Source organism: Pantherophis guttatus, chromosome 3 (assembly GCF_059756535.1).
Source record: "Pantherophis guttatus breed Tessera chromosome 3, ASM5975653v1, whole genome shotgun sequence".
Classification (NCBI taxonomy): Eukaryota; Metazoa; Chordata; class Lepidosauria; order Squamata; family Colubridae; genus Pantherophis; species Pantherophis guttatus.
This window is the reverse complement of record NC_142065.1, coordinates 161,775,560-162,326,644: the sequence shown is the minus strand read 5'-3', so window position 1 is coordinate 162,326,644 and position 551,085 is coordinate 161,775,560. Positions and strand designations below refer to the sequence as shown.

At 37.2% G+C, this 551,085-nt stretch overlaps 10 protein-coding genes across 27 annotated transcripts; 6 read left to right on the top strand and 4 right to left on the bottom strand.

Annotated features, from left to right (window-relative positions):
• Positions 1-14,669: 14,669 nt before the first annotated feature.
• Positions 14,670-20,122, top strand: TUBB6 (tubulin beta 6 class V). Its single transcript, XM_034429427.3, has 4 exons — positions 14,670-15,037; positions 15,815-15,923; positions 18,413-18,523; positions 19,028-20,122. Exons 1-4 carry the CDS (start codon positions 14,981-14,983, stop codon positions 20,089-20,091), a joined length of 1,341 nt encoding a protein of 446 aa, XP_034285318.1. The 5' UTR covers positions 14,670-14,980; the 3' UTR covers positions 20,092-20,122.
• A 2,146-nt stretch (positions 20,123-22,268) lies between these two features.
• On the bottom strand, positions 22,269-48,143 carry AFG3L2 (AFG3 like matrix AAA peptidase subunit 2). The gene is made up of 17 exons (XM_034429426.3): positions 47,827-48,143; positions 46,298-46,397; positions 44,471-44,539; positions 41,450-41,565; positions 40,256-40,408; positions 39,025-39,099; positions 37,920-38,044; positions 36,227-36,500; positions 35,462-35,599; positions 32,385-32,538; positions 31,937-32,044; positions 31,535-31,660; positions 30,959-31,069; positions 30,082-30,197; positions 28,135-28,335; positions 25,038-25,232; positions 22,269-23,264 (listed from the first exon to the last, which is right to left on the bottom strand). Exons 1-17 carry the CDS (start codon positions 47,947-47,949, stop codon positions 23,025-23,027), a joined length of 2,424 nt encoding a protein of 807 aa, XP_034285317.2. The 5' UTR covers positions 47,950-48,143; the 3' UTR covers positions 22,269-23,024.
• A 2,998-nt stretch (positions 48,144-51,141) lies between these two features.
• PRELID3A (PRELI domain containing 3A) lies at positions 51,142-70,449 on the top strand. 2 transcript variants are annotated; one of them, XM_034429425.3, is made up of 6 exons: positions 51,142-51,724; positions 57,601-57,769; positions 58,037-58,126; positions 58,561-58,631; positions 58,714-58,816; positions 67,832-70,449. In XM_034429425.3, the coding sequence occupies exons 1-6, from the start codon at positions 51,555-51,557 to the stop codon at positions 67,922-67,924; spliced, it is 696 nt and encodes a 231-aa protein (XP_034285316.2). In that variant the 5' UTR covers positions 51,142-51,554; the 3' UTR covers positions 67,925-70,449. The 2 variants fall into 2 exon arrangements, with proteins under 2 accessions (XP_034285316.2, XP_087747432.1); XM_087891306.1 differs by lacking the exon at positions 67,832-70,449 and adding an exon at positions 61,544-61,612.
• Positions 70,450-75,681: 5,232 nt separating this feature from the next.
• SPIRE1 (spire type actin nucleation factor 1) lies at positions 75,682-122,104 on the bottom strand. Of its 4 annotated transcripts, XM_034429422.3 has the most exons (18): positions 121,303-122,104; positions 106,536-106,570; positions 101,587-101,814; positions 97,935-98,060; positions 97,219-97,302; positions 96,523-96,687; positions 95,712-95,798; positions 94,091-94,220; positions 89,240-89,412; positions 87,969-88,059; positions 87,581-87,723; positions 85,740-85,793; positions 84,285-84,425; positions 80,575-80,712; positions 79,873-79,943; positions 78,943-78,970; positions 78,361-78,497; positions 75,682-76,574 (listed from the first exon to the last, which is right to left on the bottom strand). In XM_034429422.3, the coding sequence occupies exons 1-18, from the start codon at positions 121,628-121,630 to the stop codon at positions 76,316-76,318; spliced, it is 2,418 nt and encodes an 805-aa protein (XP_034285313.2). In that variant the 5' UTR covers positions 121,631-122,104; the 3' UTR covers positions 75,682-76,315. The 4 variants fall into 4 exon arrangements, with proteins under 4 accessions (XP_034285313.2, XP_060538034.2, XP_034285314.2 ...); XM_060682051.2 differs by lacking the exon at positions 84,285-84,425; XM_034429423.3 differs by lacking the exon at positions 85,740-85,793.
• A 6,101-nt stretch (positions 122,105-128,205) lies between these two features.
• Positions 128,206-145,760, bottom strand: CEP76 (centrosomal protein 76). Its single transcript, XM_034429421.3, has 12 exons — positions 145,457-145,760; positions 143,272-143,427; positions 142,388-142,469; positions 141,320-141,544; positions 140,097-140,282; positions 139,515-139,612; positions 138,008-138,136; positions 135,094-135,285; positions 133,802-133,968; positions 132,782-133,115; positions 130,432-130,649; positions 128,206-129,141 (listed from the first exon to the last, which is right to left on the bottom strand). Exons 1-12 carry the CDS (start codon positions 145,517-145,519, stop codon positions 129,003-129,005), a joined length of 1,989 nt encoding a protein of 662 aa, XP_034285312.1. The 5' UTR covers positions 145,520-145,760; the 3' UTR covers positions 128,206-129,002.
• Positions 145,714-160,652, top strand: PSMG2 (proteasome assembly chaperone 2). Its single transcript, XM_034429420.3, has 7 exons — positions 145,714-146,144; positions 147,783-147,954; positions 148,737-148,795; positions 149,643-149,761; positions 151,684-151,854; positions 153,189-153,309; positions 160,290-160,652. Exons 1-7 carry the CDS (start codon positions 146,085-146,087, stop codon positions 160,380-160,382), a joined length of 795 nt encoding a protein of 264 aa, XP_034285311.2. The 5' UTR covers positions 145,714-146,084; the 3' UTR covers positions 160,383-160,652.
• A 2,017-nt stretch (positions 160,653-162,669) lies between these two features.
• On the bottom strand, positions 162,670-183,651 carry PTPN2 (protein tyrosine phosphatase non-receptor type 2). 5 transcript variants are annotated; one of them, XM_034429417.2, is made up of 10 exons: positions 183,365-183,651; positions 178,032-178,122; positions 171,713-171,813; positions 170,606-170,704; positions 170,065-170,202; positions 168,953-169,162; positions 167,890-168,051; positions 167,195-167,376; positions 166,141-166,242; positions 162,670-163,008 (listed from the first exon to the last, which is right to left on the bottom strand). In XM_034429417.2, the coding sequence occupies exons 1-10, from the start codon at positions 183,437-183,439 to the stop codon at positions 162,987-162,989; spliced, it is 1,182 nt and encodes a 393-aa protein (XP_034285308.1). In that variant the 5' UTR covers positions 183,440-183,651; the 3' UTR covers positions 162,670-162,986. The 5 variants fall into 5 exon arrangements, with proteins under 5 accessions (XP_034285308.1, XP_034285307.1, XP_087747431.1 ...); XM_034429416.3 differs by having other exon boundaries at positions 166,039-166,242; positions 183,365-183,641; XM_087891305.1 differs by lacking the exon at positions 171,713-171,813 and having other exon boundaries at positions 166,039-166,242; positions 183,365-183,506.
• On the top strand, positions 183,617-198,711 carry SEH1L (SEH1 like nucleoporin). 4 transcript variants are annotated; one of them, XM_034429413.3, is made up of 9 exons: positions 183,617-185,145; positions 186,327-186,377; positions 189,573-189,719; positions 190,437-190,648; positions 191,034-191,132; positions 191,741-191,881; positions 192,189-192,346; positions 193,872-194,025; positions 196,303-198,711. In XM_034429413.3, exons 1-9 carry the CDS (start codon positions 185,035-185,037, stop codon positions 196,313-196,315), a joined length of 1,086 nt encoding a protein of 361 aa, XP_034285304.1. In that variant the 5' UTR covers positions 183,617-185,034; the 3' UTR covers positions 196,316-198,711. The 4 variants fall into 4 exon arrangements, with proteins under 4 accessions (XP_034285304.1, XP_034285302.1, XP_034285303.1 ...); XM_034429411.3 differs by having other exon boundaries at positions 183,665-185,145; positions 197,909-198,711; XM_034429412.3 differs by having other exon boundaries at positions 183,665-185,145; positions 196,370-198,711.
• A 1,883-nt stretch (positions 198,712-200,594) lies between these two features.
• On the top strand, positions 200,595-260,246 carry CEP192 (centrosomal protein 192). 3 transcript variants are annotated; one of them, XM_034429408.3, is made up of 47 exons: positions 200,595-200,991; positions 203,238-203,425; positions 204,679-204,798; positions 205,987-206,120; positions 208,132-208,181; positions 210,108-210,237; positions 210,448-210,581; positions 211,201-211,347; positions 211,497-211,635; positions 212,492-212,550; positions 215,357-215,573; positions 216,242-216,373; positions 216,963-217,027; positions 217,124-217,321; positions 217,724-217,847; positions 220,878-220,966; positions 221,288-221,930; positions 223,275-223,457; positions 225,078-225,222; positions 225,642-225,807; positions 227,652-228,438; positions 229,236-229,384; positions 229,823-230,053; positions 230,362-230,487; positions 231,253-231,396; positions 231,805-231,865; positions 233,497-233,636; positions 233,718-233,810; positions 234,287-234,402; positions 234,487-234,663; positions 236,172-236,262; positions 236,892-237,056; positions 238,362-238,622; positions 238,783-238,892; positions 240,153-240,262; positions 242,746-242,887; positions 243,942-244,111; positions 244,399-244,522; positions 245,270-245,375; positions 250,474-250,672; positions 251,423-251,502; positions 252,753-252,848; positions 255,184-255,303; positions 255,737-255,855; positions 256,564-256,672; positions 257,525-257,583; positions 259,854-260,246. In XM_034429408.3, exons 2-47 carry the CDS (start codon positions 203,259-203,261, stop codon positions 259,990-259,992), a joined length of 7,266 nt encoding a protein of 2,421 aa, XP_034285299.2. In that variant the 5' UTR covers positions 200,595-200,991; positions 203,238-203,258; the 3' UTR covers positions 259,993-260,246. The 3 variants fall into 3 exon arrangements, with proteins under 3 accessions (XP_034285299.2, XP_087747428.1, XP_034285298.2); XM_034429407.3 differs by having other exon boundaries at positions 200,877-201,193; XM_087891302.1 differs by lacking the exons at positions 211,201-211,347; positions 211,497-211,635; positions 212,492-212,550 and having other exon boundaries at positions 200,843-200,991.
• An 8,451-nt stretch (positions 260,247-268,697) lies between these two features.
• LDLRAD4 (low density lipoprotein receptor class A domain containing 4) lies at positions 268,698-529,615 on the top strand. Of its 5 annotated transcripts, none has more exons than XM_034429402.3 (7): positions 268,698-269,040; positions 311,386-311,469; positions 366,404-366,893; positions 391,077-391,217; positions 515,742-515,896; positions 525,993-526,046; positions 526,553-529,615. In XM_034429402.3, the coding sequence occupies exons 3-7, from the start codon at positions 366,854-366,856 to the stop codon at positions 527,093-527,095; spliced, it is 933 nt and encodes a 310-aa protein (XP_034285293.1). In that variant the 5' UTR covers positions 268,698-269,040; positions 311,386-311,469; positions 366,404-366,853; the 3' UTR covers positions 527,096-529,615. The 5 variants fall into 5 exon arrangements, with proteins under 5 accessions (XP_034285293.1, XP_034285294.1, XP_034285296.1 ...); XM_034429403.3 differs by having other exon boundaries at positions 268,793-269,040; positions 366,679-366,893; XM_034429405.3 differs by lacking the exons at positions 268,698-269,040; positions 311,386-311,469; positions 366,404-366,893; positions 391,077-391,217 and adding an exon at positions 510,781-511,404.
• Positions 529,616-551,085: the final 21,470 nt, after the last annotated feature.

The following is a 551,085-nucleotide window of genomic DNA, read 5'->3' as shown; positions in this document are numbered from 1 at the left end:
TTGAATTGCAATAGCAATAACTTCCAGAAATTAAAAAAGCACCCAATGGTTTATCACCGTCTACTGATAATATAACAAAAGAAAGAAGGTCCCTTAGTCCTGCAAAGAAATTTAAAAGCTTTTTGGCTGCTATGAAATGTGGATTGAGTGTTCATATTGACTAGACTAGATTTGCTCAAGTGGGGTTATGTGAGAGGTCATGACTAGGGGAAAAAATGTTTGAACATCATATACTGTGCATTGCTAGCTATGGATATAAATTTTATGCAGGGTTCCCTGAGACCTGAAAATTATTTCAAGGGTTCCTCCATAGTAGAAAAAAATAAAAAATTAGAAAGGTTGATCTAGGTTGAAGAGCCATGATGGCACAGTAGTTAGAATGCAGTATCGCAGGCTAATTCTGCTGACTGCCAGCAGTTCGATTCTCACTGGCTCGAGGCTGACTCAGCCCTCCATCCTTTCTAAGGTAGGTAAATTGAGGACCCAGTTTGTGGGGGCAATAAGCTGACTTTGTGTAAATATACAAAAGTATGAAGGCTATTGCTTAACGCATTGTAAGCCGCCCTGAGTCTCCGGAGAAGGGCGGCATATAAATCAAATTTTAAAAAAAGGTCAGTAAAATGAGGACTCAGATTGTTGGGGGCTATATGCTGACTCTGTAAACCACTTAGAGAGGACTGTGACGCGGTATATAAGTTTAAGTACTAAGTGCTTGCTATTATGCGTTGCTTCACAACATAGATGACTAGTTCCAAACAATGTATTAAGCCTAAATCAAACAAGGCTTCAGTGGCTTACATTGTATCGTATGTAAATCCTATTGGTGTGGTTTGCTTATCTGGGGCTTCAGGCAATGTGTGAATCCAGTCTCTCTGGTTTGTAAATCACTGTTAGCAACTGGTGTGTTGAACAACTTGGGCAAATTATGGGTTAGCTTAAATGAATCAAGTATAATAATGGTCCAGATCTTCATCTTGTTGTGACTTAAATCCTTCCCAACATAACTCAAATGAACAAAGGTTTTTGAAACAATTTCACTTCCTCATCTAAAATCTAAATCTAAAAAATGGATGCGCATGCTCGAAGATGGCGGTGTTGGTTTAGCTCCCGATCTGACGATGGGGGCTATTTGGTCTTTTCGGGGGGTGTAGGGTCGCTAAATCCATCTGCGACCCCGAGCCCCAGCGAGGAGAGCCCCTGCCCAACCTGGGGAGGATTTTTACTCCCTCTGTGACATCGTGGTTGGAGCGAGGGGCTAGTGGTTTGGGAGAGGCCCTGGAGAGTGCTGAGGACGCTGAGGACGCCGCGGAATGGCGCAAAATTGATAGTAGCGGTGGTGCGACGCTGTGGAACCACCCTGGGCACTGCGGAACTGCCTGGAGCCCCGCGAGGTTATGGCGGCGATGAGGGCGCCGTAAAACAGTAGAGGGCACCGAAAAACAGCTGAGGGCGCCGAGAAGGCAATGGCAGTGATGGCGGCAGCAGCGGTAACGGCGGTAGCAGCGATGGTGGGAGCAGCTTGGTGTGGCCGCAGAGAGTCATCTGGCTGCGGTCTTTATCTTCCATCAAAGAAGAGGGGTTGGAGGGGGATGGCGGCTCCGGCGGTAGTGCGAACGGCCGTGGGGCAATGCCTCCCCTCCCCCCCACACTCAAAGCAACAGAGCCAAGGCGGTGCTGGCAGTGGAGGCCAGTTGGCGGCGCTGGTAGCCCCCCCAGATGCATCTGTTATGGTGCTGGGGTGGGGGGGGTGACACTGGCGCCGGGGATGGCGTCTGCCACAGAATGCTGCAATGGTAGTCTGCTGAGAGTGAAGAGGAGAAGCTGAGGTGAGGAGGCCTGGACTTATAGATCGGCAGAGGAAGAGATGTTACCCTCCTCTGGGGATACTGTTTTCCCCCCTCCCTCTCCCCGCCCCCCGCCCCCGCCCCCCTTTTTATGGGGGGAGGGGTTTACGAACTGCTACACTCTGGACACTTTGGACCCCCCCACACCATGTTCCACTCACGCCTTTGCTGGCAGGAGAGACTGAGCACCATTTGAAAGAACTGAGGGATTTTCTGTATCCCAACGGGGAGGATAGAACACTGTTCCTGTTAACTTCTTGTAACGGGGCCGGCCATCGTGAGAGGATGGTTGGCTATTAGCCTCCGTTGGAGAAAAAGAATATTGGACCTTCTCCCTGTCGTGAGAGGACAGTGGAGTCCAGCTCTATAAATGGACATTTTGTGACCTTTATGCTCAGTTATCCCTTTGGACTATGATAGACTCCCGGACTGGCCTTTCTTTCCCATCTTTGGTTCGGTTGATGCTCCAAAAAGCCGACCTCCTCGCGCTGCGAGACTCCCCCCTCTCGCAGGCCTGGCCCTCCACATTATCGAGGGCCTATCTTGATGACAGGCTTTGGAACCCCGAGAGATGGCATGTAGCGAAGAGGGGGTTGAGGGGTTTTTTAGCTAAATTTTTAAAGAAAATTTTAAGGGGACCCGGGAGGGAGGGAGGGGGTTGTAAAAGCGGACCTGGGAGGGTCCAGATAGCGACTGAGCGAGATGATGGGTCGATTAGTTGCGGCAGGAGGGTCGTGAAAGGAAATTTAACCGGGGAGCAGGGGGACGACAGGAAGGGCTGTGAAATTGAAATAATGAGTGGGAGGGGCAGGTATGACGGACGCAGGGGGTCATATCAAGTGGGGGTGCGCATACGCTGTTTACGAGCGATTGCGCACTCCGGCCCCCAATGCGTGACTCGTGTCCTGGGTTGTGTAGAGTCTCAGGCCCAGGGTCTGCAGCTGATGTTGTGTAATGCCAGGTCGGTGGTTAATAAAGCCCCCCTCATTTGTGATCTTATTTTGGAGGGGGGTGGGGACCTGGCAGGTATTACGGAGACCTGGTTGGGCCAGGAGGGGGGGGCCCTCGTTGAGATGTGCCCACCAGGTTTCCGTGCATTTCATCAGCCAAGGGCCCAGGGGAGGGGTGGGGGAGTGGCGGTGATTATTAGGGAAAGTCTTTGTCCGAGGGAGACCACTGTTCCTCAGATAGCCGGATGTGAGTCCCTTTGTGTGAAGTGGGGCCGTGGGGTGCAGATGGGTTTGCTGACTATGTACCTGGCTCCCTGCCACGTGGCAGCGACCCTGCCCGAGTTACTTGACGTCATTGCTGGGGTGGCAGTTGATACCCCCAGACTTATCGTCATGGGGGATTTCAACCTTCCATCCGCGGGTGAGGCGTCAGAGGCGGCTCGGGAGTTCATGGCTTCCATGACGGCCATGGACCTGACCCAGTTAGTTCAAGGCCCAACTCACATAGGGGGACACACTCTGGACTTGATTTTTGTCTCTGGTCAGTGGTTGAATGATCTTGGTAGAGGGGACCTAGATATTAAACCCTTGTCATGGACAGATCATTCGCTCCTCCAACTAGACTTTCCTACCGCCTTCCCCCGCCGCAGGGAGACGGAACCAACTAGATGGTTCCGTCCCAGGTGCCTGATGGACCCCGAAAGGTTCCTGACGGAGCTTGGACCGTTCCCTGAGACCCTAACACACGACTCGACTGAAGAGCTGGTGGCCGCCTGGGAAAGGGCGGCTGCTGGAGCTTTGGACCGCGTCGTGCCTTTTTGGCCTCTGACCCGATGCCGATCTCAATTGGCTCCTTGGTTCTCTGAGGAGCTGAGAGAGATGAAGTGTCGGAAAAGACGCCTAGAGAGCATTTGGAGGACTAGTCAATCCGATTCCGACCGGACACAGGTGAGGTCTTATATCAAGACCTACCTAGTGGCGATAAAAGCGGCAAAATCTAACCATTTTTCCGCTCTTATCGCATCTGCAGAGAACCGCCCAGCCACCTTGTTTAGGGTGACCCACTCCCTTCTTCGGGGGGGAGTGCAGGAAGATCCCTTGCAGGGTCGTGCTGAGGATTTTGTGCAATTCCTGCACGATAAAGTCGCTCGGATTCGGGATGGCTTGGACTCCGACTGGATGAGTCCACGGGAGGAGACGAGGGCAGGTCTTGAGAATGTTATCTGGGAGGAGTTTGATCCTGTGACTCCCGAGGATGTGGACAGGGTTCTGGGTAAGATTAGTGCTGCCACGTGTTTATTGGACCCGTGTCCCTCCTGGTTGGTGCTGGCCTCCCGGGAGGTTACACGAGGCTGGCTCCAGGGGATTATAAGTGCTTCTCTGAGTGAGGGTGCCTTTCCTGCCGCCTTGAAAGAGGCGGTAGTGAGGCCCCTCCTCAAGAAGCCTTCCCTGGACCCGGCTGAATTAGCCAACTATCGTCCAGTCTCCAACCTCCGTTTTGTGGCGAAGGTTGTTGAGAGCGTGGTGGCACGACAACTTCCCCGGCACCTGGATGAAGCTATCTATCTGGACCCGTACCATTCGGGCTTCAGGCAGGGGTACAGCACAGAAACGGCATTGGTCGCGTTGGTGGATGATCTCTGGAGGGCTCGGGACAGGGGTTGCTCCTCTGTCCTAGTCCTATTAGACCTCTCAGCGGCTTTTGATACCATTGACCATGGTATCATGCTGCAGCGGTTGTGGGGGTTAGGAATAGCGGGCACCGTTTTGCGGTGGTTCTCCTCCTTCCTCTCCGACCGCTCGCAGTTTGTGTTGGCAGGGGGACAGAGGTCGACCTCGAGGCATCTCGCATGGGGAGTGCCGCAAGGGTCGGTCCTCTCGCCCCTCCTGTTCAACATTTATGTGAAGCCGCTGGGTGAGATCATCCGTGGTTTTGGGGTGAAGTGTCATCTGTACACTGATGATACTCAGCTGTACATCTCCACCCCAGACCACCCCAACGATGCCCTTAATGTGATGTCCCGCTGCCTGGAGGCCGTGTGGGCCTGGATGGGGAGGAACAGGCTCAGACTCAACCCCTCCAAGACCGAGTGGCTGTGGCTTCCGGCGCCCCGATATAGTCAGCAGGTGCCATCGCTGACTATTGGGGGTGAATCTTTGCCCCCCACAGAGAGGGCTCGCAATCTGGGTGTCCTCCTGGACGCACAGCTGTCTTTAGAAGAGCATATGACGGCCGTGGCCAAGGGGGCCTTTTATCAGGTTCACCTGATTCGCCAGTTGCAGCCCTTTCTGGATCGGGACGCCCTGTGCACAGTCACTCATGCCCTTGTCACCTCCCAGCTGGACTATTGTAATGCTCTCTACATGGGGCTCCCCTTGAAGAGCACTCGGAGGCTCCAACTGGTCCAGAATGCGGCCGCGTGGGTGGTTATGGGTGCAACTCGTTGCGCCCACGTGACACCCCTCCTGCGTGAGCTGCACTGGCTCCCAGTGGTCTTCCAGGTGCGATTCAAGGTGTTGGTCACCACCTTTAAAGCGCTCCGTGGCATAGGACCCGGGTACCTTCGAGACCTACTTCTGCCACCAATAGCCTCCCACCAACCAGTCCGCTCCCACAGAGAGGGTCTCCTCAGGGTGCCATCGGCCAAGTTATGTCGGCTGGCGACACCCAGGGGGAGGGCCTTCTCTGTGGAAGCCCCAGCCCTGTGGAATGAACTGCCCCCGGAAATACGTAAGATCTCCGACCTCTGCGTGTTTCGCTGTGCACTAAAGACCCTGTTGTTCCGCCAGGCCGGGCTATTAACATAACGATTTTAAATTGGGGTATTTTAAATTTCTGGGATTTTAATTGGAGCCTAATTATTTAATGATTTTAAATTTTAATTGTTTTGTTCTGTGTTTTTAATAGGCTGTACACCGCCCTGAGTCCTTCGGGAGAAGGGCGGTATAGAAATAAAATTATTATTATTATTATTATTATTATTATTATTATTATTAAAATGACAGTTTGAGTGTAAAGGGAAGGTTTACTGAGGTTTTCAATAGATATTGTTATTATCTGTATTATTTCTTTGTGAAATATATTTATTTGAAAAGACAATGCAAAGTGAAATCTGTAAATGTCTCACATGCTGTTGACAGCTAATGGAAATAGAATAATGGAAAATAGAAGTATGCTGAAACAACTAAATTTATCAGCAGTCTGCCTTTTGTATTTATTTGCAGTCTTCAGCAGTGTTTCCCTATCTAGTAAAAAAGCATGTGAAATTAAATTGAAACAATTTAAAGTAGAATATTCAATCTCTGCATTGTCATGCATTTATCTGAAACGACACAGTTTTAGATAACAAATGGGCACTACATATAATTATAACAACTCTTCTGTAGTTCATCTGCTCCATGAAACAAAGTAACAATTACACAACTTCAACAGAATTTACTTCATTCCACAACCACCACCACCCCCAACTGAACTGAAAGTGTGTTCTGTAGTTAACAACAAATAAAGGCGATAATTCTGCACAATATATCATTTCTGGCACATCAAAAATAAGCAACCTGAGACCCAACACTGTAACCCCAAGCCCTCAGATCTTTTTGTAGCCTCTGAAGTTCTTTCTGACTATGGTTGCTGACTGAGTGATGCGATTTCTTGATGTTTGACAACATCAAACAACATGAAACTAGTATAAACCCTGATGCAGGATAAGTAATGCAGAAAACCCACACACTTCTCAAAAGCATGTCTCGCCAACATATATGATGTGCATCATGGTTCAAACCAAATGTTTACTTACCTTCCAAAAACATAAGGGTGATCTCCCACCTCTAGTCAGTTGTTCAGTCATTCAGTCACTTTCAATATGGGTCTTCCTCTGAACAGCATTCAGAAACTAAGGTTAATCCAGAATCTGGTGGCTTGAATATTTATGGATGAACTTTGAGATACCCATGTAACACCTCCATCTAGAGAGGTGTACTGGTTCCCAGTTGGCTTCTGGATGCCATTCAAGGTGTTGGTTGTCACCTCTACAGCCTTTCATGGTACTTGATATTTATGGGACTGCCTTCTCCCAGTAATATGATTGACTGTTAATAATTACTTCTTTCAGTTTTCTAAGCGGATGGTTGTGTCACGGTGGTAATATAAGCCATCTTGTCTTCTAGTTGCCTCCTTTTCATTACCTTCAATTTTTCTAAGCGTTGGAAAAATTGATTTCCTCTTCTCTGCCTGTTCTTTCTTGCAATATGCTACCTCTTTTTATTCACTTGCTTAAGTTTACAAAAAATAAGATAATTTTAAGAACAAATACACTCCTATTCATCATAAAGATGGCGTATAAGTGAAGGTTAATTCTGCATTCTGACTTTTCTGGGATAATTGATTCCTGTTAATGATGGAAAGATTTCAAGTATCTGTTGGAATCTCAATTATCATGTAAATCACATCTCCCCATTTAGCTGCTTCAAGTAAGTTTTTTTTTTAATTTTCAAATTATTTTCTAATCTAATCTAATTATTTTCTAATTATTTAATATTCTTCATTTTATATGTTTAATGCATATTGCAATGTTGTCCTTTATATAGATATATAGTGCCAATGATTTTGCATGGCTTTGAAATATATTTCTATATGCACTATTCCTGGTACAATTCTCCAAATATTATATTACTAAAGGAAAGTAGGACATTAGAACCCATACAAAATATTATTTTGACAAGAATAACCTATTAATTTCAGGTACTGCATATTTGTTTAAAGGATTTGGTCTTGGGCATATGGTAGGAATGAACAAGCAATTAATTGGGAGTTCACAGAAATGATCCCATGATCTTGAGAAAGAGGGAAGTATGAGAAAGAAGCTAAAAAATACCCTACATTGATTTTGTTTAGTATACATGGGACAGAGAAAAACTTGGACAGGCTTTCAAGATTGACGTCAGCTCTTCAAGATAGGCGAAGTTAAGAAGCAAGCACAATGGGAATTTCAGGAATGGAATAATAAAAAATTGAAGAACTTCAGCAATAGAAATAAATCAAAATAAAATAATATCAGTAACTATAAATTCTTCTTCACCAATTCAATGTAGCTACAATTGAAAACCCACTGGCATGGATACAAGACACAGGATCATAGGATAACGGTATTGAAAGATGATAGTGGCTAATTGCAAACCAGGCAGATTTTAAGTTGTTGCTATTTCCCCAAAAGGTCCCTAATAGTTTAGAGTCTGAATATTTAAAGGATTGCCTTTTCTATTACAAAACTATCCAGTTGTTGAGATCTGCAGGGAAGCCCTTTTGAAAATCATCCCTATGGCAAAGTATACTTAATGTCACACCTGAAAGGGACCTTCTCCTACTGTCCTTCTAAGTCACAGGTGTCAAACTCGTGGCGCCATGTTGCCATCATGTGATGTTTTGTGTCATTTTCCCCTTCGCGGAGCTGGGGTGGGCGTGGCCTATGTGTGACACATCCGGCCTGCGGGCCGTCAGTTTGACACTTCTGTTAAGTTTAAGTTATGGAATGAGTTAAATTTGGCTCCCTCTCCCTCTGTGTTTAGGAAATCTGTATAGTCATTTCTCTTTTACCAGATCTGTCATTATTATATTATTTTAGTATTTTACTTTATAGTTCATTTTAATCAGTATTTTAATTCTTTCTATTATGTTTTTGTTTTAACTTTTGTTAACCATCTTGATTTAAAATATAGAGCATAATCTAATAAAACCTAGTTAGTTGTCATCTGACTTGCATCTATCCATCCACTCATGTGCCTTACAATGGATCATTCAAGATCTAAACATTTAATAGACCATTTGGGTTCATAATAATTGCTGGGTGTACCTGAATGTAACTAATAGTAGATCAGTTGTTCAGAGTCTAGGATCTTCAGGACGAGCTGGAAGAAATTCATCTGAAACTCACCTACTGCAAGTTAATGGCTGAGTTCACACATTGCACTAAGGCATGTCTTATTTAATCTTATAGAAGGAGTCACAGTGGATAGCATGACATGGAATGATAAGCAGCGGTGAAATTCAATTTTTTTTACTACCGGTTCTGCTTGGTGGGTGTGATGTGGCTTGGTGAGCGTGGCAGGGGAAGGATACTGCAAAATCTCCATTTCCACCCCACTCCAGGGGAAGGATGCTGCAAAATCCTCACCCCACTCCTGGGGAAGGATATTGCAAAATCTCCATTCCCACCCCACTCTGGGACCAGCCAGAGGTGGTATTTGCCGGTTCTCTGAACTACTCAAAATTTCCGCTACCGGTTCTCCAGAACCTGTCAGAACCTGCTGGATTTTGCCCCTGATAATAAGCTACAAAGCATGTTATAAATCACAGTGACTAGCTTCACCATCATGCTAAGACAGAACCCAAAGAACCACACTTCAATAGGGTTCACACATTAATTAACTCATTGTGTAGTTTCTTTTGTTTTCACTTAGCATTCATCAATCTGATTAATACTAAATTAGATGGATTAATTAGTTGACTCAAGATGGCAAGATCCTGACACCAGCATGAATTCCCAGCAAATAGTTGGACCAGTTCCACCAAACCCCAGAAAAAAATGGAAAAAACCAACGCCAATGCTGGTTTTAAAAATGTGTAATCTCCCATCAGAAAGATTCTATTTCTGTACAGAGATGTAGCCTTAAATCCAAATACAAATCTATGAACAGCAAGAGATATGTATAGCAAACAACTTCACACAAGCAAATTCTAGGCTTTTTTCCCTTCTTCAGTATCAAAATGAATCTTTCACTGTTTAATTCTGTAGAAGAACAAGTAGAATAAAGAATAATACATTTATTTTAAAGAACATGGTAATGTTTTGGCAAAACATGTACTCGGCACAGTGAATACAATTGTGCACTTGCTCTCTTTCCTCAAAGTTCTTAATTCTCTGGTGCACTTGTCATATAATGCAATCCCAAATTCTGGGCACACTGTAACAAATGTACTTTGACACAGATTTTTTAATTTGTGGGTGGGCTGTAAGGGTGGGATAAAGAAAGGCTATCCTGACCTCTTTACATTCTCGGCATTCACATGCCTTTAAATCATGGGGTGTATGGTATTACAGCGCACAGAGTTTTCATTTGTGCATTAACAATTAGCTTCATCTCTGGAAAAAACACATTTTTCAATAAATAAGATGCAAGAATGTGACAATTCGTCCTTTGGGACTTTTTAACACACTCTTTTAGTTTGCTGCTGAAAGACACAGCTTTTGTCTTTTTGTCAAAATTGAGTAGTCTTGTTTGAGTCAGGAGATGCTGATTAGGGTGTGATCACCACTTGTTTTTATATGGCCACATAATTGGAATTTTAAGGAATTATATTGCCCCACTGCAGACATGACTTGAACAGTCAAAAATCTAAAGAGCATGTGACACACATACTTAAAGATTATGTCTCTCCAGTTTGGGGTTGAAATTATGACAAAACTCATGCTGGAATTATGGGACTTGACATCCTGTATCATACCAGCAGAAAGTTTCTTAAGTTATATAAGGTGTTGCAACAGAGGGAAATGATCATGAGAAATAATTTTATTATTAATAAACATGCCTGACTGAAAGCCAAATGGAAAAATAATCAACTGATATGTGGACTCAGTCTCTTTTTCTGATTTTAAATATATACTTCCAAATAAAGTCCCTCAATTCAGCTTTGATTTTTTTCATCACAATACACAGCAGACAGTACAGTGGAAACTAAGTGCCCTTGGTTGACCTAAAAAAAAAAAAAAAAAGCTAAGCAGAGATTGAAATGATACCTATGCTTGAAAATTATATAGTGCTTTTCAGTGACTTACTTTGTGGCAACTTTGCCATCCTCTGAATGCATAATACTCAGTTTTAAAAAGGCAGAGCAATTGTCTCAGCATATTTCATTTGGTAACAAATTCCTGTTGTAATTTCCTTGGCTCCTGTCCTGTCTATTTATCTTACAATGAAAGAATTTATCCTTTTCAAAATTAATATTTGTTTTGTCATCAAACCTTTTGATTCCATCCTCCAGTTAAAGCAACAATGATAGATTGTAAACAGTAGATTTTTCCTCAATAAAGATTGGTAGGCATACTCCGTATGGCCTTTTGTTGATACCAGGGAATGATGTTTTCCACTTTCTTTTTTCTTGGCAATGTAGCAATCGAAAAGGGGAACAGAACTAAGTTTATTTTAGCTGCAATACCAGTAGCAGTTACACAGATATCAATAACTGGAGATACACAACTGCTTCAAAAGTTATGTGGCCTTTTTTAGTACTTCTAATAAAGTTAATTGGTAAGCTTGAATGTTCAAAAGATTTAAAAAATGGGGAAAAAATGAAATATGGAAAAAAAAACCTTTGTGGAAGTATGGAAAAGATTCTGCAGAACAGATCGAATGTGGACAAAGCACTCCATCAGTTTTCCATGACTTAAACAATATTTCTATTGTTTCTTTGCTCGTTTCTTATGTAGGTAGCACATACAAACCATTTCAACCAAGATGGCTGTGTTTTTGGTAGTATACTAAGGTACCGATCACTCATGGTTTCAATTCCTTTCTCTGGTTAACTGTACTCAGTAATATTTCAAATACAGTTTCAGTATTTGTTCTTCTGTCTCAGGACCGTGTGCATTTTTCTATTATTTCCCTTTCCTTAGCATGGAAAAGACTCAAATAGCCCCACCTTCCCAATATCTACTGAATGAATGAGGGGAAGGGATTACATAGACACAGCCCCATACATTGCTTGACTGCAGGAAACCCATCCCTGCTGTTCATGCAGATGACCAATATGGAAAAAATAGCTCCAGACACATAGATTCTTTCTCCCAATGATAAAGGCATGGAGATTGAGGGACGTGCCATGCACATATCCTAAGCAAGGAATAGGAGTAGTTTACACAACCGAATACAGGCAGTCCTCAACTTACGACCACAATTGAGACCAGAATTTCTGTTGTTAACCCAGGCAGTAAAGTGGGTCATAGCCAATTTTACAACCTGTTTGCCAGGGGCGTTAAGCAAATGTGGGGTCCCGCATTGCTTGTTTGCTTGTTGGAAGCTGCCTGGGAAGGTTGCAAGTGACAATCATATGACCCCAAATTGTTGCAACTGTCAAATGTATGCCAATTTCCCAAATTTTGATCACATGACAGTTTTAGGTGTGAGTAGTGGTGAGTAAGTCACTTTTTCCAGGGCTGTTGTAACTTTGAATAGTCACTAAATGAATGGTTGCTAAGTCAAGGCATCCCTGTGCGGTAGCTCCTCTCAATAAGATAATAATGCCCCTGCTTGCACTTTTGCTCCAAAATAACTGGGACTTGGGAAATGTTGACCTTGGCTCAATTGTGATAAAGCTGTGTAATGATAATCTGTTCCTTTTCAAATCACACCGCAGGGGGTGGAAGCATACTCATCACTTTGTTGTTCCCAGAGAAACATTATTGCACCTGCTCCTTCCAGCTCTGACTCACAACTCTGCCAGCAAATACAAAATTGTTCCTTCTGGCTCCCCTCTCAATTCTGTGCTGGAAGACTCCTCCCTAGCAGGTGGCCATGACTGAGATTCCAAATGCTTGGAATAATCAATTGCCTCATAGCATTCATTGCATTTAAGACCAAGCCACAGTAAAGGAAGGATCTCCTTTTGCATGGCTGCATTCGCTAACCAATTTATAAAGGCAAACCAAGGTTGGACCACTTTTCCCCCACATTCCTGTAGGAGTAATCTGCTAGAAGCAATATGACAATACATTCATGGGTTGATATGGCCAGAGCCTAAAGTTAGCATGGCCCAAGGGTGAAATCCAGCAGGTTCGGACAGGTTCTGGAGAACTGGCAGAGGGAATTTTGAGTAGTTTGGAGAACCAGCAAATATCACCTCTGGTTGGCCCCATGGGCTGGGAATGGAGATTTTGCAATATCCTTCCCCCAGGAGTGGGGAAGGAATGGAGATTTTGCAGTATCCTTCTCCTGCCACGCCCACCAAGCCACACCCACAGAACTGGTAATAAAAAAATTTGGATTTCACTACTGGCATGATATCTACCACATGTGTAGTTTTTGTTTCAGCTGGTAGATTCAAAACAACAAAGAAGCAAACACAATACAATAATGAGAAGAAATGGGGGGTGGGAATCAATAAAATTTAAGGGAGAATTGCTATAAATGTTTTACAGGCGATATAACTCTATCAATAATTACCAAAGCAGACAAATCATATAACAATATATGTTGGAAATGCAACAAAAAGGAACATTTTATCATATATGATGGTCATATTAAAAAAACCCTCAAAAATACTGAATTTTTGAATTCTGAAAAAAATATAACAAAATATTCAGAAAATTCTAAAAATAAAATTTGAATTGAAATCATTAATATTTCTTTGATATAATTCCAGAAAATATAAATTAAAAAAATACAATTCATTAAGATACATGCTGACATCTACAATTTGCCACAACATGGGAAACTGACATATCTGTATTATAGAAATCTAACCAAATTTAAGCAGGAGCCCACATCACACAGGAAGGCAAATTTAGACATTTGTAATATGATTTCTGGAAAACAATTCTGAGATCAATCCAAAATAACCAATTAAATGACGTAAACAGAAACTAGCAATATCCTTCATAATTTAATGCTATGTGAAGCCGTGGAAACAAATAAAAAAGTTCCATAATTTTTTTTCCCTGTAATGTTTTTTATCCATGCTTTATCATTGCAGTTGTTAAATTAGTAACATGGTTGTTATATGAATCTGGCTTCCCCATTGACTTTGCTTGTCAGAAGGTCACAAAAGGTGATCAAATGACTCTGGGACATTGCAATCGTCATAAATATGAACCAGTTTCCAAGCAATCATGTGATCATGGGTATGCTGTCATGTGAAAAACAATCGTCACTTTTTTCACTGCCACTGTAATTTCAAACAGTCACTAAATGGATGGTTGTAAGTGGAGGACAACCTGTATTCTGTTTTAAATCCTCATCTTTCTAAAAATCTGTTAAAAACTTAAAAAAAGAGGGAGAGATGGGATGGGATGCATGTATTATAGTGCAGATAGTACACTCCATTCTCTCCCTACTTTGTCTAGTTTTGCACTAAGCAATGAATGAATGATCCTTTTGGTCAACCTTGACTACCGATGAATGCCTGGATAGGCTTGTGCAGTTGGTAACATTTTTGAAAATGGTTTACTGCATCTTCTTCTGGGTTATTTTTTGACCTCCTAGTCTAGGACTAAAAGAAAGTGATTGGTCCAATCATCCAATTAGCTTTAACGCCTAAGGGAGCATTAAAGCTCTCCAGTGCCTTTAACCAGTACCCCAAAAGGTAAAGGTTCCCCTTACACATATGTGCTAGTTGTTCCCGACTCTGGGGGGCGGTGCTCATCTCCGTTTCAAAGCTGAAGAGCCAGGACTGTCCAAAGACATCTCCGTGGTCATGTGGCCGGCATGACTAAATGCCAAAGGTAGACGGAACACTGTTACCTTCCCACCAAAGGTGGTCCCTATTTTTCTACTTGCATTTTTTTACGCCCTTTCAAACTGCTAGGTTGGCAGTTCTAGGGACGCGGTGGCTCAGTGGCTAAGAAGCTGAGCTTGTCGATCAAAGGTCGGCAGTTCAGTGGTTCGAATCCCTAGTGTCGCTTAAGGGGGTGAGGTCCAGTTACTTGTCCCAGCTTCTGCCAACCATTACCCCAAACTGCCTCTAATTTAGATGGTGAATTACACCATCCCAATGTTTAGGACGAGTATGTGGCCACCTGCTAGACTGTGGCGTGGCTGAGGAAGGGCTGGGCAAGCGCCAGGGACTCTGAACGTGTAGAAAGCTGAGCCCCTAGTATGAAACGGCTCTTCCCGAGAGAGAAAGAGAAAGAGGGAGGGGAGAGAGGGAGGGAGAGGGACGATTCACACGCCCACAGGCGCGTCCGGAGCAAAGGCTGAACAGGGGCAGCGCCAGTTGTTGCCGCTGCCATTGCTCCCTCCACCCCCCCCCCAACTTCTGTGAAGTTGCCGAGTGAGCAAAGCCGGGCGGCTGAATCACGACCCGGGAGCCAATAAAAACGTTCATTTGAGGCAACAGCTCCGCATTCATCCGCCGAAGGGCTTGAAATACGGGAGGCAGAGGGGAAGCAGCCGAGGCGACGCCAAAGCACCACAGCCATGAGGGAGATCGTGCACATCCAGGCGGGTCAGTGTGGAAACCAAATTGGAACCAAGGTATGATTGGGGGGGAGGGGTGAGGGGGGGAGAAAATCATCTCGCATTAGAAGGCCGAGAGTTTCATTGTAAGCAGCAGCCGATGGCGAGGGGTGGGCGATGTCCAGCAATCCCCTAAAGACGGCCGCGCCTTTCCTTCGTCTCCCTTTTCACCTGTACGCCCTGGCTGCGAACCAGGCGAGGAGAAAGCCGCCCCTTTCCTTCGTCTTTAATGCTAAAAAAAAAGGGGGGGGGAGTGATGAGCAGTTTCGCTTCGCTGGGGGAGAAGATTCTTTAAAACTGCCGGCGCGCCTCCTGGGCGCGGAGAGCGCTGGAAAGAAACCTTCCCCCACCAAACGGGAACTAAATGGAGCCGCTTCTTTCGCGTTGACCATACAAGGCTTTGGAAAAAATTGAAACGGGGGGGGGGATTCTGAAGCGGCGGGGAAGGAGGAGGGAGCGATTAAAAGCGGGAGAAAGGGGGGGGGAAGGTTCCACTAGGATTTGAGGATCTTAAAACCGATTTCTTTTCCTTTGCAATTCCTCGATTCCCCCTGCCAGCCCGCCACACGTTTTCCCTGCTGAGTTGTTGCAGGGAGGGGCGGGGAGGCGCTGGCCTGAGCCTCCCTCAAGCACGCCTGGCATTCGGCAGCTGCTGGCTCCGCCACATGCCTTCCAGGCCGCCTCTGCCTCGGCCGCGGTGGGTGGGAGACAGGCGGGCGGCCGCGCAACGGACCCTGCGGGCTGCTGAGAACAGCGCCGCCCCTAAACCGTCCTTGTCCTTTCTGCTCCTCTCAGTTTTGGGAAGTGATCAGCGACGAGCACGGGATTGACCCGGCCGGAGGCTACGCTGGTGACTCAGCTTTGCAGCTGGAGAGGATCAGCGTCTACTACAATGAATCGTCCGGTAAGTTGTACGGAGTTTCAGGCCTCCCCGCGATCTCTTTAGTGGGGGGGAGGAGAAAAATGGGAAGGGAGCAACCAGGTTGCTCAGGCGTTTCCTTTAGAAAAAAAATACAACCCCGAGCTGGCACACAAAGAGCAGCACATTCCCTGCCTGGCCTTAGGGTGCCCATGCCCAGAATTCCCAAGCATGGTGGGAAATTCTGGAAACGTCCCAATACTCCTTCGTGTTTTAGAAACTGCTCTGTGAATTTCAGCATACTTATTATCAAGCTGGCTTTTTTTAAAAAAAACATTTTTTAAAAAATACATACTGTCTCTTGCAGAAATAGGGGTACTGGGGGAGACAGAAATGAAGCATGAGACAAATATATTACACTTTTAATAATATGTGCTTTATTTGGCTCTCAGTAAGATAGCCCAAACTAGTGCCTGTCAGAGATGTCAGATTTTACCCTAATTCCCAATGTAAAAACCACACCTACCGCTTGTGATGCTCCTTTATATTGTTGAATGCTTTACATTGTTGAATCATTCTTTTAAGAATGTCCCTCATTTGTAGTGAAAAATCTGTTCCTTTGTCAATCCTTGAACTTCATTACATAGTACCCTGAGAGACATTCTTTGTGGTCACATCCTTGGACAAAGGGCTGCTGATTCTGCTGCCTCAAATTTTTCTCCTGCCACATTTACTCAACTCCCTTCTCAACTGTTGCTGAATGCAAGTGTTGAGTGCAAGCCTGATGAAGAAGCAGAAGCAGCATGCATTGGCTGGAAGAGGCTTGCTGTCAGGAGTCATCAGTCCTTGACTTAAATGGGGAAATTACTTAATGAGCCCTCAGTTCCCAGGAACGGGGAAAATTGCAGTTCCTCTTCTACTGAGTGACATTTGTGAGTGTGGGTGTATGCATATTTACAACTACAATATGTGTAGCTGACTACTTACATACCATATCTTTTGCTTCCTACAGCATTGGGTGTGTGTGTGTGTAGAATAGTTGCCCAAAAGCTCTTTCTTGATTAGAGAAAAAATACGAGCGTGAAGTTTGGAAAATCTCAGCAACTAGCAGTGATTTACTGACATCAAGCCCTAATGTTTTGAGCTATTGTCCCAATCCAAAAGCATGAAATCCTGCCATTCTTTACAATTGTGAGCATGTTAAGCTTTGTCCTGGATTAATTTCAGATGAGGTAGTAGTCCATTCTCCTCTCCCCTTCCCTCCCCTCCCCAGGGTTCCTGACATTTCTGGCTGAATGAAACCTCTCACTAACTTTCCCCTTCTATTGAAGTACACAAGTTCCATTTGCTTATCCTTGCTTTATCTGATAGCATGGTAGGTAAACAAAAGAAGCTCTAATCACTGTCATGTTTATAACTGATGATGGTTATACTGGTTATTCTAATCCACTGTACTAGCATAACATACTAACCTGAGGCTAACAACAGAGCTATCATTCTCATCCAGACATGGCCAAGGACATGCCTTTGGGAAGCCAAAATCTGAATGCAATAGTTGTAATGGTATGTGGGAAAGACCTTGATGATCTGAAACAAAGAATCTCACTCACAAGGACAGTCCTGCAGGTGTTGGCCAAGACAGAGACTTCTCAAAACAAAAGAACAATTCATAATTGGACAATGTGACCTGTTCCATGGGAAGGGGGGGAAAGAGCTATATTTTAACATGCGGAGTTGCGTGGGAAACGTTAGAGCTGGTTTTGCATTCTTCAGTGCTGAAATCATATACTCAATAAAGTTTTGCTTTGGGGATTTTGAAGTTCCTGGAAGTATCTGCTTTTGTTGGGTTTGTTAGTCGGACTGTTGACATTGGGACTGTAAAGGTGTTTAGGCATGAAATTCTGTTTTTATAAACTGCACCAGCTTGGCATTTATATCCATAAATACTCACTTGATATGTCACCTAAAGCATGGATGTTGGAGTGAGCTTTACAGATTTTCAAAATGGGATGGCGTATGTACATTGGCTGAACTTAAACAAAAGCCTTGGTTAAGATTTCAATAAAGAGCCTTGGTGGCGCAGCAGACTAAAGCACTGTTAAGTAACACCAGCTGCCTGCAACTACTGTTCAAATCTCACCAGGCTCAAGGTTGACTCAGCCTTCCATCCTTTCGAGGTAGGTAAAATGAGAACCCGGTTTGTGGGGGCAATAAGCTGATTTTGTATAAAAAGAACACCGCTTAGGGGGCCCCCCGAAAGCCCTACTAAGCAGGTATATACAAAAGTATGAAGGCTATTGCTTAACACATTGTAAGTCACCCTGAGTCTCCAGAAAAGGGCGGCATATAAATCGAACCACTAAATAAATAAATAAAGGACAAGTTTTTAAAAGACATTTTTCCAAAGAACGGTAAGGAAATTGGTCCCTCTTTTTGAAATCAAATAAAAATTAAATAGTGTGGCAAATATTCAAAAATTCATGTGATAAGATGTGTAATCAGTTTTAATTTAATGTACATATCATTTCTTTTAGCCCAAACATATGTACCCAGAGCAATTTTGGTGGACTTGGAACCTGGAACCATGGATAGTGTTCGATCTGGCCCTTTTGGACAACTCTTTCGGCCTGATAATTTTATCTTTGGTATGTTGATGATATTCTGTTACAAAAAGAAAACTTCTCAAGGGCAATGCTTTAAATACATGCAGTAGACAATGCTTATGTATCCTTGCACATTGACAGCTTTGGTGGGTTCCTCTTGTTTCACATTAACTCCAAATGTAACAAAACTTCATACAGCTAGACAATGCATTTTTCTATAATGCTGGCAGATTAAACTTGAATTTTTAATAAAAGATTTTTAAAAATGTGAACTGGAAAACCTATCCATTTTGGCACTAATGGGTGTGAATGGAATTCCTGCGTTACAGTGTCAGTATACCACAATGTACCTGAATATAAAATTATATGAAGCATTTTCTAAGAATGTTTTGACTATTACTTGGCAGCTTAGAGTTCCCAATATATGATAACACTTTTGAAAATGTTTAAATTTATATACATTTTGGAATGTGAAGATTCATCATTACAGATATTTTGAGTCTGCTTCACGACTTGGTAAATCAGACTTTTTTCCTATCATTTCAGGACAAACGGGTGCTGGAAATAACTGGGCCAAAGGACATTATACTGAAGGAGCAGAACTTGTAGATTCAGTGCTCGATATTGTGAGAAAAGAATGTGAACACTGTGATTGTTTGCAAGGATTTCAGCTCACTCATTCTCTTGGAGGAGGAACAGGTTCTGGGATGGGAACACTTCTCATCAGCAAAATTCGAGAGGAATATCCTGATAGAATAATGAATACATTTAGTGTCATGCCATCTCCCAAAGTATCTGACACTGTGGTAGAACCATATAATGCCACTCTCTCAGTCCATCAGCTGGTTGAAAATACAGATGAAACCTACTGTATTGATAATGAAGCGCTGTATGATATTTGCTTCCGTACTTTGAAGCTTACCACTCCAACATATGGAGATCTCAACCATTTGGTGTCTGCCACAATGAGCGGGGTGACAACATCACTACGTTTTCCTGGCCAACTAAATGCAGATTTACGCAAGTTGGCAGTAAATATGGTTCCATTCCCACGCTTACACTTCTTTATGCCTGGATTTGCTCCTTTGACTGCCCGAGGCAGCCAGCAGTACCGAGCACTTACAGTCCCAGAGCTCACTCAGCAAATGTTTGATGCCAAAAACATGATGGCAGCCTGTGATCCAAGACATGGACGATATCTGACAGTGGCCACAGTCTTCCGAGGTCCCATGTCTATGAAAGAAGTTGATGAACAGATGCTGGCCATCCAGAACAAGAACAGTAGCTACTTTGTAGAATGGATCCCAAATAATGTCAAAGTGGCTGTTTGTGATATAGCACCTCGTGGGCTCAAGATGGCCTCTACCTTTATCGGAAACAGCACCGCCATTCAAGAGCTCTTCAAAAGAATTTCAGAGCAGTTCTCTGCCATGTTTAGGAGAAAGGCTTTTCTCCACTGGTTTACCGGTGAAGGTATGGATGAGATGGAATTTACAGAAGCAGAAAGCAACATGAATGATCTCGTTTCTGAGTACCAACAGTACCAAGAAGCAACAGCAAATGATGGAGATGAAGCATTTGAAGACGATGAGGAAGAAGTTAATGAATAAAGTTAATGAATAAAGTTAATACAATTCTCAAGTCTGAAGTGTTTGCTTTAGTGCTAACCATTTGCATGATATTAAGAATACCAACAAATGGATCGTGAATGCTTTGCATCAAAGGTTTCCCGATTTATTTACTTGCTCAAGGGGGCTGTGAGACAGTAACACACACACACGGCCCAAATTCTACAAAATGAGCATTATACCTCCCATATTCATTAGGTTGGCTGAAGCAGCAAAATTAGTGTCTTGGTCATTTAAAACGAGTCATAAGTATAGTTTATAAATTACAGAGCTATCCCAGTTACATAATGGGCTTATGAGTGCACTTCATTTGACTTGGTGTTGATGCACATAAATGTTATACTGAAATAAGTAATTGTATCCGGCTCCTTGAAAGAAATGGAGATTTTTTCTTTTAAGAAAGTATACCCCACCCCCATCCAACTGAAACAATTTACACCACAATCCTATGCACGGTTACTTGAAAGTAAATATTTCTTACTCTAAATGGGATTTATATCCAAGTAAATGTGTTTCAGAATTGCAGTGTTGCTATGTCTGCTCTTTTCTACCATGTATTGATTTGTTGGGAACAAACTCCATTAATTAAAAATAATTTTAAAATATAGTCTGCATATTCCATATTTATAAATGAATGCTTCAACACTGATGTTTTGGATTCTTTAAAAAAGTAACCTCCGAGGAAGTGGATGATTCTTTTGGAAGGTGAAGCCTTAAATTTCATGATACAAAGGTATATTCTGAGGCTGTAGTTCCACATGTACCCTACCTAATTCCCAGAATTCTTTCATACATTGTTACTAATTTTCCACTTTACATGTGATAGAAAGAATTAAAAACATTCCATGTTACACTAAATGTAATTTTGTTACATTGAAATGTAAATTAATTCACATGTTCTCTTTCTGGCTTCAGCAACTTTGCCTTTAGCCCCACCTACCTCTTGTAGTGCTAGCAAGCACGGCACCAGTCATTCTCTTGGGTAATCCCCATCATGTGGATGAACCAGACAGGTTGTCTGAATAGATGTCAGCACATTCCATAAGAATTCCAGTCTACTTCACCATCTGCCACATTAGATTTTCCTAAATGCTCTGTCCTATGCTGACTTGGGACATTTTGGATTAGATAGTACGACACTTAGCCAGCATCAAGTGAAACAAACCACTTTCCAGTTGAACTCCCATTCCAGGTTGCAAAGATGTATCTCCAAGTGTATGCATATGAAATAACTACTATAGGAACCTAATGATTCATAGGATGAAGGCTGGGTTCTCTCAGATCTTTCGTTAGCTATGTAGCCTTTTTGATACTTGATTCTTGTGCTAGCTCTTGTCACAATCCAGATGATGTGCCATTAGCGGTTGAATTTTTAATATCTTCTTTGAAGATCTCCAAACATGAAACTTTTTTTAGTGCCACAAAGTGGACTGAATTTTTCATGGGTCTATTTTCCACAATCTTACTATCCTTGTTTTGTTACAGGAAGTTCATAATGTACTATGAAGCTACAGATTTTGCCCCCGTGTTCTTCCTTTTGATAGTTGCTTCTAACATTTGTTGCTTTTTAGTTTGATGTTGTGGGAATACTTTTCTGTTCTTTTTTTACTGATCTAGATACTTTTGCAGCAGTAGTAGTCATGCCTTCTTTCTGCTTAATACCAGGTAATTTATGAGCAAGTTAAAGGATCTGTGTTAGCAGAGATCCCATTTTTTTTCATTGTCAGCTGTTCAGTTTGCTTTATTCTAATTACTAATCTATAACAAGAACTCCAGCTTCTTAGTCTTACATACTGTTTGCTAATTAGTGGTCCATCCATCCTTTCTTGCTTGTGCAATCTATCTCTGGTTCTGAATAGGAAGATCATTATCATGTACATGTGTGTAAGCTCATATGATTTTACTTAATATCTAGAAAACAGTACAGAACAGATTATGGTACTTGATGTTATTTTTCATGTCAATTTACTATGGTAGATGGTACATGGTGAATTCTGATTTTTCTCATCTCACAGCCACACTTTATCAGCATGTCTATGGGACCACTAGTGTCCTTCAAAAAGTTACCATGTAATTTTTCATGTCTACATTTTTGTAGTTATTAGAAATCTAACAACTGGTTTATGATCTCATTACTGGCCCAAGGATCCAAGAGAATCTGCCTGTTTGCACAGTCCAGTGTGCTGACTTTATTTGATGTTTCTAAACTGTATTTACAAAATACATTCGTATGCTCAATATTTTACAATCTTATGTAGAAAAAAATCCACACTTTATTAAAATTGCAGTAATATAATTTAGATTTTACACTTCATTGCAGCCACAGACCCATATCTCTAATGAATAAGCTCTTTAGCAGGTTCCCAATTTGGTCACTGATACCTGCAGGGTCTTTTTATTGGACAATAAGGTAAAGAAAATTTAAATTGGTTGTTGAAAACTATGTGCTTTAACAAAACATATTTAAGCAATGTGGGGTTCCAGGAAATACTCTATGATCAAACCCAACAATTTCAGGATATTAACAACTCACATTTGGTAGAGGCGATGAAAAGATACAAGAATTTTTCTGGTGTTCTGGGAAGTCTTACATTCTAGGGCAGTTTAAATATATCAGGTTACACAATTGTGATACAGATCTGAAAAGCTGCAACTCTAGAAAAGATTCAATGTAGACCCATTAGTTCTATGAACTATACTTTTTAAATCAGGAATTCTGGGAAACAAGCTTCCTGTGGATTCTGCATACTCTGTAGCGGGAAAAACCCACCTTTCCGGTTCATCAACCATGGCAGTCTTCTTCCATAAAGCAGAGGATACTTGGACACCAGATTTTTGAAGTGTTTCCCCTTTACTTTTCAGCGCGCAACATAATACTGTGTCACTTTTATGTACAACACCATCATACTGCAACACTAAAAAGGCACATGTCCTCTGATCTGCCTGGCAGTTCCCTCATCTGTCGCCTCTTCTTTCTCCTCACGTTCTTTGTTCCAGTCTTTAAGGCCTTCTGGAAGTGAGGTATCTTCATCTAAGCTGCCCGTGCCTTCAACAAATTCTTCATATGTAGATTTTTCAGCAAAAGGTCGGGGGCCAAGCATTTCAACCATATCACTCTTATCCAAAACCTCTTTCTCTAAGAGCCTTAAAGCCACCTGAAACAATAGGCATACATGCATTACAAGGAAATTCAGCCTTTAATTTTTCACTCCACAAACTTAATATAGTGCTTATGGATAAAAGAAATTCCAGATTTTTAAAACCATTAACCTCTGCTGAACATGTTCTGAGCATATTACAGTACTACTTATTACAAGGTCTTCCAGGTAAAAATATGCCAGATGAAGTCTGCATTTCTCTATCCCTGTATTTCAAGCTTTCCAAAAAAGAAATGCATAATTTTTGTTCTGTTATGACTAAAACACCATCATTTATACTAATGAGATATCCGGAAATAACATTTCTGCTGCTGTCAAAGCTTTTGGTCAGTGATTATCGCTATTATTTTTGTATAATTGTAATTTTGAACAAATAACATGATATGTTCAATAGATACGGATTTTTCTGATACACAGAGCTTAGTAAAACTCCTGTTCTTATACCGTGTTTTCCCGAAAATAAGACAGGGTCTTATTTTTTTTTGAACCCCGAAATAAGGGCTTGGCCTTATTTTCGGGGGGGGGGTCTTATTATTTTGGGGCACAATTTGGGGGTGGCAGGTGGAGAGGGGGAGAAGCGAGGGGCAGGAAGCCCTGCCATGCCCAGCGAGAGAAGAGATGGCAAAAATCACAGCTGCTTTTGCAGCTGATTGAAGCTGCAAAAGCAGCAGGAGGCCTCACATGTCTTGCGCGCCCTTCAAGAACAGTCTTACCTCAATTGGTTGCCAAGAGCTTGGCCCCGATTGAGGCTCCCTATGGTGGAGCCCGCAGCCCGGCGCTTGAGAGGGTCTTGGGGGGAAATCCCCCTACCATGCAGCTGGCTGGTTGAAAATCGGGCAGTCCTGGGAACCGCTCCCTGGCTGGACACGGAACTCCAGCAGGAAGGCATCTCCTTTGGGCTACTGAGCGCCCAAAACACACACACCGTTATTTCTTTGGGATCGCAGCAAGGACACCCGTCAGTATTGGAAGGCTGAAGGCTTCAGATGGAGCATTTTGGGGACGTGTGTCTGTGCTGTGATCCCAAGTAAAGAACGATTGGCAGGAAAAGGGGAAAGAGGCCGGCAGCTGGGGAGGTGCTCTGTAGATCTGGGCCGAGTTGCACAGCCCTTGCTGGCTCAGCTGATCAGCGGGCAGCAATTATGGGGCTGAACCTCCAGGAGGGTGACTGGAGAAGGGAAGGGCTGCCTCCTGTGCTGGCAACGCCCACCCCTTCATTAGGGCTTATTTTCAGGGGTGTATATGCGCACGGGCCTGGTGGCTCAGCAGACTGATAGCATTGTGATTAACACCAGCTGTCTGCAATTACTGTAAGTTCGAATCTCACGAGGCTCAAGGTTGACTCAGCCTTCCATCCTTTCTAAGGTAGGTAAATTGAGGACCCAGTTTGTGGGGGCAATAAGCTGACTTTGTATAAATATACAAAAGTATGAAGCCTATTGCTTAACGCATTGTAAGCCGCCCTGAGTCTCCAGAGAAGGGCAGTATATAAATCAAATTAAAAATAAATAAATAAATAAAAAATCGGGCTTGGCCTTATTTTTGGGACATGTCATATTTTCGGGGAAACACGGTACCTACACTCTTAAATAATAATACTTGGTAACTGGAATTTGAAAAGAAAAAGGAATTGGAAGAAATGATTGTCCCCATTTCTTTGATCAAGTAGAAGAAATCCTTATGTTCTCAGAAAATCAGGTTTGGACCCAAATCAGCAATGATCTTTTAACCTACATAGGTAAGAATCGTAAATAGAACAAGAATGCATACCTTTTCTACCTCAGCCTTCTTTCCAGTAAGTAGAGATAGTGTCCTTTCGTAAGCTTTGTTAATAAGTATTCGCACTTCATCATCTATCAATCTTGCAGTTTCTTCACTGTAGGGTTTTTCTAACACCATGTCTCCTTGCCGGGGAAGATCGAATGAAATTTGGCCAACTTTTTCATTCATTCCAAACTGAACAATCTGAGGATTGAACAGCAGAGTAGTTAAGCGATTTTTACAACACTTAATCAAGAATCTAATATTAGTGGGTAGTTGTTTTCGGCGATAACATCTTAACTGACAAGCTGACCAACATTAATTGTTGATATGTTAATATGAAGTTGCCTTCTGAACAAGAACAGATTAAAAGTCCCAGTGAGTACCTCTGCCAGAGAATCGCTGGCCAGGAGCCAGGTTCTGACTTGAAAATCTCTCAGGAAGAAGGATTGCCCATTTGCACTCTGGAAAAGCTACTCCTCACCAAGCCACAAGAATTGAATTTCTTGATCTGTGATCCATTGAGAATTGAGCAGCTTGGGAGCAAAGGGATTTAAAATACACCCTTAAGTGCAGAATTAATGTTCATTTAATCAGCAAAAGCCTCACTTTCTTAATCACATTACACCCTAAAAGAGACATTCCAAATGGCAGTAAAGATCAAAGACTCCCTGGATCAGGATTTAACATCAGACAATCAAGCAGAACAATATCCTAATCAAGGAACTACCAACTCAAACAAACAAGCAATAAACAACAGCTTCATTAAAGAAAAAACAACACCTCCACCAAGCTATTATAATACAAACCAAGAGCAAACCTCATCCTCTTCTATCACTGAAGATATTACCTAGTAGGGTAATAAAATGTCTGCAAGCAAACAACCAAGCTCAGAAAACACCAAGGATACCATAATACAATCCTGAGTTAATATAGTTACTTCTAGAGCGAGGCTGCCTGGATGTCATGAGGGCCAACAGTTCAGTGCCATTAGACAGTAAGTCTTGCACTTGTACGGCGCCTTCTGCCAAATGCTTCTCTCCCAAGAATTGATGGATTGGGATATGACCTTTCAAAACAGTTCTTGGCCATTTGTTGAGTTATTGCATCTCCCTGGCTTCAGAGAGGAAGAGGAAAAAAGAAACAAAGACCACCATTTGCCACTTCACAGAAAAAAACAAAACAGAAACAGGCTTCCAGGGCTGATGTTCATTATTCCCACCTTGAATTGATATATGCAGTTAGCTTCATTGGCCCATCAAGTGACTAGGGCTCCTTATTCTAATTACAGCTTCTTAGTTCTGGCACACAAAAAACATTCTATGCCTGCTACATTGTCCCAATTATTGTTCCTTTTATTCTTCTTTTCTTATCTTCAGTCTAAGGCAAAACCCTAAAGGAAAATAGCCCTTCTTTTTCTGTCAAAGGCATAGTTAGGCCTAAGGAGAAGTATCCTTCACTAGATGGAACAAAACCTAAGCCATATGTAAGTAATCCTTGACATATGGCTCTTATGGACCTTGCCCATTATGGTCATATGTCAGAAGGTTGTAAACTGAGTCAGTCCAATTTTATGACTTTTTTGCTTCATTGTTAAGCAAACACCATGGTCATAAAATGAACACCATGGTTGCCAAGCCACTCGATGGTTCATTATGGGCATGGTTTTGCTGGTTTTTAGAAAAACTATCATAAAAGACAGACACAGCATCTGTGTGGCTGCAAATGGCCAGAGATGTAGCTGTGTTGCCAAGCACACAAAATTCCATAACATGACCATGGAGGAAGTTCATCATTAGAATTTGGATCCAAGCCATAAGTCCTCTTTTTTGGGGGTCTGTTGTAACTTTAAATGGTTGCTAACCAACCAGCTTGTAAATTGAGGACTACCTGTGTAAAGTTATGAGTGTTGCATAAAATGTGGATTTTTCTTTCTATTTCACAATATTAGTACTAATGAAGATTCCCCGGCACTATATAGCAGAAGATTCAAGATCAGTTTAAATACTGCTTCACAAACAGTATATGAATTAATGAATTTACTACCATTAGATAATATGACAGACACCAATTTAAACAGTTTGAGAAATCACTAGAGAAATTCATGGATTACATCACTATCAACAGACCTGATAATTCTATTGTACCCACTAAAATTATCAGGAAGATACTTTATATATTAGTTGTTAGGGAGTTGGAGAGCTATTACTCTTACCCTTTGCTTCTATAATGCACTGTATGAACCATTTGTGATGTGGAATACCAGATTAGATAATCTTCACCTGATCCATAATGGCTTTTCTTATATTCCAAAGGAATGTGGTCTTTTAAATATGGATACGTCATTCTACTAAAATACTACTATTAAATCATTGCAATTTAATAATTAGAATGAAACTTATACATATCTATTAAAATAAAATATTTAAGCTAATTGCATCAAATTTTGTAATAGACGTATTCAGTAGAAATTAGGGATTCCATAATTATTTAGTTATGAAGCCAATCATACAGGCAGTAGAAAGGATAATGCTGAAGTAACATCACGGAAATGTATGGAACCTGCTCAAGAATGCAATACACACACCTGTGCAGCAGTTCCCATTCATTCCTGTGTTCTCAGAGAGCTGCTTCGGAAGAGGCTCTTCCAGGATTTCACCCAATACAGCCTGTAAAGGGGATGAGGCACATGCTTAATGGCTATCCAGGAAAGTTCTGTTTAGCAATAAGACAGGCCCAATCTAAGCTGCTATGAGGAGACCCGAGCATTTCAGCATAAGTCTCTAGTTTCCCTGATTGCAGTTAATGTCAGTAGTCTAAAAGCCATTTAATTGGGAGATGCTAATCAAAATTATATAGTACTTTGAACAAGGCTAGATGATAAAATTTAAATGACCAAATCTGGTTTTTAATTTTTACATGAAGAAACAGAATTTTGGGAAGAAAGCAAACTCTTTTTCAGCCTGAACTTAGCAGATTTCAGATGAATCTTTGAGAGAAACTGGTATTGTCAGAAGATATTAAGAAGAAATAGCATGTACCAGCAATATTCTTGCCAAGCAAGATTTCTACAAAGGTGGTGAAAACACCAAGTATAAATACAGACCTGAGCATATGCACTCTGAGTAACTTTCTTTAGGTCATCTTGGGCCCCTGTTGTAATTCTTTCAAAGAAGATTTGTTCTGACACACGTCCTCCCAAAGTCATACACATTCTGTCCATTAGCTGCTCTTTGGTGTACAGATACTGTTCTTTTGGCAAATACTGAGCATAGCCCAGTCCTTTACCACGAGGAATAATAGATACCTTGTGTCAGAAGAGAAATAAAAGTATTTTTATAATAAATAAACCAACAAATAAACAAGCAAGCATTAGCCTATAACAAATCCGTACTTCATATGATGGCTAGTTTAGTTAGTTTAGTTTGATTTATATACCGCCCTACTCCCGAAGGACTCAGGGCGGTGAACAGCCACAAGATAAAAACACATAAATACAACATTTAAAACAGAATAAAACTGAATTAAACAAATTGGCCGAAGACAGATTTAAAACACCCCAATAAATTAAGAACGAATTAAAACGGGAAAAAAATTAGGCCAGGCCAGCCTGATGGAATAAAAAGATCTTGAGAGCACAGCGGAAGGTGCGTAGATCCGGGATCCTCCGTATCTCCAGGGGGAGCTCATTCCAGATAGTAGGTGCCCCCACAGAGAAGGCTCTCCCCCTGGGGGCCGCCAGTCAACATTGTTTGGCCGACGGCACCCGGAGGAGCCCCTCTCTATGAGAGTGTACCGGCCGGTGGGAGGCTACCGGTGGCAGCAGGCGGTCCTGTAGATAACCAGGTCCTAAGCCATGGAGCGCTCTAAAGGTGGTAACCAAGACCTTGAAACGCACACGGAAGACCACCGGGAGCCAGTGCAGCTTGTGCAGGAGAGGTGTTACATGGGAACGCCATGTCGCTCCCATAACGACCCGCGCGGCCGCACTCTGCACCAGTTGGAGCCTCCGGGTGCTCAAGGGGAGCCCCATGTAGAGAGCGTTGCAGTAGTCCAGGCAGGAAGTGACAAGGGCATGAGTGACCGTGCGTAAGGAGTCCCGATCCAGAAAGGGACACAACTGGCGAATCAGGCGAGCCTGATGAAAAATCCTCCCGGTCACGGCCGTCAAATGCTCTTCTAAAGACAGCCGTGAATCCAGGAGGACGCCCAAGTTGCGAGCCCTCTCCGTGGGGGCCAGCGATTCGCCCCCAATAGTCAGTGATGGCACCAACTGACTATATGAGGACATCGGAAACCACAGCCACTTGGTCTTGGATGGGTTGAGCCTGAGCCTGTTTCTCCCCATCCAGATCCGCACGGCCTCCAGGCACTGGGACATCACTTCAAGGGCATCGTTGGGGTGGTCCGGGTGGAGATGTACAGCTGAGTATCGTCAGCGTACTGACGGTACTTCACCCCGAAACCACGGATGATCTCGCCCAGCGGCTTTACATAAATGTTGAACAGAAGGGTCGATAGGACCAACCCTTGTGGCACCCCACATATGAGGCGCCTCGGGGTCGACCTCTGCCCCCCTGCCAACACAGACTGCAACCGGTCGGAGAGAAAGGAGGAGAACCACTGCAACACAGTGCCCGCCCACTCCTAACTCTTCCAACCGGTGCAGCATGATACCATAGTCGATGGTATCAAAAGCCGCTGAGAGATCTATCTCTGCAAAGACATTTTTACATAAGAAATAATGTAAGACATGACTTTTGAATTCAAAGATGGTTAAAGTTGATTTAATAACCTTCCATTCTATATGAAATAGACAGAGGATTAATTAGAGGTCCTTGGTGCTCTCTGAGCTTGCTTGTTTTCTTGCAGGCATTTCATTACCCAAACTAGGTAACATCATCAGTGATAGATGATTAATTCAAGGAATCCTGGTTTGAAAGCCTGCACTGCAAGGTGGGATGCCAGGGAGATATATATAAGGCTCACCTATAATTTATCTCAACTGAGAAGCAATCCTTCAAAAGAACCTCTGTGGCAGATGTGAACATACCTTCAGAAGTGGATCAGCGTGTTCCAGAAACCATCCAGCAACTGCATGGCCAGCTTCATGATATGCAACTGTTTTTTTTTCTTCTGGTTGCAATACTTGTGTTTTCTTTTCCAGGCCTTTGATTGGTTAAATAAATAAATAAATCAATAAATCAGTGCATCAATTTCTGTGGAGCATATTTCTCAGCTGCTGTGCCAATGAGTGGCTAACAAGAAAACATGAAACTAGTGGATATTTTTTTTTTGTTCTCCCTCTGCATGAGTGAGGAATTACCACAAGAGAGGAAGAAGAAAAAATATTTTAAGGCAGAAACCACATTGGCTCCTACATACTATTTTCAAGTCAGAAGCAAATATCATTGTTGCTTCATAACAGGGGTGCCAAAAATACAGTGTGTCAGCAAAAGCAAAGTTTTGTGGCCACCAAAGCCCTGAGTGGGGTTAAATAAATAAGACTGGGCTTTTTTGCAGTTTAAGGGTTTACAGATGAATGGGCAAAACAGGGGCCTTAAACCTTACGAATTCTTAAGGCACCTGTCTCATCTGTTTAAAACTCCAGCTCCCCTGCCCCTGGGTTGTAACTTTCATTGGGGGCATCTAACGAAAAAGGGGATCTTACTGCATTAGAGGAGCAAAATGCCATTTGACAATCAAAATTTTGACTGTCATGATTTTGTCATTCCTTCTAAATTTTTAATTCCCTCTTCCATCCCTGTAAATTATTCTACGGACACTGCACAGATGTTCATGGCATCCGTATGTTGCATAAAGCCTAGCACTGTCCATATATTAATGAAAGTATTTGCCAAACAAGCAACATTAGAACATGAATAAAAGAACCAACTGATAACAGCACAGATAATGTATGAGCTCCTCACCTCCTATCACTCTTTCAATCGCTTGCTCAAAATGCTTTTGATTGATGGAATTTGCAAGATGTCTTGCGGCAATTAAGGCAGCTTCATTGCATACATTAGCTATATCTGCACCTAAAGGAAAGAAGGGATAAGAGACACATAACTCCAGGGTATTTTTTTATCATTTACCATAAGGATATTTTGAAATTTTGTATCTCAATGGCTAATGTTCCACCAAAATAAATGCTACACCTGGAAAAATCAAACTCCAAATAAATTTTGAGTCAATTAAAGATTATTTCTTCAGAATCAGGGCAAATAGCTAATATGCTGAGAAAAAAATCCATTCTGTATACCTAAATAATTGGAACCTAAATTAAAAGAAAAATTATTTGCCAAGCTCCAGAAATGTATGTTTGGTATGCTCGAGGCTGACTTTATTTTGTTATTCACTTTTTTCCTTTGAGGTTCACTATGCCATCTTCAAAATAATCTTGGCATGTAACATCAGGAAGACTAAAAGCAAAGTCTTCAAATTCAGTAAATTTGTTATGCAGTGTATTAAGAACGCATTAGTAATTACATAGGATTACCTACCTGAAAATCCAGGGGTTAGTGATGCAAGTTTCCGTGCTAAATTATCTTTATTCAAGTTAATATCCAACTTAAGAGGTCTAAGGTGAACTTTGAAAATAGATGCTCTTCCCTTTATATCCGGTGGCCCTTGGAAAGTTTAAAAAATACTTTTAAAATGCATTTTTTACAAATATTTCAAACTTGTGTATACTTTTTATAAAAACCAATAGTCATCTCTAATTACTCCATTTCTCTCGCCTTCCACGTACAAAGAGTATCCAATTTGAGAATATTTTAGATAATAAGCAATTTCACATATTATGTTTGCTAAGATGCTCCAGGAAAAATAAGAATTTCATTTCATTTCCTCTCTGCGTAATATTGTTTAATATTTTTACAAGGCCAATATAGGGAACAGCTTACCAATGAAGATCTGTCTATCAAAACGACCTGGCCTCAGAAGTGCAGGATCCAGGATATCTGGCCTGTTGGTGCCTGCCAAGACGACGACGTTTGTTGCGGTGTTAAAACCTGTGAATTTTTAGTAGTTACTGATTATTGCAAATATATTATTTTCCAAAATAGACCAATAAATTATGTTTTGACTCTTGATTATTCAGAAAAGCCTAATGAGGCAAAAATGCATTTAAGCTATATTAAACCGAAATTGTGGGAACTGTGCTACAACAAACATTGCTGAAAATTTGTTCCTTATTCCATAGTTCTTTACTGCATTTGTTTTCCAACTCTCAAAGTAAGTTACAGGGAAGCAATAGAATTTATTTCCATTTTATCTCTTTAAGAAAGTAGTTTTATGTTAATACCTAAATAGTAAGATGTACCAGAATTACTACAAAATTTAAATAGTTACCATCCATTTCTACTAGGAGTTGATTGAGTGTATTTTCTTGTTCACTTTGCCCTCCAAAGTTACTCCTTCCTCTCTTTCTTCCCACTGCATCTATTTCATCAATGAAGAGAATGCAAGGTGCATTTTTACGAGCCAGAACAAATAAATCACGAACCTTTGCAAGAGAATAGAAAGTATTTTCAATGATTTAGTTCCACCCCTTGTTTTTTATTCAACAGAAAGTTACAGCAAAGTCATGAAGTCAGGAATATTGTATTGTAGCCAAAAAGCTAGATATAAAATGCATTTTGTGCAAATTATAAGATGTTTTAAAATGCATCAAACATACATTTTATGTTTAAACATAAAATTAAACATAAAAGTATTTTGTTGTTTGAGAGCCAAATATATAGAAGAGCTGGATCTAAAACGAATAAAGGTTGATCCAAATTCCATCTGCTAGAGCCGGATCATTTCAATTATAAGTATGCCCTGTTTATCCAGATAATATGAAAGGCTATATATCAGTGCTTATAAACAAAGAAACTTCAGCAAACATAGTAAGTACTATGTTTCCATCTTAGAAATACCAAAACAATCCATGCTCTGTTGCTAGACAATGCAATAAAATGTTACTTTAATCAGAACTGAAGGGGAAAAATACTGCCTAGATCTCTTCAAAAAATTAGTACTAAATTGCTTCTCCCACATTTCTTATTGATTATGCAATTCTACATTCATGATTCAGTTAGTACATTTCCAACATTGATAACCAAATAGATGAATCAACACTATCCTATATTCAGCTTATTTCACAAGAAATAGAATGTACGTACAGTATACTACTCCATTATTTAAGAAAACTATGAAAGAAGAATACATACTGTATTCAGATAGTATATCCACAACCTTACTCACTTTTATTACAGACAACTAATTGCCTATAATCTCTCCATACAGGTAAATATAATATATTTCATTGGCTATAAATAAAGAATCCAGTATAGCATATTTTGAAGTGAGATTTCAAAATGTGTACGTTAATGAAACAAAGGATTCAAAGTACAACAGTATTCACATGACTGTTAATAAGAATTTAAAGAATAATAAATTGACATACAGTGAAAAAAACTAACAGTAAAAAGGACTACAGGTAGTCCTCAACTTATGACCGCAATTGAGCCCAACATTTCTGTTGTTAAATGAGACATTTGTTAAGTGAGTTTTGCCCCATTTTATGACCTTTCTTGCCATAATTGTTAAGTGAATCACTGTTGTTGAAAGTTAGTAACTCAGTTGTTAAGTGAATTGGCTTCCCCATTGACTTTTCTTGTCAGAAGGTTGCAAAAGGACACAGCAACAGTCATAAATATGAACCAGTTGCCAAGCATCTAAGTTTGATCATATGATCTTGGAAAGTTGTAACTATGAAAAATGGTCATAAGTCACATTTTCAGTGCCATTATAACTTTGAACGGTCACTAAACGAACTGTTTTAAGTCAAGGACTACCTGTACTAATGCAAGAATGAAGCAGGAACGGAAGAAAAATTTGATATACAGGTAGTCCTTATTTTGCAACCACAATTTGGACTGACAACTTGGTTAAGAGAAGCAGTTGCCAAGTGAAACTACAACTGTGCTTACAATCTTCAGCTTTTCTATGCTTTTCAAATCTGTGAAGGTTGGAAATGTGAGGATTGGCCATGAAGTTACTCTTTCATCACTGTCATAAATGAGAAGAGTCACTAAATAGGGCAGTCATTAGCCATAGAATATGAAAATGTTACACTGTGTTATGTGAAAAACTCTTAACAGATATGCTCTTATTTATTTAATTTTATTTTTACATCTGACTCATTAGAAATAAAATAATAAGTAAAAAAAGGTAATAATATCTAATAAGGATATGCAAACTTGTGCATAAACTTTTTTAGTGGCATTTCAAGTCTGTTTCGTTCTGAATATGGATTGAAACATTCAGGCAGAAGGCGGTGGTGGGGAGAGATAGGGGAAAAATATCAAGGATACTGTTGTTTTTGTCTGATATGCAATATTGAGACCATGGGCAGAAGATGCTGGGAAGATGCATAGAGACAGATGGGATATATAGTGCTAGGAGCTGCTGAAGGAAGATGAGAAGAGAGCGGTCCCATGTCCTACTTACTTCACAGAATCATTCTACATTTTGTTTCAGCCAAATCACAGAACAAATGTCTGTGGGGTTTTTTTTTGTTTCACACAGAACCCTAGAATCTAAATTATTTTATTCATAATTCTGTCCATATGCTGTTTTAAAAAATGCAACAAAATAGTCATGTTTATCCTACCTAAGGTTGCTGCAATACCGCATTATTAGCAGATAAAAGAACAATTGTATGCATGAAATATTGATAAATTGGAGATGTCAATGAATCACTGAAATTTCAAGACCTAATTAGTTAATACAAATTATACACCAAAAAAAATTGTTCAAGGAACCAGCAAATAATATTTTTCTTTAAAAAAAATCTTCATTGCATAGGGAATAAATTTAGAGAGTATTTTTTTGGAAAAACCTGATTACTACCACACAGATTTTTATAATTCATCTCTGAACAGTATTATTAAAGCAAATGCTGCAGCTACCAATTTGGAGGAGTCAAGGTTTTGCTTACAAAATGTAATCTGAAATTGTTGACTCTGCTAGAATCTTAGAGGATAATTTTGTGATAGATCGTAACAGGATTTCTCTCTGGTAATCCCTACACACTGGAATATAACCTGTGTCTCCTAAATTTCATAAGGTTCCTATAGTAGTCCTCATTTAACCATTATCATATTGTTATATCAACAAGCTTGTTATAATTACTAATTAAAAGACCTAATATGATCTAATTAAAAGAAACAGACAGAAAACTGCACATCCAAAATAAGATTTCTTATAAACTGAGAGGGGTATCATTGAATGGGCTCAATTAAAAACTTTGGCACTTATAATTTGAAAAAAAACTGTAATCTGGATAATAAATAAAGTACAGAGTATTATTAGGCTTTCAATGTTAACTATATCATTTTAATCAATGACACTGCAATAAAAGAGCAAAGTCATGGACTTACTCTAGCAGGACCCACACCAACAAACATCTCTAAGAATTCAGACCCATTGACTGTAATAAAAGGAACATTGGCTTCCCCAGCTGTTGCTTTTGCTAGTAGAGTTTTTCCAGTGCCTGGGGGTCCAGTCAGAATAGCACCCTATGAAAAGATAGGGATTAAAAGTTAAGCATGATTAAACACACAGACACACACAGACACAGACACAGACACACAGAGACACACACAGAGAGAATCATCATCATTCATTTTTATCATAGTACTAGCAAAATTCAGCAAAGGGTTTCAATCAGGAAGAAATGTGAAATATTTAAGAAGATCAATCCAAATTATAAGATCTTATGTCAATATAGGGCACCTACTTCCTACTGTTGAGATGAAGCTAACATATATTGGCTTGCAAGGCAGTCTTTAGATTATAGCTCCCAACATGCACAGAGCAGTGTGAACATGTTTATTATTTTTAAAAAACTTGCAACCACCATTTGTTGAGGTTAATTTATATATAAAAGGTTTCTTTTTGTTTTGTTTTATCTAAAAGGAAGTAATAGGATTGAGTTAATTCAGCAACATCAACAGTGAGTTCTTTTCAATCCATAAATTAATAAACACATTTTTCTTATTCATGCAGATAATTAAAATAAACTAACATAAATAGAATGTAGGAAGATAATAAACCGTGACTAAGTTTGAAATTGCTATTCCATACCAAAGAAATTTGTAGATATTTCTAGCTCTAAGTCAATGAACTCTCCTGAGAATTAGTACCTTTGGGATCTTTGCTCCAAGATCTTGATACTGCTTTGGGTTTTTCAGAAAGTTAACAAACTCCATTATCTCTAATTTAGCCTCCTCACAGCCAGCTACATCTTTGAACTTTACATCTATTTCATCTTTTAGGACTTTAGCAGTTGTTTCACCAACACTGAAGAGTCCACCCATTCCCCGGCCTCCTCGGCCTAATCCAGCAGCTCCTCTTCTTATTGAATATAGCAAAAAGCCAATTATAAGGACTGTTGGCAACATATTCAGCAGAAATGAACTAAAAAAAAGATAAAAAATGAAAATTGGCATGAAGCATGGCCTAGCCAAAATATTCAAGCAACTTGTCAAACTCAATGCATGGAAAGTACATTGCAATGCGTATATTTATTATGTTAGGAATCTTCTAAACTTAATAGAAAGGCTAATATTTCCATCAGCAGAATATCTTCTTTAAAATGTTTAGAAACACACCATCTATGTCCTAAGGAGAATACTGGATTTATTTTTCAGACTTTTAGCACTCCTTCAAGTTATTGCAAACAGGTCTAAGTGTAAGAACTGCCACCTCGCATTCTGCTATCGCTTGGTCCCAGTCTGCCATGAACTCCAGGAGACTGGATGGGGAGGGGGAGTACCCAGGGTAAAGAAGAGTTCACTGCATCAGCTAAAGATGTGACTTCAAGGTCAGATGGCTAAGAACGGACCGCAGCTGCATTTCAACACTTGGAGCAGCCGTTCTGAAAACATCTTTTTGGAATTTGATTGGACATTTGGGGGTCAGCATGGGATGATCCTAAGGGACAGGATTTTAGATGGGGATTTTGACGGGTGAATTTCAATTCTGGTTTAATGTCAGACCTGCCTCAACTTGAACCTTTAAGTAAGAATGATCCTTGACTCCATTCGCTGAGAAAGCTGGTTTACTAAAGGTCAAGTGAAACACAGTAGAGCAAAGCCAGAACTGAAATGTGCGTGCCAAAATACCCAACATCCTGTCCCTTAGAATCCTCCCCATGCTGGCCCCCAAATATCCAATCAAATTCAAATTGTTTTCCATATGATTGTTCCAAGTGTGGGTTGGAATGCAGCTGCAGTAAGTTCTCAGTCGCCTGACCTTGAAGTCGCATCTCTAGCTGATACAGTGAACTCTTCGTTATCCCTGGGTACTCCCCGCTCCCATCCAATCTCCCCAAAGTTCATGGTAGACTGGCACCAAGTGATAGCAGAGCGTGAGGTGGCAGTTCTAACACTAAGGTTAATTCTACTGAGATAAGTGCAAACATAACTAAAAAGAACTTTGGATCCCAACCATTATTTAAAATTATGAAAAATGGAATTCAGATTAAAAACAAGGAAGCAATGGTTTACTTCATACGTTACACATTGAAATAGCTTAAAAAATCATTTCCCAAAATACTGAAAAAACTTAGCAGCAACTGCTCAAAAACCGGTATTTGAAGGTCATCTTTGCTTTTAGCTCCGAGAAACCAACAAAGGCTTTAATGATTTAAATTATTCAAAATCTTATAAAAGCAGCTGCCCTTGCAAAAGTGAATCTTTATTTATAATTTTTTTCAAAAATTTCAGCCTTAGTCTCAATAACCCTTTAGAAGAGTTGTTTAATACTGCCTTCTACTGATTTTTAAAGGTAAATTATAATGCAAAAATTAAAATATCTATAATTTAAAATGCTTACCCATCACTTTCTGCAGTATATAGTACTGGCAATTTGTTCTCTCCTTCTATGCCCATCTCCTGTTGGGCAGTTTCCAAGTTCCGCTCAAATGTATCCACACTCCCAATATTAAACCAAAGAAATTGCTGTAAATAGACCAAAATGGTAGCAATTTAGTTTTACTTCTTAAAGTAATTTTAGACAAATAATAACACTTAATTTCAAAGAAAAGGATTCCATTATGCATTAAGTGAATCAGAAAAAATATTTGATTGAATTGCTATTCAGCTTTTCATTCAGCTCAAATTGCCACATATAGTACTTTGTTCTATTTTTCCCCACAACAGTAACATGTTTAGTGTATATGTAACAAAGTTAGAGAATTCTGGATTCAAATACACACACTGATTTCAGAGGATTTTAAAGATTATTATACAGTTGAGACCAACAGATTTTCTTTTGGGGTTGATGAACAAGCAGTTGGGGAAAAAAATCATGGAAATAATTTGTTTTGTGCATAACTAAATTGAGACTACAGTATGCACAAAAATGAAAAGATTCGGCATTAACCCAATGGAGAAATGATTGATGAAGGTGATGGAACTTGCTGAGATGCATATATTGACTTCTTTGATGAGAGAAAAGAATTATTTAAAAAAATAAAAATTATACATACATACATATATACCATGTTTTCCCGAAAATAAGACCCTGTCTTATATTTTTTTGAACCCTGAAATAAGCGCTTGGCCTTATTGCCATGTGCTCAAAAGCCTGATTGGGCTTATTATCAGGGAATGTCTTATTTTGGGGGAAAACAGGGTATATATCAAAAAAGAGAGGAAAAAATGACCTTATGATTTATGGTTTTGATGATTAGAAACATATTATGACTTGAGATGATTAACAGTTTAAAATTAAAAACATAAATTTCTTAAAGTGCAGCAAAAAACCTCCAACATTTCTGCTCCACAAGCCATAGTTTTTGTCAACTGTATATGAAGATATAGACCTTTGCCATAATGCTACATAATGGGGGAGTCAGATGTTATTTAATTTATAGGAATGCATACAAATATAAATGTTGCACCCTTGATGTTTGCAGATTACTATAAATTCAATTTACCCCATTAACAGGAGATTTCCCTGGAATAAAGACGACTCTAACAAAGCGTTTGTTCACTACTTCTAGTTTGTCCACCTATCAAAAAGAAAAGAAACATATTATTATCAGTATTCCTTGTTCATGTAATACTGTATTTCTATTTGTATAAAGGCAGCAAAGTATTAGTACTAGATTTATTAACTTCTCCAAATTGTTCTCCTTGCTAATTAAATTAGAGGGTTTAAATCTGAATCTGTGCTACAATCATATAAAAAAGACAAGCTAATGACCCACTCCCTGATATGATATAATCTCCAGGATATGCAATCTTTATATTCTATTTTTTCCCTCTGGAAATTCAAATCAATTTACATGGGCACATTTTTGTATTAATACAATAATAACAATAATAGAGTAGCTTGGATTGAGAGAGTGGACCCAGATCAATCAATAGGTTTCCATGGCTGAATCAAATTGGATCCCTCCAGTTCTAGTTTTAAGACTTTAACTACTATTCTACTTCAGTTTAAGGATCAATAAAACTGTTCCTTGTGTCAACTTTAGAATACTGTGAATACTATCTTCTGAAACACATGTATCTAGTTATTATACTAATTACAATCTTAAGTATCTGAACTCTGGCACACATTTATTAATATACAAGTAAACAATGAGAACACCCATAATATTTAGAAGCTAAAGTACTTTCTAGAAACTAAAGCACCTCATTAAGAAACTCACATATAAATATTAGTGTATTTGAGTCTTGTAACATGGAGAACCATCATACAGTGATTCTGGTTTCTACTGAATACAGGAAACTGCCTTATGCTAGCCAATCCATCACTCCATCAAGAACAGACAACCTATAAAGTTACAGATTTTGTGAACTTCAATTTTCAACAGATTCATGATAAATAGTAAGGAATGTCTAAATATTTTATCGTTCATTTATGTCAGGTGAGTTACAGTTGTCCTCTTTTATGACTGGCATCAGTTCTAGGATTTTAGATAAGAGTCATTTTGTATCAGGGGGCATAAAGATTGAGTCTTATGCATGGAAAATACTAGATCTGGTTACTATTCTTGATATTATATAGCTATTTTATTTACTTATAAAATGTTAACCCAAACCAGACTAAATGTTCTACAATTTTCTAGGCTAATCTGTGTTGAGGTAAGCTTAATCACATTGATTATAAATTATATAGCAATGCTATCTTTCATAAGATTACTTCCTATGGCTACTTACAACTCCTTTGGAAAGATAATTGTTGACAAAGTCTTTCCATGTGATTTCTCTTCCAGAATTCCTGAACATAACGTAATAGACTACCAGAGACCAGAAAAGAGAAGTTGAGATGAAATAATATCGGAACTCTTTATCATCCCAGGGAAAATCACCCTAAAAAGAAAGAAAAGGCATTACTACCTCCAGAAGACAATTATGTATGAAAAGATAACAAATTCTTATTTTATACTAACAAGCATGTAGCTTTTTAAATATACTACCAATTACAATATCTTTCAGTTTTATATTCTAAAAATATTTGAGTTCTGTACATTACCTGAAAATTAATTAAACGACAGGCACTATAAATTATAAATACAAGCAAAGATTATAGTTGAGATAAATACAGATGCTTACCACAAACACTGAGTTTAGGTTAGAGACTTATAAATTTAAAACACAGAGTGGCATAATTTGTATTGCCTTCTACACTAATAAAGAATTTGATTTAATAACATTTTCTTAAATTAACAACATTCCAAACGGACTATCATATGTTAATGTATTTATTTACTAAGTCTCCATTCCACAAGGACTTTGAGCTTATATTCCCTTCTCTCCAGATATTAGATAGCAGCTTTACACATTGCCTGTTTGGGCCAGGGTTAAGAAATAAAACAGGTATCAGTGGACTCTGTGCTAAAGAATCATCTCTTCCAGTAACTTCATACAAACATGTATAAAAGGGATACAAGTGACGAGTCCTGCACACTTCATAACAGAGCAGCCCCAGGCTACTTTTCCTATCTCCACTACTACTGACTGGAACGTCTTCTTCAGAAACCATTGTAAAACAGTGCCTGTTGCTCTTAATCCTTGGGGGGGGGTGGTAAGGGGGGGGAAATGGCCATTAGGCGAGTCCCACTACTGTATCCCAGTCCCACCACAGATCTTCCATATAGGCAGCCAATAAAGTTTCAGTACCATATTTAGTCTGAATCCCAACTGAAAAGTATAGTGAATGTTAGTCCACCATATTCTCAACAACTTTCCTAAAAAAGGAGATTAGATTATTGTTATTGTTGTTGGATTGAGTATTCTTCAGGAGGGGATGTATCATCATTTCCTTCAGATAGAGCCATTGTCTCTCTCAAGGATCTATTATCTACACCTCCAACCCAACTTTCTGCTATCTCTTGGAAAAAGAATTGGAACCTTTTGTAATCTTGACCACCAGTTAGAATCTTCTTTCTTGCCACCTTTTTTGCCTCCACCACTACCTCCTCCACTGCCAGATTTGGAAGATTGCTGGGACTCAGCCTCCTTTGCATCTATAATAAACATACATATGTTTCAATGTAAATTATAAAAGATTTATTAAAATTGTCAATCTGACATTCTCAGATATGGACAGTTCTGTATACACAATATTTATACAACATTAATCACTATAATAGTCGAACTAGAGCTTCAAGTAATTATACTACCATCAAAATTATATTTTGCACATCTAACCTAGAACTGTTGGGTATCAAGAAAGCATACAAATTTGATTAAGAACACTGTTACATCCAACATCTAATATTAACTGTTGTTGTCCTCTATTTCCCACCTAATTGAATACAGATATCATCATACAGGATAGTGCTATTGCAATACATGATGAGAAAGCTCCAGTCATTTTGGTGTGCCAATAATCTCAAAGCCAGACGGTCCACAACCTGAGGTCTCTGAAAACCTAGAACGTAATCTTGGAGTCTTTCAAAAGTTATCAAATGCCAAGTTTTAATGTAAGAAGGGGGGAATAATTAACTACACCATTATAGAACAATTATACTATTTTAATTAGATTTAAACATTAACAAAATTTTATTTGGGACCTATTTGACATTTTTTTTGCAGAATGGTACTTCATTGAAAGAATTAGTGTAGTTGCTATAGAGAAAAGTATCTCTGGCAAGCATTGCCTTCCTTGTGTCAGGAGTCACATGGCTTCTTTCCCATAAACTACATAAAACTGCGAACATCTGATTCTGGAGTTTTTGCAATTTTACAAAGTTTGCGTCTACCCAGTCACTTCAAGATAATAACCTAAGAAAAATACTAATATTCAAATTATGTGATTATGCTACTACCATTAGAACATATAAATACTGAGGGAGACTGCTTTGTAACCAATTTACAAATAACAGATTTCAGGAAGATATCAAGAAATAAATTGGTATGACTGGAATGTTTCAAAGACTGCTTGCAATTTTCCAGTACAGTATTGGATTTCAATAAGACAAGAAGCAATGGGTGGAAGCTTATCATACATTTCCAGATATATTTATTAAAATATCTGTACTAATGTTATGGCCCGCAAAATAGAAGGCTGAAAATTCAGTTTCATCTCCCAGGTGCTCTCTGGATCCTAAAGGAACTAAGGAAAGTTTAGCCTAACAAAGAGAAGGTTTAAGAATGACATGATAGTTGTCTTCCTATATTTGAAAGACTGTTACTGTGAAAAGATGGTTAGTTTATTCTCCAAAATAGCTGAAGGCAAGGCAAGAAGCAATGGGTGGAAGCTTATCAGAGGGAGATCCAACCTGGAACTAAGAAGAAATTTCCTCACAGTGAAAACAATTAGAATAGAACAGCTTGCCTACTGGAATTTTGGGTGCTCCCTCACTGGAGGTTTTCAAGAAAGGAATGGACAACCATTTCTCCATGATGGAATAAGGACTCCTGCCTTGGGCAGTGGGTTGGACTACATGACCCCCAAGGTCCCTTCCAACCTTATGAGTCTATGATTCCCTGCATCCTGCTCCTACTTCTTGCTCTGAAGTAGCAGCTTAGGCATTCCTGCTGCAACCACTATCCTTCAGTTGTTCTATGGGCATTTTAACTGCAACTTTCACATTAGCTAAGAAAGAAAAAATCATGAAAGGGAATAGAAAGAAATTTAAAAATCATCGTAGCAGAGTCTCCAATGAATATAGTTTGAACTATCAATGAAGGCTAAACACCTAATTTTGTAACTTATGCAAAGATAAAGATTTCCTGGCATCATACAGGAAACAGATATAAAAAATTAGCACAAACGTCTAGCTACCTATTATCTATTTCTTTGCAAACAACTGATGGGGAAGGCGAAAATGTTTTTTGATGGATCTCTGTCCAGAAATTAGAGAGAGATAGATAAAATGATTCTGAAGGAGATCTCTCATTCATGACAATATGACTGTTTGCAGACTAGGTTTCCAACTATATTATTTGCTGTGATTGCCCAGCTAATTCTGTTTCAGCTACTCCACCAGTAATGTCTTCAGGGATGAAAAGCTCAAAATTAGCAAGATGGCAGGTGGACTGTTACAATACAGGCTTCACTTCTTTAAGTAGCATATAATGCTGGCGGATGTACAAAAGAAGTGGATCTTCCACCAATGTTTTTCTTCTACACTCTTGCTGATTTTGACACCTTCGCCTATGAGAACTATTGCCCTCCATGTTACCCCTTTTCTTTGCCCTCTTATTTATGACCACAATTGAGCCCAAAATTTCCATTGCTGAGCAACACAGTAGTTAAGTGAATTTTGCCCCCTATTTCAACCTTTTTTAAGTGAATCACAGCAGCTGTTAAGTTAGCAACATGATTGTTAACTGAATCTGGCTTCCTGATTGACTTTGCTTGTCAGAAGATTGCAAAAGGTGATCACATGACCCTGGGACACTGCAACCGTCATAAATATGTGTCAGTTGCTAAGCATCTGAATTTTGATCACAGGACCATGGGGATGCTGCAATGGTTGTAAGTGTAAAAAACGGTCATAAGCCACTTTTTTCAGTGCTGTTGTAACTTTGAGCGGTCACTAAACAAATGATTGTAAATCAAGGACTAACTGTAATATACACAACTATTAACAAATAATCAGCTCTTTGCTTTCGAGCAGCACCTTATAACAAATCTGACAATGAACTAGCAATTTAATATGATGAAGTCAAATCTGAAATGTGTGTAAACACAATAGATTTTTTTTTAAGCTAAAAGTTATTCACAGAAAGTAAAATAACACAAGTGAAGAATAGCAAAATTATCTTTAGAGGGAGACATTTGAACCAGTTTAAGCACTGAATTATACAATAAACATGCGTACTAGTGCAAGTGATCATTTGAATTGATGAGTACTAAAATGGAAGTAACCAAGTTAATATTCATTCTACATACAGGCCTCTAATGTAAGAGGGTCTTGGTACCTTTGGGTTCCTCACTGGGATCTTTCTCATCATTAGGTTTCTTTCCCCCAGGAAAATATTTTTCAAATCCTATTAAAATAAAGCAGTGGAAATAAAAATCACCTTAACATTGATGCCCAAGACAGTAAAGTTTCATTATATAAATTATCAGGTGGCTTCCGGGTGCAATTCAAGGTGCTGGTTATCACCTTTAAAGCCCTTCAGGGCAAATAGCATCACTAGTGGAAGGACCATTTACCACAACCTGCTTCTGCCCGTTGGGTGTAATCAAGAAGGATGGGTGTACTCTATAGATTCTGTCTATCTAACAGGGTCACTTTACAGATCCAGTAGGCACATCAATCTGATTGCAGCAGCTGTTTTCTGAAATGATACCTCTCAAAGATTTGTGTGACTCCCACCCTCATGATAGTCCAGAAACTGGTGGTGGGGGGGAGGAGAAGGGGAGAAGAAACTCCAGTTGTTCTCCCAGGCTATGGAATAGGGTGGTAGAGGAGCGCCTTTTAATTTAGATTAATATTTTCTGGATTAAGACGGTATTTCCTTTTTTTAAAAAACATTTTTTCTTTTTATCTGTAAACTACCCAGTCAGCTAGCCTTGTCTGGGATTGATTAAATAAACAAATAAAATAAAAATCCCATTAATAAAAAAAGTGAGACATAATTGTAACTTAGTTCTTCCATATATTTGTATTCCTAGATCCTTAATTCCATCAGGTGACTAATTCAGTTAAGCTACAGTTATTAAGCAAAGGAACTATACTTATTCAGGCTCACAAACACATTCCTTTTAATACCAAAAGAAGAGAAAAAATATTATCCTGGTGGATTCCAGTATAAAGAAGCAATGGACAAGATGACTTCTGATTTGTGTTTTAGAATGATTTTTGACATTCGAAATTTGTATATATGTGCACATTTCTTATAAAAACAAAGCCACATTTAAGAGTACTGTATTTGATTCAGTTGGCATAAAGAAAAGGGACATCAAAAATCAAATATTTACCTATATTATTTATAGGAATGTTTTAAAACCTTTATAAATAATAATAATATAGTAGACATTTTGGCATCAAGCTAAAAATGTTACATTTCTTTTTATATCATAAAGACAACTCAATGTACTTTCTTTAGTTCCTTTTATCAATATTAAATTGGCCATTAATTGTTCAATTTCAGAAAATATGTCCATTTGTAGATATCTCCTTTGAATGTTTTTAATTTTAAATTAAAAGAAAAAAGTATTTTGATTTGAAAGTATCTGGAACTAGAGAAAGTTTTCAAAAATTATGAAAATACATGCATAATTCTATTAATATCATTGAATTTTAAGATGCTGAAACTCAAATTATAGAATAGTTGAAGCATGCATATTATGAGTTTAAATCTCATTGCACATTATTAGCTTCCAGTAAGAATTATCGATATTATAGGATTTCAGGAAGATGTAGCTGCTGTATATCTTTTTAAGATGGTATAAGGAATTTTCCATATGGAAATGAAAATTTCATTGAATGCAACTGATTACATTTTAAACTTTGCTACTTTTTAATAAAATACACATTTTGCAGAAAATGACAATATATGAAACAATCATATTCTGAACAATCTTTTGAAATTAGTGAGAGTTAGATTCGTTTTATCTCAGTGGATTTATTTAAAGTGACTGAATTTGAGTATTTTAAAAGCGTAATACAATCTGCAAATCACAGTTTCATATCTCTCTCTCACCATTCAGAATAAGTCTTGTTACCTGTATACATACTTTTACATAAAGGAGATAACAGTATAAGCTATATGGCATCACTATTATATAACAATAATTACCTTTCGGAGGTTGGGAAAAGAGTTTTTGGTAAGCAGCAATTACATTTACAAGGACACTGCTTCTGTTTGTGGGAACCTGAGAGGTCACTTTATCATGAAGCTGAAAAAAATGAGAATGATCATTGTAAGAATCAAAATCTTTTCAATTTTAGGCACATTTAAAAGTAACTTAAGATGCTTACAATAAGGAATCCTGGTAAATTGCATCCAATATTCTCTTAGATTGTAATTTACATAAACCTATCCAGAATTATATCTCACCGATGTCACACTTCCACTATATTGTACATTCCCTAATTTCTTCTGAATTCCTATGAGAGCCGCAGGAAAGCAGTACTTGGAAATGGCTTTTAACATCCAACAATATCACACACGTACAGAAAGCACATTTGGAATTTCTTAAAAGTCATATAAGAGTCTCATATCTAACAATATAGTGATCACCAAAAATGATCAGAAAGTCAATGAATGTGAGTAGGAGATGAGGCACAGATAAACCCTTTTAGCTCTTCCTTGATATCTATATGAGGCATGGAATACAGGTAGTTTTCACAATTAGAAATAAAATTGTCTGATAAAATAGAATGCTGTACCAAATGTATATGGAGATTCTTAGTCATCCAGGTCATGGTTGTCTCAAAGATACTTTTTCAAAAAGCAACTGGGCTACGTTTTTTTTCCCCTTGAACAAAAAATATAGTCCAATTGCGTTTTGGAAAAGCATCCTTGAGACAGATTGCCGTACTGTAAAGTTCTGGCAACAAATGTAACAGAAGTCTTATTTTTCTGTTCAACGATTTGTAAGGTTCATATGTTGTGCTAAGCTGGGATTGACTGAGTAACAGAACATGAAGGACTGGGTTATGCAAGCAACAAACGGAACATCTTATGATTTAGCGTGGTAAGTGGTCCAGCTGTCCACTATACATTTTTGTGCTGGTTTTGAAAATCTGCACAAAAGAATCTGCACTTCTTTTCTACAGCTTATAACTGAACAAAACATCTTTAAGTTAATCTCTTTCCCAAGTAATATTTTTTTTCTACAATTACTTACCAGATAACTAAAGCATAATTAATATCTGTTAAAAAAAATCATGCGAAATAAAATTCTTGCTTCCTTGTGGAAATCAGGCACTTAGCCAAGCATTTTACCAGAATCCCAGCACATGATATTATTAGAGAGCAGGGGATTCTGTTGCACTGTCATGCCTTTTAAACTTTCTGACGATGTCGAAGTTCACTCTTAAATCTGCGACAGAGGACGCCCCGTTTTAAAAAGATTATAGGATATTCATTAGGATTAAGGTTGCCCTAAAGTGAGCGATCCTGACTGATCTGAACGGGCAGATCTGTTGCCGCGAGCAAAAACGCCAGCGACGCAAATTTGCTTCGTCCCGGCCGCTGGCTCAGTCGACTCGGGTGATTAGGGGCTCAAAGCAGCGCTTATGGGGGGTGGGGGGGGGCAGCAGTGGAGACATAGGAAAGAAGACACCCGTCTGCCCTTGCCCTGCTTATCGTATGTGACTCACCTGTCTCAAGGAGCGGGAGGGGACGGCTCGACCTCGGGACCAAAACTGCAGCTGAGCTCCGGGGACCACGGTAGGGGTGCGCCGGCAACAACAGCGCGACAGCCAGAGGCAGCGATGAGCCATGGCCCCCCAAACAGGCCTAAAGGCCCCGCAAACACAACTCTCTCACGCCTCCTGAAGAGGCTGGACCACGCTCCTGGCGCTCCGACTGCGTCATCACGTCGACGTCCTCCTCCTCCTCCTCCGCCTCCTCCTTTTTCCCATGCGCGCGCAGAGCCGTCTCCACGCCTGTCGTTTGCGTGCGAGCGTTCCGTTTCTTCTTGCAGCCCTGGAGCCGCGTTTCTTTTCTTTTTTTCTTAATTGTGGAAGCGCCGCTGTTTCCCAAGGCGGTTTTCGACCAACAGCGCTTTTCCAGAAGGATCTTTACACACATGAAAAAGATCAGCTAAAGTACCCCCAAAATCCGAGCAGAGATAATAAGTTTGAAAAGTTGCAAGTTTAGAATTGTATTTGCAGACCTTCCTCCTACATAACGAGTTTTCGCAGAGGAGGAGAAAGATGACTTTCTTTTGTATGCTTTTGCTTCAAGACATTAATTATAATAATAATTCGACTTGAACAGAGCAAATCAAATATAACTGGCTTGTTTTCTTTCAGAATTCTTAGAAGCACCTGGAAACTGGGCTACTAGATTCTAGTTTGTGAGGAATACAACTATAGATTCATTGTGTTAAGGAAATTGTCCAGTAATTAATGGGATTTATGTTCAAGTAAGTAGAAATGGAATTGCTGCAATTATGTTAAATAAACATGAATTATTTTCTAATTAAATGGTAATTATCCAGGAAATAAAAAAAAACTTGGTTTCAAGTCTGCTCCCAATCTGAAAACTTTTTTCCGTATATGTCTATGGAGATTCTCAGTCATCTAGGCCGTGGTTGTCCCAATGGTGCTTTTTCAAGAGGCAATGTATCTCGATCCGTTCCAGTCGGGCTTCAGGCCCGGGTACAGCACGGAAACGGCATTGGTCGCGTTGGTTGATGATCTCTGGAGGGCTCGGGACAGGGGTTGTTCCTCTGTCCTGGTCCTATTAGACCTCTCAGCGGCTTTTGATATCATCGACCATGGTATCATGCTGCACCGGCTAGAGGAGTTAGGGGTGGGGGGCACCGTCCTACGGTGGTTCTCCTCCTTTCTCTCTGACCGGTCGCAGTCCGTGTTGACAGGGGGCAGAGGTCGACCCTGAGGCCCCTTGTATGTGGGGTGCCACAAGGGTCGGTCCTCTCGCCCTTTCTGTTCAACATTTATGTGAAGCTGCTGGGTGAGATCATCCGTGGTTTCGGGGTGAAGTACCATCAGTACACTGATGATACTCAGCTGTACATCTCCACCCCGGACCACCCCAATGATGCCCTTGAAGTGATGTCCCGGTGCCTGGAGGCCGTGCGGATCTGGATGGGGAGAAACAGACTCAGGCTCAACCCATCCAAGACCGAGTGGCTGTGGTTTCCGACATCCCGATATAGTCAGTTGGTGTCATCACTGACTATTGGGGGCGAGTCATTGGCCCCCACGGAGAAGGTTCGCAACTTGGGTGTCCTGGACTCATGGCTGTCTTTAGAAGAGCACATGACGGCCGTGGCCAGGGGGACTTTTTATCAGGTCCGCCTGATTCGCCAGTTGCGTCCCTTTCTGGATTGGGACTCGTTAAATACGGTCACTCATGCTCTCGTTACTTCCCGCTTGGACTACTGCAATGCTCTCTACATGGGGCTCCCCTTGAGGAGCACCCGGAGGCTCCAGCTGGTCCAGAATGCGGCCGCGTGGGGGGTTATGGGAGCGATGTAGCGCTCCCATGTGACCCCCCTCCTGCGCGAGCTGCACTGGCTCCCGGTAGTCTTCCGGGTGCGCTTCAAGGTTTTGGTTACTACCTTTAGAGTGCTCCATGGCATCGGACCGGGGTATTTACGAGACCGCCTTCTGCTACCAATAGCCTCTCACCGACCAGTACGCTCCCATAGAGAGGGGCTCCTCAGGGTGCCGTCGGCCAAACAGTGTCGACTGGCGGCCCCCAGGGGGAGAGCCTTCTCTGTGGGGGCACCTACCATCTGGAACGAGCTCCCCCCAGAGATACGGAGGATCCCGGACCTGCGCATGTTTCGCCGTGCTCTCAAAACTTTTCTATTTCGGCAGGCTGGCCTGGCCTAACTCTCCTCTTTTAAATTTTTTAATTCGTGATTTTATAAATTGGGTGTTTTAATCTGTGTTTCGGCCAAAATATTTAATAATTTTAAGGAATTTTTAATATTTGTATTATCTGTATTTTATCTTGGCTGTTCACCGCCCTGAGTCCTTCGGGAGTAGGGCGGTATAGAAATTTGATTAATAATAATAACAACAACAACAACAACAACAACAACAACAACTGGATTTTCTGGTTTTTCTTTGAAGACATTTTGCTTCTCATCCAAGAAGCTTCTTCAGCTCTGACTGGATGGTGGGGAATGGAAGGATTTATACTCCTTGTAGACAGCTGAATATTTGCATTCTTTTAGCGAGTTAAGTTCACCTTTTTTTCTATACTTCAATTTTATAATGGCATGGTAGGTGTTGCTGAATCACCTTGAACAGGAATATATAAACGTGGTACTCTGAGTTCTAGGACATTCTGACAAGCAGCAAGGGCATCAATAGTAAAAAAAAAAAAAGATTTATCTTGGCCTTTGTTCACACTACTACGGGTATTGCATCACTGCATGATTGGTCTACCCTTCCTCCAGATAAAAAAAAATACAGTTTGGAAAGAATTTAAAAGTGTATTTCACTAAATGTTTTTAATCCAGGGAATAAAAGAGTTTAAATTACAAGGAAGTAGATTTGTACTGGGCATCTGAAAAAAAATTCTAACATTTAATACTAATCCAGTGGGCTGAACTACTAGAGATGCCTGGGGTAGTAGTAATACTGTACATTAGGTAACTGAGCTGAAATTGCACAATGCTCGCTGTCAACTCTAACCAAAATATCTATTATGTGAACATGCCCATCTGATAGGGCTATGTTATACTTGAGTTTCTTTTTGTTTTAATTAAAATTAGTGATCCAATACGATGGATTCGGTAGATATTGCCAGGCATATATTAAAATGAGAACGTTCTTCTCTAAAGTAAAGTTACCCATTCGGAAGTAAGTTCTACTGCAGTGTTTCTCAACGTTGGCAACTTCAAAGACATCTGGACTTCAGCTCCCAGAATTACTCAGCTAGAATGGCTGACTGGGGAATTCTGGGAGTTGAAGTCCAGACCTCTTGAAGTTGCCATGGTTGAGAAACACTTTGTTTCTACTGATTTCGGTAGGATTTGTCCCGATAAAGCAGGACCGGATTGCATCTTTCATCAAAAAAAAAATCCAGCAAACCCGAGATTTATTATTCTGCTTTCGACACAGACTCGACTCGACCGAGGCTAACCTTTAATAAAACTCTCTGCGCGCGGTCACTCACGCAACGAAAAGCCGCTGTAGGAAAATGAAAAAAAAAGGAAGACAAAAAAAAAAAAGCCGGCCGCTCACAGAGGCGGGGGGCGTGGCCTATCCGCGTAGCAATGACGGCGCCGACCGACAAGGTGAACTCGGCGTCTCCGGCTTCAAGGGCGTTGCTGTCTTTCCTTGCGCGCTCGGCCCGCCTTTTCCCGCCTGCCAGAGCTGAGAGTGGTTGACCCTTCCAGGAGATGGTCTCTGCCCTTGCCTTGGTGACGCAGATGCTGACGTCTCGGCCCACATTCCTATCCGAGAAGCTCCGCCTTTTCCTTCTGAGCCCAGAAGCCGGTGCCTTCCGCCGCGCAGCCGTCGCCGTCGCTCTTTGCAGGATGAAGATCTGGAGCTCGGAACACGAATTCGGGTAAGGGAGGGCAGAAGGGCTGCTTCGCTCCGGTGGGGGTGGCGGGGGGGGGGGAGACGTAGCTTGACATCCAACACGTGTTCCTCTCTAGCCTGCTCTGTTGAAGATCTCCAGCTTTTCCTAGCTTGCTGTCTTCCCGTCCCTTTAAATTCCCTTTTAATGGGAAAGGCTGAAGTGATCCGCTCTGCGGGCGTTAATGAAATCATGGTTTATTTCTTGGGTTTGCGCAGTGGGCTAATCCATAACCCACGATTTACAAACCAGGATCCTCGGAACGCTCTCTAAAGATAAAAGGAGGCAGACTCGTTTGGACTGGAGGTTTTTAAGACGAGACTGGACAGTCTATTTGTCTGAAATGATATAGGATCTCCTGCTTGGGCAGGGGGCTGGACTAGAAGACCTCCAAGGTCCCTCCCAGCTCTATTCTGAGTCAAGATGTTGTATGAACGCAGCCTGTAACCCCCAACCTATTGGGTAGCGCCAGGGAAACCCGTTTCCTACAACGTGTCTGCCTAATTGCTGTAGCTTTGCCGATCTCGTAGTCGTGATGTTGAAGACATAGGTGAAAAGTGGGAAGAGCTTTAAAAGTTGCCCTGTGTGTGTGTAGATAAAGGCACACTCATTTTGATTTCTTTAAGGCATTAATTCAGTATTTATAGTAACTAGGTCTCCCCCCCCCCTAGAGTTTCCTTCCTGTCCCTTATTGCAGGGAAAAGTAGTTCTTGATTTGCCCTCTAACAGAATCTGGTAAGAGGACACTTCTGCTAGGATGCTGGAAGGTCATCAAACTGCTGTTTACTTCCTCTATAAACGTGTGGTGATCCAGGTTAGGTAGTCCTTCGTGGATGATCTTAAAACCCTTACCTGTTCTGAGGTTTTTAGAAATAGTTTTCTGATAAGTGTGCAATTTTAATAAACAGTTTGATTAAGTGACAAGTAAAATTAGTCCTAAATCTTCCTCTCTGGCCCCCACTGTTTTGACATTTTTGAGGCTGCTTTGGTTATGAAAAATCCAGAATTTGGACATTGAGTTAAGTCCAAATTCTGGATTTTTCATAACCAAAGCAGCCTCAAAAATGTCAAAACATTGGAGGCTAGAGAGGAACATTTAGGATTAGTTTTACTTGTTACTTAATCAAACTGTTCATTTGTTTTTTCCTGGTTTATGTTTCTCTGTATGTATACATAAGAAACATTTTGCTTTCTAAATCGATTTCTTCTTTGCCTTCTTTTTCAGTAGGGAGTTTGTCCTTTCGGAGACCAAATTAATATAAAACAAACTTTTAGCACTTCAAGGAAGGGTGGCTAAAAGTAAGAGGTAATGTTGTGATATGTCTCCAAATATACAGATATGGAGGAAATAAATTCATGATACAATCATTTTGGAATTTTCTAAGTAGAGAATTTAGGACACTGTAAAAATTGTCTTCATTGTAATGGCTGTTGGATAATTTTTGTTTTGCATGAACAGAAGTTATATTTTCTCTCTAGCAAAATTATGTTTCTTGCATGGAAATTAGAATTAGTATTTCCTCAAATTTATTTGATACACTTGGTTTACATCTAAAAGCTTTAGTGATTGTCCAGTCATGAATAGCAGATATCTAAAAGTATCTGCTATTTTTAAGTAGCAAAATATGCTGGTAAATAGCTATGCTACTATAAAATCTTATGAAGTTTCATGATAAACCATAGGTCTTTCCTATTCACTGTTCTTTTCCCAGAATCTCATATAGTTTTTTCAGATGATACTCAATGTGTATGTGTGTGTCTGTCTGTCTGATTAATAGAATGAATATGAATAAGCCCAACATAGTATCCTTCAGCTATTCTAATTTTCAGACTTCTAAGTGATTCTGAAAAGTGCTGCTGCTTTAAGCATCACATTGAAGGTAATGAATTGATGTCTTTAAACATTCACACTTTTTTAGACTTCCATGAAAGCCTAAAGAAAAAGAGGGTACTTTAATAAATGGCAAGGTGGTTCTGAAGCATTTAATTTTTTTTGAAGCATGAGGAGTCCAGTTAAGTATGCCACTCTCGTCCTTGTGAGTCCCCCCCCCCCGAATGTTTAAGGACATCTGAATGTGAATTTACCCTTTGTCACCTTTCTGTACAGAGTCTGGTTAGATTGCATAAGCCTTAAGATTGCACATATTGGTGTGATGAAAATCTTGTAATGTTACTGACATTTCACCAATTTTAAATCTGCATTTTTATTCTGCAATAGATATGAAAATGAGAATACATGCCTGTGGCTGCAGTTTCCTACCAAAATTTATAAGACCCTCTTCTAATTACATCAATAATAATCTGCTAAGAGAGGACTTTTTAATTAATATGTGAAATAATTCCTTGGTGGGGGATCATTTTTTAGAATGAAAAGTAAAGATGGTGCTTTATACTTAGCATATGTCAGTGCTCCTTCTACTAGAAATGGAAACAACATTTTTAAGACATGATGCAAATTGTGATGCAAAGGTAGCGGGTACAATGTGAACAGTGGTAAAAAAAAAAAGAACATTTGTCCCAATAATTTAATATGGCTGGCTGCGTGAATGTGCTTTTGTCTAATTTATTGTATAGAAATGAGTATTGGATACGTGTATCAAAAGAAATATAAAGGTAACTGACTGTAGTAGAAATTGGTTATTTTAAAGTCTAATAAAGCAAAAAGAGGCAAAGTCTAGAGAAAGGGGATAGCTTATAAATTTATGAAATAAGAATGCACGCTATGGAATGAACATTGAATACAAAAATGAGCAAGCGGTGTAAAAGAAGAGTGTTGAGATGGCTTGATTATAGAGAAAGAATGAGGATCAAATTGCAAAACGGGTATGTGAAGGAGAAGACAAAGAACATTAGGATTGCATGGAGTTGATGAATTACCTCTTCAAAAAGAGACCAATGAGGGATTTAAAGAATAAAAACTATTGTGTGAAAAGGCATATAGAAAAGGTAAAAACCGAAACTGGGACATGTATTGAAGGTGTCTTTTCCTGGTCTTATTTTTTGTCTTTTAAATCTTTTGTTTATGTGTTACTCTTTTTCTAAGATTTGCATAACATTGCTTAACTAGACAAAGAACTGCATGATTGGTATGATGTATATCAGTGAACCAACACTCCAAAATAGCTGTCATCTTGCCAAAGTTTATTTAAGATTAAATCCCGAAATTTGAGATAGTCAATTTGAGTGGTGTAATGTAATGTATGTTATGCTTACCTTGTGTTTTTAAAATTCACATTATTATTTGTCTGACATTTAGTATCAAACATTTAGCTTTCAGCAAAAGCCTCAATCTATATGGAAGTGCCAGAAGATAAACTATATAGGTAGAGCTCACTTAAAGACAATAATTTAGACTAGAATTTCTATCACTAAGCAATGAAGTTATGAGTGTGATGTCACATGACCAGATTTCTTAGTGACAACAGTTCCTGTTGCTGATGTTAAGTGAGGACCTCATGTGATTGGGACTTGTGACTTCTTACCAGCTTCCAGCAAGTAAAGACAATGGGGAAGCTGATAGGAAGTTGCAAGTCTCCTTTGGTGGCTTTAAAAGCAGGGCAGTAGGTGTTTGAGGACTTGGGATGCAGACGTGTGTGTGGGGGGGGGGAGGGGGTTTACTTTGTTGTGGTATGAGCCTGGCAAGGCCAGCATGTGTGCGCACAGTACAAGTGCAACCAGATAGGTGGCTGCTTACCTGCTTGGGACCATGGTTTGGGATTTCTTTGAGAGAAAGAACAGCGGGAATTATTTACCATAGTAACTTGCAACCTTCCATGCTGGCTTCCCCATTGACTTTCTTATAGAAAGCCAGCAGAGAAGGTCACAAATGGTGATCACAGGATGCTATAAATATAAGCCAGTTGCTAAGCACCTGAATCGTAGTCAAGTGATTGCAGGAGTGTTGAGATGGCCACAAATATGAATACTGGTCGTAAGTTTCACGTCAACACTGTCCTAACTTTGAATAGTTTCTGAACAAGTGGTTATTAACTGATAACTACCAGTATGCATTCTTGCCTAAAAAAAAGTTCCTGTCAGCTCTTCAGATTTGGAAAGAAAGAATGGGATGTACTGGCACACTGAATGAGATTGTACTACTGATATGAATTGGTGAAGTTCTTGTTGCAATTATTTATCCTGTGTAAGACTCATGCTAAAAGATATGTTTAATGTGATTTGAAATTGCCAGTGCACATCAGAAAAGAGAGCATTTTGAGCATTTTATTTTATTTTTATCCTGCCTGTGTTATTATTTATAAATAACTCAAGGTGGCAAACATACCTAATACTCCTCCTTCCTCCTCCTATTTTTCCCACAACAACAGTCCTGTGAAATGAAGTGGTTGGACTGAGAGAATGACTGATCCAAAGTCCTCCAGCCAGCTTTTCATGTCTAAGACAGGTATAGAATTCACCGTCTCCTGGTTCCTAGGCCAGCACCTTAACTACTAGACTACACTGGCTTTTTCCCTGTGTTGGAGGAAATATTATTGCTCCTATTAAATTAAGAACCAAAGTGATTGAAAATAGATCCAACAAAGTATATTTTATTGGCAGGCCCAGATTATAGAAATCACAGGCCTTCTCACTAAGGAACTGCAGAAGAATCCTGAACAAAGCATGGTTATAGAAGTTAGACATTTGGTTTGTTACTCTAAGTAAGAAAGATTAAGAAAAAATTGTAAATCATAGTGAGACCTTTGAATATGATGGCAAGTAACCTTGCCACTTAAAAGAGAGATGTGGAACAAGTGATTCTATAGAAGAATGTTCTGTTCTTCTCCTTTCAATTCGAGTGATCTAATGGTACTTCTAAAAATCAAAGTCCAGCTTACATGTTCAGAATATACACGTGTTATGTACTGACTTATATTCAGCAGTCTGAGGCAAGTAGGGAACAAAGGTTATGAGTTGTAGTTTGGTTTATCATTGGATACTTCCAGACTGATCAGGAATAGTTTTCAAACTGACCTAATTTCTTGAATAGGCATGCGTTGAATCATGAGGCCTTTGTCAGATATTTCATTTGCATAGTCAGTTTTCTGGAGCCATCAGAATTCAACATAAATGGAAAATATAAATAGATTTTAAGAGTGACAGATGAGACCTATCTAGGAATTTAAAACTTCCAGAAATACGGTAAGGGGGGAAAACAGACAAACTGTTAGAAATGAGAGAATATTTCCAGGTCGAAGTGGATGTGACACAAGACTAAAAACTACTTTAAAAACTCATAACCATAATTGAAACAGTTTCTAAATACATTGTTGGCACTGGTGATTAGCAGAACTCTGTTTTAAGAAAATCTTAAATACAGGATTGAATTTATATAACCTGAAAGATTTTCCTTTGAGTACAGTAGACCATTCCTAGATAGGAACTTGTTACATAGAAAATTTTTCTTGTTAGTTTTTAAAATGAATAATATTTGCATTGGTATTATAATAGTATGATGTTCTTGTAATGCTGCTCATACTAAAAGAAATTCTGATATAATTCTTCCAATTGAAGAATAAAAGTAGAATCAGCATTAAAAGTACATTACACATGAAGATTTTATTCTTTATAAAATTAGCACATCATTTTATTGTACATTAATTTTACATTGGGCTAAACTTATGTCCTTTGGATTGCGGGTGTGGAGGGCTGGTAATTAAAAAAATTGCATACATTTATTTTCTCCTAACTAACATAATATGGATGGGAAAAGTGGGGAGAAGAATTTAAAAATAGGGAGATTCAGGAGATACTGATTCATTGGGGGGAGGGGCATTTTTTAACACAAATTTTAAAAATTGCTGCTTGCATTGGACCTTCTTAAGGATGTATATTGATTAATTCTGTTCTATTTCATTTTTTTTCAGGCATTCATGGGATACTGTAATAAAAGCTGCAATGAGAAAATACCCCAATCCTATGAACCCATCAGTGGTAGGAGTTGATGTCTTGGACCGAAGCCTTGATAATCAAGGAAGATTACATAGTCATCGCTTACTTAGTACAGAATGGGGTCTACCAAATATTGTAAAAGCTGTAAGTTACAAAAGCTAGTAATAAACAAAAACAAAACAAATAGAATGTTTTTACCAATTAACTTCCTAAATTATTACCCTCCTGGCTTCTTAGTACAATTATCACTTTTGACCTTGCATGATTCTAGTGATAAATATTTAACATCGTTTTGTTAGAAAGAATTACAGTGTCTGTGAAGAACCATACTTTTAAAGATTTATTTTTATTGCATAATTTCTGCTCATGTGACTTTGGATTAATTCTCATTTTTTCTTTTTTTTCTTCAAGATTTTGGGAACAAATAGAACTGTTACATACATTAAAGAACATTCAGTAGTTGATCCAGTGGAAAAGACAATGGTATTGAGCTCCACAAATGTAAGTAATGAAGTCTGTTGTTTTTTTTGCTTGCAGGACAAGAGGCTTGCTGAATGCTTTCTCTGGGTGTCTTTAATACAGTATTTGAAGATTCTTTGAAAAATATAGTTGTAAGACTGAAGTGGTAAATGATGACAGAATACCAGATAATATTCAGTATCTCTGAAGTAAATCTTTGGAAAGTCATGCTGGGGATTATAGGTTTGAGAGTAGGGTGGGCATCCTAAAAGAATCACAATAAATTATTCTGCTTATATTGATATTTAAACTATGAGTCTTGAAACTCTTCAGGCTACAACTCCCAACAATGGGTTTAAGATTTTACCATTTTTTAAATGGTCCTTTTATTTGAGGAGTTGCAGATTTTTTTTCATTTAATATGAAAGAGTAAGTCAGAAATGATAAAAACTAATTTTTGTCTTTATTTTTCTAAGATAACGCTTACGAATCTTGTATCAGTGGATGAACGATTAGTTTATACACCTCATCCTGAAAATCCTGAAAAGTAAGTTTAGATGTTCTGCTTAAACAAAAGCATGAAAATTAAGAATCCTTTGTGTTCTAACTTTTTTTTTTCCCTTCCCTAGAACTCTTCTAACTCAAGAAGCAATTATTACAGTAAAAGGTGTTAGTCTCAGTAGTTACTTAGAAACTTTAATGGCCAACACAATATCATCGAATGCTAGAAAGGTAGGTATATAATTTTTTTTATTGTGTTACTGTTACTACGATGGGGCCTTTTTAAGACTTAATTAGTACACAATGTCAATCCATTGCAACCCACAACTGACACAAACCTAAACTACATTTAATGTGAACTGATGTGAATTGTGAATTGTGCCAATAAATGGAATCCAAGATGCCCTCAATTAAAAACCTTTTAACAGAAATAAAAGAGTAGTCAAAATGCAGCACTATTTAGTAGTTTTTTCCCAGTATGATGCCATCTAGACATTTTGGATTATAATCCAATGTATAAATTGTCTGGGAGTGAGGAGAGTTAAATTGAACAAAAGTCCCTTATTCAACATTTTGAAAACATATGGTGAATACATGATGGATGATGGGTGATGGATTGCCCATTCACAAACCATTTGTGCTTCCGGCAACCTCTGTACTTCCTAAACTATTCTGTCTTTTTTTTTAATTGCAGAGAGCATATATATCACAGAAGCTTTGACCTACAGCTACACCCCATTTTATTTTTAAAAGAAAGTCATGGAATCCAGGGGATATTTAGAAATAAAAATTATGAGGCTGTTCTTTTGTCTTGCAATGTAGTAGCTTCCTTCTAATTTTATTTTTAAACATTAAGAATGAGGTAAGAGGTTTGAGGATAGGCCAAAGAAATGTCTGAGGCCCCTATTGGAATTCAAAGTCAATCCATCTGAAAATCACTACATTGCTGAATGGTAGGGAAACATTACATTAAACATTCAATATAATTTTTAAAAAGTAAGATAAAGAACAGGAAAATGGCTATTAATTACCAGCGGTATTGCATATGTACTAATGATTGGGAACAATGGGCTAGGTTTCCTTTTCACATACATTTCTCTGTGTGTATGTGCTAGTTAAAATGGATATTTATAGCTAAAAGAGTAGAACGTATGTGGCTGAGATATAATCACATATTCAGTTTGAACCTGAATTGGAAATGTGACAGCTGGGCTCCTGAACATAGATCAAAGTATAGTATTTCTTATTGCTAATTAGCTTCCCCAGTGGGTTTCTGAAGGCACATAGGATTACAGAGGAAGCAAGCCAATCACCCACTTGCCATTTTTACCCTCGAAAGTAGGAGAGAGGAGAAAGAAAGATGTTTATCTATTCATGTCTTTGGTTTATATTATGCATTAGCAACTATTTAAGGAAGCAGTTACCACTGCATGATATGATGTGATGTGGGCACCTTCCTGAGGGAAATCTGGGAACGGGGGAACTATTTACAAGTTATTTAAAATTAAAATTGCCCAAATGTCATGGAATATAAAGTGAGAAAAGTGTGCAAAAGCTTGTTTTTCTCAAAGTTACAAGCTTGTAGGGACCATCCAAGAGTTCTTTCTTCCAGCTCCTGGTTTCTTTGCAAATATAATCTGGCAACTACAATGTGGAATTCGTTCCAACTGTTCCATAGATGGTGTCATTGGACAACTCTCATCCAGTGTATCAGAAATAGCCAGTGGTATTGCTTTCTAAGTTCAGTAAGGTATGAAAAACATGGCATACTTTCTGTTATGGCTGCATTCCATTGAGAACAGTCTGCTTCTTCAGGGAAAGCTGAAGTCATTAATTGACCTGTCTCCACTCTCTGTCCCTCACTTTACAGATTAGTGCAGATTGCAAATACCTGCTCTATTTAGTGATAAATGAAAAAAAAAATTAAGGTTGTAAAATGGTTACTTTAAATGATTGATGCTGCCTTTAAAGTAAGGTGTGATACACACAGTCCATATGTTTGAGACATTGGTGATAAGCCTGTCTCCTCCAGCTATTGCTGGTCTCCATTGGGCATGATGGTTTAAGCTTCTGGAAGTGAAGGTTTTGCAGTATATGAAAAGGTACAAGTTTTCCATTCTGTGTTAGTGGGTAAGAGAAAGCTAGCATCATAAGCATGTCATCCTTTTCAATAATTTGTAGTGCAATTAATTTCAAATAATAAATATGGAGACTAGTCAGTGGTATTTTCATGTAAGTCGACAAGTCTGACAATCTGCAAGTCCCCCTTTCCCCCCTGTGACTTTTGGTTTGTCCTAATTGCAGCACTTAATGTTTGCTATGAAATGTAACTTTGGGTTCTGTGAGGTGTAATCCTTATGTCCTTTAGAATTTAATGGCAAAATGTTAACTAAATAGTTCGCTCCTATAAAGTCTATTTTTTGGAAAAGATCCATATGATGAGATGCTGTTCACAGAATTTTGGGAAATATGATAAACAATCATTTTTACATTTACCTGCCTGTTTATAAAATTGTCAATGCATTGCTTGACCTAGTCGTTTGCCTGCAGTTTTTCTGCAGTTTCTTCTTTTCTGTCCTAATTCTGAGACCACTAAACAGTCAATGTGCCTCTGTGTTTTTCATCCATTCAGCTGAGGTCACTTTAATTTTGTAACCAAGTGTCTAGATGGCAGTTATTTTTTAAGAATTTGTAACACATAATCTCAAGTAGATGTTAAAAACAAGCGAGCAACAACACATGGACTTAGTTGACTCTTCAGTATTATATGATGGGATGCATGTTTATATGCTGTCAAAATCCCGCTTTGCTATATGTGTAAACTTTTTTTGGGGTAATCTTGCTTGCTATAGCTATGCAATTAAAAATGTTTAATTTTGTGAGAGGCTCTTATATTGTAGGCTTGATGATGGAATAACTGTTTGCTGCAAGTTGTACATTTTTTCTGTGTTGCTCCAGGGGTGGGATGCTCTTGAATGGACAATTCAACATTCTGAAAATGTTCTAAGCTAGCAGTCTCTTTCTACAGCTGCGTTTTGTACTAACTAGTGGTAACGTCAGCATTTGTTATCTTGGTATAGCATTTCAGCTTCTAGCAAGTACATGCATGTTGTGGTGATGTACCTTTAAAATGTTGCATGTTTTTATATGTATATACACACATTGCATATAGAGGAACAGTGCCCTTAATTCCTTAATTATGGAATCGGGGCTCCTTTGGTATCTAAATACTTTGTCATAGGAAGATTCTTAATCCAAGGGGAACAATTTAAAGTTATTTTTATATTCTTTGTTGTCGCTTTTTATGTAAAAAAGAATATTATTAGAATACTGGAGGAAATTTCTGACATTTCTATGTTAAATTGGTTGAAGAGCTCTATTGTAGCAGTACCTGTCATATCAGATGGATTATGTTTCAGGTCTGGGCATTGCAAGATTAGATGCAGGACTGCTGTAGAAATATGATGCCAATTGTATTTAGTTAATTGATAATGTGCCAAGAAGTCGTTATCAACTTGTAACCACCACATAGATTTTTCTGCATGGTGATCTCTTAACAGAACATTGTAATACGGCTTGTGCTAAAAGCTGTACAAATACAATCAGTGTACTCTGATTGTAATCTATAAGTATATAGATTCCAGCTGCTAGAATTTGACAGAGATAGATGGATGCTACCCAAAACCTCCTCATGAGGGGGCAGCCAATTTCAGGTTATTTATATCTCATGCCTTGCCTTTCTTGACAATGCAGTGGGAAAGAAGTGGGGAAGGTAGCAGACTGCATACATATCATGATATATCTAAGTCAGACTATATGTACTATAGATGAAACTCGAAAAATTAGAATATCGTGCAAAAGTTCATTTATTTCAGTAATGCAACTTAAAAAAGGTGAAACTAATATATGAGATAGACTCATTACATGCAAAGCGAGATAGTTCAAGCTTTGATTTCTCATAATTTTGATGATTATGGCTTACAGCTCATGAAAACCCCAAATTCACAATCTCAGAAAATTAGAATATTGAGAAAAGGTTCAATATTCTAGGCTCAAAGTGTCCCACTCTAATCAGCTAATTAAGCCATAACATCTGCAAAGGGTTCCTGAGCCTTTAAATGGTATCAGTCTGGTTCAGTAGGAATCACAATCATGGGAAAGACTGCTGACCTGACAGTTGTGCAGAAAACCATCATTGACACCCTCCATAAGGAGGGAAAGCCTCAAAAGGTAATTGCAAAAGACGTTGGATGTTCCCAAAGTGCTGTATCAAAGCACATTAATAGAAAGTTATGTGGAAGGGAAAAGTGTGGAAGAAAAAGGTGCATAAGCAGCAAGGATGACCGCAGCCTGGAGAGGATTGTCAGGAAAAGGCCATTCAAAAGTGTTGGGGACTTTCACAAGGAGTGGACTGAGGCTGGAGTCAGTGCATCAAGAGCCACCACACACAGACCGATCCTGGACATGGGCTTCAAATGTCGTATTCCTCTTGTCAAGCCGCTCCTGAACAACAAACAACGTCAGAAGCGTCTTACCTGGGCTAAAGACAAAAAGAACTGGTCTGTTGCTCAGTGGTCCAAAGTCCTCTTTTCTGATGAGAGCCACTTTTGCATCTCATTTGGAAACCAAGGACCCAGAGTCTGGAGGAAGAATGGAGAGGCACCACACTGTAAGATGCTTGAAGTCCAGTGTGAAGTTTCCACAGTCTGTGTTGATTTGGGGAGCCATGTCATCTGCTGGTGTTGGTCCACTGTGCTTCATTAAGACCAGGGTCAACGCAGCCATCTACCAGGAGATTTTGGAGCACTTCATGCTTCCTTCCGCAGACGAGCTTTATGGGGATGCTGATTTCATTTTCCAGCAAGACTTGGCACCTGCCCACACTGCAAAAAGTACCAAAACCTGGTTCAATGACCATGGGATTACTGTGCTTGATTGGCCAGCAAACTCACCTGACCTGAACCCCATAGAGAATCTATGGGGCATTGCCAAGAGAAAGATGAGAGACTTGAGACCGAACAATGCAGAAGAGCTGAATGCCGCTATTGAAGCATCCTGGTCTTCCATAACACCTCAGCAGTGCCACAGGCTGATAGCATCCATGCCACGCCGCATTGAGGCAGTAATTGATGCAAAAGGGGCCCAAACCAAGTACTGAGTACATATGCATGCTTATACTTTTCAGAGGTCTGATATTGTTCTATGTACAATCTTTGTTTTATTTATTTCATGTATTATTCTAATTTTCTGAGATTGTGAATTTGGGGTTTTCATGAGCTGTAAGCCATAATCATCAAAATTATGACAAATCAAGGCTTGAACTATCAAGGCTTGAACTATCTCGCTTTGCATGTAATGAGTCTATCTCATATATTAGTTTCATCTTTCAAGTTGCATTACTGAAATAAATGAACTTTTGCACAATATTCTAATTTTTCGAGTTTCACCTGTATATTTACCCCATAGAAAGACAAGATTGCTTCCTCCAAATAATTAGGGGATTGGAATTAAAGTTATCGTTTTGAAGATTGGGCTTTATTGGAAAGGGTTTCTTGTCTGATGAATGTAAGTCTTTTGTGACATCTAAATAGTCCTCTCTTTTCTTTCCTTCACAAACAGTTGCCTCCTTCCTTGACCTCATCCCCTTCCTTCCTTCCTTCCTTCCTTCCTTCCTTCCTTCCTTCCTTCCTTCCTTCCAATATGATTCTTCATCTGGAGAGTGGTTTATGTGACAGAATGTTTGATATATGTGGATGAATGAATGGATTTATTTGCATTACAGTCTATTGATTTTAGAAAGTTATTCATTCAGTAGCCCCAGTTTTGTCTATTTCTGGAGTGTTGATTTTTTTTTTTTTTTGTCCATCACATATTCATTTATTGGCAATGTGGAAAATTTCCAGCTGGTGAGTTAACCTGGTTTAAATGTAAACCCTGGGCATAAAATTTTGTCTAGAATCATATTTTTCTATCTACTTATTTTGAAAATTGGTAGCCTTGGGGAACCTTGTCTTCAATTCAGCACTGTCTTCCTTTGGATAAATGCAGTAGATATTGTTATCTTCATTGTTTACAGATACATGACAGCTTTTGTGCTTTTTAAGTGAACAGTCATACAAAACATTTTGGCTCCAATCGCATCTAATTCAAGCTAAAATGATTAGCATATTCTTGAGATTAAAATGGCTTTCTCTTTTTCATTCTCCTTTGCATATAAGGAAAAGCTAGAACTTTTTAGTTATAATTTATAATTATGCTTGTATCTAGATTAATACAATTAATGGCATAAACAACCAGTTGCTGTTCATTGGAATGCAATGAATTGCAGCTCATTAACTGAGATGTTACTTGAATTCACACTAATAAAGTAATATTTTCCATAATAAAAGTATTGATTTTATTTTTCTCCAATTGAATAACTTGTTTTCAAAGGTACATATTTTAGCTTCTGATAAAATTGTCAGTTATCTCTAGAAATAAGTTTAGATAGGGCCCTTTTTACATTTTTCTATCAATCTTGGAATAGAATAATTTAATTTCTTTGCTTAATATCCTAATTTATAGGTGCAATATAGGTTCAACAAAGATGGTGCAATATTGTAATTTCTTTAAAAACTGTGATTTTTGGAGTGTGTGTATATAGTATGAAAATGGTACATGTTCACCATATCTTTTTAGTTGCCCTTAAATTAAAAACCATTAACATTGTGTCAATTTTGTACTACCATCATATGCATAAACATATTAAAGGTGCATGTCTATTGGCAAATCTGCTTGCTTACAGTGTATATTAATACACTACTTTGAAGTACATTGCAAACTAATTCTTTGTCAGGATTGCTCTACCCATAACTAAGTTTATTAAAAGTAATTTAATTTATGTGTCTCCTTCAACTGCTGTAAATGAAACTGTTCATTGCAACATAAACTTGGGAATTCAGACATTCGCTTATTTATCAGTATAATTGGAATTTGATGAAATCAAATTGTTATTTCCCTTCCTAGAATTTATTTAAATATACATCCCCAAATTTTATTTAACCTGGAATTTTGTTGACATAGGTGAGAGATTTGAAGTAATGTTTAAAATTTCTGAAAATTGATATATCTTGCACTGTAAGAATGCAACAGTTCACGCTGTGTTTTGCAATCAACCAGTGAATGTCTTCTTTCAGCATGTTATTTTTCTATGTTGATGATTAATTTTCATCATTTTTAAAAAGATTTTTATTTAGAATTTTTAAAAGTAGATCTGAACTGTGTAATTTGCAATACTGAAGCATGTTCAGATAGATAGTAGTTTAAAGATGGTTGATTTAGAATGAAAAACGTTGACATGTTTGCTGGCATCAAAAAATATGGAAATATTAACAGTGAATATAGTTTGCAAAAATGTGAAACTACCTGAGAAAATAGATAATTGATCTGGATGCTCTTTAATAATTATGCAATTTGAGTCATATCTCTACCATAAAGCCTTTTATTAAGAGATACTGTAGTATTGAATTTAGATAATGACCTCACCCTAGATTCTTTTGGGAAAAGTCATGGCAGCTAAGATATCATAAATTCAGGATCAATTATACTGTTGCAGGCCTAAAGTTGGAGTATGGATAGTTCTTAAGGCTCAGCCTTGGATCTGCTATATTTACTTGGTGCATTTTTCCTCATATCATAATTAAACTTCTATTAAGAATTCATATTTTTGCAATTTAGGGACAATACATGCAAATAGTACAATAATCTAGCAGATGAAGATAGAGTAGTAAGCACCATCTGATTATTTTTTTAATAAAAACAAAATTCCTGATTTGAGTGGTAGGTTTTGCAGTCATCATAGTAAGTGGGGCATAGGTAAGCAATTCTAATCAAGTTTCGTATTCCTACCTCACATATTTTTACAGAATTATAGTAAACTTGTTAGCTGGAGTATGTGCAGGTAGAATGGGCTTGGATATAGTTAGCGCTTGATGACAAATTGTTGCAAATAAATTGTTGCCAGCTAATTCACTGCGTGTACTTGTGACATGGCTGTTACTTCATGTTGATGAGATTTTAGGTGTAGGTTTAGCTCTCTAAGGTGATTTGATTCTAAGTATTTATGATAATTTAAAAAGCCTGAAATTTTATTGAACATAATTGGCAGTTATTCACTGTCTATAAGTTTATCTAAGTGGCAATAAATGACTAGTTGGAAGTCATTTTGAGCTAGAAGTAAAACTTTAGTTGTGCTATTTATAATCTACCTAAGTGTCCTTAAAACAGGTTGATGTACAAGTTTTTGTATTAACTTAAAAGATCAAAATATTAGTAAAACAGCACTAGCTATATATGAATATTCAATAGTCATAAATTAGGTAGGGTTTTGTATTAGTTTTAAAACCATTTCTTCAATTAAAATTTTATACGAAATTTATTTCAGGAACTCCAGGGCTGTGAACATGTTGAAAGGTTCTGGATTCATTATGTTCTTCACCATGATTTGTAATGTCTTCTTTTAATCTTTAGTGTTAGGGAATTTCTCAAAGTTGGAAATAGCTAGCAATTTTTCCTGAGGTCTGAGGGGTGACAAACTGGCTTTTGAGATAACCTCAAGGACTGTAGAATTCTTACGTAGCATTATTTTTTAGGACTAGCCCTTGAAGTATTATTTCAATTCCGGAAGGGAGAAAAAGAAATCAGAGCATTTTCTCATTTAGAAAAAGCAAAAAGATACTCTAATGTATTTTCTTTGTTGAGATTGTGTGGTAATGGTGAGTACAGCAATTCCAGTATTCTTAGTATTGTGGCTTGTGAAAAAAATTCACAACTTTTTTATTAGAACTTGGGTCATTGATATGTTTTGTTCTGGAAATATTTGTAAATCAATCTGTCTTTAACAGTCATCTAGAAATGTTTGAAACTTCATATTTGATTTGCTGGATTGAGAAAGTTATTTATTGGCATTCTTGGTATGCAATCTTGTAATTTAATTGGCAAGGGCATTTTTTACAGAAAAATTGTGTCATTAGGTTAAAAATTAAAAATTCTCAAAGCAAGTTAAAATTAATGACGTTTCTTAAGAGAAGGAAGTCCAAGCAATAACCCTATCATTTCAGTAGGACTAATAATACAGCAGCTTTTTCATAATCTAGGCAGAAACAAATTACTTTGCTTTTGAAACTTTTTGGGTTCTGCCAGAGGAAAGTTTTACATGCTTAGCATTGTTTCCAGTCAGTCAAATAACCTTTTCTTTTTCCACTACAGGGGCGTGAAGCTTTAGAATGGGTGATTGGTGAACTAACTTCAACACGAGACAGTATGAAATCAACAATGGCAGCTGCTTCAATGGAAAACTGATGAACTGTCACAATCTTTATTTTTCCACTTAATTTTTTGTTATTGTTGTTGCTGAGGCAAATACTTTTTTGATATACATACGGTATATAGGCAGGCAGAGAGAATGAGAGAATTTTTAAATTTATAATCAGTTTTACAGGACACTTTTTTTTCCTCTTAACACTGAAGCATTTGGGGGACCTACTGCATTATAGTTAAGTTTATTTTTATGTTTTTATATGGATTCAAGATATAGATACCTAATTCTCCACAGGACAGCGACCTCACATTCAAGCTATTTACATGGATTTCAAACTGAAAGAATGATTGAAGATTAGTCTACATAAATACCAAGCTGTGTTTTGATGAAGAGCTATGTGAATACACTTTTGAATGTGCTGCTCTTTTTGCTGCTTGAATCTTAGCATTTATTTTTTTAAGTACAGTTGTAGTTCTTTGATGAAGTGCACAGGTAACAAAATATGGAGATTCTGTCAACCTATAATGGCTATTTATTTTATTGTCATTGCACCTCGTAAAAGGAAATTAAATGCCACCTTCAGTGTTTATTTGAGGGAGTGGGGTGGAATGCCAGTCCAAAATAATATTTTTCGAAGTTGAACAACTTTAAGATATGTATACCTCAACTCCCTGGAAGTTGAAGTCCACATATCTTAAAGTTACCAAGTTTGAAAAACATTGATCCAGAAGAGATATACTGTAGAGGCATGCTCTGATTAATTTCCTTAATTTTGCAGCATGGCCTCTTGTTTTAAAGAAGCCTGTTTGGAGAATATACCAAACAGTGCTCCTTGGCGAGTTACATTGTTTGTTTCAGGTTTCTGTGGTATTATTTTTGCACTGTTTGTAGAGGGATGAACAAGAAATGCCAACATTTTACCTCTTTATTTATATTCAAAGCACTGCTAAAAATAGAGGAGCAGATACTTTGCTACAAGATAGTAATCTGAATATTTAGTGCATTATTTATTTTGAAATGGGTTTGTTCTAATCATTTGTCAAAAGCCAACTAATACTTCAGAGGGAAATACTAGAAATAAAAAGCCGGTAGAGATATTTTCATACACTTAGGATAACTTGCTTGCTTAACTCATTATTTCACATCATGGATTAGAAGGTTGCAAAAAGGTTTTCTATACCAGACTGTATTTCACATCCTGCTTTGGGAATTGGGTTTATCCTATCCATAGAACTGTATCTTTCACATGTTGTGAAACTCAAATTATTGCTCTTTGGAGCCAATAGCCTTCATAAAGTTAGTTCAAATATTGGTTCCGAATTTCAAAATTCAATGGAATGTTCTTTCTATTACAAATTAGAAATAGTTTTAGTAATGAAGACAAATTGGAGAACAGCTGTTTTAAGTTATGAAAGGAGTCTGTAACTTTGTATCTCAGAGAGTATGCAGTAAAAATTGGCTTGGATATTACAAAGATTTCATGAAATAGAATTAGTTTTCAGTCATTTTTAAAGCTAAGTTTTGTTTGCATATCTTTACATTTCATATAATTTAAGTTTTTATTTTTCTACAAGTAGTTCACTAAAGAATGAAAACCTGCTTTGTGGTATTTTCTCTAGAAATTGGAAGCAGGAAACATTTTAAATCATAGCATATCCAAGTAATTTCAAAGCTTTAAAGGGGGAAGGTGTAAGGCACATAATTGCTTTATTTCCAGAGTTTTTTCAGAGAAACACAAACTGAAGAATGTCTTTACTATAGGAAAACTACAATCCTATTCCCTATCCGTAATCCTGCTAAATTCTTTCTGTTGCCAAGGCTTTTCCAGTCTATAGATTTATCTATACCACCATTTTACATTTACTCATTCATTTGTTGGCATTACTATGTAATTAGCAACACTAATGGCAGGAATAATTCCCTATGTATGAAAGAGATCAACAGGGTCTATAGTGTCAAAATGTGCAAGATGATGGATGCAACATTGCTATCTTACTGATTTGGAAATTTCCTATGAACCCTGCTGAATGAAGCCTTTCACTAAAAGAAAGCAAAAGCAAAATGTTACTGATCTCCAACTTACTCCATCTCACACTCTAACAGAGTAAAATAGATCAAGGAGAATTGGCAAGGAAAATAATAGTTTTAAGATTGTATTTTCAGTTTAACTGAAGAAGTGTAACCTTTATGCTCTGCACCACTTCCAGAAACTAATAGTGACTGTATGCAAGTGTCTTTTCAGGTTCATTATCTGCCAATGTTAGTTGCATGTTCAAATGTTTAGTTTATACTGTCCTTGAATCCATTTGGTCCTTAATTGGTCTTGTAACCTCTTTATTTGCATGTGTTTTTTGTTTGCATTTAAAAATTCCTCAGTGTAAATTAAGACAAAGCTATGTATCTTCAAAAGATGTAGAAGTATTTGGAATAGGTGAAACTGTTTATGCCATGATCAGAGACATCTGTGCAAATTTTATTTTCTATCTGATTGGCTATTAAAATAGAAAAATGCTATCTTCCCTGATAATGGGGTCCAGTTTCTAGAATAAAGAAATCTTGATTTTAATAGAGATGAATAGACTGATTATTGGAAAACATTTAGTTCGTTTTCTGTTTCGGACAATCACATCAAAATCTCTGGTTTACATTCTTTTAGTTAATGTAGAAAACTTCCATGATTGATGAAAGGCAGAAACTACTTTTCAAATAACATTACTGTAATGAGGTGAAACGTTGAGACACTCTATTCTAGGTCATTATTTTGTGATTTGATTGTGAGTTCTACAAAGCGGCAAATCATTTGATCTCAAGTGTTAAATGCCATAATTTCTGAAATTATAAATTAATATGACCCACTTAGAGATGGCAAAAAAGTCTTGTTTTCTTTAGGAAAGCAGTCTGTTTTTATGTCAGTTGTTGAACAGGAAAACCATATGCTGAGTCATAAAAACTAAAAAAGCACTAGCAAGGGTAGCAAATGTTCTAGAATGAGTCACTAAACTAAAGAATAGTTAGGTGTGCATATTCCTTAATTTTGCATAACCTACTGTATGAAACACTTAAATTAAACCAATGGGGAATACATAAAATAGTGTTTATATTTTTTCCTAAAAGCTAGAAACTATACATTCAGACCAAGGGTAATTCTTATTTCTCTTGAGTTTTATCCTATTCAGGCCAATCCACTCCCTGAAATATAATTCATAAAAATAGTCCTAGAGATTATAACATTTTAAAATGTTATTTTTGTGTATGTGCATATAATAGATAATTGTGTTCAGGTGATGAGACAGAAACAATATTACAACTTTTTAATGAGTTTAATAATCCATAAACTGCAGGTGAATATTATGTAAAAGGAAAACAAGCAGAAAAAGAATTATTGCCTTTTTCATTTACAAATCATTATCCATCAGGGTAGCCAGCATGGTGACATAAGGTAGATTAAAGAATTTACAGTTGTGCTTCCTTTTCAAATCATTGCCAGGTACCATTGCAGGTTCAGAAACACAATAAAGAAAACTAAACAAGTGTGCAATTTTTTTCCTTGTAAGCATCCTGACTTTTGGTGACCTGTATTGTATTGTTTTTTTAAAAAACAGCTACGTAGAAGATAGTAGGAAAAAAGTAAAAAAATGATTTTGACTTGTTTCCCCAAACATATTGTCTACTGGCAGAAAAGAAGGCTATATAACTTCTGTTTCATTACCATCATTTTCTCATTTATAGTGCAAGATAAAGTCATCACTGCAGCAATAAGTACTTTCTGAGTATAATCAAGCGATGAAGCCTTATCATTTTAAAAATATCACTGTAACATACAATGGCTTTACTCAGTATTCTAAATCCAGCTCTAGTAAACTCAACTTTCTTCAATAATCCTTCATGCATTTGATTTTCATTTGTTCCTATTTTTACCATATTATGATTTTCTTCTACCCTTGGCCTGGATGAATTTCCAGGTGAGCAAAGCCCTCTCAGAAAGCAAGATTCAAAACAGAAGGAAGTCAATGAAGAAAAAAAGGACAATAGTTTCCCTTCAGATACATGTCTCAAAGCTTTTTTGCAATAGCTTCATTTGCAAAAAAAAAAAAAAAAGTCTTCAGTCAGGAACAAAATCTAAAATGTGAATATCATTATCTTAATTTGAATATAGAGTCATCTCTGTACAAGCGAAGAATTATTGTTCTTGACAGTAGCAGTTTCCAGCAAAGGATTCTTGCTGGTGGAAAGCTGAGTACCTAATTTCTATAGCAGCTCTCTCTGTCATCTCATTAAAGGTTTAGGATTTCCCCAGTCTTCCAGATCAAATTTTGAGAAATGGACATTGGCAAAAAGAATTGTGCTATGTATATGTGGCTTTTCCCTATGGATTCAGCCAAATCAAGGACTTCTGTATCCAATCCATAGTTGTTAAAGTGACATTGTATTTTCTTATTTTACATATCTTCATGCATTTAAAAAGTACAGTTCTATACATGCCAATGGGCTTTGAAGCTTAGTGCAGATCACAGTATTGTGATACAAGGTCAGATGCTGGAATGTCTTAAGGTTTCCTATGTTTCACTTGTGAATAGCATTGAACTGCAGAAAGACATTTGCGTGACGTCCCTTCCTAGTGAGTGGTAGGATAGGATTCTGACCCACCCAAGAGTTCATCTCACCCAAGAGTTCATCTAATTCTCTTATTGGTTGGAAAGTGTAGTGGCTGCCAAATCTAGGTTTAGTGATGGTCTTTTTTTTACGTTTCCCACTTTTGGCAATAATTTATCTTGGAAACAGAAAAGGGAACTCATATAAACCATAGGAATGCAAATAACAGAAATACGTAACTTGCAAATGGTTCATTTAACTTTGACACACATCACGTGATGATCAGATGGGCTTTCAGAATCTGTACAGTAATCCAAGTCTTCTATTTGATTTTTCCCTCCTGGGGTGTACTTTTCTTTTGAAAGCATGCAGTCATGGAACATTTGGCTTGTGAAACAGCTTTGTCATATTCTCAACCAATTAGGCACATGACATTTGTGCAAAGCATTAAAAAAACAATCACTTCACAAAGTGGACCAGTACAAGCTAAATACCCTTCTGCATTGACGCCATATTCTCTGTAAGGTTCAGGACAAATATTTTGAAAACTTTTTCTTATGCAGAGACACACTGTGAAAACCTTCAAAGCAGCCAAATTGCTGGAAGAGTCTGTGCATTGGCAAAGCATTAACTTGGGTTTAAATTACAAAACAATTTGAGGTAGAGAAGAGAGCCTCAGTTTAATAAAATTCCAGCCAGATGACAATGTTCCTATGAATGTATTTGTTTTTTAATTTATGGGACCTTACACTGGAGTTGATTTTGAATTACATAGCATATGTTGATAAGCAATTACTAGGGGATAATATATAAACAGATTTAAGATCAGCTATAAAGAAAAATGGAAAAGGGAAGTAATAGATTTTCATTTATACAATTTCTTCTTCAGTAGACTTTGCCTTAATAGAAAATAAGCTATTTAAATCAGTTCTGACATTTATACTGTGAATGTAAGCATAATGTAATTATGACGGGGGTAGTTACAGATCAGAAAAATGGAAAATATTACAACCGTCTATTCATTTTTTAGTTTGAAGTATGGAATTTTGGAGTAAACTATTTTTTTTAGTACAAATTGGTAAAACATTGTCTATATACAACTGCTGAATACAGATAGACCTCAACTTATAACCATTCATTTTAGGACTATTCAAAAGGCACTGAAAAAAGTGACTTACACTTTCGACTGCTGCAGCATCTCCATGGTCATGTGATCAAAATAAAATCCAGACACTTGGCAGCCAGCATGTATTTTAACAATGGTTGCAATGTCCAGGGATCATGTGATCACCATTTGTGATCTGCCCAGCTGGCTTCCAACAAGCAAAATCAATGGGGGGGAAGTGGATTTGCTTAACAGCTGTGTGATTCCCTTAACTGCAGTGGTTCATTTAACAACTTTTGCAAAATAGATTGTAAAATTGTAAAATTGGAAATCTCATTTAACTTGCTTAGCAATGGAAACTCCAATCCCAATTGTGGTAGTTAAGGATTACCTATATTTCTCCTGTGCAGCCCAATACAAAATCTTTAATTCATTCATTTCATTAGTACATCAAATATATGTAGGCAACTATCCAACTATTGTCCTAAACATTTCAGGTTAATCTCACATACCAGAATTTTGTAAATACTAGGAAATAAATTGATATATTAATATAATACTTAACTTTTTATGTTCTCCTTGGCCCCACATAAAACACAAAAAAATGTGAAAACTATGGAAAATCTTTGTTGATAAAGAGGATTTAATAAAATCCTGTAATATTTTATTAAATTTTATTAAAGTATTGTAGCCTACATTTCAAAAGATGGCTTCTGTAGATAAAAATAACCTATTTTTATTTTGTAATGAGAACTAGGTAATATAGCTAGAAGTTCAGCTGCATTGGAAGTGAATGTACAATACGGAAAGATTCTAGATAACTCAGGGTAATAAGGACTACCAGCTTGATGATAGAATGTGTGTGTAGATTTTAAGTTAAAGAGAGCAAAGAACCTAAGAAATTATTTGCTGATTAACAGAAATGATTACTAATTATCTTGGAGCTTGTCAGTAATCGCTCATGTTATCACAACTCTAACATAGTTTTCAATAAATTTCAAATATCTATGATCTTGTAGGATCATCAAATCTTTCAAGATTTGTTGTATTATGCATGAAATTTTAGCTATTTAATTTTCTAAAATTATGCCTTATTTAATATTTATTTGGGATATTGCATAATAATGCCTCTTTCTTCGAAAGATTGCTGACTTATTTTTATTACTTTTTATATAGTTAGTTCATCACAAGATGTTTGTCATCTACAATTTGATGTGACAGTTTTTATGGGAGCCCAATATTCATCCCCAAAATAGATGAATTCTTGATCCTTGGATATTAAATTTAATATTCAGAATTTCAGATAGGTTATGTAACAGTAAATTGTTTGGGGTATTCAAGGAATAATCAAATCAAAATATTAACGCTCAAGAATTAAGATGACAAAAATTTTGATAGTATATTTCATAAATATCTGGTTGGTAATTTATATAGAAAATTTTGCCTATTTTGGAAGTGAACTGAGGTGTCACTCATTCTCTTTACAATATAAAAATGCAACCTTTTCCCATCATATATTGTATTTTGATTCTAAACATAAGCTAGGTCATTAAAACATAGCAGAGTAATTCCACAGATGATTTGCAAACAGATTAAATGGGCTGTTATATATATAAAAATAACCCAATTCCATACTAAGCGCCAGTTTTGTTTTAAAAAATCTAACTATAAAACAGTGCAAAAATGTGATGTTCAGTAGTATTTTAACTTAAAAACATTCAGTGTTTCTCCAACCTTTTGAAAACCAGAAAACAAAAACACTTCTTAATCCAAGACACATTGTCCTAAATTTCCAGGAAAAAAATCTTTACAGCCAAGATACTTACCCCTGTAAAAATGGGGTTAATAATAGACATGCTCCCATATTCTTAGCTACAGCAGTACTTACGTATTGCTCTATAATACAAATATACATATTTATCTTAACTTTCTCAGGATTATTACCCAGAGAACCCTAGTTTACAAAAGTTCATTCATATTAAAAACTAAACTTATAATGCATTCTGTCTCTATAAAGGGTTTTCTTTTGTTTATTTATAAAAGCTACAGGTAACACTATCACTAATATTCAGAGTACATTCCAAACAGGAGAAAAAAATATTATTTTGAACACACTAATTTTATTATAGTATAGCAGAAGCTGCAGGAAAATAATTACCCATTCAGGCTTCCAGCTTATTCAGTATTTTATACTAAGACTGAGATGGTATGGATTGATGAACCATTTCCAGCATATTAGCAAATCCTTCTTAATCTTGTGCTATAAGATATCAAGTTCTGTACAATAGGGGACTAGGTACATCAAGTTAACAAAATATGATTAATATTTAACTGGTAGCAAATGCCAATATGGTTTAAAATATACTAACACCATAATTTAGTTTTTCTTTAGATCTATCTACATATATATATATACATACATACATAGACACTCATCTTAAAAATAACTAAGGGATAAATAGGAAAAGTACAAATAAAGACTTCCTTTGTACACTGAACATATACAAGTAGACAACAATCTAGTATAGTTGCTTTCCTCGAATAAAACAAGCTTATTCGCTGGCCTTGTGGTAGGACAATTTCTTATTCTTTTTATAAATTATATAGAGCAGGGAAACCAATAAGCTAATGAAAATGTAAATGATCAAGTAGAACAAAGGAAAGAATGATGTTCTGGTTTTGATGAGTTTTCTAGGGATCTCATGAAGAGTAAATAAGGAGAAAGGCACAAGACTCAGATTTCATTGATAGTCCTCTCAGAAGGAGAGTATTCTGAAGTGCCTGGAGATGCCATGTAGAATGACTGTGTTTTTCTTTTTAATCTGGCTCGTTTGTTAGCCAGAGAGAGGCTGCGGCGGCTTGAATTAATGATTTCCGAAATGAACTTCTTGCAGTCCACGCACACTTCCATGGTGCTCCAGTCCTCCATGAGTTCTTTTGGAAAAAATGGTTCTTCAATTGACTTATCTACAGACTTTGACTTTGAGGACAACCTAAAAATAAAAGAACAATTCTGATCTTATTAGTACCATTCGTCTTTCCAATCATTCTAAAGAATTTCAGAAACCTTTTCAAGATTTTCCAGTTCTTAACATTTGGAGTAAAGAGAAAAAAGAAACCTGAAATAAGTCACTTAAATTTCTTAAGGTCATTTTATTAATTTGTTTGTTTCTGTCTTCGAGTCACTGTTGACTCCTGGTGACTGCCTGGACAAGTCCCTACAGTTTTCTTGGCACAGTGTTTTGGAAGTTTGTCACTGCCTTCTTCTCAGGACTGAGAGAGAGTGACTGGCCCAAGGTCACCCAACAACACAAAAATAACCAATTTTATATAATCAGAACATTTAATCCCCAGGAAAAAAATTGCTGGTAAGAAAATAAAGATTTAACACATGAATTATAAAAGAAGGCAAGAAGGGCTAAGGTATTTCAGTAAATATATTCAAGAAAGGAAAAATGCAAATTTAATGAAAATAGGATGTAGGAATAGGAAATCCTCTTGCTATCTGAGAGACTGAGGGAAGAAGGACCTCATTTCAAGAATGAGGCAGATGTTCCCACTGCAGAGAACAATCCTTGGGTCAGAGACCCATTTCCTTACTAAGAAGACTCCTATGGGATGTCAGACAGATGGCTTCTGACAGACATGTGGTATGACAGATTGGAGAGGAAGGAATATTAGATCTAACCAAGAGATAAGAGCTTGTTGGTAGCTCATAAACAGCATGATATCCAGATGACAAGAAACAATTCAAAATATTCCAACAGACTCTGTCTTAATGAACTCACTAATGAGGTTTGGAAACTCCTGCAGTTTTCAAAATTGTGTATTTACTCTTCATACTAGTATAAAAGACACTTCATTTAAGTTTCCCTGAGCTTGCTCAGTTGTGTGAGCTTGACATGTAGATCACATCATGACTTGCCTATTGGGTACAAAGGCATCTAGGCATCATGACTCAGCTAGATGTAAAATACTAGATAGTGCAGGGAAGGAACAACAGTCATTTTGTTGGCACCAATAATATAAGGAAATATAGTGTGATAGTCTTAAATTTAGGTTAATAAAACAAACTGTAATCAAGCCTATCATACTAGTGTTTTCAGAAATATTACCTGTTCCAAATACAAGACTGGCAGAGCTCAGGAGTCTTAATGTATGTGAGATGATGGTGTCATGCACAGGGGTTTATACAAGTGAATTCAAAAAGGTTTATATATGCACAAAAACTTTCCAAGAAGGATGCTTTGGTTGTCTGCCTTCTTCACAGAACGTTATGGTGTACTTCACAGAAAGTTACTCTGGAAGGTGTTAAAGGAATGTGAAGGGGAGGTGTCCTTTTGAGATCTGCCTAGGAGTTTGTTAAAATATTATTTATTTTAAGATAGGGAAAACATTTAGACCATAACTTCTAGAATTCTTTCTCAGCCTTTAGAAATAGCTACACTCTGAGTCATGTGACTGGGCAGAAGATAGGGGTGGGGGTGGGGGCTTAGAATTGAAGTGTTGGGAACATTTCAAGTGACTGACCAATTGCCACCTCCATATTGGGAGGAGAAATTCCAAGGTATGAATTTATTTGGAATCTTCCTCCATAGTCTCTGGAGAAAGCCATTTTGAATTCCGTATTTCTAGCTTCTTCTCCACCTCTAATTTGAGTTAGTGTTAGTGTTAATATCCATTAATTTGGAAAGATGAAAGGTGAGAAAGAAGAAAGAAATGAATCTCTGTCTATCTGTCTGTCTCTTTCCCCCATTATTAATTATAAGCATAACTTACCTTGGTATGCCCTTCAGTGACCTATGATGGCTGATGGAAGTTTTATCAGGCCTCATAAAGCTTTCTCCTTTCTGTAAAGCAGAAGGTCCCAGGGAAAAAATTGGAAGGGTGGAATATGGCTTTGATGGTAGGCGCATCTGTCATAAAAGCAGGGGAACAATGGTGAGATATAATTGCCCTGAGACTGCAAATGCCATACCATTTATAACACCCTACTCCAATATATTCTCAATAATGTTGTATTGACTTTATGAACCTTAGTAAAATGCTATGATAACAAAACTTTCAACTATCTTGTAAGTATAATATTCCAAAAGCAAGTGCAGATTCTCATATTCAAAACTCGTCATTAAAGTTCATTGCATGACATTTGACCACTAACAATATCTCATTCAAAAAAACCTCTTATGTTTCTTTAGGAATAAAATTGGAGACGGATAAAATTTGAGATGGAATACTATATATACTATCTTGAATTCCAAAAGAAAAGTCAGAATTTAAAACGAACAGATAAAAATGAAATATTTAAACAAATAGAAACAGTTTAATAAACAGATTTTAGATTTTTGTTTTTAAACTTACTTTTTTACAGCACTGTGAACATACAGGCCTACAACATAAAAAAAGATTGGCTTTCTTAGTTCAAAGTAAAATTGTCTCTGGGGTCTATATTGCATTTTTCTTACAAAAATATTTTAAGAGTTACATACTATTTTTGAAATTCACTGGTTATTTTATTTTTCAGCATGAATAAAAAACACGGAAAAAAGCCAGAAGACTGGAACTGGATACCAGAAGCTTGTGTGCCCTTTCTAGATCCATCCCAGCTTCCCATGTGGGCTATTAGTTCTCCTGTTCAAATCTAGTCTGCTTCACTAAAATGATTTAACTTGTAGAAACTCTTTGGAAATAAAGAGGAAAAACCTCAATAGCCAAAATGAGCATCTTTCAAATAGTATGCTCACAGATTTTGGGTAATATATCACAATCTAAAACCAGAAATGGAAGGAACAAAATTCTCTTCCCCTAAGACGATTTAGAAACTGGACAAAGATTTAATTTGAGATTACAGCAGACTCTTATTTCAGAAATGCAGAAAGCAAATTATAAATGTGTGTTATGAAAAATTCAGAGGAATGTTATTCTTCAGAGCAATATAACAATCCATGTACAGTATAAATGCATGCAGTTTGTATACAGGCTTACAAGACCAAGACCGTTAATCTATTTTCTAAGTAAAGATGTCTCTTGCTGTTTACTCATTTTATATTAGCTGGCATGAACATCATATGCCATAATTAGCATTGTTAGCTGCAAAGGTTTCCAATTTATATCTTTAAAGGTGCAAACCTTTAATCTGTTCAAATTCTTCTTTACTCGCCAAAAATTATCTTTCCTCCTTCCTTTCATATGCAAAACCAGTAACAACAAAGTCTTTAAAAATGGTTTAATAAGTATTTCATTTCTATCATTGTATTATTCAGCAATTTTTAATGATAGCCATGTGCTTACCTTTTACAAAACTGACAAGTATAGGACCAAGTGAAGAAAGAAAATCTTCTTGTGCGACAACAAAAACAGAGCTACAAAAATGGGAATAAGATAAGACTATTGATGTCTGTAAACAAACCTCAGCAAAGATACATAATCAAGTAGTTGTACACTTAATCACTTTAATTACATTTATTAAAATAGTTTTTCTCACTCTTTATAAAATACTCATTAAATGCTTTTATAATCCTTTGCTAACTGACATATCATCTTCTATATTAAGCATTTTGACAGCATAATAGAGAAGCATGCTGACGAAGAACTACCATTGAATTCAAGAACTGGATTCAAACTTATGCTCTGCAGAATTTTACTGGTGTTTGAGAAGGTGAAGATGGTGATTTATGTACTGATTTTTGTTCCTTTCCTCTGTGAATCTTGGTCAATGCTTTATATATAAAGCTACTCCAGAAGGCTGAACGATATTTGGAACAGGATATGATAAAATCTGCAAAAATCACTGTTGTGTCCCCTATTGAACATTTGTTAAAAGAAGGCACTCTACTATTTTCAGAAGAATAAGTCTCAATTTACAGATCTAATCTTTTCCTTTTGCACAAATATTTGAACCCATCTCTGCAAATTTTAACTTCCTGTGTATGATAATTTCTTTTCCATACGCCACTGCCCATATCTGTGGAAAATTAACACAGTTAGCTGTACCTTTCCCTTCTTTAGGGCAGTATAGACATCTTTGTATTGTTGATACTTCTCTAGTTCTGCCTTTACCAGCACTTGACGGATATGCATTACTTCTTCCACTGTGAGAGCCAGGCATTCCACTGGGTAGCAAAACTCCTCCTGAAAGGGAAAAAAAAAAAGCTTTTTCAACTGTCTTTCTCAGAGCATTTCCCAGCTATCCATGTAAAGAGCCAGCCACCTGGTTAGTAATTTTAAAAGAAATAGATTTTACAATCAATATCAGAGAACATTTATATGATCACAGGCATCAAAACAGCAAAGACTTCAGAGATGCAGGCTAAAGAGGTTGTCCCTGAAAAAGCCTTTGATGGTTATTAAGCCAATCATTATGATGGTGTCTTTGATACCTTAAGATGCCTAGAGAAGCCAAAGAAACAGTTAGTAATCCAATCCAGAAGAAATTTTTATTCTGTGGTATTTTTTAACACAGTAAAATTATATGTATAATTTTCTTTATAGAATATTTAAACAATTAGTTGCAAATTTGTACACCTTATATTCCTGCTCTTAGCATGAATATCAATCCATTACAATCTGTTATAAGAAGTAGTATATAGATCTTTCTTCAACAGTAAAACACCATAATAGGTTATTAATGAGTTGAGTAAATCACCAGAATTGTTGATACCACGGAATAAAATGCACATCCCAAATTCACCTCTTTCATAGATTCTTGCCATAGATTTTGTTGAAAGACAGAATTCTTGCCCTAGCTAAATTATTTGTTGCAAATAATTTCATTTCTAAGTTATATAAAATGATATGCTAGCCTTATTTTACTCTGTGAAAGAAAGACTACAAGGTTGGGAGCAAGAGGAAAATAAATAATCAGTAGTCTGTAGATGAATTAGGACATTCATTCATTCATAAGCAATCTATGTTGCTTATAGCTCTTAAGGAAAAATGGTACAAATTCATATTATAAATGCAGCATAATGCTGCAAAATCCAACCAGATATGATGCTATTTTAAGTACCTTATAATTCTGTCTTTCAGTTCAGAAAAAATTTACAATGCAGAAATGGTAAAGAGAGTATACCACAGCCACCATATTTTAAAGAACAGCTATCTTACCAATCTAAAAATGGATCTCAAATACAAACTTCATCTTGCTCAAGATGCTTACAAATTGTGCCTTTTCTATCAACTTATTCATACTGAAGATGATGTGACTTCAGAGTCAAAATTTAGTGTGGTTTGCTATACTATATTAATCTTAGTATTACACTGGAAAATGCTATTTCCCCCTACCACATGCTAAAGTCTTCATGTTTTATAGGTGTTTATAAGTTTTCATATTTTGCTTTCAGTTTTATTTATTTACTGCTTTTACAGAATTATCTAACTTATTTTAAAATAGTAATTTCTTTAGTGTTTTAAATTTCCATCACAAGTGGCTAGTCTTGGGCTCCAAGACTCAATACATAAAAGTTGATGTAGGATAGGATATACAATTACCCAGAAAAAAAATCAAGGAATATGATGGTAGGATTCTTTATATATGTTGATACTCTAATCCAAAATGGTCTGCCCCCACATATTTGAAAGATTGTTGCCTTTCAATCCATATCTGAATACCTTGCTCAGTCACTGATACTAAACTACATCTGTCTATTGCAGTGCAGATCAATGAAAGTCCCTTTCCAAAAAAATATCATTGTCCTTCGTCCTTTCTGATAATTATTAAATACTGTAGTTATATTCAACTATTTAAATGATTAGTTTAAATTATTAAACAACTTGTCTTTTGCTGCTTATTTCATAACTTTAAAACTCCAATGCCCTTTAAGGGCTGATTAATTAGAAAAGGTGTGGGAGGAGGAACTAGCTCCTTCTTATCTATTTCCCAACAGTGCTTCTCCCCAAGCTACAACATGGTCCAATAACTTTCGTGACTAAGTAGCTATTCCATCAAATAAATAATGTATGTATTAATGTAGATAGTGGTATCGCTGAGAAATTACTAACTTTTTTATTTATTCATTTATAAAATACCATCAAATTATAAATTCATAACTTTTTATCTTAGAAATATGATTTTTTTTTTTTAAATGTGCTTTCAGTGAACATCTATAACATCGGTGTGAAAATGAGAAGTCATGTTTGGAAATGTTTAGTACAGAGAGAACAAGTGAGAATAAAGCTAAATTGCTGTTCTCTAACAAATTGGTCAACTCAGCTCTTTCTCCTGGCCTTATTATATGTAATAAATTATTAAAGTATTAATTAATATTTTTTGCTAATACTTATTACATATTACACTGGACAATTGAAATGTTTCATGTTATAATGGTAAAGCTATAACCATGAAGTATGACATATTATTTTCCAACTAATTTTTAGTTCTTTAAATTTAAAGAAAATGTTTCATCATGGTCTTCTCAGTATAGCTTCACTGATGTTTATTTTGAATAGCATATTGCCAGAGTGTTTGTTCTCTTACTGAAAGTCCGGTTGAACTTCAAACTCTTCACATGTACAGATTGATCCCAACATTCATTCAAAAACAATTGTGCTTGTTGTGTGGATACTAGAGAAAGGAGACATGTGACAAAGACACTCTTGTTTCAAAACAGGAGTGACCTATATGCCTAGGTGGCTTCATGTATGTGTCTACTAAATCCTTCACATAGGAATAATCCATATTTAAACCTTCAATTATCCAGCCACTCTGGCTATACTTTAAAAGCATTTTGAAGTACTACTAGAATTTTACATTTGACATTTTACAATGAAATCTAATAGAGAGAAATTCTTTAGAAAGTTCTCCAACCTCAAATAATATTAGGATAGTACTGTCGCTAAGGCTTTTCTTCTAAAACATTATTGTATTATCGATAATAGACTAAGATCATTCCTGATGTAGCTGAACTAATGTTTCTTTTTCATTAGAGGCAATTCAAGTAGCTGCTTGCAGGATGGATGCAGTTGTTTACCAAGCTAAAATCCTCAGACAACTCTGAACAAGTTTATTATTATACTGTCAACTACGAAATACTAATATAGGAATAATTTCTATTAAATAACACATAATAAATATATTCGTAGTTTGCAAGTGAAGACTATAGTGAAGTAAAAAACTTTATAATGATAACGCCCAATGTATTTGTTTATTTTTGGTCCAATCCACTGAGAAAAATGCAGTAATTTGTGTAAAACAATATTCAACTACATTAACATAAATGTTCTTAATTGTAAGTTTTATCATCTGTAAATCTTAGTTTGGTTAAGCTTTCATTTAATGTTTGGCATATAAATTTATCTGTATGTAAATACACATTGAAAGATTAATTTATAATGTGACAACTTGGCCAAAATTGACATGTATGATTTTATGAGTTTGAATACATTCTTAATTTTTCTAAACTATTTCTCTATTCTTGATTTTTTTTTACTTCTAAAAAGTTAAGATCGTAAAAAGCTCCTCTCTAATAAACTTCTGATGTTACATTCTAGTTTGATTATCTTTCCCAGACAATTTCAACTTCCAGGCAAATTGATCAGTGAATGCATGCACACAAGAGTTCTGCAGGCACCGAAATAAATTTTAATCAGATTCCAGTGAAATCCTAAACCGTTAATGTCTTGCCACAGCTTAGGAATCTGTTCCCATTTGATGGGAAGGAAAGATTTCTAGGACAGTTTTAGAAAGCTCACAGTAGGAGGCAAACCTTTGAGGCTTTCCACTGGTTAAAAACTCTTTCACATAGATAATACACAGTTCTGGCCATTCCAAACAAAGCTGCTTCAAAAGGATGAGAACTAAGCTGAGAAGTTGTATATATGGTTGCAAAAAGGGTCTTCCTTGGAACCTGAGCATTAGATAGGAAGTAGAAAAAGGAAGGCTAAACATAAATAAAACAGTTGTCTACCATTTTAGATAATATAACCCCAGCATTCATATTTCTTTATTTCTTATTGGGAAGTCAGCTCAATACAACCAGAATTACTGTACGACATAACACAAGCTCCTTGCTAATTCTGCTGGAAAAAACCATCACAAGATAAGCTCCCTGCTAATTCTGCTGGAAGAACCCATTCAACTTCCTTTTCAGTGGAAATGAGGTTTATTTAAAGGTGGGATTTCTTTCACCAGAAGATAAGCAGTGACAATCCATCAATCCTGAAGGAAGGAATGAAGAAGGAGGATGTTAAATTTAACTTAGGGTAATGTGACCTTATCTATGCCATTTTCTTTATACTTTAGAAACCGTAGAAACTGTTCGCTTAAAATTTTCTTAAATATAACTTTAATGGTACTGTTAAATGATAGTGAAACAGTTGAATTCAATGACAATTAATAAACTATTATAAAATGATATTTATGGCTTTTCCTAAAAACAAAAAATACATGTGATATCAGTTAATTTCCTAAGAAGAAAGCATAAGCTCAATAGGTATATATATATTTTTGAACAACATAGTATTTTTTTAAATTGCCATTTTGCATATCAGGATTCATCCTCATGAACAAACACAACAATTATTGGCATAGGACTATATTCATTATGCCATTTCAGTTAAATGTGCTATTTAATCTTTAAAACTTTAAACAAATTGCATTCTTGTATGTAGATTTTGGTCCCAACTCTAGTTGACTTCTGGAAACTATTTTAAGTTGGAACTTTTTTATTGGGTGTTTGAGCTCCGGCATCAGGTTTGCCTATTTTGAATGTTAGGTTTTTTATATTTTCAATTTTATCAATATTATTGTTTTTTAATGTTGTGATTTGCTACGAGTCTTTATAGAATTGTGACAGGATATAGATGTGCTTGACTGAGGGTTCAATTTCTTCCATGTTTGTAGTTCTCATATACATCCAAATGGAAATCTGCACAGAACTACTAAGCTGATAAAAAATAAAGTTGCAGAATATACAGTAAGTTCAGGTACTATGGTAGAAAATTCTGACACTTTTAGAAAGTGTTGATGTATTTGTCTGAAATTTTAATCATTTCAGCCATTGCCTGCTGGGAATGTGGGAATTTTGGCAAATCACTATAGGAGTGAATAGATTCTGCTGCTTTGTGAACATTCATTCTATTTTAAATTTGTTAACACATTATAACTGCCTTGTTTTTAAGGAAACCAATATATAAAATGTTTAAAATAAATAAATACTTACAAGAAGTCTCCTCATTCTCATAAGACCAAACAACAACAGAAATATGGGGTTTTCCTTTTAGTACAAGATATAAAATATGAAATTATTTCTTATTCAGGAACTTCTGTAGTTTTAGTTTTTAAATTAACATTGATTACCCACTCCCCCTATTTGTATGCCATTCCAAGAAACTGATTTAGCAAAGCAAATGCCATGTGTGATACTGATGGTGCTCTGATTGCTCTTAGGGGCTTATCTTGACCAACAGTGAGTTCTGGTAGATGGCAGTGCCATCCTTTGTTGTCTGAATGAAGGACTTTTCTAGCTTGTTCCTCTCAGAACAGACAAGAGGAAGTAGTCCAAATTAAATTGTTTCTGAGATCATGCCACACAAACCCTGAGAAAAAACATCCATAATTTGTTAGTCTGAACTACTTTTTGAGATAAGACACCAGGAATAATTAGTTATGCGGCTTATTTTCTAACGAGCCACAATTATGAAAAATTCTGACTTGATGTTTTACAAAAACACAGGTAGTTTAAGTTTTATATTATTATATTCAGAGTTCTTGCTCTACTTTTGATCTCAAGAGCTAAAATAAGAATATAATTGTCAAATAGTATTACTTCTGCTAAAACAAACCAAGTTATAATCTGACTTTTTCTGTTGATAATATTTTTAGGATCATTTAAGAAAAAAAAACATGATGGGCCTTATAAATCCAGACAACTTCTAAAATTATATGATTTCTTTAAAAGAAAGATGAGACTGGACTTTTCACAGCACATTTATTAGAAATGCCAGGTATCTCAGAAATGATAAGGACTTTTTCTGTAATTAAAACATCAAAAACAATTTTTATGTAATCCATAAGAAATAACTGCTACACAAGTTTTTTGTATTTCTGAATGCCTGTATAGTTATACTTCAAAGAATTTTCACATGTACAAAACCATTATTCGCATAAAGCTATTTCTTAGAAAATAATTGCTCTTGTTCTGTACTCTGCATATGGAACTGACAAATGAGTTTAAGATTATCTAGGATCAGAAAGTGAATTCAAGTTAAAATGCATTTAATTTCTTGAGAAAGCAGCTCTGCTCTATGAATTAGTGACGGAATGTAAATTAACTTCAGCATGTTAAAAAATTAGCATCCAAATCAAATCTTCTTGAACCAATGCAGAATAAGAAGGCTTTTTATTAAAACCAAACACACACTTCTTCCTAAACCTGAATTCTTTCACTCTTTATCAATTTTAAGAATTCTTTTTACAAAAAAAATGATCTTACTTATAAAAATACAAGGATTTGGCATTCTGCTAGCTCCTAAAACAGGCATTTCATTCTCTTATGACAACTGTGTTTTATTGGAATCTACTTTCAGATAAAGTCACCTAACTCAATGTACTGTATTTTCCTTTGATCCTTAAATAGATTCAATAATACTATATGACTACATGGCATTCTAGGTTCTTTAAATATAGTATGAGAAAAACGTCTCAGCTTTTAATAACAGATTATAAATATGCAAAAGCAGCAGTCAAAAAATTCATTTTCATGTACCATATAGAAGACATTTTACTTGCAGATATATTAATTTTATTAGCAAGGTTATATAAGAACATCAGCAATTGGGCACAACATTCAAATCCTGAATTTAAAAGTTCAGAGTTATTTCATGTAGATCATACTTTCAACTTACAGGAAATAAAATTCAAGAGCTGTTCCAAGGTCTCACAATTTTGAGCTAAGGATTCCTCACAGCATATTTTATACATATGGATTTTCTTCCCTCAGTGTTGGAATCACTATGTTTGACCCTTCAACCAATGATGAATTTGATCTACTATAATACTTACAAGGGATCTGGAGCTCTGTTTTGTGGGAGGCAAGAACTGCCGTACATTGGTTGGCGTTTCCTTCTCAATCGAATGTCGTCTCTGAGGTGGTTGTCTCCTTTCTGGCTGTGGTGTAGATGATATTGGCAAGAATTTTGGAGGCACTATAAATTTGATAAGGATGAATTATGTTCAGAATTTGTAAATTAATATTTTAACAGTACCTGTAATGATATCATAAAACTAGAATGAAAGTACAGTCGTATCATATATATCTCATCTCATCTCATCTTATCTTATATTGTATCATAATGCATACACACACAATAAAATCTCTTTTAATCCATCCAGGTTCAAAATGTCTCTACTGTTGCAGGAAATCTTATTTGTTTTTAGCATTTTTACTCACCCTTTTTTCCAGATGTGGTCTCCAGAAACACATCTTCCATCTGGGAGGGAGAAACACTACCACTACTGGCTGATTTGGGTATAGACTCCTCCTGGAAATAATAAAATATGGCAATCAGGTGTCTCCCTTCTCCTTAATTGAGAAACGGTATAAACAATATACAGAAAAATATAGCATAATGTTTAATGATGCAGGATATGGAACTATACATGATCACCTGGTCATATTAATGAAAATGCTTCTAGGAAACAAAATATCACTATTTCTTGAAACAGCAGAAAATATTATAGAGGCCATATAATAGGCTGATAGCTATAAACTTCTTGTCCATATGTGCAAGCTTCATAAACTAAAAGCAATTCAGTGGTGTACTATAGATATCAATTGTATTTATATTAAAGGAGCATTCATACTGGGATTTTGTACAACAAGGGTGAAGTGATAGCAAAGTAGACCAACTGAATGTAAATGTTACCAACATCAGGAACATTACCTAATCCAAGGTTATTTATTTCATATAGATGGCTTTTCTAACATCTTCTAGCCAGAACTGGATAGTGACACACAGACTGAATCTACATTTGACATCACAAAGATCTTTGCGTTTTAAACCTTGCAAAAATATGCAGCTTTTGCACTCTAATTTTATAATTTGGTTTTAATCTTAACAATAGTCATTAGGATTAATTGGATAAAACCACATTTTGTTCAAAATTATCTGAAAATTACTTTTACCAAACATACTATACAATACTTTAAGCAAAACAAGTCCCAATGTGACCAATAAAAGAAGTAAATGGAAATGAACCTATTACAGGTAGTCCTCAACTTATGACTGTAATTTAGCCTGGGTTTATGCCCTGATTTTATCATTTTTGCAGTGATCATTAAGCAAATGCGGCAATCGTTAAGTGAATGCATTGGTTGTTAAGTGAATACAGTGCTGGTTAAGTAAGTCTATTGTCCACAATGGGTGTTTTTTGCCAGAAACCAGAAGTAAACGTTATTTTCTGACAAAAAAAATTTGAGGTCATAAATTGAAGTCATGTGAGTGCAGGATATGGCAATTGTAAATGTAGGCTGGCTGCCAAGCACCCAAAATACGATCACCTTACTGCAGGAGGATGACCACTGAAACTTAAAATCTGGGTTGTAAGTAGTTTTGGGGAGGTCCTTCATAACTTGAATGGTTGCTAAATGACCGATTATAAGTCAAGGATTACTTGTAAAAATCTAAAACTGAAGGGATGTATTGTTGCTATGCATCTTACCTCTGAATCTGAGCTACCCAGTTCAGCCAAAGTGGGAGCTTTCAAAAGTCTCTTCCGCTGCACCGTTAATTTCATTGTTGTACCTAGGCCATTTACCTTTGCTTTGGATTCCAAGCTGCCATTCGCTATACAGCTTTCTAATAGCTTTTGGGAAGCTGCTGATGTGGGTACATCTAAGAAAAGCAGAAAAACAGCATGAATAAGCACTAATACTGTGGAATTTATCTTTTCTCCTAAAAAATACAATTATGTCAAGAATTGTGATATGACAGAAAATCAGTTGTGAGAACTAAAGTTTGTGGATATTTTTTTTTTCCAAATGTGAAAAAAATGTGCTTGGAAAGTGAGACAGCTTTATACATGGGGAGGGGGGCAGACCCCATTTCATGGGACTTCTTCTCTGTCTCCTACACACACAAACATATCTCTTAAATCTGAGTTGCAATCCTCTCAAAAGAGATTTGCAAAGTGTTCTGAGAAAAGGTAGTAAGTAAAGAATATTTCCAAGAGGAAGAACTTTATTGTATCTTATTTGCATGTTAAGCTACTAATAAGTAGTTCTTAAAATGAAACTGATAAACACTATATTATTCCTGCATAGATACTTTGATATAAAATTATATGGAAAAACATACAGGTAGTCTGGTTAACAATGGCTATTGGGACCGGGATTTCCATCACTAACTGATGTGGTCATAAAGTGTGATATCATATGCCTATATTGCTTCATAACAACAATCCTGGCATCATTGCCATCATTAAGTGAGGTTTGCAGATCACTAAGCAAGGACCTCCTTGCAATTTCCTGCCAGCATCCAAAAAAACCAAGTCAGTGGGAAAGCCAGCAGGAAGTTGCAAGTCTCAGGCAGTTTGAAAGCAGGCCAGCAGACAGGTAAGTGGCTGCTGATAGGTGGGGGAAGCTGTGTGAACAGCTATCAAGATTTGGTGAGAATGCAAATGGAGCTTTGGGTGTTTGCTGCCAGGCAGGGGAGGGTACATAGGTGGCTGATAATGCACAACGTGAGTACGGCAGGGCTGAGGGTGGCTGATGCTGGGTGGGATAGACTGACTAGAATGAATTGCAGCCTTCTTTGCTGGTTTCCCCATTAACATTGTGGGAAGCTGACAGGGAAATTTCAAATTGTGATCACGTAACTGTAGGATGCTGCAACTGTTGTGTGATCCTGTTGCCAAGCATCCAGATTGCGATCAGAGCCAGGACTTTCCATTTGTTCAATACTGTTGTAACTCTGAATGATTGCACTACCAGTGGTTGTTAACCAAGAGTTATTACATTTGAATATGTATCAACGTTGAGTTAGTACAGTATATATTCTATTACAAATTGATACTAAAATAATACATTTGACATTTGAAATAGCCTTGCCCACATTTTTGAGTAATGGTTTATAGTTTAAAACAAACTGAAACAAAGAACATCTGTCAAGTATTAGTATATATCAAATATCCAGGGAAGCATAATAGCATTTATATGGGAATTCAGAGAACTTGAGCCATAGAATAGCTTGTTACTTGCTAAAAGTTATTTTTCGTCATGCATGTAATAGGTAACAGATATAAATATAAACATAATTATGAATACATGAAATGGAACATTAGGACAGGGACGGTCGGCACGCTGGTGTGTTTATGCACATCCCTTAGAGACCTCTTAGGAATGGAGTGAGGTTGACAGTAGACAGTCTAAGGTTAAAGTTTTGTGGGTTAGGGGAAGAAACCACAGAGTCAGGTAGTACATTCCAGGCATTAATGACTGTGTTACTGAAGTTGTATTTTCTGCAATCAAGTTTAGTGTGGTTTACCATAAGTTTGTATCTATTGTGTGCTCCTGTATTGTTGTGGTTGAAGCTGATGTAGTCATTGACAGGTAGAACATTGTGGAAGATAATTTTATGTGCTATGCTTAGGTCTGACTGAAGACGTCAAAGTTGTCTAATCCCAAAATTTGAAGTCTGGTGGCATAAGGTATTCTGTTGCGAGCAGAGGAGTGGAGGACTCTTCTCGCAAAATATCTCTTGACTTGTTTGATTGTATTAATGTACAATATGCATTTTGGGTTCCAGACAGATGAGCTGTATTCAAGAATTGGTCTAGCAAAAGTTTTGTATGCCCTGGTTTGTAGTTCAATATTACCGGAGAAGAAGCTACGCAAGATTAGGTTAACAACTTTTAATGCTTTTTTAGCAATGTTGTTACAGTGAGCTTTGGCACTTAGATCATTTGAGATGAGTACTCCAAGGTCCTTAACAGAGTGAGGGTTGTCTACAAGGTTGTATCCGCCAGCTTGTATTTAGTGTTTTGATTTTTTTTTGCCAATATGTAAGACAGAACATTTGTTGGTTCAGATTTGGAGTTGACAATTGTTTGACCATTCTGATAGATAGTCAAGGTCTTTTTGTAGGGTAGCAGCATTGTCGGTGGTGTTGAATAGTTTTACATCATCAGCGAAGAGAACGCAGTTGCTTATAATATGATCATAAAGGTCGTTTATGTAAAGTATAAAGAGTGTGGGTCCTAAAACGCTTCCTTGGGGGACACCACTGTTAACTGGTGCAGGTTTTGATAGGGCATTCCCTATTTTAACTACTTGTTGCCTGTTTGATAGAAATGCAGCTATCCATTTATGCAGGGATCCAGAAATGCCATAAGATTTTAATTTTAGAAGTAGCTTGTCATGTACTACTGAATCGAAGACTTTACAGAAGTCTATATAAATTGCGTCTATTGCTTTACCCTGGTCAAATTGTGAAGTCCATATGTTTTTGCAGTATAGGAGTTGCAGATTGCAGGACAGTTTTTTCCGAAGCCAAACTGCTTGTTAGAGAGTAGGTTGTTTGTAATGGATTGGTTTATGATTGATTCCATGACTTTGCATGTGACGCAACATAATGAGATTGGTCTGTACTTTTCAACTAGGCTGGGGTCACCCTTTTTAAAATAGGGATGACTGTGGTTAGTGACTATAAACTAGGCATTATAATTTCTGATAAATGCAAAAAGAACACTGAGATAAGTATATTGTCTTTTCCTTAGAAATTTGATTACAAACAATCAGCAATTCTGCTTTATAGCTTTTCTGCTTGTGGAACTGAAAAGATTGCAAACAAGGGTGGACATATGATTTCTGTAGCTCATCCTATGTAATCTTAACTCTTATTCGGCAGAAAGCTCTTAACCGCATAAAGAGGTAACAGAATTGGCGTTAAGACTTCACTAATCCATTGCCAATACCCTCTTTCAAAATGAGATATAAGCTTAAAGCTTGCACGTGAATTAATTTTTAAATTTTAAATCAGCTGCCTTTGTTTATTTCAGTAGAAAATAGAAGTCCTTTCAAAGTGTTCATATTTTAATTTTATCCATGTCATTATATTTTTCTTTGTATAGTCAGCAATGGAGATTAATCAATCAGGCACTTAAAATGGCTAACATATTTTAGAAATGAATTTGGTTAACACATCTTGAAAAAGTTTTCTTCAAGTTGACCTTGATTCCTAAAGGTTTCATCGCATATCTTCTTCTTCTTCTTCCTCTTCCTCCTAGCATATTCCCGCAGATCAGGATCCGCTTTTCAGATCATGGATCGCCACTTTGCATGGTTAGCTGTGTCTCTGGGGCGCAGGCCCGCAGCTTGCATGTCTTTGTTGATGATGTCTCACCATCTCTATTTTGGATGCCTGTGAGGTCGCTGGCTATTGATTTCTAGTTGGTATGCAGCCCTGGCCATGGTGGAATTTAATTTAATTTAATTTAATTTCCAATTTATATACCACCCTTCTCCCTGAGGACTCAGGGCGGTGTACAGCCAAGATAAAAAACATAGAATACAAATATTAAAACATTTAAAAATATATATAAATTTTGGCCCGAAAGTTAAGAATCACAAACTAATTAAAAGAATTTAAAAATTTCTTCTAAGCCAACCCGGCTTGCTGAAAAAGATAGGTTTTCAGGGAACGACGGAAGGCATTGAGGTCATAGATTCTTCTTATCTCCGGGGGCAACTGATTCCAGAGGGTGGGAGCCCCCACAGAGAAGGCCCTCCCCCTGGGGGCCACCAGCCTACATTGTTTGGCTGATGGCACCCTGAGGAGGCCCTCTCTGTGGGAGCGCACGGGTCGATGGGAGGTCGTCGGTAGCAGCAGGCGGTCTCGGAGATAGCTAGGCCCTATGCCATGGAGCGCTTTAAAGGTGATAACCAACACCTTGAAGCGCACCCGGAAGACCACCGGGAGCCAGTGCAGCTCGCGCAGGAGCGGTGTTACATGGGAGCGCCATGTTGCTCCCATCACTACCCGCGCTGCTGCATTCTGGACCAGCTGGAGCCTCCGGGTGCTCTTCAAGGGGAGCCCCATGTAGAGAGCGTTGCAGTAGTCAAGACGAGAGGTGATGAGGGCGTGCACAAGGAATCCCGATCAAGAAAGGGCCGCAACTGGCGAATCAGGCGAACCTGATAAAAGGTCCCCCTGGTAACAGCCATTAGAAAGGTGGAAGGTGGAACACCGGAAGGTGCTGCTCTCTGGATATGTCCATGCCAGCAGAGCCAGCCTTCTCTCATCTTATCTGTAATTGGTGCCACACCAAAATGCTGTTGAATGGTGTCTTTTGTGATGTGGTCAAGAAGAGAGAGGCTCAATATCCATCGGAGCATTTGCATTTCCATGGCATGGAGATAGTTTTCAATCCCTGTTGTTGTCGCCCAGGATTCAGTGCCATACAGTGCAACAGGGCCGGATGGTTGTTTATCATCCAAGGACAAATCACACACATTCCACTCAGTTCCTGAGCCCAGCGAGATGAACCAGGTTTCATCAAAATCAAAGTACTCACCTAGCCTATTACGCCTGACCTCATCAGGTGAAACAGGTTTTAGCTTTCTTTCAGATTTTATTTCTTCCAGAATTCTTTCATGGAGGCTACGTGGCCGTGGTGGAGTTGGCTTCAGTTTTCTTGCAGATGCCTGGAAAGAATAACGTATCTCAAAGAAAAATACTGACAATGCTTAAGAGATGTTCATCAATATACATGGCTTTACCTGAACTGCGTGTCCATTGAAATAAGATAATGGTAAATTTCTAAGCTACAATTTAAAAATAATAGATTGCTTGCCTACAATATAACTGTGGTTTTTCAAGCAGCCACTGCATATTCATTTAAATAGATTCTAACTCTTCTCCAGCCTAAACAATGTATTAAATATGTTTTAAATGGGAAAAGCACCCCTTGTCTGGCCACTGCACATGCTACAGGTTTGATTTTCTGGCTATCTGCCTAATACCTTGAATTGATATCAAAAAGAAGTTCTTTCTTGCAGAGCAAAGAAGAGTCCTGAGAGGGATGGAGGAAGGTTATATCAATGCACAGATGACTGCTGAAAGAACCACAGTTATGAATTAGCACCTTGTTTGTCTTTGTAGTGGAAGTTTTAAGATGAGATTGGACAACCATTTGTCTGAAATGTTATATGGTTTCCTGCTTGAGCAGGAGGTTGGACTAGAAGACCTACAAGTTCCCTTCCAATTTTGTTATTCTGTTATTCTAGTATATGTATATCTGATTCACCCTAATGTGAACACATACACAAAATCACATTTTCAGATTAGGGACAGATCAGGGGTGAAATCCAGTAGGTTCTAACAGGTTCTGGAGAACCGGTAGCGGAAATTTTAAGTAGTTCAGAGAACTGGCACATACCACCTCTGGCTGGTCCCAGAGTGGGGTGGGAATGGAGATTTTGCAATATCCTTCCCCCAGGAGGGGAGGGAATGGAGATTTTGCAGTATTCTTCCCCTGGAGTGGGGTGGGAATGGAGATTTTGCAATATCCTTCACCTGCCACATCCACCAAGCCACGCCCACAGAACTGGTAAAGAAAATTTTTGGATTTTACCCCGGTACAGATCCTCATATCCAGGGGTGGGTTTCAAAACCTGTCACTACCGATTCACTCATGAGCACACATGCGCTCGTGCATGTGCACGATGCTTCTGCGCATGTGCAGAAGCATCCGGGCAGGTGGGCGGAGCCTCCCACCGCTGCTACCGGTTCACCCAATCCGGTGCGGACCGGTAGCAACCCACCACTGCCCAGATCAGAACAGATGACAAAACCAACAGGCTAAAAGAAATACCAGCTGTAGCAGACAGATCAAATTGATATTGCATAAGGGATAGTGCATAAGGCATGTTTCATAAAGGATGCTGATATGAAACAGCAAAAAAACATGAGATTTTATTTCAAAACAATTCCTCTAATGTGTATTAATTTTATATAAATGCATTTGAAGGATGTCAATGCTACAAAATATAAGAAAAAAATCTGTGTTTTCTATATTTTAGAGAAGACTGAGAGAAGCAATAGAAGAAACCTGAATATGGTTAAAGTAAAAAGATATAGAAAATTTCTTGTTTTCATTAACTTTGCCCCCCTGCACCCTCCATTGTATTACATACAGGATTTAATGGAGGTCGAGACCGGATGAAGTCCAAGATAATTTCATGGGCACTCTTTTTTAATCGTGGAGGAATATCCCCATTGACCTAAAAGAGAGAAGAAAAATATCTATTATTCTGCTTGCACATCAGTATCATGCAATCCCAAAAGGCAATGAATTCCAGAACAAACATAATTGCAGTGGTTACTGAAATGCAGCCCATTGACCACTGGGAGGCAGGCACTATGTAACCAGTTTTATATTATCTGAAACCTATATTCAGATGTTCAAAAGGTGTTCGGAAATTGAATTCATGGACCTTTGCACTTTAGATTACGCTATATAAAGCATTAGCTTTAGGATTATCACGTGCTCAATGGTCACAGGAAGGGATACCTAGAAGCTATCCAAATTTTTTGGTAAAGCATTTATAGCTTTCATATATACAATGAAATAAAATGAACTTCAATTTTATAAACTAGTGTTCCTGCTGTGAAGAGCAATTTTTGTTAAATCAATGTGATACAATACAAAAATCTACGCAGCTAGTTTTTATCTGCCATAGAAATAAGGTTCCTTTTTCTTGGGAAATGGCAGATCCTATAACATAGTCACTTTTATTGAAGTCGAGGTGATTTTCAAAACAGCTTGTAAAATTAACTAAGATTCTAATATTTTCAGGGCAAAAATTAAACAAAACAATATAAAACCCCTCCAGAAGGCATTAGTTTTTCAAATTAACAAAAATAGTTCTCTTTTTTTGTTCTTTTTAGTAGTCCTAACATAATTTGAGGCTATACAAAGAATGATAAAATTTTGACGGAGTTTACCATAACTTTTCTTAAAGTATAGCGCTTGGATCGAATATCATCCATCAACATTTCATATGGCGTGAGCTGATATTCTATGGGAAGAGGGTTGTACTGACGTTCTTGAACTTTCTTAAGTTTTACGCCATTTCGCAAATCTCTCATAACTTGAACCCAAAACTGTGCCTGAAGTAGTTAAGAATAAAGGGTTAATAGGTGATGAAATTTGTATTATTGTATTTTAAGCCCTACTAAACTTAAATATTTATACTTAAATACTCATTATAACTTCTACATGTATCACAAAACAAATGATGCCTCAGCTTTTATAAGCTAGAATTTATTTTATTGAATAGTGCGACAATTATCTTTTTCCAACTAATTTCCAATATTTCTTTGGAAACATGTAAGCAGGGTAAGAAAGGTTATAAACAAGTAAGCAGTTAATTACCGTACATTGTCACATAATCAAATAATCAGTTGCATGTCTTGAAATTAATAGAGCACCTTAGAGTCATGTTTCTTAACTTCAGTAACAATAAATTCTTTATTATTTACTTTATAGAGGAAGAACAGATATAATATTAGCCATGATTTTATAGATTTTATATTTGTGCATCTTCGTATACATTTGATATAAACATTTGATATGATTGTGTTGTCTGTCTATAAGTTTGTAATATAAAGCCATTACTTTATTTAAACAAGTAATCTCACCCAATCAGCAGTTTTTAATTCATCAAGATCAGTGCTAGAGTCTTTATTTCTTTCTTTGTCCATTTCCTGCATTTTCTTTAAATTCTATTAATTAAAAGAAAATTTATTTGTTTACAATAAGATCGATGCCCTACAAATATTGCTGAACTATAGCTATTAATTCTATGGTCAGTGGTAAAGGATATTATGCATTATAATTTAGCAATACCTGAAACAACATCAGCACCATTACAGTTTAAAAAGATTTTAGACTCACATTTAAAAAGATTATAATTATCACATGTTTGTTTTGGCATTTGTCACTTCCAAACAATGTTTTTAACAGACACAATAAACAAGATAATTTGTTAACACACTGATATGAAAGGTATAGTGACAGTGGTGAAGGAACAAGATGGTGAGAAGTGAAAAGCTTGAATCTACTGTCAAGTCACAAAATGAATTTATATTAAATATATCAATTTAAAACTAAAATCCAAATAAATATAGTAATAGTGAAAGAGCCCAATACCAATATTGACAGATTTAAGTTATAATTATATGGTGCCACTGAAATCAGAATAATTATGACAAATGTAATTCACCAAAATAGAAGTTTAGTATTTGTAATTACAAAAACAATTGTTTTGGAGTGTTAATACTAAAGAACAGAAATATAGACAGACATTTTTGAAATGCAAAAAGCCAAATGACTAAGTGATTTGTACATTGCTTACCTCTCTAGCACTTTTAATTTTGGCCAAGAATGTGTACAACTCCATTGTTTCAGCAAATAGTGCGCGACATACCGCTTGATAGTGATTTGGCGCATCTGACTGGGTTGGCAGATGGGTAGCGCAAAGCTATGCAAACATGTTACAATAAGATAATGAGTTTTGTTTTACAGAGGAAATATGAATGTCCAATTTATAGTTTAAGTATCAGAGAAATGTAATTTCACTTTTCAGTATCACAAAATATTTTAAACCATACTTGAATTATTCTTTATCCAAGAAAATAAAAAACAAATGTTGTTTATCCATACATCATCCAGCAATACCTAGAGCTATTTTGCCCATGAATATATGCATTAATAAAACCAGTGCATCTACAATAAATCCTAATAAAATAATTATACCAAGGCTTGATAAAGTGAAAATTGCAATAGGAAAAAAACCAAAACAATGGGAGAATTATTTCTTCTCCAGGTTCATATGGATCAATATGAATTTAGCAAACTGCTTCCATGATCAGTATCAGCTTAAGAATTTCTTCTTCAAGTTAAAAAGCTTGGCAGATTTGTTTTTGACTGTACATTATTTGCAATTAGTTCCAGATCTTCACTAAATTAAGACCTGGTTTAAAACAGGGGTGGGCAATTAATTTTCCCAATGGGCCACATGAGAAACTGGGACTGCTGTGGAGGGCTGCCGTCATTCTCCCCCACCTTCGCTCCCAGCCCCATTGCCCCACCACTGCCAAGGGCTGGATAGGGAAGCCAAAGGCCTGGATGTGGCCAGCAGGCCGTAAAATGTCCAGGCCTTGTAAACAACCTTTAAGGTTTTGTTTTACAATTAATATGTAAACAAGACAGATTTCTCATGCAAAAATTTCTTTCTGTTCATTTTTTTTAAAAAAAAAAAGGTTCAAAAAAGGAAAATTTTTTGTTTATAAATCCAACCAATCGGTGGCTAATCAGATAAAAAAAAAAATCAAGCAATGCCAGTCTGAAGCTTCAGGCTACAATCCCACAACCCAGTTTAATTAAAAAGTAAGTTTTCAATTTTGTGTTTCAAACATAAAAAATAAAAATGGGGGAAAAAAAATTCTATATGAATATATAGAATTAGTCAAGCTAATATCGGTATAAATTTCCCATGTTTCAATTTAAATGTAGCTCCAAAAATAAAGTTGCCAGAGAAGTGCTTATCTTTTCCAAAGAAAGTCTCTCTTTAACTGTGAAGATGATAAAATCCCAAAAGTGATTTAGAAATGAGGAAGATTAGTTCTAGTGTCCTTAAATTTGGCTATATCACAGTTGTGAACTCAAGGAAAATCTTGTCAGAAGGTTGCAAAAGGGGATCATATGACCCCGGGAGGCTACCGTTATAAATGTGAGTCAGTTGTCAAATAACCAAATGTAAACCATGTGACGGGGATGTTGCAATAGTCATAAGTGTGAAAAATTGTCATGTCACTTTTTTCAATGCCGTTGTAACTTCAAACGATCGCTAAGTGAACTGTTGTAAGTAGAGGACTACCTGTACAGGATAGCATAGCTTTCTTCAATAAGCCAAAAAACAAAAAACAACCCTGAATTTAAAACGGCATTGGCCAAGAAAGATTAGCCTCAAAAAGAGAACACATAGATACTTAGATACTGTGTAGTATTTAGGTGTGCAGCACTTTAGAATAAAGAATTAAAAAATGCTTGAGTTCACACGAGGGGACAAACATAGTGCCTATCTGCGAATACTTTCTTATTACAGCAAGATGGGGAAAAAAACTGGCTTTTCAAACAAGCCTTTTAGAATTTTTTTTATTTTTAAAGAATTTCATCATTACTTTATCCGAGTATACTTTTGTAAACCATCAAAGCTATCCAAACTCACCACTTATACAGAAATCTTCTACCACAAGTAATATAATAATGGTTTAAAAAAAACTATAATTCTCTCACAGAGAAAATAGGCATGATTTGAGCAAACAAGGAAGCAAATTATAATTGTTCTTAAAGTTAAAATTTCGCAAGTGCATTTGTGTCATTGTGCTAGGAAGAAGTTTGCAGTCCAGATTTTGCATAAATATGGAACTGATGGTTGTTTGCTGAACATAGTAGGTGCAGCATATGATGAAAATAAACCATCTGTCAGAAAGGAATGCTTAGTGAAAGGTTGAAAACTGGGTTGGGATGGGGGAGAGCGTCTCCTTGGTTGCTTAATACTGTATATTTGTGGATAAAAGCATAAGGAACATTTGAGGTATGCGTAAGGAATGTTTGCAGATGATGCTGTGTTATTGGTTTTAAGACAATGTTTCACCAATTTTTTCCTTCATTATCCAAAACTACAGCAACTTGTGAATTTCTCATAAATGGACATATTTTGTTTTTTTCTAATTGTGGCACAGTCATGTAGACAGCAAGTATATCACACAAACCCAAATTCTAAATGCTGTTACCTATGGTACAGTATTGTAGAAGGTTGCTTTGATCAGGTGAAATTGGACATTTCTTTACCCAAATCTTCTCCTACACAGTACATAATAGATGTCCATTGGATGGCATATAACCAGGTGGATCTCAACAAGCTAAGCAGGATTGTATCTGTTTGATATTAGTCTACTGAATAGCCTTTAAAGTTGAAAGAAATGTTCAAAGAGAAGGCAATAGAAAACTATGCCTACCTTAGTTTTGACTTATAACCACAATGGAGCCTGGACTTTCTCTTGTAAGTCATGACGGCCATAAGTTCAGATACCCATGTGATTGGATCAGATTTTATTACTTTTTTTGCAGCAGTTGTTAAGTGAACACTGTGGTCATTAAACAAATGCTGAAGTTATTAAATGAATCATATTCTTCTTGGCTATTTTTTGTGGAACCCAGACAAAGAGATCAGAAACTGGAAAACAATGTCAAAAATTGTGGTCATGGGTTCAAGGAATGCTACAATTGGCCACAAAATTGAGTTGGTTGTCAAATGCCTGAAATGCACTCATTGACTGCAGCTGTTTGACTGCGATGACATGTGCAGCTGTCAGACCTCTGGAACCAAGTTGTAAGTAGCTTGGAGGGTGTGTGAGTGGTTGTAACTTCAAACAGTTGCCAAGCAACTGGTCATTAAGTGTGGAAGAAACTCACCAGGAATCAATGTTCACTCAAAGGCTATGTTAATATCTAGAGATAGTAACTACTTAAGATGTGAATATTGTATTTTGACAGAAAAACTTTCATGTTGAATTAAAAGGTAACTTTACAATGTTAAATAAATAAGGTTAAATAAAAGATTATTTACAGAAAAATAGTTTTTATATACCCAACTTTGCATATTGCAAAAAAAATGTCCTTTAGCTTTTAATCTGACTGAGATAAACAGATCTCTCTGGTATTTGTTTATATGAAAATGGAATGTGCTAAGAATGTGTGGGTTGTAGAAGAATATTATATCAATGCAGTGATGAAATTCCCAAGAAGGTTTGTATTGGAATGACTGTAGTAGAAGACAATAGACTCTTGAAAACTGAAATGCAGTAAAAACAAAAAACAGGTTTGTGCCAAGGCACATATCAGATGAAAATAATATTTTAAATTAGAATATACTGTCAGGGTTAGGGTTAGGGTTAGGGTTTCTTAAATATCAACATTGGCTAAATAGATTAAAACTATACCTTCATGACATCTCTATAAAACTGTATAACTTCAATATTGCCTTTATGTTCATCATCTGCAGCTTCATCCAGAGCTTCATAACCTTCATCTTTGGTTGCATCTGCTTCTACTGTATTAGTCATACGATCAATCAGTTGCTCCAAGGGAGGGCTGAGCTCCCGCTCCTCATTCTCTTTCAAGCTATAATCCAGTGCTTTATAAATAATAATTCCTAGGGATTCTATAACCTGAAAAAGGATTATATCAGGTTTTAGATAAACAGTCATTTTGCAACTTCTATCTTATTTAAGTTACAGTCCAAAATATCTGAAAAGCAACCGATTGCAAAAGACTAGCTTATATTAAATCAGTAGTTAAACAAGAAAAAAACTCTTACCAAATCAATATTATATAAGGGAAAAACATATTACAATATAATCCAGACATTAACCAATGAATTTCTAATATGCATCTTGCCCCCCCCCAACAAGCTATCTTGCTGATTGTACTTTTCAAAGTACTGAAATTGGATAAAGTGGATGTGTTTAATTTTTGTTTGTTGCTTTGAATAACCAGGCTGCAACCAGATTGCTTTCAATGTTATGCAATCATTCTTCCTTTGAACTCTACATGTAGAAATGTTTCAGCTATCTTCTGCTGAATAGGTATGACAAAGCTCAGTTGAGTAGAGCACCGCAAGCTTACTCCACATAATATAGGAAGGGAGTCTACTGTTAAGAGATTTAGGTTCAGGGAGGAAAAGTGGGGATGAAAGGGAAAGTTCCAAGAGGAGAATGTAGGACAGAAATTAGAACTAATAGAAGGGAAATGGGACAAACATCCCTCTCAGTCTTGTTTTCAGAGCTACCACTCCTAGTTCTTTCATGTTTGAAAGGAATTGAAATTTAAATAATAGACTTTAGTTAGTTTAATATATATAATTGACTTTAATGCAGATAATTAGAAAACTAATATAAGGAAGGGCTCTTTCTTGCTTTGTTATATATTTTAATAAACAAGCATTAAAAACCAGACCTTTTCATTATATTATGATCTTTTATTTTCACGTTTCATGCTGTAATACAAAATCATGCATACCATTCTCCCACACTTGAACAATATAATACAGCATTGTCCATAGGCTTGTTCTTTCCCTGAAGTTCTCATATTCATAAATAAAATAACAAAGCTTCAATGCATGTTTTTCCTTGTAAACAGTAAAAAAGCTGTTTTGGGCCAAAATTCTTGCTTCTCTAATTTTTCGTCAGGGCTATTTATTCCTTCAGCTTGTTTTTTTAAAAAGTTCAAAGATCATCTGTCATAGCAAATTATGTTTACCCTGCCATGTTAGAAATTTTGGTAACACTTAATATTCTGATTTGCAAACTTCTGAAACATATCAATCCAAACTGAATGGATTACCACATAAAATATAATACCATTATTAATTAATTCATAGCAATAGCATAAATTACATTACAAATATACTATTAGACCAATTGAAATTCAGTACAGATTATTTCTAAATTGGCAAATAGATGACTAAACCATCCATTTTATTTAGGATCTAATCAACAGTAAATTATCATAATATTCCATATAAAAATAATCCATATAATAGTTTAGACCACTCTAAACTAAATAATGAAAGCAGTTATTTAAGTACATACATTGTTCTCTTTACTAGCACATGACTTTTCTTCAACATTCTTGAGAACATTATGTACAGGTCAGAGAAAACTGTTTCACTCTTCAAATAGAAGGATTGTTAATTTTCCTATTTGGATATGTGAACTCCCTCAACAAACAAAGAAACCAAATATACTTAAAATTGTAGCTTCACAAATAACCTTTCATGAATTGCACACTGAAAGTCTATTGCCTATACAATTATAACAGAAACAGTACTTTTAAATATTTAATTGCAGCTTTATAAATATTAACAAATTGGAGAACATGCAGGTAGATATTTTAAAGTGTCTTCTCTTGTATCAAGTTCATGGTACCATGTATTGTTCAATGTCAACAACTACAGAGAAAGAACATTTTGGTTATTTGATTACACTGGTAATCTTTTAGATGACTGAATTAGTTCACTTTGATATGAATTAGTCAGTGTTGGATAATGCAATTAATAAAGATATTTAGATTGCTGATTCCTCCATATTTCAAAACTACAACAAATAGCTAGCTGGCCAGCTGTACTATTTTTACAGTTACAGGTAAACTATATGAATAAAGCATTATATCTGCATGATTGCAAAGTATTGTGAAATTTTAAAAAATCATGTCAGATTCCGAATAGGGCAAATGCCAATATATTTTAACTAATTGGGAGCATACCTTTTTACATGCAACTAGTTTTGGATATAGATTTTCACCAAGATCAAATTAAATGAGATCAGTGAAAGTAGTCGCACTGGTTGAATTGATAAGTTGTAGAGAAGTGAGCTCAGCAAAAATGCAGTACCCTTTGTGTAACTGTCTAATGTTAATATCAATCTGGGAGACTTACAAAAATCTATTTATTCTTGTACTTTATCTCATAATATTTCTAGTGAACTTGACAAATATAAGTTTCAGTAATAGCTACAGATAACAAATCCATTGAATTTACTTTTGAAATATTTTGGGATAAACATAGACTATTTACCTAGTTCAGGAGTGTCAAACTCAAGGCCCGTGGGCCGTTTGCGGCCCGCAATGTGGTCGGATCCAACCCACGGGGCCGGCCTGGAAAATGTAAGGGGCTGGCCTGTGTCACTTCAGCCCAGTTTACCCAATGCTAAGAAGAAACATTTGGCCAGTGTGGCTTCAGCCCGGTCTACTTAATGCGAAGAGGAAACATTGGGCCAGTGTGGCTTCGGCCCAGTTTACCCAGTGAGAAGAGGAAACATGCCAGCAGTTTGGAGAGTGGTGTCAAACTGGCCATGCCCACCCAGTTGGCCACACCCACCCAGTCAGCCACCGCTAGCTAGCCCCGTGAGGTTAACCACAGCCCTGTTGTGTCCCTCAATGAAATTGAGTTTGATACCCCTGACCTAGTTGCATATTATAGGCATGTATGTAGCCGAAGAGAAGTATATTCCAAACCTAAATACTAAATTAAAGAGTAGCTGAACAAATTAAAATAGGGAGCTAAGAGCAATGAAACAAATGGTTCCTCTACCTGAGGAACAATCTCATCCCAAAGAGATTAGCCTGCCCCACTCATTCCAGCAGAAGGGCATGCTGCATATCCCATTGGTCAAGAAACTTCAGCTGGCAGGATCCTGGGTAAGAGTCTTTTCTGCTATGGCTACTGCCCTTTAGAACATTACACCATTGGAGATGAGATCTGCCCCCACCTTCCCAGCTTCTGGAAAGGCCTAAAAACCTGACTGTGCTGTGATGGGGGCATTGCATACTGGCTACTGGATTAAGAACATTCCACCTCATCCCATTCATGTACTAGTTTAGCAAATTTCTTGTTAATTTTAATGTTTTAACATGTTTACATATTCTTTTTTTGGTATGGTAAGCCACCCTAGTTGTTCGATAGTGAGATGGGCAGCATACAGAATTAATTAATAATAAATAAATAAAATACAGCTACTGCAATAGCAGAAGAAAACATCTCCCTTCCCTTAAAGAGTTTAGGGCAAAAATATTGGCATTATTTAAATTAAGATATGCACATACCTACACCCAATATTTAAAAAAGGGCCTGGTGGCTCAGCAGACTGATAGCATTGTGATTAACACCAGTTGTCTGCAATTACTATAAGTTTGAATCTCACCAGGCTCAAGGTTGACTCAGCCTTCCATCCTTTCTAAGGTAGGGAAATTGAGGACCCAGTTTGTGGGGGCAATAAGCTGACTTTGTATAAATATACAAAAGTATGAAGGCTATTGCATAATGCATTGTAAGCCGCCCTGAGTCTCCGGAGAAGGGCGGCATATAAATCAAATTAAAAAAAAAAAAATCTTAACAGAACACCTGTGCTGACTATATTGCATGGAGTCATATTTGATCATATTCTTGTCATATTTTAAAATAACCATTAACATTTATTTTAAAATAATGTTTTAATCCAAATCATATACCATTCATTCAGGGTTCAAAGGTATGTTCAAAGTTATGACAGCATTAAATACAATACAAACAATCTTTTATTGTTTTATCAATGTATAAAATAGGAAGAAAAATAAAACTATGTAACTTCATTGAAAGAGAAGTAGGATTGGTCCTCACAGTAGTGAACATCATAGTGTACTAGTTTTGTAATTGTGATTTGGGCACTTGGCAACTGTTGACTAATTATGATGGTTGCTGAGTCTGGCAGCCACGTGATTGCCATTTGTGACCTTCACTTCCAATAAGCAAAGGCATTGGGGAAGTCAACAGGTTACAAATGGTGATCATGTGACATTGCATTTAATGAACACCTGGGATTTGCTTAACAATGGCAACAGCAACTGCCTTTGTAAGTCAACAGAGTTATGTAATGTCATGCTTTATGACTGCAGTTAGTCTCAGTCTCAGTTACTGTCATTAAACAAGAACTCCTTGTACGACTTCCTGGCTTCAGCTGTATTCATTGCAGCTAATCACATTTGGTCAGACTGAAATTGTAAATCAATGTTATTAAAAATGTCCCTGAAGTAGAACAATTGGAGCTGTAAGCAAAATCATTATTCATGCTTCTATTTGCTCTCCAGAATTTCAACTGGTGTACGTAGTATCCAGTGTTTAGCAAATTGTATGATTGGTTTGCTGTTGACTCCAAAGCATATTGGAAGTCTTATGAAACATTAAATTTTCTGAATTGATCCAGTAAAAGATTTCTGTGTTCGAACAGTGTTTTTTTTCATGCATTAAGAGGGAGGGAGGAAGAACTCTCTGCCTCACGTCAGTGTTACAGACTGCTACTAAAAGCTTGTGACAAAATATATAGGAAACAATACTATGTTTCATATAAAGTCTTACCTTTGTTTCAGAAAAATGTGAATGTTCAGATTTACCTAAAAATGTAAAAGGAAAAGTTACTGTCACATTTAAAGGGGGGAAAAGTCAATTTAAAAAAAACTGAGAAAGTCTCAGTTGCATTCTGTCTATGAACTTGATAAAGGCAAGATTGAAAACCCTTTCATAATCAAAGTCATGTTAAAATCATCAGTTTTGAATGCATACATACACATCCTCTTTTACTTTGCAATCACATACATAACAAATAATATGTGAACAGAAACCATTTGAGTGTCATCTGCTTTTTTTCTTTTCTTTTTGTTTTTAAGAATATATGTCTATTTCCTTAAGAGTAAGGCCCATTAAACTCAGAGCACCCTCTAAGCGCAGGACAAACACATTCTGCTGGTTTGGTTATTCAATTTGTCCCTATAACTTTGTCTCCATCTTATCTTCAGCACACATGAAAGAGAGCTTAGGGTCATTTTTAACTGCTTGTTTTAAAGTACTGTTTTTCCTCTTTTATTAATATATATTTGGCTACATTAACAATGTAGTTGGTGACATGGGCAATAGTTGAAACTGCCTACCTATACTGCCTACCTATACTGACCACTCCAGGCTTTGGCACCTATGCCCCGTCACCTCTGACCCTGCATACTGTTTTCCATTCTGCTTTTGGGCAGTTGGTTTCTTTACAGCTGAGCTCTTCCTATGTTCTTCCTAGGTTTCTCAAACTGAGCCCCCAAACAGACACGTGGATCAGCCTGAGCCAAAGCTGACAACAGGAGAGGTAAATCTGCACAGTGAAGCAGGGCACAGAAAGCCATCTCTTTCACACCAATTCAGGGTGCAACTCTCCCATTTGTGCTACTTATTAATTAATACTAAATTTACTTGGTGACTGGAAAAGATGATTCTTTACCTGTCAGGTCTCCAAACACATTGATCAGGTTTATGGGACTAGAAATGTATTGGGTAAAGAGCCACCTATCTCTATTTGCAAGCATCCTTCAGCTAAAGATGAGGGGGTCAAACTATTTTCCAAACCACCAAAAGACAAGATGAGAAACAAGGGATGGAAACCAAGGGGAGAAGCAACCTAGAACTAAGGAGAAGTTTCCTAACGGTGAGAGCAATCAACCAATGGAATAGCTTGCCTTCAGAAGTTGTGGGTGCTCCATCACTGGAGGCTTTCAAAAAGAGACTGGACAATCATTTATCTGAAATGGTATAGGGCTGTGATGGCGAACCTATGCAATGCGTGCCACAGGTGGCACACAAAGCCCTCTCTGTGGGCACGCGCACCATCGCCAGCTGCTCTCCTGGGGTCCAGCACGTGCATGCGCCAGACAGCTGGTCCAGCGCGCAAACTCACTGGCCAGCTGCTCTCTTCTGGGTTCCGGCACACGCATGCACATCAACCAGCTGGTCTTCACTCAAGACCAGGTGACCGGTGCGCATGCGCGTGCCGAAACCCAAGAGAGAGCAGCTAGCCTGTGTGCATGCATGCCAGACCAGCTGTCTGGGGCGCATGCCTGTGACAAAACCCGCAAGTGCAGGTGGCCGCTGCGCACATGCGCACTGGCCAGCTGCTCTCTTCTGGGTTCCGGTGCTCTGGTGTGCAGGCACTCCAGTTTTGGCACTCGGTGCCGAAAAGGTTAATCATCATTGGTATAGGGTCTCCTGCTTGAGCAGAGGTTGAACTAGAAGACATTCAAGGTCCCTTTAAAAAAAAAAAAAGCTAAGGGGAATAGTGATTTGAAGCCAGAGAATCCTGTTTTGCAATATAGCAAATATCTATATAATTAGCAATATAGCAAATATAGCAATATAGGAAATATCAGCAATTTTTCAGGCCAACTTTTTAATTCAAAAGTTCTCCCTCACTTCACCAGACTATTCCTCTGGTGCTTATTTGCTATTTTAGGGACTGGCTCACAATGATTGGTGGGTTGATTTGTTTCTTCTATCTCCTGCTGGAAGTCTATCTTCCAGGTGTTCAATCTGTGGCTGACTGAAAAGGGTAGAGAAGGTCTACAGGGAAAAGGGTGAAATCCTGATCCTGATTTAAGGAGTAAGGAAAAAATACCCAATAAAACAGAAGAGCCTCTGTTGTTTTACCAGGCAGCTTTAGAGATGTCCTGAAAATCAAGAGCCTGTTCTGCAGAGGTAAAGGAGGACTGTTGAATAAAGCAGAAAATATTCTTCTGCTTTGCTGGGCATGCCTACGCACCTTGATCTCACCTTGCAGATAAATTCTCTTTGTAACAAGTTTTGCTAGATGGCTAAGCCTATGGGTCTAGCCATGTGTTAAGGCTTGGTTCCTTCCAAGATAGCCCTTGCCCAAGATGGGGAAAACAGTTGATGGGTGTTTTTTCTGCCTGTGGGTGACACTTGACCTGAAAGGAAACTAAGCTAGGGAAATTCACTAATAGCTTTGACAGACTTTAAACCTTTCTGACAGAATGTAAACTCATCCCTTGTTCCTTCAGAAACATAGATAGCTAATAGGGAATACAGGTAATCCTTGATTTGTGACCGATCACAGCATTCAAAGTTACAACGGACACTCCCCCCCCCCAAAAAAGGTACTTATGACCTGGTTCCAAAGTTCTATTTTGGGCATTCAGCATTTACAAGCCATTTGCATCTCATGTGGACCACAATTTTTGCTGAAAACAGGTGGGTTACTTCTGGCTTTCAGTAAAAATGCCCCATAGCAAACAATAGATTCACTTAACAATTGCAGCATTTGCTTAACAATTGCCATAAAGAAAGGTTTTAAAATCGGGTCAGGCATGGGATGGCCCAGTTTATGAGTATCACAACTTACAACTGAAATTGGCAGGTTTCATTATAGTTGTAAGTTGAAGACTTCCTGTATATTTGTTGCCCTTAAACTATTTACCGTATGAATAACTTTTGAGAGAATGATTTTGGAAAGCTAATTTAGCTTAGTGATTAAACACCAAGCTAGAACCTAGGGAACTGTTAATTCTAGTTCTGTTTTAGACATAAATGCCTCACTTTGGGTGAGTCACTCTCTTTGTTGTTGTGGGGAAAATAGGAGAAGGAAGGAGTATTAAGTATGCTGCCTTAAGTTATCTATAAAAATGAAAAGATAGGATAAAAATACACAAATGTATATACTTGTTCGGATTTTCTATCATTTATCCATAACCTGCAATAATTTATTTTGTTTTACTTTCAAACACAACTACCTTGGTATTTGATAAATTAATTCATCCTTTCAGATGCATTTCGGCCTTTCTTCTTGTTACATCTGGTAGGAAGGTGTCCAAGCTGGGGTTGTATTTGCTAATTATAAGAAAAGATTTGCTTTTCTATAAGAAAAAATGGTCCCAGTCTTATTAAGTAGAACTGTAGTGAAAGCACTGGTTAAAAAAATGATCCAGAAGATTTAAATAATTATAGACCAGTGGTCAATATAGACTTCCAGATCAAGATGTTTGAATATGGTAGGTGACCTGATAGGTGATTAGACTTGACTTTTTTGGGGGGGGGAGGGGGGATGGATTTTCTAGATCCATTTCCTTCCGAGTTTATGCTTGATTTTTGCAACAAAACTGTGCTAGACAAGTATAACCCTGGACTTCAGCAGCTTTTGACACAATTCTTTATGGTACCTTTCCACAGAAGTTATCTCATCTAGGTGCTTTATACCAGAGTTCCAGAGTATACCACAGTATACCAGAGTCTTTCTGGCTTTGCAGGCCATCCAGGGCGGAGGGGATATATCTGCATGAGCAGTGGGAAAAGTGTGCGTGCGCTCAGCTCCATTTGCACAAGGGCAGGACTGCACGCCCACCGCTCACGCAAATGGAATGCATGCATGCTTGCCCGCTGTTTGTATAAATGGGGATACGTGTTCACATGTGTGCACTCGCCCACCACTTCTGAGGCCTGGTTATGAGTGCCTTCAACAATGGTACAGCTTCTAACGTACTGGAAAAGTTCTTTAAAAATCAGAGGGATATTCAGAGATGTATCTGCCTTGAGATTAGCCCATGTTGAACTGTTCAGCATAGTCAAGTATCAGGAATTGAGCACAAAAACATTTTATAACATTCTGTAATATGTCATAAAATGCTTTATGATAATTTCTATGTCAAAAAACGTTTTATAAAATTTGCCAAATTTCAGATCTACAGGAGTCATGGGTCTCAGATTTTGGATTCTGTTAAGTCAATCTACTTGAGGTACCTTTGTTGAAAAGATTTTGCCCTATGATACATGATTTTCTTCAGTTAAAGGTATAAACAAAAGAATTTTAGGAGTAAATAGCTAAATTACTTTAAAAAGGCCTATCAATTTGTTTGTCTTGGGAAGACAGGGAACCCCCGCCCCCCCAGGTTAGCCTCACCTTTATCTCTGAGGGGTAAGGTGTTGGTATCTGACACCATTCCAAACTTCTGAGATAAACATTTGTGGATTTGTGGATAATCCCTCAATTCCTCTCCAAGTCAAAGATAGAAAAATATGTAAGTCTGTGCTTATTTTATAATGAGATATTCCATTGTTTTTTGATGTTATCTCCTTAATCCATCCAATTTAATTGGTAAATTAAAGTACTGTATTCAGCTTGCCCAACATGAAGTTTAGAGTGGTTTATGAAATTGAAGCTTATTTTAATTTTAACTCCTTTTTCTTGCTGCAATATTACAACGATGTAATATTCCTTAGTGTTACTCATCAAAAATATTTAGCATAAGGGAATATACACACAGTCTGAAAAGAAATGAAGCTTACAAACCAGTGGTGGGTTGCCCCCGGTTTGGACTGGTTCGCAAGAACCAGTATTAAAACCGGTGGGAGGCTCCGCCCACTGACCCGGACATCATCATAGGTGATCTGCACATGCAGAAGAGCGCGAGGGTGCGGGAGCGATGTGAACCGGTAGTAAAGGTAAGTAGAACCCACCCCTGTTACAGACCCTTGAGTTTGTTTAGGCTAAGAAATTATTTAGTCTAAGTTAGCTGCTAAGTTTATCAAACTTGAGAATTTACTACTGTTCATAATTCTAGTAGTACTTAACAAGCAAGATTTATAGCATTATCATTTATAGTATTGTCATTGAATTTAATGTAAAGGCAAATACCTACAGATGTATTCATCAAGGAAATGTTCCCCCCTTTTTAGAATGAAAAGCATATTCTTCCTCTTCAACTATTGGTACCGAACAATGTATCTCTCCTATTTCTGGTTCCATTTCTGATCAACAACTCATCTAACATATAAGACTTTCAGCATTATTCATGTCTTAGTGTATAACGTAATATTGCATCCATCAGTGCAAGAGTTTAGAGACAGCAAAAGTTGTTCACTGAAAACTAGCAAGAAATAAGTGGAAATATATTTTGTATTAAATCTTTCCTAATGTTAAATTTGAATCTGCTTTCATCTACTTTCATCTCATTGATTCTTGTCCTGCCCTCAGTTTCCATAATGAATAGATGGTCCCTTCTTGTATATGCCAGCTCTTTCGATATTTGTCCCAGATTTTTCTCTTGCAAGATAGATATATTCAGTTCTTTTGTTTCTAGACAACTTGCATTCTGATAGTTCTCACAGTCTTTTTAAAGTGGGAAGCCAACTATAGACTGACTAGTGCTGAGTACAATAAAACTACTACAAATAAAAGAAAGCTACACTTTGACATTTGAATATGTATTAAAAATGAAAATTACAAATGCATGTGTTATTAGTGACATTTGTAAGTCACTCAGCATGCCATCTTTGGCTAAAAGGATGAAAATTCTTCAGCTCAGCAAAAATGAAAAATGAAAAAAGATTGGTGATCATTACTATGTCAACCATGTATATTCTTTGCATGATCAAACAAATATATAGGAGCTATGGATTCTTACAAAATGTTTCTGTGTACACAAAGGGAGAGCATATTAGTGGCTAATGTTTCCTTTTGGCAATTCTTTTTCATATTTTTTCATAATAAGATGTTGTTCAAAATAGATCATTTAGTTATATATCACTTCCTCTGTGGATTGGATCCAGATTATTGTGGTCTTTTTTCTTTGAAAGGTAAGTGATTGTATTAATAACACTTTAAAGAAATGTACATGCAATGCAAAAATTAAGATGGTCCTTAGGAAGATTTTATAAATCCAATATCTATCATTTAGCTAGAAGTCAGTCTCCTGTTTCTAGCCTGGTGTCTTAATCACTAGACCAAACTGGCTCTCACATTATTTCATGTGCAATTCCATATATTTCCTATTCAATTAATAAAACCAAAAGGTTTACATATGAAAGGGGAAGAGGTAAAATCAGGGTTTTAGAGAATTTTGTTGTCTCTGAAGAAAGTAATAAGACCCTGCTATTCGCAGATGGCCTTTTGTCAGACTGAAAGAAAAGAGTCTTTTTCCAAGTTGTTTCCAAGCGGTTCTCTTTAGAACAGGAATGGGCACTTTCCCAGAAACTTCTGTTCCACCCCCTCCTGTTTACAGAGAAGCACTGAGGAATCACCTCTCCTGACACAGAGGAAGGGAATGAATGCTTCATGGGATGGATTTTAGAGAGGGAAGTTCCTTCGCCTTCCAAAGTCTTTTCTTCTGGCAACGATCAGTGGAACAGGATTTTCCTGGGGAAAGAAACTAATACTTAGCTGAATTAGTTCCCCAAGTCTGACTCTAAATTATTGACTCCATTTATTTTTTTAAACAAAAGATGTCAAAATATATGTATTTGAATTGAGGTTTTAAATTCTAGATAGTGAAATCTTAATGACCTTGTGTATTCCCATTAGATCTGCACAGTAGGGAGATACAGTGAATCAATTTAACTTTGACAGTCTCTTATTTTCATTGCATGTACAAATTCAGAATCATGACTTAAATGACTAGTCAAATACTATAAAACTGAAAAGCAAACCCTAGATTCAGCGGTGAAATGCTACCGGTTCGCACTCGTTCAAGCGAACCGGTAGTGATAAAAACTACCGGATCAGGCGAACTGGTAATAAAAAAAGCAACTGGTTCATCTGAACCAGTATTTCCGACGATCAGCTGTGCCGCACAATTTAAAATCGCTAGAAAGTAGGAAATCCTGCTTTCTAGTGAATCTAAATCACGCGGCAAAGCTGTTACCCCTCCCCTCGCTGTTCTACTTACCTTCCCAAGCCTTCTTTTTCCGTGTAAAGCGCGCATTTGGCGTGTACTGTGCATGCGTGTGCATATGACACATGTGCGTTTGGCGCACACAGTGCATGCGTGGGCAGCAAACTGGTGGCAAACCGGAGAAGATATCACCACTGCCTAGATTGATTGATTAATTAGTTCAGTTATCAGGACAACAAAGAAACAAACTGCATCAACTGAAATGTAGCAATTCTGCCATATTTCCAGTGTTTTTGCAAGAGATCTTATCATATTCTGGCATTTTCAGTTGATACTGGTGAAATATTGTAAGATATGGCCGTTTAATTGTTGGTTGCTGGGGCGGGAGGATTTGCATCCACAGCCTGAAAAATATTGTAAAACCTCCCGGCCCCCCTGCTTTATTATTTCTACAGAAATCAAAGCTATAAAAAACATTCTGAGCTTCAGAACCACTGCTTAAGCTTTATATAATAATATTCTATTTAAAAATTCAACACTATAATGTTGTGCAAGAGAGTTGCATTTACTTTCACATTCTCTAAGGAAAAATGCTTAATCTATTGATGTTTATTTATTAAAGCTAATTCACACTGAATTTGTATCTGAGAGATTCTATTTTGCATTATGGATGGAAATTATTATTTGGTTATTCCTCTATAGAAAAAAATGTGCATGAACTATTCTCAGAGTTGCTCTGCATAATAGTAAATTGTAAAAGATACGTGAGAAACTGAATCATATTTAACCAAAACTACAACATATTCCCCCAGAGCACAAAAGAGCACAAAATATTTCCATTTATTTTCCTAACATACATTTTGTGTTGTTCAACCTTTATCATGCATGATTAAAATAAAATGATCCAAGTTCAAAAAATGTTAACTCCTAGATTGGCTTCCATTTTTAACTATGTAAAAAACAAACCATTCCACAGAAAGTCTTCCTCCACCACATTCTTAGTGCATATTACAACGAACTTTTTCTGAAAACAACTGAGCTGAAATAATTGGATTCCTGCCATGAAGGAAAAGCATCTTTTGGAAATTTTGTACCAACTGAAGTAATTGGTTATAAAATATGGTAACTGTTCTTCAGTACTACTGTAAATTTGCTGTTATAGATGTATAATTACTTTTTTCTATTTTGTTTAGTGATATGATACAGTCCATTATAACTTGTGGAGCCATCATCTTCAATACCTAAATAAGCTTTGGAAGTTAAAAGAACAGCATTTTATATATAAGCAATAATGGGATTTGTCTTTTGCTTTGTTGCATGTGGTTCACAATTTGTGATTTATGGCTTATTCAATCAACTGTGATTTATACTCATGACTAAACAAACTCTGCTTCATGTGATATCAAATTAGATCCAAGAAAGAACTTTTTTTTTATCTTGACTCATAAATGTAAATATAATACAAATATATTATTTACATAAAATATTATATATTATGCATGTATTCATCTGTATTTATATTCTGCCCCAATCCCAAGTGACTCTGTGGCAGACAACTACAGAAATAAATGCAAAAAGCAATAAAATAATAAAATTCACTAATCAAAATACCACACTCAATAAAATCAACTGAAGCCAAAGTTTACTGAAGCTTATTGAAATTACAGAGATTATTGAACCTGAAAAGTTAAAATGTTTGCTATTTTTATCACAGCAAGTTTAGAGACTGCACTTCTGTCATTATTTTAACAGTCAATTCCTATGATCACCGTACTACTTAATAATCTTAAAAGTGGAGCAATGGTAGAACAAAATCAGATTCTCCATTATGTCCAAGGCCTTGTTTTTGTCAAACAGGGGAAGATGTAGAAATAAAAGAGCATGGAAATTTTTAGAGAACAACACCTCTTCCCCAATTCAGTTGTGGCATATATCCAGGGATAAGTTCAGAGTATAGGTATTCTTCAATTTATGACAGCAATTGAGACAGGAATGTCCATCACTAAGCAGTGTGATCATAAAACCTGATCGCTCTGTTCAGTGATGGCAGTCCTTGCAGTCCTGGTTACTGTTGCTAACAGAACCCCACATCATTAAGTGAAGCAATTCTCGCTGGCTCCCCATAGCCAAGTCAATAGGGAAACTGGCAGGAAGTTGAAAGTACCAAATAGCTTGCAAGCAGGTAAAGTGGCTGATGCCAGGTGAGGAAGAGTGCAAGTAGGTGTGTGAGGATGCGAGGGAGATGTAGCGAGGCTTGGAGAAGGTGCACAAAGGTTCAAGGGGATGCATAAGGGTGCAAGGGAGAAACTGCAAGGGTTGGAGAGGGTTCTTAAGAATGCAAGCCACAACTGGTAAGGCTAAGCCAGCTGTCAAGCATCCAGATTGTAATCATATATCTATGGGGTGCTTGGATAGCTAGGCCTCTAGAGGGTTGGTTGTAACCATCCTGCTTTCAGCTCTGTCCTAATTTTGAATGGTCATTGAATGCACAGTTGTAAGTTGACAACTACTGTACCTGTAATTTTACCTAGCTGATATTGCATCAGATACAACTTTGACAGCTCTTCAAAATATAAATAGATTTGATCAGTATACTGTATACTGAGTATACTGAGAACCACAGGGCAGAAGGCTGGGGATTCCAATTCCCTTTTCCAGAAGGACTTAGGATGTTTGGACACAGCTCATTTTGGGATACCAGATTAGTGGTTTCTGCTGTCATCATGTATCTTCCAGGAGATATTCCAGTCATATAGAATATAGTTAATGTATATAAATCACATAATAATTTTAAAAGCTTATGACCTTATGGGGCTGCATTGCTAGCTCCCCAGAGCTCCTTCTGAATGTTTCAGAAGGAGAGGAAGCAATTGGGGTAAACTAATTCTATATGTGACCAAGAGCCACATTTTATTCATGGGGATTTATAGCGTCTCAGTCTACAATCTAATATGCAGGCTACATTTAAAACTGTCAGTTTTTATGTTTCTATATACTGTACCCATAAAGAAAAAATGGAGGAGTGGGGGAATTTATTTTAGAATTACTGATCAATAATATTAAGTCAGAACACAGCCATATATATTAAACATTATGTCAATTTTTCCTAACCTGGTGCTCTGTTCCAGTTATACTATACTTCATTATTCAAAGATTGAATCATTATCTCCTTTAGCAATGATGGATAAGATTCCGGTTGAAGGCTGTATTCATATCACATCACAATACTACGCTAAAATGTGATCACTAATCTGTACAGTGTGAATCCAAGGAGTATTATAAATGTATGGTTCAATGGGTTATGCAATCCCATGAAACTGAATTATTTCATATTGTATGACTACAAGTGCAATCTATTTGAGATGCTGCAGCTTAAAAAAAAGCATCTTTAGTATTTAATGCAAAACAGTGATTTAAGAAAAGACTAACCCTGAAATTACTGGACTACAGTAATTTGTTCTTCAGTCACTTTACTGCAGTGCATCTTTCCTGTTATACAAGTTTTCTGCTTATAGCCTGGACAGCAATATTTTAATGAGAGAAAATGTAACGTTAGAAGTTTGGGCTTTATATTATATTAAAAGAAACTGGATTTGCAAGAAAATGTGGCTCTAAATGCTGCTTTGCTGATCCTAGAATAGACAGTCAATCGTATTCTTTTCTATGAGTTCATAAATTGTCAAAGGTTCGAAATGAAAAATCCATTTTTCCCATCCCCCCCAAGCTTGCCCTTAACTATTGCAAAGACTCTATAAAATTATTTGCATATAGCTTATGTTTTAAAAATATCTTATACCTCTTGCTTTTCAATTTCCCTACTTTTTCTTTCAGCATTCTTCACCTGAGGGAATGATGCAGAAAAGATATGAACTTCATTTTCCTCAAATGGAAGTTTTTCTTTCAGCTCAACACATTCTAATGACTTACAGAGATATGAAGGATAGGATAGGACAGGATAGTGGAATCCCTTCTCTAAAAGGAAAAGGAATTACTCCAAGAAGAATGGTTATACTAAAGAGAGATTTAGTGGCTATATGTTTTATATTAATCAGTTAATAACATCTTCTCAAAAATATATTACCCCGGAAATTCAAATTTCCTAGCAATTTTCTTTCTCTTGAAGTTTGTAAGATGACATGACTTGCTTTATTTGAACTATTTGAATTTCTTTAATCCAGCGAAGTTTACTTCATTCACTCAATTTGTTTGTGGAATTTTATGACATATATAATCTTCAAAGAAAACATTGAAGCATTTGATTTACAACATTCCTAATATCAATATAAAGGAACACAAATATTTGTATTTTCTTCCCTTTTTTTCAGATTAAGAAAAAGGACCAATACAGGCAATGCTATCAGACGAATTCCATAAAAGCTTATAAGCCTTTGTATTCAACAACTTAAAAATAATTGTACTCACATGACAACTTAAAACTTATTGCAATTGTTATTTATCTAATAGCATTCTTTATAAGTTTATTTTTCACTACCACATAGTTTTCATTACCAATTGCCACATTTTTATTTTTTTTATTTATAAAGTATTTTTTAAAGAAAAAATTAAGACTAAATTAATCCACTTGTACTATCTTTTATCTAATAATGTATGTTATGTGAATTGATCCATTTGTAAACAATAATATCCCAACCAATTGTGGCTTATTTAACAATCCACTAAAAACCTGTGAATTAAAGTCATTTTGATGGACCTAGATTAATAATGGTATAGGAATATTGAGATCTTTCTTCAATGATCCGATAAATTTTTAAAACTTTCTAAATTAAAACATTGAATGAAATTCAGGAAATCCTCAATTTACAACCACAACTGAGCCCAAAATTTTTCTTGCTAAGCAAGAGTTGTTAAGTGAGTTTTGCCCTATTTTATGATCTTTCTTGCCACAGTTGTTAAGCGAATCATTGCAGTTGTTAAATTAATAACATAGTTGTTAAGTGAATTTGGTTCCTCATTGATTTTACTTATCAAAAGGTCACAAAATATGATCACATGAACCCACAATCCTCATAAATATGAATCAGTTGCCAAGTGTTTGAATTTTGATCACGTGACCAGGGGATGCTGTAACGGTCATAAATGTGAAAAATGGTCATTCACTTTTTTAAGTGCTGTTGTCATTTTCAGTCATTAACAGTCACTAAATGAACTGTTGTATGTCAAGGATTACCTGTAATACATCTTATTTATCAATGTCTGGCAATCTTTTTGATACAGAGCATAATATATTTGATGATGCAGTGTCTCGTTATAAATTTTTTACAGTAGAATGCTTTGTAAGTACAACATTAAATAGGTAATATTACTAAATCAACTTAATGGGGATTGTCAACAATATCGTTTACCTCCCACAGTAACACTGACATGTTTTGAAAGTATTAACAAGAATATAAACAACATGCTCTGTTAAATGCAAGCATAAATATTCCACATGGTTACATTTTTTTTAAAAAAGGGAGAATTTTCTTTGATCATTACGGAAATGCTGACTATAAACTGAAACTCACAGCATAAATTCAGCCTAACTAGAATGCCTGCAGTGTTCTTCCATATTTAATTTTAAGAGTCTGTCGATGCAAAAATAATCACTTGCACACATTCAGACTTTTTTTGCCCTACTTGTTTGCATGGGGATCTCCAGAATTTCCATATCTTTTAAAATCTTAGTTAGTCTAATAAAAATATTCTAATATGGAAGTTAGTAATATAATAGCTAAAAGAAAGAAGACAAGAGGAATACAGTAACTATTTCAGGTATTATAGACCAGTACTAAGAGGAATTATTTTTGTTATTCACTGTATTGGTATAAAAACCTGAACAGAAGGGACAGTCCCTCATCTGAAAACTCTGTGCCCTAATCCCAGACATGGAAATGCATCATAAAAACAATTACTGTGCTTGTAATATAGAGCTAGTATATTATTTAACTAGTTAATATAAGAATGTTAATTTAACACGTGTTTTAGAATTTAAGAATTCATTAATTAATTTTTAAGATTATGAAGGGCCAATATTAAGCAGATATTAACTACAGTAAATTCTCCTATTACTTTCCATACAGTAGAGCATAAAAATCATATCTCATATTTAGTTTACCCCCCAATTTGAAGTCTTATTAGTTCTTGCTCTGTTTTGTTCACTAGTAGTCCATTTTAAAATTAGGATCTTTATGATGTGCAACATGTATCACATTTCTTATGTAGTGTTTGATTGACAAAAAAAAAGACATAATCTGTTTATTGACAGAATGATTTTATGTTGAGTTGGCATTGGTTTAGGATGTTGACATGACTTTTAAAAATATGTTTATAATGACTACTATAGTCAGATGCTAACCCAAGCACGACTAAGTAAATATGGTATTTTATTACTCACATACATGAAGAGAAAATTATACATAATTGCTGAACCTGTCTGGCATATTGTCCATAAGTACAATCTTGGTAGAGGAATTTAACAAGTCATATTTTATTTCCTGTATTCACTCTCAGCTTGCTTTCCATATTCTCGTTTCAATATACAATACTGATTAGAATATGAGATTCTAGATATTAGAAGATGAACATAAATTTCTCACAAGACTGCCCATAACTATAAGATCAGGATGTCGTGTGCTATATTCATAGAATGTGTATTCGAATTATCAGCAACCTGATTTGTCTGGATGTAATACACAACACACACACACAAACACACACAGAGAGAGATAGAGAGCCAGTAGTCATTAAAACCTCTGCTAACAGCATGCCGGGACTCTGACAGCTGCTCTCTTTGTTTTGCTTTGCAGTGCCCTCCCCCACCATCATGCTGACCTATATGAGCAGCTTTGCATTGCTTTTTTTCCCAGGCTTTCATCAAGTAGGAGCAAAGAAAATTCTAGCTTGAGCAAGAAGCCAAAGCAATGCTGGTAAACACAGATACAGGCTTATCTTACTGAAATCAACTATAGTCATCCATATTGTGGTCCTGAAAATAACATTGCAATTACACATTTTTTTTTAGGTATTCCAAAATGCAATCTGTACAAATCATTTCCTGCAGACTCAAAAGTGTTTGCTTATATATCAGCCATAATGCAGCATTTGGGGGGGAGGGTGTCAAATGGTGAGATTTTCCTTTTTTATACATATATACATGTACATATGCATATACATATACATATATACATATATATACACACACATATGCGTATATGTATATATATATAAATATATATACATGTATATATGTATATGTATAAAAGAGGCCCGTTTATTGTAGGGAGGAGGGAGGGATGAAGAAATGCTAAGCTGAACAGTTTTAGTACAAGCTGTATAACCAGAAGCAATTTTGTACTGTATGAAAAGGGGGAGGGGATGGGAGGGGAAGAAAATTTCACTAACGGAGGCAATCCATATTCCATTTTTTTTTTAATTTAAAAAAAACCCCAGCAACAAGAGTTTAAACGGATGAAGAAATACTGATGGATGGCGGGTTGAAGGTAGGATGAGATTCCCCCTTAGACACTACTGACTAACAGCAAGATCAAGAGACGAGAGCAAATGGGGGAAACCGGGTGAGAGGGAGAGGAAACGGTTCCTCGCAAAAAAAAAAAAAAACAACACAAAAAACCCAACCATCAAAGCCGAGCAGGGAAGCGGCGGGGCCGAGCCTAAGACCGCACCACCTTTACCTGCTCCGGGCGAGCTTCGAGCGGCGCCGCTTCCATTCAAAGTGACGGTCCCATCCCTCCAGATGCGGATGTCGGCAGGGCTCTCCACTCGGCGGCTCAGGCTTTCTCCGCGGCGACCCCCGGCGCGGAGGGAACCGCAGCACTGGTAGCAAACGGCCCACGCCTGCTCCTCGTTGATGGGCTGGTTGTAGAGCTTGAGGATCTCTTCCAGCGAGAGGGCTTCCCGCAGCATCGCAGCAGCCTGGCCTCCGCCGTAGCCCTCGTCCTCTCTGCGGCTGGAGGTGCCGGGCGAAGGCTCCTCGTCTCCCGCCGCCCCGGCGTAAGCCATTCCCTTTGCTGGAGAAGAAACCCCGGGCGGGAGCTGCTCTATCCGTCGCCCCTCGCTTTCGCCTCGCCCTCGCCTCAGCTGCTGTCCGCTGCCTTCATCTTCTCCCCAAACTCCTCCTTCCCCGCCAAAGCAGCCACCGCAGCCGAGCGCGTGAGCGGTGCAGGACAGCCCAATCCCGCGGGGAGAGGAATCCAGCCGGGAAGAATTGCGGACCGCCGGCCGAGTCAGCCGCTTCGAGGGCGGAGACTGTGGAAGGCGGGATTCACTTCATAGCAACCCAATGGCGTCCGCTGCCACCGACCGTTCTCTCCGGCTCGGCCGCCTCCTGTCTGTGGGAAAGCGGCGCGGCAAGAAGGGGCAAAAAAACGCCCTGTATTTATTATGCGCGCGGGAGGATGGTACGGTACAGGCCGCCCTCGACTTGACCACCGTTGGTTTATGACCCTTCAGAGTTACAACGGCACTGAAAAATGTGATTTATGACCGTTTTTCACCCTTACGACTTTGCAGTGTTCTCCATAAGCATGTGATCAAAATTGAGGTGCTTGTGGCAACTGGTTCATGTTTATGATCTTTGCTGCATCCCAAGGTCATGCAATCCCCTTTTGCCACCTTCTGACAAGCAAAGTCAATGGGGAAGCCAGATTCACTTAACAACCGGGTTACTGATTTATCAGCTGCAGTGATTCACTTAACAATTGTGGCAAGAAAAGTCATAAAATGGGGCAAAAAAATCGGGGGGCAAAAGAAATTTAACAAATTTCTCACTTAGCAACATAAATTTTGGGCTCAGTTGTGGTTGTAAATTGAGGATTACCTGTATTATAGTCCATATCAATATCCTGTGGTAAGAAAACCGACTGAGATTTCACAAAGAAGTCTGTCTTATCTTCGCTTAGACTTCATTCCTCAATTAAGAAGAATCTGCAATTCTTTTCCCACCAAGTGCACAAGATCCTGATGTATGCTTTGCTCTAATGTACAGTACTGCATTCAAGGTTACATTCTGCCTTCTGATATCTACTTATGGCTTTTCCAATGCAACTTTGTGGGTTTGTATGAGACACTGAATCATAAAATGACTGGAATTCTATTGGCACAATTCACAATTTACATCAGTTCACATCAAATGTAGTTTAGGTTTGTGTCAGTAGTCGGTTGCAAAACCCGTTGCTACCGGTTCGCTTGTGTGTGTGTGTGTGTGTGTGCATGATGCTTCTGCGCATGCGCAGAAGCATCTGGCGCGAGTGGGCGGAGCCTCCCACCGCTGCCGCTACCGGTTCGCCAATCCAGGTAGAACCAGTAGCAACCCACTACTGGTTTGTGCTTTGTCTAAGCACAGCAGACCCTGACAATTACTCAAAGCCTTTGAACTAGTATCAGTGTGAGTAAACAATAACATACACTATCACTATGAGTACCATAAAAACAGATGCATAAGGAAATAGAGATAAACAATGCCACTCAGGACTGGAGTTCTGTTGTTTAGGGTTATGGAAGCATTGGTTCAAGTAATATTGTATAATTCTTATCAAGAACTAGGATAGAAACAGGTGGAAAATGAGAAATGGGTGAATTTTAATAAATATTTATGCTATGCTTAACCTCCTTCACACAATATGTAAAGCTACAGGCTACCCTAGAGCCAAACTAATAAAGTGGAACTTCACTTAATATTAGGCATAAATGAATTTATTTTAACCTGGATTCACTATGTTATACTATATAGAAAGTTTACACTGCACAGATTCAGACATTATTATCCTCAACATGTACATGCTCTACTCAGGCAAAATGTGGTTGAGTGATATACCATTATGTTGGTGTTTATTCTAAACGTAATAGTATATGGAAGTGATCTTGGGAGACAGGTGGAAGATCATTACCTAAGCTGCGGGTCCTTTTCCTGTCTCCCAAAATTATTCCCATATATCATCACTGTTAATGATCACATAGATTTTCTCTATGACTATTTGTCTGCAAGAGGGACACGGTGGCTCAGTGGCTAAGATGCTGAGCTTGTCAATCAAAAGGTTGGCAGTTCAGCAGTTCGAATCCCTAGTGCCGCATAATGGGGTGAGCTCCCATTACTTGTCCCAGCTTTTGCCAACTTAGCAGTTTGAAAGCACCTAAAAATGCAAGTAGAAAAATAGGGATCACCTTTGGTGGGAAGGTAACAGCGTTCTGTGCGCCTTTGGCGTTTAGTCATGCTGGCCACATGACCAAGGAGATGTCTTTGGACAGCACTGGCTCTTCGGCTTTGAAACGGAGATGAGCACTGCGCCCCTAGAGTTGGGGACGACTAGCACATAAGTGCGAGGGGAACCATTACTGTTACCTTTTATTTGTCCGCAGCCTGTTCCTTCAGATCCTCCAGTGGTGTGCTATCACCATTGAGTTCATCCCCCTTTCTGCTGCTGGTCCTCTTCTTGTCTTTCTTTTCAGCATTACAGATTTTTCCAGAGTTTGTCTTCACATTATGTATCCAAAGTACAGGTAATCATCAATTTATGACCACAATTTAGCCAAAATTTCTGTTGCTAAGTGAAACAGTTAAGTAGGTTTTGCTCCATTTTACCATTTTTCTTGCCACAGTTGTTAAATTAGTACAGTTGTTAAGTGAATCTGGCTTCTCCGAAGGTAGCAAAAGGGGATCACATGACCTTGGGACACTGCAGCCATCATAAATATGAGCCAGTTGCCAAGCGTTTGAATTTTGATCATGTGACCATGGGGATGCTGCAATGGCTGTAAGTGAGAAAAATGTCATAAGTCATCTTTTTCAGAACTGTTGTAACTTTGACGGTCATTAAATAAAGTGTTGTAAGTGAAAGACTACCTGTATAATTTGAGCCTGGTCATTTGTGAATTGAGTGAGAATTCTAGGTTGATTTATTTGATGATCCTTTATTTTTTTGCCTGTTGATGTTTTCAGGAAACTTCTCCAACACTAAAGTTTAAAAGCATCAATACTCTATACTTTCTTTTTTCAAAACACCAGCTTGATAATTGATCCTAAAGGACAGAAGTTAACTCACTCTTTCAATATCTTCACTGTCAATTCTAAAGCTGGTTACTATACCTGTTGTTGTTAATTTGTCTTTATATTTAATCTTACTCCCGTATTTTTCTCTGTATTCATCGACTTTTATTATTAGAGCTTTCAGATAATTTCCACTTTCATCAGCATGGTGCAGTTATTGATGATTCCCCCTCTAATTAAAAAAAACAAACATGTTCTCCCAATCCAGCTTCCCTCAATATATATTCTGCATAGATGTTGAATAAGTAAGGTGAAATATAAGCCTAGTTTCACTCCTTTAGGAGCCAGTCTTTTTGCCAGATTCTGTCAGTACAGTAGCTTTCTGACTAAAGTCTAGGTTTTGCATGAAGACAATGAGTTGTTCTGGAATTCTTATTTTTTCAAGAACATTCTACATTATTGTACAATCAATAATGAAGCACATACTAATTTCTTTTTGGTATTCTATGGTTTTGGCATTCATTGTGATGTGGCATTTCTTTTTTCATGTTGGTATGTAGAGTAACTTCTTCCAATCTGTTGGCTACTGCACTGTTCTCCAGATTTGCTGGCATAGCTTAATAAGACCTTTACTGATTGTCCTTCTGTTGCTTGCCGTATTTCTGTAAATATTAATTCCCATAGCTTTCTGACTTGGTAATAACTGAAGTGCTAATTTAATTTCATCTTCTTGTGCTAGAAAATTTGTAAGCAGGGATATCTTGATATATTGAATATTAACTTCTCTATTGTACAGAATTTCAGTATACTCCTTTCATCTTTTTTTTTTTTTAATCAGTTACTATCTGTCCATTGGTGTCCTCTGGTATACCAGTTTGAAATGGAATGCCCTCCTAAGTTTACAGATCTTTTAAAAAACTCCTTTGATGTTTTTGCAGATGTTGCTGTACTACTGCTTGTCTCTTCTAAAAAGTCTCTGAAATAGTTAAGATCCTTCTTTTCTTGGCAATTTCCATGGTTTGTTCTGACATCCAGTTTGATTCCTTCTGTTTCTTTTTACATGAATCTATAATGATTTCCTTAAGTGTATTCTACAGTTCCTCTGGTGAAGTTCCAGATTTGAAAGTGATTTCTGATATTCTTCTTGAAAATGGTGGATATATACTCAATATTATATTGTAGAAACTGCTTAGCATGTCTTCTGCTTCAGCTTAACTGAGAACTTGGACGTAAGCAATTTGTGATATGTTCCAGTCAACTCCAGCCACCTCTTTGCTATCATAACTGCTGTCTTCCAACTCTTTTTATCAGTAATGTATCAGTATGCAAGAAATCACACGGGGGGGGGGGGGAGGAATAAAAGTCTTTCTTTAATCCAACCCCAAACAAATAGATAACTACATATTTTAATCAAACAATTTTTAAATGATTTCTTTTAGAATGGAATGTGTTAGCAGCATCTGAAAAGTAATTGAGATACCAGCAAAACCCATCTTTGGATAAGATTATATATGCACGTATTAAGACATAATTTATCTATGGTTCTTGAATAAACTACAATTGGCTAAAGGTGTGCATTTTGATAAGGCATAATTTGTGAATTGCAAAATGCAGGAGTTTGATTCACATAATATCTAAGGCAAAACCAAACCATCTTATAGCTTTTTTACATTGTGTAACCTCAGGACAGAAGGATGTAGCATCACAGGGGACCTCCCCCATGGTGCCCTCCCAAAAACCATAAAAGCCAAGGGGAAAGAAATGGACTTGCTGTTGCAAATCATCTTTCCATCAGTAGATAAATTTGGAAGCTTGTAAATTCCTGAAGTTTTATCTAGACTTGGTATCCTTGAGGAAAAACCTATTCCATGATGTGCAAACTTGATTTCTTTTCTTGTTATTATATGATCTAATGTGTCATATGAATTCAGCCATTAGAGTTTATTTAATCAATTATCTCAATGTGAAGACAAGGCCACATTAAAATCAGAATTAAAATACTTCCGGTAAGTATGATGCTAATAGTTCATTTAGGTTACAAGATTTTCTTCACACCCAGAATTACCATAGAATATATATGTATATGTATTTATTGCTAATCCATTGCTGTGAAATACAAGAAAAGAGTAGGTGTTTTGTTCTGCTGATAAAGAGATTTAATTAATATATTTTTTCTGCTTTCCTTTTGCTGTTTATTTTTTTACATGTTTTATTCATTTTAAAAAGTCTAATCTGTTCATGCTAATATGTGTGAAAGCTGCAACCTAATAGTTGCTGAACTTTGATTTAAAAAAATGTTGACTTCTGCTGACTATCCTGACACACCCAAGTTATTTTCTGGGCAACAGTACAGAAGTGGTTTGCCACTGCCTTTTAGGATGTTTTTTTCCCTTCCCAATTTAGCCTGCAGCCTTGGTTAATTCCTGGCATGGGCAGTTAAGCAAGATTTCTACAAACCCAACAGGAAATCATATTGGGCCAGAAGGAACCTTGGCATGAGTTTAATGAGGCTGCTTCAGACAGATGGATACAGTCCATGAATGCTTGTGTTGGGCTTCGAATATTTAGTGAGCTTTCAAAGTGAAATTTGTGCTCTAAACAACAGATTTCCTGAGATTTCACCAGTAACTGTTGCTGGCATATTTAGAGGCAAGATGGTCTGCTATGCAGATAATAGGCAACTGAACAGGAACTGGCTGGGCTCCTGTTTTTATAAGCAGGAATGCTGACTTCTGATTGGTCTTTAGCCAAACTCTTTTCTGATTGGAACAGGTTGGTGAAGCTTGATGAGACCTCCTATTTCTAGACGACCCTGTTCACTGAATGCTGAAGCACAACACTGCCAAATCCATAGCTCTGTCCATACAGTCTTTACCTAAAATTAACCTAATTATAATTAACCTAATTATAATTCTGAATTTGCAAAACATACTAAACGTAAATTATTCTCATGATCTGGATTTATAAAAACACGGACTGAAATGTGAGTAGTTAATTTATGGTTCAATGAGTTGTATGAACACAATCTATAAGAAGAAACAGGCAGCAGAGGCAATAAAACCTACTCAATCGAATACTGAAGATCTATTAATCTGAGCGCTTCCCTCCTTTGGCTCTTTGGGAACTATTATTATTATTATGAATATATTCACTAAATTATGAAATGTATAAGTGTAATATAAGTAGACAGGCAATATTTCCACAAGTAGGCTGAAGACTGGCTTAAAGCCATTTATGAAAAGCATTGGCTTAGTCTTATTTTTCAGGAACATCAGCAATGATATGTTTAGTTGCAATATAGAATCAAAATCTGAATTGTAGATTAGCTGATCTTGAGTTATGATGGAAGTATGCATATTCATATCACAAACTAATCATTTTCCTTAACCCTTATGGACAGACTGAATCTCTTTTCTCCATTTGATTAGTATTTAGATTTTGTGTAAACTATTACAGTATGATTATACAGGAAGTTCCCACCTATCATTTTAGTAGAAAAACTGTATACATTTTGCTGCTTTAATTTCTGGATGGTTTTATTGTTGTTAGAAACCTGATTTAGATTTTTACCAACTTAAACTTCTGGAAATCATTCATTATTAACACAGATTTTATTCCAATAAAATATATAAAATATATTATACAATTTCTGTCATGATATACAGTATAAAATTACACAGATCAATTCTAACAGTATAGCAGTATCCTTTATTAGGGATCCACCATATTGTATTCAAATATTTGTTTTTAAAATCTCCTGAAATCAGGAGTGATATGTGCTGCCAAAATCTGGAGGCAATTTACTCAAGTTTAAGTGGCATGATTTTTGTTACTGATGCTGCTTTTATTCAGAATTAAGAGAGTGAGTTGAAATGAGGTTAACTCTGAAAAATAGAATTAACCAAAGAGGTTAACGCTGAAAAATAAAAATCAGCATTTTTAGCTGAATTTTGGCCTATTTGGCCTTTTTTTCAGGATTTTAAGGATGGGAACAGTTAGCATATAGAAGACAATCATTTCCAATTCCTCCTTTAATTTAAAACGGACCCAAAATAGTGATTCCAGGTGTGTGTGTTTTTTAAAGGCCCTAAAATGTCAGATATCACAGACTGCCTCCTGTTAGCTCTTTGAAAGCTGAGGAAGCTGAATGGCAATCCCAATATCTTTCAACATGAGGGAACCCTCCATAGCCTTAAATAGCTCCTTTAGTGTATATATCTACAGTAAGTAGACATAGAAACTAAGTCCATTAAAATCAATCCAAATGAATTCTATTTAACCAGGTTTGAGACCAGGATCAGCTTGCATTCATAACACACACAATATTTGACTTTCTATAAGGTTTGCATGTGATAACACACAATTTCACCTAAATATGCAAAAAAATTCTTAAAGTATACAACGGTATTTGCAAGCAAGCATGATCCAAACAGCACACGCAGATTCAGGATATGTGAATACTCTGACACGAACTGCAAGTCTCACTTGGTCCCCTCTACAGCACAGAATTTCTTCACAGAAAGGAGATCTATTTGAAGAAGCAGAAACATGAAGCGTTACTGTAATTTGATTGAAATAAATGGTACCTATAGTATATGTTGAGAATACTAATTATTACACAAAAAGGTTAACTTATTCAAGCTAGTTTAGAATCACATTATATAATAGAAGATTTGAAAGGGGCCATTTAGGCCATCAAGTCCAACCTCCTGATTGGGGAAGAATTCAAATGAATTGGGCATCTAGCCTCTGCTTGAACCAAGCAATGAAAAAGAACCTTACTAAACAGGCTCATTGTGCTTTGGCTGAACACATTTATTGATTTTATGAGCTATGATCCATCTTGTGGCAGCAGCCCATCATCTATATATCTCAAACCAGGTCTCCAGAAACCAAATTGCAGCTGTTGACATGATTTGCATAGCCAATCAGATTTTTTTAGTTAAATAAATTAATATTCAATGTAATAGCAAGAATGATAGTTGTTTGGATTCTGGCCTTATCCATTGGTCAGGTAATAAAAGTGCAAATAATTGCAGGTAAACTTAGGTGTCAAGCAGTAGTCTTCTATACCTTCTCCTGAACTCAGACCGCGCATAGAGGAATGGAAGCAAATATCCTAGAGTCTCAATCCTGTCAACAGTCCCAAAGCATATTATGGCAATAATATCAAAAGCTAATGACAGAGTCAGGAGAACTGGCAAGCTTACTTTCAATTTCTTAGTTCAGGTCATATACCAAGATAATCAAAGCAATTTCACTATTAATAAAAAGTCTAAATAAAATGGATCCAGAAACTTGGTATCATTCTGAAGCCCTTCTTAATCACCTCAGTAAGAAATGAAACAAATTTTCCACATCAAATGGTGATGGTATTCCCCCACAAAAGTCTTGTTACTTACTGTATGGGGAAGTACATCCAAACTGACACTGTTTCTGCTAGCTATGAATATTGCATTACTCTGTTATTAGATTTTTATTCTGCCTCTTTTATACATAACTCAAGGCAGCAAACATACCTCATACCTCGGCTTCCTATTTTCCCCACAACCACCATCCTGTGAAATAGGTTTAGTGTGTGACCCTAAGTCACCCAGCTAGCTTTCATGCCTAAGGGTTGCATAGGAATCAAGTCTCCTGGTTTGTAGGCCAGCATCTTAACCACTGCATTGAACTGGCTCTTATAATTTCCTCATGATCCTTCCAATTTTCTATTCTGTTTGATTCAATATTGAATCAGATATCTTATACAGAATGATAATATCAGACCAGTATCTTAGATAAAAATTATATTGAAAAAAAAGGAAACAAGTTTTACCGAAGACATGAAGCAAATGCTCTCCTAGCATTTCTATACACAAAGTGAATGGGAAATCCTTTGAATGTATGACCATCTGGTACAGCCCTCCTAATAATATCTTGAAATTCTTCATTTCCTGAAGAAATTCCTGTTGTACGTTCAAGTTCATAGGCTGCCAAAGCTGGTGACAAGAAATAAGACAACTGATCGTCCCAAACTGTTGCAAGGCCAAGATCCTGTACATTGACAAAACAAAAAACATAAAAGGAGCTGATAATTGCCATTAATTATAAGAGAAGGAATAACAACTAATTTTGCTGGTTTATCTTTAGAAAAGATTACACACAATTTAGTTAAATAGTTTAATACTTTATCCTCACTCATAATATTTTTAGTTTACAAATCTGAATTATAAAACAATGTCATATGCCCTTCGATATCTATAGAGAAAATAGGTAAAGGGAAAACGATCACTTCTTTGAGTCCTTATTCTGTACTACTAAACTTTGTCACTTGAAAGCAATCATTGTAAGGACATTTTCAATTTTACTATTGCAGGTTATAAATGTTTGAAATGTATACGTTTGGTTTTCTTAAAACACTTGGACAAGGTCAGAAGGTGAATGTTTAAGAAAGTTCATCACTTTTTTTTTCTGATAGAAGGCACTTTCAAAAAATGTAAATTACATTACAGACATGGCCAAATTCTCTTGAAGATTGAAGAACAAAAAGATATTATGTTATTTTGTAAGATTTAGCTGGAAATGTGCAGGACAAAATGGGTGTAGACCACATTACAAATTGCAAACACCATAAAGTATTTTTTTTATTCAAAAAAAAATGTTGCGGGTGGTGGTGTAAAGAGAATGTTCTAAAAATAAATCATATATCATTTAGCACATAAGTACTTTGAGTTTACTGTACAATAAGAAAAAAATAAAAATATTAACTGTCTTGATCTGCCACCTAGTGGTGTAATGAATGACATGGAATCTCTGGGCTCTAAGCCTCTAAGCTTCTTCAGTGACTTTGTCCAGCAGAGTAATATAAAATCTTCAGGCTTTACCATTCTATCCGGGGATTATGTACAAATGAAACCTTTTCATCTTTTCTATTTTATTATTTAAGATACTCAGAAGAAAAATCCAGGATTATGTGAAAATCCTATATTTTTTTCTTTCAGTAAGGCCAAAGTATTTGAAAGGACACAATAAATGTTGTAAATAAAAATGGTGATAGCTCACTAAGATTACTAGGTGCAAATAGAAATACACATTATTTCCATAGCAAGGAAGATGAAGCAGGAATTGTTAATTTGATTACTTTATTTAAAGAGGAAAATATGTTGTTATTTGGATATCACTTCTGGAATTTTTGCTTGTGAAGAAAAAAATGAAACTTGGTTTTGTTGATTAGAAAGATTTCGTGTTATAGAAATGGCTAGTTATATATTAATGTGTAAAAGCAAAAAGTTGAGGTTGGAGTGTGTTTATTTTGTACTGTGCTACGAAGAGTTGGAAGTCAATGCCTCCTTTTCTTTCTTTTTCTCTTCCCCCTTGTACTTACATCCCCTTTCCCCCGTTCCCATTCCCTCACTTAATTTCCTATTTTCTTTTGTTCTTTGTATTTTATATAATAAAAATATGAAAATCCCTATATTCATCCAGATTAAAAAGTTAATAACTATGCAAAGCAATATTCACTACTGTAAATAAACTTATGGATGTTATAATGAAGAGGAATTCACCATGTGCTCTTTTTAATTTTTTAGAAAAATAGCAAATTCATTCCAAAGGGTGAAGGGTTGGGTAAAGGAAGGCACAGTAACATAATTTCTCACCTAACAGCCACTTCACTTAGCCATAAAGTTGCCAGTCGCAATTGTGGTCGCTAAACAAGGGGTATCTGTACTTCTACTAAGAATTGATTAGAATATAGATATACATTCTCATTTTTAAATTAACAATAATGAACTGTTGTCAGATTTACTTAAGTAACTCATTATCCCTTGCCAGAATTAGTTTCAATCCTACTTGACTCTGGCTGTTCTAAACAACCATACTCTTTTAAACATTAAGCTGTGTGAAAAAGATTTGAGTTGATAGCAAAGTAACTGAGTCTGATAGAAAATAGGTCGTACGATAGGAGTATACTGACCCAGTACTGTTGTAGAACCAAGGACAGAAGATGAAATAGGAGCAATTTAAAAACCAGAAGAAGCATTTAAGATACCTAGATGCAGCATTTAAAAATACAAAAGAAATATGAGGCAAATTTTAAAGAAGCATACACTTGTTAACTTAAAAGTAAATTGGCTTTAAAAAGTGAATGTACATATTTCATAGCGCTTACCAATAAAGACACCTACCTTCCTATGTTCTACGACTAACATTCTAAATTGCAATTCTAGTTCATTGCTTGCTGATGCAGCATCTGTTGTGGAACTACAGAGAGGAGGAAAAGATGGAAGTGCCGTTGTGGCCCCTGGAGAACACACAGATTTGATTGCTTCTCCACTCATTGGTTTCCATTTGGATTCATCATGCAAATCAAAGATACAAATTTCTACAGCATCAGAAGGCTGGCAGTTTGCCAAAAACTTCTGATGATTGAAGATACAGCCTATTGTTCTGTAAGGATATAGTGCCTTGGGTTGCTTAACATTTGGAGGATCATCAGGTTTGACAGGATTGTGGATGTATCTAAAGAACAAAAGACATGCCTTAATACAGCAAAAGTTAAATTAAATTTTAAATTAATCTCATGGATTAGCTTTTTAGTCGACATTATGTTGGCATAGATGAGTTGCTGATTGTTCAACTTTGATTAAAAATACAGGGATGGGTTGAAGAATACACTTTCATTCAACAATACATCCATAAATACCTATGCAAACTCAAGAGCTAAGCCTGAATCTCTGTTCTTCATTTCATAATGCAGTATTTCACCAGGACAGTTAGTTATCCTGTCCTCACCTTTGTACTTTTAGTCACCCCTCATTCTTATGCCACCAGTTTTTCACCACAAAACAGCACTTCCATTGTGAAATTGCCTTGAAAAGAAGGATGTTGTACTGAAACATTGGTTGCCTTAAGCCACCTAACCAGAATTGTGCCACTTATATAGACTACTGAGAAAATATCTTTTGGAGCTATACATTTATTCTCATGGAATGTACATGTGGCCAAGTTGCTGACTTTTGACTGCAAAATAGTAATTATTTTGCATGGCATTTTAATGAAGTAGTGTGCTCAGTCTGAACGGAAACATTTTTGTTAAATAATAATTTGATCTATTGATTGGTTAAACAAAACTAAATGCTTTCCAATAGTTTGCATTCTGATATTTGAATTGTCATAACTTGCTATACTTTTACTACTTTTCTTACCTATGTCCTGTTAAACTCTCCCAGAAAGTAGTTATTCCATCAGTCCCGTAAGTCATCACCCATGTGTGAGGAGTGCTTTTAGCTTTTGTTCCTACACAAACAAACGCTTCCATCCCAAATCCCAATAGAAGACTACACAAAAGGTTAGCATGATCTTCACAATCACCCTGAAGAGGAGATATATTAAAGGTAGAACACAAACTTGTAAGAACTATTTTTATTTTTTTACAAAGTAAAACTTAACATCTAATTACAATGTAAGTGGCATATTATAACTAATGTAGCAACTATCTAATAACTATGAGTTCTTGGCTCAAAAAAAATACCATTATTTATTGTTATAAATATAGAGGAATATATAAAATGTTTTCCTTTACACATGAATAATTTCCTATGCTGGAAGGTCTATGTTTGTAAAGATTGGATGATCTATAGAAAAAAATGAAAGGTTGCAAAATAATCTCTTTCTAGAACAGAACACATACACACATCTACCATTAGTCTAGATTCATAGATTACCAACAATTTTATTATCGTCCAGGTCTCCTCTGAACCATCCCATTTTTAAATAATTTAGCATCTTATAGAAATAAATTTTCTGCACCATTTCTAGAATACCTTAAACTACTTCGACTTTGAGGAATTTATTTCTGAAATTCACTTCCCCTTCCAGAATATCAGAATCTGAATAGTTTCAGCATAATCCAAAGGAAAAATGAAAGTTTCTACAGTTAGTCCTTGAGTTACAACCGTAATTAAGCCTGCCCATTGCAGCCATAACTCGTGATGGTTGTAAAGCAGGTCAGTCATGGAAGGGCCCAACCGACAGAACTTTGAATCTGGTTCATGAGTATCCCAGGTAAATCAGCTGGAACTTCAAAGGACTACCTGTAATGCTCTTCAGGTTTTATTTCCAAATAGTTGGATTTTGCATATCCCTAGTTAACAAGATGAATATATACTATTAGAAAATGACAGACACATTTATTGGAGAAAGAAAACTCGGAACTTATTACTAAAAGGCAAATACCTTGTTATATTATATAGGAAATATATGCTAGAATTTGTTCCTTATTTAGCAATACTAGGAAAAGGCACACATTGAACTTTGCTGCTTAACTATAGTTTTCTTTATGTCTATACTATATACATGTAAAATCATCTAAGCTGATGTTTCATCAGTTCAAAGGCATGATAAATTTTATCACAGGACTTCTGGATGAAAGCCATCATATTCAAAATTGCTTGAACTATGAGTTAATAATATAGAAGAATTTAGATTTAAATTATACCTTGTTTCTACAGAGAAAGGCCAAAAGAGAACACCATTGTTCTTGTTTACTGTTTCCTCCCCCAATGATAGGGGCTTTTTCATAACCGATCACGTTGACAAATCTGGCAGCTTGCCGAGGTGTGTCCAGAAGTCGGCCTGCTCGAAGTGGCCTAATATATGAACATACTGGCCTGTTTATCCCATTTTCATCCTGAATGTAAAAGGTGTGTGAAAAAGCACATTAAATCAAATACAGTAAACATCTGCACACTTCAAAAATTATTATGAAGAATCAGGATGAAAAATAGCTGCCACTGTTTTAAGGAACTCACTTATTTGCTACTGTTTTTTCCCCAGGATATTTCTCAAACCATCTCTCCTTTAGCTTCTAAATCTAGATAAAGTCATATAGGAGATACAACTTAAGATCTTAATTTTAACCCTTAAAAAAACACCTGTATACGACTTCTCTTTTTTTCCTTCATCCAGTTGCTTGTTTCCTGCCTCACCAACTTTGGTATAATTGAAGCACAGGCTTCAACTTCTGCAATTGCCCGCCCAGCATATTCTCCCCCCTCCTTTTTTCTTTTTTTTGCTGTTTCTGCTGGAAATGTGAGGGCTATTTTGTGCTTTGAATGAGAGAATAATTGACTATATGGATAGGAAATCAATATGGCCCCTTATTTTATTCCATTTTTTAAGTCTACTAGTGGCCAGGCAATTATACACAAATGTGACACATGCACACATTTATTGGAGAGGGAGAAAGTTTCAGGATTAGTTTCAATAGTTAACTTGTTAAAAATTGTCAAAGCGTGAACCTAGTCATTGTACAAGAAATTAGCCTGCATTTACGATTTTTCTGTCTAGTCTTTTTTGCAGGTGGGAACTTAGAAGTGCCCTGCTTTCATATAAATACTACAGTACCTAGCTCAAGGTTTTCTAATAAGCTCCATTGTATTCAACCTTTGAATCTTGGTGTCTCTAGTCCTAGTCCTAGACCACCACTCTACTCCTTAGATGACACTGGTTTGGGTAACCAGAAAGGAATTTTTAAATTATCTGTATTTATATTCATCCATCTACATCTATAGATTATATCAAAAGGATTGTTATTACAGTGAATAAATTGTAGAATTATCATATCTGATAGTTTTTTATTTTGTTTCCAGTTTTGTAACAAATTGGAAAAATTATATAACCACCCAGTATTTAATTATAATACAACTTTACTGTCAATTTTTTCAACATTTATACAATGTGCAATATAAGGAATGAATTCAATTGTTGTTAAAAGCTACTAGATTCATTATAGCAAAATACTAAAAAGATAAAGTACATTCTTCTTTGGATCAATGGTTTTTAAAAGTGTAGTAGGAAATAGCAATTGTTAAAAAAACTAGGCCAAGGTTTTTTCTAGAATCAATATGCATATTAAATGAAAATTAAAATACAATTGCATACATACACACAGAAATAATTCATCAATATTCTTTCTAGCAATGCTACCGTTGAATTCAAATGGTTATACTTCCACAATTGCATTTTTGTACTTTTAAACAAATAATGATATTGTAAGGATAATATTATTCAACTGGGCAATATACAGACAGATGTTGATAGTTCTCCTTACAGTCCTGAGCACCATCCCCCCCCACTATTGATAATCCTCTAATTTCCAGAACATCTTTTGAAAGAGCACCAAACAATCATCAAAAAATTATCACTAGATTCTCTTATACTAGTCTGAATAAAACATAGTGATTACTTTTAAAAAACAGGTATGTTGAGATAAAAAGTTGGAACCAAGGCATTTAAAACTTCTACAACTGAAGTCTTAGATCACAAGTAGTTTTTCCTTCTAATGCATTGTTTAAAATGTAAATCATAGAGTCTATTTTATAATCATCAGATTTCTTGCAGATTTTTGTGTGTATATTATGTAAGTTAAATCTGAGGGCGGATGGTTTGCTGGTGTTTTGAAAGAGCTTTTCAGGCATGATGATGAAAGTGTTTGCTTATTCATAAATCAGCTGTCTAAGTGGGTGGATGATCGTGTACATAATTTCATTGTGTTGTAGGGCAACAATTATTGAACTAAGGTAACTCAAATGGGTAATTTACAGAATGCTACTGGTAGGGCCGTGGGAATGAAATTTGGGGAAATTGTGGCTGCTTCAGCATCACCGCATCTTCTGACTACACTTCCCAGAAATGCATAGGTTACATTATACAAGGGAAGAAGAGAAGGTGATGTCCGCATCCTCCTTTTCACTTCTGTCTGGTCCCTGTACTCAATTGGATGGCGGCAGGGCCCGATGACAGAATGGTGGCTACTTTGGCACAAAGGCTGAAATCTCCCAACAAGGAAAGGATGAGGAAATGAGTTGGATGTCTACTTGTGAGATAGTATTGTATTGACTGGGGAGTGCTCGTGATGACAGGTCAGCCTTCTTCTTCTTGAGAGGGGGCCCTTGGAGACATGCTGGGGAATAAGGGTGTACTTTTCCTTGCTCTCCACAGCTTTGCTTCCCCTCCCCTCCAGAAACAGGCAGACAATTCTGAACATTAGCTGAGGAGGGTGAGGAGTAGTAGTAATTTCCAACACTCCCTGCCAGCTTCCCACAAACAAAATCCATGGGGAAGCTGGCAGGAAGTTGGGAATTGCTCCTAATCCCATTGCTTTTTTGCCCACATGTGGTCATTTTGTTTATCTGTTTAGGTAAGAAATATCTCTGAATGAATGACCCAGCTGGCATGGGTTAGTAAATAGCTAAACTAAAGTTCCTAAGATTTTGTGGTGTCTGTTTCCTCACTGGCCTAACTTGAAAGGCTAACATATACTGAGTTCAGGGTAAATTTATTTCTACAGCCTTTTATTCCCATATTATATGAACTGTAAAGTCTAGAATATGGAATGGCATATTCCATACCTGGGCAAATATTTTCACTAGTCTTGAACTGTGTGAAGTCCTGATCTGTAAGTATTCTCTCCACCATTGCTTTGCATACACAAGAAACAAACGTTCCTTTTCTGCTGTTTTCTGCCGTTCTAAAGACATCTGTAATTGAAAAAACAACTATATGTTTCAGAATTCTTTTCTGAATTCAGAAAGTTTCATTATAAATCATAAAGCATATACCCTGCTAGTGTAAACTGAACTAATGGCTAGTATAAACATCTTGCTATTAAACAATACAGTAAATATTTATATAATTCAAGGTATAAATAACATGGTATAAATGTTGTAATTAAGCTCTAATCTTAAATCCGAATGTCCTTGGTTAATAAAGTGTAAGATACATTATTATTATATATTCTTATATATAAGAATAGTGTACTTCTGGCTGAGTAACACATTTCAAGAATGATTAAAACTTGATCCAAACTTCTTGTGGCATAGCAAAACAAAGAATACTTTGCCAGTAGTACATTTTTAATGATATTGACCAATTTTCAGAAAACTTTCAAAGATAAAGATAAATCCTTCCTATGAAATTCCATGCTTTTGCCCTGGCTTTTTTTTATTGCAAGATTAGGCAAGAATTATCAAATACATACAAAATTAGAAACAGCTTTATTGTTTAGGACAGATTCAACAGTACAATTGAGGACCCAGTTGTGGGGGCAATAAGCTGACTTTGTATAAATATACAAAAGGATGAAGGCTATTGCTGAGCACATTGTAAGCCGCCCTGAGTCTTCGGAGAAGGGCGGCATATAAATCAAATTAAAACAAACAAACAAACAAACCAAAAAAAAACAAAAACAAAACAGTACCATAAATTGGCCATTTGCCACAGAAAATGTGAACTAGAATGCATATGTGATAATATTTTGAAAAACACTGGAGTTACTCATTCCATATTTCATATTCATTTTAATATTTATTACATTAACTTTGATTACAGGTAGTCCTCGACTTACAGTAGTTCACTTAGTGACCATTCGAAGTTATAATGGCATTGTAAAAAAAGTGACACTATAATTTTTCACACAACTTTTGCAGCATCCCCATGGTCATGTGATCTAAATGCAGACATATGGCAACTGTCTCACATTTATGATAGTTAGTGTCCTGTAGTCACGTGGTCACCATTTGTGAACTTCTGACAAGCAAAGTCAATGAAAAAGCCAAATTCACTTAAAAACCATTAATTACTTAACAACTGCAGTAATTCACTTAACAACTGTGGCAAGAAAGGTCATAAAATGGAGCAAAATTCACTTAGCAACTGTCTCACTTAGCAATGAAAATTTTGGGTTCAATTGTGGTCGTAACTCTAGGACTACCTGTATTTAGGAGGGAAACCAGAATGTTTCAAGAAAACTACATGCTTGATAATATACAAATTTTAACTTGTGAAATAAGTATTAAAATTTGCTTAACATTAAAATCAGTCTGAATTATATTAATATTATTGTTAATTAAAACATACCTGAGTATTAACTATTTCCTGAGAAAGAGTCTTGTTAAGTTTTGGATAGATTTCAAGTTTGATATTAAGTACTCCAACAGAAACCTTTGATTCTGAACCTTTGAATCAAAAGTTATAGAACAACTTTTGAACTTAAGAAAATAAACCTTTTACTAGATCAAGCATTCAAAATATATACAATATCCATATATAGTATTACTTAAATTTATAACTAGATTTATCATTATTAAATGTGTTTGAAGCCTGGGAGAAAGTTTTCCCAAAGCAGAAATTTAAATTTAAATAGGATCAGTTTGGACTATTAGCAATCAGCAAAACAAAGGACATAATAGAAAAAGGTCCAGCTATTCTGACTGAAGAATGAAGGGAAGATCAACAGAGAAACTAGACTTTCTGAAGTTGTACCCTAAGATGCCATTCTCTTTCCTCCTACATCTATAAATGTTATTGCTAAAATTCAGAAAAAGTACTTTTGAGAACTTTCTTCTATGAAATACATTTTCATCACTATTAATTCCATCTTTTTTTCAAAGTTGCACCCAATATCATTTTCCACAATGTTAAAACAGGTTTTAAACTTACCTACACCAAGAAGTTCAACTGCCACATTTGTTATCCTGTTTTCTGCACTAAGGACAGATCGCCATTCTAAGAAATAGGATGCTACTAATGTGGTCTCACCCGAGGTGTCTGTTTTGATCAAGACAATGTGCACTGGATCACATATGGACAGCATAGTGGTAGTATCAACCATTTTGCTTCCTTCACCTGTCAACATCACATCCAACTAGGGTTAACTAAAAACTCCAATTAAAAGCGCTTCCCATTCATATTATTTGTTATCTATGTAAGTTCACTTAAAATTAATAAAGAATATTCAGCGTATACATGACATAATATTACATGAAAGTTTTTATCATGACAATTCAGCAATTCTTTATAACCAGTTTAAATCATGTAGAAAAAACAGCTAGGATTGGAAGTAGGGAAGGAAATATAGGTTTTGATTGAAAAAAAGGTTAGTAGGGAAACAGTTAAGCACCTTATTCCCATTTGCTTTTCTTCCACCAGGAATCATTGAATTAAAAAAAGAATACACCAAATTCACTATAATGAAGTAGCTGGTTAGCTTGCTGTTTTACTGCAAGGTAATCCATAATGGGAAACAGTATTTCTAAATAGGCTACCAAGTTTTTAAAACTGGTGAGATACCAAATATGCTAAGAAACTCATTCATAAAGGAGCAGCACATTTGAATTCAGATTACATTATATGAGAGCCAAGTAATCTATTTATAGAATAAATTTCTAGCTCTATTCATTAAAATGTTTAAAACTTTATGTAAAAAAGAAATCCCAAAATGCCATCTTGTACAGCTCAGAAATAAACCCCATCAATTTCTCTGAAATTTATTCCAGGTTAAACAAGTTTCTGAGCTTCCACATTAATAATCTTTTCAGATATATAATTTTCAGTACAGTAAAAATATACAAGTAAAAAAAAAAAAGATAGAAAAAAGAAAAGAAATTAAAAGAGAAAAACAAAGTTATGTCTTCCACCCTTCTATCAAATATACAAAAGTATGAAGGCTATTGCTTAACGCATTGTAAGCCGCCCTGAGTCCCCGGAGAAGGGCGGCATATAAATCAAATTAAAAAAAAAAAATAATTATCTATCAAAAAGTCATCAATTTGATCTTTTCTTGTTTCAACAAAAGCCCATATAAAGTTTGCAGTCTTTCAGATTAAAAAAAAATCTCATTTTTTATAATGTTTAGATTCTGATTGATGTACAAATTTACTTACCTAAGGTATCCTTGTGTACTTCAAGCAAAAATCCATCACTGAAATCTGGTTCACAGGCACACGGAACAGGTTTAGAGCTGAAACGCTGGTTCCGGAAATGTAAGTAAAGAGTGAAGGTAGAGCAAGTTTGACCAGGCAAAGGTTCGGGTTCCTGAAGATGCTCTAGGAAAGCTTTCCCCCCCAAAACCTGAAGGTAAAGATACCTTCGTGTTGGATCAATATTTGCTGTAAAGTATTGGAAAAATATAAGGTAGTACAAATGGTATGTAAAAATACAGAAAGCATTTTTTAAAAAATGAATAAGATCTTCAGAAGCCTTAAAAAGACTCTTTAAAATAAGAATGTGCTTTACATTGTTCACCTAATATTTATTTTAAATGTATACGTTATTTTTCTATCAAATCTATAACAACGTTGTGACTTATTTTAAAGGGAATTACAAATTGTATTATTTAAGATCTAACAATTATATTTGATATATTTTTATAGGTATACATATTATATTTACCTTTTAGGCGAAAGATTAATATTACAGATAATCCTTGCTTAGAAATAGAAACTGGGACCAGATTTTCAGTTGCTAAGTGGTTATAAAGAACAATGTCACCTGACTAGACTCCTTAGCAATGGCAGTTCTTGCTTACTATCATTAAACAAATCCTACATTAAATGTGACATCAGGTGATTATCCTTTGTGACCTCCTCCCAGCTTCTTCGTTAGTTTTGCTCGTTGGATGTTGGTAATGAAGGTTGCAAATGGTGACCATATGAATGTGGGATGCTGCAATTTCATAACTCTGAGCTGATTGTCTAATACCTTGAATGCAATCATGTGACTGCAACTTTTGAAAGTATGAGGACTGGTCATATGTACTACTTGTTCAGCACTATTGAGTCATCATTAAGCAAGGATTACCTGAAACAGAGTTGTTTTATAAACTAACAAACAAATTTACAAAAGGATGTCCAAAATATATAGAGGGGAAAGAAAATGAAAGAAGTGTAAACAAATCACAGAATGAAAATAATCTTATCATTAAAGATTTATTAAGACAATATGTAACATACTTTTTTTCAATACTGCTGGTTGCCTGTCAACAAAGTGTGTAGTTGGCTTTGGAGTGGAAATTCTTTCCCTGTCGTTTATGTCCTACAGATATAATTAAAAGAAAATTAAGATAATTTTCAAATCAGATTTTCTTACAATTCTGTAAATCTTTTTTTTTATTCTTACTTTGTTTTATTCTATCAAAATATCCAGCCTAAGGAAATAGCTTTATGATTCAGCACAGCTGGTTATTCCAACACTCATAAGCAAATAAACTCTTTGGTATGTATTTTTTGAAATATGCATTAAATAAGTACATTCTAATATTTGCACTTCAGCAGGCCCAGGTACATTCTCTTATTTGTTGATTTGAAAACTAGTATATTTTTCAATTTTTTGGACAAGGTTGTAATTGAGGGAGAAATAGGATGCTTATTTATCTTTTATTGTTTGGTGAGAGCACACCAATTGGTAATGGTGGTAGAACTTTCTCATTCCTATTAAATTCAGGAATGGAGAAATTTGTTATGCTTATTCTCAATTTTAAGTACTCTGTGAGGCCAAAGTTGTCATTTACTTTCTGTCTCTTTTTTGAACCTCCTGCAGAATGGATTCTTAAGGATACAAATGAGATTGCATAGCAGGCAGAGGCAAGTTTATACCAAAGGTGGCAATATACACCAGGAATGGCCTTCCCCTGTGTCCTAACCCCCAAAAGCTATTTTCAAATAAGGCTGCATTTTGTTCCATTTCACTAAAGAAACAGAATCATTTATATTGTTTTAGATAGATTTATATCACAAAGAAGCCTATCAGAAATTCTCTGTTCAAGGAGAGCAATAATTTTATTATGCTCATTAATATTGCTACAGAATAGTTTTGTTTAATGCCAAACTGTACTCACAGACACAAAGTTGAGTTCTTTCATAACATCATCAATGATTCCTCGCTGTGCTAAGGCTTTCATTAGATCTTCTTCTGATAACTGTTGATGTTGAGGTGCCAATTCTTCTCTTATGGTCTCAGCAAGAACTGCTCGAATCCTGCTATGAACATCCATCTAAAAGAAAACATCTCTGTTAAGTATTTGTAAAATACATTTTACCCAACCTTTCAAATAAGTCATTCTAAAACAAGAGCAGGATAATTCCCAGATGAAATTAAGTTCAGATTGGCTCTTCCATCAATAGAAGGCTTATTCCAATGTACAAAGGACATAGGCATCCATTGGCAGAATAATATTTTTGCCCATTCACCCTTCCTTCAGCATTACCTTTCCTGCTGCTCTGCAAGATCTTTTTATCAGAATAAAAAGAATAATATTTTTCAGCATAAGTGCAAGTGCAGAACTACATTGGAGTCACCAGCTTGCAGGACCCAACTGGTAAATTTTCTGGAAGGGACTGTAAACCTACCATCCCCAACTCTACTATAAGTGGAAATCCATTATTGTGATATTCATGATCCAATCAACATATAAACAATTATAAAGTTGTAGTAACTGTCTCTTTTTAGCTACTGACTTCAAATGCAGTATTAATGTTGTTCTTACAAACTACTCAACAGCAGAAGAATGCACTTTTATATCCATACTTCATAAATATTGGCATTAAATCTTGATATTTTCAGTGTTTCTGTCTCTTCTTCATAGCTGACTCTTTTCAAAATGTATACGTATTTCTGAAATTAAATCCTAAATTCAGCTAGGTAAGTTAGTTTACAATGTATAGCCCTCTATACATTTACACTTCCACTGATTTTACTGATTTGTATGTGTTTAAACACATAATTTTTACAACTGAAAAATAAGCTTTTAGCACCAGATTTACAATTTTATTTTCACTTTATATGTAGTTATAAAATGGGCTCAAACAAGTTTTTGACCAACTTATTTATTCTATTAATATTCTTCCTTTCAACTATGATTATAGGTAGTTGATGACTTACAACTACAATTGAGCACAACATTTCCATTGCTAAGTGAGACATTTGTTATGTGAGTTTTGCCCCACTTTACGATCTGGGACAATCTGATCATGGGAATGTTGTAATGGTCCTAAGTGTGAAAATCGGTCATAAGTCAGTTTTTTCAGTGCTGTTGTAATTTCAAAGAGATACTAAATTAAATGTTGTAAGTCAAGGACTACCTGTACTAGATCAACAACTACTAGCTACATTCTAAATTTAGAACTGGCATTTTTCCAGAAGTGAAGTTTTAATTTTAATCTTCACCATCCTGTATCAGTCTAGTCACAACAGTACATTGCCTCTTAACTCAATAATTCCACGAGGCCACTTTTTCCTGTCATTTCTTTTCAAATTCATCAAAACAAATCAATGACCAAGTTTAAGCACTGGGTTTATGTCAAAAAAAATGGCATTATGTAGTCTGAGAGCAATATGCACCCAAGGTCTCCTTTTTATGATTTTTGGACCTATTTCTAATCATAACTGCTAATCACAAAGTTTCCTTCCATCTTTATTTAGGTAAAATTGCAATGTAAGCCTTTAAGCAGACATATATCATCATTAAAAAACAATTTCCACAAGCTTTCCTGCAAAAGCCCAAATTCCCTATTTCCCCACCTTTTCCACAGCCCTTCATCAGCCCCTCCTAAATGTTAAAGGTGGCCCAATCCATCACAAAACATAATCAAAAATAGGCTTGTTAGTTCTGGTAACACAAACCCATAGTTTATAATCCTATGTTGTCACAACTTGTCACAACATTCTAACCTAAGCCACAAGCGCCACATTTTGATTTAGCATGTGAAGCAAGCCTGAACATCGCCTTGATTTGATGAAGCAGAATAATGCCCTGGAATAGCTAAAGAGCATTTAGACTTTAAATGAACGAATAAAAATAGGTTAGAATCGCCTTTCCTAGAATTGCAACACTGAGTTCGCATCATCATTAGCCAGTATATTTCTGTCTAGTGTGCTACGTGAACAAAATTCCCGAACTTAGTTTTATCGTTTTCTGTGCCGAAGGAAACCTGACAAGAGCTGGGGGGAAAAAACTACGATGAAATTAATCTTGGGCAAGTTGTTCGTTGTGGAATACCGTCAGCGAAATAAAAGACCCTCACCTTCGTCAGCTGCTGGTGAATGATTTCCTTCAGTTCCGAGGCTTTTTCTGGCGGCAAAGCCATCTTCCCCAACCGCCGTTACAGACAGCAGAAATCGCGTCAGTTGCCGAGAGAAAAACCCTTCGCCATCTCAGGCAACGCGGCCCCAAACCGCCCGCACCTCCCGCCCTCCCGCTCACTGGCCCGCGAGCGCTTGGCTTCTGCTCCGCGAGCGCCCATTGGCTCAATCGTCAGCCAACCGCGGCCTCTGACGCCCCACTCTTATCTGGGCAGCGGTCTTTCATCCCAACCATCTTTCCAAAGTGCTTTGGCTAAGGTCTGTCCAAAACAGTCGCCTGACAAAAATCGCGGCCTTTTCTGTTCCCACCCTTCTTCCTAATTCCACTCTGGCAAGCAACTCGGTCAAAGAGATGTTTCGAAGTTGTTCTTTCTGCTCCGTTAAGCCGTTTTCAGTAAAGCTATTGCTACAAAGGAGAAAGGCTGACAGGCACCGACCGAACACCTATTTCTATCAAGGACAGTAAGGGGACCTAATTAGGACGTAGAAACCGGCACGCTTTTCTCCCTGGTTTGGATCGCTGCGAGGTGTTTATTTCCTGGCTTCTTTTGTTGTTTGGTCCTTGCCGGGATGTTCGTTTCCTGTGATGGCTGTGCGTGCTCCGATTTCAAAGGCTTCACACTCCTTATGGTAAAATAAGCATTCATTTTCCTGAGTTTTATAGCCAAGTATCTATCTGGTCGTTGTCGGGCAACCAGAGAGCTGCGCACAGAAACGAGAGTGGCGCGTTTTTTTAACTCTGACCTCTTCAAGGGTCCGCTTGGTGAAGTTTTAGAGCAGGGTTGGGAAGCTATGGCCCTTTTACGACTTGTGGACTTCAACTCCCAGAATTCCTGGGCCAGCCATGCTGTCTCAGGAATTCTGGGAGTTGAAGTCCACAACTAAAGGGGCTACGTTAATTCCCCACCTCTGTTTTAGAGGCATGTCGAAATCCTTGGGGTACGCTTGGAATTCGTGGTCCTTTCTTTCTCCATGTCTTTTTCTTTTTTATTCATTGTGATAAAAAAGACACTATGGCTCACGACATGATCATTCCAGTTTTATAAAATAAATATCATTGGAAAGCAATTCTACTTTGATTTTTTTTTAAAAAAAGGAGTAGAAGCATTCTTTCAAACAAACAAAGACAATCTAGGTTTAGGACTAGATGTAGGACAATCTAGTCACTGGGATTTTTGCAGCCCAGAATGTAGTACAACCCAGATTTTTGTAGTCCGTAAGTAGTCCTTGATTTATGACCACTCACTTATTGCCTGTTTAAAGTGATGACAGACCCACAAAAAGGTACGATCTGGATTTGAAGTTCTAATGGCTAGGCCCTTTCTGAAGTCATGTGATTGCCTTTTGGATGCTCAGCTACTGGCCTGCATTTATGGCTGTTTGCAGCATCCTGCAGTCACATAACACAATTTATGGGTTTTTTTTCCCCAAAATCAATGTTTAATTCTGGCTCCATCAAAATACAAGTTGGTCATATGCATGCCTTGACTTAGAGGTCAGGACATAAAATGGAAATTTCAGACTCCATTACAGTTGTAAGTGGAGAACTACCTGTAGTAGTACCTGAAGCTTCTGGTCTCAAGGAAACCAAATGTACTAATAGATTATTCATATGGTTCAGCAATGTTCTTGTATTAGGATTTTTTTATCAATTAACCATTGTAATGTGTTAAAAACCCAGTGTGCTATTGAGACCTTCTGAAATTGCCTGAAACTTTTGATGTATATGAGTTCAACAGTTTCTTGCTCAGTGGTTCTCTTAAAATCCCTTTTCCCTGAACAGTCACTTTAAGGTCTGCTTTGAGGGTCCCAGATTGGAGTTCGTTTACAATTTCTCTTGTTTTGACATTATTTTTGTATCTTAATTATGTACATTTTGGCAAATTTACATATAATCCACTTTTAAGTAATCACATTTTGTGTCACCCCCCATATAAAATTAAATAGAAGTACAATATAATGGACATGTAATTTTCTAGTTCAAAAGTACTATTCAATTATTCATAAGGTAACTATTTGAGCTTTGTTTTAATGCAGTAGATAAATACAAAAGTATATAATCAATATGTTTGCAATTGATCAAGACATCAAGTGAATATATAAATACAGAATGTCTTTCAATTAATTTAAACAATATTGTAATTTAATCTTATGGTTTTACAATACAAAATAGATACATAGTTAATTTGATATGTTTTTCCAGCAAATTAGAAATAGAATTAGTATTTGAGATGATATAACTTAAAGTTGTCTTTTGTCTAATTTTAGCCAGCTGTATCAGTGGGCAATGTGGGCCAGCTAGCTATAGATTTAGTCATTTCTACACTTCATATGCCCAGAGTTGGTTACTTTTATACTGATTGTCTTGTGCCAATGGTTGGAAATAATCCATATGCAACAACTGAAGAAGATGCAACAGAACTATGCATAAATGCTGAAGGTAGGTGGTGTAAATATAGTCTTTCCATCCACTAAATTGGGAATAGATTGGGTGCTTCAGACGTGTGTGTGTGATATGATTTATTTAAAGATGCTTTTGCAGAGCAGTTGGATCCCCCAAAAGATACTTACAAGTCAGTTTTGAAGTACTATTATTGCCCACATCCTGTGTTATGAGACCCCATTTTGGGCACTCGACAGCTGGTCCACATTTATGGCCATTTGCTGCACCCTGCAGTCATATGACTGCTACTTATGATGATTTTGCCAGAAACCAAGGTTTACTTTCAGTTGCTGCAAAAAAATGGGCCATTGAGAACAATGGATTTGCTTAACACTGCTGGGTTTGCTTTACCCCAAAAAAGCAGGGTCAGTCTTATGATGACCCACTTTGCGACCATCATGACTTACCGCTATAATTTTCAGGATCAGTTATGGTCATATCTTGAGGACTACCTTGTATTTTCATTACAGATGAAACCTTAATCAGTTAGTAACCAAAATGATTGATGCCAATGATCCTGAAGTTTAAAATCATTATGAGATATCAGAAAGATTGAAAACTGGGAACATATAAATGATGGGTGTTTATAAAATGTTTTCTCTCTCTTTTTTTTTAAGGGATGCACTCTTGTTCTAAATCTTTTGTGTTAGGTTTTGTCAAAATGCAACAGAGGCATGATTGCAGAGCCCCTCTTAAATTTCCTGGCATCAACTGTAATATGATTGGTTACAGGTAATTTAATGTTAGTGCTGACATGTTGCTTATGCTATTTTTTTCAGTGTATGCAGCTACATCAAAAGAATTGGTGGTTCTACAGATCAGATCACCATTCATAAAGGTATGTATGTCTATGTATGATTATGGAAGGTTGTCACATAAGATGGCATGTGTATGGCATAAGCATAAAGAAAGGCACAGAAATATAAAGGAGTAGACAATCCAAAGTTGCCTGATCACCTTGGAGACAGAGGAGATAGATAACAGAAACCAGACTGTTATCTTTCTTTTGATAAGAAGGGAGGTATTGTTAATAATACATGAGGTTAGTTTTTCTAATTTGGCAGATTAGAGTCCCATCAGTAGAGAAGAAGGTAGAAGTGCTGGGATAGTCAAAATAGAGTCATCCCGTAGTGTTATCAGAAGTAACATTCTACTTATAAAGGTCACTGTATGATTTACAATGGTTTGTTTATGATTCCTATGCAATTATTCTGGGAGTGTATTGCTCATAACTTTACTTAGTTTGAGGCTCTTTTGCATTCATTTGGATGGGAATCAAATGATCCCTGCACGCCAACAAAAGATACCTTGTGCATCCAAATGCTATGGATTTCTCCTTTAATTGGGCATTTGCCCCACAACAGAGACACAAATTAAAAGATAAATCTTCCTGTCAAAATTGAATAATCATGATTATCTTACAAATAATTTTGACGAAGATTTTGGTAATGCAGCTTTATGAAAATATTGTTCACTCAGTGGTTTTAACTCTTTAAATTATTTTGATAAGACTGAAAAATAACTGGATCAGTCAAATCGTTTTTATTTTTCATTGGCAATAATTAAGATTTTTTTCTGCATAACTATACAAATTCCAGAGTGTTAAAACTACAGATGAATTGACAAGATTCAAAAATGCAAAGTTCTAACCTATTGCCTTGCTTTGCTTCCTGGTGTAATAAAAGAATAAATATAGATTGTTTTGTCAAATATTGCTGTCGTGGGTGAAAAACTCTGGATTTTCCAAAATTGTTCTGTTGTCAAGCAGTCATGCTTATCAGCGCAATGACCAACAGCTTCATGGGTAAGTCTTACAGATTATGTAATTGTATGCATAAGGCCAATTGAGCATTATACCAAGAGACATGTACTTTCCAAATAGAAGTTTCATCTCTTTCTGGCAACTCTCCTCATTCCTTCCAAATCTGCCTAGTGAGTTCCTCACATTTCCAGGATGAATCTGGTGCTGTAAGGAAGAAGGTAGAGAGAAGTAGAACTATCCATAGTAAAGTATATTCTGCTAGCTGAAAAGTACCATTTAATAAGTTCCAAATTTGTGCAGTCAAGCCACAGTTTTAGTTTGTAATTACTTTTCTGGGCTGATATTATCCAAATCGATGAATTATTAGGAGAAACAAAAAGTCTGGATTTTTTAAGCTCATATCTCTAGAGACTAGGTAGTTTTATACATATATAATATATATTTTAATTAATAATTATTGGTTGAGTCTACAATGTCCAGTTTATTAATTAGGATCTTAAGATTCAGCAGCAAAATAGTACTTTGGAGTGTATGGGTGTGCTCATGTCATGCCTGCCTGCTTCTGTTTGAAATATCTGGTCTTTTCATGAGATTAAATAGCTATCCTTTGCAGCTGTAGTATGATCTGAGAAAAACATGTTTAGTTTATGGAGTTGTTAGTTATATATTGGTTGTTATGCAAGTTCAAGACAGTCTCTGTGTACTAATGAAATGGATGAGAGTCATTAAGGGGCATAAAATGGAAGCACTGTGAATAAACATTTTTCTTGTCCAAGAATTATTGCTTTGAATAAGAGAGAGAATGTACAAGGCACTTTGCGGCCACAATTGCATTTTTCTAGTTTTCTGGCTGAAACCACTTTTGGACAGAGTAACCTGGTCACAATGATCCATTCATTAGCAATCTCAAGGACTTACTGTATTTTTCGGTGTATAAGATGCACTTTCCTCCCCTCAAAAAGTGGGTGGAAAGGTCTGTGTGTCTTATACAGGGAATGTTGCTGAAACCCCGCCCACCCACTGGCTCCCACTCTTCGGCCTCTGCCTCCCAGCAATTTACCTCCTTGCAGCAAACAGCAAACAGCCTGGTCAGCTTCAACACAGCCTGATATAGCACAAGCAGCTGATTGGTGGTTGGATCGGCCTCCTGGAATACCACCTATCAACTGTTCCAGGCTGCAGGGATTGCCACTCCCGTCGCTGCCATCGCTGCCCATCGCTGCTGCCACCTATCGCCTCCTCTATGCGCCACCTTTTCAGCCTCTGTGTGTCCCATTTTCAGCCTCCATGTGCCCCATTTTTGGCCTCTGCACGTCCTGTTTTTGGCCCGTTCCAGGCGGTAAGGATAGGTGGCGGCAGGGATGCCTGCTGCCTGGAACGGGCCAAAAACGGGACACACGGACACCGAAAATTGGGTGCGCAGAGGCCGAAAACGGGACGCATGGAGGCAAAAAATAGGGCATGCGGAGGTGGCGATAGGCGGCAGCAGTGATGGGTGGTGAAAGCGGCAACGAGTGGTGGTGATCCCTGCAGCCTGGAACAGCTGATAGGTGGTTTTCCAGGAGGCTGATCCCAACCACCAATCAGCTGCTTGTGCTGAAGCTAACCAGGTTGTTTGCTGTTTGCTGTTTGCTGCAAGGACGTAAATTGCTGGGAGGCAGAGGCAGATTTTTTCCCCCTTGATTTCCTCCCCAAAATCTAAGTGCGCCTTATAGTTTGGAGCATTTTATAGTCTGAAAAATATGGTACTTTATGAACTATAATTTAACTTATATTTTAACTTTCTATAAATATTTTAAAAGATGCTTTTCCCATTTGGGTTTTTTAAAAGTGAACTGAAAATAATGAATTAAACAAATTGTTAACCATTTATTAGCTATTTCTGCTAGATTTTAACTGGTTCTTTCAAAAGGTCATAGTTCTGATTTTTGCAGCTAAACTTAAATTTTATGGTTTGTTGACAGCACTTCATTGCGATACTTGATTTCACCTGCTGTTGACAAAACAGTGGGAGATATTTTGAAAAGACTGAGAGCCATTGAATTGGAGCAGATATCAGCATTTCCTGGAGCAAACGATGATAAAATATTCTATATTCCAGGAGGTGGTATTACAAAACTATTATTCACAGAGAGGTTGGTGAGATAGTAAAATTTGAATATTGAAAAATAACATTATATTTGAAATCTTTTTTTTTAATAGGAGGTAATCAATGAATCATTGCTTGGATAAAAAAAAAATCATAAAATTAAGCCTGAATGTCATGGATTAGTGTTATTTCTCAATAATATTTTTTTCCCATTCGTTTCTAATTCTTGGACACTGCCGGGAAAACTCCCTGCAGTTTTCTTGGCAAGGATTTTTAGAAGTGATTTGCCAATGCCTCCTTCCTAGGACTGAGACAATATGATAGACCCAAGGTCACACAACTGGCTTTGTGCTCAAGGCAGGGTTAGAATACCTGGTCTCTTTCTATTGTGATGCTTTAACTATGGTAGTATACCCAACTGGCTCTCATTTCTCCAATAATGGTGTTCTAATTGCATGCAATTGTTTTCTGAAATACAGGAAAATTTCTGACCCAATTTATGAACTGGAAGTAATACAGCAGGTGCAATTTAAATTTTCCCTGGTCCCTGCTAAACTTTTAGCCATAATTAAAATAGTTCTTTAGATTTTAGTCTTAGATTCAAAAGTAAATGTTTTTTGTGTGCTCCTAATCTGTTAGTTTTCTTTAAAATGCCAGTTTTGTACACAATAACAGTTGGTTTCTTTCTGATTTTGATAAAACCTATTTCTAAGACAATTATTATGTCTTATTATGAGTTAATTAGAACTTTGATATCAAGCCTCTGTTACAACTTCACAAAATGGGCATTTATAAGACTTGATGTTCAATTTTTGAGTGGTTGAAAAGAAATAACTGACTTTTCTCAGGCTTCATGAATACTTCCCTTTCTTTTTAAAGTAGTTGTATCTTAGTGCTAAATCAAAAGTGTAGGAAGCAATAGAATAAAATATAAGCATATATTTTTATAATTAATGAATATCACCAATTAAAATGTAACTGTGACTAAAATGTTTAGTCACACCAACAGATGTTTCTTTCAATCCTTTAAATTTACTGAAACAGTATGTATGTACATGACAATATCACTGTTAGAAAGCCCAGGAAAAACCATTAATACTTTGTTGAATTATCACACAATTTTCTGAATGATAGAGGCTTGCTTTGCTTTGTTCATGTGACTACTTGTATATAAAACTTACACAATGTGTGATATGTTGGTGCTAAGAAAAGCAAAGATGGATTAATTTAACAGTCCTGTTTTCTTTTGGGATAAAACCATTCTTTAAATATATAATGTATCCTGTTCCTCTTGTATTCACAATTCACAGCATAATTTACACCTGAGATGAAGAGTTTGCTGAATTTCTCATCCCCTTCCTCATTTTATTTTTATTCCAGTTGTTCAAAAGGAATTCCACTGGTGGTTTTGCTGAAATTCTGCTCTGAAGGAGATAATATTCCTGATGCTTTTGCCCTTGCTGATTACCTTAATGAAACTTTACCACTAATTGCACCTCAGGTAAGTATGTGTTCCACTACTTTGATTTGGGGAGTTAAGGAAAACTTCAGAAAACTACATAAAATTGATTATGGGCCCAGAATTTAGTTGAAAGTGTACATATTTTTATTTTAAAACACCAGTTTTGTGACCTTTGATAGTTTATTGAAATAAAAACATATACACCACTATTTAAATAAATATATATTTTAGCCGGTCGATTGAGAGCTTTTCGGGCTCTCTAAGGTGCCGATAACAGCGTGGCACCGACGTTCCGACGCTCCGATGAACAGCTGTTCCGAGGCCGCCATGAGAAGGGCGGCGTTTGTGATCCATGGGCGGTGGCGGCAGCGACGGAGGAACAGAAACGGCCAGCCTTCGGCTATGTTTGGATGGTTGGTGCGACGGCTGCGGTGGGGGCGCTGGCGTCGTCGCGGACTGCACCCCCCCCGCGTCAGAGTAGTGGAGGTAGATGCCGGGGGGAAGGAAGTGGACGTCGAAGGAGGTGAGGGTGAATGGAAGATGTTGGTGGTGCCCGCGAGGATGCCAGTGCCTCCGCCGACGCCGTTGTAGCAGCCATTGGGACGGCTGGAGTCGTGTAGCCGAAGAAGAACGCGAGGGGGGAGCCTCCATCTCTGAATTTTAAACCTTGGCAACTTCGGGCCGCCATGGGGCTGGGGTAATTCCCAAACTTTATCTCCCATGGCGAGGCCTCCTTCATAACCATCTCGGGGGGCTAGGACTGGGCATATAGGATGGTTGGAAGACCTGGAAGACTCGAGGGGGGGGGTTAATGAGGGTGGAGGGGCTGTTGGAGTTACTGCGCAGCCCTGGTTAACCCTCTCCCCCCCCTCCCCTCCCGTCCTAGTTGGGCCATTATCAGGCCCTATGATTAACATGCTTGCCCTGCCGGTTTCCGCTCGATGGAGGTGGCTCCCACTTATTTTCCTCTATCTGCTTGCCTGTATTATCCATCTATACGCTACCTGTATGAATATTGTGGACAGCTTACTTTCTTCTGGAGACTTTGGACCTGGCTCTGTTTGTTATCTAGCACGCTGGCTGTATGAAAAATGGCAGCTTACAGGAGGACGAACGGAGCCGGTTTCTATCATTGTTTCACTACCGATGGGATGTACCATCTTCCCCATGGCGAGTTGGCCAACCATCGTGAGAGGCTGGTTGGACGATTACCCTCGAATTGGTTGGAACATTGGACTCCTCCACTGCCGTGAGAGGACAGTGGAGACTCTTCCGCTTATGGTCAACCTGCCCTTTTCAGGACAATTTGGACTATCATGGAGCCCTGGGCCATACCTTATCACTACCTCAGAGCTTAGATGTACCAAAGGGCACAGCTTCTTGCATTGCGAGACTCCCCCCTCTCGCAAGCCTGGCCCTCCACGTTATCGAGGGCCTACCTCAATGACGGGTCTTGGAACCCAGAGAGGTGGCATGCGGCGAAGAGGGGGTTGAGGGTTTTTTTATGTAAATTTTTGGAAAAAATTTTAAGGGGTCCCGGGGGGGGGGAGGCAAAATTGGAACTAGGGTAGTGGGTTTGGGGGATAACCCACCAAGGGGAAGGTCAGGCCTGGCCACTATACGCGGCGGGGGGGGGGTGGGAGTTCCGGAGGAAATGGGGGGGGGTCGAGCTTGTCCAGATTGTGTTTTTACCATCGGTACTGTGAGGGGGAGGGGTAGATATGGCGGGAGCAGGGGGCCATATCATGTTAAGGGAGCGCGCACCCGCTGTCTCCATGCGGTAGCGTGCTCCGGCCCCCAAGGCTCCACTCGTTCTCCAGGTTGCACAGACCCTCAGGGCCCGGGCCTTCGGCTGATGTTGTGCAATGACAGGTCCGCAGTAAATAAAGCCCCCTCATTTGTGATCTTGTTCAGGAGGGGGGAGCGGACCTGGCAGGTATTACGGAGACCTGGTTGGGCCTGGAGGGAGGGGTCCCTCTGGTAGAAATGTGCCCACCAGGCTTCCACGCATTCCATCAACCGAGGTCTCAGGGGAGGGGAGGGGGAGTAGCGGTTATTATTAGAGAAGGTTTTAGGCCGAGGGAGGCCACTGTTCCTCAGACGGCCGGTTGTGAGACCCTCCTTGTGAAGTGGGGTCATGGGGTTCAGATGGGTTTGCTGATCACGTACCTGGCTCCCTGCCACGTGGCAGCAGCCCTGCCCGAGCTACTCAACGTTATCGCCGCGGTGGCGGTTGATACCCCCAGACTTATGGTCATGGGGGATTTCAACCTGCCGTCCGTGGGTGAGACGTCTGAGGTGGCTCGGGAGTTCATGGCTTCCATGACGGCTATGGATCTGACCCAGCTAATTCATGGCCCTACGCACATGGGGGGAAACACACTGGACCTGATTTTTGTCTCTGGACAGTGGCTGAGTGATCTCGAGATAGGGGACATAGTCATCGAGCCCTTGTCATGGTCGGATCACTCTCTCCTTCGCCTTGATCTTCGAACCGCTGCCCCCCGCCGCAGGGAGGCGGAACCGATAAGATGGTACCGCCCCAGGCGCCTGATGGAACCTGATAGGTTCCAGACGGAGCTTGGGCCAATGCCTGAGGTCCTGGCTCACGCCTCGACTGGAGACTTAGTGGCCGCCTGGGATAGGGCGGCCGCTGGAGCTCTGGATCGAGTCGTGCCTTTGAGGCCTCTGACCCGGCGCCGATCGCACCTGGCTCCTTGGTTTACTGAGGAGCTGAGGGAGATGAAGCGCCGGAAAAGACGCCTAGAGAGTAGTTGGAGGGCCAGTCGCACTGAATCTGACCGGACACTGGTAAGATCTCATATTAAGAATTACCTAGTGGCGATAAAAGCAGCGAAATGTACTCATCTTGCTGCTCTTATTGCGTCATCAGATAACCGCCCGGCCGCCCTGTTTAGGGTGACCCGCTCTCTGCTCCACCAGGAAGCGAGGGAGGACCCCTTGGAGGGAAGAGCCGAGGACTTTGTTCAGTATCTGTATGACAAAATCACTCAGATTCGGGAAGATCTGGACTCTGACTGGGTAGATCCAGTGGGGATGACGGAGGCAGGTCCTGAGAATGTTATCTGGGATGAGTTTGACTCTGTGACCCCTGAGGACGTGGACAGGATTCTGGGTAGACTGAATGCGACTACATGTTTGTTGGACCCGTGCCCCTCCTGGTTAGTGCTGGCTTCCCGGGAGGTGACGCGAGGCTGGCTCCAGGGGATTATAAAAGCTTCATTGAGTGAGGGTGTCTTTCCCGCCGCCTTGAAAGAGGCGGTGGTGAGACCTCTCCTCAAGAAGCCTTCCCTGGACCCGGCAATATTGGCTAATTATCGTCCAGTCTCCAACCTTCGCTTTGTTGCGAAGGTTGTTGAGAGTGTGGTGGCACGACAGTTTCCCCGGTACCTGGATGAAACGACGTATCTAGATCCGTTCCAGTCGGGCTTCAGGCCTGGGTACAGCACGGAAACGGCATTGGTCGCGTTGGTGGATGATCTCTGGAGGGCTCGGGACAGAGGTTGTTCCTCTATCCTGGTCCTATTAGATCTCTCAGCGGCTTTTGATGCCATCGACCATGGTATCATGCTGTACCGGTTGGAAGGGTTGGGGGTGGGAGGCACCGTATTACGGTGGTTCTCCTCCTTTCTCTCCGACCGGTCGCAGTCTGTGTTGACGGGGGCAGAGGTCGACCCCGAGGCCCCTTATGTGGGGTGCCACAAGGATCGGTCCTCTCGCCCCTTTTGTTCAACATTTATGTGAAGCCGTTGGGCGAGATCATCCGTGGTTTCGGGGTGGAGTACCATCAGTACGCTGACGACACCCAGCTGTACATCTCCACCCCAGACCACCCCAACGATGCCCTTGAAGTGATGTCCCGGTGCCTGGAGGCCGTACGGATCTGGATGGGGAGAAACAGGCTCAGACTCAACCCATCCAAGACCGAGTGGCTGTGGTTTCCGACGTCCCGATATAGTCAGCTGGTGCCATCGCTGACTATTGGGGGCGAAGCATTGGCCCCCACGGAGAGGGCTCGCAACTTGGGTGTCCTCCTGGATTCACGGCTGTCTTTAGAAGAGCACTTGACGGCCGTGACCGGGAGGATTTTTCATCAGGTTCGCCTGATCCGCCAGTTGCATTCCTTTCTGGATCGGGACTCGTTACGCACAGTCACTCATGCCCTCGACACCTCCCGTCTGGACTATTGTAACGCTCTCTACATGGGGCTCCCCTTGAGGAGCACTCGGAGGCTCCAACTGGCGCAGAGTGCGGCCGCGCGGGTGGTGATGGGAGCGACGTGGCGCTCCCATGTAACGCCTCTCCTGCGCGAGCTGCACTGGCTCCCGGTGGTCTTCCAAGTGCGCTTCAAGGTTTTGGTCATCACCTTTAGAGCGCTCCATGGCTTAGGACCTGGTTATCTACGGGACCGCCTGCTACCACCAATAGCCTCCCACCGACCAGTACGCTCCCATAGAGAGAGGCTCCTCCGGGTGCCGTCGGCCAAACAATGTCGACTGGCGGCCCCCAGGGGGAGAGCCTTCTCTGTGGGGGCACCTACTATCTGGAACGAGCTCCCCCCCGAGATACGGAGGATTCCGGATCTGTGTACCTTCCGTCGCACGCTTAAGACGTTCCTATTCCAGCAAGCTGGCCTGACCTAAACTTCTCTTTTAAACGGGAATTTTAAATTTGGTTTTAAATTATTGGGGTTTTAAATATGGTTCAGCCAAATTTATTTAACTTGTTTTATCTCTATTTTAAATTTTGTATTTATATGTTTTATTTCATGGCTGTTCACCGCCCTGAGTCCTTCGGGAGTAGGGCGGTATACAAATTTAATAAAATGAAAATGAAAATGAAATATATACTATTTAAATTTAAATTAATTCAAATTAAAATGATATCCCAATAATAGTTAATATTTCAATGATTCTGTGTTAATTTATTAGTTAAAATATATCTTAAGAAAGCTTTATTGTAACCTATATTTGGGAAACCAGGAGGATTACAGCAAGGTGAACTTCCTATAGAAAGCTATTCCATAAAACAAATATTTCAGTAGAAAAGTATTTCCTTCTAGTGTTGCCTGTTCCTCCATGTCCCAGTTTTACAGTAATGAAGGATTATTGTAAGTTTTCTGTGGTTCCTGCGGATGGGTAAATTTTGAATGAAGGATAGAATTACGAAAGTGTATAGTATAGAATAAACTGCAACTGCAGATTAACAGAGATTTTAGTAGAAAAGCTCAAAACTACCATTGTGTCATAATGATCTCAAATTTTGCAGAATTATTCAGAATAATTCAAAAACAGTTTGGTAAACTACAGATAGTCCTCATGTAATGACTATAATTTGGGACTGACAATTCTAACCCTAAGCGAAGCATCACTAAGTGGGAAATCACATGAACACAAACTATATTTTCTGCCTGGAAAGAGACAAAACAACTTAGTTTCATATCTTTGGCTTCTCTCCTAGCCAATTACATTTTGTACTGTAAGTTGTGCTGTAAGTTTGAGCAGCTGCTGAACAAATGGTTGGTAAATAATAATAATAATAATAATAATAATAATAATAATAATAATAATAATAATAATAATAATTTATTTATTTATTTATTTTGTATACCGCCCTTCTCCCGAAGGACTCGGGGCGGTGAACAGCCAGCAGATAAAATACAGAAAATACAAAAATTAAAACAATATTAAAAACCAATTAATTTAATTTGGCCCACAGCTAAAACATCCCCATATTAAAAAATCCATAATTTAGCAATTTAAAATTAAAGCAACTTAAAAAATATGGTCAGGTCAGCCCAGCTTGATGAAACAAAAACGTCTTTAAGGCACGGCGGAAAGTGCGCAGATCTGGGATCTACCGTATCTCTGGGGGCAACTCGTTCCAGAGGGTCGGTGCCCCCACAGAGAAGGCTCTCCCCCTGGGGGCCGCCAGCCGACATTGTTTGGCCGACAGAACCCTGAGGAGCTCCTCTCTGTGTGAGCGTACTCGTCGGTGGGAGGCTACTGGCGGCAGAAGGGGGTCTCGTAAATACCCGGGCCCTAAGCCATGGAGCGCTCTAAAGATGGTAACCAATACCTTGAAGCGCACCCGGAAGACTATTGGGAGCCAGTGCAGCTCGCGCAGAAGAGGTGTTACATGGGAGCGCCGAGTCGCCCCCATCACCCGCGTGGCCACATTCTGGACCAGTTGGAGCCTCTGGGTGTTCAAGGGGAGCCCCATGTAGAGAGCATTACAGTAGTCCAAGCGGAACGTGACAAGGGCATGAGTGACCGTGCGTAAGGAATCCCGATCCAGAAAGGGACGCAACTGGTGGATCAGGCGAACCTGATAAAAAGCTCCCCGGCCACAGCTGTCATATGCTCTTCCAAAGACAGCCGTGTATCCAGAAGGAGTTGCGAGCCCTCTCTGTGGGGGCTAACGACTCGCCCCCAAAAGTCAGCGATGATACCAACTGACTATATCGGGATGCCGGAAGTCACAGCCACTCAGTCTTGGACAGGTTGAGCCTGAGCCTGTTTCTCCCCATCCAGATCCGCACTGCCTCCAGGCACCGGGATATCACATCAAGGGCATCATTGGGTTGGTCCGGGACCACCCCAATGAGGACTATCTGTAGTCAATACCTTTTGATCCACTAGGCCACTCTAATAACTGTAACTGCCAGTTACCGAATGCTAGGTTTTAAATGTCAGGCCCAAAACCAGAAATGTGGCAGTTTTTCCAAGGTGACTTCTGTAATGTTTCACAGCTATAGACAAAACTTTGCCAGATGAAAACACGATCTGTAATCTACAATCTATTTTGCAAGCTGTTAGGCAGGTCCTATGTTCACTCGCTTTTTCTCATACACTTTATGGGATGAATTGCTTCTTAGTCCCCTGAAATGCACCCTCTCCTTCCTGAGGATCCATCTCATTACATTTCATCACAAATATTTAGGTTAATGAATTATACTGCTAGAAATAATTTGCTTTTTTTTTTTTTTTTAATCAAAGAGTACCACTTCTCAAGCAAAATCTTCACGATGGAAAATACCAAGCTCCTGGAAACTACTTTTTGGTAGTGGACTCCCATCTTCATTGTTTTAAATCATAGTTTTTCACGTAGTCCATTTGTATATAATCCAAGTTGTGTTTTGCATCTACAGGCCAATGTAATCTTGTATGCAATTAATGATCACTTTTCATGGATTATTTAATTTACCGGAGCAAACTTATTGTATCAAAACTGGGTAAATTTGGACATAAAATATATCCTTGGCATACTTTTGGTTCAAATATCAAAATGTTCCATGCTTCTTTTCATTATTCATATTTAATTTCGTCTTAAGAGTAATAAAGGAAAGCTGAGATGTTCAACATGTATATCACTCCCATTTTTTGGTCACATTTAGATACATGTAACATTTGGACAAGAGGCATTATAGGTTATGTGGTGATCTTATATATTCAGAAAATTGTGTACAAAATGAAGCAGTTTTTAGAAAATCATGGGTATTATATTTGACTCAAGTCGAAACTTAGCTTTGTTAAAACAGGAATTTGAGGCATATAAAAGTATGTGTTCATATTACAGGTATAGGGATGGTTTCGTTGTAAAATTGGAAAATGTGGTTTAGGGTTTTAAAGGGTTGCTTTTTTAATTTCTTTGTAGCTTTAATACTTGAAATTTAAGTACCCAAATTGCTGGACTTATATAAAGTAGTAGTTAAAAGGAAAGCAATGTTTTCAAATGAGTTGTTAGTATTTGGCAAATGTATTTCTAAGCTGGTTAAAACAATTCTGTCACTAAAGAAGAAACTGATATTGGAATGTCCCAAATGCAAAAGAACCTTTGACTTGTACCTTTTTTAAAAAAAATTCTGTGTTGAATTTGTTTAAACAAAAAAGTATTTCTCCTTATGAGCAATAGAATTCATTCACGCAAGTTCCAGCATTGTTCCAACTTTCACTTACTTCTCTAAAAATACGGTAAGTCTAATTCATCAACAGTGCCATGGCTGAACATAGTAAATTTTAATCCAGATTCTTTAAATTTTTCAATTATTTATATTTCCTGTTTTTAAACCGCTCAACTTCCTCAGAGATGTGTGAGAGTGGATTTGTATCAGTGAGATAATTATTTTCTTTTAAATACAAATTGATGGGAAAATGAACTTTTGAAAATACTCTGGACAGACCCTCTTTCCCCATTGAATCTTTTAATCTAAAATGTGTACCGTATTTTCCGGCATATAAGACGACTGGGCGTATAAGACGACCCCCGAATTTTCCTGCTAAAATCTAGGGTTTGGGCTATACTCGCCGTATAAGACTACCCCTCTTCCAACGCATACCAAATAAAAATTAAAAAACATCAACTGGCTCACCCACAATGTAAAAGCAGCTGTGCTAGACCCAAAATGGCCCCTGCAACAAGCAGGAACCTCACACAGCCACAAAAAGCCCAAAAAAACAACTTTCACACTTTACACACACAAAATTCCACATACAGCTTTGTGAGATTTACTGGTATGTTTAAATGACAAAATCTGTCTTGGTAGTATTGGATATACCGTATTTTCCGGCGTATAAGACGACTTTTTAACACGTGAAAATCTCAGAAGTCAGGGGTTGTCTTATACGCCGGGTGTCGTTCTCCTGTAACCAGGCAGATCAGCCCGAAAGGCTCTGACGAGCCTTAAATGGCTCTGGCGATCCAAGCTCTGATGATCTGCTAATCAGGCAACTCAGCTGGGATCGCCAGAGCCATGGAGAAGGAAAAAAGTTTTCCCCCTCCAGCTTGCTTACCTTAGCTGCTTGCCTTGCTTCGCTTGCCTGAATCCATTCCATCAGCAAGCAACTCCCTGCCTGCAATCAAGCAGGCAGGGAGTTGTGGACTTCAACTCCCAGAATTCCTCAGCCAGCAAAACAAAGCTGGCTGAGGAATTCTGGGAGTTGAAGTCTTAAAGTTGCCACGTTGGAGACCCCTGTTCTATTGGGTAAGTTTTTTTCCCCATTGGGATCTTTAAAAAAAAAGTTAATTGGGGTTTTTTTAAGTTCTTTTTTAGACCTAGCCATTTAAAGTTTAGGAAGTTTAAAATTTAGCTTTCATATAAAAATAAAAATAAAATAAAATAATATTTGTGCAGCTTTCTGAGATTTAGTGTGTTTTTGTAGTGTTTCACTCTAACTACACAAACACACAAATTCTCTATTTGTAATAAATTTGATAATGTGTTATGTTCTCACTGAAAATAGAACAGAATAAAACACAAATAATAATTTAGAAATATTGTAGCTTAAATTGAGAGTATTAATAGATTAAAATAGCATTTCTCAGAGCATTGCCAGTATAATCTTTCTGAACTAGAAAAAATATACACACAACAGCATATAAATTAAAAAAAATATTTAATGCTGCCAAAAATATAAAAAAATACAAGAATGGCAGTACAAAGTATTTTGTGAATGTGATCTTACAACTCTACAGTTAATACAAGCATAAAACACGTAAGACAAATTCTCTTTTGCAAAGTCTCTTGCTGGTGATGTACTTCATTCCCTGTTTGTTTACGCTGTAAACAGATATTTATGAGGCCACTTGTGTATTGCTCAGACCTCATTTTTGTTTCCTGAAGAACAGTGATGTCCTGTTTTTGCATGTCAATAGTGTGTTATTATAGCTGAAGAACATTCTCAAGTCTTGGCAATTTAGGCGTCAGTCACTCTCGGCCTATAAACACATAATGTAAAAGAGTCACAAGTTCAGTACAGTCAGGAGTATAATTTTAGGGTTTTATAACTGCAGTGCAAATATATTAGTAGCTTAAAACCAAAGATGAATTTATTAATGGATACTGCAGCTTGGATATAGACATACATGTGTGAGTATCTTGCTATAACAAAGTGTTCTTGAACTAATAGTTATAAAATTACAGAAAATCCATATTGCTATTGAATTGGTATAAGAAACAGTTCACTATCTGTTCCCTTTGAAATGAGCCACAAGTAAACTTTTTAAAATGTAGGCTATGCAGTAGTAGTATAGCAAGTATCTTAGCATTAGCTATCACATTTTAGAAAAAAAATCTAAAGAAAAACCTGCTGAATGTTATATAACATTAAAGGGCAAGAAGCAATATAAGAAATCAATATAATGACGATTACTGTTATAGAACTGAAAGAAACTAAAAATAGGAAGGTATTTTTAAAATGTTTAATAACTGCAATTAATTGAATCAATATATTAACAAGAATATATATTGATCAAGCATGTTTTCAAAAATGTATGTATTTATATTCATGAAAATAATGCAACAACTATTTCTTGGAAACTCTTAGAATTAAAGTATCCAGCTGCCTTATACTTTGTGTTTATGATTGGTATGATGTGGATTAATGAACCTGGACAAAAATAGACAATGTATATTCTCTATCAAATGTAGCCAAATGCTTACCAGAGGGAGCACTAAAACGTTAAAAGCTGAACAGAAAAATGCAGGGCTATAGTGCAGTAGAAGAATTCTTGTTTCTATCTTTGTAACTCCCAGGTATGGAAGGGAAACACTTCCAAAATCTTAGAAAGCTGCTGCCAATCACACAGTACACAATGTAAAGCAAGTCTATATTATTTATTTGGGGTAGAAATAGAACAGAATGCCTCAGCTGATTATCTTTGTGTATAGATGTACACCTAAAACAAAGCCTAGAAACTGTTTAATCTCAGAGGGAACATTTCCTTTTACTGTGCTTTGTTTCCTATGTAATAGATATGTAAAAGTGTGTGTGTGTGTGTGTGTTTGTATGTATGTATGTATGTGTGTATGTAACAACAGTTCTGCATCAATGCATGAAAATATTTTTTTAACAATTCTACCATACTTTGGTTTCAGCATCATGCACACATTTTCAAAATGGCAGCATATCTGATAACTACAGCATAAAATGGAAGAGTTGAGGCCAGGTGTGATTGAGTGCTCTTCAGTTAAAATACACTTTTTATTATCTTTCAAATTATAAATTGTAGGCTAGAAAGGATGAAATAAATGGCAGTTTTATTTCCTAGTATTTATTTCTTTTATGCAATAAAGGGCATGAGGAACTTAGCATTAAATATTTCAGTGCTTTCAAAACATGGGGTGCTATTTTTTCAAGAGCAGAATTTATAAGAAACTTAGAACATATATACCAACACTAGACTCTGTAAATTGTAATATTTAGCCATAAATTAATTATTGTTGGTTAAACCGAGAAGGTATTCTCACTGGCAACATGGTGTTTTCTTGGGGGAAGATTCCCCAGCAACTCTGAAGAGCTTGCAGGATATGAGAGCAAAAGAACATCCAGTTGCCCCAAACATACCAGCCACCTAACATATGCTGTGGCCCAGAAGTTTGTATTTTCATAGGGATCATATTGATCCATCCACTTTATAAAGTGATCTTTTGGAACATTTAAAGATGGTTAAAAATATTTTTATCAGGTCAGTCAGTTTAATTGTTTTAAGTTAGAGAATCTGAGATGGGGCTCATAATATACTCATAAATATGGGTGCTATAAATGGATACCAAATGCTATGGTAATATTGTGTAGCATATGTGCGAGTTGTTTGCCAGAAACACAATTGGTTACTCTTGTTCAAATGTAGTGATGAAATGGAGATTGTTCCTAATATACAGCCTGTGCTATAGCTCAGTGCCAACAGCTTCAGAAATCTTCATTTGCACCCTCTTTCCCTGTTAAATCTGCATTATGGCTATTTGCTTCCATTTGTAATGCCTTTTTATTTTTTGAAATTACTGTCAAATTGGTAATGTGTTGCCTATTCCAATTATAATCAACAAAGAAGCTATAGAAGAATAGGACTCAAATCCAGTAAGACCCACAAAAAAGTTTCACATTTAATGGAATGTGTAAGCTTTAAATACAAGCTATGGCTTCCAACAGTAGCTGCAGTTTTAACAAAACATTTCTTCCAAAAAGGCAGCTTGAGACACAAGATCTAATCTCCCAGTAGCCTTATAAAATTAAATATTTCCAAATAAAATAGTAGATAAGAATAAATACATATATGCATCTTACAAGTAAATGAAAACTGAGGAATAATTATTTGCTAACGTTTAATTTCTGAAACAACAATTTATTAATCATTGCATTGGGAATGGTCCAGAAAGTGAGTTTCCAAGTCAATCTTGAAAAATTGGTGGTAGATTCACCAATCGTTCATTTCTATTGGATAAATTTATACAAATGTAGCTTTTAAAAATACAATTATTTACAAAATGATTATATAGTTATCAAATTCGCTTTATGTCTGCATAGTATAAATGGTTTGTGGTACATTAATAAAGAAATGTAACTTTTTGCATTCAGAATAACACCACACGGTTTATTGCTTCTATCATGTATGTAAATCATCCTTCTGGTGACTTGGCCATTCAGGCTATTATCTATTGAACTATCATATATACAGTTGTTGAAAATGTGCATTCTTTTATCTAACAAATGTATAATTTGAATCCAAGTGGCAATTTGGTTTCAGAAGTACCAGTATCGAAAAATCCTGAGACCAATTTGTGATCACGTTAATCACCGATGACAAGACTTCAATGCTGCAAGTTAAATTGTCACTGGTGAAGTAAAAACACATTTGTTTTGTCAGATGTGGCAGCAAACTTGGATCCATTTATTATATTCACTTTAAATCCCATTAAATCATGGGATATAAGATTCATTGTAGATGCAAGATTGCTCACTTACTTACATGAGCATGTACTGGGAATACAATTTCCAGGAAGAATAAGCTATAACAAATACGACTGAACCAAATCCAATCTTAATAACAATAGGCTTCCAATATAACCACCTTTTTCTTTTTCTTTCAGATTCACTCAGCCTATGTTTCATCTGTTGCACCATCTGTGCTGTGTTAGCTTTTTTATCTTCTCTCAGTCTTTTCCGTAAAGCCCTTAAAGAAAATAAAAACTTTAGTCAGCTTTGAGTTATTCCATGTATCCCTTAATTACCAAGATGTATTGGCAATGCTTGAAAAGCAATAGTGAGTTTTAGAAGATTAAATTGAAGGATGCTGTGGGCACGAATGGTGATAACTACTGAAGTGCCTTCAGTTTAATAATCCTTCACCCCTGCTGTCCCTGGTGCCACTGTTAAATACGCAGGTCGTTAAGTGAGCATGGAGTACTTTGTGGGTAGGGCAGGCCCTGGGAGATCCACCACTCAGGAGGGTCCATGGAGGCAGATAAGCATCAAAAAAACTTTGCAAGCTCCATTATGGTTGTAGGTCAGGACAAATTGTAATTAATGTTAATCCATCAATGTACGATACCACTTGCCCTTACCTCAGAAGTATATTTTTTGATATGACATCTCTAGTATTTATAAGATTCTTAAAAACCAAACAAAAATAAATGAAAATTAAAAGCAATTTTCTTCTGCTAACAGAACTTGTCAGTGGATGTGTATTATTCTCTCCATCCTGTTCCACATCCTGGAAGTACATTCAGATGTCTGAAGATAAAATATCCATAGCAGAATGTGTACTGGCAGGGAACTGGTTCTTTGTTTCCTTCAGTGGCAAATAGATTCTCATACAAAGGGTATTTTCATACTGCCTTTCCATGTTCAGTGCTACTGATAAAAATAATTAAAATGTAATTGTTTCAAAATTGTTGGGACTATAAAATATAGAATTATTAGCTGTCAGGAATCCCAGGGGCCACCTCTGTTATTGTTACCACGCTCTAATTCAGCTAAAAGTCTACAGAATTCCAGGATGAATTATTTTATCAATTTAAAGACCGTCTTTGTAAAACTGACAAACTCTTCTCATTTGATACATTAGATAAAATTATTTTTTGTCCACCAGTCAGTTTTAATGTTATTATAAAACCATTACTTACTTGTCATCATTTGTATCTGAATCATTTTGAATGGGAGAGATCAGATCAACATCTCCTGGCTCCTGTTCTTCTAAAACCATGCTATTCCCATTGTATTTGTCTGCAGTAAGTTTAGTTGGGTGAGAAGGAAAACATTCAGAACTGGGTGCTTGGTCTTCTTTTGAGAGCTCCTTCCAGCGATACTAAATGGGAAAAAATGTCTTCACTAGTTGAATCTTAAAAGAACAGTATACAGGTAGTCCCTGCTTAACTACTCTTAACTGGGATTGGATTTCTGTTATTAAGCGAAGTGGTTGTTAGGGGAAACATTACGTGACTGCAGCATTTAATGGTGACAGTTCTGCTGGTTTTGCTGCCGTCATTAGCAGGAGAAAGATGGTGAAGGTCAACTGAGAGTGGTGGAATGGAGGGCAGCCAAATGGGCAGAGACGGGAAGGCTATGGGAGTCGAAGCACGCACTGCAGTTCTGATAGTGGTTGAGCTACCAAGCATTGGAATTTTGATTATGTCACTGCAAGGGTGTTGCACTGGCTGTAACTTTGAGGACCTTCAGTAACTACAATGAGTTCAGTGCCATTGTAACTTTGAACAGTAACTGAATAAATGTTCATTAAGGGAGGAATACCTGTATTCTGCTTTGGTGAAATTTACTATGACCCATCCAGTGTGACTTAAAAAGCAGACAATGTATTTACCTGCATAGTGGAATCCCCCCTTATATATTTTGCTCCTTCTATTACAGCCATATATGAAAATCTTAGTTGATCAGGAGTCTGAATCAGTCCCATCCGATAATTTCTCATATTTAATAATATTTGCTTGATATCTACATGAAATGGGTCGTTTCTTTTTTCCATCTGGAAATGAAAAAACAACACAAAGTTTTGGTGGCAAATTAATAGACTAGTTCTCTTCAATTTTCATTTGATTTCAGTTTTAACCTGTCTTAAGATACTTGAGATTTTTTTAAATGAATAATTTTAATTTCTGTGGCAGCCCATTTGTACAATATCTGGGTAGCTAGCAGGGATTAAACATTAATGCAAGAATGAAATGGCCATTCCAAGGGAAGAGATTACAATGTACAAAATACTTGACTTCAATGGTGTATATACCTAGCATTCCAGTCCAATGTCTAAGGAAGAAAGCAGGTCTTCGAGCCTTTGTAGAAGGCAGACTACGACTGGCTCAAAATCATCTAGACTAAGGGAGGCCTAGATCTCTGAGTCTACTGATTTCAAAGCCAACACTTTAATTACATCAAACTGCCTCTTCGTTATGACAGTGAAAATAAGAACAATACCTTTTCTTGAAGCTGAGACTTGTTTTATAAATATAAATACAGAGCTATAAGAGTTTTGCTATAATAAGCTATTTTCAAATCAGTGAAGAGAATAATGGGTAGATATCTTACAGTGTAATCCTCGAAATGAAAGGGACTTATAGGATAAAACCAAGACTACTATAACTTTTTTACTTTTCCTGGTAGAAATATGACTTTATGTCTGCTTCAGCAACCTAGTTTGTTACAGTGATAACAAGCTAGTTTTAGAGGTCTTCTGTTTCTTCATTTTCAGGAAAGACTATTCGTGAAACTGTCCAACCATATCTCAACCTTTGTAGTCCTAATCTGGCAAATCTTTTGCTTTTTGGGCAAGGAATCTCAGCTAGTTCATTCCTACTACAATTCATAGATAAATGATATTTCTTTCACATTAACTCACATTAATCTGGTTGTTTTTAGATAAATAAACCTACCACAATAAGACATGTGTCTACCAATGAAAATGTACCAGAGCGTCCAATTCCAGCACTACAATGAATGACTGCAGGTCCATGTTCAGAATTCAGAGATCCAGATTTTCTGACTTTAAACAAGAAATTGAGGAATGAAGCTGGGGATTCAGGAACTCCAAAATCTGGCCATGTAGTATAGTGAAAATGGAATATTACCCTGGATTCACCAGTCTAAAGAAAGAAAGAGCAATTTAGCAGGATACACCTGATATGCTAATGAAGTCAAGTAAAAGAACAAGCACGAGTTCAAATATGGTGAGGGAAAAGAATGAATTTCATAAAAAAGTCTAGCTGGCCTAGAAAGTAACATTCTGTGAATTCCTCTCTTTGAAAAGCATTCTGAAAAAAAATAATTAAAAAAACAAGACAACTGGAGAAAAACTGATTGATTCAATTGATTAATACTAATATTCAGTTACAAGGCAACACAAGAAATGAATTTATTTAGTAAAACAAAAATTTCAATTAAGTATTTTCAATATGATTTCTTTTTCAAATACTTCAGAAATCTGATTTCCTTTTACCATACTCTAGACTCTATGGTATGAGACTCCCTTCCAGCAGTCCCATAAAATATCAGGTTGTTTAAATGAAGTATTTGTATAAGAAACATTGAAAGAATGCCAATAGTATCTAATCCTTTCTCTACCTGCTTATTATCAGCCATTTCTCTGTGAATCAAGATGTAGGAGAAGGACTGGCAGAGCCAAGGGGATTGGTAAAAGAAGAATCAGCCTAAAATCAGTATGTAGTCACAAATAAACTAAACCCACCCTTCTTGACTGCCATTGATCCTTATCTAGCTGTAATCTGGTGCTGACCATTAGTTGAGAAGATACTTGTGCATAATCTTTTAGCAATACAACAGTTAAATTGAACATTCACATGTGGACCTGGTCTTTTACACCTGACATAAGCAGTGTTCACACTCCAAGTGCTATTGAAAAGCTATACAATTATGAATGATTTTAAAAACATTCTACTGCACTGAAATTTGTCTAAGCAAAATTAAATTAGTGGTAACAATATTATGAAGCTCTTTTTATGTGGTAAGCACAATTTTAGTAACTTACATCAATACATTCTAGCTGGAGTTGTCGTACTGTATAGTACGATTTGACATCTTCAGATTTTAGCTTCACACAAAATCCTGTTTCTTTGAATATCATGGGTTCCTCTTGTTTTGTTGGCCAGTACTGTGCACACTTCACCTACATTAGAAAATAAGAATACTGCAATTTGGCATACACATTTGACATGCATATATACATTTACAGTTTGTGTAACTTATTTTGTATATTGAAAACAAATTTAATATCATTCAGGTTCACAAAATAACCTTCCAATCTCTACTAGATTCTAGATATTAAAATAAATAGTCCTGCATTTCAATTAAAAGTTGCAAGTCTAGAGTTCTTGATGAGCAACCATATTAAGTTGGATTAAGTTGTAGTCAGATTTCATAGCTATATTTGGTTATGTCTGTCTACAGCAGAGTGTATACCAGTGGTATTTTAAATTCTTATTTCCTTTTATACATCAATACCAGAGGATTGGGAACCCTATCAAATACAATTAACTAATTTGAACTTTAAAAAAAAGAGGACAACTTACCGAATCTTTCTCAACAATTCTATTAAGCATGACAATTGCTTTGGTCTTTTGTTGCCATATCATTAGCCAGAAATGGCAACATGTGTTAGGAAGTGGACCCTATACAAGAGAAAGGAACACCACATAAACTTAGAACTAAACCTTTCCTGAAAGTCAGATTGTAGTAAAAAACTTACTTTCTTTTCTTTCTTTCTTTCTCCCTTTTTCTTTCTTTTCTTTTCCTGCCTTTATTGTTTTTAGGTGGTGAACATGTCTAACATACCTTCCTCCTCTTACTTTTCTTACAACAACAACCCTGTGAAATGGGTTGGGCTGAGAGATAGTGACTAGCCAAAAGTCACCTACCTGGCTTTCACGGCTAAGGTTGATGGTGACTTTTTTTGTAATATACGTATGTATGTGTGCCTATGCACTTTCACAGCCTTATTGGTTAGGTCCTCCACAATAGCACCAGTTTCTCATGTGGCCCCTTGGGAAAATTAATTGATCTAGATTTAGTAACTTTTAGTTACCAGCTTCTCTGTATTCTATTGACCATGATTTAAGCCATCTCAGAAAGCTTCATTTCTTCATAAATTCAATCTTCGGAGAATTATTTCACCATTCACCCACCATAATTTATAAAGAACAGATCAAGTTATTACATTTGTTTCCTTTCTTTTAATTCCAAAGCTGTACTAATAGAACAAAATCCTAAATTATATTAACTCAAACATTAACACTATACCCAAATTAGGGAAATCTACATTAAAGTTGAGAGCAAGTTTTGTATAGTGATTCATAGCTTTAAACTGGAAACAAGGCTACTGTGATTTCTAGTCCTGCCTTGGGGGAATGCACCAGCTTGCTGACCTTGGGCCAGTAATTCTTTCTCAGCCTTAGGAAGGCAGTGGCAAGGCACTTCCAAAAATGTTGCCAGGAAAACTACATGGACTCACCATGTAGGCACCAACAGAAAAAAAGAGTTAATTAAGAAACAGAAAAGTAAATCAGAGCAAGACTGGAAAAACAGAGAAGTCAAAGGGACCAACATTAGGCCCTGACTATTAGAATAGACTATATAACATAATATGATCAAACTGTGTTACTTAAAAGTCTAATAATTACCTGTGTTAATATATAAGTTCTTTGAGCTTCTTCATTAACCACCAAGCTGGCATTGATGTAATCATTGTCAGTATTCTGTAGTATTACACGACTGTGATCATCTTAAAAAAATATTACCAGAAAAACATTAAGTTTCATATTATTAGCAATGCTATTAGTCAAGAAACTGTACTTCGAGATCAACCAATTGGCCAACAAAATGCTTCTATCAGAACAATATATAATGAATATTTTATTCTCTTTCAGGTCTATCTGGAAAGGGGGAAAAAAGACAACATTTCCTTGAGCATAATACTGTAGGGGCAATGGGGGGAATGGAGCGGATCCCAATTTATTTTATAACACATTATTACTTGCAGTATACATTTAATAAAAATTAAAATTTAATTAAAAATTAAAAATTTTGCAGCTTTGGAATTAAAAGAAAGGAAATTAAAAATTTAATTAAAATTAATAAAATAAAATATTCTAATATGAAAATTGAAATGTTGTACCATTAAATGTCACCTCCCTTTTATAGTAGTTCTGGAAAGAATGAAAGCAATTTAAAAGCGACAAAATACTTTAATGCAGAAACTCTAGAGTAATCTCCAAATGAAGAAGTAGCACAAGGCCTCTGTTGTGGTTCTCAGAAGCAAGCAAAATTTTAAGTGACATTATTGTTAAATTGCTTCAATTTCTCTAGGGGCTATCAATAAGTACACTTTACTGTCTCCAGTAAATACAAATTTGTCTCTAGATCTTTATATGTACCTAAATAATGCATCACATTCTGTATTACTTTTATAAATCTCCAGGCCTCCAGAAATCTAGATAAAATATTTTCTTCCTGATACATAGTTACTGTGTGGACACAACATATCATAACCTTGGTTAGCTAGCCATATTTTAGCCCATTGTTTGACTATTGTAAACTTAATGTTTCACATATACCCAGAAAATCTGACCGAGGATACTATTGTTAAGTTATTCATGGGTAGCATGTCATGAGAATATTGCCTGCATACCGTATTTTTCGGAGTATAAGACGCACCGGAGTATAAGATGCACCTACCTTAAGAGTTAAGAGGATGTATAAATCTAAGTAAAATACGATATATAGTTCAAAATAGAGAACCAAGAACATCACCTTAGTCTTCCTATCACTGGTTTAGTTCTTAATTTGATTTTATATAACTTTATGTGTCAGCATTTATAATTTACAATACAGAAATATGCTTAAAAGGTCACTTTTGAGTGTTTTAGATAACTACTTTATCAAGTATGTCAAAGACACTGCCTTTTCCTTCACTGCAGACAGTAGACATAAACAGAAATTTTAGCCCAATGTTAAAAATATATGCACAGAAACTATTGAAAACATGTTATGTCTAGTTAGTGAAATCAAATAAAGATAAACTATTACAATGAGGTTATGATAGCTTCAGAATACATTAAAATAATATTTAAACTTTAAATAGTGTTTCCTTCAACTTCAACTGTTTCAAACTGAATGATTAAGTTGCTTGTTTAGTAGCTCAATTTATTGGAACTTAAATGTTTCTACTGAATAGAAACCGAAGCTTTGGTAAATACTAGATAACATTTGCCAACAGGAAAAACTTAAGACCTTGTTATAGTAAATCACAGATACTGGTACTAATGTTCTCGGAAATATGATGTCAGCAAGTATAGTTTTAACCAATGAATCACCAAGAAGTTCCTCTTTGATTTCATATAACACAGAATTGCTTCATTTCTATGTTTTGTTCTACCAATGTCAATGAACAAGATTTCTCTATATCTTGTCAATCTTCAGTTCTACATACACAAAACCCCATATAGATAATGAAGAAAGAGATACCAACACAACTACTCAGTGAAAGAGAAAGGGCCCTTTCTCTTTAAAAGAGTGTTTTTTTCAACAGTTCCTGTAAGTAAAACATTCAAGAACTTTTGAAAACTGATCTTTTTCAGAAGGTGTATTCCTTGGGACCCCCTTTGTTTAGGAAATTATTAAAAAAAAAAACCCTGATTCACGAACTCCTTAGTGTTCTGACCAAGGGCTAACACCTCAGCCAGGTGATTATGGGAAATTTGTTGTACTGATTTGATTATTGCTTGATCCATAACTTTGCTAATTTTTGGGGGGGGACGTTGTCTAGTTTTTAAATAATCAAATGCAGAAAGAGTTATGCTTTCAGGAGTTGATCTCAAATAGAATAGATCCAATCCTTTGTCTCAGTGGAACAACCTCAAATTTATGTCACCTACAATCCTCATTTAGAAACTACATAATATACATTATAATATAACAGAAAATATCTACGGTATTTTTTTTAAAAAAATATAGTGACAATCCAAAAGGGAAATACAAACATGGAATAGGAAAATAGTCAGATCACCAAAGAAAAATATTTGCGAGTAACTTCGAATTGTAGAGATTGTTGTCAAGAATGCTAAAACTGACTTTGTCCTTGTCTTCAAAATGGGAAGTGAGTTAGTCAGGGGAACTACAGATCAGTCAGCCTGATACTGATACCAGGAAAGATTTTAGAGCTTTTCATAAAGGGATCAACCCATAAGCAGCTAGAAAGCAATGCAATAATTACCAGAAGTCACCATAGATGAATATGTGAGATTTATTTTATTTCACTTTTTGATTAGCTTAGTACAGGGGTCTGCAACCTTAAACACTCAAGGAGACACTTGGGCCAATTTCCTACTAAAAACAAAACACCAGGAGCCACAAAACCTGGGTAGGTGTGGCCAACTCAACATCACTCACTCCCACCCAGTCTCATGACATACCCAGCCACGCCTACCCAGGTTCTGTGGCTCCAGGTATTATCTTTTAAACAGCTCTCTCTTTCTCTCCCTCTTTCTCCCTCTCCCTTTCTAATCTTTCTCCCTCCCTTTCTCTCCGTCTCTCTCCCCCTCCCTCTCTATCTTTCTCATCTTTCTTTCCTTTCTTTCTTTCTTTCATTCTTTTTCTTTCTCCCTCCCTCCCTCCCTTTCCTTCTCCCTCTCTCTCATCTTTCTTCCTCTCTCTCTCTCATCTTCCTCCCTCCCTTTCCCTCTTTCTCATCTTTCTCCCCCATCTCTCTTTCTCTTTCTTTCCCAAATATATGAAGCTCTTTCGTCCCCCTGCTGTGGCTCCCTGTCAGCTGGCTGGCCCCCCTGCCTTTCCCTCCTCCCCACTCCTTGCCTGCCCTGAGAAGAGAAGGGTGGTAGAGGAGGATGGAGACTCTCTCCGTATTTCAGAGGGGAATCGAAGCACCCCTCTGCTTGCCTCTTTTTCTGGCCCTTGTTGGGAGACGTGTGACTTTCTCCACCCTGAGACACCAACTGGGCCGCCCCAGCCGATGCTTCACATCGTAATGTGCTCCACGAGGAGGAGGAGGGGACGCCGTCTCCCCCATTATGCAATGTCCTAAGGAATAAGGAATAAGGGGAGATGCGTGACTTTCTCCGGTCCAAGACACTGGCTGGGGTGCGTCTCCTCATATTCCTCTCTCCGCCTCCGGGGCTGCTTGCTGTTCTTGCACTTAAACTTAGCGTGCTGCACAATGGTGGAGACGGCATCCCCTCCTTCTCCTCCTGGAGCCCATTACAACACGCATTGGCTGCAGCCGGGGAGCCCAGCCAGTGTGTCTCAGCGCAAAGTCACGCATCTCCCCCAGCGGCCAAAGTGTGCACAGCACCAACAAGGGCCAGAAAAAGAGGCAAGTAGAGGTGCACTTCGCTCCTGCTCTGGAATACAGAGGAAGTCTCCATCCGCCGCAGTCGCTCTTCTCTTCTCAGGGCAGGAGTGAGGGGCCACCCAGTGGTGGGATCAACTGACAGAGAGCTGCAGGAGAGGGCCCAAAGAGTCGCAGGTTGCCGACCACTGGCTTAGTAGATCGTAGAAATGCTATAGAGCAGTGATGGCTAACCTTTTTGCCGTTGCGTGCCAAAAGCGGGGGGAGTGCAGGGAGGTTGCCCACATGTGCCTACACCCATAATCCAATGCGCTCCGCCCCTGCACATGCATGCCCCACCGCTTTTAGCACATGATGGCATGGTGGGCACGGTAGGCCTGTTTTTCAGTCTCCCCAGGTTCCAGAGGCTTTCTAGGAGCCTGGGGAGGGCGAAAACGGCCTTCCCCATCCCCCCGGAGGCTGGAAACAGCCCATTTCTCAACTTCTGGTGGGACCGAAAGGCCCAATAATCAGCTGGCCGGCGCACACATACGTGCTGGAACTGAGCTACGGCAACGCTCATGTGCCCACTGATATGGCTCCGTGTGCCACCTGTGGCACCCATGCCATTGGTCCGCTATCACGGCTATAGAGAATATCTCTTGATTCCAGCATAGAATTTAATGGAAATACAGATAGTCCGTGATTTAAAACCACAGCTGAGCCCAAAATTTCTGTTAAGTCACACATTTGTAAAGTGTGTTTTGCCCCCTTTTATGACCTTTCTTGCCTCAGTTGTTAAGCGAATCACCACAATTGCTAAGTTAGTAACCTAGTTGTTAAGTGAATCTGGCTTCCTCATTGATTTTGCTTGTCAGATGATCACAAAAGGGTATCATATCATCTTGGGTCAGAGCAATGGTCAGAAATATGAACCAGCTGCCAAGCATCTGAATTTTGATCACATGATCATAGGGATGCTGCAATGGTCGTAACTTCTGAAAAATGGTCATATGTCAGTGCAATTGTAACTTTGAACAGTCACTAAATGAACTGTTATAAGTTGAAAACTATCTATTCCAAAGCAATCTAAAAAGCAAGCCTGTTGTGTGGGGGATGCATAGCATGGAAACAAAAACACATTGCTTGCTCAATACCAAGAGCCTTGGTAGTACAGTGGTTTAAGGCACCCTGTTATTAAGCTGGTTATTAAGACCAGATGCCTGCAATTACTGCAGGTTCGAATCTCGCCAAGGCTCAAGGTTGACTCAGCCTTCCATCCTTTCTAAGGTAGGTAAATTGAGGACCCAGATTGTGGGGGCAATAAGCTGACTTTGTATAAATATACAAAAGGATGAAGGCTATTGCTTAGCGCATTGTAAGCTGCCCTGAGTCTCCGGAGAAGGGCGGCATATAAATCAAAAATTAAATGTGTATATATATATATATATATATATATATATATATATATATATGTATGTATGTATGTATGTATGTATATATGTATATGTATATGTATAATTTCCCAGTTTTTTCTTCAAAATGGAGAGACATATTAAGTGGTTAGAGCTAAATCCTGAATCCTATATTGTTCAACATTTTGTGGGTAAATATTACTTAAATTTGCAGATAAAAAAATGCAGATAAATTTGAAAAGAACAGAATTCAAAATTAACGTATTAAGGGAAATGGACTGACAACACACAAATGGTCTGAAATGTAGGAGAGACAAATAACTGTTAGAAAAAAAGTAAGAGCAGCTCATAATTGGAACCAATTACCTGGAGACTTGGCCTCCTGCTGAATAAGTTTAAACAGAGACTGAACAATTATCTGTTGGGGATTGCATGGAACAAGAAGTTGGACTCAGAGGCCCAAATAACTCCTTCTGTCCTTTGATTCTATGTAAACATTTTCATCTACCTGTTCTAATACCTCTCTATACTTCTAATACCACTCACAGTGGCCGACAGTTTAAAAAGATAGAACAGTAATTCAAAAAGAAACTGAAAATACATCAAAATGAGAGTGTTAAAGCCCAAGTAAAATATTGGAGACGTCTTGCACTTTCCAAGCTTCTATTTGTTCAATTCTTTAGAATTAGTTAATTTAATTCTATTCAAACATCACTACATTAATAAAGACAAAACACTCAGAAAATAATAGAATCAAATGTACTTATCACAACACAGTTCTGACTGTTTGTTCCAAAGAAGACGCTAAGAAACAAAGGAGACGGAGAATGTATCCACATCTCTTATTTCAATATTCTTAAGGCAAGTTCAGGTACTGTTAATTGTATACAAAAGATGCAGATACACAAAAAATTATAAAAAATATGGTAAAATCACTCAAATAACTGGAGGAATAAACTTGGAATTATTTGAAAAAATAATATATAAAATTATTGTAGATTTCATATGATCACAGAGTGCTGCTGCAGCCTCTTTGTGGTCAGTTTCAAGACAGAATACTGCTTAGAAGTCTTTCATACAGTTCCACACTAACTTGAGTTCCACAGAGGTAACATGAAACATAAATCTTAAAGGATTATTTATTATTATTTCATGGGGCTGCTTTACTGGCTGTCCAGGGCCACATGTGGCCCGTGGACTACAGGTTGGACATACATGAATTATAGTAAATGAAATCTTACTTACATGGGCTAACATCTCTGTATCTGTTCCGAGTCCGGTTTTCTGCATACTTTGCCACTTTATGAGGATAATCACTGGATTGATGCCGGATATCCTTGAAAAAATAGTAATAGTTAACAAATCTTAATTGTCTGGGCGAAAAAAGATTTTGTAAAAACAAAAAGATATTACACAAATCAGTCATTCTTTAAAAGACACTATATACTTGATCAAGTTATTTCATCTTTCATTTTCATAGATTTAAAATTGTGCATTACAGGATAAGAAAAAGGCCTTGAATTTATGAGTTCATACCCACTTCTTTTTATACCACACAGAAATTCAGACTTTTGGTCTGTTTAAAAAAAAAAAGTCTATCCCAGTCACCTGAATATGGCAGTAGTTAAAAGACCTATGGATAAAGTTAAGGTAACATTGCATTCATAGTAACTCAACCTGACTTCATACATTGACTACTCCTGTACACCACAGGGGCTCTTGTCAGTATAGGTAGTCTCCGACTTATGACTACAATTCAGCCCAAAATTTCTATTGCTAACTGAAACATTTGTTAAGTGAATTTTGCTCCATTTTATGACCTTTCTTGCCACAGTTGTTAAGTGCATCATTGCAGTAATCGTTAGTAATACAGTTGTTAAGTGAATCTGGTTTCTCCATTGACTTTGCTTGTAAGAAGGTTGCAAAAGCGGATCATAGGACCCCAGGACACTGCAACAGTCATAAATATGAGTCAGTTGCCAAGGGTCTGAATTTTGATCACATGACCATAGGAATGCTGCAACAGTGTTAAGTGTGAAAAATGACCGTAAGTCACATTTTTCAGTGCTGTTGTAACTTTGAACAGTCACTAAATGAACTGTTATAAGTTGAGGACTATCTGTATATGATACTTTTGTTAACCAACTCATTAGCTTTACATAGAAGGCTGATTCATAAATGAAACACATTGAGAGGTTGCCACAGCACACTCATTCAAAACTAATCAATCCTATTTTAACAGTAAATTTGGGGCAAATATATATTTTCTTATAATTATCCCTGTCAATACATCAACGATCCATATGTAGAAACATAACAGTGTTTAGTATAGTTATATTCTGTATGAGAAAAACAAATGTTAATTTCCTTCTGCAGACTAGATTTGTTCTGTTTTTCAAGTCCAAGAATTGGACAAATCCCTATAGTTTTCTTGGCAAGATTTTGCATGTTATTGCCTCATTGTTAGAGCTGAGAGAAAGTAACTAGCCCAAGGTCACCCAGCTGGCTTTGTGCCTAAAGTGGGACTAGAACACATAGTCTAGTTTCTAGCCTGATGCCTTAATCAAACTGGTTCAAACTAGAATTTAAGTTCATCCAAACTGGGCATAGGAGAAGAAAAATTATACTAGGTATAATTTTTAACATTACATATATTTTATCCATTCACATTGAATGTAATGCAAATTTAACCAGTATGAATAATTTGTGGTTGACCTGTTGTGCAAACCCAGCCAAATGAATGAAGACATGCTTAAACAAATTTAGCTAATGACTTGGTTTCACACTGTACATTTTATTAATAGAAAAGCTTCCATTCACAGAAGATCCTATACCCATTTCCCATTATATCACCTCTTCTCTTGCTATAGATGGTTCCCCCAATGCTCAACTATAAACCCTTAGTAAGAATGGAATTACAAGCAAAATACCCTAGTTCCTATCCTCTGTAATGAGCAGAACTCCATTCAATTCCCTGTTTATTTGGCTTTAAAAGAAATCTGAGAAGTATAAACATTATATCATTGAATGAATATTCATAATAGTAACTAAAATGAAATGGCGGGGGTAATATACTGCTAATTACTAAAGACATAAAAGTACTCTTAATTATGCTTGATTTCAACAAGAACACTATGCAGATAATTATTTCAGACAGTTCACAATTCGGGAGTCTTTTGTTCTGATCTAACAAGGCAAACCTTATCTCAGAAAACATTATATAATTATAGCAGAAAGCTTAAACAGAGATGTAAAATCAACCCTTCGCTATTCATATAGAGATATGTTGACTTAAGACTCATACCAGAGTGATAAAAATAACTTAATTTTTCCTACCAGCCTAAGAATTCAATCCGTATTTTCTAAGGCAGGGGTGTCAAACTCACGTTGTCGTCACCTGACGTATCAGGACCTCCCCCCCTTCTTTTAACCAGGTGTGGGCGTGGCCAGTGCATGAAATTAAAAATTGAATGAGCTAAAACATGGTTCAGTTAATGACAGGGGGGCATATGAAAATACAGATACTGATTCTCAATGGAGTTTGACAATTTCATTCAGATTCCAAAAGTTACAACTTCAAAATCATGCTTAGCTTCTAAGGTGGTTCTAAATTCAAATAGCTGTAATACAAATTATTAAAACTGAATAAAAGAATTTTATGGCTAATTATAATTTCAAGTCCCCAATCTAATTGTTAAGTCAGTTATACATGTCCAGTTTAACACACATCATTATTGAGCATTATAATTACAATTTTGTCCAGGGAGGGATTTTCCTGCATAAGAAATTTCTTTCATCTCTTCTTCTGCTCATATGCTAAATTTCTTAACATAACATTCAATAATCTAGTTAAGTAAAATTCCTAACACAAGAGTTCATGAAACCCAACTAAAAACACTTTGCTTATTTACCAATGAAAAATAGCTAATTTCAAATAAGATCTCTAAATTACTTAAAATCATATTATATTGAGTATACAAATAGGCAGGATTGCGTGCATGGCAGTCACATTTTTATTATGCTTGCACAATTGTGGTATTTCACAAATTGCAAATTGCAACCATTTTAGGAAATTTTTTACCATCTCAGCTGCTGTCAGACTTTTGGTTAAAAGAGACAACATCTAATACTTTAAAAAAAAGAACCCATAAAAATGGTGTGCTTCAAGTACTAGCACTGATATTTATCTATAAAACTGAAACCAATTTCAGTTTGACATTTCAGTTCCTATCAGTCTGTGGCTCAGCACCTGGTGATATAAAGCCCCAGGGAGGAGCAAAGCGTAGCAGTAAAAATTCGTCACATTAATTGTGAAACTAGAAAGTTACACAATGGGACTCTATTAAAAACAGGGTAAGCTATATTTTTACTATGCTAAAAAGGTGCCAGTAACCTTGAGCATAAAAGGTTTACTGTGTACCCAAGTCAATTAAAAACCTATTGATTAGGGCATTAAATAATTCAAATAATATTCACTTGATTCTCCTAATGGTTAGTTGAAACAGAATATTTCCTAGAATTTTTTGATATTTTACATCAAAAACTCAAATTGAATTAAAAGTCATCTTTAGTACTATTTCTGCTGGTGTTCACTTTAATATTACCATCAAACAAGTTACCTATCACAGTTCTGACTGGAAGATACCAATTCATCTTTTCTGATTTGTATTTGCAATCTTCCAACAGAGATAGGTAATACTCAGTTGTCATTTAGAACTATAACTTCACAACCTCCAGCTAGCATGTCCAACTGCCAAGAACTATAACTAGTAACTAGTATATAACACACTGTCAATTCTATTCCTACAAGACTCTTAAAGGACTTTGAGAATTTTTCTAACAAAAGCATTACACCTTCAATACTAATACTTTTTTTTCTCCAATTACATGTGCAATGTAAGCAGTAAGATTAAAAAGTGGTAATTCAATCAAAACTTGAATACTTACAAATATGGATAATTATCCTATGTACACACAATGAGTACCCTTATGCTAGGAACCATTTCTAGATATAAATACAATACAGATGTCTCTCTGGAAATGTTTAGGCAACTATTCAATTGTAAATGTATTATTTTTTAATACTATTCCAGCAGTTCATTTCTATTCAGCTTTTGGGGAATATCCTTGTCCTTAGCCTTGTACAGACATGAAGATTCAATGTTTGTATGCTTAACATTTAGGGTCATGCCTGCATCCTGTACAACCTCTTTCCCGAAATTCTATGAAAAGAGGAAGTTTTTTATTCCTTTAAAAAAATACTTTAGTGAACAGTTAAATCTGTTTAACTGTTAAATCTAACAACTAACTCTAGTATCAACCAATTATTCTTGTGAGGACATAAAGCCTTTTCTTATTAGTATTAAATAGGCATAAATATTGACTCTAAGATGATACTGGTTTCATAATCCAACTTCAGTGATAAGTCTGCCATACAAGCTTAGGAAAGTTGTTATTTCGATATTTAGCTATTCTTGTGTCCATTCAATAGGATCTAATTGAAATCTACAAGCAAATGCATACATCTGCTGTTTTTGAACACCCTAATGTTATAAGAAGCAACTTTACAGCGAACTAATTCCAGTTTTAAACAAACTCATTCCATGCTAACCCTAACCAACAATTCCTTCACATAAACTAGGATTAAGGTTGACTAAAGCATCTGGAAAGCAATCAAGGCAGTTTGCTCTAACCTGGGTATCTCAACACTGAGCATAAAATACACTTCACCATATGACAATCACATCACAATCACTTGCAATTGTCCTCAAGGGCAATAATAATAACCTTTTCTTAGATGGCCCATTCCCCGTTAAAATACAGGTAGTCCTTGACTTACAACAGTTCATTTAGTGACCGTTTCAAGTCACAACAGCATTGAAAAAAAGTGACTTACGATCATTTTTCATATTTATGTCCGTTGCCTCATCCCCCCCTCCCGGTCACGTGATTTATACTCAGATGCTTGACAACTGGTTCATATTTATGATGGTTGCAGTGTCCCTTCTGACAAGCAAAGCCAGATTCACTTAACAACCATGTCACTAATTTTAACAGCTGCGATTCACTTAACAAATGTGGCAAGAAAAGTCGTAAAACGGGTGGTGGGGGGATACAAATGTCTCGCTTAGCAACATAAATCCGGGGGGGGGGTGTCAATCGTGGTCGTAAATCGAGGACTGCCTGTATTCGGTTCAAGAGTGAAGTTCAGGAGCCCAAGAAGCTGGTATCCAGAGTGTCCCGCAAGACAACCACGTGGGAACAAACCAGCGGGAGGTGCTCAGCTTTGCGTAACTTCCTCGCCCCCTGAACCCTTTGCCTCTCCCCGCCGCTTAAACTGGCGACGGAAGGCGCGTCGTTAGAAGCCTTTCGCTCGCTTCCCTTTCGGCCCTCAGTGCTTCTCGCTTCTCCTCACGGCCCCCTCCTGAAATTCCCGACATGCGCACTCCTCACCCCGAGCCTCTGCGCGTACCTGAGAATGCCCGTCGGGGCCCGGCGGTTTCTTCTCCTCTTCCGTTTGAAGCGGCCTCCGGGGGTTCCTAAACTTTCCCTCCCCCCGCGGCCCCACCCTCACTCACCAAGTAGCGGGGCTGCCAGTCATTAGCGTCGTCGACCTCCTGGAATTCCTCCTCTATCGTGGCGCTGACGGACATAATGGCGGCGATAGCCAGAAGGTTGGAGGAGAGCCGCTGGCAATCGGCAACTTCATCACCTACCTCCCGCTGCTGACAGGGCGAGGACGGCGAGCCCGCCCCCTCCGCCGCTCGCGTTACCTTCAACGAGCTTCCGCACCGCGCACGTACTCAGCGGGCTCCTCTGGAGCGGGACGCATGCGCATGGGCCGCCTATTGGATTAGCGCTAAACTCCGCCCTCTGTCGGAGAGGAGGGGGGACGAGAGAATGTGAACCTGGGATTGGGTCATTGGTCGCTTTGTGTGGGGAAATTCCCGGAGTGGGTTGATTTCGAGGGCTGGGTTTTTGCGTCGAGCTAAGCTCCGATTGAATTGTGGTTTATTGAAGCACAGCTAAGCTAGGTTCAAGGTACGAAACGGACCATTACACCATTCGCATTACAACGACCAGAGTTTGTGAATTATGAATAATGTGGTAATTTGGGGATAAATTGAATTGTGTGAACGCAAATATAGTGGCTTGTAAACGTTGGTTTATGGCTTAAGATGTTGCACGAGCGCATAACTTATTTGGTAAACTATAATTAATATATAGCTTAACCCGATACGTTGAATCATTATCAGGCTTTTTGGGCTGATTTTTCTAAAAACCAACAGACCTAAGAACTGAATCTTTGACAGTATACATTTAAAACTTAAGTCTGATGGTGGGCGAATGATTTTTTGCTTTACAAACGGCATAGTTTTATATTGTTTGTAAACCGTTTTGCGTGCCATTCAGTCACTTCTGAAATCTTGAGTCCTAGCATTTTTTTTCAACAATTTCTCCAGCACCACATTCAAAGGCATATTTTCTTTCATCTTTCTGAAGGGTCAGCTTTCACAGGCATATGTTACATGAGAAAACCATAACCTTGGTTGTCGTTGTAATGTCTCTTTCAGGTCTCCCAAAATGCCAATGTTTGTCACGATATTTCCCCTCTGACAACATCCAATTTTTCTGGATTCAAAGTTTTGACATTCCGCGTACCAATCATATATCCATGTAGTATCAACTTTTTTTTGCCCCCACGCATATCCATAGCGGGTCATCCTTTCAGCTTTAATTCAGCCACATAATAAATATAAGGGCATTCACTGCTTTTTAGAGGCCTACTCCACAGTCTTCATTCCCTACCGGCCCATATTTCACGTGCTTTATCGATTTGACCAGAACTTCGACTTCTGCTAAATTTCTCTCGTAAACTTCCGGGGCTGTGTCTCTTTCCGTTTGAGGCAGTATTTCTTAGCCTCAAACAACTTTAAGACGCCTGGACTTCAACTCCCAGAATTCCGAGATTGGGACTAGGGAATTCTGGGGTTGGAAGTCCACGCCTCCGTAGTTCTCCTTAGTCGAGCACACTAAGGGGAAAGAGTGCATGCGCTAGTGACGAAAGCGACTCGTCGCTTTCTTTTGGCGAAAGCTCGACGCTTAACGTAATTGTGGGAGGCCGGGCGCGCCTGTTTGAGCTGCGCGAAAGAGCATTCAATTTCGTGGAGGGAGGCGGAGAAAGAAGGATTCGCTGATTTTGCTGAGGAAAGAAACGTTTTTTGACCGAGACGGCGAAGCCGCCGGGATGTTCGTGGCGCGAAGCATCGCAGCTGATCACCGCGACCTCATCCACGATGTTTCTTTTGACTTCCATGGACGGCGCATGGCCACTTGCTCTAGTGACCAGAGTGTTAAGGTGTGGGGAAGGCTCGGGGCGAAACCCTATACTATGTCTATGTCTATATCTATATCTATATCTATATCTATATCTATATCTATATCTATATCTATCTATCTATCTATCTATCTATCTATCTATCTATAAATTAATTTAGGAAGATGAGTCAGTCAACATGCTCGTTCAGTCTAGTCGCAGTTTTCCTACGGGGTCCTTTCGCCCCAACTGGGTTTGGTAGAAAATGCAATTGCTGTGAATAGGATAACGGGATTCTTAACGTTGAGAACCACGATTCCGGTCAGCATGTCAATAAGTAGAGGAGAGACCCACTTTGGCTGGGTTTGCACAACATGCTAAACTGATGGCATTTAGGTTTGGTACATTGCACGAAGCCAACCTTTGCTGTTTGAATTGGAAGCCACTGTTCGTGGCTTAGTAGTAGGTTTGAATCTTACCAACTGTGATTTACTATAGTACCCTAGTGTTAAGCAAACCGCATCTTAGTGTAATATATTAACCTTCTATTGCACTAAAGGCAAAGGGAATGATTAATAAGAATTGTACATTGACATTTTATCCCCTTACACTAACCATGCTCTCCCTTGCAGTTCCCATGTACTTATGGTCATTGGAATTTGAATGCATTTTTATTTCAAAGTCTGTTTTTGCAAGTTCAAATGGAATGGTAAACCTCAAATCTTACATAAAAATCAGAAGTTAAATAGTCTTATTCTTTCCTTAGTGTAATATGCTACCTAACAAACCCTAATGGTATCTTTTATGTCCTTAGTTCAAAGAGATTTTTGAGGTAACAAAACAAAAGTAAGTCACAAAATGTTCCCGTGACCAGAAACCCAAATTCATTTTTGTAATTGGAGAGGTTTAAATAGCCACAAATTAATGTAGTTAATGTAATGTAGTTTAACTACAAATGCTGTAGTTAAATAGTTGCAGAATTATTATGAAGCCGAATATGGCTAGATATTGTTTGATTTACTTCTTAATCAAAGATTGTTTGTTTGGAAGGAAAAACTTTTTGTACTTATTAAGAATATATGCAGCTGCTTATTTGTCTTATATGTGACCTGGGATCTAGTTGGAGTGCTTAAGGAGTCTTTTTCTGATAAGATTTTCTACAAGAACTGTTATGAAGAATCATATATGTCTTCATTTTAAATGAGATATGTTTGCCTTACTAGGTTTGGGACAAAGGTGAAAATGGAGAATGGCATTGTACTGCCAGTTGGAAGGTAAGAATTTGAATCTAAAATAATTTAGTGTTATATAGAATATTAGTTGACATGTAAAACCTTAATAAAGGGAAACAATGCGTTCTAAAATCCTGTTAATGCGTACCTAAAGGTAATTTTCTTTGTTCTCAGTGGGACTAGGACTGCTAGATCTGACCTGCAAAATCTGGAGGGTCAGAAGAAGGAAACAAAGAGATACATAAACACTCAACACTTATTTATTTTATTTATTGATTCGATTTATATGCCGCCCTTCTCCGGAGACTCAGGACGGCTTACAATGTATTAAGCAATAGCTTTCATACTTTTGTATATACCTGCTTAGTAGGGCTTTCGGCCCCCCCAAGCGGTGTTCTTTTTTAAACAAAGTCAGCTTATTGCCCCCACAATCCGGGTCCTCATTTTACCTACCTCGAAAGGATGGAAGGCTGAGTCAACCTTGAGCCTGGTGAGATTTGAACTTGCAGTAATTGCAGGCAGCTGGTGCTACTTAACAGCACTTTAGTCTGCTGTGCCACCAAGGCTCTTTGGTGTCATCTCGTACATCCACATTTTTGCAGCTGCAATACTCACATAGAACTCACATCTTTGTAAATGTGTTTAGGATTGCAGTTTTTTGGGATAATATTAAAAACGGATGCAGAATTTTTGGACTTATTAATTTCTTCGGCTCTGAAATGGAGATGAGCATCGCCCCCTAGAGTCGGGAACAACTAGCACATATCTGCGAGGGGAACCTTTTTATCTACAGAAATCATGCAATCACTGATATACAAATATGGTTTAAATAAAGCATCAACAAATATATACAGGGATTCCTGTACTTATAACAAGGATGTCAAACTCAAAGCTGGATCCGACCTGCAGGGTGTTTAGATCTGGCCCATGGAGCCGCTCTGGAAACAGCGAAGGACTGGCCCATGGTAACTCTGCCAGTTAAACCAGAACTCGGAAGGGCCACGTGCAGCCTCCCAAGCTCTGTTTTTGCTGGCAGAGCGCTTGGGCCACCACAGGTGCCCCCGACACAGGTGATGTTGAGCTGACCACACCCACCTTGGCCATGTGCATAGCCCCCCATTCCCCCGGGGTCAAACACAACCCTGATGCGGCCCTCAATGAAATTGAATTTGACACACCTGACTTATAACCACAATTGAGCCCAAAATTTCTGTTGTGAGACATTTGTTAAGGGAGCTTTTCCCCATTTTATGAACTTTTTTGCCACATTTGTTAAGTGAATCACTGTTAAGTTAGTAACATGGTTGTTAAGTGAAGCTGGCTTCCCCGCTGACTTTGCTTGTCAGAGGGTCCTAAAAGGTGATGAAATGACCCTGGGACTCTCTAACTATCATAAATATGAGTCAGTTGCCCAGCTTCTGAATTTTTATTGTGAGACCATGGGGATGCTGCAACTGTCGTAAATATGAAAAATGGCCATAAGTCATTTTTTCTGTGCCTTTGTAACTTTGAACAGTCATGAAATGAACTGTTTTAAGTCGAGGACTTACCTATGTAAGATATGTGAACAATTCAATATAGGAGATAAGATATTAAATTAAGATAAAACAATAATAAAATCGCCATAGAATTGCAATGGGATAATTCAATATCTAAGAAAGATTTACTGCTTCTGGTGTGACTGCAGTGAGGTCATCCCAGGTGTCTTGAAATTTCCTGAGGAGGACTGTATGTGTTATAGTTTGTTCCAGTGCACCCCAGTCATATTGTGGGCTCTTGTCTATTCCCCACTTAAACAGTTTTGCCTTAGTTCTGGCATGGCCCGTCCTGATTCTATTCAGGTGCTCTATATTTTTAGGTGCAACTGCATTCCTGAAAGTGGTTTTTTTTTTTGGGATCTGGGTGATCTGTTCGGCTTGTGGTTATTGAAAATTGCCCATCTTAATTTTTGGACTGGTGGATACAAATAGAACTTTGAGAATATGTTTTAGGAGCATTTACATCATGGCTGCCATTATTACAGCTTGCATTTTCACAATATTGCCTGCATGAGGGATAGGGCCATTTACCAATAGACCAATTGGTATTCTTTGTTTTTTCTTTAGTGCTATAGATACTAAAGCAGACAAGGTAAGGATCCTGCCTTGTGGGTTGTGTGCAGGTTTGCTAGTGGCCACAGGCATATTGCTTATTCCCATTACAGGTTGTTTTGTTTTAAATGCTGGGCCAACCTCTGTGATGTTTCACTTCACCAAAGTCATGGTGCTGTCTACCTTATTTTCTTGGATTTGCCATATAAGGTCACATTTGTCATATTTAGAATCTTTAGAACAGAAGCTTCCATTGATTTGGCTGATAGAAAATATGGCCATTGCTAGAATTTCTAGCTCCATGAAGATTCTACCCTTGCTTACTTGCATCCATATACAACTAAGCATTCAGATATTAGTGGATCTCTCGCATGCCAGCTTATGGAAGGCAAAAGCCTCTACCATAGTATGAGACCTGTGTTCTTCCCTGATACATCTTTCTTCTGTCTCCTATAATGTATTTTAATAAAACATGTAGCTTACGTTTCATTGACTATGTATAGCCTAGATGCATAGTCTATTATTGCTATCTTTTTATCTTTGTTTTCTCATTTGCTCACCACTTTGCTTAATTATTGCTATAAAGGTGATGGTTCCAATTCTTCCTTTTGCAATTACCGTACTTTTAGGAGTAGAAGACACACTTCCCCCCTAAAAGTGAGTGAAAATTGTGGTGTGTCTTGTATACCGAATGTTGTCGAAGCTCTGCCCACCCGCTGGCCCCCACCCTTCGGTCATTTTCGACCTCCGCGTGTTGCGTTTCTGGTCTCGGCACACCCCGTTTTAGACCTGTTCCAGGCTGCGGGGATCGCCGCCTCTGCATCTTGCATTTTCAGCCTCCACATGCCCCATTTTTGACCTCCGTGCGTCACATTTTCGGCTGGTTCCAGAGAGCAGTGGCGGTGGCAGATGAATACCAAATAGCCAGATGAATACCGATGGATGCTGGTAGGCAGAGGCAGAATTTTTTTTTCTCTTGTTTTCCTCCCCAAAAACTAATGTGCGTCTTATACTCTGGAGCATCTTATACTCTGAAAAATACGGTGCGTTTATTTGTAACATAGAGGAATAGTGGCTACTAAATTAACAAGGTTAGATCAAAGCACTAATTAATTCACAGTAATTTTAATTTATCTTAATTCTGCAGACACACAGTGGATCTGTGTGGCGTGTGACATGGGCTCATCCGGAATTTGGACAGGTCTTGGCTTCTTGCTCTTTTGATAGAACAGCTGCTGTTTGGGAAGAAATAGTAGGAGAATCAAATGATAAACTTCGGGGACAAAGTCACTGGGTAAGTGTTGAAAAATAGATAGTTTGAAATATTTAGAATTTATGATATCCTTGATAACAGTAAAATTTAGCAAACAAAATATTCAAATTAACAGATGTATTTTATATTTGTCATTTTCTTTCATATTTCTCTTTGCAAAATCCCATTATGAATCACTATGATCTGTACATCTATTTCATTTATGCAAGAAGTTAGAATTGAAGCCAAAATCCTAGTAGAATTTTGTTTTTACACAGTTGGTTGTTACTTAACAATCATTTGTTCAGCAACCATTTAAGTGGTGCTGAATGAATTGAGTTTATGACCAGTTCTCAAAGTTTTAGCTGTAGCAGTGCTCTTGCATTAATGTGGTAAAAATTTGGTCCATGTTTATGGCTGCAGCATTCAGTCCATATCTCCCCCATCTCTGCCTTTTTGGTTGCCATTCCTTATCCCAGCACCCCTTGGTTGACCTACTGGTGGTGGTATGGGATTCAGTTTGTGTGCCAAAAGGAAGCCACTGCTGGATTCCCAATTTACTTCTTCAAAATCGATCAGAATTTTATTTTTCAAGAGATCCCTTAATATTCATTTTTGTTTCTAGCACTCCGGTTTTTGTCCTCTTCTGGGAACAATATATTTCCATAAGCCATTTTGAAATATTAAGCAATCATATATTTTTCTTTGTAACTTTCTAATAATCTATTAATAATTTTCTTACAACTGCTGTATTTTTAGGTAAAGAGGACTACTTTGGTTGATAGTAGGACATCAGTTACAGATGTCAAATTTGCTCCCAAACATATGGGTCTCATGCTAGCAACATGTTCAGCAGATGGAGTTGTTAGAATATATGAAGCTCCGGATGTTATGAATCTTAGTCAGTGGTCACTTCAGCATGAAATTTCATGTAAATTAAGCTGCAGTTGTATTTCTTGGAATCCTTCAAGGTAAGTTATTTAGAAAAACTACTGAATCATGAAAAAAAATCTCTCTTAATTTGAAACTAATTAATATGCATCTTTTTTCTGCAATTGGCATATAAAATTATAGTTTTTAGTATAGAAATTTTAGAACTGGAAGAAAATTTGGATTTATAATTGATGGATCAGTCAGCAGAGATGTAAGTGACTTTGAGGCTCTGGAAAGTTATTTTCAATCAAAATCTACTACTAAGAAAAAAAAAACATTGAATTTCATTCTTATATGTGAATTTAAGATATGAATAACACAGGGAGAATTTTGGTTTTATTATCCATAGTTGTTTTAGATTAATTCTTTTATAGTTCTAATTATTAAAAATGTTGTCTAAGCATATTTCATTTTTAACTGTAGTTCTCGTGCCCATGCTCCTATGATAGCTGTAGGAAGTGATGATGGTAGTCCTAATATACTGGCTAAAGTACAGATATATGAATACAATGAAAATACCAGGTGAGTGGAAAAAACAGCTTTAATTATTGCTGAAACATTGAAGTATGAATAAAAATTACTAAAATGGCATTTGGGGAATGAAATATATTAAATGGTTAGCATGCATTAGTTCTTGATATGTTTTTGGTTTTATAGTATAGCTATAGTGAGAATCCAAATAAAAAAATTCTACAAATAGAATTATATGAGTGTTCATCCATTCCATTTCTGTAGTCACCCATCTCAGTCAATGACTGGGCAGCTTACAATTCAAAAAAATAAAAAATACTAAAAACATTTTAAAGCCAGAAAAACAATAGAAACATCCAAAATAAATATACATGGCAGTGAAGATACTTGGCTAGTTAACTATACAGCCAAGAAATGCCCTTTCATAAATAGTGGTCCTCCATGTAGTCCCCAAAATTAGTTAAGATTTGTTCACTATTCTATTGATAGTAATTGGAATCAGCTTAAAAAAATAAAGTCTGGCATAAAGTCTTGAGTAGAATTAAAAATTAAGTTTATGTGAAAGAATTTGGTTAATGCTTTTTGTTTTTCAAAAGGAAACTCTGGACTGTAAGGTATGTTATATAAGAGAATAAATACTCTGTTTATATGTTACTCAGGAAGTATGCAAAAGCAGAAACCCTTATGACAGTTACAGATCCTGTGCATGACATTGCCTTTGCTCCAAACCTTGGAAGATCATTCCATATATTGGCAGTAGCTACCAAAGATGTACGAATATTCACATTAAAACCCCTAAGGTAAGTTTTTCAAGCAAGTCCTTTAATATAAAACATTTGTGCATAACTTTGTTCTCAAGGATGAGATAATCTAGTAATCTACCAATAGTAATTATTTAGCATTAATATTTAGCATTATTTAGCAATTAGCTCTTTAATAATTATTTTGTTGCAGGCCATAAAGGGAAAATGCAGTTCTATTCTATGTTTTACTCTGATTTTTTCAAATGATTTATTATTAATATGTTAAAATGAAACAACATATTTTTAAAAGTAGCATGTATTGAGTAGGCTAAAGTACAATTCGGATGTGTACTTTTTTTAATAGAAAAGAACTGAGTACTTCATCTGGATTGACAAAATTTGAAGTTCAGTTAGTGGCCCAGTTTGATCATCACAATTCCCAAGTCTGGCGTGTGAGCTGGAATATAACTGGCACAGTACTTGCATCTTCAGGTGATGATGGATGTGTAAGGCTTTGGAAGGGTAAGCATCTTCCTTCCTTCCTTCCTTCCCTCCCTCCCTCCCTCCCTCCCTCACTCCCTCACTCACTCATCTTATCGAGGCGACACAAGCATACAGTAAAATCATAAAATAAAATATTTAAACACAGTACAATTACAACACTGATTATTTTAAAAAGGCTAAGTAAGAGCACTGGATGTTCCAAACATACCTCAGCAGATCACCATTCCCTTGAGACCACCAGGCTTGTTGATATATTCAATTTTTGACAGATTTCTGGAAGGATGGCAGAGAAAAGTCCATTCTCACCTTGGGTTGGGTAGTGGGGGATAATGTTACACAGAACAGGGGCAATGGCAGAAATGCCATCTCATGTATCCTGCTAGATATAACTCCTTAGCAGATGGAACCCACAACATATTTCTTCTGCTGTGGTGGGATCTGCTGATGTAATTGACGAAGAGGTAGCCCCTCAATCTGGTCCATGCCATGAAGGTCAAAATCAGCACCTTGAATTGTAGCTGGAAGCTAATTGGCAACCATGGCAGCTCATGGAACAGAGATGCAATACGTGGCATTCTAGGGACACAGATAACTGCCTATGCTGCCACATTTTGCAGTGTGTTTCCGGGTGCAATTCAAGATGCTGGTGAATACCTATAAAGCACTACATGGCTTGGGACCAGGGTTCCTGAGGGATCATCCTTTTTCCAGAGTTCCTACCTGTAACAAGATCAAATGCTGCAGATCCTGTTAGCCAAAGAATGTTGGCTGACAGGGACTAGGAGATAAGCTTTTTCTGCAGCAGCCTCTGCTCTGTGGAACATCTTGGCTTCGGAAGTTAGAAATAATGGAATTGGATAGTATAATAATGCAACCTGAGGCGTTCATTAATGAGTTGTGGTCCATCCAAAGATACATAAGATGCAAAGGCGATGATCATGGAGAAATTATCAAAAAAATATTAAGAAAACAATATGTGCAAAAGCATGCTTCGAGGAAGAAGGGATTCAGATTGACTTCCCCACAACTTTCTGCAATGTAAAGGAGGGAAGGAAATGTAGTCAGACTTGCAAGATTCTGTTAGTGTAGCCAATCTCAATCATGCTGTATCTTTGGGAGCAGGAACAGTGAATTTACTGACCTTTTAAAAAATGCCGGCAGGCCAATTGTGTGGGCCTGATATAGATGATTGCCAGTTCATGCTGAGACCAATGATGGCAAAAGCATCCCTTTTCCAACAGCAGTAATCCTTGCTCAATGCCTCCACCTTCTGTTTACAGTCTATGAGCATTTTCTTACATTTCATTTTAATTTTAAGAGTCATTAACTCAGTAAATTGCTAAATTCATTAATTATCAGCCTGAGATTTTTCCCATGGCAAATTTAATTATTATTTCTACTCTATTGGATAATTATAATCTGAATATTTGATATAGCAATATTCAACTCCCAACATTTCCCAGGCAGCCTGTATATTAACAGTAACTATGTAAGTAGAACTTTTTGCTAAAAATTCAAATGGGATTTGTATATTTCCATTTAGCTAATTATATGGATAACTGGAAGTGCACTGGAATACTGAAAGGCAATGGAAGTCCAGTCAATGCTAGTTCCACACAGCAGGGAGTTTTTAATGCTCCTGTTGGCACAGCAACTTCAACTCTCCAGAATTCAGTCAATGGAACATCGGTTGGCAGGTATGTTTTTTTTTATGAGAGCTTCACATTATTAGTTCTCAATTCTCTGAATAGCTGATTCTATCCTCACTAAAAACTTGACTATGTCTATCATTATTGTTTAATTACAAAAATCACTTCAGTTGTTCAGTTATGCTTGTTCTATTAGTGCTGCACCAGATGTGTTCTAATATACACAATGGACAAAATATGAACAAGCTTGCTTTCATTTATCAATCATCTATTTCAAATGCTGATATGCAGTAATCTGGAATAGGTGGGGATAGGAAGCACTATTCACTCTATTTTTTTCTGTTTACAATAATTATCTCATTTTCCTATAATTGACCACTAATTACCTTGCTATCTTTCAACCAAAATCCATACTAAACATCTTGAAGGGAGAGAAAATTAAATTTGCCAGCCTTTTAATACCTAGCTTCAAATCTATGGTCTAGCTGCATTCTGGGCCATGAGGTTTGAAATGAAATGTCAGGGCTGGAAAAGATGTAGAAAGTGATCAAAAATGATCAAGCAATTCAAACAAGTACTGTAAAGGAAAGGAGGTCTAGGATTCTTTATCTTGAAAAAAGGCAACTTAGAAGGACAGGATCAGGGTGGGTAAAATTATACAAGATGTAGAGGAAATGGGCAGGGAGATGTTTCTCTTCCTCCTAAAGCACTAAAATGGGTTATTCAGTGACACTGGCTGGATAACTGAAAGGAGATTTAGTGCAGATGAAAGAATTAATTCTTCACACAACATATAATTAAATGCGGAATTCATTAGATGATGTAATAGCCAATAGCTTGGGTGGTTTGAAGGGACCATTGGATAAATTTGGAGAAGATTTACCAAGGCTAATTGATCTTGAAGACTCCACAATATCTCAGGTAGTAACATGTCTCTCCACTTGCAGGAGTGGCTTGATCCTTTGACTTCATAGTTTCCATATTCCTTTATCTTGAAATGTTTGGGAATAGGATCGTTCTTCAGTTTTGTTCTTTACCTGAGAATCAATTAGTTTAAATACTTTCAATACATGAATTATCATTGACTTACTAACTTTTTAGGACTATCATTAGAATGGAATATAGCTATAATAGCTACATTGATTGTTAAAATACAAATATGTGATAGATTTATTGCCATTTTTATACAAATACAGGAGGAGATACCTTGATTATAAAATCAAGGTATTGTTAAATATAGCATATGTTTTTGGATGAAGCCAAGGTACTGGGCAGTTTTCTATGCATTCAGAAAATATAGCTGTACTTCTTTAGATAAATACATTCTTATTTCATAATTTTTTGTCCTAATATATACAATTTTCCTTATATTTGCTTTCACAATTGGATTTTGGAAAAGGGCAGGTGACAAACAGAAGAGATATAAAACAATTGGTATATGGTAACATTTCTATACTTTTACTATAGGATTCCTTGCGGTATATTACTGTGTTTCCCCGAAAATAAGATCCTGTCTTATATTTTTTTGAACCCTGAAATAAACACTTGGCCTTATTGCCATGCACTCAAAAGCCCAATTGGGCTTATTATTAGGGGCTGTCTTATTTTGGGGGAAACGGTATGTCACAATGATGGTGGTTGATCAAACATGAGGAAAGAGAAAAATAAAAGTACCTAACAACTGCTTATGAGCCTGAAGACCTTCTGGGACTGCAGTTATTCAGCATAGCTAGCAAATATATTTTGTATATATTTCCATAAGAAAATAAGAAAAAATAAAAACTCTTATACATTTTCACCTTTTGTCCTTGTGCTTATTAAACTTACCAGCCTTACTACCAGTATAAATTAAACAAGATCTTGTTTATACCAGTATTTCCCCTGAAGATTGTGCAAAGGTCTCATTTCAAATAATTTCAGGTTCAGAAATAAGAACATTTATGGGAAAAAAATCACCTGAAAATAATCTTACTTTTGATAGCAGTTTGAAAGTAGAATAAAACCAGCTACATGTAATTTATTTCCTAAAGATTTTATGACAAGAATGTAAATTCTAGCTTTTAAAAACAAGTTGATGGGTGCTTTATTGGCTCTATGGCACAATGTTTTGGTACTTTGTTAATCAATTCAAGTAACACTACTAATGTGAGAAGATCAAAGTAATTATTTTCTACTTAACATAAAAGTGATGTTTGAAAAGTGATTGGAGAATTAATCAACCTACCAACTACTGCTTTACAGTATTCTTATTGTGCTTATAACCATGTGTGTCTAAAACTGTTATGCATTTTCCTTTCCCCATTTGTATTATGTCCTTTTTAACAGAAAGCACAGCTGATACCAAGCTAACTGGAGTAACTTTGCTGTTTTACTGCTTGTTGCATGCACACAGGAATGGAAAGCGATCTTTTTCCCTTCCCCATCGGCGTCTGACCTCTTCCAAAGACACCAGCAATCTGTCTACTACTAAATGCAAATCAAATCACTTTTTAAAAAAATGCTATATGTGTACTCTACTGCCAGCACAGTATGATCTTGTTGGAATCTAACAAAAAAAAAGTAACAGGATTCTCTTATGGATTCCATTTCTCAAAAAGACATGTTGCGAGAGAAAGACGGAAATCACTAATGTAAAGAGGATTATTGTCCTTGCATTCTAAGCTTGTTAGGAGATAAATCTTTAATGTAAAACAATTGGAGTAACTTTTTCATTTAAATTGTTTTGATTATTTTAACTTTGTTTGGCTTTTTGAAGTGTTCACATAGACTCTAAAACAATTAGTTTTGCTAATGGATTGTAGTATACAATTAGTCATAAACAGTGTGGACACATTGTAATTTGGCAACTGTGGAGTTGATATCAAATTTGGTATTATTTCAGAACTACTTCAGATGAAAATCACAAAACTATTAGTAACTAGTAACTATTAGTAACATATTTTTGTTGTCTTGATAAGAATGATCTGAACATACCTGATAATTGCATGTAATAGTAGCATGAATCCATGCAATAATTAGTAAGATTTCATCTTATTGGTTTTGTGATGGAAATCTAGTCCAAATGAATGTTTGTTCTATGGTATTATTAATTTGGTATGGGAATTATCATCTTGTGACCCCAACCAGTTCCTGCATTGCCAAGTATTTACACCTTGCTCTATTCAGTGCAGTTGTTGCCTTGAAATAAACCGAAGTGGTGTCCTAGGGCAAACATTCAATTAATGCCTTGTTTTACATAGTGGCATGTCAGTGTGGCTTTAAATATGTCTTGTCTCAAAATTTACTAACTTTTCTGTTCTGTAAATTTATGTACATTTCCAAAGATTGTAAAGATTACAAAGTTTTCTTCTATTACGGGTAAGTCATAGGAAGTAGTATGGAATGATCTTTTAAGCCATTAATTCAGAAGTTTTGATTATCTTGTGTTTTTTCCAGAGAGGTGTATATAAGCACACAGACTGTTATTGCAATGGAAAAAGAACAACTGTGTATATTGTGAAAATCTTAACATTGTAAAACTATGTTTTTATCTTTAAATTTGATGTATTCATCTGAGTAGAAATAATCTCAATTGGATGCAAATGAGCAGACCAATCTGGATATATAATTTGTGTCTGTTTTTCTGTAATTGTATTAAAACAGCATGATTTGTAGGAATAAATGAGAAGGCATGCAATAGTTCAGTTAACTTACATGTAGTACTGTATATTCATTTTACAATGAATGTAACATATTTTCTATTGTCTCATATGATAATTTTCCTTCTGAATAGTTTCTAGATTTTAAAAAATGATAATAACTTGAGCTGAGAATTTGATTTTGTTTCTTTCATTTTGTCCCAGCATGTTTCTCTCCTCTCTGGTTTTTGTATTTACCACTATTCTTTCTGTTTTTCCCTTCTGTGTGGTGTTCCTGTCTGAATTGTTTTCAGGTATTTTTTCCCCCCTCTGGATTCCCCATGGGCTGGATCAAGATGGTCCAGTTATGCCCAGCTCTTACCACCACCGCCACCTCCTCCTCCTCCTCTTCCTCCTCTGATAGAGCACTCTTGTGATGCTGACACTGCCAATATCCAGTATTCTCACCCTCGCAGACGATATATTTCTCGACCTCTTAAGCTCTTACGTGAACACGAAGGGGTTTGATGCATATTTAAAGCTGTATTAAAGCCTAACTCACATGCTTTAAAAAATCTATTTCTTTTGGCTGTTCTTTTTTTTTTTTACATTTTTTCCAACCATAATTCAGAATGGGTTTTTAAAGGCATGATCTGTAATACAAACTACAATATTTCAAATTTACTATGCTTAGTTCTGCAGATAATAAAAACTAGTTCTCTACTATTAACTCTCAACAAACTAATACAGCGTTCAGGATAAATTATGTGAAACAGTATTTTATCATTTAAAAACATTCAATTTGTTGTAATCTGTTAGTAATTTACTTTGTATTATTTGGAAATAATTTCTTAAATTTAAATACAGATGGAAAAAACTTCCCTATGGAGTATAGAAGTAAATTAAAAACTCTACATTTTTAGCATAAGAATCTTTTAGGTCATCAGATTCCTTAACTTTTTTCTAACTTTAGCAATTTCCTGAAACAGTCTTCAAAAATAAAGTACACATCCTTACAACAAAATAAGAATATTTGTTGTTTGTGTAAATGTTCTCATTGTATAATGATATCCACTAAAGTTATATAAAAATAACTCAATAAAACTTCAAGAAAGTATGTAGTGTGTTGTTTTCATTTACTTTAAAAAGTATAAGTAAAAATTTGGGAAATGATGGTGTACCTTAACTAAAGGTTTTGTTTATTTTTGTTTATTATTTATTTGTTTGAAAAAGAAATTGCCAGGAGGTGATAGAAAACTTTCATATTCAGAGGGGTGACAGATGAGAGTAATGGGACTGCTATATTAGACAGAAAAAATCTAGACCAGGGGTGTCAAACTTGATTTCATTGAGGGCCGCATCAGGTTTGTGTTTGACCTCGGGGGGCTGGGGTGGGTGTGGCCAGGGTGAGCATGGCCAGCATGTCACTTGTGTTGGGGGGCACCTCTGGTGTCCCAAGTACTCTGCCAGTACGGGCTCCCAAGCTCCGTTTTTGGCCACAAAGGCGTCCAACCCTCTGCCAGTGAAAACAGAACTTGGGGGGCCACAAATGGTCTTTGCGAGCTCCATTTTTGCTGGCAGAGGCATCATGGGTGGGCCTGTGGGCCAGATCTAAGCACCCTGTGGGCCAGATCCAGCCCCGGGCTATGAGTTTGACACCCCTAATTTAGACAATTGGTAAATATCAAAGAGATATAAAAGCCTTTCTTTGCTGCAATCCAGTAATTGTCCAGATACTTGCATTCCTGAGAGAAATATATGGGCATCTCTACATTTGAAATGAAAAAAAAGGGGGGAAAAATACATTAATCAAGAATCATAAGATACAATACTTCCAGTCATAGATTACTAATAAGCAAATCATACTAGGAAACAACAATATAAAAATTCAAGCAACATGGTTATAGTCATAAGTGGGAGGAGATAGGTAATAGGAAGGATGAGAATAATAATAGTAATAGTCTTAGTAAATAGTTTGACAGTTGTGGGAATTAGTTGTTTAGCAGAGTGATGGCATTCGGGGGTGGGTGGGTGGGTAACTCCTTGTGCCTAGTTGTTCTGGTGTGCAATAGTATGAATCCTGCCAGTGTCACAAAGATGCTTTTTCCGAAAGGCAACTGGACTTCTTTTCCTTTGAAAACATTTCGCTTCTCTTCCAAAAAGTTTCTTCAGTTATATTTTTTCAGAAGTTTTTTCTCAGATGAGAAGTGAAATGTTTTCAAAGGAAAAAAAAACCAAGAAAAAATCCAGTTGCCTTTCAGGAAAAGGCACTTTTGGCGCAACCATGACCTGGATGATTGAGAATCTCCATAGACCTCCTGCCAGTGTATATACCTGGGAGGAAAAATACAAAGAATTATTTATTTATTGAATTTATATTGCTGCCTATTCGCACATGGTGACTTAAGGCGGCTTGCAGACTATAAAACCTCATTTAAAACAAATCTAATAAAAAGAATCAAATAAATTAATATAATGTAATAAAAACACAGACACCCTGCCCTGGTGACAGTGCATCTCACACAATATTCCTAGAGGCTGAAGAACAGATTAGCTTCAAAACACAAGTGTGCCACACTCTTTTCTTTATAAGGTAAACTGAAGGATTTATTCTCAACAGCTGAGGAACTGGGCCCTAATTATATTGCTGGAAGTCTATTGCTAGTTGCTACACAAGGCAATGCGATATATAGCACTAGCACTTAGACTTATATACTGCTTCATAGTGCTTTTACAACTCTCTCTAAGTGGTTTACAGTCAGCATCTTGCCCCCGAACATTCTGGGCCCTCATTTTACCAACCTCGGAAGGATGGAAGGCTGAGTCAACTTTAATCCGAGGCCCTGCAGAGTAATAATGTACTATATTTGAAGCCTTTTCCATCTTGCTCCAGAGCAGGTGTCTTCAAACTTGGCAGCTTTAAGACTTGTGGACTTCATCTCCCAGAATTCCCACCTAGACTCCCAGCTAGGCTGGAGAATTCTGGGAGTTGAAGTCCACAAGTCTTAAAGCTGCCAAGTTTGGGGATCCCTGCCCTAGAGTGTTTTGCCCTAGACTGCCCAAACTCGTGGCTTTCAAATGTATAACTTCCATTATCTCCCCGACATCTGTGTCTGTGGGCAAATTCCCGTGAATCGGGATTAGAGCGCAGGGTGCTTTCGTAGTTTTAACAAACCATCCACCGGTCACCGCTTCCTCAGGATTGAAGCTTGTTTGTTATCGCAGGGCCATTTGAAAGCAAGCGCGTCACTTCCTCTCGTCCAATCGAAAGGCCGCAGCCCTTCTCTTCTTTGGGTGATCTCACAATCCAATAGCCTTCGCGTCTCTGAGTTTCTAATCTCCGCCTTTTTTCTTGAACGAAAGCCTGAGCGGGTTTGCTGAGGGGCTTGAAGAGAAGGTGCGCGTGCGCATCGTTTCGGGAAGAAACGGGGGCGGGGGGAGGGGAAAAAAAAAGGGGGACGGTGGGTGGGATATTTTCCTTTTCTGAGTTCGAGGGTGGTGGGATTTTTGAGGACTTCCGGGACGCCTTGGAGCGGTTTCCCGCGTGCCTCGAGACGCTCGCGCGCCCGGTCTGGCTCTTGCGCTTCGTTTGGGATTAGGTGAGCGTTTCGTTTCCTGCGCGTGCCGAAAGCGGCTAAAGGCGAAGGTGGGGGGGCGGGGGGTGGAGGCGAAGTTAAGTCAGTTCCCGCTTTTCGTCGCGAGGCGCTCGGAACTTCTTAGTCCCCCCCTCCCCTCCTCCCACTTTTTCCTACTCTCGCTGCGTTGCTACCGTCGGTTCGAGGAGCCGGTTTCGCGTGCGGGCGACGCGCTGAGGTAGCGGGAGGAGAGCCGGAGCCTCGCTCCATTGATAGGGAAGAGCTTTTGGCCAGGAGACGGAGATGAAATTGCGGTTCTCGTCCGCAGTGTTTTTGGCGGACGGGATTTTGAACACCTGTGAGGATCCCAGGTGTTAGTTACCTGGGTGCCCTTCCCTTACCTGAAGGGAGCCAGTGCCGCTTCTGACTCGAAGTAAATTGGATAAACTTTCGCCAGCACTGATCCCCGTAAGACTTACCGAAGGACCCAACCTGTTGCTTTCCGGATATGTTGGGCAATGAGCCTATGAGAGTTAAGACCTGTCGTATCTGGAGAGCACCAGATGGAGGGAAGGATTAGCCTTCACCTTAGAATGTTTTTAATCACTTGCACACTAAGACTTTGCTGAGGAGGTCTGTTTATGCCTACTGGGGCAGAAGACCTGGTCACTAGAGCCTAAATTGTCAAGATTAAGATTAGGATAAATTATGATACAATCCAACTACTGTTAACAGCTGGGTGTTCCTCAAGATCATCTTCTTGTCTGCCTCAGAATACAGTTTTTAAACAAAACTGAGTACAACTCATTAAACAAAGGGATTTTTATGGCAGGCACATGAAGACATAGATAAGTTCACAAAAGCTTTTAAGGATCTTTTCTGAACTACAGTTTATTTCTTCATGTGCCTGCCATAAAAAAGACCCTTGTTTAATGAATTGTTAGAAGTTCTAACAGAAAGACTAGTTTTGCTTTTACAGAAATGTGAGATACCTGTAGTCCTCGACTTATAACCACAATTGAGCCCAAAATTTATGTTGCTAATTGAGAAATTTGTTAAGTGAGTTTTGCCCCATTTTACAACTTTTCTTGTCACATTTGTTAACCAAATCACTGCAGCTGTTAAATTAGTAACATGGTTGTTAAGTGAATCTGGTTTCCCTATTGACTGCTTATCAGAAGGTTGCAAAAGGTGATCACATGACTACTTAACACTGCAACTGTCATAAATGTGAGTCAGTTGTGAAGCCTTGGAATATAAATCATGTGACAATGGGGATGCTGCAATGGTCATAAGAGTGAAAAATGGTCATAAGTCACTTTAAGTGCTGTTGGAACTTTGAATTGTCACTAAATGAATTGTTGTAAGTCGAGGACTACCTGTGTTATGCAATTAACATTGTTGAAGATTTTAGCTGAATGTTTTATTAGTAGAAGACAAGTATGTACAGTTTAGTTTGTTCCCTTGGTTTTGGACCACAATTTTTGCACTCCGTTGTCTTTGGAGGTGTTGGCTGGGTCCAGGGGCAATTGAAGTCTAAATGTTAGGGAGGCAATAAGTTGTTTAGCAGGATGTAAAATGTACAATATGAATAGGACATTCAGGTGTTTTCTGTACCCAAGTCATTGATGGCAATTGCACTACAGCAGTTGTACAAGTTAGGATTAGTTTAAAAATCTTAATAAAAACACATTTTCCCCTTCACTTTTAGCACCCTTTAGATGCTGAACACTCTGAAACAAACTGTTCATAATAATCAACATTAAAAGCTAAAATTAAATCAATGCATGTGGTGATTAAACAAACTGATAATGTTTTGTGAAAGAATTGACCATCCTTTTTTTGTTGCTATAACAGTTAAATAAGGTTACCTCTTTGGTAAAATATTTAATATTAGTAAAGTGTAATTGTAATTTTCAGAATTATAATTGATTATTGAGTTACTTTAGTTTAGGTTGCAGAAATATATAGTACAGTAGAAAAGTAATACATAGCAATGTTAGAATTATAAGTTTAAAATTTATAAAATTATAAATTTCCTTGTTTATGTTTGTATTAAAACTTTCAGACACTATGAGACAAGAGTAATATGGAAGATTTCAAACATATTGGGGATGAGACATTTCCAAGTGTTTTGGTCAACTCTATAGCTAACCATACCAATGAAATTTTAGACAATATCACACTTTCATCAAATCTTGGTCTTCCAGTTGCCGCTTCAACAGAAACCAGACAAAAAACTGGTTCTCAAAGCAGGTAATGCACTTAATAGAATGTGTAAAAACTGCAAGATTTTTCATGGCTACTAATTTCTGAATCTTAAATTGTTTCCAGACCTAGCTTTTCATTTTGCAATGTTGAACTGTATTTGTACAATGTGCTTAGCCATTGTTAACTTGACCAGGGTTTATCTTATTAATATACTTCTTTTCATTTGCATGACATACTCACAAATTACCGTACTGCATTCTAGCCTAATGTGTTTTTTAAATAAGGGCGTGGTTATTTATTTTGATACGGCTTTTTAGAAAAATAGTTCAAATAAAATATTAACAGCTGCTAAATACTTAAAATATAATTCATAATAACATGCTAATAACCTAGTTAAATAATGTAATTGAACTGGCAAGAACTATTAGAAAATTCCATTGGCGCATACTCTGGCTGTCTTGTTCAATATGCTTATTTAGAGTTGATTTGACCAGGGTCTGTTTAAACAACTCCATTAAGGCAGTAAATCAGATACTAACAGTTTAGGTTGAATTTCTAAAATGTAGTAAATTAAAATGGGCTGCTAGTTTGTGTGTCTTGCTGAGTGACAAGCACAACTCTGCGCTTGGACTGGGGAAGAGTAAGAGATTTCATAGGAACCCATAGAGGTGAAAGGGCTGTCATGAAAAAAAAAAGGAATAGAATTAAAGTATTTCTTTTTCCAGTAGGAAATTGTGAATGAAATTTGAATTGTGAATGTCATTTTGAATGAAAATTTCAGAAAAAAACAGATCTTGACTAAACATTAAATGAAAAAACAAGAGCAGTTTGCCAGTGGATCAAAAGGTGTCAGTGGATATCTATTTAAACAACTTGTTAATCCATTGAGTAATATTGAATTCCTAAATTTGCACAAGCCAAACCATGAACTAATCACATACACTGGTTTGCTAGTGATAAAAAGTCACTAGCCAGCTATATTTTTTTTAGTGTGTAGTGCTATCTCATATGAGTTGTGGCATGAACTAGATAATCCCTAGATTTCTTAAAATTCTGTAGTGAAGCTCTCAGACTTTGCATATTTTTGGATACATAAATAAATTGGTCTTCCAGTTGCTGGCATCTTTTAATACAGATACCTAATCAAATTTGTGGCTGGAAAAAATGAAAATTGTTTTTATCCTCCTTTATACTACAACTGTTTTTAATATGATTTTATACTTCTATTAAAAATTAGTTATTTTTTTTCAAGTTGAGAACATGAAGGACAAGTAACTATTTTATTTCTTTTCATGCAGACTTTCTGATCATGCTTCTTACATTGAAAGGAAATTTTTGGCCACATTAGCATCTTCCTGTGGTGGTGAACTTGATTCAGATCCAAGAAAAAATCTTATGCCTAACTTTCACGATACTGTGTAAGATTTATATTAACCAATGGTACATTCTTTGATGCAAAACTCCATAATTCTGGCATAATTAATAAGAATAGAATCTACTTCAATATTTCCTATGTCTGTTTATGGATTAGAATTTTAGGAATAAATTAACACTATTCATAATTCTCAAAATGCATTTGATAAGTTTCACAAAAAACTACAGATAGTCCTCAACTTATGACCATAACAACTCAAAATTTCCATTGCTAAATAAGTGTTATTTTGTTTTTTGTATTTTGTTCAGTGAATTTTGTCCCATTTTATGCCCTTTCTTGCCACAGTTGTTAAGTGACTCACTGCAATTGTTAAGTTAGTAACACAGTTATTAAATGAATCTGGCTTCCTCGTTGACTTTTCTTGTCAGAAGGTCGCAAAAGGTGATCACATCACCCCAGGATGCTGCAACCGTTATAAACATGAGTCAGTTGCCAAGCATCTAAATTTTGGTCATGTGATCAGGAGGATGCTGCAATGGTCATAAGTGTGAAAAATGATCATGTCACTTTTTCAGTGCTGTTATAACTTTGAACTGTCACTAAGTGAATGGTTGTAAATCAAGGACTATCTGTAGTCAAAATTTCTTATTAAAAATTCAAATTCAAATAAATAAGCTAATATTTTAATATATATTTCTAACATTTTAATACGTTAGTCTGAATTTTGTGAGTATCATTATTATACAGTATGGTTGCCAAATTTATTTTTTTCTCTAAGGACGAGTCTTAGGTGATCTTTTGATTTTCTTCCACATGTGATATTTCAGCCTTCCCTAGATTATATAGTAATTCCTAAGCAAAGTGGCTTTTTAATTGTATATTTATCATCCAATTATATGGTATATTGAGACAGAAATGACTTTATAGTTGAAAAACAATTCTGTGATAAATCAACTTTAAATTTTCTTTTTGAAGCTCTGAAAGTAGATAATATGAACAATTGATTGGTTACATATTTTAAAAAGACAGAAATACACTTATGTATTTAAAATCTGATTTTTTTCAAATATTTGCCTAAGTTTAATTATCTAAATTATTTTGCTACTAATGTTATCATTTAAAAAGAAACAGATTTATTATTAAAAAAAGAAATTGATATTTAGCTAAAAAGTACTTTTTGAGCTTTTTAAATCTAAATTCATGATTAAAAACCTAATTCTAATTTTCCCAGGGAAAACTGTGATAATGCTGCTGAGATTATCTTGGAGCCACCCCAAAAAGTTTTGCAGAGAAGACAAAGCCAAAACTCTACTGATGATTGCTTAGACAAAAATCCAAATAGCTTCCATGAAAAACATTTAGAAGGTATGCAGTTTCAGTTGTATCTGTTGAGTCTTAACATTATCAGGAAATCCACAACAAACCAAATTACTGGAGTTCTGCTCAAAATGGTGTTTTATTCTAATATGTAAAACGGTGTAATGAATATATGCTGTATTAATTGTAATTGTGTTCTTATTTGTCAGTTAAGTAACATCAAGTCATCTGAAAATAATATCTGTTTCTAAAGTAAAAACTCCAACATCTGCATACAGGTAGTTCTCAACTAATGACTTGTTGTTTAATGACTATTAACACAGAATTCAGAAAAGCTATTTATGACCTGTCCTCAAAGTTATGATTATTCCCTTCTTGGTCACATGATTGCATTTTGGTCTCTTGGCAACCGGCTCATATTTAAAGCCAGTTGAGGTGTCTTGCAGTCATGTGACTGCAATTGCAATTTACAACTTTTTTTCTGGTTTCCTCTGTTTTTTGTATTTTCTGGCAAAAAAAATACCCATTTATAAGAATTGACTTGCTTATGACTCGTTTTACCACCATAGTAAAAATGATTGTAAAATTTAGTCCAATCACAGGTTGGTTTTACTTAAAGCTGCAATGACTTACAACCTCAATTCTGAGCTCCATTATTCTAAGTTAAGGTTGAATTACTCATGTTGAATTACTTTCATGTGAGATTGGTAGCTGTATAAATAGAGTTAAATGATACTGTAGTAAATTGAAATATTGAAGAGTTATAAATCCTTAAAAACCCTTGCTTGTAGTAATGAATAACATATAGAGGAGAAAACAAGGTACCGGTAAATGTTCAAGCTAAAGTCGTTTTCCATAGACTGAGATTAAGAAATTATTTCTAGCTTTCAAGTTATTACTAGAACATAGAATAATATAGTTGGAAGGGACCTTGGAGGTCTTCTAGTCCAAGTCTCCTCAAGCAGGAGACCTTAAATCAGGGATATCAAACTGGATTTCCAGGGCCAGATCAGCATTGTGGTTCTCTGCGGGCCAGCTGAGGGTGGGAGATGGGCCTGGGCAGCTTCTGCAGCACCACACGCAGCCCCCCCGCCCCGCACCCTGTTTTGGCTGGCTGGGTGTTGCAGGAGGCCGTCCATGCTGAAAATGGCGCAAGGGGGTGTCTTAAGAAAAGTGACCTATGACTATTTTTTACACTGATGACCATTGTAGCATGATTTACATGTCACATGATTTACATTTGGGTGTTTGACAACTGATTCATACTTAGGATGGTTGCAGTATCCAGGGGTCATGTGACCATCTTTTGTGACCTGACAAGGAAAGTTAATGGAAACCCAGATTCACTTAACAACTGTGTTACTAATTTTAAAACCTCAGTGATTCGCTTCATGAATGTGGCAAGAAAAATCATAAAATGGACAAAATTCACTTAACAAATTTTTCACTTAGCGACATAAATTCTGGGCTCAGTTGTGGTTGTAAGTTGAGGTCTATCTTTAGTTTATTATCTTATTCTACATATTAATAGTAAAACTATTCACTGATAGAATCTTCATATAATCAGAAGTGCAGTCAGCTCAAAAGAGAATAATATCACATCTTTGGATAAAAAAGTGCTAATAATGGAGGGGGTTGAAAAGGAGAATAAATTTTTAAGAAATAAAACATTTTTGCCTAGACTATCAAATGTTTTCAGGTACAATTCAATTGTAAACTTCCCCAATAATATAGTTGTGATAATTAGATTTTAATTTTTGTACATATTTAATTGATCAGTTTTATTTTGTTAACTGCCTGGATCATCTTGCAGGACAGAAATGGGGGATAGAATTATAAATAAATTCATGAACAAGGTAAAATCTATTAAATTTTTTTGAATTATTGATGATTCATGTATAAGTTCTAATTCGAAAATAACACTCATGTCTGATGTTATTAGGAAGACTTGGTTATATTATGTGCTTGCAATGCAAGAGAAATTTGATTACTAAAATATAAGTGATTGTCATTTATCATTTAATGGATCTGTTTATTAGATTCAAATTCTTTCTTTCAGATTTGACAACTAAAGAATATATTTCCTTGGAAAAAGAAAATGAAAATCAGGTAACTTTTTTCGACCTTCTGTTAAAGTGCACTATATATATCTTTTACTATATATACCTTTGCATCCTATAATTTCATTTTCCATTTCTGAACAATTACAGTATTTAAACAAATATCTGTAATCAGCCTAAGGAATTTTTGCACTGTTCAGATTATTTGACACTCCAGTTTGTATTTTATGAGATACTTTTTTCGTAAAAGTTATATGGTAAATACACTAAACCAAAATTTCACATGTGAATGGAGTGCTTCCTTTTTTAATCTGTAAGAACCCTTATGTAAGATTTTTCATTAATAGTTTAGGGGGAAGGATATTAGAACGGGTCAACCATTCTTTTATTTAGATAGACAAAAGATCTGGAAAGTTAATGCTCATCTGTACTGATATTTAATTTTAAAACTGCAAATTTTTGCCAGGTGGTAATAAAATGTGAATAGTAATCATCCATGTTGGCTTTGTGAATGAACTAAGATGGGAATAGGATAGGATTTGTAAGAAGATACTTTGATACCATTACAGTCCTTTGAAACTGTATAGGATTATTAAATGAAGCCAGGACATTCATATATTATTGATGGAAGAAAAATTAGGCTTTTTTTTTTGGTCTTTCCTGGAAGTTCAACAATCCTGATAAATGCTGCTGTTTGTTATTTCCCTGATATCCAATCAGATATCAGGAGATGAGGGAATTAACATTTCTATCCATCCAATAGCACAAAGACAGATAAGAACCTGTAGATTCTTGTGCTCTAATATAAAATACCTTCAACCAGTCATCTATGTTTAACTGGGAAGTTATTCTTAGCTGTGGTTGCCTGGGTTTGTACATTATGCTCAGCTCAATCTCTTGACCATAGTTTGAGGAATTAAAAAGGAACACATTCTGACAAAATTGAAAGAATCATGAATTAATATAGGATTGAACCAAGCTATTATTTTTTTTGTCTTCTTTTGTATATTTACACTGTGATGATCCAAAACTACTGTATCCTACAATTTTATAGAACATTCCAAAAGTTGCTCTCCACTTTTTATCTTCTATAACAATGCCCTTATGCTTATTAGCCCAGTGTTTCAATCTTCATCTTAATAAATCTGAGCACAGCTGGAGCTCCTAAATTGATAATTGGTAGTTACTAAACATAATCCCCAAATCTTTTTGTAGTTACTCATTTCTGGGTCAGTGCTTGCTTTATATTTAGGTAGTCTGCATTTAATTGTCCATTTTTTAATTTATGAAATGTATTTGTTGCCCAATTAAATTGTAAGCCATTTAATTGTCTTGCATTTTGAAAGCTCCCTTTGGATTCTTTATCAGCCTGAATAGGTGCTCTTAATACTCTACAATACTTGTTTCCCAGGTTCATTCATAAAACAATTAAACAGAACTAATCCTAGTTCAAATATTTGGAAGATCCGTTATATTGCTCATCTGTAATGTGTTTCTTTAATCAGTTGCTAATTTATAAGATAATAATTCTTTTATAATTTAAGATCTTTTAGTGTGAAGCTTTGTTGAAATTTTTTTGGAAGTTCAGGTATATAAAACACCTGCATAGTTGTGTAAAGCTCTATGGAATGGTATATAAGCCTAAGTACTATTGCTATATAAAACATCTGTATAGACCATGTATTTGTTGACACTTAAAATATTCCAAATATTTGATAAATCAGAATTTCCATCTTGGTTACTGAAACTGTATAATCTTGATTTTTTAAATTTAATACTTTCCACTAATTCATGTGGTGTACAGTTAAGGATTTTAATTTTCTTGAATCTACTTTTAACCATCCATGTGGGATTTAAATGGAATAACTTTTATTATAAGCTCATTTTATCCATCTTGTGAGTTTTTCTTGGGACCTAATTTCTAAGAGTTCTGCAGATTATCAAACAAATAATTTATTAAAATTAATGTTTGCAGTTTGCTTCATTAGATCCTGATCAGAATGATATAGCAAGTAAAACAGCCAGCAATTCTGTGGCTGGGTTTTCCAGATTTATAGAAAATGAGAAATTGCTGAGCTTTGAGAGCCTCGAAGAATGTTCTGCAGGTATGAGATAAAAAGTTAAAATCTGGGGAATTTCTTCTGCTTCTAATGGTGATGTATCATATCAGCAAACAGATCATTGCATATATTGTGTTTTTTCATGCAGCTAAATGCTAATTTTAAATAACATAACTATTAAAAACAACAAACAACCTTCTAGAGATCACTGGTGATATGAAACGTTTAATAGCAAACCTTTATTTTCCATATTAGATTATGATATTGGAGATGAAGAATTCTGTGATGACCAGTTGGAAGCGTATTTTGAACAGCTTGTACTGCCAGAAATTGAAGATGCAGAGGAACATGGGGACTATATTAAAAGCATGGAATTAGCTCCAGAACAGGTATCCCTAAATGAAAAATCTGTCACTGTAATATTGAACATTTCAAATTGACAGTTTCGCTTTCTGAAACGATGCAATAAAGTTGGTAGTTTAAAGAAGAAGCTAAAATGAAGGTTTATAAAAGGATGTAAATCAGATGCTGGAAGTATGGAAACATGTAAGCTAAGCATTCTGTTTAAAAACATATCCTCATCTAGGCATGTGTAGAGTATACTGTTTGGGAGAACTATTCAGATAGTCCTTGACTTACAACAGTTCATTTAGTAACCGTTCAAAATTAAAATGACACTGAAAAAGTGTTTTTTTTTCCTCTTTATTTTCAAGATGTTTTTAAATCCTTTGGGGCAAATAGAGCAATTTAGGTATAGTAATGAACATAGCTGACTTCAGAGAGTTCAACTTGATTTAGAGTACAATCTTAATTATAAGAAGTAATAATATCTGGTTGTTTGTTTTAATTGAAATATTTTCTACACTGGCTTCAATTTTGGTCAAGTATATTTTTTATTTGTGCAAAGTGGAACTAAAATTAGCATGATTAACATTAAGTAAATAATATTAGAGATTAAATTAGACATTTTGGTTAAAAAGTTGAAATTTAAATCTTTAACTTCTTCAGGAAAATTTTCAGATTCCAACTGTTTATCAAGCAACAGTAAGAAATCATTCTCCTATTGCAAGTTATGAAGAATCATATGATGTTAAGGAAAAACATTACAGCATGCAAGAAGAACAATTCAAGTTGCCCATAGTTACAAGGGAAGAGGTACAGGATAATTAAACTTAGTTACATTTTTAGTGGAAATCAGTCTTAATATTGCTGGGACTTGTTAGTTATGAACTTTTGAAAATTGTAAATATATTTATTAACGCTAAATACATTATAAGTTGTCTTTTATTTCCTTCCTATGGAAGAACAATGAAAACTATAAATTTAATCCTAAATCAGAGTACCGTAAGAGTTCTGATAAACTTTCTATGGGAACAGCAGCAAATCTTTCCGAAATCAAAAGCAGAAAAACAGATTCTCAACATATTTGTTCAGAGATAGAAGGTAAGCTAACTTTGTAACTTTATTAATGTTTTTTTAATGTGTGTTACTGATCTAATTACCTAGTTAAAAGACAGTGTGGTATCTTTGCAAGCTTTAAACACTATTACATATAAAAATAGAGTAAAAAAAAATGAGATATATGTATTATGTAGTTTAAAAAGAAAACCTAAAATGTTTTAAGGCCACAATGTTGTTGGAATATTTTGCCTTCTAAATACTGGCTACTTTTAATTAAGCAAGAAATTTGAGTTGAGCACTTATACATTAACTGAAAATTGTTGGTATAAAATAATTATAGGCAATGGAAAAGCAATACTCTGGCAATATAGTTCTATTCCCAAAAATAGCTTAAATTTATTTTAAAAAATTGGTACATTGCAGCTTTTGCTTCTAAAAACACAGCAATAGTGAAGCCAAAGCTACAGCAAGGCGCATCATAGCCTTCTAGTTTAGAGAGGCTCTACCCCGAACAGAGACTACAGGGTTGTAAAAAGGGAAATTAGAGGCTGAGATAAAAAACCCAATATGTGCAAACCAGTTATCTATACATCAGAAACTTAGATAGATTTCGACTCATAGATTAGAAAATGTATATGAAAAAATGTTAACCATAAACAAATAACCATAAATCACTGATAAATACCTATTTGATATTTAGCCACAGATCTTTTCTGTGTATTAATATATTAAAATTGGAAAGTAAATGAGCAAAAGGTATCTTAAATTCTAATTTAGCATTGTTTTAGTTATATATCACACTCTTTCAGCCCAACCCATTTCATAGGATTATTGTAGGGAAAACAGTATGTATATGTATATATATAATAAACTGAAAATTGTATTTATATAATTGCAGATTATGATGACTATGATAGGGAAGATGGAATATTCAAAATTACTACAGATGGCAGAAATGTAAGTTCAGGATGTAAGTCCTAAAATTTTATTGTAATAGACTAATTTTTAAATCTTGTATAAAAAGATTTTGAGTGCTTATTTGATTAAGTTTTTTTGCTTTTGATAAAAATTCTTGCAAAAATTTGCAATCTTCTTTTGACTATCTATTAGGGATGTTTTGTTGTTTTGCATTTCCAAAAAAATTCTCATCTATTTCAAGTGCAAGTTCAATACAAAATTCTTGCTCTTATGGTTTTAAAACTAAGTTTGTGCTTCATTTTGTTACTGCATTTTGCAAAGTAAATCTTGTCCCAAACATATCTGCTTAATTGTCATACATATATTTAGTTATGACATTTGCACACAAGAAGGAAAAGGGAGACATCTTGACTGCTTTTCTAACTTAAAAATGCCCCTAAAAAGATAACCATAAAAGTTTTAGTCATAATAAAAATATTTTAAAAATCAAAATAAAATATTCAGAAGATTAGGAAGATTAGATTTTTATTTAGTTTCATGATAGGAGTCTAGTTATTTAACAAGCCACAAAAGAATCTAGTAAACCTACTGTGGGGATCATTTAACTGGATATATGCTATTATTCCAAAGGTTGTCTCAAGTCTCGGAAGATATAAATCTCATTAGGATTGCTGAGAAAAGCCAATCCTCTTGAGAGAGAAGCATTTGGAACAGGAATTCCATAAGACATTTTACAATTAAAAGACTTTGGAAACAGTTAATACATCCAATAAGTAAGCAGTTAATACCTCAAAAACAATAAGCACATAATATTTTTATGACATGTATTGTACTGGATAGCACCAATGAAAGTTTTGTAACATCTCCAAAAATAGTTCTGTATGAAATACAGATACTCCTTGACTTATAACCCGTCTGTGCGAAGTTATAGCAGATCCCCCAAAAGCGATTTATAATACAGTTTCAAAGTTATAGCAACTATATCACCCCTGAAGTTAACCCTTAACACCAAACGCAGGGATACTGCAGCGGGGCCCTTCACCTATCTCCCCTCATCACTCTAGTGGTTTCCTGAAGGCCATGGGCCAGGCATTAGGCCTGTTTTGCACTTCAATAGGCCCCATGTCACCCATTGCACACTTATCTTTTGAAGATCTCCAGAGCTTGGGTTAGGAAAGGAGGGCGGCCACTCCATTCCCAGGCCATGTGGTGGCAAGCAGCCACCGTTTTTGGGACAGCTTTATTGAATTGTAACTGCTCCAAAATGGCAGCCAGTTCCCAGGAATGAAGAGGCCTGTTTTGCTTCACTAATCCAAGCTCTGGAAAGCTCCACAGCAGACCAGAGCTCTTTATTCGACTTTGTGGCATGATCCTGAATGCAGCCATTTTGGGGGCGGCTGCATTTAATTCTGGCTTCTCCAAAATGGTAACTCTTTCCAGGATTGTACCTTGTGGCTCAAGAACAGAATGGTCTCCCCTCCTTCCCTAACACAGCCTCTGGATATCTTTGGTAAGTGTACAATGGGTGATATGGAATGAGAGTGTGGGACCCTGTGGCTTGGGAAGTAGGTCCAAAGTCTGTTGGAAGAGACAAGGGGCAGAAAGTAGAGCATGAGGTGCCTCAGTGTGGGAGAATGCCTTGAGAGACCCAGGACAGGGCTTGCACTAGGCGTCCCAGGACCTCCCATGAGGCACTCTATACTCAGCCTAATGACCCATCTGCAACTGCAACAACTGCATCTGAAAGAGCCGGGATGTGGGATTATAATTGAGGCAATCACATAGGTGCTTCACTTAATGGCTGTCACAACTTCTGACCGAAATGGGCCGGTTCCATTATAGTCGCCGATTGTGGACTATTGTAAAACTGAGTAAGAATCACCAGGGTATCATGCAGCATGCTGTAGTTTAATCAGAACATGTTCACATCTAATTTTTCACTCAAGAGCAATAAAAAGCTGGTGCACTGTATCTCCTAAGCAAAAGAGGATCTCACTTCATTATTTTAAGGGTAGTGTGATGCCTTTATATTATCTATCTTGTTTGTAATCACTAGTATCAACTAGTAAAAGTTTTCCAATAGGTTTATTGTGTGACTGGCTTAATAATACATAACTATTAATAGCACTACATCTTTTTCTTGATAGCTTGAGAGGTTCAGCTTTGGTTGGTCTCTTGCTCCTTTATTTAGTGGTGGATGGAATCTATTTACAAATAAAAGTATCCAACAAAGCAGAATTGTTTCTGGTGATCATGAGCCAAAGAATCTGAGCATTGATAAAGTATTCCAAAGTTAATAAAAGTCTTTTATACAGGTAGTTCTCAAATTGCGACCACAATTGAGCCCAAATTTTTTGTTGTTAAGTGAAACATTTGTTAAGTGAGTTTTGCCCCATTTTACGATTTTTCTTTCCACAGTTGTTAAGTGAATCACTGCAGTTGATAGTAAGCTGGTAAGTGAATCTGGCTTCCCCATTGACTTCACTTGTCAGGAGGTTTCAAAAGATGATCTCGTGACCTTGGGACACAGCAACAGTCATAAGTATGAACCTGCTGCCAAGCATCTGAATTTTGATCAAATGATCATGGGGATGCTTCACAGATTGTAACTGAAAAACGGTCATAAGTCACTTTTTTCAGTGCCATTGTAATTTTGAACAGTCACTAAGTGAACTGTTGTAAGTCAAGGACTACCTGTATAAGAGTGTGGATTTTTCTGTTTTGTTTTGGTGTCAAAAAATAACCTGGAAATATATCAGTTACTTGATAATGAAAAGAAAGATCATTTTAAAAACATAAAACAACTTTTTTTTCCTTTTTATGTATTTTTGCTTTTTCATAAAAGAATGCCACAAATGAAATCATCTCTGAGCTAAATCTTGATTCACTCTACTTTAAATGTATTGAGGATAATGCTGCTTCTGAGATCTGGAATACAGAACAACAAATCAAATTTCCCAACCAGTGTCAAATGGCTAATGAAAATCACATTTCTTTAGCTGATGTTTATCTGTCCCCCACTATTTGCAAAGAATCTGAACATGATCAACATACAACGAAAGGTTAGTAAAATGCTAGGTCATTCAAAAGTTCTGGCACCATTCACCTTGCCATGCCAACTAGAGTAAATTAGACTTTCTTAATTTTGCTTTGGCTGTTAATCTAAGAAACTCCTTGTCAGCAATTGCTGTGCTTTGCGCTTTATGAATCTGTAATTTAAATAACAAATAGTTTTAGATGATACATTTCATTTAGCATAGATAAGTTTGTTAATAGCTAATGAACAAAAATACAGTTGAACCTTAAATATAATATTTGGTATTATAGTTTAGACAAAATAGCAGTTGTCTGTTATTTTGTCTGAAAGCAACAGTTACTTGCTTTCTTAATTTCTCTTGCTTTTCTCCAGTAGATAGCAATAGCACTTAGACTTATATACCACCCCATATTGCTTTACAGCACTTTCTGAGCAGTTTAGAACCTCAGCATATTGCCCCCAACAATCTGGGTCCTCACCAACCTTGGAAGGCTGGAAAACTCACTTAGCCTTGAGCTTGTCAGGATCAAATTCTTTGCTGTGGGCAGAGTTAGCCTGCAATACTGCATTCTAACCACTACACCACCAGGGCTCTTAATACAAACTTTCCTTACGTTAATTGTAAATTCTTACACATATGATATAAATTTTTTAACTTGAAATTTTAAAGACAACATAAAATTTATTTTTCAGAAGACCAGTCACATAATGTTGTATACCAAAATGAAGAGGGTAAATGGGTGACAGATCTTGCATATTATACCTCATTTGATAAAGAAGAAAAATCCAATGTTTCAGACATAAGTGGAGACTTTATAACTGGAGGTAAGTCTGATTATACTTTTATTTCTTTTACAATTTCCTACTAGTAAATTTATAATTCTAAAATAGCATCCATTTGCTAGCTCACACTTGAAATAATTAATTTCTTAATATCAAGAATTACAAGAAATAAGTAAAATCACAAAATTACAAAGCTAATGCTTAATAATATGACTTGGTGTATTTGCTTCTAAAAATAAATAATGAATTTTAATATAGCTTCTTCAACTAGGAAACCTGGTTCACATGGAGAGACTACTGTGCTTTAGATTTTCAAAATGCATATAGTATTTGTTACGAGAACATGATACAGATACAGTATTCCAAATGGCTTAAATCTTTGGCAGTTATTTAACAGATTTATTTTAATAGAAATGCATATATCTACCATAGATATTCTAGTATAGATATTCTAGTCTATTTTAGTAGAAAGAAAATAATGCCTGTTCTATTCATAAAGTTTATATAAGAAGTTATAAGAAATTAGAGTCTAGAGTGAGCCCTTGGGCTTCTGTTATAATTTGCCTTTAATTTTATGTTAAGTATTCTCTTTTTTTCTCTCTCTTATTCCTTTCCCAACCCTTCTCAAAAGCTGAAGCGATAGCTATGATTGCCCAAGATCAGGAAGTATTTGAAAGGGAACACAGGTTTATGCAGGTAGGTAACATCAACATTAAATAGATACATTCTAGAATATTTGTATTAAACACCTAAAGATAATTTTTGATATTTTTGTGTTTTGTATAATTTCAGGAAGAGAAAATGGATGTGCAAAATATATCTGGATTAGAAGATGCATCTTGGAAATCAGTTAATAACCACAATATATTAAGAGAGTCTCAAAATGACTTTAATAGAGATGCAAGTTATTTACGACTTTCTCTGGGAGAATTCTTTGGTCAGAGATCTGAGGCTCTTGGTTGCCTTGGTGGAAGTGGTGATGTGAAACGGGTACATATATAGCTGCTTTTATATGCAGGAGACATGGTGTTTTTGCATTGTTTTCAATTAAAATTATTATAGTTTGTTGGCAGATTATTAAAAATAAAGATTCATTTGAAGAGTTTCAGGCAAGACAGAATACTTAACATATCACAATTTGGCTTCTGGAAACTTAATTTAAAAACCTTTGATAGTTCTATATCTGCAAACTACTGTAGACAAGATTGGACATTGATCTATAGAAACTATTGTTACACAGGATATAATATTCATTAGGGATACTTTCTTCAGTTGACTATTAGCAAGACAAACCTTCAAGAGACATTTGATATTGCTAGATTGAGCCCATACATTTCCTGATACTGTTTAGCTTATCAATAAATGTATTGCTTTCTTTGTGTCTTTTTATAGCCGTCTTTTGGTTATCATATCACTTCTCCAAAGAAGAGACAGCCCATACCTTTGTTGAGGCAATCTGATATATATACAACAAACTTTGGTGAACAGGATTTGGATATTTCTAGTAATTGTCCAGGTAATTTCTACTTTAAATATAATATTTATTGTATGTTTAGATGTACTGATTGTATTTCATTCTGAATAGCTGTTTATTTTCTAGTATTAGATATCTCTTTTTACCAACCCTGGAGGAAAAGCTTAGATTTTTTCTCATGTTACTTATTGTGTGGCGAAGGGAATAGCATCTTTCTCCAGTTCTAGCCAGTTCTAACCTTGTCTTTCTCTAGGAAACAGAAATGTTCAATAGTTGGGCTAATTGTTCCCATAACCATAACAAATAGAGTAGTTTGCCCATTCTTAATTTTGCTTAATTTTTTATTATTTTATTTTAGTGTTTTATAGGCTCTCATGGCCAGCAAGCACATGGATAATAACTTACTGTCCATGGACACAGATTTCTCTGATAGCTGAAGTCAACCATTGATACTAGGTCCCAGTGACATAGGATTATTTTCTTTTAGTACTTAACTTCATTCCCTTCAGGAAAACATAATTAGTGCTATTGCTGCTGATTTACTGGGCATGAGCTGTGTGCTGTTCCTGGTGTGCAGTGAGCTTGTCAATGCTCCTTTGGGAAGCTGGATGGCTCAGACACTGGAATGAATGGAGGCTAGCAGTGCCAGCCACTCATCTCTTCCTCCCGATCCTTTAGAAAAAGAACAGTGAAAGGACACCAATACTATATTTTTTTCAGAACCGCTATTCTATCTATTGTTGCATGTAATATTCCTATATATATTCCTTTGGAAGGAGTATAAATCCTTCTATTCATCACCATCCAGTCAAAGCTAAGAAGCTTCTTGGATGAGAAGTGAAACGTCTTTTACAGAGAGGGCTGTAAAGCACTGTGAAGCAGTATATAAGTCTAAGTGCTATTGCTATCTTCAAAGAAAAACAAGAAAGTCCAGTTGCCTCTTGAAAAAAAGCACTTTTTTGTCTATAGTCAAAGTTATCTTTCATTTAAAAGATAGTATATTTGTTAGATAACCTTGAATTGTTGCTAAACCCTTTCCTAAAGAATCATACTAATCTGACCTCAGAGAGACTAGTTTCTTGGATTATTCATTTTTAGTCCTGATTAGAGAAATCAGACATTTTTCAGCAAGTCTTTGCTCTCTCTGTAAGACAGGCAACCTTACTTGCAGTTTGTAGACCCAGCTATGGCACAGCACTATATTCCTTGCCTAATCAGATGTAAGCTTCCAATATGAATAGAGACTAATGATGGAAATTCCTGAGACTCCATTATTGAATGTGTTGCTCCTCAAGAAATTTACAGTTCTTTTTAACTTGTTTGCATGTTCCCCTAGTATTAGGTATGGATTGGTTCCAAAATCCAGAAATTTTAATTGTGCTATAAAAATGGTCACAGGTTTATATCACATTCAGTATGTTTTCATGAGATTATTCTGTTATTTCTCTCATTTCACAAAGGTGATATTGTTGCCACCTCAAATTTTGAGCAATACATTCGTAATCCTAGTAGGTTGATCTGTTAATCCACTCCTGACTGGTCACACACCAAGAATCAGGCTCTCCTTTGTCTGCTATAGAAATACAGTACATAGGATGTACATGTAGACTTTTTTGTACAGCTCAAGCAAGGCTTCCACCCACTTCAGGACCTGTCAATTGAAGACAGTGGTCCAGATTTTTTCACATATATCCTTTCTGAAGACCTTGGAGTTCTTTTCATATTTGTCATTCCAAAAATTGGGAAAGAGCTATCTTTTCTTACAGAAATTAGCATTAAAAGATATCTAGGTCAATAGTAATTGGAAAGAGATATAGTCCTCTTTTTTTTCTTTTTTAAAAAAAGTTTTATTAATTTTGTATTGTTTGCATTTTGTTAAGTGCTTAATAAATATCATGTTGTCTGGGTTATTTTATTTGCTTAGCAGTACAGATTACATTCTTAATCTCCATCCCTTTTTTGCAACCACTGGTAGAATAAGTTCCATGTTTGATAATATTCTGTATCTTCTTTCTGTTTAATTTTCAATGTAAGTCTATCCGTTTTTGCACAGTCCAGTATCTTCCTAATTATCTCTTCGTCTCGTGGTATTTCTTCATTTTTCCAATATTGTGCAAATATAATCTGCTGTTAATACATGCAATATTAAATATATATTTTGCTTATCAAATTTTTCTGGTGCTTTACCTAATAGAAAAAGTTCAGGTTTAAAATCTACATAGTCCTCTCTATGATATGCAGTAGAAAGTACTTCATGGACTTCACAATATATCTACTGAGTACTTACTACCATATATGGAGATATTTGCTTTATTTCTTATTGGGTGAGGTTTTTTTGTTTGGGTGAAAGTAGATGATTAAAATCTGGCATCTGTAAAAGTCTACAGTAAGAAAATCTGAGCTCTGGTGGCTCAGCAGACTAAAGCACTGTTATTAACATCCACTTACATCTGCTGCCTGCAATTACTACAAGTTCAAATCTCACCAGGCTCAAGGTTGACTCAGCCTTCCATCCTTTCTAAGGTAGGCAAAATGAGGACCCAGATTATGGGGGCAATAAGATGACTTTGTATAAATATACAAAAGTATGAAGGCTATTGCTTAACGCATTGTAAGCCGCCCTGAGTCTCCGGAGAAGGGCGGCATATAAAATCAAATTAAAAAAAAATCGATTCCACCAGATTTGAGATCCATTCCTACAGTGGACTGAGAGACAAGTGTAACCGGGAGAGCCATGATTGCAGTCATTAAGCAAAGTGGTCATGTGGTATCTCACTCAACTGAGATTTCGGGCCCAATGGTGGTCAAACATGGAGGACTACTTGTAGTATAGGTGTTCATAAAGCATTCTTTGTGATCATAAATCATAGTTTATGAAATTATGTTTGGCGAATCCTCAACAATCACTATTTGCAAAGTTTGCTTTAAAATCTGTATGAAAAACTAAAGACCAGCACTTGTTCCTTAAAATGCTGGGCCTCTTTTCTCACTGTTATTAGTTTAACTAATGTCCTAACCTATTTAAATTACCTGGATTTTTGTTTGTCTTATCCGTTTTGTTCATTTCTTTAGGAGATGTAAAAGAAAACATTAAAAAGGAAGTTGCATTTGCTACTTCTGCTGTTGGTGAATCAGATATGCAGTCCAGAGAAAATAGAACTGTAAGTATGCAAATAGATTTCCAAAATCAAAGCAAAAGTATTGATTAAAAAAGGTTTGGTTTTATAAAACTACTAAAATAGGTTTGCCATTTCTTTCAATATACAGTTATTCGTGTTGAGATTAGAATATAAAACATACTTTCTCTGAGGGAATATGATGTGGCACAATCAGCATTTGTGGTGCATAATGTCCAGTTATAATTGGGTCACTTTTTATAGACAAGTGGGTTGAGTAAGATTGTGATGAGTATTCAGATCAATTGAATCAAACATTTTAATGTTTAAACATTAAACATTTGAGTCATTTGTTTTTCCATTCAGAATCAATCTAGAGACAGAGAACTTGAAAGAAAGCACCTTCAACTTGAGCCCTCTGTCCTGAGTGTGAGCACAATTGCATCCGCGATTGCAAATGCTTCTGTTAGCGCTGAACCATCACAGCTAGCTGCTTTGATAATGGCACTTTCAAATAAAAATAAAGAAGGAATAAATGTTCCAGAAGGTGACAAACTCACAGACTTCTCAGTTGTCAATCAGTTATTATTGAGCAATATAGAAAATAGTACATTTGATATAGAAAAGTATCTCAGAAGAGCTGAAGAAGTTGAAAGTAACAATGAACAAGAAACCCTGATTAAACATGAAGAAATCAGCATAGATCGGCACAAATTTTTGTCCACTCATGAATCCAAAACTCTCTCGGGAGATTCATCTAAAAACAATTTCAATACCGATCATGGAAAAGAGAAGCAGCATCTGGAAAAAATATATGAAGGAAACTGTGTTGGAGGATTGCACTGTAGCATTTCTTCTGAGCAGAAAACAGAAGTGGAATATGTGCAAGCATCATCTAATACAGTTGAATATTTTCCATCAAAAGAGCAGACTTCATTACAAAATTCAAAAGAGGAGCCACCTGAAAATGCTGGAGTATCTTCAGAGACCGAGTTGCCATCAATGCCAAGTGAGTTTTAATATTTTTTTTGCTAACCTGACTTGAATTCAAAAGGCACTTTTATGACAAACAAGGAAAACAATTTTATATGGAAGTCTTGATTTGCCAGTTTGATTGAAATTGGGTAATAAAAAGATAACTAAAGAAATGGAAATATGAATAGGTTTTTTTATTTAAGTGAAACAGCGAGCATTGTCAGAGGTTTCCCATTATACTTTCCTGGCTTATTTGGCATGAAATGTAAAATTGTGCATAAATATAGTAATAAAATATTAAGGTGCAAATCTATCTCTGGTTCATAAGAAGTAATAAAGGAAGTAAATGTAGCAGACAATTATTTGTTCTAGATTTATTTTTTGACTTATTTGGAAAATAGGCATACATGATATGCCTATAAATATGTGTAGTATTTGAGGATCATACAAGCTAGGTCATCGTGTAATTTTTTACTTTGTTTTGTTTTGTTTTGTTTAGCATAAAATTTCAATCAAGTTCTTATGGTTTTGAAATCATGGTTTTTGATTTGGTTTTACATATAAAAATAATGATCACAACTAGCTTAACTCTGTATTAAAAGAAATGATGTCATGTTTCTTTTAATACTAAAATTGAGTACTTTGGATCTTACGATCAGTTAAATAAATACATTACTGTAAAAGAAAATAATATTTTCTATTTTATCTTTCTTGCCATACTTCCCCACATAGCCCATCTAAAAGGAATGGGGAAGTCACATTCTGGAAAACATGAGTTAAAAAAGGGGAACGTGAGAGAAGTGTACCTAACATTTTTAATTTACTTATTTTTCTCATGAGTGTCCTTCAGTCCCAATTATTACAAATTGATGCATTAACTTTGTATTTTTATTTTTTTAAAAAAACTAAGTCATAATTGTACATGCTTTAGAAATAATCTGAAAAGTTTTTTTTAATTATCAAAATTAATTGAAATATTAAATAATTGGATTTTTATTCACTAAAAATAGTGTGGGTTTTTTTTTACATTCAAGTGTATTCAGAGTTTTACTTAATATGATTCAGTAGAGCACTCCATTTTACTTGTTAGATAAAGAAGTGCATTAACATTGAAATAACAGAAAGCTGTGTCATGCTAATGTACAGCTAAATGCATAATTTATTTTCTAGGAATGATACTGGACAAATTAGTTATGTCCCAGATTTAATTATTATGTTCAGTGAGAATCTTTCTACTGTTGTACCCATTCCGATTGCCCAGTTTTCAATCATTATTAATATTTATAATTATTTTTATGAAACGGTGCATTTGTATAAGTGAAGAAAATCAACCACAGTTAATTGATCAATTGGTAACTCTATTTTTCCCTTTATCCAGCCAATTCTAAATCAGAGGAAAGAGCTAACACGAGCACCCTCCCTTTCGATTTAAAGGTTATACCAGTATTGGTTCCCCCTATTCCTAACAATGAAAAAGCTACAAATAAAGAGAATAGTACATGCTATAATGAAAAACATGTGACTTTTGAAAACATACATCTTGATAATCAGACTATAGTGGGTAAGTTAAAAATATTATACATGGATTTCTGCATGTCTGAGGGCAGTTTAATTTCTTTTTTCAGAGGACAATGACCTGCTATGATAGTGGTGTGTTACTCCACTTCATTTCTGGGGGAGTTTTACTCATCTCTGTTGAATATCTACTACTGTTTTTCAGAGTCTTCTCTCTTTCTTATTCTGCCTTTTATAGGTTAATTTTATGTATAGTATTATCTGTACATAGATTATTAGCTTTTGTTCCTTAATTTGTTGCTTGTTTAGAAAGACCCTAATTAAAAACAAAAATAACAGTGAGAAAGCCATACTATTTGTCCTCTTTCTAGAGTGGAACTACCCATTAAAGGGGAACTGTTCAATATCATATAATGTGTTCATCACTGTAGCTTAAGTTAAAAAGGTGCTTATACTAAATTAGAATATTTTGTCAGCCAGAAATCCTGCTCATAATTTTTTTAAAAAACAGTTTTATCAGATTTAAACATGAATAAAAAGTAAATAACCAAAGAAAGAAAGAAAAAAAAAATCAGGTAAAAGTACAAAGAAAAAAAGGGGAAAGGTAAAGAAAAAAAAGAAAAAGAATGGCTTCTGACTTCCTTTGGTACAGATATAGATAAAAAGAAATACACCCAATTCTTATTTAAAATTAACAATAGTCTACATTTCTTATATAAACCCATATGGGACTTCCAAATATAACCAGTTAGGAGTTTTCCTAGCAACAACCGAATAAGCAATAACTATTTTAATTACTAGATCATAATATTGCAAATTCTGTGGAAGATTCACTAATCCACCTGCTATCTTCTTGGAACATTCTGTTTATATTTGTATAATGCTATTAGGAATAAGAATATATTTTAGTTGAAGAATGCAACCTTTTATGGGGAAGTGTTACAGGTTCTACACTGGAGGGTTGTAAAGATAAATGCTACATTTCATGAGCAAGTGGCTATACTTTATAATGGAAAGTTATATTATCTATGATATATATAATTTATAATAATACCATAAATTGCTTATCTTTATCAACATCCTTTTTCTCTGAAATAGAAAAATAGATGTTTGTGCTTTCTCCTATATATCAGTAAGACAGGGTATCAGAAGTAAATGTTTTACCAAATAATACCTGTAGTATCTCTGTATCAGCTGGCCGCCTTCTGGATCTTATATCTTCTGTGAGCCTCTCTTAGAATTAGATGCATAGTGGATTGTATATTTCCCTTTGGGAATTTCTTTTCATATAAGTTCACATATTTCTATTACTATGGTTTGAGTACTGTATTATAACTATTTGATGGACAGATAGTGGAAAGCAATCTGTCTATTTTATTTATTCAGTTTATAAACTGCCCCATTTATTCAAGCTTATTTGTTCAGCCAATTGATTGATTTTTACTTAGTATGTTGGATTATGAACTATAGTCATGATCGAGCTTTCAGCAAATTATAGTTTAAAAAATTGTCCCCCCTCCAGTTTAGTGCACTACAAATTCCTGCCTGATCTGAAAGGCAGAAGACACAGTAGTACATTCTGGAAGAAAATCACAATATTTAAGGAACTGGAAATACTATTTAGACATCACTAAGAAGAATTCAAAATATTTTTTCTAATATTCAGGTGAAGCTGTTGGAAGAACTGAACCAAAGCTTATGACATCAACGCCTGGTGTACAAATTTCAGATGAACAGTATAGCTTCAGACCTTCAACTTCCCCACTGACTCATTCATCTCCAAGTGAATCTTCAGGAGCTACCTTTACAGGGTAAGAGTTCTATGTATCTAACAGATAGTCTATATTTATGTATGAGAGACAGATTGTTATGATGCTTTATCCTATAGTATTGCTTCCATGTTCTACATCACCAATTTGGTGTCTCAGGCAAAGATGGTCCCCTTCTTTTTTAAAAACTAGGAATACAAAGGATTTGAAGTATTGCATTCAACCACTAAAGTGTCCTTCAATTGAATTTATTCATCAACCTATCAGAAAATGTTATTTTTGTTTGTTAGGGAGTACCAACTTTTACCTTTGTTTCCTTTATTAAGAATTCTTCTTTAAAGAGAAACTTTTCAGAAAGTTATTGAAGATATTTAAATTGACATTAGACTTTGCAGTTCCCCTAGTTGTATAAGTCATAGATATGTAGATATTTTTCTTAAAGTCTCTGTTTTGTTTCTTAGGTCTGACTTTCCTTCTACATCACCCAACTTTAAGAAATCAACTTGCAATGACAATACATTACGACAATCAGTATACACTGATCCTAGCTTAGAACATTTGACTTTTGTTTCTGCCACTGAAAACACTTGTAAAAGTCTAGCTCTATCTAGTCCAACAAGATACAAAGTAAGTACTTTGTTAAATGCTAATGTTTATTTATATACAGACATTAAGGTCATACTGACTTTTCAGATTACACTTCATGGAATTGCAATAGAATGAAATGTTCGACAAGGAACACTGTAGTTTTATGTAGCATTTTTCAAGCTCTGATTTCTGCCATGAAGGTTAATTACTTCTGTTTTAACTATAAATAGACTACCTCAGTTCAGAAGTTTTGAAATCTCAAATTTACAATGTAGTGAAATTAGTACTCAATTAAAAATATTGCACCTAAATTCACCAGGGCCTGGTGGCTCAGCAGAGTGATAGTATTGTGATTAACACCAGCTGTCTGCAATTACTGTAAATTCAAATCTCATCAGGCTCAAGGTTGACTCAGCCTTCCATCCTTTCTAAGGTAGGTAAATTGAGGACCCAGTTTGTGGGGGCAATAAGCTGACTTGTATAAATATACAAAAGTATGAAGGCTATTGCTTAACGCATTGTAAGCCGCCCTGAGTCTCTGGAGAAGGGCGGCATATAAATCAAATTTTAAAAAAATTTAAAAAATAAAATATATTTTATTTCACATTATATACAGATAGTCCTTGCTTAACAATGGTAATTGGGACTCTAATTTCCATTGCTAAGCAATACAGTCGTACGTTCAACATCATGTCATAACTGCATTCCTAGTAGTCCCGTTTGCCATCTTTAAGCAAGGACCTTAGATGATCAGAACATGCAACTTCCTGCTTGTTTCCAACAACCAAAACCAGTAGTGAAGCTGGCAGGAAGTTACAAGTCCAGGTCACAATAAGCCTTTCTTCTGGTGGTTCACAAGCAGACTGGTGGAAATGGGTTCTAGTGAGTGCAGGTGGGTCCACTTGCACACCGGAGTTCAAAAAGATCATGTTATATTTGTCAAAGAATTTTTTTATGTCAGTAAATAGATAGCAAAAATTAGTACAGGTAGTCCTTGCTTAATGACCAGTTGCTTAACTACTGTTTAAAGTTATGTTGGCCTTGGGAAGGGTATATTTTACAGTATGTAAAGCATTTATGAAATTTATGAAATAAAAAAATATATACACACCCCATCACAAGATTGTGATCTGGGTTCTTGGCAACCTATTCGCACTTATGACTAGTTGCAAAGCATCCCACAATCACATGCCAATATGTGATCTTCTCTGCCAGTTTCCCCAGAAAGTCTGAGGAGGGAAGCTGACAGGGAAGGTTCAAGCTGCTGCCACCTCCTGAGAGGATTCTTTTTTTGTTGCTGAGGGTTTTACTGAAAGAGTTCCCTCCGTTCCATGCCTGCTTAGATCTCAACAGCCAAAATCCAAGTGGGCATTGAGCTCATATTCTTCTCCTCACTTCCATGAGCTTTCCACAGAGCAGGGAGAGAAGGACCACAAGCTCTGTGTATGCCTCACCTGCTAAAATTTAAGCAGGCACAGAACTCAAATTTTCTCCTCATCTCTACAGAGCCCTCAACTCTCAAAGGACTACTTATCTGCCTGTTGCTCTGTTTGCTTAACTACCCAAGAGATCACCTAATGATTGGAACCAGAAATGCTGAGATTGTCATTGAGTGAAGTGAACACCTGGGCATGTCACTTCACTCAGTGTCTGAGGTTCCAATCCCAATTGTGGTTATAAGTTGAGGACTAACTATATAAAAATATTGTTATTAGCTATTTTTAAAAACAGACTTATTGATGTTTTTAAATTTTATTTAAAATTTATTTAATATTTTATTATGTGTCCTTAATAAAATATTTCATTGTATATAATAAAGTATGTATTTCACCTAAGAACATATGCTGTAAATCCTAATCAGAATTTTAATGTTTTCTGTTTAGAGTAATCGTACCAGTGAGTTGAGTACCACAATAGTTTGGAATAGTCCAAGTTCATTAATGGAGACTCAAACAGGAAAAAACATTGCTTTGCAAAGTAACAAATCTCTATCATTAAGCAAAAATGCAAAAGCTAAGAGTCTAATTATAAATGAAAATGTAGATCATAACAATCAATGTGATAAGAAAAAATCAACTGGAGAACTTCCAACAACAAGCAAAGATCAATCCACACAGAACTGTAAAAAAAATAATGAACTGGATCAGGTTGATATGCCTGCAGTACAGCAGTATTACACAAATGCCGTACATGGACCAGGCTTACAGTCTCCCAAAAAACTGTCTACTTATAATGATTTAGGCAACTGTATTTCATTAAATCAAAATAGAGAGCTTTTTAAATCCCAGAGTGCAGCTTCAAAGCTTTCGTTAATGTCTTCTGGACTTCCAGCACTATTAGCAGGATGTTCTCTTAAATCAACTCCATTTGCCCAGCAATATTTGGGAAGCTTGCCAGCTCATACAAACGTTGTTTTGCCTCGGTACTGTCCACCAGTTCTTAGTGTTCCAGCAGGTCTGATTTATTCTACGATTCCTGTTGGTCACATTCAAAGCTCAGTAACTCCTGGAATAGCAGTAGGTTCCAGCACTGGGTCTGGAATGACAGGAACAACTCAGCGTTGCAACCTTACATCCAACCAAAATATCTTTAGTAGTACCTTACATCCTGGGCAAGCACCTGATGCTGGGGGACTCAGGCAGAGGGAAGAATCAATGTCATTTGGGTTTGGTAAGTCAGTTAACTTTGATTTCAGTATATCATAATCATGTAAACTGGATTTAGCAATATTTCTTTTTTTTCTTTTTCTTACCTCATGCTTTAATCCCTTTGGTTTACTGTTCTATTCCTATGCCTTGCATAGTGTTCATTAACTTGAAGGAGATTTTTAGTATGAGTATAGATATACAGTAATTTCACAGTAATAATAGAATAATTTTCTCAAAGATTAACAAATTTGTGTGTACCAGTTGATCTGGTTCCAGAGTAAGAGACTTTCTCTCACACAGAGTTTACTTGATGAAACTCAAAGACTCGTATTCTAAAAAATATTTTCAAATTTATTTATTTATTTATTAAATTATTCTAATATAGTTGTTTTATTTTGCTATACTTGGTTAAATCATCTAAAAGCAGGTAACCATAAAATGATAGAAAGAAAGCTCTTTCCCCATCACCTATAATATAGTTTTGTAATATGTGAACATATTTTTCTAATGTTGAAATTATTTCTAAATAATACTTAATAGAATGAAAATCTTGGTGGAAGTTGTGCTTTATTTGTTTTTACAAATAGAGTAAAACATAATATCTGATATTAAATGCTGTATTAAATCAAATTAGCAAATCACAGCTATGGATTTTAAAACTATATGAGTATCTTTTATTTTAGTCGTATATTTAAAAATATGCTTACAACCAAATAAGGAATAAGTATTAACTATGTAACTATTTTTACTACTATAAAGAGGCTACTTGAATATAAAATGTCTTAACATCTAGCCATACTGTATTTTTTTTTACATTAGAACGTGTCAAAGTCCCAGAAGAAGTAAAATTCCCTAATTCTTGTTGTGTGGGTCTGACATCCCATGCTGTCCTTAACATTTTTAATCCATCTGAACGATGGCTACAAGTCAATATTTGCCTTCTTAGTATTATGCTTGATGGTGAAAAGGTATGTAATAAATCATATTCTTTAAAAAAAATTACTATTAAAAAATGGTGGGTAATTTTTATGTGCTCGGGAATTGAGCAAAAATACAATTAGAAATGGAGCTACAGCCTCTAGTAGCCTCAGGAAGATTTCTTAACTTGAAATCTCAGCATGTCATTGTGAAATTATATCAGTCTTGTCTTCTACATATTCTATTCCCAACTATTGGTTATGATTCTTTGTCAAACATCTATGTGATATTTATAATGAAGCTTTTATGTTCCTGTTCAAAATATAGGCCAATATAACCCTTGGGCCAAAAAGCAGAAAGATATTAATGTGATCAGCACAGTCATACAACTTGGAGATTTTAGCTTCTATTTATGTCTCTATAATATATATGATTCATAATTATATTGAAAATTGTTTGTCATCCTATGTGTTTTTTTTTCGTTATAGGTGGACCCTTTGAAACACAGATGCCTGCTATTTAAGAGCAAAACTGTCATAGGACCTTGTGCTACAGAAGAACTAAAAATGCTCTTTTTACCCTGTCAAGCTGGAGTATTCCAGTGTGTACTTAATATTGCCTCTTGGCCATTTTCTGCAGATCCAGATATCATTGTTCAGGCAGAGGCTTTAGGATCTAGGGTAGTTGTGAATGCAATTGCTGAAAATCCTGATATAGAGGTAAAAATTAGGATATATTGAATACCTAGTTTGAATTATTTACAATAATTTATGACATACTTAAAAATGAAAACCGGTACTAATATTGCTCTACAGATTTAAGTTAGTAAAGCAATTAGGTATTTTTTCTGTGTACAACTGGGTGTATAAAAATAAAAGGTCTTTTGGCTTAAATCAGCATATCATACTTTTTGGACATATGCTAGCTTGAAGAGTGGATTGAATGAAGATGCATTGTAACAATCACTCTGCAAAAGTGGTAAGTCCTTTTTCTGTCCCCACCCCCAATTCTTTTTTTTTTTTTTTAGGTGGAAGCAGGAAGAACAAATTCTCTTGATTTTGGTGATTTGCCATATGGCAGCTGGAAAACGCTCCCATTGAAATTAACTAATAAAACTTGTGCTAGAATGCCAATCAGGCTTGTTATTCATGCAGTAAGTACACTCTATATATGCACAATATTTTGTCCCTTCATGGGTATTCTGAAATTAGTGACTGCTAGGTTAGGCTCACTGTTATCTTTATAGAAAATTATGTGGCAAATCATGGATGAAATTGCAAACAATGTCCATGTTACTTTGTTCCAAAATTAGAAAAGCCCAATTGGGAGTAGCTGGATTATTTTTCCAAAGCCTTTATTACTATTCTACCAAGTGCTAGTCTGCAACGTACAGACTGCTAGTTCCTTTACTGTTAATAATCAATTTGAAAAGACAAAAGCTGTTTACCATTTCATTATCTTCACTGTCAATTCTAAAACTGGTTGTTGTATTTATTGTCATTGATTTAATCTTTACATTTAATCAGATTCCTCTTTTTTCATTATGCTCCTTTCATTACTAGTGCTTACAGATCATTTGTATTTTCGATACCAGAGCAGCAGCATCTATATAGTATTGATTATTGAAGTTTCTTCCTCCAGTTTTAAAGCCATGCTCATCTTCCAGTCTAGCTTTTCAAGACACATGTATAGTTTAAACTGAAGCTTTTTTAAAATGTTAGTGCTAATAATCATATACCTCCTTTTTAAAGGGGCTAATATAGGTTTCAAAATTTCCAGTGATAAAAAATAGGCATTTGGTAATATAGATTATCACAAAAAGATTTCCATTGACAAAACTTAAAACAGTAGACTGTAAAAGAGTGAATATGAATAAAGCCTTGTGTCTAATACAGTGTGTAAAACATATTAATTTCAGAATGCTGTAGCATGGCGTTGTTTCACATTTTCCAAGGAACCAGTAAATCCATCTCTTAAAAGTGCAGTTCCCTCTTACAACATTTCTCAACTAGCAGCTCCATCTGTTATATCTCATGTAATGAATGCAAGCTGTAATACACAAGTAAGTAGCTTGAGACTAGAATACTGTTACACATTTGTATAAAAATGTATAACTGTTAGCCACAGAGAAAATATGTTATGTTAAACTATGGCAACATTATTTTACCATATGCCAAAACTGTCCTACTTGGAGGTACAAATTTGATTTAGTAGTATACCTAATAAAGTAGGCCTGGTTGTGTCTTAAGAGGTTGTATATTAAAAAAAAGAATATTTGTACTTTCTATATTTTCACTTTGTATATAGTTTAAGATTATAAAGATTTCTTATATCATTGCTTAGTTTTTTTTACAATCATGGTTCTTTATAAGGTTATGTAGCTCACTGAGGTCTTAACTTTTATCAAATACTTTTAAAAATGGTACTTTCTGTATAATGGTTAATTCTATATCAGTATCTTTCTTCCCAGGATCCTGATGTTTTAGTAGTATGGGTCCAATTTCGTGCACCAAGCAAGTGCACAAATTCAGGTACAGATTTGCTATATTCTAAAAGAAATTATGCTAAAAATCCTGTGACTAGGTTTAACTGTACATAAATATTTTTAAAAAAATGTTTGACCAACCTAGTATGGAAATTCCAACACATTCATATAATGCACCATTTATGGGGAAGGGGTGTACTTTAAGCCCAAATTTATGTAATTGGTATAGTTAGTACTTTTGCGGGGGAGGGGTTTGAATGCTATTTTACTCTATGAAGAAGGAGGCAGAAATTGATTGCTCCCTGTCTTTCTGCACAGAGAAAAAAAGTACTTTCCTTATGCACAAAAGGACTTGGAACTAATACAGGTTGACTTGACTTACAACAGTTCATTTAGTGACAGTTCAAAGTGACAACAGCACTGAAAAAAGTGACTTACGACAATTTTTCACACCTACAGCCATTGCAGCATACCCATGGTCATGTGATCAAAATTCAGGTGCTTGGCAACTGACTCATATTTATGATGGTTGCAGTATCCTGGGGTCGTGATTGCAAACCTCTGACAAGCAAAGTGAATTGGGGGGGGGGGGTTAGATTCATTTAACAGGGTTATTAATTTAACAACTGCAATGATTAATTTTAAAAAATCACTGTAAAATAATTATATGATAAAACCTCTATTATTGAATAGATGTTAAAAAGAAGTCCACAATTCTAAACAACTGAAAAGTAAATTAAAAAAAACTTATGCAAGAGTAATAAGCAAAGACACTAAATCAGGGGTGTCAAACTCGCGGTGTCACGCCAGCATCACATGATGTATCGGGACTTTTTCCCCCTTCGCTAAACTGGGCGTGACGCATCTGGACCGTGAGTTTGACACCCCTGCCCTAAATCATAAATGAATGGAAGCAAACATATCTGAAGGAGTAAAAATAAAACAAAAGATGAAAGGTGGCAAAATATACCCCTTTAACGAACAATTTCCATAAAAGGGGAACTCTATAGAAAAGCTGTATCTGCTCTCTGGCAGTCTGGTCATATCTCCGGGTGGATTTGTAAACAAGATACATGACAGTACCTCAGGATTCTGTGGGAATGGACTACACAGATTTCATAATTCTTTCTATGGCCTATTATACCAGAGAGGCATGATTGAAACTAAGCACATGCCCATATCCAATACTTTTATTCAGAGTTTCACTGTACTAATTATTATTGGGATTTCTATGCCACTTCATTCCATGTCAGTGCTAACCTGATTAGAAAAAGGATGATACATTAAATACAATGAAAAAAAGATACAAAAACAGTGCTGTCAGAATAGCCAGGTTTTACAGTCCTGCAAAAACCAGGAAGAAAGTGGTAGACCAGATGTGTGAGGCAAGTGGTTTCACAGAAGGGAGCCACTAGAACATATTCATTTAGATATTAAGGGCGGGGGGTGGGGGAGAATGAGTATTCCATAACCTTGTCCTTTGTTGTCAGTTTAATGCTATCCTGTTTGAAAACAATACCATATAAACAAATAAATGTTCTGGGTATTCTAAAAGATATTCTAAATAGTGTCATTTTAGTTATGGTATCATTTTGATATATGATTATATGATGAACTATTTGAGGACAAAGCTAACTCTAGAATGAGAAATGAGATTTTATGCTTGAACTTTTTCAGATTCTTTGGGACCAGCTGATGAGTACTTTGCAAGAATTGATGTGGAAATTGATTGTCCAGAGCCTGGTAATGTTTTAAAAAGTATACCTTTGAGTGCAAGGTCTGGAACCCCTAGGATATATGCTCCTAAGGGCCTACAGGTATTCTATAAAATCATTTTACAAAATGTAGACTATTTCTGTATTTGTTTTCTAAAGTAATGTATAAACTTTTTTTTCCAGACGTTATATATGTGTGCAAAAATAGGATCAGCAACAAAACAGCAGTTACCATTAAAGAATGCTGGGAATATAAAAGTTAATTTGAAGATCATGGTAGGTTTCTTAATTTTTATTCGTGGGAACTAATTTAAAATGATCAACTATTTAGGAGGTGGTGAATGAGATTAATATAATTGTTTATTATATTAAATAGACTCATTATAAGAATTTACTTGGTTCCATGAGTTTTTGAATATAAAATATATGACGAAACAATAATCAAAACTTGTTAATTTGATGAAACTAAAACAATTTTAAATCTATTCTATAGTATTGTGCCACCTTTTACAATTTTTACTGAAAAGTTTAACAATTATAAGAACTAATGCAAAAAAAAAAATAGAGCAGAGAAAATGAAAAGGGGAGATATAAAAGAAAAAGCTAAAAGTACAGTAAGAAAAAAAGGAGAAAGTAGAAAAAAGAGGAAGAAATAAAAAGATATAAAGAAGTGGCTTCCAATATTCTTCACAGGAGTTATAAATACAATTATATTTTAATATTTCTCTCTAAAGAATTCTGCTCTTTTCTAGACAGTTGAGCCAGATAACTGTATATCTATCAATCCTGAGGATCTGATTCTTATACCTGAAGAAGAACAAGAAGTAACTATTGAATTTTCTCCAAAGAACTGTAAAAATTCAGATAGGTAATATAGCATATTTTTAAAAATAATGATATTAAATAACTACTATTTTTTCTAGCCCATCTAACAATAATTTTGTTTTAACAGTGTTGTGAAAATAATGGTTTTGCCATCTGGGCCAGAATATAAAGTAACAGTGAAAGGTGATGTGTCAATGGAAGAGAACAAACCATTGGTACAAAAGTGCTCCAATTCAGAAGTTCCTCCGATTCTTTCCAACAAGCAGCTTTTGATATGGGGAGGTGTACAGGTTGGCAGAACAGTGTAAGTGTCAAGAACAACGTAAGCAGTGTATGCTTCTTTATTGATTTATAAAGCCTGAGCCACATTTTTAAGCAGTTTATTTAACTGAGTGATGATAAATGAAATCTTAAAGCAAGATTTTTCTAACATATACATGGCTTAAGGCTCTGTATTCCTCTGAGAAAATGCCTTGACATTGCACAGAAAAGGTTGCTACCAAACATACAACTATTTGTTACTCCTGTTACCAGGAGATTCTTACATGCTGTTAGTATATTTGTGAGAACATGAAGGAAGTCTCATTTGCGCCCACCTACCATAGAATGTGGTGGTCTGAATGTTTGATCTTTGAATTGTAATTGCATGTGTAGCAAGGCTTTGAGTGAAAAATAGTACATTGACCAAATGTAAATAGATCAAAATATGCCATATTGGAATATAAAATACTAATTTACACTCACAAAAATACAATTCACACACAAACTAGCTTCTTGCCTGCTGTTGCCCTCTCTTCTAGCAATCCCTTTTCTCCCTACTTCATGAACAATATCTGTCTTGTTGATCTCTGTTCAGTATAATTTACACCTCCAAACACATCTTCAAAAAGCAAAAAGTAAAATGTAGAAAGAGCATGGAAAAACTGCTCATTTCTTCTGAAAAAGTCTGATTGTTAGGCAGGATCCCACAAATTCACTCATGAGGGAAAAATATATTCACAATCTTTGTAAGTTAAGAACCATGTAAGCTTTTAATGAGAAAGCAAAACAAGAACACATTAGTTCTGTAATTGTGATACCGTCTTTTCTAACTTCAACTCTTCGTCTTGGGGAACTGATTTTTGAATATATCTCAACTGATCGGGGGAGGAAACTAACCCAAAATTGTTGCTCCACAATTATAATATTGATTAGGTTTGGCTATGCTTTGCTTAACATCCAAATTTCCAGTCACAATTATGGTCACTAAACTAGGACTACCTGTAACCCATCTGTGACCTAGTTAAGCATATCATAAAAATCCGCTCTGTGGAATGGAAGAGTTCAAAAATATTTGGAAATATTAACACCACTGCTTTGCTTAGTAAGATGAAGAAAATAGTAAGGTTTGAGTAATTTGTACAACTTTCTCCTCTATGTTCTAACATATTCTTAACTGTGAGTCTTTATTAAACTGTACCTTGAAAAATGGATGGCCTGCAAGCAGGTGCAGATCAATAAATTACTTACATTACTTAATAGTGAAATACTTAACAAAGTAATCTGTTAATTGCATCCAAAATGCTTAGCCTTATAGAGCCCAACTATATCATTGCAGATACTAAATACGGTATTTAATCTTTGAAAAGCTAAGTAACTTAATACTTCATGTAATAAAATATAACCCGATACTTCATTAACAGTTAAATTGGTGATTGCTTTGGCTTCCAAGTGATGCAGTTCTTTCTTGGTAGATTGAATATATTTCTTTAAAAATACATTTCCTGAGTATAAATAAACTGCCACCAAATGTTAAGTTATTGTAATTTTTAGGCAACAGAAACTAATTCTGAGAAATGACTCTTCATCAACTTCTCAGCAGTTAAGATTGCTAATAAGGGGTCAGGATCAAGACTGCTTCCAGGTGAGACAAAAAAATGGAAAATAAATCTGATTGGGAATGAGGCTATTTTTGTTTGTGATAATAAAATAACTGTAGTCTAGAATAATGGTTTTTTTTCAAGATGAAGCCCTCTGTATAGGATGGTAATTCCTAAGGTTTATAGTCATTGAATTCAGCAGAATTTGTCAATAAATATGAATAAATTACAAAGCTTATATGATTCAAGACTAAATTTTTGAAAAAGATGTTGGTTTTATTTAATGTTAAGCAACTTTAAAATGTTTAGTGCTAATTTTGTTAAGAGTAAACCAGCATTCCTAGTAATTACCAGTTCTAAAGCCTATCTCTTGGGGAAGTGTTGTCATTTTCTAACAAAGTCCCTCTTCAGAAAGTTAATGCATGTAGATTGTTTTGACTCTATTGAGCCTGCACATGGAAAACATTACAAAATAGAAGTGGGTGTGAAAGGAAGATATTTTCATCCATCAGGATTTTTTGAATTGATGCTAATAAGATTTTAGAGATTTTGTTTGGTCAGAATGATTTGTCCTAATTTATAGAACTGTACAAATTATTTCAAACTAAAACTATTTATTGAGAACTTAACTCAGGTAAATTTAGTATGATTTTTTTTCCTTCTACATTTGTAGTTAAAAGTTGGAGAATATGTATACAATAACTGCGAAATCAAGATCCGCCCAAAGCACGATTATAGTATCTGTCTAACATTTACACCGTATCGTTTAACTTGCATGTTTGCAAAGTTGGAAATGAAACAGCTTGGTGTTCTATCTCAGCTAGGAATCAAATTCACTGTAAGTTGTCTTCTCTACTTATAATTTGATGCTTAAGTATTTTTACTACATTGTTTTTCTTCAGTTCTGAAATAAATTTAGATGATACATATTTAAATTTAAATTGGGAAAAAAATAGAACATGATCAGAATAAGTTCTACACTACCACAGTTTCTCATTCCCAAGAGAACAAAATACCCTTGAACTTCTGATATTTCTTGTCATTATGGACTTTTCAGTGTACTTTTCAGTGTTTACATTTACTATTATCTGTGAAATTTTAAATTTTATTTTTAACATAATCTATTTAGCCTGTCTGAATTCAGTCTCTGACCATGTTGCACTATTGTAATACACTGTGGCTGCTGTTTCCTGACAGAGGGAGTACATATTTTTGTTCTGATTAATATAGGGGAATGAGAACTCAAGAAATTATAATCCCCATCCGTGCTAAAATATGTATTACTTCATATTACAAGACTTGTATCACTTAGTGGTAAAATTGTATATTTATTTGAATGGCACAGTTATAAACTTTCTTAAGAAAAGCAGAAAAAAGACGTGCAGATAAAATAAAATATAGTATGGCTTCAGAGATATAAGAGCTTTAAACGCCACTTCAGGACTTTTTTTTCAGACATATTTTAAAAAAGATCAAGTTGCTGATTTGATTGTGTTGTGCTGCCCTGTGAGGCTGGGGTTCTTTATGGGTTTTTAAAAAATGTTGTAAGCCACTAGACTAGAGTCACATACGTATGAGTTGGGCAGCTATATTTGTTTGTTTAATTAATAAAAAAATAACAAGGAAGGCATTTTCTGGTTCCTATCATATGTATATACAGTAGATACTCCTAATGATGGCTTATCACTGTTAACTGCATTTTGATTAAACTTCTTGAAACACTATTCAGTTAGTATTACATATCTAATTAATCTTGTTTTAAAAATAATGCTTGCTGATTAACCATTGTGCTATTCGTGGTCTATATTCAGTGTCATAAGCATGGACCTTGTTCATACAATTATGGATTTTCTTATGTTGTGATAATCCCCTCCAATATAAACTTTATACAGTATGTGGGAGCAAATAGGTGAGTACATAGAGGAGAAAGCAATCTTTCAGACATGGTATCTCTAAGTAGTTTAAACCTTTCTAGTGTTAACATTATGTTAACTTGGTAAGTGGGTGTACCTGAAGATCTTTATGCACTTTCATAATTTAGGATCCCCCTTTTTCTTGAACTAAGCAAATGAAAAGCAATATGAAGGGACTCTTTCAATTAATGTCATTCCTGTTTGTGTTTTTTTTTTTCTCTGTCTTTTAGATACCATTGTATGGTTATGGAGGAAAAAGCAACGTGAGATTAGAAGATGTTAAAAAACATGCTAACAGATATATATTAGGATTGCCTGATTTAGCACCTGGTAAAACAAGTCATACTACTTTCTCTGTACAAAATACGGGCTGCCGGGCTGCCTATGTAAAAGCATTGTGTTTTAAAAACATTTATGAAAAAAGTGTCATTGATCCAAATACAATGAGAATCCTTCCAGAAAAGTTCATTCTTAAAGAAGGTTCGAAGCAGGTAAAGCCAGCCATGTAATTGCTTGGATAAATATGACCTTTGTAAATTCTTAGGCATTTCAAGATATCAGTTTAATTATAATTTTGTATATTTTTAATCAAATATAGTAGTGCTTACAAAAATATGTGAAATTTAATACAATAATAACTGTCTCTCACAGAGAATTGCAGTTACATATATTCCCTCTGAAGAAATCAAGAATTCATCATCAGTGTTGTCTACAATTTGCTTATTTTATGGTGATGAAATTTTGAGACAACAATGTTGCAGGTAAGATCTGGTTTTTTGAAAGCCAAAATACTTTAAAAACTCATAGCTATTCCTTTAACAGTCATTCTGTTCACAGTCTAAGATAATTGGTTCAGAGAAAGAGAGTAAATTCAAATATCAGGAAATTAATTCCATATACTGAAATGATTTGCATTTATGCAGGTTTTAATCTATATTATATAAGGTTTTTGTCTGTTCTTGAGATTTAATAGTTCAATTTATTGAATCTATAATTTGTTTAAAATATACTAGATTCAGGGGACTTTTAATGTTGCCTTTCAGTTAGCTTCATTTTTTCTTTATGATACTAACAATCCTAATCAAATGCCAATAGTACAATGTCAATGTCAATTGTACTATTCACATCAAAGGGCAATTTAACAAGGACCAGGTAGATTTATAAATTATTCATTAATGTAAGAGTTCTGAGGTTTGTCTTGACAGTGCTGATAATTGTTAAATTGTTGAACAGTGAATCACAGCATCTCAAATACATTCTTCCATGTGCTTACAATTTTAATCTGAGATTTAGTTGGAAACTGTTTTATACTGCAGACGGCTCCAGTGGAAAGCCTCTAGACTAATGTGATTCCAGTTGAATATGTCCACCTGCATTTTTCAGAACTCTATTTGATAATCTGAAAGATTTTTTAATGATTCATGCATATTGGAGACCTGTCAGATCATGATTTTTAAAAATGTATTCTAATGGCAGGTTATTATTATGAATCTCTTTAACAGACCAAAAAGAATATTAACTTTGGTTTCAGAAAAACCCATGTTTATGGGTTTTATTAGTTATAGTCTCTAAAATCTTTACTTCCTGAGTCCCATCATCATGTAGAGGACTCAGAATAGATTAATCTCTTCAGGAACTACTACTAAGTGAAATTATTGTTGCTCAGAATTCTTTGTAGATGGACGAAGGAACAAATGGAGTGTTTTATTCCACGGAAGGCATCTAAAGCAAATAATTGTTAGTAAGATTCTTAGGTTAGACATGAATGTTTAAAGTGTTGGATAATGTCTTTTTCCTTATAGAATCAAAATTACATTGATTTTAAATTTCATCCATTGTTATATTGTGTTTATATATAACAAGGAATAGCTCAGTAATAGCTTGTTAGTACTCTTGGATATGCTGCTTTTAAACCGGTACAACTGGAACCACTATTTTTATACCATATAATATTTTTCTTTTATCAACTACTTCATGGAGCTAATGTTATCTTTAAAATCATATTAAAATTTTCTACTTAGAACAATACAACATAAACCTGAACAATTGCAAAAAATACTTTCTCCTGATAATCCGGTAGTAAATATTAAATTTGATGAAGAATTTCTTGGAGAAGAGCTGGTGGAAGAAGGTATTCTGAAATTCTATGTCATATTATATGTATACACTTAAAATGTATTGCTTTTTTTGCATTCCTCTCTCACTTTCTAAATACCATTGTATTATAAAACCAATGCAGATGCAGAGATCAGATTCTACTGACATTGATTCTATTTCTACTTCCTCCAGGGTGATTATATCCTTCTCACTCCCTCTGTCATGATTCTATGACACTAGCTATGATTCCCATTAGAATAGAATAACAGTTGGAAGGGACCTTGGAGGTCTTCTAGTCCAACCCTCCGCTTAGGCAGGAAACCCTACATCACTTCAGACAAATGGTTATCCAACATCTTCTTAAAAACTTCCGGTGTTGGAGCATTCACAACTTCTGGAGGCAAGTTGTTCCACTGATTAATTGTTCTAAATGTCAGGAAATTTCTCCTTCTAAGTTGCTTCTCTCCTTGATTAGTTTCCACCCATTGCTTTTTGTCCTACCCTCAGGCACTTTGGAGAATAGTTTGATTCCCTCTTCTTTGTGGCAGCCCCTGAGATATTGGAACACTGCTATCATGTCTCCCCTAGTCCTTCTTTTCATTAAATTAGACATACCCAGTTCCTGCAACCATTCTTCATATGTTTTAGCCTCCAGTCCTTTAATCATCTTTGTTGCTCTTCTTTGCATTCTTTCTAGAGTCTCCACATCTTTTTTTGCTTTGTGGCGACCAAAACTGAATGCAGTATTCCAAGTGTGTCCTTACCAAGGCATTATAAAGTGGTATTAACACTTCACGTGATCTTGATTCTATCCCTCTGTTTATGCAGCCTAGAACTGTGTTGGCTTTTTTGGCAACTGCTGCACACTGTTGGTTCATATTTAAATGGTTGTCCACTAGGACGCCAAGATCTCTCTCACAGTTACTACTATTGAGCAAGGTACCACATATACTGTACATTCGTTGGGCTTTTGACACACACTGCATATACTTGGCATTTGATTGAATGTCAGTCAGACACTTTTACTAACGAATTGTCAATCAGACATTTTCACTAATTTACTTTTTTCCCCTTCTATTTCTGAAATTAATTTCTGACCTCACCCAAACGTTTTTTCTTAACTTATAGTTCCTAGGTAGCTTATTAATATTTTTTGTCTTGGTTTGTATTAGTATTTTTATTTGCTATGCAAATAAAAAATTAAGCTCAGGATTAAACATCTCTCTCCCCCCAACTCCAATAACCCTTCAGTGTGGTAGGTTGTCATAATAATAAAGGAACAGAATCTAAAAGCCTGATTCTTTTTCTTCTTGATTCATCTTGTACTAAAATTGAATTATTTTGAGTTTTGTCTCTCATACTTGCTTCATTTTAGGACTGTGTAATCTGTTCTACAAATCTGTTCTGTCCCCGTCTCACACACGCACACCAGCAGTCGACCAAGAGTTAAAATAAACCAGCAGACAAGAATTTCCTTTGATAGCAGAATTGGCAGCAACCCAGTGGCTGCTTGCCAAAAGTTTTTACTTACAAAGGAAGGTTTATCTCCTCCGACCAAAAACATCAAAGTAAGTCCACAAAAGCCAAAGAATAGTCAAGTCCAGTCCAAAAATCAATCCAAGCAGAGCATATAACAAAGTTCCAGAAATGCAGAATGACTTGCTAGCTTTCAGTTTTGTCCGTCACAAAGCCTGAATGGCCACCACACCCCCTTTTATCCCCTGTAGTTTGTGGTCCAGTGACTCAGCTTAATCTCTGGCACGCCTCCTTCTCTGCTGCGCGTGCTTGTCTTTCCGACGCTGTCAGGGATCCAGCCAAAACTTATCTCCGTCGCTGTCTAACTGCGGCTGCTCGGAAGTGCCTGACTCCTGGCCTATCTCTTCTCCTTCGGAAGACACCTGAGGCATTGCCAGAGAGGAGGGTCCTCAAGAGGGAGGCCTTGCCAACTCCTCTCCTTCACTTTCGGAGTCTTCTCCCTCTGATAAGACAGGCTCAGGGGTCGGAGTCACAACACAATCCTTCAGTAGTTCCTTTCTTCCTTCTTTGAGGTTAGCTCTTAATTCCTTTATAATCACTCATTGAGATTCTGTGACTGAAGTCAAACCTGGGTCTTCTGGCTGCTCCAATTCTTTAAGACATCATTCCACATTGCTGTATGTCTACTTCACTTACCATATACAATACAGCCAATTATTTTAAGAATTGTTATAGATATTTAATGGCACTAGCTGTTTTTTCCATTGACATTACTTGGACAAAATTTTAAGAAAAATTTGTTCAGATGATCCAATCCGTCTCAAAAAAGTCCAGAGCAAATAGAAGATTCCTGCAACCCTGTATGTAGAGTCCATTTGTTATTGTTTTCATTACCATTGAACTTGTCTGTGAAATTATTTGAGAACACATTCCACATGAGGTGACACTATAAAGATTTTTTAATGGGATGCAAAACTATAATATAGGAATGGTGGAGCTTTTCTTTCATTAATTCAATTTACTTAATTAATTATGTTCTAGTATATGACCTTCCACAACACCTAAATGATCTCCAGTATTTTTTGACAAACATGCGAAAGATTACACTCTCTGTTGTTAATGATTCTGCTAGCACCGTATCTGATACTAGGCCATCTTCACTACATCAAGTGGCATTGGAGAGGTAATGGCTTATTTACTTTTTTAAAAAGAATGCTTTAAATTGCTAATGAAATAAAATTTAAATCTTTAAATTGTTAATAAACAGTTCCTTATTAAATAAGGGAATTACAAATAAAATAAAAAAAATTAGATCTTAGCGGACAATTAACGTGCACCAGTAAATTTTAATTCTGTGTATCTGAATGAAATGTATTTTTAACTCATGTAGTTCTGATATCTTTTATTTTTGTTCTATTTTGTTTAGAACAAAATTATAAAGTTTAGAAAATGTAGCCCAAGAATAAGAGTAAAATTACCCTCATATGACACTATCATGGGTATGGTTCTATAGTCCCTTTCTTTCTCAGGAATTACAGGGAAAGAACAGTTTATGATTCTACAACTGTTTTGAAAAACTTCACCTAGGAGCTGGAAAAGTCAATGTTCCTTAGTTTCTCCTTTGGAAAATGTGTGAAGTTGAGAAATTTGAAGGGAGGGGAAAAGGAAGCATATGGGGTTTCAAGGAAGGGGAGGACCTGTCTTTTTTTCTTTGACATTTATGTGGCTGTCTATCTTAAGCAAATAACTCTGGGTGGCTCACTATACACAATAGTTTAAGAATGAGAAAAATCTAAATACAAACAGACAAAATAAATACACATAAAGGCAAGGCACTTTACGCTTTAGCCTCCATTACAAGTTCGTTGATATTGGGCTCTATTACATTTAGCCCTAAATATTTTGCAGATAGTCTTCGGCTTATGACCTTAATGGAGCCTGCCCATGATCATCATCTGTTGTACCAGTCCAGGGGTGGGTTCTACTTACCTCCGCTACTGGTTCGCAACAGGAGCGCGTGCTTATGCTTCTGCGCATGCGCAGATCATCTGTGATGACTTCTGGGCAGGTGGGCGGAGCCTCCCACTGCCATTACTACCGGTTTGCAAGAACCGGACCAAACCAGGAACAACCCACCACTGTAACAGTCATAAAACTTGGTGATTGTCTTTCAGTTACATTTGTCCCTCTTTATTCTCCTAATAGCTAGTAATTAACTAGTTTTTAACTATTTAAAGACCTGGTTTTCCTGAGAAGTCTGCTATGACTCTGGATGTACTACCCGTTAAAGGACCTCATGGCTGTGCCCTATCTTCAAAAAATGATGGCCTAAATGAAAATACCCTTGTTTCTCATGAAACCTGGACTCTTCAACCAGAATTCCTGATTCTCACAGCTCCTTTTCAAAGTGAGTAACTTTTCAAGTTTAGTACATAATAAAAATATTGTTGCAATCTTTTCCCTGTTGATTTAGTCTTATATTTATTTGAAAATTATTAATCATACAATATAATGGGACCTTGGAATGTGATAAATCTCCATCTTGAAAAATCAGTTACCAATTCAGAAAAAATGAATATCATTTTTTGTCAAAATTTACAAGTTTGTTTAAGTTAACAGTAAATATATATAATGTTTATAATTCAAATATTTGTGGAAGATATCTGAAAACTCATGCAATTCTTATTTCAAAAGGTGGTGCAACAGTTACTAAATATACACAAATAACGAATAACTCAAACCGATCATTGAAATTTGAACTATCATGGCCTGCTCATTGTCTTACAGTAACTCCTCAACATGGAACTATTGAACCAGGGTATGTACTTCTGTTGTTTCTGAATATTTAATGAGAACAGACAGATAATGCCTGTTGATTCTGTATTCATTTACCTGAAAGTGTCACTGAATTCAGAATATATGAATAGAATTATACTGTGAGTCTAATGAATTTCATTTTGTTATATGAGTTTTTCTATGGCCATGTGTGGCTCCTAATGTTGTCATTTGATTGTAATTCTTGATGAGTTACAAACTGAGTCTGTATAGAGTAAATTGATTGTTCAACTTCAATAAATTAATTGCATTCTAATTGCAAATTTTATTTTTGTCCTATTCCTCCAACTTTGAGGTGTATTTCCTAACACTCAAGAAAACACAACTGCTTTAGAAAGTATGGTTTGTTTTTTTTTGGTGTCTTATAGAATATGATAATCTGAAAGCAGTAGAATCCATTACAAATTAACACTAAAAAGTTAATAGCCTTTCTGCTGTTAACATATCTTTTGTGTATATACGGTATATAGTGAAATATTTTTCCACATTGTAGGTTATGTGAACATGGATATTTTGAATACTTTTTATATACGATATAATTAAATAAGTGGTGTTCTAGTGCTTTATGGATGTTTTGCTAAATGATCCATCAGTATATGAACTTTTTCATTATAATTCCTTAACCACTGTGAAGTTTATGATTCTTCTATACAAATCAAACTATTATAAATTTATTACATCAAGTTTTCTCATTTCACTTAAGTTCAGAACTATTGAATTCATTTTCTAGGAGCAATATTTCAATTCATGTGAGTCCGAATCCATCACTTGCAGATAATAAATCAATATTTCCATGGAGTGGCCTTATATACATACTTTGTGATGGTGGACAAAAAGTAAGTGTTTCAAAAAATGTGCCAAAGTTCTAAAATAAAGCATTACTCATGATATCACAACAGTTTTAATATTGTAAGCATCCGTATTTTCTGAAAAATATGGGGAGGGACTGCAGAGAAAATTGCAATGGAATAACAAATATGAATCTTTGAATTCTGTTTAGAAGGCCTAGAGCTTTGTACTTGTTAGTGGAAAAAATAAGTACTTACTGTATTTTTCGGAGTATAAGATAAACCGGAGTATAAGACACACCTTAATTTTTGGGGAGGAAAACAAGAATTCTGCCTCTGCCTACCAGCATCAAGATCAGCCGCATCCACATTTTCACTCGATTTTGATAACGAGCAGCACAGATCTTTTTACCCATTTAAAACAAACCCTATCACTCTACGCTCATTTAACTGGAATGAGTGGGTTGGGGGATGATTTTCAAGGGGACAGAAGAGGGACTTGGCACCAAAGGCTCTGATCCCAAGACACCCCTGTCTTCCTAGCCATAGCAATGTGAGGAGCCGCCACCGCCTAAGCCAGTGGTTCTCAACCTTCCTAATGCCGCGACCCATTAATACAGTTCTTCATGTTGTGGTGACCCCCAACCAAGGGTGGGCAGGGCCAGATTTTCCTATAGGCTAACTAGGCTTCAGCCTAGGGCCTCAAGATCAAGAGGGGCCTACATTCAAATTGTTAGCAAAATTAAAATTACATTTTCACTATAGGTGAAAGGGCCTCATAAGTGGAATAGCCTAGGGCCTCTTTTCATCTAAATCCGGCCCTGAGGGTGGGTTCTAAATTTTTTTACTATCGGTTCTGTGGGCGTGGCTTATTTTATGGGTGTGGCTTGGAGGTCATGTGACTGGGTGGGCGTGGCTAGCTGGTCATGTGACCGGGTGGCCATGGCTATGTGTATAGGGACTACTCAGAGGGCTGAAAAAAGTAATTTCTGACTGGTCCTCGGACTTTTGACTGGTCCTCACACTTATGACCATCTTCACATTTATGCCCGTATTTCACAACTGCTTCTCTTTACCATGGTGACAAGATAGGGCAAAAACGTAAAATGTGAGGATAGTCGTAAGTTCGAGGACTGGTCAAAAGTGCGAGGACCAGTCAAAAATAACTTTTTCAGCCCTCTGAGTAGTCCATATGCATAAAAGGATACAGCAATAGAGAGGGATGAAGGAAGGGAAGGGAAATTAGAGTAGGAATGAGGGTAAGAGAGGGGGGAAGAGAGGAGGAGAAGGAGAAAGGAAGAGAAGTAGGAAGGAGAAGAAGAGGGGGAGGAAGAAAAGTAAGAAGGAAAGAAAAGAGAGAGGTGGTAGGTTTGAGGAAAAAGATTGTTGTACAATAAAAAAGATGAAAGGGAAGAAAGCCAACCCCAAACAAATATAAAGATATTAAGATAAAGAATGAATTGTTAAACTTTAAAGAATAAAAGAGAACAAATATGAATAAATAGCAATAATTAGAAACACACATACAAACATACAATGTATTTTCTTTGAACAGAGTATTTGGCCGGTTCACAAATTTAAACAGTGTTTAGTCATTTCAATTAAATTTACAATTTCTATATTTCCTTTTTGCCATATTTATTCCTCATCTATTTTTGTAAAAAACCAATATTACCCTTCATCTTCATCTCTAATCTTAATCAAATTCAATTTTTCCCTTCTATTCTATATTATACCCTTTCCCATTGTCATCTATTTTTATATCCATCCTCACATTGGTTAATTATGTAATATTACAGTTGTTTAATATAAATTCAACATTTTAATATAAATCAATTAGTTATATAACTATCTTTTTTGTATATTAATCAATATGAACATGAATATTCCAATTATTTCCATGCAATCCAATTTCTTACAAATCAATTAATTATATTTACCAATAATAATAAACCAAATAATTTCCCCCATATATTCCTCCAAACCACAACTTAACCATTTCTGCTTTCAACACAATATACAATTAATAGTATCTCAATTATTACAATTCCCTAGTTAAATAGAGCTTTTTTCTTTTGTGTTTTAAAATCTTGAACCTCCTCTATTCCCCTAAATTTCCCATTGTTTGCAGTTTTGCACCTACCTTTTTTGGTGAGGAAAAAGAAAAAGAAAAATCTCTCTCTGCCTCATTTTGTCACATTGCAGCAAAGACCCTGCTTTACTTTCAGTTTCGTTTTTCAGCATAGCTAGGGGGGAAAAATCTGCTCCTCTCTTTGCAGCTAGCAACAGAGCCCTCCGCAAAACAGCTGAGAGCAAATCAGCTGAGAGTCCAGAGGCTGATCAAATCAACTTATGGTAATTAACCTATGCTGAAGCTGAAAGGGGCTGTTTTTTTCTACTTTTGCAGGGACCGGTCTTCTCATTTGTTTTCTTTTAACACTGATCAGCTGTAGGGCGGCCCTTTGAAGCCCCGCGACAAGAATTTAAACGGTTTGTTTCCCTCTAGCCATCAGCTGGGACTCAGGAGGCAGCAATAGATTGGGAGTGGGCAGGGTAAGCAAACGGCGACCGGCGATCCAACAGAGGGTGAGTGAAGGCATGGGGGGGGGGCAAGAGAGGGCTTTGACGATCCCTGTGAAATGGGTGTTCGACCCCCAAAGGGGTCGCGACCCCCAGGTTGAGAACCGCTGGCCTAAGCCCTCTCTGTGCCCAGGAGCCAAGCCGAGCGGGAGCCCCTAAAGTGAAACGTCCCTCCTTTCCAGCCACCACTACCTGTTGGCTGGATTCCCCCAATGCGTTTCAGGCAGCGGCCAGTTCCCCTGCAATGTGCGGCAGGGAACCGGGAACCGTTTTGGAATCAGGATAGATTCCAAAGACAGCTTTCCTTCCTGATTCCAAAGGAAAGCGTTTTCGGGCGTCAGACCCACAATCCCCTTCCTGAATCCAAACATGGAGTATGCAGAGGCAAAAAAAGTGCATCGCGTTTCAGGCGGCGGATCTGGCTAAGAGGAAAGAGAAGGTGAGTCTTCTAAGAAGGAGGACGAGCCACCATGGTGATGGGATTTTACATTTAGTCACTATGGCATTAGCAATGGAGTTGCCAGTCCCAATTTTGGTTGCTAAGCAAGAGCTAACTCTATATTTTACAAAAATATTGAATCATATCTTGTAGTCTTTGTGTTTTTATCTGCCTTAGTATTATTGTTTTATAACTCCCATAAAAATAAGAGAGAAAAATCTGTTTATGGAAATTTTAGCTATATCTCAATTAGAACAGGAGCAAGAAACTTACATGCATTATGTCATCTGCCAAAAAATTCATCTGGATCACAGGAATTCCTTCATTGCATGGTTTAAATAACAACTCTTGTAATAATAGCAGTGTAGCCAAATCATTCTGATCTTGAAATTTTTTTAAATTCATTGTTCTTTTTAAAAAATTCACTTACTCATTTGAAACCAATGAATCAAGTCTATTAGGTCAAGTATAATTGTTGGAAAGATTGTTAATTAAGTTCTATTTGTACAATTAAGAGCCTATAACTGTAGGGAAAAAAACAGTTTCTCTTGCTCTTCTATGTAGAAGCTAATTATTTATTTCTTTTTTATCCTTATGCCCAATAATTCTGATTTATAGCATTTAAGGAACATTCAACATACAACACATAGAGATGAAATTAGTAATTCCAAAGTATGAGTTATTCTTCTAGTTTATTTGGTTGAGATTAATTTTTTTTCTTCCTGTATAAAGCACATGTGATAAACCAACTCATATATAATTCTTAAAAATATCCAACAGTAATTAAATTAGCTGCTTGTTAAAAGCATATTTTAAATTATTAAGTATACATCTTTTAATAATTGCACATTTTAAAACCATCTTGAACTAATAAAACAGACTTTCCCAAAAACAATGTTATAGGAGCTTGATTAGATATAACAATAGAATTTATATTACTGGGATCTAATTAATCAATGAAGGATTGAGATCAGGAGCAACTCTTGTAAGAGATTGAAGAAAAATATAAACTAAAAGTAATGGATTCAAATGTTATATAGATTTAAAATGTTCCATGTATATAATATAAACGTACTTGAAATAGTATCACGATCCATTAAAAAAGAACATTGATTAAAACTACCCTTTATAATTATCTGGTAAAAAGTATCTTTTAAAATAAAAAATATTAATCGGTCCAAATATGTAATCACAGAAAATAAAAACTATCAGATATATCTTGGTTCTACAAGTAAATTAAAAAAAACCTAATCAAAATTATTATTTTGACGTCAGCATTCTTAAACTGCACCTAGACACTAGCAATTGATAAAGTGAGCAAGAGCACACAAAACTTTACATCTTTTAATAAAACTTGTTAGTTGGAAAATATGCTACCAGACCTCTTTTGACTTGTCATCATAGATTGAGACTACTCTCTTTTTACAGTGTCTAGTTTTCTAGCAAAGCTTAAATTACCATAATGTCAAACTGTCCATCTCCCCAGTAAGAAATCCTTATCAGGAAAAATGGAAAATGAAAAATAGAAATGGAAATGAAGATTTCTTGAAATCTTCTCTTTCCAAGTGATCCATTTAAGAAAGTATCCTTCCTTTCATGAACAAATATTAATGCCTGTTACTTTCCACAAAGCAATAATAATATAAATAAAATATATATTTAGTAAAATATATAGTTTTTAATCATATCTATAAATTCATTAATAGTGGAAATATTCAGTAATCTCATACTTTAATAATTCTTAATTTAAAAAATAGAATAAAACCACACAATATTTTTTAAAAATAAACATTTTCAATAGCATCTGAATCAAGATATTTTACTATGTCCTCCTGAGAACTTGCAAGAAGGCTCTAAGCCTTAAGTCGACAAATGATGTTGTAAATTCCACTGTTGTACAACAAAACACTTTTAAAAATTTAAATTCATGTTTTCTATTAAGCTGTTGATAGGATTGTTTGTTTTAGTGGTTACATTTATTATTTTCAAATTGCAGTTGCATTGTAGAAATTAATTCCTTAGTATGTTAGGGTATGTGTCTTAAATGGCACTTCTAAATGGATATCCATATGTTAACTCAAGACAATAGAAAAAGGTATGAATTTTATTTCTTTCTATTATGTATAGCTTGTTAAGGTTCAAATTCGGGAAAATATCACTGAGAAGTCATCTGAAAAGAGCTCACTAACTGCTAAAATGGGTGGTCAACAACAGTCTGAACTAGCTGTTACTCACATACAACCATGCCAGAAAAAACAGCTGACCAAACTTGAAGTAAAAAATCGGACCATATTTTTTCCTGAGACAAAATCTGGTGAACATTCAGGTAAATTCTAACTTAGGTATATTGGTATCCTTGGGGCACATGTTTTTAGTGCTAAGAGAGGGAATGAGAGACACACACACACACACACACACACACACAGAATAAAAACAAAGAATAAGCTCAATTCTAGCATTGCAGAATCTTTTCACTGTCTTTGCTGTCTCTTTTTTTATAGGGATGTAGAAAGCAGGCCCAAAATCATATAAGCCTGAGATTTCCTGCCATCCCTCAAGGGAGGGTACAGGATGGCTCAAAAGGCAGAGATTGGGGAGGAATGTTGAAGTTGAAGACAGTCCCTTAGTTTACTGAGGTTCAGGGCTGGGAAGGAACCAAACCTGGAATGGCTTGGCTTGGGATGGGATGGATAGTCAAACCTGCAATTCTTGGTTAACAACTGCAATGCTGAGTGCTGGGATTGCCATTATACGTCATTGTGGTCACATGATATCTCACTTGATGACTGTACCGACTTAACAATGGAAATTCCAATCCCATTGTGATCATAAACTGAGGACTACTTGCATGAACTGCTGTGTGACTCTTCAGATTCAGCCTTCAGAAAATGCTGGAGTAAGAAGAGAATATTTGTATCACATTGGTCTTCTGTAGGAAAGCAGCAATATTGTAGTTACAACTTATTATCACTTCTGACCAAATAAGCAGCTTAGATTTTCAACAAACTGCTTGTTTCTGTGGACTGCTGTGAAATTTACCATTAGCATTTTATTGTTTGGCCATTTTATTTTACAGAAAAATACCTAGAGATTGAAAATAATGGAGATGAAAATTTGAAGTGGTTTTTGACTTCTTTTGCACCACCCTATGTCAAGGTTAGTTTTAAGAAAATCTTTGTTTTCAAAGATTGGGACAAAAATTTTTAGAAGATAAATTTCTACATAAATTCTAATAAAGAAATAATCTGTTCATTTAAGCAATTTGTTTTGTGCTTTTACCAGTCTTTGCAGTCATTCTCTGCAACTATTTATTAAATATGGTTTATTCAAAGCACAATGTAGGTTAACATGCTTTTCATTCTTCAATTAAAAAACTAGTTAACCAGGATATATGAACAACTGTAATTACAGCTATTGCTAACTTACATACTGCTGATGTAAAAGTTTGGATCAAATCAGAAAGTGAAATCATTTGTATTAAATCTCATATTATTGCAGAAAACAATTTCACATTTCATTCAATAATCTTGATTGTTTTAATAAGAAAGTATATTCTTACATACAAGAAAAGTTTGTTAAATACCATATGTAGAAAATCTGTTATATCACCAGAAGAGCAGGTGTGGGTAGAATGTTTGGTAAAGCTCTGTTTAATAAAAACCTGCTTTTTATTTTAAGAAAACATTTCAGAATTTACTAGACAACCCATGACCCACCATGTCATTGGTTCAGAGATATTTTCTTAACGGATAAGCAGATTGGCCATGGGTGGGCAAAAAAATACTGGAAGGAGGAGGAAATTGTGACTTCCAGGCAGTTTCTCCCTTGGTTTTGCTTGTGGGAAACTGGCAGGGAGTGTCGGAAATCCCATCACCAAACTGCGGTGGTGGGGCGCAGCTGCATAGCTACTATTTTGCCAACACAATCAGTGAGATTTCATTCCTATGGGAGTAGTGGGTCCTGGATTTTGAATGCATTCTTTAAAATAGCTCATTTGAGGTACTTTGATTAAAAAATTGTTGCCCTATAACTGTTTCACCTTGTTGAAAATTACAAAAAGACAAATGTAGATTTAATGCTTTTGAAAATGTGCTAATTAAAGGCAGTATATATCAGGTTTAAAACCATCAGCCTTAGTTTGTTCACTTACATTGTTATATGAAATTCATTTGTTGAGTCAAGGAATGATAGATGTACTTTTAGTAAAAACTTGAAATAATTTTAAGTGTTTCATAATAACAGTATTGATAAACAAGAAAAACAATGTTCACATAATGGTTACACCATGAAATAATTATATTACTGAAACTCATCATCTCTGGTCAATCAAAAGTAATGTAATTAAAGATTGTTTAAGCACTGCTTCATATAACTAATAGTTTTGATTAATAATTGTTTAATTTTAGGATGTTGATGAAAATGGAGATGTTTACAGAGCTACATATGCTGCTTTCCAATGTTCCTATCTTTCAGGTACTCTTGAAATTTGTGGAAAAGAAAAAGTAAGTCACTATTTGATCATGTTCATAGTAATTAGTTGCATTTTTAGCGGATTTTACTTTAAAGGAAGAGAAGATGTCCCAAACTCCTAAGTTATAAATGATAAAATTGTTCCTCAAGACAGGTTGTTGTGGAAATTTCTATTTTGAAAATAAATCAAGCATATCAGTAAGATTTTATTAGTTGGTCCTAAATATACGAACTTGTCAGCCCAGGTTCAAGACCCAAGTGCCACGTGAAGAAGTGAGCTCCTGTTACATCCTCAGTTAAGAAACAGACATGAGCACCGCTTCCTAGAGTCAGAAACAACTGGACAGGGGAAACTCTTACCTTTATACGAAAGCATTATTCTCTGAGTACATTGCACAAAATGAATGCTTTGTGTTGGAATAATTTCCAATTATTCTGAAGTAGTTGCTATTCCAGTATCTTTACCCTTTATGTATTCATGAAAGATACTTTTCTTGCCTTTTAACTTCACATTCTGGGTGAATCATGTTACTAGGGGCTATAGAGAGCCAGACTTTCAAGGTCAACGTGTGTTTAGGTACAAACAGGAATTAAGATTAGGTACAAACCTTAAAGCAACTATGTCTTTAAGTTGACATGACTGAGCTCTGCAGCTGATGTGCAAACCCTGGACAAGATGTGCTTAGTTTAAGGTGTTTCCAATATATGCTCTTTGCCTTAAGGGTTATCTGCTATCCAATATTAGCAAGATTAATTTTAATTTTGTTACCTTTACCATATATTGTGGCAATTCTGGCAGTTGAGCAGAAAAGAATGGTGAAATACAGGCCTAAGATACAAGTTTTTTTGTTTGTTTATTTTCAAAAGTTTATCAAAAGTTCATTTTCATTTTCATTTCATTCTGTTGTTTTCAAAGGATAGTTATATTCTAAAGTCCTTGATCCATACAAAAAAAGTCTGTTCTTTTTTCTCTCTGGCATGTTTTCCTTTTCTTGATTCAAACAGTGAAGAGTGTTTTCTACACAAATTTATAAGGAAGGAAGTAGAATAGGTCAGAGGCATAAGACAAGGCAGTAGGACAGTTCCTTCTGGGAAATTAGGCTGTTGCCATCTCTATTGCCTACAGTTAGTTTCATCTCCCCGCTCCCCCTTCCACCATCATCCCAATCTAACCATTTCCATAGTGACCACTAGGTGATAGTAAAGAACAACAGATGCAGCTTTATGCCAAATGGCTCTGGAAAAAATTCCTAAACAAAGTGGACACACACACACAAACACAAAGGGGGGGGGGGCAGCTCAGACTGAAGTCTACCCTCAGCCATAGAAACTTACTGAGAAATTCATCATCTCTCAGCCCAAACTACCTTATAGGGTTGTTCTCAATTAATTTCCTCTGAGATCCTAAAAAGTAAAGGCAAGATAAACTCTTAACATTAAATTACTTTTGCTTCAATGTTAGCTATCTGCTCCAGGCATTATTTATTCGTTAAATATATATGCCTCCTGACCCCCCAGCTATGGTTCATAGCTTAGCATGTCTACTAAACTCACCCAGTTGCAGCTATGTCAGCAAACTGCTTAAACAAATTAGTCTGGAGTGTTGGCACAGAAGAGGAACTCTTCTAGTAAGGACTGTGTTCTCCATGTGTATGAGACTTGTACTAAAGTCTATATTCAGTAATACCTGTGGATCTTATTGCATGATGGAAAAGAGAATAGCAATACTACACTAAAGACCATAATATTTCTCTGCAAATATTATTGACACATGTCACTACTGCTGTGCAAACTTCATTGGCTGCCTGTTGGCTTCCACATAGAGTCAAGGTGATGGTTATTACTTTTAAAGCCCTTTTATGGCATTAGACTTGGTTACTGAGGTTTCTGCTTACCCAGTGTGTTTGGACCGAGTTGATAAATTCCAGATCCCTTCATTAAATGTTGTCATTTTATGAGACCTAATCAGTGTACCTTCTCTACTCCACCCTCTGGAATAACATTCCCCAGAGATACAGACAGCATGTTGTCTCTTGAGGGTCCAAAAAGCCTTTAAAACCTGGCTTGGTCTCAGGCCTGGGGTTAATATGTTGGCGGGGAGAGTATAGGTGTGGTTGGTTTGAATGGTTGCTTTCAGTCCAGACTGTCTTGCTTCATTTTCTTTATGTTTTTAATTGTTTTAATTATTAATTATATTTCTAAGCCACCCATAGTTCTTGGATGAACATATTTAAACTAAGTTTTGCAATGTGTTTTTTTTTTTTTAAATAAAATCATGTCATAACGTTCGAATATAGTTCATTCTATTAATTCAATCAAGTTTGGTCAAATAGTCATACAGTCATGATTTTCTAATTTTTTTGATAGATTATAGTGTCGTTTCTACCTAGAGACAAAGGGCACTATTCTCAGTTTTGGGATCTTGAGTGTCACCCATTGCATGAGCCTCATTTGACAGACAAATATAGACTTCAGTTTTGTGGAATGGTAAGAATATGAATGATTTAGTTATTTTTTGTTTAGAGTCATAATTATAACATTCCTTTTACATAGAATTGAAGAAGAAAAAAAATACCCCTATGGTAAACAATTTGTGTGTTTATGTATAATTGCTTTCTGATTAAAGCCTTAAAATGAACTATTTAAATAGAATATTTTTGTGAAATCTTATGTTATATACTTTGTAAAATACCAGCATTTGATAAAATACCAGCACTTGCCTTTTACAACTTTTCCTACACTCTAGCAAATATAATGATACTAACCTTAGTATGAAAGTATCAGCTTTAAGAAGTAATTTTGGTTTACTTAATTTCTGTTGAATAAAATTAGTTGGTTGATTCGTTTCTGCATAATTAATGGATAAAAAGCATAGCACTTCTCTAATTAGTTATGTTTTGTAATTTATATATTGTAACAGAGTATCCTAAGCAGTAAACAGTTAAAAAACAAAGTATCCACATCATCATTGGTAAAAATCAATATTCGAGATGTATCACAAAGGAGAGAATACCTCAGTATATTTGATCACAACATATGGTATGTAAATTGGATGATTTATAAAATACATTTCTCCATATTCATTCTAAATAAAGTAAATTCTCAATGTTTTAAATATACATTCTATTTAGTATTTTATGAGATCTACAAACTGCTATGTAATAAAATCAAGGCCATAGATTTGCCTTGTACAAGGATTTGATTTTTAGTGTGATGGGTGATCTATTATTTTGATCCATGAATCCTGATTTATGGTATAACATTATGTACAAGCCAAGCTAATACATGGTTATTTTACAAACCATGATTCAATACGGCTGAGCATGATGATAAAATATAAGTGGTGCTTTTCAGTCATGCTTCTCTAAAAATCAAAGCTTATTAAGTGTAATCCCAAACTGATTTTTTCCCCCAGGAAATAAATTTACCCAAATAAAGATCAAACTTCTTATGAGAAACAACAATATTTTACATTCAGAGCCCTTAACAAACACAAGATGCAAAACTATGAAGTAGTCTACATCTAAATACTCTTTACTCAACTAAACATCTTAGTATTGTTCAAAGATTGGGGAAAAATGCAGTTTATTTTGCGAGCATGAAAAATAATTCAGATGTTTCTTAAGAATAAAATAGTGACATGGATTGGTCTTATAAAAGACATTTTGTAAGTAACTTCTCAATTACAAATACCAATTAAAACAGAGGATTATTTTTAGTAGCATTTTTTCTTTTTTTTTAAACCAGGAAAGGGGTATATGCCCAAGAAGATGTCTATACATTTCCTGCAACTAAGGTTGGCGAATCAAGTACATTGAAAATCAGCATGAAGAATTATTCTATGTCTTCCTGCCAGGTATATTGACTTCTAAGCATTGTTTAAAGTTGCATTTGATAAATCTTCACACCAACATACCTAACACTTAATACTTGTTCTCATGTTAAAGTTCATTCATTTCATTTCATTTCATTTCATTTTATTAAATTTGTATACCGCCCTACTCCCGAAGGACTCAGGGCGGTGAACAGCCATAAAATAAAACATATAAATACAAAATTTAAAATGGAGATAAAACAAATTAAATAAATTTGGCTGAACCATTTTAAAACCCCAATAATTTAAAACCAAATTTAAAATTCCCATTTAAAAAAAGGAAAAGTTCAGGTCAGGCCAGCTTGATGGAATAGGAACGTCTTAAGCGCGTGACGGAAGGTACGCAGATCCGGAATCCTCCGTATCTCGGGGGGGAGCTCATTCCAGATAGTAGGTGCCCCCACAGAGAAGGCTCTCCCCCTGGGGGCCGCCAGTCGACATTGTTTGGCCAACGGCACCCGGAGGAGCCCCTCTCTATGGGAGCGTACTGGTCGGTGGGAGGCTATTGGTGGTAGCAGGCGGTCCCGCAAATAGCCAGGTCCTAAGCCATGGAGCGCTCTGAAGGTGATAAAGTTATTTTAGTCATTGTCTTTTGCTAATTTACTTTCCAGTAGAAAGTAATAATTATTAAAATCGGAAACCATATTAAATGTAAATCCTAATATTGAAATATGTATCATAATTTGTAGGCCAAGTTTAGCTATTATATATTTTTTTCTCCCTGGAACCTGCATATGGCTGTTTTAATTGAAATTTATGGCTCATGAGGGATTATATACTTGCTGGGTAGTGAATAAAATAACTCAAATATTTTAAACAATTATTAAATTACAGCTCAACTTTAGAAGTCCCGGAGACCCTTTTTATATCAAGCATTCCCATTATAATTTGAGGTAAGTGAACATTTTTTTTCTTAAGACAGTTGGTAGGAGGCATACAGATACTCCTTTCTTTATAATCGGTCATTTTATGACTGTTTGAGGTTAAGATGGCCATGGAACAATTACTTTATGGCCCATGAAGCAGATAGGATGATTGTGCCTACAGAGGGAGAGGTGGTACAATGAACTACATTGAAGCAGCAGTTTTGCAGGAAGGGAACGTACATTCCAAGGAGAGGGACAAGACAAAAAACAACACAACTTGTATCTGGATCAGAGACAGAGAGTTAGGACAGCCACTTCCTATAATGTCTCAAGGTAAATCCATTATGGTGAGGGTAATATAGGGTAATCTGGCAAGATTCTGGTGTGAACAAATAAAGAACTGAATTTTGGCTGGATTTTTCTATGTGGTTCTTGAGCTGGGTTTGACAGTATCCCCAGCCTTAATAAATGGATACACTGCCCCTCAATCATGTGACTGCATGCCGGGCAGGTCAGCTTTATGACTAGTTGTCGTGTTCCGCAGGCACTTCACTAATGTACATCTACCAGATTCACAATATTTATTCATATCTCATTTTTATTATTTTTATAATAACTCAAGGCAATGAATATATCCAACCTACCCTTTTCCTCCTATTTTCCCCACAAGAACAACTTGTGAAGTGAGTTGTTATTCTGTTTCATTCTTCATTCTTGTGCTCCTACTTAAGTCACTGGGAGGGAGGAGCACAGAGGACTAGTTATACAGTATGTACATTAGTGAGTGTGAATGCATTTAAATGTTTCTATATTAAACTTTGGAGTGAAAATACTGATTACCTATAGCCTACAGCAGCAGCAAGAAATCCTTTTCCATTCATAGATTCACATTTTTAAAATAAATATTTGGGCCACTGAGAGCAGCAGATGAATATACCTGGTGTATAACAATGTCACAGAGTATATGGAACTGAAGCATTGATAAATGGGAAAGTTTGCTGCCAAAATTTGGCAGGACAGCCTGGGAATATGTTTGGTGCCACTTGTGACCCACAAATTGCCTACTCTGTATTAGGTATTACAGTTGCTTTTTAGCTTATTTGATTGCCCTAGGCACCCTTATTTAGCAATAGCACTTAGGTTTATATACCGCTTCACGGTGCTTTATAGCCCTCTCTAAGCGGTTTATAGAGTCAGCATATTGCCCTCAACAATCTGGGACCTCATTTTACCAACCTTGGAAGATGGAAAGCTGAGTCAACCTTGAGCCAGTGAGGATCGAACACCTCGCAGTTAGCAGAATTAGCCTGCAATACTGCATTCTAACCACTGTGCCACAACAGTTCAGTTCTTGTCAGACATGTAAGATTGTCTTGAATAGTGTTGATGTTTTAGAAGAAATTGTTGTCATTATGAACTAGGGGGTAGTCCTTGCTTAAAAATCACTTGTTCAGTCACAGTTCTAAGTTGTGACATCATTGAATGAGTGGCACTTACAACTAATCTGAAAAATTCAAGCCATTGCACCATTCTAACTGCGATAATGGTGCTTTGTAACTAGCTCGTACTTTTGAAAGTTGTAGCACCCTGTGGTCATATAATTGCCATTTGTGCCTTTCCTGCTGTCTAACCCGCAAACAAAATCAATAAAGAAGCCAGCAGGGAAAGTTGAAAGTCACTCCGGTAGGTGCCCCTAGCCTCCCTCCATTTATATAGTGAGGTGTCCTGCTTCCCCCATCTTCCCTGTATTTGCATGGCTCCCTCTTTCCTCTGGCCGCCTTTCATCTGGCATAATGGCCTCCTTCTCTGGCCCCACATCATTCCTATGGTATTGCATGGTGCCCTTTTTTATTCAGCCTCCTTTTGCCTATGCACAGCCTACACCTCCCCCCTCCTCCCTGCAGCAACCCCACAGTCTTTACCTCAGGTTCCCACTGCTTCTCACACAACAGTTTGTGTGTCCTGGAGTTACAACAGCAACTGGGTCTGCAGTTATCACTAAGAGTTAGCAATCACATGACAACACTCTTTACAACCATATTGTTCAGTGATGGCAATCCTGGTTCCAACCGCCTCATGCCTTAAGGACTACTTGTAAACAACTAAGAATGTAATCTATATAGACAGTTTCTGTTTCCTCTCCAGAATAGCACACCAGCTGATAAGCTGTAATATACTATTATGATAAGAAAATACTCTGCTGGTAATAGAGCTCCAGAACTTTCTTTTTCTCAATCTAAATAAGTTGAAGAAGTCTGTTAAATACTAATCTAATTCTTATACATTTTTTCTCACAGATGTCACCACTACTGCAATTTACCAGTCCAATTCAAACCAAGGTCCCCAGGCATTTTCAAATGCTTATTGGTGGTTGAGACAGATAAAAGTGGAACTCTTACTATTCAACTAATTGGTGAGGGTTTGGCAGAAAAATAGTTAAATATGTTGTTAACCATGCAGACTATGACTAAATTATTAAATTTCCATTTTTGTATACAAAATAAATGTATAGGTAACTCAAATATTTGTAAATTTTAATAAAGTAAATTTATTAATGTATGTTATCATGGAACCAGTGCACTTTTGCTGTTGAAAGCAGCAATGTAAGTAACCTTTGTTTTGATTATGATTTCTCAAATGACAATGTATGAATTCATTTTTTTAAAAAAAATAAAGCTTTCTTTAAATATTTTCCCTTTTATTGTGTTTATTGCTAACTCTCCTTTATATTTCCTACATGAATATTTTGTATCTAATAAAATCAAACTCTATAACTTTCAACTGTATTATTGAAGTTGTCTGATTTGCTAATTATTGCAGTACAAGTTCCCATAATATGGTCTTAGGCCAGATGGCAATGGTGTTATTAAACCTCATCTAGGAATGTTTGAATTGGAAGATTGAATTGGAATTTGTATGTTTAAAAGTGGCAAAGGTTCTGTGAATGTTTTCACTTAAATCATTTCTTTCAGATGGACTGAAAATGATAACATTGTTACAAAGCATTTATAATAAAGTAACTGTCTCAAGGGCAGGCAAATTGTTCTGGATACTTTCACAAATGAAGATTAAATCTGTCCAGAAGTTGAGTATTATATAATGGTTCCAAGTAGACCACTTGATTCCAGTTGATTGAAAACAGTAAATTAATTGTGTGACCTGTGTTGAAACTCTTGGCAGTCAATACTATATAAAAGATCATTGACTATTGTAGTAATGAGTACTGGTACTACAGTCTCTACTATGGATATACAGATTGTAAGAAATCTCTGTTTGATTGTTCTGTTTGGATCTAGCTGCAGTTTATATGTATTATGTTTCCTAGAAGTGCTACTAGAATTTTATTAAATAAGCTATAGATATATTAGCAGGTTTCCCACAATCTTCCTGCCCAGATACTATTTTCAGCAGCACCCAGTCTGCTACTTACAGTATGGAATTAACAGTAGCTTGCATGTTCACCTCTGTAAGAACAGACATTATATTCTTCTCAGTCTCTGTGTGTTGCCTTGGAGGGGAAGATGATGGCAGGACTTTCTTGGGTGCCATCCAAGCAATTAAAAACAGACCTTCTAGGATATCAAACCAGAAGATAACCAACTATTTCTGCTTTGAGTAGCAGCACTAAACAGTTTGTTGAGATAACAACATGTCAGGGAGTGAAGGCATATTCCAATCTCTGTCTGACTGCAACAGCATCTCAGCCAGGTGTCTCCTAAGTAAACCTGAAGGATTTAAGTGCAGTGGAGAACACTGGCTTCAATATGGGGAACAAAGAGGAGAGTATTAGGCCACCCTGCCAAGGACTGCTACCTCTATGCAGCTGTTTGAGAATCTGCTTCTTTGCATGACAGAAAAACTAAGAGCCACAAAAAGAACCATTGTAAGTGTGTTCAGGTTTGCACTCTGATAGAAACTATAATCTTATTTTTAGATGGTGTTTTTTGTTGTTGTTACTCAAAGCTTATTATTTATTACCTAAATTAGCCCCCTCCTCCAGGATCTCATTGGAGGTATCAATTGAATTCTTAAACCAACAATCTTGAATTAAAGTTACTGATCACTGAAAGATGCCAGCAACTCCCGTGCACTCATTTATATACACTCATAAATAAAACAGGCATCTCGTTACCCAAAGTACTAACTTTGGGATGGAGTAGGGTCTCTCTCTCTCTCTCTCTCTCTCTCTCTCTCTCTCTCTCTCTCTCTTTTTGTATTTAAATTTTTTATTAGCCATTTTCTTCACTTTACATCATAATTCCTATCTTTATAACTCTCCTGTACCGGTATACATTCATATTATATATACTATTATAAATACACTATATAGTTGTTATTTTTTTTTTACATTCTACATTTTATAACAACTTACTATAATACTATACATTCTTTATCTTTTAGTTTGTTATCCATCTTTTCTTGTTGATTTCCTAATCTTTGCATCTACTATCTAACCAGTTATACCATGCATTCCAAATCAAATAGTATTCCGTTTCTCCTTTATCTTTTATTTCCATTGTCAGCCTATCCATCTCTGCGCAGTCTAATATTTTCTTTATCACCATTTCTTCAGCTGGTTTATTTCCATTTTTCCAATTTTGCACGTAAACAATTCTAGCCGCTGTCATTACATGCAATATTAAATATTGGGTTTTTAAATTGTAGTTCCTTGTTAATATGCCTAATAAGAATATCTCTGGTTTTAGCTCTATTTGTTGTTTTACTATTTCCTCTAGCCACTTTCTTATCCTTATTCAGTATTTTTTTGCTATTGGGCATGTCCACCACATTTAATAATATGTTCCCTGTGTCTGTTTACATTTCCAACATTCTGGTGATCTGTTTGGAAACATTTTAGATGGCTTTTAAAACCATCAAATGTAAAGCTAAACTTTTATAATCAGATATATTAAGCCCTGTTGAATTTTGTGAATTTTATTTCTGAGAGGTGTGCAGAAGATAGCGCTGGAGATAATTTTCTATCTTTGGTAGGCAACTTTGGAGTACCTCCAGATGCTTGAGACTCATGCCTTCATAATACCCATCTCTGCATTGTGTTATAAGAGATCAACCAGTAATATAAACTCCAAAAAGTACATAGCTATGACCTCTTTTTTTCTTCTTTCCCGATCCATAATATGAGTATGAGGTAGTTATATAACTCTGATTTTTTTTCCTCTTCAATAAAGAGCTTGTGTGGATTTTAGCTGCACTAATAGCACTGGAAATGTCCTTTTGTTCCTTGAGGAAACTTGAAAGTTCTCTGGCAAAGACACTGTGAAGTTGGAAGGAGCTCTCCGGAACATACTTGGGAATCAAGTCTTCAAACTCTTTGTGTTAATTTGTATGATTTCCAAATTGGAATGCTGAGGGCCATATTGAGTCTTTAATAAACAGTAGGTTCATTAGGTAAGTAATTGTAAGAAAATAGTCCTCTGTAATGAAATAAAATCAGCAGGAGGGTTACTAGGCTACTTCCTTTCTTACCTTCCTTTCACATGTCCTATAGGGTAGCGGTAGGTAATACTCATCCTGCATAGAATTCTCTCTCTTTGTGAACATTCTGTCACCAGTCAAAGCTGTCCAGTATGTCATGGAGTATTGTGTTTGTGTCAGAGAAATAAAAAGAGATTAGAAGGCTACAAAGAACTGAGAATAGGGGAGTAAATAGTGTTTAGGAGGAGAAAAAAGTTAAAGAAACTTTTATCAAAAGGTCTGTTACAGCTGGAACAAGATGTTTGTGAAAGAGATCGTTGGGTGTTCTCTGTAACTTGCTTGATACTCGCTAGAAATATTCAAATGCTTATTTTGTATTGCTAGATAGTACATTCACCAGATAATACAATCCTTTCAGAACATGTAAGATTTATGCCAGGAAATGTTAGCAATAGTTTTATAACACCCACAAGGAATATTTGTACTAAATGAAGTCCCTAAAATGCATTTTTACAAAAGTTTCCTTGGAAAATCCATCCAAGCCTTTAATGAGAAACATCAATTTCTTTTTGGTTCAGATTTTTTCCCCCTCCTGAATATTTTCCTCTTGTTTGTGGGCTATGGACATTGCATAGACAGAATAGAATGATTAGAGCCTCATCACTGGGCACAGAGTACCTGTTCTTTTGTAGTTTAGCAGTTATCATTTACCAGAAAGAAATGTCCATTTGCTTATATGCATTTAAAGACTGCTATCTCTCATCTTACTTATTTGAATGAAAGGCAACTTAAATAAAAGTTTTCAATGAAAAATTCCCACAGACAGATTAATACATACCCTTATGTAATTAATAAAGCATTACAAAGTACTTATGCATCATTCAGATAAATTTAAACTATTTTCTCTAGGTGTGTCAATAAGAGAAACAGATAACATTTGTTCATATTTGTAGCAAATAATTTCCTCAGTGCTCTTACTAATGTCTGAAGTGCATTTGAAATATTATTTCCCACTAAGTGGGAGCCACCTGTACCTGAATGGAGCCCAGTTGTGGAGTACTTGTAAATTTTGAAGTGCAGGAGGTTGCCATAACAATATACAAACCAGCAGTGCATAGCAAAACTCATAAATAGCTAGGATCATCTTGCTCGTAACACAATGCATGTACTGTGCAGGTAGTCTTCAACGTACAACCACAATTGAGCCCAAAATTCATGTTAAGTGAACAATTTATTAAGTCAATTTTGTCCCATTTTACGACTTTTTTTGACAAAATTGTTAAGTGAATTACTGCAGTTGTTAAATTGGTAACATGATTGTTAAGTGAATCTGGTTTCCCCATTGAGTTTTCTTGTCAGTAGATCATTAAAGGGGCTCACATGACTCTGGGACACTGCAACTGTCATAAATGGGAGTCAGCTGTCAAGCATCCAAATTAAATCATGTAACAATAGGAATGATACAATGGGCATTAGCAGGGGTGAAATGTAAAATTTGTTACTACCGGAGGGCGTGGGCATGGCTTGATGAGGAGGGGGTAATGTGACTGGGTGGGCGTGGCCAACTTTTTTTTAAAAAAAACTTTTCAAAGCATTTTTTCTAATGCTTTTTAAAAAATGCCTCTGATGATCAGGCAACTCAGCTGGGATCGTCAGAGACTTTTCAAAGCATTAAACGAATCTTAATGTTAAAAAAAAATAGAATTATTTTATTTTTGCCAGTATGCTGGCTGGAGAATTCTAAGAGTTAAAGTGCACATACGGTATCTTAACAGTTGTCAAGTTTGAAAAACACTGATGTAGTTCTTTGCCACAATTTAATGTTAATTAATCTTGATTTATTTTCTTAATAGATTATACCTACTTTTCTGAAAGCTTTGCAAAATATGGAAGTTCAGCAGCCAGACAGACTACAGGGCCTTCTCATATATAATATTATATTTGCTGCATTCTGTCCAAATTACCTGCATTCTGAGCCAAACGTTTCCACAAATGGCATTTGCAAGGTTTCAATTTCATATATTTTCAGTGCAAAAGCTGCCTTTTAAAAAGTGCCTCTGTTGTTATTTCAAATTGTTTTATTTTATTATTACTTTTTTTAGCTCCTGGTGACAAGCGCCATTTGAACTTTAGAACCACCCACGCTTTAAATGCAGTAGTGTGAATAGGCTTCAAAATTCCTTTGGGTTTTCTAATCTTTTGTACTTTGATATGGTTTACACAGACAAAAGACTACAGGAGTTCCATTTATCCACTTAATAGTTAAAAGACAAAGGGTGGGAGAGCTGGGTGGGAGAGAGAGAGAGAGACTTAAACTGAAGTGCCCTCTTACAAGTGTATTAAAACCCATTTTGTTTACTCTCAACTTCCAAAATGCCTTAGGCAGCTTATCATGCCATCTTAGCAAATTACTCATGTTGGGCACAAGCCCTGCTCCTAACAGTCACACAATACCCAACACAAAATCTGACATTTTAATCACTCAAATCACATGTAGATAAATTATCTGTACTCCTTAGTATGTATAATGGCCTGTCAAAGCATAGCTGGTGAATATTTATCAGTGCTTTGGTGAAAGAATCCCATCATTTGAAAAAGTGAACTGAGTTGGGAACTAGCTGTTACTGCCTACAATCTAATTAGAAATTCAGACAGTAATAGAAATGTTGCTACTTCTGTTTTCTAGTTGACTATAATAAGGATAGCACTTTCAATTTTTTAAAAATATACTATTCAACTATCTTTTTGTAATTATTATCTTACTTGCAGTCTATTCAGTACTAGAATAAGTTTATAGTGTAGTAACTTTTAAAAAAGCAGTGCAGGTTATTTGGTATAATAATGTAATAAGATAAAAGACAATATATTAGGTAAGATAAGTTCATTGCTCCTTCTTTGATTAACATTCCTTTGGTGTTTTTATTGTATTAATATTAAAGTCGTGTCAACATTTAACATCACCTTGATTGTACTCACTCGTTTACAGAACTTTTCTATATTTTTCTAGACTGAAAAACGACTGCATCTTCCAATTAATTGCCACATGAAGATGAGACTATTAACTGCTTTTATTAAAAGCAGTAAGCACTTGGGACCCATCAGTCTCCCTATGTCATCTGACATGGTGAGAATCTTATTAGTGAGGAGCAGTCTTATAAGTCTGGAGGATGGGTTGGAAATATGTATTATACCCCGCCATGTACGGTATATCATTTTAATCGAGTAGCTACCCATAGTATGTTCTTAACATTCCAAATGTTCATACCATCTTGTAAATTTGTGTCCTTCATTTAGAATTGCTGTACATGTAACCATTGTTTAAGTAATCGTTCTGGGAAGAATAAATTATGTATTCAATAAAGAATTTTTAAAAATCATGTAGTATACATGAAGGATTGTGTCAATAATTGACAAGATACTTCCTTTATTCCTGGTGATGAATATTTTTATAAGAGCTTATGGGATGCAGCCAAGCCCCCAAATTCTGACCTGAGGCAAGGTAATGCAAAATAGTGGCAAGGTGTTTTATTTGAACCTTTCTGACCAGTCCTGAACATCAATGGAACTCTAGAGCACTATAATGGCTAACATCATCATAGTACAGTACCAGCAAAAAACACACATTTTGCAAGTAATTTCTCCATATTATATTGAGGTAGAATATAACAGAAGTCTTTCCAGTTCTTCCTCTGGATCTGAGCATCACTGCAATGGCACCAGTTCAGGCCATTCCGACTGGACTTCCAACTAGATCAAATAATCCTTCTATGCTCCTCGCTTTGTACCTCTCAAAGCTGGAAACAGTAGTAACAGTTCTTAGGTTGCATTTAACATATTAGGAAGATCTATAGCATTTTTGTTGTATTATACAATGTGTTGGTAATCAGTAACCTTTCTAGCATTCATAAAAGCGATGACAAGTAAAAATAACTCTGTCTTTTTTTTTCTATACTGAAGAAGAGCTTTCTTAGTAAAATTCAATTTTTTTTATCACAGGTCAGCAATCTAGCCTAAATAAAACTTATTAAGAACTTAGTTTACCGAGTTAGAATCTTTGATGTCTCTACATTTCTTTAGTGTAATCTACTAGAAGCTGGTTTCAGTAGATGGCAGCATCTGGCTGGTCTCAGAGACTAACTTAAGTCTGGTTAGTAAGTGAATTTATGACTTTCAGGACTTGACTGGAGTAGTTGACTGGAAAGCTAAACAGCATCCTAGAAGAAGGCAGTGGCAAACCATTTCTCTACAGTATTATTGCTAACTTGTCCATGCATCTCATCTCAATAGTTCATTTTATGCTAGGTTAGTATCACCAACGTGTTTGCTGCTCTAATTCCTACAATGTTTGAGCAGCATAGCCAAAATTTTACTTGGCTTGGAAGCCTAACCTAAATGACAGCAATACAAGAATTCTGTAATCAGTGATATGAAGTAAATGCCCACCTTTGAGTGATTTTTAAAAAAACTTGTTTCCCCCTAGCTTTAAATTAGGATACTAGATGGACCGGCTTTGGGTTGGAAATTATGTCCGTTTTTTGGTAGTATGTTTACATATTGTTGGTCTTTTATCTTGTGAAGAGACCCAACATTCTGGTCTAGGGTACATATAATAGATTTTTGCAGTTGAGTTCCCTACAAATGAGAGGATCAGTGGAAATAAGGTTAGTTTTATTTAATAGGTAACAAAGGCTAATAAAGAGCATTCTAAATATAGTTTATTATTATCTAAACTAGGTTGTTTTATTTCACTGCAATGAAGAAGGTGAAAGTAGTTTGCTGGGTTGAACATGTACTGTTTATGGTTGTGCTGGCTGGGGATTGTATGAATTGAAATCAAAACACACCTGGAGCATTCAAGTTTGGAACATGCAATTGTAGAAAGTTACTCTCAGTGAAGGTCATCCCTAACTCTAGAAATGTGCATTATAACGGCTTCTTTTGGAGCTACAATGCCTTTTTTCTCTTGCGGGATGGGCAAAGTTTTACGGAGTGCCTTATTTGGCGATGTGCTATATGAGCAATTGGATAACGTTCTCCATACGGTCCTTTTTTTAAAGTACAACGAGGTAGGCTGGAAGAGCCGAGGAGGACTTGCATGCACGATCGCCTCCCCAAAGTGCCCCACAGCAAGAAGGTCGAAACTGAAGCGAGGCATTTATCTGCTTTCGGTGAAGGCGCTTAGAGCCGCTTCTAACGTGGAAGTTTGGAAGCTGGTTCCTTCAACAGATTTTGTTCCCCAATGTATTTCCCCAAGAAATTCTCAGCCTCCAGCCGAAGGGGGGGGGGCGGATTGACTTTGAAACTGGATCCCCTCCCGCGTCTTCGCTTCTACATTGGCCGATGCCGAGGCGAACTTAAAAGAGGCTTAATGAACTACGGCCAAGTCACGGCCTTCCCTTTTGACAGGGGATTTTTTTTCCGGGGGGGGGGCGGGGAGAGTGGGAAGAAGCAGCTCCCCGAATAAAACAGATCTGCAGCGTCGACAAGCCTGGAGAGAAGTTTGCACCAGAGCGGCAGAGCACCGGGTTGGTTGCCCTTCTGTCGAAAGGGAATTGCGCCGGAATGTGACCAAAGAAGAGGCCCTGCAAACTGTGAAAAACCCAGGCAAGCCCCCGCGGGAGAATAACTTTTCTTCCCTCGCCGCTGGGCCAGTTGGCGGGCAGAGGCCGGTCCGGCTCCTTTGCACATCCGACCCTGCAGGTGTCAGTAGAGGCTGCGAATAGGCGCGCGAGGGGCTGGGCAGGAAGCTCGTCCTCCCTTCCCCCCCCCCTCCCTCCCTCCCTCCCTCCCGCGGCCCCGCTCCTTTCTTCCCGCGGCTCCGGGTCTGCTGCCTGCTGTCACGAAGAGCCAGACTAGCTGCAGCCGGGCAGCAGCCGGGGAGGGACGGGAGGGGGCGGAGGAGGCGGGAGCAGCAGACGCAGCCTCCGCGCGCAGGAGACAGACTGAAGGGAGGAGGAGGCGGAGGCGGCTGCGAGGGTCTTCAGCTGCTCTGCGAAAGGCAGCCCTCCGCCCTGGGGCGGGTGAGATGGAGGGGCTTTCGGAGGGAAGGTGAGTGCGGACAGCCTGGCGGTTTTTTTTTTTCCCCTTCTCCAGCCTTTGCCTGGCGGCGGGATGCGGCTGTCGCTCCCCGCCAAGGCAGACAGGAGTTGCTACTCCAGGACGACGACCTAGACAGCTAGCAACTAAGTGCCGGGCAAAGTGAGGGGAGGCCCAAGTTAAGGTCTGGGGCTGTTAAAGGGACCAGGCGCTGCCGGGCTTGCTCTGGGGAAGGTATCTCGCCTTCTCCTTTGTGCCTTTGGTTGCTGCCGACCTCCCGGCTCGGCAGGCGAAGTGCGCGCGGGAGCCGAGGGGATGCGCGGATGCTGGCAGGCAGGCAGACGGGCAGGTCTCCCTCAGCGAAAGATGCGGTCGGAAAACGCCGGTTAGATCAAGAGCGCTGAGGTTTAGACTCTTGACAGCGGCCGGACTTCTCCAAACTGCAGATGGCCGGGAAACTTGGCCACGTTTGGACTCCTCGCCTATCTTTCAGGAGGCGAAAAGACAACAGGAAATCTAGAAGAGAGTATCCCCGCGGGGCTTCCCTTACCCGCTCGTGTCCCTGTTACCTCGCCAGCCAGGCTTCTTTCTGGAGGCATGTCGCTTACAAGAAGTTAGCCCCGTTCTATTGCTCTTTTATTTAGTTAAGATGGGGGGGGGGGGTTGTTCGCCTTGGCGAGGGCTTTGGGTTTCTCCGTGCGTGTCGTCTGCGTGCTCCCGAGTATACTGTTTTTGTTGCCTCATCCTTATATGGTAAATAAAGCTAGAAAGACGAAAGGCATACGTTGGAACTGGTAGTTTAGACGGGCTGTTCTGGAGATCGTTTCAGCGTCGTGAGAGAATGGGAGCTGCATCTCATGTAATTTATAAGTAACTCTTTATAGCGTGGGACCGTTTAATAAGAATGAAATGCATTACCGAAAAGGGAGAAATGACAAATAATTTTCCAGATCGGTGTTCGAAGTATATGTGAATATTCTTGTCATCGTTCGGAATAGTTAAGTGTTCAGTCCCCGTCAGTAAAAACACACATCCACTTGACTATGTATTCCAAAACAGTCTGAAGAAACTATCACAAAGGGGACTGTGTGCTATGAACTGTATTATGGAATCATATATGTAATTTTCATAGGAGAGGTGATAAGTGTCCACTTAAGACTGAACTAATGGGAAATCAATACTGGTAGAAATTGTTTTTTCTGTTTGTACATCTTTCAGTTTATATATGCTTACACTTTTCTTTAAGTTCGTTTTTGTTATAAATGATGATAAATTTATACTATACTATTTATACTATAAATTTATACATGTTTATTTTATCTTACATATGTAAAATTTTGCTTCCCTGATCATCAGAATACTTTAATGGCAAGGGTGTTTTTAAAAAGTTGAAATGAACAATCAGATAATTCTATATGTTGCTTTCTTATTTTGACCTTTTTTTTCCAAAGAAAAGCCCAGAAATTGTCATATGGTACATAGCTTAAGTTAGGGTGACAGAGAGGTATAAATCCCTCCATGCTCAATACAACAGTAAGTAGTTTTATGTAGTAGCGTACAACTACTTGTAGTTGAAAGTCCCTGTAATGAGGATACTGACTTTTAGCAAATGATTCTTAATAGCTTCTTGTTTCTAATTGTTCTTGATTAGCATTTTGAATTTCCTTGCATTTCAAAGTTACTCCTGAAGCACTGATTTATATTTGTCTAATCTGATATAAGTCTCATTTAATGGAAATTTTATGTTTAGTTTTCTCCACAACTCTTTGCAGGTGGTACAGTTATTCTGGAGGTACTAGGAAGCATGTAAATATTGTGGCTTCCCAGTTACTGGAAATAAACGAGATATGTTATTGGTAAAGACATTATGAAGGATGGCATAATTAAAACTGGTGAATGTCCCAACTTCATTGCCAGCTGAAATAGTGAGAAAATGTTCTGCATGTCTGTGTCTGTAACGTACACATATTAAGTTACTGACTGTGAATGAACCACAAATTTGTACAGTGGCAGAATCTTAACTGCAAAACATCCTATATCCACATATATGTATATGTGTTGTTCTTTGACATACTATTTAATTCTACCATAAGCCTTACATAATTATTTCTACATATGCACAGGTGATAGATGTTCCTGTTATTAAATGTTAACAATGTAATGGGATAAGAGAGGAGGAATACAAACCGGCAACTTTGAATACCAACCAACTTATTTTTATCATAATGATAATGTGCATTGAGTCTACAAATGTTTTTCTTCACTTAAAAATGTGAGCAAAATCTGGCATGAAACTCCTTTGTGTGTACTTTTTTCACTCCCCCATTCCAATGGTAGCAGTAGCTATGTGGCTGTATCTATGAATGGAAACATTTAGTAACACAAAGATTGATGCCATGCTGCTCACTTGATCTGCTGAAGAGGCAGCATGCGCAAAGGTGTGAGCACCTGTGCCCTGTCCTTGTGGACAACGTGTCTTTTTTTTTCTGCCTTCCCTAAACCTTCCTTTAATTAAACGTTGGTGTCAGTGCAACTTATCATATTGTGAGACAAGCACAGAAAATTGATGTGTGACTTCTAATAGAGGCATAATACAGTTTAAGGGGGGGGGGAAATTCCCTAAAAAAATCCTAACCTGTTCCACTTTCTCTGAAACATCACCTTTTTAGTGCAGTTCTGATTCCTTAGGATCATCAAAACATTGTCATATTTAAATTAATGTTCTGATTTATATATTGTTCTAAGCAGGGATGAAATGCTCCTGGTTCGGACCGGCTCGGGCGAATAGGTAGCAGAGATTGGGGCTGGTTTGCCGAACCGGGAACAATGGCTGGCTGGCCGGCCACGCCCCCGAACCGGTCCACGGCCCACAGTCCTGCCATGCCATGCTTGCCTGCCTTCCACACTGCCTTCCTGTGTCCCGGTGGCCAGCTTGCGAAGGCAGGCAAGCGGAAGCCCACGTGGAAGGCAGGCAAGCATGGCAGGGCTGCGGGGAAGGAGCTAGCACCTGACCTACTCCCTGAGACTCGGAGTAGGTCAGGTGGAGCTGGCTGACTCAGGGCTGCTCAGAAGCCACCCCCGCCGCTGCCAGAAGTTTGGATGCCTTGGCTTCAGATCGCTCCCTCCCTCCCTCATACACATACATAAAAACAGAAGTTGGAGAGTTCTCTTATTTGCTCTCTCTCCAAGTGCCCCATGCACAGCCCATTTGAGGAAAGGGCACGCCCAGCTCGGCACATTTGGCTGCAGGAGGAGGCCCGGGTGGAAGGCGGCTTTTTCTGCAGCATCCCCCTCCCCTCTTTGGATCGCCCTGCAAGGGGGAGGCTCTGCCTTTGCAGAAATGGGGTGGGCGGTTTGTATGGAGGATTGGGGGGGGATGCGCGGCCCTCTGGGATGAAGAGCAGGGCAAGAGAAGGCTCCGAGGTTCGCTTGGGCAGTCAAGCCAGAGGGAAACTCAAAGCGTTGGGGGCTTCAGAAAGGCAGAATGTGCTTTTGTGCAGCTCCTGGCTTCTGCGACATTCTGTGAAAGACAGAATGTGCTTCTGTGTCAGAATGTGGAGCTCTTGGCTCTAACAGTGAATGACATGAGTGACGTCAAATTGGCCATGCCCACCCAGTCACATGACCACCAGGCCACGCCCACCAAGTCACACCCACAGAACTGGTAGCAAAAAAATTTAGATTTCACCCCTGGTTCTAAGCCATTGTTTGCTTGGACTTAAAAAAACCCACTATTGGTTGAGTGTACTCACCCAATAGACCAAAAACCATAGTTTACAAACTTTCTTCCAAAATCAAATGAAACACATTATAGCTTGTTTAACCCAAACAGTTTCTAAGATATATTCCCTATTAGGATCTCAGATTCTTACAGTTCTCAAGTCAAAATAATAATGGTATATCTTCATAATTCATTACTAGGAAGAATGAATGAATACTTTAGTATGGTCTTTGACCAGTAGGCAGCTAAAATATATTCAGTATAAAGCACATATTAATGGATATAAGGTAATGGCAAAATAGTTAGAATTCAAGATATTTAAGCTTTTTAAAAGATGCTCTAAAATTTCATATAACAATTTCATCCCTGAGGTTTCTTGCTCATGTTGAATTCTCCTAACTCCTAAATAAAATGCTGTAACTGAATACAGTATGTAGCTTTAGAACATCTATCTGCCAATAGATATTGAATAGGAAATGTATCTGGATAGCCTGGGACATTTTAAAAATAAAGGCTAATTTATTTTTAGAAGAGTTGGAACAAAATTTACCATATAGAACATTGTTTCAGTCTCTCCTGGTTTATCTGGACAAAATTTCTAGAGCAGTGGCCCCCAATCTTTTGAGCACCAGGGATTGATTCCATGGAGAAAGGTTTTTCCGTGGACCAGAGGGGTCGTTAAATGTCTATGGATTCTCAGTCATCCAGGCCATGGTGGTTCCCAAAGGTGCTTTTTCAAGAGGCAACTGGACTTTCTGGTTTTTCCTTGAAGACGTTTTGCTTCTCATCCAAAAAACTTCTTCGAGAGCTGAAGAAGCTTCTTGGATGAGAAGTGAAACGTCTTCAAGGAAAAACCAGAAAGTCCAGTTGCCTCTTGAAAAAGCACCTTTGGGACGGAGGGGTCATTGTTTTGCATGTTGCCTGCATCTCGCAGATGGAGCTTCACTTGTTTGTATGGATTGGTTTCTGGCATGCGACAGCCCGGTGCCAGTCCATGGCCCGGGGGATCCCTGCTCTGGACTTTGGGACTTGTGGACTTCAACTCCCAGAATTTCTTAGCCAGTATGGCTGGTTGAGGAATTCTGGGAGTTAAAGTCCACAAGTCCTAAAGTTGCCAAGGTACATGACTGGAATATTATGGTATCTATGGTAAATACCTATGAAAATTTGGCATAGGCAAGAGAAAATAATGGAGAATATTTCTGGATTCCCAGTGTACAGGTCTTAAAAATTCCATTTAGGTTGTTCTGTGAATCTGTCTCCCAGGTCTGCTGTTCCTGCTTTTGGCTATCTAGACTTACCACTAATAATTCCTTAGACACAAAGCTGTAGGAATATAGTAACCTTAGATATATAATTGTCCATGATGCTAGAGGGAACAGCCCATTTGGAGCCAAGTTGAGCCTTAGCAAAGCAAATAAAATGACTAGTCAGATTTTGGCTTCATTTCTAAAGAGCTTGGTTTCTAATCTCAGTGCCACATTAGGGACACATCTGGGGGGGGGCAGGAAAAAGAATGTTAAAAACACTGATTTTATTTTTTCAAGAGACCTGAAGTTAAAATAAAAGCTTAATTATAGCTATGGAATAACTGTGGAACAAATTTTTACCATTAGCAGTTTTATGTCAGTTGAAATAAAATTCCATCTCTGCATCCAAAGAAATTTTAATATTGTTATGACATTTTTTGGGAGGCATAATTGATGTGAAGTTTTCATTCTGGAGGCTTGAAAAACTTCTAGATATTAAAGATGCATTATCTGCTCTACAGCATGATCATCTAACCATCACTTGTGAATGTCAGTGCTACTAGAAAAGATCATGACTTTTGTTTCTTGATAACTAATAGTTAATTGTTGTTCGTTAGGGTGTTGGGTAAGAACCTTGACTGTTCTGAGCCCAATCTGGGTTCATCACTAGAAAGAGATCCCTACTGTTTGAACATGTTTCCCATTACATTTTCTTCACATGCTTTATCTTATACTTTTTCTGCTTTTTAATGTATGTTTCTCAATCTCTCATAAAGCTTTCAGGATTTTACTTGTTCAGTTGTTGATCTTCTATATATACACAATGCTTACTTTCAACAGTGAGACAATTGCGTTCTTTTATTACTACCCACCATAATTTATTTCCTTCAGAGATTCTTGGATATTTGTGAATATAGATCTCCTAAGTACTGTGGACATTTATCAATGCTTTGTGGCATCCTAGTAGCACAGCTACGTAGTCACTTGAGAGTTTTAACTATGCATTTATTATAATGGTTTTAAATAGTGTTTCACATTCCAGGCAGATTTGCAGTTTCCTCAGCCAAACCAGCTTTTAAAACAAATGTCCAGGGTGTTTTTGAAATTCTTGAGATATGCCTATGTTTAGCACAATTAAGCATTCACATTGATAAGCCTTAAGTTGCATGCCTCATGTAGCAATACATAAATAAATTTAGAAACAATTTGAATTTCTTAGAAATACTATTATTTGGAATAAATTCAGGAGAAAATTATATTTCAGAGGAAAGACATAGTTGCACTAGTAAAGAAGAATAATTTCTTCTTTAATAATTGCCACTGAATGAATATTTCCTATACATGAAGCTGCCTTTCCCAATGTTTTCTTCCAGATGTCTTGGATAACAGTTTTAATCCCTTCTATTACCACGTAGTGGTCATACTTGCTGCTAGTAATTTGAGTTATATAGACCAACAAATCTGGAATATCAGTCTGGAAGAGAAGACCTAGAAACTCAATCATTATTGGCAATAACAAAAACATATATTTGAAAACAAATTATTACCAGTCGCACTCATTTAGCTCAGCTTTTTGTAAAGATTTGGTACCAATATATATGGTACCATATTGCTTCCTAGTTACTGGTTCTGACATGCCATTTGATAACGAACTATGGAAATGATTGGATAACATTTTCAAATGAAGATTGTTATGCTAGCTGTAAGAGGACATTGCTGAGAGATGTTTGAGATGTATGAGTATATTAAACATAGCCAAAGTGAAAGGGATCTTATTTGCAGTAGAAAAAAATCAAAAGGATTAACTGCCTGTATCTTAAGATATTTTCATCTTGATTTTTGATATTCCTTAATGATGCACTGCTGTTCATATATGAGTAATTTTTAAAAACCAAATGTTTTTTAATTATAATTTATGTAAGTGGAATTTAAATTGCACTTAAATAAATTTCAATATTTGGTAAACTGCATGGGTATGTAGAAGAAACTGGTTTTGATATACAAGTTTATTACTGTGACAGATCTATTGTTTATTTGCACAAATACATGTCATAAGAAACTCTACCTTTTCAGAAAATGGTCATACTTATATCTCAATTCCATTTCTTGTGAACCTATGGTATATAACAGTGTACAGTAGTTTTATTTGGAGATGTGACTTATACATGCAACTTCAGTTATACTGAACTGCTGTCCAGAGAGGATTTGAAATCATGAAGCAATGAAATAAATTTTCTCTGTAGAGTCAATTTTTAGATGAAATGTGATTGACTTTTCTAGCAGGAAAAGAACTTGAGAGAGTACATGAAAATTAATTTGGTGATGTTCTTAGAATGCACTAAAACATAGTGAGGATACAGAATATTTGCCATAAATTTGCATAAACACAAAATAATCCTAAAAAGAGAGAATTTGTAAGCTGCATATCAATAGCCAAAATTACTTTTTCATTGCTGTACTTTCCATTTGAAATGGGTAGACATCTTTTCAGTTTGATTGACTGATTATTGACTGTTATGTCCTCAGTATTGGTGTATTTTTCTTCATCTACCTTATTTAATTAATTCTCTGTGAGGGAACAGAATTTGTGTTTATTTTGTAAAGCTGCAGTCATGCTGCATAATTTGACTTGTAGTTTTATACAATTTAGCATAATTTGGCTTACTTTTGAGAACTCATGTACAGAATTGCAAAATGAAAAAGTTAAAGGTAAGTTGACTTTTAATATCCTGCCTAACTCTTTAACCTATGAATGAGTGTAAAATTATGTTGCAGCTGTGCCACTTTGCATAATTTACATTATGATTACAAGATGTACAAAGCCTTATTTATGGAAACAGTTTTAGAAAAAAATGCTCACTTATTTCACAAATTGCTTGGGAATTATGTATTATTAATGTCCGTTTGGTTCTGTTTTCGGCTTTAAAGTAGGTCTTGATAGTATAACTGGTTTCAATAGTTGCCTTGTACAGCACTGCTGTCTGTTTTTGACCTCTCACTTTTGGCAGTGTTCTGCTGTGATTCTAATTTTTGTCTGTATTCGAGGCTTTGATATTTCTAGCCTTTTTAAGGTTTAATTTTCTCTCCATTTTTCTGAAACAGTGGTTGTATCAACAATAGGGGCTAAAGAGAGCTTAGTGATAAAAAATGAGAATAAAAATAAATGGCAGGAACTTGTCATATATTTGTTTCTTTGTCTACATACAGTATTTCTTTTTCTACATTTGATATAATCTATGGGCTATATATGAATGTCCTCCAACATTTAGCTACAGGCTTAATTTATTAAGGCAGATTCAGATGTGCAACTTTTCAGCCTCTGACATTACCAAAGAAGGAACATGGTGGTATTTGCTTGTACTCTGACTGATTCATGCCCTTACTTAAAGCCTTCCTTATTGGTGTATTAATTGAGGAAGCAGCAGAAAGACAAGCTTCCTTACTGGCAAATAGTTACATACATGTAAGACTACTCCCTAATTTATAAAGTGGAAAAGGGGGCTTTAACCGAGAATCCAAGGAATAATATCTGTATACAGGTAGTCCTCAATTTACAACCTGAATTGGAACCAGAGTTCCTGTTGCTAAGCAAGGCGGATGTTAAGATAGCCACACCCAATTTTGCAACTTTTTTTGCCACCATTGTTAATTGAATCACTGTGGTTGTTAAGTGAATCATGTGGTTGTTAAGTGAATTCAGATTTCTCCATTGATTTGTTTGTTGGGAGCTGGCTGGGAAAGTTGCAGATGGTGATCACATGACCCTGGGATGCTATATGCCAGTTGCCAAATGGTCAAATTTTGTTCGCATGAGCTGGGGAATGCTACAACGGTAATAAGTGCAAGAAGTTTGCTTAAATTTCTTTGGTTCACTAAAGCAGCAATGTGTGCAAGAAATGATAGATTTGTCAGACTGTTATGTGACAGTGCAAGCCTGTGCTTGCCAAAATCCAGACAGTCTGTCAACATTACATGTTGGAGATAAATAAATTACTGTGTCTTAAGACAGAAATGTCATTGCATTTGATGCAGTTCTGTGATACATACTTATAAATTTCTGCTAATACTATGTATTCCAGTGAGATCAGGTAACAAGTTTAGCACCTATTTATTTATTTTGTTTACAATCTGAACTTTTATAATGTCTCTTTGTTATTTATGGACAGTATAAACAGGTAGAACTGATTTTCTAAGACAACAATTTAACATGATAACCCTCCATATATCTCCCTTCTTTAAGATAACTATTACAATATGGAAATTCTTTTGGAAAGAATCAGGAGGACTGTAGTTATGGAATCTCAAATTTTGCATTTTGGTAGTCAGAGTTCCCTTCTTGTCTGGATTGAAGTGATTCGAACTAGAATCCAAAAGCTGGAATTAATAGTAGTCGTTATTACAGGAAAAGTAAAAATTACAAGAATTCCAGCAAGTATTGTTTTCAAATGAGATCCCATATATTATCTCTGTATGTTGGTATATCTTTATATATTTTGCAATTTTAAGGTGCAAAACTCTTGTCCACTTTCTCCTCCTTTTTCTGTGCAGAGTGTTGGATATCTTTGTCATTTTGTGAAATACTAGCAGTCTTCATCTGTTCTTTGTTATGGTAAGTGTCAGTCTTCTTACTGTGTGAGAAGTAACTTTCACATCTGCCTGGGAATTGCTAGTGGCAGACTGAAAATTAATTATTGTAAATTATTTTTTGTTTTGAGTATTTTATCTGCTTATCAACTTGAGTTCCACAGCTGTACGCACAATTTTAGGCACCCCTAGTTAGATTGTAAATTTTAGTGAATTCCTAAGTGAACAAAAGCTGACACAATCTCTGTATGGTAGAAAATTAAACATACTATAACATTGCAGGATCCAATTTGAGTTGGTCACCAGGACCAAAGGTTTATTCTTCCAAGCTTTTGGGCTTGAGCTGGAGCTGGAGCCCATCATCAGGGAACATCTGTCTCTTCAGAATATGGATATCGGGCTGTTCTACACATTGTATTTATATGGTTCCTGGATGTTTGTAGCTTTTGGTTGTTAATTAGGATTTTGAGGGTTGGCTATTAAGTCATTAATTGTTGTTTCCTTGTGCTGCAGTGCCCTATGCTCCTAAATGTTTGATATGCTGGTGGTAAATCAGTACTCCTATTAACTAACAAAGGGGGTCCAATAATTTCTCTGGCTATTGTTGTCTTTGCTCAGTCAACAATTGTCATAGTTGTGAAATTGAACACGTCATTGTTCATTACAATGTGAAGCTACCAATGAGTTTGGGTCTCCTCGTTTAACTGCTTTCTCATGTTCTTGCAATCTGGTGGTTAGCTTCCTCCCCATCTGTCTCACATAGTGGCAGGGCAATCTGTGCTGGGAATCTGATAAATTTACAGTCGAAGTTTCTCTCAATCTTTGCAGTGCATACTTAGGAGCCAAGGCAGGGGTAAAATCCAGCCAGTTCTATCTGGCTCAGGCAAACTGGTAGCAGCGACTGGGAGGCTCATGATGTTGCTTTTTTAAGCCTCTGCTCATGCGCAGATGACAGCACGCACACATTGGCGAACCGGTAGGGAAGGTAAGTAAATTTCACCCCTGAGACAAGGGTGCAGTGGCACAACGAAACAACAATTAATGACTTAATATCCAGCCATCAACACCCTAATTAACAACATTCAAGGGGGTCAGACTTCGACCTCTTGTGCCTGTGCAAGGACTCCAGACTAATTTCCCGCTGGACTCCTCTCCCTGGCTCTGCCAGTCTCTCTCCAGCACTAGTACCACTAGCCCAAATACCTGTTTCATCTGTAGCTTATCCTTGTTCTTCATTCGGTTACCATCATTACTCTTTGTTTAAATTTTACCCTTATTTTTGTAGCAGAAATCCCACCTTGCTGAACTCCAAAAGATATTAGAATGTATACTCTATTTTTGGTTTCTCACCATGAAACTATTTGTGCTCTATGTTACCCATGGGGGAAACTCTGAAACTGAGAGACAGGAAAGCTGTTATAGAACATCTTTTGACACCTTCATTTTACCAATGAGCCTGGACTGAAGTGTTGCAGAATGTGCATTAATTGAACAACAACAACAGATCCATTCTGGCTCCTTAATGTGAGATGTTGAGAAAGTACTTAAGAATTTCTGATACTCCAAGATCTGTATGAAGGCAGCACTTTTTATTTAAAATTTCCAATTGGAATATTTGTTTGATTAAGGAAAGTCATATCTTTTCCTAGTAATGATCCTTGAACATGCAGGCTGTTCATAGTTGGATTTGAAATAATGAAATTTGTAGTGGTGAATGCAAAATATATATCGCTTTAAACCAAAAACAAATCATGTTCTGGGAGTTATATTGAATTCTTTAAAATCAGGCATAATTTGGCAGAAACAAAACCTGGAACATTTTGATTATTTTGGGTTTTGGCTGAAATAAAAAAATGCTGTATAGAGAAAGGCCGATGCATGTCATTCTCTTCTTCCTCTCAGCAACTCTCACTGACTTGCATGCCTCTTTGATTTTTCTAAAGCAATTCTAGAATATGACAGTTTTTTTTTCCATGTTCTTGCAAGATAGCTTTTTCTAGGATCTGAGCAGTGAAAAGGTAATTTGCCTTTGAGCCAAACAGGTTTTTGTTTCACAGTTTAGTTAATTGCTGTTTCTGTTATTAAGTAGTGTGGTTGTGTGCACATTATATTTTAGGTTTTTTATCCTCTATTATCGGTAATCAAGATTTTTTGAAAGTTAAAAAGAAAGACCAAGGGCACACATTTTGGCTACCCAGTTGTTTCTCCTAAACTGAATTGAATATTCACTTTGAAAGGCTGCTTTGTATGGTGGTAGTCCTTGTCCCTCTACTCAGAGCAAGAAAGAATCAACCTCATAAATTTTGTAATTGTCTCAGCACATTAACACAAACTCCATTGCTAAAAGGTTGAATAGAAAATATTAGTTAGCAATGACATCAAAAGTTCTGAATGTCTAAATATAGGGTATTTAAGTTGAAAATGCATACTTAAATGTAATTATTGGCAGCATGGGTCCTCTGAAACAATTAATTCACCCAGTAAAATGTTAAATTACCAGCCTACTTGTTGACAAAGCATACTTCTGGTTCTGTTTTAAAAAACAAAAACGTAATATGCTACAGGCTACACTTGTTTGCAGAACATTGGGTTTAGAGTCAAAATCCTAGGCTTCTGGATAAATAAATAATACTTTAATTGCCTAGGTCTGTTTTCAGAAAGTATGTCAGAATATAAAATCAACAGATTAATTAGACTTCAATTAAAACAGCATTAGTGTATAAAGTGTAAAATTGCTGCTGTAAAAGTTTTATTCTTAGGTGGCACAAATGTATTCTTTTCATACTGTTAGACTTGTTAATAGCATGCATTCAACATGCATTTAATTGGATAGTTAATGGCACATATGGTGTTTATAAGAAATACACCTCTATGGAGGAAAAATGGGCATACAGAGGTGTTTTTTTTAAGGCATTGCTATGGGTCAAAGGAAAATACTGTCTATCAGATAGTTGTGCAGTGTATTTGAATGGTCTTTAATTATAGTAATTTATTAAATTTATATGCCGCCTGACTTCCAGTGGCTCTGGGAAGTTTACTAATTGTTAAAAACACTAAAACAAGGAAAATACAAAAATACAAAAACAATCCAAAACAAAAGAACAGAGATGACAAAGAAAGCAAACCTAGATGCGAACAAGGGAAAGGAAGAAAAAGGTGTCAGTTGTCTTTGTCAAAAGCCCTGGGCAAAGACAGGTGTTATCAAGGCTCTTCAAAATACCAGTGGTGGGGGGGAAGCATTAAAAGGTTTGGGAGAATCTGATTATGAAGGGCAAGCACTGCTACAAGTGCACTTCCAAGGTCTGATAAGTGCATTGTTTAATCAATGGATCATGCCAATTCTGCCAGATTGAATCAGATGGTTAGATAGTATGGGAAACAGGGATCCCTCATGTAACCAGATCCTATGCCTTGTAGCACTTTATTGGTAAAGACCAGCACTTTGAATTGTACCCAGAAGCAAATTGAAAACCAGTGCAGCTTGCAAAGCAGAGGTGTTAGATGGGAAAACCTATGCATGGCAATCATTGCTTTGGAGTTGTAGTCTGCACTAACTGAAGCTTCTGGCTGGGCTTCAAGGACAGCCTCATGTACAGTGTATTGCAGTAGTCAAGCCATGAAGTGAACAGGATATGGGTGACTGTCTGAAAAGCTCCCTCTTGCCTCCAGTCTTGAATGTTCTGTTCTACTGTAAAAGAACAATATTATTTCCCTATATTTAATCTTTTTCTAGAAAGATTGATGCTAAATAACAGCACAAAATATTTTTAGGTTTTTATATGACTGTTAGCAGGATAATATAGGTTAGCTTTACACAATTCAGTGCACTTGAGAGGTGTAAAATGCTTCCAAAAGATATGTTGGCTGTGAATAATGAAAGTTATAGTCCAACACATTTTGAAAACACCAAATTACCGTATTTTTCACACTATAAGATGCACTTTCCCTCCCAAAAAGTGGGTGGAAATGTCTGTGTGTCTTATAGAGCGAATATTGCGGTGAGGGAAAGGGCGGTTGGTGCAGCAGCGGGGGCTGTCACTGCTGCCGCCATTCGCTGCCACTGGGAAATGCTGGAGCCTTCGCTGCCTAGCAGCTTATTGGCGGTTATTATTAAAGTTATAGTCTAAATTTTTCAGTATTATTATTAATCCTAGTGAGTCTTTTCTCAGATCTGAAGTCTGAAATGTATTGTATTTCAGGCAAATTAATGTCTCTGAAATTCACTTTGCAAAATGAAGATAACTCTGAGCCATAAAATAATGTTGACATACCTTAGTGCCTGCATGATAGGTTGTAGATCTGTCCACAAAAAAATAGAATAGAATAGATTTTTTATTGGCCAAGTGTGATTGGACACACAAGGAATTTGTCTTGGTGCATATGCTCTCAGTGTACAAAAAATAGTGATTTGGAAGAAGTGTAATATTTTCCTTTTGCCCTATAACAAACTTAGTTTTTCCTTTTAATCTCATTAGCTTCTGAAAAAAAGTCAGAAAAGATAGGACCAGTTGTGGGTTCCTCCCGGTTCCGCCAAGCCGGTAGCGGTGACGATATGACATCACCAAACTGGTTCTGCCCCCTGCCCCCCTGCCCCCCTGCCCCCCCGCGTTATTCTTACCTTTTATTTGGCCCCACCCCCAATCTATTGCTGCCTCCTGAGTCCCAGTTGATGGCTAGAGGGAAAAAAACTGTTTAAACTCTTGCCGTGGGGCTTCAAAGGGCCGTCCTACAGCTGATTAGTGTTAAAAGAAAACAAATGAGTAGACCGGTGCCTGCAAAAATAAATGGGTAGACCAGTGCCTGCAAAAATACATGAGTAGACCAGTGCCTGCAAAAATAAATGGGTAGACCAGTGCCTGAAAATACATGAGTAGACCAGTGCCTGCAAAAATAAATGGGTAGATTGGTACAGCTCTGCAAGCAGTTAAAAGCCTGGTAGACCAGTACTTCTGCTAAATCCTAAATAATTGTCACATGACCATCAAGCCACGCCAACAAAATAAGCCACACCCACAGAACTGGTAGTAAAAAATTTTAGAACCCACCCCTGGATAGGACCCTTTTTAACATGAAGAAAGTGTTAATGAAACCAGTGGTGGGTTGCTACCGGTTTGCCCTGGATCGGGGGAACCGGTAGCGGCGGTGGTGGGAGGCCCCGCCCACCCGCCGGGACGCTTCTGTGCATGCGCAGAAGTGTTGCGTGAGCGTGCGTCCACCCATGAGCGAACCGGTAGTGACGGGTTTTGAAACTCACTTCTGAATGAAACCCATTTTACCAGTTTTATCTCAAACCTAAAACCAATATGAATTACAGACTGGGCTTGTATCCGGGAAATTTAATTTTTGAGCTTTACAAAACCTCCAGCTTCTGACATGTTTTTGTCTTGCTTTCCTTTCAGATTGCAATTATAATTTTGTTTTCATGTCACAGTAGGTTTATATTAAAACATTGCTTCTGGCATCCATTTTTAATAATGAAATTTGATGAAAGAGCCCTTGTTAGAATAGAAGCTAAATACTTACGAGCCCATTGAAATTGAGTGGCTAATAAATGAAATTAAATAAACGAATAAATAAGGGTGGGGAATGTAAGGACCTCTAAATCATTTAACCTCTCATAATCTTTATATTTCTTTTGTAACACCTACAATCTCTTGCCATTGTTCATAATGGTTGGAAATTCAAATGATGGAAATTCAGATCCAAAACTTTGCAGGGTTGTTCAATACTTGAATTCTGTTCTGTGGAAAAAAGTTGAGATTAATTTGTTTAATTAATCAATGGGAAAAGATTTGTTAATATTTTCTATTGCCTATTTAGCATTTTGCTTTTTTTATCCTCACAACTTTGTTACCAAATAAATGGTCATTCATACAAGTCGCCCACTTAAATAATTTTAGACACTAACCTTATATTTCTACCCTGGTGTTCTACTTGCCCAGTTGGCAAGTAAAAGGAATGATTCACAGTTGGGTTACTTCATTTATTTATTTTTATTTATTTATTTATTGTCATATTTATATGCCGATCTTCTCCCGAGGGACTTGGGGCGGCTCACAGAATAAACAGTCCAACAGTAAATAGAATTAAAATGTTAAAATCCAATTTAAAACCCCAAGTCCCAAATAAAAAATACACAGCAGATCAGGGAATTTGCTGAAAAAGCCATGTCTTTAGGTCGGCGCGGAAGGTGCGGAGGTTGGGGGCCGTCCGGAGCCCAGTGGGTAAACCATTCCAGAGGGTCGGTGCGACCACAGAGAACGCCCTCATCCTGGGGGCCACCAGCCGACACTGTCTGGCCGATGGAACCCGGAGGAGGGCAGTCCTATGTGAGCGCACTGGGCAGTGGGAGGCCGGTAGGAGGTGGTCCTGCAAGGACCCCGGGCCCGTGCCATGAAGGGCTTTATGGGTGAGCACCAGCACCTTGAAGCGGATCCGGAGGACCACCAGCAACCAGTGCAGCTCGCGCAACAATGGTGTTATATGGGAGTAATGGGAAGCACTACCTGCGCGGCCGCATTTTGGACCAGTTGGAGCTTCCGGGTACACTCCAAGGGCAGCCCCAAGGGCAACCATATTTAGTTTAACATATGGTTTGTCTTTTGAGTATTGGACTTCATTTTGATTATTGAATAGTGTCCTGCCTCAAAATTCCTCTTTCATGATATCATTCACTTTCATGATAAACCTAATGGGACTAGAAGATGTAGAAGATGTAAATAGCAGGATTTATAACACAATAACAGATAACCGTGTTCCCATTGCTGTCTGATAGGTCAACTATAAAATCCATCCCTATTTCCTCCCACGGTTGGGTAGGGATGGCTACAGTCTGTAACAACCCTAATGGTTTTCCAGGGCGGGACTTGGCTTTGGCGCAGACAGAACAGTTTTGTGTATATGTTTCTATATCTATATCTTTCCTCATATGAGGCCACCAAAACTGCTGCCTTGTTAGGTGTAGTGTTTTGAGGAAACCATAATGGCCAGCCACTTTATTGTCATGGCATCGGTGTAACACTAAGCCCCAAACCCCTTCAGGCACATATATCTTGTCCCCTTTCCATGAGACCCCGTCTCTGTGTGTGAGCAGATGTTGGTTTTCTCCAAACCACTTATCAGTATTTAACTCTCTTTGCATCAGCTCTTTCCACTTTGTCGAGGACTCTGTTGTTACGGCTGCTACAGTTCCCCTATCCTTGCCTGGTATCATAGCTTGCACTACCTCGTCCCTTTTGCTTTGGAACTGGGGCATCCAAGACAGAGCATCAGCCAGGAACTTCTTGCCTCCGGGCACGTGTTTTAATGTGAACCGGAATCGCTGGAAGTGATGAGCCCAACGGACCTGTTTGGGGGACAGACTTCTGGGTGTTTGCAACGCTATAAGGTTGCGGTGATCCATCCACACCTCAAACGGCACCTGTGCTCCCTCCAATAGATGTCTCCAGGTGAGGAGAGCCCAACGGACAGCAAACGCCTCCTTTTCCCAGATAGCCCAGCCCCTCTCTGTGGAACTGAACTTTTTCGAGGTGTATGCACAAGGGTGTAACTGACCTTGGACATCAGTATGCAATAACATGGCACCTACCGCAATGTCGCTGGCATCTACTTGTACTATGAACTGTTTCGCCTGGTCAGGATGCTGCAAAATGGGTGCCTCTGTGAACTGGCGCTTCAGGGTTTCGAACGCCGTTTGGCACTCCAGTGTCCAAGCCAAACGATGGCCCAGTCGCTGCGGCCCCTCCCCCTTTGTCCGTAGTAAGTTTGTTAAGGGCAAAGCGATTTGCGCGAATGTTGGGATGAACTGACGATAAAAGTTGGCGAAGCCAAGGAAGCTTTGCAATTGCTTTCTAGTCGTCGGGGCTACCCAGTCTAATACTGTTTTTACTTTTGCAGGATCCATAGCTATGCCATCCTTAGATATTCTATATCCCAAATAGTCTAGTTCTGTGCGATGGAATTCGCACTTGGATACCTTAATGTACAGTTGAGCTTGTAATAACCGTTCCAACACCTGGCGTACCAACACGATATGTTCCTCCATAGACCTGGTATATATCAAAATATCGTCTAAATACACCAATACCCCTTGGTATAAATAATCGTGTAACACCTCATTGATTAGTTGCATAAAGACCGCGGGAGCGCCTTGTAACCCGAAAGGCATAACACAAAACTTATAACTGCCCAATGGGCAGTTAAACGTGGTCTTCCACTCATCGCCTTGTTTCACTCGTATCCTATAGTAGGCCTCCCGCAAGTCCAATTTCGTAAAATATTTGCCGGTCGCCAAAGCAGCAAGTAGATCTTTCATTAACGGCAACGGATACACCGGTTTCACACTCACTGCATTTAAACTCCGGTAGTCAACACATAAGCGAAGGCCCCCATCCTTCTTCTCCCTGAACAGAACCGGAGCAGCCATACGTGACCGACTGGGTTGTATGAATCCCCGAGCTAGGTTTTTATCGATGTATTTCCGTAACTCTTCCACCTCCCATGGAGTCATGGTGTACATGCGTGGCTTTGGGAGCTTCACCCTGGGTATTAGCTCGATAGCACAATCAGTGGGTCGGTGTGGGGGTAGCGAGTCACACTCTTTCTCGTCAAACACTGCTGCCAAGTCCCCATAAACGGCAGGTACACCAATGGGACATGTATTGCTATCTATCCCCAAAGCCACCCCTTGCTCTTTTGGGATCTTCTGGATATCTGGGTCTGGACCTAGCAGCAAACGGAGTTTCCTGAAGTCCCCCTCCCACCAGATCGTGGGTTTCCATTTGTCTAGACAGGCCAGACCCAGGATCACAGGCTCGATCATCGTATCCACCACCACAAATCGTATATACTCCCAATGGGCCGCTATTTCCATCTTTACCAACTCCGTGACCTGGGTTACCGGGGGCCCCCCTAACGTGGACCCATCCATCTGTTCGAACGTTATCGGGGATTTCAGTGATCGTAACCGGATACCCAAACGGGTGGCTACAGCACGTCTCATCAAGCATCGTGTACATCCAGAATCAATAAGGGCCTCGTGTTGTACCCGTCCCGCCCCCTTTAACGGGATTAGTGTGATGGGTATGAGGAAGGGACGAATGGGCTCACTTACCATTGGGTCGCTGGTATCCTCATCCTCATCGCTATCAGCCACTACCACGGGGACTATACCAGGGAGTATAGCAGGACCCGGTCCCGCTGTGGTGGTTCCAGTTGGACTCTGTCCTTGCTGCGACAGGGCTCTAGTTTTCTCCGGAGATGGTCGCCCACGAGGCTTCCCACTGGTTGTCGGAACATTTGGCCCAGGTGGTTGAACCGGTGGCCACGGGCACTCCAGAGCCCTATGGCCGGGCTGGTTGCATCGGAAACAGCGTAATGGTCAGCGTGTGGAGTCAGCCACACGGGGATCGAGCTCCCCTCTCCCTACTGCTCTGACAGGAGCCAGTCGGTCTGGCTGGCGTTGAATGGGGATCGCGCTCACAGCACCCTTCACCCGAAACTCTCTCAATCCCACGTCCAGGTCGATGGCCGCTTTACACCACTCGGACAGGCGGGGTGGCATGCCCTGATATACGCAGGCTTGTCTTAGTTCACGATCCAAGCCAAGATGGAATTGATGAACAAGCATGTGTTCGGGCCAACCCCTCACCCTCCCTGCGAGCCGACGGAACTCCTTTACGTATTCTTTTGCTGGACGTCCCCGTTGTTTCAGGGCTACGAGCTCCCCCTCGGCCACCTGGGTTCGTGTATCATCCTTAAACCGCACCCTGAGTCCTTCCAGGAACAGACCAACATTGGTGAGCTCTCGAGCATGATCATTGTGAAGGTCCACTACCCAGTCAGCAGCTTCCCCTGTTAAGGTTGTTGTTATGGCGACTACCATGGACCACTGGGTTGGATATAGGCGCCCATATAGGTCGAGGTAGCTAAGTACCTGGCTCAGGAACAGGGCCACACAGTCTGGGTTGCCATCGAACGTGGTCTGCAGGGAGGGCGGTCCCCAGACCGGTTGGGGCCCCCACACCCTAGCCTGCCCAACTGGCACAGCTGGATAAGCCATCGGTCCAGCGGTCGGAGCCGTACGTGGGCCTGCAGGGCCCCGCACTGAGCCAGATGCTGTTCCTGTAGCCACGCCTCCCAATGGCCCAAATGGCTGAGTTGTAGCAGACTGGGTAGCCGGGGGTCGGGTATCGCTTTGGGAGGGACCCAACCGCAGCTTGGGGCTAGCCAATCGAAACCTAGTCTCTGTCCCTGCGGAAGACGCTGGCCAGCCTGGGCTGGGCTCTGCCCCCGCCATCCATGGTTGCCAGGACTGCGCATCCCAGAAGCTAGCTTCCCCAAAATGCTCTCGAAGGACTTCTATAGTTGAGTGGCCCAAACCTGTTGAATAACTCCATTCCCCGTCATCATCATCCACCCAATGACGCTCTCTCCAGCGGTGGAAACATTTGCTGTAAGGGAGCGATGCTTGGCCCTTCGGGGCTCCTATCGGGGCTGCCAAGGCAGGACTCTGCCACCACTCCCCCAACTCTGTCAGGGAGGGGGGCCTCCTCTTTGCCGTGACAGCATTCTTCCCCTCCTCTCCCTGGCTGCGACTTCGGCAGCGCTCTTTCGGACGAACCGCAGGTGGATCCTCAGCTGGGCTTTCTCCCGATGTCGGTCCTCCTCCTCTGAGGGCGGTGTTGCAGCGGCGGTTGGATCCACCCCCTCCACCATCCCGCTGAAGCAAGTATTAAGAGCAGTGCCGATTTCCTCTCAGGTTGACCGTGCGAGACGCAATCAAAACACAGCAGCACCCCTTTCAGCTCTTTTTGGCACGCTGGTTTATTCGCGTCCGTGGACGGCTACACGCTGTGACTCGTAAAGACGAATGAATCGGCGCTACAGTGTAGTAGAAACGGGCGTTTATATAGCCCTCCCTTCTCATTAACCCTTTTAAACCGCGCCCCCGTTTATCACCACACCCTTGTTAGTGCGGAAGCGTCTCAGCTGGTTCTCAAAGGTGCTGGTTGCAGCGTCATTTGGAGATGTCCTAATCCCGTCGCACCCGATACCACCTCCCCTCGCCCCGCAGACGGCTGCCTGCACCCAGTGCCACCACCACCACCAAGTATGTATATGTCCCTCGATGCTTTCAACATGCGTTAGCGGTGTCGAGCAGGTTGCTAGGCTCGACAACAGAGTTGGAAGGGACCTTGGAGGTCTTCTAATCCAACCCCCTGCTCAAGCAGGAAATCCTATATATTTTAAGATAAATGGTTGACTAATCTCTTCATCACTTCATCATAAAGTGATGGCATTAAACATTGTGACTGTAATGTGGGAAATGAAACCAGTATGATCCTATCCACCTGACTGATGCTTAGCACCTTTTGAAGATGTTATATGGGTTATCTATGTGAAGAAAAATGTACGGTGTATATGTGCTTTTACGTTCCTATATAGAAGATTTCTTTATCCTAGGCATACTTTAAGGAACATACAGTAATTTTGAATGCTTCTGAATTTAGGAGTAAATCTAACAACATAGATAGTTTATTCTCCAAGCTTAGAATACACAATGCATTATTTTATTGACTTTAAGTCCTGTTCTGTTTTGGTTCCAAGCAAATGTATTGATAATGGGGAAAGATTCTTAAAATAAAGTTGATTGTCATAAGAAATTAGTACAACTTAAATGAAAATGTCTCAATGGGAACAATGACCTTTTAAATTCTAATTTAGGAATGAATTAACTACTGTGAAGTTTTATGAGTCACAGTGAATTATACGTATTAATTACTTGATAGTCTTGCATACACTAAAAGCAGTGGTTATCCAAATGGGTCTTCAGCTGCCAGACCAAGCTGAATGATATTAAATTGCTTGATCAGGATGTCACATCTTAAAAGTGTTTCCTGCTCTATGATTCTTTTAATGAAGTGAAGTTGAAATATAGCATAGTTAAAACAAGAAATTGACTATTTATTGTCTTCTTGATGAGCTGCAAAATAGGGGAAATTGCTGTTGGCAAACATTCACATTCTGATACCTTGTAGCTAGATTCAGAAATTTTAAATTATACATACTGTATTTTTTGGACTATAAGACGCATCGGAGTATAAGATGGACCTTAGTTTTTGAGGAGGAAAATAAGAAAAAAGCTGATTGGCGGGTGGATTGGCCTCTTGGAATACCTCCAATCAGCTGTTCCCAGAGGTGAATTTTAGCAACAGGTTCGTTGGTTATGAGCTCTGTGCCTTGCTTGTTTTTCAGCCTCTGAAACCTCCATTTCAGAGACTTTTTTTCTGAAGCTCCGTTTCAGAGGCTTTTTTCGCGGGGCTGGGTGGGGCTACATTCAGAGTATAAAATGCACCCAGATTTTCACCCTCTTTTTGGGGGGAAAAAGGTGTGTCTTATACTCCGAAAAATACGGTACTTCTCATGGATGCCTCATAGTATGGGTTTTATTATTAGAATGTAAGCACCAAGGACTTCTAGGAGAAGAACATCTATTATACACTGGTATTTTTTCTCACAGTATTAACTTCGATCTAATTTTTTTAAGTATCTTCCTTTTTTCATGCTCTCTGCAGCTAGATGCTACTGTTGTATCTTAACAGCTCAAAGAGCATTTAAAAATGAGGTGGTGCTTACTTTTATTTTGTTGAGACTAGATTATTAACTAACTATAAAGTAGATACTCAATTTGGGAACCAGCATTCTTTTATGCAAGATACAAAAATGTGGTTGTCAGTTTTATTTCCCTGATCTAGAGTTCTATTGACTTTAAGGATGTCCCTTAAAGGCCTGTGGGACTGGTCTCAGTGTAGGTAATTTTTCTGAGGATACAGCAGTGATTAAAAATAATGTCAAATAATTATGTTTTCTAAGACCTTCATTCCAGGCCTCCCTTACTTGAATCAAACAGATTGCAGAATAGCCAGCCCAGGAAATAATGCTGTGATTAAAACTCTATTGGGTCATTATTGTCTGTCATAGTGCTTCTTAACCTCAGCAAATTTAAGACATGGGAACTTCAAGTCCCAGAATTTCCCGACCAGCATGGCTTGCTGGAAAATCCTGAGATTTGAAGTCCACACGTTAACATTGCTGAGATTGAGAAACACTGGTCTATTATATGCAGGGATATGTGCCAGTGGATGCTTCATTTTAGCATATTTGGAGCTATTCTGAAAATACAGAAGCCCAGTAAAAGAGTCTTAATTACATGGCTTCTATGCTCTGGGGAAAAGAAAACATTTGGACTTTCTGAGCCACCATGTTAAGGGAATTTGGTCTTGTATGGGGTTAAATTGCCTCTGGCTGTGTTGGAAATAAAGTTAGAATTAGTTAGAATAACAGACTTGGAAGGGACCTTGGAGGGCTTCTGGTCCAATCCCCTGCTCAGGCATAGTAGGTTTTTATATTTCAGTAGAGTAGGAATGAACTATAGGGTATACTTTCTAACTCATCTCCAGTATCCCCACTGGCCAGTGCTGAATTATTCATAGTTTGTTGTCACATCTTAGAACTAGCTCGGCAGCAGTTTTACTCAGAAATATAGCAAGTAATAGCCAGGAAGACCAATTGAAATGTACTGCATGATAGTATGTTATTTTAGTTTAAGGTGCTGCATGACATGCTTTATGAAATGACTTGATAAGAAAGCTTCCATTGATGTTTTTTATGTTATGAAAATGGAAGAATAGAATATCGTAAGTTGTTCATTTTAACAATATAGTAATTGATCTGGTATAAAAATATTGTAAATTCAAAAGCAATGGATAGTTTTTCAAATTCAGACGATGCCTATCTGAGTAAACTAGATCTTGTTGGTTGAGTCAGCCATGCTTCCTTATACACATGTTATGATTACTCAGAAAAAAATTGCTTTCTATTCTTTGCCCAAATACAGAAAAAAAACTCTAGGCTCCACAATAATTCTTACAATGCAAGAAGATTATCAGCAGCTTCAAAGGCAACCTCTTTTTGATAAGAAATTCTGGTTTGGTAAGAAAACCTGTACCTTGGGGCACAGAATGGTAACTTTGACAGGAAATAATATGTAATTTCATGGGAAGAAAAACCAAAATATGCCTGGAAAGGCAAAAAGAACATGCCTATTGATTGGATAGGTTATTGCCTAGTTCATGCTAAGAAATTACTATTTGTTTGTTTGTTTGTTTGTCAACAAGTACAAGGAAACAAGTAACAGTATAGACATAGACATGGACACATGAAAAAATCTGGCACAAATAAAAGGATATAAATAAGCAAAATATAGCCATAAACACATAAAATGAGTACATATAAATGGACATATAATGTCCTATCTAAGTACTAGCTGCTCATAAACACGAGCACAAAAATCAAATATATAAACCTAATTGAAAACACTCCTTTCCAGAATAATATCCACATTGAAAAAAAAAAAGAATAGGCCAACTGAGGATAAGTACTTTTATCTATATAGAATACTGACTGGAAAAAAGGGTGGAGAAATTGTTAGAACCTTAAACAGAAGCACTCTATTTAGATCATAGCATGTTTTTTCCAGAGCTCCACTTTGGGGAACCTTTTGATACTAAGCCAGTGAAATACACTATTGCTCAATTGTGTACATAATTATTTTAGTGAATTGTTTATAATGACTTAATTATATATTTTTTAATAAAGCAGCATTTTGCTGAAGTAGGAAACGTCTTGACTACCAAATGTTAGCTAAGAATAGAAACTAAAACTGAAAGCCCAGACTTTCCATAATTTAATATATGTTTGTCCAGTCATGCTCTTGACTTTAAAACTGACTTTTTTAAAAAAGGCCCTGTAGGTGTCTGGTTTCTGGATATCTAATTTCAAAGCAGAACTGATCAGAAATGATACTTGCTGTTTCATCTAACTAGGGAAGTACCGTACTTCATAAAGTTGCTGCATCAACATGACATGACATGAGATTGCACCAGGTCTGTATGATATACCAGGTTATTAGCATGTATATTGGGTCACTGAACAGTAGAAAATCTCCAAAGATGTTTTGGTATTATAGATACTATATAAAGTGACATTTCAGATGAAACTGTAGTAAAGAAACATGAATATAATTATAAAAACAATTGCCTGAGAAGCAATAATCTTTCCATAAGTTTGAGATAATTTTGGAAGGCATCTTGTAATTCTTTTCCTATTTTTTTTATTATTTACAGTTGCAACAATTAAGTTCCCTAGGTATATTAAAATAATTTGATTAAAAACTTATTCAGTGACATGAGTGAGGAATATTGTTGCCTACATTGTGAGAAAAATTGATATTCAAGCAATTTAGAAGGTTGCCATTGTGACCAATATTGGAATGTTAAAGGAGAGAAAAAGAAGTTACATTTAACTTCAGCTAAGCTTAATTACAGGTATTGAAAATAAATGAAATCTCCATTTGAAAATAAGCAGGGTTGTATACCCCTAGGCCAGTTTGAATTCTGGCTGTAATTGGGTCTATTTAAGAATAATAAAAAACTTGTGGGAGATAAATTTGGAAATAATAACAACAGCAGTGAGACAATATTATAGCTATTCAATGCACTATAATAAAATCTTACTAAACATTGTGAAGGTGATTTGCCCTTTTTGAATCTTTTTACCAGAAGTATTTGGTCTATCCTGTAATTATATTAAAACAATTCTTTCATGATTTAGCTGCAGCCATTAATGGGAAAAAAACCTCAATTTTGAATCAGCAGTGTCATTTTTCTTTATGTGTTGTTTCTAAAGAGGTGAAATAAGATTATTGGACATGTGCAAATCTGATAAAGCTGACATATACTCAAGGTAATAATAACAAAATTATTTTAGACTTGAATTCTGAAACCAAGCATAACGAGAGCTTTGTCACAGTATGCTGGTGTTTTTAACTAGGAAAACAAGCTTGGTTTAATCTTATGAAAGACATAATAAGTCATCTTGTATAATCTTGTATAATCACTACTATTCATGTGAAAAGAGAATTTTTACTCTTTTCATGTTTGTGATTCATGTTTCATATATAAATCAGTATTCTTCTTCCTCATATAACTGGAAAGTCCCTGTGCATTCAATTTCCCTTAAATTTCATGAAACACAGAATGGTAATGAGCTCATTCTTTACCTTTTCATTTCTGAAAAAAAGTTCTTTCATGTTTGTATCAGAGTCAATGATTGTGTCAGATTTTCATCTTGAGATTTCTTCCCCCTCCTGCTCCCACCCGATAGTTTATGAGATTTTGGTGTTTTTTCATGAGATCATTGGGGGAGATCACAGAAAATCCAAAGACATCTTAATGGGACCTGAAAAAATTATTGGTCCTTTACCTGGGTTCAGTGGAAACTTGTTTTCTAAGCCTAATTACTGTGAATATTCAAAAGATAGAGGTGTTGTGCTGGATGACAATATATATTGGCATGTGTTGTATTCCTGATCTTTTAATGATGTATATTGTGAGAGATGACAGTGCATTCTAATCTAGCTATTAACAGTGGTACAACATGTGTGTATTTTACATTTTAAATATTTTTTTTTCAGCTTTTAGGGTATTAAACAAACAACAATTAAGCTTTATAAACAATAACTTTAAACAAAAAGAGCCAGTGGTAATAAAGTATTCTGTTTCAAAGGATTAAAAGTAAAATATATTGTGGTCCTATAAAACAAAACTTTAGTAGAAGACCACATAACTTTTTTTTTAATACAATGTATTCTTGGAGTTGACCTGCATAACTAGCAATTTCATGAGCATGTTCATACTTTTTTTTTCTTTTGCAGCAGTATGAATATCATCTACCAGTGCCTTTTTTCAGGATGTGTTTACAATTTCCACTCTGGCTTAGACACCTGGAATTTCCTGGTATTCTCAATTTATGCACTGACCAGACCCAGCTTCTCTTAATTCCTGTCTAGATAAGAAAAGCCATGTGGCACTTGCTGAAACAAATTAGGCTTGTAAACTGGCTTAAAAGCCAGTCAAGATGGGCACTGATACATTTTTGTAAAGGTTTTCCAGAGATATGGTTCAGGTCCTGAATAAGACAGGTTCCTAGACTAAACCATTAACTGTATTCAGTTAATTGTAATAATTTGAATAAAATTGTCGTTTGTCTTGGGACCTTCTGCCTGAAGATATGAAAATTGGAGAACCAAATGTGAGCTTACATGCATATAATCAGAGTAGGCTACTCAGCAATTTGAAAACAAATTAGAATCTTAAGACATTAGCTCTTTATAAAGAACACTTTAATCTGTTGGCTAAAAGGCTTTGGTCATAGAGTTTTCTAGGATAAACTGTCCTGCCTAGAACAAGTAGGTTAATACTATACAAGAACCACCAAGAACATTCTGGTCATTGGTGCTAGTTATGAAGAATATCTGTACCTCAGTTGACTGTACTGGAGGTAGGACAGTGTTGGTGGGAGTGGGCTTACAAGTTCTTTGGTTGGGCTGTTTACTGTTGGTTTGTTTGGCAGTTCCTTGATTGGGATATTGTTTACTTGATTGTTGGTCTGATGTTAATTTTGGAATTAATCTATGCTCATCTGGGTGCTGATTGCTGGTGGGGAGGTCTTTTTGTTCCCTTTTTGGCTTGTTGATTGTCTCTTTTACATATCTCAAAGGTGCAATTGGACTATGTTTTTTCCTTGAGGAAAACATTTCGCTTCTCATCCAAGAAGCTTTTTCAGTTCTGGCCGAATAGTGGGGTAGTACTGTGATGGCGAACCTATGGCATGCATGCCAGAGGTGGCACGCAGCACTCTCTCTGTGGGCACGCGAGCCATCACCCCAGTTCAGCTCTGCCATGTATGCATGTGCACCTCCCGCCAGCCAGCTGGTCTTTGGGGCTCGGGGTGTGTACGGGAGGGGGAGAGGCGCATGGGGCCCCCGCATGTGCATGCATGGACCACCCCTGCACGTACATGCACAGGGGCGGGGCGCAGGCACCGCACATGCATTGCATTGTGGGGGTTTGCACGCACACGTGTTTTGGGCACTCAGTCCAGAAATGGTTAGCCATCATTGGGGTAGTAGCTTCTTTGATGAGAAGTGAAACATTTTCCTCAAGAAAAACATAGTCCAGTTGCCTTTTGAAAAAACATCTTTGAGACAACCATAACCTGGATGATTGAGAATCTCCATAGACTCTTTTGCATAGTATTTAGATATTGTTTATATCTGTGTGTCTATTAATGGATAATTTGTCAGAGTGCCAGGCTTCTAGAAATTCCCTAACATTTTTGGACTTGGCTTGGTCTAGGATGGTCACGGTTTCCCATTGAAACATTGGTTAAGTCTGTCTCATATGTTGTGAAATTAAAGATTTTTTATCATGTCTTGTGACTGCTAGTTGGTGTTCGTGGATGCATTCTGCCAGTTTTCTGCCTGTTTGTCCTACATAGTGGCTGTTGCAGTCATTACAGTCGAAGACCACTCCCACCAACGCTGATAGGACAAGCCACTATAATATAAAGTGAGAGCAAATCCCACTCCTTACTACTTACCGATGATGTTACCTAGTTTGGGTAATGAAATGTCTGCAAGAAAACAACCAAGGCCAGGGAACACCAAGGACTTCTAAGAATCTGAGAGATATGCACTTTAAGAAAAGCAAACAATAACATGAAGTTAAAAACTAATTTCTATTTTGTTAGCATAGAAATTTTATGCTTGAATCAAACTAGTGACTTTTTAAATGCAGCTTTCATAAGATATTGTGAAAATATTAATTTAAGGACAGTGGACCAATGATCAAACCGATTCACATTGGATCTCCTTGGATGGTTGCAAGATGCATTCAATCGCACATAAGGTTGTGAATAACCTTTTCATTCAAACAGTGTGTATGATGTACCAGTTCCGTCTGTTAGCAACTTCTACATTTTTCTAGTCCTGTGAATAAATCAGGTTTATTTTTAGTCTTGTTTTGAACTACTTTACAAATATATGCTCCAGGCTTCCTTCATTCTTGATGCAATTTTATCCACTGGAGACATTCATTATTCTTCTTTCACTTTATGAATATTGTTTTCAACCCAATACATTCAGCAGTCTAACTTTCTTAAGAGCAAGCACCTGGTCTTCCATTCATGTGGAATTACATGACAAATTGTACAATGTTAATGTTCTGAGTTATATTCCCTGTGTGCTTGAATAGAAGGCTACATAGATACTTATCACTTTATCTGTATGCATTTCTGTACTTTTTTATTGTTTCTGATCTTCTTACTATTTTGTTCAGCACTTTGTACTTATAATACTCTCAAATGAAGCACTTCAATAGCTCATGTTGTTTTATGCTGGCATTAAATAACTGTTGAAGATTCTCAATCATCCAGTAGAATTCTCTGAAAGTTGAGTCATGGCAACTGTACTTCTTATTGATTCGAAACATTTAGCTGCTTGGAACAAGCTATTTGGATAAGCAAACCAATAAGAAAAAAAATCCATGACTCAACTTCCAGACATATTAAATAACTGGATACCATTCATGTTACTTTGTACTTTCCAGATATGTAGCCAAAAGAACAGGGAAAAAGACTATGGTGGAATGGAAGAGTATGCATTAAAATGCACATATGTAGAGACCATTGGGCTGCTGTATGGTGTTTTGAGTGATCCTTTTCAATCCCTTAAAACGAGAAGCTTCTTTCATGTGGCCTTTATCAGATCATTTTATGTAAACTAGGCTGATCTTTAAAAAACCGAGTGTGCGATAATTACTCCAAATTGAGCTGCAATAGTTTTTGTATGTCACCAAAAACAATATATTGAAGAGACATGGCCCCCTATATTTTCTCCCTGACTTACTGAGGGTATTATCAGGTTTTTACCAAGGCTCATTCTAGCGCACCCCCCCCTCCTTAAGTGCTGTCGCAGAGTAGATAATTCAAACTCCTCATGTCTTATCCTGCCCCAAGGGATACAAGACGTAGATTTTGATAAACCCTGTTAAATTGATAAATTTAATAAATAAATAAAAATATTGCAGGTTTTATACTTAATTGCATTAAGATACATAATATTGGACTGAAGCAAACTGGTGCTTTCTTAAAATTTCTGTTTCTTAAAAACGATCTATTTTTTAGTGACTGGAAACTCATACAGTGATTTCTTTGCCTTATATATGGTACTCTTTTTGATGTCTTTTAGGGTTCTACATCTGTACGCTTTCATTTGGTCCTTTGCAGTGGATAATACTCAAATGATTTGAGGAATATATATATATATCATAAGAAACTAACATAATCATAAACATAAACAGAATAAAGAAAACAGAGAAATAAAAAAAATACAAGTATGATTATAAAGCTATATCTCTACGATTACCCAAAAAGTCCACTTTTTTCAATTATTCATTTCCGCCCCTAATCACCGAAATCACAAGTTATAAATGCATTTTTTTCTATCTCATGCAAAACATTTATATGGGGTTTCCAATCAGCCATAAATGTAGATACTGTCTTTAATCAAAGAAGTTAATTTAGCCATCTCTGCAAGTTCCTTCATCTTCACCAACAGCCTTTTTATATGTCTACCAACATGATAAAATGTGCTTTCATGTTCACATTTCCAGTAAAGATTTGAACAATGTTTGTACATTTGAGACAATTTATTAGGTGACAAATATCAATGATGCATCATTTTATAAAAATTTAAGGTTAGAACATAATGTAAATTTCAATCCTTTCAACAACATATTTTTCCATTGATTCATTTGTATATTGTAGCCAAAATTTTAGCCAATTTTATCATTTCTTCACTTGATTTTCTTCTTTCTCATATTTCAACAAAAGTGTATACATTTTAGCAATAGCATGATCACTATTAGTACATAGTTTTATTTCAAATTCAGTATTACATTCTTCAAACCCATACAATTCCTTATCACTTAAAATATTTCTGATAATTGTACATAAGAAAACCATTGACAAGTATATCTTTCTGTTGTCAAATCATCACTTGGTTTGATGTTTTTTATTTTCCTGTGACTTCTTTTCATTAGGAAGAATCACAATGTAATTTTTTCTTAGTTATGAAGAAAAAATTGAGCTAACCTAACATGATTATAATATGCTGAACATGATAGTGTATATAATAAAGTTATAGCCATCAGGAAATAAACTTATGATTACTGTCTGAAGAATCTTTCCATTTCTTTTGCTCCTTGGTGATATCTACCTTTCTCCTCTTTGTCTTCTAATATAGTTCCTCTTTGTTATCATGTTTGGTTCTGCAAGCTTTCGTTTTGTGTCCTTTATGGAATATTTTTAAAAAACCTATGCAACATCTTGTATCCAGAATGGAAGTTCCTATTGTTTTGTATTTAGTGGATAGATAGAGCTGATTTCTCTATTTTCATTTGATAATATTTTTAAATTTACTATTGGTTCATAATGTAATTTCCCTAGATAGTTTAGAAGTAAACATTAGAGAATCTCAAATAAGTTTGTAAAAATAAAATGTGCAAACTATGCAAAATTCAAAGCACTGAAGAAACCATTCTTCAAATCACATCAAAGGTAATATGAAAGATTGGGTTTAGAAATCATCTATGGTCTAGCACAGAGGTCTGCAACCTTAAACACTCAAAGAGCCATCTGGACCTGTTTCCCACAGAAAAGAAAACACTGGGAGCCAGAAAACCCTTCCCGTGCCTGACTATTTCTAGAGCGGCCACAAAACTAGCTTATGTAGTTGAATTAAACCTTCCGTTTTCTTCTGAAACTTTTCTTTTCTTGGATTTATCCATGGTTGGCCTACTGGGGGATGAAAAGCTCAATAAATTGTGTGCCGGTGGGTGTCGCACATTGGCGGATGTGATGCATATTTTGAGTAACAGGCAGCCGCAGCAGAGGGATGAAAGAGCCATATGCGGCTCCAGAGCCACGGGTTGCTGATCCCTGGTCTAGCACAAGGTTTTTCAATCTTGGCAACTTTAAGATAGCTGGAGAATTCTGCGAATTGAAGTCCACACATCTTAAAATTCCCAGGATTGAAAAACACTGGTATAGCATTTCATAAATCTGAGAACATAATGTACAGCACCATTCAAGTAATTATGTGCATTCACATTAGCTCCTTTGTAATAGCATAATTTATTATTGACATTTTACATTAGAAGTGTCTTATGCCAAATTATTCTTTCTACTTTCCAGATATATTTCTGACTTAATGCTTTTTATTCTCTGCCTCTCTGTCTCTGTCTCTGTCTCTGTCTCTGTCTCTCTCTCTCTCTCTCTCTCTCTCTCTCTCTCTCTCTCAACTTTGAAGTCTATTATACATCACTTGTGAAGTTTAGGACACATTTCACATAACTTGCTATGTTGTTCCTTCTGTGTGCATATGTCTACTCAAATGTTTCTCTATGTCTAAGCTTCCAGTTTGGGATGTGCAAGATGCTATATGATTTCCAAATTTGATTATTTATTTAATTGACCGTTTCAATTTCAATTTCCATTTGCTACACCATTGCCCAAAATTATTTTTACCATAGCAGTACAGGTGGAATCCTTCCTCTACTTAGTTTGTTCTGAAGACCTTTTTATTACACAAGCATTTAAAATAACTAATAGATTTTCTAGTCTTGACCCATGGGGTTTGAAAATAGCAGGAATAGTTGCACTTTAGTCAGATTGATTCTCTCTCCAATTCCAAGACTGTTATTACACTAATTGGCAGTGGCAATAGGATACTTAAGCATATAATGTAGTAGTTGTTTAGGAAGATCTAACTTCAAATGCCTATTTGACTGAGTAGACTTTGTATTTCAACCTAATTTATCATATAGGAAGGAAGGTCCTATGAACGAAGTGACAATGCATCACTTTAAAATTGGGTCCTTAGAACAATTGTGACTGTATGTGTTAGAGTATATGGGAATTGTATTCATGTTCCAAGCATAGTAGAAAATAAGGGCCTGTACCGGATTTCAACAACTCAGATACATATCAGTTACTTATGTATACTGTGATTAGCATGAAGAATAAATTGGAGGGAAAGGATCAATATGTAAAAAGTACACACCAGAACTTGGGGGTAATTGCAAATTTATTCATACCATCTGTTAGGTGAAAATACTGGCATTATTACACTGAAGTAGTAGTCTCACTGAAGGTCCTGTTCCCTGGACAACATTTATACCTGTAAAACTGTGACTTAACATCTGACTTAAGCAAAATATTTCTCTGTCAGGATGATGGAAAAATTGTACATGTAGGAATTATCTCAGTGAACATTTTCTTACAGTGGTTTATTTTGAGTACTTTGCTAACATATTGTCATGCAAGTCTAGTTCGTTAAGAAATTGTGATGAAAAGTGTTTGGAATGATCTGAAGAGCAGCACTACTGACTAATATAGAAGCTTACTTGAATGGGAAACCATGTACAAGATGCTTGAAGTCGTGACTAGAAACTCATTGGAAAGTTTCAATTTTAGCTCTTTTAACATTGCACATTTTGAGTGTACGATGATAGTTTATACTCTGTAATAGTGACGGGTAATAGAAGCACAAAGATTTAATGTACATTATAATGAAGTTGAAACCTGTAAAGAATTTGGTACATGCATTTGTAGTTAGGAATTTATTGATATAAATAGGTACCTTGTACCTATTTATAACATTATTGCTTATTACTTTTAATGCTTGCCACCTTTGATTTTCTAAATTAGAGTAACATCTAGCAGCTGGAAGTTACACTAGAGGTGTTCTGGTTACCATACTAGGCAATTCTTAATGGCAATGTCCTTAGAAGCTGACCTATGATTACAACCCACAGTTTTGCTGTCATTTAGCTAGAGGGGACATGTGTTACTGTCGTAATCAATTGATGAGATTGGATGGATGACCGAATGATGAAACTGTGGGCTGGGTGTTTAGCTTGACATCTTGTCTGTGACAAAATAGCAGAATGGATGCATGGGCAGCATTTCTTCCATCATCTTTATCCTCAAGATAGAATTATCTGTGCACTTTGACATTCTATAATGCTAATTGAGATTAACAAAAACCACAAGTATAATCACATTTTCATATTAATAAAACTAACACGCGTTATAGTACGTCTCATTTCTTGGTAGTTTTTCCTCTGTTCTTCTGTGACAGAAGTAAATATATTTGATGTGCTTTTTTGAGAATTTAAGAATGTATTTTCTCATTAACAGTTTAACAAGACATTTTTTAAATGATGGTAAACCAGATATTTTGCTTATAAAGCAATGATTGGTAGCCTCTTTTTGTTGAAGGCCTATCCACCTTCTGTTGAAACAAATAGCTCTGCAGAAAACTGATAAGACACTTGTCTAATGTCTGGCAGCCAGGCGTTCCAAAGCAAAGGGATTGCTTCAGAGAAGCCATGCTTTCACATTCATAGCCCTTTCACTGCTCATGAAAGTGGGATCCTAAAAAACCGTCTGCCCACATGGACTGCGGAGATTCTACCTAGAGGAGGAAATTTACTATATATAGAACTATATATAAGGCTTAGTTTTCTACTTCCTTTCTTTTTGACCCATTCATTATTCCTTTAATCTTTATATATGGCCAACTGATCTCAGTGCACCACTTTTATGTTGGCTATTCTTTTTATCCCATTAATTCATCACAAATTAATTCTTGAGTTTATCTTTCTTTCTTTGTTGTACCATTTCTACTGCATTCAACTTTTTATGTTTCTCTTAAAATATCCAATTGTTGCATCCATATAAAAAAGGAGACAGAAGCATATTTTTACATGCAACCATTTTCACTTCTTTTAACAAACTTTTATTCTTCATAACAAATCTTACATTACCTACTTATTTTATACCAGCATTCGCAAAATTTAAAATGTCTTCTTTTTCCAATCACACACAAACCTATCTATCTATCTATCTATCTATCTATCTATCTATCTATCTATCTATCTAATCATTCACTCCCATTTTCCCATTCAAATTCACTTTGATCTTTGACACATTAATTTTCAGATCCATACTCTTCGCGGCATCATAAAATCTAACACCAACTGCAAATCATTCAAGTTCTAATCTAAAGCAACACCAGTTTATCTATGTACAATAATATATGTCTCCAACCAACACAGTTCTAAGAGTACCCGAAACACTGATATAAGAGCTGATTCCCAGACTGATAAAGATACAACAGCTATTATATAAACAACCAGCTGCAAACTTCTTCTCTATCAGCAAAGATCAGAAAAAGGCTTTGAGAAAGAAAATCAGAGAAACTCTACCTAATGTGCATCAAGATATTTTGGATTTAAATTGAAAATAGCTCACTTGCTGAAATCCCTGTATCCCTTACCCTTTCATCTCAACAAACATTGCTAAACAGAATTTTGTGAATATTGTACTTGGAAAATAAATCATTTTTTGTTCAGGCAGCTGCCAAAGAGCTTGTCTTTTACTTATTCATGTATCCATCAAACAAGGAAGGGGGCTATCAAACATGCTTATTCCTAATTCCTGTTCAATGTTGAAAATTTGCTAAGCATTCCATTTATTTTCACACATGTTTTACTTCTAAATATATACCGCTATTACACATTCAGCAACCAACCTTCAATTCATGCAAAACACTCCATTAATTTAAGCTTATTCACTTTATCATATGCTTTTAGTGTATCAACAAATATGTAATTTTTTTCTCACTTTCATACATTTCTCAGTGACTTGTTGGCAAGCTAAAAATGTAGTTTGCCTGTCCCTTCCTACCATAAAGCCATATTGTGGTTCCCAAATTTTGCTCATTGTCACCTGTTGAATCTTTTGAACAGAATTCTGCTAAACACCTTCCCAGGAACATTTAACAAAGTAATTCTGCTACATTCCATTCCCCACTATCCTGCCAGAGCTGAAGAAGCTTCTTGGATGAGGAGTGAAATGTCTTCAAAAGAAAAAAACAAAGTCCGTTGCCTCCTGAAAAAGCACCTTTGGGACAACCATGACCTGGTTGGAATCTCTACAGACTTTAATTCTACTACAGTTTTTTTTTTCATTAATTCTCTCTATCTTTGCCTTTATAGAGGGGAACAATCATGGCATTCTCCTAGCTGCTGGTATCAAATTAATTAACATGGTAATTAACATTGTGTTTAACTCACTTTTTATATACAAGCATAACCTGTCAACTAAAGAACAGAGTCCCTGGGTCAGAGTCAAGATCATCACTCCCCTCCCAGACCTTAACATTATGAATGTAAGATTTGAGACCTTAAATCTGGAATAGGATAGCATCCATTCCCAAAACTCAGAAAATTTGGTAATGCATGCCAGATCACGCAGTCACCTCTCACCAATCATGGATAAATATAATCTCAATACAAATGGATTACCAGCAACATCTTGAGACTAATGTCATTGATGATCCAGGCTTTCAACCAAGCATGCAGCAAATTGCTCTTCCATTAAAGCCTTTCCTAAAGCCCCCTTCAGTGCTTCTCCCAACCTGTCATGTACAGAATAAATTGTCCTTCTCCCCAATGTTAGGTACCTTATATGTCCAGCCCTACCTTTGCTGCAAGCCAGCAGGACCACAGTGGCCCCAGATCATCCCAGGCCCAAATGCAACCATGCTTACCATAAGAATAGAACTGTGTTTTTTTTTTTAAAAAAACTCTTTCAAACAGGCCACATTCCATGAAAATAAAACATCTAAACCAATTAATCTATTAGTTTATCTGGCTAAATTGTAAAATGTGGTGTAAAATTTTACATATATGATCTATCTCCCAAACTAGATGGTATTCCCTGTTTATTTTTCACTACTGTTTTCATTTGCAAAGGAATAAACAGTTGTAAAATACTGATTCAGTAAGTTTCGGAAAGAGGTTGGAGAATATTTCACAAAGCTTCTAATACTGTCATATGGAAGCAGTGTTCCTGCTTATTGGAAAGATCAAAAGTTTAAACTGCTCTCCTGCACTGTAACATGTTGTATTAACAGCAGATTCATTTATTTCCTAATTAACAAAAAGTGTTCTTTTTATTTAAGCCATCTGGCCACAGAGCATGTTGTTTAACTGCTTGCTGTTACAGTTTGGAGCCACAGAGATGGGAGGGGGGAATGTTTTGGCTCTTATTTTGGCTAGCGACTAAATCAATGCTGTAGGTGTATTAACACACATACTTGTCATTGCAGCATTTACTCCTTATTGATCAGGCATACCACACACACACACACACACACACACACAGATTTCTTTTTACAGGCAAAACACTTTTAACATTGACAGTTGGTTCATGCCACTCGGCAGTTGCAATTGAGTGCTGCCGTTCTCTTTCCATATCAACAGTACTGTCTACAGCAAATATTTTTCAATGACCTTTTGCTCTAGACACTTGGGCACATTATGTGAAAAAAAAAATACTCTTTTGTCATGTCTTCATTCATGATGTAGTATAAAAATTATGCATACTTATATTTATATTTATTTAGTTATTTGCTAATTCTGAAAGGTCTGCAGCTTTCTACTGATCCTTTCTTGATTGCTTGATGTATACAGCAGCTATGTTTACTTACCTTGCATTGCACCGATAAAAGGAATTCTGGCTGGAAATCTGATTTTTAAATTACAGACATACCCATTATAGGTAGTCCTCAATTTATGACCATAACAGAGCCTGGAATTTCTGTCATAGATTATGATGGTCATTTGTCAAGACATGCATTTAACCATTTCATGACCTGTTTTATAGTGGTTGTTAAGCAAATGATGTGATTGTTAAGCACATGCATATATCCATATGGATGGTTGGGGGTTTTTTTTGCCAGAAACTGGCCCCAAAGGCCAAAAACCAGAAAAACAACTAGTAAACCACAATCATGACCATGGAATGCGGCACCCAGCTGTGAAGGTGACCTCGTTGCCAAGTGCCTGAAATGCTGTCATGTGACCATGGGTATGTGTGCGTGTGCAACTTTCCAATGTCCAGAGTTGGTTCCTAAGTAGCTTTTGGGGATGGGTTCATTGTAACTTATTGGTCGTAAATCAAGGACTGCCTATATATATGAGACTATAAATAATTATACTTTCCAATTGATGTATTCTGCTTTTCCTTAACTTTCCAAAGAGAGACAATTTGTTGTAGTGGTTAAGACATCAGACTAGAAGCTAGGTGACTGTGAGTTCTAGTCACTGAGCTGTTGATAAACTATTCAGATTGACGAGTCTATAGCGTTAGAGGACCAAATGTGATTTTATGGGCTTCTTGTGTTACTTAATCCTCTTTAAGCATATATTGCCTCAACAATTGTCTGGGTTCTGTAACCAGATTCCTGATTCCAAAATGATGAGTAGTTTTCCTAGGAAGCACTGAAAGCAAAAGACCTGTTTCCTGTATAATATGCAAAGATTGAAGTGTTTGGCCATATCAGTTTTCTCTGAAGCTCAACATTTTTCCATAACATGACGTCTACCTCAATAAATTAGGAAACTGACATTGTTCCTACAGTGTTGTTGTTCAAAGTCATCTTGCAGTTCCTGTTGAAATGCAGTGCCCTGCTGTATTTCTCTTATCTTTCATGTTTTTCCTCCTTTTGTATTTGTACATTTAGTAGCTATTGCATGTGCTCTGTTGCATTGCTCTTCTGAAATAATTTTGATGAATGAGTCCATCCTATATTATTTTTATTGTAAGACTTCTTTACAAATATTTGTAGAAAGTTGTCTGTGATTAGCATCATTTATTTTCCTTTTAAATGGATTTGGCATTTACAAAATTTGAAAAAACATATACTTGAATTTTCCTCTGTGGAAAGATAAAGATAAAGCAGCAGGAGAGGAGAGGAAACATGATACTGGTTTGGCTCTAGGTTGATTATTTTCCTTTGATCTGAAGGAACGGCATCATTCCTGCAGTTTAATGTGGAAGGAGAAATCAAAAAGTAGGACTAGCTCTGTTTAATTTGAATGTCTGGCTTAAAAATCCTAAATGGTTTGCCCTCATGCTCACTCTCCTCTTTAGTATAAATTCCCATCTAGTGTTGGTGTTTGAGTCATGGTATGTGGGTGTACTTTTAATGTGCTATCATTTATACTAACTTTTCTGGTCTTTTCTCCTTAGGTAATTGAATTGCCAAATTGTACAATGAGTCTCATTTTATAATGTATTAGGAAACAAAACAGCTACATTCTATAAAGAACTTACAATATATTATCAGCAACAAGTGATCTAGTTTTCATCTGTAGTTTAAAATTTGATCTGACCAAATGAAATATATAGTAGCAACTAATCACCTGTCAATTAACTTTCATTGTGATATCTTGAAATAAAACACAAGAAGAGCCCTACTGGATAAGGCTACAAATCCAACTGGATTCTAAAAACATTCTAACCATATTTACTATATTTTAGTTTTTAAATCCACATCCTTTCCAGCACTTGGGTTTTAACAATAAGTCTCTGTTGATTTATATTTTGATAAAACCATGAAATGAAGCAGCTATTTTGCAAAATGGTAAAATTAAAATTGTCTCCCTGATTAACAGAATGAGAATTTAACAAAAGAAAAGAAGAATTCTTGTTGTGTTGGTTTTGCCCTCTATAGATAAAGCAAAGAGTTTTCTACAAATACTCATTCCAGAGTTAACTATTTAGAAGTAATAATGTTCCCAAGTGCATAAAACATATTCCATCTCTTTAGTTTAAGCATTACAAGATCTCTTCTAAATTTTAAATCCTAAATCCTAACGTTTGAGTAAAGGTTCATTAATAACATTATTATGAAGTTGTGGCCCCTGTCTTCAGAACAGCAGCCCTCATGAAGATAGGCTACAGCTCCCATTCTTCAAATGTGCTGGAAATCTCTTAAAACCTGGCTCTGTTTTCAGGCCTGGGGTTAAAGTGTCTGTGGAATCCATGGCAATTTTTCTTGTTTCTGAGTTTTATTTATGGGGTTTTGTTCAGATGGTCATGATTCTTTTACATTATATATTCTTTCAAATACAGTAAGCTGTCCAGAGTCTTTTTGGAGTTGGGCAGCTCAACATCCAATAAACAAAATGAACCAACCAACCAACAAATCATAGTTTAAAGAAATGTTTTACATAATAAGGCAGGTGTCTCTAAACCTGGCAACTTGAAGACTTTTGGACTTCAACTCCTAGAATTCCTCAGCCAGCCATTGCTGCTGAGGAATTGTGGGAGTTGAAGTCCACAAGTCTTCGAGTTGTCAAGTTTGGATAGCTCTGTAATAAGGCCATTGTACCAGCATAAAATAATCTAGCTTGATTATTTTCTTACTTGACTATTTATCTACTGCTTACTTGGTAACAACTCACTTAATTTTAATTTGTTTCTCTTCTAATTGCAGCTGAGAGCTGTGGAAGATTTATCTTAAATTATGTATCCTAAAGTATCTTAAAGTATGTACACCTGTTTTTGTGCATATGATAGTTGATATACATACTAATTCACCAAACAGTCCTATTTCTAATTATACAGAAGCAACAACTATACAGATCATTCTGTACAGAATAATAGAGTTGAAAGGGATCTTGGAGGTCTTCTAGTTCAACCCCCTGCAGGAAACCATATATCATCATGGACAAGTGACTGTCCAATATAGACAAATGGCTGTCTTAAGTATGCATTGAATGAAACAAAATTGAAAGTAATAATAGAGATCATGAAAAGTTTGCAGCTAATAATGTTACTTCCTGTACTTGGATGCTTCATAGCCCAAGAAAACACGTAGTTGTAGCAAGCCAAACATCTGGCTGTCATTTGAAAGAATTTGAATTTAGAAATATATGCATTCTGTTCTACACTTGGGAAAGAAAACTGAAAGCGGTAACGGAGCAACCTGGCATATATAATTTTAAATGTCTGGAGAAAAACTATTTCTAATTGTATTTGCTAAATAATAAAACTAGTAAAAGTTTACTGCATAGGAAATGTCTAGGTTTGTAAGGGCTTAAAATTAATTTGGATGATTTATATTAATATGCTAGTTTAGAATGAGGAATGTAGCAACCTGAACTAGATGAGAATTGCCTATATTGGTTCATGCCTTTTAAAATGATAGACCTGTGAATTTTAGTTAGGAAATGGTATATAGAATACCGTTTTTATTAGATGATTTACCTCTAAAGTTCCTGGCACATGACGATAACAGGATATGACAAACACAGCCTTGAGAATTTCCTCTAGAATTTTAGAGAGGGATTTTCCAGTAAGACTTGCTCATTTTTTTCTCAAATGTCTGGCTGATCACTTGAGGGTGACATATGGTAGAAACATGCTTTGAGGGACAAGCCTCCTGTATGGCAAACAGTACCATGCAAAACAGACAGATGGTGGCTTATTCAACCTTGGAAAGTTGTTTAATCCTACATACTGGCAAAGTCTAAGTAGAGAGAGACAAAGAGAAAGCTATACAACCCTAATGGCATCTGAAACAAAGATGTGATAAAAATTCTCACAAACAGCTTTGTACTTTGAATGTAACAATGTTGCTCTGGTATAATCAAATAGAACAATCTGACTGTTTCAATATATATATAGTAAATAGCAGCAAATATAGCCTGTTGTTTGAAATTCATTTTAAAAGTGCATATTTGAAAAGACATTAATTTGAATTGTTCAATTGCTCAGGAGAGGGATGCATTTTTAAAAGTCTATTCTTATTTACTTGTTTGCTAATTATACTTTCCTTTCTCAAAGTCTTTAGTATTTATTATATTTTTTATTGCATGGTTGATTGATGATGTATATGCAACTGCATAGATGAGTTTTCTCCATAACAATCTACCCCTAACTTGGTTTTTCCATCTTTAATGGTACACCCACCACCATTGTAACAGAGCCCATGCTGATGGTCATCTTCTCTTTTCTTCTATCTTTTACCAGCATTATCACTTCCTTTAGACAATGAGGTCTTTACATACAAGTGGTCCTTAATTTACAACCACAATTGGGACCAAAATGCTAAATGATACGGTTGTTCAGTGAGTTCGCCTGATTTTATGAGTGCGTTTTGCCATGGTTGTTAAGTAAATCCAATTTCCCCCCATTGACTTTGCTTGTTGGAAGCCAAGGAAGATCAGGAAGACCCTGGGATTTTGCAACCATAGTAAATGCATGCTGGTTGCCAAGTATCCGAATCACGATCACTTGACCACGGGGATGCTGTGAAAATCATAAGTTGAAGAACTAGTTGTAAATCACTTTTTCCAGTGCCATTGCAATTTCAAATAGTCATTAAGTGAATGGCTGTAAGTTGAAGACTACCTGTAATATGTCCAAAGTAGGATAATTTGAGCTTGGTCATTTGTACCTTGAGCTAGAACTCTTAATGTTGATTTATACAGTAATCCACTTGCTTAGTTTCTTGGCTGTCCAGGTATTCTCAGGAGTCTTCTCCAACACCAAAGTTCAAAAGCGCTAATACTCTTTCTAGCCTGCTTTTTCATTCCTTCTATAATACGTAATAAAAAACTACTGTGTGCAAAATAACATACAATTTTGGAATGTATGTAAAAACAGTAAAAAGTACTAGTAAGCTTGTTTAATTTTTTCTAATTATTTTTTAAATATTTTAAAAGCTTGTATGCTGAAAACTATTACTTCTTAGCAATTATGACATAAGTATAATAATTAAGAATAATAATTAGCGAAAGAAAGTCAAGTAGATATTTATTTTCTTCTGTAGAAAAATGTACTATTTTTGTCCTCTGAATAGTTGTTAATTTGTCTTGAAAATCCATATTTCAGCTGAGATCACAATAGAGGTTCATCAAGGTCTTGCTGGAGAAGAATTCTTGGAAATTTAAAACAATTTTTGTTTGTTTCTCTCCACAGAATAACTGAAATTACTGGCTGAACAGGATGATTATTAATTAAATAGAATTCAAAGCTGTACTGTGGCTTCCTGAATCAGTTGTGGTGAGTAACACAATTTATATGTTATATATATATATATATATTGAAATTGAAAAGAGGCCGCAAAATATGAATAGATGAGATGACACCTCTAGGTTATCAAGTATTTGGAGACCTGCACTAAGGGAAACTCGAGTTTAACATCAGAGGATAGGCAGAGATCCCAACAGGCAACCAATGGTGTTGTAATGCCTGCCAGAATCCTTTCCTCTTTGCAGATGATAGCTAGCAATAGGGAGAGAGCGAGAACCGAGCCAGAAGATATGCTGAGATCTCAGCAGGCAACCAGTGGTACTGTGATGCCTACTAGAATCTTTACCTCTTTGCAGTTGACAGTTAGTAATAGGGAACCAGAAAAAGCTGGGCTGTTAACACGCAATCAGGCTGCAGCTAGGATAATGAAGCAGGACCCACAGCTTTACTTTACTGATAGTAAAGGCCCGAAGATACAAGGTAGAGAGCTTGTTAAAATGTTGCCAAACCTTTAAAGTGTTTGTTAGGATTTTAGCCAGAGTTTTAAAAGACCTTACAAAGTGTTTTGTTGGGATTTTAGAGGATTTTGAGCTGGGATCTTAGCCAGGATTTTAAGCATTTTAACTAACAGACTTTTAATGATGCGGGAAAACACCCGAGATTTTAACTTTATATATATGTGTGTATATATATGTGTGTGTGTGTGTGTGTGTGTGTGTGTGTGTGTGTCTTTTTCTTTTTCGTAGGCTTTTATGTGCATATTCTTTCTAGCCAGGTTTTACCTACGTAAACTAAGTTGTTCTACAGCCCTGGTTCTGTGAAATCTCATTCACAAGTTTCTGGGCCTTTTTTCTGCTGACAAACTGCAACTCTCTCCCAGAGAGCAACACAGAGTTGCAGTTTGTCAGCAGAAAAAAGGCCCAGAAACTTGTGAATGAGATTTCACAGAACCAGGGCTGTAGAATAACTTAGTTTACGTAGGTAAAACCTGGCTAGAAAGAATATGCATACATTTATATATATATATATATATATATATATATATATATATATATATATATATATATATATATAAAAGCATATATATGCAAGTTTTGTGTATTTGGGTCTTTTCCCATGTAAGATTGAAAGTATCTTGGCAATGTTTCGACGAGGTCCCACTCGTCATCTTCAGGCTGGTGTCTTCGGCTTCGTGCTTGTGCGAGGAAAGCTGTGGGGAATGTTGTGAGATCATTCATGACAGTGATTTCAGTAATCTTACATAAATAAGTAAGTTTGGTAATATTTTGTTCTTCAGACCAACATGGAAAAATAGCTGAGTAGCACTTATGGCTACTGGCCCGTTTGGTGAATATGACTCACTTTATTTAAACTTGATTTAGTTTTTGGGCTACTACAGGTTTACTTATATCATAAGTACGCTCATGTGCGCATGTACGCTCATACATTGGAATGATTGGCTGCTTTGTCATTCACATTTGCAAAGTGATCTGCTTAGGTTTTCACAATACCTAATCAAAATCAAAGGTAATACATTCAAATAAGGTTTTCAATTATAGTTGTCCATAGGAGATATTGTCAACTATTTTTAATTTGTCTGTGGCAAAAGCCAACAATACAAAACTCAAAACATTTCATTTCCAGTTATTGTCTTAAATAAAACTAAATTAAAAAGTACCATTAAAAGATGGCATTGCAGCAACTTCCTAGTTGCTTTGCCCAATGTTTCGTCTCTGAAGAGTTTTGGGACGAAATTAGGGCCTTCCACATTGCTGCAAATTGAGGAGGAACAATATAAAAAGAAACAAAACCAGCCACTCTGGAAAGTAGTGGAGCTCTGTCGCCAGAGAACATTTCAAGAAACAGGCGTCATCTTCAGATGCAGACCTGGTAACTCTGTTATATTTCAAATTGCTTTTCAAGGACACAAATATAACAGAAACGGAAAATTGTTTCTGGCTTACACTATCCAGTCTACGGGCTAGGTTGCCTCTTTCACATTGTAGGATATAAAAAATAATTTCCATCAAATTGGTTTGCACACTTTGGTGGCCACAAACTTCTCTTAAACACTTGATTCAAAAAGACATATATTTCCATGTCTACAGGCTACTAGATGAAATGTTTGACACATGCAGCACTTAGGATACAAGCCCGCTGTTTGTGGAAATAGCTTGTCTGCCTAAAAATAGACAAAAGGTTTCATTGTTTCTAGGAAAAATGAACACAAGTGTGTTTCTTGGACATTGTGATGAAATAACAAGCCCATACCAAAGAGAAACTTTTTCATCCCTTCTATGTCAGAGAAAAACCATATGAACATAAATCAAAGCTGACAATTTGATTTGCAAATGTGTATACGGTTAATGTTCATACAGGTGTATAATGCAGGTGAATATTTTAACTCTTCTATAGCCTGTGTAAAAAGATTGTCATACAATACCTTTTTTGTTGTTTCTGTCTTTTATTTGATATTTAATGCACTATAATGTGTTATAGTGATTTCTCTCTTGACCAGTTGTCAAAAAGTTATAGTTCTTGACCAGTTATTAAAAAGTAGATCAAAATAGTTGATTGAGCTTTCATCAATTAAACAAAGTTTTCCTGATATCTGGGAATTTCTTCCTCACTTTGGAATCTGATATGTACTGCATTGCCTATTTATTGGTTGCTTTTTTTATTCACTTTGTCTGCTTGCTCTGTGAGTAGAGCAAGTATTTTACTGACACTATAAGTTCCCAGTTCTTGAAGACGTGCAGAAGTACCATATCTGATATTAGACATATAATTAAGAAATCTGAGAAGGAAAGAATCTAAAGACTAAATGTAATTCCATTTGTGTGCTATATTGTTGATTAGAAACAATGAATGACACATTGCTACTCTAGTACTTCCATACTTAATTTCAATACTAATATTAAGTCTTGATAGTTTAGGGAAATAAATGCTTGGAACAAAGCCCACAAATATTTTCTGGCATGTTAATTCTGTTATTGGCTGGAATTCTAAGCAATATTCTAATCAGGAAAAGGAAGTAATTTCTATCACTTCAGATTTTAACCTTTCTCACAGGATGCAATCCTGTTCCCAGATTCCTCAAATCTATAATACTACTGTATGTTTTCAGGTGCAAGGGGAAGAGGAGCTCCATTCCATGGTAATGAAAACTATTCTTGACTGTGGAAAAGAAATCAGGATCCAAATAACTGTGTAATTGAAAATTATTTGGGGGAGGGCACTCCAACAGTGTGTGTTATCCAATTGTATTATACACAGCATAGATTAAACTAAGGTCTCTAGGAACTAGAGGTTTAGAAATGAAACAAACAAAATGTTAAAAAGGTATGATATTTATGTAGTTACTTACCAAGCACAAAATATATAAAAGCATAAAATATATAAAAGTAACCAATCCAAGGCATGTCACAACTTTTGAGCACCCCTAATGTTTGAAAATTGAAAGTTGAAATATTTGACATGCCCTAAATTGGATAGCATATGCTGAAAGGTATTAAGGAAGAAGAGGATGGACCCAAGCTAAAATCAGGTTATGCAAGAGAAATTTGAAGAGATAATATTTTTTCCTGATTTAAAAATGTACATTTGAGAACTAATTGGACTTTTTTCACACCTTTCTAAAAGCCTGGGCTTTTTATGCTTTCAGGCAGCTCCTCCTAGAGTCTAGTCTGTCGCACTTAGTTTTCTTAGTAAATCCCATCTTTATTACAGACTTGATTCTGCAGCTGCCTTGCCTATAATTCTTTTGAAGTTCAAATAGCTTCCAACATGGAGTGGACTGCAGACTTTGCCTCTGTGTGTTTTGGTTATGTAACAGATGAGATCATCAGAAGAACTGTGAGATGATCTCAACTGAGGGGAAATGAGAAACTTGAGCAGGAAAGAGAGAATTTTTTAAGCTGTATATAAAAAGTAGCTGCTACTTCCATAGCAGGTATCTTGAAATATCAAGAAAGTATTGTAAAATCATACTACATTTTGTTTTCCCTTCCAACTGGCAAATAATAGATGGAGGATCAGTCAAAGGAGCAGAAGAAACTACTGTAGTCACATTTTCTACAATGTCTTTGATTAGCACTTCATTTTCCCATGTACCTTTGATTCTTCATTCCTCATACTTTGGATATATAGTACAAAGTGTATAGTGTAGTATAGTGTAATGTAATGTAGTATAGTATTAATATTGTATAGTATTACCATGTTTCTCCAAAAAGAAGGCTGGGTCTTATTTTCCTTTGACCCCTTAAAAAACGGCTAGGCCTTCTTTTTGGAGGGTTCTAATTATTGACTCACCTCGCAGCGGTGACACCAACAGCTCCGCCCAGTAGGAGCCCACTGCTAGCCCACTTCTTCTGTGGCCCCTTGCTGCCACTCGCACACATCGCCCTGGCCTTCAGATGCCTGCCAGAAGGACTCTGCAGCAGATAACGGAGCTCTGTTATCGGCTGCAGATGCCTTCCAGCAGGCATCTAAAGGCGAAACGGAGGCCGGGGCGATGCGTGCGAGTGGCGGCAAGCAGCTGCAGAAGAAGGAGAGGCAGGTGTCAGGGTGTGCAAGGCCTGGTAAGTAGAGCAGCTCCATCCCCCATTCCCACCCTAGCTTATTTTTTACCTGTGTGCCTCGCCCCACCTCCTGCACCCTGGGGTGGGCGGGGTCTTAATTAGGGCTAATTTTGTGGGTGGGGCTTAATTTGATTGCATGCGCTCGAAAATATGACCCTTCTTTTCAAGGTGGGTCGTCTTTTTGGAGAAACACAGTAGTATTAGTATAGTATATATTAGTGTATAATATAAAAAAAGCATTCTCAGAAAGGTTTACTATAAGATTTTACTTGGAGTAATACATTGTCCATTTTGCAAAAATGTGGCTAATTTTCTTATTGAGGCAAAATTGCTGGTCTCATATGTACACAAACCTATCAAGAATGTTAGAGCTACTGAATATCTCAGTAGATGGCAGCACCTGCCTGACCTTGTTTGAACTGGATGGGGGCTCAAGTCTCAGTATTTGGATGAGAGACCACAAGGGAATACTAGACTATAGGTTAGAGCAGAAAATCAGAAGCATTATGGAAGAAGGCAGTGGTGGTAATTCACTTCCAAAAGATTTCAAAAAAACTTCATATATGTGTTGATGAAATCACTGTGAATTGACTTCAAGTCAAAGGGGCCTTGATCTTTACTGAGAGAGCCATAACAGCCTAACTTGTACCAAACACGAAGCCATTGGCACATCATGCTTAGCTAAAACTATGAGTTAATAAGTTCAATAAGCTTATTTAACAAACCAGGTTGTAAAATATGTATCTTTAATCTGTCTTGTTTCATCTTCAGAATGGATGTATAGGTGAGCTTGAATACATTAAAAACACTCCAATTTTAAATGTTATAATTATCATATTTATATATGGTCTAATAAGTTGTGTTTCACATGCAGTAAGAAGCTATAATGATAGTCCTATTATCTTTGTAACATATTTATATCCCATCTACAGATACTATTTTTATTTTATTTATTTTTTATTTTATATCAAATTTATATACCGCCCTTCTCCCTGAGGACCTATTTTACAGCCAAATAAAAATATAGACTACAAACATTAAAATACTATTAAAAAGATATATATAAATTTGGCCCCGTAATTAAAAAACAATGACAAACCAATATTTTGTGATTAATTCTGGTTTAGATTTTTTTTAATGGTTTGTTTCTTCTAAATTATAATTAAAATTAATTATAGTTTTGGATTCAAACGTATCAGTACATTTCAGTAAATTAAAGATAGAAGGAATACTATAATAATTATGCTTCTAAATCTTCTCCTCTTGGGTCTATAGGAAGAGAGGAAAAATGCAGACGCTGAAGCCATAGCCTACTTTAAATCTGGATTGGATCTCAGTGTGGCCTGAAATTAAATATAAGACTAATCAATTGATTATGCTGCATCAGTTATTAGAATCTGAATTTATACTACATGCTGTGCCAAAATAAGGAATTGGAAAGCAAAGCCAGTACATTAAAGTGACCTACATATCTGAACATAGTTTAGAACAGGATTGCACTATATTTCTTGGCAGCTACAACTGTGCTGGCATAGACATCTCAGCAATTTATTCTTTGTAGCTGCTTTTCCCTTGGCTCTTTCTCAAAGGAGCTTCGTTTCCAGTTACAAGAAGCAAAGATTTGGGTGCATAATAATTGAGAAGTCAGGTAAATGAAACTCAGAAATAACAGCATGCCATGCATATGTGGGACAAGCAATTTACTTTCTAACCTTTGATAATGTTCAAATGAAATCTCAATTTTCATGATATATTAATGAAAACTGAAGTGTTGCGTTAATGCAGATGAGTGAGCCATTCTTCAAGTCATCAAAAGAGAAAGGAAAAATAATAATTAGAAATCATGCTTGAAAGAACTATCTGTTGTGCTTTTAATGGCAGGTTGGCATTTTTCTCCCACCCCTCAAATCATGCTAGAAGAAAATTACCAGTGAGTCATGATATGCTGTAAGTGCTCCAGCAAGAGCATTTAAGAGTATGATTCATAAATAACTGCTTCAGGAGATTAAAAAAATACCTTACAAAGGCTTCATTTACAGGATGAATGTAATCAGTTTAAGTTTGTAACATGTATTAATTCTAAGTATTTTTAAAGCAATTTACTGGAAATTCACTATCAGTCTCACCCTCTAGATTTTTCTTGGGTAAAATGATATGTCTCAGATGTTTTAGGAATACACCACACAGTAGCTTATTTTGGGGCCTTATCATGGACAGATAGATTTATATACTAATATGCACATTTTCCTAAAGACATCTATGTTGAATATTAAACGTCTATTTCAGCATAATGATGGTAAATCTGGATTCAGAAGAAATTCATGTTTAAACAATCCTGTCTTCAAATCTTGTGTGTGAAAAAGGACCTGCATAAATGATGGGATCTTGGCTGATCATATGATTAGAGTAGAAATACAAAGTATTTCAGCAGGGTCTTTGAACTGCTGGCTTGGACTCAGAATGACACAAATGATTCCAGGCTAAAGAACTTAAGTAGGGTCAGGTCAAAAACTAATTAAACTAAATAAGGTTAATAGGATTATTTCCCATGTACTTAATTCACTCATATATAAAAATTACAACTTAGTGGCAAGTTTTGTAGAGACTTAAGGATTATATCTAAATCCTTTGGAAATCACATGTAGCCTGGTGATTTGGGTTTTTACTGGATTAAAGAAAAGAAAACAGAAAGTGGTAGACAAGTCTTTCATGTAGCCATTGTTATTCTGTCTTAATAGGGATGCTGACACGTAGATCTTGTGGAAGAATAGGCAGCAGCATCAAGATCAGAACAATGTTTACCATTGTTGTATTCCTTTTTTCCCTGCATCTATTTTACTTTCATAAAAGAAAAAAAATATTCACATAAAAAAGATAATTTATTTTATCTTTATTATATAACAAATAATATAAACAATTAAGATAATTATTTAGATTAAAGATAATGAGATAAAATTATCTCATTATTGGTGACCTTTTCTAATTTTTCCTGCTTATTTTACACCCAAATTAATTTTCCTAACATTGAGGTTGTAATATCAACCTTCATGAGCAATTGAAGATATTGGTGGTTAGTGGGATTTTCTATATGTCCCCAGAGCATTTTTAAAAAATTTTTCCCCTATTTAGTATCAGTTTAACTGAACTTTATAGTTATAAAACTCAGTTAAACTCTTCATTATCAGGGGTTGGGTGGGGAAAAAATGGAAAAAATGAATGTATCTTTGGCTCTAATATCTGGTTGTTCCCCTTTCGGAAGCCATAGTCTTTGAAGCAGTATATAAGTCTAAGTGCTATTGGTATTAAAAATGTCTTCTGCCACATAACTCTTATCTTAGCCTTGTCTATCCAGTGCACATTTTTCCAGAAGTCCTGGTGTTTGTTTAGGTATCCATGAGCAAACTTTAGTGTTGCCGTGATGTTCTCTCCTGACAGCAAAGATTTTCTTCTTGTACACCTGTGCGGGTCTGGATGGGGAGAAATAGGCTCAGGCTCAAGCCTTCCAAGACCCAATGGCTGTGCCTCCCGGCATCCCGGTATAGTCAGCTGGTGCCATCGCTGACTATTGGGGGTGAATCTTTGCCCCCCACAGAGAGGGCTCGCAATCTGGGTGTCCTCCTAGATGCACGGCTGTCTTTAGAAGAGCATATGACGGCTGTGCCAGGGGAACCTTTTATCAGGTTCGCCTGGTACGCCAGTTGCGGCCCTTTCTGGATTGGGACACCTTGCGCACGGTCACTCATGCCCTTGTCACATCCCGTCTGGACTACTGCAATGCTCTCTAAATGGGGCTGCCCTTGAAGAGCACTTGGAGGCTCCAACTGGTCCAGAATGCGGCCACGCGGGTGGTTATGGGTGCGACTTGTTGCGCCCATGTGACACCTCTCCTGCGCAAGCTGCACTGGCTCCCAGTGGTCTTCCGGGTGCGATTCAAGGTATTGGTTACCACTTTTAAAGCGCTCCATGGCTTAGGACCCGTGTACTTGCGAGACTGACTTCTGCCACCAATAGCCTCCAACCAGCCAATCCGCTCACACAGAGAGGGACTCCTCAGGGTGCCGTCAGCCAAGCAATGTCAGCTGGCGACCCCCAGGGGGAGAGCCTTCTCTGTGGGAGCTCCTGCCCTTTGGAACGAACTGCCCCCGGAAATACGCAAGATCTCCAACCTCCGCTGTGCCCTTAAGACCCTACTGTTTCGCCAGGCAGGGCTAACTATGTAATTATTTTAAATTGGGAGTTTTAAATTGGGGGTTTTAATCCGGGCCAAAATTGTGTAATATTTTTAATAATTTTAAATTTTGATATTTGTATATTTTTTGTTTTAAAATGGCTGTACACTGCCCCGAGTCCTTCGGGAGAGGGGCGGTATAGAAATAAAATAATAATAATAATAATAATAATAATAATAATAATAATAATAATAATAATAATAATAATAATGCAGGTCTTGAGAATGTTATCTGGGATGAGTTTGATCCTCTGACCGCAGATGACGTGGACAGGATTCTGGGTAGATTGAACGCAACCACATGTTTGTTGGACCTTCCTGGTTAGTGCTGGCTTCCCGGGAGGTGACGCAAGGCTGGCTCCAGGGGATTATAAATGCTTCATTGGGTGAGAGTGCCTTCCCCGCCGCCTTGAAAGAGGCGGTGGTGAGGCCTCTCCTCAAGAAGCCCTCCCTGGACCCAGCAGTATTGGCTAATTATCGTCCAGTCTCCAACCTTTGCTTTGTGGTGAAGGTTGTTGAGAGTGTGGTTGCGCGACAGCTTCCCCAGTACCTGGATGAAACGTCGTATCTGGACCGTTCCAGTCGGGTTTCAGGCCTGGGTACAGCACGGAAATGGCATTGGTCGCATTGGTTGATGATCTCTGGAGGGCTCGCGACAGGAGCTGCTTCTCTGTCCTGGTCCTGTTAGATCTCTCAGCGGCTTTTGATACCATCGACCGTGGTATCATGCTGCACCGGTTGGAAGAGTTGGGGGTGGGAGGCACCGTATTACGGTGGTTCTCCTCCTTTCTCTCCGACCGGTTGCAGTCTGTGTTGACGGGGCAGAGGTTGACCCCGAAGCCGCTCATATGTGGGGTGCTGCAGGGATCGGTCCTCTCGCCCCTTTTGTTCAACATTTATGTAAAGCCGCAGGGCGAGATCATCCGTGGTTTTGGGGTGAAGAACCATCAGTATGCTGACGACACCCAGCTGTACATCTCCACCCCGGACCACCCCAATGATGCCCTTGAAGTGATGTCCCGGTGTCTGGAGGCCGTACGGATCTGGATGGGGAGAAACAGGCTCAGGCTCAACCCATCCAAGACCGAGTGGCTGTGGCTCCCGGCATCCCGGTATAGTCAGCTGGTGCCATCGCTGACTATTGGGGGTGAATCTTTGCCCCCCACAGAGAGGGCTTGCAATCTGGGTGTCCTCCTAGATGCACGGCTGTCTTTAGAAGAGCATATGACGGCCGTGCCAGGGGAACCTTTTATCAGGTTCGCCTGGTACGCCAGTTGCGGCCCTTTCTGGATTGGGACACCTTGCGCACGGTCACTCATGCCTTTGTCACATCCCGTCTGGACTACTGCAATGCTCTCTAAATGGGGCTGCCCTTGAAGAGCACTTGGAGGCTCCAACTGGTCCAGAATGCGGCCACGCGGGTGGTTATGGGTGCGACTTGTTGCCCCCATGTGACACCTCTCCTGCGCAAGCTGCACTGGCTCCCAGTGGTCTTCCGGGTGCGATTCAAGGTATTGGTTATCACTTTTAAAGCGCTCCATGGCTTAGGACCTGGTTATCTACGGGACCGCCTGCTACCACCAATAGCCTCCCACCGGCCAGTACGCTCCCATAGAGAGGGGCTTCTCCGGGTGCCGTCAGGCAAACAATGTCGACTGGGGGAGAGCCTTCTCTGTGGGGGCACCTACAATCTGGAACGAGCTCCCCCCGGAGATACGGGGGATCCCGGATCTACGCACCTTCCATTGCGCGCTTAAGACTTTTTTATTTCATCAAGCTGGCCTGGCCTAAATCTTCTCCCCTTTTTAAATGTAAATTTTAATTTGTTTTTAAATTATGGGGTATTTTAAATTTAGCCAAATTATTTAATTTGTTTTTAATTTATTTTAAATTTTTGTATTTATGTGTTTTATCTTGTGGCTGTTCACCGCCCTGAGTCCTTCGGGAGAAGGGTGGTATAGAAATTTAATAAAATAATAATAATAATAATAATAATAATAATAATAATAATAATAATTATTATTATTATTATTATTATTATTATTATTATTATTATTATTATTATTATTATTATTACACCTCCCATGTATATCTAATGTGCACAGTTTCTCTCAAACAGTAGACTTTCACATATTGACATCAATACTGGCAAGAGCTACTTGTTAATCACATACTTGTTAACTTCTGGAGTTTTTCAAGACTTCTTTCAACGTCTTTCATTCAGCTCTTATTCCACATTTTGTAAGATATCTTGACCTGGACATGTTGGCAGTTGTTTGAAATCTTCTTCACTTGTAGATGATATTCTAGACAAATGGAATGTTTGATATCCAATTGTTGCCAGTCTTTTAATATCCTTCCCAGACTCATATGTATCTATAACCTTTGTTCTGAAGCCCTACGTGTCTTCAATACCATATACTTGTACAACAAAGAGCAAAGCATACAGATATTTGATCATATAGTTTGATGTCTGAAGTTTCAGTAAGACAGGTTTCTCCCAGATCTTCTCTATTGAGGATCTAATCATTTGCACCTGATACATCTGATTCTAATTTTGGGTATTTGAGATAGTACTTAATGTAGGTTTGTACTACATTTTCCACATGTGATATGTACACTTACGTTTATTTAAGTTACACAGTGGAATACAGAATGTAAATGATGTTTATTATATCTTTTTATCAATGTTGAAATGAAGATCAAATATCTGTATGTTGAAATATGTTGAAAAAATTTAAAAAACCCCTCAATGGGTGTATTTACTTCTTTGCATGACTGTATACAGACTATTTGTTTATTAATTTAGTATAGAACATACCTTTTGTAGTATCTGTAGTTTCCATGCAGGGAGGGCACTTTAGGATAATTGTCTTTATCTTCTTATATATCAACTGGAAACTTGTTAAGTAGACATATTTCAAGTTGTGATATAGCTACAACGAGTGGGCTGAAATTCAACAGCATTGCAGAAAACCTAATATCAGTGGCTGTAACCTACTAGATGTCCTCTACAGAAACACCAAAGTGACTTTGTGGACTGCTGAGACTCAGTCTGTTGCAATTGGCATCAGTTGCTCCAGGCAAGTAATCACAAGAAACTGACCTTGGCAAAAAGCACATTTTACACTTCAGTGCTATTCAATTGTCTGTGTGTGAGAGAAAAAAAAACAAGCAAGCAAGAGGGAAAGAGCTGGCACTGTCCACACGTCTAAAAATTAAACTTTCTGAGATGAAGTATTAATGTATGTGAACAACTTTGGAAATACTGTATTTCTGGGAAGGATATTTTACAACCCCCTTTCCTCTCCTCAAATAAAATGACAAAAAGCAGCTATTTTAAAAATATCTCTCTTCCATTGTGCACAACTCTCAACTATTTTTAGTTCCTAATGTTGCCAGACATACTATATTTCAAAGTAAAATTTGTTTGAAAATTATGGTGCATAATTTCCAGTTTGGTTTGCACTTACCACACTCTGAGTCAATCCCTGTATCTAGATCAGAGCAAGCACATATGCCACTCATTGCAGGTAACAAAAATAAATATGGCTTGATGCTTATTTATTGGACACCAGCAAACATCAGAACAGTTAATTGACAGAAACAGGACAAAGGCAGACAAAAAAACAAAACAAAAAGAATCTCCCCTTCCCCCTGCAAACAAGCATGAATTTAGATTATCAATGTATTTATATTAGCATATACATCAAAAGAACACAATTATTTAACGCTGTTGAAAACAAAATTGTTGGTAATTAGCATGAATAATCCCAAAGAGAATAGTCTGGTTATTCCAGTTTTAATTTGTTAATATACATAACAGCAGAATGGAGATGAAAAGCAAGACACCAGGTGATCCTCTATTCTGCAACATTAAAGGGACAATTTGGTGGATGGGGATAATTATCCTAAATAAAATTTAGGATTTCTTTTTAAAGCACTTTTAGAATTATTAGAAAATCAGGCCTTAACATGAATCATAACTACAGGTTGAACTTTTGCAAACATTACTGCTAGATGTGTCTTCAAGTTACAATTTTGCTGTTGAAATGTACCATTAGGAACAGAATGTTGGGCTAAGGTTCTGCAGTTCAGGACACGTTCGGTGCAATAAAAATTTTGGGGAAACTTGTAGCCTTGCCCTCCTCCCTCATTTTATTCTCTCTCCCCCTCCCCCACTTATTGGACATCTTTCATTGCCAATCCTTGCCACCTTTGCTTTCTTTATTTTCTAAAAGTATTTTTGTGGTCTGCGATGTGAAGGTACAACTCTATGTGGCATTCAGAGAGCCTTTATGTGATCTCATTTGATCCCACTTGGAGAAACAAATATGCTAAGTGCAAGTGACAGTGAGTTCACTCTGCAGCACATCCATTCTTTAGAAGTGAAATGTAGTCTGGTATTTTAAAACTTTTTAAGGCCATGGAACCTGTTAAAAAAAAAAACTAGGACTTTGATCAAGTGAGCAAAATCTTGAGTGATAAGAGAATTAGCTACATGGAAGCCCATCAAATTGTCATACAACCCTAAATTGTGCAGAACACAGGTTGAAAAACCCTTGTGCATAGTGTCGAGATCAGAAGAAGTCATTACTCCTCTTTGTTATTCTGCATTACTCGGATCACATCTCGAGTTATTGTGTCCAGTTCTGGATATCCAATGTTAAAATGATTATTGTTCTATGGTGGTCATCCTTCAGATTATCAATCAAATCAATCAAAATGACGAGGCAGGAGGGAAAAAACTTGCAAGGAATAGTTTGAGGTGATGAGGATGTTTACTTTTGAGAAGACTGTGGGGATATATGTTAGCTATTTTTAAGTATTTGACGGATTGTTTTGCAAATGATAATGGTTAAGAATTGTTTAGCTTTGATCCAGGAAACGGAACAAGAAACAATTGGTTTAAATAACTTACACTTCGTTCACAAAACCTGTCCAGAGTGGGATCTGAGTAACTGGGAAGGAAGGAAGGAAGGATGGATGCCCTACTGGAAAGAGCTGTTCAATACCTCTGTGGCCGGAGCTGGAGGCATTTCTTTCATTGGAGATATTCAAACTGAACTTACTCAGTCATCTGTCAGGGTTGTATAATTGTAGACTGCTGCAGAGTGTTGATAGTCTCCTAAGGTTGATCCTTTTCAACCCTTACATTCTATGTACAGAGAAAAAAAGAATATGTGATAATAATGGGAAAAGACTGAAACACTGAGAAACTTTTAAGAAGGAATGGAGAGCAGAGTGTTAAAATGTATAACAAAAATCGAATAAAGTAGGGAGAAAGCCCAGAATAACATTACTATAGTTGTACAAAATTATAACATGTAAATACATAATGTAGAAGTAGTCTTTCAGTTTGGAACCCTAGAATGCATAAGAACCAAGTTTTATTTAAAGAAGTTCCCAAGAAGTCTTATTTAAGATTAGATTTGGATTTTCTTCTGCAATGTCACAGTTGAAGGTTCAGGGTACCATACAAATTGCTGATTATATATTTTTACTTATGTGTTTATGTGTTCATCGTGCAATATATGAGAGTGTGTGTGGATGTCTTGTTTCTAGTATAAGAAATTTATAAATTTGCATAATAATATTTAAATGAATAGTTTTTTTAATGAAGATGACAGGGTACCATTTGTAAATTTTTTAAGAAACAAAAATTAGCTTATTAGTATTTTTGCAGAGAGTGGTAAAAATCAAATCTCTTTCTTTTTCTAAATCCCCAGATCAGAAAAATACAGATCACAGACATCAATATCTCTAGATAGTATTTTGAGAACCCTAAAGTTGAATGAATGTTTTTTTCTAAAAAAATTAGAAATGACTGAAATTTCAAGAGACTTCTTTGTATTTTGTAGAGTTTGCGTGAGATCACGGAGAAGAGAGTTTTGAAACTAGTTATATTTTAGACAACGGGAAAAAAAAACTTTTTGGTATCTCTGCGTTAAGTTGCACAGTTGTGCTTAGTACCTGCAATGATTATATGTCATGTAGCTGCTTCATAAGATGCTCCTAACTGTCTGCTGAAGCAGCTTGAGGCCCAGCTTCTTAAGACCTTAAGAAATCTCTAGATGAAAATAAAAGAAGAGATTGCAAATCAAGACTTATTCAATCTAAAAAAAACAAAAAACAAATGTCAATAGGCAAATATAACCAATACAAAAAAGTGAATAAGAAGTTGAAGTAGTAACAGACTCCTTTTTCAGGAGGAAAGTCTCAGAAAGTTCACAAGCATAATGATTGTAGCTATGATACAAAGAAAAGTTATAGGAGGAAGAATATTATAGCTATACACCAAATGTGGAAGTGAAGGGTCAGTTACACTGACAACAAAGGTATGTGTTTTCGAGCCCAAGGTTTGATATATGGCTGTGAAAGATTGAACACGATAAATTGGTATCTTTGCACTGTGTTGTAAAAATTGTTGATAATATTTTGAATTGCAACAAGAACAATTGTCAGAATACCATTAGACTGCTCACTGAAAAATTAATAATAAAACAAAAGTGTAACTATTTTGGACATATAATACAAAGTCAAGAGTCATTGGAAAAGAACCTGATACTTGGAAAAGTGGAAGGCCATTGAAAAAGAAGCTGACAGAAGACAGGTGGCTCAATATTATCACTGATGACAGAAGCCTGAGCTTGTAAGAATTCAAAGAGGCAGTTGCTGACAGATAGTCCTGACAAAGGGATATCCCTTGGGTACTGAAGAGTTAGAAGTGACTGAATAACTACACCATCGCCACCGCTTCCACCTAAAATTACACACTGAAGCCAATAACAACATGGTTTAGTAGAACTTACAGAAGAGGCAAGTGTCTCATATTAGTTGTTGAAATTGTAAAGGACAATGAATTTTAGATTTTTAATGAAACAACCAAAGTTATTACAGTGTTTTTGATATTGAGAATTATTGTTAGCAAAGTGGTCTAATGAATATTTTTTCAAAACATGCTATGTTTGGTTTATAATTAATTTTTCCTCCCTGGTATTCTTGGTTTTTGTTTTCTTTTAAAAAAATATTTAGCGACTTATTTTAAATTGATGAAGTCATCAGAGTTGCTACAAGGATAAATTTTAATTAGTGTTTTGTAAAGCACTTTCTTATATAAATAAGATTTTCAGAACAATTGTAATGTATTGAATTGACTGTTCACAGAAAAACAAAATAGGAAAAAATGATGATACATAGCTGTAAATTTGAACAAATTGGAGTAGCATATGTGATCATTGAGACAATTGAACAGACTTTGTGATTTCAATTCAGGAGAGGGGCACTCTAAATTGGGCGGACTACTAGGTAGGTAGGTAGATAGGTAGATGATAGATAGATAGATAGATAGATAGATAGATAGATAGATAGATAGATAGACAGATAGATAAATTCTTCCACTGTAGTAGGTCAGTATTGCATTCTTGGCTGAAAGAAATGGGAAGAATGGCTTGGATATCTAACTATTTATTGTTGTGTTTAGACTGTTTATCACTTAAATCCCTGAATGATATATCAATGACAAAAATGTTATAACCATTTCAATCATGCAAACATATAAAATATGTTTATAATAAAATTTAATATGATAAAATCTTATATTAAAATAGAATCAAATCAAATTGATGAAAGATTTAAAAAATCAAAACAATTTAAGATTGAAAAGTATTTTTTAGCTGACCAGAACCTGGCTAAAATAAAGACAATCCTATTATTGTGTTCAGAAGTAACTTCTGCAGAGGTGGCACAACTAGCTAATTAAATAAATAAATAAATTTATTTATTTATTTATTTATTTATTTATTTTATTATATTTTTATACTGCCCTTCTCCCGAAGGACTCAGGGCGGTGAACAGCCATAATAAAACAATATACAAGACGAATTTAAAAACCATATTAAAATAATTCAATTTTGGCCGAATTTAAAATTCCCATTCTAAAACCCTTATAAAACATATTAAAATCCATATTTAAAACCCAATTAAAATGATTGTCCCATCAGACCGGCTTGTTGGAATAACAGGGTCTTCAGCACACGACGGAAGGCACGGAGGTCGGGGATCCTTCGTATATCTGGGGGCAATTCGTTCCATAGGGCAGGAGTCCCCACAGAGAAGGCTCCCCCCCTGGGAGTCGCCAGTTGACATTGTTTGGCCGACGGCACCCTGAGGAGGCCCTCTTTGTGGGAGCGTATCGGTCAGTGGGAGGCAGTCAGTGGCAGCAGGCAGTCCTGTAAATATCCAGGCCCTAAGCCATGGAGCACTTTAAAGGTGGTAACCAACACCTTGAAACGCACCCGGAAGACCACTGGGAGCCAGTGCAGCTCGCTCAAGAGAGGTGTTACATGGGAGTGACGAGTCGCCCCCATTATCACTTGCGTGGCCGCATTCTGGACTAGTTGGAGCCTCCGGGTGCTTCTCAAAAAATGTTTAATTAATTTTCTTAACTTCAGATTTCTGATAAGAATAGTAGTTTTTAATTTCCAAAATGCAATGGACCTAATTTCATGGGGCTAATGTTTACAAGGCCATATTTTATTCATGTATTATACAATAGAGTTCATTATATGCTGCTTTTCTACATGATTATTAGGACAGTCCAACGTAATGAGCATGAGAAAACTTAAAGATAAAGTTTCTTTAAGTGTATGATCCAGTGTCAAATCATACAATTGTTGTCTCCTTTATTTTCATAATGTGCCATATAAAACCACTGTGATAGTCTGCTCTGTGCGATTCAAGGTGTTGGTCACCACCTTTAAAGCGCTCCATGGCTTAGGACCGAGGTATATACGAGACCGCCTTCTGCCATCAACAACCTCCCACCGGCCAATACACTCCCACAGAGAGGGGCTCTCATGGTGCCGTCGGCCAAACAATGCCGACTGGCGACACCCAGGGGGAGAGCCTTCTCTGTTGGGGCACCAGCCCTCTGGAATGAGCTGCCCCTAGAGCTCTGTCTTAGCCCCGACCTGCGTACTTTTTGCCGCGCCCTTAAGACCCTCTTGTTCCAGCAAGCCGGACTAGCCTAATACGAATTTTATTATGGGTGTATGTGTGTTTTAATTCGGCCAAACAATGCTGACTGGCAACACCCAGGGGGAGAGCCTTCTCTGTGGGGGCACCAGCCCTCTGGAATGAGCTGCCTCTAGAGCTCCATCTTAGCCCCGACCTGCGTACTTTTCGCCATGACCTTGTTCCAGCAAGCCAGACTGGGCTAATACAAATGTTATTATGGGTTTATGTGTGTTTTAATTTGCGGGCCAATTTTATAAATTGATTTTAATTTGGTTTTAAATTTTATAAATCTGTCTGTTTTAATATGGCTGTACACCACCCTGAGTCCTTCGGGAGAAGGGCGGTATAGAAATCTAATAAACTTCAAACTTCAAACTGCTGTTTTACAAACATAGTTTCTGAATTTTTTCAGACAGTGAAATAGATGTATCTTTTTGGATCTTGGTCTATCAACTGGTCCATTGGACTGAATTGTATACAACATATACATTCTACATATTTCTCTATATACAGTTGCCCAAATGCATTCCATACTCATTAATTTGTGAATGAGTATTCCTGCAAGTTATTCCAGTATTTTTCTGCTAGCTCATTTAAATAGGCATCTGGAATATTTTTCACAGGATTGCCTCTCACCTGATAATAGCTCCAAAAGCCAGCCCCCAAATGCAACATGTTTCATTGGATCTGGACCATATACACCTTGTTTGGTCATGGAGACAGATACTAGATGGATTGACCTCTGTATTTGGTATTTGTTCTGATTTTAAAAAGTATTGGAAGATGTTGGGAAAATTACGTGATATCTATTCATGACTTACAGTACAGACACCAGTAATATTGTAATTTTGTTAATCTTGAACTATTCAATCCATTGACTCCATTTTGCTTTCATGGGCATTTAACATAATGCTGTGCAAACAAAGCAAACCAAAATAAAGCTACTACATTCAGATATTCCTGAACAAGGCTTATAATTAATATCCCATTGGCAATTCCCTGCTGTTTCAAGCACCATGTTTTCTCCCTTATTCAAATATAGAGCATTGGATGATGAGATTTATTTTGTTTGGAAGTGTGGCTTTGTCAAAACCTCCAAAATGTCACTGTGAGATTAATCAGACTCCCTGAAAAAGTTCAACAGACCTGGTATTTCTTTTGCAATTATTGGTTTTATTTGGTGTGCTTCTTGGAGCAGATCTTGATGCTTAAATGATACTTTTTTTACAAGAGGGGTATGTTTTACCAAAGATTGGAGCAATTGATACGACATTGGGAAGAAGGTGATTGGGGGCAAAATTATTATTTCATTAAATGATGTTGCACTTTTCTTAATCATTTCTAGCTTTAGTTTCTCTTTTTGCATCTGTTATCAGATGTTCCAGTTAATAAATTTGCTTCCAGAAGTCAGTTTTTTTTAAAAAAATAATCCTAATGGCATTTCTGTTAGCTGCAAATATTTCTTCTTTGCTATTAGGGACTGAAAGTATTGTGAGGCAAATATGTAGATTTTCATGTTCTAAACCATCATTCATTCATTGAGCTATTCGAAATGGAAATTGCTTTTAATGCCAGTTTACAGCTTCTAGTAAATAAACTATTATTTTTCACTAGATATTATGAATGTGTGGTGCTTCAATTTGAAAAGAGTTTGTACAAAACAGTTTCTTGGATTTCCTTTCCAAACAAAATAGTTCCTTCTTAAGAGTGAAGCAAAGTGCTAGGTTGCTTTGCCATCAATTTATTCTGGAGTTTGCACTATGTGAGAAGCGTTCCAAAGTGCTGGTTGAAATTCTTCCAGTTGGGCAGCTTTGGGAAATGATGCATGATTGCTTTCAGTGTACATCCAGTCTTCATTGGATGATCCTAAGCATTAATTTACTAGCATGTGAAATTAAGGAAATTGTTTGCATACTCTGTCACATCTTTTTTCTTTAATATTGGTGTATAGACTGATCTCTATCAATCAGTTGGTCATTGGGTTGCTTTTGTTTGGTTAAAATCTTTACAGATACTAGTCTTCCAACTAGGAATGTCCAGAGTGCTGATCTGACTTCATCTTCCAGGGTTCTTAGAGGTAAATAGAAATAAGTTTTATGATATCTTAGATATTGCCAGTTCTACAACACAGAATTTCAGGATACTCCTTCCATCTTTGTATGATCTTCTTTGAATCAGTTATTCTCTGTCCATTAGCATTCCTTAGCATACCAATTCAAAATTGGAACATCCTCCCAAGTTAAGAAATCTTTTGGAAGATTTTCCTTGTTTTTCTATGTCTATTTCCATTTTTAATGTCTGTACAGATGTTGTTGTATATTGTTTCTTGTCTCTTTTAACAGCTGTCTGAAATGCTTTGTTAAATTCCTTCCTGAGATCTTTGTCTTTCTTGGCTTTGGTTTCTCTTCTCTTCTTGGCAATTTTCACTGTCTGTACTGACATCCAGTTTAGTTTCTTCTGTTCCTTGGTCTTTGGCAGTCTCTTTTCACAGTCATTCTTAACAATTTCTTTGATTTCATTCCACAGTTCCTCTGGTTTTCTATCATGAGACTCAGAATCTCAAACCAATTTTTATATTCTCCTTGAAAACATCAAGATCACATCAAGAAACCAGTTGGCTTTGTTTTTCTGCTTTAGCTTAACTTGGAACTTGTACCTGAGCAGTTTGTAATCTCTTCCATAATCAGTCTGTGGCCATCCCTTTTCGGTTATAACTGATACCCTGCCCACTACAGAACAGAGATTGGAGAGGAAGGGATTTCAATAGACTAATCTATTTGCGTAACATATCCCCAGCCTCAACTTGCCAGCATGTTCACATTGCTTTTGATGTATACAAGACAGTAAACAGGCACTTGCACATTCTGTGGTTCTACAGAGAGTGGTTAGGAGACAAGGAAAAAAAAAGGTGTAAAACTGAGTGGTCTTGTTTCTTTCCAGCTGGAAAGCAGTCTCAGTTATTTGATTTACAACTTAGTGACCATTTGGCTTAGCGACAAGAGTTGCTGGTCCCAATTAGTATTGTTATGTAAGCACTGCTTGTAGTCAATTTGATTTCTGTTCATTCTTTCTGTTAATGTCCATGTATAGAGATGTCTTTTTGGTTTTTTTGAAAAAATGTTTTGGCAATGAAGAAAACATTGGATTGACAGAAACTGATGAGTTGGTCTCCTGCTTTGTTTCTGTTTTCTTGGCCATACAGTCCAAACGCTGTATGTTTTTTTCCTTGCTATTTTAATTTTGGCATTGCAGTCTCCAATCAAGAGCAGCACAATTTGCTTGTATGTTTTGCCAATTTCAGATTGAGCTTGACCATAACAACTTCCTTCACTTCTGTATCAATGAATGGAGCACAAACTTTGGTAACCATCATGTTAAATGGGTTGCCTATGAAAACTAGTATTTTTCAATTTTTGACTGCCCTGTACCCTATCTTATATTGCCATATTGTTCCTACAATGAATGGAACACCATTCCTTCTTTGTTTTTCATGATTGATAGCAATCACCTCCAATCCATTTCATTTGTTGATACCTAAGATGCCAAAATATAGTTGATTCATTTAATCTTTCACTGTGTTTCTTAAGTTCCATGTTCCTATTGCCCTTTTTTTCTTTTCAATTTTGAATTAGTTTCTGCAGCAGTTAGACATCCAGCAGGCTATAACACCATTAATACTCCACAAACAATCTTCTGCTCATCAGTAGCAGTTATTTGAAGAACCACCTATACTGATCCATCCTATCAGGAGAGGCATGTTACAGGCTCTTGTCTGCTAAGGAGTTCCAGCTGATGCACCCAGGAAATGAGCCTTTCCTGCCAAAGCACCTGCCATTTAGAGCATCATTCTCCCCAAGGTGAAACTAACTGTACTGACTATCTGGAACCCTTAAAATGTGATTTCCTCAGCAGGCTTGGGGATTTCATAGTAATAAGGTTCTGCTGGTGTGGCTCCATTGTATGTGCACTTTCCAATGATCTTATTTATGTTTAATTGTTTCAATACTTATTTCAGATTTGTTTTTAATTGTTTAACACAATTTAAATACCATCCACAGTCATATTAATGAGAAAGTGATTATATAAATTTGAATTAAAATAAATATGTAAATAAATAAATAAATAAATAAATAAATAAATAAATAAATAAATACATACATACATACATACATACATACATACATACATACATACATTTTGAGTGCTATCCAGCCTGAGGGATCCGGTTCTTCTACCATTATTGGTCATTCTATTTTGTCCATTCATGTAATTTTCTTAGTAAAATACAGGATTGGTTTAAACTTTTCTCTCCCCAACAATATAGGATGGTGCATTTGCCATTGTTGCTAATGTAATCATCCACTTCAGCCATGATGGCGAACCTATGGCACATGTGCCCGAAGTGGCACCCGGAGCTATGTCACCTGGCTCATGAGACTTTGCCCATTCTTGGTGCACATGCACACACAACAATCAACTGGCCTTCGTGTGTGCGACAGTACCAGAAACTGGAAGAGTTGGTCTTCCATTTTCCTGCGTGATCATGCGCACCGGCCAGCTGATTGTCGTGCATGCATGTGCACCAGAAACCCAGAAGACTAGCTGACCAACATGCATGTACGCACCAGAAACCAGAACTTCATTTTCGGGGCACGCATGCACCCTGGGCAGCTCCTCTTCTGGGTTGCGGGCCAGACAAGTGCTCCCTTTTCGGCACTCGGTGCCAAAAAGGTTCGCCATCACTGATTTACAGCATCTTCCTATAGTACTGTCGTCTGATATAGATACCTACTAGCTTTGCCTGGACAGCTGGGATGACTTTCATACATTGGACAACCCTGTTGGGAGAATATATACTTGGGGCACATGCCAGCATTTTCTGCTCAACCCTCTCAGGAACAACTCCCCTTTCTGCTTCTGCATTTATTGTGAATACTTTGTTAACATTTTAAAAACTAAACAAACTAGATAATTTAGAAATGGACAAAATAAAGTGTGTGTGTCTGTGTGTGTTTAACAGTGAACTGATCTTGAATTGTGAGTTGGTAAGAAATATTCATGAATATCTGGCACAACTTGAATTCCCCTTCTACTTTAAGGTCACTTCAACATTCAAAACCTCTTCTAGTCTGGAGCATTCTTTCTCTAGATATATGCTAATACACTGTGAAAGTGTTCATCATGCCTGGATGGATCCTGCTGATAAACTACTGCCTGGAGATCTTTCCAAGTGCTAATGTGTCAAAGTGCCTCCGAGCACAGAATGAACATCATTAGTGCTTTCTAAAGGTCGTATCTGCTGAAGTTAGCTCGCACAGTCCGGGATAGATATTCTTTTTGAAGGATTTGGAGAGGATTTTTGGAACCAAGCATTAAAGAAAGAAAATCTGAATTGTTGGGAGGGGGTTGTAGAAAACTGCCTAATTGGTAATATGTTTTTTAAGAAGTAGCACTATTAACTTATTTCACAGTTTTGATATTCTTGGATCCTTTGAAATATTGCAAAGTTGAATTATTCTTAAAGCTGTTTAGGTGATAACAATATAAAAATATAACAGGTGAGATCCAAGGTCTAGTATTGATAAAATTATAATGATATAATTGGCCAAACTAAATACAAGCCATGTTTTTCTTTAAAAAAAGAGATAGTGGAATAGAGTTTATTACTACAAAAAGAATTAAGATTTAGACTTTACATTAATCAGAAAAGCAACCTCTTCTGGGTTAGCGCTGGATGAGGAGATTACATTTTATTAAATAAAATGGAAAACTGATTTGATAGCAACATGAGTAACATAAGTGAATAATAATTAATACTCTGAGATGAAAATTAGCTAAAATAATCAAACACAATGAACAGCCATCTTGGCAAATGAATCCAATATTTCATTTTGGAAATTTAATTTAATTTAATTAATTCAATTTATATGCTGCCCCTCTCTGAAGACAAAGTAAAACATTATGTGACAGTTTTGAATCTAGGAATAAGTGTAGCCTTTATAAAATAAATTACATTTATGTGTTAACAATCTTTCTTTTAGGTTTTCCTATTAATTGATCAATATGCAATCAAGTTTTTAACAGTATTGTAACCTTATGATTCAAAAAGATTCCTACAGCATGACTAATCCATTAACTAAATGTTACCATATAGTTTAATACAAGTGACGAATTTCTTACGGTAATATTACTTCTTTTTGTAGCCTTATATATGTTTAATGTCCTTTTCCATTTAACCAGCATATCTAGTTCTCTTACATTAATTAAGAGTATTTTTTTAATCCTGCATTTTTACATTAATTTTGTTTTTAATGTTTTATTTTCTAGTTTATTAAAAATGAAATGTATATATTTAGTCCTCAGAATAAGCGAGTACTTACTCAATCCTTAATGTGTGTATTCTTGTTCCTTTTTTCAGACAACAGTAATATAACTACTGCTATTATTCCTAGTATTGTGCTTTAGTAATTTTATGTGCCAGATATTATAGCAGTAATATATAATAATTTTGAATACATATTGTATCTTCACTGCTAAGAAATCTATATATATTGAATTATTTTGCTTTCTACAGTAAATGATTTTTACCCTATCCTATTTTTCTACTAAGCACTTTATTTTTTTAACATATAATTCATTTTAATTTTTTTAGCTAAAATCATATTTTCATTTTTAAAATTAATTTAATTTGTAAAAGTTTGTTTTAACTGTAGTTATTATTTTAGAATATATAAAATCAATTCCAAAGCTAAATCTTATTCATTTAAGATTTTTATATAGCTCCAATCACCAGGGGTGGGCTTCAAAAATTTTAGCAAGGGGTTCTCTGCCCGGTTGCTGGGTGGAGGTGGCCATGATGGGCATTGCCTAGTTGGCCTCCTGCACAGCGGCAGGGGGCGGCAGAGTTTTTTGCCCTCCCCGGGCTCAGAAGACTTTCCTCGAGCCTCTGGGAGGGCGAAAACTAATCCTTCCCGAACTTCCAGTAGGTCTGTTTTTCACCCTCTCAGAGCCTCTACATGTGCCCTGCACTTACCTGCATCCAAAATTGGCTGTGTGGGGACTCCTGGGAGGGGTGGGGTGGGTGGGGGCAGCCAGGAGTGGGATTTGGGGGTTCTCCAAATTGCACAGAATCTTAGCTAGAGGTTCTCTCGAACCCCTGCATACCCCCAGCAGCCCACCCCTGCCAATCACACAACTTCGGGTAGTACACGAGATTCTGAAAATGCAATCTTATTAAATAATATAATCTAATAAAAGCAATATAAAATAGATGTCTAGTAATAACTGATAGGTCTTCCTGTAATTTCTTTGATTCTCTCCATTTACCTCATTCATTGTCTTCTTCCTACTTTCCTTAGTCTTAATTAAGGCATTATTAATTTTTGAAAATACTCACTTTACTTTTAAAAGAATTATGTCTTAATTTTGTTGTAACTTATAAATAAGAAAAAATGAATTAAAGTAGATATTTTATTTACTCCCCAAAGTTATAAATTCAACTGAACAGTAGTAGATTTCATTGATGCTAGAAATAGATTTAAATTTAAGTTTCTTGCTATTTTATACTGAGTATAAAATGAGTAATACAATTGGGCTATTTGATCTATATATAGGAGATTTGTTCAGTCTGAATGTTTTGGATGTTAAGTGTAACTTTATCCAATTAATACTTTAAAAAATACAGCACCACTTATAGGGAATTTCTAAAACAAAATGTCACTTGAAATGATTGGGGTTTTTTTTTTCTGGAAAAGAAAGGTGCAACCCTCTTAATAACTAACTGAGAACAAAGGTTCTGTTTTTGCCCATAGTCAAAAAAGAGGAAAACATTTAGGGCATATCCGCATTTATTGTTTAAGTAACTACTTCTGTCCTTTGCTCGTGGAACTTAATGCTAAACTAGTTTAAGAAAATGCTGTCTAGATTGAGATATTTTGGCAAGTCACCATGCCAGTGGACAATTCTTACATTACTGTGCCCTCACTTCTTTTTTTACCTAGAAAAAATAAGTACTTTCTTTCCTGTGGATGGCTCTCCCTGGACACACACAAATGTATGCACACATACACATGTATATATAAAGTTGCAGCATGAAAGTGCATGTAGGCATAACAATCCAGAAAGTGTAATCATTCTACCTCAGATAGCTAAAAGGTTAATAAAATGGTATATCCCTGGATTTGCTTAAAAAAAGAGAGAGGACTAGTTACCTCAGGAAAAGGAAATAATAATTTTAAAAAGTTCTGCCAGGTTCTCCTTGAAGGCAAGAATTTTATCAATTGTGCTATTGCAGTATTTTAAGGGAACATGGGGAACACTGACTCTGTTGAAGTCATTCCCTCTTCTGCCAAGTAGTCAATGAACTCCTGGAATTAGCCTGCAACAAACTGCTGTTGAAAGTGGACAGGAGTGAAAAGTGGACTTCAGAATTGGAGCAGAAAAATACGCCCTGAATTATCATAATCAGTTTCTGCCTTCCAGTAATGATTGTCTGCCAGTTCTAGCAGTGGGACCACTGTGTAATGCAGCTTAATGCAATCTGGGGCTATATCATTTATTCCTTGCTGCCTCAGAAACAGATAAAGATTGAATATTTTCACTCCTCTGTTTCTGGAGTGCTTTGAAATTGTAACCAACCACGTAAATTCTCAGATTACTTCATGGAATTATTTCCAGGTTAAGGTTTCAAAGAAATCCTATCCACTGGGTGAAATTTAAAGTACAGTTTCTGCCACTGTTTTGTATGCTTTAGCAGAATTTGGAAGTATAAAGTTTGTTTTTATCATTGGTTTGTTTAGTTTGTAAAGATAAGACTTCAGAGGAAATGAACTGATCAGTTTGAAACATGATGTCATGGAGCGTATTGATTAGTTCTAGAGAACATAAGAGATAGGCTTTCCTGTCTTTTATGCTTATACTTTTTATTAGATTCAATAAAATTTCTTGTTGCATTTCAAACACTTTTTTCGCAGAAGCATTTCAGTTAATGTCTTTGAAAAACTGCATTATATAGCATTTAACTTAGCACTCTGTTGTTACATATGAAAGTGATGTTACAGAAATTCACATTATTAGTAATCTAATGAATAAAATGTGTTGTGCCTTCAGACTGATACAAAGACACATTGGTTCTCATTTTTAAAATATATATTGCAAACCTTTTACATTTTATAACTGAGGTGTGTAATAGTACTAGTCGATAAAAACATGTAACCAGTAGTGTGAAGAAATAATTTTTTTAAAATGAAGCAAGGTCAGGGTTAGATCTGGATCTTGTTAGAAAAGACTTAAAAGGAAAAGTCAGCTAATGTCACAGGTAACCAGGGGTGGGATTGATGTTCAAGACGGAAGAGAATTTGAATGGCAGTGCCCCTCCCTTGTGCTTGTGAGACTAACTAAAATTGGGTTTCTTTATTTTCTCTACATCTAGCTGGCAATATGAAAATGAGATAGGGTGATATTTATCTGAACAGAATACATCCCTGAATTTAAGAAGACTATATTCCCTGTATATAGTTTTATCAATTTTAGTACGCAATATTTGGATCCAAAATAGGCAAAAGTTGCTTATTGCCTATATCAGTGTTTTTCAAACTTTGCAATTTTAAGATGTGTAGACTTTAAATTCCAGAATTCCCCTACCAGTATGACCTACTTGCTGTACTTGTTGAAAGGAATTTAAATGAATTGTTCCCTTTTTTGGACTCATGTCAGAACAGCTTGAACTAACAAAATGCATGTTTAAATTAAGAAGGCATTAAGAGGTGGTCATATGTGGTTGTACACCATATTACTGTTTCTGGTGTTGCCCGCTGGAATTCTGGGATTTTCCAGAGCCCCTATAGCAACTGTGGGAGCTTCAGAAAAGGTACAGCTCCTTTAAAAGGTTGCCACAAGTACAGCAAGGGTACCCATGAAAGACCTAAAGCACCTTTCCTGTTTCAAATTCAAATCCTGCATATCTCTATTACCTAGGTTTCTTGACTGTAATTTAAAGTAATTCTGGAGATTTCATGTTCCTTTTTAAATACATGGTAACAATTTTGCTAATATCCTGCAAAGTGGCCAGCATTTTTGTTAGTTATTATTGCTCCCCCTTGCTCAATAAATTAAGCTGATATGACTTATTAACCCCCCATTTCCTAACTCTTTGTTCCCTCTTTGCTGCTAGTTTCTTTTATTCCCATGAGTGGAAATAAAATGAAGCCTGTCCCTAAATTACAGATTATTTGAGAGAAAGAAACCTTATCTCTCTAATGGGTAAATATAGCATTATTTTAAGATTTGTTATTGGAGGTCTTGATTTATAAGAACTAGTCCTCTTGACCACTAAATATATATGAATGCCAGTGTAGATGATTGACAGATGAAGAGCTATATTTAAAATCCATTCCATATATACTTTATATTCATTGACCCACTAAACAGATTTGGCATGAAGCTGCAATTGGTTTTGTATTCTCATTTGCAATGCATATCTGCATGGTGTGAAATCTGTCTGAAGCTATGAGGTTTCTTCATTAGACATTAATCATTCTAATCAGGATCAGACTGCTACATACTTTTGGGTATGTAAGTATGGAAGAAATTTTATATGCTACAGAAGTAGTGTGACAGGTAGTTAGTCTGGATCCAAAATGTATCAAACATCACAACTAATGAAGCTTACTGTTCTTAGAGAAATATATTTAACAAAAGTTTTCTTAACTTTAGTAGCATAGTATCGCAATGGGGAGCTTTATTGCAATGTTGCTATACAATTAATACTGCAGCCACAGAAGATCCCATAATTCCATTCAAGCAGGTTCACTGGTTTGAATGTCCAGAGGTTGGTTTATCTGACATTATTGAATTGATTTTATTGGCCTATTTCTCATATGTATTTTACTATTGATGTTTGCCTACTATTATGAATGACAAGATGTGGAAATACTGTGCACAAGTGTGTATTTAATTTTATTTTGATGTTAAAGCACTACGTTTGTTGGACTTCGACTGGTTTTTGTTCCAACATATCCAAGAACAAAATACAGGGATTGCTTCAGGTTTTCAGATGTTTGTATATTTTGTTTAGTTTTTCACTAACTTCCTGATAGCAAATTGTAGTTAAAGTTCAAAGCCTTGAGGGAGATGATTGCAGCTACAAGGGATATAGAAAATACTGTTTGAATTCACAGAAAGAACACATTGCTTGACTTCTAAATTATAGAACCTGATTATTATTTATGAACTTGAGAGTTGGTATTCTAATGACGAGTTGTTATTTGAGGGGAGGTTTGCAGAGTTTTGATTAATTGGTCTGCTACTTCTGCTCTTCTGGCTTTCTGAAATTATGGTGTTTTTCTCATTGTCAGCTCTGTTTTGTATTCACTGCCAAAGTAAAGTGATCTTATTTCTTTAATTTGGTTGCACTAGTGGAATTGAATTAACCTCCTAAGAAGTAAAAAGAGACTTCGCAATTATCCAGAGCTTTTGTTGATTGATGAGTTGATAACAGTTAGTACTTATTGCTCTTATTGGTGTATACATTTCTGCCTGTTACTTCTTGGTTTATTTTACCTTTTCTTCAAGATACCCTGAAAGTTGTGTGCAATAATATTATTGTATGTGGATATTGCAGTATTACAGATTCTGCCTATTAAAGGAAGGAAGTAATTATAATGATTATAATTTTTTAAAAATCCTCTTACCTGATCCCTCTTGGCTACAGGTTTGATTATCAAGGATTCCTGTATAGATATGTTCCATTTCCTTTTTTACTCTTTCCAAGTCAGTGAAATATTGGAAAGAAATTATATAAAGGGTTGCCAGATTCTTTCTATGTGTGAGAAAGAAAACTGAACATAATAACTGCATTTTTCAGTTAATAGCAATAGAAATAGCACTTTAGGCTTATATACTGCTTCATAATGCTTTATAGTCTTCTCTAAGCGGTTTACAGAGTCAGCAAATTGCCCCCAACAATCTGGCTCCTTGTTTTACCGACCTTGGAAGCATGGAAGGCTGAGTCAACCTTCAGCAAGTGAGAATTGAACTGCTGGCAGTCAGCAGAATTAGCCTGCAATACTGCATTCTCCATTGATAGCTGTGGCATCGTCCAGACATGGGTTGCTTCAGTCGGATCTGCATATGGATCAAAAAACTATTATAGTTTTTTGACCACACCTCTGGCTCCTCCCTCTTAGGCTCAGTTTCGACTCAGTTGGCCTGAGAGAAACATATCTTACAGATCTGGCTCTCAGCCCATGTCTGTTTGATTCTTATATATCACTGTAAGTTTTTTGACTATTTTAAAGTTTTCCTTTTTCTAAGGGGACCGGTCTACCAGGCTTTTAATTTCTGAGCCTACTGGTCTACCCAGATTTTTTAAAAAATTTTTGGACCATCCTGGTCTACCTGGTTTCTCTTTCGCTCCTGGTGACTGCCATTTTGAAAACCTTTTTCGGGTGGCCATTTTTATTTTTATTTTTATTCCTTTCAAGGGGGCATTCTGGAGCTTCCCTTACCACCAACTTCTAAAGAGCCCAGAATGCTATACCACCAACTTCTAACATGCGAAATCTGGAAACAGCTCCAGGCTCGCATTTTTCAATCGCGGCTGCCCACAGCTTCCAGATTGCTGACGATCAGCTGTAGGGCGGCCCTTTGAAGCGCTGTGGCCCTTGAAATAGCTTTTTTTTGCCGCTTTGCCACCAACGAGAGCAGCGGAGAGGCCTGGAAACATTTTGGCCTCATTTTTTTTCTGCTATTCCACCAACGGAATTTCAATAGGAGAGGTGCTCATCCATAGTTTGCACTCTCCTTGTGGCAATATTCTGGTCACTGGGCTTGATCTCCTGCCTGTGACCATGGGCGCTGGGAGTGGGCCAGATCTAGGGTTCTCCCTAGATAGCCCCTCCTTGAGTAGTATAAGTCCTGCTCATGTGTGTGCTGGCTAGTCCGGTCTTCTCCGGCACAGCCGCCGCCGTTTACTTTGCCATGTGGCAAAAGTGAAACTACAGCATTCCCAGTCGCCATCTTGGACACAGTGAATACAATTTCAAAATGGCAGATCGCTCTTCCCATGGGGAGGGAGCTGGGACTTCCACTGGGAAAAAGGCCACTTGCAAGCGCAAGCATGTTTCTAAAGCAGAGGAAAAAGATCTTGAAAGGAAACACAAGTCTTTAGAAAAGCAAATTTCCAAAGTTGCTGCTAATTTGACTGATAAGCAGATCTGTTCCCATCCTAGTAACTCTTCTCCTCAGACCCCTCCCCCAAATCAGACTTGGTCACCAGAAGGGGAAGGAGGGGTTTTTCCTCAGGGGGAACAAGGATCAATTCAAAATCCCTTTGCCTGCCAATTAGCTACTCTTGTAACTCCTGAAGCTGGTGAAATTTCAGCAACAGCAGCTTCTGTAAGGAAGTCTCCTCTACCAGAACAACCTCCAGAGGATCCATTTAAAGACTTGCCAGAAGGTTTGCAACTCCTTATAGACCGAGCCATTGCTTCACGCATGGCATCTGTTTTCCAAGATCTTCACTCTGGATCAACTATTTCAGAACATTCCATTCAAGTTAGGGGTTCTCCTTCTGCCAGTTTAACTGGTTCCCATTCACCTGAAGCTTCCAGAGCTAGTGAGGCCTTTGCCTTTGAAGAAGAACGTCACTCTGATTTTTCTGATGATGAAGGAGTGATCCCAGACAAACTTGCCTTTACAGGCCTTTTTCCTCCACATAGATTCAAGTCCTTACTTCATAAGGCACCAATCACTGCTGCCCTTAAAGAGGGTGATTCCCTCAAGGAAGTTCAGGAAGTTCAACAAGGCCAACCCCAAGGTTTATTTTCTGAACCTGCTCCTGAACAGTGTTTTATTCCAGCTCCACAATTATTTATAGACGTGGTGCAAAAACAATGGGCAACTCTTGCAGCTGTTTCTTCAGCAAATGGGGCAGATAAGAAGTATTACTCTGCTGCCCCCAAGTTTGCCCAATTGTTGCAGGTCCCTTCTGTGGATAGTCCTGTTGCAGCACTATCATCATCCTCTTCGTATGTGGCCGGGGATACCTCAGATGGTCTCCGCCCTGAGGATAAGAAATTTGACCTTTTTTAAAAGAAGAATCAACAGGCTGCGTCCTGGGCTATTCAAGCGGCTTCCTCAGCCTCATTTTTCAATCGCACCACTATTCTTTGGCTTCATCAGTTGCAGGCCAGGGTGGCCCCTGGCGAGGCTCGCCTCCATCAGGACATTAACAAGATCATTGCAGCTACTCAGTTTTCTGCTGATGCTACGTTAAACACTGCCAAGTACGCATTTAGAGCTTTGGCTTCTATCTGTCAGCCCGCAGATTGCTTTGGCTTCGCCAGTGGTCAGCAGACCTCAAAGCTAAATGGCGTTTGGCTGCAGCTCCTTATACAGGAGAAAAGCTTTTTGGTGAGTCACTTGAGCCGCTAATTGAGTCGCTAGTCCCTCATTGAACAAGGGATAAACGTAAAATTCTCCCTTCATCCACTAGAAGAGCTGACAGGCGATCTTCCCCATTTTACAGGAAGCAATCTTTCTGTGCCTATTCACAGGGTGGCTCTTCCCATCAGGTCTACCCTCAGGGATCAAATCGATTGGCTGATCGTCAGTCATTTTGGGACAGGTCCAAACAATTTCCTCAGTCCAAGCGATTTTTTCGCGGTTCAGGTTACCGCCAATCCTGCGGCCGCCTCCCATTGGGGGCCGACTGGCCCTCTTTGCGGACAGGTGGGAATATTCAAACTCAGATCATTGGGTACTTTTGGTGGTAAAATTTGGACTTCCCCTAGAATTTCTCTCCCACCCCCCAAACTGCTTTCTTCAGTGCCCTCCTTTAAAAAGCTCAACCAGGCGACAACTGATGGACCAGGCTGTCCAACACCTCCTGTAGATTCAGGCTATAAAGGAGGTTCCAAAAAGCCAGTGGACGGGGCTATTATTCCATTCTTTTTGTGGTACCAAAACTTTCGGGGGGAGCTATTCTAGATCTAAAAGCCCTTAATTCCCACATAGTCTACCGAAAGTTCAAAATGTGCTCCCTGATCTCCATTTTACAGGGGATTTGTCCAGATGATTTCCTGGTCTCAATAGATCTCATGGAGGATTATTATTATTATTATTATTATTATTATTATTATTATTATTATTATTATTATTTAGACTTCTTTACCACTTCCTAGTGCTTTACAGCCCTCTCTAAGCAGTTTACAAAGTTTACAAAGTTAGCATATAGCATATTGCATTAGCATTAGCATATTGCCCCCAACAGTCTGGGTCCTCATTAGCTCCACATTCCCATTTTACCGGCCCATCACAAGTACCTGCACTTCAGGTATGCAGGCAGGCATCTACAATACGGGGCCCTTCCCTTCGGTCTGGTCTCGGCCCCAAGGAGCTTCACGAAGGTCCTGGCCGCCGTGGCGGCTCACCTACGTCTGATTCCGGTCAGACTTCAGGCATACTTGGACAATATATTGATCCATGCTCCATCATACAACCAAGCCCTTCAAGTTCTCAATCTCACGATACAGACCTTGAGCGAACATGGATTCTTGGTCAATTACAAAAAAAGTCAGTTAGTTCCAGTCACCAGGATTGTTTATCTGGGTGCCATCATTGACTCAGTGCAGGTGGCGGTCTACCTGTCTCTGGACAGGAGGAATGACATACGGGAGTTAATAGCCCAGATTCACAAGAGCCCATCAGTTCCCTTGGCCACCCTGTCCAAGTTACTAGGCAAGTTGGTCTCATGCGTTCAAATCATTCCCTGGGTGTGCCTTCATGCTCGACATCTGCAGTGGTTCCTGCTTCCTTTTCAACGGGCTCGACAGGCTCACACAATGACCAAGATCAGAGTTCCTCTTTCAGTCAGGCGATCTCTTCATTGGTGGACGTTGCCTTCTCTGGACAAGGGGTGTTTTTTCGCGGATCACAAAAGACTTGTTCTCACTACGGACGCCAGTCTTTCAGGCTGGGGAGCCCACCTCGATTCTCAAGTAGCACAAGGCCGCTGGTCTGCCAAGGACCTATCCAATCCAATCAATTGGCTACAGTTAAAGGCCATCCGTCTAGCCCTCAGACATTTTCAACAGGTGGTGCAGAATCACCATATCCTCATCTTGACAGACAACATCGCAGCAAAGGCACATGTCAGTCACCAAGGGGGACACACTCGAGACGACTCATGGAGGAGTCTTTTCGTCTGGGCAAGTGGGCCAAAAAGAACGTCTTCTCCATCTGGGTGGAACACATAGTGGGGACATTCAAGCGGACTTTCTCAGCTGAACTCAGATGGACAATACTGAATAGCAGCTCCATCCGGACATATTCCTCGACATATGCAACATATTTGGGACTCCGGTCATCAATCTTCTTGCAACAAACCTGAACACTCAGCTTCCTTGGTTCTTTTCAAGATTCCCAACACCAGGGGCAGAAGGTGTCAACGCCCTTCGAATCAAGTGGCCCCCCAGTCTTCACTACATCTTTCCTCCGTTACCCCTGATTCCAGTGCTGCTTCAGAAAGTCATCACCGACAAGGCAGAAATCATCCTGGTGGCCCCTCATTGGCCGCGTCGACCATGGTTCACGGACCTGATCAGTCTCTCCATCTCTTGACCATGGAGGATTCCCTCAGATCAGATCATCCTGCGCCAGGGGGTCCTGACTCATCCGGAGCCTCAATGGCTCCAACTGACTGCCTGGCACTTGAAAGGGTCCTTCTGAAGTGAGATAAATATTCAGACAGAGTTATCCATACTGTACAAGCCACTAGGCATAGGTCCACAATTAGGCTTTACAATGCCACCTGGTTGACCTTTTATAGATGGTGCACCTCCCACCAGATTAATCAACTTTCGCCCCACAGGTACTTGAATTTCTTCAGGATAGCTTAGACCGCGGCCTGGCCCACAGCACCATTCGGCGCTACATAGCAGCTATCTCCTCGGTATTGTCAGGTAACGCAGGGGAGCCCCTTACTCAACACCCAGTCATTAAAAAATTTTTTACGGGGTGCCAGTCACTTACGGCCCTCAAGTGTCCATAGATATCCCACCTGGGATTTAACCAAGGTGCTTAATGCATTGACTGGGGCTCCCTTCGAACCCCTCCAGACTGTCCATCTCCATTTCCTCACTATGAAAGTAGCCTTTCTAGTGGCCATAACGTCAGCTCAACATATATCCAAGTTGGCAGTGCTTTCAGTTAGGGAGGACCTCTGCCTTTTCCGTCCAGACACCGTTGTCTTGCGACTGGATCCTTCCTTTATTCCAAAAGTGAATTCTCCTTTCCATAGGGCACAGGAGGTTATCCTTCCTAATTTTTGTCTAAGACTATCTTATGGTTTGGAGCGGAGGTGGCACACTCTAGATGTGAGACGAGCTCTCAAAATTTATATTAAAAAAACGGCTCCCTTTAGAAGATCTGAGGCATTATTTGTTTCCTTTCTCCCAAATTCATTAGGGTCTAAAGTCTCCTCCACGACCATTGGTTGATGGATCAAAGTCTTCATAGCCTTGGCCCATCAAGCTCAGGCAATTCCTGTTCCCAGGCACATCACGGCCCACTCCACGAGAAGTGCGGCCACCTCAGCAGCTTCGGCAACACACGCCTTCCTTGAGAAGATCTGCCGGGTGGCCATCTGGTCTTCCCCTTCCCCCTTCATCCGCCATTATAAATTAGATGTTTTCACTTTGGCGGAAGCATCTTTCAGAAGGAGGGTGTTACAGCAGGTGCATCAAGCCGGGGTCTCTCCAGGCCCTTTGACATCCCGCCCTTAGGAACGCCAAAAACTTTGGTAAGTCCCATGTCTGGACAATGCCACAGCTATCACTGGAGAATGGGCTTTGGTCCTACCTTAAATGCTGATTCTCAGAGACGCTGTGGCATCATCCAGCCCCTCCCTCTGTACTCAGGGCCTGTAGTGGATTTCTCTAATGTCAAAGGAGTTTTTATTCAGTATGGAGCTTTGGACCGGTATTCTGTCTTCAACAGCGTTGGTTCCTGTTGGAGTATTTCTTCTGGCCTTTCTTCGCTGAAACTGAGCCTAAGAGGGAGAAGCCAGAGACGTGGTCAAAAAACTATGATTCAGCCCATATGCAGATCCGACTGATCTGCATATCTGGACGATGCCACAACGTCTCTGAGAATCGGCATTTAAGATAGGACCAATGCCCATTCTAACCACTGCACCACCATAATACTATGGTGGGAGAATCTGAATTTGAAAAAGGTGAAAAATTGGTCAAAAATTCTAATGCATCATTATGGAGAAACAGAGGGCAGGAGTCCAAGTGGTAGAACTGCAACTATAGAGGGGTCCTTTTTACATCCAGAGTACTCATAATGTAGCCTCAGAATAAGATCTTCATAACCTGAGGGCTCAGGCCAGCTGGAATTCAGTTCCTCTCAAATCAAAATACTTTTATCTGGTAAATGCTGAAGAAATTAATTATAGCGACTCCTCAGATAGGCTTGGCAAGCATTCTTTCTTACTACAAATACACAAAAAAGTGTATTGATTTGTGGATGAGGACATGTATGCTCCTTTTCATAACTACCTGGGTTCTTTTGGCTTAGATTTCATCAAGCTTGCTTTGAACTTCTATCAAACTCCATACACACACTTCAATTGATTTGGGTCAAGACTAATGGGGGATGGGTGTGACTGAAAAGCAAATCTAAAGTCCTCTTGGCTGATGGAAGTAATTTCATAGTTCTTTCAATCTATGAGTTTTTTCTCCTTTGGATGTGCTATTCCTGATGCTGATTGGATACAAAAAGAAAAGATACAGACAGAACAATACCTATTGATTTCTGAGTTGTGCTGTGTAAAGACATCTTCATTTTCTTGCCCCCTTTTGTCTCAGCTATGTACAAAATGAAATTTGTGAAAAGGTCTTCATGAAAGTTTATTTGGCACTCTAACGTGAATGATTCAGACGAGTCCTTTTCGATGGAGGAAAGTATACTCCTTTTACTTCAAATGCCAACAGATTTGTGCTAGCCTTCACCCTTGACTTTTACTGTGACTACTTGAAAAACCCTGCCAGACTTTGAGAACACGTTACCTAATCTCACTAAACTTTGCTACGTACTGAAATATTGTGCCTTGAGTATTTTTCTGATCTTGATCATGATTTTTTTTCAATCAGTCCTGCTATAATAATGCCAGAGATCTCTGTTGATGGAAAACAGAAAACAGAAAACAATTGCACTGTTGTGTGAGACATTGGTCTTCATTAAATGAGAAATCTAGACAAACTATAAGGTTTTATTTCTATATTTGTACACACACACACACACACACACACACACACACACACACACACACACTGTATTGTGTTTGAAAGACATGTTATGTTCTGGTTTTAATCTACTGTTGTCCTCTAACAGAAAGTGAAAGAAAAATACAGATTTAAGAAGCTAAATTATATAATTGAAGAGCAACAGATGGTGAAAAACTGTCTGGAACCTAGGTTTTTTTTTTCCCATTTCTGATTTTGAAAGTTTGATGAAAAAAACCTCTAAAAATTGGATGCATGCCTGTTATGCATGTGTATTTAAATGCTTTAAAGAAAGTGAAAAATATATTCCATCATCTCTCTCATGAAAAATGTACTCCATCATCTCTCTCCTATCAAATTAATCCCCCATTTCATCAATGCAGGAATTTAAATTAAAATATTCCTGATAGTTAACCTCTGGCCTATGGTTAAACATAGGCAACCAAGTGAAGTTCACCAACTCTCCAGGTAATTGTTATCACTATCATGCAGATTTCTTTTAAGGCTGTTTTCTTCACATTCACATTAAATCTGTTTTTCTGCAACATAAATCCTGAATTTATGAGAGAAAAACATTGTCCTATGACATCCTGTCAGCTTTACCAGGTAGACCAGACAGGAAACATGATTAGATAACTAATTCTACATTATTGTAAAACTGCGTTAACAGATTATTGCAAGCCTGAAAATACAATTCTTTCACCTTTTTCTTTACAGTCTGAGAAACTAGGGAGAGTCCCTTTTGAACCTCTTATCCTGCCTATAATTCAGCTACAGCTATGATGTCACTTTTCTGACCATTCCCTAGGCAGCATCTCTTTGTTCCACATATCTTTACACATTCTTTCAAATACTTGAAAAATGCTGTCATACTCACCCTCACTCCCAGTTCTTTCAATCTCTCTTCATAAATTTCCAATTTCTTGTTCATATTGTTTTTCTCCAAACCTTACCCAGAACTATATATAATACTGAATGTTGGTCTGACCAACACAGAATAAAATGGAACAACTACTCCCTTTAGTTATAAACTATATTTCTGTGATGCAGCCTAAAATTGCCTTTACTTTTATTGATAGACACTGAGGGTAAAAATTGAGGGCTAGAAAGCGAGACTGCTTTCAAGTAGCAGGCCTGATGTCCCTGAGATCAGCTTACCCTTGAATTTCTGCCCTCTCCCGCTCTGGAGTCCTGAGTACCCTGCCAACATTGCTGGGGATGTAATTTTGTCTTTGCTAATTCCTTGATTAGGGTGTTGTTTTCTACTTGATTGTTTGTCTGGTGTTAATCCCTGCTTATCTGGGTGTTGGCTGCTAGAGGGGATATGTTTTCTTTGTTGCATAAATATGGTTTATTTATGTGTCAGTTGATGGCTGACTTGCCAAGCTTCCAGGAATTCCCTAATATTTTTTTGATTTAGCTTAGTGTAGGATGCTCACAAATTCCCAATTGAAACTATGATTGAGTCTGCCCAAGCTAAATCCAAAAACATTGGTTACTTGGCTTCATCTCTAAACTTTCCCTTTCCTTCTCTGGTCTCATGCAGCTTTGGAGGCCTCAGGTGTCTCCAAGGTTTTGTGATAGCCTAGAGAGCCAAGAAGTACTATACTGGATTCTCCAGCTTCCACCAATGACAGAGTTCTCCCCACTAGCTCATTGGTTGTGGGTACCAGACAAATACATAGAGGCACAGACACATGCACCCTCCACAGAAGTAAAAAGCATTCAGACAAACCCAGAAGAACTGGAAAGAAGGGAAAAAATATAAAATTATAACGTTACAGTGGCCCACAGTAACAGGAAATATACCCAGAAATGTATTTTAGCAATAAATTGAAACTGATTAAAAGTGGTATTTGCTTTATAAAATGGCACTGACTAGAAAAGTTAAAAAATATGAAATTTTCAATGGCTCAATTTATCAATTTATTTTAACAACTCTATATTATAGATGAATGTCTTATTCTATTCTATGATTTAACCTGGGGAGGTAATTGAAGTTAGATTTCTTTATGGAAAAAAAAACCTAGTAATACAGTTCATTCAGTCACTATTATTCATTTGAATGGTTGTTGATTTTCTTTTAAGAACATTATAATGACACTGTATGTCAGGATTTTTGGAGTAGGAATTGATTCTTTCATTGTTGTGAGGATTTGTTTGTGTGAGGTACTTGCCAAAATGCTATGAAGTAATGCTGTAGCTGTGTGTGTGTACACTATATATATATTTTATATATATTAACAAACAAGATGGACCGATGACATCAGCCAGTATTGTGGGCCCAATTGGCAAAAGAAAGCTCAGGACTGTATTGGTTGGGAACATGGGGAAGAGGCCTTCATCCTGCAGTGGATAGACAATGGCTAAATACCGTATTTTTTGGAGTATAAGACACACTTTTTTCCCTCCTAAAAGAGGCTGAAAATTTGGGTGTGTCTTATACTCCGAATGTAGCTTTTTTGAAGCTTTTTTTCAGCCGTAACGAGGTGCTAGCGAGTGAAGCAATCTACCTCAGACTCTCAGCTGTGCTTTAGAAGCTTTTTCAGTGAAGCAATCTTCCCTGCTTTGCCTGCTCCATCTGACTCTCAGCTGTGAAGTTTTTTTTCAGCCCTAATGAGGCACTTGTGAGTGAAGCGATCTCCGTTGTTTGCCTGCTTTTCTCATTGCTTCTCTCTCCAAAGATCAGTTGTGCTTTAGAAGCTGTTTTTTATCCCCAAGCAGGGGATAAAAACCAACAAACTAATGTGCTGAAGCTGACCAGACTAAGGACGCTAGCCAGATGAATACCTGGTAGGCAGATTCCCCCTGCTTTTCCTCCCCCAAAACTAAGCTGCGTCTTATTCTCCGGTGCATTTTATACTCCGAAAAATACAGTAAATGTTACTGTGGGATGCTGCAGTGTCATGTTTGTGAACTGCTTGCCAAGTGCATGAATTTTGATCATGTGACTGGGAATACTGCAACAGCTTCGAGAAGTCACCAAACAAGGGGTCATTAAATGAAGATTACTTGTATATTTAGCACACTTAAAGAACATCCAAAGTGCCTAATAAAATATTTTGCCTTTAAAAAGTTGTGAGATATGAGGTTCTAGCTATCTTGAACTAATTTCGCAGTTTATTTATAAATGATATCACCCAAATATAGACATGTTTATGAAAGCGTATAGGTTTAAATATTATATAAAACTCTAGTGTGCAGTAGTAAGTAACTGAAAGCATTTTCAAAAAGTATTAGCTATCTCTTTTCTTCAGATATGGAAAACTGCTAAGAATGAAAGCACTGTTTTATAATCAAATTCAGTAGGAGCATGGTGGATCGCATGATAAGCATGCTGGGTTGGAGGTTAGCAAGCCTGCATCGGGGTGGGGTGAGCTCTCTTCCTTTGCTCCAGCTCCTGACAGGAACATGAAAGGACATGGCAGGCAGCTCCCCTCCGTACACAAAAGGGAAAATGGCTGGAGAAAAGAAACTTCTTTTCGTCAGCTCCATGTTGCAGTTCCCCTCCCTTCCATGGGCAGAAGGGAACTCCAACCTCAAATGCTAATAGAATTTTGGCATGGAGTGTTTTCAGCATTGGGCATGCTGAAACCCCGAGAAACTAGAGGAAGTCCTCTTGTTTTTGGGACTGGCTGCAAAAGCCTCATCCTGCAAATGCCCTGTGCCAGAATCCTGCTTGGATTTTGGGACTGACTTTTTCATCCAGCCTCCTTGAAAACAAATGCATAGCTTGGCAGAAAAGCACTGCCCTGCAGAGTGAAATCAATCCATCAAGCACTGCTTTTGCTCTCAAGGAGGCTGGGTGAAAATGTCCCTTCCTTTTTCGCCTAGCGTCCTTGAAAGCAAAAAGCACTTCTTGATACATTGATCTTGCATGGCGGAGTAGAATTTTGTCTGCTAATCAGTGTTTTTGCTCTCTCAAGGAGTTTGAGTGAAAAAGTTCCTTCCAAAATCCAAGTAGGATTTTGGGCCTTTTTCAGCCAGCCTCCAGGAACAAAAGGGAGTCCTCTGGGCAGGCAGCAGGAACTTGCAAACTTCCCTACCAAATTCCCCATTGACTTTTTGGGGAAGCTGGCAGAGAAGATTGCATATGCTGATCACATGCAATGAGTTTGGGCACCAGTTATAAGTCCCTTCGTCCAGCTCTGTCGTAATTTCAACAGTCGCTGAACAAATAACCATTAAGCGAGGACTACTTGTAGACACACATAGTCAGGGACACAGTGGCTCAGTGGCTAAGATGCTGAGCTTGTCAATCAGAAAGTTGGCAGTTCAGCGGTTCGAATCCCTAGCACTGCATAATGGGGTGAACTCCTGTTACTTGTCCCAGCTTCTGCCAACCTAGCAGTTCGAAAGCACGTAAAAAATGCAAGTAGAAAAATAGGGACCACTTTGGTGGGAAGATAACAGTGCTCTATGCGCCTTCGGCGTTGAGTCATGCTGGCCACATGACCACGGAGACGTCTTCGGACAGCACTGGCTCTTCAGTTTAGAAACGGAGATGAGCACTGCTCCTAGAACTGGAAATGACTAGCACACATGTGCAGGGGAACCTTTACCTTTTTTACCTGCAGACAGATTCTCCTCACTTGCACCAACCATACCAAATAATTATGTTGGGGAAAGGATGATTGCAATAAAAAGAGAAAGAATGATAAAGGTGAAGGACAAAAATAATTGATGAGTAGTAATGTTTGATAAAGTTTAAGGAAAGAAAAAAGTACAAACATTTCTTCTGAAAAATTAGACTTTTTTCTTGTAGAATTCATTCATTCAAAATGTTTTTTATTTATTTTATATCCCAACACACTAGGGCTGTGTACAGGAAAAACTGCAAGCAGACTGAGCACTGTTCTCATTCATACCTGAAAGTCCTTCATTTCAGCTATTGAAAAACATATTTTCCAATGACAAAAAGTTACTTTAAAAAGTGACACAATCCCAAATTTTCCCATTACAAATATTCAGTATCCTTTTTCATCTTAAGGGGTCAAAAACAGTATATTATTATAGAAAAGTACAGTTTTGTAATAGTTCTCAGTCAGTACCTCCAAGAGCTTTGCAAAAAACAAACAAACAAACCTCTTTGCAAAAACTATTTGACCTTCTGTGAGAGTAAATAGGAACAAAACATGCTGTTAAGAACGTTGATTTGGGTTATGTTAGGCAACAAAATCAATTTTGACAAATCGTAAGTTGTTTATGCTAATCTACCATACAAGACATACTTCATGAAATGTTATTTTCGTTTTGATATTATTATCTATTCTTCCATCTTCTCTGAGAGCACTCAATGCCTTCTTCAATAAAATAAATAAATATGAAAAAAATCTGTGAAGAGCAATGGAAATAAATTAATTCAAATGAAAAAAGAATGATTAAAGAGGAAGGTTTTGAATGCAGAAAGAACATAGGCAAGTACAACTCTTGAGAAAGTCTTTTACTTTGGGTTTAATATCCAGACTTTAGAAGCTTCTTTAGGAGAGCTTTTCCTATTACCTTTAATCAGGGCTGAAATGCTCCTCGTTCGGACCGGATCACCCAATCCAGTAGTGATGGCGGTGGGTAGTTCAGAGAACCGGTAGCAAAAATCCCTGCTTCCTCCCCATGCCCAGCTGAGCCACACGATCATCAGAGGCTTTTTTTTATTTTTAAAAGCAGCTTTTCTACAACCTCTTTGGCCGGAAAAATGCTTTTAAAAGCCTCTGACGATCCCAGCTGAGTTGCCTGATTGTCAGAGGCTTTTAAAAGCATTTTTTGACAACCTCTTCGGCCCACAGAGCCGGTGGTAACAAATTTTACATTTCACCACTGCCTTTAATGTCTAGTCATGATCATATGAAGTCTCTCAGCCAGGCCTCAAGCTATTTAAGCCCTTAATGCTCACAATTAATATCTTAAACTATGCTTGAAAAATAATTGTTTACCAATGAGGGTCTTCCAGACCAGAAGTACCTAATGTTGTCCATCAGTAAGCAGCCTAGTTGTTGCATTTTATATAATTAAACATTCCGGACAATTGTTCTGGGCAGCCCACATAGAGTCTACTGCAGCAGTTAAGTAACACAGGTAATTTTATAAATCCATTTGTGGAATGATTGTAGCTGGTGCACAAATCATAATTATGCAAATTGATTATTTGCTGCTGCCGCCAACTGGGAATCTATGAATTACTGTGAACCTGGGGAACAGTGAAAGAACCTGCCTTCCTTCCTTTTCCTGACATGGTGTTTGTTCTTTGAAGTAGTCCTGAAAAGAAGCAACAGCCATGAGTAGTAGCACTACTTTTATCGTAATGTTACAATACTAGAATATTACAAATCTGAGCTCCCCTTCCCTTATTTTTATTCTTCTGAAAACTAAGAACCTTTTGAGACACTTTCTCTACCCCAAGCCCTCCTTGGACTCAGGTTTCATTTATCAGACCGTTGCCTAGATTATGACTGTTCCTCCTGTCTCCTAAGATCATTCCCGCATTCTGTTACATCTGGCCATGGAAGTCTTGAGCCATATTGGTAATTTCTCAGTGATCCCTCCCAAGATGTTGCCTGTTTTCCTAGATCCATTCTTCAATTGCAAGGCCTTCCGTTCTCTTAAGGAAAGTTGACCTCTTCTCTGTGCACATTTTATATTTTTCTCTAATAATTTAATGTTAGTAAATTTATATGGAATGAGAAAAGAGCCAGAGTTAAATTTAACGTTTTACAAAATTTTAAGTTTTCTAAATATCAGAGTCAACACTGTATAAATACCAATGGACCCAAATAATATAATGTACTATTTGGGTTTTATGATAAATAAAGCAATATTTTAAAAAGTTGGTGTTATGGCAGCTATTCCCCCCCCCCCAACAGGCAAAGTTTATTGGCCTTAAGACAACAATGATCCAGTGAGGCTAGATGAGTGGAAACAGCCCTAACTTAGATTGGGAAGCTCAAATATTGGAAATTAATGAGCAGTCAAGGATTCCAGGATCTGATCTACTTCAATGAAAAGGAATGAGAGAAGGCATCCAATAGGCAAATGATTGACTTACTGGCTTGTCCACCGAATCTTCATCTAAGCAGATGACAACCTTCTCTTTCTGAGATTGCTGCAAACTGTTGCTAGCTGTGCTGTTCCTTCAGGGCTTCTTGAAATATGCATGATGAACACACTTTATTTTGAGGAGTCCTTTTTAATATGGCAGTGATGATTTTATCTGGTTTGAGTAATGAAACATCTGCACAAAGCTCAGAGAGACCAAGGACCCCTCATTTCAACCCCGAGCTACAAATATTCCCTTATATTGGTACACTTTATTTTGAATGTGTCTGAGTCAATAATAATAGAATTAGTGTGGACATGCATTGTAGACAGGGGTGGATTCTACTTACCTTTACTACCGGTTCGCAGTGGTGCCATGCGCGAGCTCTTCTGCGCAAGTGCAGAAGCATTTTGATGATGTCGGGGTCAGTGGGTGGAGCCTCCTGCCGGTTTTATTACTGGTTCTATAGAACCGGTGCGAACCGGGGGCAATCCACCACTGATTGTAGGGCAGCAAATAAATGTTATCCTTGGCTTGTTGCGTTTAGAAGAACTTGAAAGATGCATATATTTGTACCATTTTACTAAGAGTATGTAGATTTTGGAAATATTACAGGTTAGAGTATAATTTTAGCCATTCTCCAACAAATGTAGTTGATTTATTACTTTCTTTGTTTAACTTCATATGATGGGTGTATTATTACCACAATGATTGAAAAGTTAATTTCAGCTCTCAGTATGGTAACTATTTGGCAGTATATAGTTAGTGCATTTTTTTGGGTGCGTGTTACACAACTGAGTTAAAATGGAGGGAGAACAGATTTGTCTGGGGTACATTTCTGGTAGAAATGTATGTATAGACTACAGTTTTTGTTCTTAAAATGTTCTCCATTTACACTGACCTGCAGATATAACCTATGACGACACATTCCATGTTAATTTCTTTTGACAAGTATCTGAATTGTGTATATTTTTTATTACCTGTTTTCTTATAATTCACCATAACTTGGAGCGAAAGATAAAAATCTTTCAGAATTTTTGTATTCTTCAGGAGATGTGGAGTTAAGATAAATATGGGCCGAGCTGCTGACAGAAGAATCTTGTTTAATTTTCTATGGTATTTCCTGAGGCTTATTTTCTAGTTACCAGTGTACAGTATTAGACATTTTTAATGAAATACATGTATTATTAATATTGAACACTTACCATCATTTCTCTTTTATAACATAGATGTGGCATGTGATTGGACATGAAGACTCTTCATGTATCAATCTTGTTTTTCAAAGCTGCCAGTACTCAGTTATTAAAGGAAAAAGAAAGTAAAATCTAGCTCAGTTTTGTAAACATTAGTGTTATGAGCAACCTGCATCTGATTGTGTCTGCAGGTTTTTAGACACTGTTTGCTTGTCTGGGTAATGTTCCATTTGCACTTCTTTATTTAGCAGCCAGACGGAAGATGTTGACTACTAAGACATTGTAAATAAATCAGATTCATTTGTGCAGCATGGTTTGCTTTGGATAAGAAGACCATTCTGCTTTTCCGAGTAACATGTATAAGAGTCTTGGATTTATTTATTTTTTGTTGCTCTATATTCATTTGACTCTTGAATAGCTGTTGGTTATGGCAGACACAATTTTAACATTACTGACTGATTCATCTTTCCAAGAAGACAGATTTCTACAGGTTTTTTTTAAAAAAAAGTGGAACCAAAGTTTGACCAGTATCATTTCTAAAGATCAACAGTAAAACTGCATTTACCAAATTAAGTAGTTAATTCATCTACTGAAAATTTGCTTTCCCACCTTGGAGATACCAATCATTGTTGCAAATGAAGCATGTGCTTAACAAAATAGGTAAAAAAAGATGTCTACACACATGCCTTCTCTCTCTCTCTCTCTCTCTCTCTCTCTCTCCCACACACACACACACACACACACACACACACACACTCTTAAAGCTTTCGCTACTGGTTTGCTTGTGGGCTTGTGTGCGTGCAACACTTCTGCACATGCGCAGAAGTGTCTGGGTAGGTGGGTGGAGCCTCCCGCCCCCACCGCTACTGGTTTGTCCAATCCAGGGCGAACCGGTAGCAACCCACCACTGTTCCCAATTGTGTTCAAATGATACAGCCATCCTTCCCAACCATCATATAATAAAATAGTAGTTGCAGTTTTGAATCTTTATATGTGGATTGGCAGCGCCAGAAATTAGTCTGATTGTGTGTTTGAGATTTCTCATGACGGTGGGCGCGGCAGTCATGCCTGGGGAGTGACACTGCCTTGCTCCAATGAGACCGAGTCTGCTGTAAAGTTTTTAAGTCCCACCTCTTCCTGTGTAGTCCAGTTTTTTTTTTCTTCTGCCCACGAGCTTGCTCCGCGGCATTTCTGAGGCCAGAAAAATTATTTGGAGCCCTGAGGAGCCGTTTTTTGGCAATTCTGAAGGATTTCTGAAGGGCTGTGAGCTGTTTCAAGGGCTTTGGCTCTACAGCTGATTGGCGCGAAGTTCCTACCACGCCTGTGTTTGTCGCGCCAAGCCAGACGGCTAGCGATCTCAGCGTTCTCAAAAGGCATACAACAGCAAGTATTTGGGATTTTTCTGTTAGCTTGGCTCCTGTAATCTATTATTTGGTGGCTGTTTTCTCTAATTTGTGCTGTGGGAGGCTTGTGTGTCTTTAAGAATCTCTGGAAATTTAAATTGGAAATTCAAAATGGCCAACGCCATTCCTTCTAAGGCTTCTCGCAAGTCATCCAAAAGAAAGCAGCAGCATGGGCCTGACCCAGGGGAGGGCTGTTCTTCCCACACACACCCTTCTACTAAAATAGCTTGATCATCTGCTTCTAAAGGATCTAAATCCTCTAAAGATGAGGAAAGACGCCACAGAGCCATGGAAAGGGCTTTTAAAAAGGCTCAAGCTGATAAGAACAAAGCTCCAGGCCCATCCCAGTCTTCCTCCCTCTCTGTAATCGCTCCTCCCACAGATGTTCAAGCTACTAGATCACAGCCATCTCATATCCTTCTCTATCTCCAGATAGATCATTGCAAGGTGATACAAATTTGACAGATGCTTCCACTGTTTTTCCAGCATCCACAGCAGAGTCCAGCATTAATCAAGCTGAAACTCAAGATGTTGCTCTGACTGCTCCTGCTCAGTCAGGTTCTGAAACTGGTGGTGGTGGTGGTGGTGTGATCATTCTTCTCCTGCCCAAGATATTCCAGAAATTTCTCCTGCTCTAGTCTCCCTCATTTCTATGGCCATCCACCAGGGTATTGCTGAAGGTCTTCATCAGCGGGCTCCTTCTGAGGCTTCAGAGATGCAGAGCCATCAGGGCCATTCTCATAGGCATCAAGAGTCAAGAGGTACTGTAAGTCATCATGAGGCCCGTGACTCTCCTCAATCTGATAGTCAGGATTCACTGTCTGAGGGTGAGATCATTCTAGACCAAGAACTTTCTGAGGATGAAGGGCTAGAACCAGACCAACTGGCATTTGTGGCCTATTCAAACCTCAGATGTTTAGATCCTTGTTATTCAAAGCTCAAACCACTACACGTATGGGTGTCCCCAGTTCCAGCTCTGATTCCTCTTCTTTATCCTCTGATCCAACAACATCTGTTTTTTCTGGAACCCACTGTCCAAGCTGAAGTTGATCCTGCTCCCAAACTGTTTTCAGATGTAGTTCAGAGACAATGGAACTTCCCAAGTACAGGTCCTCTTCCTAATTCACTGGACAAACGTTTCTATAACTTGGCAACTGACTTTTCCAATATATTACAGGTTCCTTCTGTGGATTCTCCTGTAGTAGCTTTGTCTTCATCGTCTCCAGTTTCAGGCCCAGCGGAAGAGGTTTTGCGCCCGGAGGACAAAAGAGCGGAGCGAAATCTCATTAAAGGACATCAGGCTTCTTCCTGGTCTGTACAAGCTTCTTCTGCGGCCTCTTTCTTCAACCGCGCTACCATCCTGTGGCTGAAACATCTCCAGGAGAGAATTCCAGCCACTGATCATAGGTCTCATCAGGACTTAAACAAAATTTTGGCAGTGGTGGAATTCTCTGCAGATGCCACCCCAATGCAGCTCGATTTTCTTCTAAAGCTATCGGTTCTTCAGTTACTTCTCGGCGTCTCCTCTGGCTCAAAAATTGGCAGGTAGATCAAAGAGCCAAATGGCGCCTAGCTTCTTCTCCTTTCCAGGGTGAAAAGTTGTTTGGGGCTCCTCTAGAACCCTCTTGGTTGAGACTAAAGACCATCATAAAATCTTGCCATCTATTTCTAGGAGGTCAGAGATCCGCTCACAGACTTCCTTTCGTGCGGGATCCCTTCGGGCCCACGACTCCAGTTTCTACCAGCAACATTCCACTCGGTCTTTTCATCCATGAGGATCTCAACAACAGGACTCTCAGGTCAGACAGGGGTACAGGTTCTCCTCCAGGAGAACGTTCAGAGGCTCCAGAGGCCGGCCTTTTCGCCGAGCCTGTTAATTCTCCTCCTGATTCTAGGTTGGGGGCAAGTTATCCTTTTTCGCTGATATATGGGATAACACAGTTTCAGATTCTTGGGTTAAAGATACTATTAGATTCAGCCTAGCTCTTGAGTTCCGCTCCAACCCCCCCAATTGTTTTCTGTGCTGTCCTTTGTCCTTGGATAGAGCCAAACGTGCTCGTGTTACGGCGGCCATTGAACATCTTTGGCTGATAAAAGCCATCTGTCCCTTCTCTCCAACGGGGTCAGGGATTCTATTCCCATTTATTCCTAGTGCAAAAACCTTCGGGGGATTGGAGGGCTATTCTAGATTTAAAATCTTTGAACCGGTATATAATTTACCGCCGGTTCAAGATGCAATCTCCACACTATTCTTTTAGCGATTAGAGAGGGAGATTTTATGTCCTCTATTGATTTGACGGAAGCTTACTTACACATTCCTATTCTCCCTGCCCATCGTAGATTCCTCAGGTTCTGTTACAATGGTAAACATTACCAGTACAAAGCTCTTCCATTTGGTTTATCTTCAGCGCCTAGGGCGTTTACAAAAATTATGGCGGCCCTTATTTCTCACATTTCCTCCATTCCGGTCAGGATTCTTTTTTACCTGGATAACATACTCATCCTTTCCCGATCTGAGCTTCAGGCTCATTGGGACATGGCCACATCTCTCGAGATATTAAGGACTCATGGGTTTTCCATTAACTGGAAGAAGAGTCATTTGACTCCTTCTACCCGTCTTCAGCACCTGGGGTCTGTAATCGATACAGTGTCAGCTAAGGTTTTCCTATCCCAGGATCGACAAGATAGTCTCTGTGATATGGCCCGTAGGTTTGTTCAGTCCAGGTCAGCTTCCCTACTGAGCTTGTCTAACCCGCTAGGCAAGATGGTATCCTGTTATGGTATTGTACCCTGGTCTCGTCTTCACAGCAGGGAGTTGCAGTGGTTTCTTCTACCCTACCAGCGGAACCTCAACAGTCCCTCAACCTCCCTCCTACATCTGACCACCAACACCGTCGAGTCTCTCAAATGGTGGACACCAGAGAATGTTTCCAAGGGCTGCTCATTCCTGGAACCGCAACGGTTAGTCATAACGACGGATGGCAGCCTAGTAGGTTGGGGAGCTCATCTGGAGACGCACATGATTCAAGGCAGGTGGACCCCTCCAGAATGCGACCTCAACATAAATCTCCTAGAACTCAGGGCGATCTTCCTCGCACTTCAAGGATTCCTGGCCCAGGTCCAGGGCAGAGATGTCCTAGTCCTCACGGACAACATCACTGAGCTCTACTTCAAGAGTCTCTTTGGCTGGGGCTCTGGGCCGAGTCCCACCTAATTTCTCTCCGGGCAGAACATATTTCGGGGGTGTCCAATGTTCAAGCGGATTCCCTCAGCCGCAATCCAATCGACCCGGCAAAGTGGAGCCTACACCCTTGTCTATTCCAGGAGCTTTCCAGGAGGTTCGGCCATCCTCAGGTGGATCTGTTCACCTCAGCAGTCAACCATCAACTACCCCGTTTCTTTTCCCATTTCCCAGCTCAGGGGCGGAAACAGTCGATGCCTTACGCAGCCCGTGGCCAAAAGGAATCCTTCTCTACGCCTTTCCTCCATTCCCTCTGGTAGCCAAGGTGGTCTGGAAACTCATCAGAGAGGGGGCAGAACTGGTGGCCCCCCATTGGCCTCACCATCCTTGGTTTGCGGACCTAGTGTCCCTGTCAGTGGCCCCTCCCTGGAGGATTCCCGACAGTCAGGTGTCGCTGCTACAAGGACGGCTAGTTCATCCAGATCCACAGTCCTTCCAGCTAGCCGTCTGGAGATTGAGCGGTTCCTCTTGACGGAGGCTCAAGTTCCACCGGATGTCATCACAACCATTCAGGCCTCTCGACGCGGATCTACGACTCATATTTATGACACCACATGGACTGCTTTCTCCAAATGGTGTAGGCGGCGCAGTATCATTCCCACGTCAGCATCAGTAGTTCAGATCCTTGGTTTCCTACAAGACGGTTTCTCTTCAGGTCTCTCTCAGAATACTCTACGACACCAGGTATCAGCGATTTCATCTATTCTGTCTTACTCATCAGCTCTATCGCTGTGTAAAGATCCTTTGATTCGCAGTTTTTTACGTGGAGCTACAAACCTCAGGCCTCCAGTCATACACAGGTTCCCTACTTGGGACCTTACCAAGGTATTGTCAGCACTCACTAGGCACCCCTTTGAACCTCTTCGGGAGGTGAACCTCAAATTTCTGTCTTTCAAGGTCTCTTTCCTGGTGGCCATAACTTCAGCCCGCCAGATTTCAGAGTTGGCGGCCCTGTCGGTCAGACAAGATCTGTGTATTTTTCATGTGGACAAGGTGGTCCTGAGTCTGGATTCGGCATTTATTCCCAAGATTAACTCTGTCTTTCACAGATCTCAGGAACTTGTTCTTCCCAATTTCTGCCCTTCTCCTCAGCACCGACTAGAACAGACATGGCACACTCTAGACGTTCGCAGAGCCCTTAAGATCTACATTGCCCCCCCATCTTCTTTCCATCGCATGGAAGCTCTGTTTGTCGCCTTCCAGCCTTCGTCCATGGGCACCAAGCTGTCTTCTTCGGCCATTGGCCGGTGGATCAGGGCTTCCATAGCTATGGCGTATTCAGTCCAGGCCTTGCTGGTTGGAATATTATGGCACACTCCACAAGGAGTGCAGCCATATCAGCGGCCTGGTCCACCAGGGCCTCCCTGGAGGAAGTTTGCAGGGCGGCCACCTGGTCCTCTCCTACTCCGTTCATCCGGCATTACCGGTTTGATACCTATGCCTCGGCTGATGCGGCATTTGGAAGGAGAGTGTTGCAAGGAGTACATCTGGAGACTGCTTCCCGGGTCCAGCCTGATCCCACCCTATAGGACATTGGCTTTGGTATGTCCCAGGCATGACTGCCGTGCCCACTGTCATGAGAATGGGCATTGGTCTTACCTGATATGCCCTTTCTGTGATAGGTGGGCACGGCAGTCAGCCCCTCCCTGTTGGGCTGTTCCCGGACATGGGGGTGGGTGGCAATCTCATGTATGTTCTAATTTTCCAGACACGACAGTCTGCTGATCTACCTCGTCTCAAAACTGGACTACACAGGAAGAGGCGGGACTTAAAAACTTTACAGCAGATTCGGTCTCATTGGAGCAAGGCAGTGTCACTCCCCAGGTATGACTGCCGTGCCCACCTATCACAGAAAGGGCGTATCAGGTAAGACCAACGCCCATTCTCTGAGAGTTTATCCTCAATAAATGTTTTAAATATCAAGGGCCTTAAATCATTCCCCCCCCCCCCCCCGTCCTTCTTCTTGCCTCAGCCTGGAATGAGGATCTGCTTTGCATTTTTTTGTGTTCTGAATTTAGCAAATTCATTTTAGTTGAGCCCCTGGGGATTAAAATATTGTTTTACCTGCTATTAAAATGTTACAAAATCTCATTATAAAGTATAAAGTTTATTTTCTCCACCAGGAAGCAAGGTTTTATACTGGCATGTATCTTTACTTTTCTCTCAACACTTTCAAGTTAAGATTCTGACTTCAATTGGAATCTGAAGAAAGGGCTGGAGGAAAATTACTTGTTTACATTTGGTTTCAGGCTAAAGATGGTTCCTTTCCAACAATCAGCAATTTTTGCTAGGTTGGATCACATAGTGGCACATCAGCATTCTTGTTTGTTGTTTCTGATAGTGACAGTTTCAGTCTAGAGGTTTCAGTCAATTTTTTTTTTTGAAATAAATGTCATTCCTGGGTGTTGTTGGCTGAGGATTATTTATTTCTTGGTCAGTGTTTATAAAACCAAAGTCTGCTTCCAAGTTTTGATTCCTAAAATGTACTAAAGCATCTTGGCAGTACATCTGCAAATCAATACACTTTTCACAGCAGTTATAATAGCAAGTGAATTTACTGTTGAGAGGAAGACTTTTATTTTCTCACATTCAAACTATTATGTTGTAAGTGCTGAGGAAATGTGATACACTTAAAAATAAAAATAGTAGCTCAAGAGAAGAATTGCATGTCAGATGGAAAGTACGCTTATATTTACTAGGTAGATTGTCCAGAGAAGCACCAAAATATTCAGAGCTGTCCAGAAATTGATCTTCTCCAGTGAGGTTACAAATCTTGAGAATTTTAGTCCTAAGAAGCCACCAGTGCAGAAGATTGGGGAAACTTAGATAACCACCATTATTTACTAGTCATATGAAATAAAGCTATGCAAATCCTTAGATATGTTTTGGAATGTACAAAGTTTGCACAATGCATCTTTTCTCCAGACTGACATGATTGCTTTGAAAGCTACTTGTTTCCTAGTGATTGTGCATGCATGGCCACTTTAAGTGATTTTCCTTTATTTTGCTTAACTAGATCCATTGTTACTTTCTGTATTGAATCCAGGCAGATTTGACCAAATGATTCACCACATATATTGCTTGTTTATTGTTACTGGATTTTAGTAACCTAGCTATAATGTTATATAATTTAAAAATTAATATTTAACTCGTTCAATTTTGGCATCGCCTGACTCCAACCGGGTTTGAGTAGTGCACAATTAAACCAACAACAAAAAATCAGGAAACAATAATTATGAAAATTTAAAAGAATAAACAACAAAAATCAATAGTTTATTTGGTTAACTGCATCCATGCACAGTCTAGGAGGGATCCTAGCTACCTCAAATCCATAGTTTAAGAACAGGTTTTCTGAAATATCAGAAGGTGGAAGTGGTGTATTTTGGGAGTATCATTCGATATGACAGGGGTGTTACAGAGAAGACATGCTTCTGGGGTTCTGATAGGTAACATTGATATATGAAAGAGTGTGGGATTGAACCAATTGGACTGTAATGGTATCTGGTAGTGAACTTGGGAGACAAGGGGAAGAGCCACAGCCAGGGGAACAGTCAAGAGGCAGCTTAGACCTCAAAAGGAATGTGAGTGTGGCAAACTTCTCAGAAGGAATTCTTCCTAGTTTCTTGGGCTTTAAAGGTGATGAGGGAGAAATGTACTTTCAAATTTACCCTGTTAATATAATCTTATAATAAAGTACAATTAGTTCACCTGGGCATGCAACCTGTCTGGACTACCTCTCAATAATTAAGGGCTACCATAAACAGGAGAGGGTCAACCCGTTCTCCAAAGCACCTGAGGGCAAGACAAGAAACAATGGATAGAAATTAATCAAGAAGAGAACCAACCTAGAACTAAGGAGAAATTTCCCAACACTTAGAACAATTAATCAGTGGAATGCTTCCAGAAGTTGTTGATGCTCCAATACTGGAGTTTTTAAAAAAGAGATAGGACAATCGAAGATTAGTCTGAAATGGTATAGGTCTCCTGCTTGAGCAGGGGGTTGGACTAGGAGATCTGATCTACAAGGTCCCTTCCAACTTTTTTATTCGGTCACTCTGTTATTCAAGTGAAATGGGCTGATTCTGGGGAAGATAAGGTGTCCTCAAATGACCAGGCATAATGCCTTGCAAATGCGTCATATAGGACTACCAAGATATGCCCCTCCTTGTCCATTCCACTAAATTCTGGATCGGTTGAAGCTTTCAAGTGGTCTTGAAGGATAGCCCATACAGAGTACATTGCAGTTGTTAAGCTGAGATGTACTATAAAATAGTAATATTATAACACAAGATGATGGTGATGTTATCCATTCTGTCATGTCCACATTTTTTTTAAAAAAATCTTAGTTAGCAAAAATATTCATAGTGAATATCTTTACTGTTATTTAATATTGTTTTTGATAGTTGGTTTTGAATTGATCTTTTAGGAAAATATTTGAATTCTCAGCTATGTTATATGTACATAGTCTAAGGTTTTATCTCAAAAGGTAAATGTTGAAAGCACAATGTCATATCCAACTTCCTGCTTTTTAATGCTTTCATAAAGTGAGAATAAGATCTGATAAAATGATAATTACATCTTAGAACTGAAGGTCTTGATTTTTTTACTTTTTCCTATTAACTGCAATTTTGTTATTGTGCAGCTGCCCCATTTTACTAAATACGGCTTTTGAAATGTAAATCATATCATGTTCTAAAATGCATTATTGACATCATTCAAGACTGTCTTTGCATTTCAAAGGCATATGCAATCATACTTAGATCTCAACAAAATTCTAACAAATCCCTTTTAATGTGTATAATCAGTTCCTGCTAAATGGGGCGCTCTCTCTCTCTCTCTCTCTCTCTCTCTCTCTCTCTCTCTCTCTCTCTCTCTCTCTCTCTCTCTCTCTGTGTGTGTTTGTACATGCATGCTTTCATTCCTTGAATGTTGTAGATCTTGCCATAATTCATCTTAAAACATCTTTCTTTTCAATTTCTTAGCCTGCACAAGTGAACGGTGAAGCTCAAAGTGATCACCAGAAAAGGAGTGAAGAATATCTCTGGCTGACTCTAAGCAAAATGCGCACACAAACAAGCGATAGAACCCTATGATGTCCTCCAAGCAGAGACTTAGACTAAATGTTGAACTTCTTTTTATGCATGAAATGGCTGCTATCTTCTTCACAAATACAATGGCTATAATTCTTTGTCAGGACGGTTGAGGCACTTCACCTGCACTTGCCATTTGAATTTGAGACACATCCTATTTTCCCTAGGTCTTAAAGGACCTGAGAACAGGTGGGAACCGAGGGATGTTAAATGCTGGATTGGGATAAAAAAAATGGACACTCACATGTGAAGATGGAAGTAACTTGATCCCTCCAACTGCATAAACTGCCTCTGGAAAGGAAAGGTTAAGATTGGAGTCACAAGCTTTAGTGGAAGAGCAGTATGCAGGAAGCTGGTTTTCAGGCCACAAACGCTTTCACAGGTAAGGATTTTGTTTGTTCTGAAATATGATCTTCTGATGCATTTTTGCATTGCACTCTTAAAGTTTATTACAGTTGTATATCAACAGATGCTTTTATTGATATCCTTCTGATGAGGAGAATCAGATTAATATCCAACTGGAGAAGTATTATTAAATATTTCAGTTAGTTTTCATTCAGTGCTAGGCATGAAACATGATAGAGGATATAAAGTTTTATATAGATTTCCAGAATATTACGTGGTGAATTTGTTTTTCAAGTATCAAATGCTAGATTACCTTGTATAGCTGCATGTTGTTTTTTATTTAAAAGATAAAATTCATAAGTTTTATATCAATTTTGTTAAATTTAATATGCCTGCTGTTGAAAAACTGGAATTGTGCAAGTTATGTCTCATCAAGGAGCCTCTCAAACTTTTCTCAGTTAAAGCTTTTAACCTTTACTTTTTGGTCAGAAAAGCTTGGGAAATTATGAGCAACAGTAAGTGGTGACTCTTTAGACTCCAACAGAGGTTATTTGGAAAAACGTAGTGGTCATACAATGTAACTCTAGTCAGACCAATTTTTTTTCATATGTGGGTGAATTTGACAATTTAAATCAGTAAGTTGGATGTGGTTTGTTTCTGTTTTTTTGTTACAAGGTTTTTGGGAACCCTACAATAAAAAGAAATAAATATCTTTCAGGGTTGCAGTCGTTTTTTCACAGCTCGATTTAGTGAAATTCTAGTAGATACCATAATAATCTATCAAAGGAAATTTAGACACATTCTTCTAGCACTATTGTTATAGTTTAATGATTTAGCTGTTTCTGTTGGCAGAAATTAGAAGTGGTAGGTCGGTTGAGTTTGTCATCTTGCGGAGTTAACTCAGTGATCTGATTTTCTAAGGTTCCAATCCAGACTATTGGATTACTGTGTTAAATTCCAATGAAGCTGATGAGACATTGATTTCAATACAGACTAAAGCTTCTTAAATGAATCTGAATCCTAGCAATTAAAAATAACGAAGTGGACATTAATCCAACTCATCCTAAACTGTCCCACTGAAATTTTGGAATGTCTGTTATAATGCTTATGTCAAGGATTGTTATGAGAAGATCTCATCCGCAAATGTCTTCTATATAATAGGATGTTTGCCTTAAGACATTTCCAATCTTTATATGCTTCCTTCAGGTCTGCATTCTGTTTTGACCTAGCTGATTAGGAAAAGAAAACCTTCTGAAATATGTACAGAGAGCTTATATATGGCATATATGCTTATGCTAATAACTTGCAACAAGTCAAAATTATCAGTGGGAGTTGATATAGCTAAGATTATGCTGTGTCAGATAGAAACCACGTGAAATGGATCTTAAAGAAAATGACTGAAAATTGCAGAATAGATCAAAATATTTTTTCCATATTTAGAATCTATAAAGCATTCTGTATGATTAGAGACATTTCTGACTGTTAAGCAAAATATATATTCCCCAAGTCTGTTCCTGTTTAACATGGTATACATAGTCCTCGACTTACAACCACAATTGAGCTCAAAATGTTGATTGCTAAGCAAGACAATTAAGTGAGTTCTCCATAGTGTGGTAATGGGAGGTGCCAGGCTGGGTTATTCTATACTCTAGGTCTATGGACTGAGTTGAATCTTTTGAGGTTCCGCCTCCCTGGTGAGGTTCCCCAGTTTTTTCAACTCAGTCTTAGCTTATGGATGCATTTTCCTTCGCTCCAGAGCTTCTGAGCTGAGTGGAATAATTCCCTGGAAATTTTTTTTATTTTTTGTTTTTCTTTTTCCTTTATAAGGATTTTGACTTTATTTCTTTTTGACTTTGGATTTGTTTGCAGCTGGAGAGGGCTCTCCATGGCTACGGATTGGAGCTGGGGGGGTGGCCCTCTCCAGCGCCTCCCACCCTCTCCATTCCCCACAGGTAATTTGTCTGTCTGTTTGGGGTGTTGCTTTGCGGGGCGTTAGCCCCAGTGCTTGCGGCTGGCCTCCGTTTTTCCGGAGTGCCGAGTTTAGAGTCGCCGGAGCCACACCAGCCTCTGTGAGCCTTGGTGCGGTTTTCCCTTGGTCCCTTTGTTCTTGTGCCAGTCAGCTGTAGGGCGGGCTCGCTCTTTGCTGCTGGTGATTTTACAGAGCTTTGCGGCTGCGCCAGCCTCTTGCAGCCTGGGTGTGGGCCATTTTTTGCTGCTTGTTACAGTTAGTGCCTGGGCGCTGAGGCACGGAACTGTGGCAGAGCCGCTGGACCATGCTAGCCTTCCATAGCCTGGCGCGGTTCCTGTTTATTCGGAAATAGTCGTGGCGGCTTTGTTTCCCGCACTTTCCTCTTGCAGCCTTCAGTCTGGGCAGCTTCGCTCCCCCTTGACTTGCCACAAGCTGGTGGGCTCTCCGCAACATTCAAATTGTTTCTGCCATAGATCACTTCTATTTTGTGTAAAATAACATAAGGTTATGTAATATTTTGTGCTAAGGGTTGTTACTAGATATTCTGAACTTCACTTCATACACATAGAGAAAATTTCAAAATTAAGAAAATAGAATTACAAATGTAACCCTTTAATTAGCGAAGTTGTGGTGCATTTTAAAACTACATTAGAGTATTTTTATGAACTTTAATGTTGCTTCACTATGAAGACTGTCACAATAGTTCGTATCCTTATTTTAGAGGCACAATATTTTTAAAGCTTTAGTTAGAAGTCCAACAGAAAGAATAATGAAATAATTGCTCACCCTGATCTAAATAGTTTGCGGGAGGTAGCATAATGCTCACCAGGCAGTTTGGATTGTAACTCTAACCAGCTCTATCCAGTATGGCTAATGATCAGAAATAACAGGTGTTGTACATAAAAAAGGTCTATTGCAGTTTTGCGTGGTTTGATTTTCAAAAAAGATTAATAAATGATTAATCACTGAGAATGTTTAATTTCATTATAGTAGAATATTTAGTCTTTATATATGTATATATATATATATATATATATAAGACTATCTGTAAAGTGTATTTATATTTATGAATATTACATGGTTAATTCAAAATCATTTTCCTTATGTATCCCACCATAGAAAATTACAAAGGAAGAATATAATACGGGTAAACTTTCCCACTATTGCTTCTCAGCATCCTGTCTGATGGAAAGTTTATGGTTAAAAAGCACATCCTGTGTTCGAGATACCTGGATACTTTCAGTTAAATCTTGTTCAAGTTTCCCTTTGATTAATTAACAGAGAGAGCTAAACTTTAGAAATACAAGCAGTTCTCACTTAAATTGCAAAGGATTAAAAAAATTGTGACATTTGGTAGAAGATCAGTATTCTTTCCCGAAAGAAATTTAATTGTTCACAAATTGTGACAAGTTCTACATATGACAGAGATTGAATCTCAATGGTAGTTCATGCTTTGTATGTCAAAGGTCCCAAGTTTAATCTTTAACATCTCTTGGTTAGTCTAGAAAAGTTTCCTTCCTGAAAGGGGGAAAGCTACTGTTTGTCAGTACTGACAATACTGAGCTAGGCAGACTGACTGTATGACTCAATAGATTGGAACATCCTGTGTTCCTTTCACAACTTTGTATAAGTGCAAATCCAGCTGGCAATGCTTTAAAGCATCCAAAGATACTGTTGAGGGGACTATAATTATGAGGAGGCAATGACAGAGTGAAAAAAAATGGCAGCAAATTATAGCATAGTCTGCAAATCCCGAAGAGCTCTGCTATTATGGACCAGTCTAAAAAAGGAAGACAAAAGAAGAAGAAGAAGAAGAAGAGAACAGATTGGTTGTTTGTGAATAAAAGAGTGATAGGTTTCTAGAAAATTTCCAAATGTTTATGAGTTAACAGGGTAATTGTTTCAAACTGTCTGCTTTTGGTATCTTTGATAAACTCAGTTTCAGTTCCTGTCAGATGCAAAATGACAGTTCAAGTGTCAGCTCCTCTGCTGATCTCTGAACAAAATGTTGTGAAAGTTTCCTTTTACTTACAACTTTCTATACCACCCAATCCTACTGGCTTTGGATGATTTACAAAAATATGTTCAGATAATATTCTAGAAAGTATAAACTTATATCTAAACTGATATAAACTGGTATAAACTGATGTAGACAATGCTTACTTCAAATCCAGAAGTTGTTTGTTCCTTAATGTTGGGCCAGCTTGTATAACTGACAAAGAAAATAATTGCTGATGAAGAATTCAGGCAACTTTAAATCCTTCAGAATAATTTTTCCAGAGTATGTTTTCCTAAACTGGTGCTCTCCAGATGTGTCTGTTGGCTGATGAGAGTTGTTAGTCCTAAACAAATTTGAGACAATTATTCTGGAACTTAGAAGGCTTAGGATATTATCTTCAGATGTTAAAAAGTTCTTAAACTATTATTTAAAAGCACACATGTCTGCTTTTAAATGATATTGCTTGAATGTGTGATCCTAAAGATACAAAGCTAAACTTTCTGAGGTAACTTATGAGGAAAGTGCTGATTGAAATTCTATCACATTTTTAATTTTAATTTAATTTAATTTCCAATTTATATACCGCCCTTCTCCCTGAGGACTCAGGGCGGTGTACAGCCAAGATAAAAAACATAGAATACAAATATTAAAACATTTAAAAATATATATAAATTTCGGCCCGAAAGTTAAGAATCACAAACTAATTAAAAGAATCTAAAAATTTCTTCTAAGCCAACCCGGCTTGCTGAAAAAGATAGGTTTTCAGGGAACGACGGAAGGCATTGAGGTCATGGATTCTTCTTATCTCTGGGGGCAGCTGATTCCAGAGGGTAGGTGCCCCCACAGAGAAGGCCCTCCCCCTGGGGGTCACCAGCCTACATTGTTTGGCTGATGGCACCCTGAGGAGGCCCTCTCTGTGGGAGCGCACGGGTCAATGGGAGGTCGTCGGTAGCAGCAGGCGGTCTCAGAGATAGCTAGGCCCTATGCCATGGAGCGCTTTAAAGGTGATAACCAACACCTTGAAGCGCACCCGGAAGACCACCGGGAGCCAGTGCAGCTCGCGCAGGAGCGGTGTTACATGGGAGCGCTATGTTGCTCCCATCACTACCCGCACTGCTGCATTCTGGACCAGCTGGAGCCTCCGGGTGCTCTTCAAGGGGAGCCCCATGTAGAGAGCGTTGCAGTAGTCAAGGCGAGAGGTGACGAGGGCGTGAGTGACTGTGCACAGGGAATCCCGATCAAGAAAGGGCCGCAACTGGCGAATCAGGCGAACCTGATAAAAGGTCCCCCTGGTAACAGCCGTTAGATGTTCCTCCAAAGACAGCTGCCTATCCAGGAGGACTCCCAGATTGCGAGCCCTTTCAGTGGGGGCCAAAGACTCGCCCCCAATAGTCAGCGATGGAGTCAACTGACTATATCGGGATGCCGGGAGCCACAGCCACTCAGTCTTGGAAGGGTTGAGCCTGAGCCTGTTCCTCCCCATCCAGATCTGCACAGCTTCCAGGCACTGGGACATCACTTCAAGGGCATCGTTGGGGTGGCCTGGGGTGGAGATGTACAGCTGGGTGTCATCAGCGTACTGGTGGTATCTCACCCCAAAGCCACGGATGATCTCGCCCAGCGGCTTCACATAAATGTTGAACAGAAGGGGCGAGAGGACCGATCCCTGTGGCACTCCACAAATGAGAGGCCTCGAGGTCGACCTCTGCCCCCCTGCCAACACAAACTGCGACCGGTCGGAGAGAAAGGAGGAGAACCACCGCAACACAGTGCCTCCCACCCCCAACTCTTCCAGCCGGTGCAGCATGATACCATGGTCGATGGTATCAAAAGCCGCTGAGAGATCTAATAGGACCAGAACAGAGGAATAACCCCTGTCCCGAGCCCTCCAGAGATCATCCACCAATGCGACCAATGCTGTTTCCGTGCTGTGCCCAGACCTGAAACCCGACTGGAATTTTGTGGGAAATGTTTTAGAGAATTTTTTTCAACCACAAAAAAAAAAGTTGACTGCCCTATTTCTCGATGTAAGTTTTTCTCATACATGAGTATCCTGATATAATTTATTTTTATAATGGACCTGTTAGGGTTCCAAGTAACACCCCCAATGAAAGAAGACTCTGAGGCTTAAAGTTCCTCAAGTTCCATTTTATTAGAGATGTCGTATTGGCACATCTGGGAAAACCTGAATCTGAAAGCTTCCAGGTTTTCTCCACCCAAAAGAAAGTTCAAGTCCCTGCCCAGCACCCACATGTCCATCACATGGTCCAACCAAGCACCATCCCAACTGCAGATGCCTCCCAGTTCCAGCCCTCAGGGTGCAGGGCAAGTAATCCTTGACTCTCTGAGTAAGGAATGTTATTATGACTATATATCACCCATGCTCCATACAATCCCTCCTCCCAATTTCCCACGGTAGTAAATGTGGCAGGCCTGAAGGCCCAATGCAAAAGATGGCTTCCAGGCCTGACAGGACCACAGTATTCTGGAGTTTTTTGTTGTTTACTGTGATTGTCAAATTAATTTCATCAGAGATTTCAAAAATCATAATGTTTGAAACTGACGTTCTTGGAAAAGTTTGTATGCAAATTTAATAGAATTATTAAAATGTGATGTCATGATGTGCAAATCCAGTCATTGTAGTCGTTAAGTTATGGTTTATGCTTTAATGTTATATATGAATGAAGCTAACTGTAGTACCACAAAATGTGATCCTGCATAGTATATAAACCCAGAAAAAATATACCTTCCCAGAGAAGCCTGAGCTCCCAATTCTAGTTTATTTGAGATTAAGCCCACTGAGTTTGGTAAAATTTATTTATGAATAAAGATTTATGAAGTGGGGAAACGACTGTAAAAGGATCCCTTTCTTGGCAGAGAGATGGATATTTTTAACTCTATTATACTATAAAAACAGGTACTACTTTTTTAATAAGAGAAAATAGCAACAATAATTCGCTGTGTCTGGATTTATGTGAACAGATGGTATGCAGGAAAGAACAGGGAAACTCCAGGGAAGTGTGAGCTGTCCACTGAGCCTTTTCTGGTGTTCTGGTTCTGACACTGTCCCAATGCTACATTATCTAATTCTGCAGTATTATGAGTTTAAAAAAAAAAACACACACACACACACCTAAGAGATGGCCAGTTTTCTGGCTGCTCTGACATTTGTTTTCTCTCTCTTGTTTCTCTCATATGATTTAAGGACCATTCATATAAGGAGTTTGCTAGCAAAAATGCAGAACTCAGTATTTCTTTTCCTTTAAAAAAATGATCATAGCTACAAAAAATCTATCTTTGGAATAAACATCTGTGCACAAATGGTGCTTCTGAGACTGACATTGGTAAAAACTACTTAGAACATAGTCAGTAGAACCTGGATACACTGTATGTTGGCTATGAATGGGGGACATGGAACTTTGTAAACAGGGTAGATAGGGGCTCAGAAAAGCATGAAATATTTATTTAGGATATGAGCGATTCAGAAATTGTATGTTTATCCTGGAAGCTTAGACTATACAAACCCGTAATTTATATTGGCGGAAGATGAATATGCAGCCTGGATGTGTATTCAATCAGTGCAGAGTTAAATGGAAAAACTTGAAATTGCAAATGACGCACTCTTTCCCCCCTCTCCTGCATCTTATTATATTTGAGTTGTTTATCTTGAAATAAATGCTCTGTATATTTCGTTACAAATATTGTTTCAGTTGTCCCAGCCAAGACATTGGACAGACATGGGACCAGCCAGTAAAATGAATATATATATCTCCACTGAAACTTATTTTAAAGAATCAATTCTGCCCAGCAATTAATATTTTCCTTGTTGAAGAAAAAACACTTTCTTGCCAGAATGTTGAAAAATCCCATTCCATTTCATACATTAGTGGAAAGAAGATGTGCCTGATTGTAGCAAATATGGTTGTAAAAGTTAGACTAGATTAACATATTGAATGATATGATTTATTTATTTAATATGTGTGTGTGTTTGTAGGAGAAGAGCAGGCAGGGCTGGAGGGCTGCAGAGTTAAACACATCATCAGCTTACAGTTACTATGTTCCCACGAGTGCTCCGAGTCCAACCTCTCCTGAATTCCATTGACTCTTATCTGGATGCCAATTTAGCGTTGAACTTTATTTGACCAGATCCTTGTGCTTAGCTATGCTTGAATAAATGTTCTCTGCTGCAACCTAATTGGTGGTTCTGATTCTTTGAGCTTGACACTTTAATATTAAATTGTTTTTCAGACAATTCGTTAATAAAGTGATAAAAACAGAATCCTTTTGGTGTATCATGTGACCTTCATTTGGTTGATGGATAGCCATCATGCTGATAGGGAAGAAGCAGATATTTATGCAGATAGAATATTCACTGTTTTATTTTAAATGTTTGTTTTTATTTAGATTTATTTTTTAATCATTTATTAAATTTATTTGACCTATGTTAGAGTTAGACCCCACTGTCATCCCAATTTTAATCTATTAGTAATTTTAGAAACAGTTGTGTCTTGTGCTCTTTACAGGGAACATGGAACATATTTGCAGCATATGAAACATTCTGGCACAAGAATATCTGAATATACATAATTCATGTTCACAATTGATATGGAACAACAGTGAATTTATACAATAATGATAATCAGGAACCATACTGTTTGAATTGGGTGACTATGTATACTGTATGTTCTAAATAAATAAGTCCAAGTCAGTTAGGAATTTTAACCTGTTCAAATAAATTAGTAAACTTTAAAGTTTTCTTTTATTTTGTTTCTATCTTGTTTCTTTTTGCTGTTAGTTGTGAAGTCATGTCCGACCCATCGTGACCCCATGGACAACGTTCCTTCTTAGAAGCTGCTAAGAAAGATTTGCTGTATTGACAACATTATGTGGGGATCCTAATTATCTGTAGCATATTATTTATTTGTTTATAATTATTTGTAGCATATTGTAAACTGGATTCCTTTGGTAAATTTGTACTGATACACATTATTATACATTTCAATAAATTGTGAAAGAATATGTGGTAGTTTTTCATATGGTAATATATTTGATGATCCTAATATAGACCCTATACTTTTTAAGGTAAATTTATCTTTAAAGTTTTTTCTCCCAGTGTTTTAGTTCTGTGTCTGAAAATGAAAAAGCTTCTATTAGATACTACCCAGTTTTAATTTGTCATGTGCCTACAAGCATCCTCTTATTTTATATGCCAAAATTATCAAGGTGACCATGCTGCCATTACATATCATTTGAACCCGAGAACCTATGAAATTGGCTTTGTCGCTCAAGAATCATACTTAGAAATAAATAATTAGAATTAAAGTAGATAACCCATGACCCAAAGACTCTTTGTTTCAGAGATATTTCCTTACCTAAACAAAGAAACAGAATGACCATGGAAGGGCAAAAAATTAGCTACTACCGGTTTGCAAGAACCGGTAGTAAAACTGGCGGGAGGCTCTGCCCACTGACCTGGACATCATCATAGGTGATCTGCGCATGCACAGAAGCTTCTGCGCATGTGCAGAAGGGCACAGGCGAGATGCGAACCAGTAGTAAAGGTAAATAACCCACCCCTGCTGCGAAGATGTAGTGGAAGTTGGCGAAGGCTGGTGTGGCACAGATTGGAAAGGGTGCATGGGAGTGCATGAGTGGCTTTTGTGGCATAAGCACAAAGAGGTTGGGGAGATGGCATGGATGGGCAGATTTACCCAAGCAACTTATGACTTTCCCTCTTAGCATTTCCATTGTGGACATTCCCTGCAAGTTTCCCACAAACACAAGGGAGCATGGCCAATCACAGTTGACTTTTCACTTCCTGCCAGCTTTCCCATTTCCCTTTTATGTTTAGTCCCATGTGTCTGATAAATGCCATTGTAGATCAGTATATGTGACATTAAAATTGTGATGCATTTTGGATGTCTGGTTTATAATGTCTTTATTAAAATTGTATGATAGTTAAATTGTTACAATGTTATACATTTCAACTGTACTTTTTGGATCTGTCCTATGACAGATGCTGAGAGAGTAAGGGGGTGGTATTTGACTATTATGTAAAAGATAGAAGGAAAATAAGATAAAATGAGGTACAGAGTACATTCAGAGTAAGGAGAAGAGTGAACAAAAAGAAAAGGAAATATGTTCTTAAGGGGTGACATTTTCACAGTATTTCTTGGAGTTGCTTGGAAACTAGAAATCATTAGGTTATGAATTGTATGATACTTATACATTTCATTATAATATACCTTTTGAGAAAAAAATTGTACAGTGTCTCTTAATATAATAAGATAGAAATACCTGCCTTGATTTGGTTAAAACGCAGTTCAGGTTCCTTATTACTTTTCTGTAATGATTACAAAGCTGTGGAAACCTGAGAGCAAAGGATGCTAAGTAAAATGGTGCACTAAAGAAACTAGTAAAAGGGTGCACTAGAACTTGGAATGGTTGGTAGTAAGCAGCATTGATATTGTATCATAAAGCATTGGCTTAATGTGGCCTACGTCATACCTGACTGCCATAATTTTTGCTCAATGATGCTGAAATCTTGAGAGATTTCTGTTCTAACTGTGCCACACTTGCTCTTGATCAACAGCTGGAGGTAGTGGAAGTAGTAAAATTCACAAGATTGGAGCACAGCAACGGACATGAACAGGCGCACAGTTGTAGGGGATATCCTGAAATTATTTTGGCTTAAAACAAATATAAGCATACCTAATATGTGATAAAATATTGTCCTAATCATAAATTGACACCTAAAATAAATACTAACTTTGTGTGCTAAAATGACTTGGAGTTACTGAATGCTGTGCACTATGATGAAAATAATTATAGCATGTTAAATATGTGGTTTGCTTTATAAATGTAGTCTTTGTAAGCATGTTGCTTTTCCATTTTTTAATTTACTTGGGAGGCATTTAAAAGTTGAACTTTGATATCATCTGCTGATATGGAAGATACATAAACTGTGTACCAGCTGTTCATGTAACATTCTTTCATTGTAAAAGGATGATGTCAATCTTGTACCTACATAACACACACGAGAAGATGTAAACTTTGCCCTCTGTATGTCCCCTCTTTAATAAATGTTAGAGAAACATCTGTCTTAAAGTGATACCACTTTTTTAAATTTATGAGAAAACATATTAATTTAATTGCAATATTTTGTTGCCATAAATGGTATACCACAAAAATCTTGTGGGGAAATAATGGAAAAGGATGGTTCTTATTTGTCTTCAATTTTTTCTTGAGAGAATCTTCTAAAAATAGAAGTCAGTTTTGATGATACAGGACAGAAGAGAAGCAAAGAGGGTGCAAAACAGAAAGTTTGAATTGTCCCAGCTATCTTTGCCTCATTCTCCACTAATCTCTTGGTGGAGAATGAGGCAAAGCCACTTGCTTTAACCCTATCCCATAATTGATTATCATTATTGAGAAAATGTATCCTCAAAGCAGAAATATTTATTATTTCTATTATAAAAAGACACAGTGCAGGTTCTTCAGGTTGAAAATGCTTAATGTCATACTCCTGATATATTTGGGAAAATGGCATTTTGGGTAAGATGATGCTAAACTGTGTTTCAGCATGAGCGTTAAATATTACAACTAATTCCTTGCTGTTTGAAGCATACTGATAAATCAAGAAAAGTCTATTCTTTCTCATTCACCCCTTCTGTGACAGTTTACCATCATTAAGGATTTTGCTTACTGGGGAAGATTCTCTTTTTCAAGATTCAATTTGCAAGCTCAGTAAATCCAATATAGACTTAATGATCATACTTATGTTCTGGACTGGAGAACTGAAGAGAGGCACCTGGATCCTTCACGCTCCACAAGCATCTCTGAAATTTATTGTGGTCCTTGGAACCAGGCCATTCTCTCCGCTTCCTGTACTTAAGGGTTTAATTGGAATTCTGGGAATATTAGAGGAGGGAAGGACTCGACTAGTAACAGCAGAAGTGCTTAAATATATAGTGGGTCAATTTCTAATGTGAACTGACCCTGAACAAATATTGTTAATGGAGTGTTGGGAACTGATAGCAGAAAGCTGAGAGAAAGTGGATTTGAACCTTTGCCCTTTTGATGCTATAGAGGAAATTGGTAATGCAATAAAATGACTGTTCATTTATTAATGACAGCTTAAGTTGAACTACTGTAATCCACTGCCTTCTTTCCTTTCCTAAATTCTCTCAAATTTATCTTTGTTCGCAGACATGGCCTAGAAATATAAAAGGCAGTCTTGGAAAGCAAATCCTTTTGCTTATTAATGTGTTTTATTAATGATATTCTGAAAGTTTGTAGAAGATGGCCATTGTTTGAATTCATAAAGATCTGGGCATTTTTTTGACCAGTTAAAACATGTTTGAAATAGAATGATTTTATTTTCAATGTCTTTAAAGGGACACCCAGTAAATGATTGCAGAGTGTTAGATAGGAAATGCAGTAAAACTTGAGGGAATTTTGACATTTAACAAAAGGTTTTTTGTAGTTGATTAGCATTAATACATTTGAAATTTTATTTTCCTGAGAGTTTTAATTTTTTGTTCGTTTATCCTAATCTTGTTTAATTCAGATTTGAGTTAAATTCATTTTTTAAAAATCAAGATAAACAGTACTTTAATTCTAAAATCAAAACCTCCTTTGAAAGGAGATGGTAGTTGTAATTAGACAGCCTTCCAATGGTTACCAATTTTCTCTTCCAACTGGTTTAATTTTTTTCATTATTCTAATGAAGTAATAGTTTGCTCTTATTTTCTAACTGTCAAGCTGCAGTTTGATTATGCCACCTCTTCATGATGGACTATATCAGGAAATAACTACTGCAAGGGTTACAGGGATGCCATACTTGTAGGATATAATAAAAGAATCTTCAAAGCTTGCCTGAATTTTTCTTGGCTATGTCTAATAGCAAATAGAATCAAGGTGGGGATATTTTGGGGGGGGGGTGTTCCCTCAGGTTTTCTGCTTTCTGCTTTTTCTTTTCTAGGATTAGTCTGTTTTTCCTCTCTTAGCTTTTATATTCTTTCATCAAATTATCTCCACATTCTTCTACACATTAAGAAAATTTAGATTGTTATATATTCTGATGATGATCAAAACATATATGTAAAGTTTGGTGTGGGTAGGTTGGTGGTGGGAACTTGTTTGTCTTTGTAATGTCTTTGTATTTTTTGTATTGTCTTTATATCTCTGTTTAAAACTCAATAAAAAAAAAATAAGAAAATTTAGATTGTTAGGGGAGAAGAAAAGGAGATGCCTATTTATGTATTTTTAAATATACCAGGGAATTGACTGAATTAAGTTGTACAATAGAGACATTACTACCATTTTATATTGGAAACAATTGTTTTGCAAGCTCAAAATATACTTTTACTGCAGTGCACTCTATATGGGGCTGATTTTCAAGACCGTCTGGAAATAACCAGTGCAGAATGCACTAGCAACAGTTTTTGATGCCCTATGAAATGCCCCATGCTCAGGGTATATCACTTCTCTGTGAACTGTACTGCCTTTCAATTCCTGATACAATTCTTTAAAAAAAAAAGAATTGCTGGTTACCATATTTAAAAATCCAAATGGCATGGGACCAGTTTATTTGTGGAATCACCTCTCCCTGATTTGATTCAAAGAAGGGCCGGTGTCTTTCTTTAAGTGTTGCTCTCTAATAAAGAGAGTGCATCTTCTCAATACCAAATCCAGCCTTTTGGAACATCCCCATGAGATCCAGCTGGCCCCTACCCTCCTGGCCTTCCAAAAAGTCTTGAAGACCTGACTTTTCCCACAAGCATTGGGATATGGGACTGGATCCCAAGAAAGTTGTCTGTGAAGTTTCCGAAAGATGCCCTAATTAATTTATGAGCCACGAGCCAAACTTCAAAAGAAATACAGTCATTTATGGCAACTTGAAAGTTTTGCAAGTTGACATTGTCTGTTTGACTTTGTTGGACTGCAGGGGAGCATACTTTGTGTTGAGGTGCTGTGTTTATGTTGGTTTTATGCTTTTATTTAATTATTGTTGTAATACGATCACAATTGAGCGCAACATTTCTATGGCTAAGCAAGACAGTTGTTAAGTGAGTTTTGTTCCATTTTACAACCTTTCTTGTCACATTTGTTAAGTGAATCATTGCAGTACTGTAGTTGTTAAGTGAATCTGGCTTCCCCATTGACTTTGCTTGTCAGAAGGTCGCAAAAGATGATCACATGACTCCGGGATACTGCAACCGTCATAAATATAAACCAGTTACCAAGTGTCCAAACTTCAATCACATGATGGTGGGTCTACTGCAATGATCGTTAAGTGTGAAAAATGGTCACAAATCACTTTTTCAATTCCATTGTAACTTAGGTGATCACTAAATGAATGGTTGTAAGTCGAGGACTACTTGTATCTCCAGGATTATAATACATAAAATGATGGCTATATAAATAAAACAGAATATATATATAGCTCAGGGCTGTATCTCAAAGCTATATAAATCTGCTTATAGCAATAGCACTTAGACTTATATATTGCTTCACAGTGCTTTACATCCCTCTACATCCCACTATAAGCCCAATAGGTTTACAGTGTCAGCCTATTGCCCCAAACAATCTGGGTCCTCATTTTACCCACCTCGGAAAGATGGAAGGCTGAGTCAATCTTGAGCCGGTGAGACTCGAACTGCCAGACTGCTGGCAGTTGGCAGCAGAATTAGCCTGCAGTTCTGCATTTTAACCACTGCACCACCAATACATACATACATACATTCACAGTGATTGAAACAGTGGTTTTGAATTCAACACTTTTTCTCAAATTTAAAATACTTTGAATTCAAACATTTTTGTAATCTGTTTTGCAACTTTCAATCCTACTCTCTGTATTTTCAAATAATGTAGAAAGAGAACAAATCTTTGCAAGCTGATGCAGATGGCAGTACATTTAATTTGTAAGCGTTTGGCTAATGAGGAATATAGACTAGGGTTAGCGTCTCTTACAGTAATGTTTTTACAATGAGTGCTGTGCCTTTGCAAATGATTTTAAAAAAATAAATGCAAGCTGTGTATGCAAGCTGGACTATAACTATGGCATGAACAAATTCTGTTTGAAATTCATCTCCCTGTGCCCACTTGGCTCTTGCTTTATGCAAGAGGTGGAAATTTCCCAGGGATGCTAATGAGAGTTTTTTTAGCTACAAATAAGCTACCTGGGGAGACAGCAGTTGTGATTGAGACTGTTGTATAGCTAAAGAATCCCATGTAGCTCTCCTACAGTTACCCCTCTGACTATATTACAGTGACAGTTCAACATGCCTCCTCTATTTATCTTTATTTTCTTTTAAATAATCCTACCCAAAGTTTCTGTCTTGAAACAATGGTGATTTGTATAAATAAACTTATAACCAGTGGTGGTATTCAACTGGTTCTATCTGGTTTGGGCAAACCGGTAGTGGCGGCTGTGGAAGGCTCCGCCCACCCACCTGGATGTCATCACATCCCTTTTTGATGCTCTGCGCAGACACGGAAGGCTGCGCATGTGCGGAGGTGGCACGCGTGCTCACGTTTGCAAACCAGTAGCAAAGGTAAGTGAATACCACCCCTGCTTATAACATAGGGTGATCCACTACTGCCCATGATCCTATTGAGAACAGCTAGAGAGTATACAAATTCACTGCTCTGCAGTATGAAAGTATTCACTAAACACACACACAAATCCATTATTACTGGTAATATTATTGCTATAAGAACAGTTTTTGGGAGATATTGAAAGTACTTTGTGTACCTAAACTATAAAACATAAGGTACCCCATACCTTCATAGTAAATAGGGGAAAAGATTTGGTCTGTGTGGTTGAAGTCAAGGCTTTTCAAACTGTTGGAAAAAATGCCCTGGAACCCTTATAAAGAGATAAAGCTTCAGTCAGGGGTGAAATGCTCCCAGTTCGGACCGGATCAGGTGATCCAGTAGCGATTATGGCAGGTGGTTCGGCGAACTGGTAGCGATGGTGGCACGAGGCTCTGCCCACCCAGCCGGGTGTCGTTACTTCCTGGTTTTAACCAGGAAGTAATGTGTTTTTACCCTCTGCGCATGCACAGAAGGTTTTGTGCAAGCGCAAAGGATCTGCGCGAACATGTGACACACGTGTGTGTAAGCAAAGCGACCATGTGCGTGCAGCACGTGCACTTCCGAACCGGTAAGGAAGGTAAGTAGATTTCACCCCTGGCTTCAGTGATAGAAAATTGGTATGTTCAAGTGAACTTTTTTTTTTTTATTTTGCTATTAGTCTCATGGAACTCCATCAAGTTCTTGAGGAACTGTGTAGTAATCTGTGGAATGGAGTTTGAGAACAGTAGTTTAGGTGCCAGCAGGAAGTTTATCATCATGTTTTTTGGAAGACTGCTATCAAATTTCAGTTCATTTATGTCATTTTTGTTTACTAGATTAGGTTTCTAGATTGGATTTAACAGTAGTCAAAAAAACTTATGTTTGGGTTTGTTTTTTTTAAGGGAAGATATTAAAAACATGGCACAGGAAATATATGTTAAGAATCTCTCCTCACATTGCACAGTGCTGAACTTGCCTTGTGGCATCTGTGAAGAGAAATTGTAAAGTGGGGGCATTTTGTGTAGTCTCATGATAGCTAGCATTCCATGCTCTTCTCCCTCCCTCCTTCCCTGTCCTTTTAATGGCGAAACAATGGTGTCATGGTGGCTATGCTGATACCTTATGACAAAGAGATTGAGCGAAAACCACCAAGCAGCCAGTCTTTGGCTCAAATTGAGCTGTGGGTTCCCTCAAACAGGGAAGCTGCTGTTCTGTCAACATCTGCCTGCACAAAAGAATATACATTTCAGCTAAGGGATATTTGAAATGTGCTTGACTCATCTCCCCTTCCCTCAGTGTTTGAAAAATGGTAATAAATTAAAGTTTTAATCCTGCTTGCTTGCTTATATGTCATCAAATCATTTTTGATCCTAGAGACCACATAGATAGATTTTCTCCATGATGAACATTTTATATTTTCTGCCCATGTGTGTTTTTTTTGGTAAAAATTCAGGAGTTGTTTACCATTGCCTTTTCCTGCACAGTATGAATTGATGTCTTTGCCATTGTCACCAAAGTGATCATCTGCCTCTGGCATCTTCCTGTATCAGTGCTGCCCAGTATAGATACCTGCTTGCTTTAGCTAGGCAGCTGGGATGATCTTCACACTTTAAGTGACCTGCTGGGAATATATGCCCTTGGCTTACATTCCCAACATTCTTCACTCATCTCTCCCAGAACACTTCACTACCACAATGAGGCAACACAGCAGGACTTGGGAGGGTTTAGTTCTGACCACATTATAAACAATGACTTGTTGTTCAATCATTATTACCTTCTTCTGTAAGAAATGGTGTTGACATCATTTGTATGCAATTAATACTGCAAAATCTGTGATAAAATTTAAACCTACGGAGTAGCTCCATTCTAATTTGGTGATTGGGTTCATACAATCTAAGATGTAATTTGTTTGATTTTAGGTTAGTGCACTGTGAGAATGCAGCTATTGTGATTTATTAAAAATTCATTTGCTTGTTTATTCAATTTCTGTGTCCGCCAATCTCAGTCAGTGACTTTCGGCGGTTTTTCTTACAGTTAAGAAAATATATTACAATTTTTAAAATATAAAATAAAAGCTTATTTTACTGGTAAAACCAGTAAAAAATCAACAAAAATATTAAAACATTTAGAAAAATTAATCCACTATCTATAAGTCATGCAGGTAAATATTTTTTTAATGCTGACCATTGCTTGTAATTTGCCTTTGATTCCAAAAAATATGTGTGCATTGTGTGGATATTATTTCATGAATTATGAACAAAATTGGATTTTTTAAATTCAGAAATTATATTTTCTTCATTTTATAAATTGTAGGAGGATCCATATGGCTTTTCTCTAGTTTGCTACCACATCACTATTTTTGAACAAGAATCCAATGCAACCTACAAAATATTTTTAAAAAAGTTTTTGGCTGGTCCTGTCAATTCTTTGACAGTGAAAATTTTGGGGTTTTTTTTATTCCAGAGGAACTGTGGGGCTGCAAATCTATGTATAAATAGACCATGCTCTGTTTTTCTGGTCTGTTAAATTTCAGAATCATGAGTTTCTTTCTCCAAGGTTGATTTTCTAACAACTTCTCACTTGATAGACAAAATAACTAGGTGTCTTTTGCTTCCTATTCCTTTAACCCTCTTTCATGTTTGTCTGCTTCATTAGCATTTATAGAGCCAGACGTAGCAGCCTAATATGCGAGCAATTTAGAATTTACTCACTTATATTTGGACCTGTAAATTGCTACTTAAGCACCTGCTGTTCCTGGGATCAATATACCTCACTTTGTTTACTTCTTCCAGCATTATTCTTCCATCCGATATGTACCGTATATGCATCTAGAAAATTTGGGTTGGTTGGAGCACTAGTAATATTAGTATGACTAGCTTCTAAATTCATAAGAAAATTTAAGGGAAAAACGTGTATTTATATGCCATTCATCCTACTGTTCAGTAACTTTGGGCACCTTACAACAATATAAAGCAATTATAATGTTAAAACATTAAAAACATTAGTTAAAATTTAAAACATTAAAAGTGAACAAAACTAGATTAAAAAGGGACCAGTACATATATGAGAAACCAATATATAAACGGGGTGGAAGTGGGATTTACAGTAGTCTACTAACCACCTCCAGAAAGCAGCTGCTTATATATATTACAGTGCTTTGCTTTTTTAGAAAGCTAGTCATTGAAGAAATGCTAAGACGAAATATGAATGTTTTCTGAGAAGAGGTCATGGTACCATTTTTAGCCTATAAAGTCTGGTTTGGTTGTACTGCAATTTAATATCAAATGAGACAACTAATCCCACTGAAGCCCAGTTGAATAAAGTAGCCTAATAATATAATCCTGACCTAGCCAGCACTACCAACAAAAGATGGCAACCAACTTTGTAGCAGAATTGATAAAAATTGTGTCTTGCTTTTATCAGGGATACTGAAATTTGAAATCAGAACATTCTTCTTCTTTGAGATGTAATCTGCTAAGAATTAAGACTGATTTAGAGTTGTCTGCAACTACACATGAACATTAGGTGTACCTACAGTTCAAAGGGGTTGATGGGTATGTGGAGATTGCTGATGGTTGCACACAGTCTGATGCACACACCTCCCGAATACCAACTGTGCATTGTGTGGAGGTGCACATCCTGCATGCTGATTGGTTGATCTGATTCTTACAACACCAGGAGCATTTGAGCAATAATGTTTAAATTTGGTAACATATAAAAGGAGCAGCTGTGCAACTGTTTCTGAACAACAGTGTGCTATTCTGTGCAGTGCAGCAGAAGGCCTTTCCACAGCCCATTGTGCTCTAAATAATTATGATTGATTCTTGTGGTGGGGTATTGCAGGCAGTGGTACTGGTAGTGGTGCAGATAGAGAGGTATGATTTCAATCACTTAATATACAGGTTACTTAATGAGCTTGATATGAGTAGCATCTTCATTAATGAGCTGTTATTTAAGGAAATGGATTAGAGGATTTTACATTTATGACGATCACCTACAACACCCTCAGACTAATTTCCTTCATCAATTAGATGAATTCTACTTATCACTATATTCATATATATAAAATGTGAGAATTATATGGTAATGATATGCAGTAGATAACATATTGTGCTGTAGTGGTTAGAATGCAGTACTGCAGGCTGATTCTGCCCATTGCCAGGAGTTTAATCCTGACTGGCTCAAGATTGACACAACCTTCCATCCTTCTGAGGTCAGTAAAATGAGGATCCAGATTGTTGGGGGCAATATGCTGACCCTTAGAGAGGGCTGTAAAGCATAATAAAGTGGCATATACAGTAAGTCTAAGTGCTATTGCTAAAACAATGGAAACTTCAAGAAATGTGGAATAACTATGATCCCCATTCAAAGCATCCCTAATTGATGGTGATATAGTCATCATGATAGGACTGTTTTATAGTGGCTGGAAACCACCATTATCCAACCACCAAAGAATTAAATAAAAAATTATTATGAGGTTCCCCTTTGAGTTTTCTTTGTTCAGAACTTAATTGACAAAAGGTGGAAAAAAAGTTCTAGATGTTTCCCTTCTGATATCAGGCTCGTGCACTGTTTTGCCTACAAACTGCCGCAATTGTTTTGGGTAAAGTAGATGGCGTATTTCATCAAGTCTGGCAAATGCAAGAATTTTCCTGCTGCCATGACTGATGTGGTCAGACCTTGCAATAATCTTGCCAAGATCAATGTGAAGACAGAGTTGGCCTCTGAACTAATTGTAGCATCTATTTGTATATAAAATTACAAATGTAATAAGTGATTTTACAAGGGAACACACATAGAACAGTGGACAAAGGAGTATTGAATTACACTATACAAACTATACTGAATTAACTGATGTATAAAAGTACAATGAATGAATAAAAAATATCATTTACCCATAACTGATATAAATTCTTTTCTTTTCTCACCTATATACAAAAAGTTCTACAAAAAGAGAGGAAGCCTTTTTAAAAAATCACTAGACATTTAGCTTCAATGATTCCTATCATCTGGGTTAGAGATTGTTCTGTAACTGACCACTGAGGATTATAATTATGGCTTGAAACTGAAGAAGGAAGCAAAATAGCTTTGAAAAGTTATTTATAAACCACAGTCCTGCTGGCTTATCTTTAAAAATGGAATCACCCAATTCTTCCCCCACCTTCTCCTGTCTAGACTAGCTGCGTAATAACTCAATTTATGAAGATCTCTCTGGTGTGTCATTAGGTTCAATTGCTAGTTAACTTTAGTTTCCTTGTCAGTGTAATTCAAGGTCACTGGCTGTTCCTGACAGCATTGTTAGCATACCAGGTGATAGGATTGTTTCTATATCCTCAGGTATAATATGTCTGGACATGCTAGTTTCAGCTGTTAATCTGGGTCTACATGCTGGCTTTTTTGTATTTTAACCTTGTTTTTCTTCTGATTTATGACCGTATTTTCTTTAAAAAATACATAACACGTTGCTCTCTGTTATGGTCCCCATCCTGACTGGAGACCTCACAGCTGCAATTTATATTGCTGGGAGTAATCCATTTGGTGTGCAGAACAAAAAAGAAAATGATAATATATTTTCAGGACATTTACAGGTGCTTAGTCATTCAAATGTATTTTTAAAAAATCCATCTAAAACCATTGTGGATAATAAGGCATGTATGAAAAAAGAAGAGGCAAATTTAACTGAGAAGAATTGCTTTGAATAAATTATTTCTCAGTGACTGCTTTAAGGATAAGCATTATTATAATTTGCTTTCTGCCAAATTGGAAAATATTTCAGGAAATAACAATTCCAATGGATTAAAAAATGCATGCAAAAGAAAAATATTATATTGTATACAAAAGGCACCATTTAGCTTAATTTTGATATAAATTGCTGAAACATGGCACACAAAGCAATATTCTTATTCATTCCCAAAGTCAGTACATATCCAGAATGACTTTTTTTATACTGTTGAATAATTGTCTTCTTTAAAGACAATATGTTGATAATTCAGCCTATAATGATAGAATCCACATTTGGATATACAGTTTAATATCATGTTTATATCCTTAAGGAACAATGATCGTTGTAAACCAATATTTATTAAGAATTGGAACATTATTTGAAAAGGTCATATTGTATGATAAGTCCTTTCTCTTCCATATTCCACTTCCCACATAGTGATTTTGTTAATCAGTCCCTTTGAACCTTATCTGTGGAATTTAAAAGCATGGAAAAGTCAGTTTATAATGGAAATGAAATTGTGAAAATGAATTCTGGAATATATAATCAATAACCCTGCTGAAAAAATAGTCTTTCTTAAATCTACACGGATATGTCCCTATGTTTTTTTGGTAACATTTTGGAAGTAGTTTGCCATTCATAATTTCTGAGATTTTTCTTTTAATGTCTCAATCTAGCCTACATTTGTAAGGTTTCCTGCCTCCCCCAATCCCTCTACCAATCAGATTCAGTCATGTTTAGCTTTTTCAAGATCAGCAGCCCTGACGACGTGCTGTCACCTGCTATGGCTAAATTATTGGCAAGGCATATTGCCTAATGTAGAGTTAGACTTAAAGAAGTATCTCTAGAATAAAATATTTTTTCAATTACTTTTTAAATATTTATTAAGATAAATATGGCTGATTGTTTGAATTTTTAAAAAATTGGTTATTCTTTTGTTTTTGTAGCATTTTTAAAAGAAATACAACATAAAATAATTTAAGGGGTTTTATTTTTGGAGGAAAAAACCACAATTTAATTATTTAGCCATTACCTCTAGAAAATGTTAAATAGGAAACGCTAAACCTTCTAGAACAGTGTGCAGCCATATGTTTTCTGTTAAACCTAAATGCCCAATTTGTATACAATATAGGAAGCTGTCTGCCCAAGAACAGACATTCCTGGGAGGAGAATGAACGAATTGTGGCCTTTACTGGATTCTTGGACTAGATAGTGTACTTTTTTTTTAATTCAGTGGGGAAAACAGTATTCGACTACAACATTATTTTTCTTATGAACTTTCAAGTTGCGAACTTTTTGTCAGTATGAACAAACTTGTCTGCAACTTCAGCTAAAGGGGTCTGGAAGTCAGGAGAAGGTGGGAAAGGATTAGAACTGACTTTCTCTTGCATATTTTTAATGCTTGTTTGGATTTGTGAACAAACTAGATTTACGAACTACCTCTCAGAATCTAATCTAACCTGTTTGTAAGTAGTGTACTGTCTGTATTGTGATTCTCCAGTTTATTGCCATCTGGATTGTTTAAAAAGTGGGCAAATTCATAGTCCTGGATGGATTATTGCAGATTACATATAAAAGCTGAAACATTTTGTAGTTGTTTTTTTTTTAAAAAAAGATTAGTAGAGCCACTAATAATTATATCTTTTCAAAGTAGAGTATGTTCCAAACAGATATAGTACCAGACATGGCTTATGCTGGATCAGTTCAAATATAATATACATTATATACTAGCATTTCTAACACAAAGCTTCTGAAGTGAAAAATAGGTTTAAAAGCAGCTGCATTTTTTTTTAAAAAAACTGTGGTTTATTTTTATATGCATATACAGCATATATTTATGATGAACATTTTCTGTTAAATAAATTCTACCATTCATCTTCTGATTTTAGTCTCTCTCAGGTGTGAAAACTTTTAAAATAAAGAAAAATCCTGAAACACAAATTTAGTAATACAGTAATGAGAATGGTTAGCAGAAATTGTAAAACAACTGAGAACTCCATATGAATGAGAAGCTTACTTAATAGGCATGGAATGAAAAGAGCTTTCCATGCTTATTGAATTTCATATACTGTATGAAACAATAGAAGTTGTGGGGTCTGCCCACCGTTTAAATTGGCCTTCCTTAAACAGAAAAGCTCTTTGGTGAGTTAAACAGCCTTCTGTGCATGCGTATGGGTGGGTGGGCGGAGCCTCCTGCAGTCGCTGCTACCGGTTCACCCAATCCAGAGAGAACCGGCTGAATCCCACCACTGATGTGGTTATGTTATGTTATGTTATGTTATGTTATGTTATGTTATGTTATGTTATGTTATGTTATGTTATGTTATTTATTTTGTCATGTTTATGTAATGCATATTGGAGATGGTAACCCTTTAAGAACTGTGTGCAACAAAATTTAATTTTAATGTATGCTGATTAGTGTATATTTAAAGTGACTTAGAGTTATTATAAGTCTAAGACCAACTCTTCTAATGGTCATTAAGTGAGTCATCCACCCACTCAATGATCATGATCTTGGCTCTCCCAGCTCCAACTCCCATGTGGTCTGCATTGGGCCTTGCAGTATTGAATGGCTACTGAATGATTAGTCATTAAGCAAGTAATAAATGTGAGCAAGACATTTAAACAACTCTTGAATGCATAGGGAGAAGTCAACCAACAAGCCAGGAAAATAAGTGCTACTCACGTATGGGTATCCAACATTGTTGACTGTAAATGTCTAATGTATTTGTGATGAATATGGTTATGCTGACATTCCTTCTGCCACTTAAATTATTATTAAATTGTATTGTACTTAACATTCCTGTTCGAGGATCAACTGAGTAGAAAAGTCCTTTACTGTCATATCTTACATGTGTATTGAATATGTTGTACTACAGATCTGATATACAATGAAACAGAAAATAGATTGTATTCATTTGTGCTTTCCTTTTATTGTGTACCTTTTCAGAGTGCAAATTCACCTGCACCAGTGGCAAATGCTTATATCGTGCCTCACTGCTCTGTAATGAACAGAATGATTGTGGGGATAATAGCGATGAAGAGAACTGCTTACTTGTAACTGAACATCCACCTCCAAGCATCTTCAGCTGTGAGTACTTGCCAGTTATAAGTTTGCTGTGAATTTTGTTATATTTCTTTTGTTATTGCTGGTATTGTTGGGGGATACTGGAATCGAAGTAGAAACTGGTCACTGTATGTAATTATTACAACAGAGAATAAAAATATAGTCATAGTTGTGATTTATCATATTCTTTCTTCTCAGTTGCTATGCTTTATTAGTACATTAAATTTTCATCAAAAAAGAAGACACTGGGAATTTAATTGCTTACAACAGAGGCCCCCTACCCTGGTCCATGGACTGGCACTGAGCCATGGCATGCCAGCAATCGGGCCACGCAAACAAGCAAAGCTCCATCCTCAGGATGCAGGCAGCACATGAAACCACGCCCCCTCAGGCGCATGGAAAAACCTCTCTCCACAGAACCGGTCCCTGGTGCCCAAAAGGTTGGGGGCCACTAGTTTTCAGCACTAATTTCTCATGCTCATTGATAGAACTTCATACAGCTAATATGTATGAGCTAATATGCTCTTTATTCGGAAAACAGAAGAGGCTAACAGTTTGTCAGTGATGGAGGTTTCAGGATTATCTAGGCTGAGTAGGAGTATCCATGTGGCAAGCAGCCAAATATTAGCAGAAGGACTGAGTAAAACTAGACTGGTCTTCATATGTATTGTCTGCCATTAGATATGTATAGATTTTTTTTTTCTTTTTTAAATTTGATTTATATGCCGCCCTTCTCCGGAGACTCAGGGCAGCTTACAATGCATTAAGCAATAGCCTTCATACTTTTGTATATTTATACAAAGTCATCTTATTGCCCCCACAAACTGGGTCCTCAATTTACCTACCTTAGAAAGGATGGAAGGCTGAGTCAACCTTGAGCCTGATGAGATTCAAACTTACAGTAATTGCAGACAGCTGGTGTTAATCACAATGCTATTAGTCTGCTGAGCCACCAGGCCCGTTTTGACCTTTTAAAACACAGAAAGCAATTTGTTTCAGACTCTTAAAGAGGATCCTTTGGATTTTGTCCAGTTTTAATTTTGCCGAAAATCTAAGTATTTATAGGATGGCATATAGTATCTAAAACATGATGTACTTTTTAATGCTTTTTTTTTTGGCCCAGTTCTGTCCAGCTACAGCTAAAAATTATTTTGATATAATTACAAACCATATTTTCACATTAGGTTTTAAATGCAGAGAAATTCTAATATGGTATATATTCCATGATAATATAGCCTTTCTGGTAGCATCAAAGTGAGCTTTCCTTCATATTATTCAAAAAGATTATATAAGATAGTGACTTTCTTTTTAATTACGCTTTAAATAGTGAAGATTAATATAAGACATTTCATCGCTCAAGCAAACAAATAAGACACAATATAATCTCTATTGTCAGAATATTTGACAGAATTTGACAGAATAGAACACAATCCTGTTGAATTCAGTAGCTGAACTGAAGACAAATCCTATGATTTTGTTCAAAGATTTTGAAAAGGTTGCTTAGAATAATATATCATATATATTTCCAGATAAGCCAAAAATTTTAGGTGTCAAAATATACTCCCAAAATTGAATTAGGATTATCAACAGATGGGTTTATCTGTGAGTATATGTGACAACAAAGTACTTTTTAAAAGTATCCACATATCCCGTATATATTCGTATATAAACCCACCCATGGATAGGCTGACCTTCAATTTTTTAACCAAATTACAATGAAACAACGTACCATTGGTAAAAATTAAAATATGAAAATTTTGAGCTTTGGTTTATTAGCAGGTGAGTCATTTTTCATGATATTTTGATTAAAATTTCAAGGGTTGGCTTGTCCGCTGATGGGCTCATATACACGCATGTATAGTATTTTTAAAAATGAATTAATTGGAGCATCTTAAGAAGTACATAGAGCACTAGTGTCACAGCCATCACATTAATCTTAAAAGCTGTGGTGGCACAGTGGTTAGAATGCAGTACTGCAGGCTAATTCTGCTAACTGTCGACTGCCAGCAGTTTGGTAGTTCAAGTCTTACCGGCTCAAGGTTGACTCAGCCTTCCATCCTTCCAAGGTCAGTAAAATGAGGGCCCAGATTGTTGGGGGCAATATTCTGACTTTTTAAACCGCTTAGCGAGGGCTGTAAAGCACTGTGAAGTGGTATATAAATCTAAATGCAATTGCTATTGCTATTAACAATCAGAATTTGTGTATACATCGTCTGATATACAAATCTTGCCTTTTGCTGTAAATTAAGTGTTTGGCTTTAATGGGATGACATTAGTGTGGAATCATGAGTTCCTATAACGTACCAGAGATGAAAAACACCTAATTGACTGGAAGGTAATTTAGAAAGCGTGTAGTTTCCTTGGAGAAGAAACTTCGAATAAAATGATGCTGTTTCTAAAGCGAGTAAGCTGTGACTGAGTTTTTACAAAATGAAAATGGCAAGCTTGGGTATTTCACAGGATGCCAATATTAGCAAAGAAGTTTTCTGACCATGCTCTTGCACTTTGTTCATATGCTAGTTTAGCTGAGAGAATTTCCAGATTATATTCCATCAGTGAGAGGAGGTTGAATCTGTCCCAATTTGTATTTGCGCTTGCTGCAAATCTGAATTTCTGCCAATGGATTTTACTTTAGTGTGACACCTGACTGGAAATGCTCACTGATGTATTTCAGTGGTGGGTTGCCCCCCCCTTCGCACCGGTTCTATAGAACCGGTAGTAAAACTGGCAGGAGGCCCAACCCACTGACTCCGACGTCACCAAAACGCTTTTGTGGATGCGCAGAAGAGCGCGCGCACACATAAGAAAAGTAAGCACATGTGCGCAGCCCCGCTGCGAACCGATAATAAAGGTAAGTAGAACCCACCCCTGATGTATTTCCACTATCTCCATGCTTATTTTAGGTTTTAGAGTTACACTGGAATCCTTTTAATAAACAGTTGCAGTTGTCTTAGGACCGAAACTGTAGATGTGTCTAAAGCATTTAAAGATTTGAACACAGGTAGTTCTCAACTTACAATCACAATTGGGACTGGAAAATTTGTTGCTGTGGTCGTTAATTGAGGCATCACACGATTGCACCTAATTTTATTATCCTTTTTTGTCATAATCATTAAGCAAATCCAAACAGTGGTCATTAAGGTAGACATCCCATGATTGCGATTTGTGACCTTCCCTGCCAGTTTCCCCTTTGACGTTGCTTGCTGAAAGCTTGCTAGGAAGGTTGTAAATGAGAATTGCACGATCCTGGAATGCAGTGGTGAAATCCAGTTTTTTTTTACTACTGGTTCTGTGGGTGTGGCTTGATGGGCGTGGCATGGTGTGGCTTGGTGGGCAAGGCAGGGAAAGGATACTGCAAAATCTCCATTCCCACCCCACTCCATGGGAAGGATACTGCAAAATACCCATTCCCTCCCCACTCCTGGGGGAAGGATATTGCAAAATCTCCATTCCCCCCCACTCTGGGGCCAGCCAGAGGTGGTATTTGCTGGTTCTCCGAACTGCTCAAAATTTCTGCTACCGGTTCTCCAGAACCTGTCAGAACCTGCTGGTTTTCACCCCTGCTGGAATGCTGTAATGGTTGTAAACACATGCTGGTTGCCAAGTGCCAAAATCGTGATCACATGACTACAGACGCACTACGATGGTCATAAGTGCGAGAATCAATCATTGCTATTTCACGGCTGTCATAACATTGAATGATTGATAAACTAACGGTTATAAATCTAGGATTCCCTATATCAGATTTGTAGAATACCTTTTAAATTTGAAGTGATTTCATTTGCCTCTAAATAATAAAATGTATGTTAATAATTCTTTTACTTTGTAAATTAATTTTTTGAGTAGGAGCTTTTTGTTTTACAGCTGTACATAATGGCAGAATTCTTCAAATGTCTATAGATTCATAGACACAGATTTATTCTCCATCCTTATCCATTGCTCAGTTGGATGCATACAACTGAGTGCTGCTTGTGTTTCTATCACCCAACCTTCCTTTGGGACCATCCCTACAGAGCTCTTCTTGAAAAGGTTTATCTCGCTGATCAGCTGTTGAGCAAAGTGTTTTTCTGCTGCACCTCCTTTCCCACCAAACAGAACATTATGAATTTTCAGCTTCTTTTCATGCAGGCTTTCTTGGCATGAAGCCAGATTGGGGAGGATGCTAGATTTTGTGCATTAATAGATTCCAGATGTTTTTAAGCATTCCACATGTTGATAGTGTTGGGCCAGGTGCAGTGATAGAACAACTTGCCCAGCAGTTTTAAATTACAAGGGAAGTGAAATACTGCTCATTCAGCAGCACAATTAATTAATGCATTGTTACAGTTACTTTAATTATAGCATTCTGTACTTTTGCATTAGATATATCCTTTGTGAGGAGTACTTAACAACCAAATATACTGATGACAGAAGTGGTAAGGATTTATCATCGTGGTTTTTGCCACATTTGGTGCATTATGCTTTAATGGTTATAAAACTTGACATTTCAGAATGATTGCCGTGATCTATTATTAAGACCATAGAAAATTTGGGACAAAGAGACCTAGTCAATATTCTTTGTAGCCTGGATGCAAGGAAAGCAAATATATCAATATGATTTTATAGCTTTTTTTCATATTCATATGCCCACTGTAAGAGAATATAAATCCACTTTCTATTCTGGGTCAGAGCATGTAGACTCTGAGAATACAGATAATACAGAGGAAGAGCTGTACAGAAGAAATGATTGAATTGCAGATTGGTAAATTCAAAACATTGATTGAGAATTCTGTCTTACTCAATTTATTGTCTAAATTGCATGTTTTCTCTTCCATGCCCTTGTAGCCCAAAATAATAATTCTGCAAGAAATCTTTGCACCTTTATTGTATTGGCATTGTTCACTGTACAGAGTTAATTTGTGTGCTTGGAGTAGAGGAGCATCATCAATTCCTTGCTGATTTACAGGAGAAATGCTTTGATGAGTAAGGCTTCTGCTCATATGTTAGTAAAATTTAGCTGTACTGCCTGTTGCATGACGTCATACTAAAATAATCTTAGGTATATTCTGCATCCAATTGAAATAGTATATATTAACGTTTTATAAAACTCAAATGAATAAGAAGTTACTTATTTCGACCAAGGATAAATGGGAAGTGGATAGATAGATGGTAGCTTATTTGGTCAAACAAATAAAGAGATGGTAGATAACCAGTTAATATTTTTTTTTTGCAAGAATTATCAAGTGTCAAGTGAAAGGACAAACATTTATTGACAATGTTAAATAATTTAAAATAGTTTATTAATTTGCTAAAAAGATTGGCGAAAGAGAGAAAAAATCTGGCCCAGAGATTGCTTACACTCTACTTATTAACTGCGAAACTCTATACATAGTTAATAATATTCTTGTAAAAACATTGACACTGTTATGCCAACATTATTTTCATTCAGCCTGTATTTCATGACATTGCTCCAGGAGATACAATGGATTTCACAGATATGATAATTGTAACATGATTTCTTGCTCATATTTCATTGTTCAGAAATGTAGCCAGGATGTATAAATAGGAATGACAATCTTAGATTATAAAATTATGGTTCCATTCAAGTACTTAAATGTTAAAAAGCAAGTGTAAAATAATCACATTGTTATTATCACTGTCTGTGATGTATTTGAAAACTATACCATACACTACTCCCTAAATTTTGTGAATCCTTTTCATAATGTCAAATGCAGCATTAATAGAATTTTGTGGAAATGTGTGTGTGTTTTATAAATTTTGTGGGTTAAGCAACTTTTAAATACACCAGACTTTTAAATACATTCCAAAGGATTTAGAACATGTTTATAATACAGTAAGGACATTATCTACATGTAGTTCACACAGAGAGTTTTTGCAAGGTACTGTTTACCTATATCAGATAAATGACTGAGATCCCTCTCTCTCTCTCTCTCTCTCTCTCTCTCTCTCTCTCTCTCTCTCTCTCTCTCTCTCTCTCTCTCTCTTCCTCTCTTCCTCCCTCCCTCCCTCTTTCTTCCCACTCCCTCCCCACCTCTTTTTCAGGAGTGCTGCATGAAGGGCTGACCCTCATCTGGGTTACTCTTTCATTTATTACAATATGTAGCCGTCTGGTATAGATGTTAATGAAAGTCTGACACTGCCGTTTTAAGAACTGCAACAATGATAGTAATTTTCAGTGTCAGATTATGCTTCACAGAAGAAAAAAATATTGGGGGAGGAATGAGAGAGAAAGAGTGAAAAAAAAAATCCAGTTCTAATAGAGTTTGCCATCAGCCTGGCTGTGCCAGACAGATGGATCATGAATACTGTCTAGACACTCTCTGCCTGAGTGAAGCTGTGGTCTCTAAGGACGAACAGTGAGATGCTGGTTTAAGTAATGGGGGGAAGCCAAACTGCATTCTCTTCTAATCAGATAACAATCAATGCAGATTACGCTTCATCAGGCCTGAGAAATGGCCCTCTGTTACTGATAACAGGTCAAAACCTATTTCAGTTGAAACTTATCTATGGCTAGATGTTAGGGAGAAAGAATAGAGCAGAATTATAGGCAGTTATAAATCTTGATTTCAACGATTTGTTGCTGAAATATTCAGAATAATTGTAGGTGGAGTAGTGGAGGGCAGAAAAGCGATCTGATATTACTACAAAATGTGTGCACAGCACTTTTTAGTTACCTTTTTAACCTACACTTGATAAATAACTGAGAAATAATTTACTGAATTATTTTCTTCTTAGGAGAGACGGTAGAAATTCTACCGTTTCTGATAGTCATTCTAGGTCATCTGCTTTCATTAATTGTTTACCTAACAGGTATCATATTATGATAAATGTGTCTGGGAAGTCATAATAAAATGCTGGATAGATTTTGCTGGTTGTTTTGAGCATCCCCACTGCCTACATGCCAAACAAGAAAAAAAGCAAAATGCAAATATCTCAGATATGTCTGGTTTCTCCCCCCGCCTCAAAAAAAAAACAAAACAAACAAATAGGGGGTGGTTTTCTTCCCACCCACCCCAAAAGACAAAGAGGAGCAAGGAATGGGATGCAACTGAAAAAAAATGGTCGTCTTTAGTTTGGTTGGTTTTAATCTCAGCTAATAGTTACATTAGTTTCAGATTGTCAGATTAATTTTATTATTTTATTATGAAGACCATTTATTTTAGAATTTTATATTTCTAATCTGATTGATAATGTAGGAAATGTATACTCAGGAAAAAATATAACAAATAATTTGTAACATTAAAGGTAGAATAATAAAGTAGAGATCTTAATAGCTCTTGTTCATTTACCTGTGCAATTAGATTTACCAGGAACCAATTCTGTAGTTATTGCTGAGTTACAATTAGGCCAAAACAAGATTCTGCATGTTTTTATAGAAAGGAAGTTGTACAAAGAAAAAAAAGCCTTATCTATGTACTATATTAACAAAATAGATACTTTATCTGCTAATGCTTCAGAAGTGGGAAGAAATAGGGAAAGTTCCATATATAGATTTTTGGCACTTTCTGCATACTTTCCTAGTTGTATCGATGTGGATTGGATCATAACACAGATTAATAGTGTTGAGTGTTTCTAGTACTTCTTTGTCCTTACTAGAAGCGTGATGAACAGAAATTCAAACTATAGCAACCTCTCCTCCTTTGTGTTTGTTGTAACACTGATGGAGGAAGCTTCATTTTGGAATTTCTGCTAGAAACTGAGAAGCAGTTTTGTTCTTAACATAATAATGCTATTGAAAGGCATTGTTTCTTCATTCTTTTTCCTCTTGCATGTTTAACTACATAGAAATCTTGAATTCTTTTGATGCAAACTATGTTTCTCTGTTTATCTTTTGTCAGGGGTTTAACCAGCAAGTTGTGTCATGAGAGGACCCCTGGGAGTTGACCTAGATTCCTTGAAGAAGTATGTCTTGGAAGAGATTTGACAGAATCTGACTGAAAAAAGATAGGACTGCAGGATATGGGTCTAGGACAGAGGCAACACTAGACTATACCTAGAAAAGAGTTAAATATAGCAAAGTTAGGAAAATTAGATATAAAATATCAGAATGAGAAGCAGATATGCACAATATATCCACTGGGGAAATATATCTGTAATATATTTTAATTATTGAGACAAATTCCTTGTGTCTAATAACATTTGGCCAAATAAAGTGTTGTGTTGTGTTGTGTTCTGTTCTGTTCTGTTCTTAAACAGAACAGATAGTTACATCCTATCTTTTTCAGGTGCTCAAGGCAGTAAATATATTGTTTCCTCCTGCCGTTTATTTTCGCACAATGATAGTCCAGTGAGATAAGCTAACTCACCTGCTGAGTTTCCATGGCTGAGGGTGAGCCTGAACTTGGGTTCCCTACTGCTAGTTCAACACAATATCATATCGCACAATAACACAATATGATTTGAGGTATTCACTAATAACATATTAGTTAAAATAACTCTGTGTAGAGCTGGATATTAGAAATATTGCACACGTGTTAAAATTTTATGCTTGAGGTTGTCTATTAGTAAATGGAAAAAGACAATTGGATTAATAAGGAGCAGAGACAAGAGTGTGTATATGTGTGCATGTGCATGTTTGTTTATATTGCCCTTTCTTGATAACTCTTCTCCATTGACCCTAACCAAATGCAATCAATACTCTACCAATGACTTTGGTTCTTCTTCCTTTTTAGTCTCAAGACCATCTTGATAATGGGTCTTAACCTTGTACTCAAGAAATGGACACTGAAAGTTGCCTGCATTTTTCTCCTGAAAATAAAATACTTTATTCATTAGCAACGATGTATGGCATTGTAATTTATGTAGGACTGAAGTGCAGAAAAGAACAAATTATGGCTTCTTTTATTCCCAAACCTGCTTCGAGTCCTTTTTACTAAATCACCCAATATTTGTTGAATCACCCAAACTTACAGTTCCAGCTAAATGGAAAAAAACGCTATTTAGAAAGTGTGGATCCCATTTTGAGAACGAAAAAGACTGAGAATAGCCTAGTGTCGTATACCATTGTAATATTAAAGAAAAGAACAGTCTGTTTTTTATTCTACATATATAACTCTAGGGTTTTTTAAATTCTACAAATAATTGTACAAAATAATATATAAAAATCCACAGTGCATTTTTAATGACTCAGTGACATCAGGCCAGGAGATAATACAACTCTCCAAAACCTTTTAGACTTACATTGAACTCTTGTGTATTAGTTTCTTCAGATAATGAATATTTTTTTAAAATGTAGCAAGAATCCGTAGGATATTGGTACAGCATGTGATTTACATTAGGGAGAACAAGATAACCAATTCCAAATTTTGCAGAAGGGAAACATATTGTGAGCTTTTTAATGTTGGCAAGTCAAGGGCAGTTACATGGTACTCAGTTTGGGACTTGATTGGCCCTCTGAATCAGAACTAAGACCAGTGTTTAAAGAGTTTCAAGACAAGATTTGGAGAAACTTGAAATTTTAGCACTTAGAAGTCTATAAATAGGGAAGAGTAGTCATTCATTACCTCTCTTCCTGATCCACAAAAATTTCTCTGTATCCTTTTTAGGCCTAGAATTCAAATAGGATACTTCCTTTTCCTAAGGACCACTCAAGGAAATGTTTTTTTTAAATCACATAGCAGATGCTAGAACATAATGTGTTCTTTTGTTAAGCATCTTTTTTTAAATGACATTTTGAAAGTGGGACATGCAGAAACAGGAAAGCTAGCAAAGTTGATGTACTATGCATAACTTATTGAACAATTTTGTTTCAGATTTTTTCCATGTTTTTTTTTATTTCAGATCAACATAAAATTGAAATATAAGATAATCAAATGTAATTCATTCTTCTAAATTTATTTTACTATTTATTTTTTATTTATTAAATTTATATGATGCCCATCTCATGTCAAGCGTGGCTTAGAGGAAATTTCCCATTGAAAACATTAAGTAATATTATTTATTATTAATGAGCCAGTTTAAATCCTGTTGGGATAAAGATATTTTTATTGTGCTGCTTTCCAAGCATTTCCTTTGCAGCCTCTTAGCAGTATCCTCAACGTACAACCACAATTCATGATTGGAATCTTCAGTCATTGAGCGAAACAGTTGTTAAACAAGACATCATATGAGTGATTTGCTCAATGATTGCTCAATGACTGCAATCCCAGTGCTCTTAGTTGTGGTCATTAAGCGATCTTCCAGCTTTTTAAGCTGATGGAGTGAAAGAGCTGCCTGCCACAGGCATTCTGTTCTGCATGAGTCCAAATCTTCCAGGGGCAGCTCTTTTGCATTCAAAGAATTGCCCTAGGGACTATGCCCCGTGCAGGGCCGAAACCCTCTGACAGAGTGGGCAGCTCTTTCCCCCTCAGAGAGCTGCCTGCCAGAACAATTATGCCCCACATGGGGTTGAATGACTCTGGTAGGCAGCCCTTTCACTCTCAAAGAGTATAGCTAAAAAAGGTTTGCCGCGAAACCTAGGCAGGATCTTGGTATGGAGTATTTGCAGCATAGAATGTTTGCAATCAGCTCCAGAAATGAGAGGCAATCTTCTTGTCTCCAGATGCTGCTGATAAATGCCCATCCTACAAAATCTTTGTGCCAAAATCCTGCCTTGATTTCAAGACAGACCTTTTTCAGCCAGCCAGCCCCCAGAGACAACAGGGATTCCTCACAGCAGCACTTTGTAACCTTCCTGCCAGCTCCCCCATTGACTTTCTGGGGAAGCCAGTAGGGAAGATTGCAAATGAAAATCACATGAACATAGAGTGCTTGACAACCAGTTGTATTATGTACCATGGAGTACATAACTTGCAATGGGCATACCTTCAAGGCATGGTTCATAAGTCCCTTCATTCAGCAAATCATAATTTCAAACAAAGGGTTGTTAAGCGAGGACTATCTATATTCAAACTGATATACTTTATAATGAAATATATCTGTTATGATTCTAAAACAGAATCATATTGGATTTGAATTTATACATAGGTATTATAATTTTGTCTTTTTTGTCCCTTTTTTCCATTTCTTTTTTGTATCTTTTTTCCTTTCTTTCCCCACATTAAAACAAGAAAGTAAAATGAAGTTTAAGCAGGGGATGGAGTTGTTATTCCTTAAACTAGATTCAATAACTATCTAATTATCACTTTGTATTTGTTTCCCCAAATTACATGTAATGAATTGGCTGCTGATAGCCTAATTTAAGTTTATTTTACACAATCTAACTGTGCATCAATAGGGCAACCCAAGACATTTTGTTGTTCTCTCTAATTCTATTCCTTTAATCTAAATGAGATACCATATGAGCCAGTTTGGTGTTGTTAAGGTATTGGCATAGAAACTAGGAAAGTGTGATTTTAGGTGTTCCTTAGTGGTGGGTTGCTCCCGGTCCTGTCCAGTTCTTTAGAACCAGTAGTAAAAGTGGCGGGAGACTCCGCCCACCCGCACGGAGATCATAAATGACGATCTGCGCATGCTCAGAAGTGAGCACGCTTCCGTTGCGAACCAGTAGTAAAGGTAAGTAGAATCCACCCCTGCCTTAGACCCAAAAGCTGGCTGGGTGATTTTTTTGGGGGGGGGTTGCTCTCTCTTAGACCAACACACCTTTCAGTGTTGTTGCTGTAGAAAAATTGGAGGAAAATACTACAGTGATTAGACCATTATCTTCTGGTTCTCGGCTATACCATGATTCTGGTTGATTGACCACTTGGATCTGGAAATCCCACAGGATCTTAGCCCTGTTAGTTTTCACAACCTTCTGTGGAATCTCCCATTGGGGCTTGGGGAGAGTCTAATCCATACATGTTGTAGATATTGCCATATACAATGGCAGTTACTTGGTTGTGCCATTCATGCTGTTCCTACCTGCATCTTACAACCTGGCACTGTGTGTTGGACTCTGAGGCCTCTCTGCATAATCTGTACCTCAAATCCTGCCTTATGTGGTGCTTCTATGGATCTGGTGCTTAGGGCTTGTTCTTGTGTTGTAATGATCAGGACCTCAGTGCTGCCTTTTAGTCAAGCCACTTCCAGCCACTGGTTGGATTTCCCAATGCCTGTCTCTCAGCTATCTGTCGATGGAACATCCCATGCAGGGTCTTGTCTTGCCATGGCACTTCCTCTGCTTGATCTTCCTCCATGTCTTCCGCTGCCTCGGATATTCTCTCAGCAGCTCATTTTACTGATGTATTCTTGGATGCTCTGTGTTTCATAGGATAGGATAGACACTCACCAGATCCTTCCTACTATCTTTCCAGCGTGTGTATAGTCTTTGGGTTTACTAGATAACACTGGCCCATTGTCAGCATCAAAATAACATTCACACTATTTTTATTATTATCCATTGCAAAGTCAGCCAGATTTTCGGACTGGATTTGTCATTTTTGTCTGTCTGTCAAGTCCTTCCCAAGGACCTGGGATAGGCAGACATGGATGTTTGCTGATGTTATGAATATCATCACAGGATGAATGCTGCGACTTTCCAAATAAAGGTTCCTTTTCCAATTGACTGATAGTGAATTTGTCAATGCCAGTGGAGTTCAAGTGCTGCGCCAGTTGTTTTCTTTTGCCACAGTTGTTCTATTTCTGTTTGCAGGTCTTTGTATTTTTTGCCTTTTCCAGTTTTTTCCCTTCTGTTCTGCTGTCTCCAGGTACTGCCACATCTACTATCCAGACTTTTTTGTCTTTCTTTTTATTATTATTATTATTGTTTATTAAATTTTTATACCACCCTTCTCCCGAAGGACGCAGGGCGGTGTACAGCCATATTAAAACAAACATATACCATAAAATTTAAAAACAATTTAAAATATATAAAATTTGGCCCTTATGTTAAAAACTACAAACACCCAATTAAAATTCATATTCTAAGCCAGCCCAGCCTGTTGAAATAAAAGAGTCTTAAGGGCACGGCGAAAGGTATGTAGGTTGGGAATCATGCGAATCTCCGGGGGCAGTTCGTTCCAGAGGGCAGGTGCCCCCACAGAGAAGGCTCTCCCCTGGGTGTCGCCAGTCAACATTGTTTAGCTGACGGCACCCTGAGGAGTCCCTCTCTGTGGGAGCATATTGGCCGGTGGGAGGCTATCAGTGGCAAAAGGCGATCTCGTACATACCCAGGTCCTATTCTTATTGACAGTTTGTAAGTCTGGCATGTTATATGGCATGTACGTGTCTCTGCTATTCTGGATGATGCTAGTATTGAAGAAAAGGAATCAGAAAAAAAAAATACTGGGATTTGCAGATTGAAATTGAATGCTTATGGGGGGAAAAGTTTGCTGTTATATCAGTTTTATGTTAATGACAGCCTAACCTCACATCCTATGTTAATAATAGACCCATATTTAGGAACAGCTTGGATAATTAATTATGAGTAAAAGCTAATGCATTATAATATTAATTTTTCTTGTATTTTTGAAATGGTTGGTGAATAACTTCAAGGCATGCAAATCCCATTTCTGTTCAAGAGTTAAACAAATCATTCCTGGCCACTCCAAATAATCCCTTCTTTTGACAATATTACTCCAATTTTGTCAACCACCAACAGATATCTTAGCATTTAGCGTGGATGTCTGAAGCTTTTTGTGATTATTGGATTCTGCATGAATTGGAACTAAAGGCATATTAATAGTGATATGCCTGATTTTTGATAGTTCTAGTGTTATTGTTTTTGATTTCTTACATTTATGGAGTCTTCAGTAGAAATTAGTTCTTCCTTTAAATTCATCCTACCTGAGCCACCATAACTGCTTCTCCACACTTTTTTTCTACTTGCTATGCAGAGAATATAACACATGACTTTTGATATAGATTAGGAATTAGGAAAAGAGGATGCAATAAATGGAAATAAGAAACATGGTATATTAATTTGATGTCATGGAATTCTAAAGAGATAGATATAATTTGCCAGGAAATAAATATTTTCATAGATCCTCTGAAGAAGTTAGTTTGTACATGTTTGTAAAAATTGTAATTTGTACTTCTAAGATACATCTACTTTTAAAGATTGTACACAATCTTTGTTGCAAAATCTTCTGTAACATGAACCAGTAACTAATTTAGAGAACTCCATTAATCTGACTATTCATTTTGGACATGACAAAGAATTGTAGGATCAGGAAGAATGAAACACTTTCTTTTCCTGCACATACGTTATGTATGAAGATCCTGTTAAGATCAGCTGGAGGTATACTTTTTGATTCACCCTTCTCTTTTGATCTTGTCAAATACAGAATAGAAGGACACAGGGTAGTATTAGTAAAGTTTGTGAATACAGAGTCTGACACCTAGTAACACCTTGATGGAAATAGAAAGCTGTGAACACAGTATTAAAATATGCTAACAAGCTGCAGTAACTAATGGGCTGAATTTTACACTGCAGATGTTCATTCCGGCACTTGTGAGAATGCGGTAACAAATGTGTAGGGTAGCTGTCAGCAATATTCTTGGCATTACCAGGTTCTGAAATACTCACTTTTTGCTACAGTTTATATAGAATGCTTTTCTGGAATAAATAGAAGACATCTAATAATACAACTCAAACAAACAAACAAAACTTGAAGCCAAAGAAAAAAGTCTACCCTTTAGCTAGATATAGTTCTTTGATGATCAGATCACATATATTGAATTGTAAATAGTTTTACATGCATTAAACATGCATTAAATATAAAGCATGTGATTTGACTAGCTTGCTTGAGTCAGATGGCTCTGCTGACAATTTTTTTTAATGGAAGTATGTGCTGCAAGGTGCTGCATAAAAATATTTTATGCAGTGCTTGGATGGGTAGATGGAGGGATGCATGTGGACATGTGTCTGTTTGTTTAAGCCGCATACCTCTTCATGTATTCAATATGTGTGTTATCTTTTTCTCTGAGTTTAAGAAAAGTTCCAAAATGTAAAGAGAGAGACGAAGAGAAATCAGTTAAAAATGTGGTGATGTTTCTGAGAATATAGGAGACTTCGTGGAATTAAGGTTCAGGATGTTCCTGTTTGTTTAAATAACTTAGTTCTTGTTCCATTACAGTAAATGCCAGCTTTTTACCTGCTGTTCCATTGATTATTATCCGTTTCCTATATTTCTATGTCAGTATGATAGAATGAATAAAAACAAAACAAAAGAAAAAAACTTTAAACTATACCTCCTAAAGTTCTTATTTGTAATGTAAGTTCTAAATATGCTTCAGAACAGAAAGACTGTTCTGAGACATGATCAGCTACCATTACCTTTTTTTCAACTAACAAACCCAGAAGGCAGCAGATTTCAGAGTCTGCCACTGATCAATTTCTTTATAATTTCATAATTTCATTTCAGAACTTTTGTTTCACAGCCATCACTCAATTATTATTAGATACCTAAAAGATAGGCATATGTGGGAAAAGTGGTTAAGATCTGAAATGCTTTTTGTCAGCTTGGTTGATATTAATATAAACAGCATTTATTTACAACATTCTATCCTCAACATGAAATCTGTCAAAGTGGGTGTGAAGTAGGTGTAGATGCTTAATTTTCCATGGAACATACCGTAAATGCCCCCTTAGTTATGCATTTGCCTAAATATATTTAATATTAAAATGGTAGCAGATCCTTTGTAGGTCTACTTAAATGGTTGGTCCCATGTAGTGTATTACATCTGTTGTTGACTATAATTGTGGAAGGGCAGTGTGATTGAGTTTGTAGCTGCAGTGTAGTGTAGTGGTTAAGACATTAGGCTACATCTTTGGAGGCCCAGATTTAAGTCCACTCTCAGTAATGAAGCTCACTGGGAGATTTTTCAACCAACTTTTTTATTCCAGCCTATTTCATTGAGTTGGTGTGGGTGAGACTAGAAGAGGCAGTGCTATGACACCTTGACTTTTAAAATAATCAGGATAAAATCTAATGAATAAAGTCAATAAATAAATAAATGATTTTCCTAATGGCATTAGACATAGTCTTTATAAATTTCCCTGACAAAATCCATGATAGTATCAAGTCAAAAGAAGACAATTGTATGCATTGTTTTCTGCTCTCGCATTTATGCTTAAATCCTTCCATCCAGATAAACAAATCAGACCTTAAAATCACAATTGCTGTATAGGCTGCAGAATCATATGGATCATAAAATGATGTCATGCAGTAGTGGGTGTTAGCCACATTCTTCCCAGTACCAGTGTTTATTAATATCTTAACTGAAATAGGAGAAAGAAAATATATTTGGGTTGCTGTCTTTTTCTGCAAGAATGTTTGATCTATAGGCAAAACCATATGTACATGATTTGTACTTTTCATTTAGCCTGGATATTGTTGACCATCTCACAGAGAGCATGGCCTTGCTTTCAAGATAGTTGTGTAACTTCGCCACTTATTTTGGTTTATCATGGTGGGAGCTAAATAGCAAATCTATCTGGGAACAATTGTATGGTTTGCACTAACCCACATTTGATACTGTTTTTCAAAAAAGATATTTCCCAGCAGATATAATTATGGAATTCCTGAGCAATGACTAAATAAATTACAGTAACTGAGTTCACACAACATCCTTCTCTAAAAACAAATAAACAACATTATGGTTTAGCACAGCAGAAGAACCTAGCCAATATAAGGAATAAATAAACCAAACCCCATAATTACTCTTTCTGCTATCTATTCTGTTAATAAATTAGCATGCCTCATGCAAAACAACATTTTTGACAGTTTTATAGTTGAATGAAATTTCCAGGAAGGGTAGTCCACTTCCAAGAATCTATCCAAAATCTAGAGTTTCTCTGTATTAATAACAGCACTTCTCCCTGGTGTTCTTCAAACTGTTGAAACATTTTTGACTTGTTTCTAGCAGGCCCCAGCATTCCTCACCAAATTTGCATCAGTGCCAGTCAAATATTTGCCAGATGCTTCTTGGAATCATTTTATCTTTACAGACTTTTATACTGATCCCACCTTTAACAATAAGTGCCTATGAACTGTACAATGTTTGCTTTTGTCATTCTTCATATCTTTTTTATCCTGAACACCTGTTGTTTTCACTGAGTTATCTGCAGCACTTATGATCAGCCAACTGCCCTTTGACATTTATACTAAACTGCCAGGCAATAATGCTATAATTTTATACAGTATATTCTTGTTGAAGAGATTAATAATGCATTTTATAGTTTCATAATTATAATCTAGATATTATTTCATACCCAGAAAATCTGTTAGAAAACAACAGAGGCATCTAAAATTCCGAACAACAGGCATAATTTCTGAGTGAGAACATGGTTGATGGCCCTCAGATATTATTGATTGATTTATTAAATTTATATGCTGCCCATCTCACTGTCAAACATCAATGTCTATCTGGGGACTGTCTGTCTCTCATAGTTTCTGCCTATTGTATATGATCTCACAGAGTTGGCAAGTCCTATTAATTAAACAGTTTCACTTAAGAGGACCCAGTGGGCCTTTTCCTGTTGCAGCACCTGCCTTCTAGAAAAGCATATTCCAAACATCCATATAACCCCTATCCTTGCTTCATTTAAATGTTCTCTAAAACAAAAAGTTTTTCTCTACTCTTGAAGAAGGATGGGTGCTAGGGCTCTTATGACACTGTGTATCTCAGGATGAATGTTCTCATTTTCTTCCAGATACATGCCATTCTTCCCTTTGATTTTTTTTTAGTCTTTTTATTGTAATAAGCTGCATAGTGTCATTATAAAGCTGGGTAGCATCCTGCTTATTACAATTTAGTGTAATTTTTTATTGTTTGTGTTTTGATTGTTTTCCATCATTGGGCTGAAATCTAAGTCAATGAGTTTAGGATTCCTCTTTAAAGAATTCATAATCTTATAAAGGGTAGGCTTTTACCTTTTATGCTGGGAGGAAGATAGTTGCAAAGAACTGAAATAATTTCTGTGAGAAATAGCTCATAGTGCTATTGAAGAAAAAATAACCTTGAAATTATGCCAGTAGTTAATTTTACAGCCATGAAGGACTTTTTAAGTAATCATGTTGGCTCGGTTTGAATATCCTGCACCTGGTCATGAAACAATAGTAGACAATAGCACTGGAACTGTATATTGAAGTATGTTATAAATAACTTGCTTGCAAGCCAAATTGTGAGGATTAATGCATTTTCTCCATTAAAATCTCTCACAGAACGCTTTCTGACCAGAAATGTTTCAGAAAATGAAATAGTAGTTCACCACCACTTTAATAAAAGATTTATTATTTTCAGTGTCAAGAGACAATGGGTATTACTCTTTAAAGTTTTATATACAATTTAAAAACACTTTTAAATTCTTCCCTACTTTGTGATATTTAAATGATGAAAAATGGATAAAATACATTATAAATAGTTAATAAATATTGTGGCATAAATATTCTAGGCAAAATGTGCAGTCTTGCTGAGAATGTATACTATTTAAAAATAAAACAAAACCAGGTGTTTGCTAAGAGAAGAGAAAGTATGTGTAATTGTATGCATATCGTAAATAGAATGATTTTTTTCTTCTGATGAACCTCTGCAGTGTTGTTCGATCTTGTTCCTTGATTGTAATTGAACTAATATTGACAAAGATTCTTTTTCAAACATACAGCTTGTAATTTGCTGTTGTTATTTTCAAGTAATGTTGATCTATTGAGTGCTGCAACGGCATTTCTGAAGATTAGTTCTCATCAATTATTTTTGATATACCTAGATATGATATCATTTCAAGTACCATGTTGGGTACTTATTTTAGAAATAGAACATTTTGCTTCAAATATGAAACCATGTGTGTGTGTGTGTATTCATATTCCAGTTTTTTAAAGTATGTGTAAGCAGTGATTTCTGGTGGTAGACATCTACTTATTTAGATTATATTGAGAGATGAGAAAACATTTACAGATATTATGAGGGGGTGTTGCATTAACATATGCATATTCAGGCACAAGATACAGTTGCTGCATGGCAAATAGTACTTTTAGCTCCATTTCTTATTATACCACTCATGGTGAGTGCTTGCCACTTACGCACACTGTGAAAACATACAGCGTTAAAGTAATTTGTCTTCAGTTTCAGCTATTTTTTTAATACTTCTAAAGAAAAAAGGAAATACTTCACATAAAGATATGTAAAAATTCAAAAAAAATATTCCATCTTTACCACATAATGTTATCAGATCTTCAGTAGAGGTCCTGTTGATATCTATAGGCCATCTGAGTGAACAAAGAACACAAGAGTTCAATTCTTGTTTCACATATTTCTTAAATTTTAATAAAAATTTAATAAAATGAAAATTTAATAAAATGAAATAAAGACATCCAACATCCAATGTATTTCCACCAGACAGTAATCACCCCCTACCTTTATGCTTTCTGAGGACTTGGCTTTGCTTCAAATAAGAGGGAGGTCAATTAGAAGTTTATCCTCTGAAATGCATGATACATGGCCACTTTAATACCAGCTTTTGTTTTCTGTTTCAGTGGAAAATATAACATAAGAGAGCAAGAGTCATATGTTATCATACATTATGGAACTCACAATCATTCAGCCATATATTCCTATAACATTGTGATTTTTCTGAAGACTTGGTTTTCAAATAAGATGTCTTTTGGGATACTTTGTATGACAAAATAGCAAGGCTCTCTGCCAACGTAACAAACAATTAAATGTATACCTGAAGCATTGCCTACTGTACTTTGCTGAGTGCAAGTTATAAACATTTGCATAAGGCCCTAATTCTACTCCCTAATCCCGTCAGACCATTTTAGTTGTATGTGGTGCCATTAATTACTGCAGGGACAAAAAGCAAAGAACACCATTGGCTATTTAGCGCACTAACCAATCGGAGAGTGCAGCAATGCCCTTCATATAGTGATCTGCTTCAAGCTACTGCAGATCGCGGAGCAACGAAATCCTCTTTCCTTCGTTACATGCAAATAAGAAATAAAATAAATTAGGAAATAAAATAAAATGGACCACCTCTACCCTCCTTCTAAAACATAAAAGTAATTGTCATAAAGGGGGGAAGTGTGACACTACTATCCTTCCTCTGCATTTATATTCCTATCTGTAGTGCTGAAAGGACAGCTTGCCAGCAGTACTGCAACCAGGTTCTTTTCCCACTAGCTGTAATTATGGCTGCATGTTGCTGTGATGATCAGAATAGGGGGAAGGGAAAGTAAATTCTAAATAATCCCTTGATATAGCCATCATGTCTTTGTCTTTGGTGAGGAAAGAGAGAGACATTATCCTGAAATAATAATAAAAAAAATCTCCTATCCCATACCTCCCACAAAAAATGGGGGAAGGAAAAGCTTCCTCCCATTCACAAGGCAAACTTTAAAAAAAAATACTAGGAGAAGCAATCTAGTGTTTTACAACTAACAGGCCAGAGGTAAGTAGGAAATGGAAAGATACTTGTCACTTTCACTCCAGTTCCAATTCCAATTCCCTGGGTTTAGGAACATTTGTGACTACCTGAAGAAGTCACAATCATTCTTGGCTGTACTTCACAGTGGAATCAGTTAAGATGGTGTATATTTGTCTGGTTTGTTTGTTTGTTTGTTTATATGATGCAAATACCATATATGGAAGCATTTTTTATTTCCCAATAGTTCCTACTGCAGCCTCTATTTTGATCTGGGAAAAAAGAGTTGTATTTCCTGAGATATTTATTAAAAAGGTAAGGAAATGCAAGGAAACAGAAATAGAGAATAAAGCAGACTAGGGCTTGTGAGTAGATCTATCTATCTATCTATCTATCTATCTATCTATCTATCTATTTACTTACTTAATTTATATTGCCACCTATTCATCCATGGCTACTCATTTTGGGTAGAAATTAATGTATATCTGGGATTGCTGCTCCTAAAATGTTTTAAAAGCTTAGGAAGATAGTTTTTATGCAAGCCCAGTTAAAAAGGAGATTCATTGTATTTTGAATTCATCTCTTGTAAACATCAGTACAATTTACCCATTAAATTAGCTGTTTAATAGTGATACGCCAAATGTAAATTTCCTTCACCGCTTACCTCCAGTTTTAGTTTGAAAGGTATGCTATATAAACCCATTAATCCTTCATTTGAATTGTATGCTGGAGGACTATATTTTCCTGTGTCTGATGCACTCCATAATGAAGATAGGTTTGACCATTTATGATGTAAAGTTCAAAACCATTCATACTAATATTAGGATAAAATTTAAGTGAAGTTGCTTCTCTCTATATTTCATTTAGAAATAATCATTTTTACAGATAACATAACAGGAGGAATTACATAGTAATTTATCATAAAATGAAATACTTGATGCATTGGTTTCACCTTATAAGAAGAAAAAAAATGTTAGTATAACTTTTGCATACATAGCATATTTTATTATATGATACAGTATCATATCTTCATATTATACATGTCTCTGAGGTCAATTATATGTACATTGTTTCTATTCATGTTGAAAGTTGGGGGAAGTAAATAGAATAGAATAGAATATATTTGTAAGCCTCCCAGAAATACCTTGAGCTAAGATGGATGGCCTATAAATTTTATAAATGAATAAATAAAAATAGACTTCACAAGAAGAATTAAAGGCACAGTGCCTTAACTTATTATTCTGAGATTTAAGTTGAAATATATACAGACACACCATCTTTACTTGATATAAATGGGGAAAAAAACCTTTCTCCCCTATTCTATGCAAATCTGTGTACAGTACTGTGAAACTTTCTTCCTTCAGTAGCTTTCCCCCCCCCCCACCACCTCTGATCTTTTAGATCAGATCAGCTGTGCACACAGATACAATGGAAAGAATAGCTGTTTCAGTCAGGCACTACTATATACAAGCGTTACTTAAATAATGGGAACAGCAGGGTAGGATTTTCCAGTTGTTTCTGGAAAACCCATCCAAGTTTATACATCTGGCATAAGGGATTAAAATATGTAAAACATCATTAGTCATTCAGTAAATAATGTCCTTGAAAATGTAATGCAGTAATACTTGTACTTAGACTGCCATACAGACATTTAAATACAAAATATTCTGCATGCAGAAATCTGGAAAACACAGTCAGGAAAATAAAACAGTGATATAGTGATAGGATTTACTTAGTACAGTAAACCATGATATAATTTGCCTGTTTGTTCTTTTGTGTAGACCTAGGCACACAATTATTCAATGAAGAATGAGTATATAGGCACATCTTAGTACAGGTTAGCAGTTTCCTCTTGATCAAAAGCTGGAACTTGCTCCCCGATCAAGTGTTCCTTTGTATTATCTATCTATTTAGAAAATGTATATAGCTGTTCAACTCGCATGATCATTGGGCAACATATGTCCCTTGTATGACTTTTTCTCACAAAAATGGTAGGTGTACAGGCTTCTAAATATACTGAAGTTAGTGCATTGTTCTTTTTTAACTGCAGAAAATGCTTGCTAGAATATTTACTTTCTTTTGCTGGTTTTTTTAAACTTGTGGAATTATGTAATAGATCACAGTTATACCATTAGGTTTCCATTTTATACCATGAAATATACATTCTTCTGCTGTTATAGACCTTGTTTGGAGGTCTAGCACCAGCATTGGGAACAGCTCAGTCGCTGTTATATAATCTCCAGTAAACCACCTGGAATTCATATTTGGGGCAAGTGTTTTCAGATGCATGTCTCCACATATTTCTGACCTAGTTCACAAAATACTCTTAGTGATATATAAGAATTTGACGGTTCTGAATTACAATGTTGTATGAATTATGCATTGTGGAGTTTTCAGTAAATCATTTCATTAAATCATGATTACACAAACTATAGGCTAGTACAATATAATTTACTGGAATTGTAAGCTTAGCAATAGAAGAGTCAGATGACAGAATTCAGTAGGCAGATACTGATTGCTGACAAATAGCCTAGGATAGCAAGTGTCAGTAAGAATTGGACTAAAATAAAAAGGGTCCCAGTATTTAATGAATATTATGAATTGTATTATTGCATGATCCTAATTTAGTATGCTATTCCAGTTTAATATATTATTCTACTTTATCCTTCAATTTTAGTTCTTCTGTTGCTTTTAATTGTTTCCTGGCACATCAACTACAGTCTGCTTTTCTTTATAATTTCCCTTGATAATTCAATTCTACAAAGATAGATTTATGGTGTTTTTTTTTTTGTTACACACACACTGTGTTAAAAAGAACTGATTTATGCTGGTGCATATCTGCTGGGTTAATTGTGCAAAGAAATAATTAAATTTGAACTTAAAACTGACCTGAAAGATTGCTGATATTTTTTGGCAAGTGTGTGGACAGTATACTGACAATAAAAGACAGGGAAGAAGAAGAAGAGTTTTAAAAAACACTCTGTTTTACTGATCATATCTTCCAAATCATGGTGACACTGGGGCCCTTTACAATAACACTCTCCTGGCTTTGTACTGAGGCATGTACTGTATATTGTTTCACAGCAATTGGTTTTCTTAAAGCAGTTGGGAAGGCTTTCAGAAAAGCAGTTTGCCATTTTCAGAGATTTTTGTTTGGTAACTTCAACCATTTAAAGCTTGCCTGGGCTGCTGCCAATATGCTCAGCAAATGCTCCAGGGGTGAGACTGAAATGTTTGTTGTTGTTTTTTAAAAGGAAAATTTAAATCATTTTCTTAATACATACTTCGAAGATCTGCTTCAGAACTGAAATTAAGTTTTTCTTCTTACCTTGAATAACATTTTATTTTATTTTTTTTAAAAAAATACTTGTATTCCACTCAAAGGCCTTTCTTATTAAAAACACTTTTATTTTTAAAAACCTATGTTCCACTATGCCCAGCGAGAAATTCAAGCAAAAGCTTTGTGAGATTATATTTGGTTCCTCATATTCTGCAGAGGGAAAGGGATTTATAATCCCAAAAAGAAAAATACACAGAATTCATTAAAAGAAGAAAAATATAAATATCGTCAAGCACAGAACAAATGCAGAGAACCAAGCAATATAAGGGGTGGATGTGGGTGGAAAACCCACCTTGGGTCCATATAGTAAATGATAGAAGAATGAGTAACAACTAGGTTTTCAGTTTGGGGATTTGCTTAACTGCAGTACAATTTGTCATTTGGTTTGAAAGACAGATTGAATAAACTGATACACAAAATGCCTTTGAATTGAAACACATATAAACATACAGAGGAAGGAGTTCGAAAGGAGCAAATTAATAAATAAAATTTTGAACTACATACTATGTATGGTGCATCAATGAAAAGATATCCTATTTCTGATATACATGCTTTGCTTTAGAGTAAAGAAGAATATTAAAGGATAGAGCCGATTACTTTCTTAGCATTACAGATAGTTTGATATTTAGTCATTTGTTTGAGAAACAGTGCCTGCATGTATGAGAAAGAAAGCATGTCCTTGAAGATTTTTCCCCCCTCTCTGCCTCCTCCTCTATGCTGCGACAGCAGATACCCAAACTAAAAATGCTTGTCATAAGTCAGAGTACTTTTGATCCCAGAATAGATGAGACTGAATGTGGCCTTCAGTATTCATAACATAAACAAAGTTATGATTATGTCATAGCAACAAGCACTGTGATTACACATAAAGTTTGATTGAGGACTCCAGGAGCGGAGAGCATCCCAAAATATCACAGGTACTTATGTCTTAGTGTGAATGCCCTAAATAATTTCAGAAATCAGAGAGGCCACTCATATTATAGTATATCATAGGAGGCCTTCTCTGATTTGTTGTCAGATTAGATATTTCCTACTTAGGTGAAAACAGTTAATCAAAAGGTCTTAGATCTTGACAGCATAAATCATGTAGAGAAGACCAAGTGAATTGTTCATATGTCTTCAAGAATCTCTTAAAGAATGGATAATGGCTGGGTGCATATTATGAGGTGTCAAACAGCAACCATTCAAGTCATTGTCCATTTGCAATGTTTTCATGAACACTATAATTTCCACAAATAATTTTCAAATAATTTAATCTTATTTTGTTATTTGCTTTTATCATTAAAACATACATTGGCTTAACTCATTTATATAATTCAGCAAATTGGAATAGTTGGGAAGTATAAAATGTTTAAGAAAGTGACTGCTAAGATTTACAGGAAGTCCTTGGGTTCCTGTAAATTGGAACAGCAATTGGGACTGGAATTGCTGTCACTAAGTAATGAGGACATAAAGTGTGATATGATATGTCCACATTGTTTATGGACAACAGTCTGAGTAGTCCCAATAGCTGTTGTAACCTGAGGACATTTGGGTTTTTAAATTGAAAGCAGTAGGAGTCCCTGATAAAGTACATACAAGTGTTGCAGGGGGATGCAGGAGATGGGGATGCCTGGGAAGTCTGAAAGAGGATGGAAATGGGCTTAGGAGGCTGTGTGTGAGGGTGGGAAGGCCAGAGGATGGATGGTACAGCATGCTGGGAGCACAAGCAAATGGGCTAGCATGGCATGGCACAGGCACAGAATTTCCCACAAACTGAAATGCTATTTGTATTCCTAGGAAACATTATTATAATTCATGCTGTCACTTCTGTCCATATTTGTATGTTTGTATACCAAAATCATATTGTTATATAATTATAGAATACACTTATATATAATAGTCCACAGAAAACTGAAATTTCTAATAGTCATTCCTTGGTGTTTTAGTGAAGAGGCAGGTTATTTATTCAGTTCTGTTTGAGTACTCTGTTTTGGTGGCAGTCTGCTGTTCAACTCCATGGAATGACATTCAATTCTAGTGAACATGATTGGTGTCAAACCAGTGCTGGTATATTGATGAATTGCTGTATTTTTTGAGAGGTGTTGCTCTAACAGTTAAAAACTTTTGTTAACTTCTGAGGGAACAGAAGGAAGAATGGATACTGTTAGAAGTGTCTATTTTTATTCTTTTTTTGGCTTTTAACAAAGAAATAAATCTCTATAAGGATTATTAGAATTCTTTATAATTTTTAAATATAATAATTTAATATAGTTCACCTATTGTTTGGAATTTATTCTTGTGAATAACAAGATCTATGGGATCTTGACTACAGGCAATCCTACAGGCCTGTAGCCTACTACAGGCCTTGCCGGTAGCCTACAGGTAATTGCCTTGACTACAGGCAATTTATGACCATTTATTTAATGATGGCTCAAGTTATAACAGCTTGGGAAAAGTGACTTATGACCTGTACTCACACTTATGACCATTGCACCAGCCTTGTGATCGTGTGATCGAAGTACAGGCACTTGGTCACCAGCTTGCATATTCAACTGGTTGCAGTGTCCTCTGGCCACTTAAGTCACTATTTGCAACCCATTATGTCGATTTCCAACAAAAGAGACTAATGAGGAAGCTTGATTTATTTAATGATTGTGTGATTTCCTTAATGGCCATGTGATTCACATAAGGATCACATGGATTTGCTTAAGACTGCCGTAAAATTTTGGTAAAATCGGGTCCAAGTTGACTTATGACCACAACAATTTATGATGCAAATTCTGATCCCAATTGTAGTTGTAAGACAAGAATTACCTCTATGATATAGTGATAAAGAGTTCCATAAATCTTAAGGGAGTGTTCTCAGTCATTGATAGACATATACTGAAATTATTTTTACACAGGAATGTGTAGCAGATAAATTAGGGCTATATGTTTCCCTTGAGTTCCCCAACTCCCTCTTTTCACTATATGAAAAGGGAGTTCTGATTAAATCTTCCCAGGATTTGAGAGCTCTGCTGCAGTTGAAGTTACCATCACATGAGGAAGCTTGTAAGGGTTAGGTGAGTGCACATAAGTCCCTTCTAAAACTTTCCATCCAAAGCAATGACACAGAAAGAATGCCATCACAAATTGTAGCAATCCCACAGCCTAACCTATTGCACATCAACAAGAGATTAGTCTGTATTGCTGCCTGCACATAGCATAATATGGCAGAATCATTTTAGGGCATTGGTTGGTTGATTTTCTATTTTTCTTTCTGTTCCCACCCAATGGGAAGACGAACCAACTGTTCTTCCTAAAATGTGTATAGGGTGGGATTAGCTGGTAAACTCTATGTCTTTTGTTGGAATGGCTGTTTTTATGTTTTATTTTCTGTTTCCTGTGGTGGTTGTTGCTGATTTTCTGTCTTCTTTTTTAAATTAAATAAAATTAATGGGAGATAATAAATACAAATATATGTTAGCTAGTCTATTTTATTCTAAATTATTTTGCAAAGACTCACATTCATATATCAGTTATAAGCTTACATTTTCGTATCTCTTAATCTTATCTGTGTTTTGTAGGAGAGTTCCCTTGCAAATATTACCTAGCAACAAAAATAGTTTGCTTTATTTGTGGTTGAAAAATAAGAGAGGAAAAGGCAAAATTTAAATATTGATGTTTAATATTCTTGTAGCTTTTACTTTATCTGATCTAGAGGAATGTCCTCAGTGAACTTAGGAAATAGTCATTATCTCAAATTGCCTTTAAAAACGTGAAGGTGGCAGATTGCCACAGGTGATTGGCCTTTTCTAGGTTTAGAAACTAATTAGATCTAAATAAAATAAGATATTGTCTCACCACTGTTAGAAACAGAAAACCTAAGACACATTTGATGTTTCTTAGAGATCAGTTGATACACTAATACCAGTATATTAGACCATCTTTCAAAACATTAGATTTTTGTCCCACAGGACTTTGGGCAGGGATGTAAGCTGTGTGTTGTCAAAAAATCTTGTTACACATTAAAAAACAAAAACAAATGGAGCTTCAACTGCACCATTGTGGCCACAATCTTAACTTTCTTTTTCATCATACCTGTAGATAGCCATGGTTTTGTAAATACAGGTTGTTCTCGTTCAGGGACTGAAGTTACAGTAGCACCAAACCACTGTAACCAAGTCCTTGCAGTCATGTTTTAGTGCTTAGCAGCCAATGATTGCAACATCCCACAGTCACGTCATTGTTATTTGTGATGTTTTACACTGCCAGCTTCCAACAGGCAAAATCAATGGGAAAGCCAGTAGATCAGTAATATTGGTCACATATCCACAGGATGTTGAACCATGCAGGATTGTGCTTTATTTACCACTGTGTTAGTTAGTGACAGAATTGCTGGTCCCAATCATTAAGCAAGGACCATTTGTAGATTAAGCCTCTACTGTAATCCTTTCACAGCTCAAATAACAAGTCTAAAGGGGATGGTTCAGTTTTGATGTTTTTATGGAACAAGTTTAATCACTGAGTTTGTTACCCAAAAGGCTATTAGATTATTCTTTGTCACTAAATTCACAAAATGGTGTGTACGTGTTTGTATTTTCAACTAGAATTTGCTTTACTGAACTCAAGTATATCTATATACATTTATCATTCTACAAATTTGCTATTTTAGCTAGAATGTAGGAAAATAGTCTGTAAGAGTTGAAAGGGGCTTTGGAAATTGTCAGATCTAACCAAACCTGGGCTAAATTCTTTTGGCCTCAGCACACAATAATATCCATTTCCTACCAGATTTATTATTTCACCTCCCTTCCATCTTTTTTTTCCTCTTTTGGCCACTAGCCAGAAAATAGCTGGATTTTTTCTACTTTCTGCATAGACTGACTAATAATAACAATTAATTTAGCTTTTCTCTTGCAAGAAAGAGAGAGGACACCAAATGTGCAGCTCTTAACTGAAAATATATTACCAGAATCATCAGAGGTCAGCAGCCTTAATGGCCCATTGAAAAACAGTCCCACAGATATCACAGATACCCCTCAGTTTATGTCTATTCATTAACAATTATTCAAAATTACTATAGTGCTGAAAATATAGACATAAGACCAGTCTGGCTGTCACAACAGCCCCACAGTCACATAATTGGCATTGCAGTGAGCCACAGTCACATGATCACTAACTGTGATCTTCCCTGCTGGCTTCCTACAAGCAAAGTCAATGGGGGACCCAGTAAGGAAGGTGGCAAATAGCTTTGATAAGTCACTCCTGCCGCTTTTTCTGCCCTGCAACATCAGTTTCCCTGAGTCCCCCACTGGTCTTCCCAAGGCCTGCCTGAGCCCACACAGCCTGCACTGTCCTTTCCAAGGTCTCCCTGATCTGGGCAGCCTCATCCAGCATAATGGAATTTTTGAATGAATTTAGGGGGGAAAGGGGAAGAGATGCTTCCTAGGAAATAATCAGGCAGGAGAGGCAGGAGCCCCCAATAGATTAACAGTCAGAGAAAGAAATTTAGGAAGGACCCACCCTCATGAATCGGTTAAAAGAAAAGTTTGTGCCTTTAGACTTGCAAGATTCTATTAATGTAGCTTTACAATAAAGTAGAATTAGTTTATATTGTCATGTTTTCTGACCTGGGACCGCTGGCATCAGTCTTGCAAGTCTAAAAGTGGAAACTTCCCGCCTCCACTTTCAAATGAGCCATTTGGACAGGTCCTTCTTAAGTTTCTTTCACTCACTGTTAAGCACTGGTGGGCTGCAACATCCCCCCTCTTGAGCACTCCCTTCCACCTTCCTGTGGCCCCACCCTAATCTTTACCTGGAACTCCTGCCTCTTCCCACTTAACAACCTGGGTGTCCTGAAGTTATGATGGCAAGAAGGACTGCTGGGATTGTTATTGCTAAGATGTTGCATTTTACAACTGCATCTCTTAGCAGTGGCAATCTTGGTCCCAATTGCTGTTGTAACCCGAGGACTACCTTTTCCCCTTACAGGATCTACACTACATCCTTTTCTTGGGAAAGCATTCAAATGAATTCACATCTTAAAGTAAAGCCATAAATAAGCAATTCAGGGGGAGCCCTTGTGATGATTGGTTCCTGGTAATATACTATGTCTAATCTTTTGTTTACTTCTAATAAGTGAATTTGTGATAAAGGGGGGATGGGGATTACTCATATTGATGTGACGCGGGTTGCTATCATTTTCACAGATATTTAAAGAAAATCCTATGGAGCATAAAGACACTTACCTCTGAATATTCATGGTTGGATTCGATTGCAGATGCAAACAGTTTAACAAAGGTCAATCCTATTGAGTTCAAGGAGAAGTCTGCCTAAAATATTCGGAAGAGAATATTGTGAGGATATTTTATAACAAAGGGCCCAGGCATTAACACAATTGAGACAAAACTATAGTTTGGCAACTATGTTTTAGAATTAAAAGTTAATCATAACAACAGTAAGCCTAACTTTGTTGAAACATTGTCTACAGTTTAGGATATTGGAAAGCAAGCCTGCAGTTATCTGAACTGTGAGGAAAGCAGATATATATTTAACAGGTACTTTCCCTGCATTTGCAGTGAATGCAAATTAAGAATTGAGAAAAAGATTTATTTGTATTTAGAACAGTGTAGTGAGAGACTATAATTTCACTCTCTTGCCTTCTTAAATTTAACATTCTCGGTAACACATTTTCCCAATGTGAATTCCACAGTGTGAGAAACAGGGGATGTTAATGATAGTGATAGCATGACCTAGCACTGGAAATAAAAATAGCCTGGGAATGTGTGAGAGAGGCTTGGGATAAAAGATGTGGAGAAATTGAGGTGGTGTTTTGCTGTAATTACTTCACCATTAATAAGAGAGAATTCCTGAAAATCAGTGATTTTTTTCCACCCTTGTAACGTAAGATACGTCTTCTTAAAGTTCCCCCATTACATCTGACTGACATTAGCCTGTTTGCTTGTCTTAATTGTATGTCTAGTTATTAGGAGTGCATTGCTCAGTTATCTAGCAATCAAGTGAACAGTTGTCCCAGCTGCCTCAAATGCAGAATAAAGTGCTGTTTATTTAATAAGCCTTGGTTTAACAAACATGGTTTTATTATGGTACATTAAATCTCACACTCAAAAAGCAACTTCAACTGGTAAACTTTCCTTTCAGTTTGATTAACAATATTGCAGGATGGTGACTGTAAGCAGAGAATTAGCTTGCTTCTCTATTTCCTGCATGGCTGAATGAAGAACATGTGTTCATATATGTTATAGCATTCCATATGTCCTTGGATTTCTGGCTGTCCCAGCAACTCTGCAGTCATGTGATTGCAATCTGGGTGCTTGGCAACACATTTGCATTTACAAGTGGTTGCCAAGAACCTGTGAGTACATGATCATAATTTGCAACTTTTCCTGCCAGCTTCCTCAGAAAACCAATGGGGAAGCTAGCAGGGAAGGTCTCAAGTTCTGGGATAAGTCTCCACCACCCACACACTCTCCCTAAACCTCTCTGCATTCATGCGGTGCTGGCCACTTGCTGCCCCTCACTACCCATGTTGCACCCTTGTGCAGTTTTCCTGCCCCATGTGATGCCTCTCATATTCCCTTGCACACTCAACATATCCTCCCCAGCTGTGCCATGCCTCTTGTGCACACTACATACCCTCCCCAATCTGTGCTATGTCTCCCATTTAACCCATTGCACCTTCACTTATTCTCCTTGACTCTCCTCTGTACCCCCCCAACCCATTACTTTCTCCCCCACCTGGCAGCAGCCATACTTGTCTGCAGGCCTACACTTGCAGTTTCCTGCTGGCTCCTCCACTGACTTTGATTGTGGGAAGCCAGTAGGAAGTTGCCTTGCTTAATGACCATGGGATTCAGTTAATGACAGAAACCAAGATGCTGGTGTTGAGGTTGCTAAGCAATGTGGCCATGCTTATTGATTGCATTGCTTAGCAATTTAGGTCCCACTTGCTGTTGTAAATTGAGGAGCATCTGTAGGTATGGATATAAGTGAGTTGGTTTGAGGGCTATTCCATATTATTTGAGCTTATGTCAGCAGCAGTTCCCCTATCATCTGTGTATACATGCTGTGGGCCCTATCGACCTCCATGCCGTGGGCCCCATCAGCCAAGGTATACCGCTGGTGGGGTCCAGGAGAAAAGCCTACACTCCTGCCCTTTGGAACATCTTGTCCCCTGGAGTGAGGTCAGCTCCTACCGTCCTGACCTTCTGCAAGAGCTTAAAGACCTGGCTCTACCAGTTGGCTTGGGGCTTCAGTGGTGTGTGTGTGTGTGTGTGTGTGTGTATGAACATCAGATGTGGTTGATAGATTAATAATAGATCTCATCTCCCAACCGGCTCAACCTACTTCTCCCTCCTTCTCCCTCCCTGTCTTTTAGTTAGCTTAGGTATTTATGTTTTATTTTTACAGTATTTTATTTGTATTGTTTACAGATGTGGTATAGTTGTATCTTTTTAATACTTGTAAGAGTTACCCTGTGGTAAGATGTGTGACCAATAAGTTTAATAAACAAACAAACAACTAAATAAAATACATGAACATGCAGAGATAAGATGAGGATTCCTCAAAGCAGCTGCAGAGTTTAAGTTGCAAATGATATTCAAGGTCCTATTATCTTCCAAGCTAACATATAATATACATTTTTTAAAAAGCTATATATGTGTGTGTGTGTATATATATGTGTGTGTGTGTGTATATATGTGTGTGTATATGTATATGTATATGTATATGTATATGTATATTTTATGGCGGTGCCATACTTCTGATTCAATTCCTATGTTCAAATTATGAATATGTAAACATAACACCTATCTGGAACTCTGCATCTTTTCCTGAGATTACAGAGCAGCTGCAGAAAGTAACTGAGCAAGTCTGGAAAAGGATGCAGCTGTTCTAAAGAGTTGCAAATAGGTGTAATGTTCACATTACCACGTGCTCTGAAGCACTACTTTCATTTTATTTCTAAGTGCTGTACCGCATCTCTCATATCTTCCAACAGGGGAGATTTTATATGCCTGGAATTTGTTAAGTTAAATCTATTAAATATTTGAACTCAATCTTATCTCAGAGGCTTAGTGAATGCAGATACAATACACTTACTGTCAGAGTCTGATCTTTAATATCTGGTTTCTAGGAGATTCAATTGACAATATATTCTGCTTCATCATTTAAATGCATATTTTAGAAATAGACATCTGTTCAATACTGGGATCATTCCTGGCGAAAGTACAAAACATCTTTTCAGGCCAGCATCATTTATTGTATCTGTTCAAGTGAAACAAATAACTTAACCTTTACTTTAAAAAGTAAAAGTAAAGATTAAAAAAAATAACACATCCCTATGTTGATAATCGAATGACAAAAATAGATCCTTACTACAGTTCCCTTTCTTGACACATTTAGATCCAGATATCAGTCTTTTTTTTTTTTTTAATTAAAGGAGGGTTGCAAGTGATATCTGCAAGGAGTTAGCTTACCTGTATTTTTAGCACAGGATAAACCATAGATATATGCCTGTGTTCAAGCTACATAGAAATTTAAAGTTGAAATTATCCATTCTCACCATGAATAATGATGCTCATTTCCTGTCCTCTTTGAGTGTCAGGGAAAAACAGTACCTTCCTGTCCTTCAGCCTTGAGAAGACATTATTTGTTTTCAGAAAAATCTTTTAAAATTAAATTGGATTTCAAATGTTACGTACAGAATCCTCAAATGATATCAAGTTAAAAGAAAGCAGTTCTGCATTGTAGGCTCCTGGATTGACCTCTATGTAAGTATCCCTCCATTTGTACACTTGCTGCTGAAAAGTATTATTGACATTGCAGGTTACTAACGTTTCTGTCTAGCAGTGGACGCTCTCCCACAATCCATCTCTGCTCCTGTTGGATGTGACTTGATTGTCAAGAGTAGCTGCTGCTGAAATTATTCTTACAGGCCACTATGCATGAAATGGAGCTAGTGGTGAAGGAAGATAATCAACATGATGTTTGGCTAACTGCCATTTGTCCTAATTAGCACAATTATTGAAATGCAATATTAGCTAGGAATTAAAGTCCAGGACATCTAAAGGACATCAGGATAGCAAATGCTGAAGATATTATATGCTTCAGAGTTCCATAATTCTTAGATTACTGATAATTACTTGAACTTAATTATTTGGCATGTTGTTTTTATGCTTAATTACTATTTGGCAGAATGTCTTTAAAAGGAAAAGAAAAGTAAATATAATTCCTTATGAAAAACATATCAGTAGTTTCTTTCCTTCTATGCTCAACAATATTTCTATTTGTTGCATTAAAATCACAGAAGAAAACAATAAGTTTATTTTATTTAGTTATATTGAATACTATCGATTATCAGGGAATTTTAATTTATTAGCCTCTTGCCTTGGTGACTCTTATTAATTTTTGGATCCTATATTTTATTTCTTGGGCCATGTTTATCCATTTCTTTTTGATCTCTAATAATGATCAGTATCCTATTTTTAAAACTTAAAACTAGTCAAAGACTACTAGACATTTATTTGCAAGTAGGGGTGTGTGTGAACTTTTTTCTTTGTAATATTTTCAAATGCAGTTTTAATATACATTTACAGTGTTGCTTAAAAGTTTGTGATGCTTTTAGATTTTCAACGTTTCTGCATAAATGTGACATAAAATGTGATCTGTTCTCTACACCAGTTCTAAAACTAGATAAAGAGAACTCAGTTAAATAAATGAATAAAAGCATTATACTTATTTATTTATATTTAAATGGACAACAACTTTGTCTAAACCACAATTTTTATTTGATATTGTCTGAATCTACATAGCTGGTATTTCAGAGGAATTGGTAAGAATAGTAAGTAGCATTCTCTGGTGAGACGCCCCTTATTATCGTGTAAAAGGACTTTAGAGTAGACCAACCTTCCTTAGCCTTGGAACATCTATCATAGCCTCCAGATGCAACGGAAATGAAATTTTCAGATTTCCCCTGGCTTAAGAATTTTGATGTTGCTGTCCTAATGGATTTAGAGGGTGACAGGATGGAAAGAGCTGCTCTAATATTAAAGCCTTTACTTTACCTTATAGTCATCTAATAATTTCAACTATTCTTTGACATGATACAATCTTTGGAGCGGTGGTTCTCAACCTGTGGTTTGCAGTGATCCAACCAGCACACAAGTAAAGAATTCAACAGGAGTCATGTATAAAAGAAACTTCTTTATATACAGTAATATAAAGCATGATGCACGTATACAATACCCATGCAGCAGAAGCCAAAACCAGAACTCAGAAGCACAGGCCCAGGCTCCGAGCTGTCTGACATGGCTCTCAGTCACCAAACAGTTCCCATTGGCTGACTTGTTGTTATGGCTATTTCTTACACACTGACAGGTTTGTCACAAGGGGTCCACAAAGTCTTGAAGAAATGTTATGATTTAAATCTTGAGTTAAATCATGGAGGTCTGTGGTCACAAAAGGTATTTAAAGGGAGTCCATGGTGAAGAAAAGGTTGAGAACCATTGTCCTAGAGGGATTGAATGTCTTCGCTATTCTTCACAAACAGTGTTCAGTAACTGCATTTATTTCCTCCAATTTTTAGCACTGCATGAAAACCAATATTGATTATGTACCATTAACGTAGTGTCATTTCTTAGCAATCGCATGGATAGATTGTCTCTACAATGTCCTCAGATTCTTCCAATGGTGCCTCTAACTCACAGTGATTGAGTTTCTACCTTGCTGCTGGGTGGCCTCTTTTCTTTTTCCTCTACTTACCCCAGCATTATAGATTTCTTCAGAGAGCAAGATCTTTGCATAGTATGTCCAAAATATGATAATTTGAGACTGGTCACTGTTGCTTCAAGTGGATTGATTTGTTCTATGATCCATTTGTTGGTTTTCTTAGCTGTCCATAGTATTCTTGGGATTTTTCTCCAAAACCAACATTCAAAACCATCAATAATCTTTGTATCCTGCTTCTTCCAAATATAGTTTGCACTTCCATAGAATGTCACAGGGAAAATCATTCCCTGCATAATTCTAATATTGGTAACCGTAGTTGACAATAGTAGCAGAAGCTATCTATTCTTTCAGTATTTTTATTGTCATTTCTAAGCTGTTTTTAAATCACATTACAATTATTGGCATTCCTGTAATGTCCTTTCTATTGAAGCATCCTTTTGATGCTGTTATGCCAAAAGCAGGCTATTGCCTGATGACTACGTAGTAAAAGTATTTAAATTACAGTAGATTCAAACAGAACATTTAGACTGAAACCAAATAGGTCCTTTAAATCTGTCTAGTTGGTTATGTGTGTCTGTTATAAATCAACTGCATTTGGTTTATGTGGATAAAATGGAATAAATCAATTTCTTTGGAATTGTCTACATTGTGGTTGCCATTTCTACATGCAAAGTTATAAGAGTCATTATGTGCCCATTGGATATGTTGTCTTATCCTTTTTCTCTTTTTTCTCTTTTTGCATGGAACAAAAGTGCAGTGTAGTTTATTATCAACATCTTATGATAGAGATTGCACATAAATGGATTAACAGAGGTATTTACAAGTCATGAGTAAACACTACCAGGTGGAAAGAATTATTTTAAATGCCGTACCAAACTGTTCTTGGCTGAACACAGTGTAACTAGTACTTTGTTTTTAATTAGCATGAAATTATCACAGAATTTTTAAAAAGGTAAAATGAAAATCTGGATGATAAATAAGCATGCAGTAATATCTGTTGATTTTCTTTCTAATCCTAGATCTAAGTAAAATAAAGAGATTCAGACTAATGAGAAAAAGATCATTGTTTTAAGTTGCAACTGTGCACATATTGATCTGGACTCTGGAGTAAGGTCCATTGAAGATTAGCATGACATTTGAAATATGTTTCTCAGTTTTTTCTTCCCAGAGCTCCTGTCTTATGTATTAAGAGTTTTTCACTCAACAGAAAAAAAGGATTATTAACTGCTACTTAACCAATTTCAAAACATATAAAGTCTGCATGTGTGTATATATGTATGTATGTGTGTGTGTGTGTATATGTGTATACACACACATACAGTTATATATATACCCACCCACATACACCCACACCCACACACAGAGAGAGATGTGTATACATACAGATGTGTATACATACATATATTTTTCTATTTCTATTTTTTCTATTTTAATCTAATTTTTATACCGCCCTTCTCCCGAAGGACTCAGGGCGGTGCACAGCCAAAGATAAAAACAAGTACATATATAAAATTTAAAAACAATTTAAAAACATATTAAATCATTTGGCCCCGACATTATTAAAACAAAAACAACTCATTAAAATTAATATTTAGGCCAACCCAGCTTGTTGGAATAATAACATCTTGAGGGCATGGTGAAAGGTGCGCAGGTCAGGAATCATCCGTATCTCTGGGGGCAATTCGTTCCAGAGGGCGAGTGCCCCCACAGAGAAGGCTCTCCCCCTGGGTGTCGCCAATCGACATTGTTTGACCGACTGTACCCTGAGGAGTCCCTCTCTGTGGGAGCGCACTGGCCGGTGGGAGGCTATTGGTAGCAGAAGGCGATCTCGTAAGTACCCAGGTCCTAAGCCATGGAGCGCTTTAAAGATGGTAACCAACACCTTGAATCGCACCCGGAAGACCACCGGGAGCCCGTGCAGCTTGCGCAGGAGTGGTGTTACATGGGAGCACCATGTCGCTCCCATAATCACCCATGTGGCTGCATTCTGGACCAGTTGGAGCCTCCGGGTGCTCTTCAAGGGGAGCCCCATGTAGAGAGCATTACAGTAGTCCAGATGGGAATATATACCCACAACTATCTGGTTTTCTTTTGTATAATGTTCAGTAACTGCATTTGTATAACTACCTTGTATAAGATAAATCTCATTTAGTGACTGTAGTTGGGCCTGGCAATTTACTCAGTGGAACTACTTGCCTCCAGAAGTTGTGAATGCTCCAACACTGGAAGTTTTTAAGAAGAGATTGGACAACCATTTGTCTGAAATGGTATAGTGTTTCCTACCTGAGCAGGGGGTTGGACTAGAAGACCTCCAAAGTCCTGTTCAACTGTTATTCTATATTCATTAAGTAAAGTGGTCTCCAAGTGAAATCACACCTATGCTTATTATCTTATTTCATTTGGATATCTGCAAAGTTATGAGGAAATGTGCACAATCAGATTCATTGTCTTCATTGTGATCATATGGCTTGAATTCATGGATTAAATCTAGTTTCCTTATTTATTGATGTATTCCAGTATTTTTCAGTTGTGATGTAATAGCTGTGTCCTCTACATCAAGAGGAAAAGATTGCAATAACAAAAAGACCTTTTCACTATAAATTGGACCGTTGAAGAGATCTGTAAATCCAGTTCTGTTACTGGAAAAAAATTCCTGAGGTGATCATGGAACTTTTTCCAGTTGGTGGAGAGAGGAAAAAAAAACTGGTATATAATCTCCTTAATCCTGCACTAAGTACTGCAAATATTATTTTATTATTTATTTATTTTTATTTTATCAAATTTATATACCGTCCTACTCCCGAAGGACTCAGGGTGGTGAACAGCCAAAAAATAAAGCACATAGATTACAAAATTTAAAAGACAGTATAAAACCACATTAGATAATTTGGCCTGGGACAAATTAAATATATGGAAGGTTTATATATTGCATTAAGCCAAAATGTGATTTGCTAGTTTTTATTTATTTATGAATAAGATTTATATCCCTATTTTTTAGAAGAGCTCAAGGTGGCATACATGTTGCTTCCTTTTCCTATTTTTTCCCCATAACAACCGTGTCAGGTAAGATGGACCGAGAGACTATGATTGGCCCAAAGTCACTAAGTGAACTTCTGTGACTATGCATGTGAGTCTGGGTCTTCCTTAATCCAGTACATTTACATTACACCACACTGGTTGTATATGACCCAACCATTGCAGTTTCTAAGACATGGTTTATGGTTCTGAATTTATGTAATTCAAATGAACTGTGGTTTACTCAATAAAGCAACCAAACAAGTTTTGCTCTGTGTACATATGTCCTTTTGTGCAACTTAGCATCCGATTTCTTTTTATGAAATGTCTGAGGCTATTTTATTGGTCTCCCTCTTGGTCTTCAGGCCTCTGCTTTTAGCACTCCATCCCACACAAAATTGTATATGGGAATGACCTTGAGGGAAAAGGGGAAGAGATGCTTTCTAGGGAATAACCAGACAAGAGACGGAGGAGCCCGCAGTTCCTTAACGGTCAAAGAAATAAAATTAGGACAAATGTGCGCTAATTGTAATAAGGCTGTAATAAGAGTAGGCAGGGATTTCTACTTTCAGACTTACAAGATTCTGTTAATGTAGCCTTACAATAAAGTAGAATTGGTCTTGTTTCCTGTCTGATTTACCTGGGTGGGCTGACACACACACACATGGAAAAATAGTCCCATTTTTATTTGTAAAACGTTGGAATATGTGTATGTGATGTTCTGTGTGATAGCTGTTTTCTCTAGGAATGTATTTCCTTCAAAGCCATCTTTAACTCTCACCCCGAGCCCTGTTAAATTGAACTACAGGAAACTGTCAGTTGTTAGAAGAAACATTGCTTTTTAAATTCCTAATAACAGTTTGTACACTACACAGCAGATGTATAAAAAGCAGACCCTGGAACAAAGTTGGCTGTTGTTAAGGTTTTATTTGGAGGGAGACAAGCACTGTTTGTCACTAAAAACCTGTACATTTTTTATGCAATATGGTTCAACAGCAGTTTTACTTTTTGAAGATTTTCTATAACTTCTTTGTCATATAAGCAACTTCAGCTTATATTTTTCTATTATATTCAATATTAGATAATAGTCTTATGTCTATAGAACAGATTTTTAAAAAACAAAGACAACTGAATTTAATTTACATGTCGTCCTCAACTTACAACCGTAATTGAGCCCAGATTTTCAATCATAAGTCTTTGCAGTTATTAAGCAGGTGACCACATGAACGTGCCTGATTTTATTATCGTTTTTGCAGTCATTAAGTTAACACCATGGTCCTTAAGTGAATCTATTTTACCCAATTGGCATTCTTTGTCAGAAATTGGATGTAAACACCAGAAACTGTCAAAAAATTTCAAAAATCATGGCCATATGATTGCACTGCAAATGGCCATAGAGGTAAGCCTGTGCCAAAGGGTCCAAAATATGATCTTTTGAATGCAGTGTGTGTGTGTGTGTGTGCTGCTGTTGTAATTTTAGAATTGGATTTTAAAATCAGATCATAATTGACTTGCAGCAGCTTAAAACAAAGTAATAAATTCATCTCTCCTATTTAAAAAGTATCATGACATTATGCTAAGTCACTACATTTCTCTGTTAAGGTTTTCATATTTTTTTTCCCAAATAGGAAAGTCCATTTCATAATGAGTGTCACTGCAGAAGCAATAGGATATGGTATCAATATCTCTAGCTGATGGGCTGTCTGTCCTGAGATTGGTGGACACCCTTGGCACATCTTACCTCTTGTCGAAATGTGATCTAGTCAGGATGGGACAACAGCAAGTCTTGTCAAGAGGCCCAAATACTGTGCATAATTTTCATGCCAGCATAATGATAAAGCATGCCACCATAGCGACCAGAGATGAGCAATTTAATTTTTTCTTCTTGTTTTACAAGAAGGAAAGGATGTGTGTTTTATTGTGAAACACAGTGGGTGGGAGAAGGTTCTTGTTACTGTGTGGCAACCAAACCCTGATTGGCTGAGAGTTCTCTGTTTCCAACCACTGAGGAACAAAGTCGAGTGATACTTGCCTCTCAGTACTTAGTGAGCTGTACCAACTCTCAAGCACGTACGGTATACATGGCCATTTCCATAGTATCCTCATGTCATAATACTTGTGAAATGAGTTAGGCAGCCTACGCAACCCTGGCTGCACTTTAAATATGGAACGAGACGAGTTTGATGAAGGAAAGGTTGACCATCTGGGAGTGCTTGTGGTTTGGCAATAACTAGAGGTCCATAGGGTACCCATTCCTTTTACAAGATTTAAAGTTATTAAAACGTAAAAATCAGCATTATTGTTTTCATGCAGAGGAATGTATATTAAGCTGGCCTTCAGTGAGCAAACCTTTAGCTTACCAGATCTCTTGATGCAGAAGATGTCAACTAATACTAAATTATATGATGCCTAAAATGAATGTTCTGTTGCCAAATTTGTTTGCAGGGCAGAGAAAGCCTAATCTAATCCCCCAGACTATTTCCTGGGAAAAAATCAAATTCCTTTCTCCAAACCCCCTTTACATGTGAAACAGGATATCATCAACAATTCATTTAAAGAATTCTGAGCCCAGGAATTTGTTTATGTTCCAAAAATGAGCTGAGTTCACTATTCTGCCACATGTAAATATAACAATATGGTTTAAAGCAGCAGAGAAACCATCCCATTGCTGTTATTGTACATTAAACTACCGATAGTCAACTTCCTTGTTGATCTGCTGCAAATCATCCAGAGATTTACCATCAGATCTCAATCGAACCCATAACATGTGTGGCAGCATGATAGCCTTCTATCTTCCCTGGCTTTGGCCTTTACAGATATGCTGATTAAATATGATAATATTTCAGAAGGTATGCATTCTTACGTATTAATATTGATGACAGTCCTAGCAATAATCAGATTGGTAGCAGAATCACATTAATGTGGTCTCCCGCAGCAGAAATATTTACCCTGCCAGTTAGAAAGATTGGCATTAAAGCTAGACATTACCTCATTTTCCTGGGCAGACAGCCTATTTCTATGCTAAGCAAGTCTGCAGGAGTGAACAACTGAATACCTGCCTGATTAGCTCTGCAGCGGCAGGTCTTGGTTGGAAGTGATTTCTCTTAGTGTGTTCCTTCTTTTGCTTGTTCTCCATCTCTGCAAGCTTTGTCACTATGCATTATCAAACCGTGTTTTTCATCTTGAAGGGCACATTGCAGGGAAGATTTGCCAGACAGGAGGGCAAGGACGAATGCTGATCCAGATTGGAAAGGTCACTGTGAACAGAAGGAAGAAGAGTAAATGTGTGTGTGTGTGTGTGTGTTTGTGTGTGTATCAGGAGTGTGTGATTCCCCCCTCCCTATTTCTGCCTACATATATCTGTGCCAGGTAGGAGAAAGCGGATTAATGAGGAAAGTTAGATGAAAGGATTTTGCTTTAAAAAAAAGAAGATTCTGTTCTGAGTGTGGGAGATAGTTCTAGTCTTAGTTGACAGCAGTAACTTCTTAAAACTTTGTTATTTGGATGCAGATCCTTCTTGCTTGGCAATACAATTACTTAAAATCTTTTCCACCTGGCATTTGTGTTGTTGTCATTATTTATGAATCTCAAAATCCTTTACAGACTCGGTAGTCTGGGATTTCCCTTGCTGTTCACACAAGGAATCTTGTATCATGGGTTTTGACACCGCCCTAGCATCCTTTCCCAAAGTTCATGGGAGGCCTCTCTCTAATTGGCAGCTACAGTATTTTTTCCCCCTTACTGTCATTCACAAAAGGCAGTAATGTGGTGTTAAACTGTACCCAAGAACACCTTGGGTTAACAACTTTTGGGGGAAAAGATGCATTTATTACAAGAATCCTTTCACTGACCTGTTTAAGTTCATTAGATTTCTTTGCTTTATGTCCTGTTTGAAAGCTGCTCTGTATTGAAAAATATACAGTGAAATAATATTCAAAAACGTATCATAGTATTACTACATTGGCTGGTTTATTAGTGTTTCCTGTTGGTAGAATGAAGAATTGTGTGACTTCTATACCAATATAATGTTTCTCATCCTATCCCAAAGGTGCTTTTTCAAGAGGCAACTGGATTTTCTGGTTTTTCAAACCAGAACCTGGATGACTGAGAATATCCATAGATGTTTCTGATCCTAGAAGAAATAATGTTTCTAGGTTTCTAGAATTCTGCTAGGGCTTTAGTGACTCTTCTTTGCACCTTTATGCTCTAGAAAAGAGTGAAAGAAAAGGATACATGCCTTTCACTTTTGCAGCACAGGCAGCTTTCATTGTCCTTTTGTGCATATTTGTGATCTTAGTGACATTTAGTACATTCAGTTTAGTTACTCCATTTAATGGTAGTACTTAGACTGCTTTCCATACAAGAATGAGGCTCTCTCTCTCTAGAACACTAAATAAGTTCTAAAAGTGCCAGGCACATGAATTATTTGATGGTAAAGAGGGAAAGGTGCTTAATGATGTCAACAGTTGCAAAGTTGCCATAAATTTACTAAAGAAAACCTCCAAAACATTGTTCTCTCATTTACTAATTGTGTGCAGTGGGACCCACTCACTAATAAGCAGTTCTGTTTAAATGTCTCAATTATTCACTTACTGTATGAATGGGTCTCATGAACATTGCAACCCAATGGTTGCTGATTGTAGTTGATAACCCCATAAAATTAACAATCCTTATAATTCAGTTATTTAGCCGAATTTTTCAGTTGATTGATATCTGCTCACAAATAAATGGTTGTTTCCACACTGAGAATTTTTTTAAAAAGCATTTATATTAATTTAACCACATTAGAACTTCAATTGCAGAAAAAGATACAAAAAGGATATGCAATAGGAATGAGTTTAATGAAAAAAAAGTTTCTGTGAATTTGAAGGATTACTCTGGGAAAGAATTTTGAAAATCATAAATGCTTGATTAAGCCAGTAACAGCAGTTATTAATAGTGATACATTACACCTTTGAAGAATTTATTAGATTTCTATACCGCCCTTCTCCCGAAGGACTCAGGGTGGTGTACAGCCATATTAAAACACATAGATTTATAAAATTTAAAACCAATTAAAATCGAATACAAAAATTTGACCATGAATTAAAACATACATACATTTTAAAAATTCATACTAGGCCAGTCCGGCTTGCTGAAACAGAAGGATCTTAAGGGCACGGCGAAAAGTACGCAGGTCGGGGCTAAGACGAAGCCCTAGGGGCAGCTCATTCCAGAGGGCTGGTGCCCCCACAGAGAAGGGTCTCCCCCTGGGTGTCACCAGTCAGCATTGTTTGGCCGACGGCACCCTGAGGAGCCCCTCTCTGTGGGAGCGTATTGGCCAGTGGGAGGTTGTTGCTGGCAGAAAGCGGTCTCGTATATACCTCGGTCCTAAGCCATGGAGCGCTTTAAAGATGGTAACCAACACCTTGAATCGCACCCTGAAGACCACCGGGAGTCAGTGCAGCTCACGCAGGAGGGGTGTTACGTGGGTTCGCCGAGTCGCACCCATAACCACCCGCGAGGTCACATTCTGGACCAGTTGGAGCCTCCGAGTGCTCTTAAGGGGAGCCCCATGTAGAGAGCGTTGCAGTAGTCCAGACAGGACATGACGAGGGCATGAGTGACCGTGTGTAGGGCATCCCGGTTCAGAAAGGGATGCAACTGGTGCATCAGGCGAACCTGATAAAAAGCTCCCCTGGCCACGGCCATCATGTGATCTTCCAAAGACAGCCGTGCATCCAGGAGAACGCCCAAGTTGCAAGCCCTCTCTGAGGGGGCCAAGGTCTCGCCCCCAATAGTCAGCGATGGAACCAGCTGACTATACCGGGATGCCGGGAGCCACAGCCACTGTGAATATAACACATTGGAAAGAGCTATATATTTCTAATCCAATCATATTTATATCTTACAAAATATAGAAAATAATGTAGAGGTATGTCATGATTTATAAAAGACTCTTGAAATGAAACCTATTTATCCAAGGTATAATTGTAGTAACGAGTCAGGCAAGGTTCATTTTACATAATGCCTTACTACAGTAAATAGTGGTAAAATAATTCCTGCTCAGTTAATTCTGTGGATGTGGAATTCTCAGTTTGTTTTAAAATAAGTTTCTATGAATATTTTAGTTGATAAAATTTGGATGCATCATTATAAAAGCTCAAGGAGAGCTTCCAATTAAAACACAATAAAAGAAATATAAATCTGATACCTCCCATATTTTTTTCCTTCTGAAAGAATTAATGAAAATTAGTGAAGCTGAACTTCCTCTTAAGAAAAGCAGAATACTATGTAAGATGTTACAGACTGAATATGGTAATATTATGACATTTTGAATTTTGAATTTTAGCAACAATTGATGTTATTATAGCAGAGATGGAACAGTCTGGAAACATGACCTTATAAGATCCTGTTTCTTTGCTGAAGAAAAATGTGGGAAGAACTTGTACTGGTACTCATTTGCAGGGATTTTACGATATGTGAGAACTGATGAAGTAAGGGTCCTGTATAAATTCTATAGGTAAAGGTAAAGGTTTCCCCGCACATGCATGCTAGTCATTTCTGGCCCTAGGGGCGGTGCTCATCTCTGTTTCTAAGCTGAAGAGCCAGCGTTGTCCGAAGATGTCTCCATGGTCATGTGGCTGGTATGACTAAACACCGAAGGCACATGGAACGCTGTTACCTTCCCACCAAAGTGGTCCCTATTTTTCTACTTGCATTTTTACGTGCTTTCGAACTGCTAGGTTGGCAGAAGCTAGGACAAGTAACAGGAGCTCGCTCCGTTATGCAACGCTAGGGATTCGAACCACTGAACTGCTTATCTTCTGATCGACAAGCTCAGGGTCTTAGCCACTGAGCCATCACGTCCCCATAAACTCTATACTAGTGTTCTATACTGTAGATCAATAGCTTGCATTCCTCTTGTGTGGGGTAGGTTTTTCCCAATTTCCTTGGATTTGCTTCCCTAAAGACTACAATACTAGGGGAGGAAGGGAGATTCAACAGTGTTTAATTTACACTTCAATGTGCAAAACAAAAGGAGAGAGAAAAAAACTTTCTGAATCACTGAAGGATGAGGCGTCAGAGTGAAGCAGTTACAATTGTTATTCAGAGCAATTGGATCACGAAACTTCTGTAATTTTGATGTTCCAGAGTATGTGAATGGGTTTGTTTTTAGACTACAATTGTTTTTAGACTACAATTTACCATAAGTCATTATAGGTACCAATTGATGCAGCACACAACACCAGAGCAAAAAGAAAATATCCAAAATATTATTCAGAGGTAGCTGTTTTATTTCCCAACATCATCTAAAATTTTCAATTTGACAATTTATAAGTATTGAGGAATAAATAAAACAAGTTGGATAGAATCTAGTATTCTATCTTTTCTCAGCATTCTGCCTTCCTCAGGCTTATTATATGGTCAAAATAGTTAAACCTTGCCAAAGGTAGGATCAGGCAGCTAACTTGAGCAGGCAGAGATGAAAAAGAACAGTTCTTGAGGAGCTATTTCTTACTTTCTTTCTCATCTTTCTCCCCTCCCTTTCTCACCCCCACCCCTAAAAAGACAGAGAGAAATAACAATTCTTCCATCTTCTGTTCTCCATATGTCACTTGCTGCAATGCCAGGCTTGGCCAAGGTAAACTGCTGTTTTCATTTGCTACCTTCCCTTTTCTCCTTGGACAAGTGTGTGCCTCCATATCAATAGGTTGTTGTTGTTGTTGTTGTTGTTGTTGTTGTTGTTGTTGTTTTTGCCAGCTTGATTGCTTGTAAAACCGAGGAAAGCAGAAAAGAAGCAGTTGGGATCTGATTTGTAGGTTTCACATAATTTATTTTTAACTGACTGATTTATTTGTAGGGTTTCTATCCTGCCTTCATACAGAAGCTCAAGATGGTACATGTAGGGTACAGATAGTCCTCAACTAATTACCACAATTGAGCCCAAAATTTCCTTTGATAAATAATAGAGTTGTTAAGTGACTTTTGCACCAGTTTAGCACCTTTCTTGCTACAGTTAAGTGAACTATTGTGACTGTTAAATTAGTAACATGGTTGTTAAATGAATCTGGCTTCCCCATTGGCTTTGCTTGTTAGAAGGTCGCAAAAAGTGATCGCATGACCCCGGGACATTGCAACTATCATAAATATGAATCAGTTGCCCAGTGTCCTAATTTTAAGCAGGGATGCTGCAATGGTTGTAATGGTGAAAAATGGTCATAAGTCATTCTTTTCAGTGCTAGTGTAATTTTGAATAGTCACTAAATGGTTGTAAATCAAGGACACCTGTATGCTAAACATACTGTGATATACACAAGCCTAGATTTTAAACACTGTCCCTAGAAGCATAGGAATAAATGAGCAACTAAATATAGTATGCCTGCCTAGGTAGGACCATACATACTATTAAAGTTGTGTAGTGGTTTCAGACAGATTTGTTTCCTAACCACTTTCTATACCATGCATAATTATATGCACCTTGTCATTTGCCTCTCCCCCTTGTCGTTTTTCTAAAAATAAAAGGCCCAATTTTTGAACTTTTCTTCATGTGGGAGTTTTATCAGTTCCCTAATCATATTGGTTCCAAAATATTCTGCATGATTTCTAGTTCTACAGTGTTCTTTTAGAGATTATGTGTCCTGATTGTGGTGATACATTGTATACATTTTACTGAATGGTTTGTTTGAATTTGTACTGATTTAGCACACATTTCTTTTTCCCCATTTCTTCTTCCTCCTGAAAATCTGAGCCATCTCCCTCCAGAGCAGTGGGCAAAGAAACTGCAAAAGGAGTGAGAAGCTGTTTTTCACTGGTTGGAGAACACTGATAGCAGAGTTCTATTCCTGGAAATTCAAGGTCTAATAATATATTACATCTACTGTGTAGCATGCAGCTGCCCTGCTAATTTTCTTTTAATTTAGGGAAATGTTGAGCCCTGTATCAGGTCCTACAGCCGCTCACTCTGCCATCCATTTTGGTTCCCTGTAAATTGTCCCATTTTTAATAGTCAAGGTGGTGAGTTAAAAAAATGCAGACAAAGTGATTCCCTGACTTTAATTAATTTTCTGCATTCTTAACTCAAAAAACCAATAATGTTTTTTAATGGATTAATGGAGCTAGTGTATAATAAACATAGGATTGTTTGATAAATGTTGAAGTCCATAAATATGCATGTGACACAATGTGAAAGAACATCGTTTTGTGTCCTTCCTTCCATTTACTGGCCTACGGCTGGAAGCAGTTCTTTGGTCTGACAAAAAGATGCTCTTTGCTCCTACTGGTTCTCTGTGAACTAAATAGACAACTAAAAGATCTTTCATTCAGCTTTAAAGAACTGGTTTTCTGTGTATGTTTCTTTCTCTCCATTCCTGCTTTATGTGTTTTAGAACAGAAGGTTCTAGATCCGTGATGGCAAACCTATGGCACACGTGCCAGAGGTGGCACGCAGCCCCCTCTCTGATGGCACACAAGCCGTCACCCCAGTTCAGCTCTGCCACGCATGCGTGCGTACCTCCCACCGGCCAGCTACTCTCCGTGTCTCTGCTGTGCATATGCAGGGGTGGGCGGGGTGCATGCAGGGATCTATGTGCGCATGCCAGGTGGTATGCAGGGGGGGCCATTGGCGCATGCGTGGGGACCGCGCACACATTGCATTTTGAGGGTTTGGCCGTGCATTCACACATGTTTGGGCACTCGGTCCAGAAAAGGTTAGCCAACACTGTTCTAGATGAACACTTCCTGTTTTCTATAGTCTTTTTAAAAATTTCTGTAGCTTCCCAACCCCCCCCCCGCCAACTGATAGGCAAGTTGTAAAATGATTCAAATAAATAGAACAATAAGCGATTTACATATACCTTTACATATATTTTATAATAGACTAATCGAAAGTGTGCTCCACTGAGTTTCCTTTCCTTTAAATGGTTAAGTATCAGATTGCAGTTTTACAATCTGTTATATCATAAGTGGGGGGAAAAAGCTCAAATGGCTTGAAAGTGCAGAAAAATAATCTGTCTTTAAATGAAGGAAAATCAGACACTTTGTTTCTCTAACACTTCCCCCCCCAATTAAGGAACAATGTTCTCTTTGTTTTTAGAGATTAAAAAGATACTTGGAGAATAATGTGAAGTCAACATAAGACTAAAAATAATTATTATTTTAAATAAAAAAATCCAAATTATTTGTATAAAAGAAAGGAAATATTCAAGTGGAAAGTCTGTATTTAAAAGGTGAACTGACCTCATAAGTAAGTTGGAATACCCAATGTAATCAAAATATTCCTTCTGATTGTTATTATTATTATTATTATTTTTACAATACTTTTAAATCCACATTGGACTATTCAAAATGGAATGGTTTTAGAGGACATTTTAGTGACGTGCTTCTTTAGCACAAAAATCCAGTTGGTTTATTACCCAGAATGTCTCAGTTTGGAATGTAAATATCCCAGCTGCCTGATGCATGGAAATTTATAAGCCTCACATGATAAATTGTTTCCCTTTCCTCTAGAGGGCAATTAGAGCTACTTAGAGAATGACCTGTTTTTAGTAACTTCAGAAATATTTGCAGAGACTGCTTTTGTGCAATTGGGTTCAAAAGGCGATCCACAAGTCAGAGAGACTTTGGTTGTAAGTTATTCTGATCACTGGAAAATAATTACTTTGTGTAAAAAAACCAAGTAAAAAGGCAGTTACTATATACAAACAAATTACTTTGCAAATAAACACAGTCTGGATTCACGCATTAGATGGTGGCAGAACTTATACGAAACAATTGTGTTCAGTATTTGCTTATTTAAAGTAACAGAAGGAAGAATAAACAAAAGACATGTTTTCCTTCCATTCCTTTTCTTCTATTCGTCTCTGATTTTAGGAGAGAGGTCCCTGGAGTTTTCTCAGCAAGATAGTTGGCCATTGCTTCCTTCCTAGGACTGAGAGAAAGTGACTGGCCCATGGTCATCCAGCTGGCTTTGTGGAGAATTTCTGGTCTCCCAGTTTCTAGCCTGATGCCTTAACAACTATACTAAACTGGACCTTACAACACATAGATATATGCATTAAAATTACGTACAATATTTTGTAAATGCATGAAAAAAATTAGTTACTAGACAATAAAGAGATAACAAAACATTTCTAAAAGCTGGATTACTGAATTTTATGAATTTTAAAGATAAGAATATGAATTTTTAAGAATTATATTGCATTACATTGCAAGATATTTAAAAGAATCAATATCAAATAATATTTGCTTAGATATTATAGTAAGTGAAAAGTAATATAAATGATTCATAGTCCTAAAAAAAACCCCACCCTGTGACTATAGGTAAGCAAAAAAGCAGCGGGAGTTGGAGTGATTTCTAGCTTCCTGTTGGCTTCCCCACTGAATTTCCTTCTAGAAAGCTGGCAGGGAGCATCAGAAATCCCTTCCCCTTCCCCTTCCCCTTCCCCTTGCTCTTCCCTTTCCCCTTCCCCTTGCTCTTCCCCTTCCCCTTCCCTTGCCAAGCCCCTTCCCCTTCTGGATGAAGTCACTCAAAAACCTGCTCTTTGTTTTCCAATGATTTTTTTTTACTCTTAGCACATCTAGTCCATTTTTAGTAACTGAATTATAAATTAAAAAGTGTTCAGTATAGCTTACTTACCTAAGCCTACTATAAAATTCAGTGTTTTTGGAAAATGAGTACATCCAGATTTGTCCTTCTACTGCTGGTATATATGAGAGCTAATCTCCCTTTTGCTTTATGATCTGTTTATATTATACATTGCAAATTGATTTTTAAAAAGTTGCATTAAAGTTGTTGACATTTAACAAACTTCTTCATGCTGAGCACTAGTACTTGATATAGAATAAAATATAGTAATGTATGAGCATAGAGACTTTTGTGTGCCAAGTTAATAAAACATACTGGAAACATGTTTGGTATTTACTTGTAAGAGTATTCCAGCAATTATTTTATCCATGTAATAAGCAGCAGCTAATGCTTATGTTATATTTTTAATTGAAGAGCTTAATATAATAGAAAGGTTTAATGTAATCCAAATCATTTTAGGGTAAGGAATCTTCCTTCCTTTCTATATGAAATGGACCTATGAAGTTAAAGGGAAGCAGGACACAAATATGTTTTCCCATATATGCATATGTTTTCCCATGTGAGTACAATGTATTTGGCTTTGATTCAGATATTTGAGTGGCACCTGAGAATGGATTCCCTAAACACAGTGAGATGGAATTCCCGTGAGGGCAGTCATTTGCTAAAAGCAGAATAATTATCTAATGTTATAGCAAAATCTTGCAATTAACTGCATATTGTTGCCTTTAGTTTCACTAGTATTATTTATAGAAGTCAGAAGGATACCTGCTACTGTCTTCTTCCTCTTCCTCTTCTTTCTGTTTTCCCTCTTCTTCTCTCTCCCTGTCTTCTTTTTCTTTTTTTCCTTCCTTCTCTTTATTTTCCTCTTTACCACTGTCCCATTAGATCCCATTCAGCAGCAAAAAGCAGATCACTTTTACTTTTCTCTTGGTTTGTACAGTACCAAATTCAAAGACGTTAAGAGTATCTTTACCTCCTTCATTGGATGTTTCTAAACTTAGATTCCCTATATTTAAGATTTTTTCTTCCATCTGACTGTATATCTCTATATGAAAAGTTGCTCCTAGAAGTTTGGAAGGCCTGAATACTTCCACAAGGTTGCAACATTAGGTGTATCCTGAACTAGTTAATAGCTTCAGGAACATGAATAAATTTTAGACAAGTTGCTGTTGGAAAGTCTCTATCAAATCAATGTCTTTATGTCCATTTTTTGTCTTTCCTCCACACTATTTGTCTGGTGTATTTGAAAATAGGTGTTATAAAGCTGTTGCAACTATTGTAAGAGCCTATACTGGACTACAGTAGAGTAAAATAATGATTTCTCAAAAGCAAATAACTTAAAGCATTTTTGAACTATTGTCAATTTGCAAAAAAAAATGACATATTACAAATTTGACTGCATATCAGAGAGGGATCCTAATACAACAGTATTGTGTTCGGTCAATTCACAATTGGAACATAGGAAACGTATTGTGAGTGCCTGCAGTGCAACTTTGCTAAGCGATACAGAAAAAGTGCCAAGAAAAATATAAACATATTCATATGTAAGATAGTAGAATCATAGAGTTGGAAAAGGCCTTGAAGCCTACCATGTCAAAGTCCTTGCTCAGTATAGGAAATATAGAGTTAACACTTTCTTAGCATATAGTTCTCTCCTTGAATATCTTGATGGGGGGAAAAATCTGCAACCACCTCAGTTAGTTCATTTATTGTACTATCCTTGTAAAGTTTTATAGGTGGATAGGTGGTTTTTAATCCAAATCTAGAGAACCAAGGTCCATAAGAGCTTGTTCGGCTACTCTTTAGTGCAACAGAAAATAAATCGTTGCACTGTAGTTGGTATCATATCAACAAAACATTCTTGTTTTTCCCCAAATGTCTACTGTAGAATTCAGAGCCTGCTGCCTGCACTGCCATGCTGATGATCTTCCAGGAAAATTGCCTGCAATATTTCTTGTACATACTGTTCATATACCATACAAAATTTTACTTTACTAAAACCTGATGAGTTGATGATATTTTACTACTGATGAGTTAAAGCATACCTGATTCTTATGTTATAGTTTAAAAAGACTGTCCAATCAGATCTGAAAAATGATATCAGTGCACATTATGAAATCAAAAGTCAAAAGTACAAATTGGGGAGTACATATACTTCTTTTCAATTCAAAAACTTCAAGCTGAAATGAATCTATATATGATTCTACTTGAACTCTTTCAAGTTTATTTATGTATTACATTTTATCAAGCCATTATTACTTTATAAGTAACTCAAGTCAGCGAGCATACATAACATTCTTTCCTCCTCTATTTTCCTCCTTTTTGAAGAACAATTCTATTTATTAAATGACCTAACTCAGGAAACAGATTTTAAAAATATAAATACTCTTGAAGTATAGGAATATTCTTGGGAAGCTGCCCAAAGTCTTTTGATTGCAGTGATATACAGTAGTACCCTATTTAATAAATAGAGTGACAAGTTTCAGTTATTACAGAAATTGCAATTGGCAGGGATCTTTCATAGAACTAGAATTTTTAATTCATCCAAAAGAATGGTTTAGGGAAGTAAAAAGAATGTACTTTGTACATTCTTGAAAATTAAAGAATATACTGTTGCTGCAGGGTGCAGCAACTTTGGAAAGTTAGCTAGGGTCTTTCAAAACATACTAACAACATAATAAAAAGTACGTTGGATGATATCAAAGGCCTGTTTGGCCAGTATTCTATTCTTCCAGTGGTTGACTGCAGGCCCATGTGAATCTTATGTCCATGTTAATGGGCATAATAGCATTAGTTGTATACAAAAAGAATGGGCAAGTGCCCAGAATCATTATTCATCTGTTGTAATTGCAGCTGATTTCCACAAATTTTCTATACGTGCATCTTTCTGAGTCATTGTACATAGACACATAAACATTTTTCTGCTGTAAATGGAGCATTTTGAAGCTCAACAAATATTCGATTTATCTCTTATGGTGAGTACATTTTATGACCCCATCTAATTTCTAAGACCAATCCTTGAAATCAGTAATAGAATGCTTTTCTGGCTATTTTTTTTAAAGATAAAAGAGAAACAAATTGATAACATCGTTAATGCTATACATCTATTATTTTACTATTGGATGATAATGCAATCAATTGTTGGGTTGTTAGTGCTTTCTGACTTGCTATTCTTCCTGTCTGTTACCAGGCTAGATAATGTCTTCATGGCATGACTGATCGGAGTCTAATAGCTGTTTACATATGGTAGCTAGTCATACTTACCTTGATTAGGGTATTGTTTTTCCTTAATTTCTTCTGGTTGGGACATTGCTTTGTTCTATTTCTGGTGCTTATTCCTGCTTGTCTGGATACTGCAAATAAAGTTAGCATTGGGTCTGCTGAGTTCAAAGTTGCATTATTCTTTCGGTGGTGAAGCAGGTCATTGTTTTCAGTTGGGTACCAGTATAATGTTCACGTGTACATGTGAATATGCACGTGTGTGATGATAATGCCTTGTCTTGGAGCCTGTCATGCAGAGCCAAGATTTTTTTCCCTTGGATTTGGGGAATCAGCCTGCCTTCCTTCCTTCCTTCCTTCCTTCCTTCCTTCCTTCCTTCCTTCCTTCCTTCCTTCCCTCCCTCCCTCCCTCCCTCCCTCCCTCCCTCCCTCCCTCCCTAAATAGATGCTTTGTGTCTTGCCTTTCAAAGAGCAGGTAAGTGATTTGCAGCTAGAATTACAAGAGTTTTCATGAACCTTAAAAAAGAAATCTGGACCCACAGGTGTCTCATCAATGCCTATCCTTGATGAAAATATATCCAACATAGGAGAGCAATAAAGGATTGCAGATTTTACTCAACTAGTTGTTGATGACTATGGGGTGGTGGTGCTCATATCTGTTTCAAGGCATTGAGACATCGATTTCTGAAGACATTTCAGCAATCATGTGGCCAGTATGATGTCATGGAACACTTCCCATCAAAGTGGTACCTAATTATCTACTCGCATTTGCATGCTTTTGAACTGCTAGGTTGGCAGGAGCTGGGGCAGGGACGGGAGGTCACCTCATCACGGGGCACTTGGGTCTCCAACCTGGGCTGCCAGCTTTCCAGCCAACAAACTTAGTGCCTTAATCACTGAGCCACTGCGCTGCCAAGTAGCTTTATTTTTAGTAGAGCAATAGCAGCAGTTATGTACTCTTGTATAGCACCAAGTAGAGAAAATTACACCATTGGCAACACACTCCGTGGTTGAAGATAGGTGTTTTTCATAGCTTTTTTCCTTCACCCTTTCCTGTATTGTTTGGGATCTCTTGCCTGTGAAACATTTACTCTGTCATTCTACTCCTACCTTAATGCACATATGTGGAATGTTTTCTTTTGTTTCCAAGTTTAAATCGAGATTTTAAGAAATTCAAATTTTGTCAGTGTAATATTAGTTACAGCTCTGGCAACTTTGGATGCTTTTTTCAATCATGCTGCCAATGATTAGAATGAGCTACAGTAACATTGAAATCTCAGTGGTGTTGCACTTAAGAGTTTCTGTGTCATGAGGTTTTATATGTGCTTGATTTTATTTTAAACAGAATGGATATTGCTCTGTTTAATACAAGACTCTTCTAAAGGAGGTCTAAATGTAAAAGTTATAACTGTTATTGTGAAATTAATGGCTGCTTTAATAGCTGCTTTATAAATTTACTGTAGATGGTAAGGTTTGGTTTTTATGTTTCATAGAAAATGAACGGCAGCCCTGACAGCTTTTTCTTTTGTATGAAATCTGCTGTCTATTATTCATACTGAGAGGTCAATCAAAGATCAGTCATTAATTTTACTTTGCTCATATTTCATTTCATACTGTGTCTAGCAAGATATTATTTAAATGTTTGAATGATTTGCATTTTTCCTTCCTACTCACCTCCCACTCTCAATACTTTAATGGTTCTTTAACCAGGCAAATCTTTATTCAGTGAGTTTGCAATACATAACTTCAAAAGAGAATTCAAACAAGATTTCAGTTTTGTCTTCATCTTTGGCCAACACCATTTATCAAACAGTTCAAAGAAATGGCTTCCATTTCTCAAACTTATACGTAACTTATATTCTCTCTCTCTCTCTCCCCCTCCCCACCCCCGTCTCTCTCAATGTATTGCTTTCTGACTAATTTCGGCTCTAGCATCTAGCAGGTTGTTTTATGTTAGGGAGGGAGTAATGGACTGCTGTCTGGATAAATCTTACCTTAATATTTTGTTCACTAAAGATGATTTCAAAACAGAAAAGTGCCTATGAGCACATTAAAAAAAAAGATAGCTACCATTTTTTTCCAGGATCAGAACTGTGGCACATGGAGAGAGAGATTTTAACTTTTTGTCTAGATATGGTTCCAGTGAAAATTACTCAAAATATTGCTATTTTCATGGGGAAAAATCCCACTGGAAATATTGGTTTTCCCAATTGATTGGGCATCTTGAAAAAATAGGAAGGTTGAAGGTTGAAAAACTACTGAAGTTTTTTTTAAAAAATACTGCACTATAAGGAACGCAGACTCTGAATACCTCTTCATATGCTATATAGGAATAACTATGGTGATATATGACAAAACTGAACCTATTGGGAAAAACAGAATAACAGAGTTGGAAGGGACCTTGGAGGTCTTCTAGTTTAACACCCTGCTCAGGAAACCCTACACCACTTCAGACAAATGGTTATCCAATCTCTTCTTAAAAACTTCCAGTGTTGGAGCATTCACAACTTCTGGAGGCAAGTAGTTCCACTGAGTAAATTGCCAGTCCCAACTATAGTCACTAAATGAGGTTTACCTTATACAAAGTAGTTATACAAATGTACAAATGCAGTTACTGAACATTATATAAAAGAAAACCGGACTACTGTAATAGTCTCTACATGGGGCTCCCCTTGAAGAGCACCCGGAGGCTCCAACTGGTCCAGAATGCGGCCACGTGGGTGACTATGGGAGCGACACGGCGCTCCCATGTAACACCACTCCTGCGCAAGCTGCATTGGCTCCTGGTGGTCTTCCGGGTGCGATTCAAGGTGTTGGTTACCATTTTTAAAGCGCTCCATGGCTTAGGACCTGGGTACTTACGAGATCGCCTTCTGATACTGATAGCCTCCCACTGGCCAGTGCGCTCCCACAGAGAGGGACTCCTCAGGGTACAGTCGGTCAAACAATGTTGACTGGCGACACCCAGGGGGAGAACCTTCTGTGTGGGGGCACTCGCCCTCTGGAACGAATTGCCCCCGGAGATACGGATGATTCCTGACCTGCGCACCTTTCGCCGTGCCCTCAAAACGTTATTATTCCAACAAGCTGGGTTGGCCTAAATATTAATTTTAATGGGTTGTTTTTGTTTTAATAACGTCGGGACCAAATGATTTAATATGTTTTTAAATTGTTTTTAAATTTTATATATGTACTTGTTTTTATCTTTGGCTGTGCACCGCCCTGTATTCCAGCTCCATTGAGGAATACACGTTGAGTGCAGTTGGTCAGCCAGTTACGAATCCATCTGGTGGTGATCATTTCTAAGTTACATAAATTTGGACAACTAATAGATGGCAGCAAAGAGCTGCTGATGGGAATTTATAACTCTGCCACGTAGCAATTACCAAAAAAAATTTCAGGTCATATGTACAGTTTAGGCCTAACAAAACCAACTTCAATTAAATTTTAGCTCAGTAATAGACTGCATAGCGATGGCTTCACTTTTACTGATAAGTGTTAGTCAAAGTCTTAGGACTCTAGAAACTGCATGTAACCGAATATATGGATGCTGGTGGTGGAGAACGGCTGTAAGGAGCTCTCCCAAAAGCAAATTAGGTTTTTCTTTTTAACGTTTTAAAGTATTTTTATATTTTTAACTCACTTTTAATCTATTTTTAATCTATACCAGACTCTTACAAAGCACATATAGTGTGGCTACTGTTTGTTTTAGACATATTTTAACAACACTACAACCTGCATTCCTGGCCTAGGCTACTCCCGTGACTCCTCCTTGCAAGGCCTGAAATTCGGATTACCGGACTTGTTGACAAACCTCACTGGAGGCCCCTAACTTCGGAGGGGATTTTGAGCTGTTTGTTTTTGGAACGAGTACAGTAAGGAACTGGCTGCACACGCTCCCGGTAGGCCTGCCTTTAATGAAACCTTATCAGCTTTTTAGTCTCCTTCCCCCACATATTTCCCTGTGAAATAATTTAAACAATTTAAACATTTCTGAAAATAGATGATAGCAAAGAAGTAGGAGTAAAAGACAAGCCGTTGTTTGGAAAGGAGATTGGTTTTTACCTCTGTGGTGCCTCGGCTGAGACCATCATTAAGGCCTACCTTAACTACGATTGCCGAGGGAGGATAAATTATTGCGATATTTAATTACGCTGGGAGATACTGGATCAACTATCTACCAGAATGGGAAAGAAAAGTAAGAGGCAGAGAGCTTGCTCTCTCTCCCCAAAATCTATGACAGAACTTAATTACTCCAAGCCTCTTAAACACCTTAAATTGGATGACTTTATGGAGAGGTGTAATCCAGAACCCCAATCTGAACTTCGAACTTTGTCTCTGTCGACTGTATCATTGGGAGAGGGAGATACAGAAGGGGAGTTTTCTTCCCGGATTTCAGATTCAAACTCGCCTGCTAGAATGGGTGATTTTTCAAGCTCTATCCCCTCTCCTACTTCTAGCTGCTTAAAAGAAGTTCCGACATATTCAGACCTCAGAGAGATGGTCTGTACTCAGAGTATGTTAACTGCGCACACAGTAGATTCAATATATGACTTACTGATATCGATCAAAAGAGACATCGAGAGGATCTTCCAATTCTTAAATGGCCCTCACTCTGCAGCTAAGGAGGGTGAGATTGCACACCGTCCTGATGCGCGGAGAGAGTGGGAGGGTGTAAGACCTCAACCCAAACAACAAAGCATTGCAAGTACTGATGCTAACCCTCATCAAGGAAGAAGGTTGTTAAAGAAACAAATCGCTTTAAGGATAAGGAAAATCCCATGCAATAGAGGACGATGGACTTCAAAGGAAAGGATAACCCTCTCACTTGCACAGCTATTGAAATCTGATCCTTTATTAATAGATCTACTGAGATATGAATAAGTTCCCCAGCATAGCAATTGTTTTCGACTAATACTGCATTTTGACAGCAATACTATACCAAACGCTGTAATGAAAAGAAAAGGATCCCTGCTCAGATTTGAGTCTTCTCGAGTGGGCCTATTAAACCGCTTTTACAAGGACTTAACCAAACATCAAAAATGGTACCTAGGAACCACTCTGCTACCTCCAGGGTCTTTCCTCCAGAATCCGGAGAAACTATGGAGGCAGGCCAGATCAGGGAGGTCCCACATATGAAGGCAAGCACCGACAAACCAGAGGATGTTATAATCAGTGAATTTGTCTCCTTGTCTCCAAAGGAGCAAAGGTCGATGTTAATTGAATTTGATTTATTAAGATCTTCGCTAGCAGAAGCCTGTAGTTCAACGAGAAGGCTATCCAAGTCGGAAGAATGGGGAAAGCATGTGCAGACAAGGCCTAAAGTCATTAAGTCCGTCCAGCGGGATAGAAGGGAAGGCAAAAGTCTTTTCAAAGAAACAAAGACCATGAACGTAGCGGCAGAAGTTCACCCTCCCCCAACAGTGCAACTGCCCTCACCTGTCTCATCTTCCTTAAGAACGGAGGAGGCACTTCCGCAACAAACAGAGGCCACTTTTGACTCCTTTGGCACTCCAGAGAAGGCGGTGGTAGTAATTCCGGACCCCTCCACCAGAAGGGTGGAGGAAGAGACACAAGGAGTAGTGCCTTGGGGTGACTGACTAGACAACAAATGGCCAACAACTAGGGTATCTTATATCCCTAGCCTTTCCCTCCTGTCCTGGAATATAGAGGGCTGGAAAGGCATTGCAAACCGGATGGATTTTATAAAATTGATTTCAACACATCATCTCATCCTCCTTCAAGAAACCTGGCTGACTACTAATGATCCACAGATCAGCTTACCGGGTTTTGCCTCATGGCATAAACCGGCAGGCAAAGTCAATTTAAGAGGGAGGGCAATTGGGGGCTTAACCACGTTGGTCAAAAGGGATATGGGATGGAAGGGTGAAGAAATTTCTTTAGATCCTCAATTCCAATATATTCTGCCTATTAGATGTACGTTCAGGGGGATGGACTTAATCTTAATTAATGTATATATCGCTCCATTTTCATTCCACCTTCTAGGAAGGGATTTGTGGGATGAATTAGATTCAGTATTAGCTACCTTAAAGGGACGCTTTCCCCAAGCAAAAATTATATTAGCTGGAGATACTAATGCAAGACTAGATCCCTCAATGAAGAGCTATGCTAAATGAGGCCTGGTACCAACTGGTTACTTTTATAATGAGTTCACTTGGTCCTCAATGGACAAGAGGACCAATAAATATGCCCAGAGGTTAATTTCCCTGCTGTTTATGAATGATATGCAAGTACTTAGTGGCTCAAGTGATGGGTATATATATCCCTATACTTTCTCGTCCAACAAAATCTCAACCTCTATCGATTATATCTGCACTTCCTCTAGTTTAGTACACTATTTTTCAGAAGTAAGAGCTATATTTAGAGAGGAAAGTGACCACTTTCCCATCACGGCTCTGGTTTCACTCTCTTCAGAAGTTAGGCCTCATTCAAGAGAGGAAATTGACACCTTAGCAAACGCCCGGGTTTATAACTATAAAAGGTTATATTGGCACAGACTTGATGTCAAATCTGTCACCACTTATTTGGGCTCAGACGAAGCCAGACACCTAGCAAGGGAAATCTCCCAATCTAAGCCCGGAGACAACACCCCAATGCCAGCTTGTACAGAGCTAACTTCTAGTCTTAGGAACTTAATGATCCAGAACGATAGAAAAGTAGATGGGATCTCTAGAAAGTGGTTTGATGATGAGTGCCATAACTTGAGGTCAAATCTAAGAGCCGCAGTTAAGAAAGTTAACCGATCCAGACAGGATGGTGATTATTCAAATATGGTTCAACTCAGGAGAGCATACAAATCCCTACTGAAAAACAAGAAAAGTAGCTATAACACCAGGATGTGGAAAGAGGTAGAAATGGCAGCGAAATCCCAATTCCCTACGATCTTTTGGCATAAGTTAGCCGGTATATTAAAACAACGTTCCCCATTTATGGACACTGATATATCAGCAGTAAAATGGGAGAAGCACTATCTTGCTTTATTTGATGGTAACAATACAACAAATGTCTTGCAATTGGATATCCTCCAGCAAGAATTAAGGAAATGTCCGGCATAGACATCAGTTACCCCTACCGAAGTTAAGCATATAATTCAATCCTTAAAGGCCGGGAAGGCCCCTGGAGAGGACTTGTTGCCTCCTGAACTCTTTAGGTCCAACATTGACTTTTGGGTACTGGTGCTGGTAGCACTGTTTACTTATATTGATAAAGTAGGGATAATCCCTGAAGGGTGGAGGTTAGCTATAGTTTTTCCAATTTTTAAGAAAGGTGACAGACTACCGACTACCGACCCATCAGTCTTCTTAATATAATTTCAAAAATGTATATGAAACATCTCCTAAATAAAATAGAGGACTGGTGCTTGGATAAGGAAATTCTGGCAAATGAGCAGGCAGGTTTTAGATCAGGTAGGTCTACCATAGACAATTGTTTTGTCCTTTTCCACTTAATTAATAAATACAAGACCCAGGGGAAAAAGCTGTATACCGCCTTTATTGACCTTACTGCTGCTTTTGATTCTATAGATAGGAACCACTTGTGGAGGAAACTACAAGTTATGGGGATGGACCCCAGACTTATTTTGTTGATCAGGATTCTCTATACTAATACGGCAATTAGAGTCAGATATGCAGCAAATGGGGCCTCAACAAACAGCATACCGACAACTAGAGGAGTGAAGCAGGGCTGCCTGCTGGGCCCTACTCTTTTTAACCTTTATATAAATGATATCCCAGCGCAGCTGGATGATCTTCTGATGCACAGCCCCCAAATAGGCTCTAGATTTATTAATGTATTAATGTATGCCGATGACTTAGTGTTGTTTTCTAGAACCCAAATAGGAATGAGGAGACTTCTTGACAAGCTCACGCGTTACTGTACTGCAAACCACTTGACGATAAATGTAGCTAAATCAAAAGTTTTAGTCTTTGGCAATAAGAATAAAAAGCACAATTGGCAGATTAATGACACAAAAATTGAGCAAGTTACCCAATATACTTATCTTGGAATTGTTTTTTCCAGTGCAGGAGGTTGGACTCCGCAGCATCAATACCTTTCTCAAAAGATCAGAGCAGGAGCAAGCCTTGTATCCAAATTAAGTAAACGAATCCAACCAACCTCCATTTTACCTCTTCGTAAAGTCTTTCAGGCTAAACTTGTTCCGATCATGCTCTATGGTGCTGAAATTTGGGGTCTTACAGAGGCCCCCATATTAGAGAGAACTCAAAATAATTTGTTAAGGAGGATGCTTGGGGTAAACAATTCCACTTCAGCTGCAGCCGTCAGAGCTGAATTGGGACATTTCTCACTGTACACCTATACAATCACTAGGGCGGTAGCCTACTGGCTAAAAATGACCCAGATGGATGCCAGCAGACTCCCTAAAATATGTCTAGAGGAACAGCAGATTTCAAATCCTCAAAGGTATTCCTGGCTAACCCGGCTGTCAGAAATATTGAACCGATATGGCGTAGGGTTCCCGTTGTGTGACACACTGAACCAAGTTAAACAACGGATTAAAGATATACATGGGCAAATGGACATGGCAACCCTTTCAACTAATCATTCCCTTAAACTGCTGACAGCAGTTAAAACAACTTTCACTCTGGAAAAGTATTTACATTTAGAAATGCCATCAGTGGAGAGACAGTTATTTGTTAAGTTTAGATTCGAACTTCTAGATACCAACGTTAGATTCGGCCGTTATCGGAAAATCCCGTATGACAAAAGAATATGCATATGTGGGGTAAACGTCGTGGAGGACACGGTGCATATAATATTCGAATGTAGTCTCTATCAAGAAGTAAGAAAACAATATCTGTCCCCAATTATAAATAAATTTCCCCACTGGAATATAAGCCAAAAATTAGCATTTCTGTTGAGGGCTGACTCTCCTCTCCTGGTAAGAGCAATCACTCGATACCTTAAAAGAATGACGGCAATACGAGCCAGTTATATCAAAAAAAAATTTATCGATTGTAAGGAAGATGAGCTCAGTTAGAGAGGAGCTATCCTATTTGGGTTATCTAGTCTTGGCAACTTAGCTATTGAAATTTGATATTGTAAAATTTTAATGTCATCTATCATATATTTTTAGATTGCTATTTTTGTAACTGTTTTATCTTTTTCCCTTTTTCTTTTCTGTTTTGTTTGAAAAGGCCTTCGGGCTATTCAATAAACTATACTATATGGATGCTGGTTCTTGTCTGGTCAAGCAAAAAGACAACACAGTGAAATCCAATTGAATCCAATCCTGCCAAAGTAAAGCTATAATTCTGTACCCTAATAAATATATTAGGCGAGATGGATGTCATGTAAATTGAATAAATAAATAAATACATCCTGAGATATTCTAGTGTATGGATACTCTGAACCTCTTTTTCCCTTCCCCATCCATCATGGGATTTTGCAATCTCTTAATTTGGGTTTCTCTATGGAATGTACCGCTTCCTCCCTGAGAAAGCTCTGGGCTGCCAAGATTCCCCTCCACTCCAGGTGCACATTCCATCACAATTCTCCTTTCTCTGTGGTTGGGTCTTGTCAGTGTTGACAGGGGAAAGAGTGACCTCTCTGGGCTGGGAACATTTCATTTTAGCTCCCATATGGGGTTAAATTTCCCTCTTTATGACTGGTATAATGTAGGTATTTTATTAATCTCTCAACTCCTGGAAAAAGTACAGGTGGCAGCTGTAGCTAAATAAGCCTTCACACAAATCCATCTTGTGCCTCAATTGCACCTTTACCTTGACGGGGTAAAATTAATCACTTTTTGTCACTTTGGGCATGTATTATTGGAATACACTCAATAGGGAACTGCTTTTAAAACTATTGGGATTAAGATTTACAATCTGTTAAAAATTAGCATCTGGAAATATTCTGATAGAATAGAGAGTTACATATGAAAACATTAACAGCAATAAAAATATCCAATCTCATGACTAAGAGGCAATTGCAATGCTCCAGCCTCCCTGTACTGAAGGATCATCTGGGATTATCCAAACTTCCTAAAATGCAGAAGGAAAGGGCTGATTGTACAATTTCAGTTTATGTCAAAGAAGATTAGAAAAAGAAAGAAAATAAGAGTAGCTATTCAGGAGAGAAGTATCAGTATAGGAAACATTGGTTCACTGCCTGACTTCTTAAATGTAAAGTAGATTGATTTAACAGAACAAAATGGAAATTATGAGTCATGTACACTTCTTTACTCATCAAAATATCTCCTTTTTGGACCTGTGGTGCTAACAGATTGAAGAAGTGTAGCAAACAGATTCACAAACCAACAAGTTCAAACATACCTTTGCGGCAAAACAAATACATGCAGATTAGTGTGGCATAATGGTTAAGATGCAGATGGAAGTTCATCTTCAGCCATGGGAGCTCACTGGGTGACTTGCCAGTCACTCTGTCCCAGGCAAGCCTATCTCATATATTAGATATTGTGGAGGAAAATGATAGGAGGCAGTTGCATGGAGACTTACTTGAGCTCCTGAAGAAAAGTCAGGATACCAATGTTACAAACAAACAAACAAACAAACAAAATATACCATGTGTGGTATCAATAGAATCCCAGTGTATCTAAACATAGCAAATCAATCAGTACTGGATCAGTGGTGGGATTCAAATTTTTTTACTACCAGTTCTGTGGGCATGGCTTGGTGGGCGTGGCTTGGTTTGGTGGGCAAGGCTTGTTGGGTGTGGCAGGGGAAGGATACTGCAAAATCCCCATTTCTTCCCGATCAGCTAGGACTCAGGAGGCAGAGAATAGATGAGGGCGGGCCCAGTCAGAGGTGGTATTTACCGGTTCTCTGAACTACTCAAAATTTCCACTACTGGTTCTCCAGAACTGGTCAGAACCTGCTGAATACCACCTCTGTACTGGATCCCTTCTCATTGTCCTTCCTCTCAAGACCTATTTAACTGGCTTAATTCCCAGCTATTGTGCATTCAGTAGTGTTTAGGAGATTTTGTTTGGGGAATGTATTTTGTCCTAAACTAGGAGGTGGGAGTGGAAAACGGTCTTAGAAGAAAGGCTTAAAAAATACCCACAAACACAAAAATGGCTCTGATGCATCTCTAGTAAGCAGGAGACTATCAGGGCCAGTATACCCACCTACCCAATTAATTGGAAAAAATAATTCCCCCAAATTAGCAAGCAAACTTTTTAAGGGGCCTTTTTAAAAAAAGGGGGGAGGGAAGTTTTATTTTAAACTCAGAAGGAGATTAATTTCAAAAGCAGGGGATGGGCGAAGTGGGTCTGCCTCTCTTTTTCTTTCCATCTAAACATAATTACCTCACTACACTAAATCAAAAGTGTAACTAAACCTCCCCCCAAAAATCTATTCTAAAACGGGAATCAAGGCTCTGACAGTTACTCCAAGTCACCAAAAGTCCAGCAGAAGCACCTGTCCACTGGGAAATCCAGCTGATTGCTCACCATGCCATCTGCTTCTTAAATACCTGTTGTTTTGCTCCAAAATGCCACCAAACTAAGCCAGTAGTACTAGGAAAATGACTGGTCTGTTTTGGCTGTTTTGGCTTAGGCAGAAGATTTCTAGACATAACATCCCAATCTTTTGTTATGGGAGCAAGACAGCTTCCAGTAACAGCACCTAAAATGGCATGGAATACCTCAAACAATTTCTACCCAAAGTAAATCCATGCCAAAAGAACTGGAACTTTCACATTTTGTATTATGTACAAGCTGCTCAAAACAGCTGTCTCATGAATGAGATGGTTGTATTAGATCTATTTTGCCCAGCTCTGCATCTACAGTCCAGACTAAAGAAAGCAACTGTTTTAAAACTGAGTGTTTTTGTATTGATTATGGTCTTGCCAAATTTTATAGGAGATTTATTTCAAAATAAATCAGCATTACATGAATCAGATCCACTAATCTTGTCTCTTAGAGAAAGATTAAGTAGTTAAGAGGTTTTATTTGAAGAAAACAAAATTGGTCTGTGATATCATGAGCAATGCGCCTATTTTTTCCCCAGATGGAAATAAGGCAATCAAATAGATTTTCCGAATCCTTTCTCTCCTTTCTAACACAACTAACACATTTTCTGAAAGACATCAGTCCTAGCTAAAAGCTAGTTATGTTTATGCAGCAGGTTGCTAAATATATTTACAGTCCTTTCCAGAAGTTCAATAGGGGATTCGACTATGGTAATTTATTAGTCTGCTTCAAAAAAGCTGCTGTTTGAAATTAAAGTAAATCTGTCTGTGCTATTTGCAGAGATGCTAGAAATACTCTCACTCACTACTTTTCACTCATAAATGGTAGAAAAGAAAATTTAATCATTTGGACATACAGTGTCATTACTGCAATTTGAATAGTTTTAATGACATGTGAAGCAAGACCGATCTGAAAGGAAAAATCTCTGATAATCTCTAAATTGAGACATTTAAGAATAGAGTCGCCTTTACTTTGATGAAAAACTGTTTTTAAATAAAAATATTAAGACACATCTAAAATGCTAAATTAATATTGATTAATCAGTTAATTGAGCCTCTTTTTAAATATTGTTATTTAAAATTGAAAAACCTGAAAGTAAGGGTGAGAAGGGGAGTGACAGATGTTCTTATTCCTCCTTTTTTTAAAAAAAATTATTTATTTATTTCTTTACAACAAAATATTTATTTGCACACAGATTGCAACGGGAGCTTTACAGAATATATTAACTTCAGTCAAGATATACAAATAAAAAATTAAAAAAAAATCTACACTAACCTTATCCTTTTTTTATTCTATTATTCAACCAAGTATACCATTGGTCCCAGCACTGAAAATATACGGAGTCCTTTTGATCTCTCAAAATTTTTGTTAACCTGTCAGCTTCCGCATATTCGATAATTTTCCCCAGAATCAGGTCTTCAGCCGGTAGGTCTTTCCCCTTCCAATGTTGAGCAAAACATATTCTTGCTGCGGTTGTGATATATGTAGTCAAACACCATATATTTGTGCCTATCTTATCTGGCCTAATATTTAATAGATAGTATTCAGGTTTCAATTGTAATTTATATCCCGTGATTTCTAATATCCACCTCTGTATAGATCTCCAAAATTCGATTGCCTTAGGACAGGTCCACCATACATGATAATAAGTACCTATCTCCCCACACTTCCAACAATTTGGGGAGAGTCCTGGAAACATTTTGGCTAATCGAGCGGGAGGGAGATGCCATCTATACACCATTTTATACAAGTTTTCTTTATAAGTAGTTGCCATCAGAAATTTCAATTGTTTCGTCCAAATTTCTTCCCATTTTATCAGTTCAATTGAGTAACCAATATTTCTCCCCCAGGCAATCATTGAGTCTTTAACAATCTCATCCCCTATCCAATAAGTTATTAAGAATTTATAGATCTTAGATAATATTCTTTCCTCCTTTCCTAATATAATACTATCTATTTCTTGCTGGGTCATGTCTATACCACTTTTTTCCTTGTCTTTCTTATATTTAGAGCTAATCTGGGCATAAGACCACCAATCCAGTTTTATTCCTTGAAGCTCTAACTCAGTTCTTGTTTTTAAGCAGCCTTGGGCATCCAACAGTTCCCGATAGGATAGGTGTTTTTCTCTATTATAAAGCAAACTATATGTTGTAGCTTCTAATGGGACCAACCAAGAAGGAGTTGAAAAGTAGAGTTTACTCTTAACTTTCCTCCATGTATCAATTAGAATATTCCTTACATAATGTCCTGCAAAACTCATATGTTTTTTAACCTTATCTTGCCAAAGAAAATAGTGCCAACCCTGTTGTAACCCCGAACCTTCCAGAATCAACAACCGTCTTCTTCTCAGTAGAATCCATTCCCTTACCCAAACTAAATTTGCAGCCTGATAATAATATTCCCATTTTGGTAAGCCAAATCCCCTCCTGATTACCCTCTCAGCCCCTCATATGATGTCACTGTATCCCTGGAAAGCTTCTTCAACTGTTTCAGCAACCCTGAAAATATTGCCAATTCCCATTTAAAGGATTCAGAGGAGAAATGAGGTAGATAGTAGGAAGCTTGTCCCTTTCAGTCTAATTTCAGCACTGAATATTTGACTCTTCACACTTTTTCTTTTTTGTCAACGCTTCTTTGAGGGAGGGGGTCTTCCCCGCCTCTTTTAAGGAGGTGGTGGTTTGACCCCTTCTCAAGAAGCCTGCCCTGGATCCAGACTCACTTAATAACTATCAGCCTGTCTCCAACCTTCGCTTTATAGCGAAGGTTGTTGAGTCAGTGGTGGCGCAACAGCTCCCACAGTTCCTGGAGGAAACGGAGTTCCTAGATCCGTATCAATCGGGGTTCCGCGTGGGTATAGCATGGAAATGGCATTGGTCGCTCTGGTGAATGATCTCTGGCGGGCCCAGGATGGAGGCTGTTCCTCCACCCTGGTCCTACTTGACGTCTCAGCGGCTTTCGATACCATCAACCATGGTATCTTACTGCAGCAATTTGGGGGGTTGTGGGTAGGAGGCACTGTCTTACAGTGGTTCTCTTCCTACCTCTCAGGTTGCTCACAGTTTGTATGGCTGGGGGGGACAGAGGTCCACCCCGAGGCCCCTAATTTGTGGGGTGCCTCAGGGGTTGGTTCTCTCCCCCCTACTCTTTAACATCTATATGAAGCCACTGGGTGAGATCATTCGTGGTTTCGGGCTGAGGTACATCAATATGCCGATTATACTCAGCTGTACATCTCCACCCCGGACCACCCCGGGGATGCCCTTTCCGTGATGTCCCGATGCCTGGAGGCGGTACGGGCCTGGATGGGTAGGAACAGGCTCAGACTCAACCCTTCCAAGACTGAGTAGCTGTGGATGCTGGCACCTCGTGTTCTAGAAGTCCCATCACTTTTGATGGGGGGGGGAGGTACTTGCTCCCGTTGAAAGGGCCTGCAACTTGGGTGTCCTCCTGGATTCCTGGCTGTCGCTGGGAGACCATCTGATGGCCGTGACCAGGGGGCCTTTCGCGCAGGTTCGCCTGGTGTGCCAATTGCGCCCTTTCCTAGACCGAGATGCCCTTCGCACAGTCACTCATGCCCTGGTTACTTCTCGCTTGGATTACTGCAACTCCCTCTACATGGGGCTGCCCTTGAGGTGCACCCGGAGGCTCCAGTGGTCCAGAATGCGGCCGCGTGGGTTGTTACTCCCGTGTAACACCTCTCCTACACGAGCTGCACTGGTTACCAGTGGTCCTCCAGATCCGCTTCAAGGTGCTGGTACTTACCTATAAAGCCCTTCATGGCTTAGGTCCGGGTTATTTGCAGGACCATCTCCTACCCGCCTCCCACCGTCCTGTCCGCTCACACAGGGCTGCCCTCCTCAGGGTACCATCGACCAGACAATGTCGGCTGGTGACGTCCAGGGGTAGAGCGTTCTCTGTGGGTGCTCCTGCCCTCTGGAATGAGTTACCCACCGAGCTTTGGACGGCGCCTAATCTCCGCTCCTTCCGTCAAGGCCTAAAGACTTGGCTGTTTCAACAAATGGGCTGATTCTGATTTTTGGGTTTTATTTTATTCGTTCCTTGTTTTAATTGGTTTTAATTAGGATTTTTCTCCATTATTGTATGTTTTTAACTTTTGTTCGCCGCCCTGAGTCCTTCGGGAGAAGGGCGGCATATAAATATTTATAAATAAATAAATAAGATAAATTAAACAAAATAAATTAAAGGCAAGATATAAGAAAAAGAAACCTAAATAGAATTAATCTAATTTACAGTAGTAACATTAATTGCAGCTCTCCTTACTTTTCTATGCTTGAAAATCAATCTTAATTCTGTCATATAATGCCACCAACTCATACGTTGTCTCATGTTTTTTAAATTTCTCACTTCTCACCTTTTGAGGATTGTTTCAATTCTGTCTAATCCCAACTTTCTTGCTGGTTGGGAAGCGAAATGGCTTCGAGAAAAAAACAAAGTAAGTCCAGTTTCTTGCTGATCTTTCCCTTCCTCTGGAGTAATTTATTCTTCCTTCATATATTTATTATTTTTCTTTGAACCTCATTTGGTCACTATATGACTAAACTATCTCGACATACTTCTTTTGTATTGTTCCCTTATTTTTACATTCAGTATGCATTTGTTGTTGTTTACCTCCCCTCAACTCATTCATGATACTACTGCTTGAATAGTACCTTGAATACTTCATGCAGCTTACTTTTCCCTCCCTGAGATACCCAACTCTCATTTCCATTAAACAAAGTGGGCGGAAGCACTTTTATACGCAGCTATTTTTGCTTCTTTTGGCAAACAGTCAAACATAAAAGGATTAAGAGGACCTAAGACATCCTTGTATTGCACCCAGCTTAATCTACAAACATCAACTCCATATTCATGCAAAAGGTTTCATCATTCAAACCTACTCAATTTGTCATGTTTTTTCCCCTAAATCAATGCACTTCCTCATGTCCATATATTTCTCAGTGATTTGCCAAAAAGCAAAAACCAGGTCTGTATTTATTTGATCAAGCATAAGGATTCCCTAATGTGCATGTCCTAATTTGTTTATTATCTCCTATCAATCAGAACATCACAAAATACCTTCCCCAGGGATGTGAAACACCCTATAATTTTTACCTTTACTCTTGAAAAAGAAAACAATGACAGCATTCTTCTAATCAGCAAGCACGTATTTACGTACATTAAACAAGTCAATCGTTCCATAAACAAACCACATCTATATTTTAGCATTTCTTCAGGTACACTACTTCTTCGTGTCTATAGCCTTGCCATTTTTCAACACAAAGTATTACTTCCTTTTCATCAAGCTTTTTTTTTCTGGGATACTAACATTTATAGCATATATTTCAATTCTACTTTTATACTGAATTCATACCAATCTCCAAATTATGCCTTCCAGCATTCCCTCATTTTGATTTCATTCCAAATGATTGCACTGCTTTTATTCTTTATACATCTCACTCTGTTGGAGGCTCCTTTTCATCTGCTTCCAAAACTTTATACTTTTTCATCAAAACTGCTCTGTAAATCTCTCTTATGTTCTGGGGGTTGGGATCAGGTTGTATTCGAGTAATAGGTGTACAAAAACCTTTCATGTAGCAGATAAAAATACAAAAAAAAAAAAAGCAAATCATTTTTGGTATTATAATGGAAAGTTATGATTCTGACTGACCAAAAGTAATCTAACTTATCTCAACTGCACTAAAAAACCATTGTTGGATTGGTGTTTATGGGAGTCTGATGGCGCTTGTGGCCCAGCTTCAGAGCTTGGCCCCATCTGGGGAACACTGGGGAAGACAAATTCACCCCACCCCACCCTGATTTTCTTTGTCGTATAAGCTTAACTATTTCTTGTTCTTTTTTGGCTACATTCTTTACGATTTTTTTTCTATACATATACATTGTCCAATATCTTTCTCTTATCTTCAGTTTTTTTGCAGTATTTCCTGATATGCATCTTTTCTCTCCATAGGTTTTTTCAAGTCATTTTTTCATCAAGCATGTTTTCCTTTAGTGTAACTCAGCACACTTCTGTAACACTTTATTAAAATGACTCTTTTCAAAGCTGCTTTCACATAATCTTTCCTTATAGTCACTTTTCATTCATGTTGTTGTGAAAGGAATTTATTTTCTAATACTTATTTTAAAATGACTGCTTTGGATTTTACTTTCTTGCAGTCGTTCTTCTTTTATTTATTTATTTATTAATTTATTTATTAATGGAACTTGTATGCTGCCCTATCTCCAGTGGACTCAGGGCGGCTCACAACAATTAAAACAAAGCAAACAAACCATTAAAACAAAAATCCAAGTTAAAATTAACAAAAATTCAATAAAACCCAGTTAAAGTTCTATTAAAATCCTCATTAGTCCAGGGCGGCCAGGTGAAATAGCCACATTTTCAGGCCACGGCGGAAAGAGCAAAGGTCGGGGGCCACCCGAACCTCCAGAGGGAGTTGATTCCAAAGGGTGGGTGCGCCCACAGAGAAAGCTCTCTCCCTCGGGGTAGACAGCCGACACTGTCTGCCCAATGGCACCCTGAGTAAGCCCTCTCTGTGGGAACGCACAGGGCAATGGGAAGCTGTTGCTGGCTGCAGATGGTCCGCCAAAATTCCCGGGCCTAAGCCTTTTATTTTTATTACCTTCATATATTTTTCTTCTGTGCTTTTTTCAAAATCCATTGTTAACATTAATAAAAATGTCCCATATTTGTAACTTGTAATTATTGTTACATTTTTGTAATTGTTTCATTCTTCATAAGCAATCCAGTTAATTAAGTTTTTCTATTCATTCCTTTTCCATGTATATGCACAAATAGACATATTTAAACCACAAGACTAATATTAACTTTATTTCTTTTCAGTACTCTCAGTGAGCCAATCACTTTTCATCTCTTTATCCATCTATTAATGTTACCTGATGAGTAAAGTGTCCCTTACATTTATTCAGATTGTTGCATTTCTCCCCCAAAACTAAACTCTTATTTTTTTTATTACCCACTTTTCAATTTATTGCACAACCTATCTTAACAGCAATTTAAAAAACCACAGACTATGAAACACAATGAACTGGTCCATTTTTAATACAATATTTTATTAAGTCATATATAACTATTTGCAGGAGCTATTTTTCATTCATACTACAACCAGTTGTTAGTATTCCTATGAGGCTGTCCAAATTATTCTAATAGCCCACAATAAATTGTTATTCGCTATCTTGAGCATTATAAATTTAGGAAGAAAAAAAGAGCTAAACCAAGTTGTAAATGTTAGACAATGATGGACAAGAATGTACATTTTCACATAAGCTAGACGTGTCAAGCCAAGATGGAATTGAAGGCATAGTTCAAGCAAGACTGTCATATCTTTAGAGAAGGGCAGGTTTAAATTAGAACAAAACAATACAAAGATGGATTAAACAATAGATGCAGAACCGATTACATTTCCAACAATTTCTTTTATACAACAGAATCCCCAATAGTTTTGTTTTTTTTTAAAATTTGATTTACATGCCGCCCTTCTCCGGAGACTCAAGGCGGCTTACAGTGCGTTAAGCAATAGCCTTCATACTTTTGTATATTTATACAAAGTCAGCTTATTGCCCCCACAAACTGGGTCCTCAATTTACCTACCTTAGAAAGGATGGAAGGCTGAGTCAACCTTGAGCCTGGCGAGATTCGATCTTACTTTAATTGCAGACAGCTGGTGTTAAATTACAGTGCTTCTGTCTGTTGAGCTAAACCAGACTCCCAATAGTTATTGGGAAAATTATCAATAGATAGCGCTGAATTATGAAACTTACCATTTTATTGAAACAATAAAAAATATACAGATCCTTATTAATAATGTTTGAACAATTTGGTAATTGTTCATGTTGTTTCTCATTTTATGAAGACATAGATCAAATTCTGAGTTGGCTTAATTTATTTTTGTTGGAATAATAATCTAAATACAATTTTACAGTTATTCTATGTTACTTGAGCTAATTACCTTTGTTTTTACTGGACTTTTTAATTTAAAAAAGCTATAATATTACAGAATGCCCATATGGTATAAAATGAGGTGTAAAATCCACATTGCGAATGTGTTTATTTTTTCCCACAGGAGCTCTATAAAGTATAATTAGTACTCCTTATGAGATACAAAGTTATAAATAAATGTATCATGGTATTAGGTAAGAATAATTTGCTGTACTTGTTCAATTTTATGTTATCTTTCTCTCCTATATAGCCTGTTTGAAATTAAATGTAGTCATTTAGACTGACCGATTTATAAATAAAGCTACACTTTATTCAATAGTTAACCTGTTTTCAACTATCACAAACTAGTTGTTATGATTTTGAATGGCCTAAAAATATCTAAAAACTTGGTATTTTATCTGGGTATTGCTTATATAATCAGTCTGTTCTTACCATCAACTCCTGTTTTTAAGCAATAGTGTATATCATAAAGAGATGATTACAAATTAACAATGGGATTCTGTTTTTTTCTTCTTTTTTGTCTGGAATTATTTGTGATTGTCTTTAGCTATAAATTACAAAACATCATTTAAAACATTGTTGCAGAAATTATCATGCTCCATTAAAGACTTACATAGATAAGTGTGGCAGATTGCATTATTATTCACTAGAAAAAGGCCTGAGAAGGACTGCTCAAACTTGAGGAAAAGGATAGAGGTGTGTATGCCGAGTGTAAGCTTGGTAGTGCCAAGCTGTCATTTAACAATTAGAAAACAGCCCATTTGAAGTTAATCAAAGCCTAGGAGGGTTACATAATATAGAAAGAAAGGGCTATTATTTTATTATTATTATAGATATGTTCTTATTCTGTACTTATTTGAAATGACTGCTTTCGCATAAATATAAGCTGTACTGTAGCCATAGGAAAGCCATAACTTTATTATTTTGCACAGGCAGAAACATTGCACAGATTCAGTACAGATAAGGAATCCAAAATAACAAGTTTTGTTATTGAAACCCTGATATTTTCTAAAGTATAAGACTTTCTCTGCATTCCTAGTAAGTCTGTAAACTAATCATAAGATCTCGGTGCATCAGTACATTATTACTCTAGATACAGCAGATTATATCACTATGCAATACTGTTTTATACTAGCATTGCAGATGTGTTGTGGCAGCAACAATATGATTGCATTATACTTAGATTTGATTGGTGAATATAAGCAGTCCAATTTTGTAAAACAGTTTGTATATACTAAGCTTCTGCAATATGACATATATTCTTTCTAGAAATGATGGATATATATAGTGCATACAATTATTTATTACATGTACGTATATGTGTATCTTGTATTGTTGCCACTGAAGAAAAGGCTGTATTGTGTCATCGTATAGTATAACATTTATCACTATATGCCTTTGGCTTTAGCAGTTGTTTCAGTCTCTTGTTAGGATGGGATTAATTATTGTAAAAATAAACTTTAGTTTTGTTACAGTATATTGCCACTAGCAATATCAACTTGTATGGAGAGTACAATTTTTTCATTGGGTGAAACAGGCATAAAGTTAAAAACTATGAATCTTTTAAAAATTGCAGGAATAAGAAAATATGAAATTGGTAGAGTTATAGTGAAAAATCCTGGGATTATACGAAACTCATGCATATATAACAATGCAATGGCACTTAGACTTGTATACTGTTCCATAGTGCTTTACAGCACTCACTGTGCAATGTCAGCATATATAACAATATAACAAACTCAGCTATATATAACGATGCCCATTTTTTTCTCCTATAACAACAATCTTGTGAGGTATGTTGGGCTGAAAGAGAGCAATTGACTCAAAATTATTCAGTGATTTTCATGGCTGACAATGATCTTGAATTCTGGATCCTCACAATCCTAATCCAACAGTTTCACCAAAATATCACATTGGATTTACGTTTCACATTTTGTGATCTGTTTACCCTAGTAGGGTGAGAGTCTAACTAACCTTCAACTTTTAGAACATTCATATTTCACATTTATTCTGCCACTATTCCTATTTTTAATAATTAAGGCACTGTTTTCACTATGGTTCTTCCTTTCTTCCGTGCCATACTCCAGATTGAGGTAGCCCTCAATTAACAATCATTTGTTCAGTAATTGTACAAAATCATGATGGTGCTGAATAAAGAAATTTAAGACCCGTGCACAAAGTTAGGATCTTTGCAGCAGCCCTGAGATCATGATGGTGATCATGAGGTGCAACTCATTTGCACTGACAGTGATCCAAAGACCCAAGCCCAATTCAACCCAAGCCCCCCACCCCAGGAAAGGAGTTTCCTTCTGCACAAAGAGCTAAGGAACTGCCTACCCTCACGTGGCAGGCAGCTTTTTGCTTCATCCATTTAACAACCAATGCAGTCGTTAAGTGAAGAGAGCCTGAGTGGCAAAGCAGACTATTGCTACTGTTAAAAGGTAGTATTTAGCTTCCAGCAATTACTGCGAGTTCAATTCTCACCAGGCTCAAGGTTGACTCAGCCTTCCATCCTTTCTAAGGTAGGTAAAATAAGGACCCGGTTTGTGGGGGCAATAAGCTGACTTTGTATAAAATATACAGAAGTATGAAGGCTATTGCTTAATGCATTGTAAGCCGCCCTGAGTCTCCGGAGAAGGGCGGCATATAAATAATAATAATAAAAAAAAGTGGTCACACGAGCATCTCACTTAATGATTATAATGACATGCCTGAAATTCCAGGCTCAATTGTGGTTATTAGGTGGGGATACCTATATTTGTAAATTTTTGATAAATATGTTCTGATATGATCCTGAGTATGACGTTTACATATGAAGCTTGGTACAATGGAATTTCCCATAACTTTTTTTGCTAGACATTGCCACTGCACAAGCTGAATCTTTGTTGGTATTGTGCTACATCATGTTGTCGTCATGTGACGTATTGCGACTTTCCCCCCTTCACTAAAACAGAGATGGGCATGGCCAGTGCGTGATAGATCTGACCCGTAGGCCGCGAGTTTGACACCCTTGTGCTACATGAACTGACCTATTACAAAATACCTGAAACATCAGAAATTTTTAGAGCCTATATTCCTTCTTTTGCCCATACTATGATTGTTTTTTTTCCTCTTTTCATGAAATGTCTTAGTGTTAATATTAATACTTCAAATATAAGTGGAGAACCAGCTTGAAGGCCCAGCTGGTCACAGGAATACTTTTATAGCAAATAACACAGATTTGTATTGCTTGGGCAGCTGTTCCCTTGTCACAAGACAGGAGAGTTGTTGTCATATTCCTAGACATTTAAGACAATGCACAATGGTATTAATGTGACAGGCATGAACTGTAGAATACTCTTTGTATCACAGTGAATTAGATGAACATGGACTGAATTAGGCTTTAATTTGTTTCGTTTTATTTGCAATCACCACTCTCTTGATTTTAAGTTTCCCAGATGGGACTGTGGGCTATGAGCAAAGATATAATTTTAGAACAGCTTCATCGTTGGACTTTCTAATGAATCTCTACGGCCATAACAGCAGAAGGATGTAATGTTATACTTAGTGAGGTTACACTTGTCCTTGTGTCTTCCTGAAAACTGAGAAGTAACTGTACTTCCAGGCTAGAAATCCTGCATTTTTGTGTATCTTATGTATCTTCAAAGTGTTGTATATTTTATACAATAGATTGTAGTTCCTGATTCTTAATTCAAAATTCTTGCATTGATCTGTAAAGTCCCATAAATATTAAATTTCTTATCAAATTATGATTGCATTTAGGACAACTTTTGGAATCCTCCTCAAATCCTTCTGTTCCATCTGAAGTAAATGAAGAATTGATGGGGAAAATGGCCCAAGACATCCTGGCTTGTATTTGCACTTTATCAAATTATTTTTATACATTATTCTATTTTTTTTATTTATTAGAATTTGTCAAACAAAAATGAGAACAAGAATAAAAGAAAAAATACAAGGACAGGGACGATAGGAACATTAGTGCACTTATGTACACCCTCTCTACTGACCACAGAAGTCAATTTGTGACTGAAACTGTGAACATTTGTAGCTGAGACAACTGGATCAGGTAGAGCATTCCTTACTTTGACAACTCTGTTACAGAAATCATATTTTTACAGTCAAATTTAGAACGATTTATACCGAGTTTAAAGCGGTTGTTCGTGCACGTATTATTGCGATTAAAACAAAAAAAGTTATTTACATTATGATTGTATCTTAAGCTACATATTTCCACATAACACAAAGATCTTCAAATGATCTCAGGCCTTTTAGTATCGCATGTAATTTTAATGCTGCTTTTAATCTATTTGCATTTATTTATTTATTTATAAAATTTGTATGCCGCCTTATCTCCAAGGACTCAGGGGCGGCTCACACAACAATCGACCAACAACTATTAAAATCAACAAATATACACAAAAAAATATAAAAAGTTTTTTAAAAATTTTAAAAATTTAAAATATACTATCCCATCAGTCCAGGCTGGGGGACATAAATAGCCAGGTTTTCAATTCACGGAGTGAGGTGTGAAGGTCAGGGGCCAACTGGAGCCCCAAGGGAAGTTGATTCCAAAGGGTGGGGGCGCTCACAGAGAAAGCTCTACTCCTGGGGGTCACCAGCCAACATTGTCTAGCCGACGGCACCCTGAGTAGGCCCTCTCTGTGAGAGCGCACCGGGCGATGGGAAGTTGACGCTGGTTGCAGGTGGTCCGACAAATAGCCTGGGCCTAAGCCATGAAGGGCTCTATAGGTTAACACCAGAACCTTGAATCTCACCCGGAGGGCAACCGGCAACCAATGTAAGCCGCGCAGGAGAGGTGTAATATGGGAGTATCGGGACCCTCCCACAACAACCCGCGTGGCCGCATTCTGTACCAGCTGAAGCCTTCGGGTGGTCTTCAAGGGCAGCCCCAGATAGAGAGCATTGCAGTAGTCGAGCCGGGAGGTGACTAGCGCATGAGTGACTGTGTGTAGGGCATCTCGGTCCAAGAATGGGCGCAACTGGCACACCAGGCGAACCTGGACAAACGCCCCCCTGGTCACGCCCTGCTGGTCACGGCCGTGATATGACCCTCCAAACTCAGCCGTGAGTCCAGGAGGATGCCCAAGTTGCGCGCCCTGTCTACGGGGGGCAACACCTTTCCCCCAATAGACAGCGTTGGAACTTCTTGCTCGGGCCGAGATGCCAGTATCCACAGCCACTCGGTCTTGGCCGGGTTGAGTCAAAGCCTGTTACTCCCCATGCAGATCCGTACCTCTTCCAGGCACCGGAACATCATGTCGAGGGCATCACTGGGCTGGTTCGGGGTGGATATAAAAAGCTGGGTATCATCAGCGTACTGATGATACCCCACCCGAGAACCACGGATGATCTCTCCCAGCGGCTTCATGTAAATGTTGAACAGAAGGGGCAAGAGGACCGAATTACAATATTTGTTTCATTGCTTTTTATAATGATATTGTTTTATACACTGATACACTTTAACTAAAGGATAGCATATAAATCTGTAAGATAATTAGTCGGACAAAAATAATTGTTATCATAGGATCAACTCGTAAGTTAAAAGTTCAAAAGAAATAGCATCTCTAGTTGAAAGATCTGGATATGACTCCTGCCGGAGTACATGTTGGCTACAAATCTCCTTGATTTGTTTATATTGGTATTGTAGTAAATAATGATGTTGAATAGAAAGGTCTGGATATTCCTCACTACTCTTCAACTCTTTGGCATTGTTTATGTGAGGGAGATAAGACAAATAAACAAATAAATACAAAGATGTTCTGTTAGCAACTGACTGCATATCACTTAGCAACATCAATATTTTTGTGCACAAATAAATGTCTCTAGCTCCATGCAGGTTAGATGAGCGTATGCACTGTGTGTCTATGTGATACTGACCTTGTATGCAGAAAGGTCAGTCTGCCCGGTTGATTATTGGTTAGTTCTTAATTTGGATGTCTAGACATTTTGTTCACCGAGAATGAAAGGCAGGCTTTTAAAGATATGAGGATAGAGACAAACCACGAACAGAAAATAACAAACCTGTCCTTCATTTTTTTTTCTTTTAAAGACCACCAATATTATCTTGATCACTATTTGTGTGTGAGTGTGTGCATATAAAAATAAAAGTAAATATAAAATTTCAAATGAGATAGATACTTTAAAATCAAAAGGGTTCTGGTAGCACCTTTTCCAGCTAACACATCTATTAAAAGGCATACGTTTTTGTGAGCTACCGCTCACTTCATCACATATAGAGTGGCTAAATTGAAGTCAGGTTTAAATTGGTGTGAGTTGTTTTTGTGTGGGAAGGAAGCTAGGTTGGTTATGCAGATGCTAAGTTACACATGAGACAGCTTGAAAATACCTAATCAAGTTAACAATTGAAATGTGTTAAAAACACAATGTGCTTGCTGAAATCTTGAGGTAGTTGGAAACCTTTGGTTGTATGTAAATTCAACCATCTCTTGGTTAATCCTGCTATTATAGCCTTTTCTCCCAAAATGTTCATTTTCAGGTCTCCATATTTCTTGGGAAGTTGAAATACTCTAATGCTACTTTGTCCTTTTTTGAATCCAAAGGTCCAATGTATGTCCATTATTTTTTAGCTGAAAGTTCGTCCCATTTGTTCTATGTAGAATCCAATGGGGCTTTGCTGGCAAATAGTAGCAGATATCACATTGCAAGGTAAACATATGAAAGCCCCTTTTATCTTGTTTTGTATGTATGTGTAGTGGCCGGTGATAGTGTTGACCAGGGCTGTCAAACTTGGCCTGTGGGCCGGATGTGTCATGTGCTGGCCATGCCCATGCCCGGTTTAGCAAAGGGGGAAAAAGTCCCGATATGTCATGTGACAACGTGTGTTTGACATCCCTGGTGTAGACATATATATTTGTAACAGGATTTGATTCCCATGTTAGTATTATTGTCCTATTGTTTCCTGTTGCTTGTGAGAATCTGTTTCAGATGGCATGGCTGTCTGTAAATAAGTATGGTCTTCCATTCAGTGTCTGTCATTGTCCACAATGATCCATTGCTTATTAATAGTAGGTTTGAGTGGTTTAATTTGTGAGCTGAAAGTGGCAATCAGTGGTATTTTCTTACTCTGTTTTTGTGGTCTGTCTTTTAATAGGTTCTCCTTGGGAATTGATTTAACTCTGTTGATTTGTTTACAGTATTGATCTAGTTGAGTAAGTAGTTCAGTTTCCTAAATACTTGGTTTAATTGCATCAGTTGAGCTAACAAGAGGGTCAGAACAAATGAATACAAAGTCACCAGTCTGTGGTTATAGAAAAGGTGTGTTTTATTGGCATCAATGATAATGGTGGCTATATGTGTGTTTTTGGAAAATATTGGTGTATAGGGCCCCAATATTCATATTGGTTAAAATGGTGTTATTATGAAGATTCCCCATGAAATTCAATTGCCTTAGAAAATCTGTGTGTCCTTTATGTAGCTGGGATCAATTTTTTTTGATAAGAACTTCTCTTCAATGAATTCCAAATAACAATTTAATTCTCTTTCTTTTATTTCTTCTTCGTTTAGTTTCCCCAAATGTGCTTGATGAGGATTTGATTTCTAACTGAAACAGTCCTTACATCTTTTCTTTTTACATCTTCATAGGGAAGTTAGGAGAGGATTAGCTGCAGACTGATCTAGGCTTGATTCAGCATTTGATGAAAATGCAATTTTTGCTGGAATGATATATCTAATATCCAAACACTTATGTTTATTCACCCACTGAAGTACTATCCGCTCAAGAAAAGTTGTGATTTTTCCAGGAACGGAATTAGGTGTTTTCAACTTGCATTTTATAATAACAAACTTATTTTTATATTATAATATTAATATGTTAAATTATAAATTATGCTATATTAGAAACTTAATACTGGAAACTGAAACCTATGCAAATACGCATTTTAATTCCTGTATTTTCCCTCTTCACCAAGATTTATCCAATCTGTACATATTCAGAGTCAGTAGCCTTTTACTCAGCATAGGCTTCAGTTTAATATTATGGCAAAGATAACTTAGAAAATGTCTCTTTCTGCAAGGAGCAGGAAGTGGGCTTTTTTTTTGTCCTTTCCAGTATACAGTGAAAAGTGATTTCCTGGTATTAGAGGGAGCTGAGTCTTCATTTTTCAGAAAAATGACAAAAAAGATCTGGTTCAGATGGGAACTCTAAACCCATGTGTTTGCTTGTCAGTCTTGCATTTTCCCTTATATGACAAAGGGATATTAAGAATTATGCAGAGCCTATGAGCATGACCAAATTTCTTTGAATATTCAGTCTCTTGGGGGAGAGAGATTTCCATTTGGGACTTTATCTGGATTAATCTCAGGAAATTCACATAATATTTGATTGATTTATATTTAGGGCTTTAAAAATTTAAAAACTTTTAGCATTTATTCCTTTTCTACATGACTCCTGTAGAATATTTTTTTCCAAATGAAAGGATAATGTCTTTAATTTACCTTGCTATTTTCTGTCTACTCTGTAACTTGATTTTTAACTAAAACTGAACTGAATTTTATCTCAGTCTTTTAATCACAAAGTATGTCAGTTAGTGCAAAGCCCTATTTGCTTAACATTTTAGCCTTCCCTATCTCCCAAAAGCTAAAAATAAATGCCTGTCATTTATTATAATAAGCTTCTGAATTATAGTTGCCCCAAATAGTCTAACCCGTTGACCATCTGTATACAGTATTGATTGCTGATGTAATGTTGGTGCTGGGGAGACAGCTTCCCTATTTTAAGTTGGTCTGTTGATTGCACTGTTTGTTCCTCTCTTAACAACCACCATTCAGCTTCAATATTGTTCCAAAAAGTTCCTATCTTTTTTCAGGCTAGATGTAAGTTTACAAAAAAAGAAGCAGCATAAACAAGGACAATCCAGACCTTTTACTGCATCCCTTGTATCATGGAATTTGGATTTTCTTTCTCCATTAGGTATCATTATGGGGGAAACCTTCAGATACGATAGATTTAAAGAAGTTGAGTAATATGATTAACTGCATGAAGCTCTAACATATGGGTCATGGCACATCTATCTTAGCTATTTTTCTACCGACCTATTTCTTTGTCTTCACAATATGGGCCTAAGTGATAATAATTATTGAAAATTAATCTTCCTCATTTCCCTAAAAGTTACAAGCTTTCCTAGAAGGCAGACTCTGCTATATGAGTACTATAAAGACTTTCTCCTTGTAAGTATGTATTACTGATAGATAAATTACAGGTAGATAAGATAGAAATGCTGTCAGAATTGCAAGTAGTATTGCAGATCTATTGCAAACAGTAAAGGTCATTCTCACTGAAATGGTATCTTTATTTCATTTTACCCACACAGTAACATTCTTGTAAGGTGAGATGGGCTGTGAGAGATGGATAAGCCCCAAACTTTTCAATATGTATTAAAAATTTCTCTTAATGAGGATTTTATTTGCAAAGGGTTGAAACTCTGTCTGCTGTGGAATAGATTTAATACATGTAATACATACTCACAAGGAGAAAGAGAAATTACAACTATTACAATATTAAGAGTTAGATCTCTGAGTATAATTGTAATTGTACACTCATTTATTGTGTTTATATCTCACCTTTTTGCCATAAGTTCATCATAATGCTTCCTCTTGCCCTCAGTTTTATTTCACGAACATTCCACTCATCATTATCATCATAAAAGTCTCAAAGATGCATATTCACAAACAATGAAGAATCAATTAGGTCAAATTAATTTTGCATTCACATTTCATAAATTTCTAATTCTTATTGTACAAATGCACAAATACAGAAAGACTATATTGCTATAAAAGAGAAACATGATTTAGGTAGCATTCCCTGCCCACATTAATATGAACAGACATGTTAATTCATTTTCCTAATTTAGAAATAGAAAAGGCAACAACATGTGTCTAATAGACCATACAAATTATGGAACAGGCAAAGATGGAAGAGTAATAATACAGGTAGTCCTCAACTTACGGCCACAAAATTTCCCAAAATTTCTGTTGTCAAATGAGACATTCATTAAGTGAATTTTGCCCCATTTTATGACCTTTCTTGCCTCAGTTGTTAAGTGAATCACTGCAGCTAATAAGTTAGTATTAATATGAAATAAGTGCAACCTATAATAGTATCCTTATTTGGCTTAGAAGAACTATAATATAATGTTAATGAAAAATAGAGGATAAAAACCTATGAGACAGCTTATCATATATCATATAAATAGTTAACTAAGAACTGAAGAATACACGATGCATTTGCTCTTTAAGATAACCCTGAGAATATAATATATAGATCTCAAAAAGAAGTAAGTTGTTAATTATTTTAGAGTCTCTAAGAATTAAAGTGGTGGGGTGAGAAGAAGAATATGCAACAGTGGAACACACTCAGAGTGATTTATATAATACAGGTAATCATTGACTTATAACTATAATTGAGCCCAAAATTTCTGTTGTTAAGTGAGACATTTGTTAAGTGAGTTTTGCCCCATTTTACAACCTTTCTTGCTTCAGTTGAAAAGCAAATCACAGTAGTTGATAAATTAGTAACCCAGTTGTTAAGTGAATCTGGCTTCCCTATTGACTTTGCTTGTCAGAAGGTTGCAAAAGGTGATCCACATGATTTTGGGACACAGCAATGGTCATAAGTATGAACCAATTGCCAAACAGCTGAATTTTGAACAAGTGACTGCGGGGATGCTGCAATGGTTGTAACTGTGAAAAAGGGTTATGAGTCACATTTTTCAGTGCTATTGTGACTTTGAATGGTCACTAAACCAACTGTTGTAAATCGAGGACTACCTGTATTTACAAAATACGGAGTACAAAATACGGTGATAAAGAAATAATAAAGTTGGGATGCTGACAGATCTTGGAAAGAGTAGGTAATAGTGAACATGGGTTAAAATTGGGCAATTTAGAAACTTATCGGATATCATTTTTAATTCTTCTCACCCACTGGCAATTTTTATGATGCAGAAACTTTTCCATCTCAAAGCCACTGTTTCTGTCGGAGGGAATTCTCACTATGCTATACTGGGATTCATGATTATTAAAAACAAAAAAACCAATACATTTGATTTGACCATAGAAGAGTTATCCCAAACATTGGGTGAGGGGAGGCATAAAATACCTAGAAAGATTTTAGGTGGCTTTATTGTTTTGAAATCTGGCTCCTGGAGATAAAAAAACCCCGGTCACTAAGAACAATAATGATATTTTAATCTCACTGTGAACTTCCTGACTTGTTAGGAAGTCATCGTCGTCCCCCCCACATACTTAGGGATTCATATTGGTTAATTCAAAGACTAAGAAGCAGGGTGCAGGCTTGTAATAAAACAGACATGTAAGATACTGATCTCTCTTTGGGGAATCTAATAAACAGAGGAAACATGTGCCTCTCCTTAATTTAAAAGCAGAGGCACATGAACAGTAACAATTACAGCCTTTGTTCCTGGCAGTTCTACAAGCTTCCTATTTTGGCTGCCTTTTCCGGAACTGAAATGGAAACCTTGAGCCAAGGTGTCTGGCGAATGTCTAACAAGCAAACATGTGGCCAGAGAGCCAGCATATTTCAACTCCTCTGAAACAGGTGTTTTCTCATCATAAATCCCAATAACCCATCAATTGTGTCTTATTTATGAATAAAGTTAATTGAATTTAGCTCATGCCGACTTTTTAAAAATTCCAAACTCATTGTTCTTTTCTTTACATTTTAAAATCGACAACATAGCCATTAGAAGTAGAACTGTGAAACTTTTTTAATAGTAATGGTGTACTGTATGGGCTATACATTATATGTTTCTCCTTCCCTTGCTGCAGCCTAAATTTAAACATGTTACATTTGTCATACTGAAGAATATTTTTGCACTGGTTAAAAATCTCAAGAATGGTTGGAAAGAAAATGCTGCTGCATCTGAAAATAATGTGTACTTTGCATGCCTGAACCCTCAAAATGGTAAAGTTTGGCATGATTGTCATCCCTAAAGTAATATTTTCCAAGGAACTGGCTAAGAACAACAGACAGAAACCTTTCAAACTACACAGTCAGGATGGATGGATGTTTGCAGCCATAGGAAGGTAAGTACAGGTAGTCCTCAATTTATGACCACATTTGGGATAAGAATTTTCATCATGAGTCAGTGCGGTCATAAAATAAATTATGTGACTGGACTAGATTTTATGACCATTTTTACTGTAGTCATCAAGCAAATTATGTGGTCATTATGTACAGCCAGCTTCCCCAACCTATGTTTTTTTGTCAGAGATCAGTTGGGAAGGTTGAAAGCGGGACACTGCAACTGGTCATAAATGCGAGCCGGTTGCCAAGTGCCTAAATTGGGATCGTGTCTATGGAAGTGGTGTGATAGTCGTAAATATGAGGACAGATCATAAATCACTTTTTCTAATGCCATCATAACTTTGAACCTTTGTTAAACGGTCATAAGTCAATGACTACTTGTAATTGACTCCCTAGTAATTCCATGGTCAGATTATTTCAGGACAGTAAGTCTTGGAGCAAAGAGCATTGATACAATATTAGAGAGATTTTTTTTTTTGAATCTCAGGCAGCAAAACAGCTAGGGCCAACCATACATTTAAATGACAAACTATCCCGGTATTCTCTTCATTTTGCAGTAGACTTGTTTAACAAAATATTTCCAAAGCAATATTTTGTCACCGGATCAGGGCTACAGCTAGATTCCTAACACTTTTGGTAAGTAATGTGGGGGGACCTGCCTCAGTTTCACATGTAACTTTAGACTGAAAATCTTGCAGCCTGATGCCTGCCTTATGGAAATCTAGTCTGTTCTATACAAGCAGTATACACCAGGAGTGGAAATGGATGGAACTAGGATATGTACAGTAAAAAATACTGACCTTATCTACAATGCAACATAAAGAAAGCAAAAACCTGGACAAATATGCCATTGTTATTACTTCTGCATTGCTAGGGGTTTGCTTGAAAGTCCTCACTAGATATAGTCAATTTTATGATACTAAATAGTTACAAATACCCTATTTTTCAGACTATAAGACACACCTAGATTTCGAAGAGGAAAACAAGAAAAAAAAGTTTTGGCCTCTGTGCGTCTGGTTTATGCCCTCCCCGGCCCCCAGAAGCACTCTGCAGGCCTCCCAAACCCTCTGCGTGTCCCGTTTTTGTGAAAAACTGGTCTGTTTTTCATCTCCGAACCCCCCACATCCTGTTTTTGCCCTCCCCAGCCCCCAGGAGCACTCTGAAGGCCTCCCAAATCCTCTGCGTGTCCCGTTGCCAAAAACAGGATGCGCGGGGAGGGGTTTTGGGAGGCCAAATCAGGGCCATATTCAGTCTATAAGATGCACTGACATTTCCACCCAGTTTTTTTGGGTGGGGAAAGTGCATCTTATAGTCTGAAAAATACGGTAGCTATTGGAGGCAGGGACTTCCATTACCAAAGAACTACTATTCTTAACTAACTAGTGTGTGGCTCTGGAGAATGCTGATGCAAGGGTGCTAATTCTTTGACTGGAGTTAAAGTTTGAGGGCTGGATGGTACATTCACACAAAATACTTATAAGCTAAGGTTAACTTGGCTTATTCAAACCTGTTTTCTGGATTTACATGCTGCACTAGACCATAAACTAGCACTGTTGGGTTTGCATCATAAGCAAACGATGCCAACTGAAGGTCAGGTCCGTGTGTCTTGCATGCAGAATTATGATCTTGTCATAAACATTTTCGCAATAGCTTTACAGTGTGACTGATTCTTAATGTACAAAAGTGTTAAGTTTACCTCAACAAGTAGGAAGTCAGGTGATCCAGTGAAGGCATTTAGTGCTTTTAATAGAAATAAGACAGCTTCATCACAATTCTTACATTGCCTCTGAAAAACTATGAAATAATCTTTCCACCTCTGGTCCTTCAAAATGGTTATTACTGAGTGTGCGCCCTTTAAAACCATTTGAATTTGTGGAAGTGACAGGGGCAACTTTCAAAAATATTTGCTGCCAAGTTTCCTGTACTGTGATCTTAAAATAGAGCAGACTGGGAAAAGAAGGGAGGATCTTTAGTGAGCACTTGCTGTTTGGGGTTTTTACTTGATCTATATCACTAGTCAAGTTCTTTGTAAGTAGAAAGGAACTCACCCCACCCGCTTCCTCTTTTCAGGCTATTTTGGGACTGCTGTGAAGTTCAGAGTGTACTTTCTCATCCAGAGTAGTACTTTTTTTTTTAACTGTGATCTTTTTCTGGTAAATGACATTTTAATCTTTGTGGGAGGCAGCAATAAGAATATGATTAAACCTCTGCTATCAATGTGAATTTAGCACTGCACTTGCAAATGATTTTCTTGGGTGGTATATCTTTATTTACTATGTGCTGTTCTTAATATTCCATTACTTGATAGATTTCAGCTCAGATTGGGGCCAAGATTCACAGAGTGAGGAGGTCCAACTAAGGAAACTCAAGAAATAGATATGAAAAGGACAAACTTAGCCATCCCTTTCTTTAGATCACACTCCGCACCATCTTCATCCAGATACAATATCATATGGTCCAATTTACACACCAGCTCACTGTTCTATGGAAGTGAGCAATGCTACACTGCAAACTTGATAGTCTGTCGGTCTTTTTTTCAAGCTAAAAGTTTAGAAAGGTCTGATGAGGCTGAAATATCCTACTGATATGGGGCTAGGGATACAATTCCATTTTCCAAATAGGGTAATTAATTCCTGATCTTAAAAGTTAAGAATTGTCTGAGACAATATCCCTCCTTGCTGCACAGCTAATCATTCTGTGTTTGACTAATCAAGTACTAAGAAAAATAGGGTTCTGGGGGAAGGTGTGTTGTCCAAAAAGCCAAGGCAGTTATTGTGAACGCATAACAAAAGTCCTGCTTTTTTAGATGCATGGTATCCATTGAAAGGGGGCATGGCCTCAAATGTGCACTCATAACCACCATCCTTACTTTTTTGTTTATCTACCCATGATGCCCCCTGAGCATGTCTGAATTAGTCCCAGCTTTGGTATCTGTTTCTTAATGTGTTAAATACAAACATTTGGTGAAATAAGCTATTTGTTAGGTAGAAGCACAGGGGCCAAAAGAAAAAGAGGAAGACAATTAACACCCTACTTTGTATCTTTACCTTTTCATTCTCCAAGACTGTTCCCCCCCCAACTTTAAAATAAATACGAGGAAATAGTACAAGTGGCTCTTGATTCTTTGTTCTGTTCTCTCAATCTTTCACTGTCCGTGTTTGAATACTTCAAATACATGTGAATATGTTGCAGCTGTGGTGCCTTGGAATCTCTCCTGATATCACATTCATCACATCTGTGTCCTGGTTAGTTTATCTAATCACTGCTCCCTCTCTTTCCAAGGCAGAGGCACGCTGCCTAGAACATCTTATTACTTTCATCGGAGTGGCAGATCTCCAAGCCTCTCTCAGCAGTCATCCTGAAACAGGAGGGGAAAGCTGACATAGCTCTGATTTTCTTTTATAGTATCTTAGCTTGGTTTACCACACTGAATACAGTCCCTTCCCTTTAAGGAGAGTGGAGAGGTTAATGCAGGGGCTAAATTAAACGGTATAGAGCCAAAAACCATGCCGATTGGCTGAAACTTCACATTTCCCCTGTTTATCTTGATTATCTGAGCAGTGAAAATTTTGGAAAGAAGTCAAAGAAATTGGGCTGTATTTAACTAGCTTGGGGGAAAAAAACATTACATTTTTGATGCATAAGCCCGGAAGTTTTGTTCACCATGCCAAAAGATTGTTAGATCTAACTTCCTATCTGGTTGCTATTTGGTATAAATTCCTCCAGCATAGAAGAGTCCAATTCAGCCACCTATGTTTTTGAAATTTTGGTAGGGCAATCCAGTTTCCAAATCCACTGTCCCCAAAGAGCCAAATTATTATAAAATTGAATTTTCTGTCACTGTGCCTGGTTCATTGTTGAGATCATTCTTGTCAGACAGCCAGTGAGTATTGAAACCTCATTCAATCAACAGGTTTGGGAAATTATCAAAAACACAAATCTAAAGTTTTAAAAAAACAAGGATATTCAGCTTTTTTTTTTTTTTTTTTGGACTGGAAAGCTCTTCAGGAAAGAATCATAAGATTGGAGGACGGAAAAGAACAAAGAAAGCTTCAACTACTTTCTTCTTGCTACAAATATTGTAGCTACGGTAAATGTTTGGGAGGCATTTAGTCCTGAAGCTTCATTTTAAAGTCAACACGCCTCTGTCCTGAAATGTACAAGGCCATTTAAACATGTACAAAATATATTCATTCAATTTCTACAGCCTCCCATTTCAAGCAAGTGACTCTGGGCAGCATATAATTCTAAAGCCATAGAACAGTAAAAATAATTCAAAACAATAAAAGCATCCAAAGAATAAATACATACAGCAGCCAAGATAGTTAACCAATTTATAGTAAAGCAAAGAAATGGGTAAAGTTGGAACAAGGCTGAGGGGGTTTTATTCCAATAAAATGAAGTTTTATTGTAACCACTGAACAATCAATTCTTGGAAGGTTTAACTTAGTAAGATAGTATTCTATTCAGCCATGTTTTTAAAATTAGGTTTGCAAAGTTGTATTACACCTGAGATTGGTATAGTTTGTTAGAGCATTTTGGTTGTTTTGCTTTTAGCAGAAAATTCTTGACAGCTGTGTGGGCTAGGAGGCATTTGTGTTATAAATTGGATTGGTATTAGAAATGTTACATCCCTGTGTTGGAAATGGCAATATTTAACAGCAAAAAAAAAAAAAAAAAAAAACCACCCCAAAAAAACCAGTTTGTCATAGGAAAGAGCTTTTCCTAAGATTAAAAAAAAGGTCTTGCAGGTTGGGCTTTGGCAAATTGTAAATACAAAAGGTAATCTTTTTTAATGTAAAGTTTGCATGAAATTACAGCTGCAGAAAGGTGGAGGCACATCCCATTTCAGTTTGGATGATAAAATATTTCAGTTTATCTGAGGATCAGAAAACAGGACAATTCTATTCGTGTGAAACTTTTTCTTTCTCCAAATGCAGAAATAAACCAGAATTTGTTGACCATTTATAAAAGAAAGATGGAAAGAAGTGACTGAGGAGGTCAATGACAACTGTACTCCTGAAAGGAGAATGTATTTTTGTGAATACATCAGCTGCAATGATCTCAGTCCCAGACAGTTCATCCCATGTGATGTCCTTTTCTGAGAGCAGTTATTGTAAGCAGCTGAAGCTTAAATAGTCATAAATTCTAGGAGGCATCAGTCATTTGGCTTGTGCCAGCCTGAGAGCAGGAACTCTTCTCACTCCTGGCCTTATCCAGGTGGTGCAGTGCAAAGACAGATTGCTCATTTGCTATCACAACAGCCTGTTGCTACAATTTTCTTGGTCAAGGGAAATAATTCCTTGCTTGTAAAAGCTTGGTCATAAAGTTGGCACAGGGGCCTGAGAGTGGGTTGGTTTAATTTGGTTTGGGTGTGCCATGCAGTTGGGCAACAAGCAGCCATGCCTGATATAGATATCATAAGATAAAGTTGCCCTAACCACACTAAAGATCTACCATTTTTATCTTATTAATGGAACAAAATTGACTTCCAGCTTCTCTTCCTCTTCCCCCCCCCTTCTCTCCTTCCCCTCACCCCAGGCACATTAAACTAACTTCCAAGTATCAAAGTCTCTCAAGGAAAAAAAGCCATATCCTCTTGTACCATTCCCATTCCTAAAAGGGAGAAAAAAATATCAGCTCATAAGAAAAACAACAACCCTAAAGAGTTCTTATTAAACACCTGCACTTGCCAAAACTGCACATTTTATGGTTCTCTAGGGAGGAGTAAAAAACAGTAACAGAGCCTTTCAATGTTTTCCATTCCAATTCCTCTCCCTGGCAAGAATCCTTTTGTGTATTGGGATCTTGAAAGCTGAATGCTTTTCCACAGGGTATCATTTTGTTTTAGTTGGAAACACTGAAAATGTACGGATTAGAGAGGTCAGCAAATGGAATGTTATTACGTATTGCCTTTGAAATTCCAGCATGGAAATGTCAGCAGTTCATTTTTCTTCGAAATCTAAAATTTGCTGTAAATATGGAACATAGTTACTGCATCATATACATTTTCTCATGTAATGATTTGCAAAGTTTGGAAGGGTTTTCTTTTAGAAAACTACAGCTTCTGGTTAGCATGTTTTTAATTGACTATCAATTTGGTTTTTATTTGATTTCTTTATAATAGACGTTATTTTTATATCTGCATGGTTTAATTCTGTGAGAAACTCAACAGCATGTTAAAAAACAACTGCAAATCAAAAATATTTTGAATGATGTTATATTAATGCTAGAAAATGGTTACAGAACAGAATGCTGGAAAATAACGATGTGCATTGTGATGGATAAGAATACATTTGAAAAAAAATGTTCTAGAACACATTTTGTATGATTTGTGCTGTACCCTATGTTGTAAAATGAATTAATATTTAATGATATCGCCACAAGCTTATAAATAAATTAGCAACACTTAATAACGTCTGATATTAGTAAATTAATAATCCATATCATAAAGCCTATAATACTAAATTATGCCACAAAACATCAGTGCTTAGTATATTTTGGCCTTGCCACTGTTTGAGAAACATATGTTCCAGACTGGTAGACTTTTGAGTTTGTCATCTACTTTATACTGCATTTTGAATATATTTTCCCCTCTCTGAAACGTCTATATTTTGTTTCAAATATTCAGCAGAACTTGAGCAGTTGTATGGGACTCTATGTATTTTACCTACTATGGTGAAAAGAAAAGCTATAGCTACAATTTTGTTTTTTATATGCAAAAACCCAAAATGTGAAAAAAGTTATATAGTCAGAGTTACTACATAAATTACTTCCAGGGTTTGCAATACTATACCTACCACATAGAAGTCTTCCCATTGATAATACAGATCAGTTTATGATGTAGTTAGCTGTCTCATGCTGTGATTGCTTGGTCATCTGGAATAATTAATATATGATTAATGTTTTCTTTGCTATTGGTTACCTTGCATATTAAATATCAACTTGTTAGATGAGTAATATGGTTCTATTATTTTTTCCATCTGGTTATTTCCTTTTTTGCGCTGTTACCAGTAAATTGACATTCTTGTCATTGCTGTTTTACACTTACTCATTTAATAACTCCAACTTTGTACTTACTGTTTGCTTTCATATTAATTTTAAAGAGCCACCAATTTTCCAGTCACACAGAAGTTGATATATGTGCAAAGTACAATGAGATCACATTTCAAAGGTATTTGAAAAGGTGATGAGCTTCATTCTTGGCTTTCTGCTATCTTATGTTAGGAAAATACCAGTCAAAACAAAAACACAGAGCACTTGCAGATACTTTATATTTGTGTATGTATTTAATCATTAATTATTCAATACCATTTATAGGCTACTGAACTCTCTATGACTCTGGATGGCTTACAATTTAAGTAATAAAATATAACTTTTTCTTAGTACAGAACCTATAATGGAATCGCAGTTATTCGAAGATAGACTTCCTGTTTTGGAGATGGATTTGTTTTACTCTTTACTCTTCAGTTTAATAGCCTACTTTGTTTTTTAAGGTTGCTAATATAATATATATATAATGTGTCCATAGATTGAAAGAAGTAATATAATATTCACTCTCTGCCAGTCTCTTTGGCTGATTTGAATCAATAGTTAACTTGCAGCATTTTGTTAGCTGCGCCATGTACAAAATATAATTACTGCCGTCTCCTCCCCCTCCTCCCCCCCCGGTCCCCCTCTTCTTCCTCCTCCTCCTTGTTGACTCCTACCTGGACTAGTCCCTAAAGTTTTTTGTGAGATTTTTTTTTGGAAGTAGCTTATCATTGCTTGCTTCCAAGGGCTGAGAAAAAGTGACAGGCCGATGGTCATCAGCTCACCTAGTCTATGGTGAGACTAGGACTAACAGTTTCTCCTGATGCTTTAACCACTACATCAAACTGACTATCTACCTGTTGTGGCCCGTATGCGGCCTGTGCAGCTAGTAGCTGATTCAGACAGCGAGGAAGCTGGTGTGGTGCTGTGCCAGCAGCCTGTGCAGCTGGCACTCAAGTCAGACAATGAGGAGGCTGGAGAAGATGTGCCAGAGGCGGGGATTCAGCCAGGGCCTTCAGAACCTCCAGAAGCTCACTTAAGTGAAGAGGATGAAGAGGAGGAGCCTCTTCTTGATGCACGGGCGCGCAGAGCTGCCAAAAGGCAGGAGTGGCTCCTCAGGAAGAGGTCTCCTCGAGAGTAAGGCTTGGGGCTAATTGGCAACTCCCTTAGCCTATTTAAGGAGGAACGCCGACTGAAGCAATTTGCAGGGAACAACTTCGTTCACATACCTTCGTGTCTTGTCTTGCTTATCCTATCAGCTTCCTGCAAATTGCTTCTGGGCATTCTGCCAATCACAGTAAGCTTTCAGTATTATTCTTTGAACTCTTGGCGGCTGTTAATGCAGTTAATTAACAGCCATTGTTGTAAAAAACTGGTTTATTTAGTAAACTAAGGTTTGAACGGACTTTGTGTGTGCTGCGTTCTTTGGGGTCCGTAGCTGGGGCAGAACACTACCAGTGATAGATTTTTGATGTTTTGATTCAATGTTCTGTGCTACTGAAGAACATTATGAGCACCAATTTCATGCAGTGAGACCACAAGGTTTGCAAACAGAAGATTACACAGACTGAAAAAAGCCCTCTGGTTTTTTTTTTCTCTCCTTGCTCATACTGCATCCATATACATGAATTCACACATGAGCAACTGGGGAGAATACAGTAGAAAGCCTCTATATTAGTGATGGCGAACCTTTTAGATACCAAGTGCCCAAACTGTGCAGGCGCACATGCCCAAACTGAAAGATGTGCCTTTTGCATAGCTCTCATACATTAAAGCTTTTTCAGCATTGGTCTATACTGAAACAAGTGCTTCAGAAGCTATGTTGACTAATCTACCAAACAACCATTTTCTGTCTTCTTCTGTAGAAAAATATGGATTTGTGCAGAAAACATGACAAAACCCAGCTAATAACTTCTTTCTCTGCTGTTTCTTTGATATAACAGTATCATACTAATAATAATCTTCAGCTGGAATACATAAGCCACAAAATACCTCTCACCTTGTATAAAGTACAATACAAACCATGTTTCCATTTTATTTCAGATACTCTTATTTATCTCTAGTAAATACTAATTTAAGTGTCATAAATCAAATTGTTGGTTTTTTCTTTTTTGTATGATTTATCTTTACAATTTGTAATACATTTTGTATTTAGTGAAAGCCTATCTTGACAAATCAGAATATTTCTTTTATCTAAAGAGAATCTAAACAATTCCTAATCATGGTGGATTCATTATCTGCTTCCTAAGATACCTGCTCTTTTGACTTATACAGTTTGCATTGCAGACCTGAAATTAGTTCCTCTACTCCAGTTGTGTCCAAGGAGTTTTGGGTGATCCTTGCTGCCAGGATCATAACTCTATTCCAGTACTCTAACGAGAAACAGCAATCACAAATGCTCCATATATGTTCCCTGTATAAACCTGTATACTAACCTCTAGTACTAAATGATTGTATTTTGCCATTTAGCAGAAACAGCTGAACAGGCCAGAATAAGAACTGGTGTTCTTAAAGCAATTGTGGGGTCATAGCAGGGGTGAAATGCTTCCGCTTCGGACCAGTTTGGCCGAACCTGTAGCGATGGCGGCTGGTGGTTCAGAGAACTGGTAGTGATGGTGGGGTGAGGCTCTGCCCACCTGCCCGGTCATTACTTCCTGGTTTTAACCAGGAAGTAACCTGTTTTCTACCCTCTGCGCATGCACAGAAGGATTTGCACATGTGCAGAGGGTCCAAGTCCACATGTGACACACGTGCACTTCTGAACCAGTTGGGAAGGTAAGTAGATTTCACCCGTGGGTCATAGGAAAAAAGTTTATAACCGCAAAAATGAAATGAAATGAAACCAGTAGAAGAAACGTAAGATCTGAATTCTTACAGTGCAGTTCTTTTATTTGCAGTTCCTTATGTGTGTTAAATCTGAAATGGGAAGCTGATGTGTGTAGGTAGACCAATCAGTCAACTCATTTGTTCATTAACGCAAAAAAGAAAAGTAGCCCTGAGAACTATGAGTCTGGTTGATTTCACAGCCAAAGAAGGATTGGTAGGGTGGAGAGTGGGATGAGAAAACTTCAGGGATTAGATAGGAGGAGGTGGTCTAACATGGTCTGGGAACAGTGAATAGGTCATGACAGCTCATGGCAGAACAAGGAGATGGTATGGAAATGACCATAGAAGCCTGTATTAAGGAGTTTCAGTCCTCCTTTTTCTCCATTGTTTGAGGTGGATCTATTAAAAGGTAGGTAGGTAGGTAGGTAGGTAGGTAGGTAGGTAGGTAGGTAGATAGATAGATAGATAGATAGATAGATAGATAGATAGATAGATAGATCTAATTTGATGCAATGTTCTCAATGGGCCACAAGATGGTGTTGGTGTTGGTCTGTTATAATGAAAGAGCTAAGGTATGATCTCTACTTCCAAATCAAATTTCAGCTCACTCACAAGAAGCTACAGTAATAAAAAGCCAAAGTAAATATTCCTTGCAACAGCCAGATATTATATAGAATGCCCTTCTTGTGGAGAGATCAGGAGACAATAAGCAGCTCCCACTAATAAAAATTAAAATTCCAATGTTTTGGCTAAACTTGATTACCTCTTTTTTCCTAGTAGAATTCTCACCAAGCAACAGTCTTCTGCTTCTTGTCTCTGGACCTCCCCTGGCTTCTTAGGATAATTCCAAACATTTATCATAGCTATCAGGAAGATAAAATGAGATACTTGTTTTCCTAGCTTAAGCACAGAAACTTGTTTCTCTGTTTTCCTGCAGTTCTGCTTTTGGTTTTTAAAAGAACAAAGCTCTTTCCTATCTAAGAAAAGAGGAGTGAGGCATTTGGCTATGTCATGACAGAGGCATCATATTCTCCTGTATGACAAAAGACATCTTTCTCTGTTGAATATTGATTGGAACTCAGATGCTGTCTGACTGTTGGCAGTCTGGCTGGCAGTGAATGTGAGGTGTGAGTTTACAATCTGCATCTGCACTACAGTAACTTTTTTTTTTTAGAAGAACAATTTCTGCAAATACCTGGGTGTTCATATCATTTTCATTAAAGCACCTACTATCATGTATCAGAAGACAGAAATAGAATCAAATATATGTATATCAGTGGTGAAATCCAATTTTTTTTACTACCGGTTCTGTGGGCGTGGCTTTGTGGATGTGGCAAGGAAAGGATACTGCAAAACCTCCATTCCCTCCCCACTCATGGAGGAAGGATATTGCAAAATCTCCATTCCCACCCCACTCTGGCTGGCCAGAAGTGGTATTTGCCGGTTCTCCGAACTGCTCAAAATTCCGCTACCAGTTTTCCAGAACCTGTCAGAACCTGCTGGATTTCACCCCTGTATATGTTCATGTATATAGGTATAGTACCTATATACATGAACATATATCCCCCCCCAGTTTAAAATGCAAATCTAGTTCTTCACAAACCCAATTATATGAGACTGAAGACACAAATTCCCCACTAGAAATGTGGCTTATAATGAATGATATATAATTCATTATCTCTTATTTAAACAATTTATTTCAAAAAAAATAATAATGAACTATTAACAACATTGGTAGATAATTTTATTACTTATGAGAGGAACACAAGAAGAAAAGAATTAGTTAGGGACAACTCATATTCCACCAGTAAGCCCGGCTCAAGCTGCTAATAAAACAGATTCAAAAGTCATGCAAAGACAGGGGGGAAAAGCAAAAATAACTTTATGTCCTTGGGAGCAATTGTGGGATCAGTGGTCTTCATGGAACCATAGCACATTATCTATTTACATTCCAGAATAGTGGACCCAGTCTAAAAAAATCTATTACATTCCATCTTTAATTATACATTTGAGGCTCTTTACATAAGACTGCCTAATGTTTGTCAATTGACTGTGATAAGTAAAATATCACACCAGAATGACCTGGTAGGTATGTCATCTAAGAAATATGAGATGGGGATATGGAATATTTTAGTCAGCTTTTGACTCAGCTGCCTTACTTGTAAGCCTAAATAATACTGTTAATTGCTGTATTGGCAAAGTTGTACAGCTTATGTTAGCCATATGCTATTATTTTTACTTAGCCACAGTCTTGGGTGCATTTTATTTAAATAATATACTGCTTTCTATAATCCTCACGTGCTATCAGATCTTCTTGTCTTCTCAAGTTGATTTTAAAGTCATATAAATAGTTTAAATTGATTTCTGAATTAGAAAGATTATTTTTGTGCCAATCTTTAACCTCTTTCTCTTTCATATCTGCTACTTCCACCTGTGCTTCATTTTCATGAGATTAGAGCAATTAGTGTATTAAGGTGTTTAGGGCATTAACTTCTAATGGGTTAGTTTAGTCTGTCTGAGTTGCTCACCTCCCATAAAGGTTAGAGAGTTTTAAAATACCTTGTCTTGAACAAGTGAAGTCTAGACATATCTGAGTAAGCTTTAAAGTTTCAGGGATTGCCTGAGATTTGTCTATCAAGTAGAAGAGTGATGATGAAGAAACATGATTGTAGAGATGATCTACGCTTGTATCTAAATGTGAGACTGAAAAATACTTGTGTGCTTAAGTTATGATACAAAAATAGTATGCTGCATTTCAAAGGAGTTAATTATAATGTGATTTTTGGGACTAATACATCTGCTTAAGGGAATTGTTAGAGGAATGACCTATTCTGAATGGTCGATTAAATCCCCCAAAATATGAAGTTTGAGAGAGTAGGCTCTAATATGACTCTTGGGACAGAGTTTATACAAAAAGTCCTTGACTTACAACCATTCATTTAATGATTGAAGTTACAACGGCACTGAAAAAAAATGACAATTTTTCACACTTACGACTGTTGTGGCATTCTCATGGCCATGTGATCAAAATTCGGATGCTTGGCAATGGTTGCAGTGTCCCGGGGTCACGTGATCATCTTTTACAACCTTCTGACAAGCAAAGTCAATGGAAAAGCCAGATTCATTAAACAATTGTGTTCCTATCTGAATTGCAGTGATTCACTTAACAACTGTGGCAAGAAAGGTCATAAAATAGGGCAAAACTCATTTAACAACTGTCTCACTTAACAACAGAAATTTTGGGTACATAAGTCGTGGACTACCTGTAATCTTTTACCTCGTTTTCCTATAAGCAGTACTTGAAGGGCTGTGATAAGGAAGAGTTGTGAATTTATACTCCATATTACATGAGGGTAAAATAAGAATCAAAGAGAGAAGCTTTGCAGACAGTTTGATCCAAATTCAAAATAAGGCGGGATTTCTTCACTGTGAAAATGACCAAGCAGTTGAATACCTGGCCACTGATTCTCTAAGTTGACTCAGAATAGGATTCAGCCCTCTAGACTTTACTATCTAAGTTTATATAGTGACCCATCTCAGATATATCACTCTGGATAGCACACAAAATTAAAATCACAAAATACAGTACAACAATTAATAAAAAAAATAATAAAAATCATTAAACTGTTAAAGCTATAAAAACATAATTTGCAGGAGAATTTACAGTAGTTAGCTTCTCTAACAATACAACCACATTACAGCAGTGGTGAAATCCAATTTTTTTTACTACCGGTTCTGTGGGTGTGGCTTGGTGGGCATGGTGTGGCTTGGTGGGCGTGACTTGGTGGGCGTGGCAGGGAAGGATACTGCAAAATCCCCATTCCCTCCCCACTCCTGGGGCCAGCTAAAGGTAGTATTTGCCAGTTCTCCGAACTACTCAAAATTTCCGCTACCGGTTCTCCAGAACCTGTCAGAACCTGTTGGATTTCACCCCTGAATTACAGGTTCTATAGTCATGTTACTAGGATCTCAGGCCAGATTGCAAGGCCCTGTTTTTAAGCCTTTCCAAAAGACCAACAAAGTAGGGTCAATATGACCTCAGAAGGAATGATGTTCAAAGGGAAGATGCCATGGCAGAGAAGCTCTCCTCTTGTCTCCAGTTAGATGACAGCCCTTAGTGAACAGGACCTGCAATATGACCTTCCTGCTGGGCCTAATGAGATGGGTAGATGTATTTCCACAACTTGCCCCATATGATGTAGGTCTTTGTAGGTCATTACCAGCAAAATTTGCCATAGCTTTCATTAAAATTTATGCAGATTTTCAAAAACCTGCTCTCCAATTCACAATTTTGAGTAAGAATTCTCTATTTGGAACTGAGCTCCTGAATCATAAACTTTCTAAGGAATTAATCTTTAAGGATTAATTTAGTTTTATCTGAAAAATATACAAATGGCAGTTAATGTTTCCCTCATAAGGTTGCTTAAATTTGGAGTGTGCTTTTCTTTTTCTTAACGGTTTGTCACTGGGGTTATAATACTTCATCTGGATTATTGTGTTCAAAGACACTGCAAACATTTTAATTAGTTATATTAAAAGAATCTTTTGTTTAAATGATTAACTGAACTATTTTTAATGAGTACACATTCTAAGACTTTATTAATCATATCCGGTGAATATTATCCATGCAAGCACAATTAAATATTCCTGCAAGGATGATGAGCCAACCTATTAACTGTTGGGTCAGAGTCTTCTACTAATTATTAAGAAAACAAGTTTGTAATACTTGCCCTCCTTTTCCCAATGGTAAGAATTTCCAAAGGAGTGTCTCTTATTCCATTTGGTTCCTGTTTAGAAATAGGTCACAATATTAATTTATATACAACTAAGAAGGCTAACTAGGCTTAATCAACACAAGACCCACCAAACACTGTAGTTTTGTAGTCTTGGTTTACAGTTAAATTCAAATCTCTCTCTCTCTCTCTCTCTCTCTCTCTCTCTCTCTCTCTCTCTCTCTCTCTCTCTCTCTCTCTCTCACACACACACACACACACACTTTACATACAAAAAAGAAAATATATAAAGAAAAGCTAGAAATAAGAAAAAAGATGAGTGCAAACAGCAATATAATTAGAGAGAAAAAAGATGATTAAAGTAGTGACATCTGAACTTCTTTGCAACAGCTAAAACAATTTATCCCTCTTCCCTCCTTAAGATTATGTTAGAGATTCCTTCTATAGTCAGCCCTTTCTTCAGTCAGTAAATTCAGAAATCACCATTTACTTTTTTCCACTTTCAGCAAAAAGTCCGTGAAAAATTTCTAAACTTTTATAATTATTGTTATATTCCTGACCAGACAAGTCATATTGGCATTTCTGCTCATTCTGCCATGTTTACATGAAATAGAAGAAGAAATTAAAGTTTGCATGATAAAATGGACTAAGAACTTCCATTGTTGGTATTTCACTGTTTCTCGATAGTTGTGGATCTTGCTGCAGTTACCATATATAAAATCGATTTTCTGTAAGTCTTTTCTAACTGATTATTTATATGTCCCATAAAAATGGTCTAATTTTATTCTAATTTTTTTTTTCTGTACCATATGTATTTGATTACTTTTTGTGTGCGTATGTGCTTTTTCTCAGGTTCTTAGTGTATGGTAAAATGCCCATGTTTGTCACATTTTCATGTGATATACCTGGATATATCTTAGTTTCTCTGTGTCATATACAGTACATCATTTTATTTAAAAAATTCTTAAATTATAACACAATGTGAATTTCAGTCCTTTTAACCACATTCCTTCCTGCTGATCCACCTACATGTTTTAACTAAACTTCTTAGTCCATTTTATCATGCAAACTTTAACTTGTTCTTCTATTTCAAATTTCAACAAAAGTTTATATAGTCAGTTTTGCAAAGTTTTGCAGTCACAAATTATCAATTGTAGAGAGTTCCATTTCAAATTCCATCTATTGTGCAATTCCAGTTACTTTTTTATTTATATTAAATCTTCCTTTTCATTGTGCATACGAAAAACATTACAAACTATATCCTTTTGCAATTGATTATTCCCATGACTTCATCTTAAATTCTCCATGTTCTTGTACTAATAGATCTTGAAGTGTCGCCGTAGAACAAGTGTCTTGTCTTCTTCTTGAAACAGTGCACAAATAAATCTCTTGGTACTTTTCTTAATTTTGCATATCTTGTATTCTGTACATTTGTCCAAGTTTGCATCCATACCTTCATCTTATTCAAAAATAGATAGTTTATTGATTGATTAGTCTTATAACCAGATTAAATAAATAAATATATAAATAAAGTGAAATAAAATATAAGGTCTATTTCTAAGATAAAACAGGAATTCATTGTAAAGGTTTGATGTAATCCTCTTTTCTATTATTCACTGTCTCTCTGTAAATGATCTCCTTTCTATAATTTTCACTGCTTTTCCAATAGTAGCCATTTTTATTTTCTGATTTGTAATCCAGAAAGGAAAAGTAAAAAGTTAAAATTTTCCCCCCATCTGCCAAATCCATAACTCTTTAGTCCCTTTCAGCCTCTGTAGAACCATAGTCAGTGACCTTTTATAACTTCTGTTTTTTCTTGTTTCTGTACTTATCACTTTCTTTAACAAAATCAACCAATCAACATTTAGCTAATTTAAACAATTTTCTTCCCCACATATTTATGTAGTTATCTATGGTAATTCCAAAGTACTTTAAATAAACTAATATTCCAAATTTAGCTGTTCTCTTAGCCCATTTTTAACTTTTATATTTTAAATTATTGGCAATCTTTTTGCTTCCTTTAAACCCTTATAATTTTGGGGTTGTTTATGTTAATTTTTCCCACAGGTTGAAGGTGCACTCACTAGGTGGTTTAGGGTGCTCTGCCCTGAGTCTGTCTTAATTTGCACTCACATAGTGTATTTGATTATTTACAGACAGGATTCTAAATGAAGAATTCTTCATATATTCAGTATTCAGTCTATATAGCTGGCTTTCTACTTCTTTTTTTAATAACTATCACACCATAATTCACATAATAGTTACACGAATAAGTTTTGTGCAACCTAGCTTACCTACTTATCGACTAATCAAGGCGAAATTTATCCCAGACTCTTAACTGGGCTTCTAAAAGGTAATTGAATTTCTGGAAATGAAGATTGGGTGAATGCCTGCATTTTTATATATTTGAGAGTGCTTTGAGGACTCCAACTACTTTTTGTAGAGCTGCTCTTCTGCTGTACTTCAGGCTCTTGAGGATTTAAGAGATTCAGTATGCAATGAAATTGGAGGGTTCTTCCATTTTCTAGAGCCAAATAAACTACTGAAAGGGTTCTGTTTCATGTTTTGTTCCATGATCTAATTTATTTGTGCTACTGCCTTCAGAGAAGAAATAAATGGTGTGGTTCATTATTTCATACAAATATACAGTTTGTCTATTAATTGCCGTATGCAAAGAAATAAATAAAAGCCAAATAAATAAAATGTACATTTCAAAAATGTACAAATTAGAAAATGTAAACTTTGATTTCCTTGAACCTTCTATTATGATGCGAATGCTGTGATGGTGATAATGGTACATAAATAGTACTACCTTTTCCACTATTAATATTTTAGATGTCTCCACCACCAATCAAAAATGTATAAGATCCTTGATATTTAAGCTGTAATTGAATTAGGTTACTGAGTCTGTATCTTTTATCTTGGAAAAATAGCATAATAGTAACTCAGTAATTTAGATATCAGATCTGGGCTTTTGATTGCATTCATATCATTTCCTAAAGTTTCCTATATTTTGCTAATTCTTGGGCTCTTTCACTGTTCTCTCCTGAAATGCACATTGATTCTAAATTTGCAAAATTGCATTCTTTGGGTGAAACAGTTTGCCATCTGAAAGCTATCACAGATTCAAGTTTATATGGATATTGTACAGTTTAGAAGAGATAGATTTGCAGGTCAGATACAACAGCATTCATAACATTCTGGGGAGATGTTTTTTTATTATGTTTTTGTTTACATTGTTTTTTATGGTCTACAAAGTTGCTGCTTACATGAATATATGTCCAAACTTTATCAGCCTTAAATTAAATTAGGTTTTAAACCTAATTATATTTGTACAAACACAAATGGGCCAATACAACTGATTCAGGAATTTTGTTAAAGCTTGCCTTTAGAAAACAAAGCAGCTATATAATTCTTACTGCTTTGATTTCACTTGCTTTTCATTAATAGTCAATTGCAAATAATAAAGAGCAAAAAAATTCATTTTGCTCTTTCTCATTTGTAATTAAGTAGTACCTCTAATCAGTTGGAGAATGCATGCAAAATCCCAGTAAAAACTTTTACATATTTGTTTTCTGGTTTACTGTATGTTATAACTATTTGCTCCGATGTCTAGAAAAGTTTTCCTCCCTATGAGTAATTCAACATTTTCCTTAGGAATGAACGAAATGCCTGCTGTGAACTTCTGTTCCAAGCATTTTGAGCTTTTATACAGAGCTTGACAGCATTCAAGATTTCCTGTCCATATAGGTTATTAGGTGCTGCTTATCCTTTAGTTCTACTGCCTGGTGAAATATTAGATAACGGAGTAAGAGCTTATCGGAACGTATATCTGAAGTGACAAATATGGCAGCCTTTCAGCAAAAAAGGCTAATGCACACAAGGTCCTCTTTCTGGCTTAGAATAAGAATGAGCTCCACGCACATCTTGTCCCATTGACAATGGTCAAATGCATACAGTGTGATTTCCATACCATCCAGACATCCTCAGCACCTAATATGTACCTGTCTAGCCAGCTTTCCTGGAACAGAGAGCTGGAGTTTGTTATTAAGACTAATTTCTAATATATTGCAAACACAACTTTTACTGACATGTTTTATCCCAGAGCATACAAGGTAAGCTGCATAAATTTGTTTACTTTTAGTGACAAATAACTGCCACCCACCTTTGTTTTGTATTTTAAACCTGACAGTCTTCTAAAATGCTTTTAGGATTAAATTTTAATTGCTTCAGACAGAAGAAAAAGGAATGCTGACTAGGCAGGGATATAAGCCACTGACTGAATTCTACAAATATGTTTGTATTTTTTTTCCCTTCCTTTCCCCTTCATTTCTTTTGCTGCCCATTACAATTAGAAGAGCTCAGTTTTGATAGTAGGCAAGGTTTAGCTCAGCATAACTTGCATTGTTATTGATTGCTTAAAAAAAATGAGATCAGAATGGATGGCTAAAATCACCAAACTATGGGATGGAAGAGTTGATAAAGGGAGAATCTTATTAGTCTCCTTCAATCATTTTTTTAAAAAAAAGTATTTGGAGTACCGTAGAGGTTAAGAACTTGATTATGGTATAATATATTTTAATCTGATAAGGTTAGCTCAAATCTTAACCGTTTATGATACTTGATTATGAACTGTCAAATGCCTCCCTGAAGTATTAGGCTATAATTTCCTTGTTCAATGGGAATGTCATGTTTAAATTAGGCATACCATATCTGGATTGCAAAAAAACTCTCCATTTTACTAAATGGGGGAAAAATGATTTTTTGTATAGTAATTGTCTGGAGTTTTGTAGCCCAGATATAGTATATCTAACGTAAATTATCACAAAACATATAGTTTTAGGATATCAAACAAACTGCTTCTGATGGGATATGAATTTGTTTTTAACCTCATTCATATAAGGAGTACATATTTATAATGTTATGAAGGAAAGTTTTCCTGTTTAATAGGGACATTGTATTGCTTCTTGCGGTTTTTCTCTGTAGCAGGGCAATATTTTAAAGCTATCTGTTTAGAACAAATCTTCAGTTTTGTCTTGGATATACAAAATACAGTGCAAATGGCTTATTTCCATTAGAAGAAAAACATACATAATGCTTATCATTGATTTAATACTAGTATTGTATTACCAAGTGACACATTGAAAACAGCCGTAATTGGGACCCATTTCTGAGGACTGATGGACTACAACAGATAGGGGACAAACGACTAAGGAGAGATGAAGGGTTGGCTGTATATAGAAGTCAAGAATTAAGTACTAGTCAAGGACAATAGGAGGGTATGTTCCATCTTGAGTTCCTGTACAAAAAACAGGGTATAAATCAGATAAAACATTATGTAATATGTGGGTCCATTTAAAATAAATCCGATTACTGAGAGAAATATGTTTATCAACTCCTCAAGGCCACAACATGGCATCGTTGCATTAGCTGCCAACTCAAACGTGCAGATTCAGATGCTGAGAGTTTGGCTAATTTATTTCTCCATACCAAAACTGAAGTCAGTAACCAAATAGGTAGGGCTAAATGTTTGTCCATTTGGATTTCTCTTTATTACCCTTTCAACTTTCAGTAGGGGAATTCCAATGCCATGATATAAACTGTTTTTGAAATAAAGTAAGTCAATCCAATGGTCTGTTAAATATAATAGTAAAATAGCGTAGTTGTGCCACAACAGTTAAGAAACTGCTAACAATAAATCTGTGGAGATGCTCAGTCATCCAGGTCATGGTTGTCTCAAAGGTTTTTCAAGAGGCAACTGGACTTTCTGGTTCTTCAGAGCTGAAGAAGCTTCTTGGATGAGAAGCAAAACATCTTCAAAGAAAAAAGAAAAACCAGGAAGTCCAGTTGCCTCTTGAAAAAGCACCTTTGGGTGCTAACAATAAGGTTGACATTAACCATGTTAATACCTGAAAACTTTGCTCTTCATCAGATCCAAACAATTCATTTAATTCCTCTGAAACCAGATGCAGGTTTAGGAGGGTAGAAGCATTATCATTTCCAAATTTGGGGAAGCTTTAAGCTTAATCAGTTTTAAGACAGGTTAATTTTTACTAGGGAATTTACTGGGGTGCAGGGTGGATTTGATTTAAATCAAACTGATTTAAATCACGATTTAAATCACAATTTAAATCACTAGTCAGTAAGGCTTGATTTAAATCATAGTTTTCTACATAAAGACTAATTCTTGCTGGTATAACTTTAATATGCAAGTAGATGAAGATTTTTAGAATAACAACTTTTCATATTAGTTTTTTTGTCCCCAGTTTAATAGGTTAATCATTCATATTTGGACAACTTTTCTGTTGTACTTAGGAAGAAGAAAAATAATCATTACCTTAATAATAACAATTTAAATAGATTTATGCAACTGAAACAATAACATTACAGCATATGTTATTTGCTTAAACAAATATCCATGTTTGTTAACTAATTTGGCTAAACAAAATATATATATTTTAAGAAACTTAGACTGTCAGCCCAGCCTACACATGAAAAACTTAAATACTGTCCTCTGTAGCTCACTCGTCATCTTCATCTTCTTCTTTGTTCATAATCTGGAAAAGAAAAACAAGCTTTCCTGCTTTATCGGATCCCAAACGATTTCTCAATTTAGAATGAATGAGTCCAAAGGAAGAGAATATTCTTTCAATGCCTGCAAAAGAAGCTACTGCTGTTAAAAGTGAAAAGTGGTTCCAGGAGGGAAGGGTTTTTTCTTTCTTTTAGGTGATAGTGATATGTGGCTGTGGGTGTCTGATGATGATGATGCTAATGAAGCACTATCCTGGATGGATAACTCTGAAACTGTAGAACAGGAGGATGGTGATCTTGAAGGTGGATAGTTTCCAGAATCCATGAATTCCCCTAAACAAAAAAGTCAATGCTGTTATTTTATTGTTTATGCAATTTCTGCTTATTGTACACAGCACTGCCCCAAAAGGAATATTTGCTTTTCTTCATAACTTCATAACTGTACCAAATGACAGTAACATGCAGTAATAATAAGAAATATAATTTTGCTCAAACATGATAGTTCAAGGTAGTCTTTAGAAATATGATTCAATATAAATGTTTACCAACCTGAAGATCCTGCCTGTTCAAATGTGTTTCTTTGGTCATCTTCATCACAGCACTTCTCATGATGTTGCCTCATTCAGGCCACCAGGCCTTGCATTTCTTTGTTGCAGTGTTTGCAGTTTGCACGCATGCCTGCCTTACCGATAGGTAAAGGAACTTCATTAAAATATTGCCAAACTGGGTCTCTTTTATGGTTTGCTGCCATTATAGGTTTTTTCCTCCAAGGAAAGAATGTGATAAACCTCAGGTCATACACACAAAAAGATCCAAAGACTTGTCTGTCTGTGGCTGTGCAGTATTGTGCTCAGAAAGTTTCACTTTCATTTTGTACTGCTTGTCTGCTTGCCCCTTCCTCCTCACACTTAGTTTCGCTTTCTTCTTGTGCAGATCTATTCCACTCCAAACAATCAGAAAAATATTGTTTCTATTCTATTCACAGAACTTCTTGAAACTTAGCACTGAAGGGGTTGATTCTGTATTCATAGGTTTGTAGAACAATAGGATTAAGGTCTTTTTCTCAACTCTGTTCATGTTATAACATTTTTGCTGTGAAGAAGAGGCATATGATCTCTGCTGAGTCAAATTCAGTTTTGAGAACTGCAAAAGTAAACCAAGCATCTGTGATAATATCTTGTAGGCAGAGAAACTGCCCAATAATCTTACAAAAACCTCTGGAAGAGCATGACATTGTGAATGGATTAATGGAATTTATTTACCAAAAAAATTAAACATATACAGCCTTATTCTACATAATTAAAAAACTAATCTTTATTTCATGATGGAATAACCTTTGGATGGTAATATATTTTCCTCAAAAAGCATTTTATTTAAAAAAATCCGATTTAAATAAAAAAAATCCGATTTAAATAAAAAAAATCTGATTTTTTTTTATTTTTTTAAAAAAAATCATTGATTTTTATCCACCCTGCTGGGGTGACATTAATTAAACTTTCGCTTTTTCATGTCATTTAATTGTTTAAATCATTCAAGTTAAATTTTCTTTTTCCAATGTATTAGGGAATGTTGAGGTGGGAGTCAGAAAAGGCTGATATGTAAAACACAGATAATTTCTCAGCTGCAAGGCCATCAAACACCACACTGAGAGGCTTGCTAACTGATAGGAAAATCAGGTGATAGAAACAAGTTAAACCATGGCAGACAAAAGAGTCTTTTGCCTCACTTCACTTTGGCAGTGGGAAACAGCTATTTTCTATGACTTCATTCATCTTTGCAGTAAAGATTGTACTGCAGCTATGTTGCTATAGCTCAGGGGTGGGCAACTATGGCGATTTTATGACCTGTGGACTTCGATTCCCAGAGTTCCTGAGACAGACGTGCTGGCTTAGGAATTCTGGGAGTTGAAGTCCACAGGTCATAAAGTTGCCATAGGTGCCCACCCCTGCTATAGATATAGATAGCTAAGCTACTGTATATCAGGGGAGCTTCTGCCTAGCTCATCCAAAGAGCTGAGCTAAATGCAAAGTGTCCAAAAAAAAAATGTGATTTATTTTTATTTTATTTTATTTTTATTTTATTTTTCAATTTATATACCGCCCTTCTCCCTGAGGACTCAGGGCGGTGCACAGCCAGGATTAAAAACATGAAATACAAATATTAAAAACAATTAAAATCTATATAAATTTGGCCCAAAATTTAAAAAACCACAAACCAATTAAACATTTAAAAAATTTTAAAAATTTCTACCTAAGCCAGCCCGGCTTGCTGGAAAAAGTGGGTTTTAAGGGCACGGTGGAAGGCACTGAGGTCTTGGATTCTCCTTATCTCTGGGGGCAGCTGATTCCAGAAGGTAGGTGCCCCCACAGAGAAGGCTCTCCCCCTGGGGGTCACCAGCCTACATTGATTGGCTGATGGCACCCTGAGGAGGCCCTCTCTGTGGGAGCGCACGGGTCGCTGGGAGGTCGTCGGTAGCAGCAGGCGGTCTCGAAGATTTACTGTTGAATCAGTTAGGGAAGCCTTGACAATTAGCATTTAGAATTCCTATTTATATAAATATTATGAAGTTGAATATCATAGTGTCTATTTGATTGCAATTAAAAGAGCAGGAATCATCCTCACAATAAAAATGATAGTTCAAGAAAGTAACCTGCTATATTATACATGTTTCATTTGAGTGGGCATCATTTTGTTTTTCTCATCACGCCATATTTTATAGTCCTATGGGGAAAATTTCTACAAGTAATGTCTGCTTCCCAAGACAAATACCTTCAGGTATGGCATGATTCAACGGACAAAGAATTTTTGGTATAATATAGTGGTTGAGCAATGGGAACACATGTGGACAAACAGACTGAAATTTACACTGAGCTATAATTTTAAAGAAAACTTTTACAAACTGATATATTATTGATACCTAATGTCTGACAAATTATCAAAGATGTATAAGGGTATCTCAAATGAATGTTGGAAATGTAATTGTAAAGAAGGAACTTTTTATCATATTTGGTGAGCTTATGTTAGACCAAAGAAATATTGGGGTCAGAAGATTCTTATAATATATGTGAAATTGAGAACAGAAATGTTTGTTTTAGGACTACTATACTAGGGTATGGGTCAGGAGTGGGTTCTACTTACCTTTACTACTGGTTCGCAACAGGATCGCCTTGCTTCTGCGTGCGCACCTTGCTTCTGCGTATGTGCCTTGCTTCTGCACATGTGCAGATCACTGATGATGACATCTGGGGCGATGGGAGAGCCCTCCCACCGATTTTATTACCAGTTCTTACGAACCAGTCTGAACCGGGGGCAACCCACCACTGGTATGGGTCCCTCACCCCTACTACAGCCAAGAGCTTTCACTGTAACAATGAAAACAGAATAAAGTTCACTGAGTGAAATTCTGCTCACAATGTTCGGACTGGTGAAAAAACATGACCAATTTATATTTAGAAGTTATTCAGCCCTTTGGAATGGATTTCCTGGGAGCAAGTGGATTGAAGGGTGGAATTGCTGAATTCTGCCAACGAAAGTGTTTTGCTAGATCAGAAACATTCCATGGTTTGAAAAGTCATTCCATTCACAGAAGGTCCCCTTTGGATCTAAGCAAAGATTCATACATTTGGGGCAAGATGGCTAAACAGTACACAGATGTTGTCATGAACATGCCCTTTCTTTTCTAGGGAAGCTCTCCATTATCTTCCAAAACAAAAGAGGGAGCAAATCTCATGATCTTTAAGAAAAAGAGATGAATCCCATAGTTGGGATTAATGAAAACAAGAAGGTCTGGTTCTGGATCAGAGACCATATGGGCTTCATATAAGAAACAGATACATAGATAACAATATTGCTAAAAACTCACAATGAAGTTCAGCTTCCTTCCGTCCCTCCCTCCCCTTTCCAGGGTCTACACTAATAAACAGGATATACTAGAAATGTTTACTGTTTTCTACTAAACTTGATAACCCACTGGTAGATTTGTTTAGTCTTTTTAGCAAAAGTGGACAAAGGATCGAAATTGTGAGGGTCTTCGTGTTCCATAGACAGTTTTTGTTAAAGAAGAATAGAGTGCTATTGTTGAATATAGGTTTTTTTAAAACACTGTGCTCTGTTTAGCCTATGCCAACTGCTGAAACTAAGAACTTAAAACTTTTTTTCTTGAAGATTTATTAAGCTTGGCACAAAATCCTTCTTCTTACTAAGGATTAGGAGCTTGCCAGATTTAAATTCTTTTAACTTTAGTCATGTGATTAGAATAGATTGCTCCAAACAGGAGAGGAATTTTTATTCTCCCAGTAAGTGAAACCAGTGGAAAATGTTTCTCATAAAGCCTTCAGAAATATTTTTACATAGAAGCCAGGTTTGGGAAAGTATACTCTTAAATTGAGTGGTAAGAATAGGTTATTAATGAGGTCTGATTCAGACCTTATCAAATTGTTATTTCAGAAGGCTGTTGGACTAATATTGCTCATTGAGCAGGCCCCAAAAGTTGCAGAGCAACATTAGAAGACAGAATTTGTGATACCAACTATTTGCCAGCTATCCAGTTTTAATAAACATATGCTTTCAATTCCCATCATATTTGATGAGGGTTTGAACAATATTACATTCTTGCTTTTGAAACACAGAATGGCAGTGGTGTTGTAGCTGCTTGGGGCCTCCTTTCTTTTAAAACACAGATATAGCTTGCCATCAACAATAAGTGGCAACAAGATCTGGTCATTAGTAGGTTACAGTCCAGTTGCCTCTTGAAAAAAGAATCTTTGGGACAACTTTGACTTGGATGACTGAGAATCTGCGTAGTAGTATTATTTCTTTACAATGGCTATTTAAACCTCCACAATTCACATTCTTCCTGCAGATTTTCTAAAATGCAGGCTGTTAACATGGTATATTCTTGTTTCAATCCTCTTTGCAGAGAGTCCTTTAGTTACAACCATTCATATAGCAACCATTTAAAGCTACAATGGCACTTAAAAAAGTGACTTATGACCAGTCCTCACACTTATGACCATTGCAGCAGCCCCATGGTCACAATTACAATCTGCGATCTTCCCAGCCAGCTTCTGATAAGTCAATTGGATTCACTGAACAATCATGTGATTCACTTAACAACCATGGCAGAAAAGGTAATAAAATTAGACATGATCCACTTAACAAATATCTTGTTGAACAACAGAAATTCTGGTCCCAATTGTGGTCATAAATTGAGGATTTACCTGTATTACAAAATTCACCTTATGCTTATTTCTCTCTCCAGGTTTTCACTCATTGCAGATTTTTTTTTCTTCCTTATTTGTTTCTATCCTATTTTATTTAATTTTAATTTTATACTGTTTATATATTCCAGTAATTAGGTTATTTCATTTCATCCATCAAAAAATAATTCAGTTTTTCCCAGTCTGTAAATAATGATTAACAAGCTGTCTGTCTGATGTCACTGGAATTTGATAAAATATTCTGTTAAATGAATAGCGAGTTTATTGCTTCTTGTGCTCATATTTTTGCTGAGATTTCAAGGTTGCATATATGACAATATTTCATAATAACCCTATGAAGTAGGTTGGGATGTGGGATAGTGTAAGTAACACAAAGTTACCCTCCATGAAAATTTGGGGGTGTGTGTGTGATTTAAGTCTAAAACCAAGTCTAAGATCACTACAGTACTGGGCTGCGTAAAGAAAATAATGACTGTAAATAAACAAACTTTATTTCAATTACTCTAAACTGGGAAGACTGTTTAATATTTGAGTAATATTTATGCATGCCATATTTAATTAATTACATTCATAATTTTAATACTTTGAAGCTTTTGTTAACAGCAGTGGAACTGGCACAAAAATGTTTGTCTCTCTCAGCCAGACACACTATGAAACCCAAAGCAAGATTATGAAGTATTGCGCAGACAGACATATGGCATTCTTGCTTCTCCTTTGTGGTTGGAATCAACACTCAGGGGTGGCTCAGAGCTGTCTGCAATAACTGTGCATAGTTTCTGCATCTGAGTGAGTCAGGAAGCGTCTGTTGTTGTGTGGTTTTAGCTGGCTCACAATACCATGAAATGTCTAGTTTCTAAGTGTGGCAAAGTTCAGCAAAGTTTTAAAAACAGCAGGTGTTTTCCACTTTCCTATCAAGGCAAGGTAGCTTCAATAGAAGGTGGTACGAAATGAGTGAGTCAACTTGGTTTTTAAAAAATAGCAATAAAAACCCTAAAAGCTCCCTTAACCCTGCCTTTAGAAGCAATGTTGACATAGTTAATATGCTGAGTCTAGACAGAAGGATCCTTCTAAAATACTTGTTTGTTGCAGTAAATCGACTTGGCAAATCGCTGTTATCCAAACAATTTCTGATCTAATAAATTTCACTGGTAGGAAAACTGATTTTTGTATTTAAATATGCAGTTATATAGATGTAAAAGACACATATGCTGCCAAGACCTGTCTTGGCCTTTTCTGAATCCTGTTTAAAGTTAAATTAAGTTTTTTTTAACCATATAATGATGGAATAGAGAACAATAACATTAATAATTTTATCATGATAGGTGTTAGCATCAAGGAAGCATTGTTAGCATTGAGGAAGCATCAAGGCATCATTGTTGGTGTTAGCATCAACAATCATTGTTGGTGTTAGCATCAAGGAAGCATTGTTAGCATCAAGGAAGCATCAAGGAAGCAGTGTTAGCATTGAGGAAAATTACAAAATCTGATGTTCCCACCTTACAACGTCATTGTGATATTTCTATTTAGGACAAGTCATCTTAGAAGCCCATACTATCTACAGTTCCTTAGTACTCTACATCAGTGGTGGGTTGCTACCGGTTCGCCCTGCATCGGGCAAACTGGTAGTGGCGGCGGGAGGCTCTGCCCACCCGCCCGGAACCCTTCTGTGCTCACATGAGCGAGTGAGCGCCCATCTACGAGCGAACCGATAGTGACGGGTTTTGAAACCCGCCCCTGCTCTACATCCTGTTTCTCTTTCACCATCTGTGCTAGATGACTTGCTAACAATTCAGTTTAGGCAAGTGAATATTTTACCTATTATGAGCTACACTGTAGCCCCAAAGGGACTAATTGTAGAAGAAAAGTGAATACTCCTTTTGTAAGTAAAATGCTGTTAATGGTTTGTTTAGTGACATATATTTCAACAACATGGCTTTTAGTTTTTATGTCAAGAAAGAATAAAATACTTGCATTGCAGAGATGCTGGAATGGTGGCACCCCTGCTAATTCTGTCTTTGTTATTCACTTTTAGCTATCTCTATGGATAGATAATAAATGAGGTGCTGTCTCAGATTTTTAATGCAGATCTCTAATGCATCTTTTTTTGTTACTGCTTGAATGGAAAGAAAAGAATAAGGATGAAGTCTTCTTTTGATAATTAATGGAAGAAAATCCTAAGTACTGTCACTACTTCTTAAATAGAAAAAGAGGATTCATGCTTGATATTCAGTCATGATCAACTGTGCTGTTCATCAAAATAAATAAGTACAAAAATGCTTGCATAAAATACGTTGCCAACATCTTGAAATGCTTCTTTACTAAGTCTAGTTTTTACTTAAATGGTAAAGTCTGTCTGCTGAATACGTAGATAAACATTGTTGCTGGGTTTGTATAAATTAATATTTTTCTGTAAATTAAACAACAGCACAGTGAAAACTGTATCAGATTAAATGATATTATTATAGACTTCAAAGTTGCTGCACAGACAATCACATGATCCATATACAGACATCACCAGGAAAATTCTGAAAGATAGAAGCATTATTTTGATAAGTCTCAGCAGCCCTAAAGAATTCCAATGAAGTTTTGCAGAACTAATTACAACCATAGTGTTTTATAAAGATTGTCACTCGGGGACAGTGTGAGTTATAATTCTCTTTTAAGCATAAAAACCTGGATGGGTAACTTTGGCCAGTCACTTTCTCTCAGTCCAGGGTCACCTCTCAGGACTGCTGTTTTGGAACAAAATAAAAGCAGGACCATTATTAAATTGTACAAAATCAAGGTGGGATATAAATCTTTTTTCATCTGTGACACATATAGTAAAATTTGTGGATTGGCATTTTTCCCCCTTCTTGTTCTTTGCATTATGGAATAGTTCAGAGTATCCCCTCACTTATACTTTAACGTGCTATAGTTCAGACATAGGCTTAATACTACAGAAGAACTGGCTGTAGATCAAAGAGCTATTATAAGGCACACCTGGCTGTTCAGTTCCTCTGTCTTAAGGCATGCTCCTCCACAAGTTGACACACATCCATACTCCAGATGAACCCACATCACAGAAATATATATATAAAAAGGAGTGCTGTGTACTAAAGGCACCTGCTCAATTAACAGTTTTATTTCCAGTCTTTTTTGTTGACTGGTTTGGCATGTGTGGTTTTTCCTGTTACTTCATGAGGAAGTCTGGGGTAGCCAAAGATATTAGCTCATCTCACCAAGTAGCATTAATGCAAAGATATCGGATTCCTGTAAAAGGAGGAAATCATTTGGGCCATTTTGGTTAAGGGTTATAAAGAAATCAAAAGAATGACTGAATTGGCCAGTAATTGAATTGAATGAAAGTAACTCTAAATTAATGTTTAACATTACAGTTGCCTACACAGAATTTTTATTCTTGCCCAATCTGGCATTTAGGAATTGTCTCACATGAAAAAAAACCTGAATCAATTATCCCAAGCCAGGCTACACATTCCCTTTTTCCTTTATTATGCTGTATTAATCTGCAGTGAGAAATGCCTTACTCATATTTTAATCTGTTTATTACATTTCTGTCACACCCTTCCTTCAAGGAAATCAAAAACATAAGGAGAGGTGATCCCTGGCGTGAGTGAGAAACAATTGCTGTACAGATCAACAAGTTTCAGGCCTTAGGTCCTATATAAAGGGCAGCAAAATTAACTTTTTAAAAGGCATTTATTTAAAATAAAGTGGCATAATTGCATTATTTTGTATTCCAGAAATGGAGTAGGAAACTATAACGAAGTTTAAAACCTAATACATTTTCTATTGTATATATCCATGGAATTGTCTTCATCTCATTACATCAGTCCTTCTTATCTAATTAGGTAGGGAAGGCATGTTGTCGACCCCTTCAGCTAAAGAATTCTGACTGGAAGGGTCCAAGAAAATAACCTTTTCTGCCCTTGTCTCCACCCTGTGGGACATTCACCCTCTGGAGTGAGACGGGCCCTCCACTCTCCTGGTCTTCTAGAAAGGTATAAATACTCTTGCTCATAGAAACATGAAGCCATGAGGCTGGTTAGCGCCATCTTCCTACTTTTTAAATCAACTTTCACTCTGATGGTTAATTCATCCTTGCCTTTTAAATTTTATATATTGTTTTTATGGTTTGATATTTTATCTGCCCAGAATCTCTCTGTCAGGGAGATGACCAGTTTTAAAATTTGATCAATAAATAAAATAAATAAAAGACAAGTTTTGTTTAAAGAAATAAGGTGATATTCTACAGGAAACATTTGCAAAGCATGATTCCCTAAAGATGCCAACTTTAATCTTATATTTGTCACTTAACAATAACTTTCTAATCTTGATGGGAAAAGTCTGCTTGTTTGGAGGGTGAAATATGTGTTTCTCACAAAATATTCTAGATAAATCTTGCTTATCAGAAATTTCACTTTCTTTGAATAATACAATATTACAGATTCCTTGTCTTGTATTGCTTACATAAATCTAAACTGGGTTTCAGTTGTTTTAACTTTAATGCTTCAAGGGTAGTTTGAATTTTTTATTTTTATTTTTGTATTTATGCTCTTTTCTCATATGTGAGGGGAGGAAAAGAAATCAAAAGGAAGAAAGTCAACCTTGAAAGAGTAGGCCAGCTTGACTCTAATGATTGCATCCATGCAGTTTTTCTTGGTTGTATTATGGAAATGCTGTTTGCCACCACCTTCTTCTGCCACATTGTTGTTTTTAACTTCCCATCCATCCTGTAGCCCTAGAATTTCCCATCCAAGTATTAACAATCTTTTACGTTGCTGAAATCAACCAAGTCCACTATCCCATGGAAGGCATCATAGGTAAAAGACAGATTGCTAAATTAATCACAAAAGGCAAAAAGGCACTTTGATCCATGACATGGTACTTCTTCATTTCATCTCTTGTGAATTAAGCTTCAGGATCCATTTTATGTTTTAAAAATAGACCTCTTTCATTCCTCCCTTAGCTTGTTCCACAGTCTAGATTAGAATTTAAGATCTGATACTGCTTTTTCTAGGAAACACTCTTCTAGGAAATACTCTAATGTTTGATATTGTGTAATTTTTGATCTATTCTTTCACTGATACTGTGTTTCTCTATGAAGAATGTAGGTTTGTGTGTATGCAATGATGTAGCATCTAAGGGCACACATTTGTTGTTGACTCCGATATGAAGTTTCTTTTTTTCTGTTAAATTGGTAGTGTTTAACTTATGAGGGTATAGACGAATGTTTCAAAAAATAATTCACATAGAGATAACAGCTTCAAAATGGAATCCCCCCTCCCCCCAATTATGATGTAAGTAGCTGGTCCTTTATTATCTTGAGGAACACAGAGGATACTGACAAATGAACACGAGATTTAGAGAGCAAGAAAATATATTCTGTGTTGCAGTCTTGTTTCAAAAGTACTGAAATCTGTTTTTTGTATTTGGAGAGTTGGATATTTTGGCATGTTATCTAGGGAGATAGTTGTGTGGCAATTATCTGATAGATGTGCAGCAACTTTTCCTCATAAATCTAAAAATGTTTTATTTAGAAAGAATCCAAGCTAATGCCTTAAGAAAATAATGCTTTGTAACAAGTATTTTTGTACTGTTTTTCAGTACAGGTAGTCCTCAACTTATGACCACAATTGAGCCCAAAATTTAAGTTGCTAAATGAGACATTTGTTAAGTGAGCTTTGTCCCATTTTATGACCTTTCTTGCCACAGTTGTAAAATGAATCATTGCAGTTGTTAAGTTAGTAACATGGTTATTAAGTGAATCTGGCTTCCCCATTGACTTTGCTTATCAGGAAATTGCAAAAGTTGATCACATGACCCCAGGATATTGCAACTATCATAAATATGAACCAGTTGCCAAGCATCTGAATTTTGATCACATGTCCTTGCTGAAATAGTCGTGTGAAAAATGGTCATAAGTCACTTTTTTCAGTGCCATTGTAACTTTGAAATCATTAAACAACTATTGTAAGTTGAAGACTACTGGTACTTGTACATTTATTTCAATTCTAAAGAGAAAAATATTCATGTTGGGGAGGCAATAGTGAATAGAAAATATGTAACTGGGTTGTAGCTTTAGGCCCATGTCAGGAATCTAAAATATTCTCAGTATGTTTTCACAATTCTAATAGCATATTTAGATGTAGACTGTACTTCTTTATTTTAAACAAATGTTTTATGTAAACATTCAATATATACTATACATTCAATATATTCTTTGGTAAAGAATTTAGCATCTGTAATCTTTGAGATTATATACTAACACTTCTCAGAAGGATTGCTTGTCCATCTGTCTTTGATTGTTTGTGTCCACTCTCTTGGTTTGGTTGTTGCACGGACTTAGGCTGCCATATACGGTATAACCTTCCAAGGAAATCAGGCTGACAATATGTGTTGTACAGATTTTTTTTCCAAAGTAATTCCAATCCACATATATATCAACATTATTGTGAAGTTTGAAAATACGGAGTGCATGCGTATTATTCTCATTCGCAAAGCTTAGAACTTTTCAGTACAAATTTACAAATTAAATTTTACTAATTCTGACAGATAGTAAGTAGAACGTCTTTTTCATTTCTGTATTTATAAATGAAGTAAATTGTTCTAAAAGTGAAGGCTATTCGTGGATAAAATAGGATTTTAAAACTTGATCTTCCATGCCCATGTGGATACATCTCAATCTTAATCTTAAAATAGCTTTTGAAAGGGTGGAGTTCATTCTTTCTGCAAAGCTTAATGGCTTCAGCCAGATGAGGCATTTCATGGAAGAATATAGCCTGTGGGTGGATCCATGAGGATGGTGTGGATCAAGCACAGCTGTGTTTATCTATGAAATGAGATTTTAAGTCAAGCCTTGGAAAGATGATTTTTTTAAAAAATTATGTTAGTTTTTAAAGTAGTTATTAATATCATTTTTAAAAGACGCTTTAATGCTGAGTTAATATAGATGCCTAAACACGACTTTCATTTTAAATCCTTCCTCCAAACTTATTTCTTCTGGCTTGTGTTTTTAATCTTCAAGCTGGTGCCATCTGTTTACTTGCTCACACCTAATCACATTAAAACTAAAATATTATTTGAAATGATAAAAAGAGGAACAGTCACATTTATTTCTATTTCCTTTTAAAATGTTTCCTCCTCATCTTTTGTTTATCTAGCCCTGCAATCAACTGTAATGAGTTTGCAAAACTCTGGACCCCTCGAGACATTCCTTGGCACCTGACTAGGCCTCTTACTACACCCCATTAAAACATTATAAATTTTGAAAAGTAAAAAATATTTTTATAACCTCATCTGACTTCCATTTCCCCTGGTCATAAGAAGAGAAGAGAAAAGACAAGATAAGACACTGATAGATTGAGTTCGTTTCCCAACTGCCAAAACTTTTTTTCATGTGATATGTACAGAATTTAAAGACCAGTAGATGTAAATTAATGCCCAAATGATCAAGTGGAAAGTAGGGAGAAATTTGTATGGGTGTGTGTCAGTGGTGGGTTGCTCCCGGTTGTCCGGTTCTTGAGAACCAATAGTAAAAACAGGAGGCTCCACCCACCCGCCCTGCGTGTGCACAGATTTGGTGATCTGCGCACACACGCTCCAGTTGAAAACTGGTAGTAAAGGTAAGTAGAACCCACCCCTGGTGTGTGCGTGTGTGTGCGTGAGAGACAGACAGACAGATAGTTCTTTCAGGGCTCACTTTGCCTGCGATGCATGAATGCCTAAGGGATATGTGCCAGTGTGGCTGGAGTCACACATCATGTGATCTTCATATCCTGGACCCCTTCCTGCCATAGGATAATCCCTTGGTAGTTCCTTATGACACCACTTAAATCTAGTCTATAGGGGCTTGGGCCAGGGGTGGGTTCTACTTATCTTTACTACCGGTTCCCAACGGGATCGCACGCACAGATCACCTATGAAGACATATGGGGCAGGGGACGGACCCTCCCACTGGTTCTTGTGAACCGGTCCAAACCGGAGGCAACCCACCCCTGGCTTGGCCCCTTATAATTTATGTTAACTATCTGATGATTAAAGGGTAATATAATGAGGAAAAAATTATTTCAATAATGCTACTGCCTGTTTGAATACTTGAGAAGTCTGTGATTCAAAAATTCTTTCTATTCAACTCTCTCCACCTCTCCCCAACTTGATAGAGATCTCACAAAGCTAATAAACAACAATATGCTTTTAAAAAGATGGATATGGTGCTGTGGTAGTGTGTTACAAATCTCTCTGACCCTCCTGTAGGATAATTTTTCCACTTTTCCTCTCTTGGTAAAAAACAGTATGTTGCTTTAATTTCTGTGCTTATTCAAAACTATTGTTTTCGACATTGTAGGAGAAAAGTCTATGGTACCAAACCTTTTACTATACTTTCCCGAGGTCTAAAAAACAGGGAGTATTATATAGCTATGCTGCTTTTTTTCCCCTTAAGAACTTGGCACAAATTGTGTTAGATTATACTAAGAAAAATGACAGCTGTGTGTCTTGATTAGATGTTTGAATCCAAATCATTTCTTTATCTGCTGTTAAACGGCGTTTAAATGAGGCTGTTCACAGAGATCCACTTTTAATGGCTTAGGCTGTCATTACATGTGAGTCTATGATCCAGAGAGGACTATATATAATTACATACAAGAAGTCGTGACTATTTGTTCCAAACTGGAGAGTGGAATACGTAGGTAGGCAGATTTATACATTTTATTCACAATTCTACCGAAACACACTTGCGTCTATTATACACACCCACACACTTTTTTTTTTTTTTTTTGAAAAGCTGGTAAGGCAAAAAGATTGCCTCAAAGCTTGGCAGGCAGCCAAACTATCCTTTTTTTAAGCTCCCAAAGCGTTTCGTACAGAAACCGGCCAGCGGCCGGGCGACGGGACCGACGGAAGGCTGCCGCGATCTTCGCCTTAGCAACGAACGGCAGCTGCTGGGAGCGACGGGGCTTCAGCCGCGTGCCGCCCAGGCGGCGACGGAGGACACGTGCAAGCATTTCCCAATAGCCAGAGAGCGGGGAGGGAGTCCCGCCAAGGCTCTTCCTAGAGCGGCTCCTGCGATCCCGGCGCTGCCCCGGGGGCTCGGAGTGACGCACGTCGCGTTGGAGGAGAGAGGCGGAAGGTAAAAGAGAAGCTCGCCAAGTCTCCGCTGAGCTTTGGCCGAAAGCAGCCGAGGCGGTCGCGGGCGGGAAGTTGGTAAGAGCGGCGTCGCCTTCGCCTTCCTTTCCCCTCACTCCTTATTCAACTTCCCTCCCCCTCTCCTCCCTTCCCCAGCCTTAAAAAAACAACAACCAAAAAAACCCGAACGGGGCTCTTGTCGACCGGGTGGCTCTTAACTCGGGGAGCGCGCGGTTTATTTCCCGGCGAGCTCATTGAGGCGGTCGGCTGTTGCCTTGTCTTGCCGGCGGGGACTTTGGCCCCGCGGTCGGTGGCTTTTAGGGCGGTCGAGAGGCGTCTCGAGGGCTCCGCCTCCGTCCGGGAAGCATGAAAGGCCCCCGAGAAGCATTTCTTCCTCTCCGCCTTCCTTCCCTGGTTCCCCATTCGGGGCTCTGGTTTTTTCTCCGGGCCAGCGGCTCTCGGCAACCTTGAGCTTCGGAGCAGCTCGGCCGAGTAGCGTCTAAAGGCCGGCTTGCCGTCGTCTGGAGGGCGGGAGAGCCGCCGCCGCTGCCTAAGCGAGCAAAGGGAAGTCCGGCCGAGCATAGCTTTTGAAGAAGAAGTCCGAAGCGATGCTCCTCTGCTCGCAGCGGGGCTCCCACTCGAGCGGAGAAGAGCCCGAGGATGCCCGCCGAGGAGCTTAACGCTACCACTTTGAAAGATGCTCGGTTGAAAGACCTGCTTTTTCACAGAGGTATTCCAGCAAACCCCCCCCCCCCGCGCTCTTTTCTCGCGTAGCGTCCCCGCTTTGAAATTTCTTCTGAAAGGCTGCTTTTAATTGTCCTAGTGCCTCGGTGCTACCTTCCGTCCGGTAATTATTTCTCTCTGTAATTCTGGGCATATGTCTGGGCAACGACACGGTACCCCCATCTGGGTCCCTAATTCAGAAATGGGCAATGTGGCCTCTCCTTAGGCTCTGGGCTTACTTAGCTGGGCATTAAAACCAGACTGTATGGCCGTCGGCAAGGAACCCAGGGGAGAGCTTTCCCAGACAGAGAATCGTTTTAGTCGTCCCTGTTTACAATAACGGCAGCTGAATGAATGAATGAATGGATAAATAAATAAATAAATAACAATAACAACAACAAACTGCTTCCTCTTTAATGCATGCCTATTGGTGACAAAGCCTATGTATATCAAGGATTTATATTTATTATAGACCAAGGAGCAGTGCAAAAATGTATTAGAGTATCATCAAAACGGTTATCTAGAAGAATTATCTTGATTTGTATCTTTGGCCTTTCGTTTATTTACTTTTTTATTTTCCGCTTCACTTTTTTTCTGCTTTCCCAAAGGCCACCAGATATTTTAGCAAATCTTTGCAAATGTAAGTCTTTTCTAACATTGTTGCCTTAATGAAGAATTATTCACGATCAATACGTTTTTACACTTAAGCTGATGTTTCCTTACTGAATGGATCATTTTGAGTTTGATAAGAAAAAAGGAGAGAAAGGACCAAAGCATCTCTTTATAATTTGGAAAACCAATTATTTTGTAACCCAAATTTCCCGGGCTAGAGATTCTCTTCCTCCCTTCTCGCACTTGCAATTAAATAAGCTTTTGTGTATCATGGTAATGTTCAGACAAAAAGAGGAAACACTTTCTTGTAAAAAGAGGAAATGCTCTTTTGTAAAAATATTCAGAGCTCTTGATTTAGTTTAGAAAGCTACACATTTGGCAGATGCAGAAGTAATGGTATTCCATCTATCACTGTATTTCTAGGAAAGCTAAATTAACTACATTAAAATTACTCATGTCTGTTTCACAATAATGCAGTTGGCTCAACTGTTGGGTTATGGGCCTTTAAATTAGTTAATATTCAGAAATCCCTTAGTTCAGAGATAGTTGCTTTTAAAACTGAAACTTATCTTCTAGCCGAGGGAGAGCTTACAGGATACAGAATCAAAGGGAACATTTTGTACCTTCCTGTCACTAATTAAAAGTATAAGGACCTGTAGAAAAATAAAATGTATAGTTGCATATAAAGTTCCTGAACAAAGCAATAGAGATCTGTAATTGGCTGGATTGAAATTGTATCTAGCTAATACAGATTATTGTGAGAAAGTAGCTTGTAAAGCAGAAAAGGATAAATGATCAGTGTATTTTTCTTCAAACTGTACATAAAGTTGCTTTAAGCATGGAAATAACTGACAATATATAGGGAAATATGATCTCCTGCACTGTGTAGTCTATTTAAGAAATGTAACTTAGAACATGTGTCTTTATTGAAAATGTTGCTAGGTTTAACATTTTCAACATTTCAGTCCTAACCCATTTATACCTTTCACTATTAATAGAGAGGATGTTGACCAATACTTTTTAAAGATGTTAATTCTTATTCTTTCCCAAATTATTAGAAGCAATTCTGAATGAAAAAAAAATACTTCACTGTGTTTTACATTTACCAATCCCAATTTACAAGAAAAGAAATGCAGATACACTCTCTGTACTTTTTTATAATTATTTTTATAATTAATTTGAATGTTTTGCATTTAAACATTCCTCTTGAGAAACTGAATATATTTATGAATTACAGAACCTATTGCAAGAGATTATAAGATTTAACATGTTACCAAAATTGTGCATTTTGCCTATAATTGTTTTCATTACAGAGTATTTTGGCAATGGTCAAAGGCATGTTTTGGTTGAAAAGTGGCTGAATTCTAGTCTATATGTGGGCAAACAAAGACTTGAATTTTGAGGAGTTCTTACACATATGAACAAGTACATTATCAGTCATTGATGTGCTTTTTTCTGTTAATTTTAACAGCTAAAGGTGTGATTCTTCAAGATTAATGATGCGACGTTTGTCCCAAAGTGCCATCATTTTAATTGATGCTGTAATTGAATCCAAGGCGTGTAAAGCAATTATGTCTTCTAAAAGGAAAACATAATGCCCAGGGGCATTTTTTAAAAAATCTTGAAGTCTTTTTTTAGGGGCATTGTGACTTTGAAAAACCACAGTGACTTTCTAGATTAATATCTCATCACCATGGTTTCACTGAAATAACAAAACAAAACAAATCAAGCAAAGGCAATCTCTGATCATTTTGGTGGTTATTGGCTTTAATAAGAGCAGTGTACATTAAGGATTTGTTTTTCTTGAACCAAATCCTTCTAGTTATTAATTCCATTATTATTATTATTTATTGAATTTCTATACTACCCTTCTCCCGAAGGACTCAGGGCGGTGAACAGAATAAGATTTCAGATACATATAATATTTTTTTTTATTTTTTATTTTATAAACAGTAAATAATAAATTGAGTCAACTTAGTATATCTGCTAAAACCTTGGCATAGAATTTAGATGTTTATGCTAGCCCTGCTTGTTGAAACAGAAATGTCTTCAGGGCACTTTATCATTATAAAATGATAGCAGGAATAGCTGGTTGCACGTATGAGTATAATAGCAATAATAATAGTAGAATGTTAGAATGGTTTTCTTCTATGATCTGTTCTTTTTTTAGTTACTAATATGTAATACTTAGCATGTTTTTACATAGCCAGAGGAGAATCCTTAGAACTATTTGTGGAAACATTTGTATGAAGATTGTGTTTCTTTGCTTTATAGAATATTTTAAAAAGGTACAACTTAACAAAACAGCATGAGAATATATCAGTTTTGGCCACTTTTGCTATCTCTTTACATAGCATGAGGTATATGACCTGTTGCAATAATAAATAGTATTTTAATATCTGTCTCTTTCTTTCTGCCTTGAAGGATATGTTTTCACACAGTCCTATTATTGGCTTACTTTGAGTATGCTTACTATATACTTTCTAAATGCAATAAGAATTGTATATGTACCATGTTTTCCCGAAAATAAGACCCTGTTTTATATTTTTTTGAACCCTGAAATAAGCGCTTGGCCTTATTGCCATGCGCTCAAAAGCCTGATTGGGCTTATTATCAGAGGATGTCTTATTTTGGGGGAAACAGGTTAGATGTTACAACAATTATCCCATTACACTTCAGATTTTTTATCTGTTTATTATATGCTTGATCTAGGTCTGTGTCATTAATTACCCTGCAAGTTAAACTTGATGAAATCATTTCTAAAAGAAGGCATGATTACATTGAATTGTAAGATGTGTACAGATCAAAACTCAAAGCAGGGTGGGGATTGACTTTTAAAGAGGAGCAAATCTCAATACTGAAGACATAAACAATTCATCTCTGCTATTTCAGTGCTGTTTAGTACTTAACTGTCCATAAACAATTATTTTTCTTCTGCGTCTTGGGAATATTTTCATTACTGCGCAGAATTTTTTTTTTCTTTGACACATTGTGCAATTTATATGTATTGGAAAATTTATTGGAGTTTTGCTGTTTCTTGTTTCTGGCTTTAAATTATATCTTTTTTCTTTTCCTTACAGCGGAACTAGAGTTTATTCAGATTATCATCATCATAGTGGTGATAACTGTTATGATAGTAGTGATCATCTGCTTGCTGAATCATTATAAGGGGTCAACAAGGTCCTTCATCAGTCGTCAGAGCCAAAGCAGGAGGCAAGAGGACTCTTTACAACCAGTGAGTTTAAATTTTTACATATCACTTTCCTTAGGTACAAGAAGCAATGCTTTTGTAGCAGTTTTCTTAATCTCCTTCACTTGGCACACTCCATATGTATTAGGACCTCAGCTCCTGTTGGATTTATATCCTCAGTACATCTTGGGGACACCTGGTGGCAAGAGCTAATTTTCTTGCTTGTCGGCAGTTCAGGGCTAAGCGAAGGAAATAATAGCAATAGTCTCTGATGGATCTCCATATTATTTCATAAAGTTGGTTTTCACTTTATGCTAATTGATATAGCAAAATATGTTGTCATTTGGGAGGTAGGTTACCTTCCTGGAACTGATGACTAGACATGGACGGTATTTATATATTAGTAATGCTTTGAAGGTAAAGATGAAATCAGCAATCGGATGACTTCATGGATATATTGATCCTGTTTCCTTGACAGCTATATGGAAATGGTTTTGCCAGTGCCTTACATGCACTTTTTAATTTTACAGTTTACCTTATAGCCCTGGTCTGTACTAACCAGATTAGACTCTTACTTAATTTTCCAAGATTATTAAAGATCAGCTAATATTTTTGCTGTTTTTTAAATCAATCAATTTGTACAGCTTTTAAAAAGGCTTTGTTTGCAATCTCATGCTTCGACCCAAAAGACTTGGGACAGGCATTCTGTGAGGTTCCTATAGCATAGTGAACTAATTGGAGAGAAAAGCAAGTTTTATGCATAATTGAGGCTTTATTTTTTAATCTCAGTCCCAAATGAGAATTTGTCTTCTGTGAATAAAAGCTGTGTGCCTAATGAACAAAGAAAGATGTCAACTGTTGCTAAAAACAGAAATAGAAATGACACCATATATGAAATAGAAGAAACTTTGCCTTTTTGTTTTAACCAGCTTCTGCTTTGTTTTTTTTTTAAACAAAGTTGTTTTTTTAAAAACAAAGCAGAAGTAGATAAAACAAAAAGGCAAAAATATATTGTTTTGACTGCTCTTTCAATTAATTAAACTCTTGCAAAGGTTAAAGAAAGGATAGTTTATTCCCTCTGGAAAATATCTTGATGCAGGAAAAATAAGTTTGAGCAGACATAATTGTTTCCTTAAAAAACAAACCTTTAAAAATTAAGGACAATCTGCTTTCATTTTAATGAATGTGTGTGGTTTCATGTGCTGTGTGTGTATTTATTTTAGGCCACTGCAGCAATCTAGTTTCATAGGGGAAAATAATAATTGGGACACAGATGGCTCCTAATGCCTGACAGCTAGTCCTTAAAGAACCTGCATCTTTTCCTGGGCTTGCATAGAAGAAAATGACATGTTTAGTTTAGGGTGGTCACCATGTGTGTATCCATGCACACTTCCAAAAATCTGTTTCCTTTCTAATCCAAATTTCTGCATAGACCTTTTATTCTTATTGATTAAATTATATACTTCCCAGAGCCCATCTTCAAGTTAAATGGGCAGTTAAGAAATAAAATATAAATAAGTAAGTAAGTAAGTAAGTAAGTAAGTAAGTAAGTAAATAGTGGCAGTGCAGATTGTATTATTAAATTTAGAAAATTTGCAGATGAATAATGTGTAAGGCTACTGCAAACTTCTTAGCTATGTATAAAAGTATATGTAAACCTTTTTTCATTTGAAATAAAAGTATTCCCATAGATTCAGCTAGGGTATGACATTAATGTTTTTAAAGGAAACTCTGTCTTACATCACTGCAGGTTTATGAATAGCTAAAATGCATATATTTTCCTCCTATCCCATAAATTCATAATTCGTTACAGCTATACTGTGAAAAGCTTATAGCAGACCACCTTGAATAATCATCATGTGAAGAAGCTGCCCTATGTGGTTGCAAACTATTAGTCCATTTAGATTCCTTGTCGGCTTTGTACAGTAGAATTTCAGAGTTCTCTGAGTGGTATTAGATCAGAGTTTCTCAACTTTGGCAACTTTTAAGAAGTTTGGACTTCAACTCCCAGAATTTCCCAGTCAACATGCTGACTAGAGAAATTCTGGGTTTTGAGATGAGATCCACCCTTCTTAAATTTAACAAGGTTGAGAAATACTGTATTAGATGATGGGATAAAGAGTAGGGGTAGTTCTGCAATAGGATGGTGAAGCAGTAGAAAGGTAAAAGAGAGGAACACACATTTCCTCAGAGCAGTTGCTGAGAATTGGACAGATTTCAGCTGAGAGAGGAAATGGGGAGGACAGGATGTGAAACTGCTCTTTCACCGGTCCTTTCATTTTCTTTAAAATCACTTTTAGACATTTGTGCATTGAATCAGTATATGAGTAAAGGCATGAGTGTTCTGACCTCATCCTTCCTTCTGACACTATACTCACTAGTTTGGATTACTGCTGGATATTTGTTTACATGAATGTCTGCCTGGCAGAAGCCTTACAACTTTAGCCATTATATAGCATTATAAGAGACCCAATTTGATGTAGTAGTTAAGGTATCAGACTAGAAACCGGGAGACCACAAGCTCTAGTCCCACTTTATACACAGAGCCAGCTGAGTGACCTTGGACCAATCACTTTCAGCCCTAGCAAGGAGACAATGGAAAACCACTTCTGAAAACATTACAGAGAAAAATGCAAGAAAAAAAAACATATATTGCCTCATTGTTTAAGAAAACAGACAACATAAAATTCTAATCTTGGAAAAATATTTTCCCAGTGTTTTCAGATTTTTTTTCAGGTTTTCAGCAAACTTCACTTTCATTTCTAATTTCTTTGTGTTTATGTGATTCTATATATTTTCCGGTGAAATACAACTTTTCTCAAACTATGTGCTTAGAATACCTTGTCCATTTTAATGCATTATGAACGTACATTTCAAAGAAATATTTTTAAAGAAATAAAATGGGTCTCTTCTCTGCCCCAAGGGAGGGTTAGACAGTATCTAGGACAAAAGGCTTTGGTGTGCAACAGTAATATTCAGTATTTAAGACCTCTTGCTGCCACCTAGAGATAACATTAAAAATAATACTCTAAACCATTTATTGGTGAATGCAACAACTTTTATGTGTTACAGTGAATATATTTTTGTGAGACACGCACATACAAAACACACTTTTAAAGACTGATGAAATAATCCAGGGTTTACAAATATTAATGCTGGGCAAGGATATGTGCTTCATAGCTGAAGAAAATCTTTATGATAGGATGTATGCAAATTTCTATTGATGAGCCATGCCCATTTTTGTTAGTGATTCAAAAGCTTTAACCTATAAATACTCATATCTGAAATTGGCATTCATCTCTATTTTAGTCCAATGTACAAATCGTATGTTGGTTTAACAGATGAATTGTTGAATTAATATTTATAATCCTGTGTAACGTAGAAGAACAGTGTGCTAAAAGTACAACCTGCTTTATTTCTGAGAAATGGTTACAAATCGAATTTTGATTCTAAAGAGGAATTATTCTGTAAGGGTAAACTTGAAGAATAGCAGAGAGTGGAGAAAATCTCCATCCAAAGGAAATAGTGAAGGAGAGAATTCTTATTTGATCACAGATTTGTTTGGGCATGGAATGACAAATTGCACCCAGCAACTGCATTCTGGCATGTTCTATATACCAACACCGTATTTTTCAGAGTATAAGACGCACCTTCCCCCCCCCCAAAAGAGGCTGAAAATTTGGGTGTGTCTTATACTCTGAATGTAGCTTTTTCGAAGCTTTTTTTTTCAGCCCTAACGATGCTAGCCATCTTCCACGCACTTTGCTTGCTCCCTCCAACTCTCAGCTGTGTTTTAGAAGCTGTGTTTTTTATCCTCAAGCAGGGGATAAAAAGCGTGCATGCTCAAAACCAGCAAATTAATGTGCTGAAGCTGACCAGACTAAGGATGCTAGCCTGATGATACCTAGTAGGCAGATTTCCCCCCCCCCTATTTTCCTCCCCAAAAACTAAGCTGCGTCTTATACTCCGAAAAATACAGTAATTATAAGGGACAATTAATTGATGGAAGTCTGTTCCCACCTATTTTTAAATTCTATACTCTATAAAATTGTATTTATTTGAATGTTTCAGTTGTCACTGTGTTTTGCTATTAAATAAATGGTTTTCAGCAAATGTGTTTGTTTTAGTGAACATCTTAAATCAATTTCCAAATCTCATGTTAGTGATTTTGGCGGCCAAGTCGTGCTTTTCATTTTTGTTCATGAATGACTTACTTTATATAGTGGTTTAGGCAGAAGTAGTAATATTTTATCAATCATAATCATAATACAGGCAGCATTAATGTTTTTTTTATTTGTAGAATGTAGCAACCTAAATTTAGTTAAATTTAAAAATCCATTGGCTCCAAATTCCCAAATTCTTTTATATTATCCATGTTCACCCTTTACTAAAATTCACACTGATGATCTTTGGCACCTGCTGCTTTGACTGACGTGACAGTAGCTTCCTGCTGTTTTCTAGAGGGCTTGTATTTTGTATGCACATTGGATTTCACATGAGACAGAGCACACAGTCTTAACTAATAAGGAAAACAAGGCACGTTTACTTCTACAGGCAATAACATTGATGTTAGGAGGAAAGCAGATATCACTAGAACAACATTTTCCAGCGTTTATCTAGAACAAACATAATGTGCACTTTGAATTTGTAACAGTATGTAATGCTTTGCCTGCAAAGGGAAAAATAGTATCCTGGATTGTGCATGACACATAGCACCAATAAGAACATGACTTTTCCCAAGATTATACTACTCTCAGCTGAGAGTGGACTGATGATGTTACCTAGTTTGGATAATGAAATGTCTACAGGAAAACAACCAACCTCAGTGAGCACCAAAGGCTCCTCATATCAATCCTGAGCTACAAATAGTCTCCATATCAGCTTGAATTCACTTTCACATTATTTATTTATAATATTTATTTGCCGCCCATCTCGTATCCAAAGACTCTGGACATTCATGGCATTTCTAGTATTATAAGCCCAATAACTGAACAACCATTGCATTTATAATAATTAACCACAATTTAGTTCCCATTGATTATAATTAAAAGTTGGATTCAGATCCTAGATGAAGAGAGTACATTGACAGAGTGCTGTGTATATAGAAGCATTTGTACACATTTTTCATGAGGGTAATTTTGTTAATTCTGTCACTGTTGGAATGTTTGACAGTTTGTAGCAAGTTTATGGATTCAGGAAATGGGGTCTTAATTCAAAGTTTCTTCAGCCAAATAAACATTAAGTGAAGATGCTGAGTTAAGATATTCAGTAGAATGAAGCACTTGCTTCAGTGCTTTCTTGGTGGTGGATATAAAGATTAAAGTGTCTTTATTTAAAATAAAATTATGTCATCTTTTAAACATGTAAATAGCTTAAAATGTTTGACTATTTCCTGACTGCATGATAGTTATACAGAAACATGAGACATAAATTAAATAAGAGATAAGAGTATAAAATACTATGAGATCTTTATAATAACTTTTTATTTGTATAGATTTAGTTTTCACAGTGACTGGATCAGAAATGTTGCATGTTGCATATGAAATTCTTGTTATTGATGGTGCTACCCACCTCACCTTGTTACTGCTTTCTTTAGGCTTTTTTAAGGTGCTTAACTTAGAAAAGCAAAATTCCAGAAACATGTTCATACTCTAAGAAGAAACAAGGGCCAACTTCACTTACATTTAATAGTGTAACAAACATGACCTACCAATACGTTTTTAATGCCATCCCCATGACATTACATCTGTTCTCATCTCATGAGTGAGACAGATTGGTAGTACAAGTTTTAAAGTAATATATTTTGCTTTATTCTGCCTCAATGAAGGGCAGCCACAAAATGCAAAAAAATCTGTTAGGCTTAGTTCAGTGACAGTCAAATGACAGTACTGACTTGAGAGAATGGCTATAGATGCAGGATAGGAATCAGCAGTGGGGACTGCTAATTATAGATTGATATACTTTGAGTAGAGAGCACTTCAGCTTGGCAGTGGAGAAAGACCTATAGCCTTGTTAGAAAAAAAACCAATGTGTTTTGTGAGTGTATATGTGTATTTGAGGGATAAGTTCCAAGAGTAGTGTAATTTAAGAATATGATGCTAAACAAGATGATATCAAAATTGTATGCAAAATAGATCAGTGGAACTGAACCTAGCATGGGGAAAACAGTGAATTACCTTGTCTCTCTAATCATGTTGCACAGCGCATTGACCAGGCAGTCTTCAGGATCTTCGATAAAGCTTTGGAAGATCGTATTCTCATGATCCTTATGACTAAATAGTGTGCCCAAGCCTCCGTTACACTGTAGTTTCCGCATTACATGGAAAAATTCATATATAGAGGAATTGCTGCAAACAATTGTCCTGAAACCTGTTGTACTTATTCATTAATTATGATTCTTTAATGAAGATATTGCACAGCAGAATTTCCTGTCCAATTATATTGGAAGGGAGGGATCCCTGTTCTAAAGTAGCCTTATAGCGTTATAAGCAGGGTTATAAAGGAAACTTTTCTTCTTCTGTGAAGTAGCATTCCCACAGGGATTAGATTAGCATCAATCCTATGGCATTTAGGACAGTCATTGAGACCTAGCTATTCTAGGAGGTATTTAGAGACTGGTTAGAAAAATGAAATCTCTCTCTCTCTCTCTCTCTCTCTCTCTCTCTCTCTCTCTCTCTCTCTCCCTCCCTCCCTCCCTCCCTCCCTCCCTCCCTCCCACTCTTTTTCTCTCTCACACACACGAATTAAATGGTGCTTTATCTTATTTCTTGGTTAAATTATATTATACTTTCTATTTTGTTACTCTATTTGGGGATTGGAATGTACAGTGCTTATAGTCAGTTGCAACTGAATTATGTTATGAGCTTGAATAAGAAATAAAAATGAAGTATATAGATTTAGCATCATAGGCCTTAGATCAAAACACACTCACCTCAGTGTTTGTGGAGATTCTCAGTCATTCAGATCATGGTTGTCCCAAAGATGCTTTTTCAAGAGGCAACTGGACTTTCTGATTTTCTTTGAAGACCTTTCGCTTCTCATCCAAGAAGCTTCTTCAGCTCTGACTGAAGAAGCTTCTTCAGCTTCTTCTTCCCCACTATCCAGTCAGAGCTAAAGAAGCTATTTGGATGAGAAGCAAAACGTCTTCAAAGAAAAAACAGTTGCCTCTTGAAAAAGCACCTTTGGGACACTCAAGCTATTAGGGCACAAAGTAAGAAAATTCCAGAAACATGTTCATATTCTAAGAAGATACAAGGGCCAACTCTTGGGTGAAGTACCACCAGTACACTGATGACACTCAGCTATACATCTCCACCCCGGACCACCCCAATGATGCCCTTGAAGTGATGTCCCAGTGCCTGGAGGCTGTATGGATCTGGATGGGGAGAAACAGACTAAGGCTCAACCCATCCAAGACCGAATGGCTGTGGTTTCCAACATCCTGATATAGTCAGTTGGTGCCATCACTGACTATTGTGGGCGAATCGTTGACCCCCATGGAGAGGGCTCGCAACTTGGGTGTCCTCCTGGACTCACAGCTGTCTTTTAGAAGAGCACTTGACGGCTGTGGCCGGGAGGGCATTTTATCAATTCGCCTGATTCACCAGTTGCGTCCTTTTCTGGATCAGGACTCGTTAAATACAGTCACTCATGCCCTCGTCACTTCCCGCCTGGACTACTGCAATAATGCTCTCTACACGGGGCTCCCCTTGAGGAGCACCCGGAGGCTCCAGCTGGTCCAGAATGCGGCCGCGTGGGTGGTTATGGGAACGACGTGGCACTCCCATGTGACCCCCCTCCTGCGCGAGCTGCACTGGCTCCCGTTGGTCTTCCAGGTGCGCTTCAGTGTTTTGGTTACCACCTTTAGAGCGCTCCATGGCTTAGGACCGGGGTATCTACGAGACCACCTTCTGCCACCAGTAGCCTCTCACCGACCAGTACGCTCCCATAGAGAGGGGCTTCTTAGGGTGCCGTCGGTCAAACAGTGTCGACTGGCAGCCCCCAGGGGGAGAGCCTTCTCTGTGGGGGCACCTGCCATCTGGAACGAGCTCCCCCTGGAGATACAGAGGATCCCGGATCTGCGCGCTTTCCGCCATGACCTCAAAACATTCCTATTCCAGCAGGCCGGCCTGGCCTAACCTCTCTTTTAAACTGTTTTTAAATTTTTTAAATTTTAAATTTGTCTTGTAAATGTGGGGTGTTTAAAATTTTGTTCTCTGGGCCAGTTTATTTAATTGTATTTTAATGGTTTTTTAACATTTGTATTATATGTGTTTTATCTTTTGGCTGTTCACTGCCCTAAGTCCTTCGGGAGTAGGGCAGTATACAAATTCAATCAATCAATCAATCAATCAATCATTCAATCAATCAATAAATAAAAATAAATAATAATGGACCCAGATGGAGTTAGACAATTGGACAGAAAAACAAGGAAGCTTATGACAATGAATTATGCCTTGCACCCTAAAAGTGATGTTGACCGATTATATTTACCAAGAGCAGAGGGTGGTTGAGGAGTCCTACAAGTAAAGCAGATTGTGGAAGAAGAAAAATGCAGCTTGAATGATTACATCCAGAAAAGTGAAGAACCAATGATTAAGGAAGTAAATAAAGGAGGCCTTTTAAAGATAACTAAAACAAAAGCAGAATATAAGAAAGAAGTAATTGAGCAGCGAGCTGAAAATTGGAAACACAAAACTCTGCATGGCCAATACTTGAAAAGTATTGAAGGCAAAGCTGACCAGAAACTAACTTGGAATTGGTTAAGATCAGGAGTACTGAAAAAAGAAACAAAAAGCTTTATTTTGGCAGCTCAAGAACAAGCCCTAGCCACAAACTGCATGAAGGCAAAAATTCAACATGTTACCACCAACAGCAAATGCCGCCTCTGCAATGAGAAAGATGAGACAGTCGACCACCTGATTAGTGGGTGCAGCAAAATTTCACAAACTGACTACCTACAACGCCATGACCGTGTTGCTAAAATCATTCACTGGAAATTGTGCCAGAAGTTTGGATTTGAGTACAGCAAAAACCACTGGGAATATCAGGTTGAGAAAGTTTTAGAGAATGAGAAACTCAAGATCTTGTGGGACTTTAGGATTCAGACTGACAGGCACTTGGTCCACAAGACACCTGACATAACAATAGTTGAAAAGAAAAAAGTGTGGTTCATTGACATTGCAATACCTGGTGATGCACGAATTGAAGATAAGCAGCAAGAAAAAATCACAAAGTACCGGGACTTGCAAATTGAAGTTGAGCGACTGTGGAAAAAAGAAATCGTGTGTTGTCCCGATTGTAATTGGAGCCCTTGGAGCAATACCCAAAGGGCTACCCCGCTATTTAGAAATTCTAAATTTGCCAGACTTGAACATTTTGACTCTACAAAAAACCACCTTACTCGGAACAGCTTACATCCTCCGACGATACCTTAACAGTTCCTAGGTCCTTGGTTAGGACTCGAGCTGCTGAGCTATTAATCAGCCTCAAAGGCTGTGAATCTCACTAAAGATTAACTAATAATAATAATAATAATAATAATAATAATAATAATAATAATTACTCCACTTACATTTAATAGTGTAACAAACATGACCTGCCAATATGTTTTTAATGCCATCCCCATGACATTACATCTGAAATGTGTATGCTTCAGTAGAAATTCTGCACTAATGTTGAATGTATGACAGTAATTGACCCTGGCAATTACAGGTCATAATGGTCATAAAGCAGGTCACCATATCACCAGACATGATTTTATGAAATTTTCTGCAGCAGTCAAGTGAACATGATGGTAATTAAGCAAATCCATTGATTACTGCTGGGCAGTTTTTTCTGGAAAGCAGAAATAAGCACCGGTTTCGAGAAAAACTTCATAAATTGTGGTCACATGAGTACATGGTGCTGCAAATGGGTGTAAATGCAGGTAAGATGTTGAGCGTCCAAAATGTGGTCATGTGACCACAGGAGAGGCTGCAGAACTTCAAAACCAAGTTGTAAGTAGCTTTTTGGAGGTCCATCATGACTTCAGTCGTTAAGTGACTGGTGGTAAGTTGAGGACTACCTGTAAAACCCACACATGTAAGTGGCATGTAGCTCTTAAATGCTGAAGCTTTTCTTTTTTTTCTTTGTGTCCTAGGAGGGGTGTCTGTGGCCTTCTGACAGCTCATCTTCTCGACAAGGACCTTCAGAGGTAAGCCACAGAAAGGATCACCAGGGATTCCTTCTTATTTTGAAATTTCAATTATTTGATTTTCTAATGGAGAGGGAAGCAATGTAGTATGGAAGTCACATGTGGCATTGTGGCAATTATGTTGCTGCTCTTAACTATAAGCATATACCTGTAGATTTCAGAATTAAAAAGTATTATAGAAGGAAGAGAAAGTTGATTGCTGTGGTTGCACATTTACCTGAACTTCAGTTTCCCTGCAATACTGTATTGACAAATACTATGGAAAGTGCTTGGAAGATTACATTGGAATATGCTTTCTTAAGGAATTGTTCTGCTTTTAGATAATTTTGTAAAGCAGTATAATAATAATAATAAGATCTCCTAAGGAATCTTTTTTCCCTCTGAAATTGTTTCAACACCAAATTGGATTTTTTAAAATGTGTTTGTATGTATGTGTGCACTCAAAATGTTGCATGCATTTCTGAATTTTTTTTAGGTTTGACTATACTGATTGCTTTACATTGCAGATTATGTATGCCCCACGTTCCAGGGACAGATTTACCGCTCCATCTTTTCTGCAGCGAGAACATTTCAGTCGCTTCCAGCCAACTTATCCCTATGTGCAGCACGAGATTGATCTGCCTCCTACAATCTCTCTTTCTGATGGTGAAGAGCCACCACCATACCAAGGGCCCTGCACTCTGCAGCTTCGGGATCCAGAACAACAGATGGAACTTAACAGAGAATCCGTGAGGGCACCACCAAACAGAACTATATTTGACAGCGACTTGATAGATGTTTCAGTATATAATGCGGGCCCTTGCCCACCAAGCAGCAATTCGGGAATAAGTGCAACCAATTATAGCAGTAATGGAAGGATGGAAGGACCACCCCCAACTTACAGTGAGGTCATGGGGCATTATCCGGGTTCCTCTTTTTTCCATCACCAGCAAAGCAACGCGCCTTCTTCATCACAGAGGGGGAGCAGACTTCAGTTTCAGCAGAACAATTCAGAGAGCACAATAGTCCCTATTGAAAGCAAAGACAGGAAACCAGGAAACTTTGTCTAGTTTCTTTTTCCGTGTGCACTTGAAGAGAGACGGGAGAATCAAACAGGAGCATAAGGGAAGCTTCTATGCCCCTGTGCACAATATTGTTAAAAGTTCATGTGACACAATTTAGTAAAACCAAACGTACAAAGCTGTTCTTTATTTCCGATTCCTTTAATGGGAAGTGCATGAAAATTGTTTTGAAATAATTGCAACCTTCCAGTCAGTTTGGCCATGAGCAGTGTTTTTTAAAAAATATATTATTTTTTTAATAACGTATTTGAATTATTTAATTTTAAGAAGTAACAGGCACAGAAACATTGGCCTGTTTTATAGTAAGTTAAAGCCTAAAAGAGGAGAGTTAAGAAAGATTACTAGCTAAATGGGGGCAAAATTGGCCAGTTTGCTTTCCCTCCCTTCTCCCAGAATATATGATTTCTTTTTTCCTGTTTCCACATTTATGTTGTGTGCCAAGTTTTTTTAGAAAAAAAAAACTAAAAGAATACAAGGAGTTAATTTGTGTTGTGATACTAGTGTGTTAAATTTGCACTATCTTTCATGTTTTAAATATCTACGAAGGAACTGTTTTACCTATAAGGTTCTTCTATAAGGTGTCTTTTCACCTTTTCATTATTAGCCCCCAGGACTTTGCCCAGGCCTCTATTGATGATCCCATTTTGGGGCATACAGATTTAAATAGGTTTCTTATCATTCTACATAACTGACAATAAATGATAGAAGATGTTTTAACATGTTACTGTTTGCAATAATTTTGCATTCAAATAGGGTATCAGCAAATTCTCTTAGAAATTTATAGGTGGAAGAAAGCAAATGTGAAAATACAGAAGCACCTTCTTTAGGTGGTTTTTAGCTACAAGCCATTTGTTATACTAGAACAGATTAAATGCCACATTTACTTTTTTTTGTAACTATAGCTATAACTTAACTGCTTGTCACCCTTTTCTTTTTTACACGATTCAGTGTCAGTAGTACTTAAAGCTTTTGCAAATTTTTATCTTCAGTGTAGTCCATAATATATTCAGTCATATAGCCTTACTTACATCATACAATAAATGATTTAAAAAGTACAACATGGATTCTGCTGTTAAATTATAATTATGTTGTTTAATATTAGTTTTTTGTGTTTTACTTTCTAAAGACAGTGATCTATTCTCAGTCTGCGTTTCTTATCTGATAATGTGGGAATAATTGATTGCAGAATGCTACCAGGAACTGCTTCAGAGTATTAATCAGTTTTACAATTGGTTAATGTTGTTCTGCATCAAATTGATTTTAAATCTATTGTGCAAGCAATCACATAATGTTTTAGATCTTTTTTTCTTAATTGAAATTTCTTACTCTCTTGAATGCCACATTAGGACTGCTCCAGTTTTTAGACTTGGACTCTAAAATATTCCAGCAATTTTGATCTGTTTTGGAATCCTCAGTTATTGGCTTTTATGCTTGATCATGTGTTTTTAGTAAATTGAAAGAGTTTTGAAGGAAATGGTTTTCTATTCAAAAGCACAGCTAAAGCACAACAGGCACTTCAAATATGGTGAGCAAATGAACTTTAAAAGAAAACAAAAGAAAATCTATAGAGTTCTGATATTCTGGGCAAAATTGCAATTGCAGACAAGTTTCCTTCAAATTTCCCTTTTTTATGGTTTTTATAGGCAACATTTTCCTAATTGAAATAGTCTAACAAGGACATCAATGGCACTATAACAATGTACTGTACTGATACCTTTGTTCTGTTTGCAGAATTTTTTTTCTCTTTCCGGAGGACTTCTATAACCTGAAGTAAGTTAGAGTGAAATCTGGAATCTGAACTCAGTTTCTGATCTATGCAGAGTTTTTATGCCAAAATAGCATGTGTGGTGGATGTGTGTTTTAATTCCATCTCTGTCTGGAAGCTTTCATAAACCTTAAAAGTGAACTCAATGACTAGCTTGAAAAAATCCTTAAATAACAATTCTGTTGTAAGGATAGAATCCTGTTTTTGTAATTGGGTAGAATCTGTTTATGTCCTGATTATGTAGCCATGATTTAGAAGCTATTTTTCTGATCCTTGTGATCTTTACTGATTCACATATCTGTCATGTGACAATTGTAAAAACTCTGTGATATATATGTGAAACAGCCATTACAAGTTGGCATCTTCAAGTTTTCATATTTGGTGAACATTGTTTCTTTCAATAGATGTAAATTTTTTTGATACTATTTGGTGTTGCCCGTTTAAAAATGTAAGACTGAAATCCAGTGACTATTTTTGAAACCTTGATTTCCAAATGAAATTTCTCTGAACTAAAACTCAGAATGACATAGTCATATATGACATATTTTAAATTATAACTCGGGTTTAGCCAAGAGAGCAAAACTCACGTTAATACAGTTTTATAGTTATATAAAAAAATTCATTGTATGAATGGATAATTAAGTCAACCCTACTTTTTGACTTTGGAAGTTGTCAGTCTTAACTGGAAACTCTTGAATATGTAGATGGAAAGTCGGTATAATGATTAAATGCTTGAAATTGAATTTTATGTACTATTTATTCAAAATAATATTTCATAAAAAGTAATTTTATTTGATGTTAAACCCAATATTAATTTAAGCACTGACATAATTTTTAGATTACTAGAAAACTCCCTCAAACTGCTAAAATCTATTTCTTTTTTTTTCTTTTTTTTCCCTTTCCCCAAATGTTTTACTGTTTTGGTCCCATTATTGCTGAAAGCTCTGGATAGTTCTTGTATTAGGATTCAAAATGGGCTACAATGTAGGAACAGATGCTTTAGAAATGAGCCTTTCCTTGTGCAATGTAATTACTGGAATTTCCTTTAAATAATGCCATTTTGGAACAGTGCCATAACAATCTCAGTAGGTTGATTTTATGTTTCTTTTTTTCCCTTTTTTCTTCCAACTCTTTTTTGAACCTGGCACCTCTGTATTATCTTCTCTTACTACTGTCATATTTATATTTTCCAGAAATGTTGTTTGAAAGCTTTATCTCAAATTCATATGAAAGCAGTCTGTTTAGGAGTTAGAATAGGAATTAATGGGAAGCTTAGAAATATGTTAATTCTAGAGTGTTGCTTCAGAAATGGCATCTTCAAATGGTATTTTATAGGGCAAATATTTTTAATGAGATAGATTCATAAGAGTGAAGTATTTGGGACTTTTAAAGGTTGAAATTATTTGTCTCTCTTTTAATGGTGAAAATGCTGTCAGCTTAAATCTGAAACTGAGTATTTTGGGCTTTTGGGATCCAGATGAAATGTTAAGAAGGATAGTGATAAGTTGTAGTGATAAGTCTTATGAAAACATTTTGTAAGGTGGAGCATCAAATGACAGCCTCCCTACATCAGTATTTATCTTACTAAAAGCTGACTAAAAGTTATTGCAGTAGGAAATGTCATACTTTTCTGCAACCTGGCAGTCAAAATAGAGTAGTATTGTCCATTTTATGACCCTTTCAAAATTGGTTGTCTATCTGTCTAATAATGGGTTGGCCTTGTCCAGGAGCTAGCAATGCATAACATGCAAGCCACATCTACATGATAAAATTATTGTAATAAAATTAATTTCATGTTTTGCATTTTTTTTAAAAAGGAGCAACATTTATAGACAAACCAGCAGTTTATTCAAAATTGTATACTTTAGTAATTTTTATACCTATATATGCAAGGCATAATTAATCCCAACTTTTGAAAAATGCAGTCCATGAAAATTTTCTTTTGATACATAATTACAGTTGTGTGCAGCTCTCAACAATCTAAATATCAAATGTTATAAATAAGTTGTGTATATTTGTAATGCACAAACGTATACACAAACAGTCTTTTTTTACTTAGGTCATCTTTTAATTAAGATAGAGGGTCTTGCTTAACCCAGGAATAATTGCTATTTATTTTCAGGTTAGAATCCAGTTAGTTATTCTTATCAATTTTTTTTATCAAATAAAAAATGTCTTAGTATAAGTTTTCTGTATTCAAAGAATAAGCACACACAGGGATTAGTAACAGAATTAATATAAATACTTTCTTAATTAACAAAAATCATTATTTCATCTGTCCTGAAACCTTTCTTTCCTTAAAGTATTCCTCATCATGTACAACATAGTTGATTAGGATCTCAGAAGTCTAGCTGTAACCTCAAAAGTTCTCCACTTGCCAAAAAAGTTATATAGAAATAAATGGCTTTAATCTGCTTTTAAACCATACAATTAAAGCCCATCTCCTCTCCTTTTTTTTTCTTTTTCAGATTACTTGTAGCAATCTGTATATGACTATGCAGTAATGAGTCTTGTGGTTTGCTTTAATATATTGTAACCACATACAGGCTTACAACCTAAATGTTCTAAATTAAGTCTCATTAACTCAATTTGTCATCCTATATGCATTTCCAAGAATTAGCCAATATGCCTATATACATTTCCAAGAATTAGCCAACAAACAATATGTTTGTTGTGTATGAAACACAGCAATGTATGTTATACTTTCAGCTTCTTACGATGTCATGTAGTATCCTTGTGCAACATAGGTATAGATACTGGATTCTTTCTCTGCATGCTTTATGCTCCATAACGTCAGATAATTTGCACAGGACCTCTTAGGATCATAAGGTTGGGGAAGGAAGAAGATTTTATATGTGAGGTTTAAGGTATTTGTGAAGTAAATTGGGTTAGATTTCACTGATCAAGTGTATTGATCTTTCCAAAGGCATGTAACATCCTTTTAAATATTGGTGCGGAAGTGGGTATTAAATTCAAGAAAAACATATATGAATCTCAATTGCAGGCAATTTGAGTCTAAATCTTTCAGATAGTGATGTTGAAGGACAATTAAGTGGACAATTTGTATTTATAAACTAACACATTTGATCAAACCATTTAAACTCTTTAATATCAAAAACTACATTGTCATGAAGTTATGCTTGATTATACTTATGCCCTAAATTCTGGACAGAAAAGTTTTGTAGTGCTTGTTAAGATGAGTTACTGCTGATATAGAAAGGAAATCAGCCTGTTGCTGATGAGGCTCAAAGAGACAGAAATTTCTTTGTTGCATATTTAAATGCATAAGTATTTAAGGGGCTAATTTGACCTCATGGAAGCAGAGAGATTGCAAGGGCAAATGATCTATAACCATTTCCAAGAGATGCAGATGAGATTTATTTATATGCAACAGAACACAACAGTGATAACATATTGTTCTACATTAGTTTTCTAAACCAAAACTATATTGCAATTTTCTAGATTGAAACCTTGATTGTATTGAAAAGTCAGTCTCTTAGGTCCTAAATATATAACAATATATAACAATAAAGACAAAATATAAAAAAACTATGCCCTGAGACCTTTATTTTGTAAAGAAGAGACAATTTATCATAATTCCAAGGACATAGATTTTTCAGGACCATTATCCCTAACTTTTGCAATGTGAGAGCTTGAAATTTCTGTATTAGGAACAGATACATTTTAATTCTGGAATATATTTGTGGCTAAAATATAAGGGCAAAACTTTGCATGTTTATTTAACTGGATAATTTTTATTTAGTAGACTTAGTCTAAATAAACACAGTATATGGATGGATATTTTGCAGCATTACTTGGGGTGGGGAAAGAAAGGCATGAATCTGCAAGCTACTAAGGAATTGTCTTAATTCTGTGTTAAATAGACAAAAGTGAGAAATTATAAATGAATGACTTGGGGCCTAATATATTGTTTCTGAAGTGAGGATTGTACATACCCCACCTCCATACCCCTTCATATATGTGGCAATCATAGCCCATACATATAATCTCTTAAATTGTGAGATGATTCTGTATCAGTTATATTTTTTTGGCTTTTTTCAAAATTACACTGTGCTGATCTTGGGATTTTTCCTGCCGAGCCCCTAAATCCTGCCTATCAACATAAAACTGCAGAGTTTGCTCTGTTTTATATTTTGTAAATTAATGAATACTCTTTATTTAAATACTCATACTACACTTTATATGAAGAGCTTAAAGATGATATTACTCTGTTCATACTTCAATTTAGTGAACAAATAATGTAAACATTTTATAAGTAAACTCCCTTAAAACTTTATTATTTGGGGGGGCATTTTTCATTACAAAAACAATGAATTATATATTATACTCTTCAACAACTTTTCAATTTTTTATTATTGCTACTTTTTTAGAAGGATCATGTTTACGATAGTACAATGCTATCTCATTTTATAAGCCTTCTGTACCTTTTGATGCGGAATGTGTTTCTACCATCTGAGATGTCTAGAAAGCACCAAGCCTTCATCTTGGGGGGAGATGAATGAGGGTTGGGGAGATCCCTAATGTTTTGAGGATTGGAGTATATGCTGTGTTAATGCTCCAGTTACCTCTCTAAGTTTCCACATCACATTGGCCCTTTAGACCAATGTTTGTGACCCTTTCAGCTTGAATGTTTGAAGAACATTATTAATAGCTACCCAGAGTTGCCTTGAATTGCAAGATTGAGTGGCATATAAATTTAATAAATAAAATTATTGGCAAGGGATGAGAGGGGTGTTGGCAGTTTAGCATATAACTAGCATACAGATATTCTTCATTAGCATAGCATATATTTTGGAAGGAGCAGGGGTCACAGGAAGTATGGATTTTCTGAGCTCTCAAGCTGAAAGCCTTACTTTAATCGCATTGCCTGCTCCTAGCAACAGCAGATCCTTGTTTTGAATGCTGTGTTGTTTTAGCATTTCCTCGCTTTCTCCTACATATCAGAAAAACTGAACAAACAACATAGGTAGGGTCAATTATGTTCCCATATGTAATCTCAAATATAATTAATTTGGTCTTTTTTTTCCCATTCTTAATAATAGTAAAGAAGTTTCATTTCTGGCTTTGCTAAATAAAGTGAATCTGTCCCATCTTTGGATCCTAATTATAATTGGCATTGTGTCTCTTATTTCTTTGTTAATTCCGTTCTCCATTTTTACTTGTTTCAGCTCTGGTGAATGCTGTTCTCATAATACAGTTTCAGCCATTTACTAAATCCAATCTGGGCAGCTCCATTGTACTATTCAGCAATTTTTGAAATAGAAACCACCCATTTTCCTACATTTTGTAGGAAGTATATCCATAGTTAAGCCCTGGAAAGTCCTTGTGCTATCTTGAAACAAATCAATCACTACACCATCATTTCTTCTCTTTCTATGGATAAATGGAATTTAGAGTTGCAATTCTGATGCAGTATTAAATTTGTTTGATAGAAGCACTTGCATTTCTGTTTAAAATAATAGGGATGGAGAAAGGGAGAGGAGGTGCATAGAAATTGCTCTGCAATATTCCTTTGAAATATATGAAACTTTTATTCAATAATACTTGTGTTTAAAATGAAATGCACCCCCTCCCCTTGTGGGGGTAGCCAAATGTACTTGTTCCACAAGATCTTACAGTAAAATCAATAGATTTTTAATATTTTGTTAATGCAGCTACCTTTCATGCTTGGTCAATTCAAACATAGGTTTATACTGTTCTCCAAGAGATGAGATTTAATTAAATTAGATCATGGATTTAATTAATAGTAAAGCTGGTTAAGAATGCCTATTTATTCTTGACAACTTGAGGGAATTCAGCTTTACACTGCAGAAGCATTTTTGAGTATGCATGAATTATTTCACTTGAAGTCAAATTCCCATTAATTCACCTTTGCCATATATGTTCTCTTCTTCCTTCTAACTTCTTTTCTTTGGTTAATGTCAGATTTTTCTCACTGTCCAGGGACTCTTTATAAATTAGAGTAGGTTGAATTGTTTTGATTCAAGTCTTTTCATTTGGGGGATTTTTTCTTTTCTTTTATATAATTCAACCTTTGTACGCATGTAATCTTTATCTCTTAGTTCAATGTACAGATGTGAAAATAATTTGGTAAAATTAGTGTCCTTTAACTGATAAAGAAAGAAATCAGATTACTGTTACTTGAAGAAACTTCCTAATTTCATGTCTGTCATTTTGAAAAGTGTACGTTCTCTATTACTTAAAAGGGAGTATGGTCTAGGTGCAATGCTCTAGGAACAATATAAATATGCATTTCCTCTTCTGGATAGATTTGAAGGAAGTCCATCACATTTGGCTAGACAGTCATGACTTGTTTTCTGTACGAAAACCTTCTGAAATATTTCTGAATATTTCTTCTGAAATATTGTTCCTCTCTATCTTCCAGAAAAGAGAAACAAGGCTCAGTTCATTAAATCATTGTCTGGCCACAATTAATTTGACTTGAATATATGATATGAGAATGCACACTGTGGTTCTTAATAATTGAATATTTTGCATGGTAAGCCATAAAACAGTAGTTAAGTTCATTTTGCTCCTTTCCATCTTTGAATTTGTCAAAACAGATAGTTAAGCCACAAATAAAGTATTCTTCTGTTTCAAAAGAGAAAATTCTCCATTCCCACTCTATGTGAACTTCGGTCTTAACAAATACGGTACAAATTGTTCACTGAGTTCTGCCATTATTCTGGATACATGACCTATGAAAACATCCTAAAGATACCAAGTTTCCTAATCTGCTCCCTTAGTATCTAACATGTAAAGAAACATCAGGTTTCATCTCTGAACAGCCTCTCAAGCTTTACTTTTGCTCAGCTCTGAAATACGCTGTTCTTTAGGGGATAATGGATACTTGGGTTCAGTGCTCTTTTAAATATACTAATTTTACAGGTTAGTGGTTTACTGCTTCTGATACTGCCTTCCTACAGTACTCAATGAACAGTGACAACAAATAGAAAACATGCATTGGAGAATGGGCTAATGCTGATTTCCTCAACCATGATGTATTTCAGAAATCCTGCATTACAACTTCCATCTTTCCATTTAGAAAGGAAGAAAAGAAAGTGGCCACCAAAATTTTTAAAAAAACTTTAAAAATGATCTTAATTGCCACTAAGGTAAAAAATAAATTGAACAAATAATTATTAATTTATAAATGTAAATGAATAAATGAGACAACCCTCATCAAGGGTGTTACAAAAAAAATTACACAATTTAATCCACCTTAAAGATTCATATGTAAATAAAGACCACTTTTAATAGCATATTTAGAATGTGCAGTAGAAGGAGCACTTTAAAAAACTTTTTAAAATTAGTTTTATTTCACTTTAAAGCTAAAGTCAAAACAACAAAGTCAATATAACAAAAATATCCGGGAGCTACTAAAAATTCCCATTAAAAGAAGGGAAGATCTATACTTTTGGAGAGGGCAATGACTTCACAAATTAAATTCATATTTGAAATTATTTTGTTCATCTTTTGTCCCTTTCCAATTACGCTTAACAGTTTTAATGAAATACAGTAGACCACTTTCTCCATCAGGTCACTGAAAATATCTAGGTGATTTTTGCTATTTTTCTGATTATTAACAATGCTGTTTTGACTGAAAAAAGACATAAGAGTGAGAATCTACAAAGAGAAGTATTTTGCATATTTATCTTAACTGCTTATCAGCAAAATCATTTCAATGAAAGAATGCTGTCAGAAATGCTTGAAGGGGAGCAATAGTTTAATTTCATAGACATTTCTATTTAAAAGGACTTGGCATGTCCAACTGAAAAAAAGTGATAAGGCTGGAAATGAATTAATACATCATTTTGTTGTGCAAAAAAGATATTTTAGGCATATACTTTGGAGAGAAAGGGAAAGTGAAGGCAAAGGGAATGAAAAGTGCAGTATCTGAGGATCAAATCAATAGTAAATATTGTCTGTCCTCATTTTGTCCCCTGAGGATTAAACTATTTCAGAGTAATTTCTTTTTTGTTTTCTTAATAAAGTTTTTATTACTACTTTGTTCTATGATCCAGAAACATATTTCTAAAATTTGATCTTTATTTCCATTAAATGCTTTGCTAAATTTACCTTATGATTTTTATATTCCTTAAATAACTTGCAATCCTTCATTTGAGAGGTTTTTTTACCTACATAATTGAGACATGAGCTTTACGTTATATCTATGATATTTATGTTATAATACATTGTGAACCTTGTAAGTGATGTCTCTGCCCCTCTACTAGATTATTAATTTACAGTAGACTGGCATACCTACAAGGAAAATGGCCTTCTGTTTGGGAAGTCTTGTGGCAATCCTGTATTATGGTAAAATGTTCCTTACGCTAAAATCACTTCCAAGCAGAAGTGTTGGATGTAGGAAAAATGGGAAGTATATTATTTCTCTTCATTAAGAGGCCACCAAGTTGAAGAAGACTAGAGGTGGAAAGTTAAAGGGGAATATTGAAGGTGAAACCAAGTAATCATGAACTTCAGAATGACTATAGAGATTCTTAGTCATCTAGGTCATGGTTGTCCCAACAATGCTTTTCCAAGGCAACTGAATTTTGTTTTTTACTTGAAGATATTTCGCTTCTCATCCAAGAAACGTCTTCAATTCTGGAGAAGCTTCTTGGACAAGAAGTGAAATGTCTTCAGAAAAAGCTTCTTGGATGAGAAGCAAAACATCTTCAAGGAAAAAAACAAAGTCCAGTTGACTTGAAAAAGCACCTTAGTGATGAACTTCAGAAGTTTTTGATTAGGAAATACTTATTTAGGAATTGACATTACACCATTCAGTGCTGGAAACCTCCATCTGGGAGCTTGGGGCAGAAAGTGCATCTTGTTAACTCTACCAAAGCATTCACTGATTGGGCTGGCTGTTACAAATGCTTCAGCCCTAAACTTTCTTACTTGGAAGTGAGCCCTATAAAAATGGAGGGGATTTGCCTCCAAGTAATTGGATGGGAGGTGATTTGTTGCTATTTTGATGCTGCTTTGAATGGTTTGTGAGATTATGTGGAGACAATGTGGCATGTGCTAAAGACCTTATGGGCATTCCTGTGCTTCTTATTTACCGTCTGCCTTCCCCCCGCCCCCTTTTAGTGGATTGGCCTCTTATGTTCCTCTGGGGATATTGGACACATTAATGCATGTATGTAGATGAAGATGTAGTTGAAAGGATTCTGCATGTTTATAGTTTCTAAAGTAACTTAAGAGCCTCCTGCTCAGCAGACAGAGCCCCTCTCCCCCACTGTCTGAATCAACAACACTCATTGAAGTCAATGGAAAGATTCCGAAGGGGTCAAATGACTCTTCTGAGCGAGCTAACTTTATGCTCTCTTTTTGTTGTGCCTCATTTAAAATGGTGCTCTCTCTCTCTCTCTCTCTCTCTCTTTCTTTTTTTTTTGCAGCTTATTTCCTCTGCTTTTGATGTTTTAGGTGCTCATGAATATATTATACACATATCCTACCCAATGGGTAGAACAAAATGAAATCCATTTTTAATATTGTAAAATGTTCTGCTGGAGAGAAGATAACTGTTTGAGCACAAAAGGACTCACAACTTGATAATTGCTTACGCATCTTTAGTTTGTGTTTTGTAAGAGAATTTGCAATGGAATGCATTCAGAAAAGAAATCCAAATATTTTTATTTTATTACGAAATATCCAAATGATTTAAGGGAAAAAGGAAGCCTGGAACAAACCACTTTCAGCTAATCTACAGACAGTGATTGATACATGAATCTTTATTTATTAGGAGATTTTTGTGAGTATGTTTATATTGACACTTTTTTAAAAAGTCAGTTTTAACTGTGGGTAGCTGCTAGTTTGATTTTTTTCCTGTTCTTAATAAAACTGGACCAGTATTCAATCCATTATTTATTATTCCCTATCAATCTCAGTATGGACCAGATCTTGTGAGCCATTGTTTTTTAAATACCAATATTTTTAAAAACTACATTATGAACTTGGCTTTAAAACATCCCTGAAAAATATAAGGTGTATAATTTTACCAAATGAAATTTTTTAAAAGATGCCATTTCTACTTTTAAAATTTTCAAAGTGGTGTTTTTAAGGGGTACATGTTTGTATTTAGTATACATCTTTTTACATATATAGTATATGTTCACAATCCATGCAAAAGTGCACTCTCAGAGGATCTGAAGCAACATTCAGCATTCATAGCATCCCTGAAACAATATATCTACATATCTATGTTGCCCACTCCATGTACTTGCTGTGTTTTTTATTCGATGCACAACACTGTCATATTTGTGTGTCTTTTCCTACAGTTGTGTATGATTTTTTTTAAAAAAAGGTTTGTCTGAATGTTACATGTTGATATTTGAAATACTTTAAATTAGAATGACTTCTGAAGAACGTGGATTACAATTTTTCTGTATTTCCCTCTTCAGGTTCTTTCATTTCCTGGTTGATGACTTAAATATTACAAACATTATCCTATTGAATCTAAGTAGTACATTTTGGATTCTTTGATTTTCATTTGGAGAATGAGATGAGTTTTAGTTTCTGGATTACACACCAGAAAAATACTCTTTTATTTGGCAGATACTGATCTCAGCGTGATTGCCTTGGCAAGCCAAGTTTACCACCTGTCCATGCCAAGGTCTGTTTTGAGGTCTTATCTTGATGGGCAAAGCAGATATTTTAGAAAAATAAAGCAGGTTTTAACACTGAAAACAACTCAGTCTTTCCCCCTCTTAAGAAGCTCATTCAGTATCCCATGATCCAGCAATGGGAGACCTCTTCATTGAAACAGAGTCTATTGGTCTACTGGGTTTCTTATTTTGAATCTGATTTAACTCAGTAGAACTGTCCTACTCTGCTCATATTTTAAAATTAGTCCCTAGCTGCTACAATCTGGGACCACAAATTAATGGATCATGCCACACACACCCTACTGTTGTCATCATAGGTAGGCTACAATTCTCCCCCCCCCCCAAATACCTATTAGTAGTTTGGCCATCTTCTAGCTTCAAGCAGATCAAAGTTTCAAGTACATGTGTTAATAATAATAAAGTTTGACTGCCATGAACGGAAGTCATCACTTAACTATTTGTGGGAAGGACTGACCTGAAGATGAAAGAGTAGATGGTCTTCACAGGACAATTATCATAGTCAAAGAAGTTTAGAAGTATGTTTTTACTCTATTCTTACTAGATAATTGGTTAGAATTATGGGTGTTTCAGTAGAATACATCTGGAAGAGATCAGGCTGGGAAAGTTATATTGGCTTACCTTAATTTTTATATGTACCTTCATTAGAGTTTTGCTAATATCCTCATAGATACAGACAATACTTATGTCCTGTACTAGGTTACTAACTGATATACAGCCCTCCCTGTAGTGAGAAGTTTTCAATTTCAAATGGACTGTTCTGTTCCTCTTTTTTGCACATGTGATGCAATTAGGTTCACAAAAAACTATGCCTAATTAATTGGTATTAATTAAACAGGGACATGAAATTCTAAGTTTTATTGGTTTGATGATGTATTGCTCAGTTTTGTGTTTACCCTGCATTATGGCAATGCTTTGCACAGTACGGAAAGCTTGCATCTGTGTGAACGTCATGCCAGGTGCAAGTTACGAATTGCAATAACCTTTGCTGTGTATAGCCTGAGGACCAAACAAGATGCTGCTCCTTTCAGAATTGCCAGCCTGTGAAGCTTGCAGTGGTGGAAGGTATGACAGAATGTATTGTTAGAACTCATTCATATTTTAGGCAAACGAAAAGACATACATATATTTTTCAGGGGAAATGGCACCCAAGGCCTATTACCCAACAAGCAAAAAGCTATTTCAACAGAGTAACCATTGATTTATCTCTAGTACAGAAGCAATTTGCACAGCAAATGATCTTTAGGATAGCTGACTTTGATACAGAAAATGTCATAGTATTTACAGACACCTGTCTATTAGCTATTGATTTCCTGTCACAAAACAAAAAGACCTTTTGGAGGAACATTTCTGTAGGAAAGTGGTGGTCAATCTCCATTTAATTCCCCTCCTGCAAGGCTTGTATTGCCTCTCCATAAAGTCCCTTAGAGGCTGCTAAGGAAAGGTAGGATCACAAACATCTTTCTGCTTCGTGCCTGCTTTCAGCACACTGTTTAGTTACATAGTAATGCTAATTTCCACATCTAATATGTAATAGCCCAATAAGGCTGCTGCTTTTTCCCCATGGGTCATATTTCTCGTTTTTTTTTATCTACCCTGATTGCTTGGTATGTATTCAGTTTGTTTCAAGAGTGTTTTTTTTTTAAAAAAAATGACAATAAAATACAGCACTATTCTTGATATTTAGCCTTTCATTTAAAGTTTGCTTTTTAAATGTTTTCAAAAGGGAAAATATGTTGTGGCTTTTACTGAAACTTTTCAACAGCTGTTTATGTGAAGTTACATGATTCTTGCTTTGCTTTAAGAGACTTTCCTTTTAACCCAACTTAATCCCAATCTGGAAACTTCTTGCCTTTTTTCCCCTAGAGCTCCCAGCTTTCCCGATCAGCATGGAAAACAGGAACTGTAGTAGAACATACCTTCAAGGCACAAGATTGGGAAAGCTCCTTTTATACTAATCAGATTGCTATTTAATTTTAATGTAACTTGTGGTTATATGCAGAAAAAGACTTTTTAACAGTTGTGTACCTGCCTCCTCCTAACTGAGTAAATGGTGATGTTTTAATTTCTAGACCTAAGGTCTGTTCTTGCAATACTTTTAAGGAAAAATATTGCTCTAAGTGCTATTGTTAGTTTTAAATACAAATTTTATGCTTGTTCTTAAGAAGCTGTGGTCAAACTGCAGAACAAAACTATTAAAAAATGCAGCATTAATTGGTCTCTTGTTTTTTTTCCCCCTCCTTTTTGCTCAGATAGACTATATTCTAAATCAGAAACACCTAAGAGTGTTACTGATAAGCATTCCTATTCCTTGACTGAGAAATACTATTGCATTAGGAATAAGAGCGAGGAAAAATAATTGTTTATTTGTAATTTTAGATATGTATCCCTTCTATTTTCTAGGAATAAGATGGTGTACATTATATTTTCTCCTCTAATTTCTACATACAAGGTCTCTGTCTGGTAGATTGGAGTCAGACTCAGAGACTCCTGAAGTCATCCATTGAATTTGCATGGTTGACAGTGGGCTAGAACCAGAGTTTCCCTATCTTAATCCAGGCTCAACCACTGTACCACACTGCTGTCTGGATAAAGATGGGTTAGGATTTTACATTGTATGGAATAGTGCACCATCATTTCTGACAGAACAATCAACCAATGGAACAGCTTGCCTTCAGAAATTGTGGCAGCTTCATCACTGGAGGCTTTCAAAAAGAGATTGGACTGCCATTTGTCAGAAATGGTGTAGGGTCTCCTACTTGGGCAGGGAGTTGGACTAGATGACCTGCAAAGTCCCTTCCAATTCTGTTAATCTGATCTAGGTTTAGGTTTAGGTTTTATTTGATTTATATACCGCCCTACTCCCGAAGGACTCAGGGCAGTGAACAGCCACAAGATAAAACACATAAATACAAAATTTAAAAGCAAAATAAAACTGAATTAAACAATTTGGCCCAACCCAGATTTAAAACACCCCAATAATTAAGAACAGATTAAAATTTACATTTTAAAAAGGGAAAATTAGGCCAGGCCAGCCTGATGGAATAAAAAGGTCTTGAGAGCGCGGTGGAAGGCACGCAGATCCGGGATCCTCCGTATCTCCGGGCAGAGCTCATTCCAGATGGTAGGTGCCCCCACAGAGAAGGCTCTCCCCCTGGGGGCCACCAGTCGACATTGTTTGGCCGACGGCACCCGGAGAAGCCCCTCGCTATGAGAGCGTACCGGCCAGTGGGAGGCTACTGGTGGCAGCAGGCGGTCCCGTAGATAACCAGGTCCTAAGCCATGGAGCACTCTAAAGGTGGTAACTTTTTATAGTGTTTTGAGTCATAAGGAGTTAAAGATCTAGAAAGAATTTGAAGTCAACAATTTGTTAGCATATTTTAGTTTTATGTTTGGGAGTGCTATACCCTGTGCTTGTTCTGGGAAGTCAGGGAGGGGGGTGAGGGGATGGGCGGGAGGGCAAAGGGGGAGGGATGGGGTGAGGGGGGAAGAGGGGGGGGGAGAAAATGTTTGTATTTCCTATAAAACTTTTCAATAAAAAAAAATAAAGGTAACCAAAACCTTGAAGCGCACACGGAAGACCACCGGGAGCCAGTGCAGCTTGCACAGGAGAGGTGTTACATGGGAACGTCATGTTGCTCCCATAACCACCCGCGCGGCCGCACTCTGTGCCAGTTGGAGCCTCCAAGTGCTCCTCAAGGGGAGCCCCATGTAGAGAGCGTTACAGTAGTCCAGGCGGGAAGTGACGAGGGCATGAGTGACCGTGCGTAAGGAGTCCCAATCCAGAAAGGGATGCAACTAGCGGATCAGGCGAACCTGATGAAAAATCCTCCCAGTCATGGCCGTCAAGTGCTCTTCTAAAGACAGCCGTGAATCCAGGAGGACGCCCAAGTTGCAAGTCCTCTCCATGGGGGCCAGCTATTCGCCCCCAGTAGTCAGTGATGGCACCAACTGACTATATTGGGACGTCGGAAACCACAGCCACTTGGTCTTGGATGGGTTGAGCCTGAGCCTGTTTCTCCCCATCCAGATCCGCATATTTAGATCTATAATATTTAGTATGAGTTATGATGGCACCTGGCCATATATTATTAAATAAGATTATAGACAGGTGTATTATGTCAAATATTCTTATCCTTATTTATGGCATAATAGATAGATGTGCATGTTCACCACCAAAACCATGTGTTAAAAAAAAATCTGGGCCCTTTCACTATTTCTGCATTATCAACTACTTAAATTGGTAATTTTCCTTAATATAAAATGTATTGCTTTGACTGTAGCACCATTATTTTAAAAGGACAATTGTTTGTATAATGAGGCAAGCCAGGTTAACCATTGAGATCCCCAAGTTGGTCATTTTATGCATAGGAAGGGAAATACATCAAGGACCACCTGTCCTCAAAAGAAAATTTCAGAGATCATTCGTAGGGCTTATGGAGACACTGCTGGCAGCTCCTTGAAACCAGAGTTCCCAAACTTCCTCAGTCCATGGCATCCTTAGTGCAGTTCCCAAACTGCACCCTGGAACACTCCAATAGATACTTTGGTAACTGTGGACTTGAGAAACAGCTGTGTCATAGGGATGCTACAGGGCAGTTTAAATTTGCGGGATGGGGGACGAGGGACGGGACCCAGCACAGCTAGTCTAGCAGTTCATGCGGTTTCCAAGAGATGGTGACTGTTGCTGTGTTTCCCTCAACAATGTAAACATCCCATGGCACCCCTGAATTTTAATTGTGGCACTCTAGGGTGCTGCGGTGCACAGTTTGAGAACTTCAGCCTTAAACATAATGTGGCTTTAGCTAGGTTCACACTGTGGCTGTGGAGGCGAGCTGTATAATTCCAATGCTGCCGACGTGCCCACCCAAAACCCCTTGTTCCTAAGTCAACAGTACTTTAATGCAGGGATTGGGATCCTGCCATGAGGGAGCCAAAAACTGAACAGCGTGGAACAAAATTTGGTCCATGGGGAGAAGATGGTAAAGAGATGGGGCATATCCATCAGGCACGCTGAGAACAAAATCTCCAATTCCCTCATTGCCTTCCTGTGGAACAGGCAATTCAGAAACAGCAAGGGAAGTTGGCAGGTGATCCAAACTTACTTGGCTTCCTGCTTCCTTCTTGATCACGAGATCCAGAAGATCCACTTTGAAAAGGTTAGAATTCTAGAAGCCATTCACTGCATATCTTTCCTTATCTTGCTCCTCTGGGATCTGAGGTGCTGCATAACCCTAATGATTTATATTGCATAGCATTGCTAGTGTAGAAATAGCAAAAAACATAATATATTATGAGCCAGTTTTTAATTACTACTTCACCCAAATCTCCCAGGTTTTTCTCAGAGCACCACTTCCCCCCCTCCCCTTCTTTCCATTCAAGTTATGGGTGCCATAAAGATTAAAGCAAATTTAAGGGTTAAAAACTAACTACTTAAACCTAGTTTTAAACCCTGGTCCCAAATCCTAGATGCACAAGCGGATCTAAAGCTTAATTTCTGAAAATGATACTATCACTTCTCTCATCCGCTTCTGACAGTAATTATTGTTTGTTTGGAAATACATAGCAAAGGTTTGGGATGTTAATACTGCAGATATTACTAACGATGGCAGACATGTTGCTTCAGATAATCCCAAATCACATACTGTATTTAGGTGGACTAATCATGTAAATTTTCATACATTAAAAAAAAACACACCAGTCTTAATGGTCTCTTTTTCTTTCTGCATCCTTCCTGCTCAGGCTGCTGGGCAAAATGCCAGAACGCGAGAGCTTCTTAGTGACAGACGCACTAGTTTTCCTCCTCCACAACATTCAAGAGCTCAAGAAATCCTTGTGAACCAGCTTCATCTCACTGCCAATTAATTTAACTTTGCAGATATTGACAGTTAAGTTATAAGCAAAACATACACAGCAGACAGAGCTTCAGACAGTTTGACCCACATTTAACCCCCTACGCTTCAAATCTCTTTATCAAGCTTAGCTAAAATAAACCATGTTCGTTCATTGTCGGATTTTTCTGAAGCTTGTTAAGGGAGAGGCCCAGGATTTTCCTATTTCTCATTTCACTAATCATGTATTTATTTTCCAAGACATCTTGTAAATTAAGAAAATGTTTGCACACAATTGATAAGAATAACTCTGCATCTTTGGTCCAATTTTTGTGCACACATCCTAATTTGAACACTTTTTAATAGGTTAATTCGGTTTAGTTTTGCCTGAGATTTTGCTACAACAAAATGTGTACTTATGTAAATGTATATATTTTGTGTACACTTTTTAGGTGCAGACTGCATTACAAAATGGAGGCAACTACAGATTTTGATATGCAAGGGAGTTCTAATATGAGATTAAATTAGATTAAACCAATTTATGGACATTATGAATGAAATAATCTAATAGAAAAATAGTTCTAATGTATTTATTCATCTACATTGTGGTGAATATGATCTATTGATTGATTGATTCAATTCACATAGCTGCCCATTTCTAACCAGTGATCCTGGGTAATGAACAATCATAAAAGACAAAGCAGTTAAATAATACTAAAAAGAAATTAAATACAAATAGCAGCCAAGAGATATTATAAGCCTTCAGTGTCAACATAATCAGGAAATGGGGTCCTTCACATACTTGGGTAACCCAGACCTGGGCACATTGACTTCCAAAAGGCCAGCTGGATCGGGGCCATCCTAATTTCTGGAGGGACAATGTTCCAGAGGGCAGGGCTATGGCAGAGAAGGCACCTGAATTGCATCTGAAACACATTGGCAACCCCTGAAGAAGTTACATTGTATGTGCTGAATAGCTGACATAATTTACAACATGCACAGCTGCATTCTATATCAGCTAAAGCTTCCAAATGCTTTTCAAGGGCACACCAGATAGAGTGCATTGCAGTAGTCCAAACAGGAAATCATGAGGCTATATAAGTGGCAGTGGGTAAAGCCTCCAGGGTTAAACTGGCACACATCCTGAAGGTATACAAAAGTTCTCTCAAGCTCAGCTACCATCTGTTCTTCCAGCAGGAGCCATTAGTCCAAGAAGACCTCCAGGTTGCGCACCAGGTCCCTATGAGGCATTGCTGCTCCATACAGGACCAGATGTGAAAAAACCTTGGTATTGGAAGACCCAAGCACCCAAAGCTACTCAGTCTTGCTTGCATTGAGCCTATGTCCATTGTGCCCCAATGAGGTTCCTGCAGCTAGCAGACATGGAGAACAGAACATAGAGCAGACCAGGGTGGAAATTATTATTAGCATATGGTTTTGTTACATTAGCCAGGAGACCACAATGCTTTTTTCCCCCTTTTTAAAAAAATATAGATCAATATCAATACATGAACAGTGAAGCATCTGGGTATTATTCATTTGAATACAGTAGTATTCAATAGTAGTAATAGCTTATTACTACTATTATAAGCTACTTCAATAGCTTATTTCAGGGTTTTAAAAAAATAAGACAGGGTCTTATTTTCAGGTATTAATATTATTTGTTATTTAAATCATGCTTATGTAATTGTAATAATATTCTTATACATATTTGTATTAAAATATAAGCCTTCATTATTTAATTGTTCAACATTTTAGTCCCCCATTCTAATAACAATAACAGTATCGTTAGAACATATATAGTATCACCATCTTTCAACCTCTAATCTTTATGTCTAGCTATTACTTTTAACATATTATATTTAAAATGTGCATAATAATATTCTCCCTATTTCTTGTGTCTGCCTCTATTCTAGCTCTATTCTAGCAAAGCCAATCTTGTGTTCTTGTAACACATTTCCTCTATCCGTCATCTCCTGCCTGTTTTAATATTTCAATTCTTATTCGTTTTTTGACTTGCCTCCCAAATTCCTCCCATGGGTCTTCTTCTCTATCTACATCTTTCCTGTTTAATTTAAGTATTTCTTCCATCTCTGCTATCTTTTGTGGCCAAATCTCCAGAGGATCTGCCCAACTCTCCATTTTCTTTTCAAATATATCTTTCTGTTTATCTAGTATCATTTTTTGATCTTTTAGCATGTATTTTTCCTGAATTGCTTCATAAGTTTTTATTACCTTCTCCCTCTTATTTTCTTGTTTTGTTTGTTTATTTAGTTCTGTCTTTTCCCCTGGTCTCTCCATTGTCTCCTCTATTTCCTCTATTTTTGATCATTATTCATCATCCCTTGTAGAGCACTTTCTAACTTCCCATTTATGTTATTCATTAAGTCCATTATCTCCCTGTAATTCCTTGTCATAGTATAATGATTGCTTTGAAACATCGCCATCAATTCTTTTTGCAACCTGCTTATTTCCCCCTGCTGTAACATCTTGCCTTCTTTTTTGATAAGTCCAAATATAGCTCAGTAGTCTGTCAATGTTCTTTCCCAGAGTCTCAATTATTTTTGTCCTCAGAAAGTTGATCTGGAAACCATTTACTCAGTCATGGAATAGATAAGTATAAAGCAATAGCAGTCCTCCAGGTATTATTTCCACTTTCTCCTCTGTTTTATCAGTATTTTTCTCAGGGTTGTAGGGATGTAATATATTCCATTCACCAGTAGATGGTGTCTTCCATTTAACTTCAATATTGCATAGATTCTAACAGGATCCATTTGTATTTATTCAAACAAATAATCAAAATTCTGACAAGTCATTCCAGCATTTTAAAATGCCTTATTGCCAATAAAAATTAGGGCTCCAATCTTTCTGTGTTTTTAAAGGTTTTGCGCTCTCTTCTTAATATCCTTTTCTTTTCTTTCGGGTCTATGATTTTTCTCTCTATAATTGTTCACCACTTAAACAAACTCTTCAAAGAGTCCCTTTTCCAGAGTTTATTTTCTTTAGGGTAGGTTTCAGGTAAAAAAAAGTCACCTCACCCAGTTCCAGTCACTGTTCATCCACACCATTCCAGCACAGTCTTTGTTTCTTCAGATTCCCCAGCTTCACAGCAGCCATAATGGCTGCCTGTCCTCCTTGTCATCAGATGAGAGGGAATTAGTTCTGGCTCAAGCAGCAGAGCCACTGCTCTTCATGATCTGCAGGGCACCCCTCCACTCTTCGTCACCCCTACAGGGTGACTTTAGTCCCTTATGGAGCCCTCCAATGAAGGGATTCGGTGCAAGTTTGCGGAGCCCCTCTTTTAGTTGTTTTAGTGCCGCGACGTCAACCAGAAGTCCGAGACCACAATGCTATAGCAGAGAAATGGCTATCAAGTTACCAGCTGTGTGGTAGGAAATGCTTGCATGATTCCCAAGGGCCATAGGAGGGTGAGCTGGCTTCATACCAGAAATAAAGTCAAGCAGCTCTTCCTGCAGGTCATCCAAGGCCCTCTCCCTCTCCAGAGCCATCTTACAAATGGGCACTGCAACTGGGAATGTTCAGAGCCAGCAGGAATCTCGCTGCATAGAGCACCAACTTGTCTTCTCACGAAGGAGCACCTATTTATCTACTTATAATAGAACATGATTTTGAACTATTAGGTGGACAGAAGCTGAGGTAAATGATGAGGAGCCTACCCTGCCACATAGTGCTAGGTCTTGAACTGCTGGAGCAGAGACTCCAGCATCATTAAACCACAGAGCCACTGCGCCTCTTAAAATGGAGATATAAAGCTGGGTATCATTAGCATATTAATGGTCCTTAAATTATTGGATCACCTCACTCAGTGGCTTCATGTAGATGTTAATTGAGTGGGGAGGACTGGGCCCCACAGCATTCCACAAAATAAGGGTCATGGGATAGACTTCTCTCCTGTCAACACTGACTGGAACTTAATCCAGAGGAAGGAGGATAACTAGCACAACACCATGGTCCTTACCCCTATTTCTTGAAGCTGGTTCAGAAGGATACCATGAAGGACACCATGAGATCAAGAAGAGCAAGAATGGATGCACTACACCAACCCCACTCCTGCCAAAGGTCATTCAAAAGCACAATCTATGGCATGTCTGCCCCATGTCCTGGCCTGAATACTGACTGAAAAAGGTGCAGATAAGCCTGGAAGGGCATTGATCTAATACAAAAATGGATGAACTAACCTCATTGTTAAGGAGATGGAAAATTGGGGGAATTGGGAGTATCCTATTTCCTGAAGTTCAACAGGCTTGAACTCCTCCAGATAATCATGCAAGTCTCAACCCCTGTAGCCCTATTATCCCTGCATGAAGGCTGGAGGGCAATGCAGAGTGAATCCAAGTGACTTTATCCACCAGATGATCAGCATCTTCTTCACGGCAACCTGAAGATAGACTTCAGAATTACTCCTCCTAGGAAGGACTGAATCACCCAAAGTAGGGCCATTGGGTGGATATCTGCAGATACGAAAGGCGAAGAAATAATTTACACTTTGCGGCCCTTATTGCCATGAAATAGGTTCTAATCATGGAGTTAGCTTATGTTTGATCATCTTAGCTTTTTACAGATTGCCAGCAGTGGTCTAAATGTCTCTTAACCTAGTTGTCCCTCTTAAGACATTGGATGCTGAACTGCTTGGGGTGGGTGGGTGGGAGGGTGTCACATAAGTAATTAGCATGTCAGAGCCTTATTGGTTATTGGAATCCACCAATCACTTCCCCAACTAAGAACAACCATGCAACATCCACAAAGAATCAAGAAAGAGCTATTAATCTGTCAATCATTTCCATGTCCAGGGCTGGATATGGTTTCCTGTGTTGATACAACCTCTCTCAACCCCCCCCCCAATTAGTTAGCATTATTTTTTAAAAATAATTTTATAGGTTTATATCAAAGGATCCTGGAAATGAGTGTTCTATTGTTTGCCCATTGCATAAAAGAAAGGCAAGTGAATGGATCACTTACGGTATCCAAGCTAACTCCCAGTATTTGCAGTTAAACCTATTTAATAGTCCCTACAGTTAGCAAAGTATTTAGATTTAGCCTGATTCAGATTCATTTGCATAAACAGGATTACATAATTATGCAGGTAAACCCTTTAGCTTAACTGGGTTGAGCATCATATGTCATGTTCTCAAAGTCAAAATCTTACTGGACTATATTTACCAACTGAAAAATAAATCTTATTGTGCCAGCTTAATGCCATCACAATATGGCACTATTTGCATCACAAGGGAAAAGTAATAGCAGCACATTTAATCTGCCTAGCCCTCATATAGTCTAGCTATAATAACTTTCTCTAACTTGTACTAATTTATAGGTTGAATTCCTACCTCTCCCCCAGTAATCTATTTTTAAATCACATTTTACTGATGGGATCTAATAAATACTTTGAATGCAGATTCCCAGCGTCACTCTGCTAATTCTATAGGGATAACCTGAGGCTGGTAATTCAGCTTTCTTTAACCTGCCCCTGTCCACAAATTCTAGCAGTCTGTTACACATCAATAGCTTCTTGTATGATGTTGGGGGGTTTCCCCATTATCTGTTTATTTTACTTGAATATATACCCATCTATGTGTACATGCACATTTTGCCCCCTTAATCACACTTTGTCTACCACTAATTTGCATCTTTTTAATAAATGATTAATTACAATTCCCCCTTCAACTTTGAAAAACGTAAAAGACACCCAACCTCATATTAACACATACAATC

What these genes read in the sequence shown, in the direction of transcription:
- TUBB6 (XM_034429427.3), top strand. Translation starts at nt 14,981, where the DNA reads ATGAGGGAGATCGTGCACATCCAGGCGGGTCAGTGTGGAAACCAAATT. An exon ending in GAAACCAAATTGGAACCAAG is followed by an intron (nt 15,038 to 15,814) that starts GTATGATTGGGG and finishes TGCTCCTCTCAG; the next exon opens with TTTTGGGAAGTGATCAGCGA. An exon ending in GCCTGATAATTTTATCTTTG is followed by an intron (nt 18,524 to 19,027) that starts GTATGTTGATGA and finishes CTATCATTTCAG; the next exon opens with GACAAACGGGTGCTGGAAAT.
- AFG3L2 (XM_034429426.3), bottom strand. Translation starts at nt 47,949, where the DNA reads ATGGCTCATCGCTGCCTCTGGCTGTCGCGCTGTTGTTGCCGGCGCACC. An exon ending in CTTTTCCCAACCTCCGAAAG is followed by an intron (nt 44,540 to 46,297) that starts GTAATTATTGTT and finishes TTATTTTAATAG; the next exon opens with GATTTGAAAAATATTTTCCT. An exon ending in TCCCAGTGAGGAACCCAAAG is followed by an intron (nt 41,566 to 44,470) that starts GTACCAAGACCC and finishes TGTTTATTATAG; the next exon opens with ATGCAAAGGAGGCTGAGTCC.
- PRELID3A (XM_034429425.3), top strand. Translation starts at nt 51,555, where the DNA reads ATGGTCTCTGCCCTTGCCTTGGTGACGCAGATGCTGACGTCTCGGCCC. An exon ending in TGGTATTGAGCTCCACAAAT is followed by an intron (nt 58,127 to 58,560) that starts GTAAGTAATGAA and finishes TATTTTTCTAAG; the next exon opens with ATAACGCTTACGAATCTTGT. An exon ending in TATCATCGAATGCTAGAAAG is followed by an intron (nt 58,817 to 67,831) that starts GTAGGTATATAA and finishes TTTCCACTACAG; the next exon opens with GGGCGTGAAGCTTTAGAATG.
- SPIRE1 (XM_034429422.3), bottom strand. Translation starts at nt 121,630, where the DNA reads ATGGCTTACGCCGGGGCGGCGGGAGACGAGGAGCCTTCGCCCGGCACC. An exon ending in TGGGTAGCTCAGATTCAGAG is followed by an intron (nt 88,060 to 89,239) that starts GTAAGATGCATA and finishes TATTATTTCCAG; the next exon opens with GAGGAGTCTATACCCAAATC. An exon ending in AACAGAGCTCCAGATCCCTT is followed by an intron (nt 85,794 to 87,580) that starts GTAAGTATTATA and finishes TTGTACTAAAAG; the next exon opens with GAAAACCCCATATTTCTGTT.
- CEP76 (XM_034429421.3), bottom strand. Translation starts at nt 145,519, where the DNA reads ATGGCTTTGCCGCCAGAAAAAGCCTCGGAACTGAAGGAAATCATTCAC. An exon ending in ACCAGCAGTATTGAAAAAAA is followed by an intron (nt 141,545 to 142,387) that starts GTATGTTACATA and finishes AATACTTTACAG; the next exon opens with CAAATATTGATCCAACACGA. An exon ending in GAGAGTTTAACAGGACATAG is followed by an intron (nt 133,116 to 133,801) that starts GTAAGAAAAGTA and finishes TTTGTTCTTTAG; the next exon opens with ATACATCCACAATCCTGTCA.
- PSMG2 (XM_034429420.3), top strand. Translation starts at nt 146,085, where the DNA reads ATGTTCGTTTCCTGTGATGGCTGTGCGTGCTCCGATTTCAAAGGCTTC. An exon ending in TCAGATCACCATTCATAAAG is followed by an intron (nt 148,796 to 149,642) that starts GTATGTATGTCT and finishes GTGTAATAAAAG; the next exon opens with AATAAATATAGATTGTTTTG. An exon ending in TACCACTAATTGCACCTCAG is followed by an intron (nt 153,310 to 160,289) that starts GTAAGTATGTGT and finishes TTTTAATCAAAG; the next exon opens with AGTACCACTTCTCAAGCAAA.
- PTPN2 (XM_034429416.3), bottom strand. Translation starts at nt 183,439, where the DNA reads ATGTCCGTCAGCGCCACGATAGAGGAGGAATTCCAGGAGGTCGACGAC. An exon ending in GAACTTATATATTAACACAG is followed by an intron (nt 170,705 to 171,712) that starts GTAATTATTAGA and finishes TCTCTTGTATAG; the next exon opens with GGTCCACTTCCTAACACATG. An exon ending in GAATTGTTGAGAAAGATTCG is followed by an intron (nt 170,203 to 170,605) that starts GTAAGTTGTCCT and finishes TTTCTAATGTAG; the next exon opens with GTGAAGTGTGCACAGTACTG.
- SEH1L (XM_034429411.3), top strand. Translation starts at nt 185,035, where the DNA reads ATGTTCGTGGCGCGAAGCATCGCAGCTGATCACCGCGACCTCATCCAC. An exon ending in ATTGTACTGCCAGTTGGAAG is followed by an intron (nt 186,378 to 189,572) that starts GTAAGAATTTGA and finishes TTAATTCTGCAG; the next exon opens with ACACACAGTGGATCTGTGTG. An exon ending in TTCACATTAAAACCCCTAAG is followed by an intron (nt 191,882 to 192,188) that starts GTAAGTTTTTCA and finishes TTTTTTTAATAG; the next exon opens with AAAAGAACTGAGTACTTCAT.
- CEP192 (XM_034429408.3), top strand. Translation starts at nt 203,259, where the DNA reads ATGGAAGATTTCAAACATATTGGGGATGAGACATTTCCAAGTGTTTTG. An exon ending in TTGCACCACCCTATGTCAAG is followed by an intron (nt 251,503 to 252,752) that starts GTTAGTTTTAAG and finishes GTTTAATTTTAG; the next exon opens with GATGTTGATGAAAATGGAGA. An exon ending in ATATTTGATCACAACATATG is followed by an intron (nt 255,856 to 256,563) that starts GTATGTAAATTG and finishes TTTTTAAACCAG; the next exon opens with GAAAGGGGTATATGCCCAAG.
- LDLRAD4 (XM_034429402.3), top strand. Translation starts at nt 366,854, where the DNA reads ATGCAGGAAGCTGGTTTTCAGGCCACAAACGCTTTCACAG. An exon ending in ACCTCCAAGCATCTTCAGCT is followed by an intron (nt 391,218 to 515,741) that starts GTGAGTACTTGC and finishes TTTTCCTTACAG; the next exon opens with CGGAACTAGAGTTTATTCAG. An exon ending in CTCGACAAGGACCTTCAGAG is followed by an intron (nt 526,047 to 526,552) that starts GTAAGCCACAGA and finishes TTTACATTGCAG; the next exon opens with ATTATGTATGCCCCACGTTC.